Below are 504,691 nucleotides of genomic sequence, written 5' to 3'. Positions count from 1 at the left end.
TTGGGAGATAGGAATCCAACCAAACTTTCCAATGCGGCATGGAACCCACTGCTAGGGTTGTCATTAAATTCTACACAAAATGCTATTGAGACCCTGAGAAGAGTCACTGCCGAGTTGTCTAGTGAAGGCTTCCTGGAGGCTTTGCCACTAAAATTGAGTCCAGAAGAAAGAGTCAGGATTATATAGGTTAGAAAAAGGGAGCAAAAAACACACTAAAGAGTGTATACAGTGGTTGAGAGGCACTAAAAACCATGCTACTTGGAGGAGAATTTTGAGTACTCTTGCTGTGGGTACATGAGCATAGAGGGGGCCATTTTAAGTGAGGATCCAAAGGAGAAGGACCCGTGGGCCAGAAAATTCAACATCCAGCAGAGGGAAGGCAGGTAATGTGCATGAGTGAAACTGAGCAGGTCTAAGTGCAAATGCATTCGCCGTGAGAAGGAGCAAGAACCTCTAACTATATTGCACCTAATTATGCTTACCTCCCAAATGGTAGAGCTGGCTTCTTTTCCCACACCCTTGCCAAGAATAGGTACTGTCAGTAATATTTTTCATTCATTAAATAAATATGTATTGAGTGCCTTCTATTGTGAGATATTTGCATTAGGAATTGAGGATATAGCAGTGGATAAAACAAAAATCCCTACCCTTCTGGAACTTGCATTCTAGTGAGGGAGACAGACAAAATAGATAAAGACGGAAAATGTTGTCAGATAAATGCTATGGAAACAAATAAAGGACAACCAATGGAGAAGGGGAGACAGGTTGGATTTTAGATAATCAGGAAGGCCTCACCAAGGTAACCATGGAACAAAGGCAGGGGGTGTGAACAAGGGAGCTGTGAGACACCAGTTGTGGGGGAGCACAGGAGACTTGGTTGGAAAGTTTGTAAGGAAGACATTCCGAAAAAAGGAGTGGGCTGAAGGCAGCCTGCCCTGTTTATCAAAATTCTGATTTAGGGGAGTTTGTCTAAAGGTGGCTGCCCCTAATTGTTTCTTGACCTTTCCAAACAAGTCTGTGCATGTGCAGACCCTTGGGTGTTTACTAGAATCTTAATGCTTAATCTTTAGGTGTCCTTGCTTAAAGGACATTACAGACACTTGTGTCCTCCCAAGATTACTTACCCTACAGATTGTGTCTAAAAGATAAATTTTATCTCAAACTGCTAAGGCAGGCGATCTAGGATGTCTGGCTCCTTTAGACAGGCAGTCCCTTAGCCCTCTATTTCACAGCAATCCTGTGTCAGAGTAATCATTCATCCTTCACTCAGGGTCTGCTGGTCAGCCCTGGAAACCAGTGGGATGAGCATTTTAAGCAGAGGAATCAACAAATCAAAGGCCCTGAGGTGAAATCCTACCTGTCAGGGCAGAGAGGTTAAGGGGAAGGGGATGAAGGAGAAAGAAATTGTGTAAGGTCTTTTAGGGAATTATAAAGACTCAGGCTTTTGCTCTGAGCAAACTGAAAAAGCTTTAAATGGTTTGGAGCAGAGGAGTGATAGGTGGGTTTGTATTTGTAAAGACTCACTGTGACTGCTCTGAATGCCTGGCAGGATGGTGGGTGGAGGGTAGAAGCACAGAGACCCACTGAGAGATGAGAGCTACTATTCAGGACAGACACGATGGTGGCTTGGACCAAAATGGGGGCAATGGGGGTTGTAGGAAGTGGTTAGATTCTGATTGTATGTTAAAGATAGAGCACCATCATTTCCAGACAGATTAGATGTGGGTATCAGGAAAAAAAGAGGAATGCAGGGATAACTCTGGGTTTTTGGTCTGAGCTATTAGAACAGTAATATTCCATTTACTATGGGGAAAATTGTGTGGGAGAAGAGGGACAGGGCATATACAAGAATAAACTGAAAATGGATTAAAGTCTTAAATGTAAGACTCGAAACCATAAAACTTCTAGAAAAAAAAATAGGCGGTAAACTCTCTGACATTGTTTTTAGAGAAATATTTTTGTTTATATATCTCCTCAGGCAAGGTAAATAAAAGAAAAAATAAACAAATGGGACTACATCAAACTAAAAATTTTTGAACAGCAAAGGAAACCATCAATAAAACTAAAAGACAACCTCCTGAATGGGAGATTTTCATCAATAATATATCCAATAATGGGTTACTATCCAAAATTCATAAAGAATTTATACAACCAAAAACAAACACAAAAAACAATCCAATTAAAAAGTGGGCAGAGGCCCTGAATAGGTACTTCTCCAAAGAGGACATACAGATGGCCAATCTATATATATAAAAGCCTAAGCACTGAACCACCAGTCGACTGGTCACTATGATGTTCACTGACCACCAGGGGGCAGACACTCAATGCGCTCCCACAGCGGGAGTGCCGCTCAGCTGACCAACCCATCCAGGCAGACCACCAGCCTGGCGGCAGCCACTCACTCCCTCAATAGTCCTGCAGGTCCAATCTCCAAAGAATGGGCCAAGCACTGATGGACCAGTGCCACCAGCACAATCCCAACAGTGCTGCCGGCCTCCTGGGAGTCAGTCAGTCTCAGGACTGACTTCCCCTTCCTAGATACTCCACAAGGAAGAAATGATATAAAAGTGGCCACCAGGTGGCTCCCGACAACCAGCGTGAATGTCAGAAGTTGGATCTGGATCCTGGGGTGGCAAGGGCATCCCCCTGCCCGCCTGGGAAGCTGATTGCTTCCTGGACCCCACTCCCAACCCCTCAGGATGGGTGCCAGATGCAAGGCTTACAGCTGGCGGGCACTGCTAAGGCAGCATGAGCCTCTCCTGAACAGAACTGACTGTGTGTGAGCCCACAGCAGGTGCAGTGGGGCTGGGATGAGCAGGGGTGGCAGGCAGGAGAGGCGGGCTGCGCTGGACTGCTGGTTTTGACACAATCCCCACAGGCCATGCCAAGGGACCCCACTGGTGCACAAATTCATGCACTGGGCCTTTAGTAGATTATAAAAAGATGCTCAACATCACTGAACATCAAAGAAATGCAATTTAAAACTGAAATGATATATCACTTTACACCTGTCAGAATGGCTATCATCAAAAAATCAACAAACAACAAGTGTTGGCCAGGATTTGTCATAAAGGGAACCCCAGTGTTGTTTTGGTGGGATTGCAAATGGGTTCAGCCACTGAGGAAAACAATATGGAGGTTTCTCAAAAAATTAAAAATAGAACTATCATATGACCCAGCATTCCACTTCTGGGTATTTATCAGAATTAATCCAAAACAGTGTTTATTGCAGTGTTATTTACAATAGCCCAGATATGGAAGCAACCTAAGGGCCCAATTGATATACATTGGATAAAGAAGAAGTGGTACATATACAGGGGTGGGCAAAAGTAGGTTTACAGTTGTGAATAAATTATTATTTATTAATTTGTTGTATTACTTTCCATATGAACAACTGTAAACCCACTTTTGCCTATGCCTGTATACAATAGAATATTACTTTGCCATAAACAGAATGAAATCTTACCTTTGTGACAACATGGATGGACCGAGAAGATACTATGCTAAGTGAAATAAGTCAGAAAAAGACAACTATCAGATGATTTCACTTATATGTGCAATATAAGGAATAAAATAAGTGAACAAACAAAACAGAAACAGACTGATAGATACAGCAAGCAAACTGATGATTGCCAGAAGAGAGGGTTGTGGAGGGGCTGGGTGAAAAAGGGAAAGGGATTGAGAAGTACAGATGGATAGTTATAAAATAGTCACAAGGATGTAAAGAACAGCATAGGGAATCCTATATAATAAAAGCCTAATATGCTATGTGTCCGGTAGTCTAGTGACCAGTTGACTGTTCAACCAATCAACACGTAATCCTATTTAATAATAGAGAGACATGGTAATTAACCGTAACTTTGCTACCCTTCCCATTGGCTAATCAGTGAGATATGCAAATTAACTGCCAACCAAGATGGCGGCCGGCAGCCAGGCAGCTGAAGCGAAACAGGAGGCTTGCTTGCTCCAGTGATATAGGAAGCCAAGGTTCCCCGCCTGCCGCTGCCAGCCTCTGAGCTTGCACTCTAAGCAACTATGTTGCAATTATAGAAGTTAAACAATCCCCAGAAACCTGCTTTCAGCTGTCAGAGCTGGAGCGAGCAGGACTGCAACAGTGTTACAATTATAGAACCCAAACAAACCCAGATACCTGCTTCCAGCAGCCGAGGTCTCAGAGCTGGAGCCGAGCCTCAGAGCTAAAGCTGGCTCTCAGCTCCAGTGACAGCCATAGAAGGTAAATAAATCCCAGAATAAAAAAAAAGAAAAAAGAAAAAAAAAGGAGAGGCTGGGAGCTTCAGTCGATGGGCAGCCTGAAAACGGCCCTCAGCCCCTCACCCAGGCTGGCCAGGCACCCCAGTGGGGACCCCCACCCTGAAGGGGGTGTGACTAGCTGCAAATAGCCATCAGCCCCTCACCCAGACTGGCCAGGCACCCCAGCGGGACCCCCACCCTGATCCGGGACACCCTTCAGGGCAAACCAGCTGGCCCCCACCCGTGCACCAAGCCTCTATCTTATATAGTAAAAGGGTAATATGAAAACTGACCTTAACAGCAGAAAGACTGGGAATGACTGGTCACTATGACACACACTGACCACCAGGGGGCAGACGCTCAATGCAGGAGCTGCCCTCTGGTGGTCAGTGCGCTCCCACATGGGGAAGCTCTGCTCAGCCACAAGCCAGGCTGATGGCTGCCAGTACAGCAGTGGTGATGGGAGCCTCTCCTGCCACCTCAGCAGCGCTAAGGATGTCCGACTGCAGCTTAGGTCTGCTCCCCGCTGGCAAGTGGACATCCCCCGAGGGCTGCCGGGCTGCCAGAGGGATGTCTGATTGCCATCTTAGGCCCAATCCCTCGGGGAGCAGGCCTAAGCCAGCAGGTGATCATCCTCTGAGGGGTCCCAGACTGTGAGAGGGCACAGGCTGGGCTGAGGGACCCCCCATCCCCCCGAGTGCACAAATTTTTGTGCACCAGGCCTCTAGTTCTATATAATAAAAGCCTAATATGCTATGTGTCCAGATGACCAGTCGTCTGTTCAACCAATCAAAATGTAATATACTAATGATATACTAAGGGTGCTCAATTGCTTGCTATGACGAGCACTGACCACCAAGGGGCAAAGTCAACCAGTTGTTATGACATGCACTGACCACCAGGGGGTAGATGCTCAATGCAGGAGCTGTCCCTGGTGGTCAGTGCGCTCCCACAGGGGGAGTGCCGCTCATCCAGAAGGCAGCCTTATGGATGGCAACTGCAGCGGCAGTGGTGGGAGCCTCTCTGGCCTCTGCAGCAGTTGGACATCCTTTGAGGGCTCCGGGATTGCGAGAGGGCACAGGCCGGGCTGAGGGACCCCCCACCCTCAAAGTGCACAAATTTTGTGCACCGGGCCTCTAGTATAAAATAATATTGAATGTCAACTATAATTTAAAAAAATAAAATTAAAAATGCATGAGCTATGCATTTGTGCATATTTTTGGAAATTTTTTTATACCCTATATAGAATGTTATTTATATCCTGCTTTTTTTTTAGAGAAATAGTGGAAGGGAGAAAAACAGAGAGAAACATCAATGTGAGAGAGACACATTGATTGGTTGCCTCCTGCACGCACCCCAACCAGGGCCGGGATAACCTGCAACCAACGTATGTGCCCTTGACCGGAATTGAATCCAGGACCCTTCAGTCTGTGGGCCGACGCTCTATCCACTGAGCCAAACAAGCTAGGGCAGTGGTCGGCAAACTCATTAGTCAACAGAGCCAAATATCAACAGTACAACGATTGAAATTTCTTTTGAGAGCCAAATTTTTTAAACTTAAATTATATAGGTAGGTACATTGTTATTAACTTAATTAGGGTACTCCTAAGGCTTAGGAAGAGCCACACTCAAGGGGCCAAAGAGCTGCATGTGGCTCGAGAGCTGCATGTGGCTCGAGAGCCCCAGTTTGCCAACCACGGCCTAGGGCTTTATATCCTGCTTTTCACAATTAACTGTGAGCACAGTTCTTCATAATGAAATAAACTTTGAATATATAATTTTAATGACTACATAGTGTTTGATACTATGAATGAACTATACTTACTTTAATTACCCAATGATGAACGCTGAGATTGACTTTTGTTTTGCTATCATATGTTGTAATGAACATCCTCTCATATATAACATTACATCACTCTGATTAGTTCCTTAATAGAAATTCCTGGAAGTGGAAATTATGCTGTCAAATATATGAACATTTATAAAGTTTCTTGATACATATTGACAAACTGCTTTCTAAATATACTGTCACAATTGATGGTCCCATTAGCACTGAGGATTGCATTAAAATGTTTTTATTTTCTAAGTGTATGGGCAAAAATGTCTTCTTTTAATTTGAATATTCTGAATTACAAGTTAATACATATATTAAAAAATTGAAGTTCTTTCTTTTATGAATGCCCCTTTTTGTTTTTGATCATTTTCTATTAGCATATTTTAAAATTTGTATTCTTCCTTTATACAGTATTAAGTATATTGATCTTTTTTGTCTGCCATGTTTTTTTTTTACAAAGATAGATATACAAAGATTTACAATTATTTTATAGATAAATGTATTTATTTTTTCCTTTAGAAAACTTGATTTCCTTATTAAACACTTCTCTTTCAATGTCTGTGATGCTGTTTTATCCTATTTACTATTTCTCAATTAATTTCTCCATGGTGTCTAACTGACACTTCTTTCTCCTTCAAATAGAGACATTTGTCATGGTCATTGGCCTTTTTATGCCAATGTCCTTACACTCAAAGATCTAATCTATTCCAAATATTTCAATGCCATTAAAGACTGATCCTCTTAATCTAAAAATATTTTTTCTGAGTAATATAGTTACACAGTATCAAATTTAAAAGTACAGATTATATACAGGGAAAAATAAGTCTCTTTTTCTACTGACACCCAGCCATCCAGCTTCTCTCCAGGAAGGCACTCACTATCACAGGCTCCTGCAGAGTCTTCTAAGAATATTCTATGCATTTACAAATATATGAGTTCATACGATAATATATAAATATAAATTATATATATAATATTCCCCACAAATATTAGCATGCTGTGTATGCTATTCTACACATTACTTTTTCACTTGAATAACAGATTATGGCGATTTCCTCCTACCAGTACACATGAGACAGCATTGTATTTCATTATTTGAATATATCATAACTTTTTAAAGGAGTCTTCTAATGCTAAACATTTCCTTTAAGTCTATTACAATCTATTATAAACATCATTTTGTACTAGTAAGATAAGTACTTAGGACTAGAATTGCTAGGTAAGAAAGTATGTGCACTTGTTATTTGGAATGATTATTGTGAAATTGCCTTTCATTGAGGTTGTACCAATTTATACCCCTCCAGCACTCTTGGTATAAAATGCTTGTTAAAAATTTCTTTTGGCCTGGCTGGTGTGGCTGTGATTGAGCATCAACCTATGAAGTAGGAGGTCATGTTTTTTTTGTTTGTTTGTTTTTGTTTTTTACTGTTTTATTGCTTAAAGTATTACAAAGAGTATTACATATGTCTCCTTTTTTTCCCCACCCTTGACAGTCCCCTGGCCTCCCCTACCCCCCAGTGTCTTATGTCCATTGGTTATGCTTATATGCATGCTAGGAGGTCATGTTTTGATTCCTGGTCAGGGTACATGCCTGGGTTGCAGGCTTGATTCCCCAGTGTGGGACATGTAGGAGGCAGCCGATCAATGATTCTCTCTCATCATTGATGTTTCTCTCTCTCTCTCATTCTCTTTCCCTTCCTCTCTGAAATCAGTATCTATCTATCTATCTATCTATCTATCTATCTATCTATCTATCTATCTTCTATCTATCTATCTATCATCTATCTAATCTATCTATCTATCTATCTATCTATCTATCTATCTATCTAAATTGTTTTGGCTTTTACCAGTCTGGGAAGTGAAAGATAGTATTGTAATATATAATTGGGTGAGGACTGGCATTTTTTTTTACTGGTTCAAAAGCAATCTATTTCCTTTTTACTATTTTTTATATCAATTTCTGTCCTCACTTTGATATTATATTGAATAATTGGTCTTTTCTCTTGTTAATTTATCGGAATTTGATTCTGATATATGTTGTATAAATTAGTTCTCAATTTTTTAGTTTACATAGTATGGTTTTGTTTCCTTCAGAATTTCTGTGATTATTATCTCTCTATATATAAAAGCCTAAGTGACCATTATGACTGGTCGACTGATCGTTATGATGCACAATGACCACCAGGGGGCAGACACTCAATGCAGGACCTGCCCCCTGGTGGTCAGTGTGCTCCCATAGCCAACCTCCTGAGGCCAGCCAACCTCCTGCGGTCCCTGCTCCCCGCTGGCCGGCCCTGATTGGGACTGGGTGAGATGGCCCTGATTCGCCCGATCGCCGGACAGGCTGAGGAACCCCACCCGTGCACGAATTCGTACACCAGGCCTCTAGCATAAACATATTTACATATCACTTCCCTATGGTGTCTGAGCTTTATGTTATACTTTGAAAACCCTGGCCATGCTGATATTATTTAAAACAACATTTTTCCATTTTTATTCTTGTACTTTTATGGGTTTGTTTTTATGCCTAGATCTTCGATCTATCTGAAATTCACTTACATGCAAAGTGTAAAGTCAGAACCCTATTTTTTTTCTAATTGTTATCCACTTGCTACAACACTATTTGTTGAATAATTTTACTTTCCTGTTCATTTTTAAGTGCCATTTTTAGCAACTCTTGTGTTCTATTTCAAGATGCTTCTGTTATGTTTTTTAAAATTTTGTTTTATTGCTTAAAGTATTACAAAGAGTATTACATATGTCTCCTTTTTTCCCCCCTTGACCTTCCCCCAGTCTCCCCTACCCCCCGCAGTGTCTTGTGTCCATTGGTTATGCTTATATGCATGCATACAAGTCCTTCGGTTGATCTCTTACCTCCCCGCCCCCCTCCCCTCTCCCAACCCTCCCTGACCTTCCCACTGTAGTTTGACAGTCTGTTCGATGCTGCTCTGCCTCTGTATCTATTTTTGTTAATCACTTTATAATGGTCTTTATTATCCATAAATGAGTGAGATCATGTGGTGTTTTTCCTTCATTGACTGGCTTATTTCACTTAGCATAATGCTCTCCAGTTCCATCCATGCTGTTGCAAATGGTAAGAATTCCTTCTTTTTTTACAGCAGCATAGTATTATTCCATTGTGTAGATGTACCACAGTAGTCTAATCTATTAATCTGCTGATGGGCACGTAGGCTGTTTCAAAATCTTAGCTATGGCAAATTGTGCTGCTATGAACATAGGGATGCATATATCCTTTCTGATTGGTGTTTCTGGTTTCTTGGGATATATTCTTAGAAGTGGGATCACTGGGTCAAATGGGAGTTCTATTTTTAACTTTTTGAGGAAACTCCATACTGTCTTTCATAGTGGCTGCACCAGTCTGCATTCTCCACATTCTCTCCAGCACTTGTCATTTGTTGATTTGTTGATGATAGCCATTCTGACAGGTGTGAGATGGTACCTCATTGTTGTTTTGATTTGCATTTTTAAGATGATTAGTGACTTTGAGCATGTTTTCATATGTCTCTTGGCTTTCTGAATGTCCTCTTTTGAAAGGTATCTATTTAGGTCCTTTGCCCATTTTTTGATTGGATTGTTTATCTTCCTTTTGTTAAGTTGTATGAGTTCCCTATAAATGTTGGAGATTAAACCCTTATTGGTGATAACATTGGCAAATATGTTCTCCCATGCAGTGGGCTTTCTTATTGTTTTGTTGATGGTTTCTTTTGCTGTGCAGAAACTTTTTATTTTGATGTAGTCCCATTTGTTTATTTTCTCTTTAGTTTCCAATGCCGTAGGAGCTGTATCGGTGGAGAAATTGCTTCTGCATATGTCTGAAATTTTGTTGCCTTTGAATTCCTCTAGTATTTTTATGGTTTCCCGTCTTACATTTAAGTCCTTTATCCATTTTGAGTTTATTTTTGTGTATGGTGTTTTATTGATGAACATGCTCCAGCCTATTTTAACTACCATATTATATTTTATATAGTAGAAAGTCTCTTCTCATTTTTCTTTTTTTTCTGAAATTTTCCAAGATATTCTTGCATATGAAATTTTACACATAAATTTAGAATCATCATGTCCAGTTCTAAATTTTAAAAGTTCTATTGTTATATTGATTGGGATCAGGTTAAACTTACAGATTAATTTGAGAACTGATATATTTATGGTGCTGAGTCTTCCAATCCAAGAACATAATGTGTTTTTGATTTGTTTGAGTCTTCTGTTCCAGTGTCCTTCAGTAGTGCTTTTGGTTTTGCTTTGTATAAATGATACATATTTATAGTTTAGTCTTACATAGTTCATTTTTGTGTTGCTATGATAACATCTATTACTCTATGCAAATTACTTTCAAATTGATATTTCCAACTTAATGTTTTTTAGTTGCACAACACAAAATAAGCTGTTTTTTAGATATTTCTACTTGAAAGTTCTGCTGTTATTTTAAACTCAACAAGTTTTAGATATGACTCACCATTCTCTGCTAGCCAAAGTGCACTCTGTCTTCAGATTGGTATCCAGGCCTAGTACAGGGCTGTGTGCCTGGCATACACATAATCAGTTTATATTTATCTCCTGAGTTGAAACACTTGGATGTGTGCCTTCTCTCTCTTTTCTTATCCACCTCTCCCTCTCACACAAATACTGAGGGCCGAATACATAATTTATGGGGCCCGGTACAATATAAATAGGAAGAGCCCTTGTTGAAAAAGCAGGAAAATAGTGCTATTAAAGGTACTAAAATGTAAGGCTTTTTCATTCCTTCTGTGGTCTCTCTTCAACTTGTCATGGTGTTTTTACTTGATATTTAATGCCATCCTATGTAAAGAAAAAGTACAAAAAAATTAATGATTAGCTTGGATTTTACCATATGTATAATTAACCATATTAGTCTCTAGAAATGGTTAATTACATGGAAATTTCATAAATGCTTAGAAAAAACTCATATGTAGGGAGACTTTTCCTCTGAAACCATACAAGCAACATTTTGAACTGAGGGACAAAAGACCTCCTCATGCACATAATAAGATGAGCTTACTTAACATTTTCCTATTTACTATTTTCTTAGGTCATATGAATTTGGAGTCCACTGTTTGCCTAGAAACTCTACAGTGAAGACTGGGTTGCTGGATATTTGAGTTGGTGTGTGTAACTGGCAAGAAGGAGGTAGTTGTTTTTCCATCTGAGGTTTCATCATCTCTTTTACCATTACTTACAAATACTGGTCCCACAGGAAATTAAGGTCCTGAGATAGGCTGGAATAAGCCATTTATCATTGAACATTTTTAATGCAATGGCTCATAGAAGAATAAAATAAAATCCTTGAGGGCACTTACTTCCCTTTTACTTGTTGCATTTTGATGTACCTACTTTACTTAAAACAACTACTGGAGTCCCAACAACACAATGGAATGCAATGTAAGATGTAATCTATCCAGGAACAAATGAACTTCTCTGCATATGTTTAAAAGTTGGTCTACCCATTCCTCATATTTTGAGACACAAAGGGAAATGCCAACTATTCAACAGATTTAAAATTTCCAATTGGGTTATGGCCCAATTCTTTCATCATATGCAATAATCTCAGTGAAGTTAAGAAAAATAAACAGAAATAGACAATTAAGAAAGTTTTGTATATTTTTCTGGAGAGAGAGAGAGAGAGAGAGAGAGAGAGAGAGAGAGAGAGAGAAATTATCTCAGGTTTCAGTTTCTTTCAAAAGTCTTCAAAGGCTTCACATCTCTCATAATCACTTTCAAGGCCTGTCTTAGCTTGGGTTCTCTAAACACAGATGCATCTGGAAAGTTTATTGGGGAATGCACTTAGAAAACAGATCTGTAAAAAAGTGAGGCAAAGGGAAAAAGCTTAACTGCAGTTGGTTACAAAGGAGGCCTCAGCCAATTTTAAGGGGACATCTAAGCTCCTTTTAGTTTTTTTTGTTTTTTTTCATTTTTATTCTGAAAACCCTATGATGGGACAATCCAAAACGAAACATGAGCTAGTGCTGAAAGATGAGACTCCCAGGTCAGCAGGCTCTCAGTTACTAGGCAAGAGCAGAGAGTATGAATAGCATTATTGCTAGTGACACAACTTGTCCAAAGTGGCCGATGTGCACAAAGGCGAAAGGCAAGTATGATACTGCACAACGCATAAAATCAGAACACAGAACGTATGAAGCATGAGCCAAGGTAAACTGGAAAGTGTAATGCAAGAAATGGAATGTCTAAATAATGCAGTGCTTGGTGTTTGTGAACAAAAATGTACTGAAATGGGACATTTTCAGAAACCTCTACAAAGTGTTTTACTCTTGAAATGACAAACTCAGAGGAAACAGAATGACTTGACTACTGAAGCAAAACACAGCACAGCCAGCGGCTACAATGCAAGGTCTGACCAAATAATGTCAGTCAGACTTCTAGGAAAACCTAGTAACATAGCCACCATTCAAGTATATGTGCCAACTGCAGAAGCTGAAGAAGATGAAAGCTTTTATGCAAGTATCCAAGAAGAAATTAATCACGCACCAAAACAAGACACGCTGACAAATACAGATGAGTGGAACACAAAAGTAGGGAATAAAACAGAATCATTGGAAATTTTAGACTAGGGGTCAGAAATTAAGCAGAAGATTGGCTCATGTGCCGGAGTCCAACCCCAGCAGGTCCAGGGGTCCCCAAAGGTGTGGATGGAGTCGGCGAAGAAGGAAGGACACGGAGACAGTGTTCAGTTGATCAGCAGCCTAGCCAGGATCTCCAGCCAGGATCTCCAGCCAAGTTCTGGTCTGGATCTCCAGCGAAGTTCTGCCGTTTATTGTCTTGTTACATCCGTATTTATACCAGTTGATTTTAATCCTGTCAATTTCTATTACAAAGGTTAGGGCGTTTCTTATCTCCATTCCAGGGAGTAAAGATTATGTAGCTTAAGCATGATTGTTTGTAGTTAAAGTGATTAACTACCCGCCTGGCACTTAGTTAAGGAGTTTCATCCCCTCCCTGACTTCAGGGAAAAATTCCTACCTGGGGAAACAACCTTTCTAGGAGAGGCATCCCCTCCCTGACTTCAGGGAAAAATTCCTACCTGGGGAAACAACCTTTCTCGGAGAGGTGACCTTGGTTAAAACACACAGCGCTAAGGGGAGCAAACATATTAAGAACAGTATGCTATATACGCCAGGTCCCTTGAAACATATGCTGTGCAGATGTTTCTTTCCTGCAGCGACTGTGTCAAGCAGCAAGGATGGACCGGCTTCCGACACTCATGGATCTCTTTGAAGCCAGCAACTTGTCCATCAAAATCACATGCTTTGAACAAGATGATTGTATACAAGGACATCACCAGATGGCCAATATAGAAATCAAGTGGACTATGTCACTGGAAGCAGAAGATGAAGAGGCTGTATTCTCTTTGCCAAAATAAGACCTGGAGCAGACTGTGCTAACCATGAACTGCTGATATCAAACATTCGAGTAAATCTGAAGAAGAGCTCTGAAAGAATTGTAGAAACAAAATAGAACATATATAACATTCCTGGTGGATTTGAAGTCCTCGTAAAATATAGATTTGAATTGTTAAACTTAATTGAACAAGAACCAGAACTATAGCCTGCAACTAGAAATATTATTAGGGAAGAATGTAAAAAGATAATGCCAGAAGTAAGAAGGAAAGAAAAATCGAGATGGATGACAAAAGAAACATGAAAAGTTATTAAAGATAGGCAAAAGTTAAAGGTGACAAAAGTGGGTTAGAATCCTTAACACAGTTTTTCAACGACTATCATGTATAGGTAAAGAGAACTATTTACAATAGTCAGTATAAGGATAGAAGAGAACAACAAAAAAAGAAAAAAGATTTTTATCAGAAGATTCAAGAAAAAAAGGGAAATTTAAATCTAGACAGGAATGTTGAATGACCAACAAAAATGCTCATTATCTGATGAGGAGAATATAAACGGAAGATGCAGACAGTATATTGAAAATCTATACTGCAGAGACAAAAGGATGACAGATACCTTTGAAGATGATTCTTAAGAAGAAGAACCCGTAGTTCTAGAAAATGAAGTAAAAGCTGAGACCTAAAAGTACTGGAAATAAATAAATTACCAGAGGGAGATGGGACAGCAATAGGATTATTTCAAGCCACAGAGACCGAATCTGTCAAAATCCTAATAAGAATATGTTAAGAAAAATGGAAAATAAAACAAAAGCTTACAGATTGGAAACACTCAGTAAATGTCCCGCTCTTCAAGAAAGGAGATGCCAAGGAGTGTAGTAACCATAGGACCATCCCTTAATTTCCCACACGAGTAAAGTGCTCAAGGTGATGCAAATTCAGCCTGAAACATCGATGGAAGTAAAAATGACAACCCTGGGACTGCCCTACTTTCAGCATATCAGGAGAAGGCAGAGTTCTTTGGAAAAGACAATAATGCTGGGACAAATAGAAGGCAGCAGGAAACGAGAAAGACTAAAGATGAGATGGACTGATGCCATAAAAGTCGGCATGAGTGGCTGAGCAGGGCTGCCGAGGACCGGACATGGACATCACTCATTCATAGAGCCGCCAGGAGTCAGAGTTGACTCAATGGCACATAACACATACGAAGGTGGACCGAATTGAGAGAAGGAGGCTAGGCCATTTCATCCCACATTAGCTCATCATTAGTCATGGGCTGCTCCCTGAAAGGCACACAACTTTTTGGGAGGCAGTTCTCTGCAGCCAAGGGCAAGGACCATGGAAAGACACACCGTGAACCCATGGGCAGCTGCTAGGGCTGGGTGCATCAACCCTGGGGAGAGGATTGGGGTGGAGTGCCCATCCACAACAAGGTCCTAATTGATATGACCTTTCATTTTACTGACCTCATTCCCTCTTTCACTGCTTGGCCTTATTAGTTCCTTGAACTGCCAGGCATGCTCCCAACTCAAAGCCTTTGTTCTGCCTCTTTCCTGTATCTGGAACATTGCTGAGGTGATCCACTGTCTGGTTTGCCTGGGCTGGGACTGCCTTGGTTTTAGCAGCAGGATGCATCCTGGGAAACCTCTTAGTCTCGGACAAGCTAGGATGGTTGGTCACCTTGACCTCCTCCTGATAGCTACATGCTTCACTCCCTTCCTCACCTCCTTTGCATAGATGGCACCTTCTCTGACCATCCTATTTAAAATTGCACTCTTACCCTCACACACACATATTCTCAATTCCTTTTCCCTGCTTTTATTTTTTTCCCCTTAGCCCTTAATACCTTCTAATATACTACATCACTTATTTGTTTTATTTAGCTTAGGAACATAAACTTCATGATGGCAGTTTCTGGCACATAGTAGGCACTTGCTAAGTATATGTTGAATAGATGAAAAAAATATTTCTAATATTTTATACAAAATATATACTTCCTGGTTCATATGAAATGTATGCATTCAATGATTAGATATAATATTTCAGATGATAGTCATTTATCACTGGTAATTATTTGGCAATTATGCTGATAAAAGGTCAAATTTATCACAGAATCATTTCTTCAGTAAGTGAATGGAGAAAGGATTTAAAATTAAATCATTCTACTTGGTAGTTGATGGTAATGACATGCTATTTTAGAATTTGCAACTTGAAAAAATAGGCTGGAAAAAATGGGACAATCTAATTGACTGACAGTATTGCCCGCTGTGAAATTAATACATGGTAGCAGACATTTCCTAAATGCATCTTTATAAGCAAACTAGAGGCCCGGTGCACAAAAATATGTGCACTAGTGGGGGAGGGTGGTCCCTCAGCCTGGCCTGTGCCCTCTCGCAGTCTGGGACCCCTCGGGAGATAATGACCTGCTGGCTTAGGCCTGCTTCTGGGTGGCAGAGGGCAGGCCCAATCCCTAGGTGCAGCCCCTGGTCGGGCTCAGAGCAGGGCCGATTGGGGAGTTGGGGCACCGCCCCCTGTCATGCACAGAGCAGGGCAGATTGGGAGGTTGCGATGCCACCCTCAGTCACGCTCAGGTAGGGCCGATTGGGGGTTGGGGCACCATCCCCTGTCACACTCAAGGCAGGGTCTATGGGGAGGTTGCGGCGCCACCCCTTGTTATGCACAGAGCAGGGCCCATCAGGGGGTTGGGGCGCCGCCCTCTATCACCCACAGAGCAGGGCCGATCAGGGGGTTGGGGTGCCGCCACTGTCACACTCAGGGCAGGGCCAATGGGGAGGTTATGGCTCTACCCCGTCACACACAGAGCAGGGCCTGTGGGGAGGGGGGGTTGGGGCACCGCACCCTGTCACACACAGAGCAGGGCCAATCAGGGGGTTGGGGAGCTCCCCCCTATCAGGCACAGAGCAGGGCTGATCAGGGGGTTGGGGCGCCTTCCCCTGTCACGAACAGAGCAGGGCGGATAGGGAGGTTGTGGCCCCGCCCCCTGTCACACACAGAGCTGCAGGGCGATCAGGGGGTTTGGGCGCTGCCCCCTGTCACACTGATCCCGGTGCCGGGAGGCCTCACGGCTCCGCTGATCCCGGTGCTGGGAGGTATATTACCTTTTTACTATATAGGATAGAAGCCTGGTGCATGGGTGGGGTTGGCTGGTTTGCCCTGAAGGGTGTCCTGGATCAGGGTGGGGGACCCCACTAGGGTTCCTGGCCAGCCTGGGGGAGGGGATGATGGCTGTTTGCAGCTGGTCACACACCCTTCAGGGTGGGCGTCCCCACTGGGGTGCCTGGCCAGTCTGGGTGAGGGGCTGAGGGCTGTTTTCGGGCTGGCAGGTGATGGAAGCTCCCAACCGCTCCTTTTTTACTTTTTTTTTTATTATTCTGGGCCAGCTTTAGCTTTGAGGCTTGGCTCCAGCTCTTAGGCCTCAGCTGCTGAAAGTGGTTTCTGGCCTTTGTTTACAATGTTGCGATCCTGCTGGCTGAAGCCCAGTGGACTAAAGTAGGTTTCTGGGGTTTTGTTTAGCTTCTATATTTGTTACATAGTTGCTTAGAGTTGCAGGTCAGAGGCCTGCAGCGGCAGGCGGGGAACGTTTGTTTCCTCTGTCACTGAAGCAAGCAAGCCTCATGTTAGTTTCAAGCTGCTTGGCTGCCGGCCGCCATCTTGGCTGACAGTTAATTTGCATATCACCCTGATTAGCCAATGGGAAGGGTAGCGGTTGTACGCTAATTACCATGTTTATCTTTTATTAGATAAGATATTTAAACAGGAGCACAGGACAGCTCTGAGATTGAAATTTTACCAGCCGTAAAGTCAAATCATTTGGTTTTGCTTTATCTTCCGTGATCTGTATTTTCTTTAAAAAATGGGGGTGGGGCAGAGGAAGAGGACAGGTATTATTTGGAGAGATAAATATTAATTTGTACTTGAGAAATATTTTTAGAAAACATAACAGATATTCAAACACACATTCCAATTTTTATAAAATGTACTAAATGCTTAAGAAGTTAGCCCAAACTATAGTTTCCTTTGCTCCACAAAATGTGAAATACAATAAGAAACATGGGCCTAGTTGGTTTGGTTCAGTGGATAGAGCCTCGGCCTGTGGACTCAAGGGTCCCAGGTTCAGTTCCAGTCAAGGGCACATGCCCGGGTTGCAGCTGGGGGGCATGCAGGAGGCAGCCAACCAAAGATTCTCTCTCATCACTGATGTTTCTAACTCTCCCTCTCCCTTCCTCTCTGAAGTCAATAAAAATATAATTAAAAAAAATAAGAAATATGAAGTACTCTTTCATGATATTTTAAATGAACTTTTTTGCTTTGGGTTTTAGTAGAGAATTAAAATTCCTCCAAACCCATTCATCATCTGACCTTTATTACAGACAAATAATTATCATTCTCAAGCCAAAAATAGAAAACTATCCTTTAATCTTATATCTGAAATATATTATCCTAACAAAATGTAATAAGTGAAACCAAACTGAATATATTTATACCATGAATGGGAATCATATATTTTGCTCCCCATGATTTATACATAGATTCATACACAATATAATGGAGTTAAAATAGATCCTGTAACTTTGTTCTATTTACAGAACAATAGAAGGAGCTAATTAACCTAAGTGCTTTATCTGAAAAGGCTTGTGGTTGCAACACAGGGCTCAAAGGCTCGCTTTGCTAATCAAACTTTTGTTTTCTAATATTGAAAAGGCAGCAACTTCAAATAATGTTTATTGTAGCTTTGTTACAATTCTACTAAAGACAAATATATTTTACTTTATGTCCCATTAGTAGGTTTGCATTCTCTTTAAAGTTATACATTAAACTCCAACATGGACTCAAGGAATATGTGAAGAACTTTTTAAAAAATAAATTTAAATTGGGCTAAATTGTGTCCAATGTTATGGGCTAAATTGTGTCCTTATAAAAAGAGGAAATTTGGACACAGAAGCACAGAGGAAAGACCCTGTGAGGACACTATGAAGGTGTCCATTTGCAAGGGGGACTTCTGTATTGCCTAATCCAGAAACTGGAGAAAATAAATATTCAAAGGTCATGATAGCATTTATTGAGCACGTACAAATTAGGAGGTGTAAGTATATCAACATATATTCATAGGTAGTTTATACAAATACATAATAAACTACAGATTTTTATTTTGATGGGAATACAATTGAAAAATTCCTTTTATTTAGCTCAAATTTATCTTTGAAATGCACTTTCTCACTCTTAATTACGTACTCCCCACTCCATGTTATGCCTAATAGCATTATCACTCTCTTTGATGTCTCCACTTTATATATTTTGGAGTACAGTTCACCTAAAAAACAAAGAGAAATTTGACTATCAGAAAAGAATTTTTGTATGAGTAAATTTTAGGTTTATAGTGTTCAACAAGGAAGGTAAACATATCAATCATCTATTGTGATAAAGTCACAAGGCAATGAAATCTATAATATTGAGACTATGACCCTTGAGTAGGTTTTGTTTTTTTTGTTTGTTTTGTTTTGGCTTTTGAGGACAATTGAGACCTATATCATAAAACTTTAAGTCATCAACTTTATGATGGTTTTGCGATTGGCAATGAGGTCAGGACAGAGCAGAGGAATGAGGTCATGGGCAGTAGGACTACTGCTCAGTGGCCTCTGGTTGCCCAGTGAGTGTCTGAAGGGTCCAGAGCATTTTCTGCTCAGTTGTACTGAGTTTGTTCAAATATCCATCCAGCCATATAGTGCCTACAAAAGGCCCACCCTGTACAGGTACTGGAGAGAACAGAAAAGGAGCTCACATCCTGGGTCTAGTCACGTCTGTCATGTGTTTATGACACAGGTGACATGACTGCAGTGGGGAAAGGTAGTCTTTTCCATAAACTATGCTGTTTCAGCTGGATTGCTGATGTGGAAAAACATGAATCCTGACTCTCTGACCTCCATAATACACAGAACTCAACTCCAAATGCATTAAAGATCTAATCCTTCTACAAGTTTTATAAGAAAACTTAGGACAGTATCTTCTTAAGCTTGGGATAGGCAAAAATTTCCTTAAAGAAATGTAAAAAATGGTAACCATAAAGAAACAAGTTATAAATGGGATAACATTAAAGTGATAAACTTTTCTTTATCAAATGTTATTAAGAATAAAAAGACAAGCCACATAGATCTCACATCTAAAATTTATAGACTTCTGGTTTCTGCTCGCACATGTAAGAAGCTGGGAAGTCACCACTCTACCCTAACAAAAGCAAAACGCTGGACAGACAAATCATCAACTCTTTTTGGATCCACGAGAGGGGAGGTCACAGACCCTTGGGTAATTTTGATCTTCAGGTTCATAGGATTACAATGCTGATTTCCTTCTCTGCACACAAACTGCAGTCCAGGTACCAGCAGTACCAGGTGAACAGTGTTGTTTTGAGTTATGATTGCTTATCTCTACTTCACAGGTCTACCTGAGATATGCGTCATTAACCAAAAGGAAGACAAGCTAGATGCTCATCAGTTCCCTATAACAATTAGCTCAGTCTACATACCACAGTTTCCCTTGTATACATTTATAAAGAATGGACCAGTGCCCTCTCAGCATCTTGAAGTCCCATTTTAGCTGGGCCTTCAATGGTGCTCAACAATCATTCTATGAGTCCACTGTTGATAACTCCCTCATTCTTTACCCACAACGTTTATTTATTTATCTTCACAAGTCTAGTTAAACCTCCTGAATTACACTACCTCCCTCTTTGTCTCAGAAGACAAACTTGCTTCTATTTTAAAGAGAAAAGAAGAGTTTCAGGGGAACAAAAATCCTTCAGTTTCCTGCCCTTCCATGTCAAGTTTGTGACCCTACCCACCTCCAATCTTTCCTTATTTCCTTGCCAATGCACAGTTCCACCTCTTTCTCTTCTATTTCCTAAATCTTATTTTTTTTTCTTCTTCTGTTCATTCCTCTAACCCTGAGCTCCTAGTTCATAAGTCTGATAGACATTTCAGGTCCTATCTTACTTTACTCCCACCTCTTGGACCATTCTTGGGTCTTCTGGGTTGGCACTCTCTTCTCTTCCTGACCTTGATAGTCTGTGCCTTGAGCCTGCTCTTCTTTCTGCACATGTTCTCCAGAGAGAATCCCATCTATTTCATGACTTTAAACATAGAATCTGTGTTATATGCTGAGGATTTCCAGATTAACATCTCTAGTCCAAACCTCTCTTCTGCACTCAACTCTTGTGTATCTAATTGTTAACTTGCCATTCTCTTGAATGTCTCACTTAACATGTCCAAACATGTTTTCTCCTAATATAGCTTGTCTCTTAGCTCTGTAGCTCAACAGGGCACCTTCATGTATCTAGATGTTTAAGCCAGAAATCTGGAAGTTATCTTTAGTTCCTTTCTCTCCTTAATGTCTACACCTATACTGTCTAGTCTAATAGCAAGTCCTGTGATATTATTACCTCTAAAAGAAATACCAAACCAATCCACTCTCTGTCTTCACTTTACCTCCTACTTCTAGGCCACATTTATCTCTCTTCAGGGAAGAGATTCCCTGCTTCTATTCTTGCTCTCATGTCATATTTCAGGCCCTCATCACTTTTCCCTTGGACCACTGCCATAGCCTCTTACCTTCCTTCACTCTAATTCCTTCTCCACATTGCTGTCTTTGGACCTTTTTCATGTGCGATCCTGAATCTCTAGCATTGCATACAAAGCCTTTATGATCCGGTGTTTCTCTATGTCTCCAAACTTATTTGCCTGCCTTGCTCCCTGTCACCTCTCAGACATGCTAAATACTTTGGCCACTTTTATGCTTTGTGTTGTTGTCATGACAACCGCACATTATACGTCTGCCTTACTCTTATTTGCCCCTTAGGAGACTCCGTTAAGATTTTTCACCCTTCTAGAAAACCACTCTTGATTTCTCACAATCAAGAAATATGCCTCACCAGTGTGGCTCAGGGGTTGAGTGTCAACCTATGAGACCTATGAACCAGGAGGTCACAGTTGGAATCCTGATTGGGACACATGCCCGAGTTGCGGGCTGGATCCCCAGTGTGGGGCTTGCAGGAGGCAGCCTATCAATGATTCTCTCTCATCAGTGATACTTCTATCTCTCCCTTTCTCTTCCCTTTCTCTTCCTCTCTGAAATAATAAAAATATATTTTAAAAAATATGGCTCTTGAGTTCCCTAACTTCTGTCATGGCACTTGTCACAGAATCCTCTTTCTCTCCCACCGGACTGAGCAATGTGAGAGCAGAGACTCACATTGTGTATGACAGACACAGAGGCAGTGCTCATTTAACATTGATAGAATAAATTAACAGATGAAGAATTCAGTTTTGAATAAAATTAGAGAAGTACAGATGTCTGGACATGAAATAAAAAGATAACAAACTATTCATTCTGGAGGGAGTTGTGAGGTGAAGCACTGAGTAAATTAATTTTCATTTTTCTCTTTATGTGCTTAATTTTCTAAAAAAAAAAAAAAAAACTGGCTTGCTGTATGGGACTTATGAGACTAAGAGAGTGTGGTATGAGAGTTATCAGAACTGAGGGCTTGCCTTACAGTAGACTCCTAACTGAGTAATCCTGGACAAACCACTTAACTAATCTGGGCTTCATTTTCCCCATCTGTAAAATCAGAGGGTTGGCTAAACGTATTTTTCTTTTAAGATCTTTCCCAAGTCTAAAATTCTACTGTTTTACAAAAGGAACAAATATACAACTCTGCAATGGAACGCTTCTCTTTTAAAAAGACAATTTAATTTAAAGGAGTTCAATTTAAACTTCTGTTTTGAGACAATTTTCATGTACTCTCTGAATGTTAAAAAGCAATTCCACAGTTCCTGAGGACCAGTTTAATAACTAAGGGTGGCACCACAGCAGTGTTGAATTTTCTCTCTGCAAGATATCAAAGAAAGTGTTAATTTGCTCTCTTGGCATGCCTGACTCTTAGCAAAATATGTCTGAATGACTGCATGTTTCTTTTGAGCTGTATTTTCCAAGCCAGTGTTCCAGGAGATGGAAATAGCTCACCTCAGTCGAGGTCAAGTAAGTTTGGGAAATTGCTGTGTCCTAAAGCCCTTTTTGGAGGTGCAGAATCTATTTTGGTCTACTGAAGGCTCAGGAAGCCCTGTCGTGTAGAAATGTGCTTAATCCAGCATCTCCCTAACCGACGTGAGCACGGAACACTTTCTTCATGGCACATGTATTCCTATCCTGTGGCAATTTGTTCAGATGGCACCAACTTGGGAAACTGATTTAGAGCAACCTTCTACTCTTCCCTTTCATTTTCTTGCTCATAAAATCCCTTGTATTTGCAGATTGACTTATGCTAGGACTATTTTTTTGGCTTGATAAGTGCCCTTGACCATTCCTTTCCAACTGATCGTTATCTCTACCTAATGCATCTTTAGACTGCCTGAATGTAAAATGTAATTTCTTAAATTCCACCTTATAAACTTCCATTTTACTTTCATGCTACTGATGACAGTGGCTATGACCTTTTCTTTATAACATCTAAAAACTTTTTAGAGATATGTAGTTATAGAGCGTTTCCAGCAAATCTATTGGGCACTTAAGGTTTTCTAAGAAGTACATTATCTTAAAAATTGCTTGAATTTCTTTTTTCTCATGCTTGAACCACATCTTATTGGTAGCTAAAGCACTTAAAACACAGAAGAATATATTCCTTCCATAGCCCTTTGCACATAATAGATGCTATTCTGAGAAGTGGGTTGAATGAACTCTGACTATGGTATATTATCCTGCTGTCAGCAGTACAAACTGAAAATCTGTAAAATGTCTCTCATGTTTTATTATTCAAACAACAGCTTCTCACCTCTTTTCTAAGCACATCTACTAATGCTTCATCAATTTAAGATCAGAGTGGAGGCCCCGAGCTGAAACATTACAAAGCTTCAATCACTTGTCCTACTTTATAGGGATTTATTTTTAAAGCAGGCGGAGAGCAGTAGGTGGATGGCTGTGCGGCTGGACCTCACATGCTCAGCGTGACTGCAGACAGCTGCAACCAAAGTTAGCAAGAGGCTAACAGGCTCTGACCCTACTGTGGAACCATCAATAATCTGCAGTGAGCACTGCGGGCTGTAGCCAAGAGAGTTGACAGCTGTCTCCTTAGGAGCATTTCAGAACAATTTCAGCGAGCCTGCCTGTAACCTCCTTTTAAAATCCTTTGGTTTCAAATTTTGGAAGATTGAGTGGTTAAATGTGGCTAATCTGAGTAATGTCATAACAACTCCATTTAGAATTCAAATGAAACAATACACTTGAAGGAGCTGTGAAGTAAATACTGTTTAGAGAGAAAACAAGGTATAATTATTATTAGCATGTTTTAAAAAGTAACAGACGTAGCTCTAAGAAAGGAAAGTGTGGTTATAAGATATATGGGTAATGTAGACTGACCCCAGCCCTCCAAAAAGTTATAAGTATTTTAACATATTATTTGTAGATAGGCCATTTTATAGGTGTAATATTTAAAATAAGATATTGGCCTAATAATAGCTAGATTAATGGATTAATGGAATAGAATAAACAAACCAGAAAACAATAGTATAAGAATTTAATATCAGATAGCAGCACAAATCAAAAGGAGATAAGAATGTTTCTGAGTAAATAGTCATGGTAACTGGATAGCCACAAAGATAATGATCCCCGTCTTGTACTAGTGTTTCTAATAGGGATGGGTATATTAAAACTAGAAAGCTTTTAGAGCTAAATAAATAAATGCCAACTTAAACATTCAATAATAGGAATTGCTTATGTAAATTGTGGCATGTTTATGAGATGAAATTGCAAAGAGCCATTAAAAATTATGATTACTGTCTTAATTCATTCAGGCTGCTATAACAGCATACCAGAGATTGGATGGTTTATAAACAACAGAAATTATTTCTCATAATTCCAGATGCTGCCAAGATCAAGGCACCAGCAGTGTCTCTGTGTCTGGCGCCTGCTTCCTAGTTCATAGATGGCTGTCTTCTCGCCATGTCCTCACATGGTGTAAGTGGTGAGAGAGCTTGCTAGAGTCTCTTTTAGAAAGGTACTAATTCCATTCATGGGGGCTCCTCATGACTTACCTCCCAAGGCCCTATCTCTTAATACCATCATATTAGGGGTTAGGATTTCAACCTATGAATCTTGGAAAACACAAACATTCAGTTACAAGAAATATTTGGCAAGCCTAGCCAGTGTGGCTCAGCGGTTGAGCATCAACCTATGAACAAGGAGGTCACGGTTCAATTCCTGGTCAAGGCACATGCCCAGGCTGGGGGCTCCATCCCCAGTGGGGGTTTTGCAGGAGGCAGCTGATCAATGATTCTTTCTCGATGTTTCTATCACTCTTTTACTCTTCCTTCCTCTCTGAAATAAAAAAAAAATGAGAATGAGAGAAAGAGAGAGAGAGAGAGAGAGAGAGAGAGAGAGAGAGGATATTTAGCAATAAAAATGTGTTATATAGTATTAAGCAAAAAGGGTGGATTATAGCAAAATTCATGCACCTATATTACTCAAGATTAATTACAAATATGTGTGAAGAAAATCTCATAGCAGTGGGTTAAGGTAGACAGAAGTTTATTCCTCTGTTAAATGAAAGTCCATTTGGCTGTCCAGGGCTGGTATGCTGATAGCACACAGACATTAATCTTGTTGTTCTACTCTACCTACATGGACTCAGCCTCAAAGCTGAAGATGGAGGTGCCTGTGTTTCAGGCAGTCGGATGGAGGAAGAGATTAACAAAAAAAAGCAAAGAGCACTGGTACTGTCTATGAAGGACAAGTCTCAGAAGTTGCCACATGACCCTCCTGCATAGATACCTCTGGTCTCACTCAGTCAAGAGGCTACTCCTAACTGCAAGAATGCTGGGAAATGTAATTTCCAGTCTGGATGGCCCTGCATATGGAAAAGTCAGGAGCTCTTATCCGCATGGAAGAAGGGAGTAGGTAGACATTTTGGAGGAGACCCAAAAGACTGTTTAACATCATTTTATAACTATGTAAAAAAAGCAAAGAGGGAAAAGAATGGAAAAAATAAACCAAAGGAAGAGAATATGTCACTGGAAGGAAAGACACATAATTCCTACTTTCATGTTTCTTCTGTTGATTTAAAGTCCCTTCCTTGGTTGTGCTTCCAACAGGAGTTCTTTTTTCCTGGCCTCTTCTCTTAACATTGTCCTCACCTTCCCTGGCCCTGTTTTCTGGGTTTCCCTCCCCAAATACCCAAATTCTATATGCCTTCCCCTCTCTTTGATATGCAGAGCAGTCTGGCTCTACCTCGGTTTTAGTCTTCAGTATGTATACAGGTGCTGAGCAACAAAAAACCCTAGAGGGTTAGGGGATCCACTGCACAAGGCAATGATATTTTGTTAGATCAGTTCACAGATATTTTCCCCCAAAGGAAGCTGTAGTGAGTACTACACCACTGTGCCCAGCTTGCCCACAAACTGAGCAAAAGTTGCCCTACTCTTAAATTAGCGCTGAGGCAGCAGGCTACAGGCTTGACCTCATTTCCTCTAAGCTACAGCTGTTTGGACCAGAGATAAGCATCTGATCCAAGAAGAGCCTGGAGATTCTCTTCAGGTTCTCAACCTTCCTAATGCCGAGACCCTTTAATACAGTTCCTCATGTTGTGGTGACCCCCAACCATAAAATTATTTTCGTTGCTACTTCATAACTGTAATTTTTCTACTGCTATGAATCGTAATATAAATATCTGATATATGCAGGATGTATTTAGGCGACCCCTGTGAGAGGGTCATTCGACCCCCAAAGGGGTCTCGACCCACAGGTTGAGAACCGCTATAAAGTGACAATGGAGGTGAGCTGGGCCAATCAGAGAACACAGTATTTTGAAGATAAGCAGAAAGCTGTAGTAAGAAGTATTGGGGAGGGGGGAGGGGGGGTCAAGGGGGAAGGGGTGGGGGACTGGTTGATCATAGCATTTCCATGTGGAAATTTCTTCCCAGCATTTTCTCAGGAAATTTGTGCTTTTTTATGAATTCTGAATCCATAGAAAAATCAGTTGAGAAACTGAGAAAACAGGGACAATGTGCCAAAATTCTCCTGTGAGAATTAAAGCCCAACAATCAACTGGAGACATCACTGGATTCATGGAAGCTCCTGATGTCAAGTCAAAAGCAAGTATAGGAAATGCTAACAAATAGAGTCAAATATTAAGGTTGACATTTCTGGGAACAGGTCAGGAGCACGTAGAATCGAGTGGTCACAATCCAACCATGTGCCTGTGGCTATGGTCATGTTATAAGTGTATTTCTGTGGCCCCAACTTTTGTTAATAATAAGTTATTCTTGCAAATTGAAATAAATTAGTAAGTTTATAGGAAGAGTACATGTCATACAAATCCTATGAGTAGTGTTCTATAAAATGACATATGTTTTGGAAGCAAAATGAGTCCTTAATTGGTAATTTTCATGCATGATTCTATAAAACTTGCTAGTTTCCTGGGAGATCAGAATGTTAGATAATTTCAATACTTCCTAATAATGATCACTGGTATTTTCAGTGTTTGAATGTTCACTATAGGCTACAGATCTTTGTAAATACTATAACAGAAAAACACAGAGAGAAAAAGATATGTATGCTGTAGAATATTACTATATGAAGTCAGAAAAATATCCAAGATCTGAATTATCAAAAGAAGGTTGATTTCAACAGCAAAACCAAAATCAAGGCAACTAGACATAATATTTTCTCATTAAACAAAGACATGAACTTTATTAAATAACATGTGCCCTAATGTTCAACTTGAGTATGCTTTTGGACACACTTTTAGCAATTTGACCAACATAAATGCAAAATAAAAAAAAATTTATATGTTGAACAAGCAATTAATTCTAGGTGCATTTTGAAGTTTTACTTTAACAATGATAATTTTAAATATTAAATATTTATTTGGAAGACAGTATGGTGTTTCCTCAAAAAATTAAAAATTGAACTCCCATTTGACCCAGTAGTCCCACTTCTAGGAATATATCCCAAGAAATCAGAAACACCAATCAGAAAGGATAGACAGGATATATGCACTCCTATGTTCATAGCAGCACAATTTACCATAGCTAAGAATTGGAAACAGCCTAAGCGCCCATCAGCGGATGAGTGGATTAGAAAACTGTGGTACATCTACATAATGAAATACTACATTGTTGTAAAAAAGATGGAATTCTTACCATTTGCAACAGCATGGATGGACCTGGAGAGCATTATGCTAAGTGAAATAAGCCAGTTGGCAAAAGATAAATATCACATGATCTCACTCATTTGTGGAATATAACAAAGGACATAAACTGATCAACAAAAATAGAGCCAGAGACATAGAAGCATTGAACAGACCGTACAACCTCAGAGGGAAGGCAGGGGAGGGGGCCGGGTTAAGAGATCAACTAAAGGACTTGTATGCATGCACATAAGCATAACCTATGGACACAGACAATAGGAGGGTAAGGGCATGTGCTGAGGGGGTGGGAACAGCTGGGGAGAGGTCACTGGGGGGAAAAGGACACATATGTAATACTTTAAAAAATAAAGACTTAAAAACACACACACACATACACACACACACACATCCCAAAACAAAACACAAAATCAAAACAAATATAAACTTGACTTAAAAAATCCACATATAACTTTTGACTCCCCAAAAGCTTTACTAATAGCCTACTGTTAACCAAAACTGATAACATAAACAGCCAATGAACACATTTTACACGTTATATGTATTATATACTATACTAGAGGCCCGGTGCACAAACATTTGTGCACTCGGGGGGCAGGGGGGTCCCTCAGCCCGGCCTGTGCCCACTCGCAGTCTGGGACCCCTAGGGAGATAATGACCTGCTGGCTTAGGCCTGCTCCCAGGTGGCAGAGGGCAGGCCCAATCCCTAGGTGCAGCCCCTGGTCGGGCTCAGAACAGGGCCAATTGGGGAGTTGGGGCGCCGCCCCCTGTCATGCACAGAGCAGGGCGATCAGGAGGTTGTGATGCCACCCTCAGTCACGCTCAGGGTAGGGCCGATTGGGGGGTTGGGGCACCACCCCCTGTCACACTCAAGGCAGGGTCGATGGGGAGGTTGCGGCACCACCCCCTGTCACGCATAGAGCAGGGCCAATCAGGGGGTTGGGGCACTGCCCCCTGTCATGCACAGAGCAGGGCCCATCAGGGGGTTGGGGCGCCACCACTCTCACACTCAGGGCAGGGCCGATGGGGAGGTTATGGCTCTACCCCGTCACACACAGAGCAGGGCCCGTGGGGGGTGTGGGGGGGTTGGGGCACCACACCCTGTCACACATAGAGCAGGGCCGATCAGGGGGTTGGGGCGCCGCACCCTGTCACACACAGAGCCGCAGGGCAATCAGGGGGTTGGGGAACTCTCCCCTATCAGGCACAGAGCAGGGCTGATCAGGGGGTTGGGGCACCTTCCCCTGTCATGAACAGAGCAGGGTGGATAGGGAGGTTGTGGCCCTGCCCCCTGTCACACACAGAGCTGCAGGGTGATCAGGGGGTTTGGGTGCTGCCCCCTGTCACACTGATCCCGGTGCTGGGAGGCATATTACCCTTTTACTATATAGGATAGAGGCCTGGTGCACGGGTGGGTGCTGGCTGGTTTGCCCTGAAGGGTGTCCTGGATCAGGGTGGGGGTCCCCACTGGGGTGCCTGGCCAGCCTGGGTGAGCGGATGATGGCTTTTTGCAGCTGGTCACACACCCTTCAGTGTGGGGGTCCTCACTGGGGTGCCTGGCCAGCCTGGGTGAGGGGCTGAGGGCTGTTTTCAGGCTGGGGGTGACTGAAGCTCCCAACTGCTCCTTTTTTTCTTTTTTTTTTTTTAATTCTGGGCCAGCTTTAGCTCTGAGGCTTGGCTCCAGCTCTTAGGCCTCCGCTCCTGAAAGTAGGTTTCTGGCCTTTGCTTACAATGTTGCGATTCCCGCGGACTAAAGCAGGTTTCTGGGGTTTTGTTTAGCTTCTATGTTTGTTACATAGTTTCTTAAACTGCAGGCTCAGAGGCCTGCAGCGGCAGGCAGGGAACGTTGGAGTCCTCGTCACTGAAGCAAGCAAGCCTCATGTTAGTTTCAAGCTGCCTGGCTGCCGGCCGCCATCTTGGCTGGCAGTTAATTTGCATATCTCCCTGATTAGCCAATGGGAAGGGTAGCGGTCATACGCCAATTACCATGTTTCTCTTTTATTAGATAGGATTCTTACAATAAAATAAGCTAGAGTGAAAAATGTTAAGAAAAAATATATTAAATATTTATGGCATTCTACTCTAATTTTTGAAGCTGTTTTTATTTGACATTTATTTTGTGTTATCCTTCCCTTCTTTTAGTGTTTTATAATGATCAGGTAGGGATTATTTTTATTTGTTATATATGTTTACATGTTAATTTATATATTTATAACATATTTATATACTTACATGTTAATATATTGTTTATGCATATTTATATTATAAAAATGATATTTACATGTTTTTATATATTTACACATTATATATATTTATATATTAATACATTAGGACTATAATAATAATAACCATGATTTATTATTATATTACTTTTGTAGAAAAGCCTCCAAAAATGTTGTATAATTCATAGAAAAATGAATTATGATGTATTATTATGATAATTTATTATTATTGAATAACAAATAAATACTGTTGTGGAAAATATAGAAAACTTGAGATTTCAGGAATACGTAGGAATTTTCAGGAATTCTGATTTCTTACTTTTGCATCCTAATGATTAAGGACTAAGAAGGTCTTGGCAAGAGCCATAGAAACAGTGACAGAAGGAAATATGCCACAATCAAGGTGAGAGGCAAAGAGACTACTACTGCACATGCATGAATCTTGCCTTATCCCTGGAGTTGCTGTGAGTGTTCTAGTTAGTCAATCCTCTTTCCTGCATATAATATACTTCTTCTCCTTCAATGAGAATCCTGTTCTCTTTATTGCCACATGTCACATTACTATAAATTACTGAAGGTAATCTGAGCATATCAAAAGACCCTAACATGCACAGAAATTTAGAAAAAGTGACAATTTTCAACTGGTGTGCCACAAGAATTTTTAAAACATGCAGTACCTGACTATTTAGTCAGGGGCACTAACCTCTTTTCCCTTAGATTTTCAAATAAAAAATGACAACAGCTGACACAACAATAGCCATCCCGTGTAAATGAATCAAAATGATACCTATTTTTTGTCAGATCGGTAAAAAAATTATTTTTGATGTGCTGCAGAATGTTAGTGATTAGTTTATGGGTGCCATGAGATGAAAAAGGTTGAAAAATGCTGAATTAAATTGTCAATCAGGGTGTGATTGAAGAGCATTAGTATTTACTTTCAAGTAGGTATAATCCATGAACAAGGAATGATTTTATTTCCCCTCTTGATTGAATGGCTTTATTTACATTAAAATACTGTATAATCCTAGGCTTACTATCTCAGAATATTCCACTACCTCATAAGCCTAGGTCTGGCCTCTGCCTGATGTAAGAATTGTTAAACAGGCTAAGGAATCATGCTGATTTTCCAGGTAGCACTATAAAATGCCCACTACACTTAGAATATAAAATTATGTTTGGTCTGAAGTCATTATCAGAAAGAAAGCCAACATTTCCAAAACAGAACTAAACACTGAAAAAGTGTGCAGTTGTATGGAATTCAGGAAACATTTAACAACTTCTATTATAAGTTATTCAAATGTGTTACTAATTGTGTTATCATTTCTCTCTCCATAGTTTGAATAGTTATTTCTTTACTCAATTTTTCTGTTCCTTGTTTTGTCAAGTTACAGCCAAAAGAAATTTTGTATCATAGATCAAAGTGCCCTAAAATGAAAATGATGTGTAAATTCATTTCTACCTCTATTTATAATTTTCTTTTTCTTTTATTGAAAGGGCAATTAACTTCACTTTAAAATCACCCTTGTATCCACTATCTCAACATGACTATTTTCCTTTTGGAATGTTAGTGTTTATATGTCCACATAACTTATACATATTTCAATCTCAGGCAACTTTATTATATTTTAGCATTTCATTTTAATCATAAATGCAATTCTTCATTGTTAGACTATTTACTGTTGCGATGCAAATTATCTCATACACTGTATGTAAGATTTCATCACACTTCTGTAAAGGGCCAGCTAGTAAATAGTTTAAGCTTGGTAGGTCATACAGTTTTTGTCTAAATTATTCAACTCTTCTTTGTCACATAAAAATGGCTGTAGATAATATACAAATGAAGGAGAATGGCCGTATTTCAATAAAACTCTATTCATGAAAGCTGAAATTTAAATTCATATACTTTTTATGTATCACAAAAATATTATTCTTCTGTTGAATTTTTTCAAGCATTTAGAAATGCAAGACCCACATTTTTGGGCCACACAAAAACAAATAGTGGGCTGGCTTTGACCAATAGGTCATAGTTTGACAACCCATGTACTGTACCAGATCCATATGTGTTATAATATTTTTCACATGATGTTTCTCTCCACTTTTACTGGTTAGGCATGAACATTACAATATTAGTTAGTAGTAGCCAGAAATCCAGTTTTATAGGTAAAACTCTGACAGCTCTGTATTCATTTAAATATTCCAGTACTGTGTTATCAAGATGATAGGGAGAAAATAACTAGCTTTCATTTCAGTCAAAGTGGTTTAATCATATATAGAAATAAAATTGGATTAATAAGGCTTCCTTCTCATCCTCAGAGGAGAATTAGAAGAAGTAATTAGTGATTTTTACATCATATAAGCAGTAAAATTGCTATACAGATGTGGGATTTAATAAGGTATGTGGGCCTGGTTTTAAGCAAACCTAATTATGAATGTCTAGGTTTACACAAAGGAGCATACAGGCGTATTACTGACTTTACTGGCGAGGCCATGCTTGTATCTCTATTCAGCAAGCTGAGTACATTTGAAATATAATTTGTTTTGCACACAGCTTTTCCATAATTTATCTATCATATAAAATGAAGAATTGTAAAATATCACAAAAATATCTACAAAATTTTCACCCACCCACTTTCTACCATGCACATGAAAAGCACAAATTGAAATTTAAAAGGATATATTATCTGGTTCTTACCTGAGGGTGATCAGCAGAGGCCTGAAGGCCTGTAGCTGTTACCCTACAAAGATGTTTCTCCATGCTTCAAAGAAGACTTTTGGTATACACAGAGCAGAGAATTGTTACATTTAGGAAATTCCAAATGGCTAGAAATAATCCTTTTAGCTCCATCACTTCCTAAGTCTGCCTTCCTGATCCGCCTTTCCTATTGTCTGTACTCTGCTTCAGTCACTCTCTAAGGCTTTTGAGTAAGGCCTAAAATACAAGCCAGGGACTGAACTGGCCATGGACAATTTGCTACCTTTGCCTTTGGAAACGTGAGGTTTGCAGCCGCTTCTAGATACCATATGTGGGTGCTTGCTATGAATTAGATGCTTTCTCATGGCTGGCAAAACCTTTGCTCGTCTCTTATATTTTAACATAAATTGCAAAGTGGAAAATCCTACGCATATCAAATGTGAGTATAAAGTGACTCATCTGAATTTGGGCTGGATTCCACTTGTTGCTATGTGGTAGAGGAGTCTTCAGGTGTGACTTGGTGGTTTTGGAGTCAAACCTGGCCACATATTGTAAGAGTTTAATTCTGGTGGAAAAATCTCAAGCTTCATAAATCTCCTTCCATGCTTCCATTAAATATTTTGTATTTGCTCTGCTGACCTTCAATTCTCTTCATTTCTGGCTTAACTATAACTAGATCATGCCAACATAAGACTGACCTAGTCTCAAGTGGAATATTAATTTACTTTCTAAAAGAAAATTAGATTTTAAAATTCCAGATTTACATAGTTTTCCACAAAGTACTTTGTCTGACATTAAAGCTTACCGTTATTAAAGTCCTTATTGGCAAATGATTTTACAGATGTGGAAAGTACCACAGGCAAATAGAGTAACTTTTCTAAAAGTTGTCAGGGAATCCTGGATTCCTTGAATTTGGATATTTTGCTTATCCTTTTGAATTACTCCCCACCATAGATTTTTAAAATCGCCTTAAAGTGGTGTTAAGTTAAATAGATTTTCCTTAAGGCTGAGTCAAATTTCTTTGGACATTACAGAACATTAACAAAACACACATAAATATAGCTCAACTTTTTTCTCTTGAAATTTCGATACCGAATTTCTGCTTTTATTTTAAAACATAAAATAGCCTCTTAAATATGCTTCCCTGATTGGAATTTGAGGCCTTTCCCCCCCTATATTCTATTTAAAATGGTATTTCAGATGGTTTTGGAAAGGTTCACTATGACATCAACTATTCAACAGGACTCACTTTTCATTTTCCAGATGAAATCACTTCTATAGAGTGAACTTCAGAAACAGACATAAAAGTCAGTTCTTATATTCAAGGCTTAGATCACTGAACCGTACACTCTCTGTAAAGCATATAAGAAATGATGTACATAGTAATATTATTTCCTTTAGGTAAATACTTTTGTATGCTTCTCTAGTGCCAGTAAGAAAGAATAGGTTCTCAATTTTTAATTCATAAGTTAACACTAGTATTAACATCCTACATAGAACTCAAGATTTATAAAATGATTAAATATTGAGACTTTTACTAGATCAAGAACTAGAAAAGATAATACACAGATATTTAGCTTTACAATTTTTTTAAAATATATATTTTTATTGATTTCAGAGAGAAAGGGAGAGAAAGAGAGAAACATCAATGATGGGAGAGAATCATGGCCGCCTCCTGCACGCCCCCTACTGGGGATTGAGCCTGCAACCCAGGCATGTGCCCTTCACCGGAATCGAACCCGGGACCCTTCAGTCCACAGGCTGGTGCTCTATTCACCGAGCCAAACCAGCTAGGGCGCTTTACAAATTTTTAAGGAAGAATGGAAACTGGCTATACAGCAGTGCCTGAAAAAACATGAAGACGCACAACACTATCTAGAATATGAAGGTTATTGTTAATCAGAAAACTAAACCAAAGAAAGGCAGGCCAAAACCAGAATTGTGAGTCCTCATTAGTAGACTAAGAAGCAACTACAGTATTTCATTCATTCTTTCTAACAATAAATAAGGATTTCTTGGACATTCACTATGATCAAGGCATTGAATCACACACTAGAAATTCAGTCAGGCTCCTGCCCTCTGTGAACTCAGGATTTAACCATAGAGCTCCTCATCTGTAAGAACAAAGCATCTCTTACCATTTGTAATGAATTACTCCCTGTTGCCCAATTCAAAATTCAAAGGATGTCTTAACTACATTAGCAAAGGTATACAAATGCCATAGAAATTGCTTTGACTGTGGTATGAAATGGCTTAGCTTTCAGGTTCCAGTGATTAAAGGTAAGATGCTTTATTGCATTCAGATGTGCAGGCTGCTGGATCTGAGATTAGAAAAGTGTTCAGACATATTGAGATAAACTCAAGGAAGAGAAATGTGTATCTTGTCATACAGTAAAAATATTGACTTTATTTTTGGATTTATCACTGAAGCATTCTACTTGTCCTCTTGGTGCTTCAGTTTTCTCATCTATAAAATAAGACACTTGGATTAAATCTCTAAAACCCCTTTCTAGGTTTAATTCAATATACAGGGTGGGGTAAAAGTAGGTTTACAACTGTTCACATGGAAAATAACACCATAGCTAATAAGTAGTAATACAAAAATAACCTCTGCTTCGAATTCTCACAATTATAAACCTACTTTTGCCCCACCCTGTATTCCAAGAATTTAAAAATGAGAAGTTGGTTTATTCACCAGATACCAAGGCTGATATAAATTGAGCAATTGCAGGTTCTATAGCTAAAATGACCAGGAAACTATGATAACTAGGAAGAAAGGGAACAGCACAGAGAGGAAGAATGTTTGTTCCCGAGGCTTAGGAGCCAGACAGCAAACATTCATAGCAATCCCTAACTGGAGCATGCTTGAGTTGAGTTTGTAGGACATGCTTCATAACAAAACAAAACTCTTTTGACTCCATATCCTCTCCTGTCCCAACCCCATTTCCTTGCCTCCTATTCACAGCAAATGTACTGAAAAGAGTGGTCTTGATTCACTAGCTCCATAATGTCATTGGGTTTTTGACCTTTTACTCCACTAAAAGGCTCTTTTAAAGTCAACTGCGCTTCCCATTTACCAAACCCAGGGATCAATTCTTTGTCCTCCTCTTCTCACCAGGAGTGACAGTCAACTCCCTCTGTCCTCTTCTGGTCCCCTTGAGCCCGACTTTCCTGATTTCTGCCTGCCTCACCATGAACCCTTTGCAGTTCCCATCTATAGCTACTTCTCCTCTGCTGGTTCTCTAAAAGTTGGAGTGTGATAGAATTCAAGGTTCTCTAACTATACAACTCTCTAGGTTCCTACATGATCTTATTTGCCCCATGGCTTTATAAAGCATTTATGTTCTAATGACTTCCCAATATTTATCTTTATACCTTGACCTCCCCCAAATTCCATATTTGTAATGTTCACTGCACACCTACTATTTCCTCTTGGATGTCAATAAGTTTATTAGACTCAACATGTCTAAAGAAAATGATGGAAATGATCATCTATCACCATTTCTAGGAAAGTTATTCCTCACTCAGGCTTCCCTATATTAGCAAACGATACCGATAAACCTCTTATTGCTAAGCTCAAAACTCAAGCACAATTGTTATTTTTCTTTCTCTTATCCTCCGCCCTCACTTTTACCCTACCATCCAATCTTTTGACTAGTCCTGCCAACCTAACCTCCAAAATGTATCCTAAATCCATTGGCTTCCTTTCCACCACATCCTCTCTGAAGCCACCACATAGTTTGCACAGGTAATTGAATAATCTAAATGGTCTTCTTTGCTTCTACTCTAATGAATCCACATTATTTTTTTTACTGAAAAGGTTAAATTTGTATTTGTTTTTTGATTTGCAATTTATACTCAATTATATTTTAATTCCTCCATGCCTTATTATCAAGAAATAAGTTACAAGTCATCTTTTAAAAACATATTTTGAAGTAAGTTTTGATTTACAGATGAGCTGCAAAGAGAGTACAGTGTTCCCATATACCCTTCACTCAGCTTCCCTAAAAGTTAGCATCTTATATACAGCCTCAGTACATTTGCCAAAACTAAGAAATTAACCCTGGTGCAAGACTATTAACTGAAGTAGAGACTTTATTCAGATTTTGCCACTAATGTCTTTTTTCTGTCTCCGGATCTCATCTAGAATACCACATTGGAGTCTTCATGTCTTTGTAGTCTCCTCAAATCTCTCACAGTTTCTCAGTCTTGCCTTAGTTTTCATGACTTTGACACTCTGAGGAGTAATGATCAAGTATTTGGTCGAATGTCCCAAGCCCCTCAATTTTAGTTTGTCTCATGTTTCCTCATGATTAGACTAGAATTATGGATTTGGGGTAAGAAATACCACAGCGGTGTAGTGCCCTTCTTCTTTTATCTTTATTATTGAAAGTATTATAGATGTCCTCCTTTCACCCCTTTGACCCCCTCCACTCCACTCCCACACCCTCTCCAGGCCTTCACTGCACTATTATCTGTGTTGAAGTGCCCTTCTCATTGCACTGTAAATTATCTTTTAAAACTATGAATAAGGCATGATTTTTGCTTTATAATGATGCCTATAATGGCTCCCTACCACACATAAAATAAAACTCAAACTTCTTACCATGGTGTACAAGGCTCTGCACTCAGGACTTGGCTCCTACTTACTTTGTCAACTGCCTCTTGCTCTACTCTCCCTCTTAATCATTGTGATCCAGCTATACTCGTCTTTCTGTTCTTCAAACATACCACGCTCAGTTCTACCGCAAGGCTTTTGTACTAGCTGTTTCTTCAGTCTGGTGTATTTATTCCCTTAAATATTTGCATGACTTGCTCTTGCTTGTCATTCACATAACAGCTCAAATGTCATCTCCTAAGAGAATTCTTTTCTGTTTAAGATTACCTCCCTTTTAGTCCTTCTCTATTACATTATTTTTTCTTTTACCATACCTATTACTATTTGAAATTATATATAAATTATCTATATATATAAAAAGCCAGTATCTGTGATGACTGTGACAACCAAATGACCGGTCACTATGAGGGTGGGTGGGCAGGGCAGTGAACGCGGCCAGCAGCAGTGGGCGGGTGGGTAGGGCTGTGAGGAGCGGCGGGCAAAAGTCTGTGTGAGTGTAACCATGTGCAATTTTGCATGCTGGGCCTCTAGTATATATATAATCTTGTTTATTGCCAGTTTTTCTCTCTAGAATGTAGAAAAGTAACTCATCTTACTTGTTCATTACTATAACTTATATTTTAAATAGTTCTTGGCACATATTGATAATCAATAAACACTTGTCTAGTAAATAAATGAATATCGCAAAGAAACAATCATAGACTTCAGATTGTAGAGCTCTATGAGTCATTAAGATGAACTATTTCTTCTTTCTCATTGTATAGATGGGCTAAGTTCCAGAAAGGTAAAGGACAGATAAGCTAGCTGCTAATTAACCTAGCTAATGGCAGAGCCAATGGTAGAATTCAGATCATTTGAGTCCCAGCTCCAGTTTTAAAATATACTCCATACTTCTTCAGTATGTTTGCATAAGATTTCAGGCTATCTTTGGCTATCTGTGGTTTCTAATCCATCTTTGAAGTCATGTGATAGGTAATAATGGATTCATTCTTATCTTCCCCTGCTGTCTTATACACCTGGGCTCCCAGAGGAACTTTATATGTAGTGACATAAATTGGCATCATTATAATTCATATCTTCCAGCCTCACCTGGGTTATGTAAAATATTCTTGCTTATTCTTATTTGCTTTTCTTTTCCACCTGTATATCAGCTGTACTAAACTTTTATAATTCACTCATTTATATTGATTAAATGACTCTATCTTCAACTTCTCATGAAAACAGAAGTGACCTGATTAATAGTTTCTCAACTTCTCACAAGCCTAATCATAAACTTCCCTTTACTTTCTTTGATTCTTCTCCTATTTTTCTGAGCCTGATATAAATTAAAAATTCTATTAAAAATGCTTTGATGAGGCAAGTCCCCTTTCTCCTTCTTGGAACTTTGTTTCCCCTTGAGGTCTCTGTCACCATTACCTTCTGCTTTTCTTATTACCTTTCAGACCACATCTCAGACTCCTTCACTGAGCTTATCTACCCCTTACAGTGTTTCACTCTGGGGTTTCATTCCAGTACTTTTCTAATGTTTAAATCTCTCTCCCTAGGAAACCTCATCCATTTCATATCTTTGCATAACACCTGTAGGTAGGATCCATATTTCGTATAGTGATGTGAAGGTGATAATGGCTATATTTTCAGCTCCCATATTTCATCTGAACTTCATATTTGTATTTCCAACCAGACATGGTTATAGGAGAGATCTGCTTACCATGCGATGAGGTTCCCAAAGCACTATTTGCATACCACATCTGAGATTTTCCGGGAGATACCAGTTTCAATCACTGCCATCAAACTAATCAGCAGATGCTTATTAAGAATCCACAACAGTCACAGCATTGTGCTGGGTCCTTTATCTTCTGCCTCTAACACCTCCATCAGGGCCTGCTTGATTCTGCCAATATTATTTAAATCAGTGAGAATTTTGATGAAATTAATCTAGAAGAAAAGAACATATGGGACATAGCTCCAAATTAAGTGTTAGAAGTATCTGTCCTTTTTCCAACAAAATTTATTGTTTATGAAAATTGATGTGCTCTGCATTGTTGCTAAACAAACTCTTGAAGATGTTTCTATATTCCAACCTGAAGCAAATGAGCACGTTAGAAAAAAAATTTCAAAGGGCTGCTGCTGTGCTATTGTAAGAACCCAAAATTCACATTCTGCCTCTGGAAGCTGATCACTTCTGACTGGCTGATTTCTTTTTTAAGCAACATGAGAAAGGATATTTTCTGGACATCAAAGATAACAAATACTAAATTGATTGATTTAAAAATGTTCTAAGAATGCATGAAGCAGGTGCACACAAAAGACAGAAAGAGCCAATGTAATATGGGCATTGGATTTCAAGTTTAAGTTCAGGCTAAACAGGAAAGATTGATGAGTGATATTTGCGTCGGTTGTGTAGGTGGGGAATGATCGCCCCACACAGTGTGTGTGCCGACCTGAGTGTCAGGATAGTCACGTCATGCCAAAACAGACTCTGGAGTGGTAGTCTGGAGTGGAAGATGTAAACATGATTTCTGAAAATGGAAAGAAAAACCCATCATCCAGGACCTATAAAATCTGTGAAACATTGGTTAGATGAAAGGCAAGGTCTATTATGGGAAGAGATAATTACTAGTTCTTGAAGGAAATTCTTCACCCTAGTAATGTTTGGAATCTGTAAACTTTGATATAGTTCAAATAGCATGCTATACGAGGCTAATTATCAAATAAGTAGTGGGATACCTGTAAATCAAAACAGGGAAAGTGCGCACTCCTATTATCCAGAGATGTGTAGCCCAAACATCACTGATTAGTTCCACTAAATCCAAGATTCACAACCTTGAATGCAAACATGATATAAACCCAAAGTTTAAACGGCTCTCTAATGCCCAGGCTCTTTTTCTATTTTGTTTTTATGCTGATTCCAAGTTCAGCTTTTTTTTCATAACTTGCCAATCAGGGTATCTCTCTCCCTTTCACTCTCAGTTTAATTTCTTTTATAAAACAATTCTGAGATGAGATATAATAGGAAACAAAGAAAAGACAAAGGAAATTAAATGACTAATCACTAATTAAATTAGAGGTTTATCTCCTTTCTTCCCTTCGTCTAGCTGGCTAACATCTATGCATTGATGAAGAGTTCAGCATGCTTGGCAAAACCAAAGTGCCCCAATGAAGCTTAATCTGTTTCACAGCCAGCTGAATAAAAGCATTTAGAAAAAGATGCCTCTTACCACATTTTCTGGCTTGATTTATGCACTTGTTTCTTAAGAGGGGTAGATTATAAAAGTACATGCACATTATGCCATGTATGATGAAAAAAAAATCAAATCATCTCTAGGATTCAGACAAAATTTGTTCTATTCATGTCGTGAAAATTTTTTTAAAGTCCATTTACTAAAGATTAGGAGCTCTTTAAGCTTAGTAAAATTACCTCTGTGCTCAGTCTTCTCCCTACATCATTCATCATTCATCTTCTCCCTCGAAGAAGGGAGACACAAATAACTTTTGAGAAGTTACAGTTTTGTTGGGCAAAGTATGACAGAATATAAGCCTTGAAACAAAGCCTCAAGGAGCAAATGAAACTCAACTCTGAGATGTTTCTCAGAGGTCTCCCCAAATTACTTGATTTGTTCTTGTCATGTGAGCACACTGTACCTAAACATATAGGAAAAGGTGTGTTAAATGTGATTTAAAATACTGATTGAACATTTACCTCAGTATGTGCAAGGTTCCAGGGCTAAGTACTGTAGAGAATTACCAGGATAAGGTAAATTCATTTTGCACCAGGAAGTTCCTGAATCCCTGAAATGTTTCCAATTATTTCAGGTTACAAGACTATCTAATATGATATCTTGATACTTATCGACACTAATAAAAGAGAAAAATGGTAATTGGCGTACGACGCTACCCTTTTCATTGGCTAATCAGGGCTATATGCAAATTAACTGCCAACTAAGATTGGCAGTTAACTGCCAACAAGATGGCGGTTAATTTGCATATGTAGGCACAATGCAGGGAGGCGAAAGGGAAAGCAGGAAGAAGCCCCCTGCCACTGACAGTGATCTGAAACCCAGGGGGGAGCTAAGAGCTGGGGGGCAGGGCAAAGGCGGCCCCAGGGCCGCCTTTGCCCTGCCCCCCAGCTATGATCGGAGAATCAGGCGCCTTTGCCGCCCTGGCCAGTGATAGCAGGAAGTAGGGGTGGAGCCAGCGATGGGAGCTGGGCACGGTCGAAGCTGGCAGTCCCGGGAGCTAGGGGTCCCTTGCCTGGGCCTAAAGCGAAGCCCACAATTGTAGGGCCACTGCAGGTGCGGGTCCCCGCTGCCCCGGCCGGACGCCTAGGCCAGAGGCGTTAGGCCTGGGCAGGGGCGGAGCCTGCAACCGCGGGGAGCTGGGGATCCCCTGCCCAGGCCTGACACCTCTGCCGGAGGCCTCAGGCCTGGTCAAGGGGCCGATCTGGTGATTGGTGATCGGAGGGTGATGAGGGTCAACTCCTCTGGCCGAGGCATCAGGCCTGGGCGGGGGGCGGAGCCGGGGATTGGGGGGATATGATGGTCCCCTTGCCCAGGCCTGAAGCCTGGGTCAGAGGCGTCAGGCTTGGGCGGTGGGTGGAGCAAGCGATCAGAGGGAGATGGGGGTCCCCTGCCCAGGCATGATTCCTGGGCCAGAGGCCTCAGGCCTGGGCGGGGGTCAGTGCCAGTGATCAGGGGGATTTGGGGGTCCCCTGTCCAAGCCTGACATCTCTGGCGGAGGCGTCAGGCCTGGGCAAGGGGGGCTGATCAGGTGATCGGAGGGTGATGGGGGTCAACGCCTGAGGGCTCCCAGTATGTGAGAGGGGGCAGGCTGGGCTGAGGGACACTCCCCCCCACACACACCCAGTGCACGAATTTCGCGCACCGGGCCCCTAGTCTATATATATAAAAGCCTAAGCGACCATCACAACCAAACGGACGACCAAACAGGCTGCGTGGGTTAGTGAGGGACAACCGAACAGACGACCAAACAGGGGGGTTAGTGAGAGACAACCAAACGACTGAACACCAGGCTGCGTGGGGCAACCAGGCTGGCAGGGGGATTAGTGAAGGATGACCAAATGACTGAGCAGCAGACTGCAAAGATGGCGGTGCCCACAGCCAATAAGGAGGGAATATGCTAATTGACTGCCATGCACTCAAAGATGGCAGTGCCCACAGCCACATGATGGCCGACAGGGGAGGGCAGTTGTGGGCAATCAGGCCAGCAGGGAAGGGCAGTTGGGGGCAACCAGGCCTGCAGGGGAGGGCAGTTGGGGACGACTGGGCCAGCAGGGGAGCAGTTAGGCATCGATCAGGCTGGCAGGGGAGTGTTTAGGGGGTGATCAGGCTGGCAGGCAGAAGTGGTTAGGGGCAATCAGGCAGACAGGCAGGCAGGCAGCCGAGTGGTTGGGAACCAGCAGTCCTGGATTGTGAGAGGGATGTCCGATTGCCTGTTTAACCTAAACTGGCAGTCAGATATCTCCCGAGGGGTCCCAGATTGGAGAGGGTGCAGGCTGGGCTGAGGGACACCCCCACCCCCACCCCCGTGCACGAATTTCAGGCACCAGGCCTCTAGTTTAAAAAGAAAAAACAAAGTACATCCTCCAGAACATATTTCACTAATATCACAATAACCCTTTCCTTTCTCACTTCTCACTCACATTTATGCATGCAGTATTAATACATAGTGAGGTCCTATTGCAAAAGGCATCACATTTTAAACCTAATATTTAAAATTGCATCTGTTATTTTCAGTGGTACATGGTCCTCTTTTTTTCCAGTTCACTTAGGTGTGCAACAGAATTGCATCACTAGGATTCCTAAGGTCAAAATCACAGCCGAGTAAAATTTAAAGTTGAAAGTTTCTCATAGGCAAACGTATTCTTGACTGAATGTGTGTATTGACAAGTTTCAAGATAGCAAACTAAAATGGAATTATTATTTACTCTTTCAACAATCTGGAATTTTAGTTCTTGGTTTAATTATTTAATAAAATCCACTATATACAATATCAACCCCTCCCTCTTGATCACCTGAGAATTACCAGGATAAACAAAAGACAGATTTTGCTATCAAAGAAGTCACAGGAGAGTGGGGGCTTGGACATTTATATAAATCTGTCTCTACATAAAAAATGTAATAAAGGTAAACAAAATATAAGCAGAATAGTGGGGTCAGAGGATCATCTTGCTCAATATGACTTATGGGGCAGGTGGCAAGTGGTTTTCTCATGTCTTCACAAACCACAAAATACTCATTAGGCATGTATTGGAAAGAGTTCCATTACATAGGAGAGGGGAGATGGGAGTTAGGGTGTGGAAGAGGGAAACAATGGAATTAGAAGACATTGCTCCAGTTACCTTATTTACTTAGAATGATGATTAGGGAATGTTTACAATTTGTAAGCCAAAAATGGCAGTAGGTGTATACTGGTACATATACTATTTTCTTGCTTCTAAGGTGCATATTTGTTTATAGTTTAATATTTCTGAATTCAAGAGTCATCTTACAATAAACATTTACACTTAATATAGAAGCTGTTATTAAACTGAAGTTATTTCTTATAATCAATGACATCTTAGATAAAGAAACCCTGATTCTGTTACCCACTGACTATTGAATCTGGGCTCTCTGAGTCTCAACTCAGCTTCCTCATCTATAAAATGGGAATGACAGTACCTCATAGAATTATTAACATTAAATGAGGTAGTGTATGTAAATTATTAGCAGTACCTGGCACACAGTAGGCCCACAGCTAAATGTAGTCATAGTCATTTGTGTTGCTGCTGATGTTTACCAGTTCACAGGCTGAGCATCCTTCATGATGAATCAGCTATAAAACACTTTCTATCAGAATTTTATCATTATACACAAAATACGACCATATTTCAGTCACAAGCCTAATTTGAGAGAAAGGGGTTATGATAGGGGTATAACAGAATGAGACAAATTAAGGGGGTGGGGTTGCCAAATGTTGCAAATCTTCTTTGGGAATGTAACCTTGAAGAGAGGAACTATTTCTCCGAAAGCACACTATTTCTCTAGTGCATCGTAAGAACGCATCAATTTTCTATTGTGTGGAAGGATGAACAAATTGTGGCTTCTCATCAAAGAATTCAATAGTGACGATAATATGATGACAGTTATCCAATGACAATGGCAACCATGAATGGGGAGAAAGTCTTCAGAAGAATAAAAATTATAATTAGTCTACAAGAAGGAAGATAGAAGGATGCAGAAAGCAGTGGGTTACTTACAATACTGCTGAGGTTACCTGGCAACAGGATAACTTTTGTTGTTGTTGTTAGAAAATGACAAAATAGAATAGCAAGAATAGGATGCAATACTGAGCTCAGGAGGCCTAAAATGCATGACTATTATCAACTGCATTCATAGCAATGTCAATATAAAATGGGGATTTTTGGCACATGCATCAGGGGATTGGTTGCACAAATAGGTCTGTGTATGTATTATAATTTTATAACCACATCTATAGAAAAAGGAATAACTAAAGTATAAAGAATTTAGATTGTATTGCGGGGAGGGTGGAGAAAACCATAGGTACCACCCTCAACTAGACTGTGCAAGACAAAAAATTAAACTCAAGGAGAGTTTCTATATAAACCAGATGTGAGCTGGCTAAATATAAGGCTTTCTTTTCCCAGTAATATTTACATTTTAGGAGGCGACTCCTTGAGATAAATTCTTCTAAGCTGTAAGGTACGGGGAGGAGTAGAAATTCCAGCACCTGCAAGGTAGATAATTTTGAAGCAGAGAAATCTTTGCAACAGCTGAGACAAGTTTATATCACACACAGTCTGTTCTCCTGTCCAGGGTCAGTGTGGCCACATGAAAACTGCCCTCCTTTAGCAAAGGCTAATATCTGTAGCAGCAGCTACAGAACAGCATATGCTCTCAATCCAAACCAGCACGATGAAAATTATTCAAATCAATCAATTAAAAACAAACACATACATAATGCATTCATCACCCAACTTTGTTCTGTTTTCCTGGCAGGGTTCATAATCAAGGGAGTTCATAATGTTCTTTAAAATGCAAATCTACCTGCTTTTAATCTTTGAAGACCTTGCTAAATAAAAAAAATAATAAAGTTCTACCAGGTGCAGTTCATGAAAGGTTTTAGATGGAAAGCTTCTGACTGACAAATTTCAGCGTCAGTCAAAAGGAGATCATAAAGAGAACGACTCCTACGTCTCCATAGGTACTCCAAGATCTTTGAACGTGCTAACCCAATGTTCACTGGTGTGGTCCTTCATCTCCTGCATACAGGCAAAGCAGAAATAAGCAAATGGCCAAATCATTCAGGAAAAGTGACAGGTACTCTCAATTTCAGTCTGTAGCTGAACCCCAGGATCTCTTAAGTTCTAAAACCTTCACCTTCATTATTCTCTAGGTCTGTCTTCATTGTGCTAAAAACAATACAACTGAATTCTCTTACTCCCTGTCTAGTAGGGCACCAGCCACAAACCCTCTTCAGGCAGCGGGGATGAACAGGTACCTCGCACTCCAGAAGTAGATCTCCCAGCAAATTGAGTCTCTACATCTGGAGAGTATTTGCTACTTAAAGCATCACTCCAACTGTGCGCCCTTGGCAGGAATTCCTGCTGCTCAGACCTTTGCTATTTATTGGGAGAGCCCCGCATGCTGGTGCAGGGATGCCCAGGGGGGGTCCTGGAAAATCCTTTGAGCTTCCCAGCTGGGCTCTCTTTTCAGGCTGCACAGCTGGCATCCTGTGTGGGCAGCGTGCCCTCGCTTCTGTCTGTGCGGATGGAGAGGCCGCCCCCCTGTGCTGTCTGAACACCTTCAATTTCTCCCACTCGCCAGCTGTTGCCTTTAGGAGAAGAAATCTTGAGTTGATTGGTTCTGAAAAGCTTTCACATTGCTAGCAATTCATTAATGCTCAGTCCTCAATTTGGTAGGTTTTCACTAAAAAATACGGTGGATTAAACGGGTAGTGTCTAACTCAGAAAATGGCATTAAATTTAAAATAATGTTATTACGTAGCAACTATGAAAAGATAATTACAGTTGGATTTTCTTGAGCATTCCACTGAAATTTTAGTGGACTTTAAACTCATTCCTAAAACTTTTCCTGATGTCAAAGTTCAGGAAGTTAGTTAGATTTTATAAAGGACATCAAAATTGTCTTCCAGCCCGGCCAGCATAGCTCAGTGGTTGAGCATCACCCTGTGAACCAGGAGATCATTCTGGGTCAGGGCACATGCCCAGGTTGTGGGCTCGATCCCAGTGTGCAGGAGGCAGCCGATCAATGATACCTTCTCAACATTGATGTTTCTATTTCTCTCTCGCTTCCCCTTCCTCCCTGAAATCAATAAAAATATTTTAAAAAATTGTCTTCCAAACATCCTCTCTAAACCCCTCACACTATTCTGTCTGAGTAGTCTTGACTTCATTCCAGGTCCAGGACTTAGCCATGATATATGGGAGCCAATCAGGGTAATCCTATACGCTTGACACTTTTATCAGGTGACTTCAGCCAAAATAATTAGCACATGAAACTCTCCTTGTTAAGTGGTTGGAGGAAGCCTGTCTCTTCTCTCATTTGGATGTGAATAAGGAGCGAGTGGCCCCAGGTGATGTTGGCAACCATGGTGCGGAACCAACCTGAGGGCAGAGCTGATGTACTGGAGGAATGTAGACTCAAGAACCATTTCCTACAGAGCCTGTACCTGGCTGAATCTCGTCTCCACCCCCACATAGTTGCTGGACATATGAACCCCAAATTCCCATGTATTGTTTAATTCAGTTTGGGTTAAGTTTTTTGCTTCTTGCTTCCAAAAGAATTTCAGCTGACATAAATTAAGGTGCAACCTGTATCCACACATTTCTCGGGCCTTCTGTGGTAATTTTTTATTTTAATGCTATAATTCCGGCCCTCATCCTGGGAGACTGCTAGAAGTACCTGGAGCTTTCCAAGTTCTCTCAAATGGCCAGGGTTGTTCTCTGGTTCTCTTGTCACCTTTTCTATTGTGACTGGACCTACTCTTAATCAGTTCTCTTCTTCTTTCTCTCTTTGGTTTCAGGATGACAACTCTGCTCTTTCAAATCAGTTACTATAACAATCTCTACATTTGGGGGAGGCAGCCTTTTTATTTAGTTATGGAGAGAATTCTGGTCTCTCTGTAACACCTCATTGCCTGAATACTGCACTCCCACTCCCACCCCCAAACACTACTTTAGTACCAAGTTTTGGGCTTTATTCTGACTAACCAAAAATTCGTTAAAATATTTTTTCCAAGAAATGGTTAATTTTCCCTAAAGAAGTGCAGCCATCTCCATTAATACAGAACACACTTCAGTTTTTTTATGCTGCTGCTTATGTAAATACTAGGCAAGAAACTGTGATTATGGCTGACCTTTTTCTAATGCCTAACATTGATTTCTGCATTTTGAATAATAATGAGTAAAATTTGAGAAAATGAATAGAGGGTATGAACTGTCTTGTTGACTAACATAGCACAGTACAATGAATACTCAGAAGTTCAATAAATATTACTTAATGCTCAGGTATAAAATCAGTAAAACAAATTTTTTATTTTATTGGGATCCTCTTTTGGATGTAATTTAGCAGATACAATCCTTTCTATACTTTCTATTACATTATTTTTTCATTAAGAAAGGCTTTGCTTAAATCTCCTTACTCATCAAAAGTGCTTTCATCTGATTTATTGTTGCATTTCATCAGGGAAGGTCTAGGCAAGTAAACATCATTGGGGAAGTATTTGAGTCTGGAAGAGAGCCTTATGATTAATATTATGCTTTAATTAAGTTACATTGACATTCATAATACATCTCTATCTGGCTAATAAGAACGAGTATTTTCTTGGATAAAGAACAATGCAAATTACAGGCAGACAGTGATCAACTACTAGTGCTTGGTTTTAGTACTTCAGATAAAATGGATCACATTCTATGGGGAAATTATAGAACTAATTATAAAGAGTAATGATGCTCTGAAAAATAGATTCTAAGCTGGAGATAATTATAACAGTTACTGGTAAGTCTAAAATTTTTAATATCTAAAACTTTTCACGAGTGGGTCAGATTTTAACATTGTCATTTTCTCTTCAAGAGCCACCATGATTGGGCAGCTTCCAAGATAACTCAATGTGCAACATGCAACATAAAGTGATAGGATCAGATACCATTTCTGCTCATGGTGAAGATCATGCCAATAGGTCCACTTGGGAGCATCAACAGAACTCAAGTCAACCCAGCCCAATACGCAAAGAACCTTCCTTTCCTTACAACCATAGGCTGTGAAAACAAATGGAATTACTCCAGAGCTTGGGGCTTCCAGGCTAATTACAGTGTGCTCTCACGTCATCTCCACCTTTCCCACACCCTCCACCACACAGACATATATCCATTCATTGAATCTTTGCCAAATACTTTTATTCACACTACTCTCTATCTTGCTCAGTTTGTTACAGACACTGATATTCTTTTTGTTCCTCCCCTGAGGGCTTCTGGTGACTGTCCTCTCCTGGCAGATTCTTCCTGCAAGGCTTGTATAGTTAACTCCCATTCAGGTCTCAGAGCAAATGTCACATTCTCAGAGCCTTTGCCCGATGAGTCATGGTAAGGTTGCTCATGTTTCCCACTCACAATCACATTATCCTGTTTTTTCTTTTTCTATAACCAGCCAAGATAATCTTTATTTGTCTAATTATTGTCTTCTTGTTCACATTCTAGATCAAAGCCAATTTTCCCAGAGCAGAGACCTTGTTTCTCTTTTTCCTTTTATATCCCTAGCTTTTAAAATGTACTTGAAAATATTTGTTGAATGAATGAAAAAGAATGAGTGAATGAATGAAGGTAAAAAGAAAATTGAGAAGATAAAAATCACAAAAGTGCATCTTTAGAAAGGAGGAAGGGGCGTCCCCACAAAAGGCTTCGTGAACTGTTTTTATGGGGAGGGTTATAAGAACCCCCTTCTCCCCCAACGCTGCCTTCTTGAGTTATTGGCCAGTGCCCTTTTTTGAGGATGGAGCCTGAAAGATTCACCTCAGCCCAGGAATAATCAAATAGATTTCTCTTTCCCTCAATATATTCTGGCACCAGAACTGATGGAGGGACCACTCAACCATAAATCGATTTGTAGTGAGTGAATGATCAGAAAACACACAAAGCCTACAGAGGCAGGAGGCCTTCTATTTCAGACTTTTGAGAGCATTCTGCTGCTTTTTCAATCTCCTGCACTTGTACCTATTAAAAGGGAAAACACTGAAGTGTTCTTTTGGGTGTTAGGTGTTAGCACTACTCCTTGAAGTGTACATTCATTTTTAACAATTGTCTGGAATAATCTATTGATTTTTAGGGAACAAAACAGAAGTGTGTTTTGTTCTTTTACCTCGATTTCCCTAAGTCTTAGATTTTCTGAAACCAATGACAGGATCAGAATGTGAACCCTTTCTTTCTCAAACTCTACTTCTCCCTGCCTGCACATGCTTTGCACACCCAGGAACTTATGTTAGTAGGAACAGACACCAGACTATGGAGGAAGACCCTGGGAAAGCTCACCTGGATGTGGCAGGAATTCCTGAATGTGTATGTGTGAAAATATTTATCCCCTGTCTTAATACAAAAAGATTTAGAGCAGTTGATAATAACAGGGATAAATAGCTCTCACATTCCATTCAACCAACCAAATAAAGGATGGTGAGAACATAGAAATATTGTCAAGGCATATGATTTCTCTGTATCTGAATAATTCATTTAGTCATCCATTTATTGATCATCTATTTATCAAAGTAATGTTCTAAGAGTTAGAAATGCAGTTTTTTTGCCTAAGTCATACTGTTAGAGGATGAACTGAGGAAACTAGTGTGACTGTAGAATCTCTGAGCAAATATACTTCTTCAAACGCATAATATGTCAGCCCTGCTCCCCAAAAGGGAAAGTAGCCAAAGAGGACCCCAAAGTTATGGAGCCAGTGCTTCTCAAACTTTAATATGCATAAGAAGTAACTTACGGAATTCTGTTAGAATGTAAATTCCGATTCAGAAGGTCAGGGTGAGGCCAGAGCCACTGCTTTTCTAACACGCTCTTAGGTGCTAATGCTACTGCTGGTCTGTGGATCATGTTTTGAGGAACTACGGTTTAGGTAAGGAAGATCCTCGCTGACCAAATTGGCTTTATAGTCCCTGATACGCTGCCCTCGTGTGGCTCCTGAAGTAATTGCCCTCTGTGCTAGCATTTTTATTCTTGAATTAAACATCTGCAATCATTCTCAAATTACCCCAGGTAACTGCTTTTCAAACTTTAGTCTCCTCATACAACTTTCATATTTTTCCATATCCACATATCACTACATATGTCTTCATCATTTCTAACATACCTGTATCTAATTTCGTCTCTAAACTAATTATTTTAATTAGCTTTCTTTTCCTTAAATAGATTTGTTTTCCAAAGGAAACTTTATATCATTACTTCAAATGAAAAGAGCAATATCATTTTTCAGAGTTACAAGGGAACTGTAAAAATAACTGAAAGGACAACAGAACAATGCTCACAAGTCCACGTGGATGTCCTCCAAAGCTCCCCGCCTAAATCTTTGTTAGAGGGAGATTACTAAGTGGTAGAGAGAGTTAAAGACTCAGATCACTAAACTGGCTTTAGCTTTGATGATATCAGGAGGATTGAAAAGGAGCTGAATACAGATTAAGTGTTGTCATGCAACTCAGTGTTATTTACTGCAGTGGATATGCACCTCCTAATCATCTCTTGGGAAACGTGCTGTAGATAATGGGTTAAGGTTCTCATTGTTCTGCATATTCATGTATTTGCACTTGAAGTATACTTATATATCAAACTTAATCACTATCACAACAGTATTGATCTAAAGCAAAAGTATGTGTGAGTGTAACCAATGGCTTGGAGGCACTGTGGGTTCTTTATGAGGCAAACATGGTTTATTTCTGTTCCAATTCACCGTCAGGTTTCTGAATGTTACAAGAATTTCTACCTGGAGTCATAAATAAGCTTGTTCTCATTCATTCAAAAGGTAGTAATGGAACTCAAAAGTACAAAGCTCTGAGGAGGGTAGTAGATGAACTCCACTTCCCTTCAGATGATTAATCAGATCAATCCTGAAAATATATTTCCCTTTACTAGTGAATGGTTCAGGGTGGGCCAATGAGGTGCACAGAGACTAGCTGGCTGTAGGACACAAGCTTTTGTTGTCTTTGATAGAACTACTGGGAGATAGCTTTCCTCTTCTTTCAGACACAAATGAAGTGTGATGCTGCAGGTTACTGCAGATCACATAGCCCTCCTCCACCAGTAAGGGCATTAAGCCTTTGAGTGAAGCAGATCCTGTGGATAGTGGATCAGACAGAAAGAATCCAGGTCCTTACTGACATTGTGGATTGCAGAATCAACCACCTCTCGGGCCTGGCCAGGCCATCCTCCTGTGTGAGGTAGTTGATTTCTTGTGTGCTCAGCCCAGCATAAATTTGGCTTCCAGAGCATGTAATCAATAGCATTCTAACTGACAAGAAAGATACAAAAGAAGTAGGAGTCATAGGGTTTTTAATTTAGCTGGGGAAACGATAAGAGGAAAAAAAAGTGAAATAGCATGCATTTCAGTATAAATCAAGAATTGTATGGTCATAGTCTGATACATATTTAAGCACCTAGTAAGAGCCAAGCACTGTGCCCCATGTTTTACATGCATTTTCTCATCTAATGATTTTAACACAGTAGGTAGACATTGTTATCCCAGTTTCACTGCTGAGGAAATAAAGGCTCAGACAACTGTGTACTGTGACCAGTTACACAGTTAGTGAGGTGAGAATGTGATTGCGAATTTTGTGCCTTTCTGTGGGATGGCTGAGAGTAGAAAGTTGGGTAGAAGTCAGTGTAGCAGATGAGCTGGCCAAACAGTGGAAATAAGAGTGGCTTTGAGGTTAGTAGACTAGGCCTCTGCTTCTTACGTAGTATAATCTCGGAGAGATGACCTAATTTCGCTGAGTCTCAGGTTTTTTTTGTTTAAAGTATGCAATAATTATACCTACTTCATATGGTTTTTGCAAGAACAGGTAAGATGATATAGTTATAATGAGACCATGCTACCCAAATGGTAGCTGATGTTTGTATGATTGACATTATGGGAAGGGTTTGAAGTGGGTTTTATGGGAATTGTCTCTGTGTTTGGGTAGAACCAATGTCCATTTTTAAAGAAATATTGTTGAACCCTGGCCAGTGTGGTCCAGCTGGTTGGAGCATCATTTTGTACACCAAAAGGTGGCAGGTTCGATTTCCGTTCAGGTCACACACCTGGGTTGAGGGTTTGATCCCTAGTTGGGGCAATCGGTCAATGTTTCTCTCTCACATTGATGTTTCTCTTTCTTTCTCTCTCTCCCTTCCTTTCTCTAAAATAATAAAAGTAAAAAATATTTTTAAAAGAGAGCAGAAAAACTTTAAGAAATATTGTTGATTCACAAGAAGTTGCCACTGGTACCCATTTTTAAGATGTCAAGCTTTACTTGTATATCCTGTTACACATCATTTTTTTGCTTAAAAAGCTTACTTTCAATTCAGTGTCCTTTGAGAAATATAAAATGGAAAATTCAAATGTACCTAGATTTTGATTTTGAAGCAGTAGGTATTTAGAGATCAGTGGCTAAATCAAGGCGTCCAAAAGCTCAGAACTCTTTCCCATTCATCTTCTGGGAACTCTGCTGTAACAGGAGCAGAAGTCATCTGCCTGTTTCACAGGTGAAAAGCCCTAAGGCTGAGGCCAGAAAAGATGAGAAAAGATGAGAATTCAACAGAACTCTCTGCAGTCCCAGCCCAGGGCTGAGACACTACCTTCCTGCTGCTAAATGAAGGAATTTTCCACTCATGCCATTTTTTTCATTTATGAAATATGATCTTTCACAAACTGTGTGAAATGGACTTTGAGCCTTTTACCCTGCATGAACTTCTCTCCCAGGTTCCTGATCCTCCTGAATTTGCTCACTCTTGAAAGTGAACTTTTAAGTCCTGGGAAATGATTGTTTTCTCAATTGACTGCTGCTACCCACAGAGTCTCTAGCTCCCTTCAGTGACTCAGCACCTTAGAGAGAAAAATTGTTCTGGAGGGAATGTTCAGACAGGCCACACTGCTGTTACAGGAAAGAAAGAGATCAAATGCTGCCTTCAGGGAAAGTGGAAACACCAAACATAAAGATTAGAGAAAAACAACAGATGATGGAAATCCTGTAAGGACAGGTGAAGGAGAACGAAACTGAGGGACATTCTCTTAGGGATGAACAGGGCAGGTACTGTGAACCAAGGGGCCCGGGTCACTGCCCACACTGTTGCTGGGGGGTATGCAGAGCCTTCTTTGTTCTGATTCCTGGCTTTGTTTTCCTTTTGCTGAAGTTGAAAGCTTGTAGGTAGAGGAGTTTGTGTCATGAGTAGATTCAATGTAGAATTTAAACTTGGAAAATTGCAAAGAAACAGAAAAAGTCACTCTTACCTGCCTGCCTGATTCAGCCACTCAAAACCAAAGCAGCTGGCCTATTCCCTGAAAAATTGTCCATTTTCGGTTGTCTATTGTCACAGTGGATTTTGTCAGAGCTATCCCTGTACCTGGAACTCAAACTCTGTTATTCTTCTTGAAGACAAGTAGTGGGGCTTGTGGGGGAAAGTCATGTTTTCATCAAGTCAGCAACCTTTGAATCACTGTAGATTGTCCTAGTAAAACAGAATGAAGCAATAAACCTCTCCTCTTCATTGTGTTCACTTGAAATTATAGTCATAACTTCCCATCACAACTTTGCTTTTATTTATTTATTCATTCATTCACTTCTCCCTCCCCCTTCCTTACATGCTTTGAAGGAGTATATAAAAATAAAAAAGGAGGAAATCAATGCCTAAATAAAATCAGAGATCAGTACACTGAACATACATTCATACACTTGCTGGAGGAACACCATATATTTGGCCCAGAAATTTACAGCAGCTAAGACAGAGGGGTGTGTGTGGCCTGTAGTTTTAAATTGATAATATAAATTACAGTGTCCAGAAGATTACAACAAACTCCTTGCACAGAAAGATCATGGTGATTTTTGATCTGAGAAAAAGATGTTTCCTATATTGTAACAGTGTGGTGAACAACTGTTTCAGCAGCACTTCTATATAGAATGCAATGATAAGTTTCATAGGAGCTTTACTTATAATTCCCCTCAATGCAAGCTAGTGCTTTCATGGCCAAATTCAGCTCAGTAATTCTGTAAGGAGCTCAACAATGCGGTTCTAGGATACAGCAGTAAGATTTGGTGGTAAAACATCAAGTCCCACAGAAATGATAAGACTGTATGGCCATCTGCGAGTTTTATCTCAAAAATAAACCTTTTTTTTTTTTTTTACAGTCAAGGTTTTTAACTGTTTTGGACAGCGGAGTTTTTAACTGTTTTGGACAGCGGAGTTCAAGGTTATGCTCTGTGGAGAGATGCTCAAGTATAGATAATCTATGACGACAGTGAAGGGCACATCTATCAGAGTCTGTTGAGCTGGTAGTAGAATTGGCATTTTCTTATGAAAACTAAGGAGTCTAATCCAGAGAAAGGGTCGGAGTGGAGACCCCTGCCTCTGGGTAGAGGTGCCTCTGATTGTTTCAGACAGAAACAAAACAGGCGCCTTTTGCTTCAGTGCTGGAGATTAGGAGAAGTTTATTTTAGGAATTTTTAAAAATATATATTTTATTGATTTTTTACAGAGAGGAAGGAGAGGGATAGAGAGTTAGAAACATCGATGAGAGAGAAACATCGATCAGCCGCCTCCTGCACACCCTCCCCCCGCCCTCCCCCCCCCCCCCCCCCCCCCCGGGTATGTGCCCACAACCAAGGTACATGCCCCCGACCAGAATGAAACCCGGGACCCTTCAGTCCGCAGGCCAACACTCTATCCACTGAGCCAAACCCGTTAGGGCTATTTTAGGAATTTTTATGCTTTACTTTGCCCTAATTTTTGGAATTCAAAGGTACTAACTGGCTATTACAAAAATTTAGAAAATACAGAGAACCATAAAGACAAAAAACATAAAATTTCCTTTCATCCAACCACTGGAGAGCATCAGCATTGACATTTTATTTTCTATATATTTTTTAAAAGTACAAAATTTGGATTTTACTGTGTAGCATTTTTTCATCTCATATTACATTTCCCATATCATTAAGTATTTAAAAATCGTTATTATGTTTTATTATTACTTGCTATTTCATTGCATGGGCTAACCATAACTTAGTCATTTCACTATTTTGGGCATATTGCTTTTTTATTTGTTTGTTTTTTAAAACAAACATTCTGGTCAGGGGACCTACCCCTCACTTGGCTTCTGCAAAGATACAATCTCTACAGTCAGACTGCTTGGGTTCAAATCTCAGTTTAACCACTGTGTGACCTTGGGAAAGTTACTTAACCTCTCTGATTCTCAGTGTTTCATCTGCATAGTGGGAATAATACTGGAGCCTGTCTCCTAAGTTTTTATTGCAGATGTTGTCTGTAAAAGAGCTATCACATAGGATGGCGAACCAAGTGATAGCTATTATTATGATTATCTTCTAGGGAGCCTATCCAGAGTTGTGACATCAAAAATCCAAGTTCTGGTCTTAGGTGTCAGATCCCAAGTGTTGCAGGCTGCTTCTAAGAGAACTGGAAGCTTCAGGAGGAAGGGAAGAAGGTAGCCATTGCAATGAACATTTTTATTTAAAATAAAGGTAAAGAGGAAAGCAATGAAATACATTGGAGTCCTACTAGTATATTAGTTTGTTAGGGGTGCCATACAAAACACCACAAACTGAATAATTGTATCCCAGCTTTTTGAAATGTATCATCTCACAGTTCTGGAGGCTGGAAGTCCAAAAATCAAGGTGCCAGCAGGATTGGTTTCTTCTGAGGGCCGTGAGGAAAGGATCTGTTTGGTCCTCTATTTTTGGCTTGTAGATGACCAACTTCTCCCTGTGTCTCCTCACATCACCTTCCCTCTGTGTGTGTCTCTGTGTCCAAATTTTCCTTTTTTTAAAATATTTTATTGATATTTTACAGAGAGGAAGGGAGAGAGATAGAGAGAAACATCGATGAGAGAGAAACATCAATCAGCCGCCTCCTGCACACCTCTTACTGGGGATGTGCCTGCAACCCAGGTACATGCCCTTGACCGGAATAGAACCCGGGACCTTCCAGTCCGCAGGCCGACGCCCTATCCACTGAGCCAAACCGGTTTTGGCCAAATTTTCCTTTTTATACAGACACCAGTCATAGTGGGTGAAGGCCCACTTTAGTGACCTCCTTTTAACTTGATTACCTCTATAAGGACCCTACCTACTAATAAGGTCACATTCTGAGGTCCTGGAGGCGGGGGGACTTCAACATAGGAGTTTTAGGAGGGACACACACTCTTAATAGGCTCCAAAGGGAGCTCCATTTTACTATCCTCTTTGGAAGAAAATCACTTCATCAAGAAAGACAGGAGCCATACCTGTTCTAACTTTTTAAATGGCCCACAGTAGCATCAAAAGCATGTGCACGCACTATAAGCTCTCTCTGACAGCCATGGCAGCTGGTGAAGGGGAGGATGTGGGAAAAAGACCTGGACTAGATAATAGAGAGGTCTGCAGGGCCATTTTGTCAAATTCTATCACTCAAATGGTCTGTCTCTTCATCAAGCAATTCTTCAATTCTTGCTGAGGCATTATATTCTTAAGTTAGCTACATGAACATTTTACAAGACGTGCATTATACCGTAGCATGAAACTTAATACTGTTTCAAGTCTAAAGGGACCTCACATCCTTGATAAAAATCAGAGAACAAAATTGAACTTTTGATGTGACCAAACAATGGCTTAAGCAGATAGTAGAAAATCATGGAGAAAATGTTTTATTTCCTACAATTCAAAACTCAAACAATAAGCTAATAGGTAACTATACATTTAATTGGCTGAAGGAAATAAGCATTGTAGAAATAGATCATATGTAGGGCTCAATATATCGAACTGAATGTTCAAGGCAATGGAAACCTAATGGATCAGCAATAACTGAGAGCAAATATCCTTGGGAGGGGAGATGGAGATTCAATAGAGCCTATTCTAACCATGGTCATTTTTCTTACAACCAAGTAATAGAATCATGATTCAAGTTAATCATTCATAGATTTACTGAGATGCAGGACTTGAAGAGGCATTAACTGTGAAAGTGGCAAGCAAAGAACTACTGACAAAATTATAACTCAAAGTCTTGTGTCTTTGAAGATTGTTCTAAATTTCAAAACCTTATACAAGGCAGGGACTCAAGCTCTGGTGTGCTTGCTCTAAGGTCCAATCAAAAGGCTGAAAACTGATCCTGTGGCACCTGGAGCCTCACAGATTCAAAGGCTCCTCCTTCAGATTTGACTTTTGACTTCCCTCGGAGCAACTGCTCACAGGATTTGCCTAGGATCTCCCTGGTTTGTGCAGGAGTTCGGCATGAAGCATTACTCAGGGGCCATTTTACCTCCAGTGCTGGCCAGCATTCCTCCAGAAGTGGGGCTGAGACTAAAGAATGTTCAGAAAGGAGAGGAAACTGAAAGTAGGACAGCACTTAGAAGCACGTTCGTCCCAGTGGCTTTGTGTATGTTATCAGATGTTGTGGAAATTTCCACTTTGAGGAGTTTTAATGTTTCCTAGCCTTTCTAGTTGAAATATGGTTTCCTCCTTTTTAAAACATCAAACAATGATGCCACAGGTAATTTAGGAGCAAGACAGAGCAGGTTTTTGGTAATATTTCACCAGAGTTAGATAGAATTGGACAGCAGGAAATCATAGTGCTTTCTGAGAAATGTTTGCTTCTGTATCTTGCTTCCAAATTGCCATCAGTTCTGACATGTGCAAACAACAAGGCTGTTTAGGAATCTTCCTCTTGGTTTAGTAAGAAGTTAAATGCAGAGGCATTATTCCCTGGCCTTTGAAACGTTGATATTTGTAATTAATTCATGATTTCTTTCAAATGCTCTCTAGTGAATGGGTAATTTACACCTCCTTACCAGAAAACTTAAATGCAGAGGGATCTGCCCAAATTTTAGCTTTACAGTTGTGATAGAAATTCACAAAGAAGGGTATATAAATAAAAGGTCACAAGTAACTCCATGTCATAAATATTTTATTCTCAAGTTTATACTTCTCTCTCCATCACAAAGACTTGTGACATATGGCTGAAATATGTGTCTGTAACAACCTTCCTAACAGATACTTGGTATGAGTAAGGAAAATGGCTTAGTGATTTAATTTAATTATACTGTTGTTGTTTTTGGTAAGATAGCAAGGACTTTGATTCCTGAAAAATTGGTCACCAAATTCTTAATATACTTAAGAATAAAAATGAGTTAGCTATTGCCTCCTGTTTGAAAATGAAAATTAGGATGTCTTTCCCCCAGTAATTTATACCATGCTATAAATAATATTTGCTTACATTAACAAGAAACTGACCTACTTCTTCTTTTTAACCAAGAGATAAAAGGTAACTGACTTTCCAATTACTGAGTACTGCTCTTGCTATCAACTTGTCTCATTTTATAAACATATTGAAATAATTTAAATTCCAAACCTAGGGGGGAAAACTGGTAGAATTAGAATTCCCTGGCTTTCTTATCGGGAGAAACAGGAAAGTATGCCCAACCACATCCCTGGTTCCTTGGCTTTATAGTTCCAGTTGAAATATTTGGAAATATTTTTAATTAAAACCCAACCAAAGATAAATTGCAGAGTGAATGACAGAGAAAAATCAAATTCCAACTTTATTAGAAGGAATCCATTAGGGAGCTCCATTAAAACTAAGACTTCAGCCGAAACCGGTTTGGCTCAGTGGATAGAGCGTCCGCCTGCGGACTGAAAGGTCCCAGGTTCGATTCCGGTCAAGGGCATGTACCTGGGTTGCGGGCACATCCCCAGTGGGAGATGTGCAGGAGGCGGCTGATCGATGTTTCTCTCTCATCGATGTTTCTAACTCTCTATCTCTCTCCCTTCCTCTCTGTAAAAAATCAATAAAAATATATTAAAAGAAAAAAAAAAAAAGAAAAAAAACCCCTAAGACTTCATGGCAACTTGCGGTTCTGGGAGACAGAAAGTGGGTCTACTGCCACTCAGAAAATGTTTCACAGAAATATAAAATAAACTCAACAATCACAGATAATTCAGTTAGACATTTTAGTTCTTTGGATGGTCAGGGACAAGCCATATGGACCAGCCCTATCCCTCTGGAGTTGGCACCCGGGTGTGTACTGAGCTCCCCAAGAGCCCGGCATACATCTACTCACTTTCGAAGTCCCAGGGAAAAAAAACGGTATATGCTTATGGTAAAAATTCAAGTGTCACTGGAAATATCCAATGAAGAAAATGAAAGTAATCTATGGTTATTTCCTTAGAGATAATTTATTGTGTTTTTTTAAATATATATTTTTAATATTTTTATTGATTTCAGAGAGGAAGGAGGAGGGAAAGAGAGAAACATCAATGATGAGAGAGAATCATTGATCAGCTGCCTCTTGCACACCGCCTACTGGGGATTGAGCCCGCAACGCACGCACGTGCCCTTGACTGGAATAAAACCTGGGACCCTTCAGTCCGCAGGCTGAGGCTCTATCCACTGAGCCAAACCAGCTAGGGCAAAGATAATTTATTGTTGACAGTTCGGTAGTTTGTTTTGTAATCTTTTCAGGGGCTAGCTATATCTATGATTTACCTTTCTATTTTAGAAAACAAGGTAGAAATATTTTTATCTTAATTGCTGACCTGAAAAGTCATCATACAATGAAGCTAGTAAAATACCTTAATAAATAATTGATTAAAAGGTGAGGCCTAAGCCTGGCTGGTGTGGCTAAGTGGTTGAGTTTTGATCCAGGAGCCAGTTAGATTCCTGGTCAGGGCACATGTCCGGGTTTCAGGCTTTATCCCCAGTAGGGGGCGTGCAGGAGGCAGCCAATTAATGATGTTTCTCATCAATGTTTCTATCTATCTCTCCCTTCCTCTCTCTAAAAATCAATAAAAAATATTTTTTAAAAAAGGTGAGGTCTTAAAGATGCTGGCCAGGGTGTAGGTTGATAACTAAATTTCAGAAAATAGGGCAGAATTGCTTTGTGTGAGACAGGGAGAGGAGTTTTTATTTCTTTTTTCTTTTTTCTTCCAAAAATGGGAAGAGGGCAGAGCTGAGAATAAATAACCAGAAGAAATAAATGAGAATTGTGTGAGACAGGACACTGCATGGAGGAGGAGTAACAAGAATTCATGCTTCTGGGATGTTAAGAAGTGTTTGGACACCAGCATTGCCTCATGGAGGCTTTGTGCCATTTGGTTAATTCCCAGGCCCTCAGTGGTTTAGTAAAGACTGTTATATCCACAACATTTTGGGTGGGAGTGAGCTTTTCTTGAAGCTATATGAACAGAGATCACACCAGAGGAGACTGTGAGACATAAATTCTTTCCTTTGCTCCCAGAACTCCTTGAATTCACAGAACACTGGGGGAGGCTTTAGAATCTATAAGAATTGAAATTGGAATCTGGTGTTTAACCGCCTTTGCCTTTGAGAGTTATATTACTCTAATCCAGCGGTTCTCAACCTGTGGGTCGCGACCCCTTTGGCGGTCGAACGACCCTTTCACAGAGGTCGCCTAAGACCATCCTGCATATCAGATATTTACATTACGATTCATAACAGTAGCAACATTACAGTTATGAAGTAGCAACAAAAATAATTTTATGGTTGGGTCACAACATGAGAAACTGTATTTAAAGGGCCAGAAGGTTGAGAACCACTGCAATCCAAACCATAATGGAGAGGCCTTTCACCAATCTTCTTTATGAACTAAGATGAACTTCCCTACAAAGAATGTCTTTCAGATATTTCTCATGGTTTTGCTCAGGAACATGTCCCTGAGATTCTTCCCTCTGGTCCCCTCTTTCTATCAAAGTGATTCCCTTGACCATCTTTAGTCTATAGAACATGACAGCTTTTGACAGTGACAGCTGCCCACCAACATGGAAACAGGCTTTCCAGTAATTTCCCCTCAACACCCCTAAGAGCTTACAGAAGGACAGGGACCAATGGAAGGGAAGTCCAACATGGAAAATAAATTTCCGCTGCAGCTCAAGTCCAGCCTGCTTTGGATCCTCTATGGGCCGAGCCATCTTCCTGACTTGTCATTGGTTTGTCTCCTTGTGGTTGGACACAGACCAGGGCTCCCGGCCTCTCATAATCTCTAAGTCTGAAACCCAGAGAAAGAAGGAAAAGTTTTTTCTTACCTCAGTCTAGTTCCTGCTCACTAAATCCTCACTTTGTGTCCTAGAATGAATCTAATATCTTCCTAGTGTGACTGACATTGGAGAACATCCATCTCTTATATCAAAACCCAACTCATATTTAAAAGTGAGATCTGACTTTGTGTCCCTAAGAAGAAAATCACAGAGATGATGCTTTTCCATCATCTGGGTCAGATGGCCTTACCCTTGGTTAATGATGTAATATTATTTTTATAAGGGACTATATATAAAAGAACTGTAATACAATATTCTATTTCCATTTCCTCATTTCACTTGACAATGTATCTTATTTATCAATCCATGTAAGTACATATTCACAGCATTCTTTTTTTTTTAAACATATTTTATTGATTTTTTACAGAGAGGAAGGGAGAGAGATAGAGTTAGAAACATCGATGAGAGAGAAACATCGATCAGCTGCCTCCTGCACATCTCCTACTGGGGATGTGCCCGCAACCCAGGTACATGCCCTTGACCAGAATCGAACCTGGTACCTTTCAGTCCGCAGGCCGACGCTCTATCCACTGAGCCAAACAGGTTTCGGCCACAGCATTCTTTTTAATAGCTGCATATGCTACTCCATTAAGTGACTGTGCAATAGTTTATTGATGGACATTTTGGTAATTTTTAACATAGTGCAAGCATTTATTTTAAAATACTTTAATAAATAATGTAAGTGGAATGTATACCCTACCATTTACTATCCAATACTTTTAAAGTTGTGGTCAAATATTCATAACATAAAATTTACATTTTGACCATTGTTAAGTGTACAGTTTTCATTAAGTACATTCACATTGTCCAGGAACCACCACCACCACCCATCTTCAGAACTTTTTCATCTTCCCCAGTTGAAACACTGTATCCATTAAACATTAACTCTCCATCCCCCTTTCTCTCAGCTACTGGAAACCATCATTCTTCTTTCTGTTTCTATGAATTTGACTATTCCAGGAACTCATATAAGTGGATTCATATATTTATTTTTTTGTGACCAGCTCATTTCTTAGCATAATATTTTCAAAGCTCATCCACGATGTAGCATGTATTAGAATTTCCTTCTTTTTAAGGCTGAATAATATTCAATTGTATGTTTATACATTTTGCTTATCCTTTCATCTGTCAATAGACACTGATTGCTTCCACATTTAGCCAATGTGAATAATGCTGCAATGAACATGGATGCACAAAATCTGGTCAAGTCCCTGATTTCAGTTATTCTGGGTCTATATCCAGATGTGAAATTGCTGGGTCATATAGAATTACCATGTTTTGTTGAATGTCATGAGAAACTCCCACATATTTTTTTTTACAGTGGACATTTGAATCACTTTTAATAATATAAAAATAGCCCTATGCATATATCTCTGCACATTCATGCAAAGTACTTATGTAGGATTAGGTCCTAAGAGTGCAGAAGTAAAATTACTGAGTCAAAACATTTAAATAAATATTGCCAAACTTCCCAAAAGATTGTGTTAATTGACATTCTTACCTGAATACTGAAACACTCTATTTCATCATACTTTCAAAAATTTCACATGATAAATTTTTAATATTTGCCAAGATAATGAGTGAAATTATTAGCTTGTTTAAATTTGTGTTTCTGTAATCATTAGTGATGTTGAGCATGTTTTCATCGCTTTCGGCCCATGTGCGTTTGCTCATCTGTGGTTTACCGATTTACGTGCTTTGCCAATTTTCATTGGGTTATCTTTTTCTTAGTGACTGCAGACAGCTCTTTGCAAATTAGAAACTTAGTACTTTGTCCTCACAAATACTATGCATATCTTTTTAGGTTCTGCCTTTCTACCATAATTGTGTAAGACTTTCATAAATAATTTCAAAGTTTAAATCTGTGTAGTATTGCATTAATAGTTATTTTTCTTTATGGTCTCTGGGTTTCATTTTATGCTCATAAATACTTAGGATATATTAAAATCCTAATTATGATTTATTTTCAGTATTTTACTGTCTTTTAAAATTTAATTCATGGATCTTACTGGAATATATTTTGGTTTGAGAAGGGAAGTAGGACTTTGTGTATTTTCTCCAAATGGTTAATTAGTTGTTTAGATCCCTTTTTCTTCACTAATTCAAAATATCAACATTGGCATTTGCTAAAATCCCACATATTACTGCTTGTTTGTTTTTCTATTCTATTGATGTACCTCTTTTTTACTGTGCTGAAAACATACAGTTTTATTCATTATGGCTTCATAGCACCTTTAAACACTTATTAAATCTATTCCTTCTTCTATTGCCCTTATTTTAATTTTGTTGTTGTTAGCTATTTTCACTTACATCCTTTCAGATAAATTTTAGAAACATTTGGTTAAGTTTATTAAAATTCCATCAGATGTCACTGAATTTCTGGGTTAATTTAGGAAATTGATATCTTATAATACTGAGTCTTTTTATTTAGGAACAAGACATTTTTACCTATTTATTAAAGTCATTTTAATTTATGGTTATCTCTTGATTACTGCCTGTGACAATAAGTCCTAATTTCAAGTTTTGTTGAGAACCACCTGTTCTGTTTGATTAACTCCTTTGTTTTTCTTAACTGCTTTTATTCTCATCATCTATATTGAAACTGTAACTCATTAGGAATTTGAAAGCAAAAACTTTAGAATACACATATCTAATTAAATTTGTACCTGAGAAGAATGTAGACAGAGATAGCAATGCCCTTGGCAGCAGCTCTCCCTGACGGCATGCTTGCCTTTAGTTTAAAGATGTGCCAAGCCCTCTCTTAAGGTGGGGAGAGAGAGTGGAGAGAGAGAGGCACAGTAAGAAAGGAAGGAATAGTGGATAAATTCCTAGTTCCTACAGAATCAGAATTTTCAAGTGCAGCTTCTTTATTTTATTTCAAATGTTGTAAATTCTAGAAAATAAGATGTACTGATGACCCAAAATGAATAAAAAGTGCCTCTAAAGACAAATATAGATATTTTGGGATATTCAGAGTGCTGTATATACTTCCTCCAGTAGCGTGAATAACTACCTCCTGGCAATATTCCAAAATTTATTTCATTTTGGAAAGAAAAATTAAAACATTTCAAAAAAGTGGAATGCAATTTCGGTTAATAAAATGTGAGGGAAATAAGTCAAGCTCCCATAAGAATATTTTTGATGCCTTCCTTTATAAACACCATAGTGTAATATAAATGACTTTCATTATTTGCATCTCTAGAAAGATTGATAAAATTCCTTTGTACTGTGCACTTTACAGTACAAGTCCAAAGAATGAAATAAATACATTTTAAAGTAAACATACAGTGAGTTTATAGTAAAAGGCCAAAGAATGGAATGAAAATATTTTTTCAAAGACTGTCACAATCACCACTAGAGGGTACAATAAGCAACCTTTCTTCCAGCTATCTGAGAAGAAGAATATGACTGAGAAATAAAAGGCAATTTAGAATCACAGTACTTGCAACAACCTCCACAGGTCATCTGGAAGAGAAATGGTTTTTGGGAAACGTTCATCAGACTTGACATCTAACCAAGGGCAGAGGGTATCAAATAATTTTCAAGGGCAGAGTTTGACTTCGATAAAAGGAAAGTGAGTTTATCAAGGCATACCAAAATGTTTCTAAAGTTATTAAAACAGAAATAAATAAGCCTGTTAAACTTAACACGGAACTGCCCATCCACCTAGCTCAGCAAGCCTGTTGTTTAAAGCTCCTGAAATTTTTTTTTTCCTCTGGAAAGATAAATTCCATGAGGGCTTAGAAAACACAGTGATGACGTAGGCTTTCAGAACTTCAGCAAGAGCCACGTTGGCAGTAAGAGAGACAACATTCTCAAACCAGCTAGTGACAACTGGCGTGAGACAGAGGCAGAGGGTATGAATTCCTCATTTCAGATATTTTATCCGACTAGTGGAGCCCATGCTGTGAAAATAAACACATTCCTCATTAGAATTCTAAGAGCAGTTTTTTGTTTGCTTAAGTTGGACCATCTCACCTAACGCATCACCTAATCTTTTGTAATGGTCCCTGAAAAAAAGTCCTTTCCTTAATACATGATTTCCACTATCTCCCATTATAAACATGCTTCCAACCTTCACATTTAGTCTGTGTTCCAGAATAATTGTATTTAAAAGAAACACACCAAAATTCACAATATAAGAGATAATAAGGTAAGAAAACCTCATTATAAGAAGGAAAAATTTAAGCCTTCCTTTATTAACTACTTTTTAAAGCATAATGTTGCTTAATAGGTACATAGAGATTTACAGTATATAAGGTAACTTTATAATAACCTTTTGATCTAGTCAGGTCTGTATTTTTATTCACAGTTTCTAAGTGACAAAACAGAGACTTGCAGCAGTGAGAGGCCTTCCCCAAAGTCTCTCAGTTAGTAGAGGATAGAGGTGGAAAGAAGGAATTTTGGATTCCTTTATCTAGTCCTATTGCTACTATACTGTGGTGCCCATGCAGCTACAGTGAATCAGAGTCAGAAATCCTTCTAATGGCACATTTAAATTTCTCTGAAAGTACTTTAGACTTACTAAGAGAAGAATTTTCTATTTGTCTGTGAATGTTCTTGTGTTTGTGTCTAGAATGCCTAGTTACTAACCATTTCGATTTCTCAGTCATTTTAGTTTCCCAGGTCCATTTCATCATCTGGGTATGAGAGTCCAGACAATATATCACCAAAGGATTACTATATTTCTCCAGTGGTTGAAGTCCTTTGGCCTTCCTTACAACATTGCCCTATCTTATTTTATTGATTACCTGGAAAACATTCTCAAAATGTACAAAGTTGTTGAGTATATGCCAAAATCTCCTTAGCATTTGTTAAAGCATTTAGAATAGTTTACAGTGTTTATATACATATACATACACACTATAAGCTATTATGTACTCATCAATTTTAATGCATATATATTGAATGTTAAAAAATACTTATCCTATATAATAAAAGCCTAATATGCAAATTGACCAAACGGCAGAATGACCTGTGGAATGACCAGTCACTATGACATGCACTGACCACCAAGGGGCAGACACTCCATGCTGGAGCTGCCCCCAGCCTACAGGCCCCAGGCCAGCCAAGGTGGTCCCAGCAGGGGCCTCCCCAATCGCCTCACCAGTTGCCCACAGATTGGCCCTGATCACTGGCCAGGCCTATGGACCTTTCCCATGCATGAATTGTGTGCACTTGGCCTCTAGTATTTTATATTTTAATATCTTGAACAGAAATAACACTAGATGAGGATTACAAAACAATAAAAAATGCAATAATGTCTTCAACACCTTAATCTTTTTAAATGATATGGAGATAGACTACTATAGACATATTTTTTCCTAAAAATATTTCATTTAAATCCCAACCTTGAATTCCCACTGGACCACTTTTCAAAAAAGTTCCAAGATGTTGATTATAATTTTACATGAACTAGAAGTGGGCAGGGTTTCAAACCTCTATCATTTATCTTCAATATTTTTGCCATCTCTATATGTCATCTGTTCTATTATTTACTATATACATGTATATGTATACATTCATAAAACAAAACTTGTTTCTTATTATTTTTCAAGAATATATTAAAATAAATTTGTAACTTTAAACTTTTAAAATATCTTTTAATCATCCATTTAAAGTCATCATGGAAATCATAAATGCTATGTGTACTATATTTTGTGAGATACTGTCTAGTAGAAAGAGTTCTGAGCTAAGAGGTAGAGGCCTGGATTATGGTCTGAACATGACCATTTTCAAGCTTTGATCACTGAGCAAGTCAGTTGACTTCCCTGAGCATGAACCCTATAATGCTGTGAGGATTAAAGAGACAATGATGTAAAGGTCTTTGCACCTGCAATGTCCTGAAATGTTAGGTTCCATCCCTTAAAGGGAATTCAACTGATTAAAGACTATGTTTACTCAACTTAGGACAGTATGATTTGATTCCCAATACTTTCTTCTCTGTGAAATTCTTATCCACATGACATGCAACAAAATCCTGATAACAGACACAGAAGCCATTTCAGAGGCCAGGCTATTTTATTGATGAAACCAAGTGAGGAGGCAGATCTCCATTGTAAATGCTTTGTATGGAAGGTCACACAATTACTTATCACACTCTCTTGGGAACCCTATTGTCCTTTTCAAGGCTGTGAGAACAAAGGCCCACGGCAAAGGGGAGTTGGGGTATTGTAGGTACTCAGAGATCACATGGAATGAATAGAAGGACACCTAATGGCATTCAGCTAGGTCTCATGTCAACTAGAATTGGAAAACCAACCTGTCTTCCAGAAGCAACCTGGTCTCTTCTCTGTCTTTGTCATGTTTCTGCTCATTTGGGGCCGTTTCTCATCACAGTTTTTTTTTTGCTCATTCATCTTTCTCATGACTCCAAAACGGCAGTTAGAGAAATCTGGTCCAGCTTGTACATTTCCATGAAGCCAGATGTCCCTGGCTAACCAATGGATGGCCTCCTTAGGGAATCCACTTCAGGAACAATGAGCTGTGAAGGGAGGGGAGATGCACTTCATTTACTCAGCTATGAATATATAAATTTTTTCCGCTACCCATCCCTTCCTCCCAAGGTATTAATAACATTTTGTTAGGTTTTGTGAGGCAAACTGAAGATCAATAGAAACACATGATTTTAAAGTTGTTTTACTTTTTTATGATACGTCATATGTCTGAAAAATATCCTGTCTGTACAACATACTTTATTCTTTTAACATTGTTATTACTGTGGTTTTGGCTCTCAAGTTAAATCTACAATCCTTTCTTGGGTTGGACCACATTCATACTTTTAATTTAAACACACACACACACACACACACACACACACACACACACACACACACATAACCTTTTCAGAGAAATTAGATTCAGGAATCAGACTCCTATATCTGGAGGAACATAGCTTCACCAAACCCTTCTAAAGTGGAAACTAAAGAAATAGTATTAACACTTATGTGATAGCTCACTAGCTATGATGATGTTGTGATAAAATATTTTGTTTCTTAAGCAGAGAATCAGTAGTTATTTCCCCTGAAATGCTGATACCCCATCATGCAGACATAGACTAAAAATGCTCAATACCACTCATTAAAGAGGTGAAATTTTATATTTTCAGTATAATTTCAAATACTGGGTGAATTCAGCACAAAATAAGTAACTTTGCAAAATTTTGCTGGACTCTCAAAATAAGACATGTACGTTAAACTCCTCTGGGGGTGATCTGGTTTCTGCTTTCTGAAAAGGGGTCATCACGTCATGTACTTTACATTTGGGAGACTCATGCTCTAGATATACCAGCGTAAGTCCCAATTACCTCCTTTGAAATCATTATATAACAACTGCTCTTTGGAAACAGGGTTTCACTGTGCCTAGGGAGAGAGCCAGGACTCTACCTAGTTAAGCCTAAGTCGGCCGACCTGGTGCAGGGGGATTCTGGTGTTGGTTTTGTGTTAGACCACAATCCTTTAACATACATCACTACGCTGATATTCTGTGCTTTCAGAGGACGCTATGAAGTAAGAAGCTTTGTTCCACTTTGAAACAGGTTTTTTTTCCCAAGAGAAATGTGTCTTTTGAAATCAGGTATATTTTCTTGGGTGTTAGAATACATCATTGTAGCAAATGATTACAGAAACGTTATGATGGTCTTTGGGGCTATTTTAAAAAGTCCTACCATATGATTGTTTTCAATCATAAAAACTTACAAGTAATATCAGCTCAAACTGAATATTGTATGACTAAAGAACTTCAGATATCCTAGAGCCCACAAGGGTTTTTTTTTCCTGTCCCTAAAGGGAAAATGTAGGAAAATTGAAGGCATGTGAGACTTTAGGTGATCTATCATAACGATCTCCTGGGTTTTCAATGGAATTTCAAAATATGATTGTACCAATCTGAAAAGGAATTTAGAAAACAAAAATATAAAATGCATGTTCCAAAGTTTAATCTGTGTTTTTACAGCTAATACTTCCTGCATGCTGTTTATAACCCCCTTTGTTCTTTAACCTTAGGTTTGATGCTGGCCGTGGGTCCTAAAAAAGCTTTTTTTTCTGTTTTAAGTCTCTTCTTAGCTGTGGCTGAACTTGTCTTTAATCTCTGGACCATGAAGAAAGTTAGATTCTGGAAACTGGTTTATTTTTTCTGATTTTCTCCTTGGGGATTTATTTTATCAGCCATTACACTTTTCCAATCAAATTTTCAAAAGCCTCCAATGATTTTAGCTCTGATTTAACTCCTAATTGCTCCTTATATTATTAAAGCAAAGCACATTTTCTAAACTAATTAGACTTGTACACCAGGTGTGCTTTTTCATGGTGTCCCTGATATAAAGCTTGTTTCTTTTCCAGCCTCCAGTCTGAAATATTTCTACTTATTTACATAGTCTCAGCCCAGAGCTCCTTCCTTTGAAAGCTTTTCCTGAGGATCTTCTGCTTATTTTGGTGTTCTTTGTCCTGTTTTCCAATGCCTGGTCCTAAATTATCCTATGGCAATATGACTGTTAACCTATCTCCTTGTTAGATGCTCATGGCAGGCAGGGAACTTATTTTGAAATCCAGAGTGGCTAGTGTATTGTCTACTGCAAATAAACATGTGAGGAACTGTATATATCTTAGACTCAAAACCATATGCTGTGATTTACATAAACATTTAAATTTTTATTTTGGACAAGGAAATGTGAACAAGAAAAACTTCTCTTCAAATGTGTTTTTTTAAATCCTCACCCAAGGACATTCTTAGAGAGTGGAAGTGGCGGGGGGTTGGGGGGGGGGGAGAGAAAGGAAGAGAGAGAGAGAGAGAGAGAGAAAGAGAGAGAGAGAGAGAGAGAGAGAGAGAGAGAGAGAGAGAGAGAGAGAGAGACCAGTTGTCTTTCATAAGCTCCCTGATTGGAGATTGAATCCACAACTCAGGTATGTTCCATGACCAGGAATTCAACCAGCAACCTTTGGGTGCACAGGAGGATGCTCAACCAACTGAACTACTCCGGCTGGACAGAAGTCTTTAATTTACTGGAGAAACGTGTTATCAAACCTTTTACTAGTATTTAAATACAGTTGCCTCTGGAATCCTAAAACATGGTCTCTCAACCTTGGCACTATTGACAATTTTGACTGGATAATTCTGTGTTGTGAGGAGTCTGACCTGTTCATCATCAGGGTCTTTGGCGTCCACCCATGAGATGCTAGTAGCACCCCTAACCCCAGTTGTGACAACCAACCATGACTCTAGACATTGCCAAATATACTCTGGAGGGAAAAATTGTGCCTGACGGAGATATCCAACCCTAGAAAGAAATTTCAAAGATCATTAGAAATCTAATCCTATTAACTGCAAAAAACTCATTTAAATGTTTTAATTGCCCTTTTAGACTTTCAATTAGCTCACAATATAAACATAATTTCTCTTTAGTATTTACCCTAAATTTTATATTTTTTAACCAGCTTTTCAACATGTATTTCAATTACACCTATTGCAGTTATCTATTGCTTCTTAACAAAACACCTCTAAACATTATAGTATAAAACAAAAACCATTTTGTTATCTGCATGATTATGTGAGTGAGAAATTTGAGTGGAGTATAGTAGTGGTAGCTGGAGATGCCTAAGACAGCTTACCTGGGCCAATTGTGAGACCTTGGTTCTGCCGGTTGGTTAAATTTCTCTGTTTTTGTTTGTTTGTTTGTTTGTTTTTTGTTTTTTCCATGTTGCATCTGCTGGGACTAGAATGATCAGGATAGTTCTTTAGGTTATGTGACATCTCATTTGGGGGGATGTATCTAAGCTCATTAATAAAGATTTGTTTTAGTTTTTCTAGGATATTTTTTAGGAAATACGATTTGTTATCCTTGGGGGCACAGTAAGCAAAGAGAAAGTTTTTCCCTAGAAGGGTCCAGTCATGATTTTTGGCTTGTCATAAAGATAAACCATAAACACACATGGGTCTTGGGAACGGTTTAGTGAGGAGAGGGTATGGAAGGAGACAGGCTGGGTGTAAATCTCATTGGGGTTTTAGTGTAAGTGCCTTAATCCTCTGACCCTCATTTCTCTTCTCTGCAAAGTGAATGAAATATGCTTACGCTACTCTTAAGGTTTTTATCAGGCATTGATTGTTGGGACACAGTCCTCTTCGGGTCTCATCATTTCACACATCTTGGAGACACTGACTACCTTTCCTCCAGACTCTCTTTTCAAGGTTGAATGTATAGTGAGCAGCTTTGGAGGAAAGTGACTCCCTCTGCGACAGAAGGCAGATGTATTTCCTAATCATGATATTACGACAATATCTACTGATGGGGCAAAGTTCAGATAGGCTTCCTGTCCATTATCAAAGATTCAGGTTTCCTAAACTCAGTTTCCTGTACTGTGATTAACTAGCATGCAGGAGTGAGGTGGCCTTCTTCCTGCAACCTGTGGACATTCAGGTTTCAGAAAAGGCTGCCACGCTGAATACTGCTATTGCCATGATGAATAAGTCCTTTGTTTCTGATCAGGAGTCTGCGCTGTGAATTTGGTGCTGGAGGCAGGGAGGGTATCAGCAGCCTCAATATTTCTCCCACTCACTCTGCTCCCTTCTACTCTGTCTACTGCACTTCCTAACCCACCAGGCCTAGAATAAGCTTGTGTTCCTAATTCCTCTACTGTGTTAATAGCAAATCCCTTAAGGAAAACATAATTAGGATCCCCAGTCTTGGCTCTCTTAAAGGAGAAGACAAAGGAGTTTAGAAAATTCTTTTGGTCTTTTCTCCATAAAAGTTTGCTGAATTTTGGTGTTAGAAGCTGAATATTAACCCTTTTCGGTCCAACGTGGAGGCTGACTCGACAGACCAGGCAGCAGGTCCAACATCAAGCTGAGGTCTAGTGAGACAGATAACTTCAACATTCAATCCCGTCAATTAATTTGGACCAGAGTGTTTGAATTCCAAAAATAAAATTGGACCGCAAAGGGTTAACACTATTTTTTCCTTTTTGCATTTCTGTTTTAAAAATTCTAAATCTCCCCTAAGCAAGTTTTATTCACAGAATAGAATCAAGATCAGAAAAATGCAAAACAGAAAATCTCATGAATATTTTTTAAAAGTACCCATTATTACTAGCTCTCAAGGACTACATGGAGTAACTCCTATCTCTCACTAATCTGTAGAACTGATCAGTGCATAGTGGTTGTTTGGTAGCACCCCTTTGTGTAGAAAGTTTCTTTGAGGTAGCTGGCTATTTCAAACCCTATATTCCTACCCTTTTAGAAATCTCAGTGTCCTTCATGCCAGATAAAGCAACGGAACACATGGAAACCTATTAAACAAAACCAAGACATTCCTGTATGTATTTCTACAAACATGCCTCTCTCCAGCCATTTCTGAGAGCTGAAATTTATATCTTACTCAAATTCTCAATGTCATTGTCAGCTTCCCTAAGCACAACTTGGACTCGTTGAAAAGCAGCTGAAAGAGAAGACACTGTCTAGCAATGTCATAAAGTACATTTTATTTCTATTTTGAGAAGTGTGTCACTTTAGTTTTTCACCAGGATGACCCTGGATTAATTCTTCCCAGTTATGTGCAGTATTCAAATTAGAACTCCTATCACCTGGGGGGGGGACTTTATTTATGGACTCCAAACTACATTCTTTTCCTGGACCTAAAGCATCAATTCATCTTTTACAAGGTGGAGACAGGGGAGGTCAGTCAGTATGTCCACCAACAACATTGAATCACCTCTCTTCCTCTCTCAGGTGTATACTGAAAGTCATTGGAGTACTTACTGTTTTCAATTTATCTCAATTCAACATATTGATCATTTACTAGGTAATTAGCATGGGTCTGAGCACTGGGTGGAATATTAAATAAGTCCCTGGAGCTTATAACCTTGTTGGGTCAACTTAACACCTGAATGGAAAATAATATAAAGCAAAATAAAAATTGTGCCAAAATATACAGTAAACCAGAAGAAATGGAAGCATATATCTATACAAAGGTTTGTAAACAAATGTTTATAACAGTTTTACTCACAATATCCCCAAACTGGAAGCAACCTATATTAATGTCCCATTGTTGTATAACACATTTCCTAAAAATTTAGTGACTTAAACCAACACACATTTATTATCTCACAGTTTCCGTGGATCAGGAGTTTGGGAGCAGTTCAGCTGGGTTATTCTGGCTCTGAAGTCTGGACTGAAATGGGAAGCTTTGCTTCCAACATGGCTCACTTGCATGGCTATTGGCAGTTTCTCATTGCATGGGCTTCTCCATAGGGCTCAATGCCATTGGGTTTCCTCACATCATGGTAATAACTTCCCCCACAGTGGGTGATCCAGAAGAGAGCAAGGAGGAAGTCCAAAATCCCATGGAACCTAGTCCCAAAAGTTGCATGCCATCATTTCTATTGTATCCATTAGGAAAGAGTTTAGCCCACATTGCAAAGGAAAGGGGAATTAGGCTCCATTTCTTAAATGAAGTGGTATCAAAAACCTTGTGGACATATTTTAAAACCACCATACAACCTAATTGTCTATCAACAGAAGACTCCATAAAGAAATTGTTTGGATATCATACAATGAATACCACTTAGTAATAAAAACTAATAAAATTTTGATACCCACATGACATGGATAAATCTCAGGATAATCATGCTAAGTGAAAGCAGTCAGACAAACATACTGGAAGATTTTATTTATATAAAATTCTAAAAACTGCACACTAAGGTATATGCAGAGAAAGTAGAACGGTGGCTGCCTGGGGACTGGTGAAGGGAAGAGGGAGGGATTTCAAAGGAACACAAAGAAACTTTGGGAAGTGATGGATATACACATTATCTTGTGACAACTTTAGAGATATGCAAATATGTCAAACTCATCAAAGTGCAGGTTTTAAAAATGTGGAATGATTGTATGCCAATTATACTTCAATAAGGCTGAAAACATTATGGTAAAGACAAGAATTTCTTAAGTTCATATGCTAATTATATTTTCTAGAACTTTATTTTTTAGCTCTGTCTCTTTAGTCCTTAAATATAATTAATAAGTCTGAGACTTATTCATTACTAGAGGCCCAGTGCACAAAAATTTGTGCAGTCGGGGGGGGGGGGTCCCTCAGCCTGGCTGGTGCCCTCTCTCAGTCTGGGACCCCTCGGGAGATAATGCCCTGCTGACTTAGGCCTGCTCCCGGGTGGCAGAGGGCAGGCCCAATCCCTAGGTGCAGCCCCTGGTCGGGCTCAGAGCAGGGCCGATTGGGGAGTTGGGGCGCTGCCCCCTGTCATGCACAGAGCAGGGCGGATCAGGAGGTTGCGATGCCACCCTCAGTCACGCTCAGGGTAGGGCCAATTGGGGGGTTGGGGCACTGCTCCCTGTCACACTCAAGGCAGGGTCGATGGGGAGGTTGCATTGCCACCCCCTGTCACGCACAGAGCAGGGCCCATCAGGGGGGTTGGGGCTCCGTACCCTGTCATGCACAGCGCAGGGCCGATCAGGGGGTTGAGGAGCTCCCCCCTGTCACTCACAGAGTAGGGCCGATAGGGGAGTTGGAGCACTGCCCCCTGTCACACTCAGGACAGGGCGGATCAGGGGGTTGGGGCGCCGCTCTCTATCACCCACAAAGCAGGGCCAATCAGGGGGTTGGGGCGCTGCCACTGTCACACTCAGGGCAGGGCCGATGGGGAGGTTATGGCTCTCCCCCGTCACACACAGAGCAGGGCCCATGGGGGGGCAGGGTTGGGGCACCGCACCCTGTCACACACAGAGCTGCAGGGCGATCAGGGGGTTGGGGAGCTCCCCCCATCAGGCACAGAGCAGGGCTGATCAGGGGGTTGGGGCGCCTTCCCCTGTCACAAACAGAGCAGGGCCGATAGGGAGGTTGTGACCCCACCCCCGTCACACACAGAGCCGCAGGGCGATCAGGGGGTTTGGGCGCTGCCCCCTGTCATGCTGATCCCGGTGCCGGGAGGCCTCTAGGCTCCGCTGATCCCGGTGCTGGGAGGTATATTACTCTTTTACTATATAGGATAGAGGCCTGGTGCATGGGTGGGGCTGGCTGGTTTGCCCTGAAGGGTGTCCTGGATCAGGGTGGGGGTCCCCACTGGGGTGCCTGGCCAGTCTGGGTGAGGGGCTGAGGGCTGTTTTCAGGCTGGTGACGGAAGCTCCCAACCGCTCCTTTTTTTCTTTTCTTTTTTATTCTGGGCCAGCTTTAGCTCTGAGGCTCCAGCTCTTAGGCCTCCGCTCCTGAAAGCAGGTATCTGGTTTGTTTCGGTTCTATAATCGAAACAATGTATAACTCCAGCTCTGAGATCCCAGCTCGCTGAAAGCAGGTTTCTGGGGTTTTGTTTAGCTTCTATATTTGTTACAATGTTTCTTAAACTGCAGGCTCAGAGGCCGGCAAGGCAGGCGGGGAACGTTGGAGTCCTCCGTCACTGAAGCAAGCAAGCCTCATGTTAGTTTCAAGCTGCCTGGCTGCTGGCCGCCATCTTGGCTGGCAGCTAATTTGCATATCTCACTGATTAGCCAATGGGAAGGGTAGTGGTCGTACGCCAATTACCATGTTTCTCTTTTATTAGATAGGATAGGATAGTTTCAGCATGGAAGGAATGTATTAACCTCTTTTAACATAAGGTAATACTTTTGGGATTATGGGTTCTTACTCAGTTAATCAATACATTTCAAGTTATTTTTATTTTTTAAAGACATCTTGAAGAGCTTTAATATATATAGCCAACAATGTCTGTTTTGCTTTGTGTATTCATCCAAAATGAAAACTATTTCTTCCTCTACAAATATGCTCCTTTATCTCAATTTATTAAATCACTCACCCAGAACCATGGTCTAGAACCATACTACTTTTTCATTGATATCTTCTTCCTCAACCCAACCTCACAATTTGTTTATTACTTCAACAAATATTCACTGAGCAACTACTATATGTCAGACATTGTACTAGTTATTAAGTGCCAAGTGGTGGGAAAATGTACTTGATTCCTTCCCTTATGTTTTTTATATTTTAGTGGAGAATATAGTCTCCAAGTCTGGTCAATGAAATGCTTCTTATATCTTCTCAGTTCTCCATTCCCATTTTATTGATTCTGTTTAAAAATTTGTCATATCTTGCCCAAAGTAATTTTCTAATTGGTATCTCTCTTTTTTCTCTTCTCAGACTAGTTTGTTCTCCATAGAGCTTCCAAAATCTTCTAAAACATATATCTGATTATGGTATTCTCTTATTCAGATTATTTTGGTGGGTCCATATTCCCAGCTGAATGAAGTCCAAGTTCTCTTCATGACTTGACCGCTATCTGTGAACTCAACCTTAATTTCACTAACTCACTTCCCTCATTTATTCTAGCGTACTGTCCAACTCAAAGTTCCTCATCATGCTGTGTGCTCACATCTGCTTATGTATTTTGTTTCTGCTAGAAATGACCTTTGATCTCTCCTTCACCCAATACATTTCTGTGCATTCTTAAAGCTACCATTCACATGAAAATCCCTTCTAAAATCACCATTCATAAGTAGAATTGATCAGTTTATCAGTCTCTCAAACTCCCACAATATTTGTATATTCTTATAATTTAGCAATTGCCAGGGTATAGCGTAACTCAGTATTGAAGAAGAAAAAGCCACCCTAGCTCCCTGCTAGGCCATGGTGTTATCCTGCTGAAAATAACATTTTCACAGAATATCAAAATGATATGAGGTTACTGTGTGACTTATGCACATAATGAATTATAACATAAACAAGAACCCTCCATAATCACATCTGAGCATAGACAAAAACAAGGATAGTGTACTAATTACAAAGAATAGCCACACACAGCCCTTCCCCTGCTAACATAGAGGCTGCTGGTTCTTTACAATGACAAGTTTAACCCCATTCCATTCTTCCTTTCTCCTACAGAAAAACTGTTAAGATATCCAATCATAGAATTGTCCCCACTTTTTGACAGTACCTAACCCAAAGCAAACCTCTGCTTCCTTGAACCTTCCCTAAAATTTCCAACATGAGCCCAAGTCCTATAAGTCCCCCCAACAGGCTCTGAGATTCCCTTTTGTTCCCCATGGTGTAAGGTCTCCTTCGCTGCAGTAAATAATAAAGCCACCTTTGAATGCAGGTATATTTCTGGTGGTTTTTTTTCTTTTTTTTCTGTTGGGCATCAAAGCATTTACATATTTGATCTTTTTACTAGACTATGAAGATTTTGAGACGTGGGGCATTTATTCATTCATTCATTTTGGCACTCCCTGTACCAAGCATAGTGCCTGACTATATAATAAGTATGTGTTTGTAGAACAACTGGATGAATGGGTATCTTGTGATTGAAGGCACATACTTCAATAGATAGAAGAAGCTGCTCTCAAAAAAAACATGTATTTTTCTCATCAGAGTGTTCTGCAAGTCTGCTACTGACTGAGTTTGCTTTTACATGTGAAGGTGCTCCTGTGGTTTGGATGTGATTGCCTTTGGCCAGTTCCCACCTTCAGCAGAGCTTACGTCTTTGTTTCTGAAGTGGCAATGTCTTGTATTGTACCTGTACAGTTCTTCATGATCCTTACCATTCCCAGCATGCATAGCTACACTGCTCACTAGGTGTGAAGATGCTGTTATGCCAACTATACATTCCCGGAAATAAGTCACAGTAGGAAAGCAGATTAGGACAGTTTAAAGTATGGGGAAAGAGAAGCTATAAAAAAGTAGAAAGAAAATTGGTTTCTAACTACAGTTAGACCTCATACTTGTTCTGACTTCATGGGTGAGTCAAGGTGTAGTATAGTTATCCTCTCTCTCCAGAACTTATTTTATCTATAGATCTCCAGAGCCTCCTCAACTTTAATCTTATGGATTTTCCTGTTTTGTGCTTTAGTAACATATTATTTAAAGTGGAATAAAAATGCTAGTTCTATTCAAGGCACTTATCCCATTTTTGTGCAGTAGAGCAGAGTTGTTAAAAACTAAGTTTTTGCATTAGAAAGACATGGATTGGAATCCAGGCTCATCAAATTCCTGAAGTCACTTAATCTTTCTCAATCTTAAATTTTTAATGTGTAAAATAGACATATCAATAATAAATACCTGATAGAATTATGGTAAGAGTGAAATGAAATAGCATATAAAAATCTCTTCCCCTGCACATAAATTGCTCAAAAGTTATAGCTGTTATTAATGTAATTAGATCATTATTTTTCATTAGCAGAAATGGCATTTCTCAATCTAGGATGAAAATAAAATATTATATAATATTATATTTATAGCATACTATGTTATGCATTATCATGATTTATAATATATCATGTATATTATAGTTTATAAACTAAAATATAATGGCTTATATTATTTAGTCCAACTTGCCATTTCAGTAATAAAAATTTTGCAAAACTGGTATAATATATCTTGCCTGAAATCAACTTCTAAATCTAGAAAAATAAATTATTCATAATACCTATCACAGCGGGAGTTTCAGTGATTGGACTGGATGACTTTCAAGATTCCCTGTTGTCAGAAAGAGAACAATGAATTTCATAAACAGCAGGACAGACTAAACCAAGTGGGAAAAGAAGCAGAATTTAGAGGGATAAGCATTTTTGTCATATCCACCTGCAGATGACAAAAGGAAGTTTAGTCAAACTGAAAATGTTAACAAGAATGATGATAGGTAATTGGTTAGACTAAGCAGACAGCAGCAGAGAATTCAAGAAAGAGTTGGAATACAGCAGAGCAACTGGGTTAAATATGTAAATAAGATATGTTAGTATTAGCAGTAGCTAATATTCATGAATTCTTTTTATATGCTAAGGGTTGTTCTGAGTTATACTTGTTAGTTCATTTAATACTCATAACACTCCAATATAGTGGACACTATATTATTTGTATTTACAAATGAGGAAATGGAAAATGGTGAAACTTGATTCCAAACAAAAGTCTTTGTCAGGTCTCTTTGAGTTGGAGTTTCTTCAGGTATATGTAACCTCTGCCATTGTGTTATTCATGTTTAGAAGATCAGTTTGGATAATTTTAATATCTTTTTTGGAAATGTTTTCTTACATGGCAGCCTAGATTTCTGTTGGCACTATACGACTTACAACCTAGCAGTTAACATCCTAACAGTTAACTACCTCGAGACACATCTCTTATCAATTTAAAATGCCTCAAAGGAAAAAGATGTGTTTTCTGATAGCACTTATATAAAAATCCTCATGTAGGGTCAGATTAGCCAGTTCGGGATCACATGAACATTTTAGATATAATCACTCAGGCCCAGGGACTGATCATGTGCCCTCCTGAGTCAGATGGAATGGGGTATGCATGGGAAAGTAGGGTTCAATTATCAGAAGAAAGAAATACGTTTTTGTTCAAAACAAAATGTACATATTAGACATGGTGCATAAAATAGGATCTCAGTTTCAGAAATGCAGGAACTCAGTAGCACATCTGATGCAGAAAATTAAGAAGACTTACCTCAAGTTGAATGTGTCTGATGAACTATTAAAAGCCAAAATCTCTTGGACTGAGAACAGCTTGGTCAAAGGATTTTGGGTGTGATGAAGTCTACTAATTGAGATCGGGTAATTCCATCTATAAAAATAAGATACTGTGAGAGCAGGGATAACACATTGCATTTTAAATACCGAGAGCCTATGATTATATTACAATGTAATATAGAAAGAATGCTGTCATTAGCAAAATGACCCTGGTACATACACTCTCAAGATGATTTTTTTTTTTTTTACCAATTTTCAAATTAGAGGATCCATCACTCCTAGATGTCTTTTAAGATAAGCTTACTAATATCAAATTGTTTGGATCTCTGTATTAAAAAATATTTCCAACATTCAAATGAAATAGAAATCTTGTTATTCTTCGCGAAAAAGCACTGGGATTAATAGTTATGTTTGTGTTATTCAACTAATAGGATTTTCTGATCAAAAACAGTTTGCTCCTTTAAACATTCCAAGAAATTGGTAGTGACTGTCTGATCTATTGTCGGTGTAAGAATTCTGAGATTGTGTTTGAACTAAGCTGAAAAGAATGACTTATCCAGTTGTTTTTTATTCCAGTATTACCTCAAGTACTAACATGGCTCATGTTCTGAATCAAGAAGGGGTAGCTACATCGGGCTCTGGTTCAGTGGGCTGCTCGGCCTTGGGTAAGTAATATAGAGTTACCTAAGTTCCTATTTCTACAAAGGAACATGGCTTATAACATATACTCCACAGAGATTTAGTAATGATGAAAAATATATTGTTTAGTCATAAATACATATGTTATAAAACTATATTTTTTTTTATTGAGGGAAAGTAAAATTTAGGTTAGTGATCATCCTTAGGGAGGGGGAGTCAGGAGGATGACAAAGAGAAAGATCTCACAGACACACTGGTATTAGTAATTATCTTGTTCTTAGACTGGATACCAGGCTCATAGTATTTATTTTCTTCATAATTTATTATCCTTTATAACTTATGTAAGTATTATATATATCTTCTGACTGTATCAAATATTACATAATAAAACATAGTAAGATTAATTCCTTTGGGCTCGGCTGGTGTGACTCAGTGGTTGAATATTGACCTATGAACCAGGAGGTCATGGTTCGATTCCCAGTCAGGGTATATGCCAGGGTTGTGGGCTTGATCCCCTGTGTAGGGGGTGCAGGAGGCAGCTGATCAATGTTTCTCTCTCATCATTGATGTTTCTATCTCTCTCTCCCTCTCCCTTCCTTTCTCTGAAATCAATAAAAATATATTTTAAAAAAATAATTCCTTCGGGAAAAACATGCCAGCACCTTGAGTAAAGGATACTCAGAAGGGCAAAATGATTCAGTTCAATTCCCTAACCCTGCACATCTGTATTCTAAATCAGGCTCCTTTCTAGTTTAACACATACTAAAGAGGTTGCATAGAGTATTTTGGGAGATGGTTGACACAAGCTTACTCTGACTTTCTTGTGGACACATAAAATATAATTTAACTCATATAAACATTTTTTTCTGTGCGTATGACATCGGTCACTGTGCTCTATACTAAGGATTAAAATATGGAAAAAGTCTCTGTGCTTTAAAGTATTTCAAAAGTACTATTGGTCTTACAAGGTTGTACAAAGTGCATTTGAAATACAGGAGAAGTTGCATCCAAGTCAAAGGTGACAGGAGACACAAACTGGGATGACAACAGTTCCTGGTTCCCATAGTGGCCGACCTTGATCTATCGGCCATCTCATCTAGCCATGCTCTCTCTCCCTGGAATTTGATATGAATATAAAGCTATTGGTCATAAGTCACTTTTGGGTAGGACTCTGGAGGGAAGATCCAAAAGCTCTTCTGTACAGATCTTTGAGGTTGTCCTGGTTTCTGTTCACCTCAAGGTTGAGTTGTTTAGCTCTTCCTGAGGTTCTGGGAGTCATCCAGAATTTTCCCAATAATTCTTCTCTTTCCATTCTTTAGTCACAATCCATATCTATCCTTTACAACCCATGAAATTTGCCAGGTTCTGGAGGTTTCAGAATGGAGGCAGCATTAGTGCTGAGACTTAAAAAATAAATATGAATTTTCTAGCTAGACATCTAGGCAGAGAATATATATTTTTGATTTGCATGTTGGCTTGTTGTCAGTGCCAAATTATTTTCACCCAGGGTAGTCCTTTGAAATCTGACAGGTCAGGGTGAACAATAGGAACAAACACTACTGAGAATAAACTTTTGAAGGATCTAGGAAAGATTGCATTAAAATATGTCTCTTTTCTTCAGCAATCCATGTACTTCAACTGTTTGAGCAGATACCAGGGATTTATGCTTTTGGTGTTAGTTTAAAACTAGGTATTTCATGCCAAGAGAAGTTTATACACACAAATTATATAATTTAAAAAACTACATTTTACATAGCTAAAAATGAGGAAATTTAAATTATGTAATTGGAATACTCAAAACTGATCATTTATTTGCAAACATGACCAGGAAACTAAATGTAACCATTATAGAATGCTTAGGCAAATATTTTGGCTCTAGTAAAGCTTATAAAATGTTAATTTAATTAAGGTCTCATTTGTTTGTTATAAAGATTAGGTAAGCAGTTAACCAAATCAGTCAATTGATTTACTTGCCTTAATCAAATAAAAAGTCAATTAAGTTGAAGGGAAAAAGCCAATCATATAGATAAAACAAACAAACAAACAAAAAATCAGCGTTGGATTAAAGAAAAGTTCTGTTTTGAGAGCAATTGGGTTGGCATAGTAAGAAGGAACTGAAGAGTTGAAAGTAAAAACATGAAAAGTTTTGATTATAACAACTTTTTGATCATCTATTTTTGGTCTGATCATTCTATCCAGAGGGCAACTGGATATTTCTGTAGAGGCTTTGAGGATTGGGAGGACCAGGGTAGTTAAAAGGAATCAGCAATTTTCCCAGGGACATAATGTAGCAGGCACTGACTTGCTCTCCCTCGGTGTATAGCACCATGGCAGGAATTTGCCAAACTAATCTGATTTGCCACGTAATTAGCAGATTTGAACACATGACCTCTCTTCAGACCCTCCAAAGATACCTAAAGGACTCACAGTTTTTTCTGTCTGAGGGATTTGGAGTGTTTTCTGACCAAATTCCTATTGGAGATTACTTTGACAATTTCTTAAACTTAGGATTTGTATGTCTAAAAAGCCACAAGACTTCAAGGAGCTAACAAATTCTCAGAGCCTCTTAACTGTGAGATGGCCAAGTGCTTCTCTAACAGAGCCGGCAGCTGTACAAATCTTACATTAGAATCCGTCATAAAACGCAGAAATGGACCAGGTGAAATTAAGTGAGACGCTCAAATAGTAGTAGATTACACTGATGGAATCAACAAAAGCGTTTTGTCCTTAAATATTTAGAATTTGTCTGTGTAGATATAAACCAAAGGAGTCAGTCAACATGGCTTGTCTTCCGAGCTGTAATAAATAAATACAGCCCAGGTTAGAAAGCTAGGTATCCAAAGATTTGGATATCACTTTGTTTTTAAACGTTGTTGCTTTTAAAAGATTTACTTGGGAAGTAAAAAATCCATAATTATGCAACTGGTTGAAAAATTGAAAAGTCCCATTAAGCTTAAAAGGAAAAATAAGTCCCTGACCAACCTTCATGTCTTGCTACCCAAATAGAATCTCTTGACTTTCTAATCTGCCTTCTCTATTAAGTCCATATTTCTAAATAACAACCTGGTACTACTATATCTTCAAGTTATTAATTTTAGGCATCTTGTTATGATGTTATACTATCTTATATTTTCTCCTACCCATCTCCTATTATATACAACTATTTTAAATCAATACTTAGTGTAAACTCATTACAGCCTTGTAAATATTAGTCACAGTAGAGCTAAAGCATATGCTATATGCTAGGATACATTCCTCCCTTTGCAGCAGTTTTTTACCTAGTCAATTTTTTTCATGTGTAGTGCTTGCTATCTACATATCCTCTCCTAACCTGTGCCCAACCAAAATGCTCCATAAAATAAAGTGAACTTATGAATAGTTTTCCTGAAGACATTTGATGATGGTCTCTCTGTTCTCTTACTCCAATATGGGCTGCACAGCCAGTTACCTTGGAGTCCTCTTTGTTGCTTTATTGGGCTGGTTCCATTTTCTCACATTTTAAATTTTTTCTTTTCATTTTACTCCCTGAGTTTGCTGGAGCCCATTCTTCTGTGGCGTCTATTGAAATAATGAATGGAAGGAAAATATCTTATTCTTTGTATATCTGAATATGTCCTTATTCTTTGCTCATCTCTGAATAATTTGAGAATGAATGCTTCATCCTTTTGAAGGTATTGTTCCATTGTCTTTTAACTTACAATGCCATTTATTAAGTTATAGGGACTTCTCTTCCTGGCACTGGAACCTTGGGCTGGGGAGCTTGGTGTGGGTCTGAGACCCTTCCCTCTTAGGGGAGACCTCTGCAGCTGAGATATCCCACCTGGTTTTAAACCACACATGGGTGTGGGACCAGCCTGTTTTGAGTCTCCATCCCCTCCTACCAGTATTGATGTGGCTTCTTCTTTATATCATTAGTTATAGGACTTCAGTTCCTTGATTTCAGGCATTTTGAATGATGGCTGTTATATAATTTATTGTAATTTTGATGTGGTTGTGGGAGGTTCCGAGTACCACATATACCCATACTGCCATCTTGACTGGAAGCCCACATTACAAAAGCAGATTAAAAGGTTCTAAAAATGTGGGTCTAACTTTTGGCAAGTTTTATTATATTGGGTTTGAGTAGAGATCTAGCTGTTTGACTAGGGAACCTCAAAGTGCCAGGCCTCTTGATCTACATCAGCGGTTCTCAACCTGTGGGTTGGGAACAATGAAAATACATCCTGCATCTCCGATATTTACATTATGATTCATAACAGTAGCAAAATTACAGTTATGAAGTAGCAACGAAAATAATTTTATGGTTGGGGGTCACCACACCATGAGGAACTGTATTAAAGTGTCGCGGCATTAGGAAGGTTGAGAACCAATGATCTACATGGTTTCTCTCATAGAAGCCTCCATCTTGTTCTTGGGACCGTTATTCAAGTTGCCAGTGTTGTACACAAAGATGTAATGGGTGACCTAAGCACCTGTCAATTAATTCCCACCCTTTCTCTCTGCTCCAATTTTATGTGGTTCTACTGGGATCGTCAATCATAAGAGACTTCCATCTGATCACAGAGGTGAGCTTTTACTCAGGGCTGGTTAGGTATAGACTCTCTACAATTGCCATGTGATTTTTTTCTCCAGGTATAGATATGACCCAGGAAGGGACAATCAGATGACACAGAGCTGGAGGAATTATAGCCTTCCTTTGAATGATCATAGAAATGTGATCTGGATGGCATTCTGAACTGCTTGTGGTCACATTACCTCCACATGGAGAACACCTGTTTGAGGCAAGAGAAAATGATGTCCAACTGAAATGAGGGATTAATGGAGAATTAATGTGGTAAAGATAGTGTTTGAGTTCTGGGAACCAGTCAGGCCCAAGATGGCTTCACCTCGGAAACTTTACAGAGATGAGCAAATAATGAGACAGTCCATTTAACTTACACAAAATTAAAATTGCTTTCAATTCCTCATAATCTAATGTGTCCTGACTAATGCAATGTTGTTCTATGGGGCATATTTAGGATTTTGGTAGTAATAACTTTCTTTTTTTTCTGAATGGAAATAAGACATTTTAAAGCAAGGCATTGGAGCTCTTATTTTTGTATAATACAAACATGGCTCAAACTGCTTTAAGCAAATCATTACTTTTATAGAAAAAAAAAGTTAAGGGATTGACCAGGCACAGCTGGATTTAGGTGTTCAAAAAATGTCTTTAGATGATCTCTCTTGCTCTGCTCTGCTTTCTGTGGCTTCACTGTCCTCAGACAATCTCTTCCTGTGTGGTGCTAAGGTCCCATCAGCTCTAATCTTAAACCCTATCAGCCTAGAAAACCCTGAGAGAAATCTTTTTCCAGATTGACTCAGCCTGGATCTTGAACTTACCCCTGGACCAATCACTGTGACCAAGGTGGGGGTGGTGATGGTAGTGGAGTCAGGCCTGCCCAAACCTCATGGACGCAATCAGATATGATTTTGAATGTAGTTAGAAAAAAACACAAGCCAAATCTGGCATAAAATGGTTAGACATGGCAAAAAAACTTAATAAGGATGAACTGAGGAGTGACTCTTGATAAAGTAGTAGAAAAAAACAAATGGCCAAAAAAAAAAAAAAAAATACTGAGCTGAGGCAATTCTCATGTTAAATTTATAAAGACAGCAAGAAGAATTTTTTTAAATAAAGAATATGGGTTTAGACCATATGTTGAATATAGACAATGTTTTTATTGAAGTTAATTTCTTCTATATGATACTTCTCTCATCTTCTCAGAAATGGCTAGGGAAGGAAATTTATAATTATATTTGCTGATCTATTCAAGTAGCATACATATGAATGATGGCCAACTGGGGAAATTGTGAACTAAATCACAATTTATTTGTAATAAAGTAGGAAAATATATTCATTGAAAGAAGAGTGGATATTTTCAGTGCTCTGGAAATAGAGTCCTAATTAATTTATAGATTTAAAAGGCCACTCTGACTCAGCCTCATAATTTGAGTAATAAAACTCTTCTAATGGCTTTATAACAGATTTATAAAATAAATGAGCAAACTTAATCAAACCACAGTGCTTGGCCAATACAAACGTTACTGTTGTCAGCAATGTACTCTTTCATGTGAGAGATTTAGTTGTAAAAATGGGTGGCTACATCCTCATATTCCATGAATATATTAGCTGGATTTTCATAAATGCATTCTCTATGGGAGATTAAGAAAGGAATATTCTTAGCGATCAGCTGAAGAAATGATTTTCTTCTTTTTTATAGTTATGAACAATAATTTCTTTGAAGTTCCATAGAAATATACAGTAGATGAATTTTTAAAAGAATCTCCAGGATATTATATTTAAAGGAGTTAAGTTTAACTGTTTATTATCACTTCAGTTGACTAGAACAAATATACAGAAGTGCCTACTTATTAGATGTTTTATATACATGGGGCTTCAACTTGAGAATACTTACATAGCCAGACAAGGTTTCTGATTTATAAGTTGTATTTTAAAATTATAGATCAGAAAGAAAAATAATTGTAGCCTATAGTTTGTAGTTGTTTCCTGGAATGAACAGACCATGCAAAGAGGCTGTCTGCAGTGAGAGGGAGGAGTCAAGGAACCCCTCCTTCCCATAAGGCTCTAGTGAGGCTGACCTCACCCATATGTACTGAAGTTAATTCCATAACAAAAGTTGATTATACATTATTATGGGGTCATAAACTTTTTTGAGAATATGATGGATGTCACAGACCTAACCCCTGGTAAAATTTCATACTCACATAGACACATTGTATATGTAATTTCTGAAGATCAGCTATAAAATCCAGATTCTTTGGACCAGACTAAGTTCTTTTATAGAGAGAGAAATAGATATTTCCTCTAGGATATAAGAGTTGAAATGAACATGTAAAACAAAACAGATTAATGCATTGCTTTAATTTGGGAAGTCACTTGTGTGAAAATTTGAAGAATTTTATTCACAGGAGAATTTGCTTTACTAAAAAGAACTAGGAAAGGAGAAAAACTACACTTATTAGGTGAGGCATTTTTTACCTCCATTGAGTCAAGGGAAAATGGAAAGTGGTATAGCCAACCAAGTACTCTGCTGCCCTAGAGCAGCAATTCTCAACTTGTGGGTCGGGACCCCTTTGGCAGTCGAAGGACCCTTTCACAGGGGTCGCCTAAGACCATCCTGCATATCAGATATTTACATTATGATTCATAACAGTAGCAACATTACAGTTATGAAGTAGCAACGAAAATAATTTTATGGTTGGGTCACAACATGAGGAACTGTATTTAAAGGGCCAGAAGGTTGAGAACCACTGCAGAGGGTTTCAGTCTGTGGGAGAAGATGACCTGGAGGAGGATAGTGATAAGATTGTGTGAAGGTTTGGTGGTTGGGACTTGAGAGTAGGAGATATTATTTGGTAAAAGTTATTTGCAATTTATGTAGAAGACATTGTGAGGAAATGAAGCAAATGGGAGAGAAAAATTGTCAGGTGTTTGCTGTGCATAAAGGAGGCAATACCTGTATGTTTTATGTAACAACTTTGAATAAATTTGCTAATTTTCAATAAACCTAAAAATGCAAATGCTCTACTACTCAGCATATCTACTCCAATAGAACTCATACATATCTACAGAGAAATGTTGATAGCAGCATTGTAAATAGTAGCAAAAATTAGGAAATATGGAAATGATATTTATATGAGCATTAATATGAGCATAAATAGGAATCCGGAAGATGGCGGCGGTATAGGCAGACGCGTCCCAGGTCGTGTCCCTGAGCAAATGGAGTGAGCAGCTGAAACTAGTAACATCCACCCCGAATTGGCGAAATTCCTCAGCTGGCGAGACGGTTTGCAGCCGGGAAGAGCAGAACTCCCCTGGAAAGGTAAAAAAACCAGGGATTTGGGCAGGAAAGTTTGCCAGACCTCTGAGCCCAGAGAGTCGGAGGGAGACCGCGTGGCAGACAGCCGCGTCCCTTGGGACAGGCACAGCCCCTAACAGGGGAAAGGAGAACCGCGGGATTCCTGGCGCTGCCGGGGGAACTGAGAGCTGGGTCTGTGATCACAGAGGACTGAGCCTAAAGGGGGCAGCCTGAAGAGCTGACCAGACCATGCAGTCCCGGTAAGAGAAGAAGCTTACAGAAACCAAGCCTTCCCCGTTTCCGCGGCCGGCGTTTGTTTATTTGTTTTCACTGAATCCTGTTCATGGGACATTTCGGATACAGACACTCACCTGTGCTGAAGAGAGGGAGAGTGTGCGGAGGAGTGGAATCTGGGGAGAGACTGAGGAGAGAAGGGGGGCCGGGAGAGGTGGCAGCGAATTGAGTGCTGAGACACCCCTGAGCCCAGGACTGAGGCAGCCATTCTCTCTGGAGAGTGAGACTCCTCCCCCCAGCCCCCAGGCAAGGAGCACAGCCACACCCAGATTCCACCCTGTAGGAGATCAAGGATTAAAATAACCTGATCAGTCCCTGGGAGTTAACAGGGTCTGGCCTATAGAGGGATTTTCAATCCCAGCAACAACACAGCACTGGTAACTCTTACTCAGCCAGCTCTGGGCAGTGAACTTCCACTGGACAGAGAGGCCCTATAGCCTCAGAGGCCAACCCCAGAACACTGCCACCCAGAGGCTGACCCACAAACTGACTCTTTGCTAAACACAAAATAAGGCAGTCTGGGAAACAAATGCAGCTTGCTTTAAAATAAGGACTGTGGTTTACAACACAAAGGAACAGTGTATCGCAGGGAAACTCAACACTCTCCTGAATACCTGGCAGGTCTAAGGCGAGCCACACTGAAGAATAGAAGAACCGAAGGACCTTCACTACTGCAATATTTTTTTTTCTTTTTTCACCTTTTAACTAAGAAACCAATTTTTTTTCTTTTTTTTTCTTTTTTTTTCTTTTCTTCTTCTTCTTCTTCTTTTTTTTCTTCTTTTTTCCATCACCTGATTTTACCCTTTTAATTACTACCTTCTTATTTTTAACCAGTATTATTACTGCTACCATTTTACCATTTTTTTTTAAAGTGCCATTTTATTTTCTCTTTATTTTATTTTGGGATTAGTGTTCTCCATTCTATTTTCATCGTTATATTATTGGTTGTTTCTAGTTTGCATTCATCTCCAGGGAGCTGTTGCTGGAATTTGTTGGGATTAATGGCTGTTCTATAGGAGTATTCTCCTCATATAAAAAAGTCTCTTCCCCTCTTCCACTTCATTCTCTCTTTTCGCTCTTTTTTTTTCTTTTCCTTTCTTTTCTCGCTTTTATTCCCCCCCCCCTTTTTCCCAATTTCATTTTTGCACTCCTTTTTTTGGTCCCTAATTTTCTTTTTTCTCTTTTCTCTTTTTCTCTTCCTTCTTCCTTATCCCCTAATTCTCTTAATTCAGGTGGTCACCTTTATTTGGGGTTATTAATATCGTGAATATATTTGTGTATAGTGCCTGGTACGTGGTGCCTTGTTGTGTTGTATTTTGTGCCTTTAAATCAACACAGCAGATCCAAGCAATAGCAACCTCCTGAGCACCACACCCTCTGCTGAGGAACAGCAGCTGTACGTGAAACCTCGCCCCACCAGCCAGAAGAGCCACCACAGCTGTGAACAGCACCCACCAGAGGAGCTGCTGCCAACTGAAGAGCAGCTGCTACCGCAACCGCCCGAAGAGCAACCGCAGACCAAGGAGTCACTGCCACCAAGGGAGCAGCCACTGAACGACTCAATGTCTAGATATGTCAGTGAGATCAAACATGGGTAGACAAAGAAACCCCCAAAGGAAAGAGAAGGAGGACTCTCCAGAAAAGCAGCTAAGTAATACAGAGGCATGCAACATGACAGAAAAAGAATTCAGAATAAGGGTCCTAGAGTGCATAAACCGGATGGAGGAAAAAATCGACAACCTCTGCAAGAAGCAAGAAGAAACAGATGAAAAAATCAATAACATATGGAAGAAGCTAGAAGAAACAGATGAAAAAATCAACAACTTAAGTAAGACCCAAGAAGAAATGAAGAGTGATATAGCTGCAATGAAAAACTCCATTGAAAGTATCAACAGTAGACTAGGAGAAGCGGAGGACCGAATTAGTGATTTAGAAGACAAGGAAGCAAAACACACCCAAACACACCGAACCAAATTGGAGAAAAAAATGAAAAGACAGGAGGAGAGCCTAAGGGAGCTTTGGGACAACATGAAACGAAACAACATACGAATAATAGGGGTACCAGAACAACAGAAGGATGAACAAGGATTAGAAAACCTATTAGAAGAAATAATATCAGAAAACTTCCCTGAGGTGGGGAAGAAAAAAGTCACACAAGCCCAGAGAGTCCCAAACAAGGTGAACCCAAAAAGACCCACACCAAGACACATCATAATTACCATGGCAAATGTTCAGGACAAAGAGAGAATCTTACAGGCTGCAAGAGAGAGATGGAAAGTTACATACAAGGGATCTCCCATTAGATTGTCAAATGATTTCTCAACAGAAACACATCAGGCCAGAAAAGAATGGACGGAAATTTACAAAGTGATGCAAAGCAAAGGACTGAATCCAAGAATACTCTATCCAGCAAGGCTATCATTCAAACTTGAAGGGGAAATAAGAAGCTTCACAGACAAAAAAAGGCTAAGGGAGTTTATCACCACCAAGCCAGCAATGCAAGGAATGCTAAAGGGACTGGTATAAAAATAAGAAATAAAAAGCTCAGAAAGAAAACAGCCACACAAAAACAGAAATGCCTACAAACAAGTACCTTTCAATAATAACTTTAAACGTAAACGGACTAAATGCTCCAAACAAAAGACATCGAGTGGCTGAATGGATAAAAAAACATGACCCATACATCTGCTGTCTACAAGAAACCCACCTCATTAGAAGGGACTCACACAGACTGAAAGTGAAAGGATGGAAAAATATCTTTCAGGCAAATGGAAAGGAAAAGAAAGCTGGGGTAGCAATACTTATATCGGACAAAATAGACCTCAAAGTGAAGGCCATAACAAGAGATAAGGAAGGCCACTTCATAATATTAAAGGGATCAATACAACAAGAGAATATAACCCTGGTAAACATATATGCACCCAATGCAGGAGCACCCAAATTCATAAAAAAACTCCTGGAAGATATCAAAGGAGAGATCAACAACAATACAATCATAGTAGGGGACTTTAATACACCACTGACAGCACTGGATAAGTCCTCTAGACAAATAATCAGCAAAGATACAGCAATCCTAAATGACTCACTAGATCAGATGGACTTAATAGACATCTTCAGAACACTTCACCCGAAAGCCAGGGAATATACATTCTACTCAAATGCTCATATGACATATTCAAAAATAGACCATATATTGGGTCACAAGCAAAGTATCCCCAAATTCAAGAAAATTGAAATCATAAAAAGCGTCTTCGCAGACCACGATGGCATAATATTAGAAATAAACTACAATAAAAACAACCCAAAATACTCAAACACCTGGAAGCTGAATAGCATGCTATTAAATATTGATTGGGTTACCAATGAAATCAAAGAAGAAATTCGAAACATCCTGGAAACTAATGACAATGAAAACACAACAATCCAAAACCTATGGGACACAATGAAAGCAGTCCTGAGAGGGAAGTTTATAGCTCTACAGGCCTATCTCAAAAAACAAGAAAAAATGGTAGTAAATCATCTAACTCTACAACTCAAAGAATTAGAAAGAGAGCAACAAGAAAACCCCAGAGTGAGCAGAAGGAAGGAGATAATAAAGATTAGAGCAGAAATAAATGACATAGAGACCAAAAAAAAAATACAGAAAATCAATGAAACCAAGAGCTGGTTCTTTGAAAGGATAAACAAGATTGACAAACCTCTAGCCAGACTCACCAAGAAGCAAAGAGAGAGGACCCAAATAAACAAAATCAGAAACGATAGAGGCGGAATAACAACAGACCCCACAGAAATACAAATGATTGTTAAAAAATACTATGGACAGCTCTACTCCAACAAACTAGACAACCTGGAGGAAATGGACAAATTCCTAGAAAAATACAACATTCCAAAACTCAATCAGGAAGAATCTAAAAATCTCAACAGGCCAATAACTATGGAAGAAATTGAAGCAGTCATCAAAAAGCTTCCAGCAAACAAAAGCCCAGGACCAGACGGCTTCACAGGGGAGTTTTACCAAACATTCAAGGAAGAACTAAAACCTATCCTCCTCAGACTACTACAAAAAATTCAAGAGGAAGGAACACTTCCAAGCTCATTCTATGGAGCCAGCATCACCCTAATACCAAAACCAGGTAAAGACAACACAATGAAAGAGAATTACAGGCCAATATCCCTCATGAACATAGATGCCAAAATCCTCAACAAAATCTTAGCAAATCGGATCCAGCAGTACATCAGAAAGATCATACACCATGACCAAGTAGGATTTATCCCAGGGATGCAAGGATGGTACAATATCCGCAAATCAATAAACGTGATACATCACATAAACAAATTGAAAGAAAAAAACCACATGGTCATATCAATTGATGCAGAAAAAGCATTTGACAAAATTCAACACCCATTTTTGATAAAAGCTCTCAGCAAGGTGGGAGTAGAAGGATCATACCTCAACATAATAAAAGCCATATATGACAGGCCCACAGCCAACATCATACTCAATGGACAAAAACTAACACCATTTCCCCTAAGAACAGGAACAAGACAGGGATGCCCCCTCTCACCACTCCTGTTCAACATAGTACTGGAAGTGTTAGCCATTGCAATTCGGCAAGAAGAAGAAATAAAAGGCATCCAAATTGGAAAAGAGGAAGTAAAACTGTCCTTATTTGCAGACGACATGATATTATACATACAAAACCCTAGAGACTCCATCAAAAAGCTACTGGACTTAATACATGAATTTGGCAATGTAGCAGGATACAAAATTAACCCCAAGAAATCCAAGGCATTTCTATACACCAATAGTGAACTTTCAGAAAGAGAGATTATAAAAACAATCCCGTTTACCATCGCACCAAAAAAATTAAGCTACCTAGGAATAAACTTAACTAAAGAGGTAAAAGACCTCTACTCAGAGAACTACAGGACGTTGAAAAAAGATATAGAGGAAGACATAAACAGATGGAAGAACATACCGTGTTCATGGATTGGTAGAATCAACATCATTAAAATGTCCATACTACCCAAAGCAATCTATAAATTCAACGCACTTCCCATTAGAATACCAACGGCATACTTCAGAGATCTAGAACGAACTCTCCAAAAATTCATCTGGAATAAAAAAAGACCCCGAATAGCTGCAGCAATCCTGAAAAAGACCAAAGTAGGTGGGATCTCAATACCAGATATCAAGATGTATTACAAAGCCACTGTTCTCAAAACTGCCTGGTACTGGCACAAGAATAGGCATATAGATCAATGGAATAGAATAGAGAGCCCAGAAATCGGCCCGAACCAATATGCTCAATTAATATTTGACAAAGGAGGCAAGAACATACAATGGAGCCAAGATAGTCTCTTCAATAAATGGTGTTGGGAAAATTGGACAGATATATGCAAGAAAATGAAACTAGACCACCAACTTACACCATACACAAAAATAAACTCAAAATGGATAAAGGACTTAAATGTACGTACAGGAAACCATAAAAATTCTAGAAGAATCCAAAGGCAACAAAATCTCAGACATATGCCGAAGCAATTTCTTCACTGATACAGCTCCTAGGGCACTTGAAACGAAAGAGAAAATGAACAAATGGGACTACATCAAAATAAAAAGCTTCTGCACAGCAAAAGAAACCATCAACAAAACAACGAGAAAACCCACTGTGTGGGAAAACATATTTGCCAATGTCATATCTGATAAGGGCCTAATCTCCAAAATTTATAGGGAACTCATACAACTTAACAAAAGGAAGATAAACAATCCAATCAAAAAATGGGCAAAGGACCTAAATAGACACCTTTCAAAAGAGGACATTCAGAAAGCCAAGAGACATATGAAAACATGCTCAAAGTCACTAATCATCCGAGAGATGCAAATCCAAACAACAATGAGGTACCATCTCACACCTGTCAGACTGGCTATCATCAACAAATCAACAAACGACAAGTGCTGGAGAGGATGTGGAGAAAAAGGAACACTTGTGCACTGCTGGTGGGAATGCAGACTGGTGCAGCCACTATGGAAGACAGTATGGAGTTTCCTTAAAAAACTGAAAATGGAACTCCCATTCGACCCTGTGATCCCACTTCTAGGAATATATCCCAAGAAACCAGAAACACCAATCAGAAAGGATATATGCACCCCTATGTTCATAGCAGCACAATTCACCATAGCTAAGATCTGGAAACAGCCTAAGTGCCCATCAGTAGATGAATGGATTAGAAAACTGTGGTACATCTACACGATGGAATACTATGCTGCTCTAAAAAGGAAGGAACTCTTACCATTTGCAACGTCATGGATGGAACTGGAGAGCATTATGCTAAGTGAAATAAGCCAGTCAATGAAGGAAAAATACCACATGATCTCACTCATTCATGGATAATAGAGACCATTATAAACTTTTGAACAATAATAGATACAGAGGCAGAGCTGCCTCAAACAGATTGTCAAACTGCAGCAGGAAGGCCGGGGAGGGTTGCGGGGCAGGAGGTAGGGGGGTAAGAGATCAACTAAAGGACTTGTATGCATGCATATAAGCATAACCAGTGGACATAAGACATTGGGGGATAGGGGAGGCTAGGGGACTGTCTAGGGCGGGGGGATAAAATGGACACATATGTAATACCCTTTGTAATACTTTAAGCAATAAAAAATAAATAAATAAATAAATAAAAATATGAGCATAAATACATTGTGAAATGGTCACAAAGAGAAACACTACACACCAGTAAAAATTAATGAACCAGAGTTACATATATTAACATGATGCAATTAAAAATATGTTGAGTAAAAGTAAGGAATTTAATATATTATATATACACACACACATAAAGTTTAAAAATGCATAACCAAACCATTAGAAATATTTAAGTATTCAGTAAAAGAACAAAGAAATGCATGGAAACAATCAAAATCAAATTAATGAAAGGGGTTACGTCTGGGAGGGTGGGGATAGTTTTCTATCAGAGATGAGTACACAGGTGGCTTCAACTCTATTAGCACTTTTTTTCTTAAGGTGAGTACTGGGTATATCTGTGTTTGTTGTATTAGTCTTTGTTCTTTTATGCCTGCATTAATTTTTTTAAAAGAAAACTTAATGATTACCACAATCAAGGTAATTAACACATTTGTCAACTCAACTATTAGTTGTATGTGTTTGTTTGTGTGTGTGTGTGTGTGTGTGTGTGTGTGTGTGTGTGTGTGTGTGTTTTCCTCACGCGCGCAGTGAGGAAACTTAAGATCTACTAAAGTGGGCTTACTCTTTAATGACAAAAGGAATGTTTGACAAGAAGTTATAAGATGTCTAAGACAGTATGCACCTAAGAATGCCTCTCTACTTTTGTATCATTTTCACAGATTTAATGAAGATTTTTAGTATGTTTAATTACTTTTTATTTGTTGAATATTTATTTAAATGAGACATTGCATCATGGTTACTTTTCATTAGGCTTCTTTTTTTTTAAATATATTTTATTGATTTTTTACAGAGAGGAAGGGAGAGAGATAGAGAGTTAGAAACATCGATGAGAGAGAAACATCGATCAGCTGCCTCCTGCACATCCCCTACTGGGGATGTGCCCGCAACCCAGGTACATGCCCTTGACCGGAATCGAACCTGGGACCTTTCAGTCCACAGGCCGACGCTCTATCCACTGAGCCAAACCGGTTTTGGCTCATTAGGCTTCTTGATTTATTTGTAATAAAAAGCTTCTGCACAACAACAACAACAACAAAAAATCAACAAAATGAAAAGGGAGCCCACTGTATGGGAGAACATATTTGCCTATGATACACCTGATAAGGGGTTAATTTCCAAAATATATAAAAACTTATATAACTTAATGAAAGGAAAACAAACCTTTCATTAAATTAAAAAATGGGCAAAGGACCTAAATAGATACTTCTCCAAAAAAGACATAGATATATAGATGGCCAAGAGACATATGAAAAAATGCTCAAAGTCACTAATTATCATATAGATGCAAATTAAAACAACAATGAGGTAACACTTCACACCAGCCAGAATGGCTACTATCAACAAATCAACAAATGACAAATGCTGGCAAGGATGTGGAGAAAAAGGAACACTTGTGCACTGCTGGTGGGACTGCAGACTGGTGCAGCCATTATGGAAAACAGTATGGAGTTTCCTCAAAAAATTGAAAACAGAACTGCCATTTGACCCAGTGATCCCACTTATAGGAATATATCCTAAGAATCTTGAAACACCAATCAGAAAGAACATATGCACCCCTATGTTCATAACAGCACTATTTATAATAACTAAGATCTGGAAACAGCCCAGGTTCCCATCAGTAGTTGAGTGGATAGAAAAGCTGTGGTATATTTACACAATGGCATACTATGCAGCTGTAAGAAAGAAGGATCTCTTACGCTTTGAGACAGCATGGAGGGACCTGGAGAGTATTATGCTAAGTGAAATAAGCCAGTCAGGGAAAGATTGGTATCACATGATCTCACTCATATATACTAGAATCTAATGAGCAAAATAAACTGATAAACAAAATAGATCCAGAGACATTGAAGCATGCAACAGACTGATGAAGAGGGGGCAGGAAGAGATTAACCCAGAAACTTATATGCATTTATGCATAACCCATGGACAGACAACAGTGCGGTGAAGGCCTGGGGAGGGGTGGAAGAAGTCATTGGAAGGAAAAAAGGGGACATCTGTAATACTTTCAACAATAAAGATAAATTTAAAAAAATTTTAAGACTCTCATCTGAGATTTTGGATTCAGACTGCCCTTTGGATTAAAATCACTATCTAGTCCCAAACCAAGAATAAAATTTTACCAGGTATATTTTAATTACCTTTCACATTCAAGTCTTTAAATCATTTTAATGGATTTTTGTGTGCCCTGTGAGGTAGAGATAAAATTTCTTTTACTTAAAAATGGGTATCTAGTCATCCTAGTATACGCATTGAATGGTTTATTCTTTCCCCCAGTTGTCTACAATACTAATTCTGTCACATCATTTCCGAATATGTTATAGGCCTGTTTCTGAGCTCTCTTCTGTGTTACATTGCCAATGTGCCAGTCACTCTTTGGTTTTATTGTAAGTCTTAAAAGAGTTTTTTAAAATTACAGTTGACATGTGATATATGAGTTTCAGGTGTACAACATAGTGATTAGGCATTTATATAACTTACCAAGTGATCACCCTGATCAGCCTAGTTCCCTTCTGATACCATACATAGTTATTAGAGGATTACTGACTCTCTTCCCTATGCTGTGCTTTACACCCCCATGACTGTTTTGATAATCGGCATTTTGTTATAATAAATCTCGATAGAACTTGTCTTCTACTCTCTCTCTCTCTCTCTCTCTCTCTCTCTCTCTCTCTCTCTCTCTCTCTCTCTCTCCTCATCCCCTCTCTGGGAACATCTTGACAATTCTTGGTTGTGGCCTTTCTATAAGAATTTTAGCATTTGTCAAATTCCTAGAAAAGCCCTGAGGAAAATTTGATTGTAATGCATGGAATCTATGCATTAATTCAGAAAGAGTTAGGACTCAAGATTTGAATTTTCCTATCCACTAAGGTATCTTCTTTATTTATTTAAATGTTCTTTCATGGCTTGCAACAAAATTTTATGATTTTCCCTATAAAAATTTTAAACATATTATATTAGATTAATTTCTAGGTACCTAATGTTTTTATTGCTATAGAAATTAACCTCTTCTAAAAAGGTTTTCTTTTTCTTTTCTTTTTTTTACTGGTGTACAGAAATACAATTGATTTTTGAATATTGATTTTTATATCCAGTCACTTTGCTACACATTATTAATTTAATTACAAATGGTATTTTAATGTTTTCTATGAATAAATAGAATTCAATTTGTTCCTTTTCAATCCTTACATCTTTTTACTTATTTTCTTCTCTCACTGTGCTAACTAGGAGAGGAAAATATAGGTGGACTAGGAAGAGGTATCTTAATGTGAGAAGTACCATGTTGAATACAAGTATTTATAGTAGTTATATTTCTCAATACTGATTTTTGAATGGAAAATTTCCAAAATTTCTCCATTAAGAATGATACTGCAGTAGTTCTTGGTAGATACCCTTATCAGATAAGGAAGTACACATTTTTTACATGACTTTTCTAGTACCTAGTTTTATTGTAGCGAGGGATGAGGAGCTTTAGCCAAAATGCTTGGACATTCATTTTTTATATCCAACATCACACTCACCCAATTCTTAAGAAACAGGTGTCATTCCTGGAAGGGAAAAAGAAGTCAGTGATTGAACTGCTCTTATAATTTGAAGTTTCTGGCCAGTACCCCTGCTAGTGACCGGGTCCCCTAGATGCTTAGTAGCTGAGTAATTGCTATTCAGAATTTTTTGCAAGAAATAGTATGCCAGGGACTAGAGAAATGGACTTTAAGAACAATGAGGCTATCAATAAATAACATAGTGGTGAAAACCACTGATAATTGAGACACACTGTCAGCTAAATGAGTGTCTAAACTTCCAAGTTTATGGAAAAATATTTCACTGCTCTAGAGAAGGCATATATGTTAAAATTGTCAGTTACTGCGATTCACACATCAAATTAATAACCAAGCTTGGAGAAATACTTCACCTAGGTGTTCAGGATGGACAAGCTATGACATCATGCCATCCACCAGGGGGCAATAATGTGATGCTTGGAGCCCTGAAGTTCCTAAATAGTAGTGCTGAAAATGAAGTTGGGATTCAAGCAATGGTGCCACCTTGAGCACAACTAAGATAGGTGTTCTTCCCTTCTGCTTGACATGGGGCTCCAGATGACCACCTCTGCCCCTGTTCAAGCTGACGGTGTGTCAGGATGTGTCACAATAGGATCACAAATTTTTAACACTCATTACTGGGCATCGTTCAAACTCTTGTATGGGGTGGAATGATTAATGAATCACTCTCAGGCTGCACAGAAGTTTGGAGATGGGAAATATCTCCATTTGTTTCGATTGTGAAGAGATATATCACCTCCAACGGTAAGGAAACAACCCAATCACTTTCTAAACAGGACCTGTAGGGCACTAGGATTGCATCCTCATGATTGCTTCCTGGGAAGTTCCCTTCCTCCCAACTCCAAAGTTTATGAGTAGGGTGGGCTGTGGATACCTGAGAAGAATTCTGCTCAAAGAAAGAAAAGGGAGAGAACAGAGTGAACTCCGTTCTCTGAAAAGAACCAGGAAGATGTAATTGGGACACAGAGTATTTAATTCACTGGATGGTAGAGGTTTAGGCTGGGAGTGAAGGTTGGTTCTCTGTTGATTTCTCTACTAAGTCCTGAGGCAGGACAGGAAGATATTGATGGGGAGGGATGTTCATATCCTTCTTAGAATAATCCTAAAATGTAAATTTGAAAGTATTTAACCTACTCACTTTAAAAAAAAATCAATTACTTTAGCATTGGAGCACTAATTTTTTGTTCTAAATTAATGCTTACCCATGTCTCTTGGTTACTTTTTCTTCCATCTTTTTCAATTCCTCATAACAAGATGAAACTTGGTGGTTATGGAAGGATGAAAAGCTTTACGTTGGTAAATAAATAAGGAAAACTTTTATCACAGGATAGAAAGAAAACTACATGATTTGTGAGGCCTCGTACAACATGAAAATGTAGGTCCTTGGTTCAGAAAGCAAGAAAAAGTGTCATTAAAAAGTACGGCTGTATAAAGGTTCTCTTTAAAACTATTTTATTTCCTATAAGACGTAATAAAGATAATTATCATTTTAAGAAAATGGGGTGATCACTTGGTGAGATATGCAAATGTCTAATTATTCTGCTATGTAGCTGAAACTAATATAATATTGTATGCCAACTGTAACTGGAAAATTAATAAAATAAAATAAAGTTTCTCACAGTTTGGCTTTTGCTAATTGCAACTTCATGGTATATTATAATATTTTCTTCTGTTCTCTTTCTTTTGCAAGTTGATTGCTTTCTCAAGGCTTGCTCAGATGGAGATAAGAGATTTATATCAAAATTTTCTGGGTGCAGAACATTTCAAAGGTGGAATTTTCTGGTTCCTTTAGGAGGCAGATAATGACTGGCTGTCTCTCCCCATGCAGGTCCGATTATTTGTTTTTATATTATCTGGTGGCCAGTGATGTGATTCACCAGGACTTGCACCTGTTCTTTGCATTCCCTGTTAAGGATGAGACTCTTTCTGGGGTAGATATCATCCATGCTCTGCCTCCTCTAGGCTTCTTTCCTCTACAATCTGCCTGTATTATGAGATGGGCTCTGGAGCTGACTTTGATAGTTTTGAATGTTTATTCCCTAATTACACATATGTTAATGCCTGCAATATTCTTTGCCTCACAGTTATACTGTAGGCATGGGTTATAGGTGATTTTTATTTCCTTTTCTGGTTGGTTTTTGGAGGATGTGAGGAGACATTTGGATTTAGGTGGCCCTTATAATACAACATTCTGTAGAATTAATCTAATGTACCCCTTCCTTCCCCTCTCCCCCCCAGTTAGGTCCTTCTTGCATCTAATTCCTTCCTTTTTGATTCTACTTCTTCTTTTCTGCAGTACATCAATGAAGGCTCATGTATCCGTTGGGGTAGACAAGGTTATGATGAAGTAATTCCAACATGGATTTAGTACAACAAGGATTCATTTCTTGGTCAAAATCATGTTCAACAGAAGTTAGAGGAGAGTTCTACTTATGGTAGTCATTCAGAGATGAAGGCTGATGGGACTCCATCTCAACATGCTCTTCCATGATAATGAGGCAGGACAGTTGAACACAGGCTATAAAAATTCGCCCTGAAATGACATTTATCACTTTTCTTTTACATACTTTTTTTTGTTCAGAGCAAGTCATATAGCCATAAGTAACCTCAAAAGGGACGGAGGAGTGAATCATCAGCTGTTGAATCATTACACTGGTTTTCAATTTCTTCTTCACTTTAGGCCTCTAGGGATTTCAATACTTGTTGAGAGCTCAGATCTTCATTTAAAGACATGTTTATTATGACTTACTCTATATTTCTAGGTATTTATGGTAATTAGGAGGGTTTATTAAAAATGTTATTGTGGTACACGGCCTTCAAATACAGCAGCCAACAGTACCTCCCATTCTTTTATGCTCATGCTGCTCCTCTCGTCAAGAAAAGGAATCTAGCCCAGCTGGCGTGGCTCAGTGGTTGAGCATCGACGGATAAACCAGGAGGTCATTGTTCGATTCCTGGTCAGGGCATATGCCCAGGTTGCAGGCTCAATCTACAGTAGGGGGTGTGCAGGAGGCAGCCAATCAGATCCTCTCATCATTGATGTTTCCATTTCTCTTTCCCTCTCCCTTCCTCTCTGAAATCAATTAAAAATATATATATATATATATATATATATATAGAAGCAGACTCTATTTTCTCTCCCCTTGAGTCTTATGAATAGAATGTGGTGGGAATAACATTCTGGGACTGATGAGCCACCGTCTTAAGAGTTCTGGCAACTTTTGCTTTTATCCCCTTGGCATCCAGCCACCATGCTATAAGGAAATTTAGGGTAGACTAATGAATTATTAGTGACCACAGGAAGAGAATTCCTGGCTTATGAGTGGGCATCTTTGAGTGTTCCAAACCACAGCCCAACTTAGAGCTAAATGCAGGTATATTAGTAACTCTAACTGACATCATGTGAAGCAGGACAAATCAGCTAAGCCATGCCAAATTCTTGACTTGCAGAATCATGAGAAATAATAAATTTTGTTTTAACCCATTAAAATGTAAGGTAATTTGTTTTACAACAGATAATGAGATAGTGCTATTTGCCAAAAAACATGAAGGGTCTTCTTTACATGCAAATATAACATATTATGTTTTTGATGCATCTTATACCCACAGTATAATTGAAAAGACAAACGAACATATATAATTAAAATAAGATTTAGTAAATCTATAATAATAGAAGTGTAATATGCTAATTAGACCAGATGTCCTTCCGGACGAAGCCAAGGCTGCAAGGAAAGCCCGGGTCCTGGGTGCCAGAGGGAAGCTGGTGCCGGCAACCAGGGGAAAAAAAGGCCTACTCTTGCACGAATTTCGTGCATTGGGCCTCTAGTAGTATAAGAAAACCATCCACAATAATACTGTGAGGCTCATCCAAGTTAATCCTGGTGGAGGGAAAAAAGTGTTAGCCACATATAGAGTTATTCATAATCTTGTTTTAAACTAACTTTCCTGTTCCTTTTGGACAAGGACTATGTCTCATCAATTTTGAATGTACACTGCCCTGCGTGCTTTTGAGTACATTGTTGGCACATAATTGGTGAATGAACTTAATGTGGTCTATTTGCAAAAACCATGTAAAGCCCATTGTTTTTAACCTCAGTTTACTAAGGGTGTACAATTGATGTAACATTAAAATAAATTTTCCATGACTCAAGTCTTGACTACCCATACTGAATAGTAGCATGGTATGACTTCAAGTGTCTTATGAAATAAAACTCCTAGTTTCTTCCTTCTCCTCTGGCTAGAGTTTCAAATTTCAGTTGTAACTATGCTATTGCTAGGGCTTTGAGGCTAGCTGGGAAGAAATATACCTCTTCCCAGGAGGAGAGTGCCACTTGAAGCTGTAATGAGTTATTTCACCCCAGTATAGATTGATTTCTTATCATTGCGGGGAGCTTGTTTGAATGGAAAAAGAAGCAGAGGAAGTCTTAGGATGTGAAGGAATCTGCTAAAGATGATCAATGCCTACCTACACTTTAGCTGAGGGACTGGTCCCAATCTTCTTGTTAAAAATGAAACAGAAAAAAGTAGAAGGAGAGTGCATATTGTCACACTCAGTATATGCCCACACATTTGCCCAAAGGACAGAATATTCATTTCTCCTAGATTTAAAATCTATTATTTTGTTAAAAAGTACTCTTTGAGAAAAAAAATCTAGTTCTTTTTGGTATGCTTGTTTCATAAAAACTACTTCAAACTAATTTTTAGAAATTATGGTAAAATACATAACAAAATGACATTAAGTACATTCACATTGTTGTGCAACTGTCAATACACCTATCTCCAAAGCTTTTTTTTTATCTTGAAAAACTGAAACTCTATATCCATTATACAATAACTCCCCATTTTCCCTTCCCCAGCCTCTCCAATCACCATCCTACTTTCTGTCTCTATGAATTTAACTACTCTAAGAACCACATATGAGTGGAATCATAGAGTATTTGTTCTTTGTGACTGACTTATTTCACTTTGCATAATGTCTAAAGATTCATTCATGTTGTAAAGATTCATCCATGTTGTAAAGATTCATCCACGTGTTAGAATTTCCTTATTTTTTAAGGCTGACTAATATTCCATCATATATATATATATATATATATATATATATATATATATATAATCTCACATTTTGTTTATCTATTTATTAGTGGATCCTTGGATTGTTTTTACCTTTTGACTATTGTAAATAATGCTGCTATAAACATGGGTACCCATTTATCTGCATAAGTCCCTGCTTTCAGTTCTTTGGGGGGCTACCCAGAAGTGTAATTGCTGGATCATATGGATTTAATTTTTTGAGGAAGAGTCAAACTATTTTCCATAGTGGCTGCACAAGTTTACATCCCACCAGCAATGCACAAGAGTTCCAGTTTCTCCTTATTCTTGTTAACACTTATTATTTTCTGTGTGTGCTTTTTTAAAAATAATAGCCATCCTAACCCTGTGAAGTGGTATCTCATTGTGGTTTTGATTTGCATTTCCCTGATATGCTGGCTTTTATGACCTCTTTCAATGTTTATATTACTGCTTCTAAAAGAGTCATCTCTAGACATAGAAAGTTAATGAACATAGAAAGAAAGATAACCCCTCTATATCAGAAATTAAAAATGGATGTTAGTGCCTGATGGTGAAAACATATATATATCTTAAACACACAAAAGAGTGAGGCTCTAAATTTCCCTTTATACCCCTATAGAGCCTGGAGTTCCTTGCATGAAGACCGGTTCTGGCAGCCTCCAGGGAACACCAGAGGCTGTGGGTTTGCTTGCCTCAAGCCCTGGCCTGGTGACCTTGATAACAGGTGTAGAAATAGCAGGCTACCTGGGTCCTGATTGCAGTCCCATTGATATTAATCACTGCATAGAATTCTGAGCTGGGGAATTTGAGGGAGGAAATAATTCCAGGGGTTGCTGTTAATTCTGGTAGGAGGCCTGGGGAGCAGTAAGCAAAATAACTGTTATATTCTGTTAACTCAGCTTAACCCTCAAGAGAATGACCTGAAAACCTGAGGGCTCTAAAGTCACACCAAGATTATAGAATTTTTCACCACCGGGCCACAGGAGAGGGAATATTTATTATGTGCTAGGCATTGGGTTAGGTACTTTTCACATAGTAGCTTAATAGTTACATATTACCTTGTTTAAAAAATAATAACAAAGTTAGTAATTTGTCAAAGTCACATAGCTAATAATTGTAAGAAACAAAATAAAAATCAGGTCCAATTTTAAACCATGCTATCTCTGGAAATGTCTATTACGCAATTGACATAATTATGGCTATTTTTATTATATTCCCTTTAAACACTGAAAGGAGATAATCTTTGCAATTCATAGGGCAGATGAGTTTGGTCATCTTGGAAGTATTATGGAATTTTGAAATACTCTAAAAACAACCTGGTTGAGAAAAGATACTGATTCTGGTTTGCTGCTTATTTAAAAAATGAATAACTAGATGTCCTATGATTTATTCACAAATGCTTGAGTTTGTCCAAGTCAACAAAATAGACTTGACATAGCCTTGTTTATCAGAACTAGATTCCAGAAAGTGCAAACCCCAGAAAAATTAGGATTTTTTTAAAAAATTTTCAAACTGTGCAGTGAGTTGAATATAGCAGGGGAGTACAAATACCACTGTTTATGAATTTCTGTTCTAACAACACTTTATTTACCTCACCCCATGTATTGACTGAAAAAACATTTAAAATATATTAAAAATATAAAATCTTCTCTAAAATAACACCCAATCGCCTGTCGTATGATAACAATGCTCAGGGGCACCTTTTACCTAAGGATTTCACAGTGCTTTAACTCACAGCCCATCTGTTTTGCTCCATTTTATAGCAGAGAAATGGAGACGCCACGGAAATCACACAGTATGTCGGTACAGTAGCTTAATGGGGAATTCTTCAAATTCTAAGCACTCAGCCTGCTTTTTCCTCACTTGGTATGAATCCACCAGATACAGGGAGCAAGAAACATAATAACTAATATTACTGAGAGTTTATTAGATGCTCTGTACTAAATCCTTTATAGGTGTTAGGACATTTGCACCTTTAAGAATTCTATGGGTGCCGGCCTCAGCAGCACCTATACTAAAAAACGAATCCTAGTCTGTAGAAGCTATTACTGTCAGATGGAACAGCTGAAGACCAGAGAAGTTATGTTACTTGATGTCAATTTACAGTAAGTGATAGAACCAGGATGCAAACTAGGCAGTGCCCATGTTCTTACTCATCACATGACACTGCCTTTCAACATAACAGGCCTTGTATTGTTAAATATATTGGAGCTTAGTGGTAGCAGAGAAACCAGTCATTTTGCTTTGAAATGTATAGAACTGTTTAGAACCAATAGGATGTATATAAATGTGAGTGTGTGTGTGTGTGTGTGTGTGTGTGCGCGCGTATATATATACTAGAGGCCCAGTGCACAAAAATTTGTGTACTCGGGTGGGTCCCCCAGCCTGGCCTGTGCCCTCTCGCAGTCTGGGGCCCCTTCCCCTGGCTGCTGGCACCAGTTTTCCTCCTGCGCCTGGAACCCAGGCCTTCGCTCTTCGCCGGGAGGGGCCCGGACCCCGGGCCCCAGGGGCATGGCGGAGGCCAGCGTGGCTGGCGAGGGGCCCCGGGGGTGTGGCGGAGTGTCCCCATCAGGGGGGGCTCTCCAACCCCACCAGCCACCCTGGTCTCTGACCAGCATTTGGTCTGAGAGGGTCCCTGCCACCGGCACCACTCATGTGCTCCACCAGGGGGCAGTGTGCTCCCCATGACCCTGAACTCTCAGAGCAGGGATTCCTGTTTTGCCCACCCCTGGCCCCAGGAGAACCAGGAAACCAAACCACAGAATTAACTTCTCACCCAGATTCACTCGCCAAGTGCGGGCCCCGGAGGCTTGGCCAAGGCCAGCATGGCAGGCTTCCCTCTTTGCACTTCACTCATCACGCCGGCCTTCACTGGCTGCTCCTGCCCAGGGCCAGCCGGCTTCGCTCCGTCGCTTGGCGCCTACATATGCAAATTAACTGCCATCTTTGTTGGTGGTTAACTGCCATCTTTCTTGGCATTAATTTGCATATCACCCTGATTAGCCAATGGGAAGCGTAGTGAAGGTATGGTCAATTACCCTTTTTGTCTTTTATTAGATAGGAGATATATATATATATATATATATATATATATATATATATATATATATAATCTCACACATAAATATATGTATTTATGGACTTGGCTTACATGATTGTAGAGGCTTTCAGTCATTGGGAAGTCCAGAATCTTTAGGGTAGGCTGAAGACCCAAGAAAGAGCTGCAGTCCAAGTTCAAAGGCAGTCTTTTGGCAAAATTCTTTCTTTCTCAGTAAGAGGTAGAGCCAGGAGTTGGACCTGGGCAGGTAGTCTCACTCTGGAGCTGTGCTCTTCACCAGTGGGCTAGATTAAATGAGAGAAAGTGGTCTGTGAATAGCAGAGATCCATACAAAATCAAGGTATTATGGCCATGATTATGATTAGAAGGTACATTAGAGTCATCAGAACCCCTCATCTTGCCTCTAAGAGAACAGGATTGGTTAACCAACCTGCTCAAGTTTATAGGTGAGCTTCAGCAGAATCTAAATTTGCTGTATTTTAGGCATCAATATTTTTAGCCCCTGGGTGCACCCACCCCCATTATATTGAGAGCATAGATTCTAATAACAATTGTGTTGTGATTCTGTTTCCTGCCAATGCTATCATAGTTCAGTGCATTGAAAGAAAGAGCAGGTAAACTGGAGTAGGGAAGTAAATAAACGAATAAGACAACAATCTTTCAATTACTGAGCCTGCTTCTTGAAACAAATTTATTCCTGAGATTCAGCAAGTCTGTGTGGCTTCCTGACATGGTGGGCTGGGGTGAGCATATACGCACATTAAATGGCTGCCTCTACTTCCACCTTTATCACTGACTTATATGCCCAGCCCCTTGCAGAGCTCCCATATTGGAAAAACATCCACCCACCTGGCCACACACCTTTCTAAGAGCTGCTGTGTTCAGAGATATCGACTGCAAAGGCTTTATCTTAACCATGGAGAGGTGCTAAACTTTCTTTACTCCAGAAATGCCTCCATATCTTACTAACATTTCTAGTACCAAATAATGATTTGAAGAATGTACTTATTAGATGCAATTTGAATGTTCCTGGGCCTCACCAGCCTGTTGGAACAAATATCATTGAAGGGTTTACACCCAGTTTTCACTTGGTGCTGGTGGCCTTGCTTGGTCATGCCCCCAGCTCCCAAGGCCTTGATGGGCTCTGCCATGAGTATTGCACATGTGTGGCACTTCTGTGGCATCTGTGCTCTGCTGGGCACAGGTTCCCAGTACTGCTGGCTGATCAAGTGCCTGGGGTGGAGTGATGAGACTATCTTTCCTCTTAAAATGAAATTCAGAAACAGGAATTCAAATCAGTGTCACTTGGTGGCCAGTGTGTTACAAAATCAAGCACAGTAGTCTCTTTACTGCTCAGTACCAGGCCTGCACTTAGGGGTGCCATGCTGTTCTTAGTCAATTCTCAAGGAGAAGGGACTTTAAGGGAAGTGCCTCCCCGGGCCCACATAATCCATGGGTGTGCTTCCAGAGTCTGAGAAAGCCCCTGAAATTGTGTAAAAAAAATGAGTATGGCAGGTACATATGTAAATTTTTCTATGGAAAGGGTTTGATACTTTTAGAAGATTCTGACAGGGGTCTTTGAGCCGAAAAGATTAAGAACTGTCTCCCTCTGAAGACATTGCTATCAGGGTAAGCTCCTCAACCCATAACTGTCTTCCCTCCCTGTGGGTTCTTTAGCCTCCTTCACTTGGGGCAGGTGACAGTGAGAGAAGTCTTTTCACTGTGTTTCAGCAAATAGATTTTCTCACCACCCTCCTTCCCCAAGCTCTCCAAATATGCTCCAAAATGCCCGAGCCCCAAGACAGTGGCTGCAAAAGACATCCTTGCAATGTGAGTTTAATTAAATTTAGAAAAGATCATTTTGCACATTTTATTGCCAGTCCTCCTGCTTTTGTAACAGAGGTTGTGTTACCATTTTTAAACAGCCTTTAGGGGGAAAATCCTCTTTTTTTTTTGAGAGAGGGACAATTTATTCTGGGGAAATAGGAGTGGTAATGGAGAGTGTTGATTTAATTAGTTTTACTGCCTGCCTGCATAGCCTGGGAACAGGTAAAATGACTAAATAAAATAACATTTCATCTTCATGATCCCCACTTTAAAGTCGGGAGGGCTTTACTGAGGAAGCCACTGTGCAAAGCACAGGTCAAAGAATAGGAATGAGATTTTGAGACCCTGGGATCACAGGCCCACCTACCGTGGGCCCTCTGAATCCGAGCTCCAGCAATGGTGGAGGAACTGAAAAAACAAGGAGATGGTCCTTGCCTGGCAGAGGGCACCCCTATATTACCAGTGCTGGTGGGAGAGGGAGGGGGGCCAGTATGAACTTTGGATGGAGGCATTATCTTCATAGGAGCCTCATATTTCTTTAATATGTATTGTTTCATTCTTAACTCCATCCTCTTTCTTTTTCTTTTCCCCAAAATGGCTCCATTAATTAACACATGGCTTGTTTATCTTTTCCTGGAACATTCCATTTCCTTTCAAGTGTCTTTGGGGACAGCAGAAAACTGTTCCCCACTTACCTGTGGGGGCAGCAAAACCACAGGCTTTCCTCCTCTTTGGGCAACGTTTGCTGTAAGGGTCCCCCGGGCTCCCCAGGAAGGAAATGAACGCTGCATTGCCTTCCACACATGCTGGATCCAGGTTTCCCACGGCTGCTGTGAATAGAGCCAAGCGCATGCGCAATCGCTTCAGAGCCTTCCCTTTACCTCTGCAGCTCAAGCAGCGCCCCACTCATCGAAAATAATTCTGATCCTAAATGTCACATTGCTCCTGCCCCGAAGGATTTTGACTCATCCGACTTTGTCAAGTTTCAGCATTACCTGAGAGCTGAGCCCCACTACCTGCGTTTGTTGGGAACAAACACGATTTTATCTGCTTTTGAGACAGCGAGAGTGGGCGAGCAGGGCTGGGAATCACGCCCTGAGTGGGCAGGCCTGCGGGTGATGGCCTCGGGGCGCAGTCCTGGAAGTGAGCCCTCAGCGGCGGCCCCGCCTGCCCTGGCACGCAGAGGCCTCTCCCTCCACCCGCTTCATTAGCCACGCAAACCTGCGCACCTCCTCCACACGCCTGCACTCACAGAGGATCCGTCTCAGCCTCCGGGCCCACTACCTGTGGTTTCTCTCTTCAGCGGCTCACTTGGGCAGAGCTGCCGAAGGGGAGTCAGGCCTGAGAGTCCTTGGTGAACGTGATTGCTTTTCTGCCTGTAATGCGTGTTTTTCAGTTTTGCTTTAGTAAGCATTGGAACAGAGGCAGAAAAGGGAGCCGCTCTACTTTTCTCTGTGATAGAGTCAGAGCACGAGATATTAGTTATCAGCGGCTCCCCTGGATGAGGAAGCCCTTAGCCCAAGGATTTGTATCTGGCTAGCAAAATGGGGCCGAATTCAAAAGATGAAAAGAGAAAGTAGGGAGAGGCCCCCTCTTCTTTTTCTGTCTCATCAAATATGATCTCTCTCGGTTGCAGAGAATATGATTCTGTTGTCTCCAGCGTTTGCAAGGATGGATGACTCTGTGTGAGGTCCCCCCTGTGGCTCATGTTATAGAAGCTGATGATGATGCCAGGAGGTCTCAGAGGAGATGAGATGATATTATCACATGGAGGCTGGCAAAATTCACACTCAATGCAGATAAAGGTCATTGAACCAGCTTGGGACTGTTCAACATACGTCATGGTTCAGAAGCATTCAGGAATTTTTAGAACTAGTATCTCTACCCATCATTTATTATTATTATAATCTATTAAGTTGTGGGGTTATATTTACCTAACCTTATTATCATCATGATATAGCAAACATGTCTAATGCACCCAAATACTGCTATTTGATCTGAAAACCACCCTGATCTGAATTTAATACATGACAATTTCCTATGGTGATTTTTGGGGCCAACCATACAAGAATTTGTATAGATTATAGGCAGTTAAATGATTAAAATTATCTTGATCTAGCATTGGTGGTCTAACAGATTACTCTGTGATGTAGGAATTTCACATTTAGATGTGTAATTTTAGATCTTCTTCCAGACTTTATTCTTTTCCATCAGAATTTTAGTAATCAAAGATAGCATTTTTCTCCTCTGCTCTCCATGAACAGTGTCAGATGATCGTTCAAATGGTTTGGAGGTCTACATATGGGAGGATTAGACGATGGTTTGAGAGAATAAAGACTTCTTTTAACTAAAATGTCCTCCCTCTCCTACCAATCATCTCTGGAAAGCCAGCTTCTTTGTTTTGTTCCTTGGGCCTGGGAGATGTACTTTGCCCTCAAGTAATAGTCATCAGAGGCACCATATTTTTCTTGCCTTCCTATCTGTGGTCTCTTTTCAGCTCTGAATGATTAGTGGACCTCAAACCTGACTTTTCATTAAGATCACCTGGACAGTTCGTCTGTTTGTTTTCCTATCAACGCCAGGGGCTCACCACCTGAGACTCTGATTCAGTTCGTGGGATGTTAAGGCCACGGCTTTGATATTTTTTGAGAGCTCTTTAGGTGGTCCTCACTGAGTTTAAGTCCTCTGGATGTCATGGTTTGTAGAATGAACTAAGAAAGTGATTATTTACTTAATAGTGATTCATAATATAGGTCCAGAAGTCATTTGTATTACATCTTCAATTTGCAAACACTACGGAACACCTGAAGGTAAGAAAGGAAAAAATGCTGCATTCAAGCAGCTGAAATAAATGTCAAAAAGTCTAAGAATGCTTCTAGTATGCTTTACTCCTGGGAGCATCCCTCAGGCTTCTCTGGAAGCTCTGTTCTTATTTTGCACACAGTTCTAACAGCCTTGCCTCTCTGGTTCTCTGTCCACAAAAACTTCCAGGGGAAGGAGTGACTGCTTTGCAATTGGACACAAAAGGAAAATAGCACATCAAGAAAGTAAATCGAGGTATTTAGAGATTATTATAGTCTGGGACTTTTTAGCATAAGGGCAAACATTCTACACACCCAGCCACTCTGACTTTGTGCCTCATCATTCATTCACATCAGGATTCACTGGAGTAAGGTTCCATGCAGGATGTGTGGAGATTACAAAGATGGACCCTTTCAATGAGTATCAGTGAGCCTCCTATTCTTTTCTTGCTCTTGAGTTGTTTAAAGTGCTGCTGCTTAAATCATGCTGCTGCGGCTGCTTGGTTTTGTATCGTGGTTTCTGCTGTCCAAAGCATTTCATAGTTTTTATTACCATGGCCCCAGTTCAGTCATCCTTGTGACCTCATAACTATCTCTCTGGTCTACTTAACTGTCTACAATCCCTCCTTATTTCTACAAAATAAGATCTTCCTCAATGCGAATCTGATTATACTATTCCAATTAAAATCCGTCCAGACTTCTCTGTGAGATTCTCCATGACTGAACCACTTCTACCTCTCAGCCTACTCCTACCCCTCCTGCTTCTCATTTTAAGCTTTATGAATTGTATGCGCCCCCTCCATACACTGTAATTCACGCTTCTGTGCCTTTGCTCATGCCATTCCTTCTCTTTCGAATGCTTTTTTTTTCCTTGCCAGTTTAGCGATCCTAGTTCTCCAGGAAGTTTTCCTTGGCATCTACTCACTGCATCTGTGCCAGCCCCACTGATTGGCCTAGTTTGTTTTTTTCTTTGCTTATTAGAGATTGAAATATTCATATGTGTTGTCTTCACAGCCACTTGCTCCCTCCCCTCCCTCTTCCCAGCATTTTAAGCAACTTGAAGGCAGGAGCCATTCTTATCCATTTACTGTCTTTCCAGTGTCTGACGTCAGCAAGAAGTGGCTGTTGAAGGACTAAACTGATAGCGCTTTCCCATTCATTTGCCCGTTTTATTACTCAAATGTCATGTCTCAGCAGGAACCTCTGTGGTAGTTCTAAAGCTCTGTTTCCACAATGGCTTCCCCAGGATGTGGGCCTTGGACTCTTCTTTATGTAGTCACCTTGTTCCTCTCCTTATTTTGAATCACTAGGTCTTCTTCCATATTACAAACTATTTCTGATTCGTTTGTTTGTTTTGTTTTTAGGTAAAGGTTATATGTAGGATTTTGTTTGTCAAGGGGGGAAACTGGATTTATTCCTAGAGCATTTAAAAATCTTTATTGTTTGCCTAAAAGCATTTGGTTGTTTGGAGATAGGCCTCCTTCAAGTCACAGTCTGTAGTTTGGTCTATTCAGTATCATCTTTGGAAGTGTTTATTGCTTTAATCTGGATTTGATATGCAGCACTGCCTAGACCCCAGAGTCTCACAAGCATTCTGGGGCCAATAAAACTTTCTTCAGTTTCATGAGCCAGACTGTTCTTTGTCTTCTTCCTGTTAAACTGAGTGGGCAGAGAGAGGTGGGGGGTGGGGGAGAGGCAACTGCTAAGACAGATTTCTGGGCATCACTTCTTCCCTCCTGAATAATTAATAATCTCTGGGGTGGGGCCCAGGAATATGAATGCTGGAGTCTATTCATTGTCTTCACTAGATAAGCATAGTATCTGCATATTACAGGAGGCTAATAGACAGAGAACTCCCCGAAACCCCCCCGAAGGCTGGGTGCCTTTGAAGCCCTAGCAAAGCTTGGAGCTAGGCGCCACCTCTGTTTGTCCAGACAGTGGTAGCTGAAACTACTCCCCCATTTATTATTATGTAAATCCTTGCTGATGGGCTAGTCTGCTTGTTACTAGGGGGTCACCTGCCTAATGGCTATGCTATGGGTGCATCCCAGATCAATAAAAGCTTGGTGAGGCCTGAGCACGGAGGAAGTCCTTCGGGACTTGGCCGCCTGGTCCCCCAATATTGCAAAATTATCTCGTGTCTTTTTCTCTCATTTGTTGTGTGGCTCCTCTTTCAGATACCGAACCCTACTCCACGCAGAACGTGGAGGGAGTCTTACTCAACATATGAATTTTAAAAACCTTTCCAGATGATTCTTCTACACATTGCTCTTTGAGAATCTGTGCTTCAGATTGCACTTTGCACCTCGGTGAAGACGGAGTGGCCAGTTTGTTTTTTGCCTGTAGACACAGCTAAGCAACCACTTATTAGAACACCCTGCTTTGTGGCTTGAGGCTAGTGGCACTTTTCTCCCTTTGCTTCGTGTTCCACTTCTAAATCAATTTCAGTGCTTGACTCTTTAGTGTATTGATTTTAAATGGACTCATTCATGTTGAGTAAAAGCTATCTTTTTGTCTCAACAAAGGCACGAACCACCAGTGATCATAAAGATACTGCATCTCCTACCAGGAGCTACAAGGAAGAGCCTACTGATGATTTTTTTAAAAAAAAAAATTTAAAAATTGATTTTAGAGAGAGAGGCAGGGAGAGGGAGAGAGAGAAAGAGAAACATTGATCGGTTGCCCAAAGGTGCCCCGACCAGGGAATCAAAACCGCAACCTAGGTACATGGCCTGATCGGGATCAAACCTGAGACCTTTCAGTATAGGGGACAATGCTCCAACCAACTGAGCAACACCGGCCAGGGCAAGCCTACTAATCTTTATCTTGGAGAGCCAGAAACCAAAGTGCAAAATGTTTCTTCACTATAGAGTCTTCCTATTTATCATACAAACTTCCATTTTAATGTTCAGTCCCATACATGCCATGTTTATATTTAGTGGAAAGTGAAACAGTCATTGCTATCCAAAATGAGTTCTCTTAGGGAGAGTGTTTGGATGGTATTCGGACTCCTCAACAGGAAAGAGCGCTTTCATCATCCTTTTCTGATCTGAAACTTCTGGGCCTTGTAGGTTAAATGCTGTCAGCTGCTCCTCAAGGAAAGTTTACTAGCCATTTGTACTTAAACAGCCAGTGCTTTTTTTCACTGCAATCCTTCCCCACTGCCTAAATCACAGAGAATAAAACATCAGACGAATATGCCTAAAATGATGGTCATCTCATAGAGGCAAAAAGGAGGGCACCTTTTCTTTCAGTTGGTGGTCTAATCATCAAACTATATTTTATAGTATAAATGCACTTCCAACCAACAGTGAAAGACAAATATATTTTGATCTTATAATAATGTAATTTCTAGAATAAATAGGCACAATTTCTCAGTTTAAATAATGCAGCCATATGTCTCTATGCACTGGTAATGCAGTTCCCATAGAATTGGCGTTTAGTAGTAAGAGATACAGAACTGGTTGAACACTAGAAGAGTCCAGAATAGGGGAGAGAGGCGGACAGAATCCATGTGCGAAGCATTGAGAATCATAGCCGTCAAGATGCTATTTACATTATTTAAGCAATTGGGTGTGTCCTTTTTCAGAGTAAGCTTATTATAGTTTCTCAAAAATTCAGGTAAGTTTTCAAAGCAGAAAAATTTTTGAATAAAACTAGAACTCCTTGCTTTTTATTTTAAAAATGAATTATTCTTATTTGATACTTATTATAAATTTATTACCCAATTATAATTTAATGGAGTCTTTTGAAACTGCCTGTCATTCTATAGTGGAGATAATCTGTTTTGGTTATACAGTAATAGGGCTACTGATTATACAAGATTCTGAAACAGTGACACGTGTTTTGTAAAAAAGTCAAACTATACCAAATATTATAAATAAAATGTAAAGCCATATAAAAATCTACAACTCAGGAGTCACTTCTTTCATCAGTCCAGATGACAAGTTTTGTGAGCTGTCTCTCCATGTATATATACAAACATACAGATATAGTTTTAAAATTTAGTACAAATGTGATCATACTGAACATGTTCGGTAACCATTATTTCCTCTACTTGGACACATCATGAACATCTTCTTATGTAAATAATTACAGAATTATGTCATCATTTTAAATGGTTGTGCTGTTTCCCACTGCCTGCAGCGGTTCTCAACCTTCCTAATGCCGCGACCCTTTAATACAGTTCCTCATGTTGTGCGTGGTGACCCCAACCATAAAATAATTTTTGTTGCTACTTCATAACTGTAATTTTGCTACTGTTATGAATCGTAATATAAATATCTGATATGCAGGATGTATTTTCATTGTTCGCGACCCACAGGTTGAGAACCACTGGCTATGGGTCCCATAATTTATTTACTCATTCTTTATGGGTAAATATTTTTCACTATTTTGAAACATACTTGAGTGTAAATAATTTTATTTTTATTTTTTAGTGTAAATCTTTTGAAATTTACAGCATTATATATTAGGATAAAGCATTGGACATAGAGTTCCAGGGCCAAAGGTTATGGATAATTGACATGATGATACATAGGACCAATCATTCTTCAGAAAAATCAAAGTAGTTTTCATTACTATCAACAGTGCATGAATGTGTATATTTCTCCACTCTCACTAATACAAAGTTCATAAATTTTATAATATTTTTGTTAATATGCTACATCAAAATGTTTATTTTATTTGTATTATTTAGTGATGAAAGACTTTTTTTTCACATTTATTAAGCATTTGTATATACAGGGTGTTCCAGAAAAATGTATACATACTTTGTCTTTTTGTATTTTGTCTTTTCTGGATTGCCTTTTTAAAATATTGGATTGTCTTTCTTTTCTTAAAGAGTTCCCCCACCTTATTTTAAGAGTTCATGGTAAAATAAGAATATAAAACTACCTATGTCACATGACTTATAAATATTTTCCTTAGGTTGTCTGGTACCTTTATAATTAAGTTTTATATCAGAAAGAAGTTTTATTTTTTTATAACAGTATTTGTAATATTTTTACAACATAAAAAGTTTTGATATTTTCAATTTGAAATTCTGTTTTTGTTATATGGACTATAAGACATAAAATTCAAACATAATTATAATATGCAAATACTTTGCATTTACTTTGGCTCGATTATTTTAGTATTACTTCTATTTGAAGCATATCTTTGAAAATAGGAACATTACAACTAATGAATTTGCTATTTCTTCTTTACCTTACACACAGATGCATTTTTCTCTGACTCTAGGTTAAAAATTCAAAACTGACTAATTTGAGGGAATCTTACTTAAAATTTAGAAATTTAAATGAGAAAATTGAGTTTATTTTCCACTTGTGAAAATCTGTATAGCAAGCTATAATTTACAAAAGCTTTTTTACATGTTCAATTTTATTTGCTCTCAGAACCACCTTGTGTCTTGGATACTATTATATCTATTTTATACTGTATATGTGAAGAACTGAGACTCTGGGAATATGACATAACATCCATTTTCTGACATAAAATCACAAAACTAGTAAGTATATAACATGGCCAGGATTTGAATTCTGATCTTTTGAGAGCAAATTATGTATTATTCTCATTTATTTCTTCTCTATCCTAATTTTATTTGTTCACTGTAATAAAAATGAAATGCAGGTGCTTAGTAACAAGCTTGTCTAATCATCTGTGCATAAGTGACTTTTTATAGGAATAATTGACATGAAGATACTTTCATTCTACCTACAGAATGCATTCCATCTGACAGCCAGAAGTTTGATGCAGTTTGAGCACCTAGCGTGGAGTAGAATAATACATTTTATTGTCACTCTGGCTTTAGAAATTGTAGCCAAAGAAACCTGAGCAATTCCCTACAGTCACACTGCATAGCTACCGAGAACTTGTACCATGTCCCTGAATTTCCCCATGGAGCTAATTACTTGGAGGAAGGTAGGAGGCAAAGATGAGCATCCCCTATGGAATTTGTTCTTGGTCTACACAGCTTCTCCTCAGCCCACCTGGGTACCAGACACTGGCATTTTCCCAAAGGGGTCATGTCACCTTTGATATTGAGGGACATCATATTAACAAAACAAGTATCTGATGGAAGTAACACTGTAAGAGAGGCCAGAATCCACACAGCAGACCTACAGAGGTGAAATGAAATTCTGCCACCTGTTATCTGAAGATGCTTGTGCTTATCAAGGGTGTATGCCTGGATGCTAACTTAATCTTTAACTAACAAATAGTTTCTGGCCATCTCTCCCTCCCACAATAATCCTCTCTCCCATGGCACCCCTGGGTGTGGGTTCTTATTTCTCAAAACATCACCAAACTCAATCTCCTCACTGAGTCTCCTTAGACTCCTAAAGACAGTCTTACTTAGCACAAGATTTCCACCTGATGCCCTGTCAGCTCTTTCTCCTTTGTTCTGCCCCTGCCCTCCCCCCCAAATGGGAATCCCTTGATTCTCTTTCTCAACTATATTAACTGTAGTTTTTCTTAAAGCAGTTTCTTAGAGAAAAATTCTGCACCACCATAACAATTGCTGCTCCAGAAATTAAGAATTACCTTAGAGCAGAGAAGGAACAAATCAGGGGCTGATGTGTTTGGTACATAATATGAATGAAAATTTTGGCGTTTTGCTCTTAGAATCCTCCTATATAATAAAAGGCTAATATACAAATTGTCCCCTCAACCAGGAGTTTGACCAGGGGGTGGGGCCAGCTGGCCAAGCTCCTGCAGCCCCTCCCCTCCAGTCATCCCCGCCCCCAATCCCGCCCCCCAGATCAGGGGCAGGGCTGGCCTGCCAACCACCCACAGTCGGACCCACTTGTGCACGAATCCATGCACTGGGCCTCTAGTAGTTTAATATTGTTAGACAGGTAGCTGTACAGCTTTAAGTAATTTGCCTTTGTAGCTGCATTTCCCCCTGTTAATATATCATTGACTCATTTATTGCAGATCCCTTCCTTTTCCTATTTATGAGTGCATTTCACAATGTGCCTTTAAAATCTCATTAATTAGTTTTTAATACCCAAAAGGTTGCTTCTCTCCTGAAGAATAATGGTACTTGAGATGAAGAGAAATGCTCCATGGACAGGGTTGCCAGACTTAGAAAAATATGCAGTCTATCCATTTAAATTTGAATTTCAGATAGACAACAAATATTCTTTTTTTCAAAAATATGTTTTTATTGATTATGTTTTTAGAGAGAGAGGAAGGTAGAGGGAAAGACAGAGAAACATTAATGTGAGAGAGAAACATTGATTGATTGTGAACACATCCTGACTGGGGACTGAACCAGCAGGCTGGGCATGTGCCCTGACTGAACCAGTGGCCTTTCAGTATATGGGGTGACGCTCAACCAACTGAGACACACTTGCCAGGGCAACAAATATTCTTTTAATATAAGTATGTCCCAAATATTGTATTCTTATTTATGGAACATACTTATGCTATATGCAATATCATACTAAATGTTATTAGAATGTTATACTAAAAATTATCCATTGTATATCTGAAATTTAAGTTTAACTGGCTGTTTTTAATTTTTCTGGCTATCCCACAGTAGAGCAATTTTCAGATTCTTCAGAGACCAGAGCTGGGCTATGTCAGAGTGAGCAGCACATTTGAAAACTTTCCCAATAAGTAGAGGGGGTAGAGTGGTGGTTCAGAAGGTTGCAGGTTTGATTTCTGGTCAGGGCACATAGCTAGATTGTGTTTCATCCCTGGTTGGGGAGTGTACAGGAGGCAAGCAATTAATGTTTCTCTCTCACATTGATGTTTCTCTCTCTCCATGCCTCCCCTTTTTCTCTCTAAAAAAGATCAATAAATAAAAAAAACCAAACTGACATAGGAAAGGGTATTAGTTCAAATATGTATAACCCCTTAGGATTGACCCACTCTGCTGCCTCAGAATCAGTGTAGATGATATGTCTGTTTAATAATGTTTACAAATGATTGTTTGAAGCTACTCCTGACTTATTTTTGGAAGTATTCATTTAAATGAATTGCTATTATTTTTTACTTCCTCCTTTAGGTGATTTTAAAAAAAATCTTAAACTCTATGAATCGAATCAGTACATTCCTGAGTCTATTTAAATATTGACATTAAAATTTTTTAGTATTGCAGTAATCTTTAATGGAATAGATGATGATACAAGAAAAATGAAATATAATTGCCATTGGAGTCCATAAAAACAACAAAAAACAAACAAACAAAAATTCTCCAAAGTGTTAAACAAACACAACTTTTTCATGTCTATAAGCCATGTCTGAAGGTCCAATCAAAGTTTAGTGTAATTGGTATTGGTTAGAGTTCAAATTAGTCATATTAAAAAAAAAAATCAACCAAATTCTGAATACCAAACTGAAATCCTAATAGACTCTAAAAGTAACCTGATTGTAAGTCTAGAATATTAAGGGAAACACTTTTCAAATAGTTGGATAAACTCTTTGGTAGAGGAAGCCTGTTGCCATGTATCACAGCTGCACTGCCATCCATTCGCCTTAATTTTCAGAAATGAGAATTTAGGTCCTACTCCCACTTCAATTCTTCTCATTTTAAAAAACTTACACAGTTTGGGCTTATGGTAGGGGAAAAGGGAATTAATAATAACTTTGTTAGCACATGCCTCAAAATTTTACAATGGAGTGGTAAAGATGACTACAAATTCTTTGCTCTTCTTCACGTTGAAAAGTGAATAATTTCCTTTTCCTTGCACTTATTGGCCTCAGCAACTTGCTTGATCAATAGAATGCACCGTAAGTTTTGAGACAGTTTTACAACAAGCCTTTTGACTTCCACTTAGGATCCTTGAAATCTTCGAGAGTTACTAGGTAACTATCTGAGACCACATGGCTCTTGAAAACTACTCCAGTAGAGGTCAGCCTTCCAGCCATCTTCATCCAGGCAGACATAGAAGTGAAGCCATGTTGAGCCTGTAGACCAGCCCACCCACCAGCTGAATGTGACCAAGGGACCTCTAGTTCCCCAAGGAAAGGAAGAACAGCCCTGCCTAGCTCTGTGGGAATTCCTGACTCCTGAAACTGTAACATAACAAAATGATTGTTATTTTAAGCCTTTAAATTTTGGTGTAGTTCTTTGAGCAGCGATAATCATAACAAAAGGGATGTATTAACCTTTACACTTGCGAACAAAACGAGGTGGAAGTAAAGAGGGGTGGGCTGATTAGAGAAGGTAAAGGGGGAGGAGTGAAATAAAATCCTCTAAAAAGAGAGTGTAATTGCCATGGATGTGAGTAAAAGATGGTCTAGAGGTTTAGAAGACACACAGTAAGTTTAAAAAATTCAGTCCCAATTTTTTGGCAGGCTGCTACCATTATTTTGGGTCGCACTCACAACTTTGGCCCAATTTCTCTGAGATTCAGAGGGAAAACAGCAGCAAAGTCTCGCCTCATACAGATGCTGTGAACAGTAATGAATAAACATGACAAATAAATATGCTGGAAATGCTAAATATGTAAAAAGCAATCTTTGCATCTACTGAAAATCTTTCATCAGATGATTTCAAATTGAAGGTATCTCAGGAGAAAATCACTTTGAAAATACAAACATATTTTTATATTTTGTACTTTTATTGAAAAGGTACATTTAAAAAAATACACAGACATTTTACCATTTACAGATTGCAGATACAGATGCTCAAAAAGAGTTCACTCTGGTTTGTTGTGTTATGATACTTCTTACCCCTGATATCACAAACATTCCAGTTTTGTTGATACCAGCTTAGAAAGGGAGCATGGCAGCATGACCTGCAACATATTCAGTGAACAGAAAGACAAACTGTTCAGTTATAAATTTTTTATCTTCTGTACATTATTGCATTAGGGAGCCACAAGATTATGTAGCATCATTACAAATGAAAACAGGTTAAAAACGAAGAAGATAATTACGTAGAAACACATGGATTCATTGTCTTCTTGCAGAATGCACAGGAGGTGCAAAAATGTGCAATTCAGGAAGCTCTTTTCTGTTTGTATACATTTGCTTAGCAACTCAAACTGGTGAGGAAGCTACAAAATAAGTTAAACAAAAATAGCAAACAGGTAGTAATTATAGCTATGTTATATGGCTTTCTATTTCATTTAAATATCACCCAATAAAATGGAAAATGAAAAAACAATACATTACTTTATCTTTTGTTCTCTTAACGAGAAAATTCAAAGCTATTTTGCTTCCTAACATTTACACAGCAACTAAAAAAGTGTTTAATTCAGACAAGAGATACAGATCTAGTACTACACCGGGTACAACAGTACTTGGGTCTAAAACAGTACACAATCCCTGTCAACGATAGTACACCAGAAAGAAAACGTTGTGATCCATTGGTAGGATGGGGTCCACAAGTAAGCACTTGTGTTCATCTGTTTGTGTTCCACACTAGAATGTGCCCAATTTGATTCCAGAGTTATTTACAGACATATGAGGAAGACCCTACTTTTCAAGTCTGTCAGGAAAATATTCCATATTGTTTCTAAGCCAGATCACACTCATGGAAAAATAGTCAGAGAATGATATATGTCTATGTTTTTTTCTGACCCATACAGTCGCAAGAAACCAAATATCTCAGATACACAGATTGAATGGGGCAGGGGATAGGGAGATAAAGCTTGTGCTGCTGGGATTCCCAAATGACAGGAGCGGGCCCTAAAAGCACGCTTGAATCTAGTGATGGGTTGTTCTTTGGAGTCGGGCTCACATCTTGTGGCTGGGTGAGGGCACTGCAACACAAAATGCTTGACTTGCTGAATCCTTTTGGCTTTTCTTCTCAACGTTCCTACTTACTGGCCTCAACCGACTCGGGGCTTGCAGACTTAGTAGGGAGCAAAGAGGATGGAGGCAGGTGTGGCACGGATGGGCCCATGGCCCGGCCTCAGGAGGGCGGGAGGTATGGCTGGTGCCTGGAAGAGCGAGGCGGAAGGCCGGGGTGGCAGTGACAGTGCGGAGGACACCGCAGCTGCCGCTGCCAGGGGCGAGGACAGGAAGGCTGGGGCCAAAGGCTTCATCATATCTTTCTGGAATGCAAGTTTTGCCTAAAGGAAGGAGAGAACCAGGAAGGGGGTGGGGGGATTGTTTTGAATAAGCAACACAGATAAATTTTTATAAGTTAAGCATGAACATTAAGAAGTCAAATTTAAAAAACCTTTACTCTTGCCCAGCCCACGTGGCTGAGTGGATGAGTGTGGACCTATGAACCAGGAGGTCACCATGCGATACCTTGTCAGGGCACATGTCCAGATTGTGGGCTCGAACCCCAGTGGGGGGGCGTGAAGGAAGCAGCTGATCAATGATTCTCACTCATCATTGATGTTTTTTTATCTCTCTCTCTTTCCCTTCCTCTCTGAAATCAATAAAAATATATATATTTAAAAAAATCTTTATTCTCATAAGTCAAGAAATGACCATTTTCACAAAACTGGTTTCAAAGGTTCCATGGATACCTTTACTTTGATTTGTTTCCATTTCAACTCTTTTTGGTGGTCTTTGCCCTCAGACACTACAGCATAGGAAAGCCCCTCTGAACAGACAGATCCTCAAGTGGTTTCGTACAGCTGCTCAGAAAGAAAAGCAATCATCCCCAAGGGTTCCTGCTTAGACAATGGAACTCAATTCAAAATTCTGACTTGTCAGAATCCACAATGCAGCCTTGAAGAGGTATTTTATTATTTAAAAAATTTTTTAAAGAGTGTTCATGACCCTTTACCTCACTTCTCTTCCAAAAGCTGCACTGGGGTAGGTGACTGATGTTCCGGACATTAGGGACCCATGAAGCGTCATGAAAACAAAGTCAGTTTACACTCCTCTCTCTGGCCAGTTAAAAAGCATTCCTTGAAAAACTGTAGCTAACTCAAATTTCCTTCATTGGGAATCACTGTAAGTGGGCGAGCAGCTTTCTCTGGAAAGAAATCCCAGGGTGGAATCTTCCTGTGAAGTAAGACATTGATCCTTAATTTCTCTCTTTTGCCATCAGGAAGAGTTCTGAGGCTGGATTTGCTTAGTGCAGGTTACACTGCTCAGCATCAGAGGGAGGCTATAGAGCGGTTGGAAGGTCACCTGAGCAAGGCCTCCAGCTGGCCACTCCCAGCTTCACCCTTAGATGGAGTGTCAGCCTGGGTCCCAGGGAAATTATGAAAACCAGTCGTCTGGGTATTTACATGGCACCTATCGCTGAAGTCCTTGGGTAGTTTATTTTTTTAAAATATATTTTTATTGATTTCAGAGAGGAAGGGAGAGGGAGAGAGAGATAGAAACATCAGTGATGAGAGAGAATCATCGATCGGCTGCCTCCTGCACGCCCCCTACTGGGGATTGAGCCCACAACCCAGGCACGTGCCCTGACTGTCCGCAGGCCAATGCTCCATACACTGAGCCAAACCAGCTGGGCTCCTTGGGTAGTTTTGCAAAGAAACTGACAACAGCACATACTGAGAGCAGGTGAAACAGGCCCATTACCAACATGCCTACTAGACACAGAAAGAGGGCAGCACACACACCTACTTTACTTACCTGGGGCAGAGGGGTTGAGGGGGAGGCAGAGGGAAAGAGGGAAGGAGATAGAGGGGGAGGAGAGAGAGAGAGAGAGAGAGAGAGAGAGAGAGAGAGAGAGAGAGAGAGAGAGAGAGAGAGAGAGGGAGAGAGAGAGAGGAAGACAGAGAAGGGAGGAGGATGCTAGGATGCTAAATGGGTGAATTTTAGTTTTCTGAAAGCAATCCCTTTTCCCAGGTTCAACAGTCATCACTTGTCCTTGTTCCTGAGCCTTTTCTTTTCTTTATATGCTAAAGAAGATCATCTTTTCAAAAGGTCCTCCTAAAAGGGTGAGGTATTAGCTCTTGAAGAGGTTCAGCTTCTCTTCTCTAAGGAAGCTTTCTTCAAGGTGTCCTATAGCCGGAACTAAGCAGTTCATCCTAGAATTTCTGTCTATGAGGGCTGTTTAAGTTCCAAACCTTTCAGGACTAATTAATTAGTCCCTAGGCACTCCTTACCCACAGAATCTGCCCAACCCAGCAAGGCTGCCCCACAAAACAGGTGAGCAGGCAAGGTGAACTTACTGCTAAGAGGCTTGGGCTCCGCTGGAGTTTGTTGTAGGGGCTGTATTTCGGCTTCAGTGGTTTCCCTGCAACTCGATCCTTATGCCTTCGGCTAGAAATGTGCTGAAAAAAAGTTTGCTGCATTAGCTGAATCTATATGTGAGTTCTATTTCATGTAAAATATATTTCCAGATAGAGGTAGCTGGTTTCACCATGATTTGAGGCTTTCATACCAGCGGTAGCTGGACCCAGTTCTAGGTACAAATTCCAAGGTAGTGTGTGGGTTAAGACTTGCTCCCCACTCCATTGTAATGCCTCTCGCCCTTTCCTCTTTCTCTATAGATCTTATTAAACTTTGCCTGGTATTACCCCTGTGACTGTGGAGTCTGTTTTGGGTCTTTGGATGATCAGCTGAATGGCCCACTTGTCTTCCAGAAGTTCCTGCTTGACTGTGAGCTCCAGATGACTGCTGTACTCATCTGTCTCTAACACCTAGTCTGGAATCTGACATATAGTAACAATAGGTATGCAAATATTTGGTAGTGACTTTTTCTTTCACAAAGCAACTGTATTTTGCATATTGCATGCATCATATAAAGGTTAGTTAATTTAACTGTGAGCACAGTGAGAAGCATTAGATAAGGAGATATACAGTCAAGTGGTGACCCCAAACAACAGTGACTACTAATTCAGAATACATTACCTGTTTGAGTTGAATTTCTGAATTAACATGGACATCACAGATTTCACAATGAAATGTCTTGTTCTGTAGTCCTGACCCTTTACTACCATTCTGCATCTTTAATCTTGATCCAGGTCTAGGATAGGACTTAATTGGACCAGCCCCATTACGAGCTTCAACCATGGTCTTGTGTTTAGATCCTAAATTAGAAAGAGACACATTAAATAGAGATTTAAGAACTATATGAAGCTCTTTGTTTTCTTATTCTTGAGAGGTTATCTTCAGGTTGAATTTCCCAATGCTTTTATTGTTTAATGACCATTTTAATTGTTATAAATTTAACACGTTTTCATTGTAAAAAAACAGTAAAACAGAAATAAAGATTATGTTTTCAAGACCCAGACATAATCAAAGTTATCATTTTAGTGCATTTCTTTTTAGTTTAGTTTATAGTATATAAAAAATAAATATAGCCAATAATGTTTTGAGAAATTTGCAACATAAAAGATAATTATTAAAACAACAATCGTAAGGTATAAAAATGTCAAATCTCTATATTGTATACCCTAAACTAATATAACTAATATACTGTTGTATACCAACTATACTTAAACTTTAAAAATCAGCATAAAATATATTTTTTTGAAAATTGGGATCATACTAATTATTCTGAAAATTTCACATATCAACTTATAAACATATTTTCCTATAATTATATATTTTTTAAAACCACTTTTGTCTTTATTGATTTTAACTTTTTTAAAAAAAATACATTTTTATTGATTTTAGAGAGAATTGTAGGAAGAGGTAGCGAGATAGAAACATCAATGAGAAACATTGATTGGCTGCCTCCTGCATGCCCCCTACTGAGCCTGAAACCCAGGCATGTATCCTGTCTGGTGCATAGGACTACCTCAATCCACTGAGCCACACCGGCAGTCTGTAATTACATTTTAATGACTGAATAATATAATCTGTCATATTGAGTTAATATAATTATTCAATATTTCCTTACTGAGGGACTTTTAGGTTGTTTCTATTTTTTTCTCTTGTAAATGTACTGCAGTAAATATTGTGCATAGATATATGTCTTCATCCTCATCACTTCCTTGTAGTGAGTTTGGGGAGGTATTAGGTACATTTAGAAAATATAGAACAGAACAAGTTTTATCTCCAATCTCCTTTTGCCTTGCTGATCAGACTTTTCTCAAAATCATCCATCTGAATCAAAAAAGTAGAGAAGACACGGAACAAACCTAATGTTTGAACACCCAATGTATTCTGAAGGGAGAAGTTGGATTTTGTTATGCACATTATTTAAATCCCAACAATAGCCACTAACCTGTGTTGTGTGCCTCCAGCTGTGACAGGGAGTTCACAGCCACTTTGCATAGCGAACAATAAAGCAATTTTTTGGCTTTTTCTTCTTCTGATTCAGAGACAGTACCAGGAGCCCCATTTGTGCTCTTGGAGGGAGAAGTGTCTGCGCCCAGTGGCAGGGCTGTTGTGCCAGATTTGAGGAGAAAGGAGCCACCTTCAGAGTTTGATGGCTGGCTGGAACTGCTGATTTTTAGCTTCCCTCTGTCTTCTAAGAGAGACACAGAGAATGGTATTAAAGCTTCATGTATCATATCAACACAGATAAATGGACACACAGGAGTTAAAAATAAGAATTTGATTTCTATATTTGGTTTTACCCCAGCACAGAGTTTAGTCCGTAAGTCTGATTAAAACAGAATCCCATGCCATCAGTTTCCGTATCAGGTCACCCCAAGGTCATGATGACATAAGAAATGACTCATTCTCCCACTTGAAGCCATAACTTTCTACCTAATACCCTTGAATTGTAAATTTTGCTCCAGGATGTCTTTAATATATAGGGAAACCAGATACCCTCCAAGATGATGACATTATGTGATAGTAACATGAAATAAGTCATTAGGCAACGGGCGTTTCATTCGACTACTCATGTTTTAATTAGGACATGAATATAAAGTTAAAATTCAACTTTTAGACCAAATTAAACATTTCAAGTTTGGCATGTGTGGCAGACAGGAGGAAAGAAACATGGTTTATTTTGGTTATGATTAGTTAAGTTTTTGCTGCTCTTTGAATGGAAATGATTTATGTAAAATATAGGATGCAAAGATTCCATTATACGTATTAACTACTGCCACTCTAAATTATAAATTTCTATTTTTGTATAATATTGCATAAATTTAATTATATTAATCAAATATTTCTATACATTTCTGTATAATATTCTATTCTTATCAAAACCCATTTTATTATTCTTTTTCTGTAAACTGTTTTCTGCTTCCCTTAATTCTTTTTTAAAAAATTTAACCTTGTTTTTGAGAGTAGTACAGATGTCCCTTTTTTTCTCCATTGACCCCCTCCACTCCTTACCTGTCCCCCTTCCAGGCCTTCACCATACTATTGTCTGTGTCTATGGGTTATGCATATATGCATATAAATTCTTTGGTTAATCTCTCCCCACCCAGCACCTCATAATGACATTAACCATAGGCACAATATGAGGTTTAACCAAATAAGTTACAGACATCTGGCATTTATTTCATGCAGCTACTAAATGATTATAATCCTTAAGGCCCATATGCAGTCTGTATGATGGGCCAGAGAGACTTTAACTCTTCAGGGTTCATTTGCTATTCAAGACGCTCTGTTCAGTGGCTCCTTTGGGAAAGAAAAGGGAACTTCTGAGAAGACAGAACCTACACAGAACCTAGAGACAGAAGAACTTCGCTGGAGAGAACATGGCAAAAGATCCTGGACAGAAACTGGAGACAGAACCTAGAGACAGAACCTAGCGAGAGAACCTGGCTGAAGAATCTAGAGACAGAACCTGACTACAGAACCTGGATAGAACATGGCAAGAGAACCTCACTAGAACCTGGTGACTGAACCTGGCTGGAGAACCTAGCGAGGGAACATGGCTACAGAACCTGGCTGGAGAACCTGGAGAACCTGGCTAGAGAACCTAACAAGACAATAAACAGCAGAACCTCTCTGGAGATCCAGACCAGAACTTGGCTGGAGATCCTGGCTAGAGATCCTGGCTAGGCTGCTGATCAACTGAAAAAAACAACAACAACAAAAAACAAAACAAACAAACAAACAAAAAAAAAGAAAAAAAAAAAAGAAAAGGGAACTTCTTAAGCAACAGAGAAATCCATCACAGGTTTAATCCTACTAGAGCTGGTGCTCTTAGAAAATGGCCATAGATATGCTAATAAACTCTCATTAAGAGAGAAAGGGAATTAAACCTGAAGATATATTTGTTCATTGCCCAGCTAATTTGGAACTCTGTACCATGGGCCTGTGTACCATGGGACCTGTGTGATGACCAAGAGGCCAGGTGTGACCAAGGGAACAGCAACATGACAGTATGTCTGTTCTGTATACCAGGCAAACCAAAGCTTTCACACACATCTAACTAAAAGGAGATCACATCTCTACTTAATTGATTGATCAGCTGTTGACTCCCATCCCTTTTTCTGCCTTGGATCCACCCAGGTCAAGACCAGATACAGCAGGGATTCTACAGATGAATTCCAAGTCTGGATGGTATTTAGAATAAGTGAATGCTCAGGTCCCTTTTTATCCTTGGATTCCACAATCTATATTCCTTTCCAGCAACTTTATTAAAACTTTAGGATGCCATGAAGTATGATGGAAAATATTTTCGATGTTCACTAAACTGACCTCAACAGTAGTAGAGAAGGAAATGGAATCATCCTTCCTAAATGATAATAGTGAGTAAATTAGATTGAAGATTATTATTTCAGGCCTGGAACTCTTTTATCTATAAGGACCCCTCAGAGTAAAACTGCAATATTATAGAACACGCCAAGTGAAATTACTCAGTAATCTTAACATTTGCCCTTATGGCATTACTGTTTTTTATGACGGAAACCTAAGTTAATGCATAGCAAAATCTTTCCTTCAAACATTTCATAAAATGTTTCATATAAATTTGACCTAAAGAATCTGACCTGTTTTAGTCACATACTTATTCTCTCTCTTTTTCATGTCCCTTATATTGATCTCCTCCATATATTTCTACATTAACAAAGAATTTTACAATTTACAAAGTACTATCACTTACATTGTCTTCTTATCTCTCACAGCAAACTTGTGAAACAGGTAAGGCAGCAAATGATTATCCCTTTCTTAAAGATGAGAAAACTAGGGCTCATATAGATTAAATAATGTCCCACAGGTTAGTAGGTGGCATAAATGAGCATGATGCTTTCGCTAGCTATTCATGAGTGTTAGTGAATTAATCTTCCTGCACAAAGGGACGAGTTCATATGGCACTAACATGATAAAAGATATACAACAGCCACCCAGAAAGGTGAAAAAGCTGTTACTTTGTTTTAAAATTGTAGTTTAGTTTTAAAGCTTATTTTCCTTAAATGTCAATATTTACCATATTCAACAATTATCCAATTCAGGTAACATTGAGAAGGTGAACAAAACTACATCTTTTCTCTGTATCTCTATTTCTTTAAGAAAAATATAACATTTCCTTCTCATATCTCTTTTTCAAAAGCGGTCACTTATTCATTAACAGAGGCATATTAACAATAAGAAAATAGCAAATAAAGCAGTTATAGACTTAAGAATGTGACAGTTTAGCACGGGAAATGAGACAGTCATTCAGAGATGTCTAATTTATGATGGAATAGTTTCCAGTAAGAGGCATGGGAGCATGGAGCGGGGAAATGATTACTCCTGGCCTAGGGAAAAGGAGACATTTTTCATGAAGAAAGTGGCATTTTGGCTGGGTTTTGAAGGTCAGAGTTAGATAAGCATAGAATGGGATGAAAACGAGTGGGAGGTGAATGGGTGGAATAAGTGGAAGCATGAGAGAATGCTTAGGTGTTAGAAAGTGGGGTTTGCCTGATGAATATCTGGTATTGTCATAGATGATGACAACAATGCCTAACTTCATTATTCCTCATTTTAATTGCTTGATGTTTTTATCAAATCCCATTATATTATTTCTCTTTCCTTACTGGCATTTTAAAGCCTCCTTATTTTGTGTATTAGAAAATTTAATTAATATACTGTTTACTTCCTTTTTTTTAATAAGAGGCATGTCATTGGCAACTTCTGGTTAATATGAATTCCACTTTCAAGTATTCCCTCACATAAAGCAGGGCTCTGACTGTCTTAATTATTTCCTGATTACTCAAACACCTTTTCAAAGGTTTTATCCTCCAGGATTTTGAAGCAAAATTTGCTCAGCTACATCAGAATTGCCCTTTGTAACAGATACCCATAATTTATGCAGCCACGTGAATTTATTTCTTCAAAGTAGCCTCCTTGGGAGGTTCCACGTTAATTTACTTATTTTCCAAAGCTCTCAACATTTTGGAAACCTCTTTTTGGGAGCTGTTTTCATATCCAGTTGATAAACCATGTGAAGGAAATCAGCTTTCAATATTTTTTACTCAAATTAACCCACCTATTCGATAAAACCGAGCACTATATGACTGAAATACAGCCTCAGAGAAAATGAAACATCCTAACACAGAATATCCTAACACAGAAATGAAAAGAACATGCCAAATATTACATATTGGGCCAGTCTGATGCCGGTGAGCCCTTCACGTACAATGCCACGTCATCATACCTAAAGCCACATTCCAGAGACTTAGTGTCTTCAAGCACAGTTGATCATTGGGAAGCTTGCTAATTCCTAATGAACTACATTTCTATCTAATTTTTACATCTTGGCTTTTAGACTAATCCTGGAAGCAGTGAACGTTGTATATAAATTAAAGTGACTCTTCACTGAGTCAGAATCTGTATGTCCTTACCTTAAGAAAGCAAAGAAACTTATGCATTTAAATAACTTAAGCCAGGCCACTAATTTCTTAAGTTCAAAACAGTCCAGTGCTGCAATTTTCTGCCAGGCTACAATCCTGACTTAGGATAGCCCTGCTCTCTCAATTTGAAAGCCTATGTCAATTGGGCCCTGGCCATTGGACTACACCCTGCAGTGACTTTGTGGCCCAACAATATGGCAGACATTGCCCTCCTTGTCTGAGGTCTGCATGACAACTGTCCCACTGTCCCCTGCGCCACTTTGTTGGGGAGCAGAAGTTGTCAGTGCCACACTCAGATAAAACAGTGGCACCTCCAGATATTTCCATGTTGAAAGCTGGCACTGATAGTAATGAACTTGTCACTTTTAGTTCTTTTTTTTTTTTTTTTTGGAACTTTTCTGAGAGTTTATTTGAGCCAAACAGAGGATATGCCTGCACTTGTCACTTTTCTAAGGGAGCACAAAAGAGGGCTTGTTTGCTAGTGTTTGAATCTAATGAACAGCTTTCTCTTATTTTATGTAGTTTTCCAGCCATTTGACTTGTACAATAGAAAAGTCACATTTCAACTTCTTCAGGGTGAAAAATTGCCCCCTTTCCGATTTGTCACTAAGAGATGTGAAACAGTTATTTCTGAGGCAGCTTTATTATGGAAAATAGAATAACTAACTCATGCCACTCAAATCAAGTCCCTCAGGGAGTAGGTCCAGTAACGATTCAAAAGCCAGGAATAAGATTAAAAATGAATTTTCTAGGTCGAATGAGGAGCAGGTTCTTTTTCTTCTAACTGAACGGCCCTTTACAAAGGAAGCATAGGTTCTCAAGGTACAAGGAAAATGTTTGAATTCTGCTCTTCCCACCTCCTTCATCTCTAGATGAGGAGTTTAGAGTTCAGCTTTGATACTCCGGGTATAGGGAAATGCACACTGACAATGGGAACGTCAGTCTGAGAGATGATGAAGAAACTGAGTTTTTCTTCATCTAAAAAGCATATCTTTGTTTAATACAGAAAATATAAAAAATTTACAGTCAGCAAACAAGCTCATTGCTTCAGGCTGTTTGAGGGAGATAGGGGTCAGCCCTCACTCCTTCTGGACCTAAATGGGTACTGCCTGCCCTAAGGGGCTGTGCAGACATTCAGGGGCTGGACTGCCCAGGCATCAGAAGGCTACCAATCCTTTAAAAATATATATTGCTAAAAGCTAATCATATTTTTACATTTTAAATCTAGCATTTGTGCCTAGACTCAGTCTGCTGACTTATTACCAAGTTGTCAAAGCCAGGTGCATATTGAAGACCTAGAGGATGCAGGAGAAAGTTTGCTGGCCAAAGAAAGTGATATTAATTTAATAGGCCTACATCCCCAAAGGGGTTTGTCTGGGGTTTTTCATCATGCTAAGTCCCTTAGGAATTTTGCAACATGGGCACTTATAACCGTGACCATAGAGAATTGAGCAAGGAAGATATAGGACATTGCATTACAGACTGTGAACCTCCCAACTACAGTACAAAGCAAAAGACTAAGAGGTTGTTTCCCATCTTATCTGTGGCCCAAGATACATAAACCTCATCAAGTCATCAGAAGAAGTTATCTTTCAAATACCATGTGGAGAATAGAGGAGAAAAATGACAACCAAAATCCTATCACACTGAACAGAAGTTTTTAACCTGGGTCTGTGGACTCCTACGGGGCCAATGAGTTCACAGGATCCATGAACTTGAATGACAAATATATCTTTATGTTCACTTATCTCTAACTGAAATGTAGCATTTCTTTCAATTATAAGTGAAGACAACAAATTATAGCAGCTGTAGCAGTACCTATAACTTTGTCACCAAGAGAAATCAGATATTTTCATTGGATATTATAATGGTCATAGGAAGCTTAAAATACCATTTATGCTCATCAATCCTTCAAAATTATGATAGATATTAGACCTATTGCTGTATCTTAATGAATGCATTGTATTAATTACTGTGCCACTATATCATAACAAGAAATTGAAAACTATATTTCAATGTAATTGTTTTTCTTTGTAAAATTACAAGTTTTCTTTTATGGATTTAAAAACATTTATTCTGGGACCAGGCTTCCTTGGTTGGCCATAAAAGAGATTAAGAATCTCCATATTTACTATCATTTCATTCTGCCTTCATTTCTGTCCTTAGCCACCATTTTAACCACATTCTACATATCCTAATGACCCTTCCATATCCCCAAATTCTTTAAACAGGATAGCCTCTCACATGTCAACGCCTGTGGAGTACTGGTCCCTCTGATGAGAGGATTTTCGCCCTCTTCACTTCCATTCCCAAGCCAGGGTCCCTGTTTGCGTAGCTAACTTCTCACCCACCAGGCACAGATGCTTACTTCCTCTGCTTAGGCCTCCCCTTCCTTCCCAGACAAGGTCTGCATCCCTTTCTTTTCAGGCATCAAGCTTGTCATCACCTGTTCAGTTTCTACTCTTCTAGACATGCTTTCATGTGGGCAAGGCCCAAGTCTGCCTGACTCCCTGCCGTATACCCAGTCCTAGCGTGATGCTGGATATTCCATGGGGCTCAGTAAATATATGAAAATACACTGCGCACATGAGTAAACAATTTTAAACTTTCAATTTGATATAATTTGAAATTTTTTGATTTAATGTATTACATACATTTTTCATGTTGTTATTTTATTTACTTTAAAGCTGCATAATATTCTACTGGATACAAGAACTTTAAATAATTTTTCTCATACTGATCATCTTATTGACAGTTTTCATTAACACAAATAGTGCTACAATGGACATCTTCATTCATAACGTTTTTGTTGTTTTGTTTTGCATTAGGATTATTTCCTTGGTATTAATTAATTGGTCAAATGGAATAAACATTTTTTGGGGTTTCTTGATTTATCCTATGACATTGCTTTCCAAAAGGGTTTCCTCAGTTTGGAATTTTTTAATAGAAACAGAACATCTACTCAAGATTTTTCAAAGTACTTTAAAAAACTTTTGCTAGATGTGAATCATTATGTCTTATGGATGAGTCAAAGGACTGGGTAAAATTTTGGTTGAAAAGAATGAAGTAAGTAACTTTTCCTAAACTCAAAATGTGGTACACTAATTTTCACATTGAGTGAAAATATTTGTTAATAGAGAAGTAAGAACTAAGATATTGTGCTAGGAAAGACAAATTATTATTTTAAATTGATTTCAGAGATAGGAAAGGAGAGGGACATAGAAACATCAATGATGAAAGAAAATTATTGATCATCTGCCTCCTGCATGCCCCCTAAGGATCAAGCCTGCAACACAGGCATGTGCCCTGAACTGGAATAGAACTGTGACCTCCTGGTTCATGGGTCAATGCTCAACCACTAAGCCACAATGGTCAAGCAGAAGACAAATTATTTTAACTTAGATATGAATTTTGCTAGTTAAATGGGCAAAAATCATCATAAAACTCTGACAGAAGTTCAAATATTGGGGATCCAGGGACAAAATAATCTCTATTGTGACAAGAATTTCTAGTACTATGTCATTTCATAGTTGAAAGAAATTAAAGCACATATTTTTTAGAGGTGAAATAATTAACAGTGTACAAAAAGAATTGTACACTAAGAAAAATGTTTGCAAGAAGCTAGGAATACAATGTATGGAATGACTAGTTTCTCCTATTTTTCTGACATAAATGCTAGCAGGACCTTGTCAGGCAGGGGTGTGTTTCTCATTCTGATTACAACTTCTCCCCTCCTCCCTCTCCTTTGATCTCAGTAGCCAACTCTGGCTTCAGGAGGGCCACTTCTCCACATGAAGGACCCAATTTTCTCCTTCAACAAATGGGGATGTGCTAAATTGTCCCTTCTGTAGCTATACATAGAGCAGATCGTCAACCTATGAGATGGGTCATCTATCTTATTGAATACGAAGAAAAAGAGCTAACCCATGACTTTTTGCCCTGTCCATGTAGAGGGGGGACACCAGAGCTTCCCCCATTCAATTCCACTTAATGATATTCATTTAATATATGCTAACCATATATTAAACTGCTGTGTATAGGATGAAGTACCAGGAGCTGCAGGGGACATAATGGATGAGATGTATTACGAATGAGTAAAAAGACATTTCGTCCATTATACAGAAATGTGAGGAAGACCAAGAAGGTCCTTCTACATCTTTAAACGTCCCACTGGGAAAGTCAGGCTCATCGAGCCTTAATGTCCTGGAATGAAAACACAAGTGCAGTAATTACTATGACACAATAAAGAAAGCACATAAAGAAGAGTGTAACTGCAGATCACTGTTGCATGGCAGGATGGCATGAAATGATCCTAGAGTCAAGATAAGGACAGGGTCTGGGAATTTCTTTGAACAAATGGTTGCTTTTTATGGCTCCAATTTATTGAGTGTCTGTTAAGTGATAGGCATGGATCCAGGCACATTTATTAGCTCATTAATCCTGACAGCAAACTGGGGAGTTAAGTATTAGTCCTCCCATTTTATAGATGGGGAAATAGAAGGTCAGTGAACATGACTTGGTCAAGGTTAGAGGGTCAGTGAGAGGTGGGGCTAATCTGACCTCAAGCTCATGTTCTTTTTACTATGCTATACATGCAAAGTAGGTAAATAACACTCAAGAATTATACCTTGGTTAATTAATATATCCCCATTCAAACTACTCAAAACTTAAAAACAACAACAAACAAAACCAGTTGTAAAATAGGATATATGGAAAGGGATAACGCTTTCTGAGTTTTGAGACTTCTAGCAGTATTACCTAGTGAAAAATAATCCCAAACAGCCTTCAAAAAGCATTTGCAGTACAGTCCACGAACCTTCATCCAAAGGTAACATATCATGGTAGTGAATTTGAAGGACTGCCCCAGGGAGACTCTGGTCTTGAAACTACTTTCTATCTGAATGACTCTCAACCACTATTTTCCCTTTCTAAGTTTCAGTTTCTAGCATTCACCCGAGGATTGTTATGATCATTAAATAAGATAGTATATATAAAATATTTAGCACATTAGTATCAGGCACATAATGATCATTCAGTTACACATTAATTATTACTAGTACTGCTGTTAAGATTATATTTTGCTTATAAGCCTAATAAGCTTGGATCTGTTTTTCTAGAATATGCTCTATTAGGTGCAGCATAATGGAAGATGATAGCTGATCACCTCTCACTGATTGCAGCCAAAAAGAGACAGCTGAAATAAGACACCATAGGATGACAAAAAAAATCCAAGAAACTAATTACATCAATCATAGGAATATTTATTAGGTTTTACATTTGCAAAGCTCTCTCATGATTATTTCATTTGCTCCATCCAACACTGCTGTGATGTTGCAAGGGCATTATTTGTACTTTGCAGATGAAAAAAGAGAGGCTCAAGAGTTCAACCCCTTCTCTGGAGTCATAGCTAGTCAAAAGAGCAAACAGTACCACAGTCTACAGGTGTGTTTGCTGTCCAATACCATAGCTAGGAGTGGCTACTTAAAATTAAATATTCAGCTCTTCAGTAGCACAAGCCACATTTCCTGTGCTGAATAGCTATGTGTGGCTAATGGCACTCATGTTGGAAAACACACCATTTTTACCACCTCAGAATGTTTAATTGGATAGTGCTGTCTATAGAAATGGGAGCACCAAACCAGTACTGCATAATACTATGCCCGATATCTATAACTGTGAACCTGATTTTCAGAGACAGAAGTCAGGAAAGATGAAAATACTATAGAAATGTTTCTATAAAAACACTTTAAGCTTTATACTATAAAGCTAAATTTGTAAGACACTAGACTCTAAGCATAATCAGAATCTGGCTCAGAATCCTCTAAAGTGCCTAGTACCAGTGCCCTTGCACACAGAATCTACAAATATTGATTGAGTAGTTAGTTCTATTTGATCACCCACCTTTCCAGAAAAATATGTCATTTTAAGAGAATTCTTCCTGAAGCAAAAATGTGAAATGTCATAAAAATGTAAGTAATGACCTTTGTTAAGATTTCAAGGTCACCAATGGTTGTGCATTTACAAAATCATTCAATGTGCATACAAAGTCCTTTTATATATTCCAATATAATTTACATGCAGACAAGTTTTTTCATGGTGATATAACCCTCAAGGAGATATCCAAGATTTCGTTTTTTAGAATATTTTATAACATATCCCTAGTACATCATAAGTTAATAGATCCTTAGTAAATCATAAGTCAGTCTTAACTTTTGGTTTACTTTATTAGAGCAACAGTGGGCACTTCTCTCAGAAGTGGAGAACCTAACAATACTAGTAAATGTTCATTATTATTTGGAAGAAAAGAAAAAGAAAATGCTCAAAAGTTTCAGAAGTTAGTTTTCAGATTATGACAGACTACACACTCTTAACTACCTAAGCGTCTTTAGCCTTGCCTGGCAGGTTGCTGTGTCAAAGTCAAGGTGCACAGGCAAAGACGGAGGCAGCTTCATTTTTCAAATTGACTTTGAAAGTCTTAATGATATATGTACATTTCATGAAAATATGAGCCCTAGTATAATGGTCTGTTCTCCTTAGACAGATGGGACTCAATTTATGTTCTACATGATTGTACCCCAGAATTTCATACTTAAGATGTTTGTCATAAATATAGTTAATCTATTATTTTATGAGGGATACTAAATCTCAGCCTCCTGGATTTGGATAGATGTATGCCAAATTTATGATGGTGCTCATCTATAAATGACAGATGCTGCCAAAGCAGAAAACTATCATTTTTTTTTTCCTACTCAACACCACAAGGTCCTGTTGCTGGAGACAGACAGGGGGGAAGAGGCAGTTACGAAGACCTTGCTAGCTAATCGATGGAGTCCTGCGGCAGTCAGCGGAAATGAGAAGTTGTCATTTGGAAAACCTGGCCTCATTTGTAACAACACATAAAAACTGTGGAACACACAGGGGAACCCATAAAAATGACGAGGCGAGGGTCTGTATTTGTATCCTTGGCAGAAAAACTCTTGGACAAAATTGAAAATGCTCTTTCATAAGGCAACAGGGTGATCATAAAAAGCTGAACTGCAGCCTTTGCAGGCAAATCACATGGATCTATTGGTTGATAACTGCTCTGGTTCACACCCAAGAGATTGCACCTTGCAGAAGGACAACATGCTGAAAACTGAAAGGAGCTGTTTTGAGATATCCTATCTTCTTTCCTTCCTTCTTATGTCTTTTCTGACACTGTCATCTCATAGTCTGCATGGTATGGTCATGGGTATGGGATAAATAAAATAATCTCCATCTCCTCAGTGGAAATATTTTAGATGGAATGATTCCAAATGTTACTGAAAATTTGGATAGTGTTCAGAACAACTCAACTGGACACCCTAGGAGGCAGTTCAAGGCTCCTGCCATACTTGCGATGCCCTTCCCAATGTTGATCTCTCTCTCAGTATATTTGGCTTAGACACATAAAGTCTACAATTGTCAAGCTGGAGCTTTGAGAACATTTGTAATTTACCTGAAATGAGTGTTTTCATTCAAACATGTCCTTGAAAAGATCTGTAAGTTCTAAAGCTTTGCTCTATTATGGTTAAATGCTACAAACAACATACTGCATAGGAAAGATTATCAATAAAACAATGCCTTAATGGCCCTTTCAATACCATAGCTCCTACTAAAAAATATCAACAGTCAGCAAGCAATTTAAAAGTAATATATGGTCCTACCCACTAATTCTTTAAAAAGTGTTTTAGTGATCTGACTTTGCCCATTGGGATACTTGTATTTTCTCCCCCAAGTAAGAGAGAGACATTTAGAAGTAATGGGAATAACAGAATATGCAAGGGGCAAGGAGCCCCTAGTTCCTGCTCTAACAACTGGGATATGAGTTGTGGACCTCACACAGACCATTTAACCCTTCTAAGACCCCAGGTTCTTCATTGTTACCTTGGTAGCAGCTCAAGGTGGTAACTATTATTTTTCTTTGTAGTCCAAATATCCAACACAATAAAAAACACACATGCTAGGTTAGAAATTCTTTTAGGGCAAGAAAATTTCTTTCTGTTCACTGTTGCATCCCAGCACCTGGCAAAATATACAGATGTACTATATACTCCATAGTACAGTAAGATATATTTGTTGAGTGAGTAAATGGATATGAAGTTTGTTGTATGACTCAATGAAAGATGAATACTAATTTCAGCCCTACCAATTACAGGGTTGTTGAGAGGGTCATATGAAAACTTATATGTGACTGAATCTTATAAACGGAATAAATTTAAGGTGTTCCTATTGTTATATTTCAAGCATAACATGCTAGTTCCATCATCTTTGCTCTTAATTGCATTTATAAAAATATCTGTAGCATTTTAAGTCATTCCATTGGCATTCATCTATTTAGACAGCAACCGACTAAAGGCTGTTTAGCTCTAAATAGCTTTACATACATTGGAGAACTAGAAATGTATTTTCTCAATCTTGATATCTAATTGATATCTATTGCTAAAGACTAGACATATGGACCATTAGGTTCACTATCAAAATATTTTATCATTAGGTTGATTATCACAATATTTTATTATTTTCAAGAAATAAGGTTTTTCAAAGGCTCTTTTTTTGAACCTGCTATGAGTGGTTAAATGCTGTCACAAAAGAACATTCAATTTGATATATGGGGCATATTATCACAGGGAGGTGTATTGTCATATGGCATTATGGCACTTGAACTCCAGGGAGAAATTTGGGTAAAGTGTCTGGCCAATATGTTCTCAACATCTTCCTAAAGCTGCCTAATGCTTGCTGTGTTTTGACCCCAATTCTCCCAAAGCACATTTCTCCTCCTTCCTACTATGGTTTGAACTCCCATTAATGTGTCATTAAAAGTTGGGATAGATCCTAGGAGACCATAAAAGACATCTCTTTGGATTTTACATTTAATTCTACGCCAACTTCTAAAATGTGAACAGGACAGCTATTCTTACTTAACTGCCTTTAATGAAACATATTTTTTTCTAATCGAGTATATAATCCAGATAATACAATCTTTGACAGAGTATTGTTTCATAGAAGCAACAATATCCTATAAAAAAATAAAACCAGGCAGGAAGTCCGGAGATGATGAATCTTGTTCTTCCAAACACTGGGTAACCTTCAGCAAATAACTGCCGCAGCAGGGACCTGGCCTCAGTTTGCTGCTTTGTAAACTTGAGATAATATTTGACCTTAATACCTGATCAACCTGGGTTAAAATTAATTAGATTATATATTTATGTTCTGTTCTTTTAAAAGAGTGTGATAAAAGAAAAAAAAAAGAGTGTGATAAAATAATCCACTATTTATTACCTATTCATTAGATAACACAATTCAGTGATTCTATGACATAAAGAACAAAAAAGTCTTTATTACCAGTTTGGGGTAGCTTCCTCCTAGACTGCAGAGCTTTGGAACCAGTATTTATGGGGCCGAACTAACAAAAGTCTTTTCCTACACAGTCTCTTTTAGCTAAAGGGGCTTTTGTAAACTTTCCTCTTACAGTAATGAAATGATTCTCCAATGGCCCTGGGCAGCCCCAGGAAAGCATTCTGGAGTCTCTTCCTCAAAACATACAGTGATGTGAAGAGCAGAAGAGAAGTGTGTGTGCGCGTGTGTGCATGTGTGCGTGTGTGTGTGTGTTTCTAACAACAGAGAGGTTTCTGAAGAGAGAGGCAAACAGAGAAAGGGATATATTCTTTTTGTCTCCTTTAATAGACACTGGTCCTCAACTAGCCACTAAAACAAGATGACTCATCCATCTTGGGCCCTGAAGATGACTCATCCATCTTGGGCCCTGAGGGTAGATGTGTGTGTGAAAGCCTAGTAAACATCCCGTTTCATGGTGTACATGCTAGAAAAATGACTTTTTCCTCTTCTCTCTGAATCATTTAGTTTTAACTGACTCAGAAAAATTGCTGATTCACTGGGACTGTGAAATATGGGCTCTTCTTAAAACGTACTTCTACTAGTGGCCCATTTCCAAGTACCAAAGCTCTGCTGTTAGTTAATTCACTGCTTTGTACATAGTTCCCTTAAACTCCTAGAGTTCATTTGTAACTCTGAGGGGAACTCTCAGAGATCTTCAAAAATCAAATATAGAGCATGTTTTCAGATTCATTTAATAATGCCACCCTCTCAGAAAACTTTGCCATTTTGCTCCTCCATTCCCCTTCATTGTGGTAAAAGAATACAAAAACATATATTAGTAGATAAGTTTAAAAATTCCTTCACTGACAAAAATCTAGAGTAAAAATCAAACATAAAATGAATAGAAAGGAATCATAAAGTCAAGTCAGTATTTTAGGTCCATTTCTTGATTTTTGTCTAAACACACTGTGACCAAGCAGACCATATATACATATTTATATATACATATTTATGCACACATATATACTTAAATGTATATATTTAACAACATGGAATGGTAACATATCAAATGCTCAGATTCCATGCAAACACATAACCTCCTGTGAAGGAAACATATTAATATTTTAAAAACAAATCATGGAGAAAACATGCAGCAGCTGAGCGGAGGAGAATGGGGTTGGGGCAAGGGACCAGAGGAACACGAAGAATGTAAAGAACAAAAAGTGTCATTGACCTGATTTGTCAGAGCTGTTGCCTGTGAGTGGAGTGATGGAGCAGCTGGGGTTAGCCTTTGCGCTGTCCTTGGAAGAAACCATTTTGGGTTTAGTTTTCGTTGCCTCTAGTGCTTTGACCTTCTTGGCATGTTTACTTCCTTTGTAGTGGGCCTCGGCCTGGCTCTACAAAGGAGAACAAATCAGGCTCATTTTTTTTGGCTATTTACAAACACCACAATGGATGATCATGCAGGAAAATATACATTCAATCCTATGCAACATGGACATTTACCACTCAGAACTTGGCTATGTTTTGGCATTTAATGAAGTGGTAGAACAGTATCTAAGAGGTTTTTGCATATTGAAACCTTCTCTATAACACGGAAGACCCGTGTCTTTGAGAACCAGAGGACAACAGGGCCAGCACAAAATTGTGACAAAGGTAAGCTTTGATAGCAGTGCCTTCTACACTGTCCGATGGGGTTACTTTTCAAACATTTAGCTGGTAGCAAGGTGCTTTGAGTGTCCTACCCATGCATATTCTTCCACAACCATTTCATTTTGTTTCCTCCTTCAGCTAAAAACCTGTCTGCCCTGAATCTAGTTTCTTCTGGACTCTGCTCTGAGAGCAAGTGATGTAACAAAGCAACTTGCTAGTGAGTGAAGATGGCACTGCATTTTGGAGTCACCTACATGTGTTTCATATAACATTTTGATGATTTCAGTTCTGAAATAGGTGATGTAAGCCACAAAGGGGGTAGGGACAGTCCTTGTTTATGATTTCTGATGTGATCTGAAGTCTAAGCAGTTATTGTTACATTCACATATACATGAAGCATGGATAGAACTGTGACTTCAATATTGGATCAAAAGGAAGAAAAGAGATAAAGACAAGTGACTATTAAAAACCTTAAAAAGACAAAAACAAATTACAGCAAAACAAGAAAACATTTAGTCAATTTACTGACATTTGGAAAATTCCCCTCTGACTGAAGAACAAGGATTTTATTTTTTGGCATCAAGTACTAATGTAGAGACTAAAAAAAGAATATGTATATTCACTTTGATTTCATTTTGAATGGACCCTGAAAATATAAATATCCATTTGGTGAAAAAATTAAACATACATTATATGACATATTAGCTTACTTATAAAAGTGAAATGAATACTAAAACTATCAGATAAAATTAGTTTTTGTGAGAGGATTTCTAAAGTAATAACACTTTTACATCAGTTCTCCTTATATAACTTTATGTGTTTGAAAATTACTATACCAAAGCTTTCATTCATTTTCCTCAGCAAGCAGGATATAAGTGGTGTGTGTGTGTGTGTATCTGTGTAGGTAGGTAGGTAGAACTGACAATAGACAGAATGAGCCAGGTTATAATTCTATGTTTCAACAACAGATATATAAGTCATTTTTCTAGTGTATAACCCCAATCACCCAAGGTCAGTGGCCTTGTATTAACTGTACACAGTCCCTAACTTCCTGAATATCTATCCATAAGTGTTGTTTTAGATCATCATTGACTTATCATTGCTCTTTGTTGGTTTGCTCAGGGACTTCTCGTTACGTATTCTGCTGAGCTGGAAAAATCCCAAGGGAGGAGAAAAGTGTAATATTATTTAAGTTTGATTTATTACCAACCAAGAATGGTTAAATCCAGCTAATATAGCTGGGTAGGTATAAACGAAGAAAATATACAAATACACATTTAAAAATTGATAATGTGAAGTTATAATAATAATGAATAATATTATAAAGCCTTTGCCAAACATAGTTCTAAATGTATTACATGTATTAGCTTATTTAATTCTCATAATACTTTGTAAGGTAGGATTATTAGCCAGTACATTACAAATAAAAAATAGCATATAGCATAGAAAAGTTAAATAACTTATAAAAATTCACAAAGGTAGGTGTAGAAGCCATTTTGCAGATTGAAATGCTTACATGTGTATCCCTATTTCATTATATACCCATACACTATACATATACATACTCACACTGGTGTAACATTATACTTTTATAAGGAGTGAAAAATTATACAAACAAAACACACTTTTAATCACTTAGTAAAAGATTATATTTTAATAGAAGTTTCTTTGAGTACGGAATGCCTACTTAATTCGTGAGAAATGTACTAGCATAACATATTAGGCCTGATCCTTGTGGTAAGTAGCTAAGAAAAGTCCCACTTTTTAGGTCTATAATAATTTCTACAGATATTAGCAGACCTCCTCCTCTTTCCAAGTATACTGAATAGTGAGATGTTTACTTTAGTGTCCTTTGGCTAAAGAAACATACGGTTCTCAAAATAAAACCTCCTCGCACAAGAGAAGCAGAGTGTCATTTCCTCATTACTGGCATCAATGCAGAAAGTTAACAGCATCAGTTAGCACTTGGGAGAAAGATCCAGCTAAATGACACCTCACTGGATGCCAAGATGGAAAGAACTGTCCATAGCCATGATTCACTTTCCTTTTGAGTTCTGCTTATGGAGAGAAGTACAAGGATTCTTAGCTTCTACTGATCATTGTTTGGGAAATTTCCTGGAATAAAGACAGTGGCAGGCACCACTCACTCACATTAGGCATCCTTTCAATGCCCCAGTGGTATTCTCGGTATTAGCACTTTGCTATCCCCACTTCTGTATCTGAGGTGGTGTCAACAGCGTCTAAATCCTTGGCAAATCTTCAAGTGAAACTGAGACGTCATTAATTAGTAACATGATTAACCTGACTTAATTATCTAGGAATCTCCTTATTTGAGAAGTGAAAGAAATAAGGACAAGAGCCAGAAAACCCATGAACTAGGCAACACAATCAAGCTCAATCAGCAATGGCTCTTGTATCACTTCTAAGAGACCTGGTTGACCAAACTGACTTGTACTTTACACTTTAATGACTAACCAGCAGACACATATTTGTCTAGCACTAATGGCTTGTTTTCTGCTTCCACTCCAAAAGCGATACTGTGCTCCCGACTCGAGTGATCAAAAAAACCTCTTGCCAAGAACTGCCAGAATTAGAGAGTTGTCTAAACCACCATTCTGACCTCCATGCAAGAATTCATTGGTATCTAGCGTCTCCTCTCAGAGGTCACTCTGGTAGCCACCTGACCACCCACTGGTAGAGAAACAGGAAATGATTTTTTTCTTTCATTCATATCCATTTTTGTTGCTAAAGCCATTCACTTTCCCGAATCCTCTACAATTCTTGGGACCCTACTGGTGCAAAAAAAATGATGAATAACGAGAAAATGTATTGCTTTAAAAATTAAAATAGAAAGAGAAATTCTAAAATTCACTGTGCTCTCATTTTAGTTTTTATCTTATTTCTAATTTGTGCTTCAGAGAAGTGGCTAGGATGTTGAAACATGATGTCTTGAATGTGTTCACTTCCTAAAGAAACTCACAAAGTGTCTGGGAAAGGACGATATCACAGGAGAAAGTCCTCAACTATTTATTTACCAATTAAACCATTTGTTTTGCATTTCAAAAAGCAATTTGAACTATTCCCTTAATTTAAAAAAAAAATCATCATTAAAACTATTGGCATCTTCTTTTTTTCTGAGGCAAATTTCAATGTGTTAAGCAGTGTTATATGGGAAATAGCAGAGGCCAGTTAATTTTCAGAAAAACTCTATACACTAAAATGCCAAACATAACAGATGTCAAATGAACTGGCATAAAAAGAGGCTAAACTAACAAGGGGAAAACCTGATTATTTATTCCACAGGGAAATATTTAGCACCTGTCTTGTGCTAGACATTGTGAAAGTTTAAAAGCAAAGACCCCTACTTGCAAGATTGGTAAGAAAAGACATGCATACAAATAACTAGAACCCGAAGCAGAGGGTGGAAGTGTAAATGGGAGGTAAAGAGCAGCAGAGGCTTATGGGCAGCGGAGGAGAGGTACATATCTTCGGATTGCAGGGGATCACCAAAACTTCATGAAAAAGGGATGTGAGAGCTGTGTCCTGCTCCGGGACAGAGTTCTGAAGTGGCAGTGTGAACGGGGAGGTACATCAGGCAAAGGGAACAGCAGGTGCTGGGCAGTGAAGTTCTGTGAACTATGCAATGTTTCTTAAGCAATGCACCTTTCCGTGTCACAAGAGCACAGAGATAAAAGGAACAACAGGGAAGGGCTGCCACGTTGTGCTACCTCAAAAATTATCTGCTGTAAAAGAAAAAACACAATAGCTGTCTAAAATTTTTTTAAAGAAGTTCTATTGGTAGGCACCTTGTATAGATGGTTATGAAGATGTTGCTTTTATGTCACAGATTTTATCCTCCAAACTATAAGCATATATTAAAAGAAAAAATTATTTATATTAAAGCTTTCATAATTATTTGAGATAAAAGCATGGCATTTGAAATACTATAGTTAAATCTATTAAGAAACCAACTAAAGATTACTGAGTAATAGCTAGATGATTACTTGAATCTTTGCTTTAATATAAGACTGCCGGGAGCCGGTCCATGCTTGCTGTTTCAAGGGTCCTGGCATATATGGCATACTGTTCTTAATATGTTTGCTCACCTTCTTGGCACTATGTGTTTTAACCAAGGTCTCTGAGAAAGGTTGTTTCCCCAGGTAGGGATTTTCCCCTGAAGTTAGGGAGGGAATAAAACCTCTTAACTAAGTGCCAGGCGGGTAATTAATCACTTTAACTATGAACAATCATGCTTAAGCTACATAATCTTTACTCCTTGGAATGGAGATAAGAAACACCCTAACCTTTGGAATAGAGATTGATAGGATTGGAATCAACTGGTATAAATACAGATGTAACAAGACAGAATGAAGAGGCACAGAACCTACACAGAACGTTCTCTAGAGACAGAAGAACTTCGCTGGGGAGAACATGGCAAAAGATCCTGGACTGAACCTGACTACAGAAATTGGCAAGAGAACCTGACTAGAACCTGGTGACTGAACCTGGCTGGAGAACCTGGACAGAACCTGGCTGGGGAACCTAGCAAGAGAACATGGACACAGAACCTGGCTGGAGATCCTAGCCAGAACTTCGCTGGAGATCCAGACCAGAACTTGGCTGGAGATCCTGGCTAGAGATCCTGGCTAGGCTGCTGATCAACTGAACGCTGTCTCTGTGTCATTCCTTCTTCGCTGACTCCATCCACACCTTTGGGGACCCCTGGACCTGCTGGGGTTGGACCCCGGCATAAGACTATTTTTAACTATTAAAATGCTCTTTGCATGTACTTGTTGCACTGACAAGATCACACACACTCTCAGAGATGAAGCTACATCATAAAATGCACTCAGAAGGAAAGCTTATGTAATCCAAAGCCTGCAGGTAAGTCTTTCTGCTGATACTTAAAACAAGACCTGCAATATCAGTAGTGACATACTACGGGCTTTGATATTCACTTCATTCAATCTTCATCTACTATGACCTGTTGAAAACAAAGTCTAGAAAAAATTATAACCATTATGAGATTTATAGCTTAAAAAGATACAATTTTCTTTGCTAATTTCTAATTTCTAGCTAAGTGAAACACTCCAGGTTACAATGGCTTGTCCGGGGCCACTATATTACATAACTCTCTGGGGGTGGAGGGCACTCACATGTATAATTCAGTGTGGATGGTGTCCTCTGATTCCTGCAAGGCCATAGTTCTGGCTATGGCATGTCATATTTACTGGCTTTATAATATATATGCAAAAAAATCCCATCAACTCCAAATATTTCTATATCACTAAAGACAAAAGTGGTAGCATCTAGGAAGAAAATTATGTGCACTCTAGACTACTAATTTTGGCCTACTTTAGATTCTATCAAATATCACAAGACAGAAGTAGCGTTCATGGGTTGGAGATGATTTATAACGCCACTATTTGAATACCTGAGCATTATATTCTATTAGTTCACATTATACAGCATTTCCATGTAGGCAAATTAACTCATTTCTTAAAACACTAAGATCTTTAAGTGGGCTTCCAGTTAATTTTTCCAGTGCAGCCTATTAATCAGCTAAGAGTCCTGATGCTCATGTTTCTGGTGCATAATTCACTGGTGAAAGCACTCTACACATGGAAACATGGAGAAACTATAAATGGACCTAACAACTATGACAGAATTTACATGATGAATTAATAAAACACTGAATCTTGAATTTAAAATCATATGGAATACAGCAAAGAGTGGCTTTTTAAAAAGTCCTTTTAAAAAATAAAATGGTTTCTTGTTGAATTCTAAGTGATCACAATTTTATCTCATTTCCCCAATGAGTTTTATATTTCAATTATGTGAAGGTGGAATCTTAATTTTAGATTTCCAACAATCTAAGATTCTTTCCTTAGCTATTCAAACATATACCCTATGTTTCCCGTATAGAATTGAGCAGAGCAGGGCAAGGCATAAAAGAGAGTTATTTGAACTTGGCTTTGATTTGAGCCACAAATTCTTTCATTTGTTCAACTCCGTTCTCTCTTCCTGTTCTTTCATTTTTAAATTAGGCCATAATATATTTTTTTAAAATTATGTGTTGAATTTTAGAGAGTGAAAGATGGGGGGGGGGAGAAAGAGAGAGAGAGAGAGAGAGAGAGAGAGAGAGAGAGAGAGAGAGAGGGAGAGAGAGGAGAGAGAGAGAGAGAAAGAGAGGTTGTTAAGTTTGTTGTTTTACTTATTTATGCATTCATTGCTTGCTTCTTGTATGTGCTCTGACCAGGGATCAAACCTGCAACCTTGGTATACCGAAATGATGCTCTAAGCAACCAAGTTACCTGGCCAGTGCAAATTAGGCCATAATTTAAAATTATATCCTTTTAAAAACAAATTTTATATATATCAAGGTAAAGTTCATCCCAGAATATTAATTTCTTAATTCTATTTATGAATTCTATAAGTTATAGAGATTGCGTTTTGAAAACAGTTTTCCTCCTTCTAACTTAATAAAAATAGGCTTATGTAGTTTTTTTCGATGTAGGTAATAGATAATGAGTTTTATTTAATGTAATTTCTTTAACATCACCACAATATAGTTAAGAATGCAGCAAAAACTATCTGACATGCTTATCCTAAGAAATAAGATTGCTTACTGCTTCATTTTACATTACATTATATATTTTTGAAAGATATGTTTACTTTGTCTTTTGGAGTAGGGGTCAATATCTGTGTTAATTTAATGATAAAGTCCTAATATGTACACTAGAACTTAACTGAGGCAAAGTGAAGCAAATGAACCTAGAGAAATATGCCCTTAAATCTTCCTCCCAATTCATAAGGAAGAGTAATCATGAACTCCACACAGAATGACTTGACAAATCAGATTCTCTAAGTTAACATGCCACAAGTGGGAAAATTAGTGCTCTGTACAATAACATAATCTTGACTATGAAATAATGGGAGCATTTATAATTTATTAAAATATATATTTTTCCTCAAAGAATTATACATTTGGGAATGGAACCTGTTTGAACTTCTAAGTCTTAGAATTTTTATGAAGCATATGATATCATCTTTTATTTTTATGATTCATTACAAAAGAGAAAGGATTTTTAAATAATTACTTGATTTTCCTGCCATTTATTTTATGATTTCCCCACCCCAAAATAATTAAAAGTAAAAATTATTTACCATTCTTAAATTAATTTCACATTTTATATTAAACTGGGAAATTTTAGTTAATAATTCCCAATTATTTCAGAGTTTATAGCAATTTCACAGGTATATCCTAAATTTCTAATGTGTTCAAGAGTGCTGCTATCTTTCAGTGGGGAAATGGATTGCCATTGTGTGCTGTATAAGAGCAATTTTTGTTACTCAGTGATAAGTAATGCAATATAATTCAAGTCCACGCATTAAAGCTGTGACTCTACATCTAACTAATTCAAGTCTTCTGATGGTCTTTTAAATTAGGCTCCCAGGCTTCTACATATTAATTTTTAGTCAGGCTAGAAAGTAGTACATTTCCTTCCATTTCCATATTAAAAAATTTACATGAATGATACAAAACAAATCTAAAATTAGAGTTTGCATTGTGTCTCCTAATATTTGATATGTAATACCCTTAGTGTTGACCAAAGTGCCAAAGTAACTTTAAAAGTGCAATGCTTAGAAAATTGGCTAAAACAGGCTTTAATAAGATTTTATATATGTTTAATATATTATTTATGTCTCATTATTCATTTGTAAACCTCTTTAACAATTAGGTTTTTGTAAAATTCATACTCTATAGCCCTAAACCAATTTTTAAAACTCAGCAGATATTTGATCATTCAAAATTAAGTGAATTATATAAATGCAAAGATTAGTACAATATCCTTTCAAAACATACAAATATAAATAACAGAAAATAAAGAAACTACATTTATACCAGTCACCTAACTAACATGTGGTCATGTCTACACTAAAGTACCAGATTAAATTAGAAGTTTTAAATTCAGATTAATTTCACATATAAGAGATTGGTCTAGTGGAGGCAAAACTAACAAAAAATGCCTATAACTTTTATTCACCCACAAATAACAACCTATTTTAATATAATCAGTAAAATGCTAAGTGGACTTCTAGTATCTGATTCTGATGATATTGCCTAAAAGTTCTACTCAATAATAATCACAACAAAGGTTGTCCATATAATATATAATATGATCGATGTGAGTGCTGTCTTACTCATCTTTGAGTCTTCTATAACACCTGCTACATGGTACACACTAAATAAAGAGTTGTTGCATTGAATATAATATATATGGGATAGAATCGGAATCATCTAAAGGCAGAAATTTAACGTTGGGGTTCTGTCCATTTATTCTTTCATTCAACAAATACCTGGCATCATCCTATATGTTGTGGGAAGTAGGTCTAGTAAAACTTACATTCTGGTATGGGGAGAGAAATAATAAAATATAAATATATATTTTTTATTGACTTCAGAGAGAAAGGCAGAAGGAGAGAGAGATAGAAACATCAATGATGAAAGTGAGCCTGAACTTGGGCATGTGCCCTGACCCAGAATTGAACCCTGATCTCCTGGTTCATAGGTTGATACTTAACCACTGAGCCATGCCGGCTGGGCAATTTATATATCTATATAATAAAAGCTTAAGCAACTGTTACAGACAGTGTAATGACCAGAACAATCAGTCACTATGATGCACACTGACCACCAGGGGTAAGATGCTCAACGCAAGAGCTGCTCCCTGGTGATCAGTGCACTTCCACAGGGGGAGTACCAGTCAGCCAGAAGCTAGGCTCATGGCTGGTGAGCACAGCGGCAGTGGTGGGAACCTCTTCCGCCTCTATGGCAGCACTAAGGAGCAGCAAGCCAAGTGGTAAAAAGTGAGCAGGTGGGCGGTAAGGAACAAGGGATCCCAGATTGTGAGAGGGATGTCCTACTGCTGGGGGATTGGGCCTAAGCTGGAAGTCAGACATCCCCCCAAGGGGTCCTGGACTGCAAGAGGATACAGGCTGGGCTGAGGACCCCACCCCCCCGCACCCCCCAGTACACAAATTTTGTGCACCGGGCCTCTAGTATATTTTATATATTAAGTTCTCAGTGATAAGTGATACCTTTATGAATATGTTAAGTGGTGCTACAAAAAAATGAGAAAAGGTAAGTAGTATAGGCTATGTGGAATGGGGTGTCATTTTAGGTATCAACAAAAGTCTTTCTTTTGAGGAGGAATTTGCACAGAGACCTGAATGAAGTGAAGGAGTTGACCAGTTAGATATCTGGGAGAAGAGCCTTTCAGGTCCAGGGGACAGCAAATGGCTATTATAAGGATTTTGACTTTTATTCTGAGTAGATGGAAAATCCCAGTAGTACTTTGAACAGAGGAGTAACCTTGTTTGGCTTCTGTTTATACAGTGATCACTCTGGTTACTGTATGGAGAACAGCTAATGTGTACCATGGGGAGTTTGGGGTGAGGCAAAGTAGAAGACAGGCCATCACAATCATCTAGAAAAGTGGTGTAAAGAGTTCAAAATTAAAGCATAAGCAGAAAGGCTTCAAAAGAATAATTTTCTTGGCCACTTTGGCAGATCTACAATCTTTGGACTTGAAGCATTCATGGATTTCTATAGAATTTTATTTGTATAACCATTGATAACCATTACTTTTGTGTTCTTTTAAGTTTACATTGTATTCTATTTTAATTATTTTTTTTAGAGAGAGGACGAGAGATAGAGAGAAAGAGAAAGAGAAACATCGATGTGAGAGAGAAAATACACGCCCACAGTCTAGTTATGTGCCCTGACCAGTAATCAAACCTGCCACATGTTGGTGTGGGACAACACTCCAACCAACTGAGCCACACTGGCCAGGGCGACATTATATTCCTTTTAGTCTAGGTAATATAATCATACAACTTAAAAGTATTTAAAAAAGTATAACAGTGAAAAGTCTACCTTTCAGACTCAGCAACTAGTTGTTACTTTTTGTGTATCCTGCCAGAGATCATTTAGATGCCTACCAAGCAAATATATACATATGTCTGTATTTTTCCTTTCCTCCATTTTTAGGCAAATGCCTACATACCACATATGTTGTTCTGCAGTTTGCTTTTTCTATTTAGCAATAGATCTTAGAGATTTTTAAAAATGAGCAATTAGAAAGTTTTCTGATTTTTTAAATGGTTGTGTATATTTATTTCATTATATGAATGAACCATAGTTTATTTCAACAGTACCTTATTGATGGACATGTGGGTTGTATCCAAGGTTGTTCTGTTGTCCATGATACAAAATAGGCATCAGATACTTTAAATGATTATTTTCTTCTTTCACAACTAGAAATAATTTTAAGTGCTTTAATTGAATTAAAGCAGATATTAAGTCTTTTCCTAATTAGTTTCTATACCCTAATTTATAATTATGGATGTATTGTAGTTATATGTTCTCCTAAGCATATTTCTTGAAATCAGGCAACAAAATGTGCACCTCCTGCCCCAGGCTTAATAAAATGATCTGAACACTGAAGAAAAGAAAGGGTCTGGAGATGGGTCTTCAATAATAAAAAGGAATTTGAAGGCAAGAGGCACATATTCCCAAAAGAAGAGAAGACTGATACGAAAAAAAAATGCCTGGAAAAAACAATTTATGGTTAGAAAAACATGAATGTGGGTGAGTGTAGAGTAGGAGTGGAAGAAAAGATTAGAAAAGCAAGTGCCAGATTATTTAGGCCTTAAATACTAGGTAGTGGGTGGTAGTTAACAAATAGCATACTTAATTACATAAGCAATGAGAAGCCACTGAGGCCTTCTGTCATGGCATAGTCGAATCCCAGCAAAGGCCTACTAGGAGGAAAGGAAAGAGGAGCATGACGAGAAGATTCTTACCACAGTGAGTTAGGGAGTAATGGTGCTCTTAAATATGTAGATTTCCAATTTCAGGGGCATTGTAAACCAAAAAACAGAGCTTTTATAGAAAAGGAGCTATTCCTCCTGTTAAGTCTCTCACTAAAGATGCTGTTCCTTTTTGCCATCCCAGTGTCTGTTATCCTTTCTCTTTTTTACATATATATTCAACCCCTATTCCCCAATACTTCCTTATCATCAGTGCTTAAAGAAGCTCAGCTCTTCCCAACCCCAAATAAACCATCCCTCAACCTACCTTCCCCCCTACCCCATCACTCTCTCCCTTTATCAGACTGATTTGTTAAATTCATTTTAGGCACATCTCCATTTTCTCTTCCCTAATCAGTCCACTCCAGTCCACTAAAACAGACATCACCAAGACACCAATGCCCTAAATCCTAATCTTTTATGTCTCATCTTGTTTGACCAATGGGGTACACCTGAACCTGCTGATCTCTTGCTTCCTAGAAAAGCACTCTTTACCAGGCTTTACTCTTCCTTAGGTTGGTGTCCTTCCACCTTCATTTCAGAACCATTTGCAGGCTCATCCTTCCCAGCACAGTCATTGAATGTTGATATATTTCAAGACTCAGTTTTAGGCCTTCTTGTCTTCTCACTCCAAACTTCCCAGTCTATTCCCTATTTGGTCTCATCCATACTACATCCTCCCAACTCTCTCTACAGCAATAATTTCCTGGTTTCTCTGGTCCAGATCTTTCTCCTGGGCTCCAGATCTACTTCAGGATCTCAAAGCACCTTAAACATAAGTTCAAAACAAACTTTTGTTATCACTTGTCTCTGCCTAGTCCTCTTCTAGCCTTCCTTTTCTGCCAATAGCATCACTCTAACATTGGCTGTAAGAGCCAAATCCAGGAATCAACCTCATTGTTACACTCTGCTTACATTCTAGATTCAATCAATACCCAAGTCCTATAGATTTTACCTTCTAAATATTTTTCTAATCAAGCCAATTCTTTACATCTCAACCATAGCCATCCTGGTCTGAACTGCCATCATCTTTTGCCTAGACTACAGTATAACCTCTTTAGGGATAACCCAAGGGCTCCTCTTGCTCTCTTACTATCTGTTCTCCACACAGGGGCCAGAGTGATATTGTCAAAATGCAAATCTGATCATGTCATTCCTCAGCTTAAAATACTCAATGCCTTTTCACTGTTTTTGGTTTTAAATCTAAAATCATCTTATTCAAGACCTATGTGGCTGATTCAAGACCTACATGGCTGATAGGACCTGTACCTATAAGATTTTTGCTTTTCACTCAATCTTTTGCACTTACCACACTGCCTAAAACATTCTAGATGCTTGATAAATACTGATTACAGGGATGAATGAATGAATAAATGAATGGAGAAAGACTCTACTACTTGACAATAGAATTAAAGTAATGGTAGAGGAAGAAAAGATAATTGGAGCTTACTCTAAAAGTTTCAGGTCTAAATGACTAGGAAAATGGTGGAAACCATTAAAAATATGCAGTTATGATGGGATGAAAATTTTGCAGAGGAAAAGGAGAATTCAGTTTGTACATAAATTAAGACTGCTTAAGAGATACACAGTGGAGAGGTCCAACAAAGAACTGGAAATAAAATTTGTAGTTGAGGAAAGAGGCTGGGGCTGGAGACATCCATTTGAGAATGACGTGATAAGATGATAAATAAAACTCTGGGGATATATAAGATTCCTGAGGAATTAAGTACAGAAAGGGGAAAACCTATTTTGAAGAAAGAATCTTGAGAAAGAGCTATATTTAACAGGTAAGATGAGGAAGAAAAGTCAGCACAGGATAAAGCAACTAGGCCACCAGAAAAGCTGGATGTACCAGAGAGTAATGAAATAGAGGTCAAGGGAAGGAAAAATTCCAGAGGAAAAATAATTAAAAATACATACATGCAACTCTCCAAAAGGAATTACTAGTATAACCTTACTGAGGAACAATAACACCTTTAATGCTAAAATACTTGTCTGTAACTTCAAAACAACCTCAGAAAATAAGTGGAAAATAACAGGAGGTCTTTATGTGCTGGAAGAACATTTGGTAATGCTGCACAAGAAGTGCAGTGGTGGCCATGTTTGTGTGAAAAAAGGGCTTATTTATAGCTACTGCTCCCAGGAAAATTACAGCGCCTCACCCATCACTTCAAAGAGCTGAGGAATGCAAAGCCATAGCGAGAACACAGCAGCCAGAAAGACTAAAAACACAATGTCAGGTTACAAAAATTACCCTGAATTCAAAAATAAAAACACTGACAAATCATTATTAATTGTTTGCTATGTACCAGGCACTATGTTATGAACTTAAAAGACAGCATCTCTTTTAGTCCTCATGAAAACATTTGAGGCAAGTATAATTAGCCCAAGTTTATGAAGACTCTGAAGAGTTAGGCAGTTATGCAATATTACACTGCCAGAAACGGAAGACCCTGAATTCAAACCCAGGATTAAAAGGTTAGGCTCTTAGCCACTACACCATTGAAGCAAGCCCCAAGCCCAGGATCCAAACAGCCTCCACCGGGAAAGATTCAAAACGGAAGACTCTCCCTTAGCCACCCTGGTAAAAGAGGATTTTCATTTCCTTGGAGTGAATGATCTGGAAGTAAAAAGAGGTCTGGGAATGTGACCTTCAAGGTCATGTAAAGGATAGTGTTCATTGTAGAGAATGGATTCAGTAATTCTCAGACAACCCTTGGGTTGTCATAAAGTAAAGATTTTTAAAAAAAATCCCCTTAAGACCATTTATTCAAGAAAATATATGTACTGTGCTAGGCACCAGAGAGACAGCAATGCACAAAACGTACTCAGTCCTGTGCTTATGGAGCCAACAACTGTGTGCGTGTGTGTGGGCATGCGTGTCTGTGCTGGAAACACATATTAAACAAAGAGTTACATAAAGATATCATTACAAACCGTGACACATGTCATAGAGGAAAAACACTGGGTGGTAACAATTATTGGAAGTGGGCGAGTTTAGACTGGGGATTCTAGAAAAGCTCTTCAGGCAGAGACATTTAAGGTGAGACCTGAAGGAGAAGTGCGGACTAGACCAAAAGTGGGAGGGACAGAAGCAGCTTGGCGGGTTGACTGAAGGAAAAGAAAGCCATAGTGAAGGAGTCTGCAAACAATGGGGTCAGTGGCAAGAGCTGGCTGGAGACGTGCACAGCTGGCTAGAGACCTGAATTGGGAGGATGCTAGGTAACTAACGGAGTGAAGATTTTGGTATCAAATCAGCCAAAATCAAATTAATACCTCTTACTTCCTCTAGATCAGCCATTTCAACAGGTGTGCTGCAAGAATTTTTAAAACATGCCATACCTGACTATTTAGTCAGGGGCCCTGATCTCTTTTCCCTTAAATTGTCAAATAAAAACAAATGACAACAGCCAACACAATAGCCATCTTGTGTGAATGAATCAAAATTATAGCTATTTTTTTGGGTCAGATTGGCAAAAATTATATTTGTTGGTGTGCTGAAGAATTTTAGTAATTAGTCTATGTGTTGTTCCATGGGATGAAAAACATTGACAATCACTGCTCTAGAGTCTCAACTTATTTCTGTCTATGATCAGAAGCAGTGGACTGAAGTCAGGGTCACCAGTTGGTATGATTTTTGGGGCCTGGGGCTTGATCAGTCATAACTGATCAATTGCCCACTTATTGGAAAAAACAATTCTTAAATACAATGGTTCATTCACTTGTCAATTAAGATAACCCCAGGTCAGCCCTGGCCAGATGGTACAGTTGATTATAATGTCATCCTGTGCACCAAAAGGTTGAGGGTTCGAATCCCGGTCAGGGCACATATCTAGATTATGGGTTCCAACCCCAATTGGGGTGTGAAGGGGAGGCAATTGATCGATGTTTCTCTCTCTCTCTCTCTCTCTTCTGACCTCTCTCTCTAAAATCAATAAAAAAAAACATATTCTTGGGTGAGTATTAAAACAAAAAAAAAAGGCCTAACCTGTTTGGCTCAGTGGATAGAGCGTCGGCCTGCGGACTGAAAGGTCCCGGGTTCGATTCAGGTCAAGAGCATGTACCTTGGTTGCGGGCACATCCCCAGTAGGGGGTGTGCAGGAGGCAGCTGATCGATGTTTCTCTCTCATCGATGTTTCTAACTCTCTATCCCTCTCCCTTCCTCTCTGTAAAAAATCAATAAAATATATTTTTTAAAAAATCTTAAAAAGAAAAGGCCCAGGTCAGAACACAGAATCAGTGAATTATTGTTCATTCAGTTAATTTGATAGTACAGATAACTAAATTGGTTTAATCATCTCTCAAAACATTGTCTATTTGGCCTGCAATATAAATTCTATATATTATCTAAGTTAAAACACTTGACTCAAAATATTTTCAGAAACATTCTAACCAAGTCACAGAAATATATGCTTTAAAAAAGGGATAGTATTATAAATTACTAAATGATTATAATTTCAGAAAAACCTCATTAATGTAGACTAATTTGGATGAAAGGCATAATGAAATGGTAAAAAAAAAAGTTAGAAAGTAGAACATTTTTGAGAAAATGCTGTTAGTTGGTAACTGTTAGTTAACAGAGATTCTTAGGTGATGTATCAAAATATGTAAGAATTATTTTTAAACTAGGGGCCCAGTGCACGAATTCATGCTTCTTGAAAGGAATTGTGGGCCGTGAGGCTGCAGTAGGCACAGTGGTTGGTCTCAGCCCATCCTCCATGCCCCCACCCAACACCCCCTGCAGTGCCCCCCCCCCCCCCGGTCCCTTGTCTGTCAGCAACCCCACTCCCATCACCGCCACTCTCACGTGCTAATGGTGCTGTCCCTGCTCACAACCAATGATGGCGCAGAGCGATTGGAGCTAGTGCCAGCAGCAGGTGTGAGTGGGGCTGTCACCGTCAGCAGGTGCAAGTGGTGGCTGCTTCCCTGATCGCCTCTCAGGAGCAGGAGCAGGAGCAGGTGGAGAAGCCCTCAGGGGGCAATCAGGCCAGCAGCTGCTGCTTGCACCCGCTGATGGTACCAAGTGATTGGGACCAGCACCAGGCACGTGCAGCAGGTGCAAGCAGCAGCTCTGGTGCCGGCTGCAGGTGCAAGTGGGGCCAGCACTGGCAGCAGGTGCGAATGCGGGTGGGACTGTGGCGCGCAGGAGCAAAGACTTTTCAGTAACCACCAGAGGCTCGCCCTGATGACAGTGACAGGCACCTTGGTCTGGTGACCCTGCTCACCTGCTCCAGCATCCAGCCGTGGCCAATGCCCACCATGTTCCTCACATGCCCCCTGGTGGTCAGCGCACATCATAGCGACCGGTTGTTTGGTTGTTCTGGTTGTTCCACCATTTGGTCTATTTGCATATTAGCTTTTTATTATATAGGATTATATCATTTCTTGTATTTTAATGAATGTCTTTAAAGTGCTTAAGTAAGCTTGAAAAAAAAATGGTTCTGTTGGTATTCTAAATCTCTGTACTCTAATCTTTGCAACATCCAACTGTATTTTCTTTGAAGAAAACATTTGGACCAGAAAAAAGTCCAATTTAGCCTATACCTGAATTATCACAAACCCTTAACGATGGAAGTCCAAATTAACAAGAATTTCCTGCATTTATGAAAATTTATTCAAAAGGCATTCATTCAATGTCTAAATCTTTAGAAAACCAGCTTGAAGAGCATGTCTTTCAGATATTCAAGCTTTGTATTTTTAAATCTACATCTGCAAATTCTGTGATTCTATTCTGGCATTTTACAAATATAGACATCCATCATTTCCCCAACATTTACAGATGTTAATGAATACCCCTTATATGACCATCTGTGTAAATGTATAAATTAAATTTTAAAAAGAGATTGTTAGTATTTTTAGTTTAAAAAAGCACAGTGAACATTTTGTTGGCTTAAACATTTTAAATTATGAACTATAACAAATAACCTAACTACCCCTTTAGTGAATCTATACTTTTCTATTCTTCTCCAATGATATAAGAAAAAGCCAATAAAATTCATGACATAAACAAATAAATCATCATATAAAAGGATTCCATAGATGTATCTCAAAATAATAATGTTGCATCTTTCCAGAGCAAAAAGCAGGTAATCACTTCAAGCTCACAGTTCAGAGATAATGAAAGCTACATTTCAGAGGACATTCAGTGGGCATTATCAGTGATAAAAAGGAAACTATTTGTAGTATAAATCAGCACTACACATCCCCCATGCTAAATGTAACACCCATTTAAAGCAGAACTAGAATTCTGTTAACAAACATTTACAAGTATCGGTGGTATACTGAAGGTGGGGCAGTCCACCTTCAGGAAATGAGTCTTACTGTCTGCAAATAATTTAAAAACAATAATAAAATTGACGAACAATCAGTTTGCTTTTTATTATTCTTATACTCTGGCAATTTTTAACTTTGTAATAAAATATTTCTACTTGAAAAAAATTGTTAGTCTAAGACTACGTTCTAAACCATTGCTGTGGTTACAGTTGAATTTTAGTAATATGTTTAAACTTAAAAGTAGCACATTTTTATTACTTATCTTTTAAAAAAATATTTTTATTGATTTCAGAGAGGAAGGGAAAAGGAGAGAGAAATAGAAACATCAATGATGAGAGAGAATAATTGACTGCCTGCCTCCTGCACACCCCACATTGGGGATCGAGCTGCAACCCAGGCAGTGCCCTGACTAGAATCTAACAGTGACTTACTGGTCTGTTAGTCAATGCTCAACCACTGAGCCACAGTGGCAGGACTGTTGCTTTTCTTTTCATTAACTACATGAAAGTTCATACAGAGGAATTGCAGTGATATCAATAAGCTCCGAATCCACAATGACTCTGCTACATCATTTACTTAGAAAATAAGTTCCTAGTTGTTAAGAATCACTCAAGCTCCTTTCAGATGCAGTTTTAGTATGCAAACCTTGTGTCACTCATATTCTAGCATTTCCTTGTGGATGTGAAATAGGCAATGATATCATAGTGACTGTATAGACAAAGAAACAGAACTTGAAGTACTGCAATTCTCTCGTTTTACATGACTGCCTAGAATTTTTATCCGTGTTTGAAATTTAAGATTGAGACAGTGACAACTGTGAGGTGTATTATTTTTGATTGGTGAATATAAATTTGAACTTACATATAACATATTTCATTGACTTTGGCTAATATCTTTAAAATGAAAATTTATTCTTTGTAATTTATTATGTGTTTTAAAACTAAGGAACAAAAAAGAAAATATCAGTGGTACAATTTAGTAGCTATGTAAACTGTATCTTTTGTGTAATTTTGATTTCATTAAAATTCACTTATTTGTTACTATAATGTAATTATTCATTACTGCAATAGAATAATATATAGGTTTAAGTTTTTCTCATTTATAAATATGTTAATGTAATTAATATAATGTAATAAAAGGACTTAACCTTACTTTCCCCCCTACTTTATAGTATAACTAGAGGCTTGCTGCATGAAATTCGTACACGCAGGTGGGGAGGGGGCGGTTGGTTCCCTCAGCCCGGTCTGTGCCCTCTCACAATCCAGGAGCCCTCAGGGGATGTCTGACTGATAGCTTAGACTTGCTCCCCACGCTGTCAGTCAGGCATCCTTAGCGCTGCTGTGGAGGCGGGAGAGGCTCCCGCCACCACTGCTGCACTCACCAGCCATGAGCCCGGCTTCTGGCTGAGTGGCGGTCCCCCTGTGGGAGTGCACTGACCACCAAGGGGCAGCTCCTGCACTGAGCGTCTGCCCCCTGGTGGTCAGTGCATGTCATAGCGACTGGTTGTTCCTCAGTTTGGTCAATTTGCATATTAGCTCTTTATTACATAGGATTAAGTGGTATAGTAATATATTTAAATGTTTAAAACAATGTCTGAGTTTCTTTTCTGGCCATTATTATTATACATGTAATTTCACAATTTTTCTGAAAGTGGCTTTGTCCTTGAGAGGGGATGTTAAATATGATCTAGTTTTGGAATCAGCTATGTTAGGTATATCACTGATACAGGAATATAATTATTATTTATAAGAGCTAAAATACATTGTATCTAAAGGAAACACAAATTAATAAGAGTAAATCATATTCTCAGCCCCCAAGAACAGAACCTTAACAAAGTGATATATTCTTGGGAGTTCTTGTTCATCAGATTTGTTTTCTGAGTGGTGAACACAAATTTGCTCTCCAGGTGCCCTAGAAGACAGAACTAGAGTGAGAAAAACAAGTACGTTTCTTTCCCTTTCCTTCCTTCCCTCCTTTCCTTCTTTCCTTCCTTCCTTCCTTCCTTCCTTCCTTCCTTCCTTCCTTCCTTCCTTCCTTCCTTCCTTCCCTCTCTCTCTCCCTCCTTTCCTCCTCCTCCTCCTCCTCCTCCTTCTCCTCCTCCTCCTCCTCCTCCTCCTCCTCCTCCTCCTCCTTCTCCTCCTTCTCCTCCTCCTTCCTTCCCTTCCCTTCCCTTCCCTTCCCTTCCCTTCCCTTCCCTTCCCTTCCCTTCCCTTCCCTTCCCTTCCCTTCCCTTCTCTCTCTCTCTCTCTCTCTCCCCCTCCCTCCCTCCCTCCCTCCCTCCCTCCCTCCCTCTGATTTTGGTAAGATGAAATACTCATTACTAAATGGCTAAATCCTGCAATGTTACCAGTGGAAGCTGTGGAACATACACTTTGTGAGAAGGGAAGAGTCAATCACCTTTAAGAGATCATCTTAAGTGACCATGGTATCAGGTATGCAGATAAGCAAATGATTTTGGGAAGTTCATGGACCCCTCCTGCAGCCTGTTCATGGACAACATCCTTAATGAAACCCTATCTATTTTAGCTCCAGTATTTAATAATTCTTCAATATCCTCTCCTTCAAATCCTGATCATCTCTCAAGCCTCTCCCCTAGTTTCACCTCCTCCATGGGCCTCTGGAACTACAGAGATAGGTGGTGAGTGTCTAGTGGAGCCTGGAAGAAGAACAGGCACCCATCAATGGCTAGCTTTCCACTTGAGATTATTCTTCTAGCTTGTGTGCTGTCTTCTTTCCCCAATTTATATTACCCTATAGCTAACATCATACAGTTCAGCAGTGTTTCTATGTGCATTAGTTTTGTTTCCCTAGGTAATTAGGTCTGTGAGAGTAGGGAACTTGTCTTATATTTCTTGAATTTTCCTTTCTTGGCAGGAACTATTTTGACACGCTTCTGTCTCTGATCAAGTTCACTGCTTCTTTACTCCCTTGAAGAACTCCTATTAACCTGTAAAACTATTTTTCTACAAAGTCTTCCTAGCTTGAAATTTTAAAAATTGACAATAGTAATAAATACTTCCTCATAAGCTATCCTTACACTTCCATCCCAGTGATGTATCATTGTTTCTTATGGCCAGTTAGGTTTTCCAAAAGAACTGCTCTTTAGCTGACCCACTATATCTATAGTTCTCTGGCCTCCAGGGCAAATGCTGTCAATATTTCAAAGAACTGCCTGAGAGATGAAAGTAGCTAAACGTACATCTTTTTCAGATTGTTCTGTACTGTATTCAACCAACTACTTACTTGAAAGCAATGGAATAGACAAGATTACTTTTTGTTGTATGTAGGTTTTTATGTTTTGTTTTGCTTCTGTCTCACATAAGTAATACCTTTTTGGGGGTTGTAAAAGTTATGAAAATTATAGTCAATTGTTAAGCATTAGAATAAAATACAATCTATGGGAAACCAAACATGTCCTAATAAAGTCTGAATATAAGCTTTAAATCAGCAACTAATCATTTAGGAAACCTATAGGTGTTCAGCCTAGAAATCCTACCTGATATCTAATTATATGTTGAATAAATTTTTAGCTAAAGAATCCTAAACCACAAAAATTGAATGAAACTTTATCTTATTAAGGATTCCACAACCAATCTTAACTAAAGCAATGCATACTAAGCAAAGGAGGAAAATCAACAAGCTTTCAACAGTCTTTCCCTACCCACAAGGGGCAAGACAACTTTTAGATGACAAAATCACCAACAAAATGACTTGAAAAAAATGGGGGGAAGAGGAAGACTTATGTAATACTTTCAACAATAATCTTCTACATCCTCCTAAAAGAGCTACAGAAATTTTACATAGGAAAAAAGAAGACCCATAGTATTTTTAAAGGTGTTATTAATGCTTGATCAGCAAAGCAATATTGAATGGAAACATACCAAAGTTTGCAGTAGTGGTGGTGAATTGTAGATACCATACGTAATGATTTTCCTGATATGTGGGGATGGGTTTGGGTACTATCCTTGTAACATCCACATTTACTGTTCTTTACAACATCATATTAGGCTGTTCATCCTAACTTTGAATATTATTAAACACATAGAAATAGCTAGAGGAACATGTCATATAAACATCTTTGTGAGTCTTTATAAGTCATAATGCTCACTTTTTAAAAAACTTCACTTTTATCTTAATCTTCTCTTTCTTTCAGTGATGAATTAAAAACCAGCCACAAATTATCCAAATGTCCATGCCAAATAAGGTGGTGCTGAGAAAGACTGACAATTTTGTAATATTACAGTACTGCTTTGGAGGCAAGTTGTTTTTTAATTTTTTAATTTAATAAGTAACTAATATATGCTTCAAAAAACATGACTAAACTTTTTAAGAACTCTGTTAAACAGCAGCTACAGAAGAAAACTTGTAGCACAGTGTGTTCCTCCTCTCTGTAACCATGCTGTATTTCTGTCATTTCAAAGCAAAAAATGTTCATCATTTTGTCATCTCTGTCTGCAAAGCAGAGAATTACCTTCCCAAGCTCCTGAGATTTATGCTTTTAATTACCTCCTATCTGCTTCACTACCTTCCATACCTAAGAATCAATATAAATAGTCTTATTTATGGGAAAAATGTAAAAAGTTTGACAGAAGCATGCTATCACTTTCTAGATTTCCATTTGATGCTATCGATTCCTTCTTTCTTCCATACTTTTTTTCTTGACAGAAGCAGTTAGTTTTTCAAACTTATGAAATTATTCATTTATCGTATCATTTGTGTTGCTTAACAGTAGGTATAAACTTTACAACTCGCTTTGGAGTTCCAAACCCACCAATGAGATTAGTATCACTGTGGTTGATATCTCTCTATTTAATCATCAGCTGCAGAATTCAGTTTAACTGTGGTTTTCTCCAAGCCCCTTCATCATCAACTCACTTTTCAGTGAGGACCCACTTTCATGGCTCATTTCGTTTCTGAAGGGGAGATCACTATCAGCATAGGTGAGACCTGGCTGGCTAGGCACCAGTGTTCTTAAAACTCTGCCTCTCATATTTTATCAGCACCAATTCTTAAAAAAATCCAAAACCCACCAAATTACATATATATGTATAATTGCATACACATAATTAATATAAATGATATAAATATATTATAAATTATTAGAGAGGCTCCTGAAGGAGACACTCTCTATCTCAAAGGCCTCAGGAGAAATAGAGTAGATGTTTATGAGTGGCCGGCAGTGATTGCATATGAGAGGAGGCAACATGTAATCTGTAGGGTGAACATGTGTAGAGAGAAATCTGTTGAACATATTTGATAGGGTGATGTAGGGAGGGTCAAATATTGAAAACAAACATTCATAGTTTTCCTTGACATATTAGTTATCAAATGTGGTGTCTGAAAATTCAGGAAATCAATAATAATAAAAGCATAATATGCTAATTAGACTGGACATCCTTCTGGACAACCTTCTGGACGAAGCTGGGGCTGCAAGGGAAGCCTGGGTCCCGGGTGCCAGAGGGAAGCCGGTGCTGGCAGCTGGGGGAAGGGAGGCCTATTCTTGCACGAGTTTCATGCATCAGGTCTCTAGTATAAGATAAACTCATTTTTTAAAACAGTGTGTTAGAGTTTCAAACAATATGCTTAATATGTTTTTTTCCCCACCAAGGGAAGTGTCTCTGAATTTAAAGCAATGAATCTAGTCATTAACCTAAAAAACCCCAAAACCCAAAAACAAAAAAAAAATGTAATAAAGACACTGTGAATATCTAAGAAAGAGCTAGAGGAGAAGGGAAGAGAAAGACAAGACAGAAGGAGCAACCTGATGGCCTAGTAAAGAGAATAAGTTTAACATGGAAAGAGAAACACTGATAACCAAATGACAGAATTTCTAGAGTTAAAAGCAAGCATGAGGCAGCCAATAGCAAAACATGGACTCTCTTAGAAGAACTGATCCTTCAGAAATGCAAGGAGGTGCCCCTGTGGCTGAGTGCCTCTCCTACTTTGGCTGCAAGGAATAACTTCAAATGTGGTGTCCAATGGTTCCCCTTTTCCGGCCGTTCTGACTTCCCAGAGAAGGAAACACAGCTGCTGCAGGGACTTGCTGCCTCACGGCAGATGGTGGAGAGGTGGAGTGAGGGAGGCATGGTGGCCAAAGGAAAAGGAGGGTCAGCCAAGAGCATGGGAAAGAACATTGATGTGGGACCCAAAGTTGTGTCTTTTTCTCTAATCTCATGACGACGCGCTCTCTGCAGGATGACAGAGAATGCCAGGGCCCCTAGCAGAAACTGCACTAATGCCTCTTAAATGGCAGATGGTGGGTGGGCCAATTTGTTCATACAATACAGAGCATTTGTATTATATGAACTGCTTAAAGAACTCAGGAAGTAGGCATAAGTTTAGAACAACAACAACAACAAAAAAATGAGAGCGAGAGAACCACCGAGGAGGGCATACTTAAATAGCCTTTTCCAAATGAAAACTGCTAAGATGACAAGATGCAAAATGCAGAGGGCACTGGCATTGCAGACATTCAACTACACACTAATGCAGTCACATGGGAACTGAAGGTGATCACGGAATAGTTTTACTTTCTAAAATTCAAAATTTCAGAGAGATTTAAAGTAAAGAATAAGAGAGTCAGGTCACCCATAGAAGGTTCATACAAATGGTCGGTCACCTTGCCACTTTCTTCCAAGCAAACCTTGAGTTTCTTGTCCATGTGCAATCAGTCTAACATAAATCAATGAAATGGCATGAGGTCATCTCCTTGTCTTGAGACATGAGGAATAGAACACAGCAAAAAGAACAGTGACCTAAGATGAGAGCCAGAGATACTGAATAACCAAAAACCAAAACAAAGACAGAGAACAACACAACATTAAAGACCTAGAGGAACCAAAAAGTAAAAGAAAGTGTGAACTACAAGTGATCTGAAGTTTCTAATGCCATCTGAACGGTAATACTGTAAATCTGATTAAGCCTGTGTGGTCAGCAATTAAGGACGCTGAATTTCATGCTTAATAAAATTGTGGTATTAATACTGTCAAAATTTCAGGGTCGGTTCCTATATTAGAGTTTATAAAACTTGATTTAAAATCTCATTATGCTTTCTTCTTGATTTGCCTATAAAGTATAAAGAACCCAGTCATGTATTAAGGGTATTTATAATTAACTGTTTGCAATAATAATAATAATAATAATAATAATAATAATAAACAATAATAATAATAATAATCTACTTATATAAAAACCGTGGGTGTAACATCACGTCCCGAAGCTCAACGAACCGGAAGGAAGTCAGTGTTGCAGGGGTCATCTTGGAAATGGCTGTGCCCTCCCCCAGCTGTTTCCCCAGAGGGCGAGGTTTCAGGCAGGAACCTGCCCTCAGAGCGGAGCGTGGAAGTACTGAGTCCTAGGTTGCCTTGCCAAGGGCTGCGCCCTCCCCGAGCTGTTTCCCACGAGGTCTGAGGGAAGAACCCACCCTCGGAGCGCCAGGAGCCCCAGCAGCAGTCAGTCCTGGGTTGCTGAGGCGGAGGCCACACTGTAGTAGAACTCTGGGTCTGGCCCAACAGGGGGCATGGCCAGCCTTCAAACCAGACCCTGACAGTAGGGAGGACGCAGCCCCCACACCTCACAGAATCTGCTGTTGGATAGCTTGCTGTCAGTGGCCTGCAAGCCAGGAACCCCATTCACCTGCACCCCGGACCCTGACAGGAGGGAGGAGGGAGCCCCATTCCTCACGGAATCCACAGGTGGCCAGCTTGCTGTCAGGGGCCTGCCAGCTAGGAATCCTATTCACCTGCATATCTGTATAAAGTTTTAATACATTATATTAGAGGTCCTGGTGGTACTGTTTTACCCACAGCATCTACAGGAATTGCTGCAAATTTACTTCTCGGTGGAAGCACCTTTCATTCCCAATATAAATTACTGATTCCATTAAATAAAACTTCAATTTCTAGACTCAATATAAAGAGTGAAGTTGCTAAAACTATTAAAAAGGCCCAACTGCTCATTATTGATGAATGAGCCATGGCATCCAGTCATGCTATAAATGCCATAGACAGATTATTAAGAGAAATTATGAGTCTGAATGTTGTATTTGGTGGGAAAGTTCTCCTTCTTGGAGGGGATTTTTGACAATGTCTCAGTATTGTACCGCATGCTATGTGATCGGCCACAGTACAAACGAGTTTAAAGTACTGCAATGTTTGGGGATGTTTCAGAAAGTTGTCTCTTACAACAAATATGAGATCAGAAAGGATTCTGCTTATAGTGGATGGTTAGTAGAACTTGGAGATGGCAAACTTGATAGCAGTTTTCATTTAGGAATGGATATTATTGAAATCCCCTCTGAAATGATTTGTAATGGCTCTATTATTGAAGCTACCTTTGGAAATACTATATCTATAGATAACATTAAAAATATATCTAAACGTGCAATTCTTTGTCCAAAAAATTAGCATGTTCAAAAATTAAATGAAGAAATTTTGGATATACTCGATGGGGATTTTCACACATATTTGAGTGATGATTCCATTGATTCCACAGATGATGCTGAAAAGGAAAATTTTCCCATTGAATTTCTTAATAGTATTACTCCTTCGGGAATGCCGTGTCATAAATTAAAATTGAAAGTGGGTGCAATCATCATGCTATTGAGAAATCTCAATAATAAATGGGGTCTTTGTAACGGTACCAGATTTATTATCAAAAGATTAGGACCTAACATTATCGAAGCTGAAGTATTAACAGGATCTGCAGAGGGAAAGGTTGTTCTGATCCCAATAATTAATTTGTCCCCATCTGACACTGGCCTCCCATTTAAATTGATTCTATGACGGTTTCCGGTGATGCCAGCATTTGTGATGACTATTAATAAATCACAAGGACAAACTCTAGACAGAGTAAGCATATTCCTACCTGAACCCGTTTTCGCACATGGTCAGTTATATGTTGCTTTCTCTCAAGTTTGAACAGCATGTGACTTTACAGTTAAAGTTCTAAATACTTCATCCCAAGGGAAATTAGTCAAGCACTCTGAAAGTGTTTTCACTCTTAATGTGGTGTACAGGGAGATATCAGAATAAGTTGAATCACTTTATCAGTCATTGTTTCCATCACTGTTGTTTTTATATCATGTTTTTGTTGTTTTCATATCATGTTTTTGTTGTTTTCATATCATGTTTTTGTCGTTTTTATATCATGCCTCTGTTGTTATATCCTTTTGTTACTGTTTATTTATTAATAAATTTATATATTATTTTCATATACATTTTACTAATTTCCTTTCATCTCTCACACTTCTATTATAGAGAAAGGGCAAATAGCAACATTAAAATATCTCCGCTAATTAATTCCCTTTTAATATGCACGAATTTCGTGCACTGGGCTACTAGTAATAATAATAAAAGATCATCTCTGTTTTCAAACATTTATGAGAGTCAAATTGCTTGATTTTGTGTAAGAATCTGTATAAGAATCAGTTTCCTTTATCCTTCTGCTACTATTCTCCAATGAATTGAAATTCATATGCAAATTAGAAATTATTTGGAAAAATTATTGCCAATTTACAACCTAGCCAAAAAGAGAAATGTTAGCCTTAAAAATATTTTAGAAGCCTATGTTAGGGACTAGTTTTCAGTATTTTTGTATGAAAAACAAAAATCTAATAAATTTGAGTCTTATTTAAAACCAACTACAGAAAAGTATAGAACTATTTTCCTGGAAAGGCTTACCTCTAGAAATGTTATTTTCCAGCTAAAGGGTAAAGATTAAGATTTAGGCTTATCAATTTATGACCCTACTACAGTTGCAGTACACTCATTCCTTCACTAGAAAGGTGCATTCAGACTTAGGATAACCTCATTCCGTGCTCAGCTTAAGCCATGTTGTGGGGTAGGGGTGGGGTGGTGGGGAGGGAAGGTTGTCTAGGAGAAACTAGGGATTCGTGTGCTGTACACATTTGTGCAAATGTCTGGGACTCAGTTGGAAAGACATATTATTTCTGAAATGCAATTGCTTGCCCTCTGGCAAAGTTAATGGTATTAATTTGTAAAGGTTCATTTGGGAAATGCTTGTGATTAATGCTTGCTCATTTGCATAACACTGTATTGTGTAAATAAAGCTGTAGCCTTTTGCTTTCCAACAGTGGAGTGCTACCGAGATGATAAAAACTGGACAAAGGGGGCTACTATGGGATACTTAAACTAGGTCACATTGAATTTTAATGCATGAATCCTGCTCTGGTACATTTTATATGGGTAATGGGAAAATGCAGAATGCAGTCTGTTTACTGTGTAAATCTGCCTTCCAGATTGTTCAATAACCATATTTTCTACACTGAAGAACGAAGGCAATTCAGTCTCAGGCTGATTTAGAAATGTTATTAAAGAAAATAAGGATGAGCATCTTCTTAATTCTTACATTAAGATGTAAACAGGGTAATTATAAAATAATAAATTCTCCCCCAAATAAAAAAATGCTCAGTTTCGGAGCTCAGTTATGCAGATTACAGCACCATTGCTAAACACAGAGAGCATGGATATGTGATACTTGTGAATTTGCCATCCACACTACGTGGTGTTACCACCCAGAGTCTAAGTATGACTCGGAAATTTTATTTCTTTCTCTATTATCAACAGAGCTTTTGAGTGGTGACAAGGAAGGGGGTGGTCACATGCTCACGCATGTGCATTTGTCCATGTCCCTGTTAGTGAATACAAAGACAATTACTGCCATGGAATGAAGCGCAAGTCAAAGGTGCACCTACTCACAGAGCCATTCTGGGGTGTAGAAAGAAGACTGGCCCTCATCCACCGCCCACACCCAACCCATGACACAAACAAAAACAAAAACCTGTAGTCATTCTTTCTTGGTCTTAACTGTCCCACCCATAAATGAGGGTGTTTGTACCCTGTTCTAACAGAAATGCCATGGAAATGATTTTTAATCATGGAACTGGAAAGGTCCTTCTGAAAATCAAGTAGTCTACTTTAAGTTATATCACAGAAGAGGAAACTGAGGCCCACAGTGGTGAAGAGACTCATCAAGTCAAAACTTAGAACTTAAATCACATTCAAATACTCTCAATCTAGAGTTCTACATCATGTGGCCTCTCTGTGTACGGAGTAATAAAAAATACAGAGCTGAAGATCTGGAACAGGTTCTGGGAGGATCCGATCAGGTTAAACCTTAAATGCTTTCATTCACACTGTTAGTAAATTTGCTGCTGGTCTCTGGAAAATAGTATGGTATTTGGCATAAAATAAAAGCTCAATAAATACAAAGAAAATGAGCAAAGTTAATATGTGAGGCAACATAATAACATAGAAAAGGCTGTGGATTTAGAAGCAACAGACCTGAATTTATGTCCTTGCTCTGACATTTGTTGACTATGAAAATTTATGTAATTCCAAAAGACTGAAAATGACTTTAAGTATCCACCAATAAGGGACTAGTTAAATAAGCTGGAACATCCACATGTAGACTACTGTATTAGTTTTCTGTTGCTGTTGTAGCAAATGATCCCAAACTTAACTGGCTTAAAACAACACACATTTATTATCTTAATAATTCTGAGGGATCATATTCCTTTGGAGGTTCTAGGGGAAAATCAATTTCTTGATTTCCAGGTTCTAAAGGCTGCCCACATTCCTTGGTTTGTAGCCCCTTCTTTCACCTTCAAAGACCACAAGGGCCAGTAGAGTTGTCCTCACATCATATCACTCTAACCTTTTCCTTTGCCTCCCTTTTCTACATTTAAGGACCGTTGGGCCCATAGGATAATCGAGGATAAAATATTTTATGGTCAACTGATTGGCACCTTAATTTTATTTATTACTTTAATTCCCCTCTGATATAAGGTTACATAGTAAAAGGTTCCAGAGATGAGGATGTAAACATCTTTGCCTAGCACAGTGGTTCTCAACCTTCCTAATGCCGCGACCCTTTAATACAGTTCCTCATGTTGTGGTGACCCCCAATTTCATTGTTACAAATTGAACATAATTAAAGCATAGTGATTAATCACAAAAACAGTATGTAATTATATATGTGTTTTCCGATGGTCTTAGGCGACCCCTGTGAAAGGGTCATTCAACCCTCAAAGGTTGACCCATAGGTTGAGAACCGCTGACCTAGCATATCTGTATGAAACCTGTGAGGAAGCTCTCTATGTTTTGATAGGGGAAAATTTTCCAGGATATATTTTTATGTAAAAAATGCAAGGCAAAGAAAAGTATACTACCTTTTATGTAGAAAAGGGATGAAATAAGAGTATATATTCATACTTGGTTTTCTTTCCATAAACAGACCCAGGAAATATATACAAGAAATATTAAAGTGGTTACACATAGACAGGAACAGCATGGAACATGGGAGGATGGGGAATGCGATGGAACAAGATTTTTCATTGTATCTCTTAAAATTAATTTGCTTTTTGAACCATGTAAATATATTGTTATTATTATGTTTTAATTCAAGGAATTCATAATTGCCTAAAGACCCTATTATTCACTTGATAGTCAAGCCTTATGTTTTGAAGAGTCTGTAATCAACCTTGTTATTTTTCTCTTATCAAGTTACCTTTTCTAATATCCTCATTGTCAGTGGCTTTGTATTGAGCAGTTCTCTAACATGACATTCATAGACTTCATGGAAATCTGCCTCTTTAGCAATATTTATATAGATTCACTTTGCAATTTATTGCATTGTATTGTCAGATGTTTCCAATATCTAGCATTGCTGCACTGGGCATGCTAAGACTAAACATGAAGCACGTCCTCAGGTGGGCCTTCCTTTTGTAAGGAGTCAGTTAAGTAGTGAACATTTTAATTTTATATTCATACAGTGACGGATATTTTAATTTCCCTATGTGACTGTAGACATTTGTAAAATATCTATGCAAAGCTGTTAAATATACTTGGATCTATTTCAGTATTCATTATTCTGTCTTTTCTTGCAACAGTCCTTTAATTATTACACCTTAAGTCCCATAGTAATATTGTACTTTAATACGTCTCTAGTAGTTATGTCTCTATAATTAATTATTCTTCTATTTACAACATATTTCTATTCCTATCACATTGATTTTTTTCCCCAGTCAGGTTTACTGAGTTATACTTTACTGACAGTAAAATTCCTTTTTAGGTATTAAGTTTTATGAGTTTTGAGAAATAAAAACAGTTGTATAATCACCATACCAATTAAGACATACACCCTAAAAACTTCTTTCATGCCCTTTTGTATTCAATTCCCTAACCCCACCATCAGTCCCTACTGATCTGATTTCTGTCTCCATAGTTTTCCTTTTCAGAAAGTTATATAAGTGCAATTATATAATAGTATATACAGTATTTATTATTTTAGTATTTCCAATAAACATCAATCCTATAACAATGTTTTATAAAATGGCTTCTCGGGTGGAGTAACTCAAGAAATATCACATAGATATGAATCTTCAGATTCAGATTTGCATTGGTCATTGGCTTTACTTGGTAATTGGGTTTCATTATAAACATTCTAATATTATTTATTTTGATTTCATGTTATTTTATGTCTAATTTGAAAATCAACTTTCATAAATATTAATTTATACTTTTTTCTTGTTATCCTTTTGTAGCAGGATAATTAAAGTGGTTAGATAAAATAATTTACTAACCATTCCCTATATTTTCATGTCTGAGAAAATATAAATTATGTAGTAAATTACTTTCTCGGGTGTTTAATATGATTTGGCACACACACATGAAACGTAACACCTGGGAGCAAGAGTAGTAACTGATTTTCTTTAGCATGTATTACATTTTTTTCATACCTTCATTACATTGTAAACTTTAAAAAATATTTTCTGCTATTTAAGTATTTTTCAAAAGTAAACATAATTGGTGAGGTTAAGTGTAAAATGATATCAATGAGATTGATTACTTACAGAAAGCCTTGATTTTTTTTATATTAGCCCCTCTATTGCTCAAGTTTCTAGTGTTGAATCCAAATCCCTGGAAAATCTGGCACACTGAAGTAAGTGGGCCACCAAGAGGAGTGGCTGCTAGACGATATGTAAATATGAAGAGATGTATGTACCCAGAACAATCAGACTTCCAGCTTGACAGACTACAGAGAGCAGGGAGAAGGCGATACTCACATCCGAATTAAAGCGAAGCTGACAGACATTACAAGAAATAACTTGTTTCTTCTTTGGGGGAATGGACACTCCGAACGTGTGGTTAATAACTGCTTTTTGCACAGGATCCATCTGAAGAGCAAATGATAAAATAATCATTTTATAACTTCAAAGGATAGAAAATAGTGTGAGCAAGTAAAAATAGCTGTATTATTCCTTAAGGCTTTATCTTCATTCCCAAACAATGATAATAAAGACTCCCATTCAATAATAATGTACTGTTTCCAGGACTTGAACAAAACCAAAAATAATAAACTGGTTTGAAATCATAGCACAAATCAGAGGAGAATCCAACATCCCAAGAAATCATATTCATATAAGGAGTCTTGAAAAACCTTAAAAGAATCATAAAACAAGGATATTTAAAATCCAAAGGTCAAAGTTAAAATTAACGTTAATATTTTCCCTATATGAGGTGATAGTATTTATGATAGTCTGAAATGGCCTCAATGACAATTATTACAGATATATTTCAGTTTCTTAAATTTTGATTTATGGCAAAGTCATAAGTTACAGGCTTGTCTCACAGCCCAGAAAATGTTGATCTTTATTTTAAAATAATTTATTACTTTTCATATACTATAGATAAAATTCATTCTACTGGAAATGTCCATAACAGATAGGTTAATATGCAACCCTTGTTTACATATTGAGCAAGTTTTTGACTTATAACGTGTGACTTTCCTCCCTTTGGTTTGCATATATCATACATATTCAGAAAAACATAGAGTGATGAAAGTACTCAATGACAGCAAAAGTATGGCACAAAGCTACACAAACACTTGGAGAAAGAAAGAACACTATTTGCAGAGCCTATAAAAAGAGAGACACAGCAGTGATTCTCTTGTGTACTCCAGATAATAATCTCCAGCATTAACATTGGACAACTGGCAGTTCAAACAACAATGCAGATGATAAACAAAGCATTACTGATAAACAGATGTAACACAAACTGACACACCCTCATCTAGGAAATCTCCTGAGGTTAGAGCTTAGGGTTGGATTAGTTGATGATATTTGGTAGAGAGGAGAAATTAAGACTATCCCTGGTCAGGAGTATAAATCTACTAAAGGTAAAATTAGCAACTAGAAAAACTTAAGTACATTAGAAAGAAGGATGGATTACACAATTATTGAATAGTAAAGTCGCCCATTTTTGCTACAAGTTTAAGTGAGATTACTAACTGCATTGCTACGATAAAAACAGTTATGTGGTTTGGGACACTTAAAATTTCAAAGAGGGGAGTTTTCTGGAGTAATAGAACGATTCTGTAACCTGATTGCAGTGGTGGTCACACAATTTATACATGTGTTCACATTCATAAAACTATACACACTCCCCCAAAGCCCATTTTATGTATAATAATTTACAAAGTAAAAGAAAAAAAGTTTTATAGGATTATGCTTAACTACTAAGTGTAAAATAGAATTACTGGGAAATCTGGGGATTTGATATGTTCAAGGCAAAAATTGATTATATTAAATTTTATTTAATGAGAATAAAAAAACAAGTATCCATGGGCATTAAAATCTCAATGTTCACTTTCTTAGTTTACACAGTTAAGTGCACACAAGTGCACACAGTTAAGTTTCATCTATCCATTTTTAAAACATGAAACTATACTTTCTGATTGTTACCAGAAATAGAAAATTAGTTTGGACAGGAAAATAAAATGCCATACCTATGTTGATAGAATAAAAAACTACACTGTTTTGCAAAGTTAAAAAAATGAAAGCATTTTATTGAGATACTTTCTGCTCTCATGCTCTAAAAACTACATCTGGTGATGCATAAACTGCATGGAATAAAACTATATGAGTATTCTCAAACACTAGTTTTCACATGCCACTTCCATTATTTTTGCCATATTCATGGACTATTTTGTTATTATTCAAGTTTTTTCTTTAAATCAAAGTAAAATAGACTTTTTAAAACACACAGTAATAATTATGAAACCATAGTTTTAATGTACATACTTTCCTATTACTCAACATTAAAAATGAAAACTTTCATCATATAAAATAAATACACATATCCTAGTTGTTCCCATACCACAGTATAGAAACACAGACAAAAGATACAGCTACAAAAATCTAGCCCTAAGTTTTTAGTAAACCAAGATATTTGCTGACAGGTCCGACATGACCCTTGAATATAAACGTCCCCTTTACATTTTTGAAATTATCAACCTACATAATTTAAAAAATAATTCCTGGTACAAATTTATCCTACTCTAATCTCATGTTTGTGCATCAGCCTAAAATTTTCCATGTATATTCCCAAGGTAGAAAGCTCTCTGTCCTGACACGTGAATTGTGGCTGAGCACTCCAAATACAAAGGAATGCCCGGCCGACATGGCTCAGTGGTTGAGCATTGAACTATGAACCAGGAGGTCCCGGTTCGATTCCCCGTCAGGGCACATGCCCAGGTTGGAAGCTCAATCCCTGGTGTGGGGTATGCAGGAGACAGCTGATCAATAATTTTCTCTCATCACTGATAGATATAGATATAGGTATAGATATAGATAGATACAGATATAGATATATAGATATTTGTATATATAGATATCTATATCTATTTATCTATCTCCCTTCCTCTCTGAAATCAATATATATACAATAGAGGCCCGGTGCACAAAAATTTGTGCACTGGGGGGGGGGGATCCCTCAGCCCGGCCTGTGCCCTCTCACAGTCTGGGACCCCTTGGGAGATAATGACCTGCTGGCTTAGGCCTGCTCCCGGGTGGCAGAGGGCAGGCCCAATCCCTAGGCGCAGCCCCTGGTTGGGCTCAGAGCAGGGCCAATTGGGGAGTTGGGGCGCCGCCCCCTGTCATGCACAGAGCAGGGCGGATTGGGAGGTTGCAATGCCACCCTCAGTCACGCTCAGGGTAGGGCCGATTGGGGGGTTGGGGCACCGCCCCTGTCACACTCAAGGCAGAGTCAATGGGGAGGTTGTGGCGCCACCCCCTGTCACGCTCAGAGCAGGGCCAATCAGGGGGTTGGGGCGCTGCCCCCTGTCACGCACAGAGCAGGGCTGATCAGGAAGTTGGGGAGCTCCCCCACCCCCGACCCGTCACGCACAGAGCAGGGCCCATCAGGGGGTTGAGGAGCTCCCCCCTGTCACTCACAGAGTAGGGCCGATAGGGGAGTTGGCAAACCACCCCCTGTCACACACAGAGCAGGGCCTGTGGGGGCGGGAGCGCCACCCTCTATCACCCACAGAGCAGGGCTGATCAGGATGTTGGGGCGCCTTCCCCTGTCAGGAACAGAGCAGGGCAGATAGGGAGGTTGTGGCCCCGCCCCCTGTCACACACAGAGCCACAGGGCAATCAGGGGGTTTGTGCGCTGCCCCGTCATGCTGATCCCAGTGCCAGGAGGCCTCGTGGCTCCACTGATCCCAGTGCTGGGAGGCATATTACCCTTTTACTATATAGAATAGAGGCCTGGTGCACAGGTGGGGGCCGGCTGGTTTGCCCTGAAGGGTGTCCTGGATCAGGGTGGGGGTCCCCACTGGGGAGCCTAGCCAGCATGGATGAGGAGATGATGGCTGTTTGCAGCTGATCACACACCCTTCAGGGTGGGGGTCCTCACTGGGGTGCCTGGCCAGTCTGGCTGAGGGGCTGAGGGCTGTTTTCAGGCTGGGACCGAAGCTCCCAACTGCTCCTTTTTTTCTTTTTTTTCTTTTTTTGTTCTGGGCCAGCTTTAGCTCTGAAGCTCCAGCTCTTAGGCCTCTGCTCCTGAAAGCAGGTATCTGGTTTGTTTCAGTTCTCGAAACTCTGTATCAACTCCAGCTCTGAGATCCCAGCCGGCTGAAAGCTGGTTTCTAGAGTTTTGTTTAGCGTCTATATTTGTTACAGTGTTTGAAACTGCAGGCTCAGAGGCCTGCAGCGGCCGGCGGGGAACGTTGGAGTCCTCCATCATTGAAGCAAGCAAGCCTCATGTTAGTTTCAAGCTGCCTGGCTGCTGGCCGCCATCTTGGCTGACAGTTAATTTGCATATAGCCCTGATTAGCCAATGGGAAGGGTAGCGGTCGTACACCAATTACCATGTTTCTCTTTTATTAGTGTAGATATATATATACAATATATATATACATATACATATATACACATTTATATGGTATACTTTAAAACAGAATATATTCATTACGAAGGCAGATGTGTTCCCAGCCACCTACTCCCTGAAAAGCCAACTAAGGCAGTTCCTTTAAGAAACTCTAACCAGAATCAGCTTCTGTACTTTATATACATAATCCTACTTGTACCTATAAAATCAATTAAATAAACAGCCCTTTTACCCTGACCCTCATCACCTGTCATAAAAATTTCATCCTCCATGTTTGTCACTTGGAAGAGATAGTTTCCACTTTCCACTTGATTCTCTATTTTCTTATAGGTAGTATTTCAGGAAAAGATCCACTTGTTTTTTCCCTGCCTAAATCTCTTTTATCTTTCTCTGCTACTTATCACAGAATTCTATACTTATATTTCTTATTCATCAATTGAGGAACATGATTAAATTGAAATAAAACTTGAAGTGGGAGAAAAAAGAATGCTCCATTTGCCAAATCATCTGATACCTTGAAACAAACTGTTTCTATTATATTTTGTGTATTTTCCATCTGATGTCATAATTACAAATACCTGAGAAATTTCAGTGAGGTCCAGACTTGTCAGGAACATAGAAAATGTTTTTAGATCTCTCTCTCTCTCTCTCCTTTTTAAAAGTTATAAAGTCATAAAAATCTGATCATTTTCTTATTCTTACAATATTCTAAAAGTTAGATGAAAATAACTATGATATAAACTTATACTAACTTAAATTTTCCTCCCATTAATCCAATGTAAGTTCTCATAATGAGATATGTGTAATTAAATCAATGGTAATAATTTTATTCAATCACCAATTTTTAGGATGAATAAAACAATCAAGATGAATTAAAACATTCTCATAAATCCTAAAACGTGATACATGTAAGTGATTCAATTTCGTGTCATCAAACTATATGTATATATCATAATAATTTCATATATAGAATACTTGGGAAAATTATTGGAGGCATAGCAATTATATGACAAACTTATTTTTAAAGATTCAACTGACATTCAATAGACATTTGATTATTAAAAACTAGAGGCCCGATGCATGAAATTCGTGCAAGGGCCTTGGCCCCTGCCCCTACCCGGCAGCCATGGCCAGGGGCCACTGCCACCTCTGCCTCGGCCCCCGCCCACTGTGGCTTTGTCCGGAAGGAAGGACGTACAGAAGGACGTCTGGTCTAATTAGCATATTACATTTTTATTATTATAGATGAGCACGTGTCTTCTAACATCTTTATTAAAATGTTTATTTCACTTTTAAATGAACAAATTCCTTCTTAAATACTTAAATTAGCTCATGTTAGTTCACATTGCACAAGAAAGTGGTCTGTGGACTGAAAAGATTGAGATTAATTGATAAATAATGCTGAAAACACTTTTTTTTTTTTAAAAAAAGGAAAAACCCCTGTCTACCATATAGTTCTAGTTATTAGTATTCCTTACCTGACACAATTTATTGGTCCTAAATAAGCCCATTCTTTTCTAAAACAGTAAAAGTTAGAAGTAATCTGCACTTTTGAGACTAGAAGCACATTTATATAAAAATTTTAAAAATCTATTTACTTTGTTAATAATCTCTGCTTTAAAAGCCTGAAATGCTTACTAACTAAAAAGCAGCAAGAGTTAACATTTGCCCCTTTGTCTAATGAAAATCATGTAGAAATGAAAGCAAAACCTATTAGTGCAATTAACTGGTAGGTAATAAAAATGAAAAATGGGGTTATGGCTGTTACCAAGTATCAAGGAGATAACTGGAGGCTATGTAAGGAAAATTTAACTATTACAAAAGTGAAACTAATGAAGCTGACCTTATTATACTATCTATTCTATTTTCAGTATCAAAATAAGAACAAATAGGTATCTTTGGTATATTCACCAGATTATGGAACCACAAATGTGTGTGATTTTTTTTAAAAGATCATGACTTTCACTGAGTGTACCAAGAAAGTAATGTATGTCTACACAGTACAAGCCATCATATACAAATATGCAGCTCCAATAAAACCCAGCTGCAGGGAAAAGAAACCCTGCAGCACTTCACTAAGGGCAGGGTGAGCACTGTGGGAGGGGAGAGAAAGTGAGGGAGGGGCTCCACGACCAAAGGACTTCCTACTGGGTGACATCTAGATTCTAGACAGCATTGCCAGAGGAAGCTTTAGGCATCAAAAACAGAATTGCAAGCTTTTCAAGGACCTCAATATTTTTCCATAGGCTTGAAGTTTAAATTGTATTGTAAGAGTCTTATGATTTCATTAGCCATCAAGTGGGACTGGGTCTGGGGGTAAATTGAACACCGCCCAACTAAAAAGCAAAAATGTTTATATTACTTTTAAATGAACAAATTGTACAAGGAATTGTACAAGGCTTTTTTTATGGGGTTAAATGGCTGGATACCCATACTATTATTAAAGATGGGAAAATTTCATCTTAAATTTAGCCATCTACTTAACCAGTATTCTAAAAATCATTTGATAAGCACTTATTGTACAACTAGAGGCCCGATGCACGAAATTTTTGCAAGGGGCTCAGCTGCTTCCTCTGCCTCGGCCCTCGCCTGCTGCGGTGGCTGCCTTGGCCTTCATCCAGAAGGTCATCCAGAAGGACGTCCAGAAGGATGTCTGGTCTAATTAGCATATTATGCTTTTATTATTATAGATTATAGTAGACAATACTAGCTTTTCCACTAAACAGAAGTAGATACCATGTTTTTGGCTTTTAAAATGTAAAAATCAATCATCCAACAAAAATTTCTGGGAGCCTAATATGTTTTTGATGCTGTCCCAGACTAGATGGGGTAGGGTGAGTCAAACACTAGAAAGAACCTAATTATAAAAATTGAAAAGTGAAAAAGACAGTATAAACTCTATTAAATTTGAAGGTGAGACAAGAAGGGACTACTCAGTAAAAAAAGTGGCACAAGAAGTTACATAGAAATCTTTCTCTTCTGCCCCACCCCTATTTTGAGCTTTCTCTCCTTTTCTGATTTTTCAACTTTAAGCACTCAGGATCCTCCCTTTAGGAGTGACATAAGTGTGTTATCCTCCCAGGGATATTTGCCTTTTAATTCCTCTTCCAGTTGTGTAATAATACTATTAAACATTATAATAACAGCAGCTTAGCTTTATAGAGCTCTTACTAAGTGCCATAAACTATCCTAAGGGATTATCTGTGTAGTCTCCACCATCACAAGGGAGATACCATTATTATCCTCCTTTTACAAATGAGGCATCTGAGGCTTTGAGGGGCTTAGTAACTTGTCTCCCTCAAGTTTGTAGGCCTGAAGCCAGGATTCAGACTCAGGCAGGAGTCTCTCCTCACCGTGTTCCCTAATGGAACACTGAGCAGGGAAGATGGGTATTGTGCATGGCACTCCGATAGGGTGTGAGATTTGGGACAAAAGGATGGCTGTACCTAGAATTTTTGGAGCCTGGAAGGCAGCTGCCTAGTGGAACTACACATAGGTGCCTAAATAGAGATTTCCTAGAAAAGTGTCTTGCTTTTCTGTTTTTGACCTATTTATGCCCTTCTTAGGATAAACTAATTTCTCTTTGTGCAACTTCAGGAAAGCCATAAATAAAGAAGGAGCTGTCCAGGCCTCTTCCCCCAATGTAACTGTTGGGTTTACGCACACGTCGTGTGCACACACACAAACACACACACACAGAGAAATTTCTGGGAATACTTGGAGATTACACATAGCAGTTGATAGTCATATTTTGCACCTGTCCTGGTTTTACTACAAAGAGGACTTCACTTACTAAACCCTTGTGATTTAGGGCTTTCTGGAAGTTTGGCAAAGTATCAGTTTTTTGTAACTGAGATATTATGCAATTACAGTAGTACAAAAAGAATGACAACTTTTCATCCCTACCTTTTTTCAATACTGGATTTATAGAAAAGAATATAATAGGGTCTCATTAGAACTTCACATATTCGTGAAGTGACACATATAAAAGTGATAGCTACATCACGGAAGAGCAATATTTCTCTGAAGTTACTTCAAAAAAGGCTTTGCCTTTTATATTTAAACTAGTAGCCCTGTGCACGAATCCGTGCACCAGTAGCTCTCTGTGGGGCCTGGCTACTCCACACCCGCTGCCCAGAGGCTCTCCGTGGCCCAGGGGCCCATCCGCAGTCAGGGCGATGACACAAGTGTTTTGCTCCCCAACTCCGTGCCCGCTGCCCAGAGGCCCTCTGCGGGCGGTGTGGAACGCTTGCCTCATCACCGTGGCAATGAAGCAAGCATTCCACCAGGTCACTCATGCTGCCCACTTCAGCTCCCCTCCCTCTGGACTGGGGGACTCCAGCATGGCTGAGAGGACTGGGTGCCGCCATCTTGTGGCTATGGGCGCTGCCATCTTTGTGATGGAGTGATGGTTAATTTGCATATTACCCTTTTATTAGATAGGACTAGAGGCCCAGTGCACAAAATTCGTGCACTGGAGGGTGTCCCTCAGCCCAGCCTGCACCCTCTCCCGTCTGGGACCCCTTGGATCGGGCCTAAACTGACAGTCGGACATCCCTCCCACAATCTGGGACTGCTGGCTCCCAACCGCTCGCCTGCCTGCCTGCCTGCCTGATTGCCCCCTAACCACTCTCCTGCCAGCTTGATTGATGCCTAACTGCCCTCCCCTGCAGGCCTGGTACCCCCTAACTGCCTTCCCTTGTAGGCCTGGTCCCCCCCCAAGTGCCCTCCCTCCCCTGCAGGCTCAGTCACCCCCAACTTCCCTCCCTTGCCGGCTCAGTTTCCCCAAATGCCCTCCCCTGCCAGCCTGGTCGCCCCAACTGCCCACCCCTGCCAGCTCGATTGCCCCCAAATGCCCTCCCCTGCCGGCCTGGTTGCCCCAACTGCCCTCTCCTGCCAGCCATCTTGTGGTGGCCATCTTGTGTCCACATGGGAGCGGCCATCTTGTGCAAGGGCATGATGGTCAATTTGCATATTACCTCTTTATTATATAAGACTAGAGGCTCGGTGCACAAAATCGTGCACAGGTGGGGTCCCTTGGCCTGGCCAGATGGCTGGGGGGAGGGACCACAGGAGGTTGGCTGTGGGAGTGCACTGACCACCAGAGGGCAGCTCCTGCATTTAAGCATCTGCCCCCTGGTGGTCAGTGTGCATCGTAGCTACCAGTAGACCGGTCAATCTGCTGACCAGTTGTAAGAGACGCTTCGGCCTTTATATATATATATATATATATATATATATATATATATATATATATATACACACACACACACACATACACATACACACATACACACACACACACACACACTCTGGCTACATGCTTTTATATTACTGTTTTACTGTTATCAAGTCATTGACAACTTAAATAGAAATAAAACAGACACAACTATCACAAAGACTGTTTTTTTCTCAACTATCAAAAAATACAAACAACTGCATATCATTGGCAATATTTGCTCAGCCACACAACTTTGTACTGCTTTGTATTTCAAATCAGAAGGCTCAACAAAAATAAACCACACAGAACATTACAGTGGGATTGCATGCTACTGTGAGACCTGCATTTTTACATCTGGAATGTGTAAAAGCTGTGACTTGCCACACTGACACTGCTTCTCCCACTCAGGGTCCCCTAAGAAGGTCCCACCTGAAGCCATCATTGTCATTGAAAGGAAGACAAATGGCATGCCATTCTTTCCACAGACTGTTGATTCAGCCAAGACCCATATGTTTGGAAAGGTACTTCCCCCAAGAATCCCCAGCTCATTGCTGAAACCACATATTGCCTGTGCCTTGCAAACAAAATCAAATATGCCCCCTTTCTACTGGAATACCATTACTCTGCCAGAAAGTTAACCAGACATTCCTAACTGGCATAAAGGCTAACCTAACACAACACAACACATACTTAATAATAGTTCACCTTATATCTAAGTCTCAGACCTAACAAAGTACTACTACTACCACTATTTTATCAAAATGTAGTAGGCTTTTAAGTATTTTGAGGCTGGCTGACAATTAACAGTATCTGATTACTGAGAAATGAAGCGGGATTCTACAATCCTTTTCCAGAGCTTCCCTAGTGGTGGTCAATATTCCCAGTAGAAAATATAAGTGGGAGTTGGCCCACTTATTTGAAACAATCGGTGGAGAGCACAGATTAGAATTTCCTTCCCCTGCCCCCCTTGTTCTGTAAATGGATTTAGAAAGCTTGATATCTTTCACTCAGATTCCATATAGTCAGACGAAGTTCTGGGATTCATCAAACAAGTTGTATATTCCATTGACAAAATGGGTAACTAGTATAAGGCAAAAACACTGTGATCTACTTTGAAGATCTATTTGGAAAATAAAACTAAACTTCATTTCCAGTTGTGTTTTTTGTTCTTGTTTTTGATAAATTCCATTTGTGTGTGTGTGTGTGTGTGTGTGTGTGTGTGTGTAAGAATAAAAAGAAATACAGGGTGGGATGCTAAGAGATTTGTGTTTTGTCATAAAATAATATCCTCTTTCTAGACTGCTCTGATAGTAAATGATGCAACCTTTTTAGAGGGTGAGTATTTCATATCAACTTAGTTCTGTTCTTGGGAAGTTTTGCTGCTTTCCAACATATCATACATTTATAAATAACTTTCAGTTTTGCACAAAAACTATGCTTCTTGAAAATTAATTTATTAAGTGGCTATCATGTAGTCCTTTAGGAGCTGAATATAGAGTAGAGAACAGCCTTTAAAAACACAATATTCTAGTTTGGGGGACATATCTAAAGTGACAAGTTATTTCAACAGTGTAAGTACCATGAAAAAAATTACAACAGGATAATGAAACAATATTTTGCTATGAATAATTCCTGTAAACATTTTGGTTGTCTTGATATAATTGGGGTGCAGATACTGTTATATATAAAACCATACTAAATATATAAAAATAAGAACATTATTTGATGAATTAGGACAGTTGATACATAATGCAAATGCATACAACTTGTTACAACTGTAGAGTAAGGGCCATGTTCTTCAGCTTTCAAAGTGGTCTGCGAGACCTTTGCAGAAGATTTTATTCACATCCCAAGTCCCAAGAGAACCACTGAATGTTAGAGCCACCGCTGTCATCATCTCCCCGAGGAGAAAGGGAAACCCAAGTGTTCTGCATATTGGAAGTTCTCTACGTGCCAGACGCATCTCACCTGGAGACCCTTCTAGTGGGTTTCTGTACAGTGTGATTGGCCTGGGACTTAGTGAATAGAAAAATGACCATGAGCTACTTCTTTTGGTTTTTAAATAAGTAGATATTTTTGTCTAATATCTGAGTTGTTTTGTAACGATATTACAAGAAAATAATGTTTTTCGTTTGTAGCGCTTTTAGAACTTTAAAGAGTTACCAAATGGTAAAAGCAAAAAAGCTAAAAGCAAATGAATGGGAGTTTCACCACCTCACTCTCTTTAGTGGAACACTAGTTTAACACTTTTGACAGAAAATTTTTAAATTGTTCTGGGTAAAAGGAATACTTTTTAAAGTTCTTTTTCAGTCAGTAGTTATTTTGTAAATGGGAGCTGCCGTAAGATTAGACCTGTGGGCTTTACTGAAACTGAATGTCTAACTCTGACAGTAGATTCTTTTATGTAATAAATATGGTCAGTACAAATGTAAAATGTTCCATTTTCTTGGCTGGCTCCACATGCCTGGTGATTTTCCATGCTGCCAGGGATCAAGGGTGATGCAGCAAAGCTGTAGTTATGCCACTGGGTAATTTAAGAAGCCACATCAAAGAGCATTTCAAAAAGTTCAGTTTAACAAATAAGACTTTCAGCTATGTCAGCAATGGTTATGAGACTTAATTGAAGGTCCACTCATACCTCATTGCATGGACACACACACACCCAGCAATGTTCTGGGTGCTGATGTTCCTATGCAAACATTAGATGTGTAAACTTAAGAACTGAAATTCAATTGCATATGCATCCATATTCAGGTTTAAAAAATATCTTTAGAAAGGTCTAATTGGTTGATGTGATGTATCAAGGGAGAGCAGACCACGCTCAACCCAATTGCAATTTCTCCTTTCAATGTAGGTAAAAAGCAAGATGGTAATTATGAATTATGTCTCCTAAGTACTTTCCTTTGTTTGTTTCCATTCGTGAAGAAGCAAATACTTAGATATGACTAGAAACCATTAGGAACAAGAAGTATTTTTCCATGAGGACACAAGAAAAGTTCTTGAAAGGGTTTCCATTTTATTAAGATTTGATGGTCCTATAACTAAAATAATTTTTGGCCAATGGATGTGCATAGATATGAAAGGTCTATAACATCTGTTAAAGACAAGGTAACAATAGCATTTATTAAAAATTATTAGATGCCCTTTTGAAGCAGTATGAGAAAAGTTGCAAATTTTTTAAGAAAAGTAAAAAACTACCAGAATCTTTAAGATAATTAATAAGGTATTCTATAGTGAGTTTTAATAGCACAGAAGAAGTGAAATGATGACAAATACTATTAATATTTTTTCTGTGGAAAAGTTACTATCCTCAAAATATTTATAGCTTGTATTTCTCAATGGGGTATATTCATATTTGAAAAAAAACCCAAACATCCCAAGGTATATATAGTTGACAATAAACTATATTGCCCACAGAAAAATGCCAACGAAGTTAGTTCAAGTACACTATTCAGAGTGACAGGAACAGGAGCAGGATTCACCAAGAAAATTTAAGATAAATGAGTGAGATGTTTCCTATGTTACTTAGTACTGTGTCTCCTCAGGGTAAAATATAACCAAAAAAAATTTTACTGGACTGAAGAATATTTTTTCAATAGGTGTGAAAAATACTAAATAAGATATTCATTTTAGTGATTATTCTACAGCACATTGGAGGGAAGCATCCATGCTGAAGTTTGCAAGGACAGACTAATATCTGACCTAGAAGACAGTCACCTAGTTCTTGCCCTTTCCTGTTGCCGAGTTTCTCTTTTAAATAGAGACTTTAAAACAACCCCCAAAACTGCCTCCAAGATTAAATTTCCACAACATAAAATTCATTGCCAAAAATAATTCTGAGAAATATATTTTTAAATATAATTTTTAATTATTTTTTAGGAGAAAAACATGGCATACAAGTAACTAGATTACTTGCCCATAGTTATGAAGGCAGCTTTAAAAGTTATTTTTTAATAACTTTAAAAAGTTATTGGTGCTAAGTTTCCAAATCTAAGGAAGTAAAAATATGTTCTGGTAAACAGGCTAAAAAAAATGTTACAAGGGCTTTCTAAGGGACTAGGGAAGTAATGAGCTTTCTTGATTTAAAAATCAATACACTTCCTGAATGGCCAAATGCATTAACTGACATTCTTTCAAAACCATTCTGTCAAAGCTAAGTTTGAAAGGCTGTTCAGTAACTAATCAGATATATCCTGATACGGAGGCAAAACAGGTCTTGACACGATTAAAAGGTGTGTGATGAAAAGACAACCCCACCAGACAGGCAGAAGTGAAAATCAGAAACCTGGGCCTGTTGGGAAGTATTCTTCATTCTGCAAAGCAAAGCAGAAGTGAAGTATTTTCCCCCTCAAATGGAAGACAACACATTTCTTACTCTTGCACTGAGAAGAAACCGGATAGTTGAGGACTGACAAGTCTCCATGCAAGGCAGCAGAACTGCAATGCTCCAAGTGTGAGCACCATGGGCTCTACTCCCCATCCACTCTCCTTACATGGGCTAAGTGTCAGAGAACATCTCCATCTTCAAACTACTTTTTAGTTTGTTTTAGTTTGAGTCCCAAAATCTTCCCTTCACCCTACCCCAAAACAGGCTCCTACTAAAAACACAGTACAATGAAACACTGAAAGTGCTTCTGGTTAAAGCAGATAGGCCAGGCCCCAGACCCACCGGCATGCCTTCGGTTCAACTTCCTCACTTGAAAATGGGCACAGATTTGGAGAATTTTAATAACCTGCTTTTGAGCCTCTTCAGCTAAGACTAGACCCCAAATCTCCTATTACAGTTCCAGATTTGCAAATAAAAATCATTTTTAAGTATAAATATATGCCAAATATTGCATAGTATATGCTTATTTCTCTGAAATTCAAGTCTGACTGGGCATCTTGCATTTTATCTGAGCCCTCTCTCTGGTTCCCATTCAAGGATGTCACAGCTATACCCATATTGTTTCTGCTTGTCCTCCTTCCTCTTGCAGGCTCACTATCACATTTACTATTTTAGGACTTTGATTAGAAAAGTAATCCAAGTGGTTTTGTGGGCAGGTAATATAAAAATACTTTGTCATTTATTCATTTCGCTATTGCCATTTTATATGAATGTATATGTGTACACACTTAACTTTCCTCAGCAAAATATACCATACTTGTAAAGTAAAATAAAGAACTTTAATAAAGTGCCTTCCTCTGTTCTCTGCAGTAATAACTGCTTTATTGAATAAGGCTCTGTTAATGGTACACCTTGACATTTTACATTTATCTATCTGATTTATAATCATTTTCATCATTTGCAAGGAGGCTATAGTTCAAACCCAAAGTAGTTTAAACTGAATGGTCTTTCTTTTCTTAAAAATTTGTAAGGAAATGGAGTCACTGCTGGGTAAAACTACTTTATCCACAAAATTTATTTCAAATGTACATAAAGTCCTCTTTGCATCTACATATTTTGAATAGAGTGACACATGTAAGATAAAAATGAATACAGCAAGTGGCATCATCGAGTTAAAAATGTTGCCCTGGCCAGTTTCTCAGTGGTTAGAGCTTTGACCAGTGGACTGAAGGGTTGTGGGTTCCATTCCCATCAAGGGCATGTATGTTGGTTGCAGGCTTGATCCTCAGCACTGGTCCAGGCACATGTGGGAGGCAAACAATCAATGTGTCTCTCTCACATTGATGTTTTTCTCTACTCTGTCTCTCCCCCTCCCTTCCACTCTCTCTAAAATCAATGGAAAATTTCCTTGGGTGAGGGTTAACAAAAACAATGTGCTTATATTTCAAATACATTTTGGTCATGGATATGGCATCAAGATTTCCTAACCAAGCAATAGAGAAAAAACTGCATGAACCATATAGCAAGTTGTCATGAAACACAAAATCCCTCAGTAACATTCATGAAAGTTTTTACAGTTTTAATGTTATGAAGCAAAAATCATTTGTGTTTACAATCTACCTATTCATTATGAAGATTTTTCAGAAATGTTTCTGAAATGCAGAATATCAGGACGCTTGGCACTTAAAGTCTTCACAATACTCATTTGAAATTTTTATTCACCCCTCTGTCTTTCCCAATCTCCAACCTCTCACACTTTCACTAAAATTGGACAAGTACCTACATCTAACAACATGAGAAATTATGTTATTTTAATTTAAAAGATTTCATGTAATTAGTCATGAATCACAAAATTCCTGCCTCAACAATATTACAATAACAACTGTTGACAGTTATTAACCCTTTGCAGTGGGAGTGGTCTCCCATAGCTGTAGTTAAAGGCTGGCCTCTGGAGCTCCGGCCAGCGTGGCTCAGTGGTTGAATGTCAACCTATGAACAGGAGGTCACGGTTAGATTCTGGTCAGGGCACGATCCCCAGTAAGAGGCATGCAGGAGATGGCTGATCAATGATTCTCTCTCATCATTGATGTTTGTATCTCTCTCCCTTCCTCTCTGAAATCAATAAATATATATTCAAAAAATATATTTTTAAAAAAAGCTGGCCTCTGGAAATCAAACATGTTCTCGGCAGACAAGAGTATTTCAGTGATAGCAGGGCTGAAATGGAGACTATAATCTTCTGTGATTACCCTTGAGGCTGAAGCAAACACAAAAAGGAGTCGATGAACTGCTGCTAACTTCCTGTGATGACTGATTTCCAGGAAATTCTGATATTATTCTTGCTCTGTAACACAATGATGGTTCCCCAGAATCTGGGTGTCACAGTGCTTCTGCAGAAGCTACTCACCTTTCAAAGGGGCCAGGCCTGTCTCTCAGAAGACAATAGAGGGCCTGATTGCACAAGGAGTAATGAGGAATGTGCTACAGGCTGTCTTTCTGGAAAGTTCTTTTATGAAAGAACTGATTTTAAAAGTACCTATTTTAAACCTCTCCTCCCCCTACCGCCAAAGGCAAAGAAGTCTAAAGATTGATACATTTCTCTGCTTTTCCTAATAGCTATGGAGCTATGACTATCTTGGCTTGTATAATTTTTAAAGTTTCACTTAGGCTGATACTGATATTCTGAAAAAATAAAGTTTACCTACATATGTACATGCCCTTAAGATCTATACAATATTTTAGAATAGGATATAAAACTGCTAATCTATTTTGAGTAAGCATCAAATTTAGAGTTAGATGTCACTGTTCAGGGCAGAGGTTAAGTGGGTACTTCTGATATGATTGGTGATTTAAATTCAGGAAAAAAAGGGGTAGGAGCAGAAAGGGGAGATCTGTAACAGTCAAAAAGCCAAAAAAATGTTTAGAATAAGTTTTCACTATCACTACAGGAAAGATAACACAATACGTTGACTACTATGACGAGTTTAAAATATTTTTAAAAATTGCCATTTTAACTAATACCAATTTGATTAATGCATAATTTGAGAATAACAGTTCTATGTTTGGAAATCAGCAATATTTTAAAAGTATAACAGAAAACATCATTACGTCTTAGGACTCACTGACAATGTGTCATAGCTACACAGCTCTCATGTTCAAAATACCTTTATACATTGTCTTTAAAATCTAAACATCATTGAAGGTAAACAAGGGAAAATGTAATCCAACCAAAACAATTGCAGTTATTCCAAGCCTCCACACAATGTATCCTCTCCTCAGTCCTGCTCCAAATTCAGTTGTAGCCCCTCTTCATTGTTTTCAGGCAGTCAGGTGATACTGATCTTTAAGAATGCCCTACTATTGTCTCATTCGGCTAACATCAATTGAGCACCTGCTTAGTTCCAGGCATGGCTACCTTAAACTGAGTGTAAATTTCTTAATTCCAGAACCATGTCTTGGCCATATGTATATCCTTAGCATCTACTTAATTAAGATTGCTCTAATGCACACAGCTAGTAGCCTCAGGAGCCCCAGTGATAAACATAATTTGGTTTATTTAAAGTAGTTGCTAAGAAAGAAGAGCTCAAAGTGATAGAAATAGCCACAAAAATCTTAATATCATTTATAAGAAATGGTTTTGCTGTTTTAAGAGTTTTTTTAATAAACATTATCTCACTTTATATTCGTGGGTATTTTAAATTACTAAAAATAGTATGGTGATATGTTATATAGTTATAATTTTTTTCTAAGCCCTCATTAAATTCCAGAAATTTTCTAGATATTAAGTCATATCCTCAATTCTCCATAAACATAACTCAAATTTTAATGAGGTAATGGTATAGGTTACATCATCCCTAGTTTTCAAATGAGGAAAAGCGGAGTAAAGTGGCTTTCTCAAGATAAAAGAAAACTAGTCTGGATACAAGTCTCTGAGTTCGGTGCTCATCCCCTATGCAATGAAGTCGGTGGCTCTACCCACCTCTCCCCTCCACTTGGATTCCTGCTACCCCAGAGGGCATAAAGCAGAGTCAAGGTCAAGTAGGACTGTTAGAAGCTTACTTTGGAACAAGTCAAGCAGCGTTACTTCTCTGAGAGGTAATGCTCCACGTTGCTTTTGGGAAGAGGTGGGATATACTCGATGAATGAGTGGCTGACTAAATAAACGAATGTCACAATTTCCTTTAGAAGATAAGAATTTCAAAAGTTAAAACTTAAGTATATGCCATGTGATAGTGGCTATTAGGAATCATTTTAGCATCTAATAGCTTCAGCTCGTTTTGGGAAATAGAGATTTTGTGGCTTATATTATTATTACAATGGACCATTTTATATATTATGGAAGTTTGGTGTCTACATGAAGAAAACAAAGAAATTAGACCCAGATACATGTTTTTAATTGTTGGAGACTTTCTGTACACCTCTAATTATATATATAAATCCTAAGCCTGTAAAAGAGATATACTAGTATGTTCTATTATACCACTCAGATCCTGGCTCTAGAAACTGTTCACAACAAGGGAAAACAAGTATTAAGATGGACAAGAAAAAACCCTCATCTTCTATAGAATATACTGCAAAGGACGGTATTTCAACCTGACTTTAGGAGCCACAGGATTTACTGGGTACTTTAAAAACTATGTCTCACATGAGTAATACACACATTTAAATTTAGGAAATGGTAGGGTGGAGACCAGCTCTTGTCTAATATTTAACCTTTCCCCTTTCAATGGCAGAGCTGCCTGCTGGAAGAAATTATATATTCTTCAATCTTCTGATTTGCAAAAAAGGGTACAACAATGACACATGTAGCCTATTTCTTATACGGATGAATTTTTAAAAACTAATTGTAGAATGGCACTAAAGCCTGCCTGGCTGGTGTGGCTCAGTGGTTGAGTATTGACCTATGAACCAAGAGATCACAGTTTGATTCCTGGTCAGGGCACATGCCCGGGTTGCAGGCTCCATCCCCATTGATGTCTCTCTCTCTCTCTCTCTCTCTCTCTCTCTCTCTCTCTCTCTCTCTCTCTCTCTCTCCCCCCTCTCCCTTCCTCTCTCTCTGAAAATCAATAAAAAACATATTTAAAAAAATATGCTAAAGCCCCCTGATACTAGAATTCCATAAAAATTAGGTCTTGTTTATATAATTTATGGGTGTGTTTTTTTCATCTTATTTCAAGCATCAGGACATAAAAAGAAGGGCAAGAAAACCCAAATTGACAGCTAGCTCTCTGAAAAAGGTATTTTCCCAAGATTCCTACTGAGCTCCACTGAGATGTTGAAACTTCACAGATTGCTAAGTAGCACTTCAATTCATCTTTAGCACCCTCAATGGCAACTATAAAAGTAAAGGGACTGGAATATCCCAAAAGATGCTTTTCTCTTTCCAAAAGAGATTTGAGACTTAATTTTGAATACAAGAATCGAGAGAGAGGAAGGAAAAAAGATGCTCTGTGCTATTGGTTGGGTTCCCCAGCTTTTGATAAAAGTTTCTCAGGAACACCACCATCAATTGCTGTTTATAGAGCAACCAATTTAGAAATACATTTTCTGGGCTGGAGGGAATGCCCAATAATATTTTGCTACTTTTCATATTTATTTAACTCTCCTACTTTACCACAGGCACAGAAAAGCTCATTCATTGAGAGACCTTAAGAATAAGGTTGTTGTTGGTTTTACCTTTTTATATTAACTGACGATTTGTTAAGAATAATTTTTTTTAATAAGAGGGCCTGACATAGACACTTTTTCCAAGTTGACTCTACTCTTGAAAAATGCTGAGCTGGAACAGCACCAAGACCGAAGACCTGTCTTGCCAGAAAATCTGATGTACCCTCCAAGTACACATAATCCTTGAAACTCTAGCACTAAAGATGCAGCCCCAGAGCCGTGTGAGGTTGAGACTAGGATAATGAAATGGACATGCAAGAGGCCAGAGCACGGTGAGACTACGGATGCCTCTTTTCTTGAGCTCCTGAAACCGTGTTCTCGTACCCCATGAAGGCCCATCAAAGTCTTACTCTGTTGTTTTCAGGCAGCTTTAATTAACTGAATTGACTGTTATTTGCTGTGAGCAGACTCCTCTATTATGCTATGGGGAATGATACAAGAGAAGGAAGTAATTTCTATCAGACAGTGAATAGCTTCTGTCTTATTTGCTATAACTCCTCCTTAGCACGATGACTGGCACATGTACACATTCAGTAGGTGGTTACGAATGAATGCTTTGTTCAGGTGCCCTGAACAAGTAATTGAATTAGGGAGAAAAACCCCATATAACCACACATTACATAAACATACATGTACATATACATACAAGACATACAAATAATACTGGCATTTTCTAAAAGGGTTTCAAGAGTCAGCAGAGAAAGGGAGATGTGAACACAAAGTCTTCAGTAGATAAATCCTGAAACTTGTGAATAAGGCAAGGGACATGATTCACATTTAAAAAGGACACGTTTGTGGTTTCAAGGGGAAAGGGAGACAATAATGAAGATGCAGCATTTTCTCTCCTAGTGGCCCTGCTTTCGTAACTTTTCGCTCTGTCACATTTAGCAGGGATATAACATTTTCCAGTCAGGAATCTATGCTTAAATATGTGTACCAAATCTTCATTAGTTTCGTACCACATTTCAAAGATTTTCTAGAACCATCTTTTTTTTTCTAATGGTCTGGGTAGTACTGCTGTTCACTTGTCTAAGTGCCATATTAGGCCATTCTCGCCATCCTTTTCTAGCAAATTTGAGTAACCATGAAAATTTCAACTTGGTGTATATTAATACTATATATTTCTTTACAACATATAAAATAATATTATCCTTCAATGTATTTTAAACACACCCTAAAAGTAAAAAATCAACCATATTCTCTCTCTTTTTTTTTATATATATGACTGAGACGAATGTGTCATTTCAAGTAGTTAGACATACTAGTAGTAAAAATGGAATATATAACTTTTTAGTGACAGTAAAGCATTACTAGAATAAAAAAGAAGACTCCACAGCAAAAATTCACATTTAGGTTGCATTTGCAGAGGGAGAATATTTTACTTAAATCAAATTAAACAAGAAATTCAAATAAAAGAAAAAATATGTATCTAAGTATTTAAATAAGGACTTAATTAAGTAGATAAAGGCATTAAAAGCAGATAAAAATGTAAATGTTCTGGCTTACTTCAAGTTTCCCTACAAGAACACTTCATAGGAAGCATGGCATGAATTAACAGCAAAATGTGACTTTTGACTCCCAATTTCTTTACTTTAGATCTCCTGGATAAATATATTATTAATTCTATTACAAGAAAGAAAAAAATTAAAAATTATTGCTATTGCCAAGCTATGAATGACCCATAATTTCAAAGAATCTAGAATGATAAAGTAAATGGTAAACATACAGATCATTTCACAGCCTGTCATGAATGATTCAAAAAATCATATAGCAATTTGGGACTTTACACTTTTAGAAATAATATTTACTCTGTTCCATATATTTGTTCATGCATCAGGAAAAAAAAATAACTTCAAGGTTGTAAGTAAAAATCAGATTATTTTTCACAAAAATATGATTGTTGAGTCTCTTGCAATAAAGCAGCAGTGACCTCCATTGCACTTGTGCTTTCCTGCAGCAATTGCAAAAACATGATAGAACTGACAAAGACATTTAAAATAAGCATGGAACACACCTGCCAATCTGCCGAGAAACTGACAGGTGACTGTGGTCTCGAGGCAGCTCTTGACTATAACTATAGCTCTGGGGAGTCCAACAAATACATCTGTACATGTTCCCTATATATGGCTGTTAAAAGAAACTTGATCTACACATCATCACATACAATATACACATTGGACATGTGTCTTAGTCTGGTTGGGCTACCATACAAAATACCACAGACTGGGTGGCTTATATAACAGAAATTTATTTTATCGTAGTTCTGGGGGAGGGAAGTCCAAGATCAGGGTTCCTGCATGGACATAGTCTGGTGAGAAGTCTCTTGTTGGCTTACAAATGGCTGTATTCTCACAATGTACTTACATGGTGAAAGGGGGTAAAGCTCTCTGAGCTCTCTTCTTAGAAGGGTACTAATTCATTATGAGGGTCCCACCCTTATGACCTCATCTAACTTTAATCACTTCTCTAAGTATCTTCACATGAGTGTTAGGACTTCAATATATGCATTTAGAGAGGAGGATACAAACATTCAGTACATTACAGCATGTGTGTATATGTGTCTTCTAGTATACTTATTTTATTATACTAAATTGATAATATCCATTGTGGTAAATATGCAATTTATTTCAATTCTGAAGAGTTCTGAAGAGTATCTTTTTTTTCCACCCCTCACCCAAGGCTAAGTTTTACTGATTTTAGAGAGAGGGAAAGAGGAAAAGGGGTGGGGAGAGAGGGGGGGGGGGAGGGAGAGAAAGAGAGAGAGAGAGAGAGAGAGAGAGAGAGAGAGAGAGACCAATGTGAAACTTTGATCAACTGCTCTCTGCATGTGCCAGGGGTGCAACCCGAAACCCGGGTATGTGCTTTGACTGCTATTGAAACTGCAACCTTTCAGTGTGTGGGATGACGGATGATGATCCAACCAACTGAGCCACACTGGCCAGGGATGAAGAAGTATCTTGTCAAGGAGAATTTACCATTAAGTGTTATCTCAATTGTTAAACATCAAGTACTATCCCAGTTGAACAAAGATAAAAATTGGATTCACACTAGATGGTAGATTCTAAATCTAATAAGAGAAATAAGTGTATATATTTGGGAAGCTACCAAAACATTATGTACAATAACCAGAGGATGACCATGGAGCATTTGGCATTTAAAGTACAGTGAACAACAACAAAAAAATAATGAAAATAGCTCTACTAGCATACAAAAATTATTATTTCTTGAACATTATAGTAGTTCAGTAACTATTTTCATCCTGTCTATATTTCTTGGGTTTTATTATCTTGTCTTTTGTAGTGTATTTATTCTATTTCTTACAAGTTTCTTAGGCCCTACAGCAATTTTTATTTATCTTCTCTCCAAAACCCAGAACTCTTTAGTGTATAGACTGTTTTCAATAAAATTTAGTAACTAATGAGTTTGTTTTCTCACTAAATGCTCTTGAAACTGGGGTTTAGTACAGGAACTTAGTAGATACTTGCAAAGTTTCCATACCACCCATACAGAGGAAGCTGGAACTATAGCTGGGGAAAAGTTTGTAACTAATTATGCCTTTAGATTAAAGAAGACAGTTCTCTGGAAAATAAAAGTAAACACCTGAGCCCATCACTCCGCACTTGGGAGTGCGGAAATGTTGGTGTTCCCTTTGCTGGATGGGGAAACATGAACATTCAAAACCAAGGAACTGGGGACCTTTCCTCCACCCTTTTCTCTCTCCTCAGGTCCTCTCCTTCTTCCTTCAAAACAGGTGTTGTTATGCATGTGAGCCAGACAACAAGCACACACAGGTAAATGAGATATAGCTCCTGTTCTCAAGGACCTGACATTCTGGTGAGCAAGATAATCAGGCCATTAGACTGTGCTGGACCAACTGCAATAACGGAGGTCATCTGGGGGTACTTTGAAAATACGGAGAGTGGACACTTAATTCAGACATGAAGAGTCACAGATTTCCTGCGAAGGAGGTGATAGCTAAGTTGAGTCCCGAACAACAAATAATTGAAGGTGCAGTGGCAGGGTTGGAGGTGAACATTAGTGGGTAGCCAGGCAGAGAAGCCTATTAGGCTTTAGATATAAAGGTCCAGATCTTTGAAAATTTGTTTTTGTTTGCACAGTCTTTTACCTGTAAGTGGTTCAACACAGCGCCTCTCTAAAGCACTGCTGCTGAAGTGCCACGTTAACATCATCGTTCTCCAGACATGCATCCTTGACATACAACCCATCATAAATTATCAGTGATGGCCATTGTCCCTCGCATGGCTCTTCATAACTCTGCGTGGTCACTGTCTTGAATCACTTCCTTACTCTTCACATATAAACACCGAGAGAGATTATGTCAGTCGTGGAGCATAAGGCAAGACAGCCACTAAACAAATGTTCTGACGCACATCTCTTAATTAATTGTGTACACTGTACTGTAGAACAGGCACTTATTCTGTTTTGTAATCTGACAGAATTCCATTTCATTCTTGCTATGTTTCTGATGTAACATTATCATACTCCACTGTGAAAACAAGAGGAAACCATTACTTTACATATATCTACGTAATGAGAGAGAGAAGTATATATACTTTTATATATAAATGCATACACACACTTTGAATAATTATAAAGGCAGTGTTTATTAAAATACATTTAATTTTCAAAATTGAGCTACCAGCTGTTACAGTGTGTATACGTTTTTTGAGACACTCTGCATATATATCATAAATTATCAGTGATTTCCATCTATACATTAAATCCACATAAAGAAAATAGCACCATGAATAATGCTGCAATGAACTTAGGGATGCACATGTCTTTGTGAATGTTTTTGAGTTTTTCGGTAGATACCCAGAGAGGGGTTTCTGGGTCACAGGGTAACCCTATTCTTAATTTTTGAGGCGCTGCCATACTGTTTTCCACAGTGGTTGTACCAGTTTCCATTCCCACCAGCAGTGAGTGAGGGTTCCTCTTTCTCCACAATCTCTCCAACACTTGTTATTACCAGTCTTGATAACAGCCATTCTAACCAGTGGGAGGTGGTATCTCATTGTAGTTTTGATTTGCATTTCCCTAGCTGGTGAAGTTGAACATCTTTTCATATATTTGTTGGCCATTTGTAGATCTTCTTGGGAGAGGTGTTTGCACAGGTCCTCTGCACATTTTTTAGTTGGATAATTTGTTTGGTATTGAGCCATATGACTTCTTCATATATTTTGTATATTAACCCCTTGTCAGAGCTGTTGTTTGCAAATATCTCCCATTTGGTTGGATGCCTTTTTGTTTTGTTGGCAGTTTCTTTTGCTGTGCAGAAGATTTTTATTTTTATATAGTCCATTTATTTATTTTTGCCTTCACTTACTTCCCTTGCCTTTGGGGTCAAATTCATTAAAAAGGTTCTCTACGAGTAAGGTCTATAAGTTTAGTACCTATGGTTTTTTCTATGTAATTTATTGTTTCATATCTTATGCATAGGTCTTTGATACATATTGAATTAATTTTTGAATATAGGGACAAACTGTAGTCTAGATTCATTCTTTTGCATGTGGCTTTCCCATTTTCCCAGCATCATTTAATAATGATGCTTTCTTTTCTCCATGTGTTTTTTGGCTCCTTTGTCAAAAATTATTTGCTCCATAAACATGGTGACAAAGACATACAGAAAACCAAAGTGTCGTTCAATAGAGGATTAGATAAAGAAGATATGGCATGTATATAATATGGACTACTACTCAGCCATAAGAAAAGACAAAATACTGCCATTTGTTACAACATGAATGGACCTTGAGAATATTATACTAAGCAAAGTACATCAGTCAGAAAAAGCTAAGAGCCATATGATTTCACTCATATGTGGGATATAAAACTGAAATTCATAGACACAGACAACAATAAGGTGGTTGCTAGAGGGAAGGGGGTGGGGAGAGGAAAAGAAAAAGGGGACCAAATATATGGTGACAGGAGATGATTTGACTTTGAGAGGTGGTCACATAATGCAATATATAGATAATGTATCATAGAAATGTACACTTGAAACCTATATGACCCTATTAACCTATGTCACCCCAATAAATTTAATAAAATTTTAAAAAATAGCAAAATTTGAATTTCTCGACTTTTAGCTATGTTCACAAAGTACAGTGTTTTCATTCTACTGATAACTATTAGTTAAAAATAATTCTTATATTTACTAATATCCTTGTTTGAAAATAAAGTGATTAAAGTAGTGTTCACTTCGGTTTTCAAAGAACAAGTGGATTACTGAAAGTGTATTTAATAGAATATATAAAAGTATATTTAGTAGAATATACTTTTAAAATTGGCTAATAATGGGTCTGCTTTAGCTCAAGCCGTTACTTCGTCATGGCAGACACGAAAATTGGCTAATAAGAAATTATAATTGTTTTAAAAATATCTTCTGCTTAATAGATATTGTTTGTAGAGAGGCCCATATTATGCATTCAAACAAGAGGGTATGGGGGGATAAGTAGTGATGGGAAAAAAAATCCTTTCCTCTTTCTCCTTTTGATTCCAGTGAAAATTGTCTACCATGCTTTCAGAAAAGAACACAAAAGGTTTCTGATTGAGCTTTGTTCACAATGAATGAGGTGGGAAGTGACATGGACCAGAAGAGCTAATGACACAGAAGAGTTTCAAAGTTAGAAGATTCTAATTCAAATCTCAGTTCTTCCTTTACTAACTCTCTTTCCTCCTCTAGACAATAGAGATAATAATCATGGTCTACCCAAATATTCTAAAGTCTGGGTCCTTTGAAGGATATAACCCAGCACAAATATGTAATAATCTAGTATCATTATTATTAGTGATGTAAATGGTTTTCTAGGAAAATGTTAACAAAAACTTTTATGAAATTACCATAGGAAATCAGTTGGGAGAAGTTTGGCACTAGAATGGAAAAACCTCTAGAGAAAAGGTTAGAGTAATTAAAACTGCAGCTTAGTGAAAAAAAATCATAGGAAATTCCTATGATCCTAGAAATTCATTTTGTTACAAGATGATAGAGGGTCCCCTGTGATGACTTAATTTTTAACATACTATCAAAAGGGCTCTCTGTCTAATAAATGCCTTTGGTGTAATATATAGAGAAAATTATTACTTAATATAGTTCTTTGCTATATTCTTCACCTTAACCAAAAAGTATTTTCATTGGAAAATTACAAGTTTATTTTATTCCAAGAAAGGAAAGAAAAAAAGAACTTCTATTACTAGAATTATTCCTTGGATATTCTCAAATGTATCATAAGGTTAATTACTATGTATAATACAGAAACAAACAAAAGACAAATTAGTAAATGAGTAAGCCCTACACATATTATAAGCCATAATAACACTATTTTTATCTTTTAAAAAAAACCCTTTATGAACATATTCTTTCCACTTTTTTGTTTTACAATCCTTAAGAACTTAGAGGTATATGTAAGGCACTTTGATAACTGAAAAAAGTGACTTAGAGAATAGTGTTAATTTGATCACAATTGTAAAAAGACAACTGTGATTGTGTTCCTTTTAGGTATGTACATAACATACTTCTGGAAGGGAGTAAGTTTGTTTGCAGGAGTAGGGAATGGTGAACGTCATATTTTGCTCTTTAAGAAAATTTTTTAATCTTTATTGTTGAAAGTATTACAGATGCCCCCTTAAACCTCCATTGACTGCCTCTACCCTGCTCCACCCCCTCCCCAAGCCTTCACAGCACAATTGTCTGTGTCCATGGGTTATGTATATATGTATTTGCTCTTTGGATGTTAATGTTTTATTTGAATCTTAGAAATAAGTATCTATGTATTACTTGTATTAAAAAAAATACAGAAGTGAACTACAGGAGGAGCCACTTGTGCCTACCCACATCATCAATGCTACCTCCTGACAGCAACTGGACTTGTGCAATAGTTACAAACGCTGTCTTCCAAAGATGCATTAATCAAAATACTAACACCAGCTAAATGTTTTAAGAAGTAAATAACTGAATTTAGTGATGTTTGGAATATGCCACCTGTGTTTCAGTAGAGTCTACAACAGTCATGCTTGAGTTCAAGCTCCCTGAAATGGCACCATCTTTGGGGTTACTTCTGATGGAGTAATGTGACCAGGGCAGGTGTCATCTATCTTACCGAGCTGTTCCACGGCACTACAAATGATGCTCACCTTTTAATGCCTTTTTAAAAGTACTGTCTGACTTGTCCCTGAAAAACCCAAGGAAGAAAAAAACATTCAACTGTTTACTCAGTCAGTCAAGGCCAGTTCTCCTTAAAAAGTTGGCTGATCCCCTAACTTCTAATTACCTTACCAATGCAAAGCCACAACAGAAGGCCTGTCAGCAGATTTTATTTACAGCCCCTGAGAAATCATCCTCTTGCTGTTTTCATTTCATACAAAAGCTAAGTTTGCAAAAGGAAACATTTGGCAGTACTGCAGATGCTCGAGGTCTGGTGGTGTTGATAATGTAATTCTTTTTCTTGATTACAGCAGCTTCTATAATGCTGTATTCTTTATGTCAACCATCATGCCCAACTGACTGTATTTATTGACAAACCAGACATAACTCATGCAATCACCTCAACTGGTTTTAGTCTTTTCTCTTACTATACATTTGTAATCTGATTATGGACTGATTTTATGCTGAATTCTATTGTTGGCAGAAGTACAGAAGAATGCTGTACTTCTCTAACCTGCAAAATGTCTTTTATTCAGATTGAAGGTCAGCTGACCTGAATAAAGAACATTGGTAATAACAGATAATCCTCTAATATTTATCATACATTTTATTTTTAATATATTTTTATTGATTTCAGAGAGGAAGGGAGAGGGAAAGAGAGAGAGAAACATCAATGATGAGAGAGAATCATTGATTGGTTGCCTCTTGCATGCCCCACATTGGGGGTTGAGTCCACAACCAGGGCAAGTGCCCTGACCAGGAATCAAACTGTGACCTCCTGGTTCACAGGTCCGCTCAACCACTGAGCCATGCCAGCCGGGCTATCTTACATTTTAAATGGGATGTTAAGGTGTCATCCAGACAACGCATATGCAGATTTAAATGAATTTTTCTTTTTACTAATAGAGTCAGATTCTCATAATCCACAAAAGGCTCCAAATAAAAATTCTGTTTGTGTAAGAGTGCTTATCTAAAATATCTCCCAAATAAAAATATACCCAGGGAGATAAAGCATACACGTTTTTTTTCTTTATAGTAGAAGGGAAAAATCAATGTGGCTCATAGCTCTAAATTGTGTTCTTGAGCATGTGAACAGCATCCCAGAAATAATATGGATTCTCACACCACTGAAAAGTTTATCAAAATTGTTCAAAGCAACATGTGAAAATCTGTCTGTGGAAATACTTGTAAAATAAATATGCTAGCTATTATCTGGATTAATTCCCATGGGTGACACATTTATCTTCTATAATACAGCTGAACAGTATAACCAATATATGGTCTAAAATTACAAACTTTAGAAACAGGCCATACCAATTGCCTATTCACAAAAGAAATAGAGGACGACACATAATAAAAATGCATTTACTCACTGTGTTAAAATTTGGAAAGAGTCCAACAGCAGAACTACTGTCCACTGGAAAAGACATAAATGGTTTGATATCCAGTGAAGGCTGCATCATCAGAGTAGGTGTGCGCACAAGAGCAGGAAGGGTAGTAGTGTGGCATGTACTGCCTGCCAAGAACAAAACAAAAATAAATTCAATCTTTAGCTCACATCCATCTCCTTCTCCAACCTAGGGTGCAAAAATAAGACCGCTGAGCTGCAACCTGCAAGCAAGAACGTTACTCTAGAAGTAAGAAAATGGCACAAGAGGAGGAAATACAGTTAAAATGGGTCTTCTTGCTCATTGTCTAAGAGAGTGATGCAAAATGCTTCCCTATGGCGAGAGCCCAGGCTGCTCAGTCTCCCCTGAGATAAACAGGACACTGATCCTGCTGGCAGGTGGGGCAGGATGAGATCATCCTGTTGTCTAACCATTGTCTCTGATTAGCCAAAAATGTAGGAGAAGCGGGAGGAGCCTCTTGAAGCCAGATGCTCTTCACTATACAGTTATTGGGTGACTAGTGGGCATGTTTTATGCAAATCAGAGATAATTATAGGGTTTTTACAAGGAGAAGGAATATTGGATTCTTAGAGTTACTGTCTGCTCCTAAGAAAGTTATGATGCAAACAATTTGTTCTCTAGAAAAACAAACTGAAAATTGCCCTTACTTTGTGGGAAATGGGTAGTGAGGGGTTAAAGGGGTTATTACAACCTGCGTCTGTCCCACAGAGAGGAGTTGGGACAGGAACTCAAATTTTTATCTTCAACTTTTGTTTCTAATGAACCTTGTATTATTTTAGCAACTATCCCTTTTAACAATGATATTAGCTATGACCTTTTTAGATATATGGCCTAACCCATGTGTAGGAGATTTAAAGCACTCCTCTCCAGTAGCAAGCATTCTTCTTTACCTGGTGGCCTCCACATACTGCAGGTAAGCTACTGCTGGTGCAGGCGGTGCTCTGCCAGACAGGCTCTGGCACTGCATGCCTTTAAAAAATATGTAACAGTTTTTTTGAGATCTATTTCACATACCAGACAATTCAGCCTCTTCAAGTGTATAATTCAATGGTTTATTTAGCATGTTCAGAGTTCTGCAACCATCACCACAATTTTAGAACATTTCATAATTCCTAAAAGAAACTCTATACCCATTAGCAGTCACTCCCCATTTCCTCCCAACACCCCCAGTTCCTGGCAGCCACTAATCTACTTTCTGCCTCTATAGATTTGTCTATTCTGGGCATTTGATGTAAATGACATCATACAGTATGAGGTCTTTTGTGACTGTCTTCTTTCACTTGGCATAATGTGTTCAAAGTTCTTCCATGTTGTCTTATATATCTGAATTTCATTCCTTTTTAAGGCTTGCTAATATTCCACTGTAGATGTACCACCTTTTGCTTATTCATTCATCAGTTGATGGGCATTTGGGTTGTTTCTACTTTTTAGCTATTCTTTTAATAAAACTGCTATGAACACTTGTTCCTAAGTTTTCATATGTACGTATGTTTTTAGTTCTTTAGGTATTTACCTAAAAGTGGAATTGGGGATTGTTAGATCATATGGTAACCACGTGGTTTAACCTTTTGAGAACTTCCAGACTATTTTCCAAAACAGCTGGACTATTTTATGTTACCACCAGCCGTGTATACAGGGGTGGGGAACCTCTAGCCCACGGGCCATATAAGGCCTGTGAAATCATTTGGTCTGGCCCTGCCAAGGCATCAGGGGTGAGTTAATTAAGTGTTTGACCATATATAGCAGGCTATTTTTCAATTGATAATTTTGTATGGCCCACAAATGATATTATAAATATCCAAATGGCCCTTGGCAGAAAAATGTTCCCCACCCCTGGAAGGATTCCAATTTCTCCTGTATGCATATATTGGACCCCAAATTATTATATGCATATAATCCCCTTCTTACTTCAAGAAGAAATGAACAGTATGGGAAAATGCTCCCAACTATTAAAATTTCCACCAATGTTCTTATACAGTGTCCCAAAATAATTAAAATTCCTATTTCAATGATATTTTTGGTAATGAATTTCCTTAATAAACTCTGCATCATATTTTGAATCATCCCAGAACATTATTGGCAATGGTGTTTGATAGACTGTCATACCTCATTTACATTGAACCTAAAAACAGAAAAAAAGAGAAAGGCACCTGAAGCATTTATCTGTAATGACAAGTCTTCATTCAGGTTAACCCCAACCATTAGGAAAAAAAAAAGAGAATCAGCCAAAAGTATAGATCAAACAGTAATGGTTGTTTTCCTGATGCCAAAGTAAGTACTCTGATCTCAGCCTGGCACCCACATAAGCCACCTGTATTTAATTATACTTATTCTTCTATGTAGATAACATTATATTCATTGCTAACTTTCAGAACTTGTAGATACAAGACGATTATAATATGTCAAATGTTGCAAAGGCACTTATTAAAATATTTATTTTAAAAGCTTTGCTGCAAAATCTTAGCTAAGTTAAAAACAGATTTATTAGATCAACAGCCTTTTACAATTTACAATTATTATTGTTGTTAAAGTCTAAAGTATAATCATTTTACAGAATTATTCTATTTAAAGCTGCCTCATGAACAAATGTATAATTATTTTGCCATGGTAGGTCTCCCCCCCACAAAAGAAAATTCTAAGCTCATGATGGTGGCTGGATAACAACTATGTAATACAAGGCCCCTGAGGGCCTGGCAAGAGTACTAACAAACTAAAATCAAACAGAACGGAACATGGAACTTGACAAACAGATTGCTCCATCAACAAAGGTCAGAATGTACAATGATCCCCTTATCCAATCAAATTTCTATGCTAATAAACTCAAGGCTTGAGAGCTACTAAACTGCCACCCTTCATTAGCATAAAAAACTTAGCAGCTGTTTACCATTTCATTAGCATTTTAATGACAGACAATTTGCCATGTTAAACACAGATTGTTTTAAAGTACTTCTGAATAAATATAAACTATGTTTTCATCAATTCCCTCACCTTAACCTTGCTGTTTTTACTTTTAAAACCTGCTTTTAATATTGTCTCACCAAGGTTGATTGCTTCAAAGCAAGTTTTTGCAAATGGGAAATGAATGGGACAGAGTGCATTTTCTGCAGTTTTTCAACACTGTGTCACCTTATTCCAGATTTTGCTGCTGCAGCTACTTTTGGGAAACATTTCTCTTCACGTTGAGATACCCAAAAGTCATTGGGAAATACAAGAAGAAATTTGGCCAAAATGCATTGCACCCCACAAGAAAATGCTTAATTTCTGTAAAACTCAGACTCACTGAGGGGGAAAAAAAGTTGAAAATAAAATGAGCAGGTATTTCAACACAAAGGCTGGTGTAATGTACCCTTTACATCGTTATTCTCATGAAAGAGGACGAACCTTTGTTGTTTAAACTATTTGGCAATATATGAGACACCTCCTCTATGTAGCTCAGTCTGAATGCATAGGATATAATCGCATATATATATATATATATCATACTGAATCAAGTAATAATAGGGCTCCACCTTATTTGATAATAAGGCTTTTTATACTAGTTGATGTATATACATTTATATCAAACTCCCTGTATGAAAATTAAATACAATATACAGGCATGCATACATCAAACATCTAACATGGAAATGACAGATGTCCTTATAGTCTCCCATAAGAATGTAATTAACCCTCTCCCTCATAAATTTTATTTTGATGGTGAAATCCAAGTTGTAGTCATCATAGCTAGGAAATCAATAATATCTGAAAGACAATTCATTGCTATGATCATAAAGAAAACTATTATTTCAGCCAACTGTCTCTGTAACATAATAGGCGCCTTATTGTATCAACAGATTATGTCACAATCCATCACAATAAAACCTTATTTGAGGACAAGGTGACACTTGAAATTATTGACTTAGTCTTTGACTTTTAGAAATATAATTCTGAAGGCCTATTTAGATTATAGCTGTGAGGATTCCTAGTGGCTCTTCTTTCTATGCCGTAACACAAACGAAAAACACACCTCATTCTTAGAAAGGAGAGTATGCCAAAATCACAGAAAGTCTATGTGGAGAAGCATTTATAGATTCAGATCAAATATGTATATATTCTATATTCTGCAGAAGTAGTTTCTTCTTATACCATAATTATATATGTCTGCATCAGTGACTACTGAAATAAAAAAACTTAATATATAAATATCTATTAGTCAGATATGATGTCAATTATCGGACTACCAAAGATTTCTTTAAAGAAAGTAAATAAGTGGCATTTCAGATTTTCTACCAGTTTTCTCTTTTTATTGCTTTCCCAGCTTTGTTGCCCCTTATACTACGTAACTTTCCCTCTTATCAGTAAAATCTCCAACCATCATCTCCTTCACCCCTTCTCTCATTATTTCTATTATTTTTTCAGTCTGCATGTGAGGAAAACAAATTCACCAAGAAACCATAAAACATGGCAAGTAGGAGGGGATTATGTGATAGGGATGTGACTGATAAAGGGTTTTGCTTCTGAAAAGGCCAGACAATAATATTTTCAAAGTGTATACTATGTGCCAGCACTACCTTAAGCATATTACATATGTGTACATTTATACTATCCTCAACATGTTACATAACTGTATATATGCATGCACACATATAAGTGTATATATAATTATATATAAGTATATATACATATATACTCACAATAAAGCATTAAACAAGGTACTATTATTAGCCTAATTTTTACTGAAAAACTGAAGCACAAAGTAGTTAAGTCCAACCTCATCCATCAGAACATCTTTGTGACTTTGAAGTAGGCAAAGATTTCTTAAATAGGAAACAAAGGATGCTAATAAAAATTAGTAAGCATACTCTATTATTAAGAATAAAATTGTAAGAATAAAATACTATCAAGGGAATGGAAAGGCCATCCACAGAGTGGGAGATGGTATTTATTATATATACAAAGGGCTTGAATCTAGAATAAAGAAATCCTTCAAGTCAATAAGAAAATGGCAATATAATAGGAAAATTGGGCAAAAGGCTTGAATGGATATTTCACAAAAGTAGGTACTAAAATGGCCTGTAAACATACAAAAACATGTTTAACTTAATTAGTCATTAGGAATATATGAATTAAAATTACAATGAGATAACATTACATGCCACAAGAATGGCAACAATGAAGAAAGACAGATTATCAAATGTTGGCAAGAATTCTTATCTAAAGTACTGTTACCATTTTTAAAAGCTATTCCACAATATCTACTAAATCTGAATCTATACATAACCTGACAACAATTTCACTTCTAAGTATATACCTAATAGAAATGTTATACACTTGAATGTTCAATAGCAGTACTATTTTCAATAGCCCCAAACTGGAAATTAGTCAAGTAACACATCAACAGTAAAATAATACATAAATGTTTTTTGTATTGTCACACAATAAAACAGTCACATAAGGAAATATAGCAATGAGAAAAAATGATATACAGGGTGGGACAAAAGTAGGTTTATAGTTCTTTGTATTGAAAATATAATCTATAATAATAAAAGGGTAATATGCTCATTAGGCCGGACGTCCTTCTGGACGAAGCCAGCGCTGTAGGGAAGCCAGCCTGAGTCTGGGGTACCTGCCGGAGGCAGGAGGGAAGTAAGCCTGGGCCCCCGGTGCCAGAGGGAAGCTGGTGCCAGCAGCCGGAGGAAGGAAGGTCTACTCTTGCACGAATTTCGTGCTTTGTACCTCTAGTAATTAACAAATGATAATACAAGAATAAACTCTGTTCTGCATACTCACAACTGTGAACGTATTTTTGCCACACCCTGTATAAGTACATGCAACAACAAACAGACCCTGCAAATGTAATGTTGAGAGAAAGACCTAAAGAAGCATATCAACATGCTGTGTGATACCATTTATGGAGAGTACAAAATCAGGCAGAATGAGTCCATGTTGTGAGGACTGTAGCTGTCCTTGCAGGAAGAATGAGATGGGGTGGAGGTGGAGTGACTGGAGGGGCTTCTATGGTGATGGGAATCTTCTTCTACTTATCTTAGTGCCAGTTGCACAGGCATGTATGTTTGTGCACATTCATTCAACTTTACACTTATGATATGTGCACTTTTGTATATGTTATACCCCAATAAAATTTTCTGAAAAGTCATGTTTTTAGTAAACAATTTTGACAAATATAAGCAAAATTCCCCATAAGAACCTCTCCAAATACTGTCAAGTTTGTATAGTTTTAAGGTGGATGTGTTTTCTGAGTTCTTTTTTCCACTGCCAGCTTGATTTTAATTCTGAATGATTTGTGAGTAAATTAAAAAGTTCTCTTTAATGCTGATGCTTCCTTGCTGAATTTCAGACGTGGATAGAGAAGACTGATACAGAATTCAGTGATGTCAAAAAGAAAAATGTGTGTCTAAAACTCTGAATCTACAAAATCTTAGCAATTGCCAGTTTTGTGCCCGCATCTCCCTTGGGATAGGTAAGGGTTCCCTCCAAGGAGCTCCAACAGCAGAATCTTGGCAGAACACTGCATTTAAAAATAAATCCTTTTGAGTACCACACTCAAGTTTATAAGTAAAAATGAAATGCTATATGTAAAAACAGCAGTGAAACCACATCATGATAGATTTTAAGCCACAGTGTCCTTTGGGTTTAGTGATATGCCAGCTTGTACACAAAATGATGAATCTTTCACTAAGATGCAGTGGATAGCTTTTCCAATGCTGGCAGCAAAATGCATACAGCCAAGTGGTGATTCATTTATATCGGAATACTTTGCCCGTGCACCGAGTTTCTTACATTTAAATCTTGAAAAAAGTGGGTAAGATTTATTTACTATATATTACCAGATATAGTTTGGTTAAACATGTGACAGACTTCATCAGTTGCAATCGTTTTTTTAAAGGTACATTGCAAAATCTGAAAGTTTCAAAATTTAAGTAAAGAAGATAGTTGGTTTTTTTAAAAAGTCTTCAGGCCCAATTGTCTTCTTTTAAACTGAATTTAAAATATTTCGCTTTGTTATAGCTTTTCCACTTGTGACCTGATAGTATTAAGTATGACTGCACAAGAACGGAAACTCTAAAAAGAAAGAAAACAAGGTTCTGACAAATGCTTTGTCAAGTCTTTTAAAATTGTTTTTAATACACCTGACTTATCAAAAGGGAATGTCATGTGCTTAGTTTCTAAATTACTAAGCCTTTAAAGAAGCCAAAATTATCTCCAGACAGGGATTTACTAAAATTGTCTGAGGTCGAGAGTGGAGTGGGAGGTCACAGCAGCCTGACAAAACTTTCTGGCAAAAAGACCCAGGGAGATGGTCCTGAGCTGCATGTGCCCAGTGATTCCTGTCTGTGGCATCGAGACACTTTTCTGAAGTCTGAAGCCTCCTTCTGTTACATACAGAGAAGCTATTTGCTCTCCCGTACAGCATGCTAGGGACCTCATGGCAGCGTAGAACTAGGACTATTTTTTTTAAGAAATCTTCCTAAAAATACAGGCTTTCCTAGGAAAAGCAACAGCTATGTTTCCCAAATCACTGAATACTTCTAGAGGAATTATACTTCATAAAATTTTAGAGGCGAACATAATTTAGGAATTTACCCTTCATTTTATGTAAGAAAAGTGTATTTTGGAGAACTTAACCCAGTTTGGCATCTGTCTGTTGGGGTAGGTAGTTAGTTAATATTAATAAAGGAGGAAAGCAAATGGGGAATCAGACATTAAGCCAGATTAAGAAGCTAGAGCAGCCAGACACCCCAGGGGCTAGCCAATTCCCTGACGAGGGGATTAACAACTTCCTTCCACTCCGACCCCCCTGTGTAGGGAGGAAGGACTAGGTTCCCAATATTCCTGGAGGATAACTGGTCCACTCACCCAGACTATGTGCGGAAGGAATAAACAATAAAGGGGAAATTCCTCTGCTGGGCACATGCCCAGTAGAAACCAAGATGGTGCAGGGGGAGATAAGCGCATATGGAGTAGACACCAGATGACAAGGCAAAACTTTAAGGCATGTGCAGTAGAAGGCAATACGGTGGCATAAAGGGGCGGAGTCTAGCCTGGGGAAAGGATTGGATTGGCTAAGGGACATGAAACACAGAAGATCCAGAAAAGAGACTGGTTAGTGGGAGGCTCCAGCACAAGCCCAGGAAAAGCCAGGAGAGAGATTGGATAGAGCTTACTCCTTCCCAAACCCAAGGATATATAATTAAAGCTTAACAAAAGTTCTGCTGGTGAGACCACTCTCTTTGTAGCAGCTCTGTGGGTCCAAGCGTGGGTCCAAGTGCCGTAGCTCAAGTGCAGCCCTGGCAGAGGACATGCAGATGGAAAAATGAGACTCAGAGAAGTTCTGCATCTCTGGGCCCTTGTCCTTCCGAGTGAGGTGAGGACAAGTGCGGGCTTATGGCTCCATAGTGAGACAGAGCTGAGTCATCGGGTCATGGATGAGACACAGGGCACCCGGGGCAGTACTATGTTTTCACTCCAATAAATCTTACAACTGCACCTCATCTTCCTATGAGTGGGTCCCCAAAATGCTTTTCTTGTGATTCTGTGAAAGAAGCCTATTTCCACCAGCAACATGATAGAATCAAACCTAGAATTTCTTGCTCAGGGACACTTGTCTATAAGATCAAAGGTATGTAAGAATGATATATTATAGTCATCTTTTTAAAAAATTTAAGTAGACTGGTGTTTGGTCTGATATATATATTGATTTCAGAGAGGGAGAAGGAGGTAGAAACATCAATGAAGAGAGAGAATTGTTGATTGGCCGCCTCCTGCACACCCCTTACTGGGGATCCAGCTGGCAACTTGGGCGTGTGCCCTGACTGGGAATCAAACCCAATCATAACCTGCAGGTTTATAGATCGACACTCAACTACTCAGACACACTGGCTGGGCTCTATTTATATTTTGTCTGAAATTTAGAAGTATTTATTTTCAAATGAGATTTTAATTTTAATATTTTTGTAATATGATTAATAAAAGAAAGAAATTAAATGAAAGAGAAAAGCCCCAGCGGTCAAGAGGCAACATTTCTTTCCTTATTCTAGAATGGCTGAAGATTGACTGCGACATCTCACTTTAAATAATTCTTCTAATATTCCCACTACACTTTTAACCATACTGTGTGGATCAATATAACTAATTCAAATAGCCTCATAGTAGGATGCACACTCACATTTCTGTTGGTGGCTTTTACACTGAGCTTCTATCAAAACTGCAAGCAAAATGCTATCTGCAAAGACACATTTCTTTTATTATCTTTGTTGTTGAAAATATTAGATATCCCACTCCTCACTCCCCACATTGGTCACCTCCTACCCCCTCCCAAAGCCTCCCCAGGCCTTCACCACACTATTGTCTGTGTCCATGGTCCATGGGTTATGCATATATGCATATGTTTTTTTGGTTAACCTCTTTCTGCTCATACCCTGTCCCCTCCACTTACCTATGAAGTTCATCACTCTGTTCCATGCTTCCATTTTGCTGGGCCAATTTTGTTTATCAGTTTATTCTGTTCATTTGACTCCACATATAAGTGAGATCACTAAGCAAAATAAGCCCATCAGACACTTTCTTTTTTTTTTTTTTTTAAAGCAATGGCAACTAACCTTCCTTGGAGCAGATGGAAGCTGCAGGGCCTTTGAGGCCCCTGGCTGCCTTTAGGCCTCTCCTGTGCAGCTCTCACAAAGGGCTTTGCTATAGGGGCTGCATTCAGCAACTCAGGAGGTCAGCTCATTGGCTCTAGGACATGAAAAATTTTGCTCCCTAGTTTCAGAGGATTTTATTTCTTGCATTCAGTGTCTAGGCTATTTGCATTTAAGAACCAAAAAGGAAAAAGAAAAGTTACAGTGGTTTACTTAATGGTCCTTTTAAAAAGATATTTTCCCCCAGAAGCTTGCTCAACGTAAAGAAACAGAGTTAATATTTGTTCTGCCAGTGCTCTTTACTCCCACCTTCGTAGAGAAAAGAGATTTCCCTAGCTTAAATATTAACCAAACAATTCAAAAGCTGTTGCCCATGTTTTAAAAAAGTAATAAACTTCTAAATAGAAAGCACCATCCTATATAATAAAACCCTAATATGCAAATTGACTGAACAGTGGCACAATCGGTTGCTATGACATGCACTGACCACCAGGGGGCAGACACTCAAAGCAGGAGCTGCCCCCTGGTGATCAGTGCGCTCCCACAGGGGGAGCGCAGCTCAGCCAGAAGCCGGGCTCATGGCTGGCTACCACAGTGGCAGTGGCGGGAGCTCCCATCTCCACTGTAGGCGGGCAGTAAGGAGCGAGGGGTCCCAGACTGCAAGAGCCCCAGACTGTGAGAGGGATGTCTGACTTCCAGCTTAGGCCCGATCCCCAGCCTAAGCCAGCAGGCGAACATCCCTTGAGGGGTCCCGGACTGCAAGAGGGTGCAGGCCAGGCTGAGGGACGCCGCCCCCCCCCCCCCCCCAGTGCATGATTTTCATGCACCGGGCCTCTAGTTCAAGAATAAATAGAAATGGTAAAAATTGTGTTGTAACCCTTTTTTCTTTTTGTAAGTATATGCCATAGACACCAAATTCTAGTGGAGTATTATAATCACGGTGACCGTCACAGAAGAGGACACTCTTGGTCCTCCATGGGTCAGGAGACTATTTTCACCCAGGAGCAGAGAGACGACACCCACCCAACAGGGCTGCTGTGCAAGCAGCATGAGAACCACCATGCAACCCAGTGGAAAACTGGTGTGAGGTGACCAATCCAGCCATGCCAGGGATGGGGTGAGCAGAGAGTGTAAGTAACGGAGAAACAGAGGAGTGAGGATGGGGGAAAGGTGAGGGGGGTTTGGAGAGGGAAGGGGGAGTGGTCAGTTTGGCATACTTTTGCAGAGTGGACTAGAATTAGCACCGATTCCTTATTTGGAATTTCCTAACAGATCACTCCCAAAATAATCTCCTTCCCTTTTATCTCTCTGTGTGTGTGTGTGTGTGTGTGTGTGTGTGTGTGTGTGTGTGTGTGTGTGTGAGAAATCTGTATAGAATGAAGGATTGCCGAACAAAAACTATATGAGCAGGAACAATCCAGTGAAGCAGGACATCTAGCACCTTCAAACAGAGGGACACCTGGGAGACAATGTAATATCACCCTTATCCTGAGAAACAGAGTGTCCTGTGACCCAGGGGATGCTAGTACTCCATAGCGTCTTTAGTGGGTATTGAACAGAATGGCCAATCCCGGGCCTGCCTTCCTGGAATTGTGCCATTGTCCTGACAGCCTAGAAATTGATGTTACTTGTTTCAGTCACGCAGGCAGCTTCTGGGGCACGAGTGATAGGCAGTACAGCATCAGATAAGGCCCTCTGAAGAATGCACAAGGATTTTCTGCATTGGAAGTGATTCATCATAAATGACTGTCCCTGTCCCTGTGTATCATGTTTATCCTTGTACCATTATACTGACTTTGTACCAGTTTTTCTTCTGTGGAATTTCCTTTGGGCTTCCAAAATGACCCCTCACTCGCCCAATGATCCCCAAACATCAAAGACAATGGTATTTTAATAAGGAGCCACATGGAAAATAGAGAATTTAATCATAGTACCCATCACTTTCCTTTTCAGTGATTTGCTTTATAAGGCAACAAAGGAATGGAAACATTTTCTAGACAAACATTTATTTTGACTCTTGGTCTCTTTTGAACTTCAAACAGCCTTTTAAGCTCTTTGTTTTAAAGGACACAAATGGAGAATAAACAATTCATAAGAAAGGACCTTGTACTCAATGTATATAATTTGACAAAGTGTATTTCCACTTACAGTCCAAAAAGAGTATCCAAATTTCCAAAATTGTACAATCTCTATTTCCAAACGTTGATCGACTTGTGACTGTGTATTTTTTTAACACTCCCTTTCTCTGTCTCTGTCCTACACCCGTCTCAGGAGTTCTCCATCTCACCTGTCTGCCTTTTTGGCCTCTCTCATCTCTCTCCAGTCTGTGGCAATTCTATCTCCGTCTTTTTTATCTCTTTTTGTGTGTTTGCCTGTCTGTCTGTTTCAACTTTTTGTCTTGGTCTCTGTCTCTCTCGCCATAATACTGGCAGTGAACTAGAAAGCACTCAAAATTGGTCATTTACCTTGCTTTGAAAGCTGTATTATATTAATTTTGTTTTCAATATTTGAATCTATAAATCAAAAGATTAATAGTACGATTTTGATAATATCAGAATAAGTTTGTCCCTGTGACAAGAGAAAACAGTTAAGGCCATATCTCTGGTAATGTCTCAAGTAGTCACGGCAGTTTCAAACATTTAAATCCACCATAGAATGTAATGGTATATTTTTATAGAAATTTGTTATCACTGACCTGAGTTGTATAAATAGGGGAGGGTGGATGGGTGGGAAGTAATCAACCAAGGACGTTGTATGCATATATGCATGGCTCATGGCCACAGACAAAGGGGTGGTGAGGGCCTGGGGCTGGGGTGGGAGTGGGAGTGGGGAGTGGGGGAGGACTGGAGGGAGTCATTGGGGGACAAAAGGGGACATATGTATTAATTCCAATAATAAAGAATTATTTTTTAAAAAGAGAAAAAATACTATAACTTTTCATTGGGGAGCACAGGTACTTTTCCATATATTAAGTCCACTTCTAAACTATTACATGGCTTACTATCACCCCATGTTTTTCTAATAAAGAAAATACAATTCCATGACTAAGCAAACATACAAAAATTCGAATGGTAACCACACTGAGCAACAGTGTCTGCTAAGAGTTCCCGCATCACATTCTCTAGGACCTTGCATGGGCTTTCATCTATTCATTATTTGCCAGAATACACGGAACCCTCTGTGTTTACCCTTCTAATCCACCAATGAGTAGAATAAAAGAAGCTGATGCTCTTTCAATCTTTTCCAAACCACCTGAAATCCCACTAGGGACTACGAGATAAAAACATCTTCCTAGTGCCAAGAGTTTCTAAGCTCTTTCCTAACAGTAATATCTAGTCATGTTTAAAAAATGGCAAAACTGAAAGAAAAAGGATATTTTAGCTAGGAGAAAACTAAAGTGATAATATAAAAATAGAAACTAGAATTTCATAAGTACCTATTGCATACAAACAAAATACGTCTATCTGCATAACAGACAATACTCCCTCTTGAGGAGTTAAACTTACCTGGTTTCCAGAGAGATTTCTATGCCCAAGGGTCTAAATAAACATGAAGTCATTGAGTTTTGACTTGAACTAGATGGAAGCTTAAAAACTTGAAACTTGCCTATCATAAAAATCACGTGACAGGAGTGCAAACAGCCCACGTCACTCAATGTTATTATAGGCTACCAGCCACTATTCTGTCAGTCTGAATGTCCATTCTTGAACACGCACATTCATCACTTTAATTATACTTCCTGAAGAGAGGAGAAAAGAGAGGGAGGGTTCTAAGTACTTGGATTAAACGTGAACCTCATTTTTACCTAGTAGTTATTCAGAGACAATCTTCAAAAGAAAACGAAACCACAGTAGTTCATAAAGACAGAGGAAATGTGGGAAAGCAGTCGCATCTTCATTATATTCAGCAAAGTGACCCAATAATACAATCTGAGTAAAAACAAGTTTGGAAAACCAAGATGATATTGGGCAAGGAAGTTGTGAAATTAGCAAATTCTGTTTGCTCTAATTCTGATATTTCTTCTTCTTCTTCTGAAATTGATTTTAATTGTTTTACAATTTTGTCATGAAAAAGTTCCCTGAGGTGTAAATGCTAATCAATTTGCAAAGCTTACCTTCATTTTTAAGGTATGTCCGTGGTCACTTCTGCATTTGAGTACTTTATGAGGTATTACATTGAGAGCTAAATAATTCCATGATTTCAACCTGGTGCTCCTGTGAAATGTGGTGCTAGGAAACAGCGACAGGCAGTGCATCTGAACAAATCATAGGTCCTCTAATTGCCGCTTAGCTCTAATTACTATTGAGGATGGTGTTTGCAACTTGATTCCAGGGAGAGGGCAGACTAGGGCCCGACAACTCTGAACCAAATATATCCTAAAAGACTGGCAAGTCTCTTTCAGGTAATTTTTCTGATTATCTCCCAGAAACTACCACTTTGCCAGAGTAAGAATGAAATCTAGCTAACACCCACTTCTCTTTCCCAGAAAAGCCATTCAACTCTCTCAAAAATATTTATATATTTTAACAATTTGGATTTTTTTGGTATCATTTAGGGGATTTTTTTTCTTTTCTAGGCAGGCAACTAAATCTTTATCTTAAAATGGTTTTTAATTCAAAAAGAAATGTGTTCTCAAACTATGGACTTTATTTGTATTGTTAATGCAGAATAATTTGCATACTGTTAGGCATGAAGAATTTGTTTCCTTTCCTGTGGATTTTTAGGTTTTAAGTAAAGATTCACAGCATATTTCAAAAAGCAGATAATGGGATGTTTAATTTGATAATTTGATTAATGGGGATGTCTCTGCATTTCAATTAAAAAACCTGATTTCAGTTATATAGGGAATAATCATGATGAAAGTAGCAATTGTGCAGGCTTGGAACTAAATGATACACCATTTACTTATATATGTAACTACATAATTTCAGTCTCCAGCTTAGTGACATCTGACCACGTGATCAGAATAGGGCTTCTGATATATCCATGTTACACCCAGGGGCTATGACTGACTGTTTTGCTTATGCTAAGCTTACTGTCATTGATACTGATGAGTTAACTTAGCGGGCATCTGACTAAATAAAAAAAAAAACTTGAAATGACTGATGTTTGCAAATGTCAGGAAGAATTTTACACCTTTGTGCAACTTAGCACATTTGCTAACCACAGCCAACACTTTAGTGACGTACAGAATTAATTACACCCACACAAATTCAGCAATTTGGTATATCTGTTTATGTCAGATATGCACGGTAACTATCAGGGACAGGTAAACCTAAGGGAATAATTAGATGCAGCAATCAAAATGGTAATTATAAAACCAGCTCTTAGAAAAAGGGGCATATCTCCAGGGCCAATGATCGCAGTTGTTATAACAAAATAGCATTCTAAATGGGACATAGCATGTTAGCGCTATACTTAATTTCCCCCAAAATAACAATTGTGCACTTCTTACTCACCTAATATTTATTTAGTTCTTCATGATTAAAATAAAATCATAGTCACTGCTGTGGGTCTCAATTTTTTATTTTATTTTTTAAAAATCTATAACTATGATAGTACTCTTTTAAGAAAACTCTTCGTTCAGTAGGGATTATGTTGATGCTTCCTTTGAGGTATTTTTCTTTCATGGAGCTAGGCAAAACATTCCTTTTTTTTTTCTTTTCAGAGTATTTTTTCTAGAACATTTTCAGGTCTGGCACACTAGTCCATTCTTAAACCCCCAAACCCTTTATTTATACCTTTCATAGAGGCTTAGCTTAGTTCAATTGTATGAAAGTGTGGTCCCCAGACCAGCAGCAAAATTCCATCCCAAACCTGCAGAATCACAAACTCTACGGGTAGAACCCAACAATCTATGTTTTAACAAGCCCTCTAGGTGGCTTGAAGCACACTGGTGTTTGAGAACCACTGGTCTACTGTCATGTATATACTAAGAGAAGTAGGAGAATGGGGTAAGGGACATTTAGCCTCTATGGGGAGAACTACAGGAGAGATAAGGCTGAGCAGAGCAGTGCCATGTAAGTGGTCCTCAAAAAAATGGAAAAGGTCTGGATGAATTGGAAAGAGGCACTAGACATCCCCCATTTGTCAAACTCATCACAAGGCCCAACAATTCTAAGATTTTACTCCATCAGTCATCATCTTTCTTCAATCATTCCATTTTGAAGGAAAACAAAGAAGACATCTCATTCCTGTTAGCTTCTTTGTCTGCCAACAACTCTCTTTTTTCCCTTACCTTTTAATTCCTTTTAAAATAGGCTATACTTTCTTTTTCACTTTTTACTATCATTTCACTTAATAAATCCAGTGACCTGGCTTCTGATTTCTCCAGCCTAACAGTACTATAGTTTTGAAGTTCGTTATCAATCCTTCTTGACCTTGAAACCATTGGTAGAATATGATTCCATATGTAAATTACCTCTTTTCCAAGTTCAACTTTTGTATTTCCAACCACCTGCTGTACCCAGCCCACATGTATCCATCCCATTAGCACCTACACTTCAATTTATACAAAATTACATTAGTCATCCCAGCCCCAAGAGACATTCCTCCCCTGTGGTCCTTTTTCCACTGCCTGGAACCAGGATTCTCCCAGTTACACAGACTCTAAATCTTGAAGCAGTATTTGACTTCTCCCTCTTCCTTGTCCCTGAATCAAGTTAGTTATCTTTATGACATCGTTCACCTCCTTCCCCTTTTCATACCCATTGCCATTTCCTTTATTTAGGTTTTCATTAGCTGTTCACTAGCATTATCCTTAAATCACTGTATTCCCACCTGTAGTCAAATGAATTCTTAATAAAAATATCTTGACTCAATCATTTTCCTACTCAAATGTCTCCGATGACTTCCCTTAGTGACTTATAGATTCTGAAATCCAATACACCTGTTCAGATCCCCACTCCGCTACTTACCATCTGGACAACATTAAATGAATTGACTTGTTAAGCCCCAGTTTTCTCAGCTGACAGGTAGGAATAAAACAGTAACCATATCTAACGAGGAGACCTGAAGGAATGAATACATTTAAATTCTAACTAAAATGCAGAGAACATTGAAAGATTTAGAAAATAATAAATATTGCTATCACTATCACCAAAGCCATCACCATAGACTACACTTCTAACACCTTATTTCACTATCACCCTCCTCAAACTTAACTGAAAACTATTTTCTTGCTCACACTTTCTAAAACATGCTAAACTGAATTATCCCTTAAGGACAAGGACCAAATCTTACTTTTCTGTCTTGGGCTCCTTAGGCAGTGCCTTGCAGACCTGTTCACTGTATGAAGCACTGGCAGGTTCTTGCACATACACATTTTCTTAATTCTATCACTTTGTGCATGCTTCCCAGGATGCCCTTCCTTTCTGTCCCCTTTCAAATTCTCTCCATTTTCAAGTGGCACTTTAAATGTCATCTCTCCCAGGAAGTCTTTCCATTTCCATCAGAAGTATCTTGTTCTCCTCTGAACCCACAATGCATTTAATTTATGGTACTTGGGACATTCTATTTGGGTATGTGGCTCTAACTCCCCACCCCCAAGAAGTTTTAACCAGTTAACTGCCACAGTATATTGAATTTAATTGAAAAAGGTCTGCAGCTCGCGTCTATAGATGCTTATGGCGTACAAATGGTTAAGCTCCTCTGGGTTAGAGACCAGGCTTGATTTATTGCTGTTTGCCTAGTGCCTTACTCAGAGTAAACACTTAATGAATGTGTTGAGAGACGAATGAGGTAAAGGGAACAACATGTACACTCTTATTATAAGAACTGTGCCGCTGCATACTACCTGATTAAAAATTTTCTTTTCCATTAATAACATGATGGTCTTCAAAGAGTGAATGGTTTATGAGAATTAAATAAACAAGTTTAATAAGAGCCCTTATAAATGGGGTATGTTCCTAACCTTGGGGTTAAAGTTAGCATTCTAGAACTCAGTAACATTTTCCATAAAAACAAAATCATAAATGGTCATTGGATTACTGGGGGCAGTTCTTAAAAGCTTAATTAAACCACAGGAGAGGTGTATCAGATAGAACATTACACTAGCAATAGCACCTCGATGCTGACATTACATGGGGTCTGGAAAAGGAATCAATATCCTATCAATGTTCGTGAAGATGTTCCATCTTCTTAGCAAAGCATAAAAGCATGACTTTTCAATTCTTCTATGTACTTTAAGACATACTCCAAAAGCCATAACCAGAAGCCAATTTTCTTGTGTATTCCAATGATTACTTTTCATTGTTAGGATGAATGTGATCTAGTTAAAAAATGAATTTAAATTGTCATTTACAAGTTGTAAATTTAGAAAATAAAGGCCCTCTATGAAATTGTCTATATGTTTAAATTTTTAGAAATCAGAACTTGTTTTCTTTTTACTTACAATTCTAAATTTCAGCTCCTTTGTCTGCATTCTGGATAATTTTAAATTGACTATGATGACTGATACTCTAACTTCAGTTCCTTTACCCATATCCCCTGACAAATACATAATGACCTGTTAATAAACTTTTAATTACATTCATTAGGGAAGTCTGTTGTTTTAAAGTAACTCTTGAGTGAGTAAATAATTATTTTTTAATGGAAAAATGATTGCCTTTGCAATGATCTGAACTGCAGTTTTAGAATTTCACAAATGTACTTATTTAAAGTAGGCAAGCCCATAAAGAAGAAGTTATCTGTGAAAAAAGACTGTTACTTTGCCCCCAACCTCCAGCACTGTACTCAAAATTATAGTAAACAGAAATCAGGGATTCCTGGTCCTTATGAAGGTAACTATCTATTTGGAGAATAAAAATAAGATATCGGAAACCATTTGTGACTAATACTAAGACAGAAAACCTAGTGTGGATTATGGGCACAGATAGAGAAATAATATGGACAAGGAGAACATAACCTCCATGATAGCAAGGATCTTCGCTCATTAATGTATCATAAGCACTTAGAACTGTGCCTTGCACGTACTGTGAACTAAAAAAACAACGGCTGCAGCAAAAGGAGAGACAACAGTGGGTTAGAATGGCTGGAGACAGTTTCACTGGGAAGGCAGGACTTGACAGAGGCCATAAAATATGTGATTTCTTGGTTCCTCCTTTTGCTTACCACCTACATCCAGACGATTAGAAAGTCCTGTTGTCTCTACCTCCAATATATATTCCACGTCTTTCTGCTTCTCTCCATGTCTTTGCCACATTTTAGTCTAAGCCAGCAACATTTAACAGCTAACGGCTCTCAACAGATCTTTCTGGGAGCACTTATATGCCCCTACACTTGGTTCTCCACACAACAGCCAAGCAGTTTAAAAATACAAATCTTATCAAGTTACTTCAGTGCCTAATGGCTTCACACTGCACTTTGGAAAAAATCTTACCATGGCCGACAGTTAACACATGATTAAGTCCCTGTTACTTCCAGAGCCTCACTTTCTAGCCATCACCCCCACCCCCTTGTCTCCCATCCCCCACCAACATCTAAGCTTCCATTATCTTTCCCAACCATGTCAAATTCATTCTTGCCAAGGCTTTTGCCTTTGCTGTTTCCTCAGCATGAAACTCTTTCTCCAATTCATTTTTGTCTCAGCTCAGTTGAGGCCTTCGGCAAGGCCCTTCCTCTATTACATTACTCTGTTTAATTGACTCCACTTACCTTTCTCTAAAAGCATCTTGTTTTGTTAAATTGTTCACTGTCTCCTCACTAGAATAAGCAATTTAGATTTTTACAAATTTACTTATTTAAAGTAGGCAAGTCCATAAAGAAGACATTATCTGTGAAAAAGACTGTTACTTTTGCTCCCTGACCCCCAGCACTGTACTCGACATTATGGTAAACAGAAAACAAGGATCCCTGGTCCTTATGCAGGTAACTATCTATTTGGAGAACAAAAATAAGATATCTGAAACAATTTGCAACTAATACTAAGACATAAAACTTAGTGTGGATTATGGGCACAGACAGAGAAGTAATATGGGCGAGGAGAACATAACCTCCACAATGACAGGGATCTTCTATATTTCAGGCGCTGTATTCCCAGCTTCTTGAACAAAGCCAGGCCTATGGTAGCTCTCAATATGTACTTTAAATGAATGAATGAATAACTATACTTCCTCAGCCTTTTCAAGTATGAAGACACTTTTTAAAGATTAAATGGTTGGAAGAACTCCTCATGTGTTATTACTGCTTCCCTCCCCCGCCCGCCCTTTGTATTCACTGATTACATACAATGCGGTCGTGCAGTTGGTACCATTTAAAATAAAGATATTTCATTATCATAGGAGGGCTGACATACATTTGGCAAGCGTATGTTGGGTATGTGTGAAACATGGTGTTGATTGAATCTACCAAATCCTTGGTGCACATTTCCATTTATAGGTACATGAAGATCCTCAGCCCACAGATGTTACGGGACCCACTGCTACGCACACTTGATATAAGGGAGCAGAAGGAATGGAAGCTGTCCTTGTTAGGTTAGAACTTTCTCGAGACAGAGATAAGAAAATACTCAGTGTGAAGCCTTATCCTAAACTAAGGATAAACTAACTTATTTTTTGAACCTTCTAATGCTAATGTAGATTTTATTGGTTATCTTTACTCATCTGTATAACAATGGCTAACACATAACATTTATTTTATGTCAACACTGTTCTAAGCACTTTTCGCATATATTAATGTACTCAGTTTTCAAATTAACACAGTAAGGGAAACTTGCTCTTTTCTGCATTTTGTAGATGAGGAAACAGGACACACAGAGATTATCTTGCTCAAGGTCACAAAACAGGTAAGTGGCAGAGCTGATTCAAAGGCATGTTGTCTGGCCCTAGATGCCATCCTTTAACCACTATGCTATGCACCTTTGCTCAGAGAAGGGACTGTCTTTACCCTGGTAAAGAATCTCTTGCACCATATGTAGCATATTTTAAAAAATTACGTTATCAGATGTCAGCTACTTCTAAATATGCATATTCTGCTTCCAAACATTTTTAAGTAGTTGTTTTTCTCATTACTGCCAAATAAAGGTCTGAGATGCTTAGCAGCAAGTGACTTCATGAAGCAGTTCTGTATCATGTGGGAAATCATGAGGAAAATCTAAATCAAATACCAAATCTCATTGTGCCTTTAATATCCCTGTGTAAACAGCATGAGTTTCAAGGACACACTGTGAAGTCTATGATAAGATAGCATATCTTAAAATAACTTGAAACCAAAAATGGATTTCTTAGTGTTATTTCCAACTCATCAAGAATGCTCTATTCTGACAAGTTAAGACATGGAGATTCAGACATCCCCTTAATATATAAAGTCTTTAAGTGTGCAAACCTTCGAGATTTCTTCATAATATTGCATCAGGCTATTTATGAAAAAAGTTCAATATCAGCTTATAGAACCAAGGCCTAATGCCAATAAGACTCAGGTTGCTTGTCATTCATGTACGGTCCTTCATTTATTCTAACCCCACCTACTGCTTCCTTTTTAAAGAGATGAATTAGATTTCTTATGAAACATGAATGAATCAAGGAGGAGTTGAGTCTACTGGACCTAGCACATGTTGTGCAACATGACCCTTATATAATAAATCTTTCAGAAAGCAGGTCTTCTTTCCACATGGGGCTGTCTTCACTTTTCTCATGTGAGACTTGGCAAATGGGACATTCTGAGTCTGACAAGCCACTTCTCTGCTCTTCAGCTGACAACTCTCTTATAGAGATGTCAGCCAAACTTTCGTTGGAGCACGTAGGGGATCAAAACTTTTGAATCACGTCCAGTCAAGAGAATTCATCATTCCTGAACTCTCTGCCTGCCCCGTGTCCCAACAGCATCATAGCACTCCTGCAAGTCATCCCAGCTCCAAAGAGATGACATGAAAACACCGGATAGGAGGAGGATTAGCTGTCAACATGAGGCTGGCAAATATCTGCATGCAATTGTTTGAGAAAAGGGGTGGAAGATCCTAATTTAAATGCTTCTGGCATAAAGCCTAAACAAAAACAAAGCCCCCCAACAAATGCTCATTTGGGGGATAATGGAATCAGATGTAATCATTTCTCAAAGGATTCTGTGATTCAAAGAGATTAAAAATCTCTGCATATGTTTCTGAAAATTGTATGCAAACTGAATATCTTTCTGTAAATCAAATTTGATTTTTTTAAAAAATATATTTTATTGATTTTTTACAGAGAGGAAGAGAGAGAGATAGAGAGTTAGAAACATCGATGAGAGAGAAACATCGATCAGCTGCCTCCTGCACATCTCCTACTGGGGATATGCCTGCAACCCAGGTACATGCCCTTGACCGGAATCGAACCTGGGACCTTTCAGTCCGCAGGCCGATGCTCTATCCACTGAGCCAAACCGGTTTCGGCCAAATTTGATTTTTAATGTACAAGAAGAGCCAGGGAATAAAGAACACCTACAGTGAATCTTTCTGTAAAGAAAATACTTGCTTTATAAACTGCAGATGTAACCCCGAGTTTTTCAGTTTTTACAAAAGATTCAGATGATTCAATATCAGTCTTGTCTAAAATAAAACACATCACGATAGCAGAGGAATAGTGGCTAACTTCTACTAAAAATTTATAACATAGCCTGGAGGTCAAGTTCAGGTTTAATGTAAACTGAAAAAGAAGGAACTCCAAAAAGTCCCTGCTCTTATGTGGACAGAACCTTAGTTATCCTCTGCTCCAAAGACCTCATTTTATGGATGAAGAAATTGAGGTTCTGAGAGGTTACATGACTTGCCCAAGGTCATTGCAATAGTTACAGACAATAACAGCTGTAAAAATAATGACAGCGATTATGATGATGATGACAGACAGCACTGTGATCTAGTGAGCATTTACTTGAGCTAAGCCTGTTAAAGACTTTAACCTTCTGTACTTTCACTACAGCTCTAGAAGAAGATTTTATTACATCTACTCAGCAGATGAAGTACCCTGTCCAGTGCTTCACAGCCATTAAACGAACAACTCAGAACCCTGTTTTAACTTGAAAGAATGTGCTTATAGTCACTAGTTTAAACTGCTTCCCAGAATACCACAGAACAGAGATCACATGATCTTGAGTATAAACAATTAAGAGGTTAGTTAGGAAAGATGTACGTACAACATTTAAGGTTTATTTGAATGTTTTGTTTTTTTTTAAATACAATATTAGACAGTCCTTGCTGATGCTACACCCTCACAGGTATTTACTAAGAGTATAACTGGGGTATAACTTCTAGAATAAATCTAGGTCGTCTCCTGCTTGCATTATCACTCTTAGATACAACCCTCTCTACTCAGGCTTCTCATCAGTCTGCAGGTCAAGAGAATAGACCTACACGGAGTCTATGCTCTCCCTCCCCAACTTCTAGATCACGTTCTGGGTAACAGGATTCCATGTGTCCATGTCTTAATGGCCCCAGAAGCACCTCAAGGGCCTGCAAAGGTCTCTTTTCCAGATCTGTCCCACTAAGGTTGACAACACCTGCATGGGCCAGGGAGTGGCCTCTGGATGGCTGTTTTCAGGAAATGTAGCTGGAGCTTTCCAGTGGGGCATGGACCACACTCCTGTAGTACAGGACTGAGGTGGGCAGAAAGAAAAAGGGGTGGGATAGGAGCCACACTGATTCCACATTCTGGCACAGAATTTTGTGATATCTGGAATTCTAAAACAATACCTGGCCTTCTTCTTGTTGTTGTTTTTTTTTATGACTATGTATGTATCAATGTAAGAGGATAACATGCTTTGTTTATCAACTTAGTGGCATGCTTTTTTAACTTAAGAGATATATGTGTGCCCTGGCCGGGTGGCTTAGTTGGTAGAAGTATCGCTCTGTATACCAAAAATCTGTGGGTTCCATTCCCGGTCAGGACACATACCTAGTACTAGTAGGTTGCAGGCTTCATCCCTAGTTTGGGCACAAATAGGAGGCAAGTAAGCAATCTATGTTTCTTTCTCACATTGTTGTTTTTCTCTCTCCCTTTCTTGTTCTCTCTCGCCCTCTTCCTCTATCTCTCAAATCAATATAAACATATCCTCAGGTGAGGATTTTTTTTAAAAAAAGTGAAGTCCAAACTGAAAACCCTAAGAGTAGGATTTACCTAGAGAAAAGGGAATGAAGTAAGAGAACAAGAAGAGCTGGTTTCAGGTTTGTTTTAAGTAGAGGGAACTACATCTGAGGCGAGGCCTGAAGCCAGAGCAAGCATGGTCAAGAATTTCAGTACTGACTGAAGCATGTTTCTGGAGTGAGAAATGTTCCTGAAAAAGTAAATAGAGACCAGACTAATGAAGGTCTCATAAGTCATGTTAATGTGTTCAGATGACCTAAAGGTAGTGAAGAGTCAAAACAGATTTTAAATAAGGTCGTGACATGATGAGACTTGCATCCTAACCACTGCAAGTCAGGACTTTGGGTTTTCATTTAATACCACTCACTGAGGCTGAGAGTCCAGGGCCTTAGTGCTAGACTCCTCTTCCCACCGTGTCCTGCTTCTTTTCTACCACAGGGAGGAAGGGTGGACAGACAATAGCCATGAAAGGGGACTCCCTGAAGGAGGCTCCTTTATAATTCCTCTGTAAAATATAATCATTTGCGTAAAATATGTAGCTATCATAAAAGTTACCAGGACTGGTTGATAAATGACCATGTGTTTGAATTTCAACAATTATATTTTATTTTCGGGTGTCTCAAATATTACAGCAAAGATTCAGGTTTAGTCAATGTATTAAGATTTTGCTCTCAAGTATTTGATGTTAACCTAATAGATGTTGATCCTTTCAAGGTAAAGAAAGTAGACAGTGTCTAATTCATATTCCTCTCTAACATAGCTCCTCAAACTTTACACATGCATTTTATAGGACATCTATATCAGAAATGAGTCCTTATCAACATATCTCAGTTGTGTAGTCTTTTCTCAACTTCCAAGAATTTCACATGTGCTATTACCAGGATGAAAATTTTAAGTAATAGAATTTAATTTCGGATCAAAGAATAATATGATTTTTATTTTTTATTTTGTCAGACTAACTTCATCTGCCTTTGTGAAGTTAGCAGCTACCAGAAAAAAAGCAAAAACAAAAAAACAAACAAACAAAACCCTAAAGGATGTATTCAGTTCTTGAAAACATACTTTTCCAAAGTACAGTGTATCATTTTGCTCAATATTGATGAATACTGAGTGTACTATTCACTAGCTATTATCATATGTATTACAGTTGGTTCTTTTTTTAAAAAAAATCTAAAATTTAGGTGAAAAAAAAATTTAGGTAAAGTACTTTTGAATTTTTTACAATTGTATTGTGTGAAATTTTGAATTTTAAAAAAATAAAAATCAATACTGTGTAAGGAAAAAAGAGAAACAGATGAGAAGGTTTCAAGGGCTCTATCAATATTTCAAGCAATCTGATAGGAAAAAGTCATGTTGCATCAGCAATGCCAAGGTTACTCACATATAATGCCTATGTGGCTTTGGATAAAATTCTTAATTTTTTTATATCCCAGTTTATTTGTGAATAAAAGAAATAGGGTCAAAACAAACTCATTAAAATGCCATAGAAATTGAGGTTTATAATGAGCTCTGACATTCACTTGATAACAAGCATTATTATTAGATTCACTCTATTTTATCTTTATACAGACCTATATTCTTCTGAACCAAAAGGAATGATTTTTTTTAAAAATCACTTCTTTACTGTAATGCCCTTTAAAATTGATTACAATATCTTTCCCCAGTAGAAATGGGCAAAATAATTTAACAAAAAGAGGGTATTTTTAGAGTAGTGTTACCTATCCCTTGATTAGGGGGTTTGAATCTTATATCTTCAGTTCATTAATAATGGGGCAAATATACAGTACAATATATTCATAGGAAAACAGAACTGTGCCTTTCTGTTGATAAAATATGGACCAGGACTGCCAAGAATCAGACAGGCAGCATTGTCCTCACCAAGAACACCATACAACAAAGTGAACTTTTCTATTTATCCTTCTCAAAATTGTTAGGAGTTCTTATAGTACAAATAACAAAGTCCAAAGTCCATGCAAGCAGTTTGCCTTTCTCCTGAACAGGAGCACAGGGGACTAAAAAATATCCCTTAGTGAACAATGATAAAATCTGCTGGGTAGCCACAAAAATAATGACTATCAAAACACTCCCGTTACAGTCAAATTAATTGTAGCTAGTTACAGGAAAAGATCATTAAAAGCCACAAAGCCTATAAATAAACTAGATGAAAGTGATGCTAAAAGAAACTAATTTAAAATATACTTTCACACAGAGGAAATTATATTCTTCACATGGCACAAATAATTAACATTTATAAGTACAGAAACAACTACCTACCATCTTCCCTTTTAGTTCAGAAGAGTTGGGTAATGATGGAGGATTATGAGGGAGGCAAGTTAAGGAGGCAGGTTAATGAAAAAGAAGTGGGTTTTGCCTGAGGAGCTCTTTGCTTCACATGCTCTCTCCCTTGTTCCTTCTTGAACTCTCTTTAGTCCTGCCTTCTAAGATATATCTCTCTAGGTTCTTCTCTGGCCTCTTTGGCCAAGTTTCTCTGTCTCTTTGAGGCTCGCTCTTCCTCCTCCAGTTCTGTGCATGTGGATGTTCAGGTTTCAACACTGGTTTCCTGCTGGTGGTCCTCTACACCTTCTCCCTGGATGATCGACTGCAACTTGAAGACCTGGCTTCTGCCCAAGCCCCAGATCTGTACATCCACATACCTGCTGGGCATTGCCAACTGGATGCTCCATAACCATGTCTAGAACCAAATTTCTTTGGACTCAGAGACTGTACTCTGAAATGTGATGGAATGAAGTTACTTATCCTAAATGAATTACTTGAGATAATAGAAGATATATTTAGAAGAAGAAGAAAGCCAGTGGCAAAGAGTAAGAAAGGAAAAGTGTTCACAGTATTTTCTATAAATCTTCAGTGAACAAGAATGAATATATTTTAACAATGCTTTTAACCATCTGAATACAAATTAAATTTAACATTATTTGAACTTTATAGTCAAATAAAGGATGGCCCTTTGTTCTCTTGGGTTTGTTTCGCCCCTCAATAAATGTTAAAACCAGATTGAGAAATAGAAATAGAAATGCTGTTATTTTTATTTTCCACTTTTATTTTCCTTAGAGCCACCTTTTAGGCTGCTGCCAGAACAATATATCAAAAATCGAATTGAACCACATGACTATTCTGCTGAAAATCTTTCTTTCTTTACTTTTTTTTTTTTTCATTTATTCAACAAATATCTGCTGAGGTCCAGGACCCATCTGTCAGATCAATACAGCACTGGGAATGTGGCATAAACAAGCCAACAGGGTTTCCAGGCCCATGAGCTTTGCTTTCACCATGTGATTTACACTATTTTGGCTTATATGGTCCTCCCACAAAGAGAACCCTAACTATCCTCTGAACTTCATTTCTCACCATCCCTGTCTCAAATGTTGTATCAGCAACACACATCTATCTCTAATTTCCTGTATACATTGTGCTATTTCTCAACTCTGTGATTTTCTCCCACTGACCCTTAATCTCCTCCCCACTTTCATCTGCCTATTGCTATCCATCTTTAATAGAGGAAATCTCTTTTGACCAGCCCAGACATGTGAAGTATCCCTCTATTGTGTTCCTATAATACCTACATTTCCCATCACCAGACATACCACATTGTGCTGTGATTTGTGTGTGAAGGGTGTATATAATTATTTGTGCACACCAATTCTAGACAAATATTTATTTTACAACTGCCAAACTCAACATACTGATTCATATATTCTATGATAATTTCAGAGAAACTCAGTGGTAAAGGGATGCTGATATTACAGAGAATTATAATTTCTGGAAGAGGACAGGAGGTAGAAATTGTTTGGGTAGCAGCTCTAATCCCATATCAACAATGTTCTGGTAGTCTCTGCTACATTAGTATGTTTGCCTTCCTGGTCGCAGCATTAATAATTGTTGTGATTAAGGTGATCCTTTTGCTAGAACTGGGGGATTAGGAAAAGCTCTCTTAATGGATGGCTTCAAGCATTCTTTCTATGGGATATAAAGGATCCAGGAGAGAACTGGATATGAAAATATACTGAGGCAGTAGAAAGTAATCATTACCTGCAATGGTAATTATGACATGGAGAAGAGGCTCCATACCATCAGGCTACTGCAGTAAGAACTAAGTCTTAGGAGCTGTATCAGTGAAGATATTGCTTTGGCATATATCTGAGATCTTGCTGCCTGTGGATTCCTCTAAGATTTTTTTATGGTTTCCCATCTTACGTTTAAGTCCTTTATCCATTTTGAGTTTATTTTTGTGTGTGGTGTAAGTTGGTGGTCTAGTTTCATGTTTTTGCATGTATCTGTCCAATTTTCCCAACACCATTTATTGAAGAGACTGTCTTGACTCCATTGTATGCTCTTGCCTCCTTTGTCAAATATTAAGTGAGCATAGTGGTTTGGGTCAATTTCTGGGTTCTCTATTCTATTACATTGGTCTATATGTCTGTTCTTATGCCAGTACCAGGCAGTTTTGAGAACAGTGGCTTTGTAATACAGCTTGATATCTGGTATTGAGATCCCTCCTACTTTGTTCTTCTTTCTCAGGATTGCTGCCACTATTCTGGGTCTTTTTTTTATTCCAGATGAATTTTTGGAGAGTTCATTCTAGGTCTGTGAAATATGCCATTGGTATTTTAATGGGGAGTGCATTGAATCTATAGATTGCTTTGGGTAGTATGGACATTTTAATTATGTTGATTCTACCAATCCATTTACTGATACAGCTCCTAGGGCAATGGAAACCAAAGAGAAAATAAACAAATGGGGCTACATCAAAATATAAAGCTTCTGCACAGCAAAAGAAACCATCAACAAAACAACAAGAAAGCCCACTGCATGGGAGAACATATTTGCCAATGTTACCTCCGATAAGGGTTTAATCTCTAGCATTTACAGGGAACTCATACAACTTAACAAAAGAAAGATAAACAACCCAATCAAAAATTGGGCAATAGACCTAAATAGACACTTTTTATTTTATTTTATTGCTTAAAGTATTACAAAGGGTATTACATATGTGTCCATTTCCCTCCCCCCCCCGCCCTAGACAGTCCCCTAGCCTCCCCTATCCCCCAGTGTCTTATGTCCATTGGTTATGCTTATATGCATGCATACAAGTCCTTTGGTTGATCTCTTTCCCCCCTACCTCCTGCCCCCCAACCCTCCCCGGCCTTCCCGCTGCAGTTTGACAATCTGTTTGAGGCAGCTCTGCCTCTGAATCTATTATTGTTCAAAAGTTTATAATGGTCTCTATTATCCACGAATGAGTGAGATCATGTGGTATTTATCTTTCTCTGACTGACTTATTTCACTTAGCATAATGCTCTCCAGCTCCATCCATGCTGTTGCAAATGGTAGGAGTTCCTTCCTTTTTATAGCAGCGTAGTATTCCATCGTGTAGATGTACCACAGTTTTCTAATCCACTCATCTGCTGATGGGCACTGAGGCTGTTTCCAGATCTTAGCTATGGTGAGTTGTGCTGCTATGAACATAGGGGTGCATATATCCTTTCTGATTGGTGTTTCTGGTTTCTTGGGATATATTCCTAAAATTGGGATCACTGGGTCAAATGGGAGTTCCATTTTCAGTTTTTTGAGGAAACGCCATACTGTCCTCCACAGTGGCTGCACCAGTCTGCATTCCCACCAGCAGTGCACAAGTGTTCCTTTTTCTCCACATCCTCGCCAGCACTTGTCATTTGTTGACTAGTTGATGATAACCTTTCTGACAGGTGTGAGATGGCACCTCATTGTCGTTTTGATTTGCTTCCTTATGTCCTCTTTTGAAAAGTGTCTATTTACCTTTCAAAAGAGGACATTCAGAAAGCCAAGAGACATATGAAAACATGCTCAAAGTCACTAATCATCCGAGAGATGCAAATCAAAACAACAATGAGGTGCCATCTCACACCTGTCAGACTGGCTATCATCAACAAGTCAACAAACGACAAGTGCTGGAGAGGATGTGGAGAAAAAGGAACACTTGTGCACTGCTGGTGGGAATGCAGACTGGTGCAGCCACTGTGGAGGACAGTATGGAGTTTCCTCAAAAGACTGAAAATGGAACTCCCATTTGACCCAGTGATCCCAATTTTAGGAATATATCCCAAGAAACCAGAAACACCAATCAGAAAGGATATATGCACCCCTATGTTCATAGCAGCACAACTCACCATAGCTAAGATCTGGAAACAGCCTCAGTGCCCATCAGCAGATGAGTGGATTAGAAAACTGTGGTACATCTACACGATGGAATACTACGCTGCTATAAAAAGGAAGGAACTCCTACCATTTGCAACAGCATGGATGGAGCTGGAGAGCATTATGCTAAGCGAAATAAGTCAGTCAGAGAAAGATAAATACCACATGATCGCTCATTTGTGGATTATAATGAACAAAATAAACTGATGAACAAAAATAGATCCAGAGACAGAGAAGCATTGATTAGATGCTCAAACCTCAGAGGGAAGGTAGGGGAGGGTGAGGGTCAGGGGGAGAGATCAACCAAAGGACTTGTATGCATGCATATAAGCCTAATCAATGGACACAAGACAAAGGGTGGGGGGAGGGCATGAATGGGAGGGCAATGGAGGGATAAGGACGCATATGTAATACCTTAATCAATTTTAAAAAATAACAGATAAATAAATAAAGAACTAAGTCTCTCCTCAAAACCTGCAGACCACTACAGGGACAACAGGGAGACAGCAGGCTGCCTATCCAGGGCCAGTTGGATTGAGGGCTGCTGTTTGTTAAGACCAAGAATAGTGGGGCGTAAGACAAAACCACCTCCTTAGATGAGATCTTGGAATAATTTTTTTTTTCCATTTTAAGGAACTTCTAGTTTTAATTTGATTAGATAATATAAAGTTGATTGTATATCAGATCCACAAATTCACAGTGAAACTTAATTTTCTCTAATAACATATGCCAAAAAGCACATGAATATAACTCCTTTCCATCTGTAAGACCTATTACTGTAATATAAGAGCGAGTGTCTACTTCAAATAGAAACATTGTATATGTCAGTATATTTCTAGTAGAAAATATGGCAAACAAACCTATGCTTTTTTATAATTACCAATTTTGGGGAAAATCAGGTTAATTTAAGGGTTTATTAAAACCTTGGAAGTTGTATAACTTCTTATATTAGAAAAAACAACAATTATTGCTTTTAAAACTACAGTTTGGATAATTATCTTTCAGTATTTTTAGTAAATTACTAAGATGAATGCTAGTTATGTCCACAGTAAGGAAAACAACGAATAAAATAATTGTTTTGTGGTTAGTACTGACAGTCTGCCATATTTTTATAAAAACACCCAAATAACTGCTGGTCATGAATAAATGTGAGTGTGTTGAATTTGTGTAAGTTTTCTTGGGATTATATATTTAACTCTCATAATGCTGTGTTTTGTTTTAATCCTCACCCCAGGACATCCTTTTATTGATTTTAGAAAGAGAGAAAGGAAGGGAGAGGGGGAAGAGAGAGAGAGAGAGAGAGAGAGAGAGAGAGAGAGAGAGAGAGAGAGAGAGAGAGAGAGAGAGAGAAACATTGATGTGAGTGTGAAACATCACGGGGATTGAACCCACAACCTGAGTATGTGCCCTGACTGGGAAATGAACCAGCGACCTTTCAGTTTATGGGACAACACTCCAACCACACTAATAGGGTTAACCCTCATAATGTTTTTAAACTGACATATATGCATTTTCCCCTTAAGAAATTAATGTTTAGTTATTTTTCCTGTTTCAGCAATTACTCATTATTTCATTACATATTAACATATTATTATTGGCTAGACTCCTTAGATATTATTTACTTTCCTTAACAACAGTACTCTAAATATGGGATATGTGTATGCTGGCATCCATATACACATAGATCAATTATTCATATCATGTTTATATTTATGTATGTTGTACATTTAAGTACTGTAGATATCCATTCATAAGTTTAAATCCATTTATCATTCATTGAGATACTTATTAAGCATCTAGTATGGGCCAGGCCCTGTGTTCATCCTGAGTAAGACATGTTCTCTGCTCTCAAGAAGCTAGAAGGGAAAACAAAATAAGAATATGTGACAAGGGCAATGAGTGAGTTATATACAGGGTAATGTGTAACTCTCCTTTCTGAAGGCATACCACAAGTTAAACCATAGTTTAAAACTATGACAATAATACACAAAAACAAACCTATGTAGTAAGTATATTTATCTTGCTTTCTCAAATCAACACCATCAGACTGTGGTAGTGGGTATCTGTCTATAGGTGTACACTCTGAGACCATCTATGAGGCATAGAAAGAAGGTAATTTTATGTTACTATCCAACTTACTTATCTATGTATTCATAGATGCTCTCCCCAGATACTGAGAACTATTTAAGATGAACTCAAATCATCAATATCATTCATTCCCAGTCAAAATTACTCAGAATTGACTAACCTACAAACCTAGTGGGAAGCAGTCCTTTTACCCAGCAAAGTCATTAGACTCTGTTCCTGAAGCCTGGCCCTCCACTGTTTGCTCAGCTGATCACAAATCAAAGGTAATTTCATTCACATTGCTAATAGACTTTGCTCAAATGGATGTTCATTCCTGGTTTGGTATAGCTTCTTCTACCTAAGGAAAGTTTACTTGACCTCTTGCATGAAACTTAAATTAGAACTATTATCTGAATAAGAACATTCCCTTACTCATACACCCACCCACACACATTAAATCTAGAAATGCATAAAATTTTCTAATTACCTATTCCATATGAACATCAGGACTGATGTGTAAAAGAAATTAAAGTGTTTAACTTACCCTGACATACACATTAAATTACCTGATAAATCTGGGCACATTAGGAGAGTACCTCCCAGTCATTATTGTTGACATATCTTAGGCTTGCAGAATCCCACTAATAGAAAAATATGTGTTTCAATGAAGATTAAACCCTGGATAATATGGAGAACAATCACAAATAATTTGGCTTTTCTGTATAGCAATTTTAAGCAGTTAAATCTTTGCTTCTTTAATGCTTCTTTGATCACAATTCTTAGCATATGTTGACTGTTATTAGTTACTGATATAAAATGAAAAATGAGAATTCCAAACTTGATGTTTTTCATTAAAGAATACTAAGTGACCATAAACCAAAGCCAGATAACTAAAAAAAAAATCCTACCAGTTTGCTTAAATTATAACTTGAAGAGTTTTAAATACCTGCTAGTTACTGTTTAAATCTGTTGCTTGGCCAAGCAAGAATAAATACACACACAGAGACAGAGGTTGAGATGACACTTAAAATGCTCATATCTCAGTAAATTTCATGTTATAAATTTTAACACATAACTTGTAAAATATTTAAAAATCGGTCAACAGTTTCAATATTTGAATAACATTTTATCCCAAAGTCCAGTAAAATGTATAAATTTGGTTTTAGAGTTAAATTAAATGCAATAGGATTCGATCTGTTCTTAATAACCAAAAATTCTGAGCAGTTTTCTATGCAGCAGGTGCTATGCTAAGTGATTTAAATGCATATATAATTTAATTTTCATTAGAACCCTATGAGGTGGACTCTATTATTTCCATGTCACAGAGAAGGTTGAGAAATTTTAGTGAGTTAAGTAACTTGCCTACTTACTGTTAATAAGTGACAGAACTTGGACTGAAACCAAACAGAGATTTCAGAGCCAAATTCCAGCTTATAGTTGGTCTACAGTGGATTAGAAATTAGAAGGTCTGGAATGGAGTCTCAGTGTCAGTCAATTATTAGCCCTGAGACCTTAGGAAAATCACTGAACTTCTCCAAACTTCAATTATCCAATATAGAAAATAGAGCCCATCAAACATCCTAACCATTCTCAGAGTTATAATGAGGATTTAAGACATAATGTAAGAAAGCTGTACACTGCTCCACAAATATCGTATAATTACATTGTAATATGTTAAAATTTTATAACTCTGAAAGCATTTTGTAGGCCCAAACAATGAGATTAAACCAAATATCTTATTAGAGAAAGAGACTTTAGGAAGCCACTGAAGCAATCTTTTCTTCTATTCTAGGAAATTTTAGGCAGGTTGCTCAGGAGGGCACAGGGCAAGTATTAGACAAACATTCACCCTTTGGGGATACCATGACACATACAAGGGAGATCAGTTTTATGGGGTGAATATTTGTATTCTCCCAAAATTCATATCTTGAAGCCCTAACCCTCAATGTGACTATAACTGTAGGTAGGGCCTATGAGGAGGTGACAGTTAAATGCCACCACAAGTGGGGCGGGGCTAATCTGATAGAGCCAATGCCTTTATAAGAAGGGGAAGAGACACTAGAGGGTTCTTTCTCTGCCATGCAAGGACACACAGAAGGCAAAACTAACTGCAAACCGGAAATAATTTTTACCAGAAATTTAATTGTTGGGAACCTTGATCTTGGACTTCCCAGTCTCCAGAACTGTGAGAAATAAAAGTTGCTTGTTTAAGTGAACTGGCATATGGCATTTTGTTATGGCAGCCTAAGCCGACTAATACACCAGTATCATGTTCACCCTTCATGCTGCCAATGTCACCCAAAGATCAAGGCCAACTGCGTCCTGTCCAGCTGTCAGCAGTGTGTTCTAATGGATCACATGAGGGGTGGACAACCTGCATTTGGGGCCCATGAATGTAAGAATGTCCTAGGCAAGCTTAGCATAAATCAGGCTTAGTATAAACTGCTTTGCTTGGAACTAAGCTGTCCAAGCTCAACAGGTTACAGTAAATATCCTCAGGGAAACAATCAAACCAACCCAGCAGAAGAATGAAAAAAAAATTCTGAATGATGCAGTACCACATCTGTGCATATAAATTACTGCTAATAGCTTGAAACTGACTCCATGCAAAGAGTAGATAGCAGAAAAATTCTGATTAACAAAATTACAAGTGAACCAGCAAAAGAATTTCTACATTAGAAATAAGGAACATAGTTCACTTTGTATCTTCCCCCTTTTTTGACAGAGTACAGGTCCTTCTAAATGAATCTACCAGAGCTTCCTGGGCTAGAAGGAAGCTAGCTGCAGCCATTGCACATAAAAACAAGTACACTCTGGGAAATACTACTCCTGCAGTTTGTGATCCTTAGGATGAATACAAACCTTATTTCTTGGGAGTTGGGACTTAAGTTACAAGAAGATAAGCAAGTTTTCAAATGCAAATATAACTTCCCAGCAAGGTCTAATCCTAAATTCAGACTAAAGCAAAAGTCAGTTGATAAAATTCTTCCACCTACCTTGTCCTTTCTTGCTAATCATCTGCCAGATGAATTAAAGAGAACATCATTTGGAGATCATTTATTCTATGTGAGGTACTACTCAAGGTACTTATGGCAGGCTCTGCTAGTTTTCTTGCCAAACTCCATGATATCAGAAGTATTAGTTTAGCAAATTGCTTCCCAGATAAAGAAAACATTTCCCAGCTCCCCTTGCAGTGAGCTGGAGCCACAAGACTAGTTCTGTGCAATGAAAGATGAATGGAAGTGATAACTTCTGGGTCATGTTTCCTCTAGACTTCCTCCTCCCTGGGATCTGCCTTGTGGAAGGGCTGGGGAGTTGAGCATGTAAAAGAAGAAATGCAGACCAGAGGTGGCTAAGCAACAAGATGGAGTAGCTTGGGCTCCCCAAAAGCTCTCACACCATTCCTGGATTGTTAGGTGAAACAGAAGTAAGTTTCTGTTTTGCGAGAGCCACTGTACTCTTGAGCTCTTATTATAGGAATCTTTCCTGCATTTGCATTAATAGAGGACTGTACATATACCTTTTACAGACCTAGACTGAAGCACTTTCGTATAATCGCATTGATAGTAAGTGGTAAGGCTGGGATTTTAATCAAATGCCTTTCCTCATTAGATCTTTTTTGTACTAATAGAGAAAAAAAATTACCAATTTATAGAAAGTCAGTATCATGCAGCTTTCTAATCTCTGATCTATAATCTCATAGGATTACAAAAGGCTTCAGTTTCTTTGAGTTAGAATCAGTGCTACAAACTCCTACTTTTCTAATAAATTGCCTGAGAGCCAGTTACCTACTCCTCCAGGATCCATCCCTCCTAAAATGTTCCATTAGGAAAATTATAGAGAAAAAGGATGCTGATTCTCCAGGAACAGAGAAGCGGGGTTTTGGTGTATATTTTATTCCTTAGTATCATCCTCAACTAAACACATTTGTTTTTAGAGGGCAACATATGTGCAGTCATTCAACATTTGACAAATATTTATTGAGCGCCTGCTCTATTTCCGGTACTTCTTTAGATATTGGGGAAACAGCAGGAAATAAACTAGACAAAGTCCCTGCATGTATGGGTATTATACTCAAATGCATCTACGGTAAGTAATGCTCTACACAATTGAACAAAGCAGGCTTTCAATGTGTGCCAATAGTTTGTATTTTTAGAATAAACTTTGTTTTAGAATAATTTTACCTTTAGAGAAAAATTACAGAGGTAATACAGAGAGTTTCTATATACTTCTCACTCAGTTTCCTCTGATGTTAACATCTTATATTACCACTGTATGTTTGTCAAAATTATGAAATCAATATTGGCACATTTCTATTAACTAAATTCCAGCCTTTATTCGGATTTCACTAATGTTGTTTCTCACTCTAGGATCCAAACCCAGAATACCAGTTTACATTTACTCACCCAGTTTCCTTAGTATCCTTTAGTCTGTGACAGTTTCTCAAATGTTCCTTTTTTTTTCCTGGTGATCATGACAAGTTTAAGGTGTACTGTTCAGATACTGTGTATATGTCCCTCAACAAGGTTTTTAAATGCTCTTCTCATGATCGGATCGGAGATACGAGCTTTTGGAGAGAATACCACAGAGGTAAAGTTCCCTTTTCGTCACTTCATACCAAGGGATAGATGATACTAATGATTTATCACTGGTGATGTTAACACTGATCTCCAAAGACTCCTAGTTCTGTTTATTGGAGAATGGGATTTAAAACACAGACCTGAGCATTGGATGTCTTCCTTGCCATTGGGATGTTATTTTCCATGCCCTCTCAGTAAGTAACATGATTTTTAAAATGAAAGAATTCTTTTTATAAAAATTATTGAATGTATTGGGATGATATTGGTTAATAAAATGACATAGGTTTCAATTGTACAATTCTATGATACATCATCTGTATATTTTATTGTGTGTTTACTACCCCAAGTCAAGTTTCCTTCCATCACCATTTATTCTCCCTTTACCCTCTTCTACCTCCCTAATCTTCCTTCCCTCTGGTAATCACCATACTGTTTTGTGTGTGTGTGTGTGTGTGTGTGTGTGTGTGTGTGTGTGTGTGTCTATTAGATTTTTTTTCGTTGCTTAATCTCTATACCTTTTTCACCCAGACCCCAGACCTCTCCCCTCTGACAGCTGTCAGAATATTCTCTGTATCTATGAGTCTGTTTCTATTTTGTTAGTCTATTTTGTCATTAGATTGCACTTATAAGTGAGATCATGTGATATTTGTCTTTCTCTAACTGGCTTATTTCACTTAGCATAATACTCTCCAGGTCCATGCTGTCACAAAGGGTAAGAGGTCCTTCTATTTTTACAGCCACATAGTATTCCATTGTGCAAATGTACCACAGATTTTTTTTATCCACTCATCTACCGATGGGCACTTGGGCTGCTTCCAAATCTTGGTTATTGTAAATAATGTTGCAATGAACATAGGGGTGCATATATTCTTTCAAATGAGTGTTCTGGTTTCTTCAGCTATATTCCTAGAAGTAGAATTGCTGGGTCATAAGGCAATTCTAATTTTTATTTTTTGAGGTAACTCCATACTGCTTTCCACAGTGGCTGCGCCATTCTGCATTCCTATCAACAGTACACAGAGTTCTCTTTTCTCCACATCCTCACCAACATTTGCTGTTTGTTAATTTATTTATGATAGCCACTTTGACAGGTGTGAGGTAATATCTCATTGTGGTTTTAATTTGCATTTCTCTGATGGTTAGTGATGTTGAGCATCTTTTCATATGTCTATTAGCCATCTGTATAACCTCTTTGAAGAACAGTTATTCAGGTCCCTTGCCCATTTTTTAAATTGGATTGTTTGATATTTTTGGTGTTGAATTTTATACATTCTTTATAAATTTTGGATACTAACCCCTTATCTGATGTACCATATGTTCTCCCATTGAATGGGTTGTCTTTTCATTTTGTTGATGGTTTCCTTTGCTGTGCAAACCCTTTTTATTTGACGTAGTCCCATTTGTTTATTTTTCTTCTGTTTCCCTTGTCTAATGAGATATATCAGAAAAAACACTGCTACTGGAAATGTCCAAGACTTTACTGCCTGTGTTTTCTTCTAGGATTTTTTACGGTTTCAAATATAATATTAAAATCTTTAATTCAAAAAAATTAAATAATTTTGCATGTCAGATCTAATGAACTCCACTTCTGAACTCTACATTAAAATACCACAAATTTACTTTGCCATACATCACACATGCATATGTTTACACACACACACATATATATATATACATACATACACATGTACACACTAATTTAGAAGTGGTATAATAATATTAGGTATAGAATTCTTTAAGTGCCACTACATTTTTGTTTATATTCTAAGATGCTAAATCTTAAGAAATTTACATATGAGCAAACTTACAGAAATGCATTTTGGAAGGATCCTTAAAAGAGAGAGGGTAGGCCTGGCTGGTGTGGCTCAGTGGGTTGAGCATCATCTCATGCACCAAAAGGTCACTGGTTTGATTCCTAGTCAGGGCAGCCAATCGATGTTTCTCTCTCTTTCTCCCTCTCCCTTCTTCTCTAAAACCAATAAAAAACATATTTTAAAAAAGAGAGGACATAACCTTCTTCAACCTGTTGTCTAGTCTGCTGCTTTGCACACAGCAGTGGTGACTAGTGCGTTAGTAGGAATTTTGAGTATGAAGACCATCATTTAGGATCAGTAAAGCATTGAACCTGGACTCCTTAATGACTTTGTAAAGCCATCATATGAACCCTGGTTTGCAGATATCCCGACTGCTTTTGTGTGGGAGAGAAATAAACTGTGTAAGCTATTGTTATCAGAGCTCTGTGCCTGAGTCAAATGTAATTCCTAACAATATAGTTTGTTTGGAGAAGAGGCAGAGGGAAGTAGCATTTACTGAGAACCTACTATATATAAAGTATTTTATTTATATACCTTTTAGTTCATGTAGTCATCAAAAGAACACTATCTTTTTTTAAAAAAAAATAATATTTCTTTATTGATTTCAGAGAGGAAGGGAGAAGGAGAGAGAGATAGAAACATCAATGATGAGAATCATTGATCGGCTGCCTCCTGCACACCCCCTACTGGGGATGGAGCCTGCATCCCAGGCATATGCCTTTGGCCGGAATCGAACCTGGGACCCCTCAGTCCGCAGGCTGACGCTCTATCCACAAGCCAGCTAGGGCTACAACACTATCTTTACAGTTGAGAAAATTAAAGATTAGTGACACTAAAACTCTTGCTTAAGTTGACAAAGCTTAGTATTGAAACTAAACCAGAATTTCAACCTGTTTTCCGATCACAACATGCTAAAATGACTTGCTTATAATAGGGACCCAGACCTATGCTGAAGACTAGCAATGGGAACAAACACATACATTGTTATACGTCACTTAACAAGTAATATAGAAAAAACTTAAATAAATAAATTTATACATATTTAAATATGAAACAAAACAGACATATGTATCCATAGTTTGAGTCCTACTTCTCTCCACAATCAGGACATTAAACAGTAGAAGTAGTAATAGGGCCATTTTTGAAGTATAACCTCAGAACGTATTGCCCTAAATCCACATGTCACTATAGCTTTTCTCTCTGACCTCGAATGGGAAACCATTCAAACCATCCATCAATCTATCTACCCACTTAAGAATTCACATTTACTGAGTATCTACTATATGCTTATAAGAAAGGGTTGAGGGCTTCTGCCATCTTTGAATAGAGGTCAGTAGATGCTGCCAAATATCCTACAATGCACAGTCCCCCACAACAAAGAATTATGCAGTACAAAACGTCATTAGGGCTGATCCTGAGAAACACTACTCTATTGTAATTGCATATTTATATTTATTATTTTGATTCTGCTACTAAACTGTAAGCTTTTGGAGAACGGGAATTGTGTCTTAGTCAACAATGTATATGCAGGAAGTAGCAGGCCTCACATCTTACAGTACTTTCCCTTCCACTCTGTAGCTGCTGCTGTCACCTCTATCATCTCTCCCATGTGCCTCTGTAATAGCCTCCTACCTTGCTTCCTGGCTTCTAATCTTTGCCAAGTCTTTGCCATACTCTTCTAGGGTGATTTTTCTAGAATACATATGTGAACAGTGCACAAGCTCTGCTTGGAACCATGACTTGGCTTCTCACAAAATCCAGAGTCCTTATGTCACACAAAGCTTTTTCCATTTGTTCCAACCATCCATTGCATATTTCATCAGACTTATTTTACAGCCATACGTGACCTCTATTAGGTCCAGAGGCTTTGTGCTGACTTAACTCCTACAGGCCTGTGCTCTTACACCCTCCATCCTCTTCTCATTTGGAGAATGATATTCACACTCAGCTCAAGCACCTTCTTTGTAAAGTTTTTGTCAATCTTTTCTCTCCCACCCAAACCCAGAGAGAACTGTCCACTCCTGTTTTTGGTGATGCCCCCACCCTACCCGTACATTAAATAAGTTTCTTTAAGAAATTCAGAACCTCTATATTGCATGCATTCATTCTTACAGATGTTTCTATTGAACCTTCAGCTCCTTGAAGATAGGGGCTGCTTTTTACTTTCATATCTTGCTGAAACATGGCACATAATAGAAGCTCAGTATATATCAGCTGAATGGAACAAATCCAAGCCTCTGTTATTACCAGTGAGGAAATAAGACACAGAAGTTAAATCACTTATCCAAGGTCACCCACCTAATGAGTGGCTGAGTGTGAGACAGAAGCTGTAGGTATTGTCTGGCTTTAAACTAGGGATCATAGCACTATCCTAGGATGTCACCCAGGGCCCAACATTGTAGGTTGCTGACTCGGTTGAATAAATTTTAATATCACATATTTCAGGGAATACATTTGATTAGAAACTACTACTGTTTTTTTTCTGGTAGAGAGAAATATGAGTTAGGTAATTTTAAAATGATGCATTATTTGATTTTATTCTCACTTTCTTCTATCCTCTCTGTCCCTTCTACCTGGTTGACCTCACCAAGTAGCATTTACTTAGATATTTTCAGAGTTCAAAACCCCTAAGTGTATATCAACTGAAGACAAACTATTACATTCTTCTTATTGACAGAAAGAAAAACAATAACACCTGTCTCAGATTAAGAATTTACTATAAGATTTTCATACTTAAATAATCAATAGTAAGTTGCAACTATTTTTGTTCGTTTTGCCATTTAAAAATAAAGACTCAAAAAAGAAAGCGTAATACATTCTAGGCTCCCTTAGAACTCTGTGACTATGTTGCCTGATTTGAGCAGACTGACTTTGTATTAGGTTAAGATATTTTTTCTAAATGACCATGAAGATAACTAGCTTGCCCTCTTCATTTATGATCACAAATGAAAGGGAGCATTTAACTGGTGAATATTTTTATTTGGAATACTTAAATAGTCCTCAGTATATAACATTAATATGTAAAGGCCCTAAAGAGTCCATTAAAACTCTGCACAACAAGCTGCATTTTAATAATGCAGAGACTATGTGAGACAGAAGCTAATTTCTGTCGCTTAGGTAACATAAGCAGAAAACAATTTCCTGAAAGAGCTGAAGCTTATACGTAAAAGAGGTTTAATATACATATGTCCTATAGATGGCAGAAATTAACATGAGCTCCAAAAGCCCAGGAAAAGGAAAAGATTAAAAAAATATCTCCAAACCCTGGCTTCTTTCAAGTCTTCTGCTCAAAAGAGGCTCAAGGATACTAATGAATATTCAACTCCTAGTTTCTTCTAATAAATTCCATTTCTAAATCTATGAAGTAAAACAAACTTGCCCTGCTTTTAGATTCTCTCAGAAGATAAAATAGTCTTTCGTGTTCCTTTAGGAGTTGATGGTGTTTGAACAGGAAAAGACTTGACAAACCAGGGCCGGGGAAAACCAAGAGCCATTTTGTCACCTTCCGTTTCTAAACTCCATCGGAAAGGTGAGCATTTTGCAGACCCTTCTCAATGGATCAGCAAAACTTCTCATATAATGAAATTTTGTTCTGCTTGGGCAACTTTTCATTTCAAAGCGTGGGCAATAAATAGGGAAGATTTATATTGAACATCCCGCAAGCCAAGACCTTGTCCTGCCATCAGTCCTCGTGCAAGCAGAGCGGTAGGGTTCTGTCAGACCTACCCAGCATGCTTGCTAAAATCATCTTCCAACTTAGCCTCTCTCTCGGAAAGGAGCCCGAGGCCATGAAACCCATCAGTCATCACCTGCCACACCACAGTGATTCTCTGAGCAGACATCCTGGGCTAGCATAATTGGCTTGACAGCCCTGAGGTCAGCCTGCCTAGTGACTGAAGAATCTTTTCTTTTCCATCCTCAAATGTTATCATGCACCATCTTTTGTGTACATGGATGATGTTCCTGTCCAACCATCAGTGGTGGTAGATCAGAAAAGCAAAATGTGACCATACAGTAGAGCTTTGCTTGAGGGCTACACATAGAAAGAAAATGTCGTAAAGTGACAAGAACTCTCAAAAAATCTTGTCCAGCACCACAGAGAGAGCTCTGCATGTATTTGTATCATAGGCTTGCAGAAACCTGCTCCATCCAACCCCACACCTCCAGCCTCTCTGGTATTTTCCTATTTTGGTCTTAGTTTTTAGGCAGATTTCTAGTTTCTGGAACAATTTCATATATTAACTGGTACCCGGTATATTTATAAGGATAAAGACGCATTAAATAATAATCACACTCAAGCACATTGGGAAGAATTAAGAAAGGCATGTCAGCTTTAGTTTTGAATTTTCTCGTTACTTGTCAGTTTGTTTCTCAGACTCAAAGTCAGGAGGGAATAAAAATCATCATTACCCTCTCGCTGCTCAATGGCATACATGAAATGAATAGGTTGCTTAACTCCTGTCTAGCTGGCCCAATTTCTGCCCGCATCAGCAGCGAGCCAGGGACTGAAGGATCCAGCTGCCTGTCTATTCTCCCATTAAATTCAAACCAAGCAGAGCTGCCCAGATGCACACCTTTCCTAGGGAAAGGAAGGCAGCAAAGAAGAGAACAAAACAAGGTTGAGAAAGAGAGCATATTTCTATAGTGGGCTCATTGGGAAGCTGTTTAGACATTTTTTTTTAATTGATTAAGGTATTACATGTGTCCTTATCCCCCTAATGCCTCCCACCCCACTCCCGTTCATGCCTCTCCCCCTGGTGTCTGTGTCCATTGGTTATGCTTATATGCATGCATGCAAGTCCTTTGGTTGACCTCTACCCCTTCAATGCACAGCTGTTTCCTGCCCCACAGGGGAGAGAAATGGTAGTTCTCCCCCACCCTTCACAGCCCAGATTACATGTGTATTTTCTATTTGTATATTTCCTTTAACACTGAACCTCCCATAGGAAGAATGTTTTACTGTAGGGCCCCAGAACTTAGAAATAATTAATCAAGCCTCACTTTACCAAATATTATAAAGTATATGCTTATAGTTTGTTTCTTGGAGGGAATGAGCCACTCTGGGACTGAAGCACTTTATCTTTGTAGCAAGTAGCTAGATAATTAGAGAATCTCTAAGATCACATAAACCTTAACTTTCTGGGGTCGCTGCTACCATCTGTCATCATAAGCAAGTGCGAGTCAAGTAAAACATGTATCTGAAGGGAAAGCTGAAATAATACTTATGTAGTATTAAACATGTAAAATCCTCAGCGGGTGCAGAAAGGTCCTATAAAAAGGAGAAATGAAGCCATTACTTATTGAGCACTTGCGCATTCTGGATGATAAAATAAAGGTGATAATAATAGTAACAGTAACTGCAGTCACATGTAAAATAGGTGAAATGGGTACAAGTGGAAGTCCCAGTCGCCAGGCTTTGGGCTTGAACCCCATGGGTACACTGTCCTGTAATTCTGTGAAACGTATTCTAACATCATCCCCATCTTACAAATGACAGATGTGCGACAGAGAGATTCACACACTTACCTAAGTTCACTGAGGTTATGGAGCAGGACTTCAAACTCCGGTGGTCTGGCTACAGGGCATGTGGCTCTCTCTCAGTTCTGAGCCACCATGTAAGACCTGTGTCATGTGTTAATGTAGCTAATGGTTTCCTCGTTATAGGGGGAGGTTAAGTGACTTTTCTAGGGTTACACACAGATATCACATGCAGGAATGTTAACCCAGCCCTTTTTCTTTAAATTTAAATTCTTTATTGTTTAAAGTATTACATTAGTACATAAGTCTCCTTTTTCCCCCATTGACCTCCCCCTGGCCACCCTCACCCCCCAGCACATGCCCTCACCCTCACTCCCTGTCTGTGTCCATTGGTTTTGCTCATGTGCATGCATACAAGTCCTTTGGTTGATCTCTTACTCCCTCACCCTCTGCCTTCCCTCATAGGTTGGACAGTCTGTTCGATGCTTCTATGACTCTGGTTCTATTTTGGTTCCTCAGTTTATGCTGTTCATTATATTCCACACATGAGTGACATCATGTGATATTTATCTTTCTCTAACTGGCTTATTTCGCTTAGCATAATGCTCTCCAGTTCCACCCATGCTGTTACAAATGGTAAGAATTTCTTCCTTTTTAAAGCAGCATAGTATTCCATTGCATAGATGTACCACAGTTTTCTAATCCACTCATTGCTGATGGGCATTTAGGCTGTTTCAAAATCTTAGCTATTGTAAGCTGTGCAGCTATGAACATAGGGTGCATATATCCTTTCTGATTGGTGTTTCTGTTTTCTTGGGATATATTCCTAGAAGTGGGATTACTGAACCCAGACCTTTTTCAACATGTACTTTCCACTATACTAGGCTAATATTTTCCTTTTATAATTATTGTCCTTGTAGTGATAGTTTAATGATGAATGTTGAATTAGCTGCCTATAATTCGATCTGCATCAAAAACAAGTATCAGCAGGTTAATGCTAGGTTTTAGACTAGCAATAAGTATTCACATCACAGTGTAATCCTTTTTTTGCTTGTTTGTTTTTCAAATTGGCCAGAGGCATAGCTTTCCATAAGACTCAACCCCTATTACCAAAGGAAGATGGCTGTAACTACGGTGACCATTTATCCAAGTTTTCTTGGGACAGTCCCAATCTATGGCTATTAATAGCATCCCCTTCATTCTCAAAACTGTCCTGGCTTTGCTGGTAAATTACAGGGCCACCCTAGTTACAACTAAGATGGGCTAAAGCATGGTATAGAAAAATGTAGGAACTTTTACAAATGTTGACAGTTGTTGATATTTTGGTAGAACCAGTTTAAGTTAGTATGTTAATTACAGCAGAGCAAGAATCGCCTTCCCTAACACTGGGCTCTCTGTATCCTCTTCAAAACTAAGTTAACTTTGGGGAGTGTTTCTGAATAGAAGGAAGAATGTCACTGAGACTTCGTCAGTCTAGTCATTGGAATGCAAGCAGTATATTTTTAGATATGTTCAACTTTATAATAATATGAAATTCTTTTATGCTAGTATTTTTAATTCTTTTCATTGCTTATTTTCTATTTGTTCCACATAATTAAAAATGATCACAGTCTTTTATGTGGTTTCAAAGATTAAGACAAAATATGAACATTTTTATTAAAAGATATTTTACTTTGAGCGAACATATATTTTGTTAACTAGAAAATACCGATAGCAATTAAAGGGCTTCTGGGTTAAGACTCCAAAGCAGGTGGTTAGAACCCAGTGAAAGGCAGGGGGCTGGGTTGGCTAATACTTCTTTTAAGATTTTCTTAAAAGATTTTGTGTTATGATCATCCCCATAAAGTTGCTCTCTTAGGGAAACTTTAACATAAGCCCTCTAAGTAGGACTAATTGCAAATGCACCTGAAGATTGTTGACCTCAGCACCTGGTGGGTCTCTATTTAGGGTGGAGAATAAAGCAACTGCCCCTTCTCTTTCTGCTTTGGCTTATATTCTGCTCTGCCTACTGGACACTAAGTGCAGATTCACCTTGGGGGTTCACATAGGTTTTCACTCCTGTCCTCATACATTGAGTATGACAGAATGTGTGAGTTGTCCCCATTCACGGCTAAGCTGAGGCTCAGGTAACCTTTCAGGAGTTGCTCAAGTGTCAGAGCTGAGGCTGAACCTCAGGTCTCCCTGTTAGCAGTAATGAGATTAGGTGTTTTATGATTACAACAGGGAACTCATACAACTTAACAAAAGGAAGATAAACAATCCAATCAAAAAATGGGCAAAGGACCTAAATAGATACTTTTCAAAAGAAGACATAAAGAAGGCTGAGAGACATATGAAAACATGCTCAAAGTCACTAATCATCTGAGAGATGCAAATCAAAACAACAATGAGGTATCATCTCACACCTGTCAGAATGGCTATCATCAACAAATCAACAAATGACAAATGCTGGCAAGGATGCGAAGAAAAGGGAACCCTCCTGCACTGCTGGTGGGAATGCAGACTGGTGCAGCCACTGTGGAGAACAGTATGGCGTTTCCTCAAAACACTAAAAAATGGAACTCCCATTTGACCCAGTAATCCTACTTCTAGGAATATATCCCAAGAAACTAGAAACACTAATCAGAAAGGATATAAGCACCCCTATGTTCATAGCAGCACAATTTACCATAGCTAAGATTTGGAAACAGCCTCAGTGCCCATCAGCAGATGAGTGGATTAGAAAACTGTGGTACATCTATGCAATGGAATACTATGCTGAGGTAAAAAGGAAGGAACTCCTACCATTTGCAACAGCATGGGTGGAGCTGGAGTGCATTATGCTAAGCGAAATAAGTCAGTCAGAGAAAGATAAATATCACACGATCTCACTCATTTGTGGAATATAATGAACATAAACTGATGAACAAAAACAGATCCAGAGACAGAGAAGCATCTATCGGACTGTCAAACCTCAGAGGGAAGGCAGCGGAGGGTGGGAGGAAGGGGGAGAGATCAACCAAAGGACTTGTATGCATGCGTATAAGCATAACCAATGGACACAGACACTGGGGATGAGGGCATGAGCGGAGGTGGGGGGGGATGTAATGGGGGTATAAGGACACATAGGTAATACCTTAATCAATAAAGAAAAAAAACAAATTAAGCAGGAATAGTATTTTTTTCAAGAATGAAACCACTGAAACCTGTGTATATTCCACTTATGAAGAATAAATAGCTTTGACACCCCTTAAAATGAGGCAAACATGGGACTGGAAGATAGATTTCTCTGTCTCTGCTCTTCAGGTAAATCTCCCAGCGTTGAAGCAGTTAAGAGCTCACCACACCCCTTTCCTCTACTTGTTCACAAAGGCAAACATAATGTCTCCTTGGAAAAACAGCAACTGTTTTCCTAAACAACTGCCATTTTTATTAATTCCTAAGTATAGCACTGACCATTGTAATTTATTTTTTTAAATATTTTATTGATTTTTTACAGAGAGGAAGGGAGAGGGATAGAGAGTCAGAAACATCGATGAGAGAGAAACATCCATCAGCTGCCTCCTGCACACCCCCTACTGGGGATGTGCCCGCAACCAAGGTAAATTGCCCTTGATCAGAATCGAACCTGGGACCCTTGAGTCCGCAGGCTCACGCTCTATCCACTGAGCCAAACCGGGTAGGGCTGACCATTGTAATTTAATAGTCTCAGTAAGGTGGATGGCTAAAAATACACAATTCAATCATAACAATTATGACACAGGCTCCACTTTTTTCCTAGAATGCTTTCTTTTAGCAATAAGTACATCTCATTAAAAAAAAACCTCAGAATGAAAGCATGATACTGTGATTAACCTCAGGTTACTTTTACAATAGCAGAACTGAACAACAAATTTCACCCTGTAGAAATGCTAATAGTAATTGGGAAAAAGAATACTGAACAAAAGTACCCCATACGATATTTGGACAATGTTTTTTACAGAAAAAAAAAAGTACTATAAAGATTTCTGAAATTGTGTTTGATTATATCATAGTCCAGATGGGGTCGTTGCTTTATGTTAATTATTAACAAGGTAACAAGATATTAAACTGAAACTGTGTTAACTCTAATTGAAAGTTGTGTGTCTAAACTGTGTATGGAATGCTTTTAGTAGCTTTCATCAGATATTTTATTCCTCTTTGTTTTCTTTTATCGATAATAAGCTCTAAAGCCTTTTTAAAAATCCATGAAATCTTACATTAAGTATATTAGAAGTGAACACTGAATATTCATGTGAGACTATTGTCTATTTATTACAATCTACTTGGAAAGTCTAAAAACTAGGTCTTCCCATTGAGCTTTATTTTCCTAACCCACCATAAAAAGTTAAAGTTAGAAGGGAAGACAAAGGAAGTACATTACCTGGGATTCAATAACATTTCTCTAAAATGTTAATACCACTCTCCATTATGATAAAAATGAGTTACTTGCTACCAGTGGGAATAAAAACTTGGTTTGGGGCAAGAAACTTTTTCTTTAAACTATAATAAACACTGAAACATAACACCAAATTACCCTCAGAAATTATATTTTAAAAAGAATACTGAAGTACCTGAAAAAGACAGCACTCTATTAATTTTATTCTGTTTGCTGAGCATTTCAAATATTTTCCATTTAATACTTTCTCTACCTAAATTATCAGCAATTGTAGAGTTATGTAATCTTTGAAATTAAAAATATCCATCATGAATACATTTTATTAAATCTCCATTTCTATTTCTAAAATATAATTTCAATAAGAATTTTTACTAGGAATACCTTTTTAAATTATTGAATTGAAAATGCCCTCTCATTTATTATAATTCTACAAGAATCTGGGTAGTTCAATGTTCATGCATGTAAACAAGAATAACTGCTTAAGTTCTAAAGAGGACACAGTGTCAGAAAAGGTGAATCTTTCCTTCTTGTAATTAATAAGACACTAACTTAACCTTAACAGCTGTCAACATCTTTCAGAGTGTCTACATTTTTCTACACCATCCTTTAGCCCATCTTAGTTGTAACTAGGGTGACCATGCAACTTACCATCCAAGCCAGGACATTTTTGAGAATGAAGGGGATGCTATTAATAGGCATAGGTTGGGACTGTCCCAAGTAAACTTGGATAAATGGTCACCGTAGTTACAGTCATCTTCCTTCATAATCTTTCTGCTGTCATTCAGTTAAACAGCCCATGTGTAGAGTCACCTTCCTCAACTTAAAATCTCCACTTCTAGTAAACACAAGCAATGATGGGAAAGAGAGTGGGGAGTAAAAACTACCAGGCAGATTTCTTTTAACTCCGAAAAGGAAACGCAGGCAAAAAGAAAGACCAAAGAAAATAAGATCAGTTACTAAGGGAGGGCAAAGGTTAAAAAGTTCACTCTGCTGCCCAGTTACTTCTTGCTTTCTTTTCAACCCTTAGCTTACTAGGATAGGTTAGTAATTTGTTTTTAGATTAATTTTTATTGTTATTAAGCAGCTCTAACTTCAAATTACTTTGCCAGTCACACAAATAAATCTAAATAAATATTACAATAAGAAGAGGTTAATTCCATCAGGTTCCATTTATGAACAACGCTCAAAGGTACAGTGCCCTCAAATGGCGCTGTGCTCATTTAGTCATTAACTCATCAACACACACTTTAAAATACCTACGCTTTTTTGCATGTGTTGCAGCAGGGAGGAGACTGTTCGCCACTACTGGTTTCTAGTCTTCTCTGTGATTGCCTATATCCAAGCCCTGACGTTGCGAGTGTTAGCTCGAGAACAATACCCTAACATGACTAGAGCCAGCTGATGGCACTTGCCTAAGGTTGACTCAGTTACTAAAACTATCATCACTGCTGTAAGCCCTTTGTAAACTGATGTTATTTTTGACATTAGTGGTTTTGAAACTAGTTCAGATAAAGAGGAGCTGCAATGCCAAAATATGTTTAAGTAAGACTCTTACCCTGGGACAATATTGTATACAGACCATGATACAAAGCCACTGCCTCAGGTGATAACAGGTGAACTCTTACTGTAAGTTAGGGATGATTAGCAGACTTTGCAGATCTGTGTTAATAAAGCAAATTTTATATTAACATAAAATAAATGTCAATGAAAATAGCCTGATTTTTATCTTCATTTAATTTAATATTTATCACTAAGCAGAGAATGTATACTGTGAAAAAACAGTATGTGAAATAACATTTAAAATGTTATTAAAAGCTAAAATTACCAAGATTCAAAGAAAAAAAATGATTCTTTAAGTATCTGATCTTTTTATTATTGCATCCAAAACAGAGACTTTGGCTTTCCTAAGTGAAATGGCTTTCCTAGGCCTTTTAAATTTAAATTATTAGGCTTGCCAGCCGGTGTGGCTCAATGGTTGAAGTTAAGGTTCAATTCCTGGTCAGGGCACATGCCCAGGTTGCAGGCTCCATCCCTAGTAGGGGGCTTGCAGGAGGTAACCAATGGATGATTCTTTCTCATCATTGATATTTCTATCTCTTTCTTCTTCTCTAAAATCAATTTAAAATAAAAATAAAATACATTAAAAATAATTATACTCGATGGGGGTTAACCCCTATGTCAACTTTCATCTAATACTCCTTCCTGGAAAGCTTTCTTATGTGCTCTGTGACTAGGGTTCCAGATATGATTTAGGTTCCACCAGTTAGGAATGCTAAACTGGGTCACCTGGGGAGAGGCATCTAGCTGGAACAAAGGTGCAAGGTGGTGATGCTAGCCAATCCTGGCAGCAACAGAGGCTCCTCTCAAAGCCCAGTTCTGTGATAGGGCTGTAGGAGTCAGATCCAGAAAGTCTAGCTAAAGGTTGGTTGTTTTGTAGCTATACAAAATATTCTGGAAGTCATTTAATATGTACTAATAAATTCCTTTCTTATTGAAATAGCTGATGTGGATTTGTTCTCTACAGTTGAACCCCGACCAATACATTATCCTAAGTGGGATAAATTTATTCTAACAGCTTTGGTCTTCTCACCTTGGCCTACCTCTTACCTTTCTCTAGTATTTTAGCAAATTCTTAGCACACTATACAATTCTTCTACTTCCCTATACATTTTATTGCTACTCTTAAAGAAAAAAAATGACTCAAGTTGTTATGCTCTGTAGTGTTAGTCTGGCAATTTTTCCAATCTCTCATCTCTACTGACATATGTTTAAAACATATAAATATGTTTAAGACATATCTATCTATCTATCTATCTATCTATCTATCTATCTATCTATCTATCTATCTATCATCTATCTGTGTACTTGTATTATATCTTCTTTACCCATTCATCTGTCAATAGACACTTAAATTGTTTCCATATCTTGGCTATTGTAAATTATGCTGCACTGAACAGAGTGGTGTATATATCTTTTCAAATTAATATTTTGTATTTTTCAGATAAATACCAAGAATTGGATTAGCTGAATCATACAATAGTTCTATTTTTAATTTTTTGAGGAGCCTCCATCCTGTTCTCCACAGTGGCTGTACCAATGTACAATCCCACCAATAGTGTATGAGTTTACCTTTTCTCCACATCCTTTCCAACATTTGGTATTTCTTGTCTTTTTTACAATAGCCACATCGAACAGGTGTGAGGCATTATCTCCTGGTTTTGATTTGCACTTCTCTAATAAGTAGTAATTTAAACATATTTTCATGTACCTCTTTGCCATTGCAAGTCTTCCTTGGAAAAATGTCTATTCAGATCCTCTGCCCAGTTTTAAATTGTCTTTTGTTGTTGATTTTTATGAGTTCTTTATATATATGTTGGATATTAACCCCTTATCAGAAGTATCATTTGCAAATATATTTTCCCATTCATTTAGTCACCTTTTCTGGTTGTTGGTGGTTTCTTTTCCTGTTTAGAAGCATTTTAGTTTGATGTTATCCTATTTGTTTATTTTTGTTTTGTTTCCCTTGCCCTTGGAGTCAAGTCCACAAAAAACATTCCTAAGACCAACATCAAGGATCTTACTGCCTATGTTTTCTCCTATGTATTTCATTTCTCTTTCTGATAGTTTTTTGTTTATGTTTAGATATACAATAGATTTTTGTATTGATTTTATATGCTGAAACTTTACTGTTTTCATTTATTATTTCTAATACTTTTTGGTGGAGTCTTTAGGGTTTTCTATATGTAAAATCAAGTCATCCACAAATAATGACAGTTTTACTTCTTTGTTTCCAATTTGGGTGCCCTTTATTTCTTTTTCTTGCCTAACTGCTCTGGCTAGAACTTCTAATACTGTGTTGAATAAAAGTGATGAGAGTGGGTAGCCTTGAGTCATCCTTCCTTTTTTTGTGAATGGCTGCATATGTTAGCAGCTGAGAAGTTTTATTAGTCTTCCTTTAAGTAGAATGTTGAAGTCCAACGGCCTCCTTTCACTTAGTTCTCTCTTGCTCCTTTCAGTCCAAGCTGGTGGTGTTTCTGCTGATAAAATTTTCTTAGGAACTTTATGGGTCTCTGTGCATGGTACACTAATGGTCTCCATTAGAAATATGTCACATCTACAAATCTTTTTTGAGATAATCCCTTCTCTAACTCTGGCTCCTGTTGAGATGGCTGAGGGCCACACAGATTCCTAAGAGCCCTCTAACTTAATTGAGAAGTTTTATGAGGCACAACCTTAATCTCTTAGGATTGAACACTGATCTTTTGATCTTTTGAAGATTTTAGCAAGGAGTTGTATAGCCATACTCTTCGCCATTTATTTTCTATAGGCTTTCAGAGGCACTTTCTTGATTTTAGTGTGTTTTGTCATCTGATAATTTCCCAAATTATCATGTCCTGGTTCCTTTTTTTTTAACAGCTCTTCTTTCAATTGATACCTCTCTTCTTACATTTGCTCTAAGCAGCATGAAACAGGCCACATCTTAAATACTTTGCTTGGAAATCTCCTTAGAAAGATATTCCAATTAATCTTTTACGAGTTCTGTTTTCCAAATAACTGAAGGACACAATTCAAATAATCTTTGCTACTACGTAAGAAAGATCACCATTATTCTAGTTCCCATTAACACATGCTTCACTTTGTAGTGTACCCCCAGCAGCAGTATCTGTAATGTTTATCTTCCCACCAAGAGTCTGTACAAGGGAATCTGGGATTTTTCTATTGTGCTTCAAAAAAGTCTTCCAGCCTCTACCCACTTCTTGATTCCAAAGCCAAGCTTCCATTTTAAATTATTGTTATGGCAGTATCCCACTTCCATTTCTTCAGAGAGATCCTATTTCCCTTGGTTCTTGTTCTTTTCTTAGTTCTTATGTTTTTAAGCACATTTGGTGTTTATATTTCTACGGTGAACTTAGTGCTATCTTAATACATGCAGAAACACTTTAACACAGTGCAGTAGTAGCCAACATCTAAAAAGTATATATTGCTTTGTTCGTATTTTACAGATAAAATATATTTACATTAACATTTATATTTGGATGTAGGCATAGCTTAACATAATGTCAATGACTGAAAATGCAAAGTTCATTTGTATCCTTCACAGTTTTCTCCCCAAAGTCAGTACTTCATTCTTGAAATTAAGCTTCCATTAGCCTTTCATGTTCCTTCCATCATTTTCCCCATGGTCACACCATCTGAGCTTATTTGTGCCTACAAATCATGGGTCCTATTGATACAAACTACATCCTAATACCATCTTATTTTGCATTTTAATGTGGCTTGGGAACATTAGAATTTTTCATGAGATACAAAATATATGTTATGTTCATGTCTTATAGTTAGGAAGAAAAATTGGATAATATTATTGGTTCATATGCTTTTTTCCTCTTAGTTTGACTTCAATTTTTCTTTCCTGTTATAAAGACATCAAAACATACAAAACTCTTTGAAAAGATTAATTCAACTTTTCACAATGTGAAGAAGTAAAAATCATCTTTACTAGAGCTCAAGCATTGGAAATGTCAGTCCAAAGAAAGAAAAATTCCAAGTTAGCAAAAAGAATGATTTATAGTATAGTTGCCATGGTAACTGCAGTGTACCCTGTTGCAAACTAGTATGTGGTGAGTCAAGTGCCTCTATATTAGATTCTTTAGGATAAAAGACATAAATTCAAAATGTTGAGAGCTCAAAAATAATAGTAAATCTTGAAATGCTTTCAATGAGATACCTTAAAAGTGTAGCCAAACCTAAAGTCCATTAGCATGAGCTACTTTTCCTGATATACCTGAGAGTACTTAATTGCTTTCTCTGCCTGGCTGTTTCTGGGGCTCTAGCTTCTGTGCTTTGTAGTCTGTATCTTGCTCCACTGTGGTGAGAGATACCACCTTAAGTGGTGTATGGACTGAGTTTTTCCATGACTGACATGAATAGTTGTTATATCATGGAACTCACCATAGAATTTTTCTTGTTCTATAGTCTCCCCATCATGCCATGGTTCTAATGTACTTTGGTTTTAAGTGTCCAAAACATGTTAGTGTCCAAAACTTGTTAAAGGCTTTTTTTTAAGCCTTTCTTTGTTGACTATACATTTTGATAGATTTCTGCATGTCAAAGATAAAGTCCATTTTCAATAAACATAATCTGTATTATTCTAGTATGTATTCATTAAACACAAAACCTGTATGTATGGACTATTTGCACATGATGCCTTAAAAGCATAAATCACATATTACACATTATCACAGTTTTGAATTTGGGTTCTGAAAATATCATAAAGTTGTACTAAATATCATAATAAAGTTCATGTAATTAAGGTTTTTGTCTTCATAACAAATTTAAAAAATTCTGACATCTTATAATGCCTAGTTGTTTAGCATTTTGAAAAATTAGCCTTAGAATTAGTTTTCATTCTTCTAAAAAGAGTTCACTAATTCTTATGATTCTGAAACTTTATTTTGAAAAAAATATTTTGTACTCATTCTTTTAATAAATTAGTGGGACACTTTACTATAAGCAACATTTTCATATTAAATGCTTCAGATATTTGTAATGTAAATAAGGAAATTATTCCTGAAGACACATTGTAAAGAATTCTAAAATGTGCTAGGAATTATGGTTTCAATCCATTTATAGGGAAAGCACATAATTTGACATAATAAATGAGTAAAAGAATGTTTTGATGGTTGTATTTGTAAACATTGTGTGTGTGTGTGTGTGTGTGTGTGTGTGTGTACAGGTAACCGAACACTCTATAGCAGTGGTTCTCAACCTTGCTAATGCCGCAACCCTTTAATACAGCTCCTCATGTTGTGGTGAACCCCAATTTCATTGTTACAAATTGAGCATAATTAAAGCATAGTGATTAATCATAAAAACAATATGTAATTATATATGTGTTTTCCGATGGTCCTAGGTGACCCCTGTGAAAGGGTCATTCAACCCCCAAAGGGATCGCGACCCCCAGGTTGAGAACCACTGCTCTACAGGAATGAACATTAGACCTTTTTGAGTAACAGATGATATCTGACTTATCCAACAGACTGCTGTTATACTTCTATCTTCTGTAGTATCTCTTGGGTGATCTAATTAATGACAGTAAACTTCATGTGGTTCAAAAAATACCCACTTTATGGATTTAGAGACTGAATTCCAGGAAGGCTCAGGGACTTGCTCAAAATTATGCTGTTTCAATTTCAAGTTGAGATTCAACTCAGATTCTCTAATTTCAAAAACCCACCAAAGGTATCCATTCATTTGCACATCTTAGCACCAAATGCATGTGGATGGAAAGTATTTAACATAATGAAAATTAATAGCAGCAGAGTAAAAATTCCTGATAAACTTTGGTTGTATACGGTCATATCAACAAAAGAACATCCAAATGATTAATTTCAACTAATTGCCGAAATTTCCCAGTCGCAGCTACATAATGAGCAAAACTTAGAGAAATTCTCTTTAAACTTCCTTACTTAATATTTCCCCCCAATTAAAAATATGAATACTTTTTACAGGTTTATATAAAAATATTTTCCTCTAAACTTTTGTCTGTTAAAGTACTTCCATTAAAGGAGATTCTACATTATTTAAATATTATGGCATTACATGTCAGTACAATATTTTCCCCAAAGTAGGTACACAATAAATACTTTGGATGACAAAACCAGGTCATGAGAATTTCTCAAAAACCACAAACAAGTATACCAGTAGAGATTAGATTCACCAAGGGATTCGGTAGGATAAACGTGGGAGAGCAAAGCAGTCTATTGTAAATTCAAATGCCATTCTGAAGACTAGTGGTGCCCAGGTTTGATAACTTTGTGAAAAACAGAGTATATAATGATGATTCAGGAAGAAACTCTTTCTGTGGTGACAGACAAGCACCCTTCCCCCAGTCTATGGGGCTGTGAGATTAAGCCACTGATTCGGTTCTGGGTTGCTTATGGATTCCTCATGGTACGTGGACTGCAATGACCATTTTGACTATGCCTTCCCTGAAGGACAAGGGAGACATCAGGAAATGTGTCCACTAACTTGTACTGACTTCACTTATTGTGCTGTTGGTTGGTTCATTACTAACCCTAAGTGAAACAATTCTAACTGGAAACTGAGCCTTCATTTGGGCCAATCTTCCAGCCCAGACCAGATTCAGGGATCCGCCTTATACAAGCCTGACCATCACCAATAGTGAATGTCTGCAAAGATAAGGCTTACGAAATAACAGATCAAATCTGGATTCCAATAATGGTCTCAAAAAAGAAACGAATTCCAGCATTTGGGAAACCAAAGACAACACTCAAAAGCAATGGCATTTCTTTAAAATAGTATTTTAATATGCAATTAAAGAAGGGGGTTTAGCATTTTGACTGAGAAACTAAAAATGTAAATTGGACACTGACAAGCTTGACAATATAATAAATTACTTCTGTAGGCAAGTCAACCAGAGGAAATCTAACAATATTCTAATCAAAGGAGCATTGCATAGCTTCCTAGGTGGCCACTCTGAGTGAGAAAATATTTATTTGGATATGTAATCTGGGGAAATTATCATGTATCCATTTCTACATCTTTGGGTCAAATATTTTATCTCTCAAATCTTTGTGCAGGTCTACTCCTTTATATTGAAAGAATAATGTAGTTCCTTATGTTGGTTCTACAGAAGGGTGTAGGGCCATTGAATTGCTTAACAAAACTAAAGTGACTGCCTTATATTTCATTTTGTATGACACTGCTTATTTATACAGCACTCTTGACTACTACACTAGGAGATACTTGAAGCCAAGAACCAATCCTGTATTATTTATCTTTCTTCCTCCATCATAGAAGCAAGAATATCCTGAACGCCAAGCAAAAGTTCCCAGAGTTATACCAACTCTCACAGAAAGACCCACATTTCATTTAGGAAAAAAACACAATAGCAGCATTTAAACTCCCACTGGAGAAGGGAATGGTGAAGTGTAGCTGAGTTTCTCAAAAGTTTTATAGGTATATGTGGATAGAAAACAAAGGGCAAGGTAAAAGTGACATTATAACTACACTAGAGGCCAGTGCATGAAATTCATGCGGGGGTGGGGGGGAGGGCAGGCAGGTAGATGAGCAGTTAGGAGCCAGTGTTCCCGAATTAGTGAGGGTGCAGGCTGGGGGCCCCCCTCAGCCCAGCCTGCACCCTCTCTAATTCGGGAACTCCTAACTGCTCATCTACCTGCCTGCCTGATCTCCCCTAACTACCTCTGCCTGCCAGCCTGGTCACCCCTAACTGCTCTCCCCTGCTGGCCTGATCCCCCTAACTGCTCTCCCCTGCTGGCCTGACCCTTCTAACTGCTCTCCCCTGCTGGCCTGATTGCCCCTAACCACCTCTGCATCAGCCCCGCCACCATAGCTTTGTCCAGAAGGACGTCCGGAAGGTCATCTGGAAGATGTCCGGTCTAATTAACATATTAATCTTTAATTAGTATAGACTAGAGGCCCGGTGCACAAAAAATTTGTGCACTCGGGAGGGTCCCTCAGCCCAGCCTCTGCCCTCTCACAGTCTGGGACCCCTTGGGGAATGACCACCTGCTGGCTTAGGCCCGCTCCCCGGGGGATTGGGCCTAAGCTGGCAGTCAGCCATCCCTCTGGCAGCCTGGGAACCCTCGGGGGATGTCCACTTGCCAGCGGGGAACAGGCCTAGCTGCAGTCGGACATCCTTAGTACTGCTGAGGAGGTGGGAAAGGCTCCCAACACCACCGCTGTACTAGCAGCCATCAGTCTGGCTTGTGGCTGAACAGAGCTCCCCCTGTGGGAGCACACTGACCACCATGGGGTAGCTCCTGCATTGAGCATCTGCTTCCTGGTGGTCAGTGTGTGTCATAGTGATCAGTGATTCCCAGTCGCTCTGCTATTAGGGTCAATTTACATATTACTATTTTATTATATAGGATAGAGGCCTGGTACATGGGTGGGGGCCGGCTGGTTTGCCCTGAAAGGTGTCCCGGATCAGGGTGGGGGTCCCGCTGGGGTGCCTGGCCAGCCTGGGTGAGTGGCTGATGACCGTTTTCAGACTGGCCACACCCCCTTCAAGGTGGGGGTCCCCGCTGGGGTGCCTGGCCAGCCTGGGTGAAGGGCTGAGGGCTGTTTTCAGGCTGGCCACAACCCCTTCAGGGTGGGGGTCCTGTTGGGGTGCCTGGCCAGTCTGGGTGAGGAGCTGATGGCTGTTAGCAGGCTGGACAAAGCCCCCAGTGTGGACCCTCACCCCATGAGGGTGTGGCCATCCTAGGTGAGGGGCTGATGGCTGTTTGCAGGCTGGCCACAGCCCCTTCAGGGTGGGGGTACCCACTGGGGTGCCTGGCCAGCCTGGGAGAGGGGCTGATGGCTGTTTGCAGGCTGGCCACAGCCCCTCCCAGATCTGGCATTATGAAAAAATAGAACCAGATATAAAAGAATGAATCTTGCCTTGTGCCCAAGGAACTGGAAGGATCCTCCACTTTCAAACTCACATTTACTACTTGAATTTATAACACAGTTGTACATATTTCTGGGTTACTTGAAATTCTGTATTAATTAAAATATAACCATTATAAATATTCCTGGGGGACAATAGCTACAAAGTTCCTTGGACTTCACAGAGCCAGTGATATTGTTATACTAACATTTCATGATCAAAAGAAGAATTTTTAGTTCTTAACCATCTTTCCTCCCAAAGATGCCATGATGACAATTTACTTTTCAATTGCCTGTTTCTCCATTTAAAATTATCATCTGCTCATCCTTTACTATGAGAAAATCCAAAGAGTCCACAACAAAAAAAGATATTTCAGGAGCAGGATCAAAATAACTCAATTTTTAATATCTAATGGTGAACCTACAGTTCTCATCACATTGATGTGAGATTTATTTAAAGTTTATAGCATCAAATGTAATTAAATGCCTATTTGTAGTAGGTTCTACAACAAGGAGAGAATATAACAATAGTAGATATATCAGGATTTTCAGTATTATCGGCCACTGGCATATTGCTTAGACTCACTCTAGAAGTAGTTATTTTATTCTCTAAACTACCTGAGACTTCATTAGAAAATACCCTGAGAAGATATTGATGAAGATATTGATAACTTCCATTTAAAAAAAATTACTCCAGTTGAAAAATCATTTTGGTTTCCTAGACTCTTACTTGTTGGCAATATATAGGATATTGTCCACTAGTAAAATGTACAGGTGGGATCAAACTATTTCTATGAGCTTATTTTTAACACACTGAAAAATTATAGGTTCAGAATCTCATTAATCAAAATACAACACTCAAACTTTCTTTTCTTTTGCTAAAGTGTTATAATAATTATAAATATTCTATCAGCAAATTACCTAAGGCTGCCAAATTGGAATTGAATTTTTAAAATATGTCAGCATTTCTCTATTAGCCCATCTAGTTATAAATTACTTTTTCTTTTTTGCCTTCTGCAATGGTAACTACCCTGCAATTTTTCAAGGGGAAATATCCTATATATTGCCAACAAGTAAGAGTCTAGAAAACCAAAATGATTTTTCAACTGAAGTAATATTTTTTTTAAAATGGAAGTTATCATAATTCAAATGTTACAACAGAGAATAACATCCTGATGTTATTACATAAATTACATATTTGGAAAATTCATGTGTTGCCAACAGACATGTCTTAAGCAATAACTCATTAAAGAATTGTATTTTAATATAGTTTCCACCATTGATTAGCATTTTAAATATTCTTTATGTGCAAAGATACTAACATTTTTCTTAACTATCTCTAATGATCAACATGATTCCACAGGTATCTTCAACCCAATGTGAGATTAAACAATGGGATTCTTACTATTTGATTTTTTAACTTGTGGATTTGGATTGCTAGAAAATCGGTTGGGATTTTGTATTGTCAGGACAGGAAAGAAGAAATGAGCATTGGTGCTGGGGTGAGACAATGTGGATTCAAATCTGACTCTGCCCTTTTCATCTGTACGGCCTTAGACACATTAGTCCAGCGGTTCTCAACCTGTGGGTCGCGACCCCTTTGGCGGTCAAACGACCCTTTCACAGGGGTCACCTAAGACCATCCTGCATATCAGATATTTACATTACGATTCATAACAGTAGCAACATTACAGTTATGAAGTAGCAACGAAAATAATTTTATGGTTGGGTCACAACATGAGGAACTGTATTTAAATGGCTAGAAGGTTGAGAACCACTGCATTAGTCTATGTAAGCCACACTTTCTTCACCTACTCAGTGATGCTAATACTGCCCACCTTTATAGGGCAGCATTAAGGATTAAATGAGACAGTGTGCCCAGGGCAAAGTATGCACACTCGATATAGGCTGGTGTTAGTACAGCTTCCCAAGGCGCCCCAAAATAGCAATCTGGTAGTGTTGGGACCTGGTTCAGAGTACAAGTTTAGATCAGTAAAGCATGGATCCTTTTTTTACAAAATATATTTTTATTTATTTCAAAGAGGGAGAGGGGGAGAGAGAGAGAAACATCAATGATGACAGAGAATCATTGATCAGCTGCCTCCTGCACACCCTACACCGGGGATCAAGCAACCTGGGTGGGAACTGAACCGTGACCTCCTGGCTCACTCAACCACTGAGCCACGCTGGTCAGGCAAGTTTGGATCTTTTAAAATAGGGCTTCTGGAATCTCAACTTTTCAAAAGAAATGGTTTTCTATTGCAACAACAATGCAACGGCCAAGGATCTTAGAACAACACAATCTTACTTGGTAACATTCAGTGTATTATGGTAAACACAGAGCATTATCATACTATACTTTTTTTTCCGACCACAGTACACCTTCAAGATTCTTCTATATTGGTTTCAGGTGTGCAGCACAGTGTTCCCTCCGACACCCACCTGGCACCACGCAGTCATTGCAACATTATTGTCTATATTCCCTCTGCTGTACTTGACATCCCCATGACAACTTTGTAACTACCAATTTGTACTTCTTAATCCCTTCACCTCTTTCACCCAGTCCCCCAGACCTGCTCTGGCATCTACCAGTACACTCTCTGTCTGAGTCTGTTTTAATTTTGTTTATTTTGTTTTTAGATTCCACATATACATGAAGTAATATGCATACCATACATTTTAATGGTATTTTATGGTACTCAGAAAATCTCATACATTATTTCATGCAATTGTAGCAACAATTCTATGAAGCAGGGCAAGCAAATAGTATCTCCAATTGACCCTTGAGAAAGATGGGAGGTGGGCTGATAGCAGCTGGTTACTTGAAAAAGCTCACAGGGCCAGTCAAGTAATGCAACTCCCACTAGACTCCAGCACTTCTCAGTCCAGTGCTGCTTCCCACTTTCTTCCACATGAACCACATTAATTCTTTATTTATGGAAGAGTCAAAAAATGCCATATGATACACCAATATTTATTGCAAGTTAAGCAAAAGTCTCCCTTCAGAACATGCCTGTGGTCATGTGTGATCAGTTTTGTAGCCATGCCCATTTAAAACTCTTATATCAAAAGCCTTCTCTAAGGATTAGCATTGTGGGAGTTATCAAAGGGAGTTCATAGAGACGCTGTGTTCAACAAGTTTAAAATCTAACTGGAAAAATCCTAAAAGCAAATAACCTAAAAGTATAGGGCAGACTATAAAAAGGTGTACATTTTGCCTTGACTGGTGTTTGTCAGTGGTTAGAGCATCCGCCTGCACACTGAAAGGTCAGGGGCACATACCTAGGTTGTAGGTTTGATCCCTGGCCCTAGTCAGGGTGCATGCGGGAAGCAACCAACTGATATGTCTCTCTCACAGTTATGCTTCTCTCTCTGTCTCCCTCCTTCCTCCCTCCCTCTCTCCTACTTTCTCTAATCCATGGAAAAAATATTCTTGGATGTGGATTAACAACAACAACAACAAAAAAACGCGAAAAAAAAACCACACACACACACACACACACACACACACACACACACATACACAAACAAACAAACAGAAAGGACCAGCCAGCACACCGTTTTGTTTTGTTTTTTCTACTTTAACTCCTTATTGCCAAACAACCATGAGCTCCCAAACTCATCAGAATTATTCCACCGAGGTGGAGGCTGCGGCCACCTGCCTGGCCACCCTGCATCTGTGGGCCTCCACACCTACCTCTCTCTTGTATTTCAACCAGGTCGAAATACAAGCCCAGATGTGTCTCTTGAGGGTGTGGGCTGCTTCATGAGTTGGCAGAGAAGCTGGAGGGTGCTGAGCATCTCTTAAAGTTACAAAGCAAGTGGGGTGGCCACATTCTCTTCCAGAACATGCTGAAGCTTCCCCAAGATGAGTGAGCAAAACTCAGGACCCATGGAGGCTGCCCTGGCCTTGGAGAGGAACCTAAACCAGGCCCTTTTGGAGCTGCCTGCCCTGGGTTCTACCCACACAGACTCCCATCTCTGTGACTTCTGGAAGAACCACTTCCTGGATGAGGAGGTGAAACTCATCAAGAAGATGGGCCACCCCTGAGGAACATCCACAGGCTGGCCAGTCCCCTATCGCTTCAAAAGGCTCACCCTCAAGCATGACTAGGAGCCTTTGGAGCACAGAGGCCTTTGAAGGGCCCATGTGCATTCCCCTGGTGTCTGGCTTTTTCCTGAGCCTCTCCCTGAAACTACTAGTCATTCTTTTAACAACCATGATGCCTTCTCCCATGCACTGGACCAAATGAAACAATAAAGTTTTTTGCAGAAAAGAAAAAGTAAAGTGAATTCCCAAGAAAGGATTAATGGTGATTAGGTAAAAGCGGTAAAAGCAGCTATCTCAAGAAGTGGTGGAACTAAAATAAAAAAAATAATAATTTTATTCCAATAAAACAGTTGTCCTATTATCTAGAACTTCTGAGTTAATTGATAAGAAATAACTGTAGTTGGAACTTAGAACTCCCACCAACCCTTCCTACAATTTAAAAATATTTATGTTTATAATTTTTATTGAATTTTGTTCATCATATAAATTAAATGCAAATAATATACCAGTAGGTCTTAATATCTGAAAATGTTTACCAAAAGTAAATATTTTTGCATATTGTAAATATTCATAACTATATTATAGGGTTTATTCTGTACAGATTTTAATTTTTTGCAAAGTGAAACAGCAAGACTGTTTTTAAGGAACTTTCTTGCCTAATTATAAATAATATTCTTGTCAAAGTGGCTTCTGGAGGGGATGTCTTAAACTATGCTTCCAAAGAGTACTGCAACATTTAAAATGGTAAAATATTACTGTGACTACACATACCTTCTCACTTAATCCAACAATGTTTTATATTCAGTAGCACAGGTAATAGTAAGTATTTTCTTCTCATACAAGGCACATAATTGTGAAGTGATTTGTTTTCCACAATGCATATTTTAAGTACTCACATGGTGTTATTGTGTTTCAGGCTCTACATCTGTTGAAAGAGTGTGTCTAATATCTTTAATATAGCAAAGCCATTTCCCCCATCTCAAGGATTTTGAATACCTAATGGAAACATGTTAAAACATGTTTCAAATATAAAGTATGATTTTTAAAAATGCATATAACAATGTATTTGGACATATTCAATGTTAGTAAACACCTTTTAAATATAGAATTTTTAAAATTCTACCATATCCCACTTTACCTACCATTCTTAGTCTGACTAGAAATATTTTATGATTTTCCTTCTTATGATGTTTACTTTCTGATTAAAACAAGGCATCAAGACACATTGCTCCCTGTGCTATTTCATCTATGTCATATGCTCTGGTTTACAGACCGTCCAAGTTATCTACCGATTGAAGAGTAATTTTGTAAACATAAAATAACTGGACATTTCATCATAGTAATCACTATTAATAATTACTTTTTTTAAAATGGAAGACACTAGGAGGTGATTGGACTTGAAATGTATTTGTGGGTAGGATTTAAAAGCAGCCATTCATGCTGGATCACCAAAGCGATAATCATATACAACTGTTTAGGAATGTGTGCATTGGCAGGCACCTAAATGAATACTTATTGTGTGATTTGAGCCAATGTGAAAAGTGAATGGTAAGGAATCTTTATCACTGAGATGAATTTATTTTCATACATTATCAAATAAGCTTAATATTACAAGGACTAATTGCTAATTCATGTCCTTCAGTATAGTATTCTCAAGTGAATGAGGTGGTCCTACCCAGCAAACATCAATGGAATCAGTGGTCTGAAGCCTCAGTATCCCAGGAAATCAGGGCAGGAAATCATAAAGCCAACTTCCCTTCCTCTTCACCCAGACTTTAGACCAGGGGTGGGCAAACTTTTTGACTCGAGGGCCACAATGGGTTCTTAAACTGGACCGGAGGGCCGGAACAAAAGCATGGATGGAGTGTTTGTGTGAACTAATATAAATTCAAAGTAAACATCGTTACATTACGGTCTTTTTTTTTTTTTTTTGTTTTATTCATTTCAAATGGGCCGGATCCGGCCCACGGGCCATAGTTTGCCCACGACTGCTTTAGACCGAGACCTATGAAATCTTCTGACAAGAACATCAACATCTAGGTGAGGAGGGCTTTTCAGTACCAATGACTCTGAACTGATTTGTAAACCACCTTTGGAAAACAAGGATCCATTACTTTGGAAAACTGAGTAGAAATGATTATTTTTTGTAATAACATTACAAGTATAAGTAGTAGCTGGCAGTCAACACCTTTTTAGAAATAAACATATCTGTTCACTTTTATACAAAATTATCTCTGCTGTGCTTGCTGGTCAGAGTTGATCAAACCATCAACTAGAGTAAATCATGTTTCAGCTGGTTGTGCAGCATATAGGTTGAAACTAGAATTTGAAAAGGACTCTCCTTGTTCAGCAGGAAGGAAAGGTTAAGAGTACCCTGTGACACGTGACCTGAGCGCCTCCTTTAAAGGGGTCTAGAGTTGAGGGCTGACCAACAATCCCATATTTTTAAGGCCCTGTCATTACTGTGGGGCTGGACGGTAGAGTGTCTGTTTCACCAGCACATGGGAGTCACAGATGTTCTTGAAATGCCTCATTAGACATTTGGCAGTACAATATTGCTTTCAAAAAGTACAATTTCTACTTTCTGATACTCTGTATATTTCTTCTCTTTTGCTCTGAGAAAAAAAATTCTCCTTTATGCTTTAGAAGCTGTGGAAATCTACAGTTTCCTGAACTCTAGACGGGAGTTTAGGGAGATTAACATCTATAAAATATGCAAATAATTTAAGTTTAATGGCTGCTGTGTCATTCCAGCTTTTCATTTTTCTGTTCTTAAAAGAGTGTTCTCAGAAAAACATATTATTTCATAAAAATAATTGAAGTGCTTCTTTCTGATTGTAAAAGCAGTACAGCTTAATCACAGACATTTTGAAAAGCACAGGAAATGATACAAATGAAAATCGATATTTCTATCGCCTGGCAATAACTACTTTTGACATTTAGGTATTGGTTGCATTTTCATAATTTCCACAGATTCCAGACAGAGTGAAATGTGGATGGCCCGAAGGAGACTTTCTCAGACTGAAGCACTCTAGGAGGGCACACACGTGGGAGTCTGTGCGGTGGTATCTGCTGGGTCCTAGGTCCGCCTCTGTGGCTTCTACTTCTGTGGCTTCTACTTCGGTATCTCTTACTATTTGCTTACCTAGATTCACTCAACCAGATTGTTTGGTTCCCTATGGACCTGGTTTCTGGCTTGTGCAGGATGAGAACGTGGGCATGATCATATTTAATAAGCAGATATATGTGTGGTGTGGGCCAGTACCTGGGTGAGTAGGGATGGGCCTGAATATTTGAGACTCAAAGTATTAATAAATGCACCACAGATAACAAATGTGTGGAATATGGGCTCAAAAACTAGGAATGGGGAGGAGCTAATAAAATAATACGTAGGTGGAAACCTTGAGTGCTCGCAAAGGAACGGCAGGTCATAATTCAGGGAGTGAGGAAGTGACTAGTGAATGTTAAAAAAGATTTCAGTATCTACTAGTCATGATGACAAATTTAATATTCAAAAGTCTAGGGTGAATTACTTGTCTGAAAGAGGGGTTTCTGTATTGCTGGTGACTGACAAATGCCATTTCTATTCACTGCTACTAGCTTATGGGGATGGAATTTTCCATACACATTGTCTTGAGACATGAACTTTGTGTGCCTTCTATGAAATCCTTAACTGCTCCCATTTCGATTCTCTTTCTTGGTTTGCACCCTCCACTTTCAGACCTGGATACTGTGACCCAGAAGTTCAGGGGTCGCATCTCCCAGGGGTATGAACCTCAATCAGCAGAGAGCAGGACCCGCGTGTGAATCTTTCTTGCAACCTGTCTGAGGAGCCCCATGCCTCGCAAACCCACCTGCTGACTGAGCTGCCCTGTCCTTTTCAGACTCATTTGGACACTGCAGATGGCATTGCATCTCACTGCTTTGTAATGTCCCTTGTCTGACTTCCCCTTCCCCCTTACTGGTACTCTCCTAGGCCTACACTCACAAATAAAAGCAGAACTTTAATTCTTGCCCCAGGTTACACTTTCTAAAGCAGTGATTCTCACACTGTAGTGCAGACACAACTCATGTGAGGATCTTGTAAAATAAAATGCAGAATCTGTGTCAGGAGATGTGGGATGGAGCCTGGGATGCTACATTTCTAAAAACTTCCCAAGTGACATCCACAGTGTTGGCCCCTCACATAGCAAGGTTCTAGGAGATACAGCATAAGAGACACCTCATTACTACCTCCATGGAAGCTCTTTAGGGTTCAAGACTATGTGTGTGTGTATCTCCTTCCTCCCACTGTTCTATCCCCTGAATATACAACAATAACTAGAATGTAGGAAAATATTCAGTAGATATTTGTTGACTGAATAATAAATGAATCAATTCTCCTACATGACTAGTAATTCCTAGTCATGGTGAAAATTTCTAATTTTAACCTTTAAAATTCTAGGGTGAACTACATTGCTTGGAGGTGGGTTTTCTGTGTTTCTAAAAATATTTTTTTTATTGATTTCTAGAGAGAAAGGGAGGGAGAGTGAGAAAGAGAGAAAGAAACATCGATGTGAGAGCAAAACATTGATCAGCTTCCTCCTGCATGCCCCCTACCAGGGATTAAACCACAACCCGGGCATGTCCCTGACCAGGAATTGAACCGACAGCCTTCTGTGCACAGGATGACACCCAACAAACTGAGCAACACCAGCCAGGGCAGTTTTCTGTATTTGTTTATGACTGGCAAATAAATGTTAGCAATGGACTGAATGTTTATGTTCCCCAAAATTGTGATACATAAATATCTGTTATTTAAAAGCCACCCAGTCTATAGCATTCTGTTATAGCAGCCCAAATGGACTAAGAGAATGTTGAATACCAAAGATATCTATACACTTATATGACCAGCATCAAAGGAGTAAAGCCAAAAGCCAATTACATGTAAGAGTTCCATTTTAGAGACTGGTTGCTGGTTGGAGGCACAGATGGACAGTACTGAGGTATCCAGTTCAAGAAAGCTTATTTCCAGAGGCCAACCTTCCTTTTGAAAGCCTGGTTGTCTTCTGAAATAGGTGCCAGAGAGCAAAGAGAAGTGAGCTTAAGATCCACTACATTGGTAGCATCTCATGCTTACTCACCGAGCACTTCATTTTTCATATAATACCTTTTATTATAGAGGGTAAATGGCAGCTTTCTGTTGAATTTTAACAGAGTGCATCATGTATAATTCATAGAGACTGCCAGTAGCATCAACATCCTCCTTTGGTGTTTGTTCTACTTAAGAAATGTGACACATTAGACTTCTGTGATGGGTGTTATGCCTATTATTGAATGTAACTGACCTTGTCCTACTGTCCCTTCCCTTGCTACCAACAATCATTTGGGCATTTAAGGCGTTTCAGCTAACAACATCAGCAGCTATTCTTGTTACACTTTTACTGTTGTCATAGAGACACAGAAATAGCTGAATAGAGTTTTCATATATGGTGTTCCTGACCATGGTATTACATGTCACTGAATTTGTTTCTAGATGATTGCATCAAGGTCAGGACTTTCCCCTTGAATTTTTAAGGAATTTCCAAAAACCACAAGAATTTCTACCAGAAACTCACTTTTACAGTGGTTCTAGAGTGTGGTCCTTGTACCAGTAGCATCAGCATCACCCACCAACTTATTAAATACGCAAATTGCTGAGTCCTGTGATGGTTTACTGATCAAACATTTTTTCTGGGTGTATTTGTGAGAATATTTCTGGAAGAGATAGCATTTAAATAAGGAGACTTAAAGTAGATCCACCCTTGCCAACGTGGGTCGATAGACATCAGCCAGTTTATTGAGGGCCCACACGGAACAAAAGATGGAAGAAGGGTGCATTCTCTCTCCTGGAGCTGGGACATTCATCTTCTCCTGCCTGTGTATCTTCTCCTGCCATGCACATTGGAGCTCCTGGTTTTTAGCCCTTCAGACTCTGGCTGAATTATACTACTGGCTTTCCTGGCTCTCCAGCTTTCAGAGAACAGATCGTGGGACTTCTCAGCCTCCATAACCATGTGAGCCAATTCCTATGATAAATATCCTAATTTATCTATCTATCTCTCTATTTCTCTATCTATCTATCTATATCTATACATCATCTATATCTATCTATATATCTATACTCTCAGTTCTATTTCTGTGGCGAGCCCTGACTAATAGAGGCCCCATTCCAGTTCCATTACCTAAGAAACTCTATAGTCTGCGTTTTAACAAGTCCTCTAGGTTATTATGGTGTATGCTAAAGTGTAGGAACTATTTCTCTCCTAGGTATCTTCCTGTCTCTACAGATAGTTTTTATGAGAAATATTAAGATATTCAAGAATCCAGAGATACACTGAATACAGATGTTCTCCATAAGGATGTTTGACAATCTAAGGTACAGAACAGCATTTTTAGAATTGGGCATGAAATATAATACTATATATATATATATATATATATATATATATATATATATATATATAACCATGGAGAGATACTTATTAAAATATGCAAGTCTTAACCTTACCCAGACCTAGGGAATCAGTGTCTGAGTTGGGGCTGATTGCCTCTTAAAGGGCACACCAGATAGTTCGGAGGCATTAATTATGATAGCTTCTGTTAACATCACTTATCTCTGGGTGATGGGGCAAAAAAATATTATTTTCTATGTACTTTATGACATTTTTCAGTTGGATGCAACGATCATACACTATTATTATAATATAAAAATAGTAACAAAGCAATTATTTTAAAAGGATAAAGCAGACAGAATAGCATCAAATCATCTTGGAGACAAGGGATTTGTGTATTTCCCTTACGTTACTTGTATCAGAGTGAAGAGCCCCTGGAGTAGTACTGCCTGGGTTCAAATCCTAGAGGCTTAATTGCTAACTGTATAACTTTCCTCCTAAAAGCATCAGTTTCCTCAATGGTGTCTATTTCATAGGTTGTCATGAGAATCAAATGAGAGTACTTAGTGCAGTGCTTAGCACATAATGAGAACTCAAAACATTAGTAATTAGTAAGATAAGGCTATCTATGATTTATGGCTATTCTTAGCGCTATTTTCTATGTCATGTATTAATGAAGCATTGGTTGTAATTGTAGCTTAGAAAACTGGCCATGACTCAAAGTGGAAGCCTTCTGTCTCTCTTCCTGAATAATAACTCCTCTGCTTCACTGTGGACCCTCACTCCTCTGTGGACCTGACTCCTGTCCTTGCCATGACTCAACTCTCCCTCCTCTGGACAAAAAGATACAACTTAGCTTTTTCCATCCCCTGCCCCATGCCTTCATGTTTTCCCACTTTGCCCTTTCAGTTTTATGTCTGTTACCTTTACTTTATTTATTTGACCCCGGAAAGGTTGCAACTGCCAGTTATCTCTGTGAATTTTTGAAATGTTTGCTAAATTCTCTGAGGTTGAAAATTCAGCGTCACCAGCTACTTTTTTCATCTTGGACATAATTAATGTTTTGGGTTTCTGAAGCTCTGTTAAATAGAACACTTCTGAGTCTGAGATTAAGAATTGATTTTTTAAAAAGTTATTCCTGGGTTTGTACATCCAGGGCAGGGCCTGATGCTGTGCCTGGTACAGCCCCGCTGGGTCCTCCTGTAGCTAATGTTTGTAGGTCTGGCAGCAGCCCAGCCACACTTCTTTTTTTCAAAGACAGATTTGTATATGCCAAAGGCTGAGCACCTGATTGAGATTTCTTTTCTCTCTCCCAGATTTAATCAGAGAACTGAAAGCATTGAGAAAGGAGTTCAGGAGAAAAATCTATCAACTTTCTACTTTCTGGAGTACTTTTATTTATTTATTTTTATTTTTTTAAAATATATATATATATATTTTTAAATATATTTTATTGATTTTTTACAGAGAGGAAGGGAGAGAGATAGTCAGAAACATCGATGAGAGAGAAACATCGATCAGCTGCCTCCTGCACATCTCCCACTGGGGATGTGCCCGCAACCCAGGTACATGCCCTTGACCGGAATCGAACCTGGGACCTTTCAGTCCGCAGGCCGACGCTCTATCCACTGAGCCAAACCAGTTCCAGCTTTAAAATATATTTTATTGATTTTTTACAGAGAGGAAGGGAGAGAGATAGTTAGAAACATCGATGAGAGAGAAACATCGATCAGCTGCCTCCTGCACATCTCCTACTGGTACATGCCCTTGACCAGAATCGAACCTGGGACCTTTCAGTCTGCAAGCCGACGCTCTATCCACTGAGCCAAACCGGTTTCGGCTGGAGTACTTTTAAATATGTATTTACTTATTGATTTCAGAGAGGGAAAGAGATAGAAACATCAATGATGAAAGAGAATCATTGATTGGCTGCCTCCTGCACACCCCACACTGGGGATTGAGCCCACAACCCAGGCACGTGCCCTGACCGGAATCAAACTACAACCTCCTGGTTCAAAGGTCAATGCTCAACCACTGAGCTATGCTGACTGGGGGCTCAAACACTTTTATATTGAAAACAAATACTTTAAGACAGTGATTTTCAGATTTTAACATGCATAAGAATCCCCTGGAGGGACACTATAGGTGGGATATTGTGTCCGCCCCCTATTCCTATTTTGAAATACTAGCCCCTAAGGTAATAGCATTAAGAGGAGGGGTCTTTGGGAAGTAATTAGGTCATGAGGGCAGGGTCCCATGAATGGAAGTAGTACCTTACAAAAGAGACCTCACTGAGCTCCTGGGTCCCCAGACACCAAATCTAGCACTGAACTTGGACTTCCCAGCCTCCAGACGTGTGAGAAATAATTTAAATAATTTTCTGTTGTTTATAAGTCACCCAGTTTATGGTATTTTTTGTTATAGCAGCAGAAATGGACTTAGACAAAGGCTTAATAAAAGTTTGCTGGGTCCCACCTGAGAATTTCTGATTCAGTAGGCCTGAAAATGCCATTTCTAACAAGTTGCCAGGTGAAGTGATGCTGCGAGCTCAGGAACCTCACGTTGGGAACTACTCTTCAAAGAATCTATTCATAAGAATCTTGAGTTCTTAGTCCCCCTAAAAGAGGAGGGAGGTTAATGTTTTGCTATGCTAGGAGCCCTCCACTCACGCCTGCCTCTGTTTTTTTTGCTCTCTCTCTCTTTTCTTTCTTCTGCTTATTGAACATTACCCAGATTTGCCAATTCTATTCTAATCTGAGAAAGCTATCACTCCGATACTCAGTGAATTTCAGAGGGCTTCATCAAAGAAGAATAAAAGAAAATTTTAAGCCTTGCCTTAGAAAGTCTGAATACCAGTTAACCATTAATTATAATTTTTACAAGAAAATATAAAAATTTAGCTCTACTGACAACCTCTGTATTTTACTGATTTACATCTCACTTACCTTTCCATAGTCAATATCTGTGGTTCATTCCCACTTTAGGCTTTTGCACTTATAGCTTCTCCTGCCCTAAATGGCACTCTATTCCCTGTCTATTCCAGCCCATACTTCTTTCAAAACATAGCTTCCTAAGATTCAAGGCAACCAAAATGCCCTTCTTTAGAAATGTTGACTCACACAAATCATTCACTTTGCTTCCAGTGGGTAAAAACAGTTCGATATTTCATTTTCTAGTATTATCTAGTATCTTCTGGCCAATTTGTCTTATTTTTAATTTTGCTTCCTCTGACCATGGCACTCTTCTCCTAAAACCAGGAAATTACAGGGAATCAAAACGAAGTAGCAACAGAATCTCCTTTCATTGCCTGACTTTCTCCACTAATGACGCACGCGATATGGGGCGGGGGCCAGGCCACCTCTGAATGGCAGACCATGGAGAAACTGGACAGCAGGAGACCTGGCTTTCCTGCCTCCAAGTTAAGAAGCCCACAGTCCCGCTACCAGCAAAGACAAATTGTCCCACATCATCTTGGCTTCAGCAGCTCTAGATCCTATGTACAACGTGCTCATTCTTCCCTTCCATGTAGAACAGACACAATTCCCATGCTTTCGAAGGTAGCACAGCCAGAAGAGTGGTTGCTTTTGTTCTGAGAATATATTATGCAGCTAGTGTAAAACAGCACCTGGTCTGTTTGCTAACACAATATTATAAAAGTTAAACAGAATTAGGAAAAAAAAACTGGATGACTGGGCCTTAGGACAAAACTCAACCACAAATTATCACCTCACACTCGTAATTACCACAATAATTTGAGAGTGGAATAGATGCCCAATGACTCACGCCAGCCGGTTAGATTTCCCTGCTGTGCACATGAACATTTCAGGTGCACCTTAACACTGCATTACTATGACTATCAATAGCTCAGCAAGGGCCCCATGAACATGGCAACCGCCAATAAACTCAGGGGCTCACAGGCTTCCAGGAGCAAAATATAGTCAGCATTTGTTTTAGGAAATGATATATTCAACTAGATCAGTGGTGTTCACATTTTCACCATCTTTAGTGACTTTTTTTTTTTAATTTGATGTTCAACATGCATACCCAAAAGCTTTGGCAGAAGCTGAGTCAACAAGCTCTGTCTGATTTCTGTCCGTGTCCCACTCAGCCAAGTACCTCTATGAGGATCTCCAAGCACCTACTGAAGACCTTTACCACCCACGGAGCAGAGGTGGAAAAGCAAGATTGACAGCAAGAGCAATCACTGAATATTAAGACACTAGGGCACAGTTCCAGATTTTTCTCTACTCATTCACTTGAAAGATAGATTTATTTATGGGGAAGGAGGCACACACTTTTTTAAATTTAATTAATTGATTTTTAAAAATATATTGTTTACTGTTTCCAGAAAGAGGATGGGAGAGGGAGAGAGAGAGAGACAGAAACATGACAGAGAATCATTGATAGGCTACTTCCTGCACTCCCCTCATTTGGGATAGAGCCTGAAACCCAGGCATGTGTCCTAACTAGGGAATCGAACCTTGACCTTCTGGTTCATGGGTTGACTCTCAACCACTGAGCCACATCAGCTAGGAGAGGCACAGTCTTTTTATAAACCAGCCCAAGAATAGATTTCTATTAATTCTAAACATTTCAACCTGGTTCTTTGAAGGCTATTCTCTCCAAAATAGGTAGTGTGAATGAAAAAATACATATAAAAATAAGTGAAAGTTCCATTAACCTTAAAAGTTACTATTAAAGCATTCTCTGAACACAAAGTGAGTATTGTGGCATAATCAAGAGATTCGGAGTCAGAAAGATATGAGATGGAATTCCAGTTCTGTTATTTGCTATGAGGCCTTGGCAAGTCTCTCAACCTTTCTGAATGTCTGTTTCTGATTTTTTTTTTAAATGTTTTAATGCTGATAATAGTGCATTTCAGAGTGAATGTGAGGTTCAGATATTGACTAGTCAACTTCCTGTTTTGTGTCTCGTGAGTGAATAGCTAGGATTAGAACTTCTTTCCCCTTGAAACTAGCTAAGACACAGAAGTGAACATTTCCTGTTCATCTGACTGAGATTTCCCCTGGTTGCAAAATCCCAAGTGTAAATTCCCTACCTGTAATTTGTCTACTCCTTCCTATAAAAGGCTAAGGCAAAACCATTCTGTAGAGACACACTCTGATCTTTAGATCTGGGGTACTCTTCCTACAGCAATAACCTGAATAAAATCAATATCTTTACTGGTTTTTGTCTTTGATATCATATATGTACAAATGCCTGGCACACAATTGGTCCTCAGTAATTGTAAGTTTTTATGAAGGACCTTCTATAAATGGCACTCCGATTATAACCTATGGAGGGCATGGAGATGAGCAGAAGGCATCATTTGCATTGGCATCTGCTGAATCTAGTAATTCCATACATTTATGACATCAAAATCGTACTTTTGTTAAATTTTCCTGACTCCCATGATAATAAGCTAATTTTAGCAGATCATTACTCAATACAAGGTGGGGGGAAAGTGGGTTTATAATTGAGAGTACTAGAAATGCAGAGTTTAGTCTTATATTATTATTTATTAATTATTGTATTATTTCCCATACAACCAACTGTAACCCCACTTTTGCCGCACCCTGTGTGAATGAACTCACAAACTATTTTAATGTGAACTTTACAGTCATTTAGTCATAAAAACTATAAATAGAGGTGAGTTATAATTCTTTCAGACTTATTTGAGATGGCTCCATCCCCATAAAGCCTTCTCTAATTTCTGCAGTCAGAAATAATCTCTCGTCTCTGTGGTTCAGCTTGCATTTTCTTGTACCTTTTCTAATACTAACTTTCACGTTAAGCTCTACATTAGTTTGAATAGTGTACAAGTCTGATTTCCCCCCTAGGTTTTATGTTGCTTGAGACAAGGCACTATGTCTCACTTCCTGTGGCACGTCTTAGGCAAAGGAGTGACTCAATTAGTGTGTGCTGAATTGAGTCTGTATATTCTTTGATGCCTTGGATCATGCTAACCAGGAATTCTCTTAACACAAAATATGCTGAAATAAAATGAAAAAATTATCATGGTTCTGAGCACTTCTTCATAAAATGTCAAAATCCAAGAGAATGTGAAGTAATCAAGACAGGATAATAGAGAATGGTGTAAAAAAATAGAAGAGAGGTAAAAAGATAACGTTGCATTGAGAACTCTAACAAGGTAAAATTACACAGGAAAACAAATGAATCCTGAATAACTTTTAAATAGAGAACATATTCCAACCCTGCATATCTATAATACACAAAGGTTTACATGAGGCAGACTATAGTCAAGGTATTTAGAAATGTCACCTATACTGACAAGTTAGGAAAACGGTTAGGTTGGGATGCACAATGTTCCTTTCAATAGTAGGTCACCAGGGGAATGCTAATAAATGTGAACAACCTGCTCTGAGGGAGAGGGAGCCCTGATTTGCAGCACTGACCATTTCTACGGTGCGAATATTCCCACCATGGCTGATATTAAGCTATCAGCTGCTTGATGCAAGTTTGGAAAGAGATGCACACAGTTGGTGCTCCCAACCAGTGAGAATTGGTTCCATGACACCACTGCCAGCTCCCTTCCTCCTCACCTGCCTTCCTTCCTTCCTCCCAATGACAGGGGAAAGCGAAGCAGAAGAACAGGGCCCCAACAGGAGTTTTGCTCCTCTGTTTCCCCTCTGGGATTGTGTTTTGGAGACAATGGATCACCCCCAATTTATACCCTCCATCTCCTTTTTCACTGCAACCTGAAAATTCAGAAATCACTTTGGAAATAAAATGAAAACCTACCATCTCCTGTTTGGCCACTGCTGAATATGTTGGAAGATTTGCTTCATGATAAATGTTACTCTCAACTTGACAACATGATGTGAGTTTAGCCTCTCTGAATCTGACAGAAACTATAAAATTATACAAGAGAAAGACTGAAGCTACAGAATTGTCAGGATTTTTAGCTTCTCCACTGTTCTATTAAGCTATAACCTTCTAGCTACAAGTTACAGCTCAACAGTTGAGCCAACATTTGCTTATTAGAAATCTAATGCTTTTTTCTCTTAACACAAAATATGCTGAAGTAAAATGAAAAAATTAGCATGGTTCTGAGCACTTATGCAAATTAGTAAGGGCTCAAAGACCCAGAGCTAGGAATGAATCAGATCTCAAGATGTGCAACAATTAATAAAAATGTAATATAATAGCCCATCCCCAGAACTTGTTTAGGGTCATCACCACCAGCTGCATCATCACCCTGACATCTTTCAGCCTAGCTTGGGCTGGTGTAAAGAACAAGTCCACGAAGTGTCCTTGAAGAACATGCAGATGAAATCCAACTTTTTGCAGCATATATTTTATGGCGCATAACAACACTGGAAAAGCCCTATGAAAATCTCCCTGGAATAACTCAGAGAGGTACCAAAGTTAAAAATAAACCTTATTTTCTAAGTTTAGGCTAGAATGGCTAAGGAGGGCATCCGACAAGGAAGATTTAAAGGCATTATTTTGGTTTCAGCTCTATATTTAAGAATCTTACAGGAGTTATTTATGTTCTTACTTTGCATTTTCAGAACCTGGTATCATTTTAAACTGCATGCAAGAAATTTAAGTCACAACTTGTATAACCGCCACACCAGAGTGTGGTCTGGCACGAATCTCTGTAACTAGCACTGTCAAACTGACAAGAGACAGAAAGCAGACTGGGCGAACCCCAGAAGAGCAGCAGCTGTGCAAAGGCTGGTGTGGCTGGCAGAGCGCCTGGTGAAGGGACAAGCCCACACAGCTGGCGCCAACAAGGGCCAGTTTGTGCGTTACCGTCATTATCAAGGCTTCCCTGGGAACCCTCAGAGGGCAGACACATGCTAAATTCCCAAACATTAGATTCATGTTCACTTGTTCCATTTAAAATATAAGCACCAACAACAGGATGAACTTGATGGCAGAATAACAAAAATAAAATCCATTACCACGGTTTCTTCAGGAGTGGTTGTGTGGCTATTTCTTTGCCTACTGAGAAGGACAGATGCAAGAAAGAACTGTGAAGAAACTTGTTGCCTGATTATAAAGTATATGTGTATATGTGTATGTGTATAAATATATGTTTAGATATGTGCACGTATACACATATGTCATGATTTTTTAACTTATAATTCAGCCATTATTTCTTATATATTCATGTCATAAGCTGTGATAAATCCTTTGTGGAAGATGGAATATGAATGAATATATAAACATGTGAATAAATGTGGTCAAACAGTATGTTAGGATAAACTTTAGTCATTACCACTATTAACAGTAATTACTTATTCAGCTCATACTACTATGTGTGCAAGGTACATGATGTGCAAGAAGATAAGAAAGACGAAGGCAAAGCTCCTAACCCCAAAAGTACTGAAATCTAATTGAGATAATAGGGCTGCTACATAAGAATATAATAAATGCACTATACTATAACCTATTATAGTATATACTAGAGGCCTGTTGCACGAAAAGATTCATGCAATAGGCCTTCCCTTCCCCTGGCTGCTGGCACCCAGGCCTTTGCTCTGGCCGGAGCTGCCTTCAGCGCCTTTGCTGCTCAGCTTTGCGCCTACGTATGCAAATTAGCCGCCATCTTTGTTGGCGGTTAATTTGCATATCTTGCTGATTAGCCAATGGGAGGCGTAGTGAAGGTACCGTCAATTACCCTGTTTGTCTATTATTAGATTAGATAGTATATATAATGTGTGTATATATATACACTCACACATTGTGTGTGCAAGGCCCAATAGTATTTGTCCTGCTTAAGAAAGAAAGAAATTAAAATAGACAGAAAGTGCATCTCTACAACCACATCTTCCTAAGAGTCCAAATCCCCTCTCTAATTCATCTCTGCTGTTCCCAGTGAGGCTCAGGCAGATGCATAGCTCTCCCACCCCTCTAAATCCAGGGTGATTTTGTTTAAAACAACATTCCAAGAAGGTTTCTATCCAGATATCATTTTGATGTGTACCACAAATGGGAGAGTTGTTGTTTTCTTTTCATGGACTTTGTTAGTGCATGTTTTAAAATATCCAAATTTTTATTTCTTTTAGTGGGCTTAGTGACAAATTTTACTTCACAACTTAAAATGTACACACACACACACACACACACACACACACACATGCACACACACACAAAACTGAAACATGCTTCACAGAATATTACTGACCCTTTCTATGTATGACACATGCTATTTTCTTCTCTATTTTGTTCCATTTCATTTCTTAAAAACATTCTTATTATGGCCCGTTAAATTAAATTAGTATAAATAGCATTGTTTTAAGGAAACAGTTCTAATTTCCAAGGGACAAATGTTTTAATTTTCTGAAAGAAACCTCTTCTTTTAAAAGCAAAGACAATTGGGCCAATTTCAGATGGATGATACAGCATACTGCTTCTTATCTCCTAAGCATTTGCTCAGAAATTAAAAATATGCAGTTATGATTCATGAAACTCCTTCAGAAAGGGAAATACACTCCCTACTTGTATTCCCAGTAGGAATATATCAACCCACACATGTAAATCAAATTTTAAATGCCTTCAGTATTAGTGTCTCCATACTCAAAACATGGGCTTAACTTATAATTGAGCTTCTCTCTAGCCTTGGTTACAGTGAACTTTAAAAATATTTTTATGTATGCATACAATTCACCAATTCTGAAAACTGCATCATTATAAATCAATGATGACCTTAATTTTAGATTTCTACTCAGAAAAAAATACATTGTTCAGGAAAAAAAAAGGGAAGGAGAAAACCCCCTCTTACATTTACTGATATCATGATTAATCCCCAACTTAAACAAAAAATTTGGAAAGTAAAACATTACTATTAATAACTCTGCTCAAACAAAAATCAAAATTGTGAATGGAAACATTTCCAACTTGCCAACATAAACTTTAGGCTTATTCATGCCAAAAATATTTCAGCTGGGTCGTAACATTCCCTAGGGAAAGATTAAGTAAATTATAGGTATTTCACCTTGTCAACTCTGAGATAATACTTAATTCTTACTGTGTATTTGCAGTGCCAGATCCATTGGAGAGAAACCCTACCTTTAACAGATAGTTCTCTCGTGGCCACATTATATCACTTCCCAGCCTACCTATTAATATCCAACCAATTAGAACTTGGTGAGCTTCAGGCAGGTTTGTGACTGTGCCTGAAACGTGCAATTTTAACTAATTATAGAAATTCTGGGCAGGAAGCCCTCTGAAAAGATGATCGGCCTCATTCCTTCCTTATGAAACTTTGAAACCACCCCAAACCAAGAGTTCTTGCTTCTATTTTATCTTGAAGAGAATAAAGGATGTTAGCAGGAACAATCACTCACTCTATAACGAACCATAGTAAGTCCTTTACATATACGATCTCGCATAATCCTTATATTTTAATGCAGTAGGAATTGTCTCAATTTTATAGAGGGGAAACTAAGGCGCAGAAAAACTAAGTAAGTGGATCAAGGACCTGAAGTGCATGTTAGAGTTGGGATCTGCCTAAGAGTCCGACTCCAAAACCTAACACGTCTCTGTTACCTCTCCCAGCAGAGGGCTGCCACCGGCCGCACAGGCGCAGGAGGAACTGAGGGTGCACAGCTCCTCCCAGCTCCACACTCAGTAATGCCACATCAATAGGGTGAAAGTGGCCATGCTGGAGTATTCATACTGTGCAAATGGGCAACATTACATATCAGTGTTTCTTCAGAGAGTCATCTGCCAGCACACCACTACCTATATTTAACATTTAAAAAAATATTTCACAAATGTCATGACTGGATGTTTCTAATGGTCAATTCTTTTTCATTTTCAAAAACATAACAACAAAAGTAGAGGTATAAATTCTCAGTATGTGCTCCCCATATTTATTTTCTATGTACCTTTGCCTATCATTAAGAAAAAATATATCAGCATCAGCTAAAAGTAGTTGCAATAATATAAAAATCCCCATGTCTCCGTCAACCAAATGTAATAATTATCAACATACGGCAACCTTATTTCTCTTTCCAAACTTTTCACTGGTGGAATCAATAGTTTATAGGAACCCATAGTTTATACGAAGTGGTGGATTAAAAATACAGGACATTTATATTTTTGATCAGTGTTTTACCGTCAGCATGTGGACCAAAGTGTCGCTAGTTGGATTCCTGGTCAAGGGCATGTACCTCAGTTGCAGGTTTGATCCCCTGTCCCGGTTGGGGCATATGCAGAAGGAAACAAGTCAATGTGTCTCTCTCACATCAATGTTTCTCTCTTTCTTTCTCTCTCTTTCCCTCCTCCCTCCCTTCCACTCTCTCTAAAGATCAATGGAAAAAAATATCCTCCAATAAGGATTTAAAAAAAAATACAGGACATCTGTATTAATATATCTAGCCACTCTTGGAAGAACCCAAGAGTACAAGTGAAAATATTTTTAAAAGTCATAGCAAATGATTAGCTCTTATTCTGAATAGCACTATAACCACTCACTAGCAAGCATGACAACATACTATTAACTATAGTATGTTGTGCCTGTCAAGCCTGAGAGTTGCCAGCAAGCATTTCAGGAAAATTTCCAGAGCTATTATTAGATATAATATGGACTTTCCTACCTAGTTCTCAGCCTGGAGATTTTGGGTAGATGCCTTGGTGATTACAGCAGCAGCAATGCTCGGCATCCTGACAGACAGCCTCTCCGGGACTGGCAGCAGCAACTGACCAGGGTTTTGCAGGAGGAATTTTTATTTTTATTTTTCAGATACTCCAAAACAAGGACAAGGTCATTCTCAATGCCAGAACTTCTAGCTAAGTCATAACTTTTCCTTGTGTGTCAAAAGTACTGAGAGAGAAAAATAAAAGACAAAAACAACAACAAAACCCACAAAAAAACTTGTTACTAAGAAAATCAGCATATGCCAACCTTAAAATTAGGAACTGTGGATATCCAGAATGTACTGTTAAAACTTAATACCAGCATCACCACCAGCACCACCCAAATCACAGGTATGATTCAGTTTGTACTTGCTATCCTTTAGGCACTGAGCTAAGTACCTATGTTAAACTTTTCAGTACCCAAGTTTACACCTGAGGAGGACAAAAGAACGAAAAGATAGTAAACTGGACCTGGTTGTAACCTGTAGGTGGAGTGGGGATCAATTTGCCCTCAGGCAATCTGATTCCAGGGACAATTTGTTATCTCCTTCACTACCCAGCCTTGATGTTTTTGTATGCTTGAAAAAACTTCTCTTGATCCTGAACTTGGAGTAGTAATAAAATTTTGAATCTTTATTAGCACATGCTCCCTTAATTTCTAAACAGATCTTGCATACGATGATGACACTGGATTTTGCATAGTTAGTAACGTAACATTTAGATTTCTTAGCATTTAAAAATAGTAGTTTTTCCATACTCAAAGTTAGATGAAGAGCAGTGGAATTAAATTCTTAAATCAATTATATATATAATTTTGTTTTGTTAATCCTTACCCAAGAATATTTTTTCAATTGATTTTTAGAAAGTGGAAGGGAGGGAGGGAGGGAGGGAAGAAGGGGGGGGGAGAGAGAGAGAGAGAGAGAGAGAGAGAGAGAGAGAGAGAGAGAGAGAGAGAGAGAGAGAGGTGTGAGAGAGACACATCGATTATTGGTTGTCTCGTAAATGTACCCCGACTAGGGCTGGGATCCAACCTGCAACCCAGCTACTTGCCTTTGACCAGAAATTGAACCTGTGACCCTCCGGTGCACTGGCTGAAACTCTAATCACTGACCAACACTGGCCAGGGCTTAAATCAATTATATATATTTTTAAAAGTAAACTGAAACCTAGATCATGCTGATAAAAAAAAAGAATCCACATATAAGCAGGTTGTTGTTTTTTTTTTTTTTTTTTACAAATATTGGGACTGCATATAGAGAGACATATTCTAAGGACAAAACGAATTGTAAAAAATCTTGAACCTAGCACAGTAATATTGTTGTTGGTAGCGATATTGGTGTGGCAGATCTGAAGATATTTTGTATGCATTGTAGGACTGAGGAAATGAGTAAATACAGGGTGGGGCAAAGTAGATTTATAATTGTTGATATTTAAATAATACAATAAATAAATAATAATACAAGAATAAACTCTGTGTTTTGCATACCTACAACTGTTAACCTACATTTTTGCTCCACCCTGTATATTGATATTGTAGGGTATGAGGATTCAAACTTGAGAGGAGAGAAATCCAAATATGGAATGGGGGAAGGAGAGAACAGTGCTGGAATGAAATTGATGGTAGCAGCATCCCCTGGGGAGCAGGCCTAAGCCATAGTCGGACATCTCCTGAGGGGTCCCAGACTGTGAGAAGGTGCAGGCCAGGCTGAGGGCTCCCCCTACCCCCCCGCCCCACAAGTGCACGAATTTTTGTGCACCGGACCTCTAGTAGATTATAATAATATTGAATTTTCAAATACAGAGTGATACTAAAATATTTTTAAGGGGAGAAAGAGAAGCAAATAAATTAATAAATATAAAAGTAAATAGTAAGCCAGAATTTTACAACCACACAATAATAACCAATTCAGGTAATAATTGTCAATGGATATTAAAACCACCAGGTAAAAAGTTAGGGAACAGGAAAATCACACAATCTCAAAGTGTCACTCTCCTACCCACATACCAATTCTATTTGAATTTAAAAGGGAAAAATTTGCTTTACAATGGAAAAATCATATGGACATTATCTTTACCTTAACATCACCAGTAATAGAATACATTCATATCCTACATTTCCTGAGAAGAACACCAGGAAGGACAGAGTATTAGCTATATAGATATGCAGATACCCCGCCCAAAATCCTTAATCTGAATCTAATCATGAGGAAACAGTCAAAACAAATCCAAAATGAAGGACATTTTGAAAAATAACTACATTGAACTTTTCAAAAATATCAAAATTATGGAGAACAATAATATCACCAAAAAATTAAAAAGAGCTGGAGACCAGTTAAATTTAAAGGAAACTAAAGAGAGATGACAACTAACAGTATGTAAAATCCTGGCTTGGATCCCAGATTGAAAAGAAGAAGAAAGTGACTATAGGTGATATCATTAGGACAAGGGGAAATATGAGAGAATGCTTGTCACATAATAGTACTTTTATCAATACTGCTCTCCCTGTACTCCCTATTTTGCAGAGAATATTCTGGGTTCCTAGAATATGCAGACATATTTAGGGGTGAAGTGTCTTGATTTTTGCAATAATTCTCAAATGCTTCGGCATGAGAATATATACATATATGTAGATTAATAATATATAAATGTCTGAACATAAGTATGTGAAACATAAATCAATATTCTATATTCCTTAGAGAGTAAGAGAGCTAATGCAATGTGTAAAAATTAATAGTTAGCAAAGCTAGGTGAGGGGGTATATGGATGTTCCTGGTACTATTTCTGCAATTTGTTGTGGTTTAAAATTGATCAGAGTAAAAAGTAAATTGGAGATACGAGGTTCAACTTAAAAATAAGGATCTGAAAATTGCTAAGTGGAGAGAATGTATGGCTACGGAGATGGTGGAAGTGTAGATGAGTACCTCGCAGGAAGAACTTAGGGTGAGCATTGAATTGGCCAAGTAAACTCAGGAGGTCCTATTTGGTATTATGATTGGTAAATTGAAAAAAATTACAACTAGGAAAAAAATTTTAAATAACAATTTAATGTTAGCTTGATTGGAATTGTTTTCACTTTTAATTTGTGAACAAAAGGATATGATGGCTACCACCTTAGGCCAGTCAAACTCATGGAACATTTGGTCCCAAATTCTCTAATTTCTAGTTCAAAAATTATGAATGCATTTTATCCCTAAAAAGATAGATATTTCTTTAAACTTTTGTTAGAGCTCTATTAAACATGAATTTTCTGAAATCCTATTTGAATCTGTTTATTTTAGAGGTCTGTACCATCTACTATGGCAATGATTTCCACAATGTGACTACCGCGTGAAAAGGTGATTCTTTTTATTTACTACATTTTATTTGCCTCTTTAGAACTCCCAAGGTTTTCTTCTGTGGTGCTTCTAAGGGATTTTATGAACATGTGTGTTTGGTCCTATTTATATGCTACAATATTTTATAGTCTTCAATCACATTCCTTTGTTTTTCCAGCCTGAAAAAAAAAATGCTATCCCAATCTTTTTAATCAATCTCGCTACCGCCAATCGAAGTCACTTCACTTACTTTTGTTTTTCTTCAACCTTCCCCAAGCAGTTAGTTTTTTCTAGAGGCAAAACAAGGGGAAGAGAGCATATTTCTCTATATCTCTCTGTACAGACTAAGGTACGTTCACAGTTTCATTTCTGAGACCCTCTTGATGTCTACCAGTTATTTATTTTTTTACTGAAACATAATGTTTGTTTGCAACTGTACCTTAGCTTATAATTTCAAGGGTCAAATTGCAGGACCCCAGACCTGCGCCCCACCTTCTGGAAGAGGACTGCAGAGACAGGCCTTAGGCTCCTGTAACTTGTATTACACACCCATGTGCATTGCTCTCTCTGTGGAGAAGTCAAAGGTTTTCATGTGATTATTAAAGGGATCATAACCACATTGGGTCTAATCTGTTCACTCTGTTTCATCCCACTGCCTTCACTTCATGTCAGCATCTTCCCGCCAAATACCGCAATGTTTTCTGGCCTGCTCTCTTGTTTATGTCTCCCCCTCCTTACCCTTGCCTCCACAAGTCTGCCAAAGTGATTTTTCCTAAACATAAACCAGGTATCATATTCAACTCTGTATCTTATTACATACTTAATGGTGTGTTTATCACAAGAGGTGCACAATAAATATCACTGAATAAATGAATGGAGAAGGGAACTGCTGCTGACAGTCTGAGTCCTCAGCCCAGTACTGCAAAATAAACCTCCCTGACCTGCTCCCTGGGACACACTAAGATCTTTGAGGCTCTGTATCTGGCACTGGATTAGGGGTAATAGAATATACTCCAATATTTTAAATTAAAATCACAATCTGCAAGTATATTACAAAAATATATTTCTTGTTTAAATGTCACCGATAAACAGATTATCATTAGGTTAGTAGGCACGTGGTACTGAGTTTGTTTAGAACGGTGGGGAATGTCTTCCTTTGTGGAGAAGACTTCAAAGAGCTACTACAGAAGTGAATATACTATTTAACATACTACTTAGTATGTAAGCATAGACATAAGCAAAGTGGTCATCTGGATCTAGGAGCAGAAAACTTTTAGGGATTAAATTTTTATACAATTTTTTTCTCCCTGGGTATCAGTGTGATATGTCATAGCTTTGACTTTTAGACAGGAAAGGACTGCCTGCCCTCCAGGTCAGGCTGACATAACCAATCCTGGAGTCCAGCAGCACGAACTTCCCATATCACACTTTATCTATCTGAGAACAGAACACTAAACAGCTGTGAACTTCTATAGTTTAAAACATTCCCCAGAGAAAACGGACTGCACTCAACATAGTGCCTCGCTATGAAGATTCTAGAAGACCAAAGAAGTAGAGTGAGAGATTTCATTTCTAAGGATTGTGTGTAAGTAATGTTTTCAAAGAAGAAAGCATGTTTGAAGTATGAAAAGGAAATAAACTTTGATTCACATGTAGCTCCATTATACCAAAGCCTCGTATTTAGAACACTGGCCTATGGGAAATTTTTGTTTATATATTCAGGGGCAATCACAGAAAAAAATGGGCATATATGAGAGGTGGCATACATTTTCAAGATAAGTAACATTGGAAAACAAATGAAGGTAACAGTTATTGCTAAATCCTGACAGGATAACAGGAGACTCTCATGCTTGAGGTTGGTGCGTAGGTTGTGGGGGTTATTGGTGAAAGGAATCCTGTAACAAGCTGTCATTCTGAAAGTGGCACTGCGCCTTTTTCAGTCATTTGGCTATATCAGTAACTCACATTTATTCCATACACAGCGGATAATTCATTGCCTTTATCACAAGTAGAAGAAAAGCAAATTGATAAGGTAGGGAAGTGAGAAAGCAAAACACAAAAGTCTTTTGTGGTTATCTATATAACATTATAAATTGCCTTTGAATCAATTAGTCACAGCACAAGACTTGGTGGAATGATAGCTAAACCATTCCCTATCATAGTAGATAGCTAAGGGGCATTAAGTCCACTAGACAATTGATACAGTCATACCCTGATACAGGTGAGAAGTGATTAAGGCAGAAGAGCAGCATAATAGTTATCTTCAGAATCAAAAAGGCAAACATTTGGAAACAATGCCTATTGCTTCACCTTTACCATTGGTATTACTCAAGGAAGAAAACACAGAGACATATATTAATCCAGGGGTCCTCAAACTACTGCCCGCGGGCCACATGCAAATACAAATATTGTATTTGTTCTCGTTTTGTTTTTTTACTTCAAAATAAGATATGTGCAGTGTGCATAGGAATTTGTTCACAGTTTTTGGTTTTTTTAAACTATAGTTCAGCCCTCCAACGGTCTGAGGGACAGTGAACTGGTCCCCTGTTTAAAAAGTTTGAAGACCTCTGCATTAATCAAATGCATAATATAGAAGAGACACATAGACTTGTTGAAATAAATCTGACTTTAATATCTTTAGAAAGCATATTTTCTCCCAAGACATTTTACCATTGGAGGAAAATCTGGCAAATGAGTCAAATTACACAGGTTGTCTGCAAATTTAGGTAACTAACATGGAATAAACATTATTATCATCATTATTATTATTGATATATAATTAACATATAACATTATATTAGTTTCAAGTGTACAACATTTTGATATTTGTAGGGTAAGCTTATTTTTAAATAGTATGTAAGTTATATTTTAAAATAATATGTTTAATATGTATTTTCAGGTTAAGGATCTCTAAAATAAAGTAATGTATTTAATGGTTAATCTGGAAAAAAAAAAGTTAACAAATATACTAACTGGGCCAAAAGTCTGGAAACACAGGGAAAATAAGGTATTTGTTGTACTTTAGATTGATATTTGTATATGTTGCTATATATCTAGAGGTATTTCACCTAAAAAATGTGTTTGGGGGATAAAAGAAAAGTACACCAAGCATATTATTTTAAAATGTAAGCTAACATACAGTATAAAAATAGCTTATACTCTTTTCCAGCCTCATGGACATATTTTATTATATAGCGCATAAATCATTCAAGCCTCTTTCACCATAAATAAATAAATGCAAAAACAAAGTCCCAATAAGACAGTCCCTGAGACTAAGAATTTTTTATGAGAACTCCAAATGTGATATGTAAGTTGATAAAGGAGGAAGTGACCATTGCTCTGTAGAGGTCTCCGAGGTCTGGGCGCTGAACCACCAGCATGGTACCACATGCGTGGGCTGGTGCGAAGGTGGGTGCGAAGGTCTGAGCTCCATCATTGTCAATATGTTATTAAACCTAAAAAGTGTTGTCCTCCTCATGTAATATCACTATAGCTTCCCTTTTCTTTATCAGGAACAACTCTTCTCAGAAAAGAAAAGAGGAGAGGAGAGGAGAGGAGAGGAGAGGAGAGGAGGGGAGAGGAGGGGAGGGGAGGGGAGGGGAGGGGAGGGGAGGGGAGGGGGGGGGAGGGGAGGGGGAGGGGAGGGGAGGGGAGGGGAGGGGAGGGGAGGGAGAGGAGGAGAGGAGAGGAGAGGAGAGGAGAGGAGGGGAGAGGAGAGAAAAAGGAAAAAAAGATTCAGGAAAAAATGAAAAATATATTCCATAGAAGTGTCATTACTTAGAAAAATAGGTAGGGACTCATTGGGCATGCCCAAACGGTACTGCCCAAACGGTACTGCCAGGGAAATGTCCTAGTCTCAGATTAAAAATAGGCGTGTTGAGCTTCCTTTCCAAGATGTCAGCAGATGAGCTAACACTAACCTAGATAAAGCATTGTAAGGTGTGGATTTGCAAACATGACAAGGGCTATGACCTCTAAATAGCTATAGAGTCCATAGTTACAACTGCTAACAGGACTTTTTCATAATTATGTGGTTTCATTATTCTAACAGTTTCAGAATACAGGCCTACACTATTAGTATAACATATATGTTCAAGGATCTATAAAACCATAGTTTCTACTGAGCCCCCTAATTCAGAGTCATGCGGTTTATCCCCAAACAGTGTTAACAGTGTGCTTGGAGCTGTTACATGTGTGTTCCAAAGAGTTGAACAGTTTGTGCCAATGGATTCTGGGAAACACTGCTTTTACAAGTGAGTACTTACGGGACTCCTATTAAATAAAAGCACATATTACTAACAGGGAGGCTTTAAATTGCTTGCCTGAGCAGCCAGAAACTTGGGCATTATGGTTATTACCACAACTCTCACAGTCCCTCTCATCCAAAACAGTGGAATTGTTTGCTAGTCCCATAGCTCTTGACATCCTGCCACTGTAGTTATTTGCATATTTGCTTCCCAACTAAGCCTGAACACTAAGAAATGTTATTAATTTCTCAACTGCTACATATACTAGCATATAGTAGATGCTCAGAAATCATTTTTTTGGATGCATGAACGATACTAAATACAGTAACAAATACATCACACATTTATTTGGTAACCTCAACAGTTCCGAATTCAGCAAAGCACCAGAACATATGTCTCCCTATTCCCCCAAAAGTATCAGAAGATTAAAGATTCTTAAGACAGTCTCTGAGGTCTCAAAGACATATGTAGTTTAGAAAAAACACTGAGTCAGAAGCTTCCCAAGGGTGAAAGGCCTTTCTGCTTTGCTCACCTTGATATCTTCAGGGCCTTTATTGAGCATAACAGATGCTCAATAAAAAAATGTGTTTAGTGAATGACTACAGCCTTTTCTAGCCTATTCTGCATAGAATAATGAAAATAGTTGAATTCAGAAGTAGGAAGTATAGCTGCTATAGACATGGACAGCTGTACACATGCCAGCTGATATCATAGAACACCAGCAGACCATAAAAAAGTATGCAAAAATTGAAAGTATGACAAATTGGGACCATTTCTTTTAAGAGCAAACATCTCAGTATCTCACTAGACAATGTGCACTATTACTGCACAGCACAACAATTAAAATTTGCATTAAGGGTCCTGACTTAAAATAACATTTTAAAAGCCAATACATGTTTAGAACAATAAAGAAAACACATAGGAATACAGAGCTCTAAAGGAACACTTCCATCAATTATTGTTCAAATTAAATACTGGGTGGGGAAGACATTTGGAAATGAGTTCATTGACCATGTATGCAGGTTGAGCTCTGCTCCCAAATCCTTTCTCTACTCTTTTCCTGTTCTTTGTGGGAAGGAAAGAGAAGTTGGAGTATTTTTTTTCGGTTTCCCTCTTTGCCTGCAATCTGGCAGTGGCATCTTTCAATGATAACAGCTCCTATTGAGCAGGCTCCCTTTCAGTTTCCAAGTTCAGCTCTTACCAAACTTAACCTCCATTACCTCCCCTTCTTCAAGAATGGGGGAGCCTATAGTTGGTCAATACGAAGCTTGACATCTAGTATTGATTCCCCTAAACCAGCAGTAGGCAAATTGCGGCTCGCAAGCCACATGCGGCTCTTTGGCCCCTTGAGTGTGGCTCTTCCACAAAATACTGACTTCTGTGCGTGGGCCACGAAGTTTCACTCGCACTGTACGTGCGCGCCTGCATGTGGTATTTTGTGGAAGAGCCACACTCAAGGGGCCAAAGAGCCGCATGTGGCTCACAAGCCGCAGTTTGCCGACCACAGCCCTAAACCTTACCACACCTCTGAAAACAGGTCCTTTATTAAATTCTCTTGGAAAATTCCAGCTGATCATGCTTTCTTTGTTCAATTAGAACTCCTTGATTGATATACCGTGGAACAAACTCAGGTCCTTCTTACCTTGTATAGATTTAGAACCAATATGTTAGGCAGACGTCACTTATTAAACTAAACTACCTCTATTTCCTCCAACCATCTGAAAGTACCCTGTCAGGCTCAAGAGAATATAAGACAAAGATACTATGAACATGACCAGTAGTGACAAGCATTCTCTCTTTTCAGGAATACCTGAACTAGTGAACAAGTCCAGATTGGCCAGTGCTTTTCCCACCTCTGCCAAGGCCACTTTAAGCTTTCTAAAGGGATGAAAAATAATTGGCAATGCTTCGCCAAATTATTTTTAAAGATTTCTACAGAAACAGAGAAATGCATGTGAGTGAGAAGAGGCAAAAACAGTTTCAACAGAGAAAGGTTATGGATCTGGCTCCACAAATTTTCTAGTAGTCTACGGAAGAACTTGTATTTGGCAACCTAGAGATGCAAAAATTATTAAGGGATGGAAGAGGGCATTATATGACCTTCCTGCACAGGTTGGTAGGAGCCTATCACCTGGGGAAGGGCTCTTGTCCACCCTACCTGAAAGACTGCAAGAGAGGAAAGCATAGGTAATGAATGGAAAGAAGTACTGGATTTTTTTTAAAAGTATATTTTTATTGATTTCAGAGAGGAAGGGAGAAGGAGAGGGAGAGAGGGAGAGAGAGAGAGAGAGAGAGAGAGAGAGAGAGAGAGAGAGAGGGAGGGAGGGAGGGAGGGAGGGAGGGAGAGAGAGAGAGAAAGAGAGAGAGAGAGAGAGAGAGAAAGAAAGAAATAATGAGAAAGAATCATTGATTGGCTGCCTCCTGCACTCCCTGCACTGGGAATTGAGCCCGTAACCTGGGCATGTGCCCTGACCAGGAATCGAACCATGACCTCCTGGAGGTTCATAGGTCGATCAACTACTAAGCCATGTCAGCTGGGCTGGATTGGGTTCTTACTCTAATTTTCCTAGATGAGACATCTTGTTAAATCACTTTGGCTATCATAAATGAGATAAACAAGGGTTATGAAAAATACCATATTAATTAATTCCTCATGATACTGTGGTTCAAACTAGGTGACGATTATTCTAACCAATTAGATTTTAAGTTTGGGAAATTATTTCACTTGTCAGTCCTCAAAGGGGCTATCTTATAAATCTCAACAATTCAGCCAAAACATATGTCTCCTACTATTCTGAAACTGATTTTTCCACTGTTATGCAGTAATTGACTTGAGACAATTCTGTGTGAAACAGACAATACCTATTGTGCACCAGAACTTCCAGGGTGTCTTTTAGCAAATATGTATTCTTAACCCAATTTTGCAGCTTACTGGTTTTTTAAAGACAAAACTTCTTCCAAAATCCTCTTGGAGTATGATTTTTAAAGCATATGAAAACAGAATCTGAGCCAATATATTTTATTCCAAATGAGGCTCTCTGATTTCTCATATGCCTTTGAAATGTGATGTTTGTATACCTTGTGAAATTCTGTTCCCTCAGCTCCCTGGAAAGCTAGGAAGAGTCTTAAATAATTGTGTCATTGGTGCTTTCTGAATTCCACTAATTGTGGTCTATTTCTTTTGGATCAATGTGTTCCTTAACTATAGCATTCTTTTCACTCTGCTCCTCAAACTTTTATTTTCTGTTGTCAAAGCCAAGAATTACAAAGCTGGAATAGAGAACACTACTTTATGGATATTCCTTATTAAAGGATTTTTATATCACAGAAACGTAGGCATATTGTTGATGAGATAAATTACCGAAAAAGAAGATAAGCTGAAAAGGCAGGGAGAATATACTGCACATTTCAGAGTTGCTCATTTACTCTATTTTGCCACATTGCAATTAGTATAATGAAAGCATCCTCCATCTTCATAGAATTTTCATCTGTAGAGATGATTTTTAATCTTACAAAGAAAGCAAAATAATCTGGGAATGAGGCTGGCAGGTTAGAGTTTTAATAGGATATCACAAACACAGAACAATCAGTTGGGGGAAGGGGGGGCGCGAGGAGAGAGCGAGCATGAATTGTGAATGCTCCTTTCAAGAAAACAAAATCTTCCACAGCATTGTATCAATACTAAAATTTACCCAATTCCACATGCATTCTTAAGTTTGAAATACTGGCTGATTGTCACTATTTCCTTTCATTAATTTCTCTAGCCTAGGATTCCATGCAAGTTGGTGAATATCTAAAGGCAAATATCATCTTAACATTCTAAGCAAAAGTGATGTCACAAATAGACGTAAATTTTAAATGATTTTGCATTCTCATGGTACTAGGGGAAATCAAACAATGACTTTACAGCTAAGTCCAAAGTAAAACATATTTGAAGAAAACCATATTTCAACAGAATGGCCAGAAAATTAATCCTTCTACATTTAACATTTAATATACTACATTAGTGTCTAGACATGTCAAAAGTCTAATTTAGCAGAGGATTGCCTCTAAGCAAAAAAAGAACAAACAAATACAAAATTTAGATTTTATGTTTTGGATTTATGTCAATTGGGGTGGTACTGGTTTAAAGGATAACCTTAAGTGTTTCTTTTTAAAGATAGTATTAACATTCATCCCAGAGAGGCTTCTATATTTTATGGAAAACTAGAGGCCCGGTGCACAAATTCATGCACCAGTGGGGTCCGTTGGCCTGGCCTGAAGAATCAGGCCGAAACTGGTTCTCCAACATCTCCTGAGGGGTCCCAGATTGCGAAAGGGTACAGGCCAGACTGAGAGACCCCACTGGTGCACGATCGGCGCCAGGGAGGGACTCAGGAGTGTGGCCAGTCAGGGAGGGACCAAGGGAAGGCTCCAGGGCGTGTCTGGCCCATCTTGCTCAGTCCTGATCAGCTGGACCCCAGCAGCAAGCTAACCTACTGGTTGGAGCGTCTGCCCCCTGGTGGTCAGTGCATATCATAGCAACTGGTCAACCGGTTGACTGTCTGCCCCCTGGTGGTCATGCAAATCATAGCAAGCAGTTGAGCATCCTTAGCATATCATTAGCATATTACATTTTGGTTGAAGGGATGACTGGACACTAGCATATTAGCTTTTATTATATAGGATAATACTTTTATCTCTCAAATTTAAACATCTTTTTCTATAATAATTTTATTATTATTATTATTATTATTATTATTATTATTTTTTTTTTTTTTTTTTTACAGAGAGGAAGGGAGAGAGATAGAAACACCGATGAGAGAGAAACATCAATCAGCTGCCTCCTGCACACTCCCTACTGGATATGTGCCTGCAACCAAGGTACATGCCCTTGACCGGAATTGAACGTGGGACCTTTCAGTCCGCAAGCCGACGCTCTATCCACTGAGCCAAACCGGTTACAGCTCTATAATAATTTTAAAAAACAGTAACTGACACAAAAGGAACAACACATAGAATTACAGTTACTAATTGGCACGCATTTATCACATACTAGGCAATGTGCAGGAGGTTTTATGTATGTTATTTGAATTAAGTCTTATGATACTGGAATTCCACAATGTGAACATTATGATCCCTGAGTAAACTAAGGACAAGGAAACTGAAGCTTAAAGAGAATAAACCATTTGCCAAGGCTCAAGAACAAATAGGAGAGAGAGGTATAATTCAAATCCAAGTACATCTTGTTCTCAAGTCTCTCCTCATTTCCTCTTATCATTAAAAGAGTAAAAAAATACAACAAAAGACCATACTTGACTTATTAGGACATAAATACTGGTTTCAAGTATAAGTACTAAGTCAGACATAAGTTGCTTCATACTGAAAACATTTAGAAACAATTCAGCAAAATTTGCACTCTACAGGTTTCTTGAGTCCCTAATGTGGAGCAGTTTCTCACTTTTTTTTTTTTTTTTCATTATGGCATCCCTAATGGGACTTCTTGACATTTTTTTCTTAATCACCCCCCGCCCCAGTTAAAGTTTAATATCATAGATATACCATATGTCTGCTTATATATTATTCGAGTATCTGTGTTCTATATGTAAAAAAGAGTTAATGTGTATATTTTTTGCCTCCTGGAATGAATTTTTACCCATTGGAGAACAATGAGAATACATAACCTAGAGCAGGGGTCATCAAGCTTTTTAAACAGGGGGCCAGTTCACTGTCCCTCAGACCGTTGGAGGGCCGGACTATAGTTTAAAAAAAAAACAACTATGAACACTGCACACTGCACATATCTTATTTTGAAGTAAAAAAACAAAACGGGAACAAATACAATATTTGTATTTGCATGTGGCCCGCAGGCCGTACTTTGAGGACCCCTGACCTAGTCCATGTAGCTGTTTTTCATTATTACTCCCAAACCTATCAACTCACTGGCTATTACTTAAAATTGCATGGGATTAGGGCTTTAGATATTTAACTTTAAGTTTTTCAGGGTGTTAAAATGTAAATACATGGAAAATGTTGATGAACCACTATAAGGTATTCATATCTTAGTGTGAATAGAGATTGGAAAGCTAGTTTGATTGGGGGAAAGAAGGAGAATGTGAGGGCACTTCCTACTGGAGCAGAGAGAAGGGGAAGGACAGAGAGCTGAAATGCTGTCACAATAGTGCTTTAGTCTAGTCTTGTTGAACATGTTGACATGAAGTAAGTCCTTTGAGATGCTAGCTCCCATTCATGATGAATAAGAAATCTTAGCCATGAGCCACCTTAGGGACCATCACCCTACTGATTAATGTGTAAATACTAGGTTTCCTGCCTGTGAAGAATTTGCTGTTTGGTTCCTTTCAGTCCTGTTTGTATATTCCCAACTGCTACGTGGCCAAGAACAAGTCAGTTTGTGTAATGTTCCAAAGAAACTGCTGGACACCATGGCTCATTTTAACCCAGGTATGAATGGAAGACAGAGATGAATTCACAAATGCTTCTTTCACATGCTCTGTAAAATATAACTTTTCATTCCCAGAGGCCAAAATGGTCTTAACCATTGAAGTAATTATAGCTCACAACTATAATTTAGAGTTAGCTCTGGTTGACTTTAAATTCACACAGGAAAATAAGTCACTCATCTTATTGGAACACTGGAGTAAATAGCTTCATAAAACTCATATAGTTTCAGCAATCCTGGAAAGTATGATGAATCCAAATAAATCAGTTGATAATTTAATAATACAACAGTAACAATTGTCTACCATTTGTTGGTCACCAACTTAAATGCTCAAGTACCAGTGGACATTTATAAGTATTCCCTATTTAATCCTTACAGCAATCTTATGAGGTAAATACTTGTATCTTCATTCACAGAGGAAATAAGTACAGAAAGGATGGGTGATTTTCTTAAAACCTCTCAGAACCAGAGGAAGAAAAATGAAAACTCCTCTGTCAATGCTTTGGCACTTCAGCCACAGTGAAATTATCTTAGACCCATGTCTGCAAACTCTTAATTTCCAATTAAATGAAGAAATCTTGGGCAAATGGGGAGGTAGAGCTAATGGATATGGTATGTAGCATATTGAGGTTTTGCCTGTGAGAAGTTACTGTGTAGATGATTTCCATTGAAGGATACATATCTTTTTAAGTAAATGCCTTTAAGATGAGTATTTGTCAGAATTTTATGACTTTGAAGGTTGTGAAACACATGCATGCGTATGAGGATCTTGGTAAATAATAAACAAAATGGTGGGTACTGCACACAAGCACACTTTCCAGAGGCCGGGACCCCTGCCCCAAATTGTCTACATCACCCATTCCCCACCAATGGCAATGAGCCTTATGACCTGAAGGGAGCTCCCAAATGAAAGGATGGCCCTTGTTTGGAATTTCCAGTGTATTTTATACATGTATATTGTACCTCCAAATAACAAGACAATGAAAACTAAGAGGACAGAAGTGAAACAGCAAAGATAAAGTAAAACTCCAAAAAATAATTTTATAGCTGAGGTAACCCATTGGTTAGAAGTAGTGGTGAGGATTTGGAACCTAAACTTGGGTCTTCTAATTTCTAAACCAGTATTTTATTCATAACAGTACATTGCTACCAGGTGGAATAATAAATAAGCTTGAAATTAGAGCAAAAAGTGACCCATAAAATATATAATCAACTATGGGATTTCTCTGTGCAAACTGACCTATTATTTAAACTATTTAAACACACAAACAAGTAAAAACATAATTTTTCTCTTAAACTACTAACATAGTTATGTTTACTATGTCCCAAATGGGTTATCAAACATTCCTAAGTAGTAATTTTATGAATAACTCAAAAATAAAGGTTAAAATTGTTCTTGCAGGGGAACTAATGTGTACAACTGGTCAAAGTATAACCATTGCAATAAAAGATGTTTTCACTTAATTTTCCGGAGATTTCAGATGTTTGTTTAGCCGTTATTAACTGGAAAATTTCTCAACTCATCGTGCACTTACTGACATATTCTATTAGGCAAATGTTTGTTTTCCAAGTAAATAACCCATGGCATAAAACTCAGCCAGTGTGTCACAATATTAACTTAAGAGTAAAAGAAGCATTTTATCAATAAAACATTTTAAAAGTGTTTATGTAGCTTCCAATGAAATTCTTATTTAAATATATTCCTCTATGAAGTGAAAAAGCTTCCTATATCAGATCTTCTTTGAATGGTTTTGCCAGATTTCTATTAAGACTAATGCAAATGATATATTTTAAAAGATCTTATATTATATAAGATATACTTGTAGTATTACTAAAAATATGCAGCATACTGATACTTTACCCTTTCAGTGCTCTATTATTAGAAACTAGTTTAAAAGTGGCAACCTGGGTATTTCCATATACTTTAAATATTAATAAAATGATAATATAGAAAGAGCCTTTTTAGAAGACATAGCATAGAATTTTAACAACATATGAAAGTCAAACATATTTTTAAACCAGAAGTCATGTTAACATTTAGATCATGAAGACTTCTGTTGTCTATAACAACTACTAATTAAATCCCAAAATGTTAGCTCATTCTTATGGAAGGAAAAACGTAGTTACTCTAATCATGACTGCCTCTTTAACTTACACACACATTTCCGAGATCATTCCAAGTGGCCCAAATTCATCACTTAAAACCCAGTAGGACAAATAATACTAATTATGGCATTGCCCAGCACTGTGTGAAATCTGTACAAACCTGGAAAATTTCAGACAAAGCTAAGTTTACCTCCGTATATATTTTCAAACACTTCAGCACAAACCTACATTTGTAAGTTATGTTACTTACCTAGAAGCATGTTTCTTAGCAATAGTCAATTCAGTCGGTCTGTAATTTCTGTATCACAAAGGTATCAAGAGCTGAGAAGTACTGTAACCTGTCACACGTTTTATTACAGAAAGAGTGGGAGCCTTCACAAACTCTTCCTTGTCTCCTAAGCCTGCTGGAGTATTGGACCAACTCTACTCCCTCACTGTGTACCTCTGTTGAAACTAACAAACAATACAGTGACTGTCAGTAGACACTGCCTCCTCAGCCTACAGAGCCAAACTAAATTATGGAAAAGTAGGTTATTTCACTGGAGTTGGAAATGTAAATTCTGAGTTGATCATGCTGTTTCGTTAAAATTCCAAGTAATATTTTCTACCAAATTCACAAAGAAAAATTTATTTTTTAATTTATGCAAGTATTACCATAAAACCATATTTAAAGTATGTAACTACTTTCTTTATCCAATATTTTTCTTTAATAATTTAATACACATTTTACTATTAACTGGCATATAAAAACGTGTGGGGTATGTATCTGTTATAAGTGAAGCAGATGTTCATTACTTGAGGAATGACAGCAATGTCAGGTTTTCTTGGAAAGCAGCATTCTATTGCCTTATAGGATAAAAGAATGGTAACCATAAGTAGAAGAAGCTGTGGTACATGTGTAAGTTTTGTCTATCACAGGCCCAGTAATGCAACTGAAGGCAGAAGAAATTGCTAAAGTCCTGTGAACAGAAATTTCAAAATGATGAGTTGCTGGTGTGAATAATTCACAGGTCTGTGTAATTGTTTATTGAGAGCATTTTTTTTCTTTCTTAGTGATACATAAAGTAATGTGACTTACAATAACAAAAAAATATTAGATTTGACAAGCTATGATGTTATTGAGAAGTAAAACAATCATTCCTAGTAACAGCTATTTAAAAATTGATGATCAATGTATTGATTTAAAGCAGGGTGTTTTTGTTGTTGAAAGTGTGGTGTGAAGATTGTAAAGAATCGCTGGAATGGCCCTACCTGGTTTGGCTTAGTGGATAGAGCATCAGCCTGCGGACTGAAGGGTCCTGGGTTCGATTCCAGTCAAGGGCACATGCCCAGGTTGCAAGCTCAATCTCCAGCAGGAGGCATGCAGGAGGCAGCCGATAAATGATTCTCTCTCATCATTGATGTTTCTAATGTTTTGTTTTTTTTCTCTCTCTCCCTCTCCCTTCCTCTCTGAAATCAACAAAAATATATTTTTTAAAAAATGAATTGCTGGGATGCCTGCTTCAAAGCAGGTGCCTGGGACTACCAGGGACCTATTGAATCAATATCTTCAGTTTGAGAACCACTGCCCATTTCACCTTCAAGTAAATATCAATTTAATAAAAATAGCACCACTGGAGGATTCCTAAATATTAATTGTAATAATATATATCCGAAAAAAACTGCCTTTGATTTCAAATCAATTACAATAAATCATTGGTACAGCCTAAATGACACAAAACTATACAAGGACAATTCTAAGGCAGCTTATTCCCACAGGAAGTTTTAAAAATCAAAACACCAAACTGCATAAACATTCCAGTGTAATCTGGTGAAGATATAGGAGAAAAAGCCAGAGGCAACAGTGGATGTACATCTGACCAGGCCCAAGGCAAGCAGTGCTGGATGAGAAGACATGATGCTGGGAAGAACAAGTATGTAGAAGCATCACATCTCCAAGTCTGCAACTCCAGCACCAGCCCAGCATGGACTGGATCCCCAGCGTGGCCCTCCAGTGATGTGAAGAATTTGGAAGATAATGATAGAAGGCCAAGGTATAACTGACTGACTGACTGACTGACTGGAAAGTCACCCAATATCACAGTCTGTTTTCTCAGTAACAGAGTAAAATTCTACGGTCCATTCTACCTCTAAAAGTAGGTAATGCTTAAAAACTTTTATAAAAGTAATAGGGTGTGGTTTCTTTCAAAGTTTTAGTAGGGTAAACCTCATGAAAGCAAATGATTGATTAATCAGAGAGAAAGCATCTGTTAATGGTTTGAATTGTGTTCCCCAAAATTCCTATGTTGAAGTTTTGTATCTCAGAATATGACCTTATATGGAAATAGAGTCTTTACAGAGGTAATCAAGTTAAAATGAGGTCATTATAGTCAGGCCCTAATCCAATATGACTGATGTCTTTATGAAAACAAAGACATTGAACACAGATAAGGTACAGAGGGAAGACCACAGGAAGAGACACCAGGGGAAGCTGGCCATCTGCAAATTAAGGAAAGAGGCCGGGAACAGATCCTCTCTCCAGAGGAACCAACCCAGCCAACACCTTGATTTTGCATATCCAGCCTCCAGAACTGTCAGACAATAAATTCCTGGGAAGCCACCCCATTTGTGGTACTTTGTTATGGCAACCCTAGCAAGTTTATACAGCTTCTTTATCAGATGCTTGATATTAAGCATAGGCTAACTCCATAAAAGGACTGGGGAGTTGATCACCACTTCACTTTCTATGAGAAGTGTGACTAGCAGGAGGAGGAGCTATTTTTGGAAGGTCACTTAGAACTCAGACTTGTTATATTGGTACTTTTTAAAAATTTTCCTTAGTCAAGTTGGTCATGCATTTGCCTACTGAAGTAGATTTCACCCACACTCAAAGAACTTGCTGTTGGTTTTTGTCATACTACTTTATTTGTTTCTTGTGTTTTCTACTCTACTAATACTATTTTACCTTTATTAACATCTGCTTCCTGACTTCTTTTAATTTTAATACATTTTTCTAGTTTTTAAGATGTATACATGGCTCGTTTATTTTCAAGTTTTGTTTTTTAATATTAAAACCACTTAAGAGCACAGTGTTTGATAAAAAGCTTTCCTTCCCATTAACTTTTAGATAATGTATCATTTTAGTTCTGATTTTTTTCCTCTTTTCTCTCTACTTTATGGTTGAAAGAACTGAGAAATAAAAATAACAAGATATATTTTATCCTGTCTTTAGTAATAATTTAGTTTATTATAAATGTAAGTCATTGTTTTAACTATTTTGGATCAATTAACTATACATAAAGAGATTAGGGTACTTCTGAAGACATCAGAATTGCTTACCTTTTGAGTTTTAACTTTTCAATTGTTTTTGGGTGTACTATTAATCATCTTTCAATTGTCTATATGTTTATAATTTTGTGGTAAAATGGCAACCATTTACCTACTAGCATAGTTTTAATCATTGACTTCCATTCAAGGAGAAAAAATATTTTAAAAACCTACCTCTTAAAATAATCTGTCATTATCATTTAAAAGCATTAACATTTAATAAGCAGGAGTCAGTTATGTGTCAGGCACTCTCTGATGTGCTTTATATTCAATTCTCATCACAGCTATTGTCCAAATGAAGAGACTGATGCTCAAAGAAAATAAGCAAATTGCTCAAGGTCATAAATCTTCCAACCCGGTGCTCCATCCACGCTCCCTCCTTATAAAAACCAGTGAATTGAGACAGTACCAATTTCCAGAGAATGTAAAATATTTCTTTCTTTTTTTGGAATTGAAAATATAAATCACTTTTAAGTAAAAGAAAATTTGTTTAAAAAAAGAAAATGATCTTGTGTTTCCATCTCTCTTTTTTTCCCTTCAGGGGAGATTTTATTTTATTTTATTTTTTTCATTTTAGCGGAGAATGCAAGTACTTGAGTAAATCACTGTATTTTGAATTATACCATTATCTCAGATTTCATTATCATGCTAAATATTAACTTCTAGCAGCACGTCTTATATATTAATTCAAGAATCCTCATATTTAGTGTCTAAAATATATGCAAAATTCTTTAGTAGCATTCATTTTTAATACTTAATACTTAGTACTTAGTTTTTTCTTAAGACCCCCTAAGGCATTAACTATTATCATTTCTGGTAAAATTATGCTCAACTGAGGAAAAATTGTAGCCTAATCAGATTTTCAATTTTCTATGAGTGCAGTGCTCTATAGATGAAAGATAATTTACCACTGACCAGGCTGCCACTTACTTGAATACAGTGAATATTTAGGGAGTTATATTAGTTCCTGGTCTGACATCCAAATGGACTCAGAAAAAAGAAAGAATAAAAAGAGTTAAAATTGTTGTAAGAGTGAAGATATTCATTATATACTAACTGCTAAATAGCATAAGAAACATGCTAAATGCTCAACAGACCAGGAATGGTTGTTTGATATTATGAAATATTATAAAATATATTTAATGACATGAGAAAATATTCTTTATATGACAACTAGGGGAAACTATGTAGAACTGGATATACCATAGAGGTCATATATGTAAAAGAAGCCTGTTCTATATCTATGTGAATGTTTATATATGTGCACATCTACAAAAACATATTTGGAAGAAAATATGCAAACCTCATTAATATTGCAGGTCCACAGAAAAGGTTACTTTATTCTTTATTCTTTTCTTTATTGTTACTTTTTTTGGACTAAGCTGAAAAAACACACACCACGTTTTAAAATTTGCAGTGGGAGAGATTTGGTTATTTAAAAGATAATTTATTTAACTGATTAAAAACCTGAAAGTAGTAATAGCTAATTTAGATAATCTCAGGTAAAAACCTTAGTAGCTAAATGTTGAAAAGTAGTCAGGTTCTCAAGTTTCTTTTGGGCCTACTGATCCTCTGATTAGCCTGGAGTAGGTTATAGACCTGAGAAGTATGTAGGGTAAACACAGGCAAAAGACTCACATTGATCACTAACAAAAGCGCAAAGGTATAGTATGTAATCTATATATATAAAAGCCTAATATGCAAATTGCCCCCTCGGGAGTTTGACAGGGAGACAAACAAGAGTTTGACTGCTTGCTATGACGTGCACTGACCACCAGGGGGAGGCGCGGAATGAAGGAAGGCCCCAGCCGGCACCTGGAAGGCCCTGATCAGCTCTGATCACCTGCCAGGCCTAGGGACCCTACCTGTGCACAAATTTCGTGTACCGGGCCTTTAGTGTGAAATAAACAAGATAAGAAGGAATTAGGATAATGGCGATACAGTGAGCTTCAGCCATCAATCCCTAAAACTCTGTGACTCAGTCTCTTCCCCTGCTGTCTATAGATGAGCGTTGAGAGCCTGCAGAGAGGTGAAGCAGGGGATCCGGCCTATGGATAGGCTTATGTGCCTGATTTCTCTTAAGGCATTAAATCTTTTGAACCACTATGGTAGCATGGCCATTTCTACCCAAGTGTTTAACTTATACAGAGGAAATCATTTATATGCCGAGAAGCTATGGCTCCCCAGAAACCTTGTATAACATGGCTCTCATTAAACTATTTGGTACCAATGTCCTCAGAAAATTTCCATGACAACATCGTGACATATAATTAACATGGTTTATACACATCAGATCTGTGCACAGCGGGACACATCAAAAGAACTCTTATCTCATCAACGGTGCTACCAGATAGAGCACCTGCTCCCCTCCTACACCGGAGAGCAGATGTTGAAATAATGCAATGGAGGTTTTCTTACGACAGATGCTCGGCTGTGTGAAGCTTTTCGATTGGGTTACATTAGAAATGCTATCATTTTTTTTCTTCTTTTAAAAATCTCTACCTGCCAAATAGGCATCCACTCTACCTTGCTCGTTTTTATGCAATGCCAGCCTGTCCTCTCAGGTGGAGTTTGCCTAGGGCAGCAAAATGCTCTGCCACTGTTTATCCCGAGTGAACGATGGCCAGCTGGGAGAAATGGGCTTTTTCTGCTTCGCCTAGGGCATATACTTGGAGGGAGATGGACGAGACCATAACACTTTGGACAAGTTGGAAAATTTTGTAGTGAGATGATATTCAGCAAACAAAAATGTTTATGTACATTTAACTCTGGGAGATAAAATCCAAAAGGATTTTAACATTTGCTCTCCATTACCATAAAATCTTTTTTTCAAAAGCCATTTAAAAAGTCATCAATGGGCTTTGTTTTCTTTCAAGAGCTGGTTACAGTAGGTGTTTGAAAACAAAACTGGAAATCATTTAAAATATTCTCTAAAGGTGAATTCACTGGAGTCAAAACTGCTGGAATATAGTTTTAGAGGCATATGGGTACAGCTACCCCACATCTGATCTACATTGTTAAATTAGCTATAAAATATGGTTAGCATTAATATACTTTTCCAAGGTAATTCACATATATAAACTCTAAACCATATTAATAAGGAAAAAGTAAAGAATGTTGTCTTGTCCTGGGGAATGAGTTTACCTGCTTTTACCATGCAGTTTTAAGATTTAATAAATGAGCCATCTGGAGCACTTTACCTGCTCTGGGGTTTTCCAACTTAAGAGAAAATGAAAAAATTTTGGACAGTTAAAAGGGGAAATATCAAGCTCAGCCAGTATGGCTCAGTGGTTGAGCATCATCTCATGAAGCAAGAAGTCCCTGGTTCGATTCCTGCTAAGGGCACATGCCCAGGTTGTGGGCTCCAGTCCAGCAGGAGGCAGCTGATCAATGTTTCTATCCCTCTATCCTTCTCCCTTTCTCTCTCTCTGAAAGCAATAAAAACATATTTTTTAAAAAAGGAGGGGAGATATTGGTATGATTATGAGCTAAAACACAGTAGGAAAGACAAAAAGTATAATAAATAGAACATCAAGAAGAAGTAGCCCTCAAGTATGTACCCATTATACAAAGCATAGAGGTGACATATGGAACTACTAGGCAAGTGTCCTTAGTAGTAATAACACTAGCAACAAATACTTCAGTGCCAGGTCCTTCTCTAAATGTTCACCTGTATCAACTGATGTAGATTACTCTACTTTCACAAGTGAGGAAGCTGAAGCACAGAGACAGTCAGTAATGTACCTGAGGTCACACAGCTAGGCAATTTAAGAGCGGGGATTGGAAAGGAGGAGTTCTGGCCCTGCCAGCTGGAACCCTTACTCATAGGCTGTTTGCCCTCTCTGTAAGTGCTTTGACTGTAGGTCTCAAATCAGCTGTACATGAGCGCCAACTCAAGAGCATTTCAAAGCATGCCAGCTCCTAGGTTCCACCCCAGAGACTGTGGTGTTATGGGTCTGGGTGGGGCTTGTTATCAGTATATTTTTAAAAAATGCCCAGGTGATTCTAAAGTGCTGAGAGGCAAGACCACTATGCCCAGGTCACCTGGCTCTTCAGCGGCCCAGCCAGAGGCAGAATTCCTCTACATTATGACTCCCACTTTCAGCAAACTGAGGGAGAAAATGAAACACACTTTTACTCCGGAGTGATAAATCTCAGTTCCTTCAACTGAAAAGCTGAGGATCATAAAACACAAGGATGGTGTTACTTTGGGTGGTGATTAAAACTAAGATGAATTCTCAATTTTCTGAAATAATTAAGTGTGTTAATGAGAAACTGGTTTCCAAATTCCCTTTCTTAAGTGTTGTAGCACTACTATAATTTAGACACCAGAGGTCCCTGCTATACAATTTAAACTCTCTATATAGTACAGAGCCCTCCTGAGAATCAACTTAAGGCAAAATGTTTTAAAGGAGGAATGAAGGCAGTGTGTGATATCTGTTCATACTGAACAAATCGCAAATCTGAACAAAAGAGCCCCAATTTGTAGTGCTTACCAAATCATGCTGTGGTAAACACTCCCACCATTGCCAATTACAAGTTACCAATGTGACGACATTACTGCATGTGCAGCTGGGAAGAGATGCTCAGAAGCACACCGTCACGAAGTATTTCCACCATATGTACACAGGACACAAAAAACTCCAAGGCGCATGTGTAACACTCGAATGTAGTTAAGTAATTAGGGAGTAATAGGTTCTGGATATTTATTGCCTTTGTTAATGTATGTTTATATAATTTATTTTTTAACAACACTGTATCTAATAACTGGCTTGTAAAATTCCTGAAAATTTAATAATCAGTTTCTGCATTCATTCAATCACACATTTTTTCTTAGAGAAGGGCAATATTTGAGTAAACAAACTGCCAACCATAAGTCAATTTTCATGGTACATAGAATCTACCTGGGAGAAAACAAACCATCCTCTTTTACTTGGTTTTCTCGGGAATGAGAACTCTTGATTAATTCCTCCAGGATAAATCCAGCCTTCATTTTGAGCAACAGAGCATAAAGGTTAAGAGCATGGGTTCTGGGGTCAGAATGCCTGAGTTTGAGTCCTGGCTTGCCCACCTATGACCTTAGGAATGTCACTTCAAAAGTGTGACCATCTGTAAAATGGGATGATACTAGTACTCACCTCACAGGATTGTTGACACAATTAAGTGAGTTATTACACGTAAAACACTGAAAACAGCACAGGGAATGCTCAGTGAACATTAGTGAGTACTAGCACACGAAAGGGCTTCAAGTACGTAAACTACGCGTATTTGAGATGGCTTCTTCTTAAAGTTCCCTGAACACGCCAAGAGCTTTGAGCACCCTTGCCTTCTCTCTTGCTCTTCTTGCTACCTGACACGATGAGCTGCCACGTCTTTTAAGCGCAGCTCAAAAGTGTTATTTCTCTTAACCTTCTCTGATTAACCAGCACTATGGATGATTCAATCGCCCCCCCCCCCAAGAAGATACTACATTTATTCTTAACATGTATTTAATATGTTCTGAGGTTTAACATTTGAAGGCCAAGTGCAGTGGCATGCATAGTATGAGGTAGGGCGAGGGCTTCTGTTTCCCAGCATCCTCCTTCCTCACAGGTCAAACCCTAGTCACCAGAACTTGCATATCCATGAGTAACTTCCGGGGTAATAGCTCAAAATCCACCTTGACTGCTTACGCATACACAAGCCTGTGCACAAAAGGTTTGGTTCCTAAAGTCCGGGGCACGTACAAAAGTAAAAATTGTATTAAAGTTAAAATTATTTAAGTTAAAGGTTACCGATACTTCTGAGTCTATGTCTTTCCTCTATTTCCTACTGGCAGAATCTTAAAGGCATTTTGTTTAATATATTATGACCAGCATAGCACAGGTTCAGGTACATACCAGGTGATCAGTAAATGTCTGTTGTATTTCATTTTCATTTATTAGAAAATCCTACGTTTAGGAAAAGAATAACTTTGGTGTCTTCTGTCAATTTAATGTTGTCTGTATAATAAAGGAAGCTGTAACACTATAAAATCCCTTTTCCTTCCAAGAGTAGCTCTAAAATTTTATTTAAATAATTAACTACCTTATGTAGATAGATTAAAGGGAAGAAGGAAGGGAGGGAGGAAGGAAGGGAAGTTAAGTATCCCTTCCTTAAAAGAAGTATCTCTTTAAATATAGAATCTTTGTTGCATTTCATTCCTAGCAATATAATGAGCTGATAGATAGCCTAAAAACCCTCCCCTTGTATAATGGATACAGTTATTTTAAGAATTCTTTCAGATGCCTACGATACTTAGCAAGAACGCAAAGGAAATCCACAGAGGACAACCATGGAAACCAGCTTTGTGAGGTGGCACCACTGCCAGGGCTGCCCCTGGGACATTTGCCGTGTGGGCACCGTAGAGTCCTGGGTTCAGACAACTGAATGGGAGCAAAAATCAAGGCTTTGCTTCTCTGCAAAGTGGAAAGCTGAAAATGAAACTCAAAGCCAAGTCCTTTGAAAAGTAACCTTTCAGAAAGTCTACTTGACAGCAAAGAGACATCACCAGGAAACCTGTCTGTTTCGTCCAAAGATTGGGGAGAAAGGTTGGCTTTCTGAGAATGTATAATCACAGTCCTACCATTATGAGGGACTCAGGATGTAGATATTCATTGCCTGCCTGGCTCAGAAAACCCCAAATCACAAAAAGTATATGGTCCAGGATTGGTTGCATCCTAGGACGTCTAGAAGTAGCTAAAACAGTATTCTCTGGAGGGATGCATCCTCAACCCAGGCCTCGCAGCGCTCCAACAGGGAAAGACCAGTGAAACAAGAGCGCGTAACTAAACACTGTAAAATACACAGAGAAATAAGCCACCATGAGCAAGAGACAGTGACAGAAGCAGCATACTTTAGACTTCTTCATGGGTCTCGTAGTTATTCAATACAGGATATAAAATGTATCTGAAATATTTGAAGAGTTATAGACTGCAGATACCACAATGGTCATTAAAGGATTCAAATGACTGGCATTTATGTTGTATATGGATTTAGGGTGTGGAGAGGGACTCTGAGAACATAAGTTTGGAATTACGGAAGTTTTAAAATAAGACTGCATAGACTGAAAAGGCAGTTTTTCTTTCAAACATACCAGGTGCCTGTATTCCTTCTGCCTCCTTCATTGCCTCCCCTCTCCTCCATTCCCTTCAGGAGGCTTGGAATGTTCACCAACTCACCTCAGATTAAGGACAACACTAGCTCCATAAGCATCACTGCCAACAATCACTCATGTTCTACTTGTATTTGAAGATATTATAATACAATATTCACTTAAAAACATACCATTATGGCATTTTGAAGATTTTGATAAAGAACCGTGCTATTTCATTTGAATATGGTAGTAAATAAAATTTAAATTTACAAACCTGCTTTTCTTTTTTTTAAAAAAAATATATTTTATTGATTTTTTACAGAGAGGAAGGGAGAGGAATAGAGAGTTAGAAACATCGATGAGAGAGAAACATCGATCAGCTGCCTCCTCCACACCCCCTACTGGGGATGTGCCTGCAACCAAGGTATATGCCCTTGACTGGAATTGAACCTGGGACCCTTCAGTCCACAGGCTGATGCTCTATCCACTGAGCCAAACCGGTTAGGGCCAAACCTGCTTTTCATTCAAATAGAAACCACACATACTTTTATCTGAAAAATAAAATGTTGTTGGGTATTACTATCAAAAGACGAAGTGAACTGTCTCAGCTGTAGAAGCAGGTGTTTCAAATACTGTATACAAATACTGTAAACAAATACTGTACACAAACTCAGTTGTATGTTCTTATTGTTTTTACAGAATTAGGTCCAGAACAATCAACAGCCTTTTTAATGCCAGGAGCTGCTTGCAGTGTCATTATTATACCTTAAGAGGCTAATATTGCATTCTATTTTTTATACATATTTATTCAAAAACATTTAAATAAACATCTACTTTGTGCCTGATGCTGTGATATGCCCTGCGGATAATTAATGAGCAAAAGTGGTCACAGCTCTGCTCTTGGAGAGCCACAATCAAGTGAGGGAGACAGATTATTACCAGAGTAATGACCAAATAATTGTAGAATGGGAATCAGGCAGCTATGACATATTCTTCCTGACTAGGGTTAACAAATACATTGGTCTTAAGAATCTTTGAAGGGATACTTAATGCTGCAAAAGTCAAGGGGCAATAAGTAATTTGTTCTTATTATGAATACATTCTTCTTTTAAATATAATCCAAATTTCATGTGAGAAATGTTAACCTGAAACTCATTTCCACTCAATCTTCTTAAAGTCATTATCAATTTTGCCAATATTTAAGAATGTTTAGGATCCTTTCATTATAATCTCAAATGAAAATTGATGAATTTATTAATTTCTACATTTTACAAAATTTTATTTCTTTAACTACTTACAAAGCAATCCAGATTATATGGGATATTCTAATGGATTTTGAAAATTTCTGTTTCAATGAGTTATCATAATTACATTTTAAGCAATATTTAATTTGATTCTGAATCTAACTGCCTACTAGAGAAAGATGGAGACAAAGGCCAGCACACTGCGGGTACTGGTCTCTTAGTCCCAGTGAGGGAAACTTGAACTGTTGGACAGCGCTCACAGGTAGGGAGAGAGCCTGCAGACATCATAATACCCGATTACTGACTATAGCCTTCATAGTTCTCTAAATCTAACTCAGGCAAAACTAATTGTAGGAAACACTATAAGTAGTAAAACAAAAAACAAGGTTTTGTAGGTTTGGTGACTAAGTTCAGTAATTTGATCCTTTGGTAAATTAGTTTTTAAAATAATTGGCTTTAGTCCAATTGGCCTAAAATTGCCTATAGCAGGTCAATCTGACTTGGTCCTAAGTAATTAGATAAGAATATTCTGGCAGCTTGAAGCTAGACTGGAGCCAGAACTGAAGGGTGAGTGCACACTGATCAGTGCGGAGAGGGAGGCAGAGCAAAGCAAGAGCAGGGGAAGGGCAGGTAGAAAGGCCTGACCCTGACCGGCAAGAGAAATTAGGTTGAGATGAAGGCAAGGGGTGCTCCCGGAGGTCCAACTAGGATAAATCCTATAGGCTATTTTTAGGAGTTCTCCCTTAGTCCTAAGTCACTGGGGAGCAGTGATGGGATTTCGAAAGGGAGTAACATGATGAGATTGGGGTTTGAAGAGATCACTCTGGCTACAATATGGAGAATGAACTGGAGAACAGCTGGGGTGTGCCCCTGACGATCCAGCAGGAAACGACTGCTGTGCTTTGCTGAGTGATGACAGTCGCCTGGCCTGGGCAGGAGTGAATAAGATGAAAAGCAGTTACATAGATCAGCATAGTGGTCACAACTGGGGTGATTTTGCTCCACTGGGTCATTGGGCAATGTTTGAAGATATTTGTGGTTGTCAGACTTGGGTGGAGGCCAGGAATACTGCTGAGCATCCTACAATGTGCATAGCAAAGAATTATCTGACCCCAAAATGCCGATCGTGCTCAGGCTGAGAAACCATGCACTAGAGCAGCGGGTCACCTTTCACAGGGGTCACCTAAGACAATCCTGCATATCAGATATTTACATTATGATTCATAACAGTAGCAACATTACAGTTATGAAGTAGCAACGAAAATAATTTTATGGTTGGGTCACCACATGAGGAACTGTATTTAAAGGGCCAGAGGCTGAGAACCACTGGAGGTAACATAAACTTCAGGTCAGAAATTAACTTTCAATGTGACATCAGACTTATCAAAAGTAAAATGCAATGAACACAAGAAAAACAACACGTGTCAGTAACTACTTTAGGGACAACAAATGTAAATGAACAGGTGCAAATCAAAGCAGTCATTAAATGCATATGTATAGTTATTAAAATGCTTAGAAGGGATGGGAGCTGTAAACTGCATTCCTGGTTTGACAGAAATACACACTGACTAAATCTAGCATTGTGTGCAAAAGAGGCACACACTTCACTCTGGTGACAGTCAGCAGGATTTAAATTTAGTTTATACTCTTAGTGCATTAAAATAGCATCAAGAAGCTCAGAAGTCTGAAACCGTCACACTCCACACTTCTGTCTATACTGCTCATAGCTATTTGCCAAACCCCTGTTGCTAGTGTGATTATAGCCTATTAAAAACATGTCATCTGCAATGTTCTCCCCAAAAACAGGAAATGGAGTTAAAGCAATGATTCCAGATGAAATCATTGGCAACACAAATATCGTATCTTAACTTCCAAAGTTTTGTAAGAAGTTTTTTGAGGCTTTTTTTTACCGTTTACTAGAAAAGTTAAAATGCTTTCTCTCCAAGTTCCAGTGTCACAGTGGTAAATTAGAAAACCAAATAAATATTATTTACTTAAACATAAGGTCTACTAATTGCCTGTCATGGGACTTGAGTAAACATTGAACTGTGGAAGGGCTGAGCAGGCCTATTACTAAAATGGGAAAAGATTAAGATTATATCTCAGTGCCTTAAGTTATCTATTTAATCTCTCTTGTATTCAAAATTGGAGATTTGAAAAAATTGCTATGTTTTATGAAATTTTAGTTCAAGCTGTATTTCTCCTAGTGAAGTACTCTCAATTGTTGCACTCTGTATTCATCTAAGCAGACACATCCATACCCCTAGAAGAATGAACCTAGGAGGAGTTCACAATTAATGTCTTAGAGCAAGAATGATAAATAGGTGTTGTTTTTTCCTATCAAGGAGCCATGAACCATCATCATCATCATCATCATCAATCATCATCATCATCATATATCATCACCTTCATAGTTACAGTCAAATTAAATAATGTTATATTTTAAAATAGAATACATATAATTTCCACCCCACATGGCCAGATTATTTTCCTTAGATACATGAGATACAAAAAGTATTTGCTTCAGTAATTCTGTCTGCTCACACTTGTGCTACACTCTCCATGTCTATACTCCTGTGCTTATGGCTAAAAATAAATCTTTAATTAGGTAGATGGCTACTAGAAAGACTACATTTCCCAGCCTCTCTTTTTTTTTAATTTTTTTTATTTATTACTTAAAGTATTACAAAGGGTATTACATATGTGTATATTTTATCCCCCCGCCCTAGACAGTCACCTACCCTCCCCTATCCCCCAGTGTCTTATGTCCATTGGTTATGCTTATATGCATGCATACAAGTCCTTTAGTTGATCTCTTACCCCCCTACCTCCTGCCCCCCAACCCTCCCCGGCCTTCCCGCTGCAGTTTGACAATCTGTTTGAGGCAGCTCTGCCTCTGTATCTATTATTGTTCAAAAGTTTATATGGTCTCTATTATCCATGAATGAGTGAGATCATGTGGTATTTTTCCTTCATTGACTGGCTTATTTCACTTAGCATAATGATCTCCAGTTCCATCCATGACGTTGCAAATGGTAAGAGTTCCTTCCTTTTTAGAGCAGCATAGTATTCCATCGTGTAGATGTACCACAGTTTTCTAATCCATTCATCTACTGATGGGCACTTAGCCAGCCTCTCTTGCAGCGAGGTGTGGTCATGTGACAAAATTCAGGACAAATGAGGTTCCCCAGTGTTTCCTTAGAGCAGTGGTTCTCAACCTTCCTAATGCCACGACCCTTTAATACAGTTCCTCATGTTGTGGTGACCCCCAATTTCATTGTTAAAAATTGAACATAATGAAGCATAGTGATTAATCACAAAAACAATATGTAATTATATATGTGTTTTCCGATGGCGACCCCTGTGAAAGGGTTGTAAACTGCATTCCTGGTTTGACAGAAATACACACTGACTAAATCTAGCATTGTGTGCAAAAGAGGCACACAAAGGGGTCGTGATCCACAGGCTGAGAACCACTGCCTTAGAGGGAAAGGAAGTTACTGTGTGCTTCTTCTTCCTATAATGACTGACGTCTAAGAAGCCACGCAGGACACTGTGGTGCAAGCTGTGTGCGGAGGATGTCACAGCAAAAGGAGGAGCTGGGTTCCCTGACACGATGGAATACCATACCACACATGGGTGAGCTACAAACTAGGTTTAAGTGAACAAGAAATACATTTCTATTATTTAAACTGCTGTTATTTTGTTGATTCTGTCACTATAGATGACTCCAATCCCCACTAAAAGAATATCTTCCCAACCTCACTTTTCTGGCCTGCTCTGTCTTCTGTCTTAGTGTAGCTCAGGTTATGTGTTTTTAGAAACTCTTCCCACTGCCCATTCCCACAGAAATGTCTGCATTGAACTAGGCCTTGCTTTCCACACATTTCCACATGATTTTGAACTTTAACAATACTGTGTATAAAAATGTATGAATTTGAATTTAACCTATGCCTCCATGACTAGATGATAAATTCCTTAAGATTAGGAATTGTGCATTCCACCTCTTGGTATTCCCAATACTTTGTAAGAGTTTGTAGATGCTTTAGTTTAATATACAGAAAGGGGAAGGAAAGGAAAGAAAAGAGAGAGAAGAAAGGAGGGAGAGACAGAAGAGGGGAAAGAAAGAGAGGGACAAAAAGTAAGAAGGACAGTCCAACACATGATTAAAAGCAACACAGTAATAATGTTTTACCTCAAAATATCCATATATATAAAACCCTATTATGCAAATAGACCAGCGGAACAACCGAATAACCGACCAACCAAACAACTGGTCACTATGATGTGCTCTGACCACCAGGGAGCGCGCGCAGAACATGGCGGGCATTGGCCGCAGCGGGATGGTGGAGCAGGTGAGTGGGGTGCCAGACCAAGAAGGGGCACCAGTCACTGTTATCCAGATGAGCCTCTGGTGATTACTGAAAATTCTATGCTCCTGTGCACTGCAGTCCCACCCGGCACTCACACCTGCTGCCGGCTCTGGAGCCACCGCTTGCACCCACTGCCAGCGCTGGCCCTGCTTGCACCTGCTGCTGGCACCAGCCCCAATTGCTCCACACCATCAGCCGGTGTGAGCAAGGCCGGCACCATCAGTGAGTGGAAGCAATGGTGGCAGGAGCAGGACTGCTGGCAGAGAGGGGACCAGGGGCCGTGGTGGGAGGGGCCGGGCGGGGGTGCAGAGGATGGGCCGAGACCGGCCCCTGTGCCCACCGCAGTCTTGCGGCCCACAGTTCCTTTCAAGGTGCACAAATTCATGCACTGGGCCCCTAGTATTTAATAAAAACATTTGCATTTTCTCACCTGTGGGCCTTAATGGGACATTATAGATCTATTTAAGCGCTTATTTGTTAAACATTACTGAACAGCATTTTGAAAAGCATAATTGGGTAGAAATTTTCTGGGGTAAGAAATGACTCAACCTAACACAACTCTTTTTGAGTCTAGAAGATAAGAGTCTCCTCAAACCTCTCTGCTGTTCTTCCTTGCCAAAAAAAAAAAAAACCTGTTAATAAAAAAGGAAATTGGATAGGGCTTAAATTTTGCTACAAGCCCAAAATGATTACCATCTAAAACTGTCTCTTGAGTCTGAAGAAAAGCAAGAAACCATCTACGAACCAGAGTCAAGTTAGGACAGAGGTTCTCACTGGTGCTGACAGATGAAGAAACTCAGACTTAGTATGGAATTTGCCAGACTAGAATTATCTACTTGCTTGAAACAAAATTAGTGCCTACATTCCCTTATGCATGCAGATTTCTTAGTCACAGCTTATTAATTGATTTTGAACTTCTGAGTCTTGAAGGTTTTGATTTTTTGTATAATGTTTCTTATTTATGTTTTTGGCTACCTCACAAATCTAAACCTGATTCCTGATTTCTCTCCATTTTGCTTTAATTTTGATTGAAACTCATGACTTTAAAGTGAATTTTGGCTACAATTAACCCTGGTTGACAAGAAATAACTCCAACTTATCTTTAATTTCCTTTCTTTTTTAAAGTAAGCTCATTACCTTGGAATAATTTTAGTATAGAAAGAATATTTTAAAACATGAAACACCCATTCTGACCAAAAATCTTAGTAAAATATAAATAGAATGAAAGTTCCTTAATTTTAAAAAGGTTATTTTTAATCAAAATAGTATGGTACTGGCATAAAAATAGACTCAAAGGCAATTGGAACAGAGTAGAGAGACCAGAAATAAACTCACACATATATAGTCAAGTAATCTATGACAAGGGTGCCAAGAATACACAGTGGGGGAAAAGTAGTCTGTTCAATAAACGGTATTGGAAGAGCTGGATACCCACATGCAAAAGAATGAAATTGGACCCTTATCTTACATTGTGTACAAAATCAACTCAAAATGAATGAAAGACTTAAATGTATTTGTATATAAAACCATAAAACACCTACAGGAAACAGGGAAAATTCTCCTTGATATTGGTCTTGGCAATAACTTTTTGAATGACGCCAAAAGCACAGGTTACAAAAGCAAAAAATGAATAAGTGGGACTATATCAAATTCACAAGTTCTTATACAGCAAAGGGGGAAAAATCAACAAAATAAAAAGGCAACTGAAGGAAATGGAGAAAATATCTGCAAAACATATAGCTGATAAGGGTCTAATATACAAAACATATAAGGATTCAATTTATAAAGTTAAAAATCAGGCAACACAGCTATACTATTAGAAGTCAGGATGGTGGTTATCTTCGGAAGGAGGTTTGTGGTTTTGTTGGTTTAAGATGGGCACAAGGAGGCCTTCTGGGTTGCTGGTAATTTTCCATTTCTTGAACTGGCTAGTAGTTTCTTATGTGTATTAACTTTGTTATAATTCATTAAGGTAAACACTTATAACTTATAAATTTTTTGGAGCTGTGTAATAATTCAATATAAATCTTATTTGAAATATTCTCTATTATCATTTTTTCTTTCATTTCCCCCCATCTTGAGAGAAAATGTATTACTGTAATTATTAAAAATAAGAAGTACTGTTACAATAGAGCAGTTCACAAATTTTCACATACATTATCTCAATACTCATAACAACCCTGTGAGAGATAAGAAGCAATGAAAGTTTTTAAAAAAAATAGATGTATAAACTGAGACTCAGAGATGGTTAAATTTTGTTCCCTAATTGACACATCTACAAAGTGGCAGAGTTCAATCTAAGACTTCAGTTCTTGATTTCATAATGTTGCACTTTTCTATTGGAGCTATTTAAAATAACAAGTAGCTAAATAAATGACCTATGTTTCAAATACCTGAATGTGTTTTATTCTGACTAGACTCATTGTAACTCTTAAAAAAGTGCATTGCTATTTTCTTTCAAACCTCTTTATTTTAAAAATAAATGCCATCATCCCCTCACCCAGGCTGGCCAGGCACCCCAGCGGGACCCCCACCCTGATCCAGTACACCCTTCAGGGCAAACCAGCCGGCCCCCACCCGTGCACCAGGCCTCTATTCTATATAGTAAAAGGGTAATATGCAAATTGATCCTAACAGCAGAAGGACTGGGAATGACTAGTCATATGGCACACACTGACCACCAGGGGGCTGATGCTCAATGCAGGAGCTTCCCCCTGGTGGTCAGTGTGCTCCCACAGGGGGAGCTCTGCTCAGCCACAAGCCAGGCTGATGGCTGCCAGCACAGTGGTGGTGGCGGGAGCCTCTCCTGCCTCCTCAACAGTGCTAAGGATGTCCGACTGCAGCTTAGGCCTGCTTCCCGCTGGCAAGTGGACATTCTCCGAGGGCTCCCAGGCTGCCAGAGGGATGTCTGACTGCCAGCTTAGGCCCGATCCCCCCAGCAGGTGGACATCCCCCAAAGGGTCCCAGACTGAGAGAGGGCACAGGCCGGGCTGAGGAACCCCCTACCCCCGAGTGCAGAAATTTTTGTGCACCGGGCCTCTAGTCCTAATATATAAAAACCCTGACCGGATGCTTGACCAACCGGAAGTCAGTCCTGCAGTCAGTGCTGGGAAGTCAGTCCCACAGCCGCTGCCACATGCTGTGGTATAAAACACAGTGTGCAAGTGATCAGAAGAGCAGGCACCATCTCCATGCCACCCCTCCCCATTTCCATCCGTCCCACTGGCCCTAAGGCCCCCTCCCCGAGCTGTTTCCAGCGAGGGTGGCCTGTGGGAGGAACCCGCCCTCAGAGTGCCTGGATTGACCAGAGGCAGATTACTAAGAGAAATTATGAATCTGAATGCTGTATTTGGTGGAAAAGTTCTCCTTCTCGGAGGGGATTTTCAACAATGTCTCAGTATTGTACTGCGTGCTATGTGATCAGCCATAGTACAAACGGGTTTAAAGCACTTTAATATTTAGGGATGTTTCAGAAAGTTGTCTCTTGAAACAAATATGAGATCAGAGGATTCTTCTTATAGTGGATGGTTAATAAAACTTGGAGATGGCAAACTGGATAGCAGTGTTCATTTAGGAATGGATACTATTGAAATCCCCCATGAAATGATTTGTAATGGATCTATTATTGAAGCTACCTTTGGAAATAGTATATCCTATCTAATAATAGGCAAAGATTGAAATTGACCATACCTTCGCTACGCCTCCCATTGGCTAATCAGTGCGTTATGCAAATTAACCACCAACAAAGATGGCATCTAATTTGCATACTGCAGGCAGATCCTGCTGCACCGCCCCAGAGTGAGATCCTGGCCTGCCTTGTGCGGGGAGGGGCAGGCGGGGAGGACGGGGCAGGAAGCAGCATGATCTGAGCTGCTGCCTGCCCCAACACAGGATCTGGGCCTGCAGTGTCTTGGGAGGGGTGGGCGGGGTGGGCAGCAACACGATCTGAGTGGCTGCTCACCCCACTGGGACCAGGGGAGATGGGGCAGACACTGCGGGATTGGGCGTGCCACCTGCCACCTGGGGAGCATCCCTAAGCCAGCAGGTGATTATCTCCCGAGGGGGTCCCAGACTGTGAGAGGGCACAGGTTGGGCTGAGGGACCCCCCCCTCCCCTGCCTTCTAGCCTATAGATAATATTAAAAATATATCTAAATGTGCAAAAAAAATAAATAAATAAATGCATTTATTGAAGTCACTAACAGAAGGACAACACTGCCACTTATTTATATTTTTCCACATCAAATAATGTGCATGAACAATGTTTAATACCTTTTTACATGTAGCAATAAATTTCAAATATGGGGAGGATTATGCTTTAAAACTAAACTAATATTACTGAACTGTTCAAGAACCTTATGTTTTGAAGTTCTCTAGTTGATTTCCTAATTTTAGGAAAGAAAGAATTATTGGTTTTTCCATCTAGTGGTTATACACTTCAAAGGATGAAAGGCAAAGAGATATTTTAGACTGGCTAAAGAAACAGATTAGAATACTTTGCTAAAATAAAGCGTATGACTCCTCTGTATACTTAATATTCTTTGGTCACTATAGAACATATTCCAACTTCCACCAGATGTTTTAAAATTGCACATCTTTAATAACAATGGGTACCAAGAAAAGAGTTCATATGACTTAATTGACATAATCTATACTATTGGGGAAAAACATAATTCAGATATTTGTGAACCTGGTGATGATTCACCCTTGGATGTGGGAAACACTTGCTGTTCCATTGTTGATGGCAGTGTACATGGGTACAAATTTTATGAAAAAAAATTTGGGAAGTGGTATCAACAGCCTAAAATGGACACTTCCTAAGACTCTGTAACTCAATTAATAGTAATTATTCAAAGGAAACAACATATAAAGATTTACTTGCAAGGATATTTGCTGCAGCATCCTATATAATAAAGGGTAATATGCAAATTGACCCAACAGCGGAATAACCGGTCGCTATGATGTGCAATGACCACCAGGGGGCAGATGCTCAATGCAGGAGCTGCCCCCTGGTGGTCAGTGCACTCCCACAGGGGGAGCACCACTCAGCCAAAAGCCGGGCTGATGACTGGTGAGTGGAACGGCGATGGCAGGAGTTTCTCCCACCTCTGTGGCAGCGCTAAGGATGTCAGTCGGACATCCCCCAAGGGCTCTGGGACTGCGAAAGGGCACAGGCCAGGTTGAGGGACACCCCCCACCAAGTGCACAAATGTTGTGCACCAGGCCTCTAGTAATTCATAATAGTAAAAAACTTAACTGTAAATAAATGTCAAATAATAAAAAAATATTAAATTATCCAAGGCATAATAAAAAATTGGGCACTTGGGGCCATTAAAAATAACACTGCAAATGGAGAATTGTTGTGAGATGGTATTTGGCCAGGCAAACCAATATTCAAATCCTATCCTTAACCAGTCACCTCTCACCTTGTATGCAATTGAAGGACACATATGTGCATGTGACAGGTCAGACAAAGGAATACATTTTGCTAAGGCTCCTTTTAATACTTTAGTGTCAGCAGGAATATTTCTTTCTGACACATTTTTCCCTGCATCAGCAAGATCTGGCTCTACTTATTATAGTGTGCACTTTCCTACCCATTCCCTCTTTTGTGACCCTACACCCTTCAGGCAGGTTTAGAACACAATTTTTGAGTTTCCACCCTGCCTTCTTTGATGATTTCCCCCCTCTGTTTCCATGTGCAGTGATAACATGATTTGTTGGATCTGTGTATTTTTTGTATTTCCTATTATTCTTGTAACTACAACGTAACATCCTTTTATACTTAAAACTGATCTCTTAAATCACTTATTTCTGATCCCCTATGTTCTGATTCCAAATTCTAGCAATAGTTTCCTCGTTCATCCACCACATTCTGAAGCCTTTTTACCTTTTCACTGTGGTTGACTCCTCTGTCTTTGAGCAAACCTATTTACTAGAATTTAGATTGATTATGGCACAGGCCTGAATAATCTCCTTCTTAGTACCCCTTGGGTTTGTGATAATTTCACTGAGTTTTCATTTCTCCTCAACCCAAGAAAAAATAAACACCTCCACTAGTTGTGGTCCCCAATCCTATTATGATTATTAACTCCCCTGCCCCATGAGGTTGAATCAACACATTGTTTCTCTGAAGTTCATAGCTGAGATCACAGCTCAGGTAATGTAGGCTAAAGGCCTCTGATCAGGAAGGAAATTCATCCCTAAAGGGGTGGAGAGCAACTGGATGGTGGAAACACAGCTCAGGTTGCAGAATCTCAGCTTTCTTTTCTTATTCTCTCTTTTTGAATGGTTTCTAATGATTTATAATGCAAACAAATAATGAGAAATAATTAAATGGGACAAAAAGTACCATCTAAATAGTATGTAAAAAAGGATCCCATTCTTGTATTAAAAAAAAAAAAAACTGCCCCCCATAGCCACACACAGAATAAGATGGGAGGAGCTAGGCAGTTAATTTATCTTTTCATCTATATTTTTAAACAGTTTACACAGAAAAAAGCCCATGTAATATTTTATCATTAGAGAACATTCATGTTCTTTTCTTTTTTAAAAATTATGGCTACTTTACCTTGACCACCCTAAGTAAACCCTGTTAAAGGTCTAAATTATTTTTTCCATTTTCTCTGATTGCCCAACCTCATCTTTTAGTACCATTCTCATGTGACATTCTCTTATTTTTAACTTTAAAATAAAAAATGTTACAGATTTAAGAAAAAATAGTTTTGCAAATTTATAGAACATGGACCTTATAATCTTATCACCATCATCACCACCACTATCATCCTCATCATCATGTATAATCTTGTTTTCAAGTCCAAGTTTTCTAAAACCTCACATTTATACTCACAGTCTGGTAACAGAAGCCTCCAAATGCAGATCAAAATCAGGCAAAATGCCAGTGACTATTTTGAACCATTCTAAATGTGTGTTCTACTAGTATATCCCCTTTGTGCTTAGATTAGAAATAATTCCTAGACAGATACATAATCAGAATTCAGCTTCCTAGTGGACCATAGTTGTATAGCTGCTTCTATTTACCTTGGTAAACAGTTACACCTTCACTCTCTGCTTAGCAGCAAATAACAACAAACACTACATCATAAATGAAATGAGAGACTGAAGTCACTGAATGCACCGTCTAAGCTTCCTTCACTTTAAAATGGTGAAATAAAATATTCATGTGCTACCATTATGTGGTTGAACAAAGAGAGAGGCATTTCCTCTTACTTATTTTATTCCATAATTGCCATAGCCTCCTACCAAGTCAATCATTTACACCTGCATCTACCTCATACATGAATGAGAAGGTAGAAAAAATAATGGTCATGGAAAACGATGCTTGTCAAATAACATTATAATCAACAAGTGAGACACTAATCAATCTTCCAGACAGCATGACAAATATACTGAATCACATTTTAAACATTCATTGGCACTTGGAACAAAAACACTACCGAGTTCATCCACAGAATAACCTATTTTCCCAAGGGATGGCCAAGGAGGCCCAAGGCAACCTTTCCCTGCTGAGAACTGAGGAAACTTGAATACTGAATGCAAGTTTATTTTCTGAATTAAAATTTTAAGCACTTTAAGTGAAATAGCAATACTGAAAGTAATTTAACATCTTTTAAGATAATTCAAACTGCTTAATTCATTTAATATAATTATCTCTTAACAATGTTATAGAGTCTCTATTTTCCTAGTGCTCTTTAGAAAGGACAAAACACCCTTCCTTTTACCATAATTTCCCCCTTGTCTATATCTAATTGAAGAGCTTTCTATCATGAAACTTGAAAAATGGATAATTACTGCTCTGGGGCCTCTCATCAACTATGAACTTGGGAATTGGAGTTTCTGGCCTTACCTAATGAAAAGTGGCTGAATTAAATTTTCTTCATCCAACAAGTATCTTTTTTTTTCTTTTGGTAAAAGTTTCCCAGAGAAGCTCTCTTAATAGCCACTGGCAAAGCCCATAATTCTACTACTGAAACAATGAGATCTATTTTCCAGATCATCAATCTTCATTCTCCAGACAGATACAATTGTTTGAAGAGTTGCAATTACATTATTCCTTGGTGCTTCTTCAGCTTCCACATTTGACTGATTCCACAGTTAACAATTAAAAGGCCAAAGGAATTGAGGATTAATTTTTATCTCTAATAATAAGAAGTTCATTGCATTGAATTTCTTGATATCAGCATCACTCCCCTCCTAATTAAAAGTGCAATAGTTATATAATTTTGCAAAAGGAAAAATGGAAATTGATGCCCATTCATGGACTATATAATTCAAGTTTAGTAACTGCAATAATCCTAACTGTATGAACAAGACAATTTTTTAGTACCTATAAATAAATCACTTTGAAGTTCTAGGCTCTGTCTATACAGCTAAAACTTAATCCATCCTCTGATGTTAATCATTACACGTTTTTGAATAGCAAATTATATTCAGGAAGAATAAGGTCTGGTAGATTCTAAACCAAATGTAGATCATTAGGATGAACCATACACAACATCATCACATATATGTTCTCCTTTAGTTGGCATCAAAGGCCAATTGGGCACAGTACCCAGCAGCCTTCTAATAATCAGAGAGGGAGTAGAGGCCACCTCTTCACATTTTGTTCTCTTCCCTTTTGGCACTATGATTCCCTTCATCCACTATGTTATAACCAGTTCTGCTCATGTTGGTGTTCCCCCTCATAGTTCTATCAAGAAATACCTCCCCTCACTGCCTGCACTAGGTTCTGTTTCCACAGTCCTCCACTGGGACCTAGGAACCTGAATTTTTCATGGGATTCTTATGAGATTAAATGGAACCCCACTGATGCACGCTTGTTCACAATAAATTCTTAATAAATGACAGTTGTACTTGTTATTCTTGTACTCCATTAAATCCCTTTCTACCACAAGTCTCAGTTTAAGAATTCTAACAAGCCTGGCCAGTGTGGTTCAGCATTTAAGCATCAACCTATAAACCAGGAAGTCACAGTTGGATTCCCCATCAGGGCACATGCCCAGATTGAGGGCTTGATCCCCAAGTAGGGGGTGTGCAGAAGGCAACCCATCAATGGTTCTCTCTTATTATTGATGTTTCTAGCTCTCTCTCCATCTCCTTTCCTCTCTGAAATAAATAAATAAATAAATATTTTTGAAGGATTTAAAGATGGCGGTGTAGGTAAATACCTGTACTCACTGCCTCCCACAACTGCATCAAAATTACAATTAAAATACAGAACAACCATCATCCAGAACCGCTGGAAAGCTGGCTGAATGGAAGTCCTACAATAAAGAAGTAAAAAAGAAAGCACACTGAGACTGGTAGGAGGTGTGCAGGCTGGTCCTGCACCCACATATGTGGCTTTTTTAATCTGGAGGGAGGCTGTCTCAGTGGAGGCCACCAGGAGGAGCAAGGGGTCCCAGCGCCACAATAGATCCCCAGCCCAGGGTCCCAGAGCTGGGAAAAGAAGTACTTACGGGCAATAAGAACTACGGGCTGTAAAAACCAGTGCAGATTGGGGCTCAGTGACACAGAGGCTGCTGGAGACCCAGCTGCTCCTCTTAAAAGCCCGGCACCATGAACTGAACTTACAAGGTCCTGCTTCCTCAGAGCTCCAGCACCAGGGCAAGTCTTTGGGGAATACAGACACATACAGGAGAAAATGGATTGTCTGGCATTGGAGAAGGAACCCAGGAGCAGCTTTCTCCCAGATACAGGTGCTTGCAGTGGTCATTGTTCCTATGCTGGGACCTCCCAGGTTGCAGGGCTGACTGGCAGCCATTTCTGTTTGCTCTGCCCTGGAGATTCCCTAAGACTCCGCCTCATCCAATTTACAATCCAACTCAAGCTGTGTGCAGCGGCTTTTGCATATGAATGGCTTATCCTTGCTCAGGTTAAAGTCTCTCGAAAAAGCTGCAGCTGGGTCAGGAATCCTCAAACCTATCAATAAAAGGCTCAAGGAGGAACCAAGATGGCGGCATAGGTAAACACCAGAGATTGCTGCCTCGCACAACCACTTCAAAAATACAACTAAAAGACGGAGCAGAAATCACCCAGAACCACAGGAAGGCTGGCTGAGGGGAAATTCTTCAACTAGAAGGAAAGAGAACAGCATACCGAGACTCAGAGGAGGCGCAGTGCGGAAAATACAAAGGTGTGGAGGTGCGCGCGGAGGGGGCAGGTGGCTGAGGGCGCGGTTGTCTGTTTCAATCGGGAGGGAATCTCAGACTCTGAGCTCCAGTTCTGGGCGAGTCTCTAGGGACCCAGACTCAAACGGAAGAAGCGGGACTGTCTGGCATCGGTTGGAAGTTGAGGGCAGTTTTCTCTCCGAGGTTTACAGCAGTTGCTGGGACTCTGAGAGGCAGAGCCCCCGGGGACATGACTGAGAGCAGCCATAACTGCTCGCTCAGCCTGCCCTGTTGATCCCCTGGGACACGCCCCGCCCAAGCCCTGCACAGAGCCATTTGCCGGATAGCCTCAGGCAAGGGCTAGATTAGCACCTCCCTAGAGGACAAAAGTTCTCCCACTGCAGACACTGCTGATTCTCACAGCCAGTTGGACTGGAGGTCAAATCACCCCCAGTATTTCCTACAACAATCAAGGCTTAACTACAACAAGACTGCGCACAAAGACCACTAGGGGGTGCACCAAGAAAGCATAAAAAATGCGGAGACAAAGAAACAGGACACAAATGACGATGGAGGATATAGAATTCAGAACCACACTTTTAAGGTCTTTCAATAATCTTCTAGAAACTGCCGATAAACTTAATGAGATCTGCAAGAAATCTAATGAGACCCTCGATGTTGTGATAAAGAACCAACTAGAAATTAAGCATACACAGACTGAAATAAGGAATATTATACAGACTCCCAACAGCAGACCAGAGGAGTGCAAGAATCAAGTCAAAGATTTGAAATGCAGGAGAAACTAAGATGGCGGCATAGATAAACACCGGGAAATTTCTGCTTCCCACAACAATCGATAAATGCATCAAAAACACAAGGTGGACATCATCCAGAACTACAGGAGGGCTGGCTGAGTGTAAATTCTACAACTAGAAGGAAAGAAAAGCACACTGCGAGCAGGAGGAGCTGCGGAGGTGGCGTGCAGAGGTACGGGGGCTCGCGCGCGCGCGGAAAGGGTCTGGCACCTGAGGACGTGGCTGTCTTTTTGAATCCGGAGGGAGACACAAGCTCCCGACGCCTCTGAAATCCGGTTCCGGGAAGTCTCTGGGGACCCAGGGCTCATACGGGGAGATACTGGACTGTCTGGCAGCGGGCGAGCTTGAGAGCGGCTTTCCCTCAGAGGTGCTTGCAGCCGTTGCCGGGACACTGGGACTCGCGACTCCTTAGGGCAGGGCTGAGGCTCTGCCATACCTGCTTTCTCAGCCCTTTGATTCCTTGAGACCCCGCCCCGCCCAGGCTTCGGCAGAGGCTTTTGCATATGAATGCCCCGGCCATTTGCAACCTGTAATTACCTAACCGCAGCCGGGCCAGATAGACTCAGAGCTTCCAAGAGAAGGCCCAGGCCCCACAGCAGCTTGCATTGCTACACAACTGAGCATCATCAGGGCAGCTGATTCTCGCTGCCAATTGCCCTGGAGGTCAATTCCTCCCAGTGATCCTACAACAACCAAGGCATAGCTACAACAAGACTGTGCACAAAGCCCACGAGGGGGTGCACCAAGAGTGTCCACCTCAGGTAACTGGGGAGGCTGAGCCACTGGGCCCTACAGGACACCTAGCACACAAAGCCACTCTATCAACACAGGGAAGCAGCCAAAATGCGGAGACAAAGAAACAGGTCATAAATGGCAGAAATGGAGGAAAGCAAACGACTGGATATAGAGTTCAAGGCCACGTTTATAAGGTTTTTCAAGAATTTTATGGAAACCGCCGATAAATTTAATGAGTCCCTCAATAAGTATAGTGAGACCATGGAGGACATGAAAAAGGACCAACTAGAAATTAAGCATACACTGACTGAAATAAAGAATAATTTACAGAGATCCAACAGCAGACAAGAGGATCCCAAAAATCAAGTCAAAGATATGAAATACAAAGAAACAAAAAATACCCAACCGAAAAAGAAAAAAGAAAAGAGATTCCAAAAATATGAAGATAGTGTAAGGAGCCTCTGGGACAACTTCAAGCGTACCAACATCAGAATTATAGGGGTACCAGAAGAAGAGAGAGGGCAAGATATTGAAAACCTATTTGAAGAAATAATGACAGAAAACTTCCCCCACCTGGTGAAAGAAATAGACTTCCAAGTCCAGGAAGTGCAGAGAACCCCAAACAAAAGGAATCCAAAGAGGACCACACCAAGACACATCATAATTAAAATGCCAAGAGCAAAAGACAAAGAGAGAATCTTAAAAGCAGCAAGAGAAAGACAGTCAGTTACCTACAAGGGAGTACCCATACGACTGTCAGCTGATTTCTCAACAGAAACCATGCAGGCCAGAAGAGACTGGCAAGAAATATTCAAAGTGATGAATAGCATGAACCTGCAACCAAGATTACTTTATCCAGCAAAGCTATCATTCAGAATAGAAGGTCAGAGAAAGACCTTCACGGATAAGAAAAAGCTAAAGGAGTTCATCACCACCAAACCAGCATTATATGAAATGCTGAAAGGTATTCTTTAAGAAGAGGAAGAAGAAAAAGGAACTCTTACCATTTGCCACAGCGTGGATGGAACTAGAGAGCGGATAAATACCACATGATCTCACTCATTTGTGGAATATAATGAACAACATAAACTGATGAACAAGGACTGATCCAGAGACAGAGAGGCATTGATTGGACTGTCGGGCTTTGGAGGGAGGGTAGGGAAGTGTGGGGGTAAGGGGGAAAGATCAACCAAAGGACTTACATGCAGGCATATAGGCCTAACCAATGGACACGGACAACAGGGCGGGGGGGGGGGGGTGAGGGCAGGAGGGGGGGGGGGTAGAGGGTAACGTGGGGACAAGGACACATATGTAATATCTTAATCAATAAAAATATATTAAAAAAAAAAAAAAGATTTGAAATGCAAAGAAGCAAAAAACACCCAACCGGAAAAGCAAAATGAAAAAAGAATCCGAAAATACGAAGATAGTGTAAGGAGCCTCTGGGACAGCTTCAAGCGTACCAACATCAGAATTATAGGAGTGCCAGAAGATGAGAGAGAGAGCAAGATATTGAAAACCTATTTGAAGAAATAATGACAGAAAACTTCCCCTACCTGGTGAAAGAAATAGACTTACAAGTCCAGGAAGCACAGAGAACCCCAAACAAAAGGAATCCAAAGAGGACCACACCAAGACACATCATAATTAAAATGCCAAGAGCAAAAGACAAAGAGAGAATCTTAAAAGCAGCAAGAGAAAGAAACACAGTTACCTACAAGGGAATACCCATACGACTGTCAGCTGATTTCTCAACAGAAATTTTGCAGGCCAGAAGGGAGTGGCAAGAAATATTCAAAGTGAGGAATACCCAGAACCTACAACCAAGATTACTTTATCCAGCAAAGCTATCATTCAGAATTGAAGGTCAGATAAAGAGATTCACAGATAAGGAAAAGCTGAAGGAGTTCATCACCACCAAACCAGTATTATATGAAATGCTGAAAGGTAAACTTTAAGAAGAGGAAGAAGAAGAAAAAGGTAAAGATACAAATTATGAACAACAAATATGCATCTATCAACAAGTGAATCTAAGAATCAAGTGAATAAATAATCTGATGAACAGAATGAACTGGTGATTATAATAGAATCAGGGACATAGAAAGGGAGTGGACTGACTATTCTTCGGGGGGAAAGGGGTGTGGGGGATGCGGGAAGAGCCTGGACAAAAATCGTGCACCTATGGATGAGGACAGTGGATGGGGAGTGAGGGCGGAGGGTGGGGTGGGAACTGGGAGGAGGGGAGTTATGGGGGGAAAAAAGAGGAACAAATGTAATAATCTGAATAAAAATTTAATTAAAAATAAATAAATAAATAAATAAATAAAAGGCCCAAGACCTGGCACCAGCAACAGTCTGTCTTGCTTCACAGCTAGGCTTCATCTGTGCACTTCCAAACCCAATACAAAGGGGAGGAATCTCCATATCTCTCTGTAGCTCCTGCTGGGTGGCCCTAGGCAGTGGCTGACTTTGCACCTCCCTGGAGACCCAACAGTCAGTGTACACAGTGGTCAGTGTCAGACCATACCAGATTACAACTCTACACATCCATAAACTACACACTCAAGAGGCAGACTCAGTGAACTCCACTTTGGTAGGCTCCACTGAAGCAAGTCCTGCCCCATAAAGTTGTCTCCTGCACAGCAGCTCTTCCATTGTAGACACAGCTGGTCCTCACAACCAATTGGCCTGGAGGTCAATTCTTCCCACTGACACCAACAGCAATCAAGTATCAACCTCAACAGACTGTGCTCACAGCCTGCCAAGGGGTGCGCCTAGAGTGCCCAGCTCAGGTGACTGGGGAAGCTGAGCCAATGAGCCCTATAGGATAACTACTACACAAGGCCACTCTACCAACTCAAGGAAACATGGCAACTCTACCCAATACATAGAAACAAACACAGGGAACCAGCCAAAATGCTGAGACAAAGAAACATGCCACAAATGAAAGAAATGGAAGACAGCAAACTACTGGATATAGAGTTCAAAACCACAATTATAAGGTTACTCAAGAATCTTTTAGAAACCTCCAAGAATTTTAGTGAGAATGCCAAAAAACAAACAAACAAACAAACAAACGAAAACATGAAAAAGGACCAGTCAGATATTAGGCATACACTGACTGAAATAAAGAATAATATACAGGGATTCAATAGTAGAGTAGAGGATTCTGGGAATCAAATCAGTGATTTGAAATATGAGGAAGCAAAAAAACACCCAATCAGAAGAGCAAAAAGAAAAAAGAATCCAAAAATTTTGCATTATGAGGGTTCCAGAAGAAGAGAGCAAGATATTGAAAACCTATTTGAAGAAATAATGACAGAAAACTTCCCTTACCTGGTGAAAGATATAGATTTACAAGTCCTGGAAGCACAGAGAGTTCCAAACAAAAGGAATCCAAAGAGGACCACACCAAGACACATCAAAATTAAAATGTCAAGGGCTAAAGACAACGAGAATCTTAAAAGCAGCAAGAGAAAAGCAGCTACAAGGGACTGCCCATATGACTGTCAGCTAATTTCTCAACAGAAACTATGTAGACCGGAAGGAAGTGTCAAGAAATATTCAGTGATGAACAGCAAGGACCTACAACCAAGATTACCCTACCCAGCAAAGCTATAATTTAGAATTGAAGGTCAGATAAAGAGCATCACAGACAAGAAAAAGCTAAAGGATTTCATCACCACCAAACCAGTATTATATGAAATGTTGAAGGGAATTCTCTAAGAAGAGGATGAAGAAGAAAAAGAAAAAGATAAAAAATATGAACAACAAAATGGCAACAAATACATATCTACTAACAACTGAATCTAAAAATTAAAATGAATGAATAAGAAGTCTAATGAACAGAATAAACTGGTTAATAAAATAGAATCAGAGGAATAGAAATGGAACAGAATGACAACTCTAGGAGGAAGGGGGGTGGGAAGAGATTAAATAAAGATCTTATATGCATATATGCATTATCTATGGATGCAGACAATAGGGTTGTAAAGGCCTGGGCAGGGTGGGAACTGGGTAGAGGGGAACAATGGGAGGAAAAAGAGGAACATTTGTAATAATTTCAACAATAAAGATTAAAATATATATGTATATATATGTATATATGTATAAAAATGTATATATGTATATATGTATACTAGAGGCCCAATGCATGAAATTTGTGCAAGGGGCTTGCCCCTCGCAGCCGTGGCAGTTTGCTTTGGCACTCACAGCCCCAGCTTTGTCTGGAAGATCATCCAGAAGGATGTCCAGAAGGTTGTTTGGCTGTCTGGTTTAATTAGCATACTACGCTTTTATTATTATACTAGAGGCCCAGTGAATGAAATTTATGCATGGGGAGGAGGGTCCCTCAGCCCAGCCTGCACCCTCTCTAATCCAAGACCCCTCGGGGGATGTCAGACTGACATCCCTTGCTGGGGTCCAACCCCAGCAGGTCCAGGGTCCCCAAAGGTGTGGACGGAGTCGGCGAAGAAGGAATGACACGGAGACAGTGTTCAGTTGATCAGCAGCCTAGCCAGGATCTCTAGCCAAGTTCTGGTCAGGATCTCCAGCAAAGTTCTGGTTAGGATCTCCAGCCAGGTTCTGTGTCCATGTTCTCTTGCTAGGTTCTCCAGCCAGGTTCTCCAGGTTCTCCAGCCAGGTTCTGTAGCCATGTTCCCTCGCTAGGTTCTCCAGCCAGGTTCTGTCCAGGTTCTCCAGCCAGGTTCAGTCACCAGGTTCTAGTCAGGTTCTCTTGCCATGTTCTATCCAGGTTCTGTAGCCAGGTTCTGTCTCTAGGTTCTTCAGCCAGGTTCTCTTGCTAGGTTCTGTCTCTAGGTTCTGTGGCCAGTTTCTGTCCAGGATCTTTTGCCATGTTCTCTCCAGCGAAGTTCTTCTGTCTCTAGGTTCTGTGTAGGTTCTGTGTCTAGGTTCTGTGTCTAGGTTCTGTGTCCTGTTGTCATCTGTATTTATACCAGTTGATTCCAATCCTATCAATCTCTATTCCAAAGGTTAGGGTATTTCTTATCTCCATTCCAGGGAGTAAAGATTACGTAGCTTAAGCATGAATGTTCGTAGTTAAAGTGATTAATTACCCGCCTGGAACTTAGTTAAGGGGTTTTATTCCCTCCCTAACTTCAGGGGAAAATCCCTACCTGGGGAAACAACCTTTCTCAGAGAGGTGACCTTGGTTAAAACACATAGTGCCAAGAAGGTGAGCAAACATATTAAGAACAGTATGTCATATATGCCAGGTCCCTTGAAACAGCAAGGATGGACCGGCTCCCGGCAATCCCTCTCTCAATCTGGGTCCACTGGCTCCTAATCGCTCACCTACCTGCCTACCTGATCACCCTTAACCACTCTGCCTGCCAGCCTGATCGCCTTTAACTGCCTTCCCCTGCCAGCCTGATCACCCCTAACAGCCCCCCCTGCAGGCCCGATCACCCCTAACTGCCCTCTCCTGCTGGCCTAATCACTCCTAACTGCTCTCCCCATCCCCCGGCCTGACTGCCCCTAACTGCCTCTGCCTTGGCCCCCGCCACTGTATCTTTGTCCAGAAGGACATTCAGAAAGATGTCCAGAAGATAGATGTCTGGTCTAATTAGCAAATTACCCTTTTATTAATATATATATACACACACATATATATATACATACATACATACATATATATATATATACATACACACTATAATTTCACAATGAAGTTGTTAGAGGGACAGACCATTATAGAGAAGCAGGTTGTTTACCACAACAGTAGGAGTGATTTTTTTCTGAAGATATGGGTAAACAATGTGATTTAACAGCCTTTGAACATGGGATACACACACACACACACACACACACACACACACACACACACACGCTGAGTGGCCAGATTATTATGATCACCTGACATTTATAGGCAAATTAGCCGTATACTGCATCATATGGGATATGGAAGCTGAAGGCTCATTCGAACACCTTTGGTGTCTGCAGTTACCAAGATAAAACATCTCCAGTTTGCACAGAAACAAAAGGATTGGACAGTCGAGCATTGCAAAAAAGTCATGTGGTCCGATGAATCATGTTTCCAGTTGCATCATGCAGATGGCAGAGTGAGAATTTGGCGGAAACAGCATGAAAGCATGCACCCCACATGCATGAGTACAACCCTTCAAGCTGGTGGGGACAGTGTTATGGTTTGGGGCATGTTTTCCTGACATGATTTGGGCCCTTTAATTCGTGTGGAACAACGTCTGAATAGCACAACATACCTAAGTATCATTGCTGATCAGGTTCATCCTATCATGTTGATGGCGTATCCCAATGGGGATGGCTTCTTCCAACAAGACAATGCACCATGTCACGGTGCTGGTATTGTGCAGGAGTGGTTTCAAGAACATGAGGGAGACTTTACCTTGCTTAGGTGGCCCCCATAATCACCAGATCTCAATCCAATTGAGCATTTGTGGGATGAAGTTAAAAGAGCCATCAGGCAGCTGGTTCCACAAACCATCAAATCTCACAGAACTGGACAGTGCTATTCATCAGGCATGGTGTCAGATTCCTTGCATCAACTTTCAACATCTTGTGGAGTCAATGCCAAGAAGAATCGCCGCAGTATTAAAGGCAAAAGGTGGCCCAACAAAGAACTGATGGGGTGGTCATAATAATCTGGCCACTCAGTATATATATATATATAAAATTCCCACATTCAAAGACTGTTAAATCGCATTGTTTATCCGTTTCTTCAGAAAAAAATCACTTCTACTGTCGTGGTAAACAACCTGCTTCCCTATTTATATTGTTTTGGCCCTCTAGCAACTTCAGCGGGAAATTATAGCTAATTTGCCTACAAACATCAGGTGATCATAATAATCTGGCCACTCAGTGTGTGTGTGTGTGTGTGTGTGTGTGTGTGTGTGTGTGTGTGTATTCACTAATGTAGTATATATGATTCTAAACATATATAACTTTTATAAACTATTAATAATAATAAAGTTTAATCAATCATGCTAGAGGAAATATCTTTTTAGTCAATAGAAAATATTTTATAATTGTCATATGAAGTAGTAATCAGAGTTTAAAAACAGCTGAAAATATGTAGGTATAAAGTATTACAGTACCCCAAGTTCCCATCAGTAGATGAGTGGATAAAATAGCTGTGGTACATTTACACAATGGAATAATACATGGCTGTAAAAAGGAAGGAAATCTTACCTTTTAGGACAGCATAAATGGACCTGGAGAGTATTATGCTAAATGAAATAAGCCAGGCAGAGAAAGATAAATATCATATGATTTCACTTACATGTGGAATCTAATGAACAAAATAAATGAACAAACAAAATAGAAACAGATTCACAGATACAGAGAACAGACTGACAGCCATTAGGGGAGAGGGAGGTTGGGAGGCTGGGTGAAAAAGATGAAAGTACTAAGCAAAAACACAAAACAAAACAACAAAAAACAGACAGAGATAACAATATGTTGATCACTAGAATGAAAGAGGATTGGGGAAAGTAGGAGAAGGTAAAGAGGGTATAAATGGTGATAGTAGGAGAATTGACTTTGGTGGTGAACTCATGACGCCATATACAGATGATGTATTATAGAACTGTATACCTGAAACCTGTGTAATTTTGTTAACCAATGTCACCCCAGTAAATTCAATAAAAATTTGTTTTAAATGTATTACAGATGTGTGTCAGGCGGTTAATTAACATATTTTTCCTAGATATTGTGTTCATGGTATTTGTTGGCTTTTCAAAATTTGGGATTCTTGTTATGATTTTTTTATCTCAGTCTAAATAAGTGTTTATTTTCTTTGGTGTGTTTTATATTTCTTCTCTTAAAGAAAATCTCTCACTTTATGTAAGATTCTATCTCCACAAAACTTGGATCTGGCCCCAACCATAGCTGCCGACACTTCACCACTTTGTTCCCATTACTATTGCTGCTTAACAATTCATCCCAAAACTTAGTAGCTTAATGTGCAATAGTAATATCTCAGAATTTCTGTGGGTCAATAAGTTTATTAAAGTTCAGCTGGGCAGTTTGTGAGAGTTCATGGGCTTTCAGGAGGTTATAGTAGGCAGTAGCTGGAGCTGAACAACTGGAGAGTGGTTGGACATCTCTCTGCACCTGTCAGTGTAGTCTCAGAGATTCTCCATGGTCTCTCCATAAGGCTAGTTTGGGCTTCCTCACTGCATGGCCACCTTAGGGGCCAGGATGGCTAGGGAGCCAAGTATTAGGGTTCCAGCTTCTATCTCTGCTGCATCACCTTTCATGACCTTGTTGTAGAAAGATAGTCACTGCCACTTCCACCGTATTCTATTGGTTAAGAGTCACAGACTCATCCAGAATCACAGGAGAAGAATTTAAGTCTACCTTTTGATGGGGGAATGTGAAGGTTCCAGAAGAGCATGTGGGAAGGAGGTAAAAGACATCTTTGGAATATACGATTTGCTCCAGGATTCTTAAGTAAATCAGATACACAACTTGTATATATTTTGATGTAGTGAACATAATCTAAGTCAGGAAGTTTTTAAAAAAATTTTCAGTTGATATGCAATACTATATTAGTTTCAGGTGTATAACTTTCAAAGTGATCACGCAGGTTAATATTGTAATAACTATGTATGGTGTCAGATGAGTACTAGACTTAACTCAAGAAAATTTTAATACTCCTAAAATATTTCCTCAGGCAATATGGAAACTGTCTAGATTATTTGGTAATGGAATAAGGTCAAGGATTACACACATAGTTTATAAGCATATGAGACTTGTTGAAGACATATTTCTTCATAACTGAGATTTCAATATTGGAAAAATATGTCCTACTCAATTATTAAAACCATTATTCAAGCCTAAACATTGCACCTAAACCTTCTCTACTGGTGTGTTGTCACTAGAACATTGAATGTACAGTCCTTTAGATTCGTTTGGTGAAGATAAAAGTTAGAGAGTGATACATGTTAAGAAGAAAAAATAAAGTGGGGAAGGGGATTTTGAAGTGTGTGTAGATTGGGGAGGAGTGATGGTACTGATAGGAGGAAAAGCCTGTCTCCTTAAGAAGGAAGAGAGCTTGTCATACAGTTTCTGAGGGGAGAGCATTCTAGGAATAGGAAGAGCAAGGCCAGGAATATGCCGGACATGTTCAAGGAAGAGCAAGAAGGCCAGTGCTCCCACCTCAGAGAGAATGGCAGGCAGGGAAGATGAGGTCAGAGTGGAGACAGCAAGTGAAATGGTCAAGGCATCCTCAGCAGAAGGCAGCCAATCAGTGATTCTCTCTCATCACTGATGTTCCTATCTCTTCCTCTCCTTTCCTCTCTGAAATCAATAAAAATATATTTTTAAAAATAGAACTTTGGCATGAACAAAGCAGTCAGGGGGGAGTGGGGGGCTATAATATGATTTGGCATAATCTTCCTGGTTACTATGTGGACAAGATGCCGGATATGTACAGTTAGTTGGCCATTTCAATAATTCAGAGAATAAATTCCTGTTGTTTGGACCAGGATGGTGGCAGTGAAAGTGACAGTAAATGGTTACATTATGAATTTCTTTTGAAGCTGCTTTGCTCATGGACCAGAGAGGGGATGTGAGAGGAAGAGCAGAATCACAGATAGCATCAAGGTCCTCAATCTGTCAAAACATAAAAACAATAAAAATTGTATTCGATTTACCCAACAATTGTTTTTGTCCCATTTGCCTAATTTCATATACATACACTTAATCCATTCTAGCTATATTTAATTGAAATTGTCTGAGAGATAATTCTCTGTATTTGAACATTTTTGCATTTGTTTACATTGTATCACTGTAAATTAAGGCGATTCATTTGTGTATGTGTGTCTTACAAGAATCAGTCTTAATATTTAATAAGCACATCACGTACAATACCCAAAGCCAGTTTTAATATCTGTCATAAAATTCCTTGGACCATGATGCTCTAGTAATAAAATTGTCCTGAATCTTACAATTGCATTTGCTCAACACCTGGATCACTCTTCAGTAAATGAATCCAGATGACTCTAAATGAATTAATAAATAAAGCAAGCCTTCCTTTCACCCATAAGTTTTCTAGTGATTACAGTAATAGCTATAAATGGAAATAAAGTACTTGTAACAATACAGTTTTATATTTTGATTAAATTATTCAAAGCAGTCGTGTGGAGTTACAAATCTTAAAATATAGGGTAATATGAATAGATTAGCCCGAGCATGGATTTAAAAATTAATATTAAAATCATTTGAATAAAGGGAGTATCACTTCTTTTAAATGAAAAGGTAAAAGTTATCTCGAACACTGTTAGACACAGCAGGTATTTGCTACTTTTTGCTCCCATTTTTGGATTAAGGATTCATCTCTGGGAGACTGATGATGATGGAATTGGTTTTTATTTGGAGCAGTGCCTATTTCTTTCCCTAGGATGCTTTTCTAATGATACTTAGAGGAGCAAGAGATACACCCATTTTTTAGGTTTGATAAAATCCCTATTTTGGGCTTTCTAGAGGATTCTCCAAATTTGGCTTTAAACCCTAAAAAGTCATTTTGGCAGAACTGTGACCACCAAATGTCCAAGTCAAGTTACTCTTGTATGAGGTTCAGCAGTGAGCTGCTTATAAAATATGTGCCCCAAAATGTGAGATACCAGTTACTGAATTCAAAGTGCAAGGTGCTCACAGAGGCCAATGTCTTGAGATGGCAGAAACCTCAGGCAAGATGAACAAACACCAGGGCTTTCATAGAAATAATATGCACTGTCATTTACTTCTTTAAAATTTTATAAACAGGTAGAATTGGAAAATGAAAGAAAATTACATGTGGAAAAACAATATTGACATTTAAAACTACCGATTAAGAGTGTAATGTAGCTTCTGTAGTGACCTTGGGTAAGTCTGGGGGACCTTGGTTAAGTTTCTGAATCTATATTTTAACTTTTACACAGTATCTATTAAATGGAGAGAGTAATTGTTGCTACCTGAACAGATTGTTATGGGGAGTAAATGAACAGTTTAATGTAAACCTCTTAGGACAGTTCCCAGTATATTGTAAACTCTCCATAATTGTTGGCTATTGGTATTGTATACGTATATAATGGAACTCTCGAGTTTACATATAAATTGTGCATTAAGAAGAGGCTGCATTAAAGTGAAGAAAGAGAATAATTTCAGAGGAATCCTTACCCTGGCTATTCGTGGTGCACTGCTTCGTATTCATCAGTGGGTGAGTAATATTGCTGCCAGAAACCAGGTGGAGAGGATTTCTGAACTGCATGTGAGATTTTCAAAGCATATGAATCATAACATCTTATATCAATATTAATAACATATTAGAAAGTTAAGAAGGTGGCGAGTATAGCAATCATCTTAGTTTGTTCTGAAATATGAGGTAAATGTGGTAACAGTCAGATGATACCAAGATGAGCATTTATGATCACCATGGAAATTGGACCACATTGTCTCTGCTTTCCCAGTCCTGAATTCATTCAGCATTCCATGAAAGCAGATCACCTTTCTTTGCTATTATACTTCACTAGCTGCAATTATCACAAATGTACATATAATCTGAAGATCCAGAGTTCACATTGAAAAAAGGCAGGATTTTCATGGGGGCAGAGAATGAATGGCCTGTGACATATTGCTGTTGGTAGTTTGAATTTGAGAGTAAAGATGGAAAACCTAGGGTGAATGAATATGCTACACTCAGGCATCGGAAACGTTTTGTGGAAAGGATTCCATAGCATGCCAGCAATAGAATGTGGACTCGGTGGACCAAATGTGGCCTGTGAGGATGCAGCCAGCAAATATTTATTCATTATATAGGACTACATTTTGGAGTCATGGGTTGAAGAATTTGAGGACTAATTACAAACAGAAAAGGGTAATTTATAATAGACTTCCTTCCTTAACATATACCTTCTTCCTTCAGGTTATCTGAATCAGGTGCTTTTTAAAAGTTTCTTTGCCTAAAATGGTAACTTTCTGTGAGATCTGGTTTATTTTCTCCTTATTGACCTTTATAAGTAATTATTTCTTTTTAAAAATTATTTTTTAATGCTAATGATAGAATTTCTCTGTTTAGATATACAATTTTATATATTCATCTACTCATATGCCATCACCTGACCACAGAAATTTATGGGTAAATCTATAGATCTATAGCCATCCTTAGGAAAATTATACAAAACACCCTCCTCTTCCAGTAGATCAGTGTTGTCCTGTGGATATGCAAACGCACTACTTGATATCCTTGTCCTCACATTCTGAATCTTTTGTTAAAAGCAGGAATTATTAAATTATATGAGATTCTATTATTCTGTATATTTGTAGTATTTCTGTTGATATTTAAAAATAATTGCATAGACCAAATTCAATGACTGCTCTGTAACAAACGAATAGGCCTACAATGGGATGTGTCACTATTGCCAGAAACATTTCAACAAATGGCAGTGTTCAATCTTTGTCTCTAAAGTGAAAGAACAGAATCTAGTGCCCTTTAATTAAGGACTTCTACTTAAGACTGTAATTCCAACTTATAAACATGTTTCTGAAAAATATATTATTTAAAATTGTCTCCTCTAGTGGTCAAGGGGGGAATAGGAGTTTAGTGAATATTGAGTTTTAGTTAAAGATGTAACCATTCCTACCATTCTAGACCTGAATGGTAGGAATGGTTACATAACAATATGAATGTACTTAATGCCACTGAACTAGACATTTTAAAATAGTTAAAATGGTAGCTTTTATGTATATTCTACTACAAGAAAAAAAGGTGTGTCTCCTCCAAACTAAAGGGCTTTCCAGCATATTTATAATGCTACTTCACAGTAACATAAAGATGACCGCTAGGCTTTACCAGTATTATCTTAGTGACCTTGCAGTTGAGTGCAGTGTTTGTTAGCTTCACGGAAAAGTTTAGAGTTGACTTTTTATTGACTTTAGTCAAAGAAAGAGAAGATTATTCAAGAAAGATCGTAAACATTAAACTTCTGGTATTTGGAAGTTGTACTAGATTGAATTTCAGGTGTTATGTGCAGAATAAAGTGATTTTATTATGATCACTCTTCTTTTCAATTCTCTATATTTCCAGTTTAATGGCATAATAATAGTATGACTGGGATTTACCAGTCAGAGTTATAAATATGTAACATTCATTTCTAGGTAATATATTACACTGTTCTTTTATGAGGAAGTAGTTGCCCTTGATGTAAAAATGGATATTTGATTTGAATAAATGATTCTGGAATTTATGTGACACTCTAAGTTATCCTGTCCTCTCAGGTGCTGAAATGCTTTTGTGAGGTGTCAGAGTGGATAAATAATAATTGCCTTCAAGAATCTTCAATGTATATGATGGTTATTTAAACACCAGTTTAAAAGCTTTGTGACATAAATACTTTAATTTTTACCATGCTTATTGCTTTAGCCATGTTTTATTGGAAGATAGCCCTTCACTCAAACAAACTATGTTTCCTTCTTAAAATACTGGCCAAAAACTCTCTTCATATACATCAGTGGTTAACTAGTTAGCAAATTATTTTTAATGATTCCATTTCTTACAGAATTTAGTTGTACATTTCACACATTTCCAAATATTGTTTCAATATACTGGAAAGGGAAAAGAGCACATAAATTCTCATGATTAGAATAATCTTAAAACCACAGCATTGGTAGGCATCTTAAATTCTGATCTCCAGTTGGACTATAGAGAAGACAAAAGGGTTAGCTTATAGTCTGATTAGATGGACAGAGGTAGTGAGGTGGGTGTGAATTTTAGCTCACAAAATCAGTTGTGGGGGAAAAAAGCACATATGTTCATTTTCATAAACAAAATTAAATCTGACTCCAAGGTGATGGGACATTTCATCTCACTTCATTGGGGGCTCCCCCATCTGAAGGGGCATTTGGAAAGTACCAAATTCTTATACTGACTGGGAGTGAGAGATGGCAATGCTGCTTTGGTCTTTGATTCTCACTGGTCCTGGCTGTGACCCTCCTGTCGGTACCTATGCTGAGCTTGGACATTGTTCTTTGACTTGTGCTGTCCACATCAGGACCTGTAGAAGGTCCCAGCAGTAAAGATATTATTCAAAATAAAAATCATACTAAACTTTCAAAGCCTGTTATTAATGCACTAGAGTCCCGGTGCACAAAATTCATGCACTGGTGGAGGCAGGGTTCCTCAGCCTGGCCTGTGCCCTCTCGCAGTCTGGGACCCCTCACTCCTTACTGCCCAACTGCTCGCTGCTCCTGACCACTGGACTTGCTGCTCCTTAATGCTGCCACATAGGGGAGAGGCTCCTGCCACTGCCACTGTGCTCACGAGCGATGAGCCCAGCTTCTGGCGGAGTGGAGCTCCCCTTTGGGAATGCACTGACCACTAGGGGGCAGCTCCTGCATTGAGCATCTGCCCCCTGGTGGTCAGTGTGCATCATAACAACCGGTCGTTCTGCCGTAATGGTCGCTTAGGCTGTTATTATATAGATAATATGTATGCTGAGATGAAAAGCTCCTTGCAGCTGGATGTAGTGGCGGGTGGTGGTCCTGAGTCAGCCATGGTGCTGCTTTGTCTGGTTTCATAAGCGTGTGGTCTGCGGGGTCATTTTGCTTTTCTGGGCCTGGACTGAAACACAACTGAGGCTTGGATGTTATCTCTAGTTTGATTGAAACTCTGTCTCTAGAGTCAATAGACACAAGTCTTTGTTTTTAAGATTATTTGATGCTGACCAGAGCCTCACTGTCCTGAGGGTTTAATAATTAAGGGAGTGAATGTGCAAGGGAGACAAAGATGGACGAGTCAGGGTGGCAATGAGGTCAGTTTGAATCAAAAGGAAAGAAAAGAGAAAAGGTAACAATAAAGAAATTAAGTTTCTGTGTGATTACAATGGTATCCTTTAAAGCTCAATTTTTAAAAAACTTGAAGTCAAATCTGTATTTTTTTCCCTTGCTTGTGCTTTTGGTTTCATATAGAAGAGTCCTTCACCAAATCCTAGATCATGAAAATCTAACCCTATGTTTTTCATTTAATAGTTTTTTCAATTTGGCTCTTACATTTAGGTTTTAATCCATTTTGCATTAATTTTTGCATATTATGTCAGCCTGCATAACTATGAATCGTACCTCCTTTCACTCTCAATAATGCCCCCGGTTGAATGATAAATTATATGGTCATCCTAGTTAGGGGTGCAGTCCATGCAAGAGAGTAAAGCCCCCTGACCTATGAAAACATGAGTTGTGACCTTAGTAGCATCATTTTCTAACACAGTTAACCTACCCAAATTAACCACATATAAAAACAAGTCATATGGCCCTAAGAAAATATGGAGAAAACAATTTTTAAAAAAGATAGAATGAGTCAAAGGGTTTTTTAAAAAAGAATTGATACATATTCTACAAATTTCATAACTTGCATGAATTAGTGATTAATATTTTCACAGTGATGTAAATCCAGGTTAAAATAAAAGTGTTAATACAGTTAAACTGAGAGGTATTCCAAATTCTCTATAGTCTGGCAATAAACTTGTCATCTCTTTACCTATTCTAAATATACCAATTTAAATATACTAACTGTATAACTCTTTTTAACTGAAGTACAGCAGTGAACTTTAGAACTAATAAAAGATCGACGTGGCTATGAGTTGGTCATCAGATCAACTTAATTATGAATTGACAATGATGCATAAAAACTGTACAGAATTTAAGAATAATCATGAATTTGAATCATTAAGAAATATTTTCTCATTTATCTCTCTTAACAATAATTAGATATTTCGTTGAGTTTTCATCCTTAAATGTAGTACTGAAATAGGTAAACTTTTATATTTGAATGTAAATGAGTTCACTAATTATCAGGTTAATATTTTTAGCCATCGCTCTCATAAGAAAAAAAGGCCAATTTTTTTGACTCTGCAAACTTGTGTTACTTGAGGATTCAGCATGTAGAATTATTTTTCTGCCTTTTGGTATCTTATTATCCAAAGATTAATATTACAGTCAGACAAAAACCTGGTTACTTCACATTTGTTTGGTTTTGTCCCTTGGGTCTGAAGGAGATATAACCACCAAATGTCTGTTTTGAAGACAGGCGGTTATTGTTTTCTTGGTTCTGTCAATCTTTTTGTACCAGTGATTATTTCATGAAAAGTATATTGAATGCTGTTACATGTTTATCAGTTTCAGGAACAGCTCTGTGGAGCAGAATACAAATGTGAAAAACTTAGCCAATGGAACTCTGGGTTGTTTTCATTAGTTATCAAGCTCTGAGGAATTTGAGATTGTAAAATGCTTCTAATTTATTCATTAAGCATTTCTGCATAGGAAATAATTCATTATTGCATTATTCTCTCCACTTTCAAGATGTGTCCATTTATTTGGCTATATGAGACAGCCAGTAAAGGATGGAAGATCATAATTCATATTTCCCTATTGCTCATATACTTAGGGAACAGTGTTACAGATGTTGAGACATGGAGAGTGGCTTCTCCCCGCTCCTCACTGCAGTCATTCAGTGTCCCAGCTGATGTTAAAGAGTGACTCACAAAAGCAGAGTTCAGGGTGGGTGGGATAAGCATCACTCTAGAGGTGACATCTGCCCTCTATGGGAGTTTGTGTCATCCTGTGGGTGTACCTGGGCAGAAACAGGTTAGGGACCATTGCTCTTGGGATATTCTAATAAATAGACCAAATTGTGCACTTTCTATCTCTTGGAAAAATTGTACCTGACATGAGGTGTTTTAAATAAATACTTCGCAAACTTGAAAAAGCACATTTTGGTTCCATACTATTGAACAGAGAGCATGTGAGAGCTGCTGCTGGTGCAGGACCACCCTGAGTAGCTTGGGCCTATGTGGTCCAGGCTCGCAATGGGCCCCTCAGGGTACTGAGTTGGAAGGTAAAAGAACAAGCCTGCATGACAAGAAGCAAGTGGTTGAACAGAGGGGCAAGGAGGAAACTCTAGTGAGCACCGAGGGGCAAGACTACAGATGGAAGATTGAATTTTGAGTCATGTTAGGGTTTTTAATTCTGTGTTACTAATTTTTCTTTTAGAATTTTAAAGAGCAATTCTTAAGGCTTTGATTAATAATAACTCAAGAATTTAAAGTGTGCTGTATAGCACAAATTGATGTGGTTTGGAATATATTTCCGAAAAATTAAACACTTCAGATCTCATTTTTCACCAAAGGGGACTATGACAGAGGTGCCGATTGCTAGAACACGGCCATAGCTACCCTGCCAGCAAGATAGGTGTGGGTGGAGTTGATCAGAGTAACCTTTACCTGGCTCTAAATCAGTGCTGAGGAAACTGACTGGGTTCACCCAGATTTAAGCACCTGCTATGAAAGCACATCTTATTAGTGCTCCTGTTAGTGATATATATATATATATATATATATATATATATATATATATATATATATATATATATATATATAAACACTGAGTGGCCAGATTATTATGACCAGCCCATCAGTACTTCGTTGGGCCACCTTTTGCCTTCAATACTGTGGTGATGCTTCCTGGCATTGACTCCACGAGATGTTGAAAGGTGATGCAAGGAATCTGACACCATGCCTGATGAATAGCACTGTCCAGTTCTGTGAGATTTGATGGTTTGTGGAACCAGCTGCCTGATGGCTCTTTTAACTTCGTCCCACAAATGGTCAACTGGATTGAGATTTGGTGATTGTGGAGGCCACCTAAGCAAGGTAAAGTCTCCCTCATGTTCTTGAAACCACTCCTGCACAATACCAGCACCGTGACATGGTGCATTGTCTTGTTAGAAGAAGCCATCTCCATTGGGATATGCCATCAACATGATAGGATGAACCTGATCAGCAATGATACTTAGGTATGTTGTGCTATTCAGACGTTGTTCCACACAAATTAAAGGGCCCAAATCATGTCAGGTAAACATGCCCCAAACCATAACACTGCCTCTATCAGCTTGAAGGGTTGTACTCATGCATGTGGGGTGCATGCTTTCATGCTGTTTCCGCCAAATTCTCACTCTGCCATCTGCATGATGCAACTGGAAACATGATTCATCGGACCACATGACTTTTTTGCAATGCTCAACTGTCCAATCCTTGTGTTTCTGTGTGAACTGGAGACGTCTTATCTTGGTAACTGCAGACAGCAAAGGTGTTTGAACAGGTCTTCGGCTGTTTTGCTGATACTCGCTCCATGGCTCCGAGCGCCAACAATCATCCCACATTCAAAGGCTGTTAAATTGAGTTGTTTACCCATATCTTCAGAAAAAAATCACTTCTACTGTCGTGGTAAACAACCTGTTTCCCTATTCATAATGGTCTGGCCCTCTAGCAACTTCAGCCCGAAATTATAGCTAATTTTGCCTACAAATGTCAGGTGGTCATAATAATCTGGTCACCTAGTGTGTGTGTGTGTGTGTGTGTGTGTGTGTGTGTACACACACACACACACACACATACATAATGAGAACCAATCCTCCACTTAAAATTTTGCATTTCAGATAACTAAAAGATTTTTCTACCAGTCAGCAGCTTCTGGCTTTGTAGTTTTAAAACTTTCTTTCTCTTCTATCTTACATAGTTTGTTGCTATAAGATATATTCACTAATGCAAAAGATATTATTATTTAATGTAGAATGCACTTATCTAAAATTTTATTAACCCACAGCGAGTTAACTCTAAAATAATTAGAATTTTAGCTTCACTTGTTTTTAATAGTAGGTTTAAAAAGTGTTTTCCTTACTTTATTATGAAAAGATAAATACATATTTCTTTCATTATGGAACAAGTCTATCTTCTGTACTTTAAGCTATACTTAAATGTACTGTTACATTTCATTACAACCTAAATCATCAAAATAAACATTGAGGCTTATGAGTGATTTGGCTTTTAAATGACTGCCTCTGTATATCATTTCTTTACAAATCACTGGTTTTATTTTAAAGGTAATCAATCATAGAATCCACAATAACAGAACTGAGAGAAGATGTGGGAAAATTACAAATGTACTCACACTTTGTAATTCAAAATGTCAAAAAATATAGCTTTTTTAAAAATAATGATCTGTTCTACCTCAGGAATCCTCTTTACTAACTAGCATAGTAGGAGCTTCCAGAGCCCCTGCGGGTCTCTCACCCCTAACCATGCCCTGCCACCACTTCCACTTTCTTGGGCTTCTACATGTTGCCTATGCACAGCAGGATTTAAGTGGGTCTCTTCTTCCTGCCCCCACCCCACAATCTTACCCAAGTTTCAAAGCAGATCAAGAGTAAAGGCCCCTGTTTTGGCTTTCTCATTAACATATTTAACACTACCACTCCCATTCCATGAGTCAACCAAGATGGGGAGGGGACAACCATTTATTCATGGGCCTCTCACCTCCTCTCACTTTGCTTGTCTTTTCAGCCCCCACTACAACTAAATGAAAGGGCAGGCTCTTCACCTCCTTTTTCATTACATACCCACTATAATTTGTCATACCCTTTCCTGGAGGTGGCAATGTTGTCCTGCCGTTACCCTGGACGTCACAATGGCAGCTGAAGTATAAGAAAATACCAGCTTACTGGCATCTGAGCTGCAAGAAGGAAGAATGAGCTAAGCTATTGGTAAATGTGTGGGCTGCAATACCCACTCTGTATGGCCAGCAGTAGTTTGTATTCAGACTGGCTTTCATACTTATAGGACACAAAAGATTTTAACTGTCACCAGGTTTACTTAGATACAGTAGCGTAAACAGAGCATGCCTGTATGATAGCATCAAATATATCTTCCATAGAAGTTCTAAAAGCAGTCTCCTAATCCCATTAAGATTATGCTCAACTCAGTTGTAATAAATGAGATCTCCCAAGCGAATGCAGGCTACTCTGACACCAGGAAGCCTCATACATGAAGGAAATCATACCTTATAATTGCCAGTGAGTGTATTTCCCCAGTCCCTATAAGATATACACTCAGTTATGGGGAACCATCCAGGGAAGCGAATGCTATGTTTTCTCCAACCGATTTTCATATACTTGTGATCACCTGGCCCTTCAGTTTGTATGTCAACTAACAGTCTTCTTAGTCCCAATAAGGAGTTGTCTTCAAATAAATAATACTGAACATAACTGACATGCCACATTCATCTTAACTAAGTATGTTTCCAAAAAACAATGTTGGCATAAGGTAAATCCAAAACCATCAATCATCTCATGCAAGACAGGCTTAGTCTTGATAACTTCCCTCAAAAGGTAAATCTAAAAAATATATTGATAATTTAAAACAACGATAATAATACCTAATTTGTGGAAAGAAAATAGCCTGAAATAAAAATACTGGTCAAGATTGGAATATAAACTTCAGAGAGAATGTATATTTCAAGATAATGGTAAAGGGCATTGATTATTTTCAGACTTTAAGTATCATGTTAAAATATATGAAATAATCACTAAAAGAGCAGATATAGAACATTAAACTTCCAAATGTGCAGAAAACAGCAATGGAATTTTTAAGAAAAGATGTAGCTCATTCTAACCAAAAGCATTAAAAAAAGGAGAAGGAAGAGGAAGAGGAGTCTATTTTACTAATTTAAATATATTAAAATAGACTCTAATATGAATTATCCTACTTAAAATATGCATCAATTTTATCTTTTCAAAAAGGAACACTCCAAACAATGTAAAATATATAACTGATTTATTGTTTGGTATATAGAGCTAAGCAATATTAGGATCCTACAGCATAAACTATGTTATAGTGTAATACTTGTAAATGGTCCTATATAACTGGAAAATAATATCTGAAAAGTACATAATTGCTACAGTTATAAATGACTACTTCTAACCTTTTAAGGATTAACCATGGGAAGAACAGTAATTCTCACCAACCCAAAATATTTATAATCTACTTAAGTAGACTATAATTATATAGTCTTTCTGCTTGGATATATTTTTTATTTTTATGAACTTAGAATTATATACAAAACAAGGATAAATTTGGAATTATATGATTAAAAATGTAATCAATGAACATGTTCAAATAAAAACTGTTTTGAATAACCACCATGCAAAAACACTATGTCACACCTAAATTCTATATACTTAAGCCATATGGTGCACATCAAAGCTACCATAAAGTGACTGAAAAGATTTATTTTGAACATTGAGGAAATCTTACTTGTGAGCAGATGCCTAGACTAGCTGGGAGGCAGCAGGTTTTCACTGGATGACTAATCACATCACTGGGGGCACTGTTGTGAAGTCTACAAAATGGATATTTAGTAGTAAAATGCTTGCAGATTGATAACAACGTAGGCATTTCAAGATATTTCTTAAGAGCATCAAATTCACAGTACATGCCCTGAATTTTTAAAAAAGATATTGTTATTGATTTCAGAGAAGAAGGGTGGGAGAGAGAGAGAGAGAGAGAGAGAGAGAGAGAGAGAGACATCAATGATGAGAGAGAATCATTGCTTGGTTGCCTCCTGCACATATCCCCACCCCCCTAACCACTGCAACCCTGGCAGGTGCCCTGACCGGAAATCGAACCATGACCTCTGAGTTCATACACTGGTGCTCAACCACTGAGCCACACCATCTGGGCAGTGCCCTGAATCTTAAAACACAGGCAGTTCATCCCCATTCTCAGAGAGAACTGCTCTCTTGTCAGGTTTGACTCTGTTTTCATACAAAAATGAATGAGAAATTTGCCTGAATAAGATGCACACAATCAAACTCTTGCAGTATATTTATCTCATGTTCTGAGAGCAGCTACTTGTGAGAAACCATTACAAATTTTCTTCTATTTTTTATAAAACTATGAATGCAGTTAATCTTCAAAAATCTATATGATGAGTAAGAATGTTGCTATGAAATGAAGTCAAATGAAAAATATCGCTAGAATTTTCCAGCTTAAGTGGTTCTTAAAGAGTACTAAAAATGTAGTCTGAATCTCTCATTTTGGCAAGAAGGTAATTTGAAGCCCAGAGGGTTATGTGACTTATTCAAGGTCTCAAAGTTAAGCAGTAGCAGCCTCAAAATAAAAATCCAGAAAATCCAACTCTTGTCTGGTGCTCTTACCACCACTATAGTACCTTTTACATGGAAGGGAGCAGTCACTGTGTAAGATCCACATTTGGATTTTAAAAAGTAATCTTTCTCAGAGGTAATCATTAACATATGATTACATTAACATATGTAACAGCATTAACATATGGGTAAGTATTTTTAAATCATTTTTGTTTTAAGTTTACTATTATCTGCTTTCAATATGTTGTTTTCCTTCCCAAATAATTGATGTCAGCAAATATCTGTAAAACTGGTTAGCACCCTGGCCAATGTGACTCAGTTGGTTGAGCATCATCCCGTGCCCCAAAAGGTCAGGGGTTGGATTCCTGGTCAGGGCACATACCCAGGTTGTGGGTTTAATCCCCAGTCAGGAGACAACTGATCTACGTTTCTCTCTCACATCAATGTTTCTCCCTCTCTCTTTCCCTCTCCCTTGCTCTCTCTCTAAAATAAATGAAAACATATCCTCAGGTGAGGAATAAAAAACAAAAAACCTGGTTAGCAAACTAAAGTCTTTTATTTCTAAAGATTTAAATAGTTTATACTTTAAATTAGTGCATCAGACAGAGAATATGTTAAATTCTAATGACTAGCAGAGTTAAAACATGACTTCAAAGAAAATTTAGCTCATATAAAATATTTACACTGGAGTCAAAAGTGGATTAAAGAAAACCAATGAAAATATTCTTCTAGTCTAATAAAAGGGAAATTATTTTTGTTCAAGTTTCCTGAAAATCCCAAAAGGAAACATTTCATTCTCTAGGACATGCTGAAAGACATAGGTAGAAAGGCAACACAGCTAGAGTTGACTTAAGCAAACATCATTGACAATCAGCAGAACTTTCCTGGTGATTAAACTCAGTTTGAGACAGCTGGAGGTGGACCCATTTAGACGGAGATTCCATGAAAACAGAATCTTAAGAGTGCAAAATGGTCTTAGAAAACTGACTTTGTAAACAGCTGTCAACCTCCCAGCATTTTCAAAATGACAGCGAAAATCTGAGTTAAAAATCAAGATGGTAAGTCTTGCATTTTCTAATTTAGTGATATCATATTAACTAGTATAGCCTCTTGCCCAATGTCATTCTTATTTTTCCAGTTGAATAAGGCTTATATGAAATACTCATCTTCTCCAATTTCCTAACTATTCCAAGGGTCCCATAGATATTAGCAATCAGGAAGGCAGGGAATTGAATAAATAGTGTTCCAAGGCTAGGATTGCTTTTTTTTAATTGTGAATTCTAAACGGTTAAATCTTACCATATCTGGATTCTTGCTCAATCTACTTAACACCCAATAGGAACATTCTAAAACTAATTGCAGTCCTTATTAGAGTGACCATACATCCCAGTGAGACAACCTGATTTATGCCTCGATCCTAGCTTAAACATTAATAACTCTCTTATAATGGTCCCATTTTGATGATAAATTATATAATCAGCACCTATAAAGAACTTTAAATGGCCTCTTCCCGTACTCTCCAAATACAGAGGAAGACTTTCCTCTGTGACCCTTGATGCTAGAAAAGGAGTTAAATGCTGACCTCACCATGATAGGAACATTTCATTTTACACCTTGACTTTCTGGTCCTACCCCCTGTCCTTTTCTTCACTACTCTCTATTACTAGTATAAATGGTGCTTCTTCCTATGACAATTGTGCATTACTCTTCTGACATTTCCCCACCAGTGCTTCGCTAGTTTGGAAGCACAAACCTAATTTAAAATACTAAATCTATGGGAAGATGGCTCAAAACCACTAACTAACTTACAAATCAGTTATTGCAACCCAGTGTATGTGTAACTTGGGTGCAGCTTCTGTACCGATGAAAGAATGTAGGACAAAAGTTATGCTTAGTAAATGCTACTGAATAAACATACAAATGAATAAATGAACGAATGAATGAATAGAGGAATTTATAGACAGGAGATTTAGTGTGAAGTAATAAAACAATTCTTAAGCTACAGAAAGAATGAGACAGGATGGCAGCAAGATAAAGAAGTGTAGACTCAAAAGTGTAATTAAGTTTGAAAGAATCCCTGCCATGCTCTGGTTTTCCAGGATGACCAGAATGTCCTAAGGCAGCAAGAGTTATAAACTAGGTCTACTGGGACATTTTTTCTTTTCACTGTAGAAATGTAACTTGGACTTTATCATGGAATCACTAGTTTCAATGGGTTAAATTTTTAGAAATATGCATTAGGCAGGCCGAAATGCAAGCAAAATATGCATACATTGACTTTTAACCTGTAATGTTCAGATCTGGCTAGTATCACTTCTCTTTTGCACAAAAGGGGTAGCCAAGACTGCAAATTTAGAAAGGTGTACCTCTGCTTTTTTTCCCCTCCACAATTACCATGTTTTTAAGCATTGTGCCAGGCTCTGAAGCACCCAAAACTTCATTTAACATAGCAAGTGTGTAGGCATCTTTCCCTGCTCAATTTCTACTGTCATTTTTATAAGGCAGAGAAAGATGGGAATTCATAGAATATTGCATTAGGTCAACAGTAATGGTGTCCAGTTAGTTTAGCCAATAAGAACATGGTGCTAATGAAACACATATCATGGCTTTCCTGCCATCTAGTTGGCTCTGTATGAATTCAGAAATACAAACTTAGTCTTGTAGGCAATGCATATGATCAGCAATTATGCAGCTGATCATAATAGGAAAGGGTATATATTATAATCTGGGAAAATCCAATAATATCATCTTAATTGCAAACAATAGTATATTTTAAAGACCAAAAAAAAATAGCCCATTTAGATGAGTTAAAAGACTGGTCTAGTTAATCAACAGTCAGCTGATCATAACATTAATCAAGTCCTTCATGCCACATTTCTGCAAGCTGACACTGAATTTTGATATAAAATCACTCCCACTTCAGCTCAGCTGGGATCTTGAGCTTATTAAACAAAAAGAATAAGATAAATTAACATTCAAACTCAGCATTAAATCCCCAGAAGCAAGGGAATTCATGATAAAATGTCCATCATCTCATCATGACTTTGTATTACAACCCAAAGGTAAGATCACCAAGTGCTATGAGTTTCTCAAACAGAGAACTAAATGTATGAAATTAAAAACAAGCCCACTGCACAACAGAAATTAGCTCAGTGCTGCACGGAATGCAGTCATGTTTGTGGAACTGGGTCATGCTTACTATTATTTTAACATGGTTTTTTGGTCTTTCCTCCTTTTTCTCTTAATATGTTCATGTGGCTTGCATTGATCTATGTACTTCGGAAATTCCTTTCACAAAGCTGAAGTCCTTTTAGGCCCTGGTGTTTTCACATGAACACTCAAGACAAAGACCACTGGAAGTATGTTATGGGAGGGACACTCACATGTACAAGCGTGTATACATGAGGAGCATATTTCCAGCAAGTTCTGGAAGGAAAATCACACACCATCAGGCAGGCTAAGGTTGGACACTGGGGATAGTTATAGAAGGTCAATGCAACACCTGCTCAGGACTTGACCAAATACCAGCTTTTCACCTTGAACTTACAGGGAGCAAACACTTGGAAGGACAAAGGGCAACAACAGGCTTGATCACCATCCATTACCTGGTGAAATGGCTTATGCTTTACATTTTTTTCTCATCTGTTAACTGCATCTGGAAACCATGTAGTCATCATCTGACAACCCTACAAGCTTTTACTGTGATAACTTTTTATCACATTACATTCCTCCCATTTTCCCACCATTTCTTTTATATTTCATTTTATTTTTATATTAATACTAGAGGCCCGGTGCACAAAAATTTGTGCACTCGGGGGGGAGGGAGGTCCCTCAGCCCGGCCTGTGCCCTCTCGCAGTCTGGGACCCCTCGGGAGATAACGACCTGCTGGCTTAGGCCTGCTCCCGGGTGGCAGAGGGCAGGCCCAATCCCTAGGTGCAGCCCCTGGTCGGGCTCAGAGCAGGGCCGATTGGGGAGTTGGGGCGCTGCCCCGTCATGCACAGAGCAGGGCAGATTGGGAGGTTGTGATGCCACCCTCATTCATGCTCAGGGTAGGGCCGATTGGGGGGTTGGGGCACCGCCCCCTGTCACACTCAAGGCAGGGTCGATGGGGAGGTTGCAGCGCCACCCCCTGTCACGCACAGAGCAGTGCCAATCAGGGGGTTGGGGCACCGCCCACTGTCACACTCAAGGCAGGGTCGATGGGGAGGTTGCAGCGCCACCCCGTCAAGCACAGAGCACGGCCAATCAGGGGGTTGGGGCGCTGCCCCCGTCACACACAGAGCAGGGCCCATCAGGGGGTTGGGGCACCGCCCTCTATCACCCACAGAGCAGGGCCGATCAGGGGGTTGGGGCGCCGCCACTCTCACACTCAGGGCAGGGCCGATGGGGAGGTTATGGCTCTACCCCATCACACAGAGCAGGGCCCGTGGGGGGGTGGGAGTTGGGGATCTCCCCCCTATCAGGCACAGAGCAGGGCTGCTCAGGGGGTTGGGGCCCCGCCCCCTGTCACACACAAAGCCACAGGGCGATCAGGGTGTTTGGGCGCTGCCCCCTGTCACGCTGATCCCGGTGCCGGGAGGCATATTACCCTTTTACTATATAGGGTAGAGACCTGGTGCATGGGTGGGGCCAGCTGGTTTGCCCTGAAGGGTGTCCTGGATCAGGGTGGGGGTCCCCACTGGGGTGCCTGGCCAGTCTGGGTGAGGGGCTGAGGGCTGTTTTCAGGCTGGGAGTGACTGAAGTTCCCAACCGCTCCTTTTTTTCTTTTCTATTTTTTAATTCTGGGCCAGCTTTACCTTGAGGCTTGGCTCCAGCTCTTAGGCCTCCGCAAGGCTGAAAGTAGGTTTCTGGCCTTTGCTTACAATGTTGTGAATCTGCTGGCTGAAGTCCGGCGGTATTTGTTACAATGTTTCTTAAACTGCCCGCTCAGAGGCCTGCAGCCGCAGGCGGGGAACGCTGGTTTCCTCCCACGATCCTCCGTCACTGAGGCAAACAAGCCTCATGTTAGTTTCAAGCTGCCTGGCTGCCGGCCGCCGTCTTGGCTGACAGTTAATTTGCATATCTCGCTGATTAGCCAATGAAAAGGGTAGCAGTCGTACGCCAATTACCATGTTTCTCTTTTATTAGTGTAGATATCTATTTTTCTCAAAAGTAAACTATGTAGGTGATAAAATATTCAAAACTACAAAGGGACCATCAACAAAACAACAAGAAAGCCCACTGCATGGGAGAATATATTTTCCAATGTTATCACCAATAATGGTTTAATCTCCAACAATTACAGGGAACTCATACAACTTAACAAACGGAAGATAAACAACCCAATCAAAAAATGGGCAACGGACCTAAATAGACAATTTTCAAAAGAAGACAGAAGAAAGCTCAGGAGACATATGAAAACATGCTCAAAGTCACTAATCATCCGAGAGATGGAAATCAAGACGACATGTGGTACCATCTCACACCTGTCAGACTGGCTATCATCAACAAATCAACAAACGACAAGTGCTGGAGAGGATGTGGAGAAAAAGGAACCCTCCTGCACGCCTGGTGGGAATGCAGACTGGTGCAGTCACTATGGAAGACAGTATGGAGTTTCCTCAAAAAGTTAAAAATGGAACTCCCATTTGACCAGTGATCCCACTTTTAGGAATATATCCCAAGAAACTAGAAACACCAATCAGAAAGGATATATGGACCTCTGTGTTCATAGCAGCACAATTCACCATTGCTAAGATTTGGAAACAGCCTAAGTGCCCATCAGCAGATGAGTGGATTAAAAAACTGTGGTACATCTACACAGTGAAATACTATGCTGCTGTAAAAAAAGGAGTTCTTAGCATTTGCAACAGCATGGATGGACCTGGAGAGCATTATGCTAAGTGAAATAAACCAGTCAGAGGAAGATAAATATCACATGATCTCACTCATTTGTGGATTATAATGAACAACATAAACTGATGAACACAAACAGATCCAGAGACAGAGAATCATCAATCAGAACATCAAACCTCAGAGGGAAGGTAGGGGAGGGTGGGGGAAAGAGGGAGAGATCAACCAAAGGACTTGTATGCATGCATATAATCCTAACCAATGGACACAGACAACAGAGGGGTGAGGGCATGAGTGGGTGGGGAGAAGTAATGGGAGGGTAAGGACACATATGTAATACCTTAATCTATAAAGAAATAAAAAAAAACTACAAAGGGGTATAATAGTTAAATAAAAGTCTACTTCAGGCTGTTCTCCACACTGGCCTTCAGATTTCTCATGGAGTCCAGTTTGGAGAACAGCCTGAGGGAGGCGAAGATATGCTATGCCATGCAGGTGGAAGAGCTTAACAGGATTCCGCTGCACCTGGAATCAGAGCTGGCCCAGACCCTGGCAGAGGGGCAGCATCAGGCCAAGAAGTACGAGGCCATGCTGTACATCAAGGTCAAGCTGAAGGCTGAGATTGGCACCTACCACCACCTGCTGGAAGACACCCTGGACAACAGCAATTCTGTACAACCCAGCCAAAAGACCATGACCTGCAAGATGTGGACAGCAATGTGGTATCTTAGGTCAACACCAGAGCTCTGAGGCATGAAAGCAGAAGTGGGGCACTCCTTGGGAGGCATGAGGCTAATAAAAAGTTCAAAGATCACTGAAAAATAGTCTACTTCAAAGAGTACAAAAGAGAAAAATACATTTGAAATCAGTCCCTAGTGTCTCCATGAAATTCACTTATCCCTTTTCTCTCTCTTTATCCTCCTCCCTTCCCCTTTCCCTCTCTCTCTTTATGTATATACATGTATACACACACAATAACACACAGAAACACACATACATATTTTATACAAACAACATATACTTTGTTCTGCATATTATTTGTTTTACTTATATCTTTGTACATTGTTCCATATCCGTTCTTATAGATGTTCTTTATTATTTTAAAGTAGAGGCCCAGTAAACGAAATTCATGAATGGGTAGGGTCCCTAGCAGCTGCCGGCTGCTGGCCAGGGCCTCCCTTCCCCTGTCTGCCTGCGGCCACCACTGGCTGGGGGGGGGTGGGGGGGGCAGCCAGGTGGAGGGGCTGTGGGCAGTTGGTTAGCTAGCCCCACCCCCTGGTTGAACTCCCTGTCCAGGGGACAATTTGCATATTAGGCTTTTATTTTATAGGATTACTGCATATTGTCTCCTATGGTTTGAATGTTTGTGAGCTCCCCAAATTCCAGTGTTGAAATCCTAATGCCCAATGTGATGGTATTCAGAGATAAAACCCTTGGGAAGTGCTTAGTTCATGACGATAGAATCCTCAAGAAAGGAATTTATGTTCTTATAAAAAAGTCCCCACAGAGATCACTTGCTCCTTCACTATATGAGGATACAATGAGAAGTCTATGACCTGGAAGAGGGCCCTTGCTCACAATACTGGCACCGTGATCTTTGACTTCCAAAACTGTGAGAAATAAAATTCTGTTGATTAAAATGCTACTCAGTCTGTGGTATTTTGTCATAGCAGCTGAAATAGGCCATAATTATTACCATCTATTGCTGGGTATTTCTGTTTATATTTTCCTACTACAAATAATGTTACAATAAAATCCCATATGTATTTATAGATAGGCACATGAATGAAAATGAACTGTTCTATGCATCTTTGTATACATATGCAAGCATATATGTTGACTAACTGGGGTATTAAAATTGCTGGGTCAAAAGATATGCATTAAGTTTTGAGAATTATTGCTACATTGCCCTACAAATACATGAACCAATTTACACTCTCCACCCATGTATGAGAGTGCCCCCATGCCCATACATGTTAACTCATCTATAATAATAAAAGCTTAATATGCTAATTAGACCAGAAAGCCGGACAACCTTCTGGACAACCTTTTGGACAAGGCCAGTGCTGCGAGGGCCAAGGCAAGCCACTGCGGCTGTGAGGTCCGAGCCCCTTGCACGAATTTCGTGCATCAGGCCTCTAGTTGTATTATAAGTCTTGATCTTGTCCATCTGATAGGTAAAAAGTGTCTCACTGTAGTTTTAATTAAAGAATGAATATTTTTATAAATGATAATATCACATAATTTATTGAGTTCTGCACATGTTCACAGATCCTAAATTCAAGTGCCTGATACCACATTCAAGTGTCCCATCCGTTAGTCAATGTTTTAAATATATCATTTACTATGTGTCAAGCATTGTATTGAGAATTATGTATTAAAAGAATTGGGACACAGTTCCTATCTGAAAGACAGTCTAGTAGGAAAGAAACACAATTAGAAAATAACAGATATGCACATGTATACTGTTTGGATGTAGAAATGATTAACTCTGGGTGAAGAGCTTGTTCCTTAAATATATCTTACTTATCTAATTTATTTTTACATTTTTAAGCTATGCAAGGAACACAGTGATAAGGAATATAAATATAATACTTTGGTCAGCAAGAAGTTTGATTATGGCAATTACAGCTAATAATTAAAAGGTCTAAAAAGGTGAAATTATTTTAACTGGCACATTCATACTTATAATCTATACTTATTGCAATAATTTATGCATGCAGAATAATTTATAAAACTATCTTGTTTGCTACTTGTTTTGGGGACTTACAACTTCATTTAAAAAAAAATCATAGCATTTCTCCACCCATTTTGCAGATTTTTTAGCTCTCCTTTTGATTAATAGAATCAAAGCACAAACTTTCCCCTTCTGCCCTTCATCCTCCATAATTCATTGAATTTAAATTTTTTTAATATATGGTGATTCTTATTAATTATTTAATTTGTTATACCATACTTGCCTTCAAGTTTTAGGTGTGTTAAATGTAGTCAATTTTATTACACAGAAAGTATTCAGATACTATAAAATGTGATGCTAATGTCAACATCATTGACTGGGAGACTACTACTTGAGCTTTTAATTATTATTCCAAACTTCCTTAAAAGCTGTCTTCCAATCAACAAGAAAGATTTAAAATTTTATCCCTTGACTAAATTCAACTCACTAATTATACTGCCTTTTCACATTTTTCCTTAATTTCCAAACTTCATCCCATTGTTTGTAGTCTACAGGTAACTCCTTACTCAAATGCAGCTGGGCTGCCCACAGACCTGGGCAGAAGAAGCTGGTGTGATGTAAGGGTTGCGGTTTGAGGGTTCAAGAGAGCTAGGTTCTGCTCTCTTTGGCGAGTCACCTTTTCCTTGATGCTGATTTATTTTCAGTGTAATGAGCAAATACTACTTTATCTACATCCCAGAGTTACAGTATGGATCAAATAAAATAATAGATGGAAAAGGATGAAGAATTATAAGAAATTAGGTTCCCTAATCCCCTTTCAGAATCTCCCTTGCTTTCCCATGCAGGGTGATTCTGTGGCCTTCTCCTACTCAAAGCCTCCATGCTGTGCCCCTCCATTTGGAATTCCTATGCTCCGGGCACATATCTCCCAAAAATATTTACCTGCTTTAGGTTTTACCTCTCAGACCCTAAATTTTACTACAAGGCAGCTACAATATAGGAAAGAATAACTTCTAAATAATAATAGGCTACATTTATTGAGTACTTAGCACATGTAAAAGCATAAAGTCATCATTGGCAACCCCACAGCTTTTACTAGAACTCCTGATTACATTATATCCCTTAGATTTTCCCTCAGTTTGCCACACTAAAAATTTTATATACATTACTATAACTTAATCTTTACAATAAACCTATGCATTGACATCTATTACTATTATTGTTTTATAGGTGAGGAAACAGACTTGGAAAGTGAAGTAACTTACCCATGATCATGTAGCTATGTTGTGGTGGACCTATGCTTTTAACCTCACAGAAAGCCCTCCCACAGAGCAGAACTAATGTGATGAACAAATGGTCTTGCTATACTGCCTTATTAATCTAGCTCTTATAATTATAGAGTCTGAAGTTGGAACATCACCTACTTTAACCATCAATCCAAGCCTTATCCTCCTTTTCACACACCTAAGTCACCTTCTGCTTCACAACCACCAATAAGGGACATGCACTACGCCCAAAAAGGAATCTCTTCATATTCCAAGAGCTTTATTGTGCAGTTCAAGTGCAATTGAAAATCTTTCCTCTTGAAAAGCCCATCCACTGCTCTTAATTTTAACTGGAAGCTTTATTGAAAAACTATAATTCAAATGTTATAATATAACAAATACTCTAATGATCTCTCCTTGGCCATGGTAGTCACTCTCAAATGAAAGTACCTAAAGCTCTCTGCACTTCTCCCAGAGTCCAGGCATGCTCTGGTCAGTTGAGCAGACTTCACTGTTACAGATACTCTATTTCTTCTACTGCCATCTAAGACACCATTAAGATGTGGGGGGAAGTCATATCATGCTTTTGACTCATATATGTTTATAGTTCATCAATACCCCTGCATTTTTTCTCACTCCCTCTTCCATTTAATACAGTTGAAATTGACCATGTTGGAGTTGGTCTACCTTTTTAAAACAGTGGTTCTAACTGGAGCTGTACATTGGAATCACCTTGAGAGTTTTACAAATATTGATTTCTGAGCTGCACTGCCTGAGATTCTGATTTATTTGGTGTGAAATATGGCCTAGGTGTCGATTAAAGAAGAACAATGACAAAATTTACTGATAGGGATCTGATACTGGTTAAATCAGTTGTAGCTGAAGCAAGAAATAAGTGATAGAGATAATTTCCAAGCCATCCCTATTTTCTCCTTACCCTTTATTCACACCCCATTATTGGATTTCTAACTATTGTGTACATAGAGTGACATCCACTGTTTGCTCCCCAAATGTACATAGCAGTGGCTGTGTACTTATATCACACAAAATCCAAAAGTTTCAGTTAAGCAAGAATTAACTAACTTACCATGAATCTAGTATCATCCATTATGCACCAATAAAAATACAGAAAATGCAGAAAAATACCAGAAAAGGATGTCCCTATGGATTCATTTCTGAATCTGCTTACTCCTGGATATTGTGACATTTTTTTTCAAAATTCTGGTTCCACTTTCTAGTAACCCTCAAATAAAACTTGAGTAAAAAAAAAAAAAATACCACTTTAACTTGCTGGAAGAAACAGAAGCTTATGAGAAGTAAAGTCATTCCCTCCATCATCTTCTAAAAAACCAACACTACCAAAGAGTGAATCAGAGGGAAAAAGGAGAAGTTCTGTAGATCTCCCACTGAAACTCACACCATTCTGAAATGTCAGCAAAAAGATGTTCAGCTAAATGTCCCAGGGGTGTTGCAGACTCCCTGATGGAAACAGAAGATAGAAATCTCCTCACTCTGAAAGAACAGAATTCCCTGGGGGAGGCTTCTATTTATTATTCAATTGCCATTTGCCAAGAAAATATAGCTATGGAGCAATTTCACCTTATAGGAAATTAAAAGATAGGATCTCTCAAACTACTAGCCACTTTAAATTACTAGTGCCTTTTCTAAAACTTGGAGGACAATTGAAAAGAAAAAAAAAGGTTTTGAAGATAATTTGTGATTGAAATTTAGATTACGGATTCACATTGGTATTTTACCATAACAAACGGACTGCACAGCCAAATAGGACTGATGTAAGGCGGAGGACACTGGCGCTGACATGGAGACTAGAATAGAATGACAAGGTAAAGAAGAATCGGCATCTTTTCCCAAAGAGCACAGTGTTGATACCAGAAAAGGTAACAGATATCATTTTAAACAATTAAGAAGTAATGAATAATATTTATGACTGCACAGAAGTAAGAAAACAGATTGAGGGCTGGAGAGTAAACAATATCTTCTGAGATCCAAAATCATCATATTAAAATAGCGGTATACTGTTACTAGACATAAAAAATGGAAGTAAATTAGAATTTGTCCTATGGGACAACAGACATTGAGAAGTGACCTAGATCAATGGGGGTGGCATTTAATTGAAAAGAAGATATGGGTAACTGAACATTTCTGTATTGGGCTGGCTGTATTGGGCTGGTAGAGTTAATCCATTTCCAAAGCTTGGATTAACTGCTCTCACATTCAACAGATCAATTTGACTCAAAATAGTCTTCCTGGTTTGACATATCATATAACTGATGGAGAGAGAACTAAGGTGGCATTTTAGGCTGGGTACAAAAAAAGTTAGTTGAAAGAATTTACTACAAACATCTCCCCTACATTATTCACCAATCAACTGCAAGACAGCCCAACCTAAATTCTGTTACAGTATATGTAATTTGACTTCTATCTATTTTTTTCCTCCTTTTGAGAAACAAATTTTACAGTGATGTCTAGTCATTCCTGGTGGGAATGTTTACAAAAATAGTGGAGAAGAGGGAGCTATTAGGAAGTGAGAAGAGAGAAGAAAAATAGCGCAGAAAGCTGAGTGAGCAAAGAGGGTTTTACAATACAGCCTTGGGTGAGATGCAGAAGATGAATGAGCCTTTATTCCTTATTCTCCTGTGGGGAGGTTGCCAGATGTGTTAGAGTGACATTCAGAGTCAGGATAGAATGTTGTGCTCTGATCTGGTGACATTAAAATTGGAGTAACTCGGGGCTGCAAACAGTGTTTTTGATAAATAGTTTAGCATCTGCACAATGGGTATTAAATTGCTATATTAATACATTGCTAAAAAATCAATTAAAAAACTGGCTATAAATATTTTGATATCCTATGAGGCACATAGTAGGTACACAGTAAATATTACATCTATTCTATTTTACTCAGCCATGGTGTATGAATAATTAAATGTATCTCATAGATTTTCCTCTAAGTCCAGTTTGCAAGTCTCTCTGCTTCTCTAAGAAACATAGGAAGTGGCAGTTGAAAGAGTCCTAAAATCAAAAGGACAATGGACATTTGAATAAAGCCCAGATGGAGGGATGAAGGGTCATTGAGGAAGGGATCTCTCCTTTGGCATCTTAACTAGAACAAAATAAAATCAATTTATTTGCATCTCACACTTGTTGAGGAAGGACAATCCTGAAAATTTTCTAGTTGGCAAGGGATAACAACTGGAAATTGATTGTATAATTCTCAATATTATTTATTTAAAATGTTACTGACATTATTTAATGCATGCCTTTATTGGTTTATCTAGTAAGTATTTACAGGAGGCTTTCCGGTCCTTACTAGTAATTTCTGCTTTTAAGTTTCTCAAATGGAAACTTTCTTATCATAGGAGTTTCAGGCATAAACTCTACCAGTAGAAACTGACTGCTTGGACAGGAATTCGAAGCCTCCATTTTGGTTTAGGTAGACCCAATTATCTAGCTAATTATTGGAAACTCACCTTAGTTTGAAAGTAGGTAGGGTTCCCATACTGAGTATAGTATACCCAGTCAAATTTGAATTTTAGCTAAACAATGAATAATTTTTAGTAAAAGTATGTACCAAATATTGCATGGGATATACTTATACTAAAATTATTTGTCACTACAGCAACATACCTCAAAATGACATATAGCCTGGCCAGGGTTGCTCAGTGGTTATGCATCGACCTATGAACCAGAAGGTCACAATTCCATTCCCTGTCAGGGCACATGCCTGGGTTGAGGGCTCAATCCCCAGTATGGGGCACACAGGGGGCAGCCGATCGATGATTCTTTCTCATCATTGATGTTTTTATCTCTCTCTCCCTCTCCCTTCCTCTCTGAAATCAACTAAAAAAATACAATATTCTAAAATGAAATACAAACTATATAAATAGTACAGACTAATTACTGAACATATACATTGGCAAAGCTCAATGAACTTGAAGAGTCATATACATTGGGAAAGCTCAATGAAATTGAAGAGTACTTTAATTTTAATCATGTTTCTCAACTAAAGCGAGTTTACTACATCTGCTATATTTCATAACTAGTCATTTTTTAATTTGCTAAAGCAAACTCCAGATTGTTATCTCTTGATTTACAAGTGAATAGATGCAGGTAAATCACTGAGCTGCATGAGTATCTTATATCCTCACCATAACTTTCTAAATCCTATTTTTTGTGAAAGAGAAATTAGTGCTAAGAATTCAGGCAGATATGATAAATTATCCCTCACTTCCTTTAGTAAATTTTCCATGATCTATGTACTATGATACATTTCACTATTCTAAGAGAATTCTGACATTCTAAAACTTCTTTAAAGGTTTTATTTTCTAAACACATTACATCCTCAGGAAATTTGAAGAGAAAATCTCGATGACCTTTTAACCTTCTAAATCTCAACCCACAAACCAAATTTATTTTATGGGCTTTGGGAAAGTGAGAAATATGAGATACTTATTTATAAGTCAAAAGCTAAAACAAAATCCCCCTGACAAGCAAGCTAATGATGACTTGTGACATGACATTCCCAAAAGAACAGAAGACAAGCAAGTTGTTTAAAATTATGCTTCATCTAAAAGCAGAAAATATTTCATTACAATGTCACATATTATATCCCTGTATTTCAATAAAAAACATTTTATCTTGAATCCTTAATCAGGTATAATCATTAACATAGGCAAAGATCCAAGGGTTAACAAAAAAAAATCACAAAATCCAATATTTCAGAAGTGTTTACAGTTCCATTATCAAGGCCATATGAAAGAAAAAGTATAAAAACACTATTCCAAGTACCCTAATCCATATATAAATATATATACAAGCATGCAAAGAATAAACACAAGAATAAATAATTCACTAAATGTCATTGGCAATTAATTTTCAATACCTCTATTTCAAAATGCATTATGACCAATAAAACTTTCAACAAAGTTTATTTTCTGATGGAAAGAACAAGACTAAGAAAATCATTCTTATAACATATAAAAGTACATTTCATCTACTATCACTGTGAAAACAAACACTATTTTAATATTTATATAATGTTAACATTTGAGAGGTTTTATAAAAGGAGACATTTTTCAACATTTTTAATGTATCTTGAGACTGTTTAATTTTATTTGTAACTAACCCTCCTCATAGCACATATACACAATAAAGTATGTGTAGTTTTTATCAATTATAATACATATAAAAAAGCCTTGCATTCTTTCCAACAGTGTTAAGAAAAAAGCAGGTAAGCCTAAAGGTGGATTGCACAATATGGTCAACACTAATAGAGTGGTTTTCTACAAACACTTTGAAAAAAGTTGAACAAACACTTTACATTTCAGAATATAGCTATTTTATTTTCACATGTCAAGTAAGCTCCAAAGAGGGAAATGTTAGCAACTTTAAATCTGTAGGTCCTGGATTAAAACAACATAAAGGAAATTTGGAGAAATGATAATGCATTCAGGAAGTAGACTAGTTTGAAGGTAAAGATCTCTCCTTGAGGGTCTATTAGGTGCCTGCCCTCCCCCCCCGCCCCGCCCCATCTCTGTGTTTTAAAAAAATTATCTCATAGAGACACCTTAGCAGAAGCTATCAGCTTTGACGGAATACCAAAATCCTGGCGGTGAACCATAAATTGACCATTACCATAAAAAGAGCTGCTAAATGAGAAACCATGTGCTCAGTATAAAACTAATTTCATGCTTTCAAAAGCACACAGTGGCTTCTAGCAAGATAGTGGCCCTGGGACTTGCTGAGACAGATTGGCGAACACAAACGGTTTGCTCCTGATGCGTCTGCTTAGCCAAGCTTTACATGTACTGGCAGTAAATGGGGTTCTCGAATCTTCTGTCAAACAAATGCACACTTATCTATAACTTCAGAGCTGAAAGCTATAAAACAGCTGCCTCAAATAAATTTAGCAGGAAAAACACATAAACATACACACACACACACACACACACAGTATATACACACCCCATGTGCCATGCTAGCTTCCAATCACATAAAAATAGATTTCCTTGCAGTCCTAATGTTCTAAACAGACACGTAATAAGAATACTACTGCCATTCGGATGCATCCTAACTCTCACAGTTCGTTCTTCCTTAGAAACAGCTTCTCACTGTGCAGGAATTACGGTGTAGAAGAGCCTGAGCAATAGGACTCCATCTACTCAGAGGCTAACTTTGACTTTGCTCTGACATAGTTGGCTTTCAAATACTCGATACTTACACTGCCTCATCAGACCTCTCTGGGCGTGATGATTTAGTAGCTTAACTTCCCAGGTGAGTGTCGGCACTTTACTTACATTTAAATGATAAAATCTGCTACATTTAAGATGTCACATCTAATTAAAACATGCTTTAGGAGGAAATGCTGCTAATTTTCTCCTCCTCTCATTCAGTATACCATCTCTAGAAACCAATTACTGTAGGCTGTCCAGTGGACGACAGGTCATAACTTTTAATTATTAATAATGTCAAGCTTAACAAGGTGCCAACTCCAGTATGTAATCCATTTCACTTACTTTGTCAGTTATCTCCTCACATCACTTGTTTCCTCCTATATATATTTCATGTCAAAGATTCTACAAAGTACATTTAGTTCCTAGCCTTTTTTTTTTTATACCTGAAGCACATAATATCACTGCTGACTACCTGCTTAATGCAAGGATAGCAAATCACACAATATCACTGACTTGTTCCAAATGTTTAAATACAAAGGAAGTCACCTACTGGTACGATGTCCTTGGCAAACAGCTAGCACAGAGAGAAAGGAATGCTGTCACACCCATGTAGGGAGTTCCTTCCCAATAACATTAAAGAATCATATATTTTGCGCTTCAGTGCTGGCCCTTCGGATCTGTCAGCGAGACGTGGTGAACACAATTGATAACTCCACAGGATTCAACACAGCGTAAGAAAGAATCTGTTACTGACACCCCAGATCCCTGCGTCCCAAGTTGTAGAATAAAAATGCTCACCTCTGCTAGGAAGTCCACTCCACATCCTGGCAGGGCTTTCACCAGCTTCGAGAGCAACCAAGTTGGATAAACAAAACTTCCAGTAGGAGACCAGCGTGAGGCACAGTGCTCCCGAGGCTTGGCTCCAGCCCCGAAGATCTGTGTGACAGTACCACGCTACATCAGTGCCGCTCCGAACCTTCCCAGATGCTGGCTTATTGCACTGCTCATTGAAAATCCTTCACACGCTGGCATCATTTTAGGGAAGGACAAGCACTCTCAGAGTCATTTGTAAAGAAAGCAGAGCAATTTCAGTTCTCTATCTCTGCGCATGCTGAAGCCAGCAGCACTGTCAACCTCCAAGTCTGAGGTGGATTTAAGCCGAGAAACAGGCAACCTAAGCCTTCATTATCAATGCATGAAATCAGCCACTGTGATCAAATTCAAGCAAACCACAGAAAGGATATGATTACGAAAGGCTCCACAGATTTAGCACCAAACCTTGTGGAATGAAGACTCATCTACTGAAATTGTGTAAATGTTAAAAATAGCTCTGGCTTTTCAACAATGAGCCGGGAACAGAGAAGAAATCAGTAGTCTATATTATAAGGACTTATCATAAAAGCTGCAAAAATCAAAATAGCTGGGGGTTCCTGGAACTTCTCTATAGACAAATGAAATCCCTAGAGGCTATTACAATTATAATGCCAAAAATGACCATATGTTTGACACAGGTACCCATTAAAAAGCACGTTCAAATGTATTTTAACCCCTACCTGCCTGTCTTTAGATTAAAATAAAAATAGTAGTGAAAATGTGCCGGGCTATGCTAGCACCAGAGAAAAATACAATCAATTTTACTCTAAAACAAATTCCCAAACAATAAAAATGTAAACGTATCCTGTGTAAGAACAGAAACATGCAAGTTAGAGATTATATTTAATACCATAGTCTTTGCCTGCTTATTTTTAAAAAGTCTATAGTTAAATCCATACATCCCTACCCAGCCACCCCAAATTTATATCTTTACCTTTCACCATCCTTCCTCTTCCACTACTATACTGTAAGATGTGAGAGCCAGTTGAAATAATCTTAAAGAGGAACAAAGTAGCTATACCCCAGAAAGTAGCAGCAATGATATGAAATCACAAGATGTCAAACTTTGACCTGTGCATGCGAAGCGCAGAGCCTAGAGGACATAAAATATTTATTAAAAAATCATTACCGGAAGGAATTCCTAGTAGGCATCATTGATGAAGCACACACTCAGGGTTCCATTCAGATTTCATTAAATGGGTTTTAGGTTCTCATTAAAACTCTAAAGAGGCGCAAATCAGGACCCAATAGAGGATCTTCTGTACATGACTGTTCGGTTCTGATAATACTGGCTCTTAGGTGCCACATTTACTAGTACCTACAACCCAAAACATCTGTGTGAAAGCAGCACTATTCCACCACATGCATTTACATAACCCAGCTTCTGGAGCAATGTTAAACATGGAACACCCATGAGATCCTCATTACGTCTCTATGCGCAGAGCTGACTCCTTACAGGCTGCTGGTTAGACTCCCTTCATGGTAGACAGTTATGGATATACATGAGTGGACACACATACAAGCATGCATGAGTATGAGTGTGTGTGTGTGTGTGTGTGTGTGTGTGTGTGTGTATTCCCACATCATAGAAGAATTCACTTCTACTTTTGCTGCCTGAATTCCATTCATTTGTGCCTCATGAAGCCCCTAGGACAGTGGTTCTCAACTTTGGCTGAACATTAGAATCACCTGGAAATCTGTTTCTTTGTTATGGGGTGGGGCCACAACATTAGTAACAAAGAAACAGAATTTCTGGAGGATGATGCCCAGAAATCAGGATTTTAAAAAGATTTCCAGATGATTCTAATGTGCAGCCAAGGTTGAGAACCCTGCCCTAGGGACAACATTTGAATGTACTATGAGAAATGGCTGGCACTGGCTATCGCTGATTTAGCCACTGCTCAGTGTTCTCCATTTCTCTCTTTCTCTGTAGTTCTCTTGTCTTAGAAAGTAATCCATGAGAGATTATGTGCCTAAAAGCCTTTAAATATTCCCATTCCTGCAGCTCCTTAGTAATAAAAGTTTAAAAATGAAAACATACTACTAGAGGATAGGTCCTCAATCTCTTAACCATAACCCTCACTATCAGATGCACTTCAGAATTCAAATGCTTTCAAATTTTAGAAACATAATACTCTGCATATAACATGAATTATATAATGCCTCCAGTGGGGTCTGGGGTCATACTCTATAATCAGATACACTAACATTTCTATAGCAAAACATGTGCTTGTCCACACTAGATGGGATAAATAAAGATTATCATCAACTTCACATCAGTTCAGGTCAAGTTTTGCCATCAATATGAATTACAAAACCTTTGTATTTTCATAGCCTCTTGGATTTCAAAACTTGTAGGTAAGAGATCATAGACCTGTAGAAATTTACCTAAACTGTTTACCTAAACTGTTACCTAAACTGTTATGTTTAGGTAAACTGTTATGAGGTTAAGGATGGGAAAATGGTACCTAAGCAAATGTTCTCTTGCTTGGGCAAGAGACTTGAAGATTAACATTGCTTTAACAGAATGGGCAAAAATATATGAGAGGAGGTGCTATTAGGACTGAGACACAAAGCAGAGCAGAGATGTGGTTATAATGCAAAATGACAAAACTAGGACATAGGAATGAAAGGCAAGAAGAAGCAATTCAGAATTACTGTGTCAAGAAAATAACAAAACATAATGATAATATTAAGCACTCATTGATTACATAATTTGTACCCAGTAATGTGAAAGGCACTTGAAATAAATATTTATTTTAGTAACCTACTTTATAATTTTCAAAAGGAAGTTTAAAAGAAAAAATACAATTCCAGAATGAAGCATAAAACATTGGGTGATCTTACCCTCTTCTCAATGTAACCAAGAGCAAAACATTCATAATGTTAAAAACATATGTAAGGATGTCAGAAACAAACAAAAATAACATTCACCTTATGAAGTAAAGGGCCTTGTTTTATTTTTGTATATTATATATAATTTGGTATAGGAGTTCTTCAAAACCACTTGTAGAAAAAAGGTAGTACTATTCTTTACCATCAATATTAAAAATCTTTAACTTTAAAATCTATTTTTAAACTATTCCTAAGAAAATATTATGTTCTATTTACTTGGAATTTTCCTATATATTATGTACATTTTTATATTAAGTACAAACTTTAACATAACATTGACACTGTATGGACCTAAGACTTTGGACCTGTATCATTCACCATCTTCTAAGAGATCTTGGTCAAAGGGTACAAGTTGTAGTTATATAGGATGAATAAGTCTAGCTATCTACTATACCAGATGATGACTAGAGGTAATAATACTGTATTGAGTACTGGAAATTTCTAAGAGAGTAGATTTCAGGTGCTCACACTGCATATTAGATAAGTGAATATATCAGGAGGTGGATATGTTAATTGGTTTGACTGTAGTAATCATTTCACTATATAAATGTATATTAATCATGTACAATTTAAACATATACAATTTTCATTTAAAAATAAAAACCAATAGGTATCCTCCCTCCCAAAAAGAGCATTTCTTTGGTGCCTTTTGGGGCTCAGACTTGGAGTGGAGAGGAGTTCTATGGGCAGTTATTAGAACACTGGTCTTCCTATTCACCATGCAAACTACAGCAGAACGTGTGGCTCTAATCTTTGTATCTAGAATATGATCACAAAGTCATTTTCCATGTGATGGAGAAACTGCATTTATTCATTTTTCAAAGTCCAACACAATTTTGTTGGATTCTTTCATTAGCAACAACATAGTGTCCTATGGAATTATTGCAACTTCTGAACGTAACTTATTATCTATAGTAGGAAACTTGCCAGGATCAAAATCAGCATCTCTGTATACCTTTTATAGCATGTCCACATAAGAAAAAAGTTAACTTCCAGCATCCATAGGCCAAGATCTCTGGATTGCAAGGCAGGCTCACCAGAGGTCTGGCTCTAGAAACAGTCAGTCAACATCATGTAAATTCTATGACACTCAGCCCATAAAAAATATGCAATAACCAGCCCACCTAGATCCTCCAAACTCCTTGTATAATCAGGAGGAAAAAAGCAAACATATTTCACAGTTGGCCTAAGAACCAACCCCATGTCTGTTGTAACATTCCACAGGGATGCCTAACTTGGAGTGATGTCCAACAGCCTCCTTGCCTCTGATTCTGTCAAGGTATGAAATTAGAACATGTGTGTGAAGAAAGTAGGTCAGTCAGGATAACAACACATTCACCCCGCCCGCAGTGAGGAGATACACTCACTAACCTAAATTTCTATTGAGCCCACTACCAAAAGCCTTTCTCCCCAGATTAGTTTAAAACGGCTAACAAACACACACAAAAATAGGTTACACTTCTATTCTAAGATAGCACCAGGATTTTAAGTGGGTGTTCCATGATTCAAATCACTCAGCCACCCACACAATTACCATAATTATCTCAGATTCCATTTCCAAACTGAAAGGTACCAGCCCTTAGTTTTTGAAAGCTAAAAATCAAGACGATATAAAACATGTATCTGTTAATACATATATGTAAAAGTTCATAGTTCAAAGCATTCTTAAAGTAAAAGACTATCCGCCCTTCACTAAAAATGGGCCAAATGCCCCTTTAATTCTTTTTTATAAAAGTTCTAATCAAAAACCTTTACAGATCAATTCCTTGGAGTTCCATCTATAATAATAAAAGTATAATATGCTAATTAGACCGGACAGCCAAACAACCTTCTGGACGTCCTTCCAGGCTAAGCCGCGGTGGCGGGGGCCAAGGCAGAGGTAGTTAGGGGCAATCAGGCAGGCAGGCGAGTGGTTAGGGGTGATCAGGCAGGCAGGCAAGTATTTAGGGGCAATCAGGCAGGCAGGCAGGCAGGCAGGCAAGCGGTTAGGAGCCAGTGGTACCGAATTGTGAGAGGGATGTCCGACTGCTGGTTTAGGCCCGATCCCTGAGGGTTCCAGATTGCAAGAGGGTGCAGGCCAGGATGAAGGACCCTCCCCCAGCCCCCATGCATGAATTTTTTGCACCAGGCCTGTAGTATTTATTGTATAATTGATACCCATGTTTAACATTTTAAAACTATGTGTACAGAAAAAATACAAAGCTGTTCTTTAATGCCTTTTTCAGGTCTACCTTAGGTGTAGTTCTAGATTTCTGAAACCACCCAAAATGTCTGGGGCCCTATCTCAAAGCATTGTGGGGGTTGGAGTTAGGACTTGAGCTTTCCTATTTCCAAATTGCTATACTCTCATTCATAAAAAAACCTCAATCTCAATAAACCCTACCATATAAATCTCGATTCAATTTACCTGGGGAGTACAGATATGGAGCACTAACTATTCTTTTTGAAAGAATGAAATTCAGATTTGGAAAAATACTTAGAAACTAATAGTGTCTAATCCTGGGTAAAACAAACAGAAAATAATATCAATATTCATTCTACTGTATCATCATTGGGTCTGAATTACTCCAAGTAACATATAATTCCTGGGCTCTCTCACAAGGATCTAGAATTTAAACCAAGTAAATCAAATGTCCTCTTTTCAAGGGTCCAATTTGGTATATTCTAACCAAGAACCTTTGTCCTTCTACATTGATTCTTTCATAGAAACCTGTAGGAAGTCATATGCGCTCTATCTTAAAAATGGATTATATAATAATTTTTCCATAAAAAAAAATTTCGTGGACTTATAATTAATAGGTCCAGGGAAAAAATGTATTGTAAAAAAAATCAACCCACCTGCCTCCATACTAAAATGTTTTATTTACTTAAGTAGAAAAAAGTACAAACTTATTGATGATTCATCAATAATTTGTTATGCTTTCACCATGGTACATACATTTTGCAAAAAAAACCTTCTTGATTAAATGATAAACGGCAAACTAACTCAACAAAAATGAAGAAAAAGCAAGCATTTAAAACCATATGTCTCTATTGCAAAAGTAAAAGACATTATCATATTGATAGATTCTAGCCCTACCTCTTCATTGATCTCACAAACCTAAGTTAGCATTATTAAATATCTCTTAAAATGAACTACGCCTTTTCCAGATAGAGGGCAATATTAGATGTTTCAGCAATAATTATTCCTGAAAACTGAAGAAAATCTCCCCTACACCTCTCTCTCTCTCTCTCTCTCTCTCTCTCTCTCTCTCTCTCTCTCTCTCTCTCTCTCTTCTTTCATCTCTCACTCTCTATCACTCTAATACACACACCCTGATATTACCCATATATTCAGCCTAATGCATAGAAGATTCTCATAAAAGTCTGTCTGTCAAATGAGCATGCTCCTGCCCACACATGCATGTCACAATGTCCTCACCTCTATGTATTTCTCTGCTTTCCATACTCATTAACAAATTCCAGCAACATGTTACATGATTAAAATGAAGAAAATATCTCACTTTCAATATACTTGTGGCACCATCTTGTGGTGAACCAATATTGTTACAGTTTCAAGTTTAAGTTCTAAGGTTCAAAAATGTCTGTGAAAGCCCATTTGAGGATAAACTTTTATTTATTTAAATTGAACTTATTGGGGAGACAATGGTTAATAAAATGATATAGGTTTCAGGTATACAATTCTATAATACATCATCTGTATACTATAATAATTATATAACTATAGTAACTATATTGTGTGTTCACCACCCAAGGTCAAGTCTCCTTCCATCATCACTTATTCCCCTTTACCCTCTTCTACCTCCTCCTACCCTTTCTCTCTGGTAATAACCATATGCTGTGTCTATAACATTTTTTGTTTTTGTTTTTGTTAATGCTCACCTAAGGATATTTTTTCCATTGGTCTTTAGAGAGAGAGAATGAAAGGAAGGGAGGAGAGGGAGAGAGAGAAATATCAATGTGGGAGAGACACATGGACAGGTTGCCTCCTGCACATGCCCCAACTTGGGCAGGGGATCTAACCTGCAATCAAGGTATACACCCTGGATGGGGAATAGAACCTTCGGTTTGTGGGCTGACACTTTAATCACTGAGCAAAGCCCACCGGGGCAATGTCTTTTTGGCTTAATCCCTTCACCTTTTTCCCACCCCTCTGACACCTTTCAGTTTGTTCTCTGTATATATGAGTCTAGTTCAATTTTGTTTGCTATTTTGTTCATTAGATTTCACATATAAGTAAAATCATATGGTACTTGTCTTTCTCTGACTGGCTTATTTCACTTAGCATAATACTCTCCAGGCCCATCCACACTGTCACAAAAGGTGAGATTTCCTTCTTTTTTACAGGTGAGTACTATTCCATTGAGTAAATGTACCACAGCTTTTTATATCCACTCATCTATTGATGGGCACTTGGGCTACTTCCATATCTTGGCTATTGCAAATAATGCTGCAATGAGCATATGGGTGTATATATTCTTTCAAATTAGTGTTTTGGGTTTCTTCAGATATATCTCCAGAAGTGGAATCACTGGGTCATAAGGCAGTTCATTTTTTTTAGGTAACTCCATACTACTTTCCACCAATCTGCCTTCTCATCAACAGTGCAAAGGGGTTCCCTTTTCCCCACATCCTCACCAACACATGTTTTTTGTTGATTTATTGATGACAGCCATTCTGATAGATGTGAGGTGCTATTTCATTTAATGTTCATTTCTCTGGTGATTAAGCATCTTTTCATATGTCTATTGGCCATCTGTACGTCCTCTTTGGAGAAGTATCTATTCAGGTTCTTTGACCATTTTTTAATTGGATTGTTTTTTGTTTTTGTGTTGATTTAAATTAATTCTTTATAGATTTTGGATATTAACTCCTTATCAGATGTATCATTGGTGAATATGTTCTCCCACTCAATGATTTGCCTTTTTATTTTGTTGATGGTTTCCTTTGCTGTGCAAAAAATTTTTTAGTTTGATGAAGTCCTGTTTGTTTACATTGTCTTTTGTTTCCCTTGCCCAAGGAAATATATCAGAAAAAGTACTGCTACCAGAAATGTCTAAGATTTTACTGCCTATGTTTTCTTGTAGGATTTTATAGTTTCAATTAAGTATTTAACCCATTTTGAGTTTATTCTTGTGTATGGTGTAAGAAGGTGGTCTAGTTTCATTATTTTGCACATATTTGTCCAATTTTCACAATACCATTCACCAAATAGACTATCTTTACCCCACTGTATACTCTTGCCTTCTTTGTCAAATATCAATCTGGGCTTTCTATTCTGCTCTACTGATCTATATGTCTGTTTTTATGCCAGTACCATGCTGTTTTGATTACTATGACCTTATAGTATAGTTTAATACCAGGTTGCGTGATTCCTCCAACTCTGTTCTTTCCTAAGATTGCTGTGACTATTTTAGAGTCTTTTGTGGATCCATATAAATTATTGGAATATTTTTCTAATTCTGTGAAAAACACCATTGGTATCTTGATAGGGATTGCACTGAATCTGTAGATTGCTTTGGGTAGTAGTGACATTTTAACAATATTACTTCTTCCTATCCATGAACACGGAATATGCTTCCCTTATTTGTATCTTCTTCAATTTCTTTCTTCAGTGTCATATACTTTTCTGAGTACAAGTGTTTTACATCCTTGGTTAAATTTATTCCTAGGTATTTTTTGAAACAACTGTGAATGGGATTGTTTTATTAGTTTCCCTTTCTGATAGTTTATTATTGGTATGTAAAATGCAACTGATTTCTGGATATTTATTTAGTATCTTGCTACTTTACTAAATTTACTTATCAGTTCTAGTAGTTCTTTGATAGGAACTTTACGGTTCTCTATGTATAGTATCATGTCATCTGCAAATAGTGACAGTTTTACTTCTTCATTTCCAATTTGGATGCATTTTATTTCTTCTTGTTGTCTGATTGTTGTGGCTAGGACTTGCAGTACCACATTGAATAAAAGCGCTGGAAGTGGACATCCCTGTCTTGTTCCCAATCTTAAGGGAAACACTTTTAGTTTTTGCTTATTGCGTATGATGTTGACTGTGGATTTGTCATATAGCCTTTATTATGTTGAGGTATGTTCCCTCTATCCCCACTTTGCTGAGAGTTATTACCACAAATGGGTGCTGGATTTTATCAAATGCTTTTTCTACATTTATTTATACGATCAAGTGATTTTTATCCTTCATTTTGTTATGTGGGATATCACATTTTTTATTTGTAGATATTGTGCCAACTTTTCATCCTTAGAATAAGTCCCACTTGATCATGTTTAATGTATTGTTGGATCCAGTTTGCTAACATTCTGCTGATGATTTTAGTATCTATGTTCATCAGGAATATTGGCCGATAATTTTCTTTCTTTGTGGTATCTTTATCCGGTTTTGGAATTAGGATAATGTTATAATGCTGGCCTCATAAAATGAGCTTGGGAGTCTTCCCTCCTCTTGAGTTTTTTGCAATAGTTTGAGGACAAGTGTTAGTTCTTTTCTGAATGTTTGGTAAATTCAACTGCGATGCCATCTGGTCCAGGACTTTATTTTGTTGGGGCTTTATTGTTATTATTATTGCTTCAATATTGTAATATCTCCACTCATATTTTCTGATTCTTCCTAATTATGTTTTAGAAGATTGTATGTTTATAGGAATTTATCCATTTCATTTGGAGTGTCCAATTTGTTGGAATATAGTTGTTTAAAGTATTTTCTTAAAATCCTTTGTATTTCTTTTTGTCAGTTGTTACTTCTTTCATTTCTGATTTTATTTATTTGGGTTCTTTTTCTTTTTCTCGATACATTTGGTTAGAGGTTTGTAAATTTAGTTTATCTATTCAAAGAACCTGCTCTTGGTTTCATTGATCTTTAATATTGGGGTGTTTTCGTTTGTTTTGGGGGGATCTATTTCCTTTATTTCTGTGCTGAACTTTATTATTTTCTTCCTTCTAGTCACTTTTGGCTTTGTTTGTTGTTGTTTTTTTTCTAGTTCCTTTAGGTGAAATGCTAAATTGTTTATTTGACATTTTTCTTGTTTCCTGAGATAGGCCTGTAATGCTTCTTAGGACTGCTTTCACTGTGTCCCAGAGATTTTGGGTTGTTGTGTTCTCATTTCCATTTGTTTCAAGGTATTGTTTGATTTCTTCCTTATACTCACTGTTAACCCATTCATTGTTTAGTAGTATGTTGTTTAGCCTCCATATCTTTGTGTGTTTTTCAGTTTTTTATCTTGTCACTGATTTCTAGTTTCATACCATTATGGTCACAGAAGATGCTTGATGTGATTTCAATTTTCTTAAATTTATTAAGATTTGTTTTGTGTCCTAATATGTAGTCTATCCTAGAAACTGTTCCATGTTCACTTGAAAAACACGTATATTGTGCTACTTTGGGGTGAAATGCTCTGAAGATACCAATTAAATCCATTTAATCTACTGTGTCAGTTGTTGATTTTCTTTTTAGAAGGTCTACTCCACCCTCCTTCTGCTGGAGCCCAGAGTGAGTGGTTGGGAATGAGATTTTGTGTGTTGGCCTCTTGAGAGCAGCGGTGTCTCTAGCAGACTTTCGCCTTTCCCTGGTAGTCAGAATGCCTGCTGATTTTCATGGCCAGATGTTATGTGGGCACCTATTCCTGGCTCTGGTGCTCTGGGTTGGGGAGCCCGGCTTGGGGTTGAGAACCCATCCTTCTCAGGGGAACTTATAGCCTTAGATATCCCTCCAAAATCTCAGCCACTGCCCATGGGAGCAGGGCTAACCCTTTCACATCAATGCCCTTCCTACCAGTCTCAATGTGACTTCTGTAAGTCCTTGGTTATGACTTATCTTCAGCTAGTCTTTAGTTGGTTATTCAGGTTGGTTGCTGTATATTTTAGCTGTAATTCCAGTTTGGTCCTGAGAAGAGGTGAGTGTAACATCTATCTACTCTGCTGCCATTTTGGATCTGCCAAATTTCACGTTTTAAATACATATGAGATGCAGTGGGGAAAAATGGCCTGTGTATTTTAAAGCCCATACACATATTTTAATAGTCATAATACCTACCACAGTGTCCTAACCCTATTAGCCATTTCTTTAATGTAGAATAGGAATTAAAAATAAGAGATCATTAGGAGAGAGAAGGTAAAAACACATCTGAGGATCCTGGAGGCATCAAAGAGAAACATAGAATATGGTAACAAAGAAAAAAATACTCCACACTATGCTCCAACTGACAACCCATCTAATCTTGTTTTTCATTTCCCCCTCCAAACCATTCCCTCTGCTTCCTGCTGCAAAATCCCTTGGTTTTATCATCCTTACCTTCTTCCCACTGCCTCCAAGTGTCCTCAACTTAAAATCTACTCAAGCTCAGTTCAAAATTCCTAAGGCCAAATAAAAGATGCCACTTCTCACATCAAAAGGCAGAGTCTGTTCTCCATCACTGGAATCTGAACTGGTCTTGTGACTACCTCTGACCAAAAGAATGCAGTGGTTGCAGCTTTTGCTCTTGCTGTCTTGAAATGCTGCTCTGTCACCTCTGTGTAACAAGCCTTGTCTATGCAACTCAAAGACAGGGTCTACTGGTGAGCATGATCCAGCCTACAGTCAGCACTAATTGCAGACACATGTGAAAGGCTATCTTAGGCCATCCAATCCAATCAGTGTGCTGGCTACCTGAGCAATGTCTAGTGAGTCCAGGTCAAGAAATGCCTAGTTGAGAACAGCTCCAATCTCTGACCCATAGAATCATGATTAAAATAAAGCATCATTAAAAAAAAAATTCTTATGACTCCTGCCTATTTTTCAACTTCTTTTGTTTTTCTTTCTAATTCTTTCACTCACTTTTAACCAACTCTCAAGTTTTGTAGACATGCCAAGTTTTTTCTCAATTTAAGATTCTACACATTCTCTACTGCCTTTGAATCACGCTTCTCCACTCTGTCTGCTTTACTAACTCCTGTTCTGTCTTAAAAGCTTAACCTTATTGTGATTAGAAATTCTTTTGGAATTAATTTAAGGTGAGCAAGAAAATGTGCATATTAGTTAGTATGCAACTGGGAAAAACAAACATTAGAGAATAAAGAAATAGTCACGAATTCTTTTCATTTTTACTTTTTGAAAGATATGTTGTAAAAAGTTATGAGAGGTAATATAGAATTCAAGGCAGATATTAGACTTTGAATCTTTGTGTAGCCTTAGGAAAGGCCTCCAAATCTCTCTAATTCTGTTTCCTTATTTACAATATGAGGAAAATTATACCTCACAACCTTATTGAGTTGTGAGGACTGAAGTCATTAGTCAGTAATTTCATATAACCTATATCTCCAGTGCATCCCAGCATCAAGTACAGATGTGTCTCTCTTACCACAATTCAGCAGAACCTTCATATTCTGAGCCTGATATTTTATAGTTTTAATTAAATATTACTTGTGCCAAAATAGTGTCAAAGGTAGGATCAGAGATCTCCCCCTAAGAGGGAATACCTTCCCTTTATGAGGAAATGTGGATCCCAAGAGCCCCAGAACACAAGTAATCCTCCCAACCATAATCCTTGGGGCAACTTGATTCTCCACAACAGGTGCAAATGCTTCTTGAGGACATAAGGGGAATAAAATACAAAGTTAATATTTATGACTATATTTGGTGGTTTACCTGTTTCTGACTGGACGGAAGAAGGTATCAGTGTATCAAGTATTGCTGAATGATGTTTAGGGAACGTCTCTAAACAAAAAAAGCTGGCCTTACCACATAAACAGGCTGCATCCGAGAGAGAAGAAAGGGCCTCTGCTTTCTGACTCAACTTCCACATCAGGTACACTATCTGAGCAGTAAACTGTACTCACAAACTAAGCAACTGCTGTTCAGCCTAACATTTGTCTGTAAATGAAAAGCAATAACACCATAGTGAGGAATCAGGCCACGGAATTAGGCCGACTTATTCTAAATCCAGCTGTTATCTAACCTCTTTATTCCTCTCCAACATTGTATGTCATAATAATAGTACCTTCCTCATAAATATGTTATGAGGATTCAAATGAGGTGACCTCCTTTGCACAATACCTGGCACAAGGTGAGGCCCCATTCATCCACGTGACAGCAGCCTCTCAGTCCGCCGTCACTGTTTTTATGCTACTGTAGAAGGTGCAAAGTTGCTCATAAAGCTCACAGTTAGGGGTAAGGATTGGCTGATGGGGTTGGGGGGCTATGCACTCTGTTTCCACAACATCATCCCTCTCTTTCCATGGGTCAGTGGGTATACCAGCTGAAGATAAGAAACACAAGAAGGCTGCCTTTCTGACCATTTCCCAATTACAGATTTATTTAAGTTAGAAGCTCCTTTTCTGGGTATAACTCCTCCTCAATGTGTTAGATTGGTGTTCTCATGATTTCGGAACAGGAACAACCTCATCATCTGAGAACCTGTTAGAAATGCAAGTTCTCAGGTTCTACCCTAGGCCTACTGAATCAGAAACTCTGGGGATGGAGCCCAGCAATCTGCCTTTTTAACATACTCTGCATTTTAATATACCTTTTCAGGAAACTGTGATGCAAGCTAAAATTTGAGAACCACTGGGTTAGAATATCAGTCACTCACACACCAACTGCTTTACATTTTTTAAATTCAGATCCACCTCAGAGAACAAAAGGGTGAATGTACTAGGACTAATGGAGAAATTTTATAGCAGTGGGCACCCAGGATAAAGAATAGGTCTCAGCCTTTGCTAGCAGATGGAAGGATGAGGGTCACTAGCCTCCCCATACATAGAGAATAAATATGGTCAATTTTATCTGGACTGGGAAGTTGAATGTGGGTCATGGAAAAATGACCTCTGGGCAGCCATGTGGTGAAATACCTAAGCTGGTCTGTTAGACTTGATGGTGAGGCTCCAGGTTGCCATAAACCAGCGTATAATAGAAAGAGAACTTAGGAGACCTCTGAACCCCAGCAGCTGTTCCATACTTTTTTGTATGTGTGTTCGGTCACTGTGTTTTTCTTATGCCTCAGTTTCCACAGGGCAAGGAAGACCCTTTCATTCTAGCTACTTTCTACTTTGACACAGGGATCGTCTCCCCTTTTTTCAATCATAATTCACTCCAATGAAAGAAATGATTTATAATTTATTCCTACATGCATTTGCTTTGATATCCCTTTGCCTGAAAGGATGTTTTTTCTTGAATAACTCAAAAGTTATTTTTGTATATTAACCTCAAATAACACCCCTAGGAAGTCTTTCCTGACCTCTATAAAGTTAACTGTTCCTTTCTCTGTGCCACACCTAGCTTATATATAGATCAATTATTCTTAGCATACCATACTATCGTTAATTTATTTAGATATCTAGGTTCTCTTGACACTTATCTTAAAAAAAATAGAGATTGTGTTTTAGTAATAATCTCTTTAAAGTATACATGATAATTTTTAAAAAGCCAAACCCCCAAATTTTTGCTCATTGGCATCTGTGGTAATGCTATTAGAAGACTGGACATTTTAGCTGGTCACCTTTATTATGACTTTTTTAACTGAAAATTGTATTGAGGTAATTATAAATTGACATGCAGTTGGATAAATAGAGAGAGTTCCATTGAACACTTTATCCAGCTTCAGTTGATGGCAACATTCTGTAAAACTGCAGAAAAATATCACAATCAGGATGATGATATAAATATAAACTACCAAACTTCTTCAGATTTGTTTAGCTTTGCTTGCTTTGAGTTAATTTTTTTCTCTTTTTTTCTATCTTCTTGGGGTAGGGATGTATTTATTGGAGATCTTTTATCATTTCTTTTTTTTTTTTTTTCAAGATAAAATAATTAAATTTCAGAGGGAAGGCAGGGGAGGGTGAGGCTAAGGGGGAGAGATCAACCAAAGGACTTGTATGCATGCATATAAGCATAACCAATGGATACAGATACCGGAGGGTGAGGGCATGAGTGGGGGGATGGGGGAACAATGGGGGGAAAAGGACACATTTGTAATACCTTAATCAATAAAGGCAAAAAAAATTAAATTTAATTTGTACATACATCCATACAGGAATTCCACATACATTGGGAGGTTCAGAGACAGAAAGGGAAAATGAGGCATATATGACATTCTATTTTTAAAAAATTCTCTTTATTGTTAAAAGTATTACAGATGTCCCCTCTTTTTTTCTATAGACCCCTTCTAGCCTGCACCCATTCCCCACCCCAGGCCTTCACCACACTATTGTCTGTGTGCATGGGTTATGCATATATGCATATAAGTTCTTTGGTTGTTCTCTTCCCATCCACCCACCCACCCCCACCTTCCCTGTGAGATCCATCAGTCTGTTCCATGCTTCTGTGTCTCTGGATCTATTTAATTCATTAGTTTATTTTGTTTTTTAGATTCCACATATGAGTGAGATCATGTGATAGTTGTCTTTCTCTTGCTGGCTTATTTCACTCAGCATAATACTCTACAGGTTCCTTCATGCTGTCTCAAAGGGTAAGAGATCCTTCTTTTTTACTGCTGCATAGTATTCCATGGTATACATGCATCACAGCTTTTAATATAAGCACTTAGTGCTATAAATTCTTCTCCTAGCACTGTTTAGTTCTATCCCAATTTCACTCAGCAGCCTCCATGCTCACTAAGCCCACAGAAAATCAGGAGACTGCCTCGGGTCCATCTGCCCACCCTTGTTAGGGCTGGGAACACCAGGGTCTTACGGTTTGTATACCTTTTGAGGAAAAGAAGTATGCAACTACTTTGTCTAAAGCTACCTGTGGTTTCTGTTATTTCCACCCACCCCTTGGGACTGGGACTGGATGGGGAAAGGAACAAGGATCCTTCACATATAGGCTAAGTTATCTAAGGTCTCTTTGCTTCCCCTTTGATTCTCTTTTTTGCTGCCCAGAGTATTCTTACAATATTTGGTTGGGGACAGCGCTGGGAAAGTGATCTTGCTGCTACTTATCATTAATCCTCTCAGGGAAAAAAAATTATTCTCTCTCTCTCTCTCTCTCTCTCTCTCTCTCTCTCTCTCTCTCTCACACACACACACACACACACACACACACACACACACACACACGGAATAGTTTTGGGTGCACTCTGAGAATCCTCCTGTTCTTCCAGAGGCTGAGATCTAATGTTCTGTAAACACCCTAACTTCTAAGTATACTGGAAGAATTGCTGGTGGTTAAGTGTCAGTCACTAATTCAGAGAAGTGGCTCAAGTCTCAACCATCACTCCTTGATGCCAACTCCTACCCCTGCCCTGCCAACCCAAACAATATAATAATATTGACAAAGAGGAGGGTAAGTCACCTCTAAAATTAACAGTTATAGGGAAAATTATCTCTATTATTGCATCTTCTGTCCTTTGGGGAGAAAACAGGTTTTTTATTTTCCTCCCTCTATTAATTGGCTAGGGCTGTTGTAACAAAGTACCTCAAAACTGGGTGGCTTAACAATAGGCATTGGTCATTTCACAGTTCTGGAGCTTAGAAGGCTGATATCAAGGTGTTGCGGGGCTGGTTCCTTCTGAGGACTCGGAGGGGGAATCAGTTCTAGGCCTCCTTTGTTGGTTTGCCGATGGCCCTCTTGTTCCTGTTTCTGTTCATATCATCTTCCCTCTGTGTGTCTGTCTCTATAAATTCCTAAAAATTTTCCCCTTTTATAAGGACATCTATCACATTGGATTAGGGTCACCTAATCCTAATGACCTCATTTTAAATTAATTTCCTCTGTAAAAACTCTATCTCCATATAAGGTTACATTCGAAAATACTGATTAAGACTCCAACATTTTTTGAAGGGGAAATAAAATTCAGCCCATAACACCCCTATAGCCAAGCAATTGGCATAAAAGGGAGACTAGCATTTTGTTCCATAATTAGGTGCCTGCTTTGTCAATGGACTTGCCAGTCTTCCCTATGCTACTTGAGCAGAGAAGAGAAATATAGAGGAGCCCCCACACCCCACTCCAACTCTACCTGCCTGGCCCCCAGCAGCTCTGAGTTTTCAAGAGGAATGTTAGTTGTCAGACTGGTTCTGTATATGACCTCAAGCCCTAGTAGTTGGTATGTAAATGAAAAGGGAGGACACAATATCACCATCTGCCACAATGTGGAAAAAAAAGGTACATGTTGTTGAGAAATGGAGCCTTTTGTTTTCAACTGGGGGTGATCTGGTAGATGCAGCTAGATATCAGGGACTCCCAATCCCCAAGGGAGCACAAGGTCTGTTAGAGCACCTATGACCCACAGAGATAACCAGAATAGCAATCATTTACCAAGAACAGCATCGCAGCCTTGCCAAGTCTATAAGGCAAGAACGCCTCCATCCCACCATTCGTCCATGGTTCCCCACCTCCTGGGTGAAAGGACAGGTAGACAGAGGAGCAGTATGAGAGCCAACTGTGCCCCACCGTTCACTCTAGACTCCAGGGTCTGGCTAATCGTATCTTAATTTGGTTATGGCATGGAAGTTTTTATAAATAGAACCGAATCTGTTAAATCAAACAGTTCCTCTGAAAATACAAAATTGAGAAGATCTGGGCAGAAAAGGTGGTAAGGAAGCCGCTACCCAGCAGGAAAACAGACATGTGATAGATCAAAATTGAGGAAAGTGCCTGAAAAAATAAAACCATGTCATGCTTGCTTCTCATTGAGTTGAGACTCTAAACACAGATAACATGCACAGGCACACATAGCAACACTAAGGTATAATCCACTTAAGTTGCTGCTGTTTCACTTAGCATGATATCATGGACAGTTTCCCCTGTCATTAGGTATTCCTCAGAAAGATAATTTTTTTTAATACGTTTTTATTGATTTTCAGAGAGAGGAAAGGAGAGGGAGGTAGAGAGAGATAAAGACATCAATGATGAGAGAGAATCATCGATCGGCTGCCTCCTGCAGGCCCCTTACTGGGGATTGCGCCCATAACTCAGACATGTCCCCTGACCAGTAATTGAATTATGACCTCCTGGTTCATGGGACAATGCTCAACCATAAAGGTACACCGGCTGGGCCAGAAAGATAAATTTAATGACTATGGTTTCTGTCATCATTTTATAAGTGTACTATTAGGTGTTTAATCTTCCTCCTATTGGATATTCAGGACACATTTAATATACTGGAATCAATATATGAAAATTGTCCTTTATGCCCAATATATAAACTTGAAAATCTGTCTCATTTTCTTATCCATTTTTCTATATATTAATACTAGTATACTGTGTTATTCTAGAAGATGATCTATGTTTTACTTATAGAATACATTCATAATTATTTGTATATATCTTTGCTAAACTTATTTTATGTCAGCCATCTAATTTCACTAGCATGGGAGAATAAGAGAGAAATTAATGAATTGAGATTTACATGTCTGTTTTCAAGTCCCATCAAAGTGAAAGAGTTTGCTATGCAAGCAACCATTCATGACCACAACATATGATAGCACACAGGTCTAAATTTAACCTGAGTGTTACTGCATGGCAGGAAACAGCAGGAAAATAGTGATGAAGAATAATCACCTCTCTATTAATTAACTATGGTTGGAACTCTACTAGTAGATCTACCATTTCCATGCCATATGAACTTGGACAGGTGTTTTTATCCCTCTGTGTCTCCATTCTTACTCTGTAAATAGTGAATAATCATAGTACCTACCTCAGGGTTGATGAGAGGATTAAATGAGAAAACTCCTATAAGCTTCTTAGGACCAGAATATGGCCCTTAGAAAATGCTCAGGTAATGTTAGCTACTAATATTACTTATCAGAAGCTATAGATTAACCTCATTTTAGGCATGGATATTTGGATGTAATTCAAACCTTTACTTGAAGTTATTTGTTCCTTGATTTAGATATAAAACAGAAATCAGTCTTAACCTAACACCAACTATATTTTTAATATGTAAATTAATTTTTTGATATGTAAAGTACAGATACATTAATGTTGCCTGTCAATATTTATACTGATAATAATTATAATTATACATAAACACAAAATGAAAAAAAATAATTTCCCTAATAAGCGTGCATCCTATAAGTTCCTGTGAGTCTTTCACCACATGACCAGCATCAACTGGGGAAATTATATACTGAAATTAAATTGCTATAAAATAGGTTAATCTGAAATATAAAAAAAATATGTATCTACAGCACACATACAAACAATTTACCCTGGAGTTTCATAAGGATCATGTCATAACTTACAAAACCAAGAACTATGGAACAGCCCCGTGTGAAATTCCAACATCATCTCCCTTCAGGTCTGCCTGTCACCAGAGCAGACTCGGGCTAGAGTGGAATTTGGAGCTCTTCCCCCACAGGCAGAAGGAGGCTTGTCTTGGCCTCCCTCCGGGGGAAACCTGGGTAGGAGGTTCACTTTTTGTAGAATCTTCACCCTGGATAACACGTCTTTACTTATGTCACAGTGAAGACATGCCATCCCAGCAATGTGGAGGCGGAGGAAGCTCTGCCCAAGGATAGGATAAAAGATTTTAAAGTCTGTTTAGAATTCAGGGCAGATGCAGGAATGCAAAAATCCCTCAGCTTCTGCCTGTACCCAGCCCACGGGAAGGGTGAGAGGCAAGAGGCAGGGAAGTGCTGCGGTGGTGCGATCTCAGAGGTACGCCTGGCTGGCTTTGGCAATGCCTGTTCCTATTGTTAGAACACCCCCACCCCCACCCCCCACACGAAAGCGCTGTGGCTGGCAACTCTCTAAAAGAATGTAACGAGTCTACCACACAAGATTAATGCTCCTTTCCTGCATCGTGGGGTGTTATAAATAGGGCTGCAGCTTTTTATACACTATCAAGTAGTATGCTACCCAATAGAAAACAGGCAGAGGGAACCCAACATAGCCTAATTTTACAGAGAGCAAAAAATTGACGTCACGGATCCATTTTAAACACATTTTAAAATACTTTAAGAAATGCGCACACGCTCTGGGGGTACGGAACCAAGCCAACGGCCCAGTGCGCAAATTTTGTGTGTGTGTGTGTGTGTGTGTGTGTATATATATATATATATATGCATTTGTGTCTAAAATAATATGTATGTGATAATCATAAATATATACTGAGAAGTAACAAACTGCTCTTGGATTTTGCCTGTAGGGAAAAGAATACATATTATTATGGGGGTAGCTTTAAGGTGAAAGATACGTCTTGCTCTAAAGCCGTCATTTTCTAGAACAGAAGCTTTCCTCCCGGTGTAATCAGAGCCCGCGGCCCTCCTGCCTACCTGTGCTGGTGGCGCTGGGGCTGGCCAGCAGCGGCCCCGCACCCTGAGCCGGGGGCTGAGGCTGCCCATCGCTCAGCTGCTTGACGCGCTTGCGGTGGGATTTGCCGTTGTAATGGACCTGGGCTTGGGCGGCAGAGTTCAGCTGGATGTTGCACACCTCACAGAAGGAGAACAGGATTTTCTTTTTCTCTTTACCGAACTGGTCCTCAGGCCGGTCGTTTTTTATCCTCTTGTCTTCAAAGCCCCGCAGAAAAGTTGCCATATTCATAATTCCATCTTCAGGGTAGTTGTCAGGGCTTAAGTAGTACTTCATACCTGAAAAAAAAAAAGAGGTATCACTGCTTGTGAAATATGTGCCTTCTTGTTTTTCAGTATGATTGCAATTAATGTTCACTGTATGGCTGAAGCTAAAAGTCTCCCAGCTACACAGTGGTCACTCTTGGAAAAAATTATCAAGAGAACGTAACTGAGCAAATAAGGCCTTTGAACATGAGCGCCCTCTATCTGGCGCACTTTCAACTCCATCTTTACCCCTCCCCCCGTCACTTCTCAAGGCCCTTTCTCTCTTAAGTCCTGAGATCTTAGCTGGAGCAGCACCCTCTCCAGGAAACCAGCCTGAGCCTGGAGACAAGGCAGATCTCTGGTTCCATGCGTGAATAGTGCCGTGTGGCCTCCCTTCATAGCATCTATTACCAGTGCATTTTATATGTGATTGTGCAATTATCTGGTTTATGTCTATTCTCCAATAGAGTGTCAATTCTCTGAGAGCCGTAACCTCATTTCTGGATATCCCTTAGGCCTAAAACAGACCTTTTACGTAATAGGAATTCAAACAATCTATTGAAGAAAGGAAGGAATAAATGGTGTTATGAACCCAGAACTGTGAAAGGTGTACATAACAGACACGCCGGTGCACACCTGCAAACAGACACACGCCCTGACCAGTGGAGGAGGCAAGTAACAAAGACTAAAACACAGTATGTCTGCAACCTTCTATTTGGTTGTGTTCCAAAAGCCAGAGGGAATTTGAACACATTTTCCTCTAGATGTAGTGAAACAAATTGTATTTAGGTTTCCAGAATAGCCCATAAATATCAACTTAACCTTTTATGAGGTTGAAATGCACAACACATCCTAAATATAAAGTAACAGAAATGCAATATATGGTAAAGTAATAATTGAAAAGGAGTAAAACAGATTAAGACATAATTTCTTTACGTTTAAGTGCTTATGTTTTTCATTTATTTAGTTAAGGATATAGTGATAGATTATAACTTAGGTGAAGATTTTAAAGGAGACTTTTCAGTACCTCAAGAACCTTAGCTGATGAAGACAGCCTTGACTTTGTATCTTGTTCAGTTCTACTGTAACATATATAATTTCTTCATTTTAGCAATACCAGGATTACCAGGATTTTCATACTTAGTTCAATTATTGCCAGGTTTTTGGTTGTCAATTAGAATAAAGAAAATGACACTCTCATAGAAGAAAGAGGAGTACAAGAGTCTAGGAATACCAGTCAAAACGTAAGGAAAAGGGGGGATGCAAGAGAAAGAATTGGCTGAGGTGGACAGTACTGTGCCATGAAGGGTTTAGATAAACAAAGGGTCATGGCTTGTGAAGGATTTCTGCCTATGGGAAAAACACAGGAGGTTGAAAAATACTGGCTTTGAGAAGTTGTGTTGATCCAAGTTGGCATAGAGCTCTATGGGAAGGAAGGAGCAAGTAGAGACTAGTTCATATTTGGAGTGTTCACCCGTTGAAAATGAGTTATAGCACAGGGTATGACCATGAAGATATATATTGATTATATTCATACAGCATGCCATAAAGAACCCCTCATTTACACTCATACACCCTATAGCAAAGTGCCCTAATGCATTATAGCACAGGCTAAATCATAATCCTCAGAGAATTGTTAGAAAGTTCCTCATTTTGATGTGTAAAGCCTATCTGTCCCATGGACACTTTACTCTGATGCCACCATTTTAAGGAACTCTGCTTTACAAAGTTTTCCAAATAAAATCTATCCCTGTTAGCTCTCCACAAAGGCAGTTATCCTCCTTAAAATCTACTCAAACTATACATAAATCAGGCTTAAGCAATTCCGGTAGCTGAGATTTAAAAGAAATGTTATTTAAACTGTACATATATCAATATATTTTTCTTTTATTCCCTAAACCCAATGGGGTCAGAAAACCATTTTTCTCATAAAACTTTATAAAATATCTGTACCACAAGAACAGGCATATAGATCAATGGAATAGAATAGAGATCCCAGAAATCGACCCGAACCACTATGCCCAATTAATATTCGACAAAGGAGGCAAGAGCATACAATGGAGTCAAGACAGTCTCTTCAATAAATGATGTTGGGAAAATTGGACAGATACATGCAAAAAGATGAAACTAGACCACCAACTCACACCATACACAAAAATAAACTCAAATGGATAAAAGACTTAAACGTAAGATGGGAAACCATAAAAATACTAGAGGAATCCACAGGCAGCGAAATTGCAAACATATGCCGAAGGAATTTCTTCTCTGATACTGCTCCTAGGGCAATGGAAACTAAAGAGAAAATAAACAAATGGGACTACATCAAAATAAAAAGCTTTTGCACAGCAAAGGAAACCATCAACAAAACAACAAGAAGACCCACTACATGGGAGAACATATTTGCCAATGATACCACCAATAAGGGTTTAATTTCCAGCATTTACAGGGATCTCATGCAACTTAACAATAGGAAGATAAACAATCCAATCAAAAAATGGGCAACGGACCTAGATAGACACTTTTCAAAAGAGGACATACAGAGGGCCGAAAGACATATGAAAACATGGTCAAAGTTACTAATTATATGAGAGATGCAAATCAAAACAACAATGCGGTATCATATCACACCTGTGAGAATGGCTATCATCAACAAATCAACAAACAACAAGTGCTGGAGAGGATGTGGAGAAAAAGGAACCCTCATGCACTGCTGGTGGGAATGCAGACTGGTGCAGCCACTGTGGAGAACAGTATGGAGCTACCTCAGAAGACTAAAAATGGAACTCCCATTTGACCCAGTGATCCCACTACTAGGAATATATCCCAAGAAACCAGAAACACCAATCAGAAAGGATATAAACACCCCTATGTTCATAGCAGCACAATCCACCATAGCTAAGATTTGGAAACAACCTAAGTGCCCATCAGCAGATGAGTGGACTAAAAAACTATGGTACATCTACATAATGGAATACTACGCTGCGGTAAAAAAGAAGGAACTCTTGCCATTTGCAACAGCATGGATGGAACTGGAGAGCATTATACTAAGTGAAATAAGCCAGCCAGAGAAAGATAAGTACCACATGATCTCACTCATTTGTGGAATATAGAGAACAACATAGACTGATGAACAGGGACAGATCCAAAGACAGAGAAACAGCGATCAGACTATCAATCTCCTGAGGGAAAGTAAGGGAGGGTGGGGGTAAGGGGAAGAGATCAACCAAAGGACTTGTATGCGTGCATATAAGCCAAACCAATGGACATGGACAACAGGGGGATGAGAGCATGAGTGGGGGGAAGGGGGAGCTTGGGGGTTAATTGGGGGGGATGAGGACACACTTGTAATACCTTAACCAATAAAGAAATTAAAGATAAAAAAAGAAAAAGAAAATATCTGTGCCATATAAAAGTTATGTTCTATTACTTTATGTTCTCTCTTAAAATACTAAAATGTATCTTAAGAATTAACTGAACTAATTGATAAAGAGATAATTTTTAAAAAGAGTTCATCATTAATATATCATTCCTTGTCTAGAAAAACCACTCCATTGTAAAACATAAGGAAAACAAACAACTTTTAACGTGGCAAGGCCAGGTTAGACACCCTCTCATTGAATCACTGAAGTCTGAGTGCTACATTTCAGCTCAAGCAGCCAAGATCCTTGACTCAGCTGAGGACTAATGACATTTTAGTCTTAATATTTAACATTTTTTAACATGGCTGGCCTTTCCCAGTGCTAATTAACACACTGTAGTTCACAAGAACATGACATACCTTCATGACTTTTAAATTTGAAATCTAAAAAAAAAAAAAGACTTTGTATTATCTTATAAAAGATAAAACCTGTTTATTTACCTGTGCTTTTCTGATTGCTATTTGTCCTAGAAAAAGTCATGCTTTGGATTTATTTAAATATATATTTATTTTAAGTAGTTAGAACGTTTTAAAATGAAATGAGGCATTGTAGGAAAGAAGTCTTGCCTGGGAGGTGGGGAATGTGTGTTCTGTCCACCAAGCCCCAATTTATTAATCCTAGTTGGCCAAGATAAAAACACACAGAGAAGGAAGGTAAAAGTTGACTTCTTGGGGATCAGGCTAGAAACAACCACCTTTCCTCAAATACAATTTTTGGGAAAATTAAGACGTCAGTAGAATGTTCATTTATGGTATGTTTCAATATTTATGTTATAATCGAATTCATATATGGGAACTACAGTGGCTAAAAAAATTAATAAAATAAAGAATCTTAAAAAATAAAGAGCTTAAAATAAACCAGAGGAAGCAACATTGCTGCTTCTTGCTCAGGAGAGTGACTCCGGAGAATTCTTTGCTTACCAGCCCACAGGGTACTCTGAGCACACTTCTACAGCGTTTTAACTTCATTGTATTGGGCTGAAAATATTGCTTAGTGCTTGATTTCAGTAGGCAGTTCATCTATCTGAGATTTTTTTTCTGATGGCCTACTGACACCTTATTGAATTATATCTAGTAAAATAGATCTTAATGGGGTGCTCTGGCCTAAAGTGACTCCCAAGAGATTTTGACACTAATTGCTGAATAAGAGAAACTGACGTTTTAATGTTTCTAGCAGTTTGTTTCCCTTGAGGAAAAGATTTAAATTCAGCTTTAGGGGCACACTGCTCTTTTGTTTTGGGGAAAACCTCTTAAAGGATCATCCAGTTAACTGGAGATATGAAGGTAAACCATAGACTCTGGAGCTAATATGGTCCGTGGAGCTTAATCTGCTTTTCATAATTATATAAAAAGTTGTTTTCACTGCAGCACAGTATCATCTCTGCAAATTATATGCTCTTTCACACATTTTTTCCTTCTGTAAGTCAATTTAAATTGTATTGTCCATAAAAGTTTTTGTTAGCTACTGGGAGATGTGTTTTCTTGTTCAAGCACTTCACCAGAAGAGATGGGTGGGGCCTGGAGTCCAGTAAGCACATAAATGCCTCTTACCTTAAAAAGAAGAACAACCTGAGATTGCTGATGGTCAAACTGGACTACACCTTTTAAGCCCCATATTTGTGATCATTTCAGATTCATCAACTCAACTTTGGAAAAAGTACTGATGTTCTGAATTTTCTCAAGCCCTAAAAGGAAAAGACCATACCTCTGTGGATGGGTGCAGGATTGCCACAAAGGAAGAGATCTTTCCAGTGTCCGTCTAAAATGATTCACAGGAGCAGGAAATAGACCAGTAGAGGGATGAGCCTGTAGCTGCTGTCACTGGGCTTGTGAGAAAGGTGACTGTGATACAGATATTAGAGACTTGCTCTAGGCATTCCCTTTGTGGGAAAGTTAATGTATCCCTGAACATGGAGATGGGCCTGAGCCTGGGCAGAGAAGACTGCATAATAGCGATGCCTACAGAAGGGGTGGCAGGGGAGGGCTTTGGTCTGTGAACTCAGAGAATCTCCATATCTAGTAACAAGAATGGAGTTCTCCACTTATATTTTCTTCCCTTTTTTCTTTTGAAATCCTAAAGCCATGAGTGAAGTCATGTAAATATCACAACTGATCTTTGTAATAGTATGGGAAATTGTGTGAGTCTGGAATGGCACCCAGGGTTACAGCCCTGCATGGGAAAGCAGCAGCAGGAGGCTGCAGATGTTACTTACTGACAAAAGAATGATGCAGTGGTCCAGACCAGGCAGCTGGTTGAGATGGTGAAGAACAACTGACTTGTTGGAGTATCTCAGTTGTTCAAAAAAGTGTGCAAGAGGGCAAGCTGATAAAATATTGAAATTCTTGCATTAAGTAGGGAAAAGGTTTGAACAGATTTGAATTAGGTAATACAATAGGTAACTAACCCGAGGCATTCGAGTTACCCAACTGTAAATCAAACAAGGTTATTTTATTCTCTTTCATTATTGTAGATCCTAAGCCACCCGTGGGCAAACTACGGCCCGTTTGAAATGAATAAAACTAAAAAAAAAAAAGACCGTACCCTTTTATGTAATGATGTTTACTTTGAATTTATATTAGTTCACACAAACACTCCATCCATGCTTTTGTTCCGGCCCTCCAGTCCAGTTTAAGAACCCATTGTGGCCCTTGAGTCAAAAAGTTTGCCCACCCCTGTCCTAAGCCAATCAGATGTCCAGCACTTAAAAGGTGTTCCATGAACCTTTGGAAAAATAAAAATATAGTTATAATTAATTCAGCTTCTTTATGTTGTAGCTATATGAGATAAATGTTAGCTGACCCTATTACAACTATTATTTCATAACATATGCAATTCAAATGATCGTGCTGTATGCCTTAAACTTGTACAGTGATGTATGTCAATTAAAAAGAAAGAAAAAAAAATCTCATAACCCAGCAGAGCAAATGAATAAGACAGCGTGCGCGCGCGCGCACACACACACACACACACACACACACACAGAGTAAAAGGCCAGCTTTGCTACCTCAAAATTATTACCTCAAAGAGATAAGTAATGTTTAAACTAATAATAAAATACAATTTCTATTTCCATATTTTAAAACTTATTTTTAATGATGTTTTAGGCTTTGGCCTCAGGCAAATATTGATTTTAACACCAAAACGTGTACCTGTAGCTATAAGAAAGAACAATGCTTATTGACTGGGCTATGCAGACTTCTTCATAATGAGGAAAGCCAATTCCACTCACCCTCTGCTCTCCCTGGCACCCTGGAATGGCACGAGACAGCAGAACACAGGATGGAGAACCTGAAATCATAACCGAGCATGGACACCTGGGCAAGGGCAGGCGCTGCAGCTGTGTTCCTCCCACAGCAACCTTGAACACCTTCCTGAGCAGGCAGGCCCTGGAGCCACTCCAGCAGGTCTTCCTGTGAAGCAAGAACAAGCTCTCCTGGTTTCCCTGGGTACCTGCCACTGCACCTTCTGTTGCATGGAAGGGAACTTGAGTAATTCCATAGATTGCTCCACACAGGTCAGACCCATCCATCAAGCAAGTAATGTCTCAGTTCATTGAAATCTCAGGTCATCTTAAGTTTACAAACAAGAATGGTGTTTTCTGGCTTTTTCTATGTGGGAAAGTGTAAACTAAAGAGACCATGTTACATCATCTAATCTCCAGTCATATTCTCTCTAAATATCATCTAGACACATTTGTGCATTGATTGAATTTTTACTCATTATGAAAGTAATTTATATCACTCTAGAGATTTTGGAAATTATAAAGAGCAGAAAGTAATTAGGGGAAATTTTTCCATCAAAGTTAACCACATTTTGTTATGCATTTCTAGTCTTTTTAAATGCATATATTGTTTTCAAATAATTCTGGTTCAACGACACATACTTGCTAAAAGTTCAAGTATATAAATATATTAGAGCCAAACTTTTGAATTGACTGTATTTACCTGAAATTAGATTAACAAGAAGTCAACGTTTTATCTTTCTGATGAGGATCAAAGGCACTTGTACCAAGTGTTCTACAGAAGAGAAACAGTGCTATGAATGCCTTTAACAGGGGCTGCCCTGGTCAAGGCAGTCTGAGAGGTCATGTTTGAACTAAGAGCTATAGAATGAATAGGAGTAAAGAAGAGAACATTCTAGACAAAGATGAAATGTGCAAAGATCCAGAAGCCCAATCCCTCTAGAGCAGAGGAAGAGGAATGAGATGTGCAATATGGCAGAGGCACTAGGTAGAGGCCAAGCTGGAGTGTCAGTCTAGGGAAGGGGCAGAAGTGTTTTACACCGGAGGACTGACATGAACAGGTGTGATTTGTGAAAAAACCACTTGGCCTTCCGAGTAGATAAAACATGTGGTGTACAGTAGAGAAGTTTCCATGTGAATATAGACAAATTCCAAGGAAGCGAAAATGTGGATGGGCCTGGAGATGATGATAAAGGAAACAGTGAAGAGGTTCAATAAACTTGAGAAGAAAAATCAACAGGACTTGGTGATGGATTAAATGGGATTGGGGGAGAAGGGCAGAGGGAGATATTGTTGTCAAAGACGATTCCATGATTCTAAACCCTGATCATATATTAGAATGACCTGCGACAGGTTTCTAAAAGACTGTTGTCAGGGCCCCATTCTTAGAGATTCTGATGTAACTGTTCTGGGATTGGGCCACAGCCTAATATGGTTAACTTTGATGGTAGGAACATAGAAAAATTTCCCCTAATTATTTTCTGCTCTTTGTATTTTCCAAAATCTCTAGAATGATATAAATTACTTTCATAATGAGCAAAAATTCAATCAATAAAATCCTCCCCAGGTGTCCCTAATGGGCAGCCAGGTTTGGGAACCACTGCTCTAAAGATCACAGCTATTTGAAAGTAATCTCTGCCCTAGTCCAGGGGTCTGCTGTGCAACTGTCAGTAAATTTTACCCTGACAACAGCTAGGTGTGGAAAAAGCATTTGATTCCTCCATTCCAGAGAGAAGCACCAGCACTTATGGGCCCCATTAGACTGCAATCCCCAGAATACTACATAGCAATCCCCAGAATACAGATAGCCTCCCCAGAATCTTCTCCTCAGGTCATGAATGATTCTCTCTCATCTTTAAGACAGGTGTCCCTGAGGACTGGAAGGATGGAGCTTTCTGAACCAGATTACATTCAGGAAGCTAGAGCTCTATAGTCAATTCTCAGATGCTAGCCTAACTCTCATTTTCTAAGACGTAGAATTTCCTCTTTGGCTAACACACCTCCATCCTACCTTCTTGGAGCAGTTTTCACTTAATTCCCAAAACCTACCTAAAAATGAATTGAATGTGCCATGCCCTCCTTTAGACCTCATCCTTGACTGTAGGCAACTTCTCTGCTAATTCCCTTTTACCCCAGATTAGAAAGCTTTTTATTCTAAGCATCACAATAGGGTAGTCTTTCTAACCCTTCCTCGGAACTTTGATGATAATACTATTTAGAAATATTTTAGACATTTTAATTCAGAATAACTTATTCCCCCCAAAAAGCTGTTTTCTTAGGAAATGCATTGGCATGGAATTTGTAGTAAAAATAAAAAACTTATATAAATAACTATGTGATTAATTAGCCATGTCAGGGAACTTATGCCCATGAAAAATGGAAGAAAGGTGGACAAGATGCCTATTCAATAGACGTAAAATACAAACTAGAACGGTCTCAGTATATGGTCATCCTATACTTAAAACATATTGCTTTATGACATGAGGCCTTTAATGATGAGCCAAACCCAAGAAAGCAATAATGCAGTCTAGGCTGTTTAAATATACTTTCTTCATACTCTTTACATGAAGAAATAAACCTTGAAATCTTATGATTTCCCTAAAGGACTAATAACTAGATTATATTGTTACTTCCATATCTTCTAAAATATACCCAAAATATGTATGTCTTGAATATATCTATAATTGAAAATTTAAAAGATATGTCTTCCTTCTGGAAAACAAAACTGATACAAAAAAAACCCTTAACCTAATAGTGTTTTAGTATTTTTTAAAATTACTTTAGCATTTTCTCATTACAAACTAATGGTTCATTCTCACCAATTAATCTTTAGATTCAATTCAATTTTAACCAAAATACCAAAAATATTATGTTATGAAACTGAAAGCATGATTCTAAAATATATATGGAAGTTCAATGAGCCAAGAATAGTCCAGGCAGTTCTGAAGAACAATAGAGCTAGAGGGCTTAACTACCAGATACTACAGCCTATTATGAATCTATAGCAATTAAAACAGTCTAATTTTAAGGAAAAAAAAACAATGGGAGAGTCTAGACACACCACACACACACACACACTCACCCCCACACAGTGTATATGTATGTATGTATGTGTGTATATATATATATATATATATACATATATATATATATATATACTGTCACCTGATTTATTATAAAGATGATAATGTAGCAGTGAAAAAATACTAAATGGAATGGGTTGACTGGATATCCATATTGGAAAAAAAGTATCTTGATTTCTACACTTCACACTATATAACAATTCTAGGATTGCAAATCTAAATGTTCCAAAAAATAGTAAAGCCTTTAAAGGAAAAGTTAAAAAATAAATGTTTCTTCATCAAAAGACATCATTGAGATATTTAAAAAGCAACTCACAGAGGGGGAAGGTATATTCCCAATACACTTATCCAATAAATGCCTTGCATCCAGAATATATAGGAAAACTCTTGCAAATCAATAAGATAACCAATTGAAAATGAGCAAAGGCCTTGAATTCACAAGAAAACAATAACAAAATGACTAATAAACAAATGGAAAGACACTCAACCTCAACAGTCATTAGAGGAATGCAAATTAAAAACACCATGTAATACCCCCATACCCACTAAAATAGTTGAAATGAAAATGACAGAAAATACAAAGTACTTGATGTGGATATGGAGCAAAAAAAGTCAAACACGGCTGTTAAAGTACAAATTGGTACAGCTACTGCATAAAACTGGCAATATGTACTAAAGCTGGGCATATGCATATTCTATGACCCAGCAATTCTACTTCATATATCAAACAGGAATAGGTAGTTATGTTCACCAAATGTACAGTATTCACTAGAATGTTCATAGGAGCACCAGTCACAGTAGAGCCAAACTGAAACATATCCAAATATCCATCAACAGTAAAATGGGTAAATACATTGAACATTCAGTATTACTTCCCACAAGAGAATAACATACAGCTGTAAGAAGGAATTATTTACAACTACAAGCAACAACATGATGAATCTCAGTAACATTAAACAGAAGAAGCCAGACCAAAAGATTACAACTGATATGATGTTATCTATTTTTATGAAGTACAAAACCATGTAAAATTAATGTATGCCATTAGAAGTCATCACCTTGGAAGTGGTGGTGGTAGTGAGCGGTGGTCAATAACACAAAGTGAGCACAAAATTGTGTATTGTGTCTTGAGCTGGGTACCAGTTACACAGGTGTGGTCAGTTTGCAGAAATTCATTGTGCTGTACATTTATAAGAGGTATACTTTTCTAGATGTATATTATACTTCAATACATATTAAAAAACTAATGTGTTCAACATAGAAAATTTGAGAAATATCATCCTATATAATAAAAGCCTAATATGCAAATTGGTCAAACAGCAGAATGACTGGTCAGTGGGGGGCAGGGCCAGCAAGTAGGCAGGGCCAGCAAGTAGCCAAGGTGGGTGCCAGCGGGCAGAGGGAGGAGACAGCAATCAGGGGGCAGCGGGGTTAGCCATTCGCCAGCCAGCATCATCCCCCGATTGCTCTGCCAATCGCCTCCCACAGAGGGAGGCCAGACTGTGGCTTAGGCCCACTTCCCATGGGGAGCGGGCCTAAGCTGTCAGCAGGACTTGCCCCGAGGGCTCCCAGACTGTGAGAGGGCGCAGGCCAGGCTGAGGGCATTGCCCCCGAGTGCATGAATTTTCATGCACCGGGCCTCTAGTTAAAAAATAAAAATAATGCCCCCTCAAACCCACTAACAGAGATGCACATTTTAATTTAGAGTATTTTTTCTAGATTTTAAAAAAATGTGACTAGATATTTATAAAAACCTGATTACTATACATATAATTTTGTATATTGCTTTTTCAGTTTACATATCATAAACATCTCTCCATGCATTAAATATTTGTCTTTAATATCAGTCCTAATGACAGAAAAATATTCACACTACAGAGATAATTTAGCCAAATTGAAGTTTCATTCCTATGAGGACTTGAGGAGGACCAGGGAGTCTTAGGTAACCCCTAAGTGGCAGTAGCTTGCAATAGCGTAGCTGTTTCTCCCAAACACCTCCAGATAAGAGAGAATGAAGGACCACCTGAAACCATTTCATTTCCCTTAGAACCTAGGGAGGTGGTAGGATGGTCTTTTTTCCACTTTCTGACTATTTTAAATATCCCTGGAAAAGTTTTTTGTTTTTTTGTATCTGTGTCTTTATGCATATCCATGATTATTGCCTTAGGATAAATTCTGAGAAGTAGAATTCCTAGGTCCACTGTTAATACATATTGACAATTTGACTTCTAGATAAGCCATACCAATTTATACTCCTGTCAGCAGCATGAGAGAATATCTATTCCCTGCACCCTCAACAACACTGAGAAAGCCGCTCGAAGAACTCCTAGTCCATCTGACAAGCACAGCATGTTTTCTAATGCACTTATGTGATTACTAACATAGTTGGGCAGTGTTTCATATGCACACTGACTAGGTATTATAGCCTGTATTTGTGAATTTCCTATTCATAGTCTTTGTTTTGTTTTGTTTTCAATTGGAGCTTGTCTTTATTATTGAGTTTACGAGGTATTTTTTTTTTGTATATCAAACACATTAACTCTGTCTCTTGTATATTGCAGATATTTTCCATTTACCTTTCATTTTGTTCATGAAGATTTTCAGATTTACTTAACTTCTTCTTTTTAATGCCATCAAACCTATCCATCTTTTCACGTATGACTACTATCTTTAGCTTAGAAAAATCCTTCCTTGCCATATTATAGAAATTCTTAATTTTTATATTAAGTAGTTTCCCCTCATCCATAGGAGATACAGTCTATAAGACTCTCTAGTGGATGCCTAAAACCACAGGTAGTATTGAACCCTATATGCATGATGATTTTTCCTATCCATACACACTTACAATAAATTTTCTTTTATAAATTAGGCACAGTACAAGATTAATAATAAATAATTATGAAGGAGAACAATTATAACATACTATAATGGAAATTATGTGAGTGGCTTTGGGGCCAATATTATGAAGTAAAGTCGTGGTTACCAGAACACAAGCACTGCAATACCAAGACAGTGGATCTGATCAATGAAGGCTACTACGTGACTGAGAGGAGGGAGCATATGAAGCACAGACACACTGGACAGAGGGATGATTCATTTTCTGGGCAGGACAGAGCAGGCTGGTTTGAGATTTCACTGTTCAGATCGGCACACAATTTAAAACTTGTGCATTGCTGAGTTATTTGTTTATTAAATTTTCCATTTAATATTTTCATGTGTAATTGAGACTGCGGAAGGCAAAGCCAAGAACAAGGAAGGACTACCATAATTTCGCAATTGCCATTACAGTTTTAAGCATAATACATCGATTAACAAGAAGCAGCCTAAAAACCAATATGATCTGTGTTAATGGAGTTAAGGGCATGTGAGACAATGTGTAAAAGGCTGTGGCCTCTAGTAGGTGGCTGCATTGGAAGGCAAGGATCAGGAGAAAGACAAAGCAGAAAACGTTCCTGTTATTCACTCACAGAAAATCCTTCCTAAAGACTGCAGTGATGAACTGTACTCCTCTTCAGCTTGTTGAAAGGGACTGGGATGTATCTGGGAGACCTTTCCAGTGTAATCTGATCAGAGGCAGGAGGACAGGGCTTCCCTTCTCATGCTCTGACTCGAAATGAGCGGAGCAGAACTCATGGCCAGTAGATAACCCACACCCAGCTTCTCTAGTCATTGTCGCTCTTTATTTGACCAACAAAAGTTGGACACTAGAGGTTTGTGGAACAAAGCTTAGGTATCATTTTGACATTTGTTCTTTCAAAAGTCAAAGAAATTCCCATGACAGATGTGCAGCAGATGCAAAGTTTTAACATCTGTGGGTATTCAAACATAGAATATAAGTTTTCCTACAAGGATTCCAGTCCTGATGATTACTTTTTCATATGTGAAAGTGTAACTTCTAACAATATTGTAATTTTCATTAACTTCTTCTCTTGTAAGGGTTGAACACTTGGTCTGGAATAATTGAAAATGCAATGCTATATGTACACACATACACACACACACACACACACACACACACACACACACACACAGGTAACAGTTAATCTGAAGACATCAGTGAGTTCAAAGCCAGTACCTTCCATGAGTAATTTTATCTGGTCCTTGGCAGGTTCTTATCTTCCTCTTGTAGTTATCTTATTACAAGCTACTGCCACTAATAAGGAACTAAGGTAGATTTAGACAAAGGATTGTGTTCTATTGGGTCAAAGCATACAGCATAGGTAACGTACTTAAGAGTAACAAAAGAACAAAACAGCAATTCCCAAGCCTCTTTTAAGAATTTAGAACACCAAGTCTTGATTTAAAGCTGACAGCTTCTGGGAATGCGATATGGCTTCCCGGAAATGAACCCACAAGCCCAGTTGGAGAAATTAATCCCAAAGGTACCACAGGCAGAAAATGACCCAATTACTGAGAAGAAGGTCAGGTATATAAAAGATGATAAGAACAGATCACAAAGACTCAAATATTAGAGCAATTGAGATTGTCAGGTTTTGATTGTAAGAATCAAAATCAGAAACTGCTCAGAAGAGAAAAGGAGAAAATGCCTTGTTGAAAATCAGTGTCTTAATGTTCTGGGGGCAAGACCAAGCCTCCAGGTTTCAAATGAAAGAGGAACCTCCAGGTTCATTATGTCATCACCCCACTGCTAGTTGGAATTGATGTGAAATAGAGAAGGGCTGGGAAGATGACCTAGAAAAGAAATGTGCAGAATAAGAGTCTGGTGACAAGAAAGTTGACTTTGCTTGAACTTTTTTTTTCTTTAACTTTTAATTTATTGCCACCTCTGACTACCTGTTCTTTCCATATTGATTTTCTTTTAAATGGTCTTTTGCCCTTTTAAAATTGATCTTTAAAAATGTTTCTTTGCCAAATATATCCACTGCTTGTGATGTTCCATTTGATGACATTTAAAGTCTTTGTGTTCTCACTTTCCTTCTGAAAGAAATGACTGATTTTGACTTAATTCCATTATAGAAAATAACAGCAAAAATAGGGAAAGCCAAATTTATTTGTTGACCCTAAGAGTAACTGATAAATTTACCCTATAAAATGTTCATGAAGGACAGTCCCCCAACTATTTTTAGGTAGATTCTTAATTTCAAAGTTGTTAAAAATCACAGATTTACATTCCGAAAAGACTTGGGAAAAGGACAGCTCGTGTATAATTTGTTCAGCCAGTCAAATAAGTCTTTATCTACTGGTGACTACGCTAGGTTGTAAACTAATTTCATATTTCAAATACAGGCTTGTGTACAGGTATTTTTGATTTGTAGGTAGCTGGCAATCAACCATCCTACCTGCAGAGGGATTGTGGAGAAAATGACAGGCAAGATGGGGCAATGCATGAGGCTACTACCTGGATTTACTAGTTGGAATACTTGAAACACTATGTTTACATCAATAAGTGAGATTCATGTGGTGCTATATCACCAAGAAAAATTAAGGAAGAATCTTACGCTCTTTGAAAAGGAGCATCCTTCACAATTTCCACAAATGCCTGTCTGTTGGAAGATGCATTAAAGCATCTATCAAACTCTTTCTTCTTTCCCTCTCCTCTCACCTCAATGACCCAGATGAGGAATGTAAAATAGATCAAAACAGTAAACACATTCCTATATGTTGGAATAATTTTGAAAGAACTCATGTCAAATACATAGGAGTGTTTGCCTCCTGGGGGGGGGGAGGAGGCATATGGGAATAAAAGGAAATAAATTAATACAAAAAAGGAGCCTGTCTCCCAACAAATGATGAGTGAAAGCACGCTCTGACTTGAGGAGTGTGATTAATTCAATTCTCTATTCCTGAGGTTAGGAAATACCTTTTTGTTTTGAAACCACAATGTGACAATGAATAATGTAGTCTTATGTTCCATGATAACAGGTTCATATAAGTAAGATTCTCAAGTAGCTCTAAGAGGGGCATTCAAGTGCTCTGTCTGGTTATGTTGCTCCTCCAAGTTTGTCAGTGACTGGACAAACTTGAAAAGAGACAATATTTGCTTTTGAAGAATTTCCTTCTTTGGTGTTATCATTGATTGTTTTTCCTAGACTCTCAAGCCTACCCTTGAGTTAACTCACATTAAGTTGTTATTGACTGATAGAGACCTCTTTGTCAGAAAGAAATCTCTAATGAAGCAGTGCACAACAAAAATACCCAGGGGGGCTGGCCAGTGTGGCTTAGTTGGTTGAACATCTGTCCCATTCACCCAAAGGTCACCGGCTCTATTTCTGGTGGGGGCACAGGCCCAGGTTGCAGGCTCAATCCCCAGTAGGAGGCATGCTGGAGGCAGCCGATCAATGTTTCTTTCTCACATGGATGTTTCTCTTTCCCTCTCCCTTCCTCTCTCTTTAAAAATCAATTAAAAAACAAACAAACCACAAACATATTAAAAAATATCCAGGGAGCTTTTACCAAAATTCATAATGCCCAAGCTTTACCTCTGTAGACACTGATTCTGTAAATTTGGAATTTGTGTAATTAGTTAGAATGGGGAAGAAAGAAGTAAAGTATTTATTGGAATGCTAAGAAACATGGGTATTTAGCTGGTCTTGAGCACTTATCCAAGTTTTTGTTTCCACTTCTCGGCCCCACAACACCAGATCTAAAAACATCTAAGTCATTTGCCTACCAGGAACAGGAGACCAGTACCACTGCATATTGTACCAGGTACCCTTCTCAACCTAGCAAATGCTTCCAGCATCATGTGGAAGAAAGTGGCAGCTCCGTGAGTCACTTGATAGTTGAGTTACCTTGAGAAACCATGCATCTGAATGGGCATCAAATTTCTATTCTGCAAAGGGTGGAGAATGAATTAGACAAACTCTAAAATTTCTCTGTGTTCTAAAATTCCAAAAGTTTATACAGCTTCATGTTTATCTTTTTGTTGTTGTTGTTTTGTAAATATATTTTTATTGATTTCAGAGAGGAATGGAGAGGGAGGGAGAGAGATAGAAACATCAATGATGAGAGATGATCACTGATCAGTTGCCTCCTGCATACCCACACTGGGGATCGAGCCCATAACCCGGGCATGTGCCTTTGGCCAGGAATCAAACCGTGACCTCCTGTTTCATAGGTTGACACTCAACCACTGAGCCAAGCCGGCCGAGCTACTGTTTATTTGCTTTTCTTACAGGAGAAAATCATAATATCTACCTTAATTTGTTGGTGATATTTAATGTCTTGGGGAAATGATCTGCTCTGATCCTTCTGATCCATAAGTCACCCTTCTCGGAGAAACCAAGTACTGCTCTCAGTTCTGGGTTTGCATAGAGAATATTCCCTCTCATCTCACTTGGTGATTGAGTGGGAGGCAGCAGGCAATATTTCAAAATGCAAACTGACATTTAATTATACAGAAATCTCCTTCCACGATCACTTCTCTTGCCAGGCTGATTCTGATCTACTTGTACGTTTTTCCTTTTTGTTGACTCCCAGTTTTCCAGCCCTTATTTGAGAACAATTGGAAATGAGCCTCAAACACTAGATTTATAGTCTTGCTACTTCTTCTTGTACCTAATAAAATCTCTAGATGACAGTGTCATTTGCAAAATGATGTTTCTTTCTGAGACATATCTGAATCCCTAACATCCATACTGACATTCTCAAAATGTGACTATTTCCCAACATCTATAGCAAAATTAGAGTTTTTATACAACTGTCACTTAGAAGATTAAGTGGAGATTCTGGTGAAATGTGGGTAGAAATGGACTGTTCTGTTTTTAGCTAATTAACACTAAAATGATTTAGCGATGGAGATAAGCCAAGGCCAGGACTACAATGAGGCAAGTAAGGCACTTGCCTCATTAATAAAGAAAATAACAATCAAGATAAACAATATGTTAATGCAATAGTTTAGATTAGTAACAATGTGTGGCAAACCATACTGGAACCTGACAAAAAGGAAACACTTTTTCAATATTGATATTCTCTTTATGCAAAATACTGATTTTTGTTCATGGTAATTTTCTGAATTAATTTTGATTTTTTTTGAAACATAGATAAAAACTGTATTTATATTGATTACAAATTTGGGGCATCCCCTTAAAGCCTTAAAGTTTGCCTTCTTCATTTCACCTTAGGTCTAGCCATTGAATAATTTGTTACTGCATCTTGTTCTTAATAAGGAAGGACCCCATAACAACTCTAATTATTTATATTAAAGTTATGATTTGTGTGTGTGCCTTTTCTAAGTGATTGAAAGCATTTCAATGATTTATTCTAAGCAGTGACTGAAGAAGTAGGAAATTTTCTTTTTACATGAGAAATATGAAACCTTGAAAAGTGAAAATAACCTGACAAGAGACATGCCCCATGCACATTCTATTAATAAAGGGGGGGGGGGGAGGAAGAGAAAAAAAAAAGGAGAGAGACAGAAAAGAAGAGAGGAGAATGAATACATAGCCCAGGGATGTTTAAACTCGAAGTGCCTAAGGCTCACCTGGCAAACCTGTTTAAAATGTAGAGTCTTATGGTGACCCTATAGATTTGAATTAAATAAAGCTCCCAGAATCTGCATTTTAAGTGATTCTAATGCAGGAGTTCTAGGGACCACATAATTGAAAAATGCTGATGAGAAGCACCCGGCCTGGCAGAAACTGGGCTATATATTTGGAACACATTTTCTCATAATCCCCGAATAAGCTTAAAGGTCAAAATTAATGCTCCATTCTTACATATGAGGAGAAAAGGTCCAAAATGATAAGACAATTGCAAACTCAAATGTTGAATGAGTGGAGAAATCAGAATTCAACCCAGATCTGTCTAACTTCAAACTTCAGGCTCTTTCCACTGAACTCTATGCCTTTCATGAGAAAGAAAGGGGATATATCTGTTCCATGAGTGCTACCACATACCAGGGGCACCAGACTGGATCAAGGAATGGAAATCAGCCAGAGTGCTGGTGGTCAACCTGCAGTGGCAGGCGGCTGGGACAGGTGTCAGAGGTATGCACAGGTGAAAGGAAAAGGTAACAAACGATGGAGTGGGGGCAAGGCAGTGCAATTCAGGAGGCAGAAAGCAATGTTGTGCACATGCAATGGTTTTATTTTGTAGTTTAAAATTCAAAATGAGAAGTGTAACCATTATGTCTATGCTTCCAATTATATGAGGAAATGATATGCTGATAGATGTGACAATAATTTACTTTGGTGAGGGAAGAACAATATCTTGTTTTCTAGTTTGAGCCTACATTAGCCTATTTTCTATTATAAGCCTACATCCCTGGATTTATCCCCCATTCTGCCTTTCGGTGCCTTCTGTCTCTGATCCTGAACTCAAGCTGTTCTTACTGGACCAGTCTTCTGTTTTTATACACTTAAGTCAGACTATTTGAAATCCATCTCCAGGGAAATCACTTTGGTTAACTCAATATCATCCCAAATTTGACACCTTACCATTATGCCCACCCAGACTTCATTTGTGTTTACATACTATTTACTAGAGGCCCAGTGCACAAATTCGTGCATGGGTGGGGTTCCTCAGCCTGGCCGGTGATGCAAGCCCATAGGGGCCCTCTCGCCCAGTCCTGATTGGGCTAATCAGAGAGGCAGGCCAGGGGGAGGGACCGCGGGAGACTGGCTGTGGGAGCGCACTGGCCACCAGGGGACAGCTCCTGCAATAAGCGTCTGCCCCCTGGTGGTCCATGCACGTCATAGCGACCAGTTGACCAGTCATTCGGTCAACCAGTGGTAATGGTTGCTTAGGCCTTTATATATATAGATGTACCCATGCCTGTGTTGTTTGGCCTAAGAATGTATCTAGATAATGGCTAGATTTGTAAACAGATTTGCAGTTTCTAGAGGTGTTTAAATATTCTAAAACTTAATTACAGAAACTCTGTCACCTAATAAAATGCTATATACATGAAACAATGAACACGTAGTAAAGAGAAAGATAATAAACAACTACAATTTTGTAGGGCAATGCTCTATAATGCTACCACTCACCTGTCTCTGAAATTAGTTTTTCTCCCCAAAAGAATATATTTATACACTTCTAATATATTTTTTATTTTAAATTCTATTCTTTATTGTTTAAAGTATTACATAAGTCTCCTTTTTCACTCATTGACCTCTTCCTGGCCGCCCCCAACCCCCACTCTCTGTGTCCATTGGTTATGCTCATATGCGTGCATACAAGTCCTTTTGGTTGGATATTTAATAACCATTAGACTCTTGCTATTTTTATAGATCTGGGTGGGAGGAGGGGTGGAGGAGAGAAGTACATGCTGTAGTCTTGAGAAAATTAAAATCTTATTGAGAAAATAAAAAGCAATGCTCATATAATTTTAGGCCAAGTTGCATTAAATCTTCAGTCAGAATAGAGGCAAGAGAGATCAATATGACCTCAAGAGTTGCCTTGGATGAGATGAGAACACTGCTGGTCAAGATCTGACTGTATGTAAAGGAGAATAAATTGGGCCTAAAACACAGAGAGAAGTGATGGCTGAAGATACAGTCAGGGGTGTCATCAGCCTAAACAAAACCTGATGTCATGAAAGTTTGTACCAAGGAGACTGTGCGGAGGGGAGTTTAAAAAGAAAATGAATGAGTGAAAAATAAAGAGAGAATAGTTCAAAAATCTCAGATCAAAGGATGCTGACTAAGAAAGGAAGAGGCTGTAGGGAGCAACTAAAACTGTTTTCTAGAAAGAAAGATTTGAAGGACTTTGAAGACAGAATACAAAGAGCCTGCAATTAGCCTGACTGGTGTGGCTCAGTGGTTGAGTGTCGACTTAAGAACCAGAAGGTCACAGTTTGATTCCTGGTCAGGGCACATGCCCAGGTTGCAGGCTCAATCCCCAGTGTGGGGCGTGCAGGAGGCGGCCAACTGATGATTCTCTCTCATCACTGGTGTTTCTCTTTCTCCCTCTCCCTTCCTCTCTGAAATCAATAAAAATGTCTTAAAAAAAAAAAAGAGTCTGCAATTAAGGAGAAGAAGGGTAACTATGACAGTGAGTTTCCAGAAGAAGGAGACAGGGATGGGATGTAGAATATAGTGGACAAGAAAGTTTTAGAGGAAGAGAAAGCCTTAGAGCTAGGGATGCAGAGAACTGCTGGGAAAAGTTGGAGGCCTAGGAGGGAGCTCAGCCCAGATGGTTTCCATCCTTTTCATTACGTGATAGGTGAGATCAGCTCCTGAAGGCAAAGAGGAAGTGGGGGTAGATGAGAATGTCCCAGGTAACAATGGTAGTGAGTGTTACAGGGTGTCAGTGCTATCTTAATTAGCAATGATTGCACTCTGCTATGCTATGTGTGTTAAATCTTATATATGTAAGTTACTCTTATATTGCAAGATTTTAAATTTTACATACAATTTATAAATTTTATATAAAGAGATAGCTATACCTTCTCCCTTGAGGTCACAAAGTATAAACAATATAAAGACTAGATATATTTAAAGATCTGGAAGGAAATCCCAGTTTTCACTTTTTTACAATTTTTAAAAAATTCTGAGTCAACCAACTTTTTAAAAAAATTAGTAATTGAGGTTATTACACAATGCTAAGAAATAAAAAAGCAGTGGTGTTAGTCACTTGGGTTGGCAGAGCTTTATAAGTAACATACAATTTTACAAGTAATATCAGAGAGCTAACATTAACTTCTTGACAAAAGTAAGCATGTTTTAAAGTATGGAGCAACCCCTACTTTAATTGCAAGTCTCTATGACCTTCTATATATCAGGAAACTGTTCAAAAACTGCAAAGTAAGTATGAAGCATCTCTGAGCATAGTCACTTTTAGATTTAAACCAAAGAACAGACTGCTACACACCATGCTCATTGATTTCCATCTTTCCTCCATGAGACAGAAGCTATGAAGGATATAACTTAGTTATCCTTGCTGGGGGTATAGGAAAACCCACCCACATAAAGGGTGAAAAACAACTAATATTAAGCTTGAAGGACATGTACTCTTAGACCAATCTTGGGGAAATTTGTAGCCAATTTCTAAATAATCATCGGCTGACTAGAAATCAAACTTCCTAGTATTTCTTTTACCTTCCTTAAAGGATTGCTTCGTTATGTTTTATGTGCATTATAATTTCAGGAACAGTGTCCAAGTTGCTTCTATTTCAATGAAATGAGAGATAGATGCCTGGCTTTTATCTCTCAAGGCTTCCTAAATCTCTTCAGTTTTGTGTGATTAGAGTCAGTCATCAAACTGCTTGAAGCACAAAAATTTATTTTAGTCATCCTCCTGGGCTGCTATTTTACCAATAAAGCTTCAGTTATCACAAATTATAGTTGCTCCCAGAAATGGAGAGGGTCACTTTACGAAAGAGTTTACTGCCTTGAAGTTTGTAATTTACTTGTCTGAAGATTATGCAAAAGTCCTGACATATGGATTTGAACATTAACTTTTTAAAATATTTTATTAGCTCCTTTGGGTCCTAGATGAGGGAGCTATCCCCCTTGGGGAACGTGGGGGCTGTCTTCATTACTTAGTACTGAAAATGGCATTTCTTATTGGCTGTGGGTTTCCCCCCTTCTCTGTGCACATGCATGATAAGGAGAAGGTCTCACCCTATGATGTACCTACCATCCACCCTGTTCCTTCCAGCAGCATGCTATGCCATGCAACTGCACTACACCAGGGAAACAGCCTTGAAATGATTCATTAAGAAGAATATTAAAATAAAATTGTACTTGTCTCCTCCCATCTTGTGGGGAAGGGGAACAGCTTGCCTCATTAAAAATTCAGGAGTATTGCCTTGGAGCAGCCTAACTAGTTTTGGAGTTTCTTATTTAGTCAACATGCAAATTACAATCTCTCTCAAAAGGCTTGAATTTGGACAAAGAATGATGATCAAGAAAATGGAAATAATTCCATTTTCATATATGTACATGAAATATATCTATAACATATAGATATAAGACTGCAGACATTGTCACTCAAAATCTCCACCCCATTCAGGCTGAACAGAGTAGGGGGAGCACATCGGCATTAAAAGCCAAAAGGGCTGCATTGCAAGTCTGCCTCCATCCTCTGCTCACTGTGTCTTCATTTAAGATATTTAACCTCAAAGCATATCTGAAAAATGAAGACAGTAGAATTTCTTCAGAGGATTCAAGTAAATTCAAAGCACAATATCATATGTAAAATGACTAGAACAACTGTCTGGTACATAATGCTGAATAAATGTTAACTACATCTTATTATCAGTGTATCTTTGAGAATGGGGTAAAAATATCCCTAATCTGAAACCCTTCTTATTATAACTAATTATTTCACATAAGTAACTATTTATCTCTACAATATGATCTCTGATCTTAAGTGACACTCCTTTCTTTCCATTTTGTTATAAAAATTTTAAAGCAAACACAAAAGAGAAGAGTTTTGATATCATCCTGTTTTAATAATTATCATGTGTTTCACTTGCCATTTCTCCTCCCCCACAGATTATTTTAAAGCAAATCCCATTAAATAACATGTCACCCAAAGTGTTTCAGTATATCTCTAAAAGATGTGCATTTCAAGAAACACAATACTGCTATATACCTATCAATATTGTTAAATAATTCCTTATTATCATTAGAAATCCAGTCAGCATTCAAATTTCCCCAACTGTCATATGCATGTTTCTGTGGGGGAGTTGTTTGTTTGTTTAAATGTTTTTATTGATTTAAGAGAAAGGAAAGGAGAGGGAGAGAGAGTTAGAAACATCAATGATGAGAGAGAATCATTGATGAGCTGCTTCCTGCAAACCCCCTATCCGAGATTGAGTCCACAACCCAGGCATATGCCCTGACCAGGATTCGATCTGTGACCTGGTTCTCGGGTCAATGCTCAATCACTGAGCCACACCAGCCGGACATGTTTTTGTTTTTTTTAATTTAACATTTTGTTGAATCAGGATCTGAATAAGGCCCATACACTGCAATTGGTTGATATGTCTTTTAAGATTATTATACTCTGTAATTTCTTGTCATGTCTTTTTTATCATGCAATTTACTTGTTTCAGAAACCAGGCTGTTGGTACTACGTTAGCACTCTCCACAAGCTAAACTTTCTGATTGCATCTCGACGGTGTCTTTTAATGCATATTTCTGGTTTGCTTTTCTTTCTGTAAACTGGTAATGATATGTTGTTATTAATAGAGTGTCCTCTGCATTCCTACCTGTGATCAGTGGAAGTGGAGTTCTTGGAGGGCCATGGGGAAATGAATTTCCTGAGGCCCCCCTGGGAGGATGTGGTATCATGGAAAACTTTGATGATGTAAAATTAAGGCGGTTCCCTTCCAAGGACCCAACTCCCTCTGTCCCACCATGGAAAAAGTACAATCTTGTCTTCAGTGGGGCTAGGATTAAGGACACTGCCCAGAGTCTCCACTCTATATTAAAGCACAGTACAATCCAGCATCTAGCTGGGTTAGCTTGTGTTCCCAGCTGTAGTCCACTGTGTGTGGGGTCTGAATGGCCATGCTATGAAGCTGCTTAAGGCCACATGACTATGGAGGTGCATGGGTGAGTGCTGGTCACAGACCAATCGAGAAACAAGAAGAAGCAAGCAGGCAAGAACAAAGCAAGACAGAAGAGAGGAACTCTTCAGGATTATAACCAGGAGCTTAACCAGTTAACCCTTAAGATTTCAAGTGCTTGCGGTGGCTTCACCTCCCTAGCAAATTATCTTTTTCTCAGGTTAGACTGACATCACTCCAACTCACCGCACATGTGTCCATTACCCCCTTTGTTGGGTCCCTTCTCTCAGTGATTTGCAGGTAATGAACCCGTGCTTCCCTGGGGAGTGCAGTTTCCTGGTGAAGCTGCCCAGATGACCATGCTTATAATGTCTGGCCTCCCCTTTGCTCTCCTTTGAGTATTAATATTAATAACTAGCTAATTACAATGACAATGTAAAGGCCTGATAAAATTTAGGTCTAATCTTTTTCATAAGTAGGTCGTGGGTGATACTGTGGAGTTCCATCAAGTAGCACATGATGCCGTCTTGTCCATCAGGTAGCACATGATGCCGTCTCGTCTCTCTTTTTTGATGTGATGTTAGCAGCTACTTGGTGGGCATTACCTGAATCCACTATTACAAAATGAAAATATTCTAGTTATATCATTCATTCTCCATTTTGTTGTTGTTGTTATTAATCCTCATCTGAGGATATTTTTCCTTGATTTTTAGAGAGAGTGGAAGGGAGAGGGAAAGACAGAGAGAAATATTGATGTGAGAGAGACACATCGATTGGTTGCCTACTGCATGCACCCGGACCAGGGCTGGGGAACCTGCAACCAAGTGAAACACATGATCGAAATCAAACCCAGGATCCTTCAATTCGAGGGCCAATGCTCTATCACTGAGCCAAACTGGCTAAGCTCATTCTCCATTTTATTAGCTAGTATAGTCCTACAAAAAGAAAATCCTCACATCAATTCTTGATTATCAACTTTTGATCTCCTGAAAATGTAGAAAAATTGCTTCATTTCTTCCCTTTATTTTTTTCAAAATACTGAGTTCGTTTGCTAGCATTCTGAACAGGTGGCCATTAAGGGGTCTAGTTTTTTTTTTCTTTAAGTATCATTAGAAACTTGTGTATTTTATCATATCTGATGTGTTCTAATCCATTACAGAGATTACTCTACTGATGATAAAAGTATTACCTTTGCTTAGTGAGTCCTTTTGACACAAGCCTAGTAGTCTACATTGTTCTTACTTTCCACCTCATCTTCTATTTCCTGCTCAACCATTTCTCTAAGGACCCTACTTCCTTTTAGGTGGAAATGGCATTTAGATACCACCATATGGTGGCTAGGGCTGCTCATTGTTATGCAATTGGTTTCTAAGCCTTTTCAGTGACAGAGCTAGAAAATACATTTTAAAAATGTATCACAGGATCATACTGATGTTGTAATTCAAATTCAGGACTAGAAGGTTTCTATTAACCCTGTTCGTCTTCAGTGATCATCTTTTTATCTTCCTACTCTAATGTCTCAAATTCCCATTTTCAAGGGCACCAACATAATTACTCATCTATTTTCTCTCACAATACTAGTCTCAGGATCACAATATGATTTCTGCCTCCCCACCCCCCACCAATACACTTTACAGTAAATATTTTCTATTCTGTTTGCATTCCTTTGGTTCTTAGGGTATACACCCCTAGTTATAGTCAAATTAGCATGATTTAGTTTTCAGAAGTTCTTTTCTGTATGGTTATGTTACAAATTTGTTAAGTAGGTTATTGGTTTCACATTGTTTTTGACTTTTACGGATTGCTTTTTACATTTAATTTTTTAAAAATCCTCATCTCAGGATGTTTTTTCCACTGATTTTTAGAGAGAGTGAAAGGGAGAGCACAGATGGGGGGGGGGGGAGAGGGAGGGAGGGAGGGAGGGAGGGGGAGAGAGAGAGAGAGAGAAACATTGATGTGAGAGACACACATCAATTGTTTGCCTCCTGCACAAACCCCGAATGGAGGCCGGGGACTGAACTTGCAACTGAGGTATGTGCCCTTGACTGGGAATCAAACCCATGACCCTTTGGTCTGAGGGCCAATGCTCTAACCACTGAATAACCAGCCAGAGGCTACATTTACTTTTTAAATAATTATTTAAAATATTTACATTGATCCAAACCATATCTACAAAAAAAAGGTATGCTCAAAAAATTCTATCAACTACTTCTTCCACCTTCCAATATAAAAATTATATTTAATAGTTCATCCATTCAACTTTTTATATAAATACACCCCCTTCTTATAAGAATAATAGTGGTAGTATACTATGCATACATTTATCCAACTTCTTTATTTCACTCAATAGTTCATGAATCTTATCACTTTCATTCATTATTATACTTAACTGCTTATGCTAGTTAAGATAATGTGATGATCATCAGATATTACTGTCATGTATGTGAGATTCAGCAATGTAGTCTAAATTTTAAAAAGGCATCCTGTTTCATGTCTAATGACCCAGTAATGATCAGTTTAAAAAGCATACTTTTTTACCTCCTTCACCTATTTTTATTCACTTTTGGAAGTTAAAAAGTACAAACTTCCAGTCATAAAATAAGTCCTTGGGAGGTAATATAAGGCACGGTGATAATCCTATCTAATAAAAGAGAAACATGGTAATTGGCATATGATCGCTACCCTTCCCATTGGCTAATCAGGGCGATATGCAAATTAACTACCAGCCAAGATGGCGGCCGGCAGCCAGGCAGCTTGAAACTAACATGAGGCTTGCTTGCTTGAGTGACCGAGGACTCCAACGTTCCCCGCCTGCCTTGCCGGCCTCTGAGCTTGCAGTTTAAGAAACATTGTAACAAATATAGAAGCTAAACAAAACCCCAGAAACCTGCTTTCAGCGAGCTGGGATCTCAGAGCTGGAGTTATACATTGTTTCGATTATAGAACCCAAACAAACCACATACCTGCTTTCAGGAGTGGAGGCCTAAGAGCTGGAGCCTCAGAGCTAAAGCTGGCCCAGAATAAAAAAGAAAAGAAAAAAAGGAGCAGTTGGGAGCTTCCGTCACCAGCCTGAAAACAGCCCTCAGCCCCTCACCCAGACAGGCCAGGCACCCCAGTGGGGACCCCCACCCTGAAGGGTGTGTGACCAGCTGCAAACAGGCATCATCCCCTCACTCAAGCTGGCCAGGCACCCCAGTGGGGACCCCCACCCTGATCCAGGACACCCTTCAGGGCAAACCAGCCAGCCCCCACCCGTGCACCAGGCTTCTATCCTATATAGTAAAAGGGTAATATGCCTCCCAGCACCGGGATCAGCGGAGCCACGAGGCCTCCCAGCACCAGGATCAGCGTGACAGGGGGCAGCGCCCAAACCCCCTGATCGCCCTGTGGCTCTGTGTGTGACAGGGGGTGGGGCCACAACCTCTCTATCCGCCCTGCTCTGTTCGTGACAGGGGAAGGCGCCCCAACCCCCTGATCAGCCCTGCTCTGTGCCTGATAGGGGGGAGCTCCCCAACCCCCTGATCGCCCTGCGGCTCTGTGTGTGACAGGGTGTGGCGCCCCAAACCCCCACCATGGGCCCTGCTCTGTGAGTGACAGGGGGCAGCGCCCCAACCTCGATTGGCCCTGCTCTGTGTGTGACGGGGGTGGCGCCGCAACCTCCCCATCGACCCTGCCTTGAGTGTGACAGGGGGCGGTGTCCCAACCCCCCAATCATCCCTACCCTGAGCGTGATTGAGGGTGGCATCACAACCTCCCAATCCGCCCTGCTCTGTGCATGACAGGGGCGGCGCCCCAACTCCCCAATCGGCCCTGCTCTGAGCCCGACCAGGGGCTGCACCTAGGGATTGGGCCTGCCCTCTGCCACCCGGGAGCAGGCCTAAGCCAGCAGGGCGTTATCTCCTGAGGGGTCCCAGACTGCGAGAGGGCACAGACCGGGCTGAAGGACCCCCCTGCCCCCCCGAGTGCACAAATTTTTGTGCACTGGGCCTCTAGTAATAAATAATACTGTATTACATATTTAAAAGTTGCTGAGAAAAGATATTAAAAGTTCTCATCACAAGAAAAAAAAATTTGTAACTATGTGTAGAGACAAATGTAAACCAGACTTATTGTAGTGATCATTTTGCAATCCAGTTGGCCCTTGAACAACATGAGTGTTAAGGGCAACCTCTGCACAGAAAATCTGGGTGTAACTTTTGAGTCCTCCAAAACTTAACTAGTCATCTCTTTGTATCATGCAAGGGATTGGTTTCAGGGCCCCCCGCAGATACCAAAACCTTCAGGTACTCAAGTCCCTTATATAAAACGTGCAAAGGGCACAGGAATTGCCTTTGGTATATACACAGAATTGGTCCTCCGTATCTGCAGATTCCAACCAGAGATCAAAAATACTGTTTTCATTCCATAGTTGGTTGAATTCATGGATGTGAAAACTGGGCGTATGGAAGGCTGACTCTATTTGTATTTTTTAAAAATCCATATAAAAGTGAACCCATGAAGTTCAAACCATGTTTTTTAAGGGCAATATATACAAATATTGAATCATTATGGCATACACTGTTATATGTCAACTAGAGGCCTGGTGCACAAAAATTTGTGCACTGGGGGGGGGGGGGGGGCGGCGACCCTCAGCCCCACTTGTGCCCTCTCGCAGTCTGGGACCCCTCGGGGGAAAACAATCTGCTGGCTTAGGCCCGCTTCCAGGTGGCAGAGGGCAGGCCCAATCTATAGGTGCCTGCCCCGCAGCCCCTGGTCGGGCTCAGAGCAGGGCTGACTGGGGAGTTGGGGCGCTGCCCTGTCATGCACAGAGCAGGGCCGATGGGGGGGGGGGGGGGACTGGGGCACTGCCTCCTGTCACTCACAGAGTAGGACCAATCGGAGGGTTGGGGCACTGCCCCCTGTCTTGCACAGAGCAGGGCCGATCTGGGGGTTAGGGCGCAGCGCCCTGTCACGCTCAGGGCAGGGCTGATCAGGAGGTTGTGGCACTGCCCCATGACACACACAGAGCAGGACCTATCAGGGGGTTGGGGTGCCATCCCCTGTCACCCAGAGAGTAGGGCCAATCAAGGAGTTGGGGCACCGCCCCTGACACGCACAGAGCAGGGCCTATCAGGGGGTTGGGGTGCCATCCCGTCACCCACAGAGTAGGGCCGATCAGGGAGTTGGGGCACCAGCCCTGACATGCACAGAGCAGGGCCGATCTGGGGGTTGCGGGGATGCCCCCTGTCATGCTGCTCCCAAGCTGGGAGGCCTCGCAGGTCTGCTGATCCCAGGGCCGGTTGGCGTCGCTGCTCCGGGGCTTCGGGGCTGTTTGGCTTCGCTCCATTGCTTGGAGCCTGCATATGCAAATTAACTGCCATCTTTGTTGGCGGTTAATTTGCATAACACCCTGATTAGCCAATGAGAAGCGTAGCAGAGGTACGGTTAATTACCCTTTTTGTCTTTTATTAGATAGGATTATCCTGTATAGTAAAAGGCTAATATACAAATTGTCCCCAGGAGCGGGAGTTCGACAGACCAGCAGTTAGATGTGTGCTGACCACCAGGGGGCGGTACAGAACATGGTAGGCACCGGCAATGCGGCTCTGGCAGTGGGCAGCAGTGGAGGCACTGCTGGCCCTGATGTGCCCCGATTAGAGCGGTACTGCGGTGGGATGGTAGAGCAGGTGAGTAGGCAGCACCAGGCCAAGGCGGGTGCAAATGGGGGGCCCCAACCACCCTGCTGGTTGCCCCAGAGATAGGCCCAGATCACCGGTCAGGCTAGGGGCCCTACCCATGCGCAAATTTCGTGCACTAGATATGCTGTTTTATTGAGGCCTCTAGTACCTCAATAAAACAGCATATCTTACTCCCTCATTTAAGGTGCCAGTCAGTGTAAAAAGGAAAACTTATAAAGCTATTTCTTTTAAAAACTGGCTGTTTCTGTTAGAGCCAGTGATGTATTCCTTTACATGAAAATCTGCCAAAAATTTGTATATGAATTCTCTTATTCCCTTTAAGCATTTGTAAGAACAAATATCCCATTAACTAAAATCTTGCAAAGAGCTCCAGAATGCATGTAATTTATTTTCATTTTTACCAGTTTCTTGTTTGTAGAAATTTGATAATGGGAAAATTCAGTGTCCAAAGAACTGAATAAAAATTTTAGCTAGCTGCTGACTAGTTGGATGACTTTAGGTAAGTGACCTCACCTCTAAGAAACTTCAGTTTTCTCATCAGTCAAGTGGAGATAATGCTACCTATGCCAGAGTGTTGTTGTGAGAAAGAAATAATTATTTGGATGCAACAAATAAACCCCAAAACACTCTGCAAATGTAAAGCATAGTAAATGGGTAATTAAATGGCTGGTTTAAGATCCTATCTTAAAAGTTCAATTTGTTTAAAATGATGGCAAAATCTGACTGTGAATGAGAGCTTTATAATCATCTAAGCTGCGGTCTGGAAACTGACTTTTGCCTGAACAGAACTCAGTTATAAATATCTGTCTTTGGATTTGACATTCAATTTTGAGATGAATCGAACATCCTTCAGAATTTTAATCTGACATCCAAGAGCTAAAACTCTGAAAGCAGATAAAACATTCTGAAGAAAAAAAAGGCAACCTGTTAATCTCAAGTGACTTTTAATTCCAACTCTGATTATTCAATATAGAAAACCCATATTCAGAAAGAAATTCATTTTTGAAAATGCATCTCTAAAGCTTTTACATAATCTAAGTTGGAGAAGAAATGGATCTATATTTTATGTTAAGGGGAAATAATACACTAAAATTAAGCACATTTCCTCTTAAAACTTTTAAACAGATATAAATTTCATTAAAGAAAGAATATCCTACCTAATAATAGACAAAGATGGTAAATGACTGTACCTTCGCTACACCTCCCATTGGCTAATCAGCACAATATGCAAATTAGCTTCCAACAAAGATGGAAGCTAATTTGCATACTGCAGGCAGGGCAGGACAGCACGAGCCGCCATCCGGGCCCCGTGTGCAGCCCCGCCCCAGCCGGGACCCCCGTGTGCCTCCTAAGCCCTGCTGCCAGCCAGGACCCCATGGCAATCCGAGAGCAGGAAAGTGCCGCCCCCGGGTCGCCGTGGCGATCCAGCCATCAGTGAGCAGGAAAGTGCGGCCTGTAGGCAGCACCCAGCAAGGCCTGGGTCACTGTGGGGATCCCAGAGCAGGAAAGTGTGGCCTGCAGGCAGCACCCAGGTGGGCTTGCTCCTGGGTCACATGGCAATCCTAGGGCAGGAAAGTGCGGAGGGCAGGTAGCCCCCAGGTGGGCCTGCTCCTGGGTTGCCATGGCGATCCCAGAGCCAGAAAGTGCAGCTGCAGGCAGCACCCAGGAGGTCCTGCCCCCGGGCCTCTGTGGCGATCTGGCAATCCATGAGCAGGAAAGCGCAGCCTGCAGGCAGCACCCCACACTAGCCACAGCTCAAGGGAGAGTACAACATGCAGTTGGGGCCAGGAGCCTGAGAGATCAACACAGAGGGGTGCCTGCTCCAAGCCTCCATGGTGCGGCTGGGGACAGGCCCCCAGCAGAGAGACACACACACACACACAGAGCACCTGCTCTGAGCCTCCTACGCTGCTGGGGGAAGGCCCCCAGTGAGGGGACAGACACACACACACACACACACACACACACACACACACACGCGCGCGCGCGACATCTGCTCCAAGCCTCTGCTGCCAGACTGTGGCCGTCAGTAGGACATCCACTGAGGGCTCCCGGACTGTGAGAGGGGCAGGCTGGGCTGAGGGAACCCCACCCCCCAGTGCACGAATTTTGTGCACCGGGCCTCTAGTCATACTATAAGACCTTTGAATGTGATTCAGCAAATGATAAAACAACAGGAATAAATAAGAGAGTTATGACTCTACATTAAAAAGCAGCTATATTCATAGTGGCCTTCTTTGGCTATTACAAATCATACCCACTGAAATCATTCATTCTTGCTAATGAACTCCAAGCATAGTTTCTGTTTATTATTAAAGCTGAAGAAATCTACCTCTCTGTTTTTAAACAGAAATCTGCTTTGGGGGTGCACACTGAAGAGTTATACCTAAGTTCACATGTAAAAATAAATACTGTACATTCAATATTTAACGCTTAACTTCAGTTACATATTATTTTCCTCTTCCCATTTAAATCCTGCCAATAGCTATATGTCTAAGCCACTGGTCTAGTCATGCACAGCTCACTGGGGGAGGGGGAGAGGGGGTAAAGGAATTTAGTTATTAAACTTGTCAAACACATGGTAAAACAGAAAGAATAGGTCAATGAGCCTCCACATGGCCATCATCTAGATTTAACAATATCAAGAACTGCCACATTTACATCATCTTCCCTTTACTGCTTTGTGGGAGCCTTTCAAACAAATCTCAAACTTCAAGCATATTTCAGGATATATTTCTAAAAAGGATGGACATTTTCTTTACATAACTACAATGTTATTTCTACCATAACAAAACTGCCAGTGGGTCCTTGATTCATTTGTTACCCAGTTCATAATCAAAATTTCCCAGTTCTTTCAAAATAGTCATCTTAGAGATGATATGTTCAAATTAGAACCAAAATAAAGTCTACACATTACATTTGGTTGTTACTTCTCCAAAGCCTGTTTTAATCCAGAAACATACCTACTCCAACTTTCCTCATCCACTGACATGGGTTTTTTCTTGTTGGAGAAACCCTTCCTTTCTTTTAAAAATACATTTCTTAAGTGCCTATTTCTTGCTAGGTGCTATTGCATTTATCACCCAATTTAATTTCAAAATATCCTGAGGGGGTAATGGGGCAGCCACAGCTACTTGTCTACCAAAATTTGGGCTTTCATCCCCAGGATATGAAGTTGTTTCTGGGAAGCAGCTGCCAACAGAGGCCATACTAAGGAGTGATCATTGGAGCCAGTGGATTAAGGCTGCTATAAAGCACTTCCCAGTGACAAATGCCCCCAGTCACTTCCCCTTACCTAGTGTCAACCGATGGTTAGTAAACAGGAACCCCCAATTTGGGATGCAGCGAAGAAGGAAACTTTTTCCATTGCAAAACAGTTCAACTGTGATACATCATGGCTGTGAGGTGGCCCTGGGCCAGGTTACTCAGTTCTGCTCTGCTCCTCCCTGTTCTACTCCGCTCTGTGCTGACCTGCTTTGCCCTGCACACTGGTCTGCTCCACTCAGCTCCAGCAAGAGATCTTCAATGTTTCAGTTTAGCCAGGGAAATGCAGTCTTTGTTAGAAGAGAAACTGTGCTCTAGTGCCGGAGGAGAGCTGACTTACACAGGCAGAATTCCCCTCCCCTGGTCCCTGATTGGTCCATCTTCATGCAAATAAGGACTCCAAATCCTCCTCACAGTGATTGGTCCAAAAGGCACTATCCTGATTGGTCAAAATAGAGCCACTAGTCAGTGAAGACGTTTTGGGAGTATAGCTGTGTAGCACCGATTGGATGAGGAAAGCCTCAGTCTTATTGAAATAGGATTCCAGAAACTCCTTTATAAGGACTGGCTCAGGTAGCAGCAACACAGCTCAGTGCAGGTGTAGGTGGGTAGTTCGGTGAAGGCTTCTCCCTGAAGTGCAATTTGTATGACAGGCCCTGTGCAGAAATGGCTGCTAGGTCTGTCCTTTCTTTCTCTTCTTTCTCTCTTCCTTTTTCTTTCCTTCCTTCCCTCCTTCCTTCTTCCTTCTTCCTTCTCTTTCTCTTTCTCTTTCTCTTTCTCTTTCTCTTTCTCTTTCTCTCTTTGTGTCTGTCTCTCTCTCTCTCTCTTTCTTTCTCCTTCCTTCCTTCCTTCCTTCCATCCTTCCTTCCTTCCTTCCCTCCTTCCTTCTCTCTCTTTTTCTTTCTTCTTCTTTCTTTCTTTCTTTCTTTCTTTCTTTCTTCTTTCTTTCTTTCTTTCTTTCTTTCTTCCTTTCTTTCTTTCCTCCTTTCTTTCTTCTCTTTCTTTCTTCTCTTTCTTTCATCTTTCTTTCTTTCTTTCTTCCTTTTTTTTTTTTTATTTGAGACCAGTTAACCACCAGGATTCTATCTTAGTAGGTATCTTCTTCCTCCAAGTGTATACTAGGAATGTGCTCCCTGCAAGATTTGTGGGAATATGTGTTCATAAACACACCCTCCCAAGACAATGTTCGTAACTCCTAGTCTCTGTGCTAGGACACTGGGAAGGCTGGATTCACTCACCCTCTGCTCTCCCTGGCACCACGGTGCAGCATGAGACAGCAGAACACAGGAGGGAGAACCTGAAATCATAACCGAGCATGGACACCTGGGCAAGGGCAGGCGCTGCAGCTGTGTTCCTCCCACAGCAACCTTGAACACCTTCCTGAGCAGGCAGGCCCTGGAGCCACTCCAGCAGGTCTTCCTGTGAAGCAAGAACAAGCTCTCCTGGCTCCCTGGGTACCTGCCACTGCACCTTCTGTGGCATGGAAGGGAACTTGAGTAATTCCATAGATTGCTCCACACAGATCAGACTCGTCCATCAAGCAAGTAATGTTCTCATTCATTGAAATCTCAGGTCATCGTAACAGGTTTACAAACAAGAATGGTGTTTTCTGACTTTGGCTATGTGGGAAAGTGTAAACTGAAGAGACCATGTTACAAAGTCTAATTTCCAATCATACTCTATATACTATCTAGACACATTTTTACATTGATTGATTTGTTTTTTACTCATTGTAAAAGTAATTTATATCACTCTAGAGCAGCGGTTCTCAACCTGTGGGTCGCGACCCCTTTGGCGGTTGAACGACCCTTTCACAGGGGTCACCTAAGACCATCCTGCATATCAGATATTTACATTACGATTCACAACAGTAGCAACATGACAGTTATGAAGTAGCAACGAAAATAATTTTATGGTTGGGTCACAACATGAGGAACTGTATTTAAAGGGACAGAAGGTTGAGAACCACTGTTTTAGAGATTTTGGAAAATACAAAGAGCGGAAAAAAATTAGGGGGAAATTCTCTGTGTTCCTACCATTCAATGTTAACCACATTTTGTTGTTTATTTTTAGTCTTTTTAAATGTATATATTTTTCTCACTGAATTCTGGTCTGACAGCACATACTTGCTAAAAGTTCAAGTATCTATATATATAAAAAGCCAGTGACCATAACGGCCATAATGACTGTAATGACCGGTTGCTATGATGCCCACTGTGGCCAGCGAAACCGGCCTGATCAGGGGGTGGGACTGGTTGGCCAACCTCGTGGCCCCTCCCCCCTGCCAGCCTGCCCCTGATCAGACTCTCCCACCCTGATCAAGAGCACCCCCTCCCTTCCCCCTGCCCCCATCAGCCCGCCCCAACATGATAGGCCTGCAGTCCCTCCCCCCAGCAGGTCCACCCCTGATCACACCCCCCCACTCAAATAGGGGGTGGGGCTGGGCAGCCAACCTCCTGCAGCCCCTCCCCCTTACCTCCCACCCCTGATCACACCCCAACCCCAATAGGGGGCAGGCTGGCTGGCCAACCTCCTACAGCCCCATCCCCCAGCCGGCCACACCTCCAATGAACCCCCACCACCCAGATCGGCCTGCAGCCCCTCCCCCCACCCAGCCCCACCCCAGATTGGCCCCCATCACCCCAATCAGAGGCAGGGCCAGCCGGCCAACCAGCCATGGCCCCTCCCCCAGGCCACTGGCCCCCAATCAGCCCCCCAAGCCCAATCAGGGGTGGGGCCTGCCGGCCAATCACCTATGGCCCCTTCTCCCAGCAGTCTGGCCCTGATCGCCCCAATAGGGGCAGGCCAGCCAGGCAACCTCCCGCCATCTCCTCCTCCCGACAGGCCCAGCCCCAATCCGCCCTGATTAGGGCCAGGCCTGCTGGACCCCACCTGTGTAGGAATTCATGCACTGGGCCCCTGATATAGATATATTAGAGCTGAATAGGTATCTTCTTCCTCAGAATCTGTGATTGATAAACACATTCTCCCAAAACAATGTTCTTAACTCCCTTCTCTGTGCTAAGACAATGGGTCACATTTCTATTTTATCACTTCTTCCATTTTAGTTGTGTCGTATCTGTCTCCAATCCACTACATGGTAAATACCAGCAGGATAGAAACTGAATCTCCAGGGCTAATGGCACACTGCCTACTATTTAACAATTTGTGGACTAAAAAATGAAATAAATCAATTACATATCCCACTTTTTAAATATGTTTAAGAGGCAGGTGTATCATTTATATGAGAGGAACCCTCTAATGCCTCCACAACAGAACCACAGCCCTAGAGAGGACCTGAGGCATGGAAAACGGCGACACACAAGGTAATAAAACATATGAAGAAAATGAAGGGAAAGGGTCGCAGGGGGGAAGAGTCCAAGGGAAAATGTCATACTTTCAAGTAAGAAATTTCTCTGAAATACTAACACATAAAGCAAACCAAACTGTAGATAGTAAGAGGTCATGGATCTGTCACTTTGTTTTTGCACAGGAACATCTCTGGCTGATTAACAGTTAGGCCATTTTCCAGTATTACCAGGGTTGAGGTAACACAAATCAAATCAATGTTTAACAATCTTCATTGTTTAGAAAGGGGAACCCAAATCCCTTACACTTCAGCTTAAGCACACTTTTTCTTTTTCATCATGAGAGGTGAGCAGCTGGCTGCCATGCGAAGCAGATCTCTTTATGTACTCTGAGACCCTCCAAATATGCACTGCTTATTCCAATCCTTAAAATATGCAGCTCTCTTCACACCCTTTCCTTGTGCATCCTGTTGGGAATGTTCCTTTCTGTAATTCATCATTTTAAATCGCCCATTTTTTCCTACATTCCTTAACCTCTTCTGGGTATCATAACTTCACCTCTCCCCAGGCACCTTCTGTTAATATATCCAGTTCAATTGACTACATTAAATCCTCCTCCCTCTCAAATTGGCATTCTGCTTTCGACATCTTAACAGAAGGGCTTATTTCGGATAATAATTTAACTTATATTTCATTCTTTGTTTTGAAACGTCCAACGGTAAAATTAAAACTGTCTCAAGAAGAATCAGGAAACCCACCTTAAAACAGTCTGCATATGTCTTGGGAAGATGTGTCTTCCAGGAGATAGATTGGTGAATTTTCAGCATAAATTAAACCTCACAAAATCATTCCTTGGGTATTTCTGCAAGTGTTCCGTAGTACATTCTGCCACCATGTCACCCTCTGATACTTTAGAATGGTTGAGCCTGTTTGAAGCTGAATGATACTGGTTCAAACAACCCTGCTCACAATTTACAAATCTGAAAACTGTGTCTGGCAGGTAAAGTGAGAGGTCCCAGAGAAAGTGGACAGCAAGAGTGTTCTCCACGATGCTACACTGCTACAGAGACACTGTGACAGGTAAAACTGCTAGTGAAATAGAGCTAAAACAAAAATGCCTTTTTTATGCTTTGAAAATAACAGTAAATAATCCTATATAATAAAAGGCTAATATGCAAATTGTCCTCTCAACCGGGAGTTCTACCTGGAGTTCGACCAGGGGGCGGGGCCAGCCAGCCAACCACCTGCAGCCCCCTCCCTCCGGCCCGATCACGGCGGGCCGGCCAGACTCCACTTGTGCATGAATTTGTGCACTGGGCCTCTAGTAACAATATAATAGCTAACCCTTCTATAGCACTATGTGCTAGTACACTTATAAATACTTTACTTGTACTAACTCATTCAATTTCAGAAAACTCTTGTAAGATAAACATGTTTTGGCCATGTCATAAATTTTATTTATTGTAGAGCTTCAGGATCAGAGATTAAGAGCTCAGAATTTTTTTTTAATTTATTAAGTTTACCAGGGAGGCACTGGTTAATAAGTTTCATTATAAATGTATAATTCTATAATACATCTTCAGTATATTGCATTGTGTGTTCACCATCAATAGTCAAGTCTTCTTTCATCACCATATATTTGACTTTCTGTATATTCTTCTACTTTCTCTCACCCCCTTCTTCTTTAGTAACCACTATCACTATACTGTTGTCTGCGTCTATTCGTGTTTTTGTTTGTTTTGTTTGTTGCTTGTTTTCTGTTTTTATATCCCATATATGAGTGAAATCATATGGTTATTTTTTTTCTGTCTTATTTTTCTTAGCATTTTGTTCACGATCCATCCATTTTGCCTCAAATGGCAGTATTTCCTCTTTTCTTATGGCTGAGTAGTATTCCACTGTATATATGTACCACATCTGCTTTATCCAATCACCTATTGAAGGATGCTTAAGTTGTTTCCATGTCTTGGCTGTTATGACTAATGCTGGAATGAACATAGGAATATATATATTTTTATGAATAAATGTTTTCAAATTTTGTTCGGGGGGGGGGGGGGGGGCGGGGGGATGCCCAGAAGAGGAATTCCTGGGTCATATAGAAGCTCTAATCTTAATTTTTTGAGGAAGCGCTAGTGTTTTCCATAGTGGCTGAACCAATTTACATTCTAATGGAGACATTTTTTTAATCATCATGTTACAGACAAAGAAACTGAGGCCCAGAGAGCTTAAGCAAATTGCCCAAAGTCATGCATGATTTGACTTAATCCCAGGGTATCAGGCCCCAAAGTTTTGTCATTATCCAGAACTTATACTGTAAATTGTTCAGAAGATTCATCTTTGTGACATAGGAAATGTGTGTCCTAAGGTAGTAACTTAGTAAATGTAAACATTTCTAAAATAATATTTTATCTTATTTAAACAAAAAAAAATAGAAAAAGTAATCAACATAGTATCAACATGGTTTCAAGGTGGTTGTCCTTCCCATCCATGGCGAGTGATAAACTGCTAGAACATTTTTACTAGCACATGAATGTGTATGCCTGATACTTGAATTAAGACCTCTCTAAATCTAAGTAAACAAAAATCTTACTATAAACATTAACTGTTTATATGAAATTATTTTAATACTAATTTTTAGACAAATGTTTTTTTCTAATGAATGGAACAGTTCAGAAGTAGCATACATTTTATAAAATTAGATTTATAAACTGTTTGTGATACTTTGCACATTACCATCATTGGGCCATGACCAACATAGATATTGAAAATACCAATGGATAGAAAAATTGATTAGCAAATATAAACTGCAAGGTCCTGGGCTAGATCCCTATAAAAGACAGTCCTAATATAAAAAGTGTCATTCTTTATCTTTAAAAAATATTACCAGTAACAAAGCATCTGACAAGAACTAAATATCCATGTGAGTTGGGCTCATTTAATTATAAGAATAGAAGTTCACTCAGGTTATGCCACTTCATAGGGGTTGACAATAAGCTGGTGTTTAGAAATATAGAAGATAGTGTTTCCATCACATAATCAAAATGCACAGAAATCCAAGCACCGTTCAGCTTAGGCTTGGAGAGACAGAAATGAGTTCAAGAGTGGAAAGTTATTTGGGATTCGAAGAAATACAAACAACTAGGATACACACATTAGTCTACTTATTCTTACACTGCTTATTGCCATCTCTGATTCTCTCTGTCATCAAATAGAAAAGTAGAATTTATAATATCTATGACAAAAGTGAGATAAACTAGAAAAATTCAGAAGTCACCCCCAGGTTATCATTATGGAAATCACTGACTCCTTGTAGATTTCAAGTAAATTATAAGAAGGGTAATATTTATTACCTCAAAACGATGACCAGATGATTTAATATTATAATTTCTATCTAGAACCTTGTCTGTATACCACTGTCTCCTGATAAGTGAGAGATATAATGAAAACAAATGAAATAGAGAAAGTGGCCCAAGTTAGCCAATGTTGTTTTGCCTGTTTATTTTTACTTTTTTTAAGAAGAACAGGAGAGGAAACATATTTTAAAATATATTTTTACTGATTTCAGAGAGGAAAAGAGAAGGAGAGAGAAATAGAAACAATAATGAGAGAGAATCATTGATTGGTTGCCTCCTGCACACCCCACACACACTTGGGATCAAGCCCACAACCCAGGCATATGTCCTGACCAGAAATCAAACTGTGACCTCCTGGTCCATAGGTTGATGCTCAACCACTGGGCAACACTGGCAGGGTGAGAACCTGTGTTTATTACACAGCACAATTCCTTGGAGGCCAGGTAATAGAGTGGCTATAAATGTGGACTCTGTAGCCTGGGTTTTAATCTCAGTTTCATAGTCTGAGTTTGATAGCCACTGAAACATTTGTGTGGTTAATCACTTAATCTGTTGGTGTCTCTATTTCCTTAATGTTAAAATGAAGATAATAAGAGGACCGAGCTGACTCTCATAGCCAGTTAGCCTGGAGGTCAAATCACCCCTGGTATTGCCGACAATCAAGGCTTACCTACAACAAGACTGCCCACAAAGACCACTAGGGGGTGCACCAAGAAAAGATAAAAAAATGCGGAGACAAAGAAACAGGACGCAAATGTCAGAAATGGAAGATATAGAGCTCAAAACCACACTTTTAAGGTCTCTCAAGAACTGTCTAGAAGCTGCCGATAAACTTAGTAAGGCCCTCGAAAAGGCTGGTGAGACCGCCAATAAATGTAGTGAGATCCTCAAGAAATCTAATGAGACCCTCGATGTTGTGATAAAGAACCAACTAGAAATTAAGCATACACTGACTGAAATAAAGAATATTATACAGACACCCAACAGCAGACCAGAGGAGCGCAAGAATCAAGTCAAAGATTTGAAATGCGAAGAAGCAAAAAACACCCGACCGGAAAACCAAAATGAAAAAAGAATCCGAAAATACGAAGATAGTGTAAGGAGCCTCTGGGACAACTTCAAGCGTACCAACATCAGAATTATAGGGGTGCCAGAAGATGAGAGAGAGCAAGATATTGAAAACCTATTTGAAGAAATAATGACAGAAAACTTCCCCTACCTGGTGAAAGAAATGGACTTACAGGTCCAGGAAGCGCAGAGAACCCCAAACAAAAGGAATCCAAAGAGGACCACACCAAGACACATCATAATTACAATGCCAAGAGCAAAAGACAAAGAGAGAATCTTAAAAGCAGCAAGAGAAAGAAACTCAGTTACCTACAAGGGAATACCCATACGACTGTCAGCAGATTTCTCAACAGAAACTTTGCAGGCCAGGAGGGAGTGGCAAGAAATATTCAAAGTGATGAATACCAAGAACCTACAACCAAGATTACTTTATCCAGCAAAGCTATCATTCAGAACTGAAGGTCAGATAAAGAGCCTCACAGATAAGGAAAAGCTAAAGGAGTTCATCACCACCAAACCAGTATTATATGAAATGCTGAAAGGTATCCTTTAAGAAGAGGAAGAAGAAGAAAAAGGTAAAGATACATATTATGAACAACAAATATGCATCTATCCACAAGTGAATCTAAGAATCAAGTGAATAAATAATCTGGTGATCATAATAGAATCAGGGACATAGAAAGGGAATGGACTGACTATTCTTGGGGGGGAAAGGGGTGTGGGAGATGCAGGAAGAGACTGGACAAAAATCGTGCACCTATGGATGAGGACAGTGGGTGGGGAGTGAGGGCGGAGGGTGGGGCGGGAACTGGGAGGAGGGGAGTTATGGGGGAAAAAAAGAGGAACAAATGTAATCTGAACAATAAAGATTTAATTAAAAAAAAATAAATAAATAAAATAAATAAATAAATAAATAAATAAATAAATAAATAAGAGGACCTACTACATAGGGCCCTATGAGGATTAAATAAGTCAATATATTTAAAGACTCCTTAGCTGATGCCACTATTCCTCCTCCTCCCCATCCCTCTTCCCCTTCCCCTCCCCCTCCCCCTCCTCCTAAAAAGATATAGTAATGAAGATAATGTAATTTTATTTTTTTTTAAATATATTTTTATTGATTTTAGAGAGGAAAGGAGAGGGAGAGAGATAGAAACATCAATGATGAGAGAGAGTCATTGATCAGCTGCCTCCTGCATGTCCCCTACTGGGGATCAAGCCTGCAACCCGGGCATGTGCTTTTGACTGGAATTGAACCTGGGACCCTTCAGTCCACAGGCCGACGCTCTATCCACTGAGCCAAACCAGCTAGGGCAAGATAGTGTAATTTTAGTTAATGGACAGCCAGAAGGGCCACTAGACAGTAAATAATGCATATACAATTAGCACTCTAATTTAGACACAAAAATAAACTCTAAAGAGAATTTTGCTTATAAAACAGAAATGTCATAACATTTTTTTAAATGTAGGAGAATGTCATTATTAACTTGGTTGGGGGTTGGGGGACAGAAACTTTATACCAGATATTAAAAGGATAAACCACTAAGGAAATGATTATTAAAATTGATCACACTAAATGTTAAATAAATAAATAAATAAATAAATAAATACCATAAGGTTAAAAGCAAGCCAGAGATTGGGAAAAAGAAATTTGTCAGGGTTAGTGTCCAAAATATAGAAAGAACTCCTGCTAATCCTATATAATAAAAGGCTAATAGGCAAATCAACCAAACGGCAGAACACCAGGTTGCTATGACGCACACTGACCACCAGGGAGCAGACGCTCAATGCAGGAGCTGCCCTCTGGTGGTCAGTGTGCTCCCACAGAGGAAGTGCTGCTCAGCCAGTAACCCTGAGCCAGGCTCACAGCTGGCAGCCTCTCCAGCCTCCGTGGCAGCACTAAGGATGTCCATCTGTGGGATATCCCCCAAGGGCTCCTGGACTACGAGAGGGTGCAGGCAAGGCTGAGGAACCGCCCCCCCCCCCGGCCCGAGTCCACGAATTTCATGTACCAGGCCTCTAATCAATAATAAATAGCAAACAACCCAATAAGCAATGAGCGAAATGATCAACATCTCCAGAATTTTTCTATCCCAATCTTTCCAGGTCAGGAGGACTAGAGCCATTAACCTTTAATAATGAAACCTGACATTTCACATAATTGAATTTTTTTAATTTCACTTACCAGGTCTTGGTGATGTTTTACAACAATATCTTAGTAAAGACTGGACACAGTTGTATGAGATTCTCACATATTAACTCAAAACAACCCTAAAGCTATGATTATTATTCCAGTTTTCCTAATGTGTCACAAAATGACAGGCCCAAGATCATCCAGAATAGTCAGGATTCAAACCCAAGCTATCTGGTTCCAACATCAGCTCTTCATTATGTGTTATTATTGCCTATGAACATATGACATATAAGAAGACACTCAATCTCACTAATGACCAGGGAAATGCAATTTTGCAGCACACCATTTCACATTATGTGCAGAATGGCAAACATTTAAAAGCCTAACAACAACAAGCACTATGGGGATGGGGAGCCATGTGATCTGTGATCTTCTAGAGGGCCTATAATTGTGCAAACACTGTCAGGAGCATTGGCTAGTATTTACGAGAATGGATTATGTGTATTCTCCATGCTGTCACGGGTTCACTTCTATTTATATGTGGTAGAGAAAGTATTTGCCAAGAAAATAAGTAGAGAAAGTACATTTCAACCATAATAATAGTAAAATTACCTATATAATAAAAGCCTAAGGTATAGTTACAGTGGAATGACCAGAATGATCAATCACTATGATGCACATTGACCACCAGGGGGGCAGACGCCCAATGCAGGAACTGCTCCCTGGTGGTCAGTGTGCTCCCACAGGGGGAGCACTGCTCAGCCAGAAGCCGGGCCCATGGCTGGTGAGCATAGTGGGGGTGGCGGGAGCCTCTCCGGCCTCTGCGGCAGTGCTAAGGAGCAGCAAACCGAGTGGTAAGGAGCCAGCAGGCAGGTGGTAAGGAGCAAGGGGTCCCGGACTACAAGAGGGAGCAGGCCAGGCTGAGGGACCCCCCGCCCCAGTACATGAATTTCATGCACCGAGCCCCTAGTATATTAATAATATATATAAATATCCAAGTGAAAAACTATGTAAATTTGTATAATCATAAAATGGAATACTATTCAGCAGTTGATATGAATAAATGGGAACTATACGATATGAAGAACTTTATAATAGATGAATCCTAAAACAGTAGTCACAAATTAAAAAGTTGAAGGATGATACAGATGGTTACCATTTACATGAAGTTAAACACAATGAAGAATATCACATATACTTGTGTGTACAGTAAAGTACACAATCATGAACAGAGATGACAAACACTGCACTCCAAGGCATGGCTACTTTTGGAAAGGGATGGGGCAGGGCACGCAGGAGCTTTAACTGCATCTGTCATACCGTGCTGGTTTAAAACCAACAACAACTTAACTGTGGCAAGTATGTCTAGATTTAATAAAACTGGGTGGCAGGTGCATGGTGGTAATCTAGTTTATATATTTATATCTACACTTAAAATGTCTCACAATAAAAATATAAAAACAAATGAAATGTGGCATAACAGAGAACATTCCACAAATTAGTGGCAAAAAAAAAAAAAAGCAATTGACATATATGTCATCAAAGTTCTTTCTTGAGAACACATTGCCCCATAGGAGCATCTGTTGTTCCGAGTCTTTAACTTTGATGCCTCCTGTCGCCATTTAGATATTTAACAAAATAAGTTTTCTATTACAGCAATGACATTACAGTTTTGCATAAAACAACAAAGTAAGAGGAATTGCAAAACACATTATAATTAACAGGAAAATATAATTAGTGACAAAATGTTTATGATAGTATCAGCAACATGTTGGTCTTCACCCAGAAAAATATGCCATAAGACAGATAACACCAGGTGAAATATGAAAATAAAATATGTTTTACCATTTTTATAGAGCTCTGGCTGTCTCCCTTCTACAGAGAGATGCTGTAGAGCTATGATTAATGCCTCTGGAATATCAAATGTAAAAGTTCAGGGAGAAAAAAGAGCCACTTTGTATGAAACTATGTGTTAATTCACTGGCACTTTACTCTGGGCATTCCTATCCCACCATCTAAATTCCAGTATAAACAGCGATCTTGTTATAAATGTGAGATGCAGGTATAGGAAAGAACAGATCAAGAAGTATAACATGCCCTAGCCGGTTTTGCTCACTGGATAGAGCGTCAGCCTGGGGACTGAAAAGTCCCAGGTTGGATTCCAGTCAAGGGTATGTACCTTGGTTGCAGGCACATCCCCAGTAGGGGGTATGCAGGAGGGAACTGATCAATGCTTCTGTCTCATCGATGTTTCTAACTCTCTATCCCTCTCCCTTTCTCTCTGTAAAAAATCAATAAAATATATTTTTAAAAAATGAAGTATAACATAAATGTCCATTTAAGCACTTTCACATACTCTTATGGTTTATTTTGTTCTGTTCTGCTCCTACATGTATTCTTAGTCTACTTGAAATTTATTTTTGGTATGAGGTATGAAAAATAATTCTAACAATATTTGCCCTCCAAATTTGGGGTTTGTCCCCAATGAATTTAAACATTGTTACATTTTCTATCTACTTGGGTCTCTTCCCTATGCCATTCTGCTATCTATTTAATTATTTTATTTATAAATTGGTCATTTGACTAACTAAAACTTTTAAATCAATAACCATATAAAAGTAAAAGACAACAAATTAGAAAAAATGATGGCAGCAAATATGAGAGGCCAATGGTTGATAACATTAATATGATAAATCATACAAGCCAACAAAAAAAAACTTCCGAACTCCAATGGAGGGCATGGAAAATGAGCAAAAGACATGAGAAAAAAGTCATAAAAAGAAGAAAAATAAATCACCAATATAAACATTGAAAAGTGATTCTCACCTCTCTATTAAGCAAATAAACATAAGTCTAAGAAATAACATTCACTAAACTGCCCAATTAGCAATACTTGTTTCATAAAACAAGTTTTAAGTCCTCAAAGTTTAAAATAATCAGAGGAGAGAGGCACTCTTACACACCGCAAGAGGTATATAAATGAACAGAATCATTTTTTAAAACAATTAGGAATATCTAACAAGTCATAAAACAGTGTTTATTCTTTGATTCAGCAGTTTTCTTTAGACCCTAGCCTAGACAATCATCTGAAATTTACTAAAAGATTTATGTACAAATATAGTCACCCTAGTTTTATTTATATCAAAAATAGAAACTAGGTAAATATCCAATAAAATAATGAATATATAAATCATAGCATAACTAGAGTATTGAATATGCTAGCTATTTAAAACAGTTATTTCAAAACTGTTTAATGACATGTGTAAAGCCTTAAGATATCAATTAGGCAAATAAAAAGGAACTTTTAAAAAGTCCTTTATATAGTTTGATCCTAATGAGTAAAAATACATGTAGGGGGGGATGTACAGTCACATAATGATCATTTCTGAAATTAGTGGAATTATGGGTGATTACTATTTTCTTCATTTCCTTAGTTCAAATACAACATGTCTCTATTATCTAGCTAGATAGGAATATAAATTTGAAAATGGCCCATGTTTTTAAGATGGGAAAACTATAAACAAATATTTAGTTGCTATAAGAATAGCAATAGAGAGAGGGAGAGAATAGATGTGTTAAAGAAGGGAATAGATGCCATGAAGAACCTGAGGTAAAGGAGCAACAAGAGACCAGGTGAAATAAGCCATACAGATGAAGACAAATACCGTATTGATTTCACTTCTAATAAACAAAAGAAACGAAGAAACAAAACAGAAACAGAGAACAAACTGATGGTTTCCAGGTGGAAGGGAATTTGGGAGGCTGGATGAAAAAGGTAAAGGTTAAAAAGATACAAGTTGGCAGTTACAAAATATTCACGGGATGTAAAGCACAGCATAGGGAATACAGTTCATAGCATTGTAATGACTATGTATGGTGTCAGGGGAGTACTAGACTTATGGAGGGGGTCACGTATTTAGTTATATAAATGCCTAACCACTATGAAGTACACCTGAAGCTCATATAACACTGAATGTCGACTGTAATTAAAAAAAAAAAAAGTTAAGAGATCAGGTGGAGAGACTTGCCTAGGAGGAACATCATTCCTTGATATTTGTGAGGAGGAAGTACCAGCTAGGGGTAAACAGATTTATTAGCAGGGAATGAGGACAGGAAATTCATGGAGCTCACAAATGTTCACCTTTACTACCTAAATCAAGAATGAGGCAAGCTCATAAGCCAATATTGAAATGGGCAGAGGGTGGTTAGGGAATTTGAGAAGACAAATAAGGATTATAAAAGGGGAATGGGAGAGAGCAACTTAAAAATAGTGAAAAAAATAGTGTCCAGTATTTCTGGAAATACCTAAATAGCTACATATTAAGATCATGATATTATTTAGCTATGGGAACCAAATGCAATTGCTATCTTATCAATCAGAGAACAACTCTATGTACATATCTATGCCATATCTTTATTAACTAATTCAGATTTTTTCATTCATTTAACACCACTCCAGCCCTTAACCAACATTCAATTCACAGTCTTCATGTTATTTTATATTTGTTCCTATAACACATTTAGGAATCCTTCAATCTTGAAAATTAAAATTCATTTGCTTCTAGGCCACCGCTCTCTCTTGATACTATTACACTGGCTAACCTTTCACAGGCTCTTTAGCTGGTGCTCTTTCTTCTGTCTGATTATACTAGGTGTACCGGTTAATAATAGCGGACTTTGTAAAAAAAGAAAATACGATAATTTCAAGAGAAACATCAAAAGTGCTTTATTCAAACTAATGTCCATCACTAGCTACACATTTCCCCATCTTTCAGGTAATTTGTGGATACCGTCCCAATAAAACTTTTCTTGTTTTGCGGCAAACCATTCAGAGGCCCAATTTTCCACTTCTTCATATGTTTTGAAGTGCTGCTCAGACAGTGCGTGTGCCATCAATCAGAACAAGTGGCAATCTGAAGGAGCAAGGCCTGGTGAATACAGCGGGTGGGTTAATACTTCCCAGGCAAGATCTTTTAACGTGTCTTTAACTGGTTTTAAAGTGTGTGATGGTGCGTCATCATGAAGCAAAATTACTTCGCTGTGTCTTCTGGAACATTCTGGTCATTTCACGATCAAAGTGTGGTTCAAATTGATTATTTGTTGTCGGTAGCGATCAGTATTAATGGTTTCACCTGGTTTTAGAAGCTCATAATACACCACACTTTCCTGATCCCACCAAACGCAGAGCATTGTCTTCTTTCCAAAGCCATTTGGCCTTACAGTCGATGTTGATGGTTGACTTGGATCAACCCATGATTTTGTGCATTTGGGATTCTCAAAATAAATCCACTTTCATCGCCGGTCACAATTCAATACGAAAAAGACTTTTTTTCGTGCCGTTGAAGCAACATTTTACTGATGACCTTTCAGTTTTCCATTTGTCTTTCGTTCAGTTGATGTGGCACCCATTTTCCTTCCTTTAAAATCTTCCCCATTGCTTGTAAATGATCGGAAATTGTTTGCTGAGCAATGTTTAAAATATTTCTGCAGCCGAAACCGGTTTGGCTCAGTGGATAGAGCGTCGGCTTGCGGACTAAAAGGTCCCAGGTTCGATTCCGGTCAAGGGCATGTACCTGGGTTGCGGGCACATCCCCAGTAGGAGATGTGCAGGAGGCGGCTGATGGATGTTTCTCTCTCATCGATGTTTCTAACTCTCTATCTCTCTCCCTTCCTCTCTGTAAAAAAATCAATAAAATATATTAAAAAAAAAATATTTCTGCAAGTTGTTTTTGAGTTTGAACACATCTTCATCCAATAATGCTTGTAATTGTTGCTCTTCAAACTTTTTCAGTTGACCTGGACGTCTTTGTCTTTCACGTCAAAAGTTATCACTTTTAAAGCGTTTAAACCAGCGTTCACAAGTATCTTGAGATGGAATATGTTCACCATAAGCTTCCCGAAGTATTCAGCAGCACTTTTCTTCAAAATAAAGTAATGAATTAAAACTTCCCGCAAATGCACAAAATTCTACATTTTTAAGTGTAAAAATATCTATGATGTTAACACCTTCAGCAAATTTGACATGAAGTTTTGAAGCTTGTTGTCAATAAAACAAAATAGCATATATATCAAATACATATCAAATAGCATACATATCGCATCTATATCAACATATGTGTAACTCCATCTATTGAAAAAAATCCGCATTATTAACTGGTACATCTAGTAAATGCTAAAGTATTCCAAGACTCAGACACTGTACCTCTTCTCTTCTCACAAAGTAATCTCATCCAGGCTCTTGGCTTTAAACACCTTTTGTATACTGATAACTTACCTATATACTGTATCACACACGTGAAATCTTTTTGACTGAACTATACTGAAATCATCAGTTTCTGTAGTGCAGCGGTTCTCAACCTGTGGGTCGCGACCCCTTTGACAGGGGTCGCCTAAGACCATCAGAAAACACATATATAATTACATATTGTTTTTGTGATTAATCACTATGCTTTAATTATGGTCAATTTGTAACAATGAAAATACATCCTGCATATCAGATATTTACATTACGATTCATAACAGTAGCAAAATTACAGTTATGAAGTAGCAACGAAAATAATTTTATGGTTGGGGGTCACCACAACATGAGGAACTGTATTAAAGGGTTGAGGCATCAGGAAGGTTGAGAACCACTGCAATAGGTTTCCCCCAACTAGACTTACTAGTAAACTTCTTACGTCTGACACCTTAATGTGCTTATATATACTAGCATCTCACTCTTTTACCTGAACTTCAGACTCATAGAGAACTGTCTGCTCAACACAGATTTTCAGGACACACCAGGATCTCCGCTTCTCACCACTTTCATTCTAGCTCACGCCTCAAACATCTCTCACCTGGAATGTCTTGATCCCCGAAGGAGCCTTCTCCCTCATCTCTCATCTACCCCCTCCAGTCTGTTCTCCTACAGAAACCAGAGGGATTCTTTAAAAAAAACATAAGTCAGATCATATTCTTCCACTGAAAATAACTCTCTAATTACTTCCCATTTTGCTCAGTGTAAAAGCCAAAGTCCTTAAGCCCAAATGGTCTGGCCCCTGCCATGTCTGACCTTGAGTCTTCCATGTTTCTCCCCTTAACTCAATGAGCCAGGCATCGTTCTGTTTTCCAGCTTCAGGGCACTTGCACTCACTTTCTCTGCCTTTTATTTGGAACACTTTTTCCACAGATTTACTCAGGAGCCTTCTACTCAGACCGAGAGAAGAAAAGCTCCTTCAGAGAAGTCTTCCATGATATCCCTGTATATAAAATTGGCAACCCATTCCCTTATCCTGCTTTATACATTCTAATGTATTTTTTCATAGCCCATACCCCATCTTATATGTTATACTTTCCCACTCAAATATGAGCCTCAGAACCAGATACTTTTCTGTTTTCTTGTCTTTATAGTCCCAGGACCTGGGCATCTGCCTATTATATAGTTAATGCTCATAAATATCTGTTGAATAAAGGAGCGAATAAAATATTTTTTCAGTACTACCTAGGTAGCAGGCTACTACTGTATTGGGTGCTGAAAAATGAAGTTAAGTATTTAGCTCTGAAAATTTCTGTGTGGTTCAGGGTTTTTAATTATAAACAACAGAAATGATCTTCCTTCTGTTTAGGTTTCCATATAGGAGACAATTTTTCTAAACAAGCACCAAGTAGGGGCTTTCCCAAATAGAAGTCCAATGTTGTTCCTAGGCGTGTTTTCCTGAATGTTTCTTATCCACTAGCAAGACCAAAAAGTGACCGAGCAAAATATCCTATCTAAAAAAAGAGAAACATGGTAATTGGCGTATGACCGCTACCCTTCCCATTGGCTAATCAGCAAGATATGCAAATTAACTGCCAGCCAAGATGGCAGCCGGCAGCCAGGCAGCTTGAAACTAACATGAGGCTTGCTTGCTTCAATGACGGAGGACTCCAACGTTCCCCCCCTGCCTTGCCAGCCTCTGAGCCTGCAGTCTGAAACATTGTAACAAATATAGAAGATAAACAAAACCCCAGAAAACAGCTTTCAGTGAGCCGGGATCTCAGAGCTGGAGTTGATACAGTGTCTCGATTATAGAACCCAGCAGAGGCCTTAGAGCTGGAGCCAGAGCTAAAGCTGGCCCAGAATAAAAAAAGAAAAAAAAAAAGAAAAAAAGGCGCAGTTGGGAGCTTCAGTCACCCACGAGCCTGAAAACAGCCCTCAGCCCCTCATCCAGGCTGGCCAGGCACCCCAGTAGGGACCCCCACCCTGGTCCAGGACACCCTTCAGGGCAAACCAGCCAGCCCCACCCATGCACCAGGCCTCTATCCTATATAGTAAAAGGGTAATATGCCTCCCAGCACCAGGATCAACGTGACAGGGGGCAGCGCCCAAACCCCCTGATCGCCCTGCGGCTCTGTGTGTGACAGGGGGCGGGGCCACAACCTCCCAATCCGCCCTGCTCTTTTCCTGACAGGGGAAGGCGCCCCAACCTTCTGATCAGCCCTGCTCTGTGCGTGACAGAAGGGAGCTCCCGAACCCCCTGATCGCCCTGCGGCTCTGTGTGTGACAGGGTGCGGCGCCCCAACCCCCTGATCGCCTGTGGCTCTGTGTGTGACAGGGTGCGGCACCCCAACCCCCCCCCCCCACGGGCCCTGCTCTGTGTGGGACGGGGTAGAGCCCTAACCTCCCCATCAGCCCTGCCCTGAGTGTGAGAGTGGCGGCGCCCCAACCCCCTGATCGGCCCTGCTCTGTGGGTGATAGAGGGCGGCGCCCCAACCCCCTGATCCGCCCTGCTCTGTGTGTGACGGGGGCGGTGCCCCAACTCCCCTATGGGCCCTACTCTGTGAGTGACAGGGGGGAGCTCCTCAACCCCCTGATGGGCCCTGCTCTGTGCGTGACAGGGGGGAGCTCCCCCACCCCCCTGATGGGCCCTGCTCTGTGCGTGACAGGGGACAGTGCCCCAACCCCCTGATGGGCCCTGCTCTGTGCATGACAGGGGGTGGCGCCGCAACCTTCCCATAGACCCTGCCTTGAGTGTGACAGGGGGCGGTGCCCCAACCCCCCAATCGGCCCTACCCTGAGCGTGACTGGAGGTGGCATTGCAACCTCCCAATCCGCCCTGCTCTGTGCATAACAGGGGGCGGCGCCCCAACTCCCCAATTGGCCCTGCTCTGAGCCCGACCAGGGGCTGCACCTAGGGATTGGGCCTGCCCTCTGCCACCCGGGAGCAGGCCTAAGCCAGCAGGGCGTTATCTCCTGAGGGGTCCCAGACTGCGAGAGGGCACAGACCGGGCTGAGGGACCTCCCCCCCTTCCCCCTGGTGCACAATTGTGTACCAGGCCTCTAGTCTATCTAAATAAAAGCCCACAAGTTTTAAATATGAAATTTCAGAAATAATAATGGTACCCCTCTAGATAGGATATAGTATATTTTAATTGCCATTCTCCTTTCATTTCTTTCTTCTTCCTTTTTTTTTTCAAGAAAGGTACCAATGGCCCAGGTATAATTTATGGAAGTTTTTTCCCTTTTCTTCTTCATTAGCAACAAAATCCCAAAAGTATGATTTCCAGATTCACTTGAAGAAACATGAACATATGATGGGTCCCAGATGGTGCTTTTCAATCTTTTACACACAAAATAAAGCTTTCACTGTGAAGAAAAACAGTGGTCATTCTCAACTCTGTCAAAAGCAGAAGAATGACATATATCTGTCCTTACACATTCACAAGCAGAAAGTGCTCAATTTCAAACAGGCAAGTCAACTGCTCACCTTTATTTAATCTTCTATTGACATACTAAATTTTATTACTCTTCTGTTACAGATTATTTCTTAATTAATCAATATCATAATCAATGAAAGCAAGTAATAAAAAGTAGCACAATGTGACAGGCAGAAAGAACATTGCAATATGGCAAAATAGTTGTTTCTTGAATTTCATGATGCATCCTTTGCCAACTTCTCATCTGACCCTGTTGACTCAACAAATATGTCTGAAAGGCAATTTTCTCATCTACTTATATAACCTGCTCAACACTCATTTTTGTATATGAAAGAGAAAAAGAAGAGCATATAACAGGTAGGAAGAAATAGAGTACCTTTTCATGTCCCTGTATACTGCGTAATGGGAATGTTTTGTAAAAAAATTATGAAAACACAGACAGTTTTATTAAAATTTTCCTTTCCTACATAAGAAGCAGGTACCACCAAATGTCTTAATTAAACACATACAAATTAAGTGTAAAAAATAGCCTATGATGATTTAGCAGCAGGACATGGAGAATTCAGTCAGTTTAAGCATTCCATTTTATAAGTTAGCAGAATGCTATTTTTCTTTCAGTTTAAAATAATCTGATATAAAGAACTATTTTTTTCCTCCACTAAATGGTTCTTTAAATCAGTACTACAATTGATTAATGTCTCATGATTAAACATCACTTAATTTTAACATAGGGTTTAACAGACAGATAACTTCTGAATGGTCGCAGTTAAATACCTTGCTAGGGTGTTAGTGTCATACATCAACACGAAATACACCCTTGCCAGAAATGTTCCAACTTTTCCAACTAACTACCATAAAGTACTGACACAATGTATGGACACTTCAGGTCAGGTCACTCTGCCTTGCTCTCCAGAGCTGACTGGAAGAAGGTGTTCCACGCAAAAATCAATGGAAAGGATACAAATGTTCTCATATTCAGTGCCAGCCCTAATTCCCATCAGATTTCATCAACCCCAAGATCGTAAATCTGGAGGAATTTCAAACTCATCCAGGGGAGCGACCCTTCCTGACAGTTACACTCCCAACGCCTCTTCGTCTGATGAAAGGTAACAAAGGTGGGCTTTCTTTTTAGCACTCACTGATATTTGGGTGTGTTTTATGCCAGCATCTCATAGGTATGTGTGCATAAATATATGCATTTATAAATACACAAATACAAACACAAATTTGCTCCACAATCTAATATCACCTTGTTTAATTTTTCTTAATGAAATAGTCTAGCTCTGAGTATCCTAAATCAAAGTATAGCTTTGAGTATCCTTTTGCCAATAGACAGTATTTGTTAGTTCACACGCCTTCTTGCCCTGGTCTTACAAGAGCACCAAGAAATGCAGCAAACTTTAGGATGGGCTATTTGTGGTCACCACCAAGATACTAGTGTCTAAATCCCAAGGACAGGCCAAAGGTAGGTGGGTCCACTCTCTTCATGCCTGTGGCAGACCCTGATGTCTTTAAGTGCCCAGAATAGAATGGTCTCCCTCATGACACCGCCTACCCTGACAACACCTCCCCCTCTGCCACATTACCCAGGCATCCTCCATGGGAGTGAGGGTGGGCCCCTGCCACTCTCCTCTCTACAACTCATGAGCCTAGGTGGGACCTTCCACTTCTTTCAAGTCTTGGAATCTCATTCTTTCTTGGGCAACCCAATTTAATGCTCCCCCAGAAGATAAAACCCAAAATTGCTCGATTTTCTCCTTGGAGAAAGGGGTAAAATGTGAGATGCTCAGACTCCTAAAACAAATCTTGGCCTCTTCTTCTTGGTACATGTTAGTCAACAACAGCTGAGATTGCTGAGATTCTATTAATATACTTTTCTCTGTGTTACATTCTTTCAGGATACTCTGTGGTATATGAATTGTACAATTTTCAAAATCAGACATATAAGAGTTAGACATAGTACTTTGGGTATTTCTCCCAAAATGGTGTCTACAATCAAAGAAAAATGTACTGAGAATATTTTTGAAAATGTAACTAGCATACTGTTAAAAATAAGTTTATCATATGTTTCCAGACTTTTCAAATGCCTTGAGAGTGCATATATATGTATATGTATATATGTAAATGTAGATATATTTATATATAAGTTAAAATTTTCTACTGATATATTTTCCTGAGCTGTAAGAGCTTTTTAATAAAAATTTGATACTTTTCTATAACAGTTACTTAAAAATCTCCTTTCCAGTTACCTATGTGGCTTTGGTTTTGTTAATGAGAATTAACATGCAGAAGATTTCATCAAGATTTTCCAGTATATCTACATAAAGTTTCACAGGGCACTGGCATAACTCCTAATCTTTTCTGGCTGTGGCCATAGTCTTTTACTTATTCTTAAATGCATTTATTTGTTTTTCTCTCTTTTTATTATTCCATTTACCAAAAGTTTGTTTGAGTTTAAACCAGTCTTAGAATCATCAATTCTATTGTTTTTCAGTTTACCAACATTAAATTCTGTTTAACCTTTATTATTATTTTATTCTGACTGCTTTAGTTCAGTTTATTGCTATTATTCTGTTTCAAGATGTTATTCCTTCTAAATATCTAGAGTTGAATGTTTCACTAATTTACTTTCACATTTTATTTTTAACAATAAATCTTCTTATTGTTATGAATTTATTTATAAATACATTTTGGCTGCAGAGCATAACTTTGATATGAAATTTTCTTCTTTATTTTCTTAAAAGTCTGTAGTTGTATTTTTTTATTTCCTTTTTGACCTGGGGGGGGGGGGGAGAATGTTTGCTTTTTCCAATGAATATTCTAAGTTTGGAAATGAGTTTTATGAATAGGGTCTCTATCTAAGACATTAAAACCCTAATAATATTATTAGCTATTGATAAGTCTCAGTGTATTACTGCATGTCTCTTTTACATATGGCAGCCTAGAAACAACTGCAAAATTTTCTAGTTGTGCATTTCAGTCCAACCTATCAAAACTAATAGCAAATTTCAAGTGGAACTATTAGCAAAATTTTTCTACAAAACAGTTTTTCTGTTTTCTACTCAAAGCACTTATTGAAGGAAAGACTGTTAGTCTTTACAGGAAATCCTTGCAGGGTGCTGCAACTGGGAGTGGACACAAACTCCGGTTGTCAGAGCACCCTTCATCCTTCCTCCCTTTGGCACTCTGGCCCTCTCTTTCCGCCAAGCTACACCACTTTTAAAGTAGTAATCACAAACTCAGTCACTTGAGGTCAATTAAGGTCCTTGTGATTAAAAGTCTATAAAGCCATTTATTATCAGAAATGCTCATGTTAATTACTTTAAATAATCTGTTAGACATTTGGGTTTCTTCCAACAAAGGAAGCATGGGGAGTTCAGGAGTTTGGGAACAGGGTAGGGGGTGCTGAACAAATAAGGAAAGGCTCTAACTCAAAGTTCGGTTATTTTTACATTTTATACCCCTTGGTTAGAAACCACACATGAATCTAAAAACAATTCTCTTGTTAAATGACTTCTACTTCTCATGGGAAGACTTTAGTTTCACATGTGATCCTCTGGACCTCTGACAGAGATCAACAAAAGAGGCAGTTTTAAGATGCCATTCCTCATCTAGCCATTTTACTAAGAGGAACTTTACCCAAGATGGCATAAATGACTACCTGTTTTCCCCCTTGGTATGTGTCAGATAAACCAGAGCTCACAGTTCAGCCTTGACTATAGTCCTCACAGATATGATTAATGATATATTCCAAGCAGAAGTCCCAAGGAAAGCATCTTGTCCTAATTCTTATTAACCTAATGAAATGGTATAGTTCATAATTCATTAATCTCACTGGAGTAACAAAATAGGCTACAAGAAGAGTGCCTCCATCATGTCCAAAGAGACGAAGTTGAGATGACTCGTTAGTGATAACATATGCTTAAAATTCACCGTGTTCTGCTAAATAATACAAAGTTTCCTGTAAAAAAATAAAAAAAGTAACAGCAACATACACATTACGTTCCTCCTTCCAAGGAAAATATTCTCCTCCAAAGAAGCATAAAGGATTCTTTTTAAGTGATTAAAATTTTGGGTTTTCCATGAAAGAAAATTTTATACACAATAGATTTCTATAATATATATTACACTGAAGTAATGAGCTAAATAAAAGTCTACTGAGCACAGTGATTTACAAAAGACCATGGGAAAGGGTGGGTAAATAGGTGTTGTCCTTCTTCTCCAGGCTCCTCGGGCCTTCTCTTCAAGGAGGATTGCCTGTCACTCCTATTGACTACACACTGCCCAAGTGTGAGGCCATTCCACAGCTTACAGTTATTAAATTAATGGGCCTATGTACATCCCTTTACTCTCAACTAGCTTTTAACTAAAAGCAAACAGATTAACATGTAAAACCAATTTCTTCTGGTAATGTACTTTAAAGCTCAAGAATAACATGAGGTAATAATGATGAAAACTGCATACTCTGTCTGACTCATTAGAATACTAATTGTCATCATCATCAGCAGCAGCAGCAGCAGCAGCAGCAACATAGACCGTGGTGTCAAGAGTATTCAGCAGATCCTGCACTCATGAAAGGTGCCATTTCTAAGCCATGAAGGACATTTGTGTTCTCAATGCCATCGCCACATACTGAACCTAACTCCCAGGGGTCCTCAGACTTTTTAAACAGGGGGCCAGTTCACTGTCCCTCAGACCGTTGGAGGGCCGGACTATAGTTTAAAAAAAAAAACTATGAACAAATTCCTATGCACACTGCACATATCTTATTTTGAAGTAAAAAACAAATGTTTTTGGCGGGCCGCATGTGGCCCGCGGGCCGTAGTTTGAGGACCCCTGCCCTAGACTTTTGAACTTCAATATGTAAGTAAGGCCATATGTGAATACTATTTGGCTATAAAGGAAGGGCAGAGTTAACCTAGATATCTCCCCTGAGAGTGAAAATCAAAAGATCCCAGACCATTAAGCCTTAAAAAATTAAGTCATTGGAATACCTTTTTTATTCTAAAAGATTACTCTCTTGCACACAAAAATGAACACACCAAAACAGGAATTCTAGGTTTATAGCAGTAAGCCATCGATTACATATAAGATCTTGGATTGTGTAAAATTTTTTGAAATGGGGGCTATGAAGATATTAAAGTTCTGCTTATAAATATATAAGCTTGGAGGTTATGAGGGGAGAAAAAAGGTTTCAGCACATATATGGAAATTCTCTCCTACAGGTGGTCTCTCCATTTGAGAAGTTAAAATAGCAATGCAAATATCTAATACTCGAGAGCTCAAAAATTCAGGAGTTAAAAGATAACTTTGCACTGATCATATAAGCTTAGCCAAAGATTCCAATTTACTAGCCTTGATTATGTAAGTGAGATAAAGCAGTTGAGGTAAGGAGAGAGGGAGAGCCACTCTTCTGCCTGTATCTTGTCCCCACACATCAAGTTCTTCAGTTATAGTCAAATATTGGCCAGTTGCTCTGCTCTATTACACAGGGGCAGTGCAAGCGTCTCACACACATACACAAAAAGTGAATTTTCATTATAAATAAAAAGATGAAGATGCTTGCTATGACTAGGCACATTTACTTTTACATCTAGCTAGCTCTTCCAGGCCAACCAAGAACACAGAGCTGAGTGCATTTTTAACTACTCCTTAGCTTTTTGTCAAAATTTGTTTCACTAGCAAGTGTGTCTGTAACATTTTCCTTAACCCTCCTTTCTCTTTGTTTCCATTGCTTCTCTTTGTACAGAGCGTCCTGCCTTGGGTAGTTTTTCTTGCATTTTTATGGTTCGTTCTGTCTCCACCTTCCTAATCTAACACCCAGGCTCAAAGACCGTCCTATATCAGTCACAGAAATAGCAGGTCATTTACCTTCTCACATAATGATTCTCAAATATTTGCAAATCAAATGGTTTGCAATTATTTTTAAATCTCGTATTAGGCCAAAAATATTTGACTGCAAGTAACTGAAACTCCAACTCAAAGGCTTGAGCAATAAAAGTTATTAATACAACTTATTGCAATAAAAGTTATTTTTTAAAAAAAGACAAGAAGGGTTATTTGTTCATATAACCAAAAACACCAGTGACAGAATTTAACTTGATCCAGTAGCTGAATAATGTCACCAAGGCTATCTTTATACCCACCCTCTGACTTTAGGTATTATATTCACCTTCAGGGTTGTTTTGATCGCAGATGATCTGCAGTACCTCCTAAGGCTACAGCTTCAATTGCTTTCAGTAGGAAAGTCATAGTCTGTTTCCCTAGTAGCTCAATTAAAATGCCAGTATTGTCTAGCAGGAATAGGGGACATCCAGCCCACCGGCCATATAAGGCCCTGCCAAGACAACCACAGACAGGACTTGAAATTCAATACTTTTATGAGCTTTTTTTCATAGCAATACAAATTTATGTTAAGTGAATTATATTAAGTGAATGACGTTATAAATATCCAAATGGTCCTTGGCAGAAAAAATGTTCCCTATCCCTGGTCGCGTGGTACACATCAGGACCACATGACCATCAATAAAATGTATGGCTGTGGCTAAGGGGATGGGAAGCAACGACTGCTTAAACTCATCAGGGACCTTTTGGAAATGATGTTTGTTAACCAAACTTCACAGTTGGGAAATTTGAGACACTGCATTCGAAAGAGAGAAAGGATGCTCTGGAGTCAACCAACAAACAGTGACTACAAAACTAAATCCTGGACGTATATCGGGTTGTGATTCTTCTGCACTTTCTATTCCTTATAGTAATATCCCACACAGAACAGTGTAACATTGTCTAAACCACAGGTACAATATGAATGGTGGGATTAGTAACACACAAGCATACAGAGAATAAATATGCTTGCTAGATCAATCCATTTGGGAATCACAAAATGAGAATCATATAAAATTTATAAATCATATTTAAACAAACTTGTCATTTAAAAAAGTCTTGGTGACCACAGGCCCATGTTTTGCTTTTCTTATTATTGTTTTTTCACTTCCAAAGCACCATACATTCAGAATCACACTTGGAAAGGACATTTGTTTTTCTAATATTTTCATTGTGATTTTATAACGTTATTGGAAGATAAAAATATGACTTTTACATAGGGTGGCCTTTTGTCCCTGGGTAACTGTCAATAGTACTCACTTTCACTCTCAGGAAAGTCCTGCTTTGGGCAATAAATTATTGTTCGGTCTAATTTTAAATAAATGTCAAACATATTACATTTTGAAAGAATTGTGAGACAAGAAAACTATCTTACCAAATAAAATTAAACAGACATACTCTTTATGTGAGTAAAAAATGTTCATTTTATCATGCTGTAAGAAATATAGTCTCACTTCTAACATCTGAGAGAAAACTCATTTGAAACCACAGCTGTTGTGCTTTAGGGATATGGATTAAAACTCATCATTATCCTTCTGTTAATACTCTTCCCTGGACCAATCAGTGGTTGAATGGTATTTACAGACCCTGCACACCAAGCTGACTTGAATGGCCTTTGTATTGTAATACAATCAGATTATGCCTAATCCAAATGCAGTGTGCCCTTTATAGGACAGACAAGTCCTAATCCCCATTTACAACAGCAAAGCCAGTCCAGTTTCTGATGGTTACTATCCGTTTCCTTAAAAAAAAAAAAAAAAAAGTGTGACAAAAATTAAAATGAATTTTAAATTCACTCAGTCTAAATTTAATATAAAAATAAGTATTTGGAGGTTCTGAGCTGTGGTTAAAACAAATTTTGATCATCTAAATTATGTTATTACAAAACACAATGCTTTTCCTTCTAAAGAATACAGATTAACAAAATAAACTATCCCCATTGTAGAAGAATGAAGCCAAGATGAAAAAACATCTCATTTCCTGTTTTCTAAATTCCTTGAAAGTTTATCTTGAAGCTCAGATTATGCAGTTAGCTTCCCTTATATTTTATCAGTTAAATCTTTTAAAGCAGAAGACCCCCCACATGATGACTCACCAAAGGATTCTAAAATGAGCCTTTTTGCCATGTCATAAGACTGTTGTCAAGTCCTGCTTCACCCTGAACCTTTGAGATTAAGTGCCTTTTTCAAGGACATGAGGGGGTGAAGTACAGGTGGAGACAAGACCTCCATAGCTCACGGCTTTCACCATCTGGCAGTCCCGACTGTCATATCCTTTACTGCCATCCCCTTCCTCTAAGGACCCTAGAATTCACTGTTAGCCCTGATGACATCTTCTCCCTCAGCTCTGCAGGCTTTGGTGAGACCATTTTGGGAATCCTCCTTTTTAAATATTACATGGTCTCTGTCAGCCACATGACATGGAAATGAGAGTCTAATACTAGAAAAGAATGGGTAGACAAAAAACATTACTGAAGAAAAAGAAAAAAATTCAAAATGTAGCTACCACCCTCCACAGGACAGCATCTGGGGTTTGGAACTGACAAACAGATATGGAATTCAATGTTTAAAGGAATAAGGGAGAAATTTTTCTAAAGGCATTGGGAAGGAAAAGAGTATTTCCACAAAGACAGATTGTGCACTGTTTCTTAAAACAGCTCTATAAAGCTACAAATAAAACAATAGCAAAACAGGCAAGGGTTTCGAAGCACTCATGGGTTTTCTTCAGGGATGGATGTGGAAGGCAGGCTTGTTAAGAAGAAGGAAAAGATGACATTTCAACTCTAACTTGATGACTGATTTCATTCCTATTAAAAAAAAAATAAAAAAGAAATTCAGGCACGACTTTCCCCATCCCCATCCATCTTTATGAAGCAAAGAGCTATCAACAGCTTTGCTGAAAAGCAAAAATATTCCTGAGAGGTGCCTTTAGAGTATTTAACAACCTCTCTTAAAGCAGGGGGCCAGTAGCAAACTATTTCTCCACAGTACACACAATGGATCTATATCTATAATGAATGTATGTTTTTAAAATCTGTTTTGTAAATTATTCACAATAAAATTCTTACCTAGATTCCTCTCACTGCCTAACACCTACCCACAAAATACATACTAAAAATAAATATCAAGCGCTCTTGCATCTATAAATAACATAACAAGAAAGCTACATTCAACACTAAAAATGCATAAGGCATACACCCAAGACAAATTTAGCTGACTTCTGGTTTATGTATCAATTCAAAACATTCAATTCCTTCATCCATTCAATCTTTCTTCAGCTCCTACCATGTTCTAAGTACTACAGTAGACGGAAGACAAATTGGAAACTTGCCTTATGTTTAGTGATGTTAAAAATCTAACAGACGAACAATTACTTTAGGGGCTATAATAACACAATGCATTCTCAGAAGCTGACAAATTCCTCAAGCCGCCCTCAATTTACTAAGAGCCCAGCGTGAACCACACGCTGTGTTGGGCACACGGGATGCTGTAGTCGACATGTGTAAATGGGGCGGGAGCGCGAGGAAGGAAGAAGGCACAAGGAACGGCAAGAGCAAACACTTGCAGGTGTACAAAGACTGTGAATACAACTCCAAGCAGCTGGGTGTTTTGTCGAGAGAAAACCTGAGAAGAGGGGTTGGAGAGAGGGGTAAATAGAGATTCAGGGAGAGCCTAGGTCAGAGTGGTCCTTATATGCGTCCTCCTAAAACTAGAGCTCTGTGCTGTACACAAGGGTGAGTCACTTAGACTCTGAAGAAAGGACCTCTCTTCCACTATTTCAAATATTGAACAGCTAATTTCATAACATCACATGCACCAAAGAAATGATGGTTTAGTGGGAAATTAGTGCTTTGCATTTATATACTGTAAATATAAATGATTTGTTTGAAATATGTAACTTTGACATGCAAAAGATAATAATTCACAGTATTAATATTAAATATTCTTTCAAAATAGACTAAACATATATGTTAAAATCAGAATTGCCTCACATTCCCCCACCACCACCATTATTAACTGCTACCGAGTAAATGCTGCCTTGAGGCTGAGTTGGACGTACATATTGCCTTTCTTGTATCATGTTATTTAAATATAACATACAAGCAAAAGTCATTAGGATATAATATATGTAACCAGCATTAAAGCAAGAGATGGAATCTCCCCCAACTCCCAGGAGTCTCTCCAGGCCCCTGATAATCATTTCCTGCTTCAAGGGTAGGAAATGTTTTTAAACTTCCTAAAAGTAGAATTCTTCACTATTTATTTTTTGTGAGTTTTGTCCATGTTGTGTGCATTTATGTAAATCATTCATTTTCATTTCTCTGTAGTATTCTAGTGTATGACTATATCACAATTTATTTATCCAGTTTACAGTAAATTGACATTTGAGTATTTTTCAGTTGTGGTTATTAAAAAATATGCTGCTATGAACATCTTGCACTTTGGGGACATAGGTATACATACTTGTAGAACTGAGGGACCTTCCTTATTTAGTATTGTTCATTTGTTTGTAACATTGATACTTTGAAACACAGAGTAAGATAGGGATAGGTATGAAACCAAAGAAGTAAAGAGGTAAAAATACAAAGAACAGCTGGACTAAAATGTAAATGTTACTTATTGTTTATTAATTCTTTCATCATGAGCCCATCATATCACATATCATTTAGGGAGGAAACTCTTTAAAGTATAACATGATATATAACTGAAACTTGTGAACACAAATGGCAGTGAGGTGGTTGCCAGAGGGAAGGGGGTAGGGAGAGAAGGAGCCCCAAATATATGGTAACAGGAGAAGATTTGACTTTGGGTGGTGGGCACAGAGTGCAATAGACAGATCCTGTAACATAGAAACCCACACCTGAAACCTATATGTTCATGTTGACCAATGTCACCCCAATACATTTATTTTAAAAATAAAGTATAACATGAACTCATTTCTGCTTTGTAGCTTGATTAAATAAACTTTTTAAAAAATAAATCCTTTACTCAATTTTATCTTTTAGATAATTTGCTTCAATATTAAACAAACTATCATTCAGTGAGTGGCTACATTACTGCTAAAAAGGATGTGCCAAGGAAACCTAAAAGGAAACATTTAGAGAAGAAATGACTCTTGGTTTTCATGAAGGTTGAGAGTTTGAAAAATACAAACCATTTCAAGAAAAACTACATAACCTTTCCTTTAAACAAGCCTACAAAACCAAATCACAGGCAACTGTATTTCTGAAAATATTTCACAAGACGTGCATGACTTGAAATATATGGGCTTTATGGATTGCCTGGGCTCTGTGCCTGGATATTTTCCCAGAGATCATCTCATGTTTTTATTCCTAGGATCAATAGTGTCAGCAGATGTGAAGGCTTGTTAGCCAAGTACAGGGATTTAAAAAGAAAGAAAAGGATGGAGATAAGAAAGAGGGAGGGAAGAAAGGAGGAAGGGAGACAGATAAACAGAGAAGGGAGGGAGAGAGGGAGGGAGAGAGAGGGGGACTCAAGCATTTCAAAAATCCCCCAAACAGTAACTCAAAGACTAGGACAGATAAAAAAGAAATTATAAAGGAGTGGAAGTACTTGAACAATAACTACACAGAACATTTTACTGAGTGACTAGGTTTTAGTTGAGAAATACAACCAGCTCTAAAGCATACACACCATTCCACATCTTTCCAAGTCATTCTAAAACATAATAAAAAATGAAATGTGAAAATGTTTCTGATAAACAATTTCATGATTTTGATAATATTTCTCCACATAGCTGAAGACACTTTGTTCACTGAAAAAGCATTAAATACTCTCCCAGGTCTTCAATGGTTAAAAGATCTTCTTGTAAATGTCTTCAGGAACACAGTCATGTGTCACTTAGTGGTGGGATAATGCTCTGAGAAATGTGTTGTCAAGTGATTTTGTCCTGTGCTAACATCCTAGAGGGCACTAAGATGGCAGAGCCTGCTACACACCTCTGCTGTATGGAATAGCCTATTGCTCCCAGGCTAAAAACTGGTACAGATGTTACTGTACTGAATACTGTAGGCAATTTTAACCCAATGATAAGTATTTGGTTATATAAACATATCGAAGCACAGAAAGGGTACAGCAAAAATATGGTGTAAAAGATCAAAAATGCTACACCTGTGCAGGGCACTTACCATGAATGGCGTTTGCAAGACTTGAAGTTGCTGTGGTGAGTTGGCGAGTGAGTGGTGAGTGAATATGAAGGCTAAGAGGTTACTGTGCGCTACTGTAGACTTTATAAATTCTGTGCACTTAGGCTACACTTAATTTATAAAACAAGAGATTAAATCAAGCACAAGAGAATGATGCAATCAAAAGATGCCATAAACATGAGATGAATGAGGTTGCTGCTAGCGTAACATAGAATACTGTTTTACAGCACTTTTCTTAATGAATAGAAAAAAGTACACTGCAAAATCACTATAAAAGTGTAGTATAGTAGATATAGAAACCAGTAACATAATCATTTGTCATCTTCAAGTATTATGTAGTGCACATAATTGTATGTGCTATATTGCTATACTACCAGCAGCACAACAGGCTGCTTTACACCAGCATCACCACAAATATGTGAGTGATGTGTTGTGCTAGAATGTCATGACGGCGACATCAGTACAGCTACCACGTCACTAAGCAACAGCAAATTTTCAGCTTCATTTGTGCACTCGGGGGGGTCCCTCAGCCCGGCCTGTGCCCTCTCACAGTCTGGGGCCCATCCGGGGATGTCCACCTGCTGGCTTAGGCCCACTCCCCAGGGGATCGGGCCTAAGCTGGCAGTCAGACATCCCTCTGGCAGCCCGGGACCCCTCGGGGGATGTCCACTTGACAGCAGGGAGCAGGCCTAAGCTGCAGTCAGACATCCTTAGTGCTGCTGAGGAGGCAGGAGAGACTCCTACCATCACCGCTGTGCTGGCAGCTGTCAGCCTGGCTTGTGGCTGAGCAAAGCTCCCCCTGTGGGAGCACATTGACCACCAGGGGGCAGCTCCTGCATTGAGCATCTGCCCCCTGGTGGTCAGTGTGTGTCACAGTGACCAGTCATTCCTAGTCATTCTGCTGTTAGGGTCAATTTGCATATTACCCTTTTATTGTATAGGATAGAGGCCTGGTGCACAGGTGAGGGCCGGCTCGTTTGCCCTGAAGGGTATCCCGGATCAGGGTGGGGGTCCCGCTGGCATGCCTGGCCAGCCTGGGTGAGGGGCTGAAGGCCATTTTCAGACTGGCCAAGTCCCCCAGCGGGGACCCTCACCCCTGGGGGTGTGGCCAGCCTGAGTGAGGGGCTGAGGACTGTTTGCAGGCTGGCCACAGCCCCTTCAGGGTAGGGGGGGTCCTGCTGGGGTGCCTGGCCAGCCTGGGTGAGGGGCTGATGGCCGTTTTCAGGCTGGCCATGCATCCTGGCAACCCAAACTCCCAGCCTCTATTTTTTCCTGGGATTTAGTTATCTTCTACAATTGAAACTTTGTAGCCTTGAGCGGAGCCCAGGTCCAGCTGGAAATCTGGGTTGCCCCTGGCAACCCTGGCTTCCAGCCCCTCCTTGAGCGGAGGCCACTGCTGACTGGAAACAAGTATCTGGGATTTATTTATCTTCTATAATTGAAACTTTGCAGCCTTGAGTGGAGCCGAAGGCTGGCCAGGGCAGGCAGGAAGCTTGGCTGTCTTCATCGCCAGGAGCAACCCAAGCCTCCTGCTCGCTCTAGCTCTGTGGCTGCCGACCATCTTAGTTGGGTTAATTAGCATACTAACTCCTGATTGGCTGGTGGGCGTGCCTTGAGTGTAGTGGAGGGATGGTTAATTTGCATGTTTCTCTTTTATTATATAGGATGGTGCCACTGTTGTATATGTGGTCCATCATGGACTGAAGCATCATTATACAGCACATGACAATGCTAATTCACTTATGAGAGAAAAATTAAATAAACAAACAACTGGTCATCCGCATACAAAAAAAAAAAAAAAAAGAATCTAGACACTAAGATTACACCTTTCATAAAAGTTAACTCTAAATGGAGCATGGGCATAAATGCAAAACACAAAACTATAAAACTTCTAGAAGATAACAGGAAAAATCTCATTGATCTTGGATTGGGCCACAAGTTTTTAGATACAATGCCAAAAGTATAATCCATGAAAAGAAAATCTGGTAAGTGGAACTTCATTAAAATTTAAAAATTCTGCTTTGTGAAGACATATTTAAGAAAAATGAAAATGTAAGGCTGGGAGAAAATATTTTCAAAACACATATCTGATAAGAGAACTTGTGTCCAAAATATACAATGAATTCTCAAACTCAACAATAAGAAAAGAAACAATCACATTAAAAAAGGGCAAAAGATCTGATAGACACCTCACCAAAGATTTACAGATGTGAAATTAGCATCTGAAAAGATGCTTAATACTAAAGACATGCAAATTAGAAAACAAAGACACATTAGTACATACCTAAGAGAATGTCTAAAACACTGACAATGCCCAATGCTGGTGAGAATGTGGAATAACAACCCTCATTCACTGCTGGTAGGAATGTAAAATGGTACAGCTACTTTGGAAGACAGGCAGATTTTTACAAAACTAAACATAGTGTTACCAAAGGATCCAGCAATCACTATTCCAGGTATTTACCCAAATGAGCTAAGAACTTATTTCCAGACAAAAACCTACACACTTATGATTACAGTGGCTTTATTCATAAATGCCAAAACTTGGAAGCAACCAAGATGTCCTCCCAGAGGTGAATGGATAAAGAAATGGTGTTACATAATGGAATATTATTCAGCAATAAAAAGAAATAAGCTATCAAGCCACAAAAAGATGTGAAGGAACCTTAAATGCACATTGCTAAGTGAAAGAAGACTATCTGCAAAGCCATATACCATATGATGCCAACTATATGACATTTTGAAGAAGATTACTGGTTCCCAGTGGTTGGGGAAGGAAGGGAGAGATAAATAGGTACAGCATAGGGGATTTTTAGGACAGTGAAATTATGTTGCATGATACTGTGTAATGGTGGATAACCATATGCATTTGGCAAAACTCATAGTACAGTACAACACAAAGAGTGAACCCTAATGTAAACTATGGACTTTCATTAACAGTAATGTATCAATACTGGTTCAGCATTTGTAATTAACGTACCACACCAATGCAAGATGTTAACAATAGGGGGAACTGAGGAGTAGAGGAGAGGGAGTATAGGGAACTCTACTTTCTCCTCAAATTTTTCTGTAAACCTAATATGTCTCTAAAAAATAAAATATATTAATTTAAAAATTACATAAGCTGATTTTTATTTTCAGGCAGTTAAAATATCTGAAAGCATACAATATTACTCATGATATGGAAAACAAGGGAAATTATACTTAAACCCTGAACTAAAGATGCCTGGTCTATGCAGACTTCCTTTTCCAGACAGCATCAGTTACTGTGCATTTACAAAGTGCCAGGCACTCTGTTACACATTTGTATGCATTAGCTAAGTTAATCCACACATAACCTCATGAGGTAGATATTGTTATTCTTGTTTTTCAAATAAGGAGGAAGGAACTTTCCCAACTCACATAGCTAGTAATTGGTAAGCAGGCAGACTGACCCCACTATGCATTCTTAACCCAGTGCCACACTGCATTTTACTGCAAAGTGGAGATTCAATAACATTACATAAACGTCTCCCATGGGTTCCAAATGTATCAGATTAGTTCACTTAAAAAAAACAGGTAAAAATGGACTTATTATCTAAATTTTTTTATTTTAAAAAAGTATCTGTGACCTCCATATACTACTTGGCTACACCTGCATGAAATGAAAGTATAACCTCTAATTATCCAGAAGTAGAAATGCTTGCAAGCAGATACCAATGCTTTTATGACCTACAAGTTTGACCAAGTGCTCTTTCCAAGAGAAAAAAGAGAGGTGAGGTTTGGTGTAGCCGGTAATAAGTACAAGGGCCAAGGGTCCAAGACCCCTGTTGTGGCTCAAGCTCTGCCACTTCTGTGCCAAGCATGTCTGTCTCTTGGGACCTCAACTTAAAAAGATGGACAGATAAAATCTCTGAGGACCTTCTAGTTCTCGGATTCGTGCATTTTGGAACTTGGAGATTATTAATTCTGTGACAGAGAAAAATAACGCAGTCATAAGGCATTAACAAATTATGAGAGCGCGTGGAGTTTCAATTTAGGCAAACCTGCCTTAGTGTAATGACCAGCCGTGGGCTTGAAGTTCTGAGGCAGGGCTTCTTGCAATAGGCAAGTCTCTGAGTTGCAGAACAGTAAATTAATTAAACTGTGTTAGTGTTAGGAGAATGAGTTCCAGTTGGTATCTTGGTATCTGGGTAACCAAGGCTCTATGCAAAACTGAAGAAGAATAAAAATCTGGCTAGTGCTGTGTTTACAAAGGAATCTCCCTCCTCCCACCGAGGCTGCCTGCTCCCTCACTTCCCTCCTTCCCTGGGCTTGCATCCCAGGATGTTCCTTGAGGTTGCCTCTGTGCTACAAAATATCCACCTCTTTGAAAAGTGCAGTCTCACTGCAGCTCCTCCAGGATTTAGAGAAAACAAACAGATTGAAGTTAATCAGGCTACAGTACAAATGGCTGAAAGGAGCTTAACCCTTCCAGGGTCGGTATTTGCATTTTCAAAACGTTAATATACATACACTTTTCAAAAGTGGAATTTGGGTAAGTAAGGGGAAGTTTTGTGGGCTTTTAAATTTTTTTTATTAGTCTTTCAGAAAGGAAAGAACATGATTCTAGAACATCCTGCCTTTTACTCACTGCACCTTAGACTGCCAAGTCAGAAACACAAAAACAGGCACTAAGCGCTATTAACCAGAGCTAAGATCTGGAAACAGCTCAAGTGTCCATCAGTAGATGAGTGGATAAAAAAGCTGTGGTACATTTACACCATGGAATACTATGCAGCTGTGAAAAAGAAGGATCTCTTACACTTTGAGACAGCATAGAGGGACCTGGAGAGTATAATGCTAAGTAAAATAAACCAGTTAGAGAAAGACAAGTATCACATGATCTCTCTTATATGTGGAATCAAATGAACAAAATAAACTGAGGAACAAGATAGATCCAGAGACACAGAAGCATGGAACAGACTGACAAATCCCAGAGGGAAGGGGGGAGGGTGGGCGAGGAGAGAATAACCAAAGAACTTGTATGCATACATGCATTATCTATGGACACAGACAATAGTGTGGTGAAGGCCTGGGGTTGGGCAGGAACCAGGTGGAGGGGGGCACTGGGGGATATTGGGGGGCATCTGTAATACCTTCAAAATAAAGAAAATAATTTTTTTAAGTGCAGACAGATCTTGAAGTTAATTTGTTTGCTGTTGGCATTGATGTAACAATTATAAAATTTGGGAAAGAAATTATTGTAGCTACAAATGAGTAAATATTAGCGTATTGTTGTTGTTGGGACCCAGGGTTTTTCCTTTGTGGGAGAAGGAAAATACAGATACAGATGAGGGAAGGAGAAAAAGAATGCTGTGGCGTGAATGAGAATTAGAGGTATCCTTAAGAACCTATTTGTGTGTGACTGTGTGTGTATTTATTTACTAGCACTGTCCACTGAATGGTTCTAGAAGCAATGATACCACCAACTGAAAACAATGATACCCTGTTAGGAATAAACACATCCAGTTCCAAGATGTTGCTTTCTAAATAACATCCCCACTAAAAGAAACCAGGACATTTGGGGGGAATCGCTGATTTCTGGTTTGGAGAAGGGAAAGTACAAAGTAAGCCTGAAGCCTCTCTTTGTGGTGAAAAGAAGAAAGGTGCTCAAAATCTGATAGGAAAGGTCTGCTTGTGGGAGCTCTTGCTAGTTAAGTTTGGGACAATTATTTTACCGAAATGTATAATGAGAGGAATAGGTTATAACATAATGAATGTTTAAAAGTTCCTTGAGTCCACACTGATTTTTTTAAAGTGGAGAGAGAAAAGACACATTTTATTTACAAAAGTAAGACAGCTAATGAGTATAGAAAAAAACAAACAAGAGAAGTAGAAAGTCATCATTTTCACAACCATCATAGCAATAACTGATTCTGGAAAGATGCATCTGTGGCTGCTAATATCATTAAGTGCAAGGCTACTAGGAAACAAGATATTCACAGAATCTCAAAGTACCTCTCCACAGATTATTTATTGATTGCAAAAGGAAAAAATACCTTTATAATGGGGAAATCTGGCAGCTACACCTTTGCCAGTGATCAAGTTTAATAGTATCATAACATCCTGAGCCACCTGATACCATGCACTATGAAGGACACAGCATCACCTATGGAGCTTTCTTGCCAAATATATTTAACCCAAATCTAATCAAGAGGAAACATCAGACAAATCCAAACCCTCAATTCTGCAGAACAATTGGCTTATACTCCTTGGAAATGTCAATATCCAAGAAGTATAAGGCTAGGGGATTGTTCTGAATTAGAGGACACAAAAGACATATGACCATCAAAAAATCAGCTATAATGATTGGGACAATTTTGGAAATTTCAATATAAGGAGTATGGTAGATAAAAGTATTATGTTGGAAATTTCCTGAGTGTGTGAAATGTCATGATGTCTACAACTAACTTGAAATGCTTTAGCAAAACAGAACAAAACCATGTATCCTATATAATAAAATGCTAATATGCAAATCAACCGAACAGCGAAATGACTGGTCACTATGACGCACACTGACCACCAGGGGACAGACGCTCAATGCAGGAGCTACCCCCTGGTGGTCAGTGCGCTACCACAGGGAGAGTGCCACTCAGCCAGAAGCCAGGCTCACAAATGGTGAGCACAGGGGCGCTGGCGGGAGCCTCTCCCACCTCCATGGCAGGGCTAAGGATATCCGACTAACAGCTTGGGGAGAGGGCCTAAGATGTCGGACATCACCAAGAGCTCCCGAACTGCAAGAGGGCGAGAGGGCAAGAGGGCGCAGGCCAGGCTGAGGGACACAAGTCTAATCAAGAGGAAACATTAGACCAGTGGTTCTCAACCTTCCTAATGCCGTGACCCTTTAATCCAGTTCTTCATGTTATGGTGACCCCCAACCATAAAATTATTTTCGTTGCTACTTCATAACTGTAATTTTGCTACTGTTATGAATCGTCATGTAAATATCTGATATGCAGGATGTATTTTCATTGTTACAAATTGAACATAATTAAAGTATAGTGATTAATCACAAAAACAATATGTAATTATATATGTGTTTTCTGATGGTCAGGCAACCCCTGTGAAAGGGTCGTTCAACCCCCATAGGGGTCGCGACCCACAGGTTGAGAGCCGCTCCATTAGACAAATCCAAGCCCTCAATTCTGCAGAACAATTGGCTTATACAAATTTCGTGCACTGGGCCTCTAGTGTGTGTGTGTGTGTGTGTATATATATATATATATATATATATATATATATATATATATGAGAGATAAAGCAAAGTTGACAAATTATTATCAATCAGTGACTCTACATGAATGGTTTCATAACTTTTCTGTGTATTTGAATAAAAAAAAAAAAAAAGTTAGGGAAGGGTGGGAACCCTGAGGTAATAGGATACTTTTATATGTGTGTTGGCCCCATACCTCTGTACTCCATATTCTCCAGGTGGGGCCTGGACCTAATGAGGTGCATGTAAATTAACAGGTGCACCAGTGCCTCGGGGAGGCTGGGGAAGTGCAGGCTGCGAGAACCCCAGCACAGGCCTTTGGAATGTGGCGCCTGACGGGACCCTGTCCCTTCCTTACTGTGGCCTTCAGGGCCTCACTACGTGCCCCTGTCATTCTCAATTCCCACCTCTCTGCCCTATACGTCATTGCCTCATCCTCACTTTCCTGTCCGTATTTCTCATGTCCATCAAGGTCCTTCCTCCTTGGACTTTGTGTTCTCTGTGCCCTTTGCTCTGGAAGCTCAGCCTCCGGACCCTCCTGTTTCTGCAGCATTCAGATCTTGTGGGTCTTGGCCCAGGGGTCCCTCCATCTGAGTGTCCTTCCCTGACACCAGCTCTAGAGCAGCCCACCATTCCCCGCATGTGCTCTCAGAGCACCCTGTTTAAAATTGTTTTTTTTCGGGCACTCACCCCACAGCACAAGTTAGAAATGATCATATTTACGCATTTATTTATTGGTGTTTTATCTGTCCTCCCAGGAGGGGGCCTTGTCTCTCTTGGTCACTGCTGTAACTCAGTGACTCGATCAATACCTAATGTGCGCCATAAACACTTACGGACCTAATGGACCGATGGTGCTAAACCACTGCAAAGCCCTGCAGATTAAATGCTGTATTGCTTTCCCCACAATATTTGCATTCAGACCAATAAAATAAAAATGCGAAATAAGAGAATTTCAGTCCACAGCCTTTTGTATTTCTTTTAAAAGACTGTTTCAAGATACCGGAATCAATTCTTTTGGTTCCTAATGAAACAGAAGCATCTTTGCAAACAATCACAAATCATAGCAAACTGGACCTTCCTGTCCTTGTACCAGGGGATATAACTGCTGCTTTGTTTGCCGCTGGAGCTCCAGTCACCAGCCAGAGGAAAGCATTAAACAATCGGAGGCAGAAAACAAGTCTGCCTCTCCACTTCATTAAATCATATATCTTTTTTACACGTGAGCCGCCAGGCTATAAATCATGGAAGACAGAATGAGAGCTAATTAAAGGGTCAGCTGAGCATATCATTTTCAATTCCTGGCACCCAAAAACTGAGATTGCCAATAACTGTGATAAAACCCAGAGCCTTTGCTAACTAATAAAGCAAGGACTTTCAAGCTGCCAGCTTGCTAAGCCATGTTCTCACACGTAAAATAATCTATATAGAATATAATTCTTATATGGTAATGAAATTTTAGTCATTTATCCCAGAGTGCTCCGTTAAAATATACTTAGATTTTATTTTATTTTATCTTTGGTAAGGATTACAAAGTAAAAAAAAAAAAAAAAAAAAAACAGTGGATTGTGTTACATTCCAGGTTGAAGTTCACTCCTGAGATAGGAAATACTATTGTTTTTAATGGTATTTAGATGGCAACTTTCTTCCAAAGTACATCCAGGGAAAGCAGGTTAGAAAGAAATTCCACGCGTCAGGAGGGAAAACGAAAATGGAGTTAGACCAAGATGGCCAAGGTCACTAAACAAGTCAGTAACTGTTCTGAGAGCAGAACCTGGAGACAGCTGACTCACCGTGGTTTTCCCTCTTCCAAATACACTGCTTCATTTAGAAGGTATTTTGAGAGTATTCAAGTTTATGTATTTTATATTTGCATTCCCGACAACAAAGAGCTTCCACATTAGTAAAAAAAACCTGACTATCTTACTTAGACACGATAATAAATATCAAAACTATTTATTTTCCTTCTTTTAAAGATCTTTATACTGATAGTTATAAATGAAAGCTTGAGATCTAACACAAGGAAATAGCACAGTCAGATATAATACAAGATTATAGTTTTTAAAAAGAAGAAAGATACTTTCTATCATTACTGTAATTTAATAACTTAAAAAATAATGTGCATTTTCAGAGGTTTTGCATTATGATTAGCATTTTACCAATTTTAATACTACTTCAGAATTACAGCTAAAATTTCAAATGTTAAATACACCCACAGTGTATTTATTAAATCTTTAAAAAATATAAATCTCCAATATTTTCTGTTCAAGTCCTAGGGTACAAAAGAATGCTTCTCTCTGTGAATACAGAGGTGAACAAGGTGAGAATTGGTGAGTTATACATATCAAGTTTCCAAAGCTATGCCTGTTTCTAAAGCCTCTTTCCAACATGACACACATTTCTCTCTGTGTCCAACTATAGGAGGTAAAAAAAGAAAAAGAAAACAACCCAACCAAACAAACAAAAAAGAGCTTGAGCACTACATACAGCAGTCAAGAGATTTCTTGGATCTTTCCTAATCTTATGTCTTGAACATGAACTACTGATCACAACACTGACACTTCAGTATATGAAAAACCAGAAAAACTACACAGGAAATCCTGTCTGTACAACAGATTTGTCTTTTTATCCCTCATACCAAAATCTTCATGCACATGGAGTGCCTCACTTGTAATGACATGGAAAGTGTGGTTAATTTCGTTTGCTACTCTTCGTCCTAATATCGCTACTATAATACATAGGGCACCATTCCCTCTACAGATCCAAAGAAAATGCTTACTGTATTGCCATTTCCAAAAGAAGATTCCTTAGGAAAAGGAAAGCACAGGGATATAAAGCTTTATATAGATAGATATATAAATATCTAGATGGCTAAATCTACAAGCAAAAAATAGCGAATGAGAACACCGGAAGCTTCACGCTATCTCTGGTCTGCCCTATTTGAGCACTATTCACTCTGTCTTAAAAGAGAATCAGTAAATTTTTTTTACATGGGTAGAATGCTAGAATCACAGAAATGAAATTAAGTTATATAAAACTACCTTTAAAATATATTTTTTCACTTAAAAATGAGTATGAACCAATAATAAATAGGCTAAGACCTAAATATCAGTTATTATTGTAAAAAAAAAAAATGGCATGTTGCTGTCCCTTTCAAAAGTCAACACTGAAGCCCTTAACCATCTAGAGGAGAAAAACTATCGAGATTTGGCATTCCTACCTGGATTCTTTCGGATAACTCTTCCCCTGAAGAAGATTCATGCCTGAATCTATAAGACAACTCCTGAGCTGTAGTCAGCTAATGGCCTCTTACTTATACTTTAAAATTCTTTGGAGACATATTAAAGAACAGCTTCAAACACTCTGGTCACTGAACCATCCCATAATTCCTGGGTCTGTTGCTCCCATTAACCTCCCAACACACCTAACCCCATGGACCTTACCAGAGAAAACTGTGTGCAGATGAAGTCCTTCCCATCACCCAAACCAACCCAGAGCTCCCACCCATTAATCTTCATGGAAAATCATTAGTCAATGAAATGGAAAATTTTCCAGCCAATAGGTCACAAAATAAAATGGCCTTTCTTGACCAGTGAATAAATATCCTTATGCACCATTACTTTTAAATTGAATATTCAATTTAGGGTACCATTTGAAATGATGTGAAGTAAAACACAAAAATGGACATCTTGTGACATGTCCCTGTGTAATTCAACTCTTTATCATGTAAATCTTTACCATTCACAGACATTCAAAAATCAAAGTGTTTCAGATGGCTAACTATATCAGTCCGGGTCCCAGCGAGAAAGAAGTCCACCATTCAATTTGGAAATATTAGAAGAGGATTTATGTTTAAAGGACTATTTACACGCATATAGTCAGGGTATACAGGAGCCACAAGGATACTCAGGAACCAGGGGTTGGAGCAGAGGGAAGGGCAGTTACTGAACCTGGAAAGGAGAAGAGACCATAGAGGAGGCCACCTTGAGAGGAACAGTGACCAGCAGGGGACACAGCCAGTCTACGGTGCCCTTCTAGGGGGAACTGGGGATATATACTCTGATCTCACTCTCCTGCCTTCGTCCTATCTCCTGTCAGCATTTTCCATTAACCAAAACCAACTACAAGGCAGAGGCCAAGGGATTCTTTAGATTCAGTCCGTGCAGGGCAGCCTTCCAGAGCAGAGAACTGATTGAACAAGGGTGAGAGTGGATCTAGAGGGGCAGACAAAAGACATCCATATGGGCAGAGCAGACCACACACACTCCCATTCTAAGATTAAATTACAGATATATGTATAAATCCTAGAGAATAAAGGCATTCACACAATGCAGGAATAGATGCAAGTCCCCTAGAACAGCCTGTCTTGTTCCCCAGAGTCCTTAAAAGGCACAGAAGCACTGGCAGTGCAAGGCAACATCTCATTGAGTAAGAGCTGCTCATTCTGGCGACACAAAGTTAAATCCATATTCAGGAAGATTTTGACATAATGTTCTATGAACACTATGCAAAGGAGTTTGGGTTGTCTTTGCACAAAACTGAATCACAGAAGTTCTTTGATCAGAGCAATGCCATGATTACATCTTTGTTCAGAAAGATTTCTATGGTGGCATCGAGGTGTTCAGATTAGAAGAGGAAAAGAATGAAATCTAGGAGACCATTTAGAAAGCCATTACAACAATCCTGGAGAGAGATAAATTCAGTATTGTCATTCTGTGGCTTATACTTTTAAAAACCCCTGGTGCCTAATATTTTGTGATATATAAGGCCAAACACAAAATTTGTTCCTTCCATTTTGAAGTTTCTATATTCTCTCACTGATTCGTTTTGCTTCTTTACCTCCCAGGACCAATCATTCATTGAGTCCTAGTGAGTCTAACTTCTACCTTTCCTCTTATTTCTGCCAGTGCTTTGATAAAGGCCACATTTATAGCATAGACCAGCATTTCCCAAATTATGTGCAAACTCTTCTGGGGGATTCCATGAAAAACACAAGACTTCTGGACAAATATTTTGGGAAAGTCCTGGGATAAACACATTTGAATCATTTGCTTATATGGCTTATGAATTCCTAGAGAGGGGTTCCTTCTTTCACAAAAAATCTGGTGACATCTCCATACACAGCGGTATAACTCAAAATATAGATAGCAAAATGCTGGCGTGGACAAACTATGGTTGTCCCAGCATTTCTGTAAAACTTCAGTTAGGCGGCTGACATTTTTATATTTATTGCCCCCAGGAAAGAGATTACATAGCGCAAAGCAAGGAAAAAGGTAATCAATTCTTGCAGTTTGAGTTTCAAACATTAAGGGAGCTCATGGGCAACAGACTCTGAAGAACATGAGTAAGAGCAAAGCTTCCTACATTTAGACTAGATAAAAGGAAGGGAGAGGGAAATAGACAAAGGGTAAGTGAGAGAGTTTCAACTTACGTGGGTACCTGAAAAGGGGACCCAGGTCCCAGCCCCTTTACCAGCTCTGTGCTGAGCCATGATGGAGGGAGAGGTAACAGAAACTCCAGAAGATTTGGTGGAGCTAAGGGAATCTGTGCCTTCCTGGGAAGATGGAGCCCTGAGAAAAAAACAAGACTGTAAATAAAATGGCTAAAATATAATTTCATATCTATGTTGGGATTTTTCAACCTCAGTACTATTAACATTTGGGTCCCAATAATTCTTTGTTGTAGAGACTGCCCTGCGCATTGTAGGATGTTTATCAGCATCCCTGGCTTCTATCTACTAGACGACAGTAACATAATTGCCACCCCCAACTGGGACAACCAAAAATGTTTCTAGATATTGCCAAATGTCCCGGGAGGTAAAATTCCAGTTGAGAACCACTGGTCTGGGTAGATAGAGTCCTGTCTCAAAGAGTTTCTACCAGGTGCAGTATAGGTTGTGAGTACCTAAATGAATCATTCTGGAGGATCCAAAGCATGGACAATGTACTAGAACATGAATAAAGAAAAATAAATGCAATGGCAATGGATGCTAGAGAGGACTGATCATTCCCAAGGACAAAATAGTGTACTCCCCCAGATGCCTCCACATTATAGCTGTGCTGGTTAAGACCAGAGATACTGAAGCATCCTAGGAGGCAAGCTATCTAAGTTCAAATCCCAGATCTAACCATTAAGAGCTTTTTGACTTTGACAAATCACTCAACTTTCTGAGACTCAGTTTCCTTGTCTGCAAGATGAAGTTAAGAGCATATACCATATAGGGTTACTATAGCAATTAAATGTGTTAAAATTTGTGAACTTCCTGCTCTTTACAATAAAGTTTTGAATGAGTGGTGCTTCTTACCATGTTTATAAACATGTCCTGGAATTAAATCCAAGTCAGAGAAGAGTGTGACCCTGGATTGTAACTAAATGTCTACCATCAAATCCAATGAGGCTCACAGTAGAAACTGAAATTCATAGTTGGTCTCTGCATCCAGTCTAAATTCTCTGTTTCCACCCTTCAATGTATCTTCATACCACCATTGGTCATCATATTAAACTTCCAATCTAATCAGACAATGGGTTTCCCATTACCCATAGCTATGGTCACAGAGAGATGCTTCAATAATTCAAGGCTGTGTGGAGGACAGTATGGCATGAGGATCCAATGGGTTTCTGTAGGAGATTTTATATAAAAATTCTATGTGCTCCTAAGATATGTTTGAAACTCATTGGCCTACTAGATGAAGATTCCACCAGATGGCAGCCAAGGCCACCCATGAGTAGCCCTTCCCCATCCAGCCAGCTGCTCATCAACACAACCCCATGATCCATCAGGAGACAGTCACTGGTACACAGTACATGTGCCATTAACTTCATAGTTTAGCACATGCTGTTTCATTTGCTTGGAATATGTTTCTCTATCCTACAGAGGGGATCTTTTGCTGTGAAACATGCTCAGATTTGCATGTTTGAAAGAAATGCATGACAGGAGGACTTTTGAGACTTTGGTACTGGGTCAGGGGCAGGGGGCTGCTTCATGTGCTGTAGGACTCTTAACCAAGGCCAGGGGTCCCTATGGAAAACGCACAGCTTCTCTAGATGATCACATTCCCCCACCAAGTTCTGCCCCAGCACTGGGGCACTCCAAAGCAGCAGACCATTGGAGCAACTAACCTTATAAAATCAACCTCTTTTTCTGTTCTTTCATATTTCCTTGCTTCCCCTTCACATAAGTCCCTGCTATTCTTTCCTCCCAGGATACAGTCCCCTCAAGGGGCCTTCAAAACACCAAAGCCAACCTCATTTCTAATATATAGGCAACTTCTGCTTTCATCTCTACAATGCAACTCTCCCCTGAGGCACACGGAGCACAGAGGCCTGGCTGCCTGATGCAAAGGGCAAGGAAACACACATCTAGAGTGAAACACCACTGTGTCACAGTGAATCAGCATTCCACCTGTGTGTGCATCTCAGTGGTCACAACTTCTTTCTTTATACTTTTCTAAAATAAGTTTAGAATAGTTTTTTGGTCAGAAAAATATACTATTAAAAGAAAAGTCCAATTGGTACATACATCTATGTTGCAACACCATCATTCAAGTTAAACTGTAACATAGGTAGATGACAAAAAGCAGTGCCTTGCCCAGTAGCTGCCTTCTCCCTTTTGCAATCCTTCAACCTGTTCACTTGGTGATGAAAAATACTATTACCTCGGAGGGTCCCCACTCATTGCCTTCATTCGTGCAGTTCAATGCCACAACCCATCAGATCACCTCCTCCTCTGTCCCGTTTGGCAGCCAGTCTCAGGACTGCTGCTGGTTTCCCATCTGTCAAACCCAATCTATCTTCAACACAGAAGCAGGGCCTGGAGAGTGGACTGAGCAAAGACAACGAAGGCACACTGGGTTCACCCTCGATTTGACTGACTTTGAAAGGAGAAGGAGTGCTAATAACATGGAAAAGTCTCTAGCAGGGACTTGCTTCCTGGCTTTGCAAGAGTTTGGCTAGAAGTGGGCTTCCAGCCTGGGAGATAACAACCCCATACAGTCAACAGCTTTTGTCGTTTTCCCAGCTACAAGGATTTCTTTAACCCTAGCAGAGGGAAGCAAGGTAGCATCCATTTTGAACAATTCTGTATAGCATGGCCATACTTCTTGTGATAGCAGATTGGTCCAAAGAAGATACCTAATACAAGCTAACCAATTAGATAGAATGGTATATGCCTGCATAGCCTCCTGGGAAATGGAAACCAATGAAATTGCCTCTCCCATTTCCTAGTTGTAATCTAAGGTAAGGCATTTAACCTTGCTTGGTCTATTTCTTCATATGTAGAAAGAACAGTTGAACTAAAGATGTATAAATTTTCTTTTTGCTCTTATATTATGGTTTTTATGATGAAGGTCGGTTGTAGAGTCAGTAAGGCCTGGGTTCAAAATCATGGTGTGTCAGTCACTAGTCTTATAACCAAAAAAAGTTCCTCAGCTTCTTAAGTATCAGTTTCATCATTGCAAAACTGAGATGATAATAGTACCTACCTTGTTATTAAATGGCATAATACATGCTAAGTGTTTAAAACACAACCACACAGTGAAGCAGCTTATGCCCTCTAGTTACTATTGTTATTGTTGATATTTCTATATGAAACATAATTTATATTTTTTAAAAGGAAAAACACCAACCAAGGTGAAAAACACCATAACTATTCAGACAAATGAACTTTTGAATAAGATCCAATCATTTGGCTCAACATTAGTGCAAAGAGCTGTGGAGAAGAAGAACAAACAGTCAATATTACTCTCCAGACATGAACATGTACAAGATGTTTAATTATGACCCAAGAAAAAAAGGTAACACTATTTGTCTCCAGCTCTATCACAGAACTTAAATAAAAATTTAATAACAAATGGTACTCCAAATACAAACAGCATTAGGTAAAATCATAACTCTCTAACGATTGATAAAGTTTATAAGCTACTCAACTTGGAGAACCATGCTGAAGAATTATCTTTTCCATTGTCTTTCTTTGTAAACTTGTCTTGATGACATATACAATATCAATGTAGCTGGAATATTCCTTCCTTCTTATGTCAAAAGCATAATGCTCACTAATGCAACACTATATAAGATTGGTTATCTCAGATCCAATTGATTTTCTCACTCCAAAAATGACCCTAACACCCCTAAAGGTGGTAATGTTTTAAAATTCTCAGAATAAACTAGATTGTCTATTGAGAATATTTTTCTCTACATAAATGGTACACTCCAGCAGCAACTTATTGACACAGATTTACTTATATATGTAGCCTTATCCCAGTTGAGGTCTTTGGTGAATCACATGATCTGACAGGGTACAATGCAATGAATTGAAAAAAGGTAAAAGAATATAAGACAAGTAAGTGAGAAAAAATAATACCAAAAGAACCAGTGCTGCATAATGTGGTGGAACATAATGACAGCCTGGAGAGATGGAAAATCTCAGCAGTAGATGAGCTGCAGTTGAAGAAGGAAGTTGACCCACGGTACTTCAGCCAGAAAATAATGTCATTCCACCTGTAAAACTGAAAGCAAGTGCCACAGAAATCAACAGGGACAGGAATCAAAGATAAAGTCATCATACAAAGGGCATGTTGCATCTGCCTCTCACATAAAAACTGCATGGATCACATGCATCACATATTTCACATGTAAAGATTGGCACTCTTATTCCATTTTCTGCGCTCGTATGTGCAAAGCAACATGTGCACAAATGACCCTTTCAGATGGTCACATCAGGGAACTGGCAAGAGTTTCCCTATTTGGGGGATCACAGGGACTCTGAAGGAATGTAAGGACTAAGTCATCCATTATCATTTAATTTACAACTTGATATCAGATGCCCTAGAATCCAGAGTATGTTTAGGTGGTCCTAAATATCTCTGGACAAAATAAATCAGTCATCTGTCCCATTCAGTTATGTTGGCACTATCAAGAGTTGTCATGTTGTGTGGCTGGCAGGACTGCTTCAAAGCCAACTGGTTCTTTTGCAAGATGATGAAAGAAAAAGGGAACATGTAAAATATTCTCTACTTAGGCAATATTATCTCCACTAACATACTTGCATATGGTAGTGACTGAATGCATACTTTTAGTTGACTGTGCAAAATCAACTTCTTGGAGAAGTTAATGACTATCAGGTTAGTAATTAAAGCATATTTATATCCCATACTTGGTGTTATTCAGTTACTTTTATAATTACACTAGAGGCCAGGTGCACAAAATTCGTGCACTGGGGGCGGGTGTCCCTCAGCCCAGCCTGTACTCTCTCCAATCTGGGACTCCTCAAGGGACGTCCAACTGCCGGATGTCTCTGCGGGATCGGGCCTAAACCAGCAATCGGACATCCCTCTCACAATCCGGGACTGCTGGCTCCCAAATGCTCGCTTGCCTGCCTGCCTGATTGCCCCTAACAGCTTCTGCCTGCCAGCCTGATCAATCCCTAACCACTCCCCTGCCGGCCTGATTGACACCTAATTGCTCCCCTGCTGGCCCGATCGCCCCCAACTGCCCTCCCCTGCTGGCCCAGTTGCCCCTAACTGCCCTCTCCTACCTGCCCGGTCACCCCCAACTGCCCTCCCCTGCAGACCTGGTCCCCCCCAACTGCCCTCCCCTGCTGGCCTGGTCGCCTCCAACTGCCCTCCCCTGCTGGCCTGGTCGCCCCCAACTGCCCTCCCCTGCTGGCCTGGTCGCCCCCAACTGCCCTCCCCTGCTGGCCTGGTTGCCCCCAACTGCCCTCCCCTGCTGGCCTGGTTGCCCCCAACTGCCCTCCCCTGCAGGCCTGGTCCCCCCCAACTGCCCTCCCTCCCCTGCAGGCCCAGTCACCCCCAACTGCCCTCCCGTGCTGGCCTGGTCTGCCCTCCCCTGCCAGCCATCTTGTGGTGGCCATCTTGTGCGAGGGCATGACAGTCAATTTGCATATTACCTCTTTATTATATAGGAGGATTTTAAAGCCATATTCTTTTAAAACATCTAGAATGACTATTTTCAGAATTTGGACATTAGGGTGTCCACCAACTTCAGCATCCTGAAGTCATTTCAGAAACAGAAGCATTCTAATCACTCAGATGTCTAATCAGATATGTTGCCCCCTTGTCCTGTTCAAGTGGGATTTGGATGACATAGGTGGTCATATTAGAAGGCTGTTTACCCAGAAATGAACTTATAAAGCCTTTAGCTGACATAAGCATTCCCTATCCTGCTCATCGATTGATTTGTGTGGCTCTAAATAAACCCTCAATCGCTTCTCGGCCTTTTGGCTAAGATCAAGTGTAGTATCTGTTCTTATCAGTTTAATAACCCCTCAAAATATTTTGAAGGGGGGAGTAACGCTCTGTTTTATTTCACCTATAAAGTCCAGGAAGCTGTCCTGAGTCACCTCAGGCATGTTTCCCTTTACAGATCAGCCTCTCAGTGAGCCGAAAGGGCTGGCCGTGTGCTGAAAACAGAGAGGAACTTTTAGCGGAGAGTGATGGCTCCACCTCATTACTGTCCTCAGACTTCAATGTGCACATGCAACACCTCGAGGTTTAAAATGGAGATTCAGATTCAGCAGGTCTGAGGCAAGGCCCGAGATTCTGCATTCCTAACAAGCATCCAAGTGACGCTGATGCTGCCATTTGGTGCACCGACTTTGGGAGCTAGGAACCCCCTCCTTGGGGAGCCCCCAGTCCTGCTCTGCCACTACTGGGCTGTGCCACTCTGGGCTCATTAGGTAACTTCTCAGTGCTTTATTTTCCTCTGTAAAACATGGTAAGGCATGGAGGCTCTTAACAAATTCAGGGAGTTGGAAATAATGTGAATGAGTAAATTCAGATGAAAGCATTTTAAAAAAATTAAAGGAGCTACTCAGTTAAGAGTCTTTAAAATCACTGAAGGACATAAAGATAACTCTTTCCCTGAAACCAGCAAACTAGATGCCATTGCTTCTGCTGCCAGTTTTGTGTGGCACTGAGCACACTATTCTTACATTCTCCATCAAACTGCTGCTCTAGGTGCCTGCCCCCTGGCCAAGCTGCAGCTGATCACCTGGCTTCTACGCAAAGTAATTTCTGAGTGGCCGCTGGTCTACACTCTGTGGGGTAGCACAATCCTCTTGATAACTCTCCTTCCAAAGACCCAGGTTCCATTGACATAATCTCAAGACAATAATTATTGAATTAATTGTAGGAAGGATGAGAGGACAATTTTCCATGCCTCCATAATTCATAATTTATAGAATTTTCTCTCTTAAAATTCACATACTGATGCTTATTTTGCACATGATGGTGAGAATCAGTAAAAATAAATTCCTTCCCCACTCTAGCCAGTGTGGCTCAGTAGGTAGAGTGTCAGCCTGCAGACTGAAGGGTCTAGGTCTGAGTTCAATTCTGGTCAAGGGCACATGCCTGGTTTGTGGGCTCGATCCCCAGTAGAGAGCATGCAGGAAGCAGGCAGTCAATGATTCTCTCTCATCATTGATGTTTCTATCTCTCTCTCCCTTTCCCTTCCCCTCTGAAATCAATAAAAATATATTTTTAAAAAATAAATAAAATAAAAATAAGTTCCTTCCCCCATATTATAAAAATAATTAAGTTTGGTGATAGGCATGCAAATAACGCATTTAACTTCCAGTGCAGTTGAGTAGGACTGACTTTACTCCACCTTGGAGAATATTTTCCTAAACTCTTCTTTATTCCCAAGCTCCTGGAGAGTCACCTGGAGCCATTCTTGGTGAAGTGTCAGCAGACGGTGGCAATGCTATTGGACCAAAGCAATGCTGAAGCAGAGGAAAGGGTAGAAAGCCACAGGAGCGACAAAGAAGCATTCCTCATGGGAGGGACTGGAACACAGAGCCATGTGGCTTCAGTAGCAGGTCACTCCTCTGACCCCTCAGAGGAGACACAGGAGAGAATAACGGAAATATTGGGTCACAGAGGTACTCCAGAGATGCTGCTGTCTTCATCCATTTTAAACAGAACATATATTTTCAAGTATAAGACAACAAATAGGCCACCCTGTAACTAGAGTAACTGCTGGCCACATGATTAGGAACAGCTTGGATCCAGGGTCCTTGATGGCATCTGGCTCTAGAAAGAAGCATGGAAGCAGAAGAGCATGCCAGGAGCCGAGATCTGGACCAAGGAGGAGATATTGCACATGAAGGGAGCCAGCCAGGATGCAGACTGATTAGCTGTAAAAAAAAAAAAAGTGGTCATGGATATCAAGCAAAGGATGAATTATGGAGTTGTGTGGAGAGAAATGGGCTCGGGGCAGATTTATTATGCTCCATTTCCACTCTGCTAGCAGGCTGCACAGAGTCTCAGGAGGTGCAGATCTACTCAGGATGGAAATTTCACATCCAGGGACGCTATCTCAGATAATCTAATTTGGTGAGATGAGAAAATCATATCTCATAAAACTATCATCCCCTTTCGAAAGCCCATATAAAAGTTCACAGGCTGTTGAGGCATCTAGCCATAGCATGAGCTTCTGTTATAAGCCATATGGAAACAATGGACTTACAGATAAAATTATTTTCATAAGAAATGCTACTCACTTGGTATGTGCAGTGTGTTCTTTACAACCTGAACTTCATACATTTTTATAAGGTGTTTGTTTATTGTCAGGCTCAGGAGCTGCTGTGTCACCATTGCTCAGTCACAGCTTTTTCAGAGAAAGGAATCTTAATCTGTGTGTGATACATTATATAGTACTAGAGGCTGGTGCACAAAATTAGTGTACAGATGGGGTCCCTAGGCCTGGCCGGCGATCAGGCCCGATCAGGTTTCCCGCCTCCCTGCCTCCCTGCTTCCTCCTTCCCTGGTTCCCTCAGTGCCCAGCCACCACCACTGGTTGCCTGCCATGTTCTGTGCAGCCCTCTGGTGATCAGCGCACCTCATAGCAAGCAATCAAACTTCCAGTCTCCCAGTTGAACTCACGAGGGGGCAATTTGCATATTAGCCTTTTATTATATAGGGCTAGAGGCCTGGTGCCAAAAATTTGTGCACTTCAGGGGGTCCCTCAGCCTGGTCTATGCCCTCTTGCAGTGGGACTCCTCGGAAGATGTCCATCTGCTGGCTTAGGCCTGCTCCCTCGGGGATTGGGCCTAAGCTGGCAGTCAGACATCCCTCTGGCAGCCCGGCAGCCTTTGGGGGATGTCCACTTGCCAGCGGGGAGCAGGCCTAAACTGCAGTCGGACATTCTTAGTGCTGCTGAGGAGGCAGGAGAGGCTCCCACCACCACCGCTGTACTGGCAGCCATCAGCCTGGCTTGTGGCTGAGCAGAGCTCCCCTTGTGGGAGCACACTGACCACCAGGGGGCAGCTCCTGCATTGAGCGTCTGCACCCTGGTGGTCAGTGTGTGTCATAGTGACCAGTCATTCCCAGTCGTTCTGCTGTTAGGGTCAGTTTGCATATTACCCTTTTTTTATATAGGATAGAGGCCTGGTACATGGGTGAGGGCTGGCTGGTTTGCCCTGAAGGGTGTCCCGGATCAGGGTGAGGGTCCCCACTGGGGTGCCTGGCCAGCCTGGGTGAGGGGCTGATGGCTGTTTTCAGGCTGGCCACACCCCCTTTAGGGTGGGGGGTCCCCACTGGGGTGCCTGACCAGTCTGGGTGAGGGGCTGAGGGCCATTTTCAGGCTTGCCAAGCCCCCTGGCGACAGAACCTCCCAGCCTCTCCTTTTTTTCTTTTCTTTTTTTTAATTCTGGAACTTATTTACCTTCTATAATTGAAACTTTGTAGCCTTGAGAAAAGCTCAGAGTTGGCCAGGGCAGGTGGGAGGGAAGCCTCCTGCTCACTCTAGCTCTGTGGCCACAGCCGGCTGAAAGCAGGTATCTGGGGTTCATTTACCTTCTATAATTGAAACTTTGTTGCTTTGAGTGGAGCTCAGAGCCCGACACAGCAAGCGGGAAGCTTGGCTTCCTCCATCATTGGGGCAACCAAGCCTCCTGCTTGCTACAGCTCCATGGCTGCTGGCCGCCATCTTGGTTGGGTTAATTTGCATATACGTGCTCTGACTGGCTGGTGGGCGTAGCTTAAGGCATAGCAAAGGTACAGTCAATTTGCATGTTTGTCTTTTATTAGTGTAGATTAAGATAGATGACCCTACACTTACTTCTAGTGTCTCCTCCATAACATTCTGTGCAAATGTTAAAATAAATATATTCCCAATCACTGAAATGGTTTGCCCTTTTGGCCACTGTACATGTAGGAGCAGAATGCCTCCCAGGGAGATAATATAGGAAATAGCAATGTCAGACGTTGTGGATCTTCTCAAGAAAAAATTACCTGTTTTCTTATGTCTTCCCCTTCCTACTGCCACTCCTCAAATTATTTTATCAATAATGCCAAGAACGGAACAGGTTGTAGTGATCAGCCAAGTTGAGCTTCTACTCAGTGTTGGAATTCCTTCCGTCTTGTTTCTGGTGGCTGATCTTCTCATGTCACATACTTGCACTTGAAGCACCATGAAACTTCAAGGCCATTACTGGATGCTTTGAATCAGTAGAAAGCTCTCTCTTTTATCTAGTTGAAATCTGCCTCCCTAAGATCCCATCCACTGAATCTGGTCATGCCTGTTGGAACTTCAAACAGGTGAATCTACTTCTTTGTCCACATGTCATCCCTTCACGTTCTTGCAGGCAGCTGCCATGTCTGTTCAAAGTCATCTTATCTGGCACCAGATGGTGAGACACGTGCCTTGACCTGTTGCTAAAGGCGGTTAAGAAATGACAGCACGGGGGCCGGAAGCTTGTGTCTTTCTTCATTCTGGGCCGCTTATAGTGGCATCAACCAGTGCTGAAATCATGCCCCTAGTGCACACTTTCTCATGGTCAGAATAAGACTTAACAGAAACGAAGAAGTGGGCTAGACTGAGAGGACTTTGAAGTGCTACAACCTACCCAACTAAGAACAGCCCCAGAGGCTATTACAAATCCGTCCTGTGGAAGGCCTCTCAAACAAGCACCATTATTAGCCCTCTGATGCTAATAGTTCAGATGATGTCTTTTAAATTATTTCCTAATGTTTTAAAAACTTGCCATGTGACCAGTAATTTTCTTTTGAGAAGATCCACAAGGTCTGACATTGCTATCTCCCATATTATCTCCTATATGCATAATTCACTCTCTCATTTAATTTGATTGGTGACACTTTTCAGGTAGGTATACCTTTTTTTTATCCTCACCTGAGGATATTTTCACTGATATTATTTTATTTTTTTAAAATATATTTTATTGATTTTTTTACAGAGATAGAGAGTTAGAAACATCAGTGAGAGAGAAACATCGATCAGCTGCCTCCTGCACACCTCCTACTGGGGATGTGGCCGCAACCAAGGTACATGCCCTTGACCGGAATCGAACCTGGGACCTTTCTGTCCGCAGGCCGACGCTCTAGCCACTGAGCCAAACCAGTTAGGGCTATTTTCATTGATTTTAAAAAGAGGAAATGGAAGATAGAATGTGAGAGACAGAGAGAAACATCAATTGGTTGCCTCCCATACCCCGCTTGACCAGAAATCAAACCTAGAACCTAGGTATGTGCCCTGACCGAGAATTGAACCTGTAACCTTTTGGTGTACAGGACGATGCTCCAACCCACTGAGCCACACCAGCCAGGGCAAGTAGGTATACCTGTTTGCCAATCACCCACCTTCACCCACACCTGCTCCCTTCAGTTACCAGTGAGCTTTCCTTATAGTTGAGAAAAGGAGTTGACATTGAGGAGGGCTGAGTCAGGCTGAATGTAGAATTCTGTCATAACATGACCTTGCAATGAGAAGATACTAAACTGTCAACTTTTATGCCACCTTACCCTCAATCACTTCCTGAAGTTTTCTTGATAGCAAAGGGTTCTTTAACAAGAGAGAATGCTATTGCTGGATTTTAAAATTAACCACGATAGAGTATTCACAATATAATACTTAATCACTTTTAACGGCATATTGATCATTTTATGTAGCTTCACTGAAACATTTCATAATTTGTGTTTTTAAATGGGTCCATTGAAGTATATACTCTGTAGACTCAGAACTGTTACACATACATAGTAAACAACTGTTCTTGCTACAATTCTTGATAATTCAGAAACACAATTTCAAGAAATCAAATATTTCCAAAGATCAGGTTGCCTTTTTCCTATGCAAGCCAAGAGCACATTGTACTGTTCGTTTTCCAATGCAATATAAGAGGAAAACAACAGATCTGGGAACTTGTGAAATTCTTGACAAATTTAAACCTTGCTTATGTAAGCTATACACAGGGAGGCAAGAAATACTTCAGGGATTTGAAAGGACTTAAATGGGGTCTCGCTGCCAGGACAGCAGCAGTTTGAATATGAGCCATCACATCTGTCCATTTGGCATGGTCCTTTGAGTCTCTAGTTAGCAGCTGTGGGAAAGGGACAACAGGAAGAGACCAGAAAGGAGCCTGTGTTGCTCACCATAAAACCACAAGGACAGGAGAGATGGCTGTTCTCCGGCTGCAGAGAATGAAGAAGCCTGGAGATGTGAGAGGGAAGAGACGCTGCTGACATTCAGTAGCCATGGTGGTCTCAGGACCACCCATATGGTCACTGCCATCAATGTGGTTACCAGAACCACTGGGGCTGTTTGAAGCTGTGAGACATGCAGGCAAAGGCAATGCTTCACACAGCACTAGCTAGAGATCTTCACTGAGACGCAATCATCATCTGGGGAGCCAAGAAAGACTTCTGGCTCCAATACCTTACTTCCCACCACTTCCCTTTAGATTTTGTAGGGTTAGGTTTGGGCCCTGGAATTTGTGGTCACAGGGATACTGAGGGAGGTGGCAGGTAGCCCACATTGCCACGGACAACCATGGTGGACTAAATCCTATAGGTAAAGGCCCGGGGGTAGTCAGTGAAAGAACAGTCTGGTTCATTAGAATTTACACTGGACAGGCTCCACAGGGTGACTCTGAGCAGCTAAAGGAAGGAATGTCCTGTGGTTTTACAACATGGAAGAACTGAGCCTGAGATCTTTTCCTGGTCTTTTATGAAGAACCACAGTAATTCTGATACGTATCCCAAGTTGAGAACTAGTGCTAATTTAGAGAATGAACACTAATTTCCAAGTGAGGTCTGTGAGTCAACTGAGATAATTATTAAATATTTAGATAAAAATTACTGGGTCCTAAATATGACCTGGTTAGTCAGAAATTATAAGGGTGAATTCCAGGAATCTGCATTTCTTTTTATAAGCTCTCTAGAGATTCTCTTAGATACTAGTAATCTAGGAAGTCCAAGCATCACTAGAAACATTTGCAGGACCACCCTAGTGACTATATGGATGAGACACAAGGAGAAGGCTATACAAAAAAAGGAACAAGCCCAACCGGTAAGGCTCAATGGTTGAGCATTGACCAGGAGGTCAGGGTTTGATTCCCTGTCAGGGCATATGCCTGGATTGTGAGCTCAATCCCCAATAGGGAGCGTGCAGGAGGCAGCAGATCAATGATTCTCGTCATTGATGTTTCTATCTCTCTTTCCCCCTCCCTTACTCTCTGAAATCAATAAAAATATATTTTTAAAGGAACAAGACTAAGACTTTAGCTTCCACATTCTGTGTAGGGATGACTTCATTCCTATGGAAGTGGGATTAATGATTAAGAACCATACATGAAGCAATTAGGTATATATGGACTTAAATTCTTTGATAATTCTGAACGAATTATTTTTTTTCTTGCTAATTATTTTTGTCTAAATTCTAACTTAGAAAATCCAATTCAAGTATTAAAATAATTTCCTTGAACTCGGGAGGATTCAAGTAATTATTCAATTGCAATTCAGGTGCCTAAGAAGAGACTGTCCTTGAATGAGTCCACCCTGGTTACACACACCATAGTTACATAAGCTGGCTCCTATACCGGAGTCACTCTCTGATATGGGTCATTTTCAAACTTTCCAGATTTACGTGTGCCTACCAAGTTCATGAAGCACATCCATGCAGAAGCTACATTTTTAAGTTACTTTTAAAGACCACTTGGTCTTTCCAAAAATCCTAGAGCCCAGGTTATTGGTTTTGTTATTAAAAGTTTTTCAGTGTTTCACATGATTACAAATTTTCAAGAATCCTTGCAGTGCTTACAATTCCACACTTTTATTTTCCCTTTCATTTCATTGTTCTCCTAAAGTAAACAAGAAAAAGTAGACGAGAAAAACATAATAAAAAATACAAAGTAAGTTTCAAACTGAAGGCTCAAAAATCTGAGTTGCAAACGTTCTCTTGGCAAAGAAATCAGTGTACCTAGAAGGTAATTGATATTAATTATTAAACTACATAATGTCTATTAATGGCTATTTTATGAGTACTGTAGGTACCAAGAACTTGGTTAATTGTGTTATGTGTATTATCTCATGTTACTTAACAATAATCTCATGAAAAAATGCACTCAATATCTCTTAGACGGGGAAGCTAAGACACAGAGAGGTTGAGTAACTTGATCGAAGCCACACAGCAATAAGTGGAAGAAGTAGAATTTGCATCCATGAAGTCTAACTCCAGACCCTGAATTCAACCATTAGGCTATACTAATTCCACCTACATTAATACAATTCATGCAGAGAATGAGATGTGCTTAATCATCAGCATTTCCAGATATTATTTAAGACCATGTGCAATGACCAATTTATTTAAATAAAAATATTTCATATATATATATATATATATATATATATATATATATATATATAATCAAAATGCCTGGGTTTATATACAAGGAAGTTTATTTGTGTGGCAGGATATTAAGAAGTTAGGAAAATTCCTTGGCAAGTGGAATGGGGATATTGAGACAGACAGCTTATTTAAACTGGCCTCATCCAGCACCCTGACTTACTTGCCTTCTCCCTTGCCCAACCGCTCCCTTAAGCATTAAGCCCTTGGGACAGTGAGGTTCTGATGAGCATCAAATAATCTTAAGAACAAATCCTCAGTCTGTTGACCACAGAGGCAGAGTACTGGTCAAGCTAGAGATAATATCTAGACCTCAGCTATTGTTTCAGCTCCAGGCCCAGAAAAGCAACAAAACCAAAGCAATGCTGCCATGGCTGACATCAGAATCAGATGCAATGACCAATGACCACCTACTCTAGTGTCAACCCATAAGTAGAGACCACAACACTGATGAATCGGCATGTTAAAGGACACACCTGGAAAGCTGATGAATGATCCTCCCCTGAGATCTCGTCTAAAATTTCTGCCTTGAGAAAACATGTAAAAACTCTTAAGACAAAGGAGCCAGTACAGGCTCTCTCTCGAACATGCCCACATTTCTTCAGGTGTGTATCTTTGTTTTCTTTCTCCTAAGCTCTGAGAGTCCCATGAGATTTGCAACCAGGGGAGCAGTGGGCAGTGGCAGCTTGTCCCGGACTAACTACCTGAACCTGTCTCCAAGAGCCCTTCTTTTGCCTCTAAGTTGTTTCCTGAGTTCACGCAGCCCAGCTGGCTCACTTCTTCTCCCTCGTGACTTTCTTTCTAAAAGGCCCAAAGCAGCTCTCTGAGCAGCCCACTGGAATCTTCTCTTTAAGTGTACTTCTGCTTTGCATGCTAAGTAAATTTCCTCTTGCACTAGAGTTCTTAGCTCTGAATTCTTTCTTTGCTGAACTCAAGAACCGAGAGCTGACATCACTGGTAACATTTATACATAAACAATGACATTTTATACTTTGTATTCTTATTCTCGGCATTATATTTTTCATAACATATAGGTAACACCTCTCCCAAATTCTATTAGGAAAAGTTTTTCCATATCTAAAGTATCAAATCTAAGCCCTGGCCAGGTATCTCAGCTAGTTAGAGCATCATCCCGATACACCATGGTTGCAGATTCATTCCACAGTCAGGGCACATACAAGAATCAACCAATGAAAACATAAATAAATGAAACAACAAACTGATGTCTCCCTCTCCTCCTCTCTCCTCCCCTCTCCTCCCCTCCCCTCCCCTTCTCTTCGCTCTCTCTCTCTCTCTCTCTCTCTCATCAGTTTTTAAAAAGTATCAAATCTAAGGACATCACCCAGTCCACCCAATTTCTATGTAAAGTTTAAATTCTAGTGTTAATATCAGTAGAAGTTTTCTACCTCTCACTTGTAATGTTTAATCTGCCTAGGCTCAAGTTTAAATATTATAAATTCTCTGAATCTTATTTTTGTAATTTATCAATAAGGATTTTGCATAAAGATCCCTTTTAACCCTAAAGACAATGATTTTGACTGCATAGTAGTCATTTCTATATCCCTAAGTAGCATTTCAGAGGAATAACAACCTATTAAGCCTGAGATGAACTGACCAGGAGTCCAGGCCTCTAGACTCCAAAGCCTTATGTAATAAACAATCAGACTGACCACTCTAACCAATAAGCATCAAATATCACAGATCTCCGTGGAATTTCACACAATTTTAACATGAGTATATTAAAGCTAAGAGTTAAAAGAATTGGCAAATTAACTCTCACAATGGGCCTCTTCTTGGTGTAGCTCAAAAGTTCTTTTTAAAAGTTCATAACATCTTAATTGTGTTGCTAAAAAGAACACATCACAATATGGAAACATAAACTTTAGTTAGGATTTAATTGAAAAGAGTAAATATTCAGAAATGAAACATTTTATTCCAAGAGAAAAGGATGCGAACTGTACCCATATGCAGTCCTTTCATATGTAAAGGACATCAGCATAACAACTACTGATGTTCATGATTACCTATGCCAGGCCTAGAGAAATTAATAAGCACTCTTGTTATTTATTTTCAGATGCAGACATAAAAAAAGGAATGTGGGCCCTCAGTTAATATTGCTTATGTCCATTTATTCAATCCTTGCTTTGCTGATAGAAGGATACCATAATAGCATAATGGCTATTCTAGAATCTCAGCCAAAAAGAGAAGAAAAAGTTGATTAGTTTTAGTCTGCAGAGCACAGGATATCTTATTTGTGCTTTTAAAAAAACAATTCCATTTCCTATTATAAAGTAAAAAATTAAACGTGTAACACATTCATATTTATTTCCAAAATAAAATGCTCTCTTAGAACCGTGAATTTCAAGCCTTTCTATTTGTTGGTGACAGAACTGTCTTTATTAAAGAGCTAGTCATTTTTCATGAAGCGGATATAAAAGCCTGGTCATCTTTTTGTATCAGTTTATATGTATTTTAATCCATCTCTGCTATTTATGAGATCATAGAGTTGATGTGGCACCAAATGGATCAAAACTATAAGGGTGATTGGTTTTTATTAATATATCCGCCTTCTGTATTTTTTCACTGACTTGCAAAGAATAGGCTCATAAATTTCTTTTCAAACTGATTATACTATGCTAAATATGTTAAAGGTGAACAGGGGGTGATGAGAGTGTTAACTGGACTCAGACAAGATGACCCTTACGTGATTGAGAGATATAAATTGTAATAGTGTGATTATCATGATGAACAACCACTACTCTCTCTTAAACAACCAAAGTGTACACAGCACCCCACTGCTGGGTCTTACCAATTCCCCATAACCAAGTCAACCCATTTCACATATCAAGAAATCGAGGCCCTAAGCTCTCAAAGCTGGTAAGGAGCAAAGCCAGGATTTGACTCAACACATGCTATGCTCCTAACCACCAGTCCACACTCTCTTTACAGACCAGATGCTGTAGTTGTCCACACGGGCTGGAAATTAGAATCATTTGGGGAGATTTAAAAAATACTGATAAATCATTCCCTCAAGATGAGCTAAGAACATCGCTATTTTTTAAAGCTCCTGAGAGAATTTTAGTGTGAATCTAGGGTTGAAAGCAGGGGTCCTCAAACTACGGCCCGTGGGCCACATGCGGCCCGCCGAAAACATTTATCCAGCCCGCCGGGTGTTTTTGCCGCCGCTGTGTGCATAGGAATTTGTTCATAGTTTTTTTTTAAACTATAGTCTGGCCCTCCAACGGTCTGAGGGACAGTGAACTGGCCCCCTGTTTAAAAAGTTTGAGGACCCCTGGTTGAAAGCAACCGGATTAACAAACGCCAAGGATGGTGCTTTTGGGTTTGTTTGTTTTTTGGTTTTTAAAAAAAATATTGAGTCTTTCTCCAAATAGTGGGAGAACAACCAAAGCTCCAATTGTTTATCTAGAACAGAAACACTAGATGGGGGCACACATCCACACCTACATCATCAGACCATTCTTGTTTCCTTCCCAATCTGCACTTTCTGCCCCACATGAAGATCCCACCTGGCATCTTAGTGCTGAAGTAGATCCAGGAAACTGCAATCCACACCCTCCAGCCACAGTGAGGAGCCCAGGGAAGAAGCAGCTTTGCCCAGTGTCCCCCAGCAGCAGTAAAGGCACAATGGGAGCTGGAGTCTCCTGAGCCCTATTTCACTGCTCCTTTCACAGAAAAATTTTGGAAGCTGTAGGCAAACAGTTGGGGCAAGGAGTCAGCCACAGCATCTGAAGAGAATGTCAAGAACCAGAGAGAGCAAAAGAAAGAAAAGGTCATAACAGGATGAGAAAGGAGAACAGCCACAATCTGAAATTGACTGATGGGTAAAAGAGAAGGGATATATAATAAAGCAATAGAAGTGACCAGAACAATAGAGAGAACTGGCCATTGCAATGCTGTATCAGCAAAACAAGGGGAAAATACAAGAGAATCACACCTTCCACTCAGCCTTGGGAAGCATGCTGAAGCCTAAAGTACTTTCAAAATAGAAAGTAATATCAAAGCAAACACTAACAGTAGAAAAATCACCAGACAAAGAGGTAGGGACTGCCAGAAACTCCCAAACCTGTGAAGTAGCATCTGCTACCATTGCCACTCAAAGTGGAGTTCTTGGATCAGCTATGCCAGCATCACCCAGAAACTTGTTAGAAATGCAGTATCTGGGTGCTTCAACCCTAACCTTCTGAATCAAGATCTGCATTTAAATAAGATTCCCTCGTGATTAAGATGCATAAACAATTTTAAGAAGACCTGGCTCTACTATACGAACCAAATTGAGGAATTAAAACAAAGAGCTATTACAGGCAGAGATGGGAACTAGGTAACTAAGTAGAAGTAAATCTAATTAAGTTATTTGTTAGTGCCCCACGATATGCTAGGCCCAGACCTGGGTATTTTGGGAAATAGATGCTTGAGGTCAGGTGTGGTTGGCATGTTGCTTTTAGGGGAGAACGCAGAGAGCACATATATATGAGGAAGACCATGATGTGCTCTAAGAGGAAGTCAAGCAAAATGGTTTGGAGGGGCAAAAACTGAATTCAAAATGAGATCAGGAAGTGTACAGCAATTGCACTGACTCTCTGACAGGCAGAAATGGTTATGGGAAAGTGGGAGGCCCTGTTTCAGGCCAAGGGAACAGCATAAGCAAAGATGCAGAACTCACAGGCCTGCTGGGTGTTGAAGGAACATTGCCTTCAGCCTAGAGCAGTGTTTTTTGAGTTGTTTCAAGCAGACTCAGGAGTCTGTGATGATGCCTCAGAGACTGCTAATAGGTTCCTCTAACTAATCATCCATAAAGGGTAGGGAGGGGAGGCTCATGAGATTGCTGGGGCCCCATTTCAACCACACAAGATTTTTTTTTAATTTTTTATTGATTTCAGAAAGGAAGGGAGAGGGCAGGAGAGATGAAAACATCAATGATGAGAGAGAATCATTGATTGGCTGCCTCCTGCACAACCTCACACTGGGAATTGAGCCCACAACCTGGGCATGTGACCTCCTAGTACACAGGTCAATGCTCAACCACTAAGCCATGCTGGCTGGGCATATAAGATTATATTTTAACAGTGGATTCCACCATTGACAAGTAAAATTTGAAACATGTCACTGTGCAAGTACCGAGGTACTTCTAAAATGATTACCTATAGCTGTGCCTGGCATGTAGCAGGCACTCAAATATCCATCGAATAAATTAACAAATGAGTTAATGAATCTATGAGATCAGAGTAAAAAATGTGGAGCTACTGTGGGTCTGGACTGCAAAGGGTCTTAAACATCAGAGGAGACGTTTGTATGGCATTTGGTTGGGCACTGGGAAATGTTCATTAGACAGTGACTGAAGTTAGCTCTGCTTTAAGAAGCTTATTCTGCAAACCAAGTGTAAATGGACTGGAAATGAGAGAGACTGGAGATGTGAAACTAGTCAGGAAGACATCATGGTAGTCCCTAAGAAGAGATAAGAAGAGTCTGAACAAAGTCATCACCAAGGGAAGAACAGCATCATGAAGCATCATGGAAATGGAGTCTCTGGGCATTACCTGTGTATTGTATGTGGAAAGCAAAGAAATTGGGAAGGCTCTGAGTGACAGGGAGAAATACAGAAACTAACAGTCATCCCTGTCCATGGAAGGAGAAAGATGTTGGTTAGAGTTTAGATCTGTTAAATTTGAAGCATCTGAGAGTAATATAAAAGCCATCTCGTAGGTAGTTCAAAATGTCAACATGAAATTTAGGAGGGAGAGTAGAGATAAGGAGGTTACTTTAGGAAAACAATCTGGCACTAATAAAAGGACACCACAGAACCAAAAGCAAAAAGGAGATCATCTATAAAACAATACAGTATTAAGAAAAATGAAAAAGAAAAGCCTGGCTAAAAAGACCATATTGAGACACATGGGGAACAGAGACAGGAGCAGGGGAGGTGACAAAATAGACATAGTGAAATGGTGGGTTGGGCCGGGGGGGGGGGGGGGGGGGATGTCACAATAAAGTCCTCGAAGCAAAAGAAAAGCAGTGGGAACTCAGGACAAACTATCATTGCTCTTTAAATCTTTGAAGACATAGGATCTTATAGAAACAGGAGACAATCAATTTTACTCTTTTCTTCTGTTACAGGTGTTCGCAAATAAGTCACACCTATGAGAAGCAAAACAATTGCTTGTGTTTTTAATATTGTTGCTAGAAATCAAGTGCTAATATTTTCAAATTCAGCTGGCAGAAAAAATTCTAAAGGGTGGGGGGAGGGCAGTTCAAGGATTTAATCAGAGAAACTCCACACAGCATTGTTCCATTAAGACATCTCCTCTTTGAGAATTGTGTTTGTTTTGCAGGATTTTTATTTTCTGTCTGGGCCAGGTCACTAGCCTAAGTAAAAAGATTCTGAGAACACTTGATATACTTTGATAGATCCTCTTATAATACACTTCGTACAGGTTTCCTCCAACTGCTCTTGGGTCTTACTAATTGGCTATATTTGGGTGGCAAGTACTAATGACAGTTCCTTCTCTGGTTTGACTGTAGAGGAGACACCACTCTTGCTTTCCTTTCTACCTCAGTTCAAGGATACATTGGGTGGTGCAATATGCAGATCTTGTATCATAGAAATGTACACTTGGAACCTATGTGATCCTATTAAACAATGTCACCCCAATACATTTAATAAAAAAATAAAAAAATAATTAATTAACTATGTGATGGGGAAGATGCTTAAGAGATTGAATGTTTTTTAAAAAAAAATAAATAATTGAAAATTTTAAAAAAGAAGAATACATTAAGTTCACAGTTCTATTTTTGCTCTGGGAATCTCTTTATTGCTCAAGTGCTGTAAAATTCAAATTTTTACTCCTATAGCTGCTATTTAGTGGTAATAATCTATAAAAAGATTATTACTTAGGTAATGTAAAATAATAGAATGCAAACAAATTATATAAGGAATGATACTGAAAAATATTTATATCACTAGGATGATTCCAGAGAGGACAGTACGTTTTCCTTTGTTAGGAGGATTCACCTTCTCAAAAGAATTTTACTACAAATGCTAGAGAGGTCAAGGAGAGCTACAAGAATAGCTCTTTGATTTGTGGCTTTCATTCCAAGCTTCCTCCAATCACTTTTGGAAATGAGTAGGAACGTAAATTATAAATCCACAAATACTTGATTTATGGGAATATAGAATCTGAGCTACGACCCACACTTTGACCAAATAAGCATTTTCCACCTTAAAACCCTCAAGCAACAACAGAACTTGCAATGCAGTGTTTGCATTCTCAGGGCATTTATCTAATAGAGGACAGGGGTGGTGCCTACTCACTGCACATATGGCATCAAAATAAGAAGAAAGGACTGTGAAAAGCGGTGAAACCAGGCCCAGGAAATTCTTTCAAGCCAAAACCTTGACCTTTATCTAAGATGTAGCTTATTGACTTTATGAAAAGCCTTCTTTTTAATTTGATAAGTGCATTTCCGACTGCTTCATGCATTGTTCTGAAGCTGCCAGTTTCCAAGCTTCAGACTGGACTCCATAAAGCAAATGTTTCATTTCTTCTTTCTGAGCATCTTTTGCTACATCTTAACAAAGTTTGCATTCACCCTGGTGTGGTGCTCCCGAGCAAAGCAAAACCAAAAGGACCTGCAAACCACACCTCTGCATGAAAACGACACTGGCTAAGCCATGAACTAGAGAGCATTCCAAAACTCTGTTTCTTTCGTACCCACGGGGGCGGAGGGCTTGGTGGCAATTTATTTTCCTTGAAGAATCCTAACACTCCCCATTCAGGTTCACCATAAAAAAATGTTTGTCCTCCAGAGCCTGGGAACGCATTCCGGAAAGCGTGGTCCTGCCAGCTCTCCCCAGCGGCCCCCGCAAACAACAGTGTCGAAACAGATGGTCCTCCCTCCCCTTCTCCTGGTCCCTTCCGCAGCCCCACCGTGTCCTCCCATTCTGCGCGGGCACCTTCACCCAGCGCTCGGTAGCCCGGACCCCCCTCAGGGATCCCAGCAAGCTGCAAACTTTGGGACCTTGTTTCTGCCTCTCAGCCCCCCACTCTCACCCCCCGTTTCACCTTCAATCAGCTGCAGAACTCTCTCGGGACCCCCAAGCTTCTTCGACTGCTATCTCCCTCCAACACCTCCTTCCCCCCAATACCCATTTATCCCCTTAGAATGAAGAGAGAGATGCCAGCCCCAAACTTCCCAGCCCGGGCGGCGGAGGCACTGCGGCTAACCACAGAAGGGCACTCTCCTTGTCCTCTTCCCTGCTCCATCCTCCCCTCCGTGCGCAGGGACCAGCGCCTGGGAGCCCACACGGGGGGTGCCTCCACTCCTCTGGCTTCCAGGACCCACTCCCAACTCCAGGGGCTCGCAGGAACCTCTCAGCCCGCAGCCCTGGCGGGCGGCAGCTGGGCATCCCCCTCCACAAGTGGGACCGCGGACGAAGTGGGAACTCCGCCGCGAGGGGGGCTGCGGGCCATGCCCCGGGGCGGCGCCCAGGTGCGGGCTCAGCCGGGGCGGGCGGGCGGGCGGGCGCGAGGCGCCGGGCTGGGCTGAGCCGGACGCCCGGAGCTTACCTCGGAGCGCGGGCCGCTGGCGCCGGGGGCAGCGGCTGCCCCGCCGGGAAGCTGTTGCTCGCGCTGGCGGCGGCGGCGGTCCCGCCGGGGCGGCTACGGGGCTCCTCGCAGGCGCTTCCCCGCGATCTGCGGCCGCCGGGGCGGTGGCGGCGACAGCACGGGCGACAGCTCGGCCCGGCGCGGTCCCGAACAGTCCAACTCTGGCGGGCGCCGGGCAGAGGCGCCCCACCACCGCGGCCCCCGCGCTGAGCGCCTGCGCGCCCGGCCTCGCCCAGGTGAGGGGCGTGAGCCGCAGCGGCGGGCGCGCCCGGCGGGGGGTGGCGCTCCGCCCGGCCCCGGAGGACCCCGGGGCGACACTCGCCAACGCCGCTCCCGCGCGCCCAAGCTGGCGCCGGTGTATCGGGCAGGGACTCGGAGGCTCACCCGCTCCCGCGAGCGAGGCGGGACCGCTCGGGGGCTCGCGGACACTGCAGCGCCTCCCGCAGCCTCGCCGCCTCCAAATCCCGCCTTTGCAGGCGCGCGCACAGCCGGGCGCCCGGGCTCGTCCCGACCCGGGTCCTCGCGGGCGCCGGCCTCGGGACTCGGTCTCTGATAAAATTCTTGGCAACCGCAGAGGTCTCCACACCGGGATGCCAGGCGGCGCGGAGGGGCGGACCTTTCACATGTTAGTCAAGCCAGAGTGCAACTCCCTCCCGGGAGATCCTCAGACCCGCGATTTGTTTTTCCTCTTTAACGGGCTCCGGGCTGGAGGAGCACACGGAATCGCCTGGACGTTTTTGGCGCAGCCAGGGAGGCCCGCAGCGCGGAAGGCATCGCAGCCTCGCTGAGGCTCCGAAGGACTCCTGGGTGGGGGGGCTCCGGCTCCTCCGGGTTTTCTTTTCCGTGTTTATTGAAGTTTTCAAAACGAAAACATGTCATCGGTTACCCTGATGTAGGGCATCTTCTGAAAACAGCACAAGACGTACCCAGGTGCTGAGTTCTGAAAGGGAGAGCGCTTGGAAAGAAAACATTGAAGGGAACAGGAAAAATAATTTTAGAAGAGCGGTTTTCTGAGATTACTTCTTTGGCTGGAGAAGTGCAAGAGTAATCAAGGACAAGAGAGCTGTGTTAGCAGAGACTTTTTTTTTTTTTTGACCAGATGACTTTAAAATATTATTCTTTGGTTTTCTTCTGAGATGATTGACACTAACTCCATCAATAATTAATCCAGCAGCTGTTAATGTCTTGGCATAATCGTCCAGGGTAAATATTTTAGCGTCCAGCCAGAGCCAATGGCTGCTTTCCGGGGTGGGCTTGAGATCTGACAAGCACACACGCACACCATCCTAGAGCTTCCAGGGAAGAGCCGTTTCATTACTCACCTTGAAGTGTAGGGCTGTTTCAGGCACCAGCACACCTGAGCTACCAGGTGAGAAGGAGCAGTAATCTGAACGTTTTTATATTTTCAGAATTCTAAGTATTTGCACACCCAGGTAGGCATTCTCACTCATTACTAAGGGCAGACACTCGTTGGTATGTTTATTCTCCAAAGGGTACCCTGTTTGAAATCGCTACAGGAAGCAAGCGCCAAAATTAAATCATCCCCCAGAAGAACACGAGCTATGATAGATTGCTTAAGTTGTCATTTATAAAAATTATAGTCTTAAGGTCTCTTGCCATCAGTAAAGGTTATTTTGAAAAGAAGTCTTTCATGAGTCCCTGAAGGTCAGTAAGGTGGGGTTCTGGCGGGCTCGGACAGGCAGGAAATTCCAGAAGCGAAAGCCTTCCATGAGAAAAACACCCAGCTTCCAGTGCCCTGCACTTCAGAGTGGGGAACAGGGTGGTTGCTACTGAGCTCAGATAAGTATTGGCATCTCCAGATACCCCAGGTCCAGAGTACCTGAGAGGGGCCCTTAAAGCATCAAGTCAACACCTTGGATTGCACTTGGAGGCAAATGAGTAACCTCCGCGGAGTGGAACACCTGTGAGAAGTGTTCCTTCCCCGTGGCTTGCACAATTTAGCAGCATGTGCATTTTTTATGTCCTGCAAAGTACAACTCTATCCCTCTCTCCTCCCTGACTATTTTTAACCACCTATGGGGAGAGAATAATTTGAGGGCTGCTTTCCTAACAACAGCTGAAAGAAGCATTAAATACATGCAGACAACTCCCAATTTCCCCCCTGTGACATAACTAAGAACAGTGCCTCATGTCCTCAGCCAAGGCAAGGTTACTAGTAAGGCCTCTGGAAGCTCAAGCACAGAAGCAGTTTTGGTATCTCCCTTCTAAATGCACTTCAACATGGATTCAACATTAAACTAAAAACCACAGGACTCAAATATATAGAAAAAACAGCTTCTCTTTAGGTTTTCTGTTGCAAATGTGTGTCTATTGGATAACTTGGCATTGCCTGTGCCTTTCCAGTGCTAGCTAATATAGGGGGTTCTCAAACCATCCCACCATCGTTTTCCTAGAACCATTATTGCTCATTCCTGGCAATAACTGAGTAAATCAACTTTGAGAACTGTTAGCCTTAGGTGAGGAGCTTTGGGAGGGCTGTGAGGTTACCAACACAGAGGTTCCGCGAAACATGGAGGAGGAACATAGCAGAAAGGGATTAATTTAAGCCTTTTCCTACTGTTTGTGTTTATGAGGGTGTGGTGCATTGGTTCCTAAACATTGATCAGCAGCAGCAGACAAACTGCTTTTAACTATGTCCATAAATTCAAATTTCAGTGGATAAAGAACTTTGTAATAACAAGAACAGCATCAACAAATTTGAAGACTTGCTAAATCAGTTTTTCTCAATAAGAAATGAGTAAGAGCTTACACGGTAAGAGGCTATGAACAAGGCCTTATAGACTTTAAGATTGCTCTGCAGACATCAGCAACACTCAGGTATCGAGGCCGGAGGCTATATTTGAAAACCACTCTGAACGTGGAAGTAAACTAGGAACTAGGAATAGAAGACTCAAATTCCAATTTCAGCTGTCAATTTTAAGCCTAGAGACCTCAATTTTTTTTTTTCATTTATAAGACAGGACTAATTATATCAGCATTGTCTCAATGCGTTACAGTAATAGTCAAAAGACATATGGCATATGAAACATTTTGGAAACTATATAGGAATATTGGTACCATTGGTTGATAATTGTCCTGCTCATATTTTGCTTTTTTCCATTGCTTTTGAGATATTTTGCAAACTTTTCCTCAGTGTCTTATAGCTCATCTTTAGTTCTCCAATAATTCCACTACAAATCTTTCCTGATCACTACTTTCGGATGGCTCCAACGTCATGTAATGGGGAAAGCATGAGTTCTAGTTAGATGAGCAGGACTTGAGCTCTGACTTAGCATTTGCTCACTTTCTGCTGAATGATATTCTTCATTCCCTCTAAACTTCAGCTTCCTCATCTGTAATATGGGAAATAAATATACCATCTCCATAGGGTTAACACAAGGACCAAAGCAAAGGGGGAAATACTTTGCAAACTGTGAAAGATCTGAGAGGTAATTTAACAACCACTTGTGAAGTAAATAGGAGGTCTATCTCAATATTGGGCAATAAGGCAATAAGTGTCTTAGAAATACAAAAATATTTCACAGCAACTTAAACTAGATGGAAGATAGCATAAGATTTTTTCAATAGGCTACTAAATTATATTTGTTTAAAAGGGGCACTAATATTACAAATATCAGAAAATGTTTTAACCTTCACATTTTATGAGAATTAATGAATCAAGTGTTTTAGTGATATTTGTTCTTAAAAGCCCCAACTCAGGTTCAGCTAAAGTTTTTACATTTGCTCAAAACCGCTGATATTATTGTAAGGATGTCTGCCTGCTGAAGATGGGTAACAATGAATTGAAACACAATGCTGAGGGTTTTTTCAGATCAGTTAATTTTCATTATTATTTTCTCATAAATGTGATGAGAAAATAATGAGATAGATCTTTAAGGCTAATGAGTTGGTTTTATGTAGAAATCTCACCTAGAATTAGACCCAGACATTTATGTCTAAAAAAATCAATATGAAAAAGTATAGGAAGTTTTAAATGGAAATCTTAAGGTTATTTCTGAGTTTTCAATTAGTGTTTTACCTCTGTCTCACTTTTAAACCTAACTCACTTTTAAATCTGACTGGAGTATTTGCCTTTGGAAGAAGAAGGGACACAAAGTACATTGCTAAATCACAGGCTTACTTGAGGAGCTTTGCTAATCTTTTCTCTCCCTGTCTTAGGGGATTGTTTTCTATGTGAATCACTAGTGTTCTGTGAAAAAGAATTGTCCTCTTGGCCTAAACTTATTTTTTAACTGGAGATTGAATTTCCATTTATCTTCCTGTCTAATTTGAATACTCTTAGCAGAGAAGGGCCATGTCTTTATATTCTTTGCTCACTAATATGTGTGTCTTCCCTTTTTGTAATGAGCACATTATGATTTCTTCATTTTAACATTAATTATTTAGGTATTTTTCCCAAGTGTGACCAAGATCTGTTTGTTTTCACCCTTTCCTCCAAATTTTATTTTCTTGAGATCTAGTGGGATGGGTGCTTTGCTGTGATATTGTGCCCCCTTTCCAAGGCAATAATATTCTATGTGTCCAGAGGTGATTAATAATGTAAACGTATTCCTTCTAGAACCTAACTACGGCTTTGCAGTAATAACAGTGTTCTCTTCTTATGCATCTGTTTTTTGAAATTTAATCCAGCACTGCCTTGGGCCCCAAGATGAGGGTTGTAGGACTTCACAATACCTCCAGATCTTTCCTGATTAGATTACAAGGTGATTACCTGTTAGCACATATTCCTGTTTGGCGCTTTTCTCTGAGATAGATATAAGAAAATTAATCTTCTTTGAACTACATTTGCAATTTTTATTTCCTCCCACTTTTCGTAAATCTGAAGGTGTGGCAACACTCCTTTCAAATAGAGGGTCCTTCAGTTTGCATTTAACTCACAACTGCCTGGTAACTGGGAAAGCTTCGAATGACTAAAACCTTTTGATTTAAAGCTGTATTTTGAAAAATAGTTTTACATTTTTACCTATGTCATCATTTTAGATAAATTACTAATGTTGAACTTAGTGTGCTGAATGACTTTCAAAAACCTCCAGTGTCTGAATAGCCAACACTGAGCCCTTTTGAAGAAAACTATGTTCCACATACTCTACTCAAGCATGTCCAACTCATGGCACCTTGTCTCATTTTATTGTTAAAAATCCATGAGGGGGAAAATATTAATACCATTTTACAGATGGGATATGCCCAGGGTCACACATTGGCAGAGCTAAAATTCTAATTTAAGCTCTTTTTATGCTGCTTCTTACAGTTAATCAAGAGGATCGATTAGACTCTAAGTTCCACTGGGAGTAGAAATCATATCATACTCGTTCTGTAGTTCCTTACAATATCTAATATACAGCGCCTTACAAACATCTGTTCGCAGTGTAAATGATTCCTCATTTTCTGGCTCCCTTGCTGCAACTATGTCACCACAGCATTTGAAGCCGTTCGCAGCTTAGCCACCTGAAGGCTGGGTTTCAGGAAAGGCATTGAGAGGGCCGAGGAGGAAATCCCCTATTTCTTGCCAAATTCCAAACATGTTGTAGCCTTTGACCTCTCAATATCCTTCTATTTTGGACAACTATTTCATATTTGTTCATATTTCTATTTCATATCTTATCTTTCCAATAAGATTGTCAGACTGTCTCAGCCAAAGACTGTTTCTTATATTTGTGTGTGCTCACCCCCCACTTGCAGTGCCTAGGATGGAACCAGACCAGTCGCAGGCAAGCCTCAGGGAAGCTGGTGATTTTCCATCCTTATTCACACGTGTGTAAAGAGCGGGACCTGACTCAGCTGCAGCAAATGAGGTGATTTTCAAGAAGCCAGTTCAGACAGTCATTCAATCATTTCTTCAGGAAAGGTGTGTTTAATGCGCAAGTCTGCATTAGGCACCAGGGTTACAGTGGAGAACAATGTGGATTCTACAATCTATAGAAATGAAATGGTTTTACTATAAGCCAACAATGGCTGCTGCTTCTCCTTTCCCTCAATACCACTTTCCTCTGTTCTCCATTAGCACCTTACATTTTTACTTTGCCCCTCAGGTCTTTACTCCTAATCCATCAATCCTCTTCCTGTCTCCCATTCTTATTAAAGATAACTTACTAATGATCTACTCATTTAAAAGTTATTGCTTACAGTTTTTCACTTTCCTTTTACTGGCCAAAGCTCATGTATGTCCTTCTTTTTACTAGTATAGGGGCCAGCTCCACTTGGCAAATCTAAAGGACCATCATATTCCTAACAAAATAATTCAAGATGCTTTCGAAGCTGTCCTAGGTGGTGATATTTTGTGAGTGTCCTTCTTGGCCAGAACCCTTTGCCCCAGTGCCCCCCAAGAGTTTTCTTTTTTAAAAAAATATATTTTATTGATTTTTTTATAGAGAGGAAGGGAGAGGGATAGAGAGTTAGAAACATCGGTGAGAGAGAAACATCGATCAGCTGCCTCCTGCACACCCCCTACTGGGGATGTGCCCCGCAACCAAGGTACATGCCCTTGACCGGAACCGAACCTGGAACCCTTCAGTCCGAAGGCCTACGCTCTGTCCACTGAGCCAAACCAGTTAGGGCCCCCCAAGAGTTTTCAAGCAATTGGAATCAAGCCTAAGGTAAAAGTGACCATCATTGAACATCAAACAGCCAAAGCACTCCATGTAAAAAAGGCATATTCTAGTGGAGAGGTTGCCATCATTGCAGTTCAAGTGGGTTTTCTGAAAAAGTCCCATGAAGGAGATGGGCCCAGCTGAATTGTAATGGAGAGCAGAGATGGCATGAGCTGTAGTGAAGGATTATGAAAAGACCTAGAGCCTGGGGGACAAAGACTTAAATTCTAGTCCCAGCTACTCGGAAAGCAAACTTGGCCAATGGAATGAAATTCTTAAGCTGTCTGTTCAGCTTTGGCACTCTCGTGTTACTTTCTAGATTGGCCTCAATGAGCCTCTGTTAGCGCTTCACTTTTTAACATGTCCTTGCTTACAGTGACTTCACACTTATAAACGAAGATTTCTTACCTTAAATACAAACATCTCAACTTCCAAAACAGATCAACTACGGGTAGGTTACTAGATTATTGAAAATTTATTTGCTAAAACAGGATTCTTCAGAAAGTCTGCTTTTGTCCCTAATTGGGTAATGAGCAATGTCTGGGGACAATGTGGTTATGTCAGGGATGTTGCAGGCATCTCGTGTACACAGGGCAGGGATGCTGCTAAACACACTACAATACACAGGCCATCTCCCCACAACTAAGAATGATCCAAAAATACCCAAGGTTGAGAAATTAATTTGAAAGACAATTTTGTGTGGACAAAGGACAGGTATATGTCATATTCATGCTCGCTGAAAATTAAAAACATTTAAAACAGCATAACATCAAATTAGCAGACTTTAAAAAGTTATAAAAAAAATAAAGCAATGAGGCAAAGATACAGCGAAATTGATATCTTATTCATTAGTGCAACTTTTTCTATAAACAGTACTTTGCCATCTTTATCAAACTCTTAAAATGATTATTTTTGTTGACTCAATCATTTCAATCTAGGGTCTATATTTTATTAATATAGTGTTAAATGTAGAGGAAAGTGGGCCACAAAAATGTTTATTGTAGCTTCACTAATGATAAGAGAAACTGAAGACAATCTAAGGGGAATAGTTAAATACATCCCATTAAAAGAATATTATGTAGCTATTTTTAAATGGTATTTGTTAGGACTTTATAGTAACATGGAAAATTATTGATTGCAATGTAAAGAGGAAAGGAGAAAATAACTATAATGTAGCATGATCACCACTAAGCAAACTAAATCAATGCATGAAAGATTGAAGGAAATGAAAAACCCATCCATATAAATTGATTTGCAAAAGTTTTGATTGACACAACATTTTAAACACACTATAAAAGCCACATGGCATATACTTGGATAGATCTTCCTAATTGTATTTTGTGATATACACCATCTGATATTTCTTTCACATGTGTATGTTATGTGTTCTTGATTTTAAAGCCTGAGAAGAGAGTTTGCTTTCCATTTTCTTCATCATACTAAGGACGCAATTATACGTTATATGAGACTATGAAACAATTGGCACGCTCTCATGCACTATTGATGGGACTGTAAATTGATATAACCTCTCAGGAAGTTACCTTATTAGTGTGCATATCCTTCAACTCAGCAATCCCACATTATCTGAGAGACACACTAACACATCTAAGCAAAGCATTATGTACAAAGATGTTCATGACATATTTTTTGAGTAAGAAAAACATTGGAAGCCAACTAAGTGCCCAACTACAGAGGAATGGTAAAATAAATTGTGCTATTACACGTTAACTAAACATTTTATAAGCATAATGCATTCATATATTAACTTTTGTTATAAAAGTAATGAATGTTTTTCAAAAAACAGTTGGCAGAGAATGAAGTAGTATAGACTCAGTTTTAGCAGTGTGTGGATTCTCAAGCTAGTTTAAAAATCTGCCAAATTATCAGGGCTTTTAAAACCTAAAGATCAGCTGTACTTATCTATGTATTTATTTTGCTTAAGAAAAAGTAATAAATATTAAGTACAATTTGGATAAGGAATGAAGACGCATAGTCTATCTAGGTTAGCATTAGGATGCCACTCAAGCTTATCCTGAGATTCATTAAATTAAATTTCATTTGTTTTAATCCCAACTAATCATTATATTTCCTGTCCTATATGAGCTCCCTATTCCTGGGAACTTACCTTTCTCAAGAAAACCCTGCCATCTCTAGACTGGTTCAATTATTAAATGTTTCTTTTTTCTAGTAATTCCGAACTTACATTTTTATTTTCCTCATTTCTATTTCAAAATCTTATTTCTTCGAAGCAGTTTCTAAGTTGCATACCAGGCTCCCTGCTTATCCTCTTCCACTGAAAGGGAAAAAAAGCACGTGAGGTTGGGATGTCCAAGGTAAAATTTGGCAAGGCACCTTTCTTGGCCTGCACATGCTCCAACAATAACAACTGAAGATTTACCTAAGCCCTCCCTTTCCACTCTTCCTAACCTGTAATTCACACTCAGTCTTCCTTTTCATCACTCCTGATACCCTGATATCCTACACCAGGTCCTTTTCAACTATCCCATTTCTGATCTCATATTAACTTCTCATGGAACATTCAGTCATCTCAAAACCCCCAAACCCTCTTACCCAGCGGGAAAAGCTTACCTGTTGCATTCCTGGAAGGTAGGAACCATCAACCTTGAGCATCATCAGCTTTCTTCCTCACCACAAGGAACATCCCAGAATTCTCTAACTTTATCTCTCCAAGGTGAGGTTGCCTTCATGTATACGTGATGCTAATTGCCTTTGTTTCTTTCAATATAGACCTCCTTGATATTCTTTTTTAAAAAAGAATAGTTTATTGATTTTTAGAGAGAGAAACAACCATGTGAGAGTGCAACATCCATCAGCTGCCTCCTGCACACCTCCTACTGGGAATCTAGTCCACCACCCAAGCATGTGCCCTGACCTGGAATCAACTGGTAATCTTTTGGTGTAGGGGACAATGCCCAACTAACTGAGCCACACTGCCCAGGGTCCTCCTCTATATTCTTGATCTCATTTCTTCTTGCCTCTTCCATCATTCAGGATAATAATTGTATCTCTGAAATACCTTCAACGTCTCCTCTTTTATACCCACTCTGCCCTCTTAAAATTAACATACTCGGGAGTCTCCTGTTTTCAAAATAAGAAAAAACAAAACACCCCTTGCTTTGCTGTCACCTAAAGCTGTTGTCCTCTTTCATTCTCTCCTTTGTCATCAACATTTATCTAATTACAAGAGGCCCCATGCACGAAATTTGTACAAGGGGCTTGGCCCTTGCAGCCCTAGTTTAGTCCAGAAGGTGGTTCAGCTGTCCGGTCTAATTAGCATATTATGCTCTTATTATTATAGACTAGAGGCCCGGTGCACAAAAATTTGTGCAGTCAGGGGGGGCGGGGGTCCCTCAGCCCGGCCTGTGCCCTCTCGCAGTCTGGGACCCCTCGGGAGATAACGCCCTGCTGGCTTAGGCCTGCTCCCGGGTGGCAGAGGGCAGGCCCAATCCCTAGGTGCAGCCCCTGGTCAGACTCAGAGCAGGGCCTATTGGGGAGTTGGGGCGCTGCCCCTGTCATGCACAGAGCAGGGCGGATCGGGAGGTTGCGATTCCACCCTCAGTCACGCTCAGGGTAGGGCCAATTGGGGGGTTGGGGCACTGCCGCCTGTCACACTCAAGGCAGGGTCAATGGGGAGGTTGCGGCGCCACCCCCTGTCATGCACAGAGCAGGGCCAATCAGGGGGTTGGGGCATTTCCCCCTGTCACTCACAGAGCAGGGCCCATCAGGGGGGTTGGGGCTCTGTACCCTGTCACTCACAGAGCAGGGCCCATCAGGGGGTTGGGGTGCCGCCCTCTATCACCCACAGAGCAGGGCAGATCAGGGGGTTGGGGTGCCACCACTCTCACACTCAGGGCAGGGCCGATGGGGAGGTTATGGCTCTACCCTGTCACACACAGAGCAGGGCCGATCAGGGGGTTGGGGCGCTGCACCCTGTCACACACAGAGCCGCAGGGCGATCAGGGGGTTTGGGTGCTGCCCCCTGTCACGCTGATCCCGGTGCCGGGAGGCCTCGCGGCTCCGCTGATCCCCGTGCTGGGAGGCATATTACCCTTTTACTATATAGGGTAGAGGCCTGGTGCATGGGTGGGGGCTGGCTGGTTTGCCCTGAAGGGTGTCCTGGATCAGGGTGGGGGTCCCCACTGGGGTGCCTGGTCAGCCTGGGTGAGGGGATGATGGCTGTTTGCAACTGGTAACACATCTTTCAGGGTAGGGGTCCCCACTGGGGTGCCTGGCCAGTCTGGGTGAGGAGCTGAGGGCTGTTTTCAGGCTGGGGGTGACTGAAGCTCCCAACCGCTCCTTTTTTTCTTTTTCTTTTTTTATTCTGGGCCAGCTTTAGCTTTGAGGCTTGGCTCCAGCACTTAGGCCTCCGCTGCTGAAAATAGGTTTCTGGCCTTTGCTTACAATGTTGCGATCCTGCTGGCTGAAGGCTGGCAGGTTTCTGGGGTTTTGTTTAGCTTCTATGTTTGTTACATAGTTGCTTGCAGCTCAGAGGCCTGCAGTGGCAGGCGGGGAACGTTGGAGTCCTCCGTCACTGAAGCAAGCAAGCCTCATGTTAGTTTCAAACTGCCTGGCTGCCGGCCGCCATCTTGGCTGGCAGTTAATTTGCATATCGCCCTGATTAGCCAATGGGAAGGGTAGAGGTCGTTCGCCAATTACCATGTTTCTCTTTTATTAGATAGGATTTTAACATGAAACCCTCCCATGTAGCTCTGTTGTAGAGCTAGAGGCATAAAAATAAATGAGATACAATCTCTGATTTAAAAACACATCTATTTTGGGCAGCAAAGACACAACAAACTTTTGGGGAAAAACTGACTCCACTTGCTGGTTGCACTTTCTTACCATCCTCTGAGTCAGATCCATCATCTCCTCAATCAAATTTCCACTTCCAATAAAATCAATGATCTATTGATTCCTAGATCTCAAGGCTTCTCAGTTCTCTCTCTCTCTCTCTCTCTCTCTCTCTCTCTCTCTCTCTCAGCTTTATTTCTATTGTTGACACTATTACAAATGTCTCTATTCCCCCCCTTCTTTGCACATCTCCACACAGTCCCCACCCCCTTCCCTCTGGCCATCACCACACCATTGTCTGTGTCTATGGGTCATGCATATTTGTACTTTGGCTACCTTCTTTCATCCAGTTCTCTTCTTTTTTTGACCTCTCTCTGATGTTTATAATTGCCAAAGTATTTTCACGTGTATACTCAAAGTTTATTCTCACAATAACCCTGTAAAGAAGATATATGACCACAACCCCAACTGCCCAATCTCATGGATCAGCTCAGGCTCAGAAACAATAAGTTATTTACCTGAGGTTACCCAAAAAGTACATGCCATAGGCTGGAGTTGATCTCTTATGTATGCCTTCCAGTGCTGACTAAATGAACGAATGGATGTATCTATATTAATCAACTGCATACATACAGAATGCAAAATGTTTGAAAATGTTTGCCCTGGTTGGGTGGCTCAGTTGGTTGGATCATTTGTCCTATACACTACAAAGGTTTTGGGTTCAATTCCCAGTCAGAGCACATACCTAGGTTTTGGGTTCAATCCCTGGATACAGTACATACGGGAGGCAACCAGTTGATGTTTGATTGATGTTTCTCTCTGTGTGTGTCTCTCTTCCCTCCCCTCCAACCTTTCCTTTCTCTCTAAAAAATATATCCTCAGATGAGGATTTAAATTTTTAAAAATTGTTTGAAAACATTTTTCTTTTTCTCACCTAATCTGACAGCACTTCTTGCAGCACTAGGCATGGACTTAGTACCTAATAATTGTTGCTATCTAGGTTTCAATACAAAATGCATGCCTACATTAAGTACCCAGATGGGGAAGATGGTACCTAGTTGTACTGAAAAGCCATCCTTAGGACTTTTGTCACAAAAGTACTTTATGCAGGCATACCTTGGAGATATTGCAGGTTTGGTTTCAGACCATCGTAATAAAGTGAGTATCGTAATAAAGTGAGTTGTAATCTTTTTGCTAGTGGAGTGTCTTGCCTTCAAGTTGTGAAAAAAAAAACACAAAACCTATGAAGCACAATAAAATGAGGTATGACTGTATGTGAACCAGCTTGAAAATTAGGATCTTTTGGTGCCTGAGTAACTATCAGCCTCAGAGAGAAGAACAGATGAACTCTCCTTTTATCAGATTGCATTACTAGGAAGTAATGTCTTAGTGACCTTACAATTAGCAAAAAATCACATTTATTCAGGTATCTTTTTAGCAATCAAAGAAATTGGAGCATCTTAATTGCCCAAATTAAATTCTCAACCTATATAACCTTTAATTAATAGGTTAATTCCTACTTTGCTAGACTCTACTCATCCTGAAATTCTTAGCATCCTGGTATCATCTAAAAAATGTCTAAATCAATGCTTTATCATTTTCTTACTTTCTTATAAAAAAATCATGAACACCAACTATCTAAAATTGCTGCCTCCTCTAATTTGTTTGTAGATAATGTGTGTTCTTAATTGCCTGCATCTGTTGTCCCTGGAAAATTATTGTCTGATAAAGGTAGGTCTCCACCTGCTTTTTCTAAAGTAAAAGATATAAATACATCTGGGTTTTTATCTTCTAAACAATGTCTTGCTTATAGTCCTAATTAGTCCAGTCATTTGCTTTTATTTTTTGCCATCTGATTTGAATATTTTACTGCCATTTGAAATGTTTTATAAAACTTGCTGCTTATTGTTTTTCTCTACTCCAATATGTAATATTTCCTTAATTTGGCTTGTTTACATTGCTTTCCTCCTCCACAATTTCTTCATAAACAGATATTTTTAAATCTCTTCCATATGTCTCTATAACTAACTTAAAATCACTGTTAGGCATTTATTTGTGTGAGCTGTTGTCTTTTCCTTTCTTTTTTATTCTCTTGGATAAAAACCTTAATTTTGTCCTATTTTTTTATTAAATTGAGTAAATTCTTTGTTTGCTATTGATCAGCCACTTGCTGGGTACCCCTTTCATGCACAATGCTGTGCTAAGTCATGGAATTGAAAAGCCAGGCAGAAGGAGGACCATGAAAATTGAAGGGATGTATACAAACATTCTAAATTCAGGGAAAATTAAAGTGTTGGTTGGGTATAGGATAGATAGGATATCTAAAAAAATCAGAATACAAGAAAGAAATATGTAATAATAGGAATCAACTATACATGAGTATCTGTGAATACTGAGGGAATAAGCAGTGATGAGATGGAGTCATCAAAGAAGGTACTTGAGAGTGATGGACTTTGCTCAGGGAAGTGTTTAGGATGTTATTGGTCCAGCTGGTGGTGGCCATATTCCAGGTGTAGGAAATGTCACAGAGGTAGAAATGAACAACTCATTCAATGTCTAATTTGTTGTTGGATGTATAATGGGATCAAAGTCAATGGAAAATGAAAGAGCAAGTTGGTAAGAACAGAAGAGAGGTGTTGACCATTTTTAACTTGTGGGAATTCTTTACATAATTTTGAATCTGATCTTTCTTAGTTTTGTTCTGCAAATATGTTCCACACACACATCCCTCCCCCCCGCCCCAGTTTCTAGCTAGTCTTCTATTGCTTTTTAAAGATTTCTTGATGAGCACAAGTTCTTAATTTTAGAGTAGTCACATTTATCAATCTTCTCCTTATGATTAGCACTCTGTACTTGTTTAAGAAATCCTTCTCTCCTTTGAGGTTAGAAAGATATTCATCTATATTTTCTTCTGAACACTTCCAAGTTTAGCTTTTGACATTTAGGGTTGTAATCCATCTGTAGTTAGTGTTAGTAATCCACATATTTTCCTAGCTCAATTGGTTCAATTGCCTTCCTTTCCCCTTACCATAAACTCTTACATATACTAAAAGTTGCACATGGCTGTTTCAGGTTCTCTGTTCTGTTCCTCTGGCCAATTAAATAGTTATGTCCCTGACCACTGATTATTTTAAACTAGAGGCCCAGTGCACAAAATTCATGCACAGGGGCAGGGGATCCCTCAGCCCGGCCTGCAACCGCTCCAATCTGGGACCCTTTGGGGGATGTCTGACTGCCTCTTGCAATCCTGGACTGCGGCTCCTAACAGCTCACCTGCCTGCCTGCCTGATCGCCCCTAACCCCTCTGCCTTCCTGCCTGATCACCCCTAACCGCCTCTGCCTCGCCCCACACCCAGGACACAGGATTCCCTCCTCCGGTCTGTCGCAGGCACCTGGGACCCGGGCTTCCCTCCCTCTGGCCTGCCACAGGCACCCAGGACCCAGGCTGGCTTTGCCCGGGCTGGCCACAACCTCAGGGGACCATGGGCGGGCAGCTTCTCCCAGGCCACAGCCACAGGCACCCAGTACTGCGGGGCAGGCGGCTTGTCCTGAGCCTCAGCCTGGCTGGTCCCCATTCCTCTCTCCCCAGTGTTGAGTGTCTGAGCCATTATGGTGTGACAGCATGACAACCATTTGCATATTAGCTCTTTATTATGTAGGATGTTGCCTTGAGTACAATAACTTTATAATATATTGTTATATTTGGTAAAATAGTAAATCTATAGACCAGTTTGAATATGATATTCAGGAGGTAGGTAGATAGATGAATGAACCTCAAATGGGCCAAGGATGATAATTTTCATGAACACAGAAGTATGAGTAATCTAATTCTATGCACTGAAGGTCCAAAGTTTGCTGTGAATGGGAAGTAAATGAGGATGCTCCTGAGTGCATTTTTTAAGTATTTTTTAAAAATTCAAGTCATATTTTAGATTATATAATAAATGCAAGAAAATAAACAAGATATTTGTACCAGCCAACTCAAAATTCGACAACTTAACTATTAGTTTGAATAAACCACAATTCTGAGAAAAAGCTGCTACCTACCTTATAGCTGACATTTTCTGAGGATATACACTGTGTACACTCTGACCCTGAAATAATAATGAACTGCATTCCTTCTGCATTTCCATGCAATTGTGTTAGCAGTCAGCAGCAATTATCAGCCATCCAGAGGAAAGACACACTGTGCTGGATACCAGGAGGAGCTGTGAAAGGAGATACATGAGTCAAGCAGTCATGGCCCCTGTTGTTCCAGTTTTCATTCAAGCTGAGAATACAAAATTAACCTAAGAGAAAATGTCAGGACACTTAGAATAATAAGTGCAAATTAGCTGTGTGCGAACTGTGTGCACTGGTGTCGGGAGAATGCAGGCAAAGCAGTAGACGCCCCTTTGAAGGTGGGAGCAGAGCTTCCTTCTACTGTAGAAGGATTCACTGGAACTTCTTACTGTTTTTCACACTGCGCTCAGAGACCATTAGCAAATTATAAGTAACACTTATTTAAATAGAAAAAAATATATATTATCTATAAAGTATGTCTTATAGATAATATATAGCTTCACTTTTTCCTATAATTTATAAATAGATCTGTTTTAGATGTATTTATCTATGTATAAACAGAAGAGAATGATTCATAAGTACAAAATGGAATGCATGCATGCTATTAATAAAAATAGGAAATAAGTATAAGTTTATTAAACTTTTAATTTCATTTATTTTATCTGTGTAGTTGAGTGTTGAGCCTTAATATATTTCTTCCTGTGGAGAGATCCAATGTGTTTGAAAGCCACTGCTCTTACACCACATTAAATTCAGCACAAAAGGATCTGTGCAGCCAGCTGAAAAGGCAAGAACAACCACCCTTTCTGTCCTGGAAACACAGTGATAACTTTTCAAGGCCAAGGTCTAGTCACTCATTGATAGGCTCATCCTTTGTTGCCTCTTTTCAGATTTACAGCCAGGCAGCAATTTTTCAATCTTTGCTTGAAAGAACTCCCCCCATTTCTTATAAGTACTTGCAAGGCTGGGAATTCTGGTGGTAGCTTCCAGATATTTATAGCTCTGCCATCAGTTTAGAAGTTGTCCCATCTTTCAAATCTTCATTCTGCTTACTCAACCTAGAACATCCCTCTTCAGCAATGAAGTGTAGATCCTGTTGCTCCTGCCTGTCCTATCATCCCCAGGCTAGCAGAGCAACATCAGGATGAGCCTGTAGACATGAGAGAATATCATACTGTAATCTCTAAAAAGTGTATAATTAAAAAATAAATAAATAAAAAAATTTAAATGCCCTGGCCAGTTTGGCTCAGTGGATAGAGCACTGGCTCACAGACTGAAGAATCCTGGGTTTGATTCTTGGTCATGGGCATGTACCTCAGTTGCAAGCTTGATCTCAGACCCTCGTTGGGGGCTCGTGTGGGAGGCAACCAATCTATGTGTCTCTCTCACATAGATGTTTCTCTTTCTGTGTCTCTCTCCCTCACGTTCACTCTCTCTAGAAATCAATGGAAAAATATCCTTGGGTGAAGATTAAAAAAAATTAAATGAGTAAATAAATAAAAAGAGTATGGTTTATTTATATGTTATATAAAATTAACTCATATTTACTTAATGTAAGTGCGTAAGCCATTATGCTATCCTCTACAAGTAGAGCTAGGTAATTATTCTGTAACAATTGCCTTGCATCTTTCTTTTCTAGATACACTCTGTAAATTTTTGAGACTGAGAAAATAACATTTGAACTAATAAACTTGAAATTGTCAGCATTTTTCTTGTAATGCTCAGTTGCCAAAAGTTCTTGAAACAATGAAAAATAATGCTGCAATGAACATAGGGATGCATATATCTTTCAAATATTTATAGAGGTAATATACAGGATATATACAGAAGAAACAGGATAAATGGATTCTATCTATGGAGACCAGTTGCATTCGCTTTTCGTTTTGTTTTATCTTTTTGGTATCTTTATTTTAGTGCGAGCAAAACAAGACAATCCAAGAACCAAGATAAGGTCAGTTTTTCAGACCAGACCTGAATACATCAAATGAGCACATAGTCAGCAGGTGTCTGCCAAATTAAGAATAAGCCAGAAAAGAATCGAAGAGAGCACAGAGCCAACAAAATGCAGTAGGCCAATAGGTTAGAGACGAAATGCCTAATTTTTACTATTTTCGAGTATCTCCTAACTTCAGTGAGAATTCTTTGTACCACAGGAGCTCATGTGCTCTCATGGGAGCAGAGAAACTGCACCTGTAGGTGACAAGCAGAACATGAAGCTGCAATTATGTCAATTATGTTACAGGGGAGAGTGCCAGAGGTAAGTAGTACAAGGGATCATTTCTTTCTCTCTTTTTTAAATATATTTTTTTATTGATTTCAGAGAGCAAGGGAGAGGGAGAGAAAAAGATAGAAACATCAATGATGAGAGAGAATCATTGATCAGCTGCCTCCTCCACGCCCCAAAATGGGGATCAAGCCCACAAGCCAGGCATATGCCTTGACCAGGAATCAAACCGTGACCTCCTGGTTCATAGGTTGACACTCAACCACTGAGCCACGCCAGCTGAGCAGGGATCATTTCTTTTAAATAATGCTAATGAAGCTGAGTAACAAGCGTGTGCTTTTAGATTTTATCTTTGATTTTTTTCATAGAAAGAGATATGGAACATCAGGGGGCTTTAAAAATGACATTAAATTTATTTTGACTGAGACAAATGGATTCAATGCACTAAAAGGTACATTTCTGGGGTTCAAACAGGGACATCTTCCTAAGCATACATTCCACCCATATAAGAGTGGTCCTGTCCTGTTCTTTGGTGAGTAAAACTGATGAACATTTGTCACCGAAGGCATTTCATAATTCTTTTT

The 504,691-nt window shown here is 39.0% G+C and overlaps 1 protein-coding gene and 1 non-coding gene across 6 annotated transcripts; one reads left to right on the top strand and one right to left on the bottom strand.

The window, feature by feature from the left end:
• Nucleotides 1–121,348: 121,348 nt before the first annotated feature.
• On the bottom strand, nucleotides 121,349–486,613 carry ZNF385B (zinc finger protein 385B). Of its 5 annotated transcripts, XM_036320795.1 has the most exons (11): nucleotides 486,363–486,613; nucleotides 463,559–463,697; nucleotides 385,918–386,232; nucleotides 365,743–365,880; nucleotides 202,451–202,593; nucleotides 173,597–173,707; nucleotides 141,944–142,106; nucleotides 126,837–127,082; nucleotides 125,516–125,694; nucleotides 124,834–124,935; nucleotides 121,349–122,817 (listed from the first exon to the last, which is right to left on the bottom strand). In XM_036320795.1, the coding sequence occupies exons 3-11, from the start codon at nucleotides 386,228–386,230 to the stop codon at nucleotides 122,599–122,601; spliced, it is 1,614 nt and encodes a 537-aa protein (XP_036176688.1). In that variant the 5' UTR covers nucleotides 386,231–386,232; nucleotides 463,559–463,697; nucleotides 486,363–486,613; the 3' UTR covers nucleotides 121,349–122,598. The 5 variants fall into 5 exon arrangements, with proteins under 5 accessions (XP_036176688.1, XP_036176684.1, XP_036176685.1 ...); XM_036320791.1 differs by lacking the exon at nucleotides 365,743–365,880 and having other exon boundaries at nucleotides 486,363–486,608; XM_036320792.1 differs by lacking the exons at nucleotides 385,918–386,232; nucleotides 463,559–463,697; nucleotides 486,363–486,613 and having other exon boundaries at nucleotides 365,743–366,083.
• Nucleotides 469,345–469,542, top strand: LOC118662366. The gene has a single exon (XR_004969737.1). It is a non-coding gene; the product is annotated as a U2 spliceosomal RNA (small nuclear RNA).
• Nucleotides 486,614–504,691: the final 18,078 nt, after the last annotated feature.

Source organism: Myotis myotis, unplaced genomic scaffold (genome assembly GCF_014108235.1).
Source record: "Myotis myotis isolate mMyoMyo1 unplaced genomic scaffold, mMyoMyo1.p scaffold_m19_p_8, whole genome shotgun sequence".
In the NCBI taxonomy this organism is placed as follows: Eukaryota; Metazoa; Chordata; class Mammalia; order Chiroptera; family Vespertilionidae; genus Myotis; species Myotis myotis.
Note: the sequence above shows the minus strand (reverse complement) of the source record. Positions and strands in the feature narration are given on the sequence as shown.

What these genes read in the sequence shown, in the direction of transcription:
- ZNF385B (XM_036320795.1), bottom strand. Translation starts at nt 386,230, where the DNA reads ATGAAGTACTACTTAAGCCCTGACAACTACCCTGAAGATGGAATTATG. An exon ending in GAGTGGACTTCCTAGCAGAG is followed by an intron (nt 202,594 to 365,742) that starts GTGAGCATTTTT and finishes TGTTCTTGGCAG; the next exon opens with GCAGTACATGCCACACTACT. An exon ending in TCTTTCCAAATTTTAACACA is followed by an intron (nt 173,708 to 202,450) that starts GTGAGTAAATGC and finishes TTTGCTCTTCAG; the next exon opens with ATGGATCCTGTGCAAAAAGC.